The 536,007-nt window shown below is 54.5% G+C and overlaps 153 protein-coding genes across 157 annotated transcripts; 77 read left to right on the forward strand and 76 right to left on the reverse strand.

Moving 5' to 3' along the window:
• Window positions 1-22,296: 22,296 nt before the first annotated feature.
• Window positions 22,297-24,625, forward strand: KRP23_3683 (uncharacterized protein; the record flags this gene model as incomplete). The annotated part of the gene is made up of 2 exons (XM_067888565.1): window positions 22,297-23,410; window positions 24,381-24,625. The coding sequence occupies 2 exons, from the start codon at window positions 22,297-22,299 to the stop codon at window positions 24,623-24,625; spliced, it is 1,359 nt and encodes a 452-aa protein (XP_067747796.1).
• Window positions 24,626-24,897: 272 nt separating this feature from the next.
• On the reverse strand, window positions 24,898-26,345 carry KRP23_3684 (Mitogen-activated protein kinase 3; the record flags this gene model as incomplete). The annotated part of the gene is made up of 5 exons (XM_067888566.1): window positions 24,898-25,050; window positions 25,135-25,275; window positions 25,357-25,917; window positions 25,981-26,106; window positions 26,202-26,345. 5 exons carry the CDS (start codon window positions 26,343-26,345, stop codon window positions 24,898-24,900), a joined length of 1,125 nt encoding a protein of 374 aa, XP_067747797.1.
• Window positions 26,346-26,618: 273 nt separating this feature from the next.
• KRP23_3685 (uncharacterized protein) lies at window positions 26,619-27,834 on the reverse strand (the record flags this gene model as incomplete). Of its 2 annotated transcripts, none has more annotated exons than XM_067888568.1 (6): window positions 26,619-27,008; window positions 27,086-27,148; window positions 27,215-27,273; window positions 27,346-27,525; window positions 27,598-27,658; window positions 27,724-27,834. In XM_067888568.1, the coding sequence occupies 6 exons, from the start codon at window positions 27,832-27,834 to the stop codon at window positions 26,619-26,621; spliced, it is 864 nt and encodes a 287-aa protein (XP_067747799.1). The 2 variants fall into 2 exon arrangements, with proteins under 2 accessions (XP_067747799.1, XP_067747798.1); XM_067888567.1 differs by having other exon boundaries at window positions 26,619-27,011.
• Window positions 27,835-27,931: 97 nt separating this feature from the next.
• KRP23_3686 (Protein phosphatase 1 regulatory subunit 7) lies at window positions 27,932-29,026 on the forward strand (the record flags this gene model as incomplete). Its single annotated transcript, XM_067888569.1, has 2 exons — window positions 27,932-28,669; window positions 28,742-29,026. 2 exons carry the CDS (start codon window positions 27,932-27,934, stop codon window positions 29,024-29,026), a joined length of 1,023 nt encoding a protein of 340 aa, XP_067747800.1.
• Window positions 29,027-30,519: 1,493 nt separating this feature from the next.
• Window positions 30,520-33,831, reverse strand: KRP23_3687 (putative serine/threonine-protein kinase WNK2; the record flags this gene model as incomplete). Its single annotated transcript, XM_067888571.1, has 1 exon — window positions 30,520-33,831. One exon carries the CDS (start codon window positions 33,829-33,831, stop codon window positions 30,520-30,522), a length of 3,312 nt encoding a protein of 1,103 aa, XP_067747801.1.
• A 1,489-nt stretch (window positions 33,832-35,320) lies between these two features.
• KRP23_3688 (uncharacterized protein) lies at window positions 35,321-38,242 on the reverse strand (the record flags this gene model as incomplete). Its single annotated transcript, XM_067888572.1, has 5 exons — window positions 35,321-35,432; window positions 35,510-35,934; window positions 36,907-37,095; window positions 37,180-37,470; window positions 37,559-38,242. The coding sequence occupies 5 exons, from the start codon at window positions 38,240-38,242 to the stop codon at window positions 35,321-35,323; spliced, it is 1,701 nt and encodes a 566-aa protein (XP_067747802.1).
• A 933-nt stretch (window positions 38,243-39,175) lies between these two features.
• KRP23_3689 (Nicotinate phosphoribosyltransferase) lies at window positions 39,176-41,084 on the forward strand (the record flags this gene model as incomplete). Its single annotated transcript, XM_067888573.1, has 4 exons — window positions 39,176-39,583; window positions 39,656-40,084; window positions 40,164-40,247; window positions 40,326-41,084. The coding sequence occupies 4 exons, from the start codon at window positions 39,176-39,178 to the stop codon at window positions 41,082-41,084; spliced, it is 1,680 nt and encodes a 559-aa protein (XP_067747803.1).
• A 98-nt stretch (window positions 41,085-41,182) lies between these two features.
• On the reverse strand, window positions 41,183-41,617 carry KRP23_3690 (Transmembrane protein 18; the record flags this gene model as incomplete). The annotated part of the gene is made up of 1 exon (XM_067888574.1): window positions 41,183-41,617. The coding sequence occupies one exon, from the start codon at window positions 41,615-41,617 to the stop codon at window positions 41,183-41,185; it is 435 nt and encodes a 144-aa protein (XP_067747804.1).
• Window positions 41,618-43,695: 2,078 nt separating this feature from the next.
• KRP23_3691 (Trafficking protein particle complex subunit 3) lies at window positions 43,696-44,540 on the reverse strand (the record flags this gene model as incomplete). Its single annotated transcript, XM_067888575.1, has 5 exons — window positions 43,696-43,753; window positions 43,825-43,978; window positions 44,044-44,243; window positions 44,313-44,410; window positions 44,478-44,540. The coding sequence occupies 5 exons, from the start codon at window positions 44,538-44,540 to the stop codon at window positions 43,696-43,698; spliced, it is 573 nt and encodes a 190-aa protein (XP_067747805.1).
• Window positions 44,541-45,503: 963 nt separating this feature from the next.
• On the reverse strand, window positions 45,504-49,079 carry KRP23_3692 (Protein FAN; the record flags this gene model as incomplete). The annotated part of the gene is made up of 8 exons (XM_067888576.1): window positions 45,504-45,756; window positions 45,825-46,032; window positions 46,105-46,547; window positions 46,609-47,146; window positions 47,217-47,382; window positions 47,474-48,809; window positions 48,877-48,923; window positions 48,996-49,079. 8 exons carry the CDS (start codon window positions 49,077-49,079, stop codon window positions 45,504-45,506), a joined length of 3,075 nt encoding a protein of 1,024 aa, XP_067747806.1.
• A 4,992-nt stretch (window positions 49,080-54,071) lies between these two features.
• KRP23_3693 (U6 snRNA-associated Sm-like protein LSm6) lies at window positions 54,072-54,403 on the reverse strand (the record flags this gene model as incomplete). Its single annotated transcript, XM_067888577.1, has 2 exons — window positions 54,072-54,097; window positions 54,175-54,403. The coding sequence occupies 2 exons, from the start codon at window positions 54,401-54,403 to the stop codon at window positions 54,072-54,074; spliced, it is 255 nt and encodes an 84-aa protein (XP_067747807.1).
• A 92-nt stretch (window positions 54,404-54,495) lies between these two features.
• KRP23_3694 (DEAD-box ATP-dependent RNA helicase 24) lies at window positions 54,496-57,027 on the forward strand (the record flags this gene model as incomplete). Its single annotated transcript, XM_067888578.1, has 3 exons — window positions 54,496-54,765; window positions 54,869-56,664; window positions 56,928-57,027. 3 exons carry the CDS (start codon window positions 54,496-54,498, stop codon window positions 57,025-57,027), a joined length of 2,166 nt encoding a protein of 721 aa, XP_067747808.1.
• KRP23_3695 (uncharacterized protein) lies at window positions 56,829-57,083 on the reverse strand (the record flags this gene model as incomplete). The annotated part of the gene is made up of 1 exon (XM_067888579.1): window positions 56,829-57,083. One exon carries the CDS (start codon window positions 57,081-57,083, stop codon window positions 56,829-56,831), a length of 255 nt encoding a protein of 84 aa, XP_067747809.1.
• Window positions 57,084-57,541: 458 nt separating this feature from the next.
• KRP23_3696 (Serine/threonine-protein phosphatase 6 regulatory subunit 3-B) lies at window positions 57,542-60,067 on the reverse strand (the record flags this gene model as incomplete). The annotated part of the gene is made up of 2 exons (XM_067888580.1): window positions 57,542-59,768; window positions 59,886-60,067. The coding sequence occupies 2 exons, from the start codon at window positions 60,065-60,067 to the stop codon at window positions 57,542-57,544; spliced, it is 2,409 nt and encodes an 802-aa protein (XP_067747810.1).
• Window positions 60,068-63,654: 3,587 nt separating this feature from the next.
• Window positions 63,655-65,544, reverse strand: KRP23_3697 (uncharacterized protein; the record flags this gene model as incomplete). The annotated part of the gene is made up of 3 exons (XM_067888582.1): window positions 63,655-64,055; window positions 64,129-64,202; window positions 64,283-65,544. The coding sequence occupies 3 exons, from the start codon at window positions 65,542-65,544 to the stop codon at window positions 63,655-63,657; spliced, it is 1,737 nt and encodes a 578-aa protein (XP_067747811.1).
• Window positions 65,545-66,028: 484 nt separating this feature from the next.
• Window positions 66,029-67,741, reverse strand: KRP23_3698 (uncharacterized protein; the record flags this gene model as incomplete). Its single annotated transcript, XM_067888583.1, has 1 exon — window positions 66,029-67,741. The coding sequence occupies one exon, from the start codon at window positions 67,739-67,741 to the stop codon at window positions 66,029-66,031; it is 1,713 nt and encodes a 570-aa protein (XP_067747812.1).
• Window positions 67,742-69,877: 2,136 nt separating this feature from the next.
• KRP23_3699 (uncharacterized protein) lies at window positions 69,878-70,396 on the reverse strand (the record flags this gene model as incomplete). The annotated part of the gene is made up of 1 exon (XM_067888584.1): window positions 69,878-70,396. One exon carries the CDS (start codon window positions 70,394-70,396, stop codon window positions 69,878-69,880), a length of 519 nt encoding a protein of 172 aa, XP_067747813.1.
• A 352-nt stretch (window positions 70,397-70,748) lies between these two features.
• On the reverse strand, window positions 70,749-83,927 carry KRP23_3700 (Cytoplasmic dynein 2 heavy chain 1; the record flags this gene model as incomplete). Its single annotated transcript, XM_067888585.1, has 1 exon — window positions 70,749-83,927. The coding sequence occupies one exon, from the start codon at window positions 83,925-83,927 to the stop codon at window positions 70,749-70,751; it is 13,179 nt and encodes a 4,392-aa protein (XP_067747814.1).
• A 256-nt stretch (window positions 83,928-84,183) lies between these two features.
• KRP23_3701 (uncharacterized protein) lies at window positions 84,184-84,715 on the forward strand (the record flags this gene model as incomplete). The annotated part of the gene is made up of 3 exons (XM_067888586.1): window positions 84,184-84,446; window positions 84,517-84,629; window positions 84,684-84,715. The coding sequence occupies 3 exons, from the start codon at window positions 84,184-84,186 to the stop codon at window positions 84,713-84,715; spliced, it is 408 nt and encodes a 135-aa protein (XP_067747815.1).
• A 1,384-nt stretch (window positions 84,716-86,099) lies between these two features.
• KRP23_3702 (uncharacterized protein) lies at window positions 86,100-86,584 on the reverse strand (the record flags this gene model as incomplete). The annotated part of the gene is made up of 2 exons (XM_067888587.1): window positions 86,100-86,265; window positions 86,361-86,584. 2 exons carry the CDS (start codon window positions 86,582-86,584, stop codon window positions 86,100-86,102), a joined length of 390 nt encoding a protein of 129 aa, XP_067747816.1.
• Window positions 86,585-87,047: 463 nt separating this feature from the next.
• On the reverse strand, window positions 87,048-87,299 carry KRP23_3703 (uncharacterized protein; the record flags this gene model as incomplete). The annotated part of the gene is made up of 1 exon (XM_067888588.1): window positions 87,048-87,299. One exon carries the CDS (start codon window positions 87,297-87,299, stop codon window positions 87,048-87,050), a length of 252 nt encoding a protein of 83 aa, XP_067747817.1.
• Window positions 87,300-87,967: 668 nt separating this feature from the next.
• Window positions 87,968-91,500, forward strand: KRP23_3704 (Endosome/lysosome-associated apoptosis and autophagy regulator 1; the record flags this gene model as incomplete). Its single annotated transcript, XM_067888589.1, has 5 exons — window positions 87,968-88,136; window positions 88,224-88,284; window positions 88,352-90,632; window positions 90,698-90,848; window positions 90,917-91,500. The coding sequence occupies 5 exons, from the start codon at window positions 87,968-87,970 to the stop codon at window positions 91,498-91,500; spliced, it is 3,246 nt and encodes a 1,081-aa protein (XP_067747818.1).
• Window positions 91,501-92,678: 1,178 nt separating this feature from the next.
• On the reverse strand, window positions 92,679-95,414 carry KRP23_3705 (Bifunctional aspartokinase/homoserine dehydrogenase; the record flags this gene model as incomplete). The annotated part of the gene is made up of 1 exon (XM_067888590.1): window positions 92,679-95,414. One exon carries the CDS (start codon window positions 95,412-95,414, stop codon window positions 92,679-92,681), a length of 2,736 nt encoding a protein of 911 aa, XP_067747819.1.
• A 233-nt stretch (window positions 95,415-95,647) lies between these two features.
• KRP23_3706 (Major facilitator superfamily domain-containing protein 8) lies at window positions 95,648-97,264 on the forward strand (the record flags this gene model as incomplete). Its single annotated transcript, XM_067888591.1, has 1 exon — window positions 95,648-97,264. One exon carries the CDS (start codon window positions 95,648-95,650, stop codon window positions 97,262-97,264), a length of 1,617 nt encoding a protein of 538 aa, XP_067747820.1.
• Window positions 97,265-99,700: 2,436 nt separating this feature from the next.
• Window positions 99,701-101,927, forward strand: KRP23_3707 (Calcium-dependent protein kinase 34; the record flags this gene model as incomplete). Its single annotated transcript, XM_067888594.1, has 10 exons — window positions 99,701-99,997; window positions 100,066-100,176; window positions 100,249-100,319; window positions 100,380-100,452; window positions 100,521-100,583; window positions 100,652-100,801; window positions 100,875-100,960; window positions 101,030-101,174; window positions 101,242-101,324; window positions 101,387-101,927. 10 exons carry the CDS (start codon window positions 99,701-99,703, stop codon window positions 101,925-101,927), a joined length of 1,620 nt encoding a protein of 539 aa, XP_067747821.1.
• A 2,807-nt stretch (window positions 101,928-104,734) lies between these two features.
• KRP23_3708 (Centromere protein V) lies at window positions 104,735-105,142 on the reverse strand (the record flags this gene model as incomplete). The annotated part of the gene is made up of 1 exon (XM_067888595.1): window positions 104,735-105,142. The coding sequence occupies one exon, from the start codon at window positions 105,140-105,142 to the stop codon at window positions 104,735-104,737; it is 408 nt and encodes a 135-aa protein (XP_067747822.1).
• A 139-nt stretch (window positions 105,143-105,281) lies between these two features.
• Window positions 105,282-106,109, forward strand: KRP23_3709 (Calcium and integrin-binding protein 1; the record flags this gene model as incomplete). Its single annotated transcript, XM_067888596.1, has 4 exons — window positions 105,282-105,414; window positions 105,469-105,735; window positions 105,798-105,994; window positions 106,062-106,109. The coding sequence occupies 4 exons, from the start codon at window positions 105,282-105,284 to the stop codon at window positions 106,107-106,109; spliced, it is 645 nt and encodes a 214-aa protein (XP_067747823.1).
• A 705-nt stretch (window positions 106,110-106,814) lies between these two features.
• Window positions 106,815-109,258, forward strand: KRP23_3710 (Kinesin-like protein KIF6; the record flags this gene model as incomplete). The annotated part of the gene is made up of 6 exons (XM_067888597.1): window positions 106,815-106,882; window positions 106,942-107,028; window positions 107,100-107,190; window positions 107,265-107,456; window positions 107,523-109,016; window positions 109,103-109,258. The coding sequence occupies 6 exons, from the start codon at window positions 106,815-106,817 to the stop codon at window positions 109,256-109,258; spliced, it is 2,088 nt and encodes a 695-aa protein (XP_067747824.1).
• Window positions 109,259-110,329: 1,071 nt separating this feature from the next.
• Window positions 110,330-112,332, reverse strand: KRP23_3711 (the record flags this gene model as incomplete). 2 transcript variants are annotated; one of them, XM_067888599.1, is made up of 8 exons in its annotated part: window positions 110,330-110,510; window positions 110,589-110,651; window positions 110,720-110,883; window positions 110,944-111,075; window positions 111,142-111,232; window positions 111,288-111,895; window positions 111,961-112,063; window positions 112,127-112,332. In XM_067888599.1, 8 exons carry the CDS (start codon window positions 112,330-112,332, stop codon window positions 110,330-110,332), a joined length of 1,548 nt encoding a protein of 515 aa, XP_067747826.1. The 2 variants fall into 2 exon arrangements, with proteins under 2 accessions (XP_067747826.1, XP_067747825.1); XM_067888598.1 differs by having other exon boundaries at window positions 110,330-110,513.
• Window positions 112,333-112,613: 281 nt separating this feature from the next.
• KRP23_3712 (N-terminal acetyltransferase A complex auxiliary subunit NAA15) lies at window positions 112,614-115,117 on the reverse strand (the record flags this gene model as incomplete). Its single annotated transcript, XM_067888600.1, has 2 exons — window positions 112,614-114,911; window positions 115,058-115,117. 2 exons carry the CDS (start codon window positions 115,115-115,117, stop codon window positions 112,614-112,616), a joined length of 2,358 nt encoding a protein of 785 aa, XP_067747827.1.
• A 402-nt stretch (window positions 115,118-115,519) lies between these two features.
• On the reverse strand, window positions 115,520-116,114 carry KRP23_3713 (Receptor expression-enhancing protein 5; the record flags this gene model as incomplete). Its single annotated transcript, XM_067888601.1, has 2 exons — window positions 115,520-115,654; window positions 115,731-116,114. The coding sequence occupies 2 exons, from the start codon at window positions 116,112-116,114 to the stop codon at window positions 115,520-115,522; spliced, it is 519 nt and encodes a 172-aa protein (XP_067747828.1).
• Window positions 116,115-116,545: 431 nt separating this feature from the next.
• Window positions 116,546-119,581, forward strand: KRP23_3714 (putative phosphatidylinositol kinase L615; the record flags this gene model as incomplete). 2 transcript variants are annotated; one of them, XM_067888602.1, is made up of 2 exons in its annotated part: window positions 116,546-117,645; window positions 117,708-117,714. In XM_067888602.1, the coding sequence occupies 2 exons, from the start codon at window positions 116,546-116,548 to the stop codon at window positions 117,712-117,714; spliced, it is 1,107 nt and encodes a 368-aa protein (XP_067747829.1). The 2 variants fall into 2 exon arrangements, with proteins under 2 accessions (XP_067747829.1, XP_067747830.1); XM_067888603.1 differs by having other exon boundaries at window positions 116,546-119,581.
• Window positions 119,582-119,735: 154 nt separating this feature from the next.
• KRP23_3715 (uncharacterized protein) lies at window positions 119,736-120,209 on the reverse strand (the record flags this gene model as incomplete). The annotated part of the gene is made up of 1 exon (XM_067888604.1): window positions 119,736-120,209. One exon carries the CDS (start codon window positions 120,207-120,209, stop codon window positions 119,736-119,738), a length of 474 nt encoding a protein of 157 aa, XP_067747831.1.
• Window positions 120,210-120,930: 721 nt separating this feature from the next.
• On the reverse strand, window positions 120,931-121,344 carry KRP23_3716 (uncharacterized protein; the record flags this gene model as incomplete). The annotated part of the gene is made up of 1 exon (XM_067888605.1): window positions 120,931-121,344. The coding sequence occupies one exon, from the start codon at window positions 121,342-121,344 to the stop codon at window positions 120,931-120,933; it is 414 nt and encodes a 137-aa protein (XP_067747832.1).
• Window positions 121,345-121,607: 263 nt separating this feature from the next.
• Window positions 121,608-122,177, reverse strand: KRP23_3717 (uncharacterized protein; the record flags this gene model as incomplete). Its single annotated transcript, XM_067888607.1, has 1 exon — window positions 121,608-122,177. One exon carries the CDS (start codon window positions 122,175-122,177, stop codon window positions 121,608-121,610), a length of 570 nt encoding a protein of 189 aa, XP_067747833.1.
• Window positions 122,178-123,444: 1,267 nt separating this feature from the next.
• Window positions 123,445-123,978, reverse strand: KRP23_3718 (uncharacterized protein; the record flags this gene model as incomplete). The annotated part of the gene is made up of 1 exon (XM_067888608.1): window positions 123,445-123,978. The coding sequence occupies one exon, from the start codon at window positions 123,976-123,978 to the stop codon at window positions 123,445-123,447; it is 534 nt and encodes a 177-aa protein (XP_067747834.1).
• Window positions 123,979-125,238: 1,260 nt separating this feature from the next.
• On the reverse strand, window positions 125,239-125,805 carry KRP23_3719 (uncharacterized protein; the record flags this gene model as incomplete). The annotated part of the gene is made up of 1 exon (XM_067888609.1): window positions 125,239-125,805. The coding sequence occupies one exon, from the start codon at window positions 125,803-125,805 to the stop codon at window positions 125,239-125,241; it is 567 nt and encodes a 188-aa protein (XP_067747835.1).
• Window positions 125,806-129,498: 3,693 nt separating this feature from the next.
• KRP23_3720 (uncharacterized protein) lies at window positions 129,499-130,446 on the reverse strand (the record flags this gene model as incomplete). Its single annotated transcript, XM_067888610.1, has 1 exon — window positions 129,499-130,446. The coding sequence occupies one exon, from the start codon at window positions 130,444-130,446 to the stop codon at window positions 129,499-129,501; it is 948 nt and encodes a 315-aa protein (XP_067747836.1).
• Window positions 130,447-130,923: 477 nt separating this feature from the next.
• Window positions 130,924-132,075, reverse strand: KRP23_3721 (uncharacterized protein; the record flags this gene model as incomplete). The annotated part of the gene is made up of 1 exon (XM_067888611.1): window positions 130,924-132,075. One exon carries the CDS (start codon window positions 132,073-132,075, stop codon window positions 130,924-130,926), a length of 1,152 nt encoding a protein of 383 aa, XP_067747837.1.
• A 592-nt stretch (window positions 132,076-132,667) lies between these two features.
• On the forward strand, window positions 132,668-133,894 carry KRP23_3722 (Serine/threonine-protein kinase PKZ1; the record flags this gene model as incomplete). Its single annotated transcript, XM_067888612.1, has 1 exon — window positions 132,668-133,894. The coding sequence occupies one exon, from the start codon at window positions 132,668-132,670 to the stop codon at window positions 133,892-133,894; it is 1,227 nt and encodes a 408-aa protein (XP_067747838.1).
• Window positions 133,895-134,143: 249 nt separating this feature from the next.
• Window positions 134,144-136,209, forward strand: KRP23_3723 (Sentrin-specific protease 1; the record flags this gene model as incomplete). Its single annotated transcript, XM_067888613.1, has 10 exons — window positions 134,144-134,146; window positions 134,234-134,671; window positions 134,734-134,836; window positions 134,908-134,990; window positions 135,060-135,290; window positions 135,353-135,511; window positions 135,593-135,643; window positions 135,722-135,822; window positions 135,885-136,041; window positions 136,111-136,209. 10 exons carry the CDS (start codon window positions 134,144-134,146, stop codon window positions 136,207-136,209), a joined length of 1,425 nt encoding a protein of 474 aa, XP_067747839.1.
• Window positions 136,210-136,373: 164 nt separating this feature from the next.
• KRP23_3724 (Cytochrome c oxidase copper chaperone) lies at window positions 136,374-138,116 on the reverse strand (the record flags this gene model as incomplete). The annotated part of the gene is made up of 2 exons (XM_067888614.1): window positions 136,374-136,577; window positions 137,361-138,116. 2 exons carry the CDS (start codon window positions 138,114-138,116, stop codon window positions 136,374-136,376), a joined length of 960 nt encoding a protein of 319 aa, XP_067747840.1.
• Window positions 138,117-138,895: 779 nt separating this feature from the next.
• Window positions 138,896-140,008, forward strand: KRP23_3725 (uncharacterized protein; the record flags this gene model as incomplete). Its single annotated transcript, XM_067888615.1, has 3 exons — window positions 138,896-139,302; window positions 139,368-139,599; window positions 139,661-140,008. The coding sequence occupies 3 exons, from the start codon at window positions 138,896-138,898 to the stop codon at window positions 140,006-140,008; spliced, it is 987 nt and encodes a 328-aa protein (XP_067747841.1).
• A 114-nt stretch (window positions 140,009-140,122) lies between these two features.
• On the reverse strand, window positions 140,123-141,514 carry KRP23_3726 (EEF1A lysine methyltransferase 4; the record flags this gene model as incomplete). The annotated part of the gene is made up of 2 exons (XM_067888616.1): window positions 140,123-140,936; window positions 140,997-141,514. 2 exons carry the CDS (start codon window positions 141,512-141,514, stop codon window positions 140,123-140,125), a joined length of 1,332 nt encoding a protein of 443 aa, XP_067747842.1.
• A 150-nt stretch (window positions 141,515-141,664) lies between these two features.
• Window positions 141,665-142,424, forward strand: KRP23_3727 (Protein-lysine N-methyltransferase; the record flags this gene model as incomplete). Its single annotated transcript, XM_067888618.1, has 2 exons — window positions 141,665-141,779; window positions 141,877-142,424. The coding sequence occupies 2 exons, from the start codon at window positions 141,665-141,667 to the stop codon at window positions 142,422-142,424; spliced, it is 663 nt and encodes a 220-aa protein (XP_067747843.1).
• Window positions 142,425-142,635: 211 nt separating this feature from the next.
• KRP23_3728 (uncharacterized protein) lies at window positions 142,636-143,127 on the forward strand (the record flags this gene model as incomplete). The annotated part of the gene is made up of 1 exon (XM_067888619.1): window positions 142,636-143,127. The coding sequence occupies one exon, from the start codon at window positions 142,636-142,638 to the stop codon at window positions 143,125-143,127; it is 492 nt and encodes a 163-aa protein (XP_067747844.1).
• Window positions 143,128-145,224: 2,097 nt separating this feature from the next.
• On the forward strand, window positions 145,225-146,205 carry KRP23_3729 (uncharacterized protein; the record flags this gene model as incomplete). The annotated part of the gene is made up of 1 exon (XM_067888620.1): window positions 145,225-146,205. One exon carries the CDS (start codon window positions 145,225-145,227, stop codon window positions 146,203-146,205), a length of 981 nt encoding a protein of 326 aa, XP_067747845.1.
• A 336-nt stretch (window positions 146,206-146,541) lies between these two features.
• On the forward strand, window positions 146,542-149,993 carry KRP23_3730 (Protein FAN; the record flags this gene model as incomplete). The annotated part of the gene is made up of 3 exons (XM_067888621.1): window positions 146,542-146,628; window positions 146,710-148,315; window positions 148,384-149,993. 3 exons carry the CDS (start codon window positions 146,542-146,544, stop codon window positions 149,991-149,993), a joined length of 3,303 nt encoding a protein of 1,100 aa, XP_067747846.1.
• Window positions 149,994-150,153: 160 nt separating this feature from the next.
• KRP23_3731 (116 kDa U5 small nuclear ribonucleoprotein component) lies at window positions 150,154-153,393 on the forward strand (the record flags this gene model as incomplete). Its single annotated transcript, XM_067888622.1, has 5 exons — window positions 150,154-150,867; window positions 150,933-151,304; window positions 151,381-152,345; window positions 152,422-152,527; window positions 152,599-153,393. 5 exons carry the CDS (start codon window positions 150,154-150,156, stop codon window positions 153,391-153,393), a joined length of 2,952 nt encoding a protein of 983 aa, XP_067747847.1.
• A 137-nt stretch (window positions 153,394-153,530) lies between these two features.
• On the forward strand, window positions 153,531-155,668 carry KRP23_3732 (DNA mismatch repair protein msh-2; the record flags this gene model as incomplete). The annotated part of the gene is made up of 6 exons (XM_067888623.1): window positions 153,531-153,535; window positions 153,596-153,719; window positions 153,811-154,026; window positions 154,096-154,419; window positions 154,504-155,323; window positions 155,388-155,668. 6 exons carry the CDS (start codon window positions 153,531-153,533, stop codon window positions 155,666-155,668), a joined length of 1,770 nt encoding a protein of 589 aa, XP_067747848.1.
• A 542-nt stretch (window positions 155,669-156,210) lies between these two features.
• KRP23_3733 (Leucine-rich repeat and coiled-coil domain-containing protein 1) lies at window positions 156,211-159,502 on the forward strand (the record flags this gene model as incomplete). Its single annotated transcript, XM_067888624.1, has 6 exons — window positions 156,211-156,485; window positions 156,556-156,621; window positions 156,688-156,805; window positions 156,869-156,958; window positions 157,036-159,345; window positions 159,419-159,502. The coding sequence occupies 6 exons, from the start codon at window positions 156,211-156,213 to the stop codon at window positions 159,500-159,502; spliced, it is 2,943 nt and encodes a 980-aa protein (XP_067747849.1).
• A 53-nt stretch (window positions 159,503-159,555) lies between these two features.
• Window positions 159,556-160,347, reverse strand: KRP23_3734 (uncharacterized protein; the record flags this gene model as incomplete). The annotated part of the gene is made up of 1 exon (XM_067888625.1): window positions 159,556-160,347. One exon carries the CDS (start codon window positions 160,345-160,347, stop codon window positions 159,556-159,558), a length of 792 nt encoding a protein of 263 aa, XP_067747850.1.
• A 224-nt stretch (window positions 160,348-160,571) lies between these two features.
• Window positions 160,572-161,866, forward strand: KRP23_3735 (uncharacterized protein; the record flags this gene model as incomplete). The annotated part of the gene is made up of 2 exons (XM_067888626.1): window positions 160,572-161,613; window positions 161,673-161,866. The coding sequence occupies 2 exons, from the start codon at window positions 160,572-160,574 to the stop codon at window positions 161,864-161,866; spliced, it is 1,236 nt and encodes a 411-aa protein (XP_067747851.1).
• A 73-nt stretch (window positions 161,867-161,939) lies between these two features.
• KRP23_3736 (Protein KTI12-like protein) lies at window positions 161,940-162,916 on the reverse strand (the record flags this gene model as incomplete). The annotated part of the gene is made up of 3 exons (XM_067888627.1): window positions 161,940-162,467; window positions 162,530-162,690; window positions 162,763-162,916. The coding sequence occupies 3 exons, from the start codon at window positions 162,914-162,916 to the stop codon at window positions 161,940-161,942; spliced, it is 843 nt and encodes a 280-aa protein (XP_067747852.1).
• A 185-nt stretch (window positions 162,917-163,101) lies between these two features.
• Window positions 163,102-167,551, forward strand: KRP23_3737 (Adenylate cyclase type 10; the record flags this gene model as incomplete). Its single annotated transcript, XM_067888629.1, has 3 exons — window positions 163,102-164,590; window positions 164,666-164,726; window positions 164,827-167,551. The coding sequence occupies 3 exons, from the start codon at window positions 163,102-163,104 to the stop codon at window positions 167,549-167,551; spliced, it is 4,275 nt and encodes a 1,424-aa protein (XP_067747853.1).
• Window positions 167,552-167,720: 169 nt separating this feature from the next.
• KRP23_3738 (Transmembrane and coiled-coil domain-containing protein 4) lies at window positions 167,721-169,742 on the reverse strand (the record flags this gene model as incomplete). The annotated part of the gene is made up of 1 exon (XM_067888630.1): window positions 167,721-169,742. The coding sequence occupies one exon, from the start codon at window positions 169,740-169,742 to the stop codon at window positions 167,721-167,723; it is 2,022 nt and encodes a 673-aa protein (XP_067747854.1).
• A 169-nt stretch (window positions 169,743-169,911) lies between these two features.
• Window positions 169,912-172,363, forward strand: KRP23_3739 (uncharacterized protein; the record flags this gene model as incomplete). The annotated part of the gene is made up of 7 exons (XM_067888631.1): window positions 169,912-170,293; window positions 170,358-170,449; window positions 170,516-170,648; window positions 170,710-170,819; window positions 170,887-171,131; window positions 171,189-171,765; window positions 171,845-172,363. 7 exons carry the CDS (start codon window positions 169,912-169,914, stop codon window positions 172,361-172,363), a joined length of 2,058 nt encoding a protein of 685 aa, XP_067747855.1.
• A 51-nt stretch (window positions 172,364-172,414) lies between these two features.
• Window positions 172,415-173,301, reverse strand: KRP23_3740 (Acyl-CoA-binding domain-containing protein 6; the record flags this gene model as incomplete). Its single annotated transcript, XM_067888632.1, has 3 exons — window positions 172,415-172,687; window positions 172,759-172,947; window positions 173,011-173,301. The coding sequence occupies 3 exons, from the start codon at window positions 173,299-173,301 to the stop codon at window positions 172,415-172,417; spliced, it is 753 nt and encodes a 250-aa protein (XP_067747856.1).
• Window positions 173,302-173,435: 134 nt separating this feature from the next.
• Window positions 173,436-173,903, forward strand: KRP23_3741 (uncharacterized protein; the record flags this gene model as incomplete). Its single annotated transcript, XM_067888633.1, has 2 exons — window positions 173,436-173,588; window positions 173,655-173,903. The coding sequence occupies 2 exons, from the start codon at window positions 173,436-173,438 to the stop codon at window positions 173,901-173,903; spliced, it is 402 nt and encodes a 133-aa protein (XP_067747857.1).
• A 54-nt stretch (window positions 173,904-173,957) lies between these two features.
• On the reverse strand, window positions 173,958-175,826 carry KRP23_3742 (uncharacterized protein; the record flags this gene model as incomplete). Its single annotated transcript, XM_067888634.1, has 1 exon — window positions 173,958-175,826. The coding sequence occupies one exon, from the start codon at window positions 175,824-175,826 to the stop codon at window positions 173,958-173,960; it is 1,869 nt and encodes a 622-aa protein (XP_067747858.1).
• A 91-nt stretch (window positions 175,827-175,917) lies between these two features.
• KRP23_3743 (uncharacterized protein) lies at window positions 175,918-177,918 on the reverse strand (the record flags this gene model as incomplete). The annotated part of the gene is made up of 1 exon (XM_067888635.1): window positions 175,918-177,918. The coding sequence occupies one exon, from the start codon at window positions 177,916-177,918 to the stop codon at window positions 175,918-175,920; it is 2,001 nt and encodes a 666-aa protein (XP_067747859.1).
• A 2,815-nt stretch (window positions 177,919-180,733) lies between these two features.
• On the reverse strand, window positions 180,734-182,526 carry KRP23_3744 (4-coumarate--CoA ligase 2; the record flags this gene model as incomplete). The annotated part of the gene is made up of 4 exons (XM_067888636.1): window positions 180,734-181,850; window positions 181,924-182,054; window positions 182,125-182,262; window positions 182,320-182,526. The coding sequence occupies 4 exons, from the start codon at window positions 182,524-182,526 to the stop codon at window positions 180,734-180,736; spliced, it is 1,593 nt and encodes a 530-aa protein (XP_067747860.1).
• A 403-nt stretch (window positions 182,527-182,929) lies between these two features.
• On the reverse strand, window positions 182,930-183,592 carry KRP23_3745 (4-coumarate--CoA ligase-like 4; the record flags this gene model as incomplete). The annotated part of the gene is made up of 1 exon (XM_067888637.1): window positions 182,930-183,592. One exon carries the CDS (start codon window positions 183,590-183,592, stop codon window positions 182,930-182,932), a length of 663 nt encoding a protein of 220 aa, XP_067747861.1.
• Window positions 183,593-183,984: 392 nt separating this feature from the next.
• On the reverse strand, window positions 183,985-185,946 carry KRP23_3746 (uncharacterized protein; the record flags this gene model as incomplete). Its single annotated transcript, XM_067888638.1, has 1 exon — window positions 183,985-185,946. The coding sequence occupies one exon, from the start codon at window positions 185,944-185,946 to the stop codon at window positions 183,985-183,987; it is 1,962 nt and encodes a 653-aa protein (XP_067747862.1).
• Window positions 185,947-186,145: 199 nt separating this feature from the next.
• Window positions 186,146-188,593, reverse strand: KRP23_3747 (uncharacterized protein; the record flags this gene model as incomplete). The annotated part of the gene is made up of 1 exon (XM_067888640.1): window positions 186,146-188,593. One exon carries the CDS (start codon window positions 188,591-188,593, stop codon window positions 186,146-186,148), a length of 2,448 nt encoding a protein of 815 aa, XP_067747863.1.
• Window positions 188,594-189,990: 1,397 nt separating this feature from the next.
• Window positions 189,991-191,775, forward strand: KRP23_3748 (4-coumarate-CoA ligase 1; the record flags this gene model as incomplete). The annotated part of the gene is made up of 4 exons (XM_067888641.1): window positions 189,991-190,197; window positions 190,258-190,395; window positions 190,465-190,595; window positions 190,656-191,775. The coding sequence occupies 4 exons, from the start codon at window positions 189,991-189,993 to the stop codon at window positions 191,773-191,775; spliced, it is 1,596 nt and encodes a 531-aa protein (XP_067747864.1).
• A 239-nt stretch (window positions 191,776-192,014) lies between these two features.
• Window positions 192,015-193,797, forward strand: KRP23_3749 (4-coumarate--CoA ligase 3; the record flags this gene model as incomplete). The annotated part of the gene is made up of 4 exons (XM_067888642.1): window positions 192,015-192,227; window positions 192,284-192,421; window positions 192,471-192,601; window positions 192,663-193,797. The coding sequence occupies 4 exons, from the start codon at window positions 192,015-192,017 to the stop codon at window positions 193,795-193,797; spliced, it is 1,617 nt and encodes a 538-aa protein (XP_067747865.1).
• Window positions 193,798-194,020: 223 nt separating this feature from the next.
• KRP23_3750 (4-coumarate--CoA ligase) lies at window positions 194,021-195,839 on the forward strand (the record flags this gene model as incomplete). The annotated part of the gene is made up of 4 exons (XM_067888643.1): window positions 194,021-194,227; window positions 194,289-194,426; window positions 194,491-194,624; window positions 194,711-195,839. The coding sequence occupies 4 exons, from the start codon at window positions 194,021-194,023 to the stop codon at window positions 195,837-195,839; spliced, it is 1,608 nt and encodes a 535-aa protein (XP_067747866.1).
• A 267-nt stretch (window positions 195,840-196,106) lies between these two features.
• On the forward strand, window positions 196,107-197,921 carry KRP23_3751 (putative 4-coumarate--CoA ligase 1; the record flags this gene model as incomplete). The annotated part of the gene is made up of 4 exons (XM_067888644.1): window positions 196,107-196,313; window positions 196,399-196,536; window positions 196,595-196,725; window positions 196,796-197,921. The coding sequence occupies 4 exons, from the start codon at window positions 196,107-196,109 to the stop codon at window positions 197,919-197,921; spliced, it is 1,602 nt and encodes a 533-aa protein (XP_067747867.1).
• Window positions 197,922-198,794: 873 nt separating this feature from the next.
• KRP23_3752 (uncharacterized protein) lies at window positions 198,795-200,849 on the forward strand (the record flags this gene model as incomplete). Its single annotated transcript, XM_067888645.1, has 1 exon — window positions 198,795-200,849. One exon carries the CDS (start codon window positions 198,795-198,797, stop codon window positions 200,847-200,849), a length of 2,055 nt encoding a protein of 684 aa, XP_067747868.1.
• A 153-nt stretch (window positions 200,850-201,002) lies between these two features.
• KRP23_3753 (uncharacterized protein) lies at window positions 201,003-203,300 on the reverse strand (the record flags this gene model as incomplete). Its single annotated transcript, XM_067888646.1, has 1 exon — window positions 201,003-203,300. The coding sequence occupies one exon, from the start codon at window positions 203,298-203,300 to the stop codon at window positions 201,003-201,005; it is 2,298 nt and encodes a 765-aa protein (XP_067747869.1).
• A 3,382-nt stretch (window positions 203,301-206,682) lies between these two features.
• On the reverse strand, window positions 206,683-207,090 carry KRP23_3754 (uncharacterized protein; the record flags this gene model as incomplete). Its single annotated transcript, XM_067888647.1, has 1 exon — window positions 206,683-207,090. One exon carries the CDS (start codon window positions 207,088-207,090, stop codon window positions 206,683-206,685), a length of 408 nt encoding a protein of 135 aa, XP_067747870.1.
• A 266-nt stretch (window positions 207,091-207,356) lies between these two features.
• On the reverse strand, window positions 207,357-211,573 carry KRP23_3755 (uncharacterized protein; the record flags this gene model as incomplete). Its single annotated transcript, XM_067888648.1, has 5 exons — window positions 207,357-207,648; window positions 207,724-208,445; window positions 209,402-209,505; window positions 210,512-210,654; window positions 210,735-211,573. The coding sequence occupies 5 exons, from the start codon at window positions 211,571-211,573 to the stop codon at window positions 207,357-207,359; spliced, it is 2,100 nt and encodes a 699-aa protein (XP_067747871.1).
• A 1,093-nt stretch (window positions 211,574-212,666) lies between these two features.
• Window positions 212,667-221,363, forward strand: KRP23_3756 (Ankyrin-2; the record flags this gene model as incomplete). Its single annotated transcript, XM_067888649.1, has 8 exons — window positions 212,667-212,897; window positions 212,957-213,059; window positions 213,122-213,225; window positions 213,289-213,619; window positions 213,674-214,743; window positions 214,811-218,546; window positions 219,537-220,435; window positions 220,512-221,363. The coding sequence occupies 8 exons, from the start codon at window positions 212,667-212,669 to the stop codon at window positions 221,361-221,363; spliced, it is 7,326 nt and encodes a 2,441-aa protein (XP_067747872.1).
• A 632-nt stretch (window positions 221,364-221,995) lies between these two features.
• Window positions 221,996-224,623, reverse strand: KRP23_3757 (Alpha-glucosidase; the record flags this gene model as incomplete). The annotated part of the gene is made up of 1 exon (XM_067888651.1): window positions 221,996-224,623. One exon carries the CDS (start codon window positions 224,621-224,623, stop codon window positions 221,996-221,998), a length of 2,628 nt encoding a protein of 875 aa, XP_067747873.1.
• An 11,759-nt stretch (window positions 224,624-236,382) lies between these two features.
• Window positions 236,383-237,426, forward strand: KRP23_3758 (WD repeat-containing protein 43; the record flags this gene model as incomplete). The annotated part of the gene is made up of 2 exons (XM_067888652.1): window positions 236,383-237,087; window positions 237,160-237,426. The coding sequence occupies 2 exons, from the start codon at window positions 236,383-236,385 to the stop codon at window positions 237,424-237,426; spliced, it is 972 nt and encodes a 323-aa protein (XP_067747874.1).
• A 42-nt stretch (window positions 237,427-237,468) lies between these two features.
• On the forward strand, window positions 237,469-237,759 carry KRP23_3759 (uncharacterized protein; the record flags this gene model as incomplete). Its single annotated transcript, XM_067888653.1, has 1 exon — window positions 237,469-237,759. One exon carries the CDS (start codon window positions 237,469-237,471, stop codon window positions 237,757-237,759), a length of 291 nt encoding a protein of 96 aa, XP_067747875.1.
• Window positions 237,760-254,587: 16,828 nt separating this feature from the next.
• KRP23_3760 (Alpha-xylosidase 1) lies at window positions 254,588-257,860 on the forward strand (the record flags this gene model as incomplete). Its single annotated transcript, XM_067888654.1, has 1 exon — window positions 254,588-257,860. One exon carries the CDS (start codon window positions 254,588-254,590, stop codon window positions 257,858-257,860), a length of 3,273 nt encoding a protein of 1,090 aa, XP_067747876.1.
• Window positions 257,861-258,392: 532 nt separating this feature from the next.
• Window positions 258,393-260,340, forward strand: KRP23_3761 (Cytochrome P450 704B1; the record flags this gene model as incomplete). The annotated part of the gene is made up of 2 exons (XM_067888655.1): window positions 258,393-259,349; window positions 260,326-260,340. 2 exons carry the CDS (start codon window positions 258,393-258,395, stop codon window positions 260,338-260,340), a joined length of 972 nt encoding a protein of 323 aa, XP_067747877.1.
• Window positions 260,341-261,293: 953 nt separating this feature from the next.
• On the reverse strand, window positions 261,294-261,938 carry KRP23_3762 (uncharacterized protein; the record flags this gene model as incomplete). Its single annotated transcript, XM_067888656.1, has 1 exon — window positions 261,294-261,938. The coding sequence occupies one exon, from the start codon at window positions 261,936-261,938 to the stop codon at window positions 261,294-261,296; it is 645 nt and encodes a 214-aa protein (XP_067747878.1).
• A 185-nt stretch (window positions 261,939-262,123) lies between these two features.
• On the forward strand, window positions 262,124-263,056 carry KRP23_3763 (uncharacterized protein; the record flags this gene model as incomplete). The annotated part of the gene is made up of 1 exon (XM_067888657.1): window positions 262,124-263,056. The coding sequence occupies one exon, from the start codon at window positions 262,124-262,126 to the stop codon at window positions 263,054-263,056; it is 933 nt and encodes a 310-aa protein (XP_067747879.1).
• Window positions 263,057-263,351: 295 nt separating this feature from the next.
• On the forward strand, window positions 263,352-264,569 carry KRP23_3764 (uncharacterized protein; the record flags this gene model as incomplete). The annotated part of the gene is made up of 1 exon (XM_067888658.1): window positions 263,352-264,569. The coding sequence occupies one exon, from the start codon at window positions 263,352-263,354 to the stop codon at window positions 264,567-264,569; it is 1,218 nt and encodes a 405-aa protein (XP_067747880.1).
• A 118-nt stretch (window positions 264,570-264,687) lies between these two features.
• On the reverse strand, window positions 264,688-265,812 carry KRP23_3765 (putative myosin light chain kinase; the record flags this gene model as incomplete). Its single annotated transcript, XM_067888659.1, has 1 exon — window positions 264,688-265,812. The coding sequence occupies one exon, from the start codon at window positions 265,810-265,812 to the stop codon at window positions 264,688-264,690; it is 1,125 nt and encodes a 374-aa protein (XP_067747881.1).
• An 805-nt stretch (window positions 265,813-266,617) lies between these two features.
• On the forward strand, window positions 266,618-267,349 carry KRP23_3766 (uncharacterized protein; the record flags this gene model as incomplete). The annotated part of the gene is made up of 2 exons (XM_067888660.1): window positions 266,618-266,725; window positions 266,816-267,349. 2 exons carry the CDS (start codon window positions 266,618-266,620, stop codon window positions 267,347-267,349), a joined length of 642 nt encoding a protein of 213 aa, XP_067747882.1.
• Window positions 267,350-267,898: 549 nt separating this feature from the next.
• Window positions 267,899-268,676, forward strand: KRP23_3767 (putative lipid phosphate phosphatase beta; the record flags this gene model as incomplete). The annotated part of the gene is made up of 2 exons (XM_067888662.1): window positions 267,899-268,098; window positions 268,169-268,676. The coding sequence occupies 2 exons, from the start codon at window positions 267,899-267,901 to the stop codon at window positions 268,674-268,676; spliced, it is 708 nt and encodes a 235-aa protein (XP_067747883.1).
• Window positions 268,677-269,232: 556 nt separating this feature from the next.
• On the forward strand, window positions 269,233-271,503 carry KRP23_3768 (uncharacterized protein; the record flags this gene model as incomplete). Its single annotated transcript, XM_067888663.1, has 1 exon — window positions 269,233-271,503. One exon carries the CDS (start codon window positions 269,233-269,235, stop codon window positions 271,501-271,503), a length of 2,271 nt encoding a protein of 756 aa, XP_067747884.1.
• Window positions 271,504-271,629: 126 nt separating this feature from the next.
• KRP23_3769 (Abnormal spindle-like microcephaly-associated protein-like protein) lies at window positions 271,630-281,601 on the reverse strand (the record flags this gene model as incomplete). The annotated part of the gene is made up of 5 exons (XM_067888664.1): window positions 271,630-279,917; window positions 279,988-280,083; window positions 280,154-280,267; window positions 280,334-280,426; window positions 280,497-281,601. The coding sequence occupies 5 exons, from the start codon at window positions 281,599-281,601 to the stop codon at window positions 271,630-271,632; spliced, it is 9,696 nt and encodes a 3,231-aa protein (XP_067747885.1).
• Window positions 281,602-281,731: 130 nt separating this feature from the next.
• KRP23_3770 (uncharacterized protein) lies at window positions 281,732-284,112 on the forward strand (the record flags this gene model as incomplete). Its single annotated transcript, XM_067888665.1, has 8 exons — window positions 281,732-281,756; window positions 281,824-281,876; window positions 281,941-282,025; window positions 282,097-282,188; window positions 282,253-282,321; window positions 282,385-283,598; window positions 283,676-283,913; window positions 283,984-284,112. 8 exons carry the CDS (start codon window positions 281,732-281,734, stop codon window positions 284,110-284,112), a joined length of 1,905 nt encoding a protein of 634 aa, XP_067747886.1.
• Window positions 284,113-284,430: 318 nt separating this feature from the next.
• Window positions 284,431-287,355, reverse strand: KRP23_3771 (uncharacterized protein; the record flags this gene model as incomplete). Its single annotated transcript, XM_067888666.1, has 7 exons — window positions 284,431-284,533; window positions 284,604-285,169; window positions 285,250-285,411; window positions 285,494-285,646; window positions 285,725-286,141; window positions 286,213-286,295; window positions 286,713-287,355. The coding sequence occupies 7 exons, from the start codon at window positions 287,353-287,355 to the stop codon at window positions 284,431-284,433; spliced, it is 2,127 nt and encodes a 708-aa protein (XP_067747887.1).
• Window positions 287,356-287,515: 160 nt separating this feature from the next.
• KRP23_3772 (GDP-mannose transporter) lies at window positions 287,516-288,632 on the forward strand (the record flags this gene model as incomplete). Its single annotated transcript, XM_067888667.1, has 2 exons — window positions 287,516-288,326; window positions 288,427-288,632. 2 exons carry the CDS (start codon window positions 287,516-287,518, stop codon window positions 288,630-288,632), a joined length of 1,017 nt encoding a protein of 338 aa, XP_067747888.1.
• Window positions 288,633-288,906: 274 nt separating this feature from the next.
• On the reverse strand, window positions 288,907-290,502 carry KRP23_3773 (uncharacterized protein; the record flags this gene model as incomplete). The annotated part of the gene is made up of 4 exons (XM_067888668.1): window positions 288,907-289,340; window positions 289,425-289,584; window positions 289,660-290,189; window positions 290,328-290,502. The coding sequence occupies 4 exons, from the start codon at window positions 290,500-290,502 to the stop codon at window positions 288,907-288,909; spliced, it is 1,299 nt and encodes a 432-aa protein (XP_067747889.1).
• A 385-nt stretch (window positions 290,503-290,887) lies between these two features.
• KRP23_3774 (uncharacterized protein) lies at window positions 290,888-292,191 on the forward strand (the record flags this gene model as incomplete). The annotated part of the gene is made up of 4 exons (XM_067888669.1): window positions 290,888-290,971; window positions 291,061-291,874; window positions 291,931-292,036; window positions 292,176-292,191. 4 exons carry the CDS (start codon window positions 290,888-290,890, stop codon window positions 292,189-292,191), a joined length of 1,020 nt encoding a protein of 339 aa, XP_067747890.1.
• A 26-nt stretch (window positions 292,192-292,217) lies between these two features.
• Window positions 292,218-293,399, reverse strand: KRP23_3775 (putative cytosolic iron-sulfur protein assembly protein CIAO1; the record flags this gene model as incomplete). The annotated part of the gene is made up of 3 exons (XM_067888670.1): window positions 292,218-292,536; window positions 292,599-293,096; window positions 293,170-293,399. The coding sequence occupies 3 exons, from the start codon at window positions 293,397-293,399 to the stop codon at window positions 292,218-292,220; spliced, it is 1,047 nt and encodes a 348-aa protein (XP_067747891.1).
• Window positions 293,400-293,634: 235 nt separating this feature from the next.
• KRP23_3776 (uncharacterized protein) lies at window positions 293,635-295,896 on the forward strand (the record flags this gene model as incomplete). Of its 2 annotated transcripts, none has more annotated exons than XM_067888671.1 (1): window positions 293,635-295,896. In XM_067888671.1, one exon carries the CDS (start codon window positions 293,635-293,637, stop codon window positions 295,894-295,896), a length of 2,262 nt encoding a protein of 753 aa, XP_067747892.1. The 2 variants fall into 2 exon arrangements, with proteins under 2 accessions (XP_067747892.1, XP_067747893.1); XM_067888672.1 differs by having other exon boundaries at window positions 294,022-295,896.
• Window positions 295,897-296,630: 734 nt separating this feature from the next.
• On the reverse strand, window positions 296,631-298,863 carry KRP23_3777 (uncharacterized protein; the record flags this gene model as incomplete). The annotated part of the gene is made up of 6 exons (XM_067888675.1): window positions 296,631-296,839; window positions 296,896-298,243; window positions 298,327-298,382; window positions 298,446-298,516; window positions 298,592-298,742; window positions 298,803-298,863. The coding sequence occupies 6 exons, from the start codon at window positions 298,861-298,863 to the stop codon at window positions 296,631-296,633; spliced, it is 1,896 nt and encodes a 631-aa protein (XP_067747894.1).
• Window positions 298,864-299,469: 606 nt separating this feature from the next.
• On the forward strand, window positions 299,470-301,246 carry KRP23_3778 (Homologous recombination OB-fold protein; the record flags this gene model as incomplete). Its single annotated transcript, XM_067888676.1, has 7 exons — window positions 299,470-299,521; window positions 299,582-299,666; window positions 299,724-299,872; window positions 299,941-300,020; window positions 300,089-300,148; window positions 300,217-300,887; window positions 300,976-301,246. The coding sequence occupies 7 exons, from the start codon at window positions 299,470-299,472 to the stop codon at window positions 301,244-301,246; spliced, it is 1,368 nt and encodes a 455-aa protein (XP_067747895.1).
• A 507-nt stretch (window positions 301,247-301,753) lies between these two features.
• KRP23_3779 (Exonuclease mut-7-like protein) lies at window positions 301,754-305,276 on the forward strand (the record flags this gene model as incomplete). The annotated part of the gene is made up of 4 exons (XM_067888677.1): window positions 301,754-302,182; window positions 302,256-302,673; window positions 302,747-302,864; window positions 302,927-305,276. 4 exons carry the CDS (start codon window positions 301,754-301,756, stop codon window positions 305,274-305,276), a joined length of 3,315 nt encoding a protein of 1,104 aa, XP_067747896.1.
• Window positions 305,277-305,453: 177 nt separating this feature from the next.
• On the forward strand, window positions 305,454-307,058 carry KRP23_3780 (1-acyl-sn-glycerol-3-phosphate acyltransferase; the record flags this gene model as incomplete). Its single annotated transcript, XM_067888678.1, has 5 exons — window positions 305,454-306,028; window positions 306,099-306,248; window positions 306,322-306,424; window positions 306,505-306,630; window positions 306,735-307,058. The coding sequence occupies 5 exons, from the start codon at window positions 305,454-305,456 to the stop codon at window positions 307,056-307,058; spliced, it is 1,278 nt and encodes a 425-aa protein (XP_067747897.1).
• A 211-nt stretch (window positions 307,059-307,269) lies between these two features.
• Window positions 307,270-307,707, reverse strand: KRP23_3781 (uncharacterized protein; the record flags this gene model as incomplete). The annotated part of the gene is made up of 1 exon (XM_067888679.1): window positions 307,270-307,707. One exon carries the CDS (start codon window positions 307,705-307,707, stop codon window positions 307,270-307,272), a length of 438 nt encoding a protein of 145 aa, XP_067747898.1.
• Window positions 307,708-308,718: 1,011 nt separating this feature from the next.
• KRP23_3782 (uncharacterized protein) lies at window positions 308,719-309,078 on the reverse strand (the record flags this gene model as incomplete). The annotated part of the gene is made up of 1 exon (XM_067888680.1): window positions 308,719-309,078. The coding sequence occupies one exon, from the start codon at window positions 309,076-309,078 to the stop codon at window positions 308,719-308,721; it is 360 nt and encodes a 119-aa protein (XP_067747899.1).
• Window positions 309,079-328,444: 19,366 nt separating this feature from the next.
• On the forward strand, window positions 328,445-328,816 carry KRP23_3783 (Histone-lysine N-methyltransferase EZH1; the record flags this gene model as incomplete). The annotated part of the gene is made up of 1 exon (XM_067888681.1): window positions 328,445-328,816. One exon carries the CDS (start codon window positions 328,445-328,447, stop codon window positions 328,814-328,816), a length of 372 nt encoding a protein of 123 aa, XP_067747900.1.
• Window positions 328,817-331,697: 2,881 nt separating this feature from the next.
• KRP23_3784 (Histone-lysine N-methyltransferase EZH1) lies at window positions 331,698-334,814 on the reverse strand (the record flags this gene model as incomplete). Its single annotated transcript, XM_067888682.1, has 2 exons — window positions 331,698-332,118; window positions 333,079-334,814. 2 exons carry the CDS (start codon window positions 334,812-334,814, stop codon window positions 331,698-331,700), a joined length of 2,157 nt encoding a protein of 718 aa, XP_067747901.1.
• Window positions 334,815-335,195: 381 nt separating this feature from the next.
• On the forward strand, window positions 335,196-337,471 carry KRP23_3785 (uncharacterized protein; the record flags this gene model as incomplete). Its single annotated transcript, XM_067888683.1, has 7 exons — window positions 335,196-335,723; window positions 335,795-335,905; window positions 335,966-336,025; window positions 336,094-336,468; window positions 336,544-336,637; window positions 336,735-336,920; window positions 337,014-337,471. 7 exons carry the CDS (start codon window positions 335,196-335,198, stop codon window positions 337,469-337,471), a joined length of 1,812 nt encoding a protein of 603 aa, XP_067747902.1.
• Window positions 337,472-355,108: 17,637 nt separating this feature from the next.
• KRP23_3786 (uncharacterized protein) lies at window positions 355,109-357,384 on the reverse strand (the record flags this gene model as incomplete). The annotated part of the gene is made up of 7 exons (XM_067888684.1): window positions 355,109-355,566; window positions 355,660-355,845; window positions 355,943-356,036; window positions 356,112-356,486; window positions 356,555-356,614; window positions 356,675-356,785; window positions 356,857-357,384. 7 exons carry the CDS (start codon window positions 357,382-357,384, stop codon window positions 355,109-355,111), a joined length of 1,812 nt encoding a protein of 603 aa, XP_067747903.1.
• Window positions 357,385-357,765: 381 nt separating this feature from the next.
• On the forward strand, window positions 357,766-359,793 carry KRP23_3787 (uncharacterized protein; the record flags this gene model as incomplete). Its single annotated transcript, XM_067888686.1, has 1 exon — window positions 357,766-359,793. The coding sequence occupies one exon, from the start codon at window positions 357,766-357,768 to the stop codon at window positions 359,791-359,793; it is 2,028 nt and encodes a 675-aa protein (XP_067747904.1).
• A 331-nt stretch (window positions 359,794-360,124) lies between these two features.
• Window positions 360,125-362,337, reverse strand: KRP23_3788 (uncharacterized protein; the record flags this gene model as incomplete). Its single annotated transcript, XM_067888687.1, has 2 exons — window positions 360,125-362,075; window positions 362,144-362,337. The coding sequence occupies 2 exons, from the start codon at window positions 362,335-362,337 to the stop codon at window positions 360,125-360,127; spliced, it is 2,145 nt and encodes a 714-aa protein (XP_067747905.1).
• Window positions 362,338-385,924: 23,587 nt separating this feature from the next.
• On the forward strand, window positions 385,925-386,687 carry KRP23_3789 (uncharacterized protein; the record flags this gene model as incomplete). Its single annotated transcript, XM_067888688.1, has 4 exons — window positions 385,925-386,005; window positions 386,094-386,150; window positions 386,218-386,503; window positions 386,560-386,687. 4 exons carry the CDS (start codon window positions 385,925-385,927, stop codon window positions 386,685-386,687), a joined length of 552 nt encoding a protein of 183 aa, XP_067747906.1.
• A 526-nt stretch (window positions 386,688-387,213) lies between these two features.
• KRP23_3790 (Poly(A) RNA polymerase protein 2) lies at window positions 387,214-389,913 on the forward strand (the record flags this gene model as incomplete). Its single annotated transcript, XM_067888689.1, has 8 exons — window positions 387,214-387,566; window positions 387,639-387,737; window positions 387,887-388,471; window positions 388,541-389,034; window positions 389,111-389,181; window positions 389,260-389,552; window positions 389,630-389,750; window positions 389,827-389,913. The coding sequence occupies 8 exons, from the start codon at window positions 387,214-387,216 to the stop codon at window positions 389,911-389,913; spliced, it is 2,103 nt and encodes a 700-aa protein (XP_067747907.1).
• A 420-nt stretch (window positions 389,914-390,333) lies between these two features.
• On the reverse strand, window positions 390,334-391,932 carry KRP23_3791 (Tryptophan--tRNA ligase, cytoplasmic; the record flags this gene model as incomplete). Its single annotated transcript, XM_067888690.1, has 1 exon — window positions 390,334-391,932. One exon carries the CDS (start codon window positions 391,930-391,932, stop codon window positions 390,334-390,336), a length of 1,599 nt encoding a protein of 532 aa, XP_067747908.1.
• Window positions 391,933-392,165: 233 nt separating this feature from the next.
• Window positions 392,166-393,149, reverse strand: KRP23_3792 (Delta-aminolevulinic acid dehydratase; the record flags this gene model as incomplete). Its single annotated transcript, XM_067888691.1, has 1 exon — window positions 392,166-393,149. One exon carries the CDS (start codon window positions 393,147-393,149, stop codon window positions 392,166-392,168), a length of 984 nt encoding a protein of 327 aa, XP_067747909.1.
• Window positions 393,150-393,292: 143 nt separating this feature from the next.
• On the forward strand, window positions 393,293-395,001 carry KRP23_3793 (Acyl-CoA-binding protein; the record flags this gene model as incomplete). The annotated part of the gene is made up of 8 exons (XM_067888692.1): window positions 393,293-393,453; window positions 393,515-393,857; window positions 393,926-394,168; window positions 394,240-394,379; window positions 394,438-394,525; window positions 394,600-394,694; window positions 394,767-394,833; window positions 394,900-395,001. 8 exons carry the CDS (start codon window positions 393,293-393,295, stop codon window positions 394,999-395,001), a joined length of 1,239 nt encoding a protein of 412 aa, XP_067747910.1.
• Window positions 395,002-395,191: 190 nt separating this feature from the next.
• Window positions 395,192-406,348, forward strand: KRP23_3794 (Vacuolar protein 8; the record flags this gene model as incomplete). Its single annotated transcript, XM_067888693.1, has 1 exon — window positions 395,192-406,348. The coding sequence occupies one exon, from the start codon at window positions 395,192-395,194 to the stop codon at window positions 406,346-406,348; it is 11,157 nt and encodes a 3,718-aa protein (XP_067747911.1).
• Window positions 406,349-406,475: 127 nt separating this feature from the next.
• Window positions 406,476-407,867, forward strand: KRP23_3795 (uncharacterized protein; the record flags this gene model as incomplete). The annotated part of the gene is made up of 2 exons (XM_067888694.1): window positions 406,476-407,219; window positions 407,280-407,867. 2 exons carry the CDS (start codon window positions 406,476-406,478, stop codon window positions 407,865-407,867), a joined length of 1,332 nt encoding a protein of 443 aa, XP_067747912.1.
• Window positions 407,868-407,996: 129 nt separating this feature from the next.
• On the forward strand, window positions 407,997-410,523 carry KRP23_3796 (Mitogen-activated protein kinase kinase 3; the record flags this gene model as incomplete). Its single annotated transcript, XM_067888695.1, has 7 exons — window positions 407,997-408,041; window positions 408,107-408,127; window positions 408,199-408,245; window positions 408,307-409,681; window positions 409,756-409,881; window positions 409,951-410,318; window positions 410,388-410,523. The coding sequence occupies 7 exons, from the start codon at window positions 407,997-407,999 to the stop codon at window positions 410,521-410,523; spliced, it is 2,118 nt and encodes a 705-aa protein (XP_067747913.1).
• Window positions 410,524-410,696: 173 nt separating this feature from the next.
• KRP23_3797 (Hybrid signal transduction histidine kinase K) lies at window positions 410,697-413,150 on the reverse strand (the record flags this gene model as incomplete). The annotated part of the gene is made up of 1 exon (XM_067888697.1): window positions 410,697-413,150. One exon carries the CDS (start codon window positions 413,148-413,150, stop codon window positions 410,697-410,699), a length of 2,454 nt encoding a protein of 817 aa, XP_067747914.1.
• A 2,602-nt stretch (window positions 413,151-415,752) lies between these two features.
• Window positions 415,753-416,678, reverse strand: KRP23_3798 (Phytochrome 1; the record flags this gene model as incomplete). Its single annotated transcript, XM_067888698.1, has 2 exons — window positions 415,753-415,773; window positions 415,839-416,678. The coding sequence occupies 2 exons, from the start codon at window positions 416,676-416,678 to the stop codon at window positions 415,753-415,755; spliced, it is 861 nt and encodes a 286-aa protein (XP_067747915.1).
• Window positions 416,679-418,257: 1,579 nt separating this feature from the next.
• KRP23_3799 (Ras-related protein RABC1) lies at window positions 418,258-419,524 on the reverse strand (the record flags this gene model as incomplete). Its single annotated transcript, XM_067888699.1, has 8 exons — window positions 418,258-418,365; window positions 418,434-418,556; window positions 418,620-418,744; window positions 418,824-418,958; window positions 419,092-419,147; window positions 419,212-419,287; window positions 419,430-419,437; window positions 419,514-419,524. 8 exons carry the CDS (start codon window positions 419,522-419,524, stop codon window positions 418,258-418,260), a joined length of 642 nt encoding a protein of 213 aa, XP_067747916.1.
• An 89-nt stretch (window positions 419,525-419,613) lies between these two features.
• Window positions 419,614-420,228, forward strand: KRP23_3800 (Proteasome assembly chaperone 3; the record flags this gene model as incomplete). The annotated part of the gene is made up of 4 exons (XM_067888700.1): window positions 419,614-419,661; window positions 419,727-419,819; window positions 419,887-420,008; window positions 420,099-420,228. The coding sequence occupies 4 exons, from the start codon at window positions 419,614-419,616 to the stop codon at window positions 420,226-420,228; spliced, it is 393 nt and encodes a 130-aa protein (XP_067747917.1).
• Window positions 420,229-421,136: 908 nt separating this feature from the next.
• Window positions 421,137-421,458, forward strand: KRP23_3801 (uncharacterized protein; the record flags this gene model as incomplete). The annotated part of the gene is made up of 2 exons (XM_067888701.1): window positions 421,137-421,164; window positions 421,226-421,458. The coding sequence occupies 2 exons, from the start codon at window positions 421,137-421,139 to the stop codon at window positions 421,456-421,458; spliced, it is 261 nt and encodes an 86-aa protein (XP_067747918.1).
• A 265-nt stretch (window positions 421,459-421,723) lies between these two features.
• KRP23_3802 (GTPase Era) lies at window positions 421,724-423,372 on the forward strand (the record flags this gene model as incomplete). Its single annotated transcript, XM_067888702.1, has 2 exons — window positions 421,724-423,151; window positions 423,232-423,372. 2 exons carry the CDS (start codon window positions 421,724-421,726, stop codon window positions 423,370-423,372), a joined length of 1,569 nt encoding a protein of 522 aa, XP_067747919.1.
• Window positions 423,373-423,551: 179 nt separating this feature from the next.
• KRP23_3803 (Protein SGT1-like protein A) lies at window positions 423,552-424,903 on the forward strand (the record flags this gene model as incomplete). The annotated part of the gene is made up of 5 exons (XM_067888703.1): window positions 423,552-423,775; window positions 423,838-423,977; window positions 424,038-424,152; window positions 424,218-424,716; window positions 424,793-424,903. The coding sequence occupies 5 exons, from the start codon at window positions 423,552-423,554 to the stop codon at window positions 424,901-424,903; spliced, it is 1,089 nt and encodes a 362-aa protein (XP_067747920.1).
• A 155-nt stretch (window positions 424,904-425,058) lies between these two features.
• Window positions 425,059-425,773, forward strand: KRP23_3804 (histone H3-like centromeric protein hH3v; the record flags this gene model as incomplete). Its single annotated transcript, XM_067888704.1, has 2 exons — window positions 425,059-425,612; window positions 425,677-425,773. The coding sequence occupies 2 exons, from the start codon at window positions 425,059-425,061 to the stop codon at window positions 425,771-425,773; spliced, it is 651 nt and encodes a 216-aa protein (XP_067747921.1).
• A 286-nt stretch (window positions 425,774-426,059) lies between these two features.
• On the reverse strand, window positions 426,060-428,901 carry KRP23_3805 (putative ankyrin repeat protein; the record flags this gene model as incomplete). Its single annotated transcript, XM_067888705.1, has 10 exons — window positions 426,060-426,245; window positions 426,325-426,385; window positions 426,460-426,605; window positions 426,682-426,830; window positions 426,916-427,611; window positions 427,682-427,793; window positions 427,875-427,909; window positions 428,002-428,149; window positions 428,219-428,266; window positions 428,338-428,901. 10 exons carry the CDS (start codon window positions 428,899-428,901, stop codon window positions 426,060-426,062), a joined length of 2,145 nt encoding a protein of 714 aa, XP_067747922.1.
• A 1,161-nt stretch (window positions 428,902-430,062) lies between these two features.
• KRP23_3806 (Phytochrome B1) lies at window positions 430,063-431,612 on the forward strand (the record flags this gene model as incomplete). Its single annotated transcript, XM_067888706.1, has 2 exons — window positions 430,063-430,655; window positions 431,609-431,612. 2 exons carry the CDS (start codon window positions 430,063-430,065, stop codon window positions 431,610-431,612), a joined length of 597 nt encoding a protein of 198 aa, XP_067747923.1.
• An 8,155-nt stretch (window positions 431,613-439,767) lies between these two features.
• KRP23_3807 (Autoinducer 2 sensor kinase/phosphatase LuxQ) lies at window positions 439,768-442,458 on the forward strand (the record flags this gene model as incomplete). The annotated part of the gene is made up of 1 exon (XM_067888708.1): window positions 439,768-442,458. One exon carries the CDS (start codon window positions 439,768-439,770, stop codon window positions 442,456-442,458), a length of 2,691 nt encoding a protein of 896 aa, XP_067747924.1.
• Window positions 442,459-442,589: 131 nt separating this feature from the next.
• KRP23_3808 (DnaJ-like protein subfamily C member 27) lies at window positions 442,590-443,210 on the forward strand (the record flags this gene model as incomplete). Its single annotated transcript, XM_067888709.1, has 1 exon — window positions 442,590-443,210. The coding sequence occupies one exon, from the start codon at window positions 442,590-442,592 to the stop codon at window positions 443,208-443,210; it is 621 nt and encodes a 206-aa protein (XP_067747925.1).
• Window positions 443,211-443,253: 43 nt separating this feature from the next.
• KRP23_3809 (Dynein light chain Tctex-type protein 2B) lies at window positions 443,254-443,824 on the reverse strand (the record flags this gene model as incomplete). The annotated part of the gene is made up of 4 exons (XM_067888710.1): window positions 443,254-443,301; window positions 443,367-443,430; window positions 443,493-443,562; window positions 443,638-443,824. The coding sequence occupies 4 exons, from the start codon at window positions 443,822-443,824 to the stop codon at window positions 443,254-443,256; spliced, it is 369 nt and encodes a 122-aa protein (XP_067747926.1).
• Window positions 443,825-443,985: 161 nt separating this feature from the next.
• KRP23_3810 (uncharacterized protein) lies at window positions 443,986-444,685 on the forward strand (the record flags this gene model as incomplete). Its single annotated transcript, XM_067888711.1, has 2 exons — window positions 443,986-444,290; window positions 444,346-444,685. 2 exons carry the CDS (start codon window positions 443,986-443,988, stop codon window positions 444,683-444,685), a joined length of 645 nt encoding a protein of 214 aa, XP_067747927.1.
• A 620-nt stretch (window positions 444,686-445,305) lies between these two features.
• Window positions 445,306-449,364, reverse strand: KRP23_3811 (E3 ubiquitin-protein ligase HACE1; the record flags this gene model as incomplete). The annotated part of the gene is made up of 8 exons (XM_067888712.1): window positions 445,306-445,408; window positions 445,483-445,553; window positions 445,623-447,188; window positions 447,253-447,620; window positions 447,695-448,136; window positions 448,216-448,319; window positions 448,390-448,479; window positions 448,551-449,364. The coding sequence occupies 8 exons, from the start codon at window positions 449,362-449,364 to the stop codon at window positions 445,306-445,308; spliced, it is 3,558 nt and encodes a 1,185-aa protein (XP_067747928.1).
• A 451-nt stretch (window positions 449,365-449,815) lies between these two features.
• Window positions 449,816-452,595, forward strand: KRP23_3812 (DENN domain and WD repeat-containing protein SCD1; the record flags this gene model as incomplete). Its single annotated transcript, XM_067888713.1, has 2 exons — window positions 449,816-449,952; window positions 450,036-452,595. 2 exons carry the CDS (start codon window positions 449,816-449,818, stop codon window positions 452,593-452,595), a joined length of 2,697 nt encoding a protein of 898 aa, XP_067747929.1.
• A 126-nt stretch (window positions 452,596-452,721) lies between these two features.
• KRP23_3813 (Autoinducer 2 sensor kinase/phosphatase LuxQ) lies at window positions 452,722-455,574 on the reverse strand (the record flags this gene model as incomplete). Its single annotated transcript, XM_067888714.1, has 1 exon — window positions 452,722-455,574. One exon carries the CDS (start codon window positions 455,572-455,574, stop codon window positions 452,722-452,724), a length of 2,853 nt encoding a protein of 950 aa, XP_067747930.1.
• A 4,700-nt stretch (window positions 455,575-460,274) lies between these two features.
• On the reverse strand, window positions 460,275-461,628 carry KRP23_3814 (uncharacterized protein; the record flags this gene model as incomplete). The annotated part of the gene is made up of 2 exons (XM_067888715.1): window positions 460,275-460,281; window positions 461,246-461,628. The coding sequence occupies 2 exons, from the start codon at window positions 461,626-461,628 to the stop codon at window positions 460,275-460,277; spliced, it is 390 nt and encodes a 129-aa protein (XP_067747931.1).
• A 280-nt stretch (window positions 461,629-461,908) lies between these two features.
• KRP23_3815 (uncharacterized protein) lies at window positions 461,909-462,166 on the reverse strand (the record flags this gene model as incomplete). Its single annotated transcript, XM_067888716.1, has 1 exon — window positions 461,909-462,166. The coding sequence occupies one exon, from the start codon at window positions 462,164-462,166 to the stop codon at window positions 461,909-461,911; it is 258 nt and encodes an 85-aa protein (XP_067747932.1).
• Window positions 462,167-463,162: 996 nt separating this feature from the next.
• KRP23_3816 (uncharacterized protein) lies at window positions 463,163-464,361 on the forward strand (the record flags this gene model as incomplete). The annotated part of the gene is made up of 4 exons (XM_067888717.1): window positions 463,163-463,288; window positions 463,373-463,924; window positions 463,983-464,201; window positions 464,272-464,361. The coding sequence occupies 4 exons, from the start codon at window positions 463,163-463,165 to the stop codon at window positions 464,359-464,361; spliced, it is 987 nt and encodes a 328-aa protein (XP_067747933.1).
• Window positions 464,362-464,412: 51 nt separating this feature from the next.
• KRP23_3817 (uncharacterized protein) lies at window positions 464,413-467,037 on the reverse strand (the record flags this gene model as incomplete). Its single annotated transcript, XM_067888719.1, has 1 exon — window positions 464,413-467,037. The coding sequence occupies one exon, from the start codon at window positions 467,035-467,037 to the stop codon at window positions 464,413-464,415; it is 2,625 nt and encodes an 874-aa protein (XP_067747934.1).
• A 205-nt stretch (window positions 467,038-467,242) lies between these two features.
• On the reverse strand, window positions 467,243-469,128 carry KRP23_3818 (uncharacterized protein; the record flags this gene model as incomplete). Its single annotated transcript, XM_067888720.1, has 5 exons — window positions 467,243-467,896; window positions 467,962-468,048; window positions 468,110-468,214; window positions 468,285-468,608; window positions 468,676-469,128. The coding sequence occupies 5 exons, from the start codon at window positions 469,126-469,128 to the stop codon at window positions 467,243-467,245; spliced, it is 1,623 nt and encodes a 540-aa protein (XP_067747935.1).
• Window positions 469,129-469,372: 244 nt separating this feature from the next.
• KRP23_3819 (uncharacterized protein) lies at window positions 469,373-473,058 on the forward strand (the record flags this gene model as incomplete). The annotated part of the gene is made up of 6 exons (XM_067888721.1): window positions 469,373-470,116; window positions 470,178-470,518; window positions 470,575-470,682; window positions 470,748-470,775; window positions 470,839-470,956; window positions 471,029-473,058. 6 exons carry the CDS (start codon window positions 469,373-469,375, stop codon window positions 473,056-473,058), a joined length of 3,369 nt encoding a protein of 1,122 aa, XP_067747936.1.
• A 17-nt stretch (window positions 473,059-473,075) lies between these two features.
• KRP23_3820 (Sorting nexin-17) lies at window positions 473,076-475,234 on the reverse strand (the record flags this gene model as incomplete). The annotated part of the gene is made up of 4 exons (XM_067888722.1): window positions 473,076-473,705; window positions 473,762-474,518; window positions 474,589-474,781; window positions 474,844-475,234. The coding sequence occupies 4 exons, from the start codon at window positions 475,232-475,234 to the stop codon at window positions 473,076-473,078; spliced, it is 1,971 nt and encodes a 656-aa protein (XP_067747937.1).
• Window positions 475,235-475,325: 91 nt separating this feature from the next.
• On the reverse strand, window positions 475,326-476,491 carry KRP23_3821 (Ribonuclease H2 subunit A; the record flags this gene model as incomplete). Its single annotated transcript, XM_067888723.1, has 5 exons — window positions 475,326-475,451; window positions 475,511-475,649; window positions 475,711-475,835; window positions 475,915-476,164; window positions 476,232-476,491. 5 exons carry the CDS (start codon window positions 476,489-476,491, stop codon window positions 475,326-475,328), a joined length of 900 nt encoding a protein of 299 aa, XP_067747938.1.
• A 1,986-nt stretch (window positions 476,492-478,477) lies between these two features.
• KRP23_3822 (uncharacterized protein) lies at window positions 478,478-479,560 on the forward strand (the record flags this gene model as incomplete). Its single annotated transcript, XM_067888724.1, has 1 exon — window positions 478,478-479,560. One exon carries the CDS (start codon window positions 478,478-478,480, stop codon window positions 479,558-479,560), a length of 1,083 nt encoding a protein of 360 aa, XP_067747939.1.
• Window positions 479,561-480,064: 504 nt separating this feature from the next.
• Window positions 480,065-482,881, forward strand: KRP23_3823 (Protein CHROMATIN REMODELING 19; the record flags this gene model as incomplete). The annotated part of the gene is made up of 1 exon (XM_067888725.1): window positions 480,065-482,881. The coding sequence occupies one exon, from the start codon at window positions 480,065-480,067 to the stop codon at window positions 482,879-482,881; it is 2,817 nt and encodes a 938-aa protein (XP_067747940.1).
• Window positions 482,882-482,981: 100 nt separating this feature from the next.
• On the reverse strand, window positions 482,982-486,083 carry KRP23_3824 (Potassium/sodium hyperpolarization-activated cyclic nucleotide-gated channel 4; the record flags this gene model as incomplete). Its single annotated transcript, XM_067888726.1, has 7 exons — window positions 482,982-483,026; window positions 483,102-483,146; window positions 483,220-484,482; window positions 484,560-484,895; window positions 484,965-485,326; window positions 485,390-485,474; window positions 485,550-486,083. The coding sequence occupies 7 exons, from the start codon at window positions 486,081-486,083 to the stop codon at window positions 482,982-482,984; spliced, it is 2,670 nt and encodes an 889-aa protein (XP_067747941.1).
• A 274-nt stretch (window positions 486,084-486,357) lies between these two features.
• KRP23_3825 (uncharacterized protein) lies at window positions 486,358-486,780 on the reverse strand (the record flags this gene model as incomplete). The annotated part of the gene is made up of 1 exon (XM_067888727.1): window positions 486,358-486,780. The coding sequence occupies one exon, from the start codon at window positions 486,778-486,780 to the stop codon at window positions 486,358-486,360; it is 423 nt and encodes a 140-aa protein (XP_067747942.1).
• A 13,527-nt stretch (window positions 486,781-500,307) lies between these two features.
• On the forward strand, window positions 500,308-500,790 carry KRP23_3826 (uncharacterized protein; the record flags this gene model as incomplete). Its single annotated transcript, XM_067888728.1, has 1 exon — window positions 500,308-500,790. One exon carries the CDS (start codon window positions 500,308-500,310, stop codon window positions 500,788-500,790), a length of 483 nt encoding a protein of 160 aa, XP_067747943.1.
• Window positions 500,791-500,884: 94 nt separating this feature from the next.
• Window positions 500,885-503,458, forward strand: KRP23_3827 (uncharacterized protein; the record flags this gene model as incomplete). Its single annotated transcript, XM_067888730.1, has 1 exon — window positions 500,885-503,458. One exon carries the CDS (start codon window positions 500,885-500,887, stop codon window positions 503,456-503,458), a length of 2,574 nt encoding a protein of 857 aa, XP_067747944.1.
• Window positions 503,459-503,535: 77 nt separating this feature from the next.
• On the reverse strand, window positions 503,536-504,664 carry KRP23_3828 (Cyclin-dependent kinase 20; the record flags this gene model as incomplete). Its single annotated transcript, XM_067888731.1, has 3 exons — window positions 503,536-503,688; window positions 503,761-504,411; window positions 504,467-504,664. 3 exons carry the CDS (start codon window positions 504,662-504,664, stop codon window positions 503,536-503,538), a joined length of 1,002 nt encoding a protein of 333 aa, XP_067747945.1.
• Window positions 504,665-504,941: 277 nt separating this feature from the next.
• KRP23_3829 (ALA-interacting subunit 5) lies at window positions 504,942-506,338 on the reverse strand (the record flags this gene model as incomplete). The annotated part of the gene is made up of 4 exons (XM_067888732.1): window positions 504,942-505,150; window positions 505,228-506,044; window positions 506,109-506,242; window positions 506,311-506,338. The coding sequence occupies 4 exons, from the start codon at window positions 506,336-506,338 to the stop codon at window positions 504,942-504,944; spliced, it is 1,188 nt and encodes a 395-aa protein (XP_067747946.1).
• Window positions 506,339-506,628: 290 nt separating this feature from the next.
• On the forward strand, window positions 506,629-507,522 carry KRP23_3830 (Transcription initiation factor TFIID subunit 15b; the record flags this gene model as incomplete). The annotated part of the gene is made up of 2 exons (XM_067888733.1): window positions 506,629-507,178; window positions 507,299-507,522. 2 exons carry the CDS (start codon window positions 506,629-506,631, stop codon window positions 507,520-507,522), a joined length of 774 nt encoding a protein of 257 aa, XP_067747947.1.
• Window positions 507,523-507,801: 279 nt separating this feature from the next.
• KRP23_3831 (Phosphatidylinositol 4-kinase) lies at window positions 507,802-511,008 on the forward strand (the record flags this gene model as incomplete). Its single annotated transcript, XM_067888734.1, has 3 exons — window positions 507,802-508,547; window positions 508,618-509,074; window positions 509,155-511,008. The coding sequence occupies 3 exons, from the start codon at window positions 507,802-507,804 to the stop codon at window positions 511,006-511,008; spliced, it is 3,057 nt and encodes a 1,018-aa protein (XP_067747948.1).
• Window positions 511,009-511,201: 193 nt separating this feature from the next.
• On the forward strand, window positions 511,202-512,227 carry KRP23_3832 (uncharacterized protein; the record flags this gene model as incomplete). Its single annotated transcript, XM_067888735.1, has 3 exons — window positions 511,202-511,732; window positions 511,795-512,106; window positions 512,177-512,227. 3 exons carry the CDS (start codon window positions 511,202-511,204, stop codon window positions 512,225-512,227), a joined length of 894 nt encoding a protein of 297 aa, XP_067747949.1.
• Window positions 512,228-513,279: 1,052 nt separating this feature from the next.
• Window positions 513,280-514,947, forward strand: KRP23_3833 (uncharacterized protein; the record flags this gene model as incomplete). The annotated part of the gene is made up of 1 exon (XM_067888736.1): window positions 513,280-514,947. The coding sequence occupies one exon, from the start codon at window positions 513,280-513,282 to the stop codon at window positions 514,945-514,947; it is 1,668 nt and encodes a 555-aa protein (XP_067747950.1).
• Window positions 514,948-514,959: 12 nt separating this feature from the next.
• KRP23_3834 (Vam6/Vps39-like protein) lies at window positions 514,960-518,043 on the reverse strand (the record flags this gene model as incomplete). The annotated part of the gene is made up of 1 exon (XM_067888737.1): window positions 514,960-518,043. One exon carries the CDS (start codon window positions 518,041-518,043, stop codon window positions 514,960-514,962), a length of 3,084 nt encoding a protein of 1,027 aa, XP_067747951.1.
• A 1,016-nt stretch (window positions 518,044-519,059) lies between these two features.
• Window positions 519,060-527,237, forward strand: KRP23_3835 (Tenascin; the record flags this gene model as incomplete). The annotated part of the gene is made up of 8 exons (XM_067888738.1): window positions 519,060-519,175; window positions 519,249-519,402; window positions 519,465-519,513; window positions 519,600-519,791; window positions 519,852-520,277; window positions 520,350-520,772; window positions 521,724-527,082; window positions 527,144-527,237. The coding sequence occupies 8 exons, from the start codon at window positions 519,060-519,062 to the stop codon at window positions 527,235-527,237; spliced, it is 6,813 nt and encodes a 2,270-aa protein (XP_067747952.1).
• Between the last annotated feature and the right edge of the window lie 8,770 nt (window positions 527,238-536,007).

Here is a 536,007-nt window from a genome sequence, read left to right on the forward strand (position 1 = left end):
CCGGAGCCGTCATCAAATGAAATCTCTTAACAATTGCTTAGTGTCACTTAGTGCGTTCAGTAAGCTTTGTGATTCACACAAACACGACAACATCAGAAGTAGGCATATTATTAGAATACATATCCTTTTTTCTGGAAATCTAGCAGATAGACTGTTAGATTGTGCAGTTTGTAGCCACTTTCAAAAATGCTGCATTATCATGTCGTAGGCGTCGTCGTCGCAACAGCTCTAGAAGGAACGCGTGGCACCGGCTGTCCTGGGGTCTCATGACCGCGCATGGACCTCCAAGTACATTGCACTGCTGTACAAGCGCTGTGGCTAGCGACTATTGCCCTCACATGCGGCTCAGTTGTATTGTGACGAAGCGGGATCACGAAAATTGCTGTCGTGATCTCCGGCTTACCAGCGGTACGCCCGGACTGCCGACTATCGGAGGGGGTACTCCGTTGATCTGGCGCGATCGGAACCTTGTAGTCACCTTGTGTACCCGACGGCGGGTTACGCTCTTCCGGTGTTCACTGAAGGCGTCGGTGGTTACCAGGATGGGGTGGGGAGCTGGACGGCTCCTTCCGGGGAACTGGGGGGGGTGACGTCCACGCTGGTATTCTTCACGTGGTCGTCGGTGGTCTGCCGATCGGGGCCTGGTGGGGCTTGATCGGCGTGGGGGGTGTCCTTGGGTGTGTTCCTTTACGTGCTTGCCGCCTCCTATAGCGGGGTCTTCTGGGGGGTTATGTGGTTGCGCACCTGGCCAAGCGATCCAGGGGCTCCCGTGTAATTACCTTGCGCGACGAGGTGAGTCCGAAGTCGTCAGGAGGGCCAATATACTTCCCAGCCTGGAAAGTACGAACGCCACTTATGTTGCAAGGGAAAGCTTCTTCTTATCGAATTAGGTAAAAACAAACAATGATCTCAGCTTCCTATCCTCCCCCCTTACTGGATTCTTTCACCCATCTCCCGAGGTACCTTCCACTGGCTCTCACTCCAGAATGATTGCGGGTGTAACACCAAAGTGGTACGCCACGATCGTCATTTGTGATCGGGATCGCGATCGCAGTTCTGGCCGCGATCGCATATCGAAATGATCACACCATACCAAATACCGGTATACACCGATAACTGATGGCGCCACTGTACCCATCGGGTCTCCATACCCCTACCCCTTAGGTCCAGTCCAATTTCTCCATGGTCAGTCTCCATCAAATTCCGACCATGCGTCCCGTCACGTCCGAATCCAAACCACCGTTAGTCCATTCCAAAAATATCCAGCATCCACTCCACATCAGTATCATGATGCTGACCGATTTGGCCGCGCAAAAAATAGAGGTTGCGCGGTAATAATTAAGCATCTTGGGCCGATCGCGACGACTGAGCTTCCGCAAAGGTCCACGTGACAACGCAGGTGCTGTGGAAAACCCAGGCCACGCAAGGATCCTTAGACCGTGCACTCTGCACCCGACAGGGCAGGATGTGTGATTAACTATGGTGGAGCACGTTAGGGCAGCCGTCCTTTACGGTAAACATTCTATTATGTGGAAGCTCATGCCTGTATTTGAACTGGTACTAACACGATCGCTATGGTTAAACTAGCGCAGACTCACTAGCCTCAGTTGAGTCAGAAACACTGATGAGTTCTGCTTGTACTTGTAATGGGTCTGCTTAGACCCACTACTTAAGCTTACACGTGTGCGCACGTGTAGGAGGAAGCGTAGGAGTAATTTACTTAAGTTCAGTATACTTGTATCCACAAGTATACTGAAACCTAGATAAATGAACCAAACGAAAGCTTTGGTGGTAAATGAGAACTGTATTGATTGTAAATGGGGTTTCCTCCTAAAACTGATATTTCTAATGAGAGGTTCTGCCATTGGATGGCTGGCAGAACCCCTATCTATTGAATGACTCTCATTGGTAGAAAGGTGTTACTTTCTACCAGTCATTTGCCTTTTTGCTATGAATGTGGACCACCCTGTGGTGGTCACCTGAATGTATCCTGTAATGGGTCTGCTTAGACCCACTACTTAAGCTTACACGTGTGCGCACGTGTAGGAGGAAGCGTAGGAGTAAATTACTTAAGTTCAGTATACTTGTATCCACAAGTATACTTAAACCTAGATAAATGAACCAAACGGAAGCTTTGGTGGTAAATGAGAACTGTATTGATTGTAAATGGGGTTTCCTCCTAAAACTGATATTTCTAATGAGAGGTTCTGCCATTGGATGGCTGGCAGAACCCCTATCTATTGAATGACTCTCATTGGTAGAAAGGTGTTACTTTCTACCAGTCATATGCCTTTTGCTATGAATGTGGACCACCCTGTGGTGGTCACCTGAATGTATGCCTTAGTGCATGTTGCACTAAGGTAGGAGGTGAACCGAATGTGTAGCCCCGCTACACCATCCCCCCGTTAGGATTTGACGTGCCGGTCTCGACACGTCAATCCGTATTTTCTTCGGGAGAACACGTGCTCATTCCCAATGAGCACGCCAACGACGTCTTCGTCCACGACGCCGGCCGCTTCGGCAACAGCAAGTGCTGTCGTCGCCTCCAAGGCGACGACGGCCGCTGCCTCAGCCACGACCGCTACTGGCATCGCCTCGACGGCGATGCCGACAAGCGCGGCAACAGAGAGTCGCCTCTCTGTTGCTGGATACCACTCGAGATGGCATGAGAAACATGCCATCCGAAACAAGACAGGCAAGATCATTGCTGTCGAAACCGGAGTGGGCATCTACTCTCCGGGTGGAGAGGGAGTTCCCCTCGACTACGGAAGTGAAGTCGAGGAGGGGGAACTCGAAGGAGACAAGGACATCTTGTCTCCGGGCCACACTGACCCCAATGTGGGTCTGCGTCGTCCACGCGAGGACGACCCGAACGCTTCGAGCTCGAAGCGTTCGCGCAGCGGCAGTGGAACACCGCTCGCTGCTGCTGGAGCCTTAACGACTCCGCGGGATGGAGATGACTCTGCTCCATCCGCTGTTGTTGCGGCCTCGCGCACTGAACCAGTGCGTGAGCCGTGGATGCCGTCTCAGTCTGAGATCGGCAGCCGATTCGGTGCGACCGCGCCACCGAATCTGTACGCGCTGTATTCGTGCAACGCCATCGTTGACGATGACGTCGCGAAGCGAGTACACTTTGATCCGTTAACGAATCAAAGGCGCGACTACTACATCGGGCTCTTCCATGAGCTCCGATGGTTTGCGAGTAAGAAGACTTCTCGCAGAAGCAAAGTGCCCGAGTGGCAGGCACTTTGTCAAAGTTGGAGTGCCTTTGTTGAAAACTTCAACAAGAACCCCGCTGGCTATCGCGACAGGATTAGCCAGGCGCGGGAGCGCTACGAGAAGTTCTCGAAGCGTGGTAAACTTGAACGACTGCACCATGGTGCAGTCGGTATTGGACTTCCTTGCGCAGTGCCTTATGACACTGCTTGTGAGTACTGCTACCCCGGAGCAGTACGCATCACCGAGCGGGACGTCAACGGGTACACGTCCATGTGTGTACCTGACGACCTCAAGACCCTGCGCGCCAGTTTTCAGGCGCAGGCGTCTTCTAGTGCTGCGGATAATCGCAGCACTTATCCGAGTGCTGTAGGCGACTACAGCGCTCGCCCAAGTTTTACGCCCTTCGGCGGAGGTGGCGGTGGCGGCCTTCGTACGCCGTCACCATTTCCGGAATGTCCTCCATCAGGACATTCCGTGATTCCCACGTATCGTGTTGGGGAGGAAATCCTCTCCAACGAATACGAAAATGAACCGGACCTCGGGTCTGGTTCCGATGACCAACAATTCGCTGGACGATCCAGCGAGTTGCCCCGCGTGCGTCTCGCAACGGGGGTGGGGGGGGCGGGAAGACGCCCCGGGTTTGGTCAACCAAACCTTGAGTCTCGCTTGGAGGCTGTTGAGCGTCTCCAAGCGTCGCAGTTCGCTGCTCTGCGTCAGGAGCTGAGCTTGTTGAAGGCTCAGCTCGCGGAGGTTGCGCAGACGACCTCGAACGTAAAGGTCGAGGTCGGGACGAGGCTCTCCGGCGTCTCGAAGCGCGTCGCCGCGCTCGAGAGCGCTTTGGCGAGTCACCAGACGTAGGTGACTCGTGCTGCACGTACGGCTTCAGTCGCCCAACGTAAAACGTTGGGTGCAAGCGCATGCTGGACGGTATGTCCAGTGTGTACGCGTTGCCATGCTTCGCCAACACGGTGAATGGCCCAATGAAGCGCGGAGCAAGCTTGCTTGCTCCGAAATCGGAAACTGCATGTTTAGCTAGGTTCTGAGTAGCTAACAGAACTAATGAACCAACTTTGAATTCATTTGTGTTTCCCCTGCCGATGTTATCGGCATTCAGCTTCTGTCGATCGACAGAAGCTGCTATTGCATCTTGGACAAACCGAATTACGGCTTGTCGACGCTGGACAAAGTCCATTGCATCCGAGCTGAACCCCTGGTTCAGTTCGTGCTCCTTGTTCGCAGCAGGCCCGGCCTGCGCGTGATGTTCGTTGTCGTTTAAAGTGTCTACGCCCGTCGTAGACACTGTCTTGTCGTCGCCATGACTGCGCGCAGTACGTGCGCGAGTCGTCACAGCTGATACATTGCTTGTATCAGCGTGCTTATCCGGTTGTTTTGAATTAACCGGATATCCTCCCCCACTTAAGGAAGGAGCTACCGCACCGAGTACGCTCGGTACGCGTGGGTGCCTCATGGCATTCACGTAGAACGGTGTGTGTCCTGTCGAGACATGCACCGAGTTGTTGATGGCGAACTCCGCCATCGGCAAGCAGTCGCTCCATTGATGGAACGAGTGCGCGTAGCTCTTCATGGTGTCAACCAGCACGCGGTTGACACGCTCTGTTTGTCCGTCGGTCTGCGGGTGATCCGCAGTCGACATGGACAACTGCGTCCCAAGAAGTGTAAACACTTCTTGCCAGAATCGCGCTGTAAAGCGCGGATCCCGATCCGACACGATGTCGAGTGGCATACCATGGTGTCTAAACACCATGTCGACAAACAGACATGCCGTCTGTTTGGCTGTCACCTCGGCTGGTACTGCAGCAAGATGCACCATCTTGCTGAAGCGGTCAACAAAGACCACAATACCAGTCCTCCGCTTGTTGTCTTGCGGAAGACCAAAAACAAAGTCCATTGAAATGGACTGCCAGCACTCCGACGGAGTCGGTAGTGATTGAAGCGGAGCCTGCGAGTTGGGCGCAGGCTTCACGCGCTGGCATACCTCGCAAGCACGAACGTACTTGCGTACCCACTTGTACTGGTGACTCCAATAGAAGTCACGCGTGAGAAGCAAATATGTCTTCTCACGGCCAGGATGTCCCGATGTCGGGGCATCGTGGTACTCGTACGTGATCTTGAGCTTCAGCTCATGATCATCCGGCACGACAATGCGATCTGCGTTGTCGTCGACTGCGCTGTAAAGCAGCAGACCGTTGTGTACACGATAACGGTGTACACGGGCACGAAGGTGTCTGGCCAGCTTCTGACGAGACTTGTCAGAAGGTGTGGAGAAATACTCCACCAATTGCTTCGCATCCGCATCATGTGCGTATGCGGCCTTCACTTCGTCCAGCAAGGACGACGAGGGTGTAGTCGTCCTGACGACGCCAACTGCGTTGGCGTCGGCCTCTTGCACCGCATAATCTGGTCGACGCGAAAGCGCGTCGGCCACGACATTCAACCTTCCAGGTTTGTACTCAACCTGGAAGTTGTATTCAGCAAAGAATGACAGCCACCGTGCCATTCTTTGTGATATGTGCGGCGACTTGATCGCCGTACGCAACGATGCGTGGTCGGTGTAGACCACGAATGGTCTACTCCCAAGTAGATACACTCGAAACTTTGCGAGTGCATACTTCATGGCAAGGAGTTCCTTGTCATGTACCGGGTAATTGCGCTCAGCTGGCTTCAGCTGACGCGATTGGTAGTAAACCACACGATCACGACCTTCGTGATCGAGTTGCATCAGTGCGCATCCGATCGCGAAATCGGATGCATCGCACACCACGTGGAATGGGCGATCTTGGTCGGCCACCGCCAAGATCGGCGCCTCAGTCAAGCCCTGCTTGACTGCTTCGAAGGCCTGCTGACAATCAGCAGTCCATTCCCATGCAGCCTCTTTCTTTAAGAGCTGTGACAGCGGGCGAATCTTGCCCGCGTAGTTGCTCACGTACTTGCACAAGTACGTGGCGAGTCCAAGGAACTGCCGCAGTTCCTTTACGTTTGAAGGCGTAGGCCATTCATTGATCACTCTGACCTTTCCTGGGTCAGGGCGTACGCCGTTCTTCCCCACGAGACACCCAAGTACGGGTATCTCGGTCGCCCCGAAGATACACTTCTTCAGGTTCGCGTAGAGCTTGTGCTTTCGCATGAGCTCAAGCAACTTGCGGAGATGCTCTGTATGCATCTCCACATCCGATTTACCATTCACAGCCCGGCTGTGAATGAACACGTCGTCGAAATAGCTCGGTGCGAAGTCGCGCACCGAGCGCAACAAGTGCGTGACGCACCTGTTGAACGTCGCTGGGGCGTTCTTCAGTCCCTGCGGCATCACGAGCCACTCCCAGAGCATGCCACTCGGAGTGCTTACCGCCGTGAGAGGGATATCACTCTCACGCATGAGGATCTGATAGAACCCGTCTCTCAGATCCAGAGTACTGAAGATAGTACTCGAGGTCATCGAATCGATGATCACATCTTTTCGAGGTATCGGCGTCTGTGCCGGTACCGTCGCATCGTTCAGCTTGTTGTACGCATGAACGATGCGCCACCCGCCCTGTGGTTTCTTCACACAGAACGTAGGCGCGCTGTGCGGGGACTTCGATTCCCGCACTTGTCCTGCATTGCGACGACTTTCAAAGAAGTCGTCGATTGCCTTGACTTGCTCACGCGGCAGTGGCCACTGTCGCGTGACGCAGTACTTCGTTCCCGGCACGAGATCAATCTCGTGCTGAACACCCTTATCCTGCGGTAACTCCGCAGGAATGTCATCCGGGAGTACATCCTTGTACTCACGCAAGACCTTGTAAAAGGGGCTCGCCTTGAGCGAGTCCCAGCCTTGCTCGTCGAAGCGTTCCTTCTTCGACTTCGCGCTGAGGGCGTCCGCGCCCTCAGAGATGAGCTGATTCAGCTCTTCTGCTTCACACGTCATCCTCTCGACGTCCGAGAGGATGCAGATCTGCTCGATGCGTCCATCGTGCAGGTCGCGAGCGAAACGCTTCCAGCTTGTGACTGGGAGCGACATCAACTCCGACGCTAACGTCGGAGGATTATTCAGCCTCATCTTCTTGTATTGGAGACCAATACTCGTACGCGTCAAGACATTCAATGTCTCGACGGTCGTCTCCAACTCCTGTGTCTGCCCGGCAGACACTGCTTGTAGCGTCTCGGTCCCTGACCGAGACTTGCGCAGCTTTTCTCGCTTGCGCCGTTCACTTCTCGTGCGGAGCCCGGCTCCGCGAGTTTCTTCTTGTCCAGGCCCGGCCGTGGACAGTTGTTCCTTGTATTCGCCGGCGGGTTCTACCCGCGGGCGCACGCGTTCAAGCCCGGCTTGATCGCGCACCGCTTCGTCGTGCAGCCCGGCTGCACGCGAGCTCGCAAGCATTTCCGGTGCGGGACGTTTGCAACCGTCCGCACTGCTTGCAGCGTCGGCTCCCAGAGCTGACGCGCCTTCTTTACCTCGACGCCTAACGGCGGAGTGTCTTTTGACCAATTGTGTGTCGACATTACCTGTCGACACTACCGCGTCGCCCCGGACGCTTCGAGTCTCTCTCGAATCGGATTGAACCAGGCCCTGCTGATTCGGTCCACATCTTCTTCCAACGACTCTCGCAGTCGTTGGCGTTCGCTTGGGGTGACCGGAGACAGCCGCATTCCGCGCTGTCTCTAGTGGAGGGCCGCATGCACCACGTGGTGCATGTGCTGCGCCGACAGGGCCATCGCTCTCTGTCGCGCTGCTGCTGCTCCCGAAGCGCACGATCGTGCGCTTCGTCCAGTCGATCACCGGATCATGCCGTGCAAGCCACGGCATGCCCAACACCATATCGAACTTATCGTCCAGTTCCAGGACGATAAGCTCGTCGACGAACTCCTTCTCTTGGTAAGAGAAGCGTACGCGTACGATACGCTTCTCGGTTCTAACAACGACACCCGTTGCTAGCCTCACTTCCAATAGACTTCGAGGTGTTTCCACCTCCTCGAAGTCAAGCCTTGGAAGGCTCTGCAGTCGAACAAAGTTGTTCGACGCTCCACAGTCCACTAGAGCACGAAGAGACTTCTCTCTCTTCGAGCTTACCTTCAGGATGACAAGGTTCGGCTTGTCATCTTGCTTCTTGCAGTGAGATTGACTCTCACTGGGGGCAGCGATCTTCATTGCAGCGTGTCCGATGTCGACACGCTCGATCGCATCACCAGCAGGGCGCCCCGCGCCTGCTGGTCCCTTTAGTTTTTTGATAGCCCGTGACGATACCCAGTATCGCCACGACGGCTTCTCGCCGCGTGCACAGGTGCTGTGCACTCGCGAGCGTAGTGACCGATGTTTCCGCAGCGGAAACAACGCACATTCGTTGATCCACGACGCTGCTGGGAACCAGCAGCTGTCGCACTCGAGAGGTCCATTGGTTCGGGACCTCCCGACGGCCTTGCCACCGGTCGTGGCATTAGCCGTGGGGCGTTCACATGCAGTTTAGCCTGCCGCAGGCTAAACTCTTCTTGCATTGCAAGCGCAATTGCGGCCTCGAGAGTATTTGGATACTCTCGGAAGAGATAGGTCTTCACAGGCCCATCTCTAAGGCCCTTCATGAACGTGACGACCTTTGTCGCCTCGTCAATCGGGTTGGTCACGATGTTCGAGACCAAGTACCGTGCTCTTTGGGCGTAAGCATGCACGTCATGCTTGCCCTGTTGCAGATCGAGGAACTCCGCCCTCGATCGGAACTCGTTCTGCGGGGGCTCAAACGCTTGTTTGAGCTCCTCCTTGAAATCCTCGTACGTGCTAAAGCACGTAGGATCTGTGAGTCGGCGTCCGTACGCCCAACTCCTCGCTCGTCCGCCAAGACATGACATGGCGAACGCAACCTTCGACAACGGGTCGACGATACGTCGAGCCGCAATGGCAGTGTCGACCTCGACAAGCCAACGGAGGAGAGGTTCGCCCTCTCTTCCAACGTAACTGCTTACGTGGAGTTTCAATGACTCCACGCGCGGTGTGGCCGATGGCGACACCGAAGTTCGAGCAGCGGTTTCACGCTGTTCCTTCACGATGAAACCCAGAGCAACACCGTGTTGCTCCGTCGGTGATAGCGTTCGCAACATCGTTGCTACCGCCGCTTCCCCAATGACTGTTGACAGTCGTTGGAGGGCCTCCCACTCTGGTTCCGACAGGTGGGGGCAGTCTGCACGCGCAACATGCGTTGCAGACGTGTTTGGGCTACCCACGGACATGTTACTGTCCGAGGGCAGGTTCTCAGCCCCGCGTTCGTATTCCATACGAACGTGTTAGTCGGTCGTTGGACGGACTACAAAGTGCTACCAGGTGTAATGGGTCTGCTTAGACCCACTACTTAAGCTTACACGTGTGCGCACGTGTAGGAGGAAGCGTAGGAGTAATTTACTTAAGTTTAGTATACTTGTATCCGCAAGTATACTGAAACCTAGATAAATGAACCAAACGAAAGCTTTGGTGGTAAATGAGAACTGTATTGATTGTAAATGGGGTTTCCTCCTAAAACTGATATTTCTAATGAGAGGTTCTGCCATTGGATGGCTGGCAGAACCCCTATCTATTGAATGACTCTCATTGGTAGAAAGGTGTTACTTTCTACCAGTCATATGCCTTTTGCTATGAATGTGGACCACCCTGTGGTGGTCACCTGAATGTATGCCTTAGTGCATGTTGCACTAAGGTAGGAGGTGAACCGAATGTGTAGCCCCGCTACATATCCCTTAGTGCATGTTTCACTAAGGTAGGAGGTGAACCGAATGTGTAGCCCCGCTACACCATCCCCCCGTTAGGATTTGACGTGCCGGTCTCGACACGTCAATCCGTATTTTCTTCGGGAGAACACGTGCTCATTCCCAATGAGCACGCCAACGACGTCTTCGTCCAAGACGCCGGCCGCTTCGGCAACAGCAAGTGCTGTCGTCGCCTCCAAGGCGACGACGGCCGCTGCCTCAGCCATGACCGCTACTGGCATCGCCTCGACGGCGATGCCGACAAGCGCGGCAACAGAGAGTCGCCTCTCTGTTGCTGGATACCACTCGAGATGGCATGAGAAACATGCCATCCGAAACAAGACAGGCAAGATTATTGCTGTCGAAACCGGAGTGGGTATCTACTCTCCGGGTGGAGAGGGAGTTCCCCTCGACTACGGAAGTGAAGTCGAGGAGGGGGAACTCGAAGGAGACAAGGACACCTTGTCTCCGGGCCACACTGACCCCAATGTGGGTCTGCGTCGTCCACGCGAGGACGACCCGAACGCTTCGAGCTCGAAGCGTTCGCGCAGCGGCAGTGGAACACCGCTCGCTGCTGCTGGAGCCTTGACGACTCCGCGGGATGGAGATGACTCCGCTCCATCCGCTGCTGTTGCGGCCTCGCGCACTGAACCAGTGCGCGAGCCGTGGATGCCGTCTCAGTCTGAGATCGGCAGCCGATTCGGTGCGACCGCGCCACCGAATCTGTACGCGCTGTATTCGTGCAACGCCATCGTTGACGATGACGTCGCGAAGCGAGTACACTTTGATCCGTTAACGAATCAAAGGCGCGACTACTACATCGGGCTCTTCCATGAGCTCCGATGGTTTGCGAGCAAGAAGACTTCTCGCAGAAGCAAAGTGCCCGAGTGGCAGGCACTTTGTCAAAGTTGGAGTGCCTTTGTTGAAAACTTCAACAAGAACCCCGCTGGCTATCGCGACCGGATTAGCCAGGCGCGGGAGCGCTACGAGAAGTTCTCGAAGCGTGGTAAACTTGAACGACTGCACCATGGTGCAGTCGGTATTGGACTTCCTTGTGCAGTGCCTTATGACACTGCTTGTGAGTACTGCTACCCCGGAGCAGTACGCATCACCGAGCGGGACGTCAACGGGTACACGTCCATGTGTGTACCTGACGACCTCAAGACCCTGCGCGCCAGTTTTCAGGCGCAGGCGTCTTCTAGTGCTGCGGATAATCGCAGCACTTATCCGAGTGCTGTAGGCGACTACAGCGCTCGCCCAAGTTTTACGCCCTTCGGCGGAGGTGGCGGTGGCGGCCTTCGTACGCCGTCACCATTTCCGGAATGTCCTCCATCAGGACATTCCGTGATTCCCACGTATCGTGTTGGGGAGGAAATCCTCTCCAACGAATACGAAAATGAACCGGACCTTGGGTCTGGTTCCGATGACCAACAATTCGCTGGACGATCCAGCGAGTTGCCCCGCGTGCGTCTCGCAACGGGGGTGGGGGGGGCGGGTAGACGCCCCGGGTTTGGTCAACCAAACCTTGAGTCTCGCTTGGAGGCTGTTGAGCGTCTCCAAGCGTCGCAGTTCGCTGCTCTGCGTCAGGAGCTGAGCTTGTTAAAGGCTCAGCTCGCGGAGGTTGCGCAGACGACCTCGAACGTAAAGGTCGAGGTCGGGACGAGACTCTCTGGCGTCTCGAAGCGCGTCGCCGCGCTCGAGAGCGCTTTGGCGAGTCACCAGACGTAGGTGACTCGTGCTGCACGTACGGCTTCAGTCGCCCAACGTAAAACGTTGGGTGCAGGCGCATGCTGGACGGTATGTCCAGTGTGTACGCGTTGCCATGCTTCGCCAACACGGTGAATGGCCCAATGAAGCGCGGAGCAAGCTTGCTTGCTCCGAAATCGGAAACTGCATGTTTAGCTAGGTTCTGAGTAGCTAACAGAACTAATGAACCAACTTTGAATTCATTTGTGTTTCCCCTGCCGATGTTATCGGCATTCAGCTTCTGTCGATCGACAGAAGCTGCTATTGCATCTTGGACAAACCGAATTACGGCTTGTCGACGCTGGACAAAGTCCATTGCATCCGAGCTGAACCCCTGGTTCAGTTCGTGCTCCTTGTTCGCAGCAGGCCCGGCCTGCGCGTGATGTTCGTTGTCGTTTAAAGTGTCTACGCCCGTCGTAGACACTGTCTTGTCGTCGCCATGACTGCGCGCAGTACGTGCGCGAGTCGTCACAGCTGATACATTGCTTGTATCAGCGTGCTTATCCGGTTGTTTTGAATTAACCGGATATCCTCCCCCACTTAAGGAAGGAGCTACCGCACCGAGTACGCTCGGTACGCGTGGGTGCCTCATGGCATTCACGTAGAACGGTGTGTGTCCTGTCGAGACATGCACCGAGTTGTTGATGGCGAACTCCGCCATCGGCAAGCAGTCGCTCCATTGATGGAACGAGTGCGCGTAGCTCTTCATGGTGTCAACCAGCACGCGGTTGACACGCTCTGTTTGTCCGTCGGTCTGCGGGTGATCCGCAGTCGACATGGACAACTGCGTCCCAAGAAGTGTAAACACTTCTTGCCAGAATCGCGCTGTGAAGCGCGGATCCCGATCCGACACGATGTCGAGTGGCATACCATGGTGTCTAAACACCATGTCGACAAACAGACATGCCGTCTGTTTGGCTGTCACCTCGGCTGGTACTGCAGCAAGATGCACCATCTTGCTGAAGCGGTCAACAAAGACCACAATACCAGTCCTCCGCTTGTTGTCTTGCGGAAGACCAAAAACAAAGTCCATTGAAATGGACTGCCAGCACTCCGACGGAGTCGGTAGTGATTGAAGCGGAGCCTGCGAGTTGGGCGCAGGCTTCACGCGCTGGCATACCTCGCAAGCACGAACGTACTTGCGTACCCACTTGTACTGGTGACTCCAATAGAAGTCACGCGTGAGAAGCAAATATGTCTTCTCACGGCCAGGATGTCCCGATGTCGGGGCATCGTGGTACTCGTACGTGATCTTGAGCTTCAGCTCATGATCATCCGGCACGACAATGCGATCTGCGTTGTCGTCGACTGCGCTGTAAAGCAGCAGACCATTGTGTACACGATAACGGTGTACACGGGCACGAAGGTGTTTGGCCAGCTTCTGACGAGACTTGTCAGAAGGTGTGGAGAAGTACTCCACCAATTGCTTCGCATCCGCATCATGTGCGTATGCGGCCTTCACTTCGTCCAGCAAGGACGACGAGGGTGTAGTCGTCCTGACGACGCCAACTGCGTTGGCATCGGCCTCTTGCACCGCATAATCTGGTCGACGCGAAAGCGCGTCGGCCACGACATTCAACCTTCCAGGTTTGTACTCAACCTGGAAGTTGTATTCAGCAAAGAATGACAGCCACCGTGCCATTCTTTGTGATATGTGCGGCGACTTGATCGCCGTACGCAACGATGCGTGGTCGGTGTAGACCACGAATGGTCTACTCCCAAGTAGATACACTCGAAACTTTGCGAGTGCATACTTCATGGCAAGGAGTTCCTTGTCATGTACCGGGTAATTGCGCTCAGCTGGCTTCAGCTGACGCGATTGGTAGTAAACCACACGATCACGACCTTCGTGATCGAGTTGCATCAGTGCGCATCCGATCGCGAAATCGGATGCATCGCACACCACGTGGAATGGGCGATCTTGGTCGGCCACCGCCAAGATCGGCGCCTCAGTCAAGCCCTGCTTGACTGCTTCGAAGGCCTGCTGACAATCAGCAGTCCATTCCCATGCAGCCTCTTTCTTTAAGAGCTGTGACAGCGGGCGAATCTTGCCCGCGTAGTTGCTCACGTACTTGCACAAGTACGTGGCGAGTCCAAGGAACTGCCGCAGTTCCTTTACGTTTGAAGGCGTAGGCCATTCATTGATCACTCTGACCTTTCCTGGGTCAGGGCGTACGCCGTTCTTCCCCACGAGACACCCAAGTACGGGTATCTCGGTCGCCCCGAAGATACACTTCTTCAGGTTCGCGTAGAGCTTGTGCTTTCGCATGAGCTCAAGCAACTTGCGGAGATGCTCTGTATGCATCTCCACATCCGATTTACCATTCACAGCCCGGCTGTGAATGAACACGTCGTCGAAATAGCTCGGTGCGAAGTCGCGCACCGAGCGCAACAAGTGCGTGACGCACCTGTTGAACGTCGCTGGGGCGTTCTTCAGTCCCTGCGGCATCACGAGCCACTCCCAGAGCATGCCGCTCGGAGTGCTTACCGCCGTGAGAGGGATATCACTCTCACGCATGAGGATCTGATAGAACCCGTCTCTCAGATCCAGAGTACTGAAGATAGTACTCGAGGTCATCGAATCGATGATCACATCTTTTCGAGGTATCGGCGTCTGCGCCGGTACCGTCGCATCGTTCAGCTTGTTGTACGCATGAACGATGCGCCACCCGCCCTGTGGTTTCTTCACACAGAACGTAGGCGCGCTGTGCGGGGACTTCGATTCCCGCACTTGTCCTGCATTGCGACGACTTTCAAAGAAGTCGTCGATTGCCTTGACTTGCTCACGCGGCAGTGGCCACTGTCGCGTGACGCAGTACTTCGTTCCCGGCACGAGATCAATCTCGTGCTGAACACCCTTATCCTGCGGTAACTCCGCAGGAATGTCGTCCGGGAGTACATCCTTGTACTCACGCAAGACCTTGTAAAAGGGGCTCGCCTTGAGCGAGTCCCAGCCTTGCTCGTCGAAGCGTTCCTTCTTCGACTTCGCGCTGAGGGCGTCCGCGCCCTCAGAGATGAGCTGATTCAGCTCTTCTGCTTCACACGTCATCCTCTCGACGTCCGAGAGGATGCAGATCTGCTCGATGCGTCCATCGTGCAGGTCGCGAGCGAAACGCTTCCAGCTTGTGACTGGGAGCGACATCAACTCCGACGCTAACGTCGGAGGATTATTCAGCCTCATCTTCTTGTATTGGAGACCAATACTCGTACGCGTCAAGACATTCAATGTCTCGACGGTCGTCTCCAACTCCTGTGTCTGCCCGGCAGACACTGCTTGTAGCGTCTCGGTCCCTGACCGAGACTTGCGCAGCTTTTCTCGCTTGCGCCGTTCACTTCTCGTGCGGAGCCCGGCTCCGCGAGTTTCTTCTTGTCCAGGCCCGGCCGTGGACAGTTGTTCCTTGTATTCGCCGGCGGGTTCTACCCGCGGGCGCACGCGTTCAAGCCCGGCTTGATCGCGCACCGCTTCGTCGTGCAGCCCGGCTGCACGCGAGCTCGCAAGCATTTCCGGTGCGGGACGTTTGCAACCGTCCGCACTGCTTGCAGCGTCGGCTCCCAGAGCCGACGCGTCTTCTTTACCTCTACGCCTAACGGCGGAGTGTCTTTCGACCAATTGTGTGTCGACATTACCTGTCGACACTACCGCGTCGCCCCGGACGCTTCGAGACCCTCTCGAATCGGATTGAACCAGGCCCTGCTGATTCGGTCCACATCTTCTTCCAACGACTCTCGCAGTCGTTGGCGTTCGCTTGGGGTGACCGGAGACAGCCGCATTCCGCGCTGTCTCTAGTGGAGGGCCGCATGCACCACGTGGTGCATGTGCTGCGCCGACAGGGCCATCGCTCTCTGTCGCGCTGCTGCTGCTCCCGAAGCGCACGATCGTGCGCTTCGTCCAGTCGATCACCGGATCATGCCGTGCAAGCCACGGCATGCCCAACACCATATCGAACTTATCGTCCAGTTCCAGGACGATAAGCTCGTCGACGAACTCCTTCTCTTGATAAGAGAAGCGTACGCGTACGATACGCTTCTCGGTTCTAACAACGACACCCGTTGCTAGCCTCACTTCCAATAGACTTCGAGGTGTTTCCACTTCCTCGAAGTCAAGCCTTGGAAGGTTCTGCAGTCGAACAAAGTTGTTCGACGCTCCACAGTCCACCAGAGCACGAAGAGACTTCTCTCTCTTCGAGCTTACCTTCAGGATGACAAGGTTCGGCTTGTCATCTTGCTTCTTGCAGTGAGATTGACTTTCACTGGGGGCAGCGATCTTCATTGCAGCGTGTCCGATGTCGACACGCTCGATCGCATCACCAGCAGGGCGCCCCGCGCCTGCTGGTCCCTTTAGTTTTTTGATAGCCCGTGACGATACCCAGTATCGCCACGACGGCTTCTCGCCGCGTGCACAGGTGCTGTGCACTCGCGAGCGTAGTGACCGATGTTTCCGCAGCGGAAACAACGCACATTCGTTGATCCACGACGCTGCTGGGAACCAGCAGCTGTCGCACTCGAGAGGTCCATTGGTTCGGGACCTCCCGACGGCCTTGCCACCGGTCGTGGCATCAGCCGTGGGGCGTTCACGTGCAGTTTAGCCTGCCGCAGGCTAAACTCTTCTTGCATTGCAAGCGCAATTGCGGCCTCGAGAGTATTTGGATACTCTCGGAAGAGATAGGTCTTCACAGGCCCATCTCTAAGGCCCTTCATGAACGTGACGACCTTTGTCGCCTCGTCAATCGGGTTGGTCACGATGTTCGAGACCAAGTACCGTGCCCTTTGGGCGTAAGCATGCACGTCATGCTTGCCCTGTTGCAGATCGAGGAACTCCGCCCTCGATCGGAACTCGTTCTGCGGGGGCTCAAACGCTAGTTTGAGCTCCTCCTTGAGCTCCTCGTACGTGCTAAAGCACGTAGGGTCTGTGAGTCGGCGTCCGTACGCCCAACTCCTCGCTCGTCCGCCAAGACATGACATGGCGAACGCAACCTTCGACAACGGGTCGACGATACGTCGAGCCGTAATGGCAGTGTCGACCTCGACAAGCCAACGGAGGAGAGGTTCCCCCTCTCTTCCAACGTAGCTGCTTACGTGGAGTTTCAATGACTCCACGCGCGGTGTGGCCGATGGCGACACCGAAGTTCGAGCAGCGGTTTCACGCTGTTCCTTCACGATGAAACCCAGAGCAACACCGTGTTGCTCCGTCGGTGATAGCGTTCGCAACATCGTTGCTACCGCCGCTTCCCCAATGACTGTTGACAGTCGTTGGAGGGCCTCCCACTCTGGTTCCGACAGGTGGGGGCAGTCTGCACGCGCAACATGCGTTGCAGACGTGTTTGGGCTACCCACGGACATGTTACTGTCCGAGGGCAGGTTCTCAGCCCCGCGTTCGTATTCCATACGAACGTGTTAGTCGGTCGTTGGACGGACTACAAAGTGCTACCAGGTGTAATGGGTCTGCTTAGACCCACTACTTAAGCTTACACGTGTGCGCACGTGTAGGAGGAAGCGTAGGAGTAATTTACTTAAGTTCAGTATACTTGTATCCACAAGTATACTGAAACCTAGATAAATGAACCAAACGAAAGCTTTGGTGGTAAATGAGAACTGTATTGATTGTAAATGGGGTTTCCTCCTAAAACTGATATTTCTAATGAGAGGTTCTGCCATTGGATGGCTGGCAGAACCCCTATCTATTGAATGACTCTCATTGGTAGAAAGGTGTTACTTTCTACCAGTCATTTGCCTTTTTGCTATGAATGTGGACCACCCTGTGGTGGTCACCTGAATGTATCCCTTAGTGCATGTTGCACTAAGGTAGGAGGTGAACCGACTGTGTAGCCCCGCTACAGTACTTCTTGCGTGTGTTGGCCGCCGAGCTGGCTTAACCGACTTCAATTTCCTGGGGCATGATATGCGTCAGGAAACACCCATCAACCGTCACTCGCTTTCGCTTCGTGTTGTGTCCCTTGCGAGACGGCAATGGCAGCTTCACGATTTCTTTTTCAACAACCGGCTTCATATGCAGCCATGTGGATAGCTGGACACGACGGGGGATATCATTGGGCGTGAAGTTGTTGAGCCGTGCGTTCATCTTCACCAACACGAGGGTGGGAAAGCTCACAGGTTTTGAACCCACTAACGCCATTGGGGCCGATCTTGAATCCCCGCCCAGCCAGACTTGCTACCATGATACCATCGTCCTTGCTGATAGTGAAGCAGCCTTCGTCGTCATCTTTAACGATGCCACCAATCAGCTTAAGCATCAAATACAGCAACATTCAGAGGCTGTATAAGGTGCGTGGAATTTAGTGGCACGAAAACGAGCACAACGCCCAGCTGCAAAGCCGTGTTGTCGATATAAAAAGACGAGTCGTCCAGAATCAACAGGAGTGAGCGTTTGGTGGAGCTTGGAACTTCGTTAAAAAAATGCTGCACTTTCTTAAATAGACCCGGGTTTACGAAGCCCAATGCCGACGTCGTTATGCCTACTCCTGGAACCTCGCCCCCTTCCAGCGCGCGTAGCTATACCGTTTCCCCCCGCACTATAAATGTTAGTAGCACAACATAGCCCGCGGAGCTTTCACATGCCACGATGGACAGCTGGGCATTAGCGGAGGGTTCATTGGTCCACACGCTACTGGATTCACGGACTACAAACATTTCATAATTATTCAGCTCCCTCCGGAAAGCTGCCTCGGCTATGTTGTACAGCGAGTCCGGAAATTGAAGGCACCCATATTGAAGTGGCAAAAATCTGTTTGCTTGTCATACAAAAATCAAGTATAAAACTAGTATTTATTATGGCCACCTAGCTCCTTGTTCACTACGTCATGGCGCTTCGGCATGGAGCCCACGCACTTCCAGGTGTAATCAGCATCCAGGCTCGCATAGATACGTTTGGGCTTGAGCTTCAGGTTTTCGAGGGAGGTTGCCGGAGATTGATTCAGCTCGCGTTTCATATCTGCCCAGACGTTCTCGATGGGGTTGAAGTATGGGCTCTGAGCTGGATGACCGAAGTCCTTTAAGTTCAACTTCTTGATGCATTTCTTCGGCAGCTTGGCACGGTGGGCAGAAGCGTTGTCCTAAAGAAAAGAAGGAGCTGCCAGTAGCTCATTTAGTTGCCTCGAAATTGGAATCTCAGAACGGAGAATGTGACGACAGTACTCCCCCTGTCACCGTATCCGAGTAAATTTGCAGCGTACCGCTATCGCTCCCACAAATGAATCCCTACACAATGACAGATTGACGGCCGCCGGCAGTACACACTCAGTGGAGAAGGATTCATGGGACCTGCGCCAGACCGATACACGGCAAGCCGTCCCATGGAGCTCCACCTTGGCTTCATCGGTAAAAAGTGCGTCGCCCCAATGCTCAGCAGAAATAGCAGAGTACTTCTTCGCATAAACTAGGCGGGCACGGCGGTGCTTCTTGAACGGGCACGGTTTCTTCCTGACAGAGCACCCGTTGAACTCAGCCGCGTGGATCTGCGTGCGGTTTGCTCACTTCGAGACCTTCCTTCCGATAGCTGCTTCCACCTCGGCTGCCAAACTAACTTCACTAACAAAGCGGTTCGACTCAACGGCACGTAAAATCGGCTGGTTTTGGCGTGCATCCGTAAGCCTCCTGCGGCCCGAGCGAGGTTGCACCATGGCGAGGCCGTGCTGCTTGTAGTTCTTGACAATGTTACGGACACTTCCACGCGGCACTTCAAGAATCTTGGTGATTGTTTTGTAGCCATGTTCGTGAAGGTGCTTCTGTACGCAAAGTACGCGCATGTCGTGAGAGTACTGGTGGCGCTGGCGCCCCATGGCTGTCGTAGGAGGTGAAAAGGAGAATGGGATGTTGCAGCGTCCACTCGGAAGCACGCCAAACCACGTACCGGCGGCGCCATCCATACAGGTGAGCATTGATCGCTAGTGCACTATTAGAGCAACATAATATTTTCGATACCAAAGTATATATAAAATCCATAGAGCTGCAAGGGTGCCTTTATTATTACCCCACCCGTTTCCAGTTCAACGCTGATTGGCAGGACGTTAGCGAGTGTATTCAATCAGCGAGCGCAGACCGAACCCAGAGGAGAATTACGCTCATGCTCGTGCAAGTTTCGCGCCAAAATGACGTCAGTAGGTTCAAATATGAGCCACTTCAACATGGGATGACTTCAATTTCCGGACCTGCTATATACTGTAATGGGTCTGCTTAGACCCACTACTTAAGCTTACACGTGTGCGCACGTGTATGAGGAAGCGTAGGAGTAATTTACTTAAGTTTAGTATACTTGTATCCGCAAGTATACTGAAACCTAGATAAATGAACCAAACGAAAGCTTTGGTGGTAAATGAGAACTGTATTGATTGTAAATGGGGTTTCCTCCTAAAACTGATATTTCTAATGAGAGGTTCTGCCATTGGATGGCTGGCAGAACCCCTATCTATTGAATGACTCTCATTGGTAGAAAGGTGTTACTTTCTACCAGTCATATGCCTTTTGCTATGAATGTGGCCCACCCTGTGGAGTGGTCACCTGAATGTATTCCTTAGTGCATGTTTCACTAAGGTAGGAGGTGAACCGAATGTGTAGCCCCGCTACATATACCCGCGAGTCGTCAAGACCTAGCTCAATGACAAACTTGGCTAGCGTATTGGACAGAGTGAGTAGTTCTGCAGAGACAACGTAGTTACGCTTGAGTAGACGCGCCTGGGCAGATTTCCATGAATCGCCGATGCCATCTGTCATCAACGATTCTACCACACCCGAGTAAGGTGACGTCTTGTGCTCTGCTGATGACGATAGAGCGGCCGACTACCCAGTCGTTGACATGATGCTCCGCCACTTCCAGGAAGAATGGCTTTCGTCCTGGTCGTACCATGGCCAGGGGCAACCCCTGAATTGCTATCGCTAGCCACTTTCGGATCGCATTGTCATGAATACCAGTAGAGCAGCAACGGAACGACCTTCTTGAACTTGACCGACGACGGTTTGCTTTCTCTTGTTCGTGTAGATGTTGACCGTTGCGGTGTTTTAGAAATGCGGACTTGGTGGCATCTTAATCCAATTGTTGGCCATCGCATCCTCACCAACCGTTCGTTCCCGCCATCGTCACCGTTTCCCGCCAAACAGCTTCAAATATGTTTCTATGGACTTCGTACTTAGTCATATTTTAGCCAATGGTTGATAATAGATGAAAATACTGCGCGTTCAGTGGACAAATCTCAAAGGCCTTGAATGAACCAAACGGCCGTTTAGCTTACGCAATACTGTGTCATGATTTGACAGAGCTATCACCACCAACTTGTTTGTATTTAAAATTGCATCTTGCTGCACGGCCGAGAGTCTCGGCCCGAGACAGACACGCGGCCAGCAAGGTCAGTCCGCCAACTCTGTTCTGCGAATCGGTAGAGCCAAGTACAGCGTGAAGCAAGTACATGTACTTCCAAACAGGTTGGCTCCAGAGCGGTTTCGCAGCTCTCACTTTGGCGTTGAAGTTCGCGGCAACTTCAACGCCGAACCCGATTGTTGCATTGCTCGATTGCAAGGCATCGCCACCGCGCATCGTCAAGCCGATATCGACACTGCACGCTGACGGGGCCTTTCTCCCATGACAACGGAGACCATGCAGGCAATCCTGAAGCAGCAGCACTGGTCGGAGCCGCTGCCGCCGCTGGATTCTGCGATGAATCTTTGCCCGACACTCTCTACCAAGCAGCACCCTGACTTGCAGTCTCCATTGCATTTGTTATATTGTCATCCTCACACTGCTGTTGCTACCGCAGTGTCTTCAATGCGGTTGCGTACTCCGCTGCTGAGTTGTACTGTCGACAGCGTGGGTTCCGTCGACTGGCGAGGTGATTCTTGGTGGCACGTCGATTGGCGAGGTGATTCTTGGTGGTACACAGCAGCATCAGGGAATTGCAGCTTCTGCTGTTGCAAAATGCCCACGCAGCACTGCTGGCAAGCCGCCGTCTGCAACTGCTGGCGATGGAAGCGGCGGTGGTGTCGGTAGCGTTGATTGCCTGACGCCAGCCGATAGCGATGCAAATCTTCAGCGAAGTGCCCAAACCGAAAATATCTTCGGCGTTGAAGTGGCCCGGCAGCGGTTCGCGTTCCTGGAACTTCGGAGTCGTCGACAAGCGCCGACGAAAACCTTGTCTTGCACGACAGGCTGTATTGCAGTCTACCTTGCACAGTGTGTTCATCGCACACGTTGCAATTCGAGCTCCACACATCAGTGGACGACCACCACTTCACCGAAAACGGCCGCCAGGGAAATCAGCAGTCGTTGGCAGCCACCCGCCATCGAGAATCGACAGGCCTGCCAAAGCGCCGCCGCGACAATACTTCTCGACGCTGGACTTGTCTGCTGCTGCAGCTACCCGCTGCTTGCCCGCCTTGACCTGGCTTGCAGTGCAGGCAAGACCTCTGGCCCCGTCTACACAAATGCCCAGTCGTCTCAGCTATCCCCGCCCGCCGCAGATGAGCCCGCACACGTAAGTGGGTCCAGTCTCCTTCCATATTTTGGTCGCGCGCCTGGGCTCTGCGGTTTCTTCCAGGCGCCCTCTTGCAGGATCTCTCCATTGCTCAATTGACCGTCGACAAGAAGCGCCACTCCAGGAAATGGGTCTCGCAGACCACATGAGCGAGAACGTGAGCAACAACGGCCAGAGCTGCTGGCGCCAATGGGAACCCGACCACGAGCCGCCCATAGACGCCAAGCCCGACGTCTGCTGCCCCACGCCGACGCTGCCGACGCTCGACGACCTCCGGCAAAGCCACTCGCCGCCGCCCTCCACCTCGTCGTCCGGCGGCCTGCCCAACGCGCTGGCGCCGCTCAACCACCACAACCAAGTAACGCGCTTCATGGCCAAGCAAGCGCTCGGGTACATCCCCAAGATCAGCGCCCGCAGTCCGGAGCGCATCGGGTCACCACCCAACGCCGGCGTCTTCAACTTCGAAAGCCCGCGGGGCAGCGGCGCCGGCTCGCCGTCCTTCCGCCTGCCCAGCATCGGCACGCCCCCCTTATCGCCGCAGAAATGGGCAGGTCCGTCCCCGTTCTCGGATGACGCGCAGCCCGGCGAGGGACGCCCGAGCCTGCCGACCTATGGGAGCGCCGGCAACTTCATCCAGAGGTCCGGCAGCTTCTCCGAGAGCTGCGCGTCCCCCATCCCGCCGCTCAAGCGGCAGCACCAGGACACGCACCACGCCATGTCCATCGCGGACCTGTGCCAGCCCGTCCAGTACATCCGCGCACTCTCGTGTCCGTCCGACACGAACCCGCCCGGGTCGACCTCTTCGACGTCCCCCGAGGCGCCACCATCCCTGAGCGCCGACAAGAGCTGGCGGCCTGCCATCGAGCCCTTCCCGTACATCCGCACGCAGTCGTGCAGCAGTGACATCGACACGCTGCCCGGCAGCCTACCGCTCCGCGGGCCGTCGCCCGTGATTGAGGACTTCCGCAGGAACCGCTTGGAGCGCAGCAGCTCCATGGATGCGCGCATGCTCAACGAAGTGCGCGGCCTCAAGCGCCCGGCAGAAGTCGTCGATCTCACGCAGTGGCTGGATCGCTCGCGGCGCGATCCTCTGATCTCGCTGGCTGACTCGGCCGACACCATGCTCCAGCTCGAGCAGGCCGGGCGTTCCATGCACATCTCGGACTCGCCGCGGTCGGACGCCGCGACGTCACACGAGGCCAAGCGAGAGAAGAAGCTCTGCGCCTTTCCGCAGTGCGCCAGTAACGCCGTGACGCGCGGCCTGTGCATCAGCCACGGCGGCGGGCGGCGGTGTCAACGCAAGGGCTGCACGCGCGGCGCGCAGAGCAAGGGGCTGTGCGTGGCCCACGGCGGCGGTCGGATCTGCCGCGCTGCCGGGTGCTCCAACATCCAGCGCAGCATGGGGCTGTGCATCCGCCACGGAGGCGGCCGACGCTGTAGCGTCAAGGGCTGCCAGAAGGGCGTCGTGCGGCAGGACCTGTGTACGGCCCATGGTGGCAAACGCAAGTGCCGCGTGGTCGACTGCACCAAGCACGTCAAGAAGAAAGGGCTGTGCAGGTCGCACGCCAACTCCATGTACGCGACGTCGTCGGGCTCGAGTTAAGTAAGTTAGGAAGACCGCTCGGCGGCCAGGCGACGCGGGCAGCTCCTCGAGCCTCAAGCAAGCAGATCAACAGTTCATCACCCCAGTCCACATTAAGCCAAAGTGTACATATAGGCGAATGCCAAAAGTGTCTATCCATCCGTGTCCTCGCTCGCTTCCTCTGCTTGGCTGTCTTGCATGTCCGTGCTCGGGAAGATATCGTTCCTCGGTGATCGTACTCATGCAAATCGCGGCCGACAAGTCCGACGTGATGTCAAGTTCATCGAGCATGAGGTGGTCGATTGAGCAAAGCTTTCGGTGTATCGACTCGGCACATCGAAAGGCGACGGTGGTGGCAAGTACGGTGAGGAAGCATTCGTCCTGAAGGCTGTATCGTGGTGGCTGTAAATAGCTACCGGGCGAAGATACTACTCTCACATTTTACCCTGCAATCCTGTAAAATATGAGAGTAGTGTAGCCACAAAGAACCTACACAGCCAAGCAAAAAAGTCGAGCTTCCCGAGCTCCTCGGCTATGGCAGCGGCACTGGGGAGAAATGATGGCGGGAATGGCGTGCTCGCCGTGCTCTTCTAGCAACACGTTGCAATGGACGGCCGCCGTGTTCGCAGCACATGAGCCCTGTTTTCGCGACGACCGCCCATTTCGTTTCAAGGTCAACGGCATGCGGTCATTGAAGGCGAAGATCTGGCAGAACCTCTCCGTCGAAGATGTGCAAGCGCCAAAACATTTCCCTGGATATTCAGCCTGTAAAGCCCGCTCACCGCCCAATGGAGCGAGTACGGGCGTCCAGCGCAGCGCTACAGCATACGAGACGGAGGGTCCTGTGCATCCAAGCAACTTGCTGGCTGGCTAATGGTTCACAATCTGAGTTGACGCCCGCCTCAATACCAAGGACGCGATTCTGACGATGAAGGACCATTCACTCGTCTCGATGGAAGGGGAGCTTTGGCCGTCGGCCTTCATGAATATGTGAATGTGGACTTGGGGAAGAGACTGGGAGACGCGAAATCAACGAGAGTCGGAACTACATTGTGGGGGTTCTTGCTAAGCGCAATGGAGCTGGAGATCCGTGCCGCCAATAGCCTTCTTTCGGCCGGACCCAGGGGCTTGTCGACCTGGCCGCTCTCACTGCATATGATGCGCTTCTAACTGGTGGATCGACATGCACTCCTGGAAGACCAACCGCTGCAGCTCCTCCTTGGGCATTTCCACACCCAAGTCCAGCGACTCGCGCTCGAAGTCGAAGTTGAAGGGCTCGGCACACACGGGTTCATCGGCCTAGGGTCAGGCGTAACATTGAACAGTCAGTTCTAGTTGGAACCAAAGCTCCCTCGCGAAGTACAATGCAGGCAAGTTTCGTACGGGGTTCTGAAGCTGCGCCAAGTACGGATGTGCCAGCGCTTGTATGACGGAAATGCGCTCGGCCGGATTGAATTTGAGCATCTGAGAGAGCAAGTCCACGGCCAGAGGGTTCGCGTCTGGGAAGAACTCGATCAACGGACGCTAGCATGCACACAAGAACACATTTAATCAACCAGCGCACGCTTCAAGGCAGTTGCTATAAAATGTCAGATGCCGACGCACCTTCGGGTAGAAGCCATGTTGAAGGATGGCTCGCTTGGCAGCTTCATGCGGCACAAAGCTCATTTCTTCCTCGGTAGGCGAGCCTAGCACGCGGATAATCATGTGCAGCTGGTCGGATGGGTCTCGTCCTGTGAAGAACGGTCGGCGGCGCAGCATCTCGGCAAAAATACATCCGACGGCCCACACATCCACTGCGTCGTTGTAGTTCTGACAATCCGTCAGCAGTTCAGGCGCTCTGTACCAGCGTGTGACCACATACTCCGTCAGATCCTCATTATGAGCTGTCTCCACCCCACGCGCCAGTCCAAAATCACAAATGGACAAGTCGCAGTTCGAGTTCACCAGCAAGTTCGACGGCTTGAGATCTCGATGCAGCACATTGCCCGAGTGCACAAACTTCATGCCGCGTAAGATCTGGTACAAAAAGTACTGAAAGTGCGCGTCCGAAAGAGGTTGCGACGAGCTGATGATTCGTTCCAAGTCGCTCTCCATGAGGTCCGTGACGATGTAGATGTCGTGGAAGTCCATGACATTTGGTGGGATGAGAACCACGTCCAGAATCTGCACCAGCAAGGCGTTAGACCTTTGAACAAAATCTGCACTAACGAATCTACTCCACCCTACGTTGATGATGTTTTCATGCACCCCGAGGTGTCGGAGCAGCTTCATCTCGCGCAGGATCCGTTTGGCGTCCGTGAGGTCGTCGAACACGTCGGTGATCTTCTTAATGGCCACTTTGCGCCCGCGTAGCTGCAGGAAACACGTCATTTCAACATTGCAAATGAGATCCAAAGCCTCGGGTTGCAGTGATAGCGAGTGGTTATTCATTAATTCGGAGTTGGTACCGTGTCTTCCGCAGAGCAGACGATTCCATAGGAGCCCCCACCGACAGGACGCAGGTTCACGTAGTGCGAGCGGACCTCGAACACATCTCGCGACACGGTGACGCAGTGGAAGTCCGGGCCGTAGCGAGACGGCTCGACGGACATGATGGCGGCGAGCAGAGCGACGCGATTGACCAGGTGGGAGGAGACTGTTCGAGCTCTTCAAGATACCTTGCACAGATACAGAGAAGATCGGGTAGAGCGGCGTGTGTGGATCCAGAAACGGAGCAAAACGGATATACAGTATTAGAGCAAATTCGTATGGAGCAAGTATGGTTGTAAGATTTGTCAATATATTTGTGTATTCAAAGGCTTTCGCTGCGAAGAGATATCATCTTCGCTTTCAGCATATTGCTCTCGGTGTTCGTACCGTGTGATTTACCACTGCCTCGTATTGGGGTTCCGTTGCTGTTGGCCCATGCCCTGCCACTGAAGACCCTGGAAGCTATTTTGCTGCTGCTGTTGTTGCTGCTGCTGTTGCTGCTGCATGCCGCCCTGCGGCTGGCCCATGCCCATGTGCATCTGACTGATGTTCATGCCGCTAGGACCCCGAGGAGCCATCGGGGAAGGACCGCCAGAACCCATGGGGTTGAAGCCTCCCTGCGCGCCGTACGCTCCACCGTGGTTTCCCGTTGTGGTCGGCGACAAGCCCCGAGGTCCGTTGCTTGCACCCATGTTGGCTGAAATTGGCGTAGGACGCATCGGAGCCGTGTTGTTACCAGCAAAGACATCGAACGGGTCGCGTGCTGCCTGAGGAACAGGGCTAAGCTGCTTCGAAATGAAAAAAAGCAAATAAACAACAGTCAGACATTTACCACTGAGTTCCATACACTAATACACATTACCGGCGGAACCGGAGAGGGGGCCGGCGGAGCTTGCGGAGTTGGCGAGGGTACGGGATCCGACAACTATACACACAAAATACACAAGTGTAAGTTTTAAAACTCTTGGAGTAAATCTTTAGCTGCACTCACCAGACCAACCAGGTCATTGTTGAAGGGCTTTGGCGCAGCTTGTGCCTCCTCCCTCTTAGCTGTTTCAATCGAGGAGACAGCAAACATCAGTAAACCTCAGTAACATCATATACAACCAACTGTTGACGTACCGGGAGACGGCGGGGGCTCCGAGGTCTCGATGAGGTCGGGCGCCTCCACTTGGGCCTTCTGGGCCTCTGTGCGCTCCGCCGGGCGCGTGGAGCTCTCTCGCTGCACTCTGGAGATCTTGCAGATCACGAGTCCATTGAAGTCCGGCACCGAGTCGGCGTCGTTCACCACGTCCAGCCACACTACAAAGCACCAGACCCGTTTTAGTCTCCAATGCTCTTCAACTGCCAGTTTCTCCGACCCCCGGACCGCACCGTATGTTCCCTCGAACGCCGTCTTGAAGCGGAAGTGAAAGTCCCCTGGCAACGGGAAGCTCTATCACAAACAAGAGCAATCGATGAGCACAGAGCTGGTTATCGCATCCTCCAAAGGGGACGCACTTTCTTCACGTGCTGGAGCCGCAACTGCTCCACGCGCGGCAGCGGCACCACATTCAGGTGGTCGGACGAGTCCCCGTCCTCGGGCACGAAGTAGTTGAGCATTCCCTCCATCGCTGCGCCTGTTACAAATTGGCTTCCCGACAAATAGCCTACGCGGCACGCAATTGGTTGAAAGTGACATTAAGGACCTTCCGAAATTAGGGCTGCGATGGAGTCCAAGCACGTGAACACGGATGCGCTGCAGGCGGCCATGGACGTCCGCGCGCAGCAGGCAGCGATCCAACAAGACGAGGAAGAGACGCGCCCCGTGGTGACGCTCTCCAGTTGCGTGGACTATGCCTCGTTCGACGATGAGGAGCTCTACTATGTGGGGACAGCAGGAGTGAAGGTCACGGAGCTGGACGGACTCGAGGCGCTCGCGGGGCTGCAGCGGCTGCACGTGCGCTCGAATCTGCTCTCGTCCATGGCGAGCGTGGCATCGCTAGTGCATCTCGAGCACTTGGAGCTGTACGACAACCAGATCCAGGCGCTGGAGGGCGTCGAGAAGCTCGTGAACCTCAAAGTACTCGACTTGTCCTTCAACGAGATCCGCGTGATCCCGGACTTGAGCCATTTGACCAAGTTGGAGGAGCTCTACGTGGCCAATAACAAGCTCAAGAAAGTCACGGGCATCGACAACCTCAGTAAGTTGAAGAAATTGGATCTGGGGGCGAACAGGCTGCGCACCATTGAAGGGCTGGACGGACTCACGCAGCTCGAGCAGCTGTGGCTGGGGAAAAACAAGATCACGGCCATTCAGGGACTGGACAAACTCTCCAAGTTGAAAATCATCAGTGTACAGAGCAACCGCGTGGTGACGATAACGGGCTTTGCGAACAATTTCGAGCTGGAAGAGCTGTACCTGAGTCACAACGGTATTGAAAAGATCGAGAACGTCGAGCACTTGGTACGGCATATTTTAGGTTGGGTGAGGATGGGTGCGATTGCTTATGTTGTATATTTGCTGTTTTTACTTTAGACGAACCTAACTACCATTGATCTCGCTGGAAACCGCATCGCGAACATCCCGTCGGGCTTGGCGCCGCTTTCGCAGTTAGAAGATCTGTGGCTCAACGACAACCAGGTAGCTCACTTTGCAGATGTTGAGCACTTGGTCTCGCTGGCTGCGCTGCGCACGCTCTACCTTGAGCGTAACCCACTCGCGCAAGACTTCGAGTACCGAAAGAAGATAGAGGAACTGTTGCCGGGGCTTGACCAGATTGACGCTACACCGACGACAAAGGCGAGACAAGGACGCATGTAAGACACAGTCGTCACGCAAGTGTTGTTGTAGTTGAAGCTGTTTGTTTGGTGAGCTTTGCCTGAGCTGAATCCAATTTTTTTTGCCATGGCATCAAGATTGCCTTTCCACCAGAATGTGATTCGTCTGACTGCTGTGTAACGCTGTGAGTGAATGGTTTGCCGTTGGTGACGTAGATTTTGGGCGGTGGTGGGTGCAGGCTGCAGCTGATAATGATGCAGATACCGCACATGCCATTTACCAGAACCATCCATGAGCCGCAGTGTACACATCTCTGTCCTCTCAACTTGCCTTTATAGATCGGTACAGTCATGATACCTGCTATAGCGAGACACCCCAACACTGTTGGCACAACCCAGGCCGTAGGTCGCTCTCGCGAAGTCGGAATTGAACGAAGATGAAGCACCTCCCTGAAAGTAGCCGGTGGGTCTTCGCTCTCAGTAATAGTTACCGAGCACTCGACAACACTGCGCCAATACTCAGCGCCAAAGTTTGAAGAGCGTTCTACAACTACAAGCTCGAGATCGTATCCGCTCAAGTAAGCCGACAAATTTCGTGAGGGCATGGGGCACTCGATGATAGTTTCGTCGTCCAGCGTATTACGTCGCGCAAAACGATATGTTCGCCGTCCTTTGCTTACACTGAGCCGCTGCAGGTCGTTTAGAGGACACGATAGATTCCAGGTTTCGTCAGCTCCCGTAGCAATAGGTACAGGCTTGGTGCAGCATTGCAAGCAGTATTGCCGACTCATCACGTTCGGGTCTGTGAACTGAGTCTCGAAGGAGTGATCCTTGTGAAACCCAGCACTCGTGTTCAAGTCCTTGCAACCGTTGAGTGCAAACCCCGCATAGCATTGCTGCAGCAGCATCTTCGCGGTTGTTGGCGCGTCTAGCGACTGAATCGCACCGTAGATTCCATACGTGGCCTGGCGAATTCAAAACTTGCAAACTTAGCAACACCAGACTGGGAGCTGGTAACACTTCGTACCTTGATCGAAGTGGCTCCTACTACCTCCACGAAACATGAAGCTACAAGCACCACGAGCCACACCCACGCAGTTTGCATTGTTAGCTTCGTTCAGCTTGCAGCTGGCACTCCCCCACTAAAAATATAGGTCAGCAACAGGGTGCTAGGAAACTGTCGCCTCTAACTCCATCCAGCAAAAAACGAGTCAATCTTCTATGTATTGGTTGCGATCAACTGAGGTGCCTCTCTTGCCGAGGCGAGGACAGGAAAACGTTTTGCGAAAACGTCCGACTCGGGCTGCCAATTCATATTTTTCACATCCACCAAAGCTCTTCTCCCCATCAAAATAACAAGACTCACGTTCCGCCATCCCCTTGATCTCGCTACCCCCGCTAATACCCTTCGTTCCGGGTCGTGGCGAGCTTCTGCCTTGCGCCATTGCCCTCATGATGACCTCTTCACGGCTGAGTCGAATTTGACAACACAACGCAGACGATGCACCAGCCAGCACCCAGTTGCTAGGTTCTCTACTACGACAGCCCAGCAGGCGGTTGACCTGTTGATGCCGTGGTCGGTGCTGTTGCTGCCATTGTCGTCGTGTCAGTTCCTTTTGTAGGTGGTGCTGCTGATTGTAAATAGCTTTCGGGAATCAGCTCGTCTACCGGCACCGACAGTGCTGCAGTTTCCCCGCTGACATGTGTTGGCAATGCTGCACTGGTTGGCACGGATACAGGCGCTGCTATCGAAGGTACGGGAGAAAGCTCTTCGTCAGACCCATCAACTGGGAGACCCACATCGTTGTCAAACTCCACAAGCATTGCAGACGGATTCTGAGCGTTTCCGCTCACCAACGATTCACCTTGAGCAAGAAGGCGAAGACTCTCATCCAAAGCACCGGACGAGCCATTCGCGTCACTCAAAACAGCACTGTCGCCGTTCTGCTGTCGAGCGATGGCAGCACGCTGCTTGTCAAACTCCTCCATTTTCTTTCGGAAACGCTCGATTTCACGCTGGTGTTTTTCCTCCTCGCTACGGATAGCGGCCTCCAGAGAGGATTCTCGTTCATCAAATGAAGTCCGGGCGATCTTCAAGCGGTCTTCCAGACTGTGAATTTGTTGGATGTAGGAAGGGTCCGTGATCGAGCCGAGTGATACGCCACGTGCTCGCATCTCCAAGATATTCAGCAGAGCCTCCTTGGTGAGCGTCGACTCGCTCGCAGTATGGGGCAGACCAGGGCGAGGCGGTGATCGACCCACTTCCGTGCCAGGGTACGTCGGTAACGTGTTCGTACTACTACTGCTACTAAGTGGCGGAATGCCACCGTCCAGCACCATCATCGTAGCCGATGGGTCACTTATACCTGCGGTGTTTAGCGACTCTCCCGGCATTACCAATTCCTTAGCTGTCATCGGCACGCCAGGCGGCCCAGTAGCAGCTCCTGCGGTCCCACTGGAGCCTAGCATACTCTGAAGCACGGAAGGCGGCACTCCTGAACTTGGGGCACTTTGTGCGCGATCCAACCCAGGTGTACCCATCATATACGGCTGCTGCTGCTGCTGGTACGTCGCAGGCGGCATGTGCACGAATGACATCTTGGACACGTTAGGAAACGGCTTCGTCGAGAACGAATGCGGCTCGGGCGCTTCTTCCCATACATCTTCCTGCACGTCCGAAAGGTTGTTGATCTTACCCTCCGTGACAAGGAAACGGATGGAATCGGCAATGTCTTCAAGGTCTGGCTCCAGAATTCCCACGTCCACGGCCAATTCGCACGCCACCTCGTGCGTGCTATCAGCGAACAAGTTAAAAGGAAATTTGATTTCCTTTGATTTGCCGTCGATCATGATGCGGAGATTCAGTAGAATGCTGTGCTCATTGTCCGGGTCTTTCGCAGCCTTAATCTCATGTCGCTTTACGCGCTTCCGTGCAGTGGCACTACTAGTCGCTGCCGGTTGATGAGGTGCCTGCTGAGATGGAGGCGGAGGAGAAGGTTGGCTGTTTACAGGGACAACATTTTCTGCTGCTGCAGCAGCAGCCACTGCCGCAGCTGCGTCCGACGGCACATGAATGCTAGCACGACGCACGAGGTTGGTCTGGGGCTCCACATCACGTTCAGGGAGTTGCATTGACGGCACTTGGGCCTCAGGAGCTTGCGACGGCGTCAAAAGTCCAGGAGCAGAGTTTGGCGGTTCGGCCTTTGTTGCACCCGTTGCCATTACCGAAACATCTCCTGTAAAGGACTGCGAGTGTTCCGGTCCCGCTTTACCATTCGCTACCGGCGAATCCACGGGACTTTCAGCGTACTCTGGTGTAGTGTCATTTTCCAAATCCAGTCGTTGGCCTCTGCCGCCCATAATGTTTATCCGCGTATTTTGAATAGCACTCTCCGTGCCCGGCAGTGTTGCGAGGAACTGGTCTACATGTGAATCAGCGTTCTTCTTACCCGACGATAGCGGCTCATCAGCACTAACCATTTCACTGATTACAGGTTGAGAAGGCGAGTTCACCAACTTAGGAGCCTCTTCTGGAGGAGGCGTGGTCGTTCGTATCGGCGCAGGTGTGGGAACGGGTGCTGTTGACGCTGGAGCCGACTCTGTTGATGGAGATGGAGGCTGAGTAATACTGTCTCGCGGTGGTCCAACTGGAGGCACCTGAATCAATTGATGCGTGCCAGCGGTCTTTTCCTCCGCTTGTGCATTCGGAGAACCAGCTGACGTACTTCCAGCACTCCCTGGGGCTGACACGCTGCCGGTTTGCGACGACGCTGCTGACATTTCCTCTGGCTCTAGCGAAAGTGAAGGGAATTGCTTGCGCCGCTCACTAACCGCGAGAGCTGCCCCATCCTTTGACCCACTCTCCATGTTAAACTCCACCGCAAACGACTCCTCAGCAACCTTGTCCAACCGCTGCTGTTCTTCTTTGCTCTCACGCGCGAGTTCATCTTCATCCAAGCACTCAACCATGTCATTATCATCGTCTTGCGCCTTCAAGAACGGGTGATCCAGCAAATACTGCGCGGTCACATCCACCAACCCATTTCCGCGCGACAAGCACAGCTCAATGAAATCACGCGCAGCTTGGCTCACCACACGCTGTAGTCCCTTCGGGCGAATCCCCGCCGTAACTTTTTTGTAGATCTGCGCCGGATTAATGCATTCCGAGTACGGCACCTCCTTGGTCACCATCTCCAGGACGCACATTCCAAACGCGTAGATATCCACTTTTTCATCGTAGCTCTCGTCATACAGCTCGGGCGCCATGAATTCGGGCGTTCCCAGCACACTTTGCGCCTTCGACCGCTTGTCTACCGCCAGCTGCGTCGAGAGCCCAAGGTCTCCAATACGAAGGTCGCCCGTGTTGCCGTTCACAAAGATGTTGTCACACTTCAAATCTCGATGAATCACCGGCGGGTTCTGACTGTGAAGGTAGTGGAGCCCCTCCAGGATCTGGATGCACCACCTCTTGATGATCTTCCACTTGATGAACTGCACGCGTTTGATATAAGACTTGAGCGTGCCAGACGTCATGATCTCCGTGATGAACACCACCTGGTTCTTCTCCTTGGAGAACCAACTGCCGTAGAAGTTGATGATGTTCTTGTGCTCGAGCTTCTGCAGCAGCTGCACCTCCTGGATGATGCGGGTTTTCTCCGTGCTGGGCAAAAGGCCAATATCGATGGCGTTCCACGCCACGTCGATGCCCTGGTCCGTATCGTACGCCTTGTACACCGACTTGTACGCGCCCGTACCTAGTCGGATGTCGAAGCGGATGTAGCGTCCGCGGGGCGAGTGCTCCATGGGGCGATCGCCCTCTTCCCTCACGTACACGTCGCTTTCCTCCATGTTCCAAATTGAAATCCCTTCCGTCCTAGAATAAGCCGGAACTGTCCCTAACGTGTGTGCACGCGCCTTGTACCTCCCCTTCTGAAGCTTCTAGAGCTTTTAGAGACCCGGAGAAGCAGCTTCTGGACGGTAGACACCCCACGCTTCCTCCTGCAGTTGTTCACGCAGCTGTAGAGGTCGATAAAACCAGCTATTCGTCCTTATGAGATGGCGAACGCGGATTCGTGTCCCCTACTGGACTTTGACGCGCAGTAGCGGCGCTTGTACCGCTCAGACAGAGACCGCACTTGCACCACGAGAACCCCCTGCTCAATACGAACACGGGAAGCTGCCGATCACTGCTGGCGGAGACCACGGGGAAGCTCCAGACGCTCGAGACGGCGCGCTGCCTATGCCGCTTTTGCTCTTCGCTCTTCGCTCTCTCCGCGCGCGCCTCGCGAACCACGACGGTCGTACCGTTTCAGTAGCAGTAAGTACGAACAGACTGATTTGAAATTTTTTTTTTTTTCAAAATTGCCAAGTTGAAATTTCAGCTTGCTGGATCTATCTATGAGCGAGTGCGAGCTTTGCTGCTGAGCATCGGAATGAGGCGCCGTTATTTGGTCTGCTGGACGATTGTCTCGGACGATGACGACGACGAGGAGGAACTGGTTGGGAGCTCAAGTGCTCAGCGCTGCGGGTCTACTCGCTGCTGGATGCGGTGCGATGGAATCCAACGATGAGGAAGAGCCTACTGTAGTCTCCATCGTCTCTGCTGGAAGACGTGACTGCGTTGGACTCGGACGACGAAGAGTTCACAGTCCAACGAGCAGGATAACGTGAGGTGGCGGTCGAGGTTGATGATGTCGGGGCCTATGATGGACTTATGTCTGATCTTCGACCTCGACAGTGAGGATGACGAGAGTAGAGATGACTCGGACGGCGAGGGGGCGGTTGGCGTGGGGTGAGACTAGTTGGTGCTGGACCAGGTGGACAGCATGATCCGCTCGAAAACGGGGGGATGGATGCCAAGAACCCGTGGCGCTTTGTGCTTCGCAGCCTTGCGGTGCCCTTCAATTCCAGGTGTGAAGAGTACCCGTTCGTCGTTTACCTCATGCACTGGAACGACTTCTGGCACCTGCATGGCCGTACCGTGTGGGAACGCGCCTTCTGGCAGCTCTTCTTCCCGGTTCAACCGAATATCCACACCGAAAGGGTCGGCAATCTCGAGCCCAGCGTGCTTTTCGTGAGCTGGCGATCGACCTGGCCAGAAATCCTTACGGCCGCTGGTTGGGATTGCGCTCCGCACACTCCTTAGGGGCCGTCGTCTACAGGAACGGTATTTTCAAGGAAGATGTATTGGATGGATAATTGCAAATCGATGCAATTGATGTCAACGCACAGCGACGGCCCGTTTGAATCGTAACAGCTACGTCGCAGTTGGAATTCCCAGAGTTGCCAAGCTGGTAGGAGTAATTCACATGCTCAACCGTTTATTAAGCTCAATGATTTACTGTAGTAGCGGTTGGTACTCCTCTTCGAGCAGCATGCCCGACACGGTCTTGCCTTGCAGCATCATTAGTAGCTGCTCGCTGAAAGCAGAGCCTCGTTGCTTCTCTCGCCTGTACAAAGCATACCATTGACAATTAATTATTGATAATTGAACACGCGATGAGAGTATCCGTAGCAACAGGCGTACCTGATATCAGCCTCTAGCATTTCCAGCTCGCCAGCCTTCTTGGACGGCACGCTGCTTATAAGGTCCGCCTCTGGAAGCACGAGCGGAGTCACTTCGTGAGAGCGCAGCTTCTCTGGAACGTGTGCCAGCGGAGGATCCAGCAGGTTGTGCATGTCCACATCCCCGTACCATGATCTCCAGTTGGACTGAGTGGTAAGCGACTCCAGGAAGGGGTTCTTCTTTACGATTGATAATCTCCTCTTGGGAGAAGCCTTTTCAGCATTAGAGGCTAGCCCAATCGAAACGCCATCGTCATCACTGCTGCTATTGTCGTCGTCATCCGAGAAATGTACTTGCTTCACAAAATTTGCGCAGCCTTTAGACAGGAACCAGGAACTCAGCGGCGTAGTCGCGAGCGTTCGTGGTGGAAAAGATGAGTTGCGAGCCTGAGGCACCATACCAAATGACGCACCCCAAGCATTTTGAGGACGTGTTGGCAGAGCTACCACCGACTCCGTCGATTGAGTGTGGCGACGTGCCACATGCCACGTATCCCGCCTATTACTGAGGGTACTTGTCGCCGATTCACCTTTCATCATTTTTTGGACGTACACGTGGCTGTCCATGATAATGCCCACCTTCGTAGTCTCTCCGGTGCTGTCAGTCGAAGGATGGTCAACTTCTTGAACTTTCGGCGGGGATGGGGATACTTCAGCATTAACTGTAGCTTTGAGTGTCTTGGTCGTAGATTGCGCCACTTCAACCGTAGCATTTTGAGTCTGCGCGGAACAGGACTTAGTCTCAGCAGTATGCTTAATAGCCGTTGTCCCCACCGACTGTGCCGCAGAAGTAAGTTGATTCTCAGCCACAGAAGACTGCGCAGTAGATTGAGTTCCGGGTGCGGACTTTGACGGTGCTACAACCATCGCAGCAGATTTTGCAGGCAACCGTTTATCCGTGACCCTGGCTGTAGCCTCCACTGGTTGTGGCCGATCAGCAACACGTGTTGCACGATCTACGGGGGCTTTGCTTGGGCTCGATGCTTGACTGGAAGCGAATTGAGTTACAGCGACTTGACTTGAAACAGCGTGTCGTTTTGCGGGAGGCTGCTGCGGGTCTGAGATGGAGTTTGCCGATGCAGGCTCGGCAGAACGCAGGCGCTTAAGGTCACTTCCGGGACGAGACACCTTTTCTTTTGCCACTGGTGGTGGCACGAGTTTTGTGGAAACCGTGGCTGGGGTTTTCGGTTGAACACTTGACGAAGCCTCGGTCAACACGGAAGCGAGTGGCTTCGCAGCTGCAGCAGTATTCGCAATCGTTGCTTGTGGTATTGGGGGCGATTTCATCTTATCAATGGCACTTGTACCAGCTTCAGCTGTTTCGGCTGGTGTCTCGCTTGGCTTCAAACTTGGAGATACTGGCTTGCCATTGTTAGCGCTTCTTTCGGGCTCAGCAGTTGTCGGTGTAGTCGTTTTTCTCTTCTTCGTTAAAATTTTCGGTGTCGTCACACCTTGACTCTTCGCCGACGATGCGCATGTCTTGCTTTTTCCTTGAAGTAGTGGATTGCTAGCTAGGGGTGTCTGCTGCACCTTTGCGGATGCTTTCACCTATTGCAGTCGGAAACACAGTATCAACCGTTGAGAACAGTTAGCCACCTCCCCGCATATTTTCTTGTCCTGAGAGAAACTCACCTGCACAGCTTCCGGATTCAGGGTTACTGCCCCCAATTTGGTAGTTTTCGGTGAAGCAGATGATAAGTTGGAGAGACTTACCACAGTAGTAGGCTTCTTCAGCTCTGCTTTTGTTTGTCGCTCTTCACCGCTTGCTCCAGATACCCCCCTCGGTGCCGTAGCAGTGGGGATTGCAGCGACAGAATGCTTGATAGCAGTAGCTCCTGGTTTTGCCTTTATCTTCTTCACTACCTTACGGGGGGTTGTCGCTGTTTCATTCTTCGGTGATGCAGCACTAGCCGCTGTCTGTATCTGTTTTTTTTTACAATGTTCCCACCATAACAAAGATTTATAAATGAGTAACCTCATCGCTCCAAAAAAATATACTAGCAAGACATACCTGTGCAATTTTACGCTTCGGACTCGCCACTGTCGCCACAGTCTTTGTCGCTCCAGACGTCAGCACTGCTAAATGGCCCACCACCATCACAGTCTTCTTCGTCTTCACCACCGACGGTGACTTCTTTCCATCGGTCGACGTCGCCAGCGTCGTAGCAACCAGCGCCGCGTCATTCTCCGCCGCAGAGCCAGCAACTTTCGGCGTTGCATGTCGTTTCCTTTTCTTCCCGCCAGTCAACGACACTACATGGGGCTTTGCAGTAGCAACTGCAGCATCAGGAGGCGTCAGTACCGCCGTCTTGGGAGATGCGGCACTGGCATTTACAGCAGCAGGTGGCGACTTCTTTGCCTGTTGCGTGGTGTCTGCAGTCACCTGCTTCTTCAGCAACGTATTGATCGCCCCCGCCGCCTGCTTCTTGAGTCTTTTGCGCTTGGACTTGGTCATCGTCTGCTCCGTGGAGACCTTCGCCTCGCCCGCGCCATTGTGTGCAGCGTGCGGGACGGTCACCACTTGGACGTTGACGTGGTTGGCGCCTACTTTCTTTCCCCCGTGGTGCACGCTCGCCATCTTCTTATGGCTAGCGGCTGTGGCAGTAGCTTGAGCGGCAGCCGCCTTCTTCTTCTTGGCTGCCTTGCCCTTCTTGCCCTTGCCGCGGCCACCACCAGCTCCTCGTCCGCCATCCATGGTGTCGTCTTCAGATCTGTAGAGTTCCTATTATTGTGTAATCGGTGTAGTTGGTATATTCATTTAAGTGCGATACAGATCTCACTTTTCCACTGCGAATATTCGCTCGAATAAATGTTCAACTTATTCATGTACCAGTAACTTGTGTCGGGTGATCTCTTGGGTTTTGGAAGGCGTCCAATGGGGCACCATGTACTACAACAGTGACGTAAAGGAGCAATAACAGATACAAAACACCAGCCGCGGCCAAGCGTATCGGTCGGAGCTGGCAAGTGCCAAGTATTTGGCAAAGCCGGATGAGCCGCTCTGCTTTGCGTGTTGGTCAGCGTGATGCATAATGGTCGTAATCGACCGCGCACACGAATGTGATGACCCCCACCAACTCGGTGGCCGAGGGCCCATTGTCGTTCCTGATGAACTGAACACCATGTCTCGCACACTCAGCACGAAAGTCGCGCTGCCGAGTTGAGTCTGAGAACGAGTACGAGGACTAGGAGATCGGCTTTAATCGCGCCCAAAGCTGTCAAGCACAGCAGGGACGATTATTAATAGTAGCCACCACGCCTTGCACTTGCATGCCACGTCAACAAATCGAGGTCACACAGCGTCATCTACAATGTACCCCAGCTGAGGTGGTTCATCATCATCGACCTCATGATCCCTGTAATCTTGTCGGTCCATGCTATTTGACTACAGCTTTGCAGCACGAAGTCTTGGCCATCACCGGCCGCGTGAATGGCATTGCAATGAGGTCCAGCAATCCGTGACTTGCCGCATAGAAACCAGGGCGGGGTCGAATTCATATGTGACATGCGCACAATATCACTATACACAGGTATTAACTCTCTCAACTTTACTCTAACCCACCGTCTGTTATCCTGCTGTCCGCATAACATCCATTCTCACAGTCGGTGTGTGGGTTCTTTTTCCAGGATGTACGTGGTCTCTCTCAATCTGCGTTTGGCGGACAAGCGCACAACTGCCCTCTTCCCCCTCCACCACACGGCCAAGATGATGAACGGCAACGTGCTCGAGCCCACCAACTCGCTGGTGGGTCCCATGCTCACAGACCTGTACCAGATCACCATGGTCTACGCCTACTGGAAGGTGGGCCGCCACAACGACCACGCCGTCTTCGACCTCTTCTTCCGGAAGAACCCCTTCCACGGCGAGTACACGGTCTTTGCCGGACTCGAGGAGGCGCTGGCCATGGTCAACACGTTCAAGTTCACGCCCAGCGACATCGCGTACCTGCGCGAGGTGCTGCCCCACGCCGAGGACGGCTTCTTCGCCTGGCTCTCGACGCTCGACTGCTCCAGCGTCAAGGTCTACGCCGTCAAGGTGTGGAATGAAATTGTAACCATGCCAAATGAAGAGTGGTGGTCTAATACTTGCTCTTTACTGTACGGTTAGGAGGGATCCATCGTGTTCCCGCGCATCCCGTTGGTGCGCATAGAAGGCAGCTTGGCCGTGGGCCAACTGCTGGAGACTCCGCTGCTGAACCTGCTCAACTTTGCCAGTTTGATCACCACGAATGCCACGCGGTTCAAGAAGGCGGCGGGGCCCGACAAGAAGCTACTGGAGTTCGGGCTGCGTCGCGCACAGGGCCCGGACGGAGGTCTCAGCGCCTCGAGGTACTCGTACATGGCCGGATTCGCCGGCACGAGCAACGTGCTGGCCGGCAAGTTGCACAAGATCCCGATCATGGGCACGCACGCACACGCCTTCGTGCAGGCGCACACGACGCTGGAGGACGTAAAGGTCACGTCCCTGGACGGGAAGAACTTCCTCGACGTGGTGCTCAAGTACCGCAACGAGCTCGGACACACGCAGACCAACGATGTAAGCGATGGTTGCAGATTTAAGAGGTTATCCGAGGTGAAGCTGACACTTTGTGATGGATGCTGGGGTTTTGTTGCAGGGTGAGCTTGCGGCCTTCATTGCGTATGCTATCGCGTTCCCTGACGCCTTCCTGGCTCTGGTTGATACTTACGACACGCTCTCGGTGCGTGCTGTCTTAATGATGCAGCGGATACTATCTTGTGAGGCTGCTTTGTGCTGACATGTTATCGTTCTATTGCAGTCTGGAGTGCCGAACTTCGTTTGCGTCGCGTTGGCGCTGCACGAGCTGGGCCACCGCCCGGTCGGCATCCGTCTCGACAGCGGTGATCTGTCGTACCTGTCGAAGCGATGCCGGGAAGCGCTCGTCGCTGCCGGCGAGTGCTACGGCATCGACTACTTCAAGGAGCTGAACATCACCGCCAGTAACGATATTAATGAGCCTGTCCTGAACTCACTCAACGAGCAGCGCCACGAGATCAACTCGTATGGCATCGGCACGCACCTGGTGACGTGCCAGGCCCAGCCGGCGCTCGGTATGGTGTACAAGCTCGTGGAGATCAACGGCGAACCGCGCATCAAGCTGTCGCAGGATGTGAGCAAGGTGACGATCCCAGGACGCAAGGAGGCCTTCCGTCTCATCGGCACGAACGGCAAGCCGCTGCTGGACCTGATGACCGGCTGCAGCGAAAAGGCGCCCGAGGTCGGCAAGAAGATGCTGTGTCGGAACGCGTTCGACGAGCTGCGACGCGCGTACGTGACGCCGTCTCAAGTCATCCCGCTGCACGGTCTCTACTGGGATGGTCCTAACGGCGGGCTCGTGGGCGAGCTGCCCACTCTGGAGGAGCGGCGCCAGTACGTGGCGGAGCAGTTCGAGCTGATCCGGGAGGACGTGGTGCGGTCGCTGAACCCGACGCCGTACAAAGTGTCGGTCTCCAACGAGCTGTACGAGTTCATCCACGAGCTGTGGATGAAGGAGTACCCCGTGCAGGAGCTGGATTAAGTAAAGAAGCCAAGCTCGAGGGCTGCTGCTCGCCACGGCGCAGTCTGTTAAGTTGTAGTAAGTGGCTCAAAGTAGTTTTGTTTTGCACCTCTCTCTATCTACTTGTCCTTCTTGGCTTTGAGCTGCTGTCGGAACTCGGCCCTCTTGACGACCACCACCATGTCCACCATGTTCTTCATGCTCAGCAGCAGCTGGAAGAAGCCCGCGGCCAGCAGCGGCCCCGCGTAGAAGATGCCCATGAAGACTCCTTGCTCGTCGAAGTATCTCTGCGTCGCGAAGCTGCGCCAATTGATTCTCGCCCACTTGTTGATCGCCTCGGTGCTCACGACCATCATGATGATCAGGACGAAGAGGGCGAACTGCGTGTACAGCCGCTTGCGCGTCAGGAAAAGCGCCACGAAGAGCACCACGTGGAAGGCCAGCAGCCCTACGATGAGCGGCTCCGTCCAGTCCACAGCTTCGTACCATTGCACCATGAGGTGGCTGTACTTGGAGCGCAGATCGCGCTCCATCTGCGCAGCCATGCCCTCCATTATCGTCGCAAAAAATGCTTTGTACTCGGGAGTAGCATTTTTGTGCAATTTGTTGAAATGGCTACATTTGTTTTACTTGGAATGCAACCATTCAAAGTGGAAAGTGAAGTCAGCACCTGCAGGGCATAATGGGTAATATTGTTATGAGTTGTGAAGGAATGGTAAAGGTGACACCTCGTACCTAGATGCAGCAACTCGTATTGCAGCAAGCCCACGATTTCGAGAAACAGCGCCGACTGCACAAAGTAAATTTGGGTTTCGAGCACGTAGGCGAGTTGGTACAATGGGGAGAAGGCGAATTTCCGCTGCAAGAAGTAGCTGAGAAGGAGTAGCGAACCGATTTCCAGAGTGGCAAAAATGAAGATGTTTGTGAGCGCGGAGATGCCCCAGTTGCCTGCGCCACCAGGATAGTAGACGACATTCGGGAGGTGCTTCAGGGCCATTTTGTACGTGGCAAAGACCAGCGGGATAACACACTCGACGTACTCGACTAAAGCTAGATACTCGCAATGAAATAAGAGTTGAAGACCCTGCACGACCAATTCTCTCGACTTTCTGCCTTGTTCGGAGAGATTGATTGAACCTTGAGACCGTCCGCGGTTGGCAGAAGCTGGAACGACGGACGTGTTTTTCAAGCTCCTTATTCGAAGAAAGCGGTGGCTAGTATGCTGGGATTGACTGGTTCGTCTTTTGGTTATGGAACCTTTTGGGGCGTACATCAGCGATGCCTCCAACACTGTTAGTTGGTTTGCTTGCTCAGGTGTCAATGGTTGTGGCAGACATGCCCAAAGCCGCGTGCGCTTTAGAGATTTCACGTCAAATGCAGTTGGATTTCTTGCCACCGCTATCATTCTCTCGAGTAGGTCGGAATTCGGCTTTTGTTGGGTTGGGTCCATGGATTCTTGCCTATTTCCCAGAAGTTCTAGTACCGTCTTGGAATTGTCACGTACTTCACGAAACTCCAACAGTACTTGGCCAACATCTACTGCGATAAACAACAGGGAAAGAAAAGGTGAGCCCGAAGAAGAGATGCAGACGGCCACGAAAAGCGCGCTGAAAAAGTCTACAGTTAAAGCGACAATTACTGGTATAAATTCCTCCAGTTCTCGTGAAGCTCGCATCATGAAATGTTTTGCCGCAAATTTCCACAATGGTAGTGCGATAAGAGCACCCCCTTGATAAGTTTTGGGTATTGATTCATAGAGTAGTTTGTACAGCGGAAATACTCCTCCGAGGCTTACATAGGAGACAAGCAAGCGTACGTATCTCCCAAGGTGAGGGCGAAAAGGCGAATTCTGGGCAAAAGGTGCCGCGCCAAACAGCAGCAACAACATCATCGGGACGTAGACCCCCACCAGCCCGCCGCCAACTTGCCATACAAATGGTATTGGAAACCCCATCATATCCATTGACGCAACCAGCAAACAGGTTCCCACATACCCAACCGTAGTCCCAAGCGCCACCACTAGCCTTTTTCCAACCGTAAAACCAAAGTTTGGAACAAACTGTACTAAAGCATGGATTCCTACAAAAGTCACAGTGAATACCATCAAACTAAAGCGAATCCAGAACACCCAGTTGGCAGCCCACCCTTCCGATGGAGGCTGTAGTGGCAAGCATTCCAATAGCAAAGCAGCAGTCAATCCAGGAAGAGGTGTGAGTACACACACGCAGATTACCCGAGTTCGTGATGTACTTTTGCAATAGTGATTCAGACTCTCGAGTCGTTCGACGGAGTACGAGCCTTGGCGACCGACTTGAATTTCGTTCCACCTCTTCTCAAGGTGATGCGGTAATGAGTTCGATCTACGCTGTGTTTTGGGAGAAGCTGCCGGTTCATTTGCGCTTGTCGACGCTTCTCTCACAGAAGCATCGATCGGAACCGTCCCTTTCGGTGGAGTCATCGCCTGATTGGAAATGATTGTAGTGAGGCTATTTTGTTCTGAGCCCGCTTTTTTTTTTAGATATTGTTTATTCGAGCGGGCACAAAAAGCTTGAGTGCAAGAAGTGTGTTACTGATCGTCCTATGAGCGAAAACCGATTTTCATACAAGCGCAACAGCGTGCATCACCAGTCGCCTAGTCCTCCTTGTACTCGTCCCCCATGGCCTCTTCAATCATACCCTTCAGCTCCAATCTGCTCACACAAACCATCCATCAACCAAACACCACCACCAAAAAAGAGCTCCAACAACTGCAGCTACCTACCTGATCTCCGACACCTCGTCTCCCTGCAGCACGTCCTTGACGAACTGCACCTCCACGCGCATCTGCACCATCTCCAGCGCACCTCGCAGCACACCACATAGCACGTTCGAGTACCACAGCACCCCATAAGCACTCGGAGGCAGCTCTACAAACTCTGCAATCACAAAAAAAATACTCAAAACATGAGAAAAAGTTCTTCAAAAGCAGCTCAGAGCCTACCCGTGAGCGGGTTGTCGTAGATCAGGAGGCTGCAGGAATTTCCCTCTGCGTTCCACTGCGAGACCTCCACGTTGATACCTAGGAACATCTTGAAGGCCACCTTGGCCACCACCTCGGCCGTGTCTTTGAAGTCCTGGCAGCTGCTCACGCCCGACTTGGCCAGGAACTCATCCACAAGCCGCACGCCGATATTGTACCCCCTGCGACACAAATAGTCCGTAAAGTTACGTCGCCGGGATTCCGTATGTTTCTGTCGCGGTGGCCGCTACATTTTGTCGAGCTGCTGGTTGACGACTTTAAGGTCCTCGAAGTCCTTGATGAGCTGCGTGACGAGCGACCCGTACGTGAGCGCGAAGAGTTCGCCGTTCTGAGGGGGAAGAGTGTGTATTGGTGTTAGACGGATAGAGAGGAAGACGTTGAGCAGAGGCACGGACCACTTTGGGCATCTTGCTCCAGGCAGCGTCGCCCAGGCGCTGGTGCGGGCGTGGAGTCGACATCTTTTGGAAATGTGGAGTGGTTGAACACCATTGATGGGAATATAAGAGCGATTATTCTGTAAAGTAAACTTGTTGGTAATTGCACAGTAGTATTAGTAGTAAACCGCGCCAGTATTTTCGAAAATACTATTGCGTAGTATATTCCCTGTGGACCACAGGCTGTGGTACGCTGCACACTGTGAACAAACACAGCAGTGACGCCACTTGATCTGTAGACAACTGTACAATATTAATACTGCAGTGATGAGGCAACGAAACATACCGCTGATTCTGCACAACTACCATGCACAAAATGTTATATGTCGAGGGCGAAAAGACATGTTCTCCGGTGGTAGACGCTCTATTGATCGTAACGAAATCAGTGTACGATTTATCTCCAGCTGGTTTGAATCCAGGCGCTGCTTGTTCAGGACTTGATACTCTTGCAGTGGTAGGCTTGCTAGATCTGCAGACTTCGTCTACATGTTTTCCTTCAAAAAGCTGAAGTATTTGACGTATTGCAAGTACTCCTTCGCCACCTGGAGCTGGTCCAATCCCTGTCCTTCACGCTCCACTTCCCTCATAGCGTTGGCAATTCTCAACTTTTGTGCGCATTGCTCAGCGGTCTTGCTTTTTCTCATCATTTTACCAAACATCAGATTGCAAGAGTAGTCAAACCTCTTTCTTCGGAATCATCCGTCTTCGTAGGTCGTGGGGTGGGTCCTCAGAGATTCGGGCCTTCTATCTGAAAAGAGGTAAGATAAGAGAATCTCCAAAGATATCGTGAATATAGTATACATGTACTGAAATGATGCGACCCAATGCTATCTTGTTACTAACTAGCACAGAGACGACGTCGAACTGCTTTGCGCGCAGAATAACAAAAACTTACATGGAAAACAGAATTCTAAGCACAAATGTTGACCTGGTGTGTATCAACTCGGAAAAGGCTAGCCAGCGCTACGCACCCCTCATGATCTAGGCCTAAAAAAAAGCTGGGAGGCGTCCGCGGGACGACGACTTGCGGCGCAATTGCCAGATCCGGATCCCTCCATCTGCAGACGCTGACACAACCGCCAAGCCCTGTGAGCTTACAGTTACTGCGGACACACCTTGTGCGTGTGCTTCCGAAATCTCCAGCACCTGCTCTTGACCAGTGGGTTCGTCTAGCTTCCAGAACAGCAGCTTGCCGGTTGACGTCCCTCCAACAGCGTATTCGCCGTCCGAATCGAAACACCTGCAAATTAAATCCACGTTTGATGAGCGACAGATAAAATCAAAGCACTCAAAATGAAGCTGACGTACCGGACAGGATCGTCAGCATTCACGTTGACTGTGATCATTCTTGTGCCGTCAATCTGATAGACAGAAAGTTCGTTTGCCATGCTCATGCACGCAATTGTGGATCCTCCAGCGCAGAATGTCAAGCCACAGATCTCTGCACGCTGTACCGGGCTAGCAAACAGCTTGCGTATCAACTCGCTCGTGCGTAAATCAATCAGGTACACAACTCCTGGAAGCATTCACACCGCATGCGTTAGGACCGAACAGACCATGACTTCATAGACCTTCTCTATTAGCGTACCGTTTCGTGTTGCTGCAGCGCCCGTGGAGCCATCTGGACTTACGCACAAGCAGACTACCGACTCCTCGCACTCCATGAACGTTGACAAAGGAGCAGTAGCAATTCCCTTCGGGGTATAATGCCACATTTTGATAGAGCCATCCCAAGAGCTAGACAGCAGTCGATCTTCAAACACGCAAATAGCCGAGAGACCATCATCATGTGCTGTGATCTGGTCGATTACACGTCCAACATCCATGGAGTACATGTAAATGCAGTTGTCCCACGATCCGATGAACACATACTTCTCATCGGGCGACACGTCACAGCACGACAACGCCAGATTGCACGACAAGTTACGTCTCAAGGTGCCATCCAGCGTGGCCGACACCTTGAACGTGGTATCCTTCGACGTTGAAAATAACGCTCGGCCATCCTTGCCTAGAACCAAAGAAGTAACCTCACTACAGTAAACAAATCCCAATTAGAATGAGACGAAGAGCAAGCATTTAAAGAAGCACTTACCCAGCATGCAGCATATAGCGCGCTGATGGCGCCCAGGCGGATACGTCGCCGTTAGTTCCAAAAGTCCAATTCCAGCGCTGAGATGCTTCAACACTCATTCGACGTCGGATCTGTGCTGTAAGGCCTCCTACAAAGCGCTGTGCCTGTTTTGGTACGGCACCAAACGATCGAGTTCGGAAGCCAAACATACTTCGTCGGTTCCCTGATAGAGAGCTCTCGTCTTCTTCATTCTCCTCATACGTGCTGTTCTGCCCAACATCACTATCGTCTCGGCTTCGACTTTCATCGGAAACCGCAGAGGATGATTCGTTTTTGGTCAGTTTGGCAGGTTCGTCCAACTTGCGTGGCAAGGGCACCAAATCAACCGTTGCAATATCCACTGCTTTTCCAATATCATTGCGTGAAGGGTGAGCACCACAAAATAGCAGCTTTGGCGTTTGTCCAAACTCTTGAATCTGGGCTTCAAATGAGCACTTCTCCACAGGGTCTGTTATCGTCTCAAGGTCAACGGATCCCTCGTACGACACATAATAGAACACTGCAGCACAAATTCTCTTTCAGATGCATCCATATCGCTGCAACCAAACATATATACACAAAAGACTTACGGTTGTTAGCTTCAATTGCAGCCTCCCCTCGCTGCTTGCAGCCAAAGATCAAATCGATCCACTCGTGAAGGTGCTCAGACACGTATTCGCTTTCCAAGGCTTCCCGATTGATTCGGACAAAGGTGGACGGGTTAGATGCCCACGCAGGAAGCTCCACATCTCCAACCTACCGTCAATGCAGATAACAAAATTAGCATACTAAATAGTCACGATTGTTGAGATCGAGCAAACCCAGTGAAGTCCTCAAAGGGCCGTACCCTTGTCAATTTTTGTGTGGTGCCCAAATCGAGGTTCTTTCCGTTGCAAAGCCACTCGTCGGGTGGTAGAGAATCATCGAAGAAAGCTGGGATGAGCTCCTTAAGGTCGGCATGGTTCGTATTGCAGCTACTCCAGGTGCTAAGAATGCTCTGGAAGAGTCGATCCGGAGCGTCGAACTTCCCGTTTTGAAGACAGAGCATGCATTCAGGGGCCATACGCACAAAATAGTAGAGCACATATCCTGGGGTGGAATAGTGCGTTCCATACAAAAAGGGAGGCGGCAACCCTTCATCCTCCATGTCGCGAGGCATCGCTTCAAATCGCGCTTTATAAAACTCGAGACGTTCTTCATTGAGCGCACCGATGGGCTTCGAGAGATCGCGATACACAGCAGGGTCCGACAAATCTATCGACGAGCTCTGGTAATCGTTCAGGATCCACGGGAATACCGGATACTGCGTCAGGTCGTTCTTGGTGCGTCCAGCGGCATTGTTCAAATACACTAGATAGTCGTAGTTCGACACTTCGCGCTGCTGCCATTTGCGTAACATCGACTCTAGATCCGTTTGCTGCAGATGTTTCAAGTCTGGTTGGTTCACCATCATGTCGTACACATCGTCACGGTCATGGTGGTTTCTGAAGCTGAAGAAGAAGCTTTCGCCGTTCTTGAGGAAGATTTCTAGTCCTGTCTGTTTGAGCATATGACGTCTCTTGTACAAGTACTCGATCGTATTGTACGCCCAGTTCAGCACGGGGTCGCCCACATTGTTCACTTGCGCCGGCTGGAAGTACAACCGCTGGTTCGTCAGCATCAGGCAGCCCGGGTACTTGAGCAACGGCACAATCCGGTCCACCAGCTTTCCCTTCGTCAACAACGGACGTTCCCGGAAATCCACCAGCAAACTCGAGTCGAATTGATCCGTTTGTCGCGGGGCGAGTACTGGTTCTAGCAGTGCCTCCTCGTCCACTTTGTTCATGATACTGTCCTTGTGTGCGAGCTCCCAAATCGGGCGCACGTTTTTCAAAAACTCCTCGATTTTGGAGTGCAGCAGCGAGAAAATATATTTCTCAGGGACCCCAGCAGCGTCCACGAGCTGATCCGCGGTATCTTTCTGCACGTAAGGGTGGTCCACCCCTCGCTCCTTCATCTCCAGCACCGAGGAGACCTTAAAAGTGAGGAAAATGGCACAATCTCCACACTCTGGGTGGTCATGCAGCTCCGCCACGGGCATCTCCTTCATATCCCGGAAAAAGAACCTTAAAATGGGTACATTGCTGTCCTGCGGCTCGAAGAAGAAGCCTCTTGTGCACATTTTGAGCCTCCCCTGTACCTTGCTGCATCATCGAAATGATCAATACCCAAATATAGTCCATATTTTACATGCACGTAATTTTTGTATACCGGTGTGTGTCGGGATTGGGCTCCAGATAGCGATGCACACTAAAGTCCTGTGACCAAACACGACAAAAAGGTACCAATTAGAGGCATTCGAGGCGGAAAAGAGGGTGGGGGCTGCGTACATCGAGGAAGAACTCGCCGTCCTCGAGTAGCAACAGGTTGAACCGCGCCTGCGCGCTCTTGTAGCCAAACTTGGACGCGAACATGGCGCGGCGAGAGCAGCCGCTGATACAAATGAGATAAATGTGCGCGGCAGATGAGTACACAAAGTGAACACCAAATAACATGTGACTTGAAGTGAGTATGTACCACTTGTCGTTTGTATCCGACAAAAAGTGAGCAGATTTGATTTTACGACGTATTCCACCGAGATGGCTACATCGCATTAGAACATGGCTACAAAAACTTCAACAAGAGCGAGATTTCCGCTTCTGTTTGAGATCTCTTTGACGGGAAGTGCGCAGCCGTCCACGTTCGCTCTAGGATATTATTTTGTGTTGCGAATCACTGCCAGGCGATCGTTACGCACGCCGCAATTAGAGATTCCATTCATCGCCAACGATGTCCCAGGCATCAGGTAGCAGGGCGAACGTATTGGCGGGGAGAACTAACCAGACCCGACCGCAGAGTTCACGATGGAGACGTCTTCGAAATGCGTGGAAGTCACTTCAGGTCGGTCGTCAGGGCTCGTACTCCATCGAACGCTTGGAAAGTCTCGACCACTACATAAAGACTACATCACGAACGCGAGTGCTGCTTGTATGTGTACTTACACCGCTGCCTTCTTTACTGGTTATCATAGTGCTGGAATGTCTGCCACTCAGACCGCCGTCTGAAGGTTGGGCAGCTAATTGGATGTTTTGGATTCGACTTGCTTGCACGATATTCACGATGACATTTGCCGGGGTGACGAAACTCGCCACCTTCGTTCCCACCTTCAATGCTCCACTATCGAAAAGGTTAATTGTGGCGTTTGGTGCAAGTGCGGCCTACGTAGCTACTGCTCTTGTGGCGGCAGATGTCGTGGTATTTCCGATACCGATGTTGTGGATTCTTGGAGGTTCGTTCATGTCGATTTATGTTCCAGTAATGTCACTTCTAGTGTTTGGCTACGCTCCATTTGCGAAAACTTCACCTTGCAGACAAAGTTTGCAGCGCTTCTTACGCTACTTTTTCTCTTACATGACACTAGCCGGAGTATTTCCATTCTACAAAGTGCTGTATGAGTTTATACCTGAAAAGTATCGAGGGGCAGTGATTGTTGTATTGCCCCTGTGGCGACTTGCAGCAAAGCAATTTATGGTGAAAGCCACACGAGAGCTGGAAGACTTCATGCCAGAAATTGTTGCCTTCACAGTAGACTATTTCAGCGCGCTGTTTGTCTCTGTGTGCATGTCGACCTCTGGGTCGTTTGAACTCGCAGTGCTATTCATTGCAGGCGACGTAGGGCAGTCATTGGTGGAGCTGTACGACGTGCGCGAAGTATCGAGGTCCATAAAAAACCTTTTACGGCAAGACTCTTCACATACACTCGAATTGAGCAGGGCAAATGGTGATGATCTAGTGTCAATGCTGGTCAATTTGGCTCGAGAAGCCACCGATTCAACACGCTTGTGGGCGTGTTTACCGCATCCAATTTCAGCACCTCATCACGGCCGGCTTTTCCGAAAGGCATCTATAGTACCGGCATCTAATTATCAGGCAGCTTTGACGAGGCCAGCATCTGCAGAGACCTCGAACGCAAGAGGTAAAGCAGTCGAAAATAAGAGCAGAAAAAGTAAGCGCGCCACATCCGCTGAGAGATCAAAAAAAGTCGTCGAGCAAGGGCTGCGGGCTCTTTTTCATTGGGAATATGTTGCTCTTGTTGAGTACGTCGAATGCATCGTCCCTCTGGTGTTTGTAGCTTATAAGACAGTTCTTCAACAACTTCCAAATGTTGTCCATTACCCAGGCGGTTATGGTAGCTTCAAAGCGGACTCAGCTATGAGTATTTTGTTATTTGGAGTGCTGGAAGTAGGGTCGTTCCTGATCCTTAGCTGTTTTCTGTTGCGAAAGTTTTCATTTTCTCCGCTGTACCAGCTTGCATTTGTGCTCGAAACTCAGATGTGTTCTATTCAGACAAAACTATTCATCGAGACCGTATTACTACTGCAATACGAACTCGCGCATTTGGGTAAGTGTTTCCTCATCAGGCTGAAATTGAACGGTTGGGAATGTTTGACAAACATTTTCTTGCTTGCAGGGACCGACTTCAGCTTTCGATTTGAATGGCTTCAGGGCAAGCGTTAAGAACTGCTCGCTAGTACAGTCGGAATGACAGATATTACAACAGAGTGTAGTGATTCGGGGACCCTCCCGGGGGATCCGCAATTCTCAACTCCTGCCTCATAAATGATACTCAAAGTTCGGGAAAAGTTGAATAAATTAACAATAGTTGGTCCGAGAACCGAGTGCGCTGCGCTAGTAGTTCAAGAATAATTTGCTGCCCACCAAGCGACCTAATACTGTAGTATAACAGTTGTGTTCATCGCTGAGGTTGATCAAAGTTTTGTTGCTAAATGTTTGTACATGTAGATTCGTTTCAAGGGACTGCGAGCAACACGAGTAGTAGCGTCGGGGACTCAAAACAGATTAGACCTCATATGCTTGCTCCCAGCAATCGTTGTACAAGAATTTTTCGTTACCAAGGCAATTTGATGCGGCTTAGGTATCTGCGCTTCCAACTGCTTGTGGATGCAGCTGAATTAATACTTGAGAAGTAACTTGCAGTCCGCCGAATGTGTTTCTCTCTGTGTTTTCCTCCTGAATACTCCGGGCATGAATAAGCGACTGGGGGCCAGAGAAGTACCAATTTAGCGTCTAACTTTGTACTACACGTAGACGTGTGCGGTCGTGAAGTCAGCGGCGAAGCCGTGAGAGCTGAGGCATCAACAACGAAACAAACGCCACCACGTACGTCGAGATGGGATCGGTTGGAGAAGAAATGGAATGAAATACACGTTGGTCGGCAGGGCTCGTACTCTATTGAGCGTCTCGAGTGTCTGGATCATTACTGTAAGACGACATCAAAAATTTGAGTGCCTTCTTGCCTTAGCAGGGGCTCTACTGCTTGAAGTGTTGTCATTACGCTACCCGTCCGAAGGGTGGTCGGTCAACTGGGTATTCTGGCTCCGCTTACTACTTATGGAGTTGATGTTGGGCATTTGCGGGGAATTCACAGGTGGTATCTTTTGTTCCGGGCCTCAAATTCACATTCTTCAAAAAGGCAGCGATTGCTGTCGGTACGAGCGCTGCCTACGTTGGAACATGCCTGTCCGCAGCGAATTGGATCGGCTTCCCTGTGCCCATGATGATGCAGTTTGGAGTTGTATCGATATCAATCTATGCCACGCTGATAACGAGGATTGTCTTCGGACTAGCGCTGATTGCGAAGGACATGCCTTTCAAGCAAGATTCCGACATATTCCACCGGTTCTTTTTCGCTCATATGACTCGCATCGAAATATACCCTGCTCTACAGCCACGTTCTTATCGAAGTATTGTGGTGATCATCTTGCCACTCCGGAAATGTATTTGTCTCATAAGAACAGCCGCCAATCCATTAATGCAACTAGAAGTAGCACCGATCTGTTAGCGTTGACGATTGTTGTGGTTCGAAATCCTGAAGCCTACAACGTCAAATTCTTGCAGAGCGCGCGGCTTTGGTCTTGTCTTCCCCATTCAATTCCAAAAGAACAACTGAGGCATCTTCTGGTGCTAGAAGCCACCGGCATGTGTGGTCAAAGAGATATTATCTGTTCTAGAAGGACCCACAACCGTCAGCAACGGCAGTCTCGCATATTTCAGAGGTCGAGTGTGATGTTCTGCTGGTATTCGTGACGTACCAGTCGGTGCTCAGGACATTGGCGATTGTTATCTACTGCCCAAACATGGGGGACGTTTCCTCTGTTGCTTACCTGGTAGTGTTTGCCATTCTGGAAGTTGGGTCATTCGTCTTCTTCAACACACACTTGCAGAGTAAATTCTCGTTTTCTCCGCTGTACCAGCTCGCTTTTGTGCTTGAGACGCAAGTTTGTGCGGTAAAGCTCACCTCTTCGTGGCTTTAATCATTTTGCTGCAGTACGAGCTCGTCCATGTGAAGTTCTTAATTGTAAAACTGCTAGATGTTCTAATTCGTCGGATGAATCGTTTAGGTGCTGAAGTCAGTCTCCAATTTGAATGGCTTCATACCAAGTTGTTTTACGAAGAAACTACGAGCCACACCACTACAAAGACCCAAACATCAACTTTGGCGGTTCGATGGACACGTCTTGAGGAACCAAGGGATGGTACCCGTGTGTGGTCGTGTATTTTCAGGAACCCAACGGCATCTCGTACCTCGAACCCGGACTGGAAAACGAAGATCATGTCCTGAACAAAGCAATGAAATCCCAGTCGAGCGTTATCGATGATTATGATACTATAATAAACGTACCGAGCGATCCAAGAAATTGGCCCTTGAAGGGCTCCAGCTTTTGTTTCAATGCGAGTATTTAACTCTGGTGGAGTACGTTGAGCATGTCGTTCCGCTGGTATGTGCACAAATTGTTGCTCAGGCAACTTCCAAACGTTGCGTACTACCCAGACGATGGCATGCACTGGGAAGGGGCCTCAGTTGCGTCTTTGCAATCTTGGAAATCTGGGTATTGTCATTCATATTGCAAGGAAACACACAATACCCAACTTTGTAGTCCTGGGCTGGAACAGGTAGATCTACACAGAACCTTGAGAATTCAAGCTTCGATCTGGGTCGTGGACGCTCGATTTTATACCGAATCCGCTCTGCCGAATAAAGTGCCAATGTCGTTTATCCCTGGTTAGATCCTTGCGATTTTGAAGGTAGTTTTGCATTGTTGCAACATACCAACATATTGCAGAGAATACTGCATAGTATATGCATACTGCAGAGCGCTGCAAATGTTGACGGCAACAGCAAGGAACCTATGAAATCCTTGCCAATACGCAGTACTTTGAAGTATTTTTTTTTCCATCAGCGGTGCAGCTCATTGAGAGCTTCAAGGTCTGCGATTTGATAATCACACCAATAAGAGCTTGTACACCACCCCCGGCTACGGTAGCAACCACTGTCATTTCGGCTGCTCAAGTAAAGTCATTCACCGCCTTCGATTGTGTGTTACCATTACCGCTAGCTGCCTGTTTTACTTGGACGCCGAGATGTACAGCACTGTCGTAAAATGAATACACAAAATACCGTATTAGAGCGCAGTCACACATAAAATACGTCCTCGACCGAATCCGGACCATTGTTGCCGCGGATGAAGCAGTCCCCGTACTGGGCCTTGAGCTGCCCGTTCGAGAACTCCTGCGTCTGCTCCATGGCGATGTTCATGAAGCCGTCCAGACAGGCCAGCACGCCCTTGTACTCCACGCCGTTGTTGAGCTTAACGTCCACGGGACGGCCCAACACGCCCTTGAGGAAGTCGGACGGCGTCTTCTTGGTGCTCACCTGCTGCTGCTCCTGCTCCGCCATCACTATAATTTGCTAATTGGGGAGACAACGCACTTAAGCGGACCCTCAGCCTACGCATTTCTGTATTTACGTATTTTATGCCATTTCGCAAAATGGACCAAATGCAGCGCGAGTATCTTCGCGGCGCGAGGCGGAAGGCGGACTATTTTGACGAAGACAGCGGGGATGAGCGCCCGCCATCCTCAGCTGCTAGTGAAGGCAATGATGAGGACGAGGTGGATCCGTTGGACGCATTTATGCTGGGCATCGACGCCCAAGTGCAGCAGCAACGCGCCGCGCCGGCCAAACGAGTGGTCGACAAGCCTCAAGTGCTCAACCACACGGACGACGGCTCAGATGGCTATTTAGAGGAGCTCGCAAGGGTACGTAAATGCGTTTTTTAAAAGTTGGATATGTCGTTGGTGGTCTATTGTGTTGGTTTGCACACCAGGGTAATGACTAATATCTTGTATGTGTATTATACAGAGTACCAAGAAACCTCGCGTAGAGGTGGGGGGAGCCGACTCGGACGAAGAAGTGTACGCTACTGCCAAGCAATTGGACGGGAAGGACGCGACAGATGAAATGGCCAAGAAAGTGATGGAAGTTTTGACGCCAATTGATCATTCGGCAGTGCAGTACGAACCTTTCCGGAAAGTTTTTTACGCTGCTCACAGTGAGACTGTAGCGCTGAGTGACCAGGAAGTGGCGAAAATTCGCTCCGAGTTGAGTGTTCGAGTGGACGGAGCTGTAGTGCCAGCTCCAGTGAGGTCGTTTATGCACCTCGGTTTTGATAGGAAGATGCTGGGGATGCTCATGAAACTCGGACTGGAAGCTCCGACGGCGATTCAGGCGCAAGCGTTTCCTGTGGCTCTTTCGGGCAGAGATCTCATTGGCATCGCCAAGACAGGTTCGGGCAAGACGTTGGCATTTACGCTGCCGATGGTGCGGCATGTGATGGATCAGCGGGAATTGCAACGTGGTGAAGGGCCTATTGCTGTAGTGCTGGCCCCGACGCGTGAATTGGCACACCAGACGTATGTGCAATCGAAAAAGTTCCTTGGAGTGTATGGGGCCTCGTGTGCGGCGATTTACGGTGGAGCAGGCAAGTGGGAGCAGGTTCAAGCACTACGGAAGGGTGTTGAGGTCGTGGTTGCGACACCGGGGAGACTTATTGAGATGATCCGCAAGAAATCGGCTCCTATGAATCGTGTGACCTTCATGGTCCTTGATGAAGCTGACCGGATGTTTGAGATGGGGTTTGAGCCCCAGCTACGCTCTGTGATGGGTCAGATTCGCCCGGACTGCCAAACGCTCATGTTCTCGGCCACCTTCCGCCGACGAATTGAAGCGCTGGCATTAGATGTGCTCAAAAACCCGGTGAAGCTAACCATTGGCCAGGTTGGCCAAGCCAATGAAGATATCCGCCAGATTGCAGTAGTGCTACCGGGGCATGGAGCAAAGTGGCCGTGGTTACTGGCACGCATCCGCAGCTTAGTTGAAGAAGGTCGTCTGCTGATTTTTGCCGGTAGTAAGGCTGGCTGCGAAGAGTTGGCGAAAAACTTGGCAACTGCTTTCCCAACTGCACCAGCACTTTGCTTGCATGGCGATAAGACGCAGCAAGAGCGTACAGAAGCGTTGAGCAAGTTCAAACTCGGAGAATGCCGTGTCCTTGTGGCTACTGACGTAGCTTCCCGTGGACTCGACGTCAAGGATGTGAAAAATGTGGTAAACTTCGATGTGGCGAAAAATATCGACACTCATGTCCACCGCATTGGTCGTACGGGGCGCATGGGGCTGGAAGGTTTCGAACCTGGCACAGCGTATACGTTGGTCACCCGCAATGAGTCGCAGTTCGCAGCTCAACTTGTTTACAATATGGATGTGTCGGGGCAAGCTGTCTCAGCAGAACTACTTGCTTTGGCGAAACGGGATTCGCGTTTTCGTCGTGGAGGGGCTGCAACTCGTGCACTGTCAGCAGGTAACAGTGATCGTGGTGCAGAAAGCTGGCAGAATAACTCTACAAGCAAGGGATCGTCACTTCATCCACATTTGACTGGAGGGACAGCAAAAAGCGAAGATCGTGCTCTCGATGTAGAAGATGCTGCGGAGTTGGAGCGGTGGAATGATAGCCGGCGAAAGAACAAGGCTGACCAGCGCAAAGGTTTGGGCTTTGCAGGAGTTGGTAATGGCAAACCACCAGGAAGACTTGATGGGCTGCGAGGGTTCATGAAGGCATCGGTGCCTGCTACCACTTCGCTGGCTGCTGCATTTCACTCAGGGTTTGTGAAGTCAACGTTGGGGGCTGATGCATCTGCGCAACCTGCACCTGCACCGCCAAATTCCTCGGCCATGAGCTCATTTGCTCCACCTCCACCACCGAGGAATATGAGCTCATTTGTTAAACCGTTGGTCCCGGCAGCACCAGTGCCCTTCAAACCTGTTGCTAACGCGCCCCCACTGCCGGCTCCACAACCAGTACAAGCCCATCCAAGTCTTTTTGCCACCATGCGCGTTCCGTCGCCGCCTCCACCTGCTGTGGTAGCGTCCACATCCGAACCTCAATCACCTCACCGAAGCTCCGAGAGTCCGCGTCGCAGTACGTCAAGGTCCAGGAGTCGTTATCGAAGTCATCGCTCTCGTAGCCGCAGTGATTCAAGATCAAGAAGTCGGCGGCGGCGCAGTTCTCGGTCAAGATCATCCGAAAGTGGTCGAGGACGTCGACGAAGATCACCTTCACGCGATCGTCGGCGTCGACGCAGTTACAGCTCTAGCCGAAGTCGGAGTCGCAGTCGGAGCCGAGGACGAAGCGGTGGCCGAAATCGTCGCCGACGTCGTTCGCCCTCTCGATCGCGCTCGCGGTCGAGGCATGAACAGCGAAGACGTTGAAAGGGCCACTCGAACTGAGGCTCGTACAGTAGTAGCCCAAAGGACAAAGTAGTGAAGTAGTACTTCGAAGTAATTGATCTGCTCGTTGTCATGATATCGAGTTGCTGCATTCACTCGACGAAGGAAAACGAGAACACAAGAGCTGATGAAGAAGGCTTAACAAAACTATAGGGAAACTACATGATACTGGGGTGGCGGCTTATTCATCTGCCGAGAGGCGATCATCACGTGGCTGCGCCCCATCAAAGAGCGAATCTATTGTCTGTCAATTCACGCCTGCGCCTCCGGGGCAGCAGCATCCTCTGGAGTTTTTTCTACCGCAGCTGCCTCTGCACTAGGAGTTTCTTCGGAACTGCTAGCAGCGCTACTCTCCTCCGTAGACTCGGTCTTCGTCTCCGTTTCCGGTGTAGTAGTTTCCGACGTCACGGTAGACTCTGCCGTTGTTGTCTCCGTCTCCACCGCCGTCTCTGTGGCCGTCTCCTCAGTGCCAGCCTCGGTGGGCTCAGCAGCGGGGGCTGCAGCGGTCTCAGTCGCCGCTCCGGCGACTGGCACAGCCAGGTCTGCCGTGGTCACAATTTCCGGCACTGGCTCGTTATCGTCAAAATCGTTTTCTTCCATCCCGGGAATTGGCTCGAACGGAATGTCCTCGAACGTGTCCTCAAATTTAGCCCAGCTGCCGCCAGACTCGAAGTTTGCCCAGCGATCAGAGCCTGCACCTCCCTCGCTACCCTTAGGGGCGCTCTCCTGCCGTGCAAGCTCCTCCTCGTCCTCCTCCTCGCTACTGCTGCTGTCGTTCATGATTTCGGGAAGCATAGGTGTGTCGCCATCCTTCACATCGAAGTCCGTATCAAAGCCATTAGGGTCGGAGCCGAAGCCTGAGGCGCCTAGCATCTCGGCAAATTGTGCATTCAGCAGCTCATCATTCTGGTTGAAGCCCATAACAGAGTACGGGTCCTCGCTTCCCTGATTAACCGTTACGCCACCAAGAGGAAGACGCTCACGTTCATAAATGGGGGCCAGCACCTTAGTCGATAGCTCTTCCCACTTTTTCCACGTGGCCTCGTCCTCTTCGAACAACTCCAGCACCGTGTCTGCGTGCCGCATCTCGTTCAGCGAGCCCTCTTCGTTAGTGCTTCCACGCACATCCTCTAGCATCGTCATAAGCATGTTGCAGATTCGGTGGAGGTGGCCCACATATCCAAGCGAAAAGCCCTTAGCAGCCGCCGTAGCTTCGTCGTTCTTCTCGTGCGCCTCAATGATACGCGGCAGCAGGCGCGCCTCCTTGACTAATCCTACCAGCAGTTCGTGGCTGCCACTTTCTAAGATGCCGATCACCATGCTCTCAACGTCTGCGTGCAGCATGTTCACCGACTCGAACTTGAAGAACAAGTCCAGGCAGATCTCAATAGCGTGCTGTTCAAGTAGCGCGATATCCACCTTCTGGTACTTCGACTGCATGAGCAGCACAACGAGTCCGACCATCTTTAGTCGACGCAGTCCCAGACGCGGGACCTCCTGGTGGCGCTGGTTACGGATGGTACCTGCGTCAGCTCCGTCAGCGTTCAGGATCGCGCAAATCTGCGGCAGACGTTCAACGGCGCAAGCGATAGCGGGTGGCATCTCATCCGTCGCGCAGTACTGCGCGTTCGTCGCACGCGATAGCAGCGCACTCAGCACGGAAATAGCACCTGTCATCGACGACACGCCTGGGCCAGCATCCTCCGCCGGGACAGCCAAGATGACCAACTTTTCCGCCACTTCCTTGGTCTCCAAGTGCTCCAGCAGCGCAAACGACACGGGGGCGCTCGAGCTGGCCGGTGACGCCGGGTCGCTCTGCTGCGCGCGCGTTCCGCAGTGAATAATGTCCACCAGCACTTCCGACGCGTGCTTGTGTGCGTCACTGTCAGCCTCCGGGTCGGCCAGCGTGTTTAGCAGCAGGTCCACGACGGTAGGCTCCGACTGCCACGTCAGCGTCTTCTCCTTGGACGCGGTGGGTGTCCCACTGCCACTCAATCCGTCGTCATCGTCCGCTCCGTACCACGAGTTGGACGGCGGGAAGCCCATCGACATACCGGGGAAGTCCATGCAGTCGTCCATGTAGTCCGCCTGGTAGGGCTGCAGCAGCCGCTTGAGCAGCTCAGCAATGGAGAAACTGGCGGCGTGGCGAGCAAAACCCGCCAGCAGCTGCTCCGAGTTCTTATTGAGCAGCGCCGTCATCTCCTGCGGCTTCCGCACCATGAGCATCGTCACGATCTTCTCAAAGTACCCGGCCAGCCGCGGGTCCAGCGGCCCGGTCTGGTACAGGAATTCGAAAAGGGTTTCGACGGTTTGGCCCTGGGACGAGCTCACGAGCGTCTCCGTGATGCTCGTGATGTCGCAGCAAATGACCTCGCACGCCATGTACGGGTACTTGAGCGTGCGCAGGTCGTCGGAAGCGTCCTCGGGGCTGCGCACGACGTACTCCACGAGCTTGAGCACGATGCCTCCCTGCGAGAGGCTAATAAGGGTCGCAATAAATAAGGGCCCGCATCAAATAAGAAAAGTGTGTCAGGTTCGAAAAATACACGCACTAGATTCGGGGGGAAAGGTCCGAAAATAATAAAGAGAGCCGTACAATTCCAGCAGCTTGGTGTTGCGCGTCTTGACCTCCTGCACGAGTTCGTCCTCCTGCAGCACCTGCTCCAGCGTGAAGTCGTCTTTCTCCAGCAGGTCGTTGAGCGGGCTCGAGATGTTGAAGAGCGACGAGCCCTGCGCCCACACGCTGCCCTCGTCGGCCATGGCGGAGAACAGCGACATGGTAGGTCTCTCTCGGAAGAAGGAGCGACTCGGGCTCCGCTTGGTTGTGGGCCGGAGGTTTCTTCTTCCCTGGTGTGTGCGCGCCGCCACCACCTTCCCCCCCCCCTCGTGCGACCCGTTTCTGTGGGGAAAATGAGTGCCTTCCATAATTAGTTTGCACGATTTGATAAAATCAAGTGAGATTAACATTATGACTGCTGATGTGGGCAGCGCTAGATTCTCCGCAACACTGGGGCTGGGGGGCGGATCCGGCCCGTGGATTGGCAGAAATTTAGCCCGTCTGTTTTTGTCCAACCACACCACGCGCGTGTTGGTGCTTGCTATTTTCAAGGCTCGGCCATGACGCCCACACTATTATAATAGTGGCGCCGCGATTTTAGATCCGGAGAGGCTGCGGGATTGCGATGTGCTGACGCGTGGTGATAAGCACGAGAGAGAGAGCGGGGCGGCACTGCCCGCGTGGATCTCTATTGCACTGTACAATATAACACTGCTGGAGAAATAAGGTTGTGTGGCGCGTGCCTGCTATGATAGCGGGCTGGTGGCAGACAGGCACATTCCGACCACCAATCGTGGACCCATGGGACAGAACAGAAATATATGAGTCTATATGTGAAATTACTACAGTTTCAGTGTAAATAAATACTAGTAGGTAAGCTTGCGCTGAACAATGTTTCCTTTGTATAGTAGTTCATCTCGAAGCTCCCATCAGAGCGAGAAGCCACGAGTGTTAGCGGTTGCTTCATGTTTGCAATCACCACTTATAGTTAGTTTGTAGTCAACTTCACAAACATGGTCCGTGAAACTATCGCTTGACAACCGCAATCGTTCCCCAGTTCGTATCTACCAAAGTGGGGGTGATTCCGGCTTGTTGATGATGATACGCGCCACGGTACGAGATTCCAGTACCTTTCGAATGAAATCATTTGAAGGTGTGCGGCTCTGGGCTTGTCTGCGCTATCCTCTTACGAAAGAAATAGAGACACAACTCAATTTACTAGAAGCGTCAAGCGTATACGAAGCAAAAGACGAACCTGTCACAGAAATCTTTCCTCGAAGAGGACCCAACGTGCATCAATTACACCGTTAAGGTTACCAAGAGCCCCGCATTAGTGCATTTGGCTGGTACTAGAGTACTCATCACAAGGTCAGCAGCTACACATGAACAACACGATGCACATTCGAGGCGTGCCGAAAGATCGAGACAGCTGCTGGTGCAAGGCCTGCGACTCCTGTTCCACTGCGAGTATGTGGTGTTGGTCGAGTACGTCGAGTGCGTCGTTTCACCTTTTAGTATTCATCGTGTACAGATCCATCCTCGAGCAATTGTCAAATATCGCGTATTATCTATTATCCGGGTGGCGCTGGCAACTGGACCATGAATACTGCAACTGCCGTTCTGATACTAGCTGTGTTGGAAATCGGGTTCTTCCTCTTCCTTGACGCCTTCTTGCAACGAAAGATTGCGCTGTCGCCTTTGCACCAGCTCGCGTTTGTACTCGAAACCGAAGCTTATCCCGTACAAGCCATTGTTTTTGTCACGATCCTCATCGTATTGCAGTGCGAGCTCCAACATTTCGGTATTCATTTGCTTTGCCAGTTTGATAACAAATTGGTCGGTCAACATCTAACTTTTGATCTGTGTTTGACGGAGCAGGTGCAGACTTCACTCTCCGTTTTGAGTGGCTTCAAGACAAGTAGCAATAATCGTCAAGGTCGCCCTAGAATTGAAATGGGGTTGGTGTATCTCACCCGTCAAAGTATTTGCTGCTGGAAACGGCCAAATCAGCTTTTTCAGGCATGATTTCTGCTTTAGTAACCAGAGGAGAAACCAATTGAAGTCCTCTAACAATTCGTGTTTTTATTCTACAGAAGTTGATGTCAGCTTCCGACTCGAGTTGCTCCGCTATAGTGCAGTACCTTTTGTATGTTCTTGTCTCTGGTCAAATACCGCGTCAATACCAACCAAATTATGAAGACGCAGATCCAGATACGGCCACGAGAGCCGTGAAGATGGGTTTCTGTTGCGCAGCATCAAGAAGTACTTGTCGGACAAGTTGTCCTCTATGTTTTCAGCTGTTTTGCGCCATCTTTTCGGAAACTAAGCTGTTATTCTCATGCTGCAGATTCGCCTTTAGTCCAATGAAACATTGGAGTGTCATCCCGTCAGATCTTAACGTGATCTCAGTTGTCAGCAGAAGCGCCAAAAGTTGCTGGACCAACGTCAAATCTCTTAAATAAAGGAAGTCGTCATACTTCACTTTGGGCGCGTCTTGAGGAGACATGGGACAGAATCAAGTTGGTTGTCAGGGCGTCGGGCGCCTCGACGCCTAAACTGATTCTGCAAAACAACATTGAAGACGCGAGCACTTTGTGCAAACTTGCTCACCCCGATACCCCATTAATGTTGCCTTCCGAAGGATGTTAAGCCAGCCGTGTGTTCAGGCTGCGCTTGTGTTCGACCAGCTTGTGCTAGGACTCGTAACATGCTCAACTCGTCAGGTTTGTTTCAGGTCTCAATTTGTCGTTATTCAAGAGGCTGATAGTATCGTGTGGGTCAGTATTACCTTTGTAGTACCCCGTCTTGTTGCGGCCAACTCGATTGGATTCATAGTGCCGTTTAGGACTCAGTTTGCTCCTATTTTCGCTCGGATTTTTACACCGACTCTGCTTTGGCTGGTGATGAAGTCAGCTATGTTGCTGAAGAACTCGCCTTTCAAACGAGGCTCAATCAATTCTTCGCTGTACTTTGAAGTACTTCAGTATATGTGAGTGTACCGATGAATATCGAGATTCGGTGATCGTTATTTTACCAACTGGAACTCATTGCGAAGCACTGCACACATGAGCTAGAAGACCTCACGCAAGTGTTGTGGCATTTTCTGTGTCTTTTAACAGTAGCCTCTTCATTTCTGTGGTGAATGTCGACCAATACAGCGGTGGAATTTACGACGTTGTTCATAGTCGCAGATATTGTGCGTTGATTTCGTTAACTTCGAGGAATGCTAAAACCCTGTTACAGCTTCTCGAAGACCGGCGCAAAACACAGAATCATTGCACCGCAAAAAGCTCACTTGGTTTCACCTTTGAAGACGACCGACTTGCTGGTGACGTGACAAGAAACCCCAATGTTTTTAAAGCAAATCTCTGGAGTATGCACGATTGTGGGCCTGTCTGCAGTGTCAACTGACGTGGAGGTGGTTGATTCTCTCTACAGCCGCAAAACACGGCGAGCAATCGACCAAATTGGTGATCCAGGGTCTTCTTCACCTACTATTTCATCGTGATCGTCTCTCTCCTCTACGTCGAGCACAAGTTCGCCCTAGAGCGTGTGTAGCCTGGTGGGGCCGGTGTTTGGCGGTGCTACCGTAGAAGTTGGAAAATTATTGTTTCTGGGCGAAAACTTCCTGGAGGTTTGCCTTCTCTCCGTTTTACATGCTGGTGTTTGTCCTTGAAGCCGAGGTTTATCCTGCGCAAGCGATTTCCGCAGTTGTACGCTGTCCATCTAGACCAGTATTGCTTTCGCAGCAAAAGTAATTGATAAACTATCACTAATTCGCGACGGTTTCTTTTCGGTTTGCAAGTCGTCATTTTACCCAGAATGACGATGCATTAGCACTCAATACAGGCAACTGAGTTGGCTCTAGGCGTTCTTCAATTTTCTTCACGCAACCGTGATGACACATGCGCAACTCCTCGAATGTTGCTAATATCGGATCCTTGAGCGAGAACAAATTGAATACGTCACGTCCAGACCGCTGTGAGTGAGGAGGAGGAGAACATCGACAGGCACCGGAGATTATCGATTCGCTCAGACTTGTGTGCAGTTTAGGCTTCAGAATCGAGAAGAAGCTGCCTCCTCGACCGGCTTGCGATCCATTGCACGCCTTGGAGCACGGAAACCCCTCCATATTGAGGTCGCCGAAGGTCACGTAGGCGTTTGACGTATTCACTTGACCAGAGCGAGGAGTCGTGAGACCCCATTTTGCTGTGCATCGTAAAACATCAAGAAAATCGTGAGTCTGGGTTTCAAGCACAAGTTCATCATCAGCTCTGTCTACCATGATTGCCGTCGGGTACACGTCCGCCAACAAGTTGCCAGGTAAAGTTTGTACTGCCGTCGCTCATGTGCCAACTACAAAATGAACAACAAGTAAACATCTCAGTCTCAGCAGCTCACCGATTAAACACGATCAAGTAGAGGAGTGCACGTACGAGGCTTGAAGTAGATTCTCGATGTTGTACGGTGCAGACCCATCCGCATTCAATTCCACGCCTGTAGGTGGATCGTTTAGGCAAAACTCGTGTGGAGTGTCAGTGAAGACGTCTCCTGCACAAATGGTAGGGATGCCGTAGCTGCCATCCCACCACGAAGCAACACTCACGTCCGAATCTAGCATCTCTGCAACCAGAGCCCAAGGCGGCACAGCAGCCCGTGGGCTCTTCACGAGTACCAGCACTTCTTCATCATTGATGGGTGATCCATTGTCGTTCAAGTCCTCGAGGTGTTGGCCCTCCTTCATCGGTTCAAAGACAAAAGGCTTCTGCATGTGACTTGTTAGTCCTTCATCAACCGACAACTTGAGTTGAAACTCGGCTTTCATCGGGTCCGCTGGCTGCTGGTGCGGCAGTTCCGGGTCAAGGAGTGCGTGGTAAAACGCCGAGGCGCTCGTATTCTCCTGCTTCGCCCCATCAGCAAACAAATCTGCACTCCCCAAGAGATCATGCAGCGATCCATCCTGGAAGAAGTTGCTCGAGCACAGTCTCGCGAGCTGCAGCTTCTCTCCGAGCTCTCTCAGTTCACTGTCCTCCAACGACATGGCCAGCATGTGCTGTGCGAACTGCACATTGTCATCTGCCTGGCACCCAAGTCTCACGAACGAGTCGTTGAGCGTCGGATCCGGGAAGTTGGGCGTCGACGTCTGCAGGAAAAAGCCGCCACTGCCGTCGTCTTTGAAAGCCACCGCTCCTTTGGCATGGGCACTGAAGAGATCTCCACCTCCGCACACCCGTTTGCCTTCATCAAGTGTCCCTGAAGGATGAAAAGCTGCAGCGATACCATTGAGCTGGTCGTTAAACAGCGCCCAGTACGGATTGTTGTCTGTCTCCCTCTGCTTGAGCGTGTGGCTCACCGGGTCGTTGCCTCCTTGGCCCAGACAGTCGTAGCCGATGTCCCGAAAATGTCGGAGCTCGGAGTTCCTCGAGTCTGCGTAGAGGTAGCAGAGTCCCGACGCTCTGGTCTCGAGTCGGGGCCAGCCAGCCGTGGGCACGTTGCTGCAGTCGGGAACGGGACAGTCGCACGGCGTGGGGACCACGTGCGCCTCCTTCTGCACATGACTCGGCAGCTTGAGCACGGTCCACCATGCCACAGGGTGGCCGAAGCCGTCCAACGCTCGAACAGTGCTAGCTGCACTATGCACCACTCTACCGGCCACCAAAAGCAGCAGCACCACTCGAAGCAGCATGGTAGTCGTCATGGCCGCTTCAATGGGGATAAGACGCACAGAGGATCTGGATTGGATCCCTAAAGCAGACAGGCTTTGCACCCACAACTGGCCCCGACGAAACGCCAGGAAGCCCAAAGATATCAACACTTTCCCGCACCGAAAGTGTTTTGCTATCCATCATGGGCGGGCTGGCTGAATGCGCGCTCGAGATGCTGTACATACAACATGTATTTCAGATTAAAACAATAAATACCGAGACTTTTATTTGACGACGGGGTCCTTACATGCGGACCTAGTGCTTGGCTTTCATCAACTCACAAAAATCGTATCTACACAGCACCCTCTCGGGGCTGGTAAGGTGTGCTGCGTCGCTGCCCAACGCGCGCTCGTACTCCCCGAGCGCGCGCTTCATACCCGGCAGCACGCGCAGCGGACGGCACGCTCATAAAGAAAATAGACATCGTCAGCGCGACCCACCCACTTGTCCGCTTCGCTCGCGTCCGTGGCCGCTCATTCAGATGGGAACGGACTGGGGGACGCCGCTCATGGGCTTGAGCATCTTGCTCGCGCGGTCCGTGGGGAACGCCGGGCGATCGCTGCTCATTTTGCGCTTCTCCCCGACCGAAGGCTGGGTCTGCTGCTGCTGCTGCTGTTGCTGTTGCTGGGGCTGAAGCTGCTGCTGCGGCATCGGGTAGTGCATCTCCGGCGGCATCTGCTGCTGCTGCGGAGGCATCTGGTTCATCATCACCTGCGGGTGTGGAAACGTCGGAGGCAAGACTCGCGTTTGGCCGTCGTGGTGATACGCCGGCGCGTACATCTGGTTGGACATGGGGTGCGTCGCCATGACGTTGTGCATGATCGGGTTCGAGTTGTGCTGCAGAAGCTGCTGCGGCGGCGGCGGCTGCTGCATGGCCGCCATGTCTGACTGCCCGGTCTTCTGGGCCGCGTCGGCCGCGCAGGACGCCGCCTTCCTCTTCTGGCGGGCGAGCACGCGGCTCGATCCCACCTCGAAGGACGTCGACATGCCCGAGCCGATGCACGCGTAGTAGCGGCGGTCGCCCGCCACCATCTGCACGAAGGCCTCGAACTGCACGTAGTACTTGACGTTGCGGCGCTTGCACTTGCCCTGGGCCATGTCCTCCGTGTACTTCCAGACCTTGGGCTTGAACTCGAAGCACGCGACGTTGCCGTCCTGCTGCACAAAGTCCGGCAGCCGCTCTCCAGTGATCCACTGGTCCTTCATGGAGTCCATCTCGTCCATCTCCACGGTGCGGCCTAGCATGCACTCGCGGATCACGGCCTCTTCAAAGGCCACGGGGATATTCTCGAGCGAGTGGACGCGCCCTAGCAGCACGAGGTCGTCGAACGTCACGTTGCTGTTGAGCGTGACTTCTGTCACCAAACTGCCTCTGCACTTGCCCCACATGAAGTCGTGCTGCTTGAGGTCTTCAATCTTGATGGCCGAGTAGTCGCCGAACACTTTGCAGCTCGGGAAGCACTGGAGGTTGCGGCGTCCGTTGCGCCAGTACTTAAGCTTCAGCGGAGTCTTAACCTTGATCATGGCTTCCTGCGCCGTGCCGGAGCTGCCCATGGGCGCTCTCTGCGTCGCGACTTCCGCGTACACGGAGGGCTGCGGGTACGCGTCCACCTCCTTCTTGGTGGTCACGTCCAGCAACGGCGGGAACGAGTGGCTCGTCGTGGGCAGTGGCAGCATGGGGTTGTACATCTGCGTGGACCTGGGGAAGTGCATGTCGTGGTGGTAGCTCCTGGGCTCCGGATACTGCGGCTGCGCGTACGGCGCCATCCTCGGCTGCGCGTAGCCCGCGTGGGATGCGTACGAGTCTGCATTGTTGTTGTAGTGCTGCGGGGCGCTGGATGTGACGACACTCGACGTGGCCCGCAGGCCGCCGCCACTCACGTCGTCTCGGAGAGGTGGCGAGTACTTGCGCGCGTACTCGAACGGCAGCGGGTCGGCCGCGTAGTCCTCGGACGTGCTGGGTCCAGGCTTGGCGACGTATTGCATGGAGGAGGACGTGGAAGGCGAAGGATACGGGGCCGCGTACTGCTGCATGGGGTTGCTGCTGCTGGCGTAGGGCATTTGGTAGACGCGGTCCATGGGCTTGACGTCGTCTTTGGGGCTGCGGCCTTGCGGCGGCGTGAGCGCGGCGCCGGCGCTGCTGGAGGACGGCGGCGCGTACAGCTGGTTGAGCGTCATGCCGATGGCCATGGGGTGTGGGATGCGAGACCACGTGACACTGGCGCCTACTCTCGAGGGGCGAAAACGAGAAATGAGCGATCGGACTCGCTGCGACTTGCTTTGTCTACTGTCGAAGGGTCCGCCGCGGCTGTGTCCCACTGTCTGGGTGAGCGCAGACAGCATCTCCCCTCGTTGTAGGGATGTAAACTTTGAGAAAATAGTACTGTGTCCACTCGCTACAAGGGAACATGAGTAAGATTGCCATGCATCGCTCAGCTGCGCCACACGCAGCGCCTTCCACGGAGAAGACGCCGTGCTATCTGTGCTGCAGCTAGCGCCGCTGTATCTACCGTCAGTACCAAACGCCCTGCTTCCAACCCAGAGCTGCAACAATCATTGTCTTCCCAGTTGATAGTGCCAAGCGAGACCCGGTAGTACATGTGTAGTGGCTACTTGCACAATGCGCCCTGTCTGTCGTAGACTTGCGTACGTGCGCAGAAACGGTGCATGCGCCCGTCGCTGGTCGTGCTGGTCGCTGATAGATTGAAGAATTTCAGGGTGAAATGGTTCCATACTTTGACAAGAGTGACCAGTCTCCAGCCAACTGCCGCGTTGCAGAAAGGGCCCAAAAGTGATTCGAAGGCAGAGCTTTTACGGGCGCCGATTGCTGCGTGGCGCTTGCCACAGCGACCCGAGCGAGGGCAGCGTGATGCTGTTGCTAACAGGCCATCTGCATGTCGGGCAAGATGCCTGTTGCCACCGCGGTTTGCTCCTGGTTTTGCTGTTGCTGTCCGCTGCTGGAGCTGCTCGGTGTAGTCACCAAGAGTGGCGCGGAGAGTCAGACTCCAGCTACTGAATTATAGTGGGATCCGATGACACAGGACAAGTCGTCAATTTGTAGCGGACTCAATGCCGGCGTGAGCTATCCATCGGTGCGGGTCCGCGAATGAGCCATCGGGCGCGACTGCGCCCAAGAGTAAGGCACAGCTCACAGCAGCCACCCGACACGTATCCTAGCGGCTCCGTCGCGATTTGATGCAGGGCTCGCCATCGAAGAGAGAGCGCGGTCGACCGCCAGCACTCGCGCGCGTACTGTACCGTACGGCCAGCTTCAAGCAGGACCGCGAGGGAATGCCGAGTCCAAAGCGCGACCAGCCTCTGCTGGATTTCCCCGTTTGCCCGCCGTCGCGTCGACGCGGCTTCCATATTGACGGTGTTGGGGAGCGTCCTGCATGGGGGCTTCTTGCTGCTAGCAAGTTGCTAGTGCTGCTGCGATAACATCGTCGCTTGCCGGCGCGAAACTAAATGCCGCCACTACCACTACGTCAATGCCTGTGGGAGCGGCTTCAGCTTTTTGGATTTGTCGCGATAGTCGCATGCAGGTCCCACGTCCTCGTTTACAGTTTTGCAGGCAGAGGACCGCAGCAATGCCTGTTATCCAGTTGCTGTCAGCCACGCTGACCATAGCGCGCGTTACACAGCCTTATTCGCAACGTTGCGATGGCGCTGCTACAAGTAGCATGCGGCGGAGCCGCGGGGTCATTTTCGCCGCCCAAGTGGACGGGTCTCTGGTCCCGCTGCCATGCCAACACGATGTGCTGCCTTCTGGCGACTTTGGACCGGCTGGTCGCGCCTTTCATTAGCTCACGGGTGCGTGTGTCGTGAGCTGGAGGAAGTGACTCCGCGGTCGCTGGTCTCGCTCGCTCGTACAGCGGCAGCTGGGCCCGCGGAGCGAAGGTCATCACGTCGCGGCGTGACGGCGGGTGCTGCCACCATTGGCTAGGTGTACGCCCACGACAGCAGCCTTCCTCGCGTCGCCGTGCTCGCCTTGATGGCAGCTCACCTCACGCTCGATGAGTACATGAATAAGGAGTGGCATGCAAATAAGGGGGCGGAAGAAAGCGGGCAACGCTGCCTGGCCACGTGTGCCATTGCCCGGTCTATAGGAATGGCTTGATATTAATAGTGGGATGCATGGCCAAGATGTCCTCGACGACACTGCAACGAGTGTACATCATGAACAGTACATGCATGCACATGTAGAAGTCCTGGTTGCAAATGCACAGCAACATGCCTCGATTTCCTTGATAAATACTTCGAAGTGGACGCTCTTCATCGCGGGGCCTGCAACTTGCAATAACAACGACTACACAACTACACACGACTTCAGCCGATCTGCTGCATGGCGGCCTTGTACTCGCGCATCTCGCGCTCGCGCTGCTCGGCTTCGAGTTGCAGCGCTTCCTGTCGCTTGGCATCTTGCTCCGCCACGACGGCGCTGTGCACGCGGTGATACGTGGACGAGATCGGGATGTCGTCCGCGCTGCGAGATGATTTCCTGGGCGGCGACGGGGGTGGCTGCACACCCACTACTACCTCCTCTGCCACTCGGACAAAAATCACGTCTAGCGCGTTTGCTACTTCCGCGGGATGTCCCTGAGGCAGCTTACAGCTCGCGAGCTTAGCAGGCTCGTGGTCTTCAGCTACAGGCTCCTCGTCGTCCGACTTGTCCATGAGCGCGCCGCTACCTCGGTCCATGAGCATATTCTGCACTGCATTGTCAACTGCAGGTTCCACTTGGTTCGCACTGCCTGTAGGGGGCAATATAGGCACCACCTCGGTCGTCGTGGCCGCATATTCCTTGCGCGGAGTCAGCCCCGGACACTTGGACGGGCAGCAGCCCATACTCGCTGCGCGGGACTTTTTGCGAGCTCCAGCAGAGTGACCAACAGGCGAGACAGTCCTGCAAGGCTATATATAACCCGTGACATAATTTAGATGGCTACTATAATATTAATACACGTACTATTCATAATTTGACACAGAGCTACTATTAATACACAGGACGGGTGTCATGGCGCAAATCCTAAAACTAAAAATGGCAAGCTGCAGGGTTGCCATTAGAGACCTGTAGATTTATCTGGGTGGATTTGAGCCCGTTCCCTGTATGGCTCTAATCGACAAAAGAAAATACATTAATTTAGAACCAGTGATCTAAATTCTGTCGCTTCAACAAGATCGACCAATCAGGAGCTAGCTACTCGCCAAGGAAGAGCGCCACGCCTGCCAGCACCCAGCGAGCCCGATCGCCTGAAATGGGCATCGAGATCTCCACCAGCATGCGCTCCCGGTCCGTGGAGTAATACAGCGGCGTCTTGATGCAGTTCTCCTTCTCGTACATCTCCTGGGCGTCCTCGCGCACAAACGCCACGTAGCAAGACGGCACTGCGACCAGCTCCTGCGCGTCCGACACGGCTTCCAGCAACGTGCCCCCTTCAAACGACGCGCCTTGCAGAAGCAGCCTCGTCAGCTCGAACCACTCCACTTTGGTGCCGCTCAGACGCTCGCGCTCCCAGCAGGACAGCAGCTTCATGCCGTCCATCGAGCACTTTTGCTCGCGCGCGCTCTGTTGACGCAGCGCATTGAGAAATGTGCCTGGATGCAGCAGCTCCGACAGGTCCAGGCCTTTTGTGAGCAATTGGCCACTGCCCACAGCTTCCTGCCACTCGGAGAGAGCGCGTTTGCGCATGGCGAGTCCTCGCAACCAAGTGGCCACGACCTCGCTAGCTTCCCACTGAGCAGACCATTCCGCGGGGACAACGCCCTTCAGCAGAGCTTTGGCGACAGTCTGGATGGCGGGTGTCAGCAGCCCAGTGCCGTAGATCACCTTCTTCAATGCCTGGAGGCTGGTGTTCACTTGTTGAGCCAGTTCCAGCGCGTAGTCGTTCTCCAGCGCCACGAACGCGTCTGCAGGAGCCATGACCTGCAGGTTCTTCCCACTGCTGGAGGATATCGAGGCGCCTTCTAGCTGGAAACCGGTCGTGAGCTTGCCCCACGTCTCCAGCAGTGGGCCGAGCTGAGCACGCCACTTCTCGCGGTCGAATGCCGTGGCTTCAGCCTCACTAGACGAGAGAGCCTTCAGCTGCACGATAACCTGACCAGATAGCGAGCGCTGCATGGACCGCTCGATGTTGTCTGGCAGTCCAAACATGGTGGGGGCGTCAACGTCCGGGAAACGGTCGATGACGTCAAGGAAGTCGGCGTGCTGAGCACTTTGAGGGAGCTTCACGCCACGCGTCACACTCTTTTGGCCCGACAACAGCTCTTGACTGAAGTATTCGGTCAGGTTGCAGCGGAGCACACGCAGGTCGTACGGATTGTCGATACGTCCACCGTAGATCGCGTTCTCCATGAGCCCGTGAAGCGTTTGCCAGTCGATGCCTCCAGAACCGCCTCCACTGGTCTGGCAGGCCAGCTCCATGACGTTTGAACCTGCTCGGAAGTCACCGAACGAGAACTCGTAGAACTTGGTCCAACCTTGCGGGATATACGTGCGTCGCTCTTGCAGCAGCGCGTGGAAGAACGCCAACAGGAAGAGTAACTGCGCACGCGCAGGAGAGCCTTTGCCGATGAAATCGGGGTTCCACGCAGCATACGTGCGTTGCAGATTCTTCTTCATGCCCGGAGGGGACTCGAAAGTGATCTTCAGACTCTGCTCCAACAGCACAAGCGGGAACGCATCGTGAGGCTCCGTTGTGAGCCACAGGCGGAACTTGTGACTAGCCGTGAGAGCGCTAAACTCCTTTTCAAGCACTGGCAGCCACGCAATCACGAGATGGAGATTCTGCAGGCACAGCCACTCACCGTGCTCTGCCGTAGACTTGAGCAGGTTGAGCGCCTTCTCCTGTTGGCCACCACCCATAGCAACCTCAAAGTAGTGTCCCTTTCCAACGACAGACGTCGCTACTTCTTCCAACTCCTTCGAAGGATCAGCTCCCGCCGTTGTCAGCAGAAGCACTGGTGTCGTGTTGGTAGCCTCTTCCGTGCCGATGACTTTAAAGTCCAGGGACGGTGGAGTAAGTGACTTGAGTTGCATGACGCCGCAGATGAATTGGATGATCGCACTCTGCAGTCGATCGGGTCGTAATGCCTGGACAACAAGCAGCTTCTGGAAAGCGGAGAGACCTCCTGCCGACCCGGACTTGTCCATTTTCGGGTGGAAGTTTTGCTCGCACTCCATCGACTTCGACCATCGGATCCACATGTCGTGGCTTTCGAACTTGCATTGCTGTGCCAGACGTGGCAGGGCCTCGATAAACTGTGTGAAAGCTTCCTTGCGCTCAGGCGACGCCCACTCTGGAAGCGAAGAGTGGCCAGCCGACCCCTTTTCAGTCTCTACCAGCTCACCGCAGAAGAACTCGTACTCGTTCTTCTCAAAGCACTCGGGGTGCATCCCGTGTACCAAATGCATCCCAAACATCGGGCGGTGCTCTTTAAAAAGTGCGCGACCCACGAACATCAACATCTTGTACTCTAGGATAGGGATCAAACGTAAAATCCGATCCTTCGTGCTCGACGACTCCATCTTCGTTGCCAGAGTAGCTTTGAACAGCCCCAAGAACGACACTAACGAGAAGCGGTACATGTGGTTCACAGCACTCAGCTGCTTCACCAGGAAGAACATTTTGGCACCTTCATGAGCGAACGGGCAGTACGTGTCACGTTTTTCATCCAGCTCCTCGGACTTCTTCGCCGATCGCTCAAGTGCGTTCTCAATCTCAGCACTGGTCGCTTTCGTCTTGGTGAGGGATTCAACGAGGATGGTGTTTTCCAGGATATCTCCTTCGGACGTTGCAAGTGCCTCCACGAGCTGCTTTTCAAGAGCGGCCAGCTGCACCTTGCAGTCTTCTTCCTGACGGAGTAGTTCACTCTTCTCCTGCTCGAGCTCGGGCTGCTCGTGCTGGATAGTGACGCCTAGAAGCTGACCTTCTAACCCAGACCTAGTGACCGTAAAATTGACCACGTTGACGATGGCCAGTGCGTCGGGTGCTAATGGCGGGGACGGGTTCCGTGTGACCAGGAAAAGTCGGAAGTTCTCGTTGTAGTCGATCACCTTATCACCAAGCGCGACGACGAATCGCGGACCCTGATGAATCAAGTCTTTGCGAACCAATGGGTACAGGTAGGGCTCGACGTTGTCGACTTCCAGGATCACGAGCGTCTTTCCAAAGCGCACAGCTTGCTCCACTAGGTTCACGAACCGTGCATCTTGTGACTGCACAATGGAAAGCGGACGCGTTGTGTCCTTAGCCAGTTCGGCCTGCAACCACGCGGTGCTTGCACTGGCAGGATCGATGATGAACGGACAGCGGTCCCCACTAGAATTGGAGACAATCAGTGCGTTCTCCATCGACAGGTTGTCCGAAGGAAGGCCCATACTTTTCCAAGTGAGCAATTCGCTCTCGGAGCTCAACAGTTTGCGGTAGTCAAAGTGAAGGCTGCTTGCAGGGCCAGTAGAGTTAGCGTTCTCTAGGATATTCCGCTCCCATTCCTTCACGATACGCTTGCGAGCATCCTCTGAGCACTTGCCAAGGAACGTAGTAAAAGCCGAGGCGAGTAGCATGCGCACAGGTAGATCGGTAAGGCGACTCTCGAGCTCCTTCACCTGTTCGGACCAACGGTGCTTCTCACCACCCAGCTTGCTCAGCAACCCCTGAGCCTTATTCAAGGTGCTCTGAGCTTGCTCCAAGTTCACGCGCAAAATCTCGGCCTCTTTGGTCTTCTCTCCGAACTGCACCTTCATCTGATCCACCGTGATGTCGATCTTCTTCAGTTCGCTTTCGCACTGCTGGAGACGCTGTTGCGAAGCTTCAAGCGATCGCTTTGCCTCAGCAAGATCTGTTTCAAGCGGCTCAATCTTGTTGAGCACCATCGAGTACTTCAGATTGGCCTTCACCCACGTGGCCAAAGGTGCAGCAGCTACACTCACGCGGTAGATCGTTTCGTGGTCGAACGACGACGTTTTGCTCTTCACAAGCTTCGTGACAGCCTTGGAAATCTCCGGAGTGATCCGATGAGCATCGTAGTTGAGGATATCTTCCTTCACACCACGGTTTCCAAGGAACTTCTTCATGGAGTTCCAGGACGTATCCTGAATGCCCAACAGCATCAGCACAGCTGAAAGCACGTCGTGAATGGGCTCGGGCGGCATCTTCAGCAGCTCCTGTTCAATCTCGCGCTTCCGAGCATTCGTGGCTGTTTCGGCCTTTGCTAACTGCTTTTTCAGGTCTTCCACCTCTCGGCGGTTTGTAGCAGCACGATCCAAGGCGTTTGTGATCTCTTTCATGGCTTCGTCAGCCGAGATCTGAGCAGCACTCAAGTCCTTCTTCTTCAAGACAGCATTGCGACTCAGCTCATCCACAGTCACACTCGCTTCTTCCAGCTTGCTCAAGCCGCTCTTGAGATGGCGGATCTCCTGCACAATTTGCTTGCATTTCGCTTCGAACAGCGTGCGCCACGTCCCCAGAAAGCAAATGAACTCGCGTGGCGTAGCTCCAAACTCTTTACAACTCGCGTACAGACTCGTGATGAGCGGAGTGGTTTTGATAAGACTATCGACGAGCTCAGACCCGTTCAGCAATAGCTGTGGCAGTCGAGCCATGCTGCTGGTGTTCCACTCGCCCATCCAGACGATAGCGCAGCGAGTGTAAAGCGCTGGGTTGCTCTCGCAACGCAGTACAAACTGCGGGTTTCGTGAATCCATGGCAAGCACCACGTGCACAAACTGCCGAACACGAGACACAAAGAAGTCGTACACCGTACGAATATGTTCCTGGCCGCTAGCACCGATGCTTTCCAGCATGAGCTCCTTGAGTGGAGCGATCTGTGGCTCTATCTCCTCGTGCGTGTACAAACCAGGTACTTCCCCAGAGCTCAACAGAGAGTTGGTGAGTTCCAAGATGGCGTCTTGAGTAAAGTGGTGGTCTTCCAAGTAGAGCACATAGTGTTGGCCTTCCACGCCAGCCTTCACCAGCAAGCTCTTGAGATCAGTACGGAAGCTACCAGCATCGTAGTTCCTGGTGATACTCGGAGAGAACATCGTGTAGTTCAGCATGTACGAGATAAGTGTAGCAGCCGAGCGTCGACCCACGCCGGAGTTTCCAACGAGTAGCATTGACCCTCCAGGCTCCGACAGGACGCGCTCAATGATAGTCAAATGCTCCAGGATCTCGTCAAATAGCAGCATGTGCAAGTCCTTCTCCTCGCGCTCATAGAGCACCATACCTTGCGCGACCACTTGAGAGAACTCATCACTAGCTATTCTTTGCAGGGATGTTGTAACATTTCCTCCAGAGCCAGCCTCTCCGCCAACATTTCCCCCAGCTGAGCGACAGTGCAGTGAGCTGAAGTACACATCCTGCAGTTTTGCGGCGTGGCGCCACTGCTGCTTCCAAACGCTGTTGAGGATGCCGTCAAACTTCGTTTTGGCTTCGTTGTCCACGAGTCGGTCACGGAAAAGACGCCGCGCTTCGTGTGCGAGTGCGTCGAGTACGTCTTCATGCTCGAGGTCATACCGGACGAGTGCAAAGACCCATTTGGTCAGATCACGCGGCGTAAAGAGGTAGTGACGCTGCTCATCCACCGTGAACTTGGATTTGATAGTGTCGTAAACCTCCACCATGCTCTTCGCAAGGCGATCGCGGTTAGCGGAATCGCGCCACGTCGCCGGCAGGTTCGGCGTGCTAGAAGAGTCGAACACGCCCTCGAGGAAGGTTGAATAAACCACTGCAAGCTCTTCGGTGGACGGATAATCCATGTAGGCCACCTTCACGATCGCAGTGAATCGTGTGGAGAGCGGATGCCGCCCCACTGTGGTTGCCGCATTCATGGACGCCACGAGCTGAATTTTCTCGACTCCGAGGAACTCCAAGTGCTGGTCGTAGAAGCCGTTGAAGGTGATCAATTGCTGGAGGAAGGCAATCAACATGCACGTGTCGTACTGGTCCGGCCTTGGCAAGTTAATGTCCTTGAGGTAAAGCACGAGTCGTTCAGCGTCTCGAGGGCGGTAGACGCGACCAGTCGGCGTCGAGAAGAGCGAGCAGCACTGCGCGATCTTGTGAATCACGTGGTCTGCTGTTGTCTGCGCGTTGCAGTGCAGCACAGACACGGTGACGCTTTTTAGGTTCTTGAAGGCTTGACGGATCATCATGTTCTTGCCGCTTCCTTCTGGCCCAACAAGGATGAAAGGCTCCATCTTCTCTACCCACGGCTCGATGAGCTTTAGGCCTCGTTGAACGCTCACAGTGGGCACGACAGCATCCAAGCCATTGACTAAGAGGTCTTTACGGTCCATTTTGCCATCCATGGAGCCGTACGTGTCGCGCTTGGTCTCGTACGTGTAAAATGTAGAGCCCTGGCAGTAGCAGTCAAGCGGTGAGCTCATATCGGGAGGACGCTCGTTCGCCATCATGAAGAGTGACTTGGCGAACGACGCACGCGACCCCATAGCCAAGTTCGCTCCCAAGCCGCGGATCATAGCGCAAACAAACTCGGATCGGGTCGTGGCCGACGCTACATGACTCAACCCATTCATGATTGTACCGACTGTAGTAGTAGCCACGATGGCATCGTACTTGAGCAGTTCTTCCAACCCTCTCGTGAACAACTCGTCGATCCATTGTCTCAATGCGTCGCGTGTGTTGCTGGTACTTGGGTCGGAGGCAGGTGGGAGAGTTAGAAGCCATTTGCTGACAAGTCTCTGGACGACCATATCCTCGTCGGAGAGGAAGATCATACCCATTCGCGAGATTGTGGCGGGCGATGCGAACCGCAGGTCGTGCGTCTCAAACACGAAGTTGACGTTCGGACCGAAGTTGATACGCTCACCGTTCGGCAGCGTGAGCAGGTGGTTGTCGTCCAGCACCGAGTTGAGCGACTCAATCCATTCGGGGTCGACGTCGCCATCGCAAATGATCCACGAGCGCACGTTCTCGGGCTCTTTAACAACCTGTCGCGCTGCTGCCGTGAGGACACCGTCCTCCCATTCACGAGTGTCCAAGTCCATGTGGCCCAGCAGACGCTCGCGCGGCATCGACTTGGGGTTCATAACGTGCGTTTTTACAAGCTGGCCGCATCGGATCAATGCTTGCTGCAGAACCTGCCACACCGTGGACTTGCCACTACCCGAAGGCCCCACAACCACGCAGCCCATGCGCTGGTCCAGCGACTCCTTCAGCTGCAGCATTTTCCTGATCTGCAGCTCGTCTACTTCCAGGAAGAACGGTTTGCTGGTCATGACTTCATGAATGGCATCGCCTAGAGCTCCTCCTGCTAGATCAGCCGACTCGACGCCAGGGAACACGTCTCCGATAAGAGCCAAGAATCGGGTCGAGTCCACGAATGTGAGCTTTGACAGCGTGTTAATCCGCACAGCCTTGATGAGGATCTCGGTTTCTTCTGCCGTCGTCATTCGCACTGGTTTGCTGTCCGCCGACTTGGATTCCTCTTCTCCGTTACCGTTCGGTTTGCCAGCATTGGTAGCTCGATCCTTCTTTTCAGTCTGCAAGAGCTTGCCAGCCGTGTTGAGTACTGCTTTCAGAGCACGCAAGCCCCAGTCGTAGTGCTGCTGGCGAGATAGCAGTTGTCCGGACAGCGAATAAAGAGAGACAACCTTGGACGCGATGTCTTTCGCTTCGCTGAACCCCTCCGAGTAGAGGATAACTTCCGCGATGAGGTTGTTATCCGGTCGACCCATTGCCACAGGACGGAAGAGTGCCTTGAGGTTGTCAGGAAGCTTTGACCGGCCACCGTAACCTTTTCCGGCGGGGTTGAGCGTCACGAAGATACCAGCGTTGAAATCGACATCCACGGAGCGATTCAACAGGTTGATGGTTCCTGTTTTCTCCTTGATGGCGTCCTGGATAACCTGAATCTGCTGAGAAATGGCAGAAAGCTGGTCCTCCTTCAGACGATTGAACTCGTCAAAACAGCCCCAGGCACCGCACTTTACCAAGCCGATGAAGATGCGGCCCATAGATTGGAAGTCGATGCCCTCGTCGCAGTTGAACACCAACACTTGCCGTCCAAACTGCCCACCTAACGCCTTCACGGACTCCGTTTTACCTGTACCAGCAGGTCCGTACGGGTTACCTCCGAAGCCCATGTGCATGCCTTGAGTGAGCGTAAGGTAGCACTTGTCCGTCAACGGAGTGTGCACCAGCTTCGGCGCATTGCCCTGGTATTCGTACGTGTAGGCAAATTCAGCGTCATTCATCCGTATCAAGCACGGTGGTGGGTCTTTGCTGGACTGCTTCCGGGTATCCAGATAGAACCGAAGCTGCTTCTGCCAGATCCAGTCGCTCACGGATCGACAATTGGCAGCCAACAGTTGATCGCACACGTCGATATGGTGAACTAAATCCAGGACGAGCGCTTTAACTTTGAGACTCATGAGCAACTCCGTACTCAGGTCCAACGACGTCAACTCGCGCAGGGTATCCTGCAGAGTACGCTTCAGCTCCAGTACCCCACCACTTTTGATTGCCGCCTCAGCCTGTGAGCAGAATCGGATCTGCTCCGTAAGACACAGCACTTGCGATGGGAAGGCATGATAGTCCGGAGCACTAACACTCACACACTGCGCTGTCAGAGCGCGAATTGTACGACGCATCTCGTTCGTAAAGGTTTCCAGCCACTCCTCGACGTTGCTCGTAACAGCGACCGGAGTGTGGAGCTCCACGCGTTCGCCCGCAGCACTTAGCATCGCCACAATCTGGTCTTGTTTCTCTGAAAACTCCACTCGATAAACGCCTTGATAGAGTTTCTTGAGGTGGCTCTGAATCACTGCAGGGTTTTGAGACTGACCCAGGATCTCGAGCAGGTCTTCGTCGCCAATGAAGTAAAACCGCGGCATACGCGAGCGCTTCTCCTCGAGGAAGTCGGCCAGAGCTTTCTGACAGCGCTCAAGTTGATCGACCATGGTAGTAAGGCGCTCCGCTAGCTGTGGGAACATCAGTTCATCCGCCAGGTTGAAGAGCTTTGGATCCCGTTCGACCGAGCCCATGATGTCTGTGAACTCCTCGTCCACGCGACGGAAGCGGCTCTGCTCAGAAGGCAACGCGCCTTTGGAGAAAATTGGCTCGAGGAAGACCCACTTGCGCTGAATGAGGTTGAGCTGTGACAGCACCTGGTCCAGTGTGCTCATCTTGATCTCGTATTGACTTGCCTCGACCTCGAACGGCTTGAAGAATTGCGATTCCTTGAGTGACGCCAACAGAGACTGATTGTCGCCTAATGCAAGCGTCAGGTCCTTCCAGTCCTTAATGATAGCGACGCGGCGGCCGCCATGCTCGTGTACTAACAGCGCAAGCCCAGCCGTCTCTGTCCAAGCACGAAGTTCTTGTAAGGCATCGCGAATCGTGACTTCGCCTTGAGCTCTGGCATGAAGCACTTTGACAAACTGAAGCGTAGCTGGCAGCTCCAGCACCGGGAACACGTCCATAAAGTGCTGTACAATTAGGTTTTGCTTCTCCACGCCACGAGGGAAGCCAAGCTTCCGGAAGAGCTGCGTCCAGTGATCGTCTTTGAAAGGCTCGCCACGACAAAGTTTGAGTGTTGGCATTGCTCGCTTCACGTTTGTGTTGAAGTCGTTGATCTTGTCCACCACAGCAGTGCGCTCTACACCGTGTGCAGCTTGTTCCTTGACCGCGTCTGCCCATTTTTGAGCAGTGTCTGCTAGCGCGAACATGTTGGTGCAGAACGCAAACCAGTCTTGTGCTGCGAGAGCCTGCACTTCTTCTCGGAACTGTCGGTACGTCTGCCAATTGCGCTGGAGCTTGCCAACGTCGTCTTCGAGTGCTGGAAGACCGTCAAACGCTGGTTCAGTCATCGAAAACGCCGCACAATTAGACGTGAGTGCGGTGCTTCGCGTCTTCAGCTCGTCCAGCTTCTCGCGCCATTCGTCCATGGAAGTGTACACTTTGGCTAATGCATCGTCCTCCCACGACGGCACTTCCACTGGACGTAGCGCCATCCACCGCTGCCGGAACTTGTCGATCTCCACGTTGCAGTCGACCACCTGTGCTTCGATTTCTCCCTTGAGACTTTCTCGCTGCTCGTCGATCATGTCGTTGAAGGCCTCCAGAGCGATTTCAAAGTTCTCCCAGCGTGTTGAAAGCTGAGCTAGACGGGCCTCCACCTCGCTCGTATCTAGACTCGCACCACTCATGCCAGCACTGCTGCCTCCTCCAAGCACAGCAAGAAGCAGCGTCTTCTTCTTTTCTGCCTTCTGGAACTGGGAATGAGCGTCTCCTTTGCGTGCATCGATGTCCTTCCACTCCAGTTGGGCAGCGCCAATCTCGTCGATTGAGTGTGGGCGCTTGTTCAGGCTCTCCATCGATGCGTCCACGAAGTCCTCAACCACTCGAATATGGTTCAAAGTGCTCTTGCGGAGCGACAGAAGGAGAGCATCCGCAAACCGCTGCAGGTGTTCATCCAACGACCGCTTGAAGGGAACTAGCGACAGGTTAATGCAGTCCACTTTGACAAAGTCCAGGATCTTCTCGCTTTCCTTTCGCTTGGTCCGTAGGGTTTTGAAATTGAGTTCCCAGTCTGCCGGTTCTTGTAGTGTTGACTCCATGAGTGTATCCAGGTCAAGATTGCCACCACCTCCCAGTTTTGCTAGGAACCCCCAGTGCTCGTACTCAAAGAGCAGGCCTTCGAGCCGAGTGAACAATCGCTCACAAGACTCGTAGACACGTACGAGGTTGCGTGCGTTGGCATCGCACATTGCTGCAAACACCTGCGAGTTTGCAAACCCTCCAACCTTGGTCGGTCTTGCCACGAACTTCTTCATCGCCTTGTAGTATGTCGTACGCAGCTCTTCAATAGGAGGTTTCAGAACTAGCGTCGACCCTCCAGTGGTGGAAGAAGCTAGTGCAGCAGACGCACTTGGGAAGTGAAGCTCGGTCTTGATCTCCTTGATCTCTGGTAGGTTTTCGTTTAGCATCTCCAGACCGAGCTGGTAGCCAGACTCGAGCACCTTGTAGAGCTGATGGTCCCAGTACAGAAACCACTTGGCAGTGCGTGCGGAGTCTTGCTTGCGCGTAGTCAGCTGTGCACCGCGCTTGATGTCGTCCCAGCGTTCCTTCCACTTGGACGGGTAACGCAGCAGATCTACATCTAACAGGGCGAGGAGCTCTTCGCCTAACTTCTCATGGGCACGTTTGAAGCGCCGGTTTTCAGCTGCCAACCGGTCCGCTGCAGTTTGAAGCTGGCTCACGTATTCATCGCACTCGTCCAAGTTTGCCCACGTCACATCCTTGCTCTTGGTTTTCTGGTTCTGGCTCTGAGCGATTCCAGGACGTTGCACGGCATCTTCAAAGGCCAGCAGCGAATCGAGCAGCATGGGTTTCTGTTCGTCGATGATTTGAGCCTCGATGCTGTTGTAGAAGTTAGCCACCTTCTGCAGTGTCACGCCAAAGCGGTAGTACTTCTCCGCTTCCTCAGCTACCTGACGCACTCGAGCTGGTACCCACGCGTCACCAGCTTGTGCTGCAGTCTGCTGGGCCGAAAGCTCTGTGAGCTGACGGACGTCGCGCAGCAGCGTAACCAGAAATTCACTGAAGTTCACGACAAGGTCGCCACTCTGCTTGTCGATCTGCATGAGCCTACCGCGCAGTCGGAGCGACTGGCCCCCGTCGTTCTCTGCATCTTCATCCAACGCGCGCAACATAGCGTCTTGCCAATCGCGCACACGGTCTAGGACGAGGCCACTCGCTTTCTGAGCTAGCTTCTCGCACTGCTGCGATAGGCGAGGGAGCGCTGGCAAGTCGGCTAGGACACCGCGGGCCAAACGCTGCATTTCTGCTACTCGACGACCCAGTGCATGAGCCCAGACAATGACGTTCACGTCGCTACTCAACGTCTTGCCAACGTGCATGCCGCTCTTTCTCTCTCTTGCCCCTGCGCTGCTCGAGCCGAGATTTTGTCTCCGAGTCTCAAAGTCGCTATCAAGTTGGTCCACGTGCGCCAAAAGCTGTGCAAGCAAGGCATCGCGCTCGCCAGCTAGTGCCTGAGCTAGCGTAGGCCGCTGCAAAAGGTGCTGGTAGCGCTGCAACAAGCGCGCCGCTGCACTGGGTTTTGAAGTGACGGCACGGAGTCGTTCACGCAGCACCACTGCAACTTGAGCCTCCATGGGAGCGAGCGAGCGGTCAAACTCACTTAGCGCACGCTGCCATGCAGGCTCCGTGTACGCGTTGTAGTACAGCGGACGCAGCCGCTCAAAGGGTCGAAAGCACGACTCCGCGAGCACGTCTTCTTGGTTCTTCCCCCCGCGCGAGGGTAGTAGGGCCTGGAGCTCTTCGTACGTTGTGCGCACACGCAGAACCTGGTCCAGCCGAGCACTCAATTGCTGCACTCGCTGAGCTTGAGACGACTCAGGGCCCTCCCACATGTGCTCACCGTGCGCCGGCCACATCGTCCCAGTCAAAGACTCGATGCTGTTACGCCACTTCTCGCACAAACCCACGCCTTGTTGCAGCAAATGGTGCACTGCGTGGAACGAAGCTTGCCACACATTGCCCCCGGACTCCTTTTCATCCCCATTCAGCGCTTTCGCCTTCGCTAACACGAAGCTATTGATGGCGCCCGAGACGAGCCCGAGAAGGTGATCCATGCGTCGCTGGGGGTACATTTGATCGCGCGCCAGGTCGAGACGCCACAGATCGTCTGCAACGTTTGAGGCGTCATCCAACAGGTCGGTCATATCGTCAAAGCTCAAATCTCCAAGTGGGGCGGAGAACCGCTGGTGCACCGTGTCAAAAGCAGCACTAAACTTCTTGGCTCGTCTGGCCTGCCTCGTGTCGCTCTGCATGGCCTCCCAGTAGGCGAACTCGTCGCTCATCGTAGCGATGCTCATAAGACCCTCGTCGCCACCGTCACTTGGCGCTGCTTTAGCTTGTTTTCCTCCCTGTATCAAGACGGTGCCTGCAAGACCTGCATCTAGCTCCAGTAGTACGTCCTTGAGTTTCTGTGACAACTGACTAGCACGCGCGTCGTCACGCAGCAGTAGCGGCGCGTACACTTGGTGCACCGTCTGGTAGAGACTTTGCAGTGGCGTCTGCAGCGCCGACGTCAATTGCACACTCGTGCTCATGTTGTCGGGCGTGAGAGGCGCCACCTTCTGCAGCTTCAGAAACGCCGCCGTCTCGTCGTTGTTCCCATCCTCCTCGTCCTGCAGCGTGTTGGTTAGATGAATATCTTCGCTTCCGTTGGCCAGTCGTGCGTGCAGCACATTGCACTGCAAGTCATCGAGGAACTGTGTCAGCGCCTGCTGTGAGCCCTTTTCTTCGCTCAGACGCGTGTTGCGAGGTGCCCAGAGGCCGCGGAGCAGCCCGGACAGGTAGCTACGCCTGCCGTCACCAGCGTCTGGGTCCATTCAGCTGCTACGACGCGAAAAGATCCCTTTGCTTGGTCTTGTTGTGGCGCGATGCTAGCGAAGGCGAGGAGGCGCCGGAAGATACTTCTCAAGTGCACCACTTCAACGTGGTGTATGCCACATTCCCAACTTCAACTATGCAGTTTCAGAATCACGTCGCTTCAGCATTTGATATGGGAGGCCCTATCGCTTGTTACTGGTAGATTGAGCTATTTAGGTCTTGCCAACCGACAGCCCTCCAAACGGATTCGATGCTATGCCGGCCCGCGCCTTGGTCCCGTGGGTATCATCCGAGGAAGATGGCGAAGGTCTTGATGGCGAAGAAGACCTAGTAGGCGCTCTGGAGAACTGCACACAAGAGTTGAACAAACTGTGCGGCGGCCTGGAGGTACAGCAGCTCGAGACAGAAGATGAATACGCCGCTGACGTCGATGCTAGTACGGACACGCTGGCCTCGCTGGAAGAAATGTCGAGTGAATGTGCTGCTTTGTTGGCTTGTCTTGAGTTTGGAGGTCATAGGTGAGAAGGAGGCATTGTTGAAACTTTTTACAGAAATGTGTTCATCTAACTTCCTGACCGAGTTCTTTAGCTTCAATGAAGGTGACGATGACGACCCTGAAATGCTAAATGAATCAATCACTGGTGTCAATCAACCCAAGGAAGAGAAGGAGGGACAGCTGCAGCTTCAGGTTAGCCGCCGAGGTTTGGTGTTGCGAATTGTCGTATCAATACTTATGATACTGTGTATATTCACAGGAAGAAAACGTTTTGGAGGCGACGAGCGATGAAAAACTTGCGTATGAACTCGACACTTTTGCAGAGGAGCTGAAGAGATTTTCGTTGTGTCTAGAAGAAACCACCATTGTAAAAGAACCTGAGCCATTCTCTCTGGAAACAAGCAACGCGGAGGGATGCACGGACGACCCCCTGGGTCCAGCAACGCCCTTCATTGGCAATGACGTAACTTGTCAGATTGTGGATAATGAACATGGTAGAGGAAACGAAAATAATGCCGCTGCAGCTGCTGCTAGTGCTGCTGTTGACGGAGGTGGAGTTGGCACTAAGGTTGCTATGTCGACTGATGGGGCAAATGCAACTCACCGCAAGGAAGTATTCAGTCAGCGAACCAAGGACGCCATTACATTACACATCAAAAGGCTAGCTCTTCAAAAACAGCGCCGATTTGGCAATGGAAACCAATTACGAGCCTCAACAAGCACAAAGGATTTGGCTCCCGATGCAGAACAGCAACATGTTACTGGGGTCAAGGTGGTGTTGTCAAAGTTCCAAAACACGAGCTTTCAGCAACATATCATGCGCCAAACGTTTGCGCGACGAAGGGTGCAGCAGATTCAGGAGGCTCAGCGTCTCGTTGAGTCTGCACGCTTGCGGGGAACAATATGCACCTCACAACATCAGTCCTTAAAATCGAACAACGGTAAGTCACAAACCCAAGCGAAGCAAAACGCAACGTACCTGGACCAATTCACGTCAACTTCCACGAACTATTTTCCTTCAAATGAGTTCGAGCCACGCTACTTGTGTGCCGTCTATCTGTACGGCCTTCGTCATCTGGGAACAACCTATATCACGTTCAGTTCACTCGCGCAGTTTGAGCAGCGCGTCCGAGCGAGGTTCTCAGTCGAAGAAGTCGTAAGTATTTATCGAGAAGTGACGGAAGTCGTCCTGCCGGAGCCCAACACCCGCCACTTAAAGCGTCTCCGACGAATTTTCAGTCTCGAGCACGTGAACGACGGCGATACGCTTTGCATCACCCAAAATGCCTACGACGACATGACTATCTTGTGCGACTGGATAAAGCGGCGACAGCGCATTATACACGGTTTCCAATTCAAAGTGCAGCAAGCTCCTTCCAGCACGTCTACTTTCACAGAAGTGTTAACACCGCCAGAGCCGAAGCCAAGCAGTAATAATGCAATTAAGCCACAACTATGGGACTCGAATGGCCGCACTATCGGTGTTAAAGTGCAACATGACATCTAGAAGAGCATCATCAGATTTTGGGCCAAATATTACCACGGGGTAAATTGTCGATTGTTAAAACGATTAGAACCTACGAACGGCGACGATGGACTGGGTTACTTGGGTCTTGAGAGCAGTGTTCATACACTGTCAGATTTCCATTTGAGCCGTAGATGCTGGAGAATTCGACTACGTTGACGTTGTGGCGGGGGCAGAAGCATCAGCACCAGGCTCCGAGATAGGCTCAGGTGTCGTCGGAGTGGGCGGAAGCACAGCTCCCAGTAGCCCCACGACGTTGCTGGCCAGTGCACCTGTGTTTCCGCTACTTGCAGCCGAGATGATACCCGCAGTGTTGCTGTACACGGCGGGGTTCGTCGCCGCACGAGTCAAAAGCCCGAATAGATCCTCATTCGTAATAGTGGCCACGTTTGGGTTGCCTGCCATCATTACCCGATGATGTGTGCGAGAGCCTCGCGGTCGCTCTTGGAGATGAGGATGATGATGCTACCCTCTGATGTCATGGCGTTGTTGCCTTGGTCATTGCCGACAGGCACCACGTGCGATTGAGCGCCACGCATTCCGGACGCCATCATGATACTCGGTTGGTCGGTTGCCAGCACGAACGACATGAGATAGGCAAGCGTGATAGCAACTTCAACAATCGGCATCTTCATGGAGCGGACTTGAGTACTTGCGTGTCCGATTGAATGATGACATTGAGCTGAAAGCTTCATTGGCAACAGCGGGAACGTAGGAATCGCAGAAAACACCTCGCACGCTAGAGAATAAATCGTCGCATAGTCATGAAAAGGTGACCTGTATGACGAATTGTTTGCGACGCTCTTGACGACGTTGCAAGGAATTGTCATGGCATAAGGACGAAATGACGCTTATTTACTCCAGGAATCTGACCACCCCAACCTTTTCCCATCAACTAACATAATAAAATAAAAATTAATTCAAGAAGTGCTCAGGTCAAAACTTGTTTTCTCGGGTTATCTGAATTAAGTGGTTGCTGCCCAAGTTTTAACTGAAAAAATGAAGCTTCACGACACTGGGGTCTGTACGAACAGGATATTCCTCGCTGCACACGCTTGCTAAGCAGCTCCCAACACTGCTCGCTTGGAACTGAACGATTTACCAGTGACCACCGTATCCGCGATAGCCACCGCCATATCCACGGTAGCCACCGCCATATCCACGGTATCCGCCGCCATATCCACGGTATCCGCCGTAGCCACCTCCATATCCGTAATACTCCTTGTCATCCGGTTCGTTGTCAGCCTCGACCGGCGTCTGCACAGCCTCGGCGTTGGCAGCAGGCTCTTCCGCATGGGCGAGCGCGGCCACGTAGGCGAATGCAGCAACAAGTGCGAGCGCGATCTTCATTGCAGGCAGGTTGTTCAGCTGTCTTGGGGGACTTGAGTGCGACGAGATCGATTGCGGAGTGATTCTCTTCGGGCCCTGCGAATTCTCGGCGTAGTTGGGAAAGGAGCCGAATCACCGTTAAAAGTCAAGAGCCATCACTGCCTCCTACAGCCTATTATCGCCACTCGCAGAAAGATGCTCGTCTTACCTGCCATCCCGTTGAACCATAAGCGGCCTCAATAGCCCATTGTCCAATTCACAGTCTTCCACTCAAGCCACCCCGTCCAAGATGAAGACCTTTTTCGTGATTGCCACCGTGTTGGCGTACGTTGCCGCTCTTGCGTACGCTGAAGAAACCCCTGCCAAGGAGACCGAGGACCACCACTATGGCGGAGGTGGTGGCTATGGAGGCTACGGCGGCCACAAGTACGGTTACAAGCGTCCCGGTCACTAAACGATTCCAAGCGCCAAGCTGCCAGCAGCCTCTCTCCTTTCTTCTCCAACCCAGCTAGCGTAGATTAACGCAGCCACCGTAATCGCTCGTCTAATGCCATGACGAGTTCCGCTTCAAATTCAATTTGCTGTGTACATGGCTACATGCGTACTTAATAATTATTCAGTGCGAACTTATGTAAAGGTTGGGTGCAATGCCAACGCAATCCCCACATCTCAAGATTGGACCCAAGTCGATGAGGACGTTGCTTTGGCTGCTGGCGGTGGCCTCGGGGGCCGCGGCGGCGGCTCCCAAGTTCCACTACGGCTTCAGCGACTGCGTGGACAACGAGCGCACGCTCTTCTACTACCTCAAGAGCGAGGGAACGTGCGTGGCCAATGCGACGGGAGAAGTGCTCGCCAAACGTAAGCCAAAATGCGGAGAAAACCATTCGCTGCTGAAATGTGGGTGGTTGAAGTGGGTCTAACTGTGTGGGTGATTGGGTGAAATAGCGCCGGTACACGGACTTCGCTGCGACGTCCAATGTGATCGGGGTTTTTATCTCGGGGCCAAGTACGTCATCATCATATTGGATATGAGAGTTCCATGACTAACCGCTATGACGACTGGCATAACACAGCTTTTCCGGTTCCGAGCCTGTATCCGGCTGTGAACGGTGTCCCCAGGGCAAATACTCGCTGGGTGGAGGTGTCTTGTTCTCGCAACGCACGGATGCGTGGACTTCTCCGCTGTCTGCTGAGTTGCAGACCGACTGTATGACCCAAAACATGTACACGGGTCAATGGCAGCACAATTGCAACCCGTGGGTGCCTTCGGCCGATGGGTCGTACATCTCCTCGGGCGAGAACTCGGGCGTGATGCAGAACTTTGAAGGTACGAGGCTTTACTCCACGCTGCGGGTCAGCGCCACCTTTGTGCGGGACGGATCCGTGACGTACAAGTACCGGGTGGATGCCGAAAGTCCGTACGACGGACTGATGTTCCAGATCGACGATGACCAAGGCGCGGGGCTTGTCTCGCAGTCGGACGGGTGGAAGGAAGCGGTCGTGCAAGTGTCGGCTGGTGCGCATACACTGGCATGGAACTATATGAAGGACTACGCAGGGGATGCGGGCGAGGACAAGGCGTACCTTAAAGTGATTGAGCTCGTGGGGACTGCGTGGGCTGATTTGCACTGCCACACTTGCGGCGGAGATATGACGAATAGTGGGGGTTCGCTTTGTGCCTTCTGTGGTCCGAACGAGTACGCGGCAGCCAAGTCGGACAGCGAGCTCGACTTTACGTGCTACTCGTGTCCGCCGAACACCTACGCACCGAAGGGATCTATCGGTATTTCGTCTTGTGTCGAGCAGCGCGCGTGTACGATGGATGATGTTGACGAGACGTACACCGCCTGTAAGAATGGCGCGCGGGACGTCACGTATTCCTGGAGTCAACCGCAGACGTGTGATACGACACTGAAGGACAGCATTGAACTTGCTGCTCCACAGAAGGGCGTCGAGTGCGCGAGCTGCGCTCGAGGCTACCAGCTTACGGAGGATGACGGGTGTGCGGCTTGTCCTGTGGGTCAAGCGCTAGCCGCCTCGGGAACCTGTGAGCAATGCCCCGCAGGCACAGTTGTGGTGAGCGCGCTTGAGTACGGCGTGGGTACTCCGGACGCGTGGAACACTTGGCCCCCAATTGCTAGCACGGAGGCGGCTCAGCATGCTGGATGGAAGCTTACAAAGAGCGGGCTGCTGTTCGCACAGCACACGTACAGTGACCAAGATGGTGGGGATTGGACTCGCCCCAGTCGATCAGCTCTGACCTTCAATGTACCCTTTGTGCATTCTGGCTCGATGAACCTGACGTACACGTTGAGCGGTGTCCCCACGTTCGGAAACGATGGCTCTCGTGCGTGGGTTGAGCTAGAAATTCGTGATGCTGGCGACACCAACAAGAAAACAAAATCGATGGAGTATTCAAGCTCACCGAGTAGCAACGATGGAACCAGTCGGGACGGCGATGGCAGCGGAACCGGTGACGACAAAAGCATTGTCCACCTGCTTCATGGTGGTGAGAATGGCACATTCAGCGAGATCGTGCAGATCAATGTTACAACAGCGACTGTGAAGGAATTTTCGCTGGTGGTGCGTGCGACCAGCGCCGAGGCCAAGCGTGCAATCGAAGCGAAGTTGGTACACTTGGGATTTACAGGCACCCAAGATGGTGCTGGCGTGAGCTGTGATAGCTGTCCGTCAGGATACGAGCCAGTAAACCCAGACGATGACCAGCAAATGTATGGCTGTCGTATTTGCCCCGCTGGTACTTTCGCTGAAGCAGGCGACTCGACTGGAATTGTTGCGTGCGGCGAGTGTCCAGCCAATACGTATTCGAAGGAGGGTGCTTCTAAGTGTACATCCTGCGGCGAAAACACGTACAGTAGTCCTGGGGCGGTGTCTTGTGCTGCTCCTCAGGCGCTCACGCTAAATGCTAGCGCATCTTCGGATACGGTGACGTCATCGTCGTCGTCGTCCTCTGCTGTGGTATCTTCTGCGCTTAGTGGCTTGCAAGTGACTTACAACCTGTCACTGCTGGAAGCGCTCGTGTGGGGTAACGAGAGCTGGATCTTGGATGATACCGTTTACGGTAATGCCTCGAGTCTGCAGTCCACGAAGCCGGTTGAGTCCTCGATGGCATTTCAGGCTGACGGCCAGAACTACTGGTTTGCGGGCCTGTTCCGCCCCCTCGGAAGTGGTTGGCTACAGCAAGTGCCAGGTCAGGTTGTGGACCAGGAAGTGGATACGACAAGCGAGGTGGCCTACGTGGTTTTGGCCAGCATGGTGAACCCTCGCGAAGCTGGCCATTACTTCCAGCAGAACAGTGGCGTGTACGGTAACGTAATGTGCTCTGCGCCAGAGGTACGTTCGAGGTAGTTTACCTGTCGCTCATGTACCGGTCACTGATAATGTTTATGCTTGGACAGCAATGGAAGCTCGTGAATGGTGGTAGCCACATGGATATCTTGCCACTGGAGTCAGGTGCTGGTGTCAAGGTCTCTTTTACTGGTGGATCACCATGCGTCAACGGCAAGACGATGTCCACCACATTCAACTTTGAGTGTGACCTTAACGCCGGTAAGAACTGTTGTATGCACCAAATTTTGCGGAGAGACTGACCAATCGTTGTCGCGTCGCTTGTGCAGGAACAACTAACAAACCTGCTTCAGCTTCGCAAGATGATGACAAATGCAACTGGGACATCGTCTGGAGGACCGCATATGCTTGCCCCGTGTGTGACGACGACTACTTCAACGAGCTTCGCTCAACCTGCAACGGTGGCGAGCAGCTAGTTTCGTATGCTCGCAAGCTGGCGTGTTACGGCGGTGCTGAGTCGGAAAGCACGGACACCATCTCAGCGTGCACGGAAAGCGCCGTGGTGCTGGACACGAAGGCCCTCTACTCGGTTTACGTGGCAATTGTTGTGGTGGGCTTCGTGGTGTTGCTATTGATGATGGGTATCCTCATCATCCACCGCAAATACCGCAACGCATACAACGACTACCTCTACCTGAAGGGCAAGACGGAAGAGAAGACGCAGGATGACGGCTCCAAGGAAACTACATTCGAGTTTACACCGAGGTCCAACGCTCTGCATAGCTCCCCACTTGGTGACGTGCCATCACCTGCCACGCCTGATCAAGAGAAGATTCCCGATGTTGTCGATGCCAGTGGTGCCGCTGACGACGAAGGAATTGAACTCAAGCTGCACAGTGTCCAAAGTGTTTAGAGATGCTGGCGAAGAAATGGGAGGCTTGCATTGCCTTGTGGATCTCTTTCGTGTTCTGTGTGCTGCTTTTGCTCCATCAGATAAAATGGAGAAGCTTCTTTTGACGATTGTGCAGAGATTTTTGTCGCCCTGACTGCTTCATGGGGGATTTCTGCGCTAACGATCAGTATATCTTGGTGTTTTCGACGATTTCCTGCTTACTTTTAGGTGAACCTCGTGATGGCGGCTACAACGACTCTCAGCTCATGGTCATCGTTCAAGCGGACTCCAAGTACTCAAGTCGGCTTCCACCACCACCTGCTTCACTTTCCCTGATGAAGATGCCTATCGCTACAATTGCCGTCACGCTTGCCTACCTGGGGTCGCTCGTACTGGCAGCCGACCAACCGAGTATGATGGAGTCCCATCAAGCTTCGATCACCTCCGGAATACCATCGGACAAGCTCAACGCCCAGGGCAACATCGACCTGGCATCACACAGCAACATCCTCATCTAGGAGACCGGCCGCGCGGCGCTCGCGCACTCCATCGAGGACATGGTGGCAGGCAGTCCCGACGCTATGACGAGTGAATCTCTCTTCGGTCTTCTGGCGCGTGCAGGTCTGAACCCGACCGTGTTCACCAACGCCGCGGGTATCGTCTCGGCTGCGAGACGTGGCGACACGGGTGCGTTGGCTGGACATGTCGTGGGTCTGCTGGGTGCTGTGGCTCCACCCACCCACTCCGACGACTCCGGTGGTGGCCCCCACTGCTGCACCTGTCTCTGCGTCATTTGCTGGTGCTTTTGCTCCTCCCGCGGTTGCTCCGATGTCGGCTCCGATCGCTCCTGCTGCGGCCACCACTTCGGCGTAGGTATTGACGCCAAACTTGACCAGTGGCTTTCCGTGAATGTCCAAGGCGCTCGACAGCTGCCCGAGAAACTCGTGATGAAGAACTTCCGAGTCCAAAGCCGAGATGCGTCCGTCCTAACTGCTCAAATAATCACCACCTGCGTTCCATTCCAAACAAGACAACAACTTCATCGTGTTTGCTTGGCAAGCTAGGATTATTCGTATATGCACATTGGGATGGAATACGAGAGCTGCTTCCACTGAGCGCACCTGATGCGAGAGGGTCGGTCAGTGGAAGGTGCCACTTGGAAATGGCTTGCGGTCATACTGCACTCCTGCCCTCGTCGATCAGACGTGGACGTTCTTGCCGTTAAGCGAGTTGAGAATCGTGAGCACGTCACGAAGGACGCCAGTGGCGCTGGCAGCGGCACCGGTGCCGGAGCCCTTGAGGACTAATGGGTTGGGGTACTGCAACGAGGAAAAGCCGAACGCGATCTCGTTGTCCTTGGTGAAGAAGGCCGGGTGGTCCTCGTTGATGAGCACGGGCTGAATCTTGGCCTGGATCGACGGGAACTTGGACAGATCGATCGAGGCCACGTAGTGGAGACGCTTGCCTTCCGCGACCGCAGGCACGTAGTACTTCTCACGGAAGGCTTCGTCGTACGCCTCGAGTCCAGCGACGATATCGTCCACTTCCATATCGTCAGACCACGCGATGGTGTCAAGCACGCTCTGCGGGATCAGAGGCTCGAGTTGCACAGCACTCGGGTTGAGGTGGACACCAAGGGCACGGGCCAGCACTACGATCTTGGCAACCATGTCCGTACCAGTGAAATCCTCACGCGGGTCTCGCTCGCAGTAGCCCTTGCGGATCACTTCACCCACAGCCTCAGACAGCTTCTTGCCCTTCATCACCTCATTGGCAACGCAGTTCATGGAGCCACTCAACGAAGTCTCAATGCCCAGTACACGGTCACCCGTACGCAGGATGTTGCCTAGAGTGTCGACCACAGGCAAACTTGCGCCGATCGTGGACGTGTACATGAAGAAGGTACGGCCAGTCTTGGCGCGGGTGGTGGCTACGCTCTCGCGCGACGAGGTGGGAGGGAGACGGCACACCGAGCGTGCATTGGAGGCGACAACGTGGATGCCGCGCTCAATGCAGGCCGAGTAGAGGTCCTGGGTGTTGCCCTGGCCAGAGCAGTCAACGAGGATAGGAATGGCCAGATCCTGCAACTGATCTAGCTGCTCGAGCGAGGGCGCCCCGGAGTACGTTGACGAAGCAGCCGGCTGAGGTGCCGCGGACACCACAGCGTTCGTGCTCTTGCAGCTCTCCAGACGCGTGATCAGCTCCTCGAATGTGAAGCCCTTGGGATTGTACAAGAAGTCACAGCAGTTGGAACCAAAACCAACGATGTTGACGCGAGTCTTGTGCTGGTAGCGGTACAGCTCCTGCTGCTTCTTGAGCTGTCGGACAACGCCCAGTGTGATGTGGTTGCAACCGAGGAGCACCATGTTGGTGACAAGGTAGTCGACGTTAAAAGCATCGTGCACACGCCGCACGGCCACCTTCGTGTCAAGGCCGCGAATCACACAGCTCAACGAACGCGAGCTCGTTCCCTGACCGACAGCGAGCACTTCGATGCCAGCATCAGCAAGAGCTCCGAAGAACTTGGTCTGATTGTAAGGCACCTTCGATAGGTCCTCGGCTACAACTGAAAGCATCGTCACCGGAGACTCCGAGTTCAAGGGGTCCACTTCGTGAGACTCAATTTCAGCGCTAAGCTCGGCGTTGATGGCTGCACAGGCCTGTTCCTCAGCGCTGCGAGGCACCACGACGCTGATAGCTTGTCCATGAGCGCCGCGGATCGATAGCCACACGGGAATCTTGAGTTCCTCCAGCACCTTCGTAACGCGAGCACCAATGTTTTCCTGCTGGTGGTCGTTGCTTCCATCCTGGAGAATACGCGTACGAGCTTCGATGATGGCTAAATTCTCCAGAGACGTCGTGCACGTCTCGCGTGTACCCGAGCGGCCAACGCCGCTAATGTACGTGCCGTGGCCGTTGGGGTCCATCGTGTTGCGAATCAGCATGGTCACCTCGCCCTTGATAAGCGGCACCATCGTGCGCGCGTGGAACATGCGGGTGCCGTAGACTGCAAGCTCCAGTGCTTCGTGGTGGTTCAAGTGTGAAAGTGCCACGGCGCGGTCCACGATCCTCGGATCCGCCGTCATGACCCCCGAGATGTCGGTGTTGATCAGGACGTAGTCAGCACCGAGCGACGCGCCCACAAGTGTCGCCGTGTAATCCGATCCGTTGCGTCCCAGCGTCGTCGTGCGGCCGCTACGTGTGCGGGCGATGAATCCCGTGATCACCGGCAGCGTGTTGGGCTTCCACTGCTTGGCCAGTGCCTGCAGGTTCTCCTTGGACTCGTCGAAGAACACCTTGGCACAGCCGTGCGTGTCATCGGTCGTGAGCCAGTCCCGGGCGTCCAGGAAGAAGGCTTCCACGCCTGCCTTGGTCAAGAGTTTGGCGACAATCGTCGCGCTGATGCGTTCACCGAAGGACAGCACCGTGTCTGTGGCCGCAGCCGTCTGCTCCTGCAGCAAGCAGATACCGAAGAGCAGCTCCCGCAGCGGCTTGAAGTGGTCTATGATCATGTCCGTCATGTCTTCCACCTGCTCCACCTCCAGCTCCTTCTGTGTGTCGTGAGCGTTCGTGAGCGTCAAGTCTTGCAGCTTGTCCACGACCTTCAGCGCCTTGTCGGCGTCTCCCTTGGCAGCGAATGCCACGGCCTCCAGCAGGTAGTCGGTCGTGTGGCCCATCGCGGACACCACCACAGCCAGAACGCGCTCGCGCTCCTCGCGGACGATCTGCACGAGGCCGCAAAGCCTCGCGGGGCTGCCCACCGACGTGCCGCCGAACTTGTACACGTTGCGCTTTCCATTGTGGTGGTCCAAGTGGCTGAACTCCGTCTCCGTAGCAGCTGCAGACAACGTGTCACCATCGAGGGTCAACGGGTTGTCCAGGATCTCCTTGGGCCAATTGGCGCCGATGAGCATCGACGGCGACGTGCAGTCCATCGCTTGAAGAAGAGGGGGGAGTGTCCGTTACAAAATGAATGACTGGAGTGGACTTCTGATGGGGATGGGCAGGATTTTGGAGCGCCGGGATTGGCTGTTTGGTGGCTGAAGTGAGACTTGATTGGTTTAAAATTGACAGAGTGGGACCACTGACGTGGCGGCTGAACTTTTTGACAGGCACTGTACTGCGTGTCAAACGTTGTGTTGACCTCGCCACTAGAGACTTTGCGGCGATGGGGGCATTATCCCCTACGACGGTCTCGATTGCAGCGGATTCGGGGACTAAACGGGAGAAATTGCAGCTATCAGCTGTAGGAAATGCGGCTGTGGAGGTGAATCTCGACCGGCGGCGAGTGAGGTCGTGGTATGCGCACATGGTGCTGATCCATTTGTCTGAGTTCGGAGCGGAGGCCGCACGAGGCCTCGTATTGCCGACGCTGTTCACGTACGTGCAGGAACTCGGTGGAGGACTGGAGGACATTGGACTGCTCACGGCTCTCTTCAGCGTCGGTCGCTTCTTCTCGTCCTTGTTGTTCGGGTGGCTTTGTGACCGCACATCCTTTCGAGTGCTGTACAATGTGGCAGGAGTTTGTGCTGTCTTGGGTAACCTGCTATATGTGCTGCCGTACAGTCCGTCGGTGCACAGCAGAACGGTACTCGCGTTGAGCCGCTTCGTCATTGGATTCGGCGCTGGGAATCGAAGTGTCTGTCGAGCCAACATCGCCATGCTCACGCGAGTGGACCAAAGGCTGCAGTACTTTACAATGTTCGCCACGGTTGTGTTCCTTGCGTACGCACTGACACCAGGACTTGGAAGTGTTGTTGGAGACACACAAGTCGAGATCGTCGGAGACTTGCTGCAGTTCAATCGCTTCACAGCCCCAGGATTCCTGCTGGTTGCGCTCAACCTGCTCACAATTATCTTCAACAACCTCATTTACGACGACTCAGTTACGCGCGACGATGCTCCTGAGTCACCAAAACTTCATGTGACCAGTGAGAGGCAGGAGGCGGTGCTGGCAATCGCCGTAGAAGGCTCACAAAACAACGTCGAAGAAATCGACAAGACCAAAACTGCACAGCCTTGTCAGAGAGAGGTCGCGCCTCCCATTCTGTCTGACCGCGCGGTGGCGGTGGGGATGCTCGTCTTCATTTTCTTAAACTTTAACGCGCGCGGCATCCTATCCATCTTCGAGACTGTGAACGTGCCTTTGTTCCTGGAGATGACGAATCGCAACACCACAGAAGAGCAGGATTCGGTCCAGGCGACACAGGATGCGTCCACATTTTACCTGGTTGTTGGTCTATTTGGCTTGATCTCGTACGGGTCCGTCCAGATATTACGCAAAAAAGTATCAGACGTCGGCTTCCTGCTCTTCGGCTTCGCCATGCTACTCGTTGGCAACACAATCTTACTGGCACTATGCGCCGATATGCACGTGAACAACGAGCGAAGTGATGACATCGACGAAGATCATACCCAGCAACAGTTTGACATCTTCGTGGCCGCAGAAATTTTCGTGTGGAGTATCGGTTGTCCACTGACATCGGCCGTTGTCGTCTCTGCGTTCTCGAAAGTGCTCGGCTCGCGGCCACAAGGCCTGCTCATGGGAGTTTTCGGTGCTTCGGCGTCGGTTGCTCGAATGTTGCTACCATTTCTGCCTAGTCTATTGGCATCGTGGCCTTTGCTGTTTCTTGTCAATATAGTGCTTAGTGCAATCTGCATCCTAGTGCTCTCATTGTATCTGGGATACATCTCCAGCCAGAGGAGCAAAGGAGGTGATTTATCAGCAGCAGTGACTTATGATAGCGTTCAATTGCATTCAGACGGCCAGGAGCAAGAAAGATAAATGCTTTCAGTGGTATTTGCGATGGAGAATGCAATAAATAACTCAATCAACTAGCATTCTTGATTTCGACGCGTCGGAGATGGAGTTGAAAGTAGCTCCGATCTCTGGGCGTGACTACGGTGTCCTGGAAAAGCACGGCGTCGTTGTGAAGCAGTCTCTGTTCGGTGCGAACGGCAGCGCTTTACCGCCTTCTCGAGGAATCTGCTGGAACCCCTTGACCAGGTGCCTGCTGGTGTGTGACGTAGTAAAATGCTGCGTGGACGCTTACGGCGCAACGTTCGATCCTGATCAAACGGGGGGACTGAAGATGGGATTAAACGAAATTGAATCCGTATTGACCATAGGAAGCCGCGGCTCAGCGCCAGGCCAATTCCTCTATCCTGTTGCAGTGGCTGTGAACTTGCGAGGAGAAGTCGCTGTCGCTGACGGAAAACTAAACCGAGTTCAGATATTTTCTGGAAGTGGTGAGTTGGAGCATTTGCTTGGACGTCCTGGCACCGCTCGTGGAGAGTTTCGCGGTGTGAGCGACTTGAAATTCGTTCCAAGAGGATACCTTGCGATCGTGGATTCTGGTAACCATCGCATCCAGATTATGACGGCAACGGGGGTCGTTATGCAGGTGATAGGGCGCTACGGATGGAAGCTTGGAGAGCTGATGAATCCGTGCGCTGTAGCTGTCAATGGAAACGGCGATCTGTTTGTGTGCGATGAAGGAAATAAGCGTATTCAGCGGTTCTCGGATCGAGGTAGAGCTCAGCTCGAGTGGGGCAGCCGACGTGGCCCCACCCTAGACTTCGGTACTAAGGCGGCAGCTGGAGAAATGGCTACCACTGAGCTTCGGCCTATGGTCTATTCTGTTTTCGATATGCCTTGCGACTTAGCAATGGGAACTCACGGCGAGATAATCGTGTGCGATGCAGGCAGACGCGAACTTTTGATTTTCTCGGACATTGGCGCATGCCTCCATGTTGTCAGCGTCCCGCATATTTTTCAGTCGTGCAATCCAACCGCAGTTGCGATCTGTTCGAACATGTTAATTGCCATTGGCAAGCAGATGGCTGAAAAACCTGAGCAGAGCACGGAGCTCCAAGAGAGTAAAGAGTCTCCAACTACGAAGTCTGCACGTAGTAGTAGCTGCTTACTGGCAGCATTCCCTCCTGAGAAGCGCGTACGTGTGGGTCATTTTGAGCCTATCCCTGTTCATTGCGCTGTTGGTATTGTGTGCTATCTCGAATATCAAGACGCACTGCAGCTCCGCTTGGTCAGTCACTACTTTCACCTCGTCTGTCTTCGTCTAAGAAACCAATGGAAGTTCTTCCCGCTTACACCTGGTCAAGCTACTGGGATGAAGTACAATCGAATTGTGTCGCCTGCTACGGGGCTAGTTGCAGTGGAGGAAGCTTTTCAGAAATGGGGACTGCGGATTTACAAGCCTTCAAATCGCATCCGCAAGCACGTCATGGACTTTCAAGCGGGCTTTTGCAGTGCTCTCAGTGCGCTTTATGGCCCCATGTTTTGCTATCAGCACGAAGAGGTCCTGAGGTCATTTTTCCGGTTCTATTCGGCTCGAGCATCTACAGAATCTTCACTTGTGAAGGAAGAAATTGACAAAACTGCATTTATCGAGATCGTGACTCAAATTGAGGAGGTTCGGTTAAAGCTCCGCACGTGGGAGCAGTGCACTCCATTCGCCCCAGATTCCATCAAAACGATCGCTCTACCATCTATCCGATGTGTGGATAATATACCCAAAGCAACCGGAGGAGTGCCGTTGCCAAAATCGCTCCGACTTGTCGAGAATGCTCAGCAACAACATCTCACAAAGTTACTACAAAAGTTTGTAACACTGTGAAGAGCCGACAAGGCCACGAACACAAAGATTTGAGCTGGATGTGATGCTCAAGCTCGGCGGCTCCTCAATCCGCGGGTCCGTTGTAATTCTTGCCAACGTTTAGAATGCCGTTGCAAGTCTCCGGTCCAGATCCTCCGTTATGAACGTCGCGTTGCTTGCTAGCGTCCATGTAAGCTTCGATATTGGGCTAGGAGGTCGATTCTGTGGGTGTTCGTGTGGAACTTACAACGCTAACGATAAGACGCAGCTGCCTGATACTAAGATCATGGGCTGAAAGTAAAACAAGAAATCGCGTTTTTCTAAAGCGCATCTCTATTCCTGAAAGCGTTCTTGCCAAAGCAGCTTTTTAGAGTTTCCACACGATAGAGAATGGTGTATGGGATGAAGACATGCAATCTCCTATTATTGGGTGGGGTTTTCATCGTCAGAGTCTTGCCGCTGCACGCCCCAAGGCCGGCCATTGTCAAATTCATCAGCAGCAGACTCACTCTAGCCCCAGGCACCAACAAGAACAGGCGAAAAGTGGACACGTGAGAGATTTAACCATGGGCTGCGCACAATCCTCGGAAGCGATCCGGCCGAACATGTTCCAGACCAAGCTCTGCATGCACCACAAGACGCCGGTGCTTGAGATGTACCGTGTTCTAGGCGTGCTGGGCAGAGGTGCCTTCGGTGTGGTCGAACAAGTCGAGCACCTCAAGACCCACAAGCACTACGCGATGAAGACTGTCCACTTCGCGTCGGGCAGTAAGCGCCACGAGTTCGAGAAGGAGATGGATATCCTCCGAGTTCTGCACCACCCCAACATTGTGCGCATGCTGGAGACTTATGAGGACGCCCACCACTTCTACATCATCATGGAGCTCAGCCCCGGCGGAACAGTAAGCTACTTTGACGCATTACCACAAGTACCAAATCATATCAGTCCTAATCGTGGCCAATTCTGCAGCTTCTTGACCGCGTGAAGGCTCGCGGTAAGGAGTTCCCAGAGGATGAAGCGAAGGACATTGTCCGCAACCTAGCGTCAGTCATTCAGTACCTGCACTCGCGCAACATTTGTGTATGATTTCACTTTGATCTCATCCAGTATGCTATGATCCTCGGTCACTAACACCTCTGCTACGCCTTACAGCACCGAGATCTGAAGCTGGAAAACATTCTCGTGGAGACCTTGGACAATGGAGGTCACATCAAACTTTGCGAGTAAGGAAGTTTTCGATGATATTTACTGGTGAATAGCGCTAACGCGTGAATTATGTGCAGCTTCGGTGCCAGTACTCTCTTCAAGCTGGGAGCGAGCATGCGCAAGATTTTGGGTTCTGTTGTCTACATGGCTGTAAGAACGACTAGAAGTATATTTTGCAGAACTTCTTGCGGTTAACGCTGGACTTTGTTTCGTTGCAGCCGGAAGTGCTTGAGGGCAACTACAAGGAGACGTGCGATATGTGGAGCCTGGGCGTTATCATGGTAAGCCGCGGGCATTTCACCCGAAGAACTACCGACGAGGAGCTGATATCTACGTTTTCCCTTTACAGTATATGCTACTCAGCAACAAGGCTCCATTCTACGGCGACACGGAAGACGAACTTGTTGAGAGCATCTTCGCCGGCGAGGTCTCGTACGCCAGCAAGGGATGGGATGCAGTTTCCCCTGAAGCGAAGGCCCTACTGCGTAAACTACTTCACGTATGAACACCTACAGTTCGCCATATACACTGACACGACGCTAACCATCGCAAAACGCTTAACATGTATACAGACGACTCCGGAAGATCGCTTCACTGCTGCGCAGGTGCTTACCCACCCGTGGATCAAGTCAAGCGAAACAGCCATTTCTCCTGAAGTGTACGGTCAGGTCTGTTCGTATTCTTAAAGTGATGCTGAGTCTCACCTCCAGTTTGCTTTCCATTGCAGCTACGACGAATTTGTGCCGCGTGTGAAGGCATTCTGCAACTACTCGCCCTTCCTACGCGCTGCCCTCGTGGCGGTGGCCTTCTGTATGTCGTCCCACCAAGTCTCTCTCCACTCTGCAGTGTACAACGAACTCAATGTTGCCCACGTACGTTGAAAAAGTATTCAAGCGCGTGTCTTGAAACACAATAACTGACCTGGTCTGGTTCATGCAGAACGGGAAATTGACGCTTCAGGAGCTGTACATGGCTCCAGCTCTCGTGCGCTTCCAACTCGACATGGAGAAGATTAGCTCTGCGTGAGTCCTCAACGACTTCTATTGATGTCTTTCACTAATGTTTTATCGTGTTTGCAATGCAGTCTCGACCAGCAGAACGAAAACGGTATCAACCTTCTCGAGTTTGTTGCGGCGACGCTGAGTCCGGAGGATGCATCGGATAAAGACCTGCTCCTGTCTGCTTTCTACGTTCTCGATCGCTCTCACCGCGGTGCCATCACGAAAGAGGACCTAAAGGCACTTCTGGGCCAGCACTTCGACCTAGCTGCTTGTCAGGAAATGATCAAGAAGGTCGACGGCGACAAGGACGGCAAGCTCAACTTTGACGATTTCGTCAAGATGATGAAGCTCCCGAGCACCCTCAGTGGGAAAGCAAGCAGAGCTTCTTCCGCTCAGAGACGCAGCTCCGATGGTGGTGCTCGTCGTTTGGCTGGAGCGTCTGATGCTAAACCCGCTGCTCCGCGACGCAGCGTGTCGAGCGCTGGAATTCTTGGCGACTTGGCTTCGAAGGACGAAGCAGTGCTAAAGATCGAGGCACTGCGGAGCGAACTAGCAAAGGAACCGATCGCTGCGGCTGTGGGCCCCGAGAAGGTGGAGATTCAACTTTCAGAGACCACTACCTAAGCAATCAAAGATGATCGATCCTTAAGAAAATAGTTGCTAAATCACCTTTCCAGATACGACGTCTGTTTGGTGCTGCTGCGGATGTGTCTTCCTGAACAGCAAAGTATATCACCGCTACTATCGAAGCCCAGTCCTTCACCCCTGCATCAAAATCGCTCGACACAGAAATACGTTAGCCAACCGATAATTCATAACACAGGAATCATTTGTCAACTCTTTCCATTCGCAAAGCTCTAGATCTTGGGCTCCCTTAACTCTGTCGGTATCGGAAGTGACTGGAAAGTCATGCCTCGGTCACATTTCCGAAGTGTGAAGTCAATTCCAGCGTTTTATTGCTGTCGACGCTTTCGGAAGTACTCAGGGCTCGAGAAGGACCCTGCAAATACTTTGCATAGGAAGTGACTCTGAAGGACTCGATGCTCACTCCCTTGGGAGTCGCTTCCGTTTGCATCTCGAAGAACCCCGTCGTGTCCAGCGGTGGAGAAATGAAAACTGGGATCATGCAGCTTCCATCCAGGTAGAAGACGCAAACCGCTGTCGACTCTGTTGGCTGGTTCCCAGCCTTTGCTCTTGGCAAACGACGTGCAGACGGATGTTGGCGCCTCGAACATCAACGGAACCTGAAGGAGCGTGACGACACTTGCCTTAGCAATGGCCATAGCCCAAAGCTGCCAGAGGTTGGGGAGAAACGAGGAAATGACATGGCAATCTGGCGCTGATCAAACCATAGACATTGACATCGTCACAAATGGGGTGGGGACTGCTGTGGGTCGACTACGGAGGAGTTTTCGAGAGCAAACGAGAGCTTGGTTGATATCTTGAAAGGATTAGTCATCCAGTAGCACTCAATTAGTTCGATCGCCGACTATACAAATGTTTGGCCAGAGAACTCCCGCGCCTGAAGAAAATCATGACGTACGTGGCGGACGTCACGAAGCAGTAGGATGACGGATGGATCAGGCGTTTGGCCAGGGTAATATGAGATTAGCTATTGAAGAGAATTGAGATTGTAGAGACTTCATCTACCTAACGTTGTAGTTTTAGTAGGTGGTGCTGTAATGACACGTGCGTCATTTTTACAACGCTGTGTTGGCTGGAAGGGGTTCAAACCGGTGACGCAGACTTGGCTTGAGGCATCGTACAAATAGCTCTGGCGGTTGACTGTCGTTGGGAATTGAGGAGTGCCTATGGAGTTGATGCATAATGCGTAGGCAAAATGTTCATCCATGTTGGAATATTGCGTCAGGACTATCACAAGTGGATGTTGAGACCGTCCTGGCTCGACTTTATTTTGAACATACCATCGAAGTTCATAGGATGGCAAGGATTCATCGATACCACAAGAACTGCCATTCGATGTAGATGGTGCCTAAACAGAGTAAGGAGTTTTGGGTTTATTAAGTGTACGATTCACTCCGTACGTCCTTTGAGCTCGCTACTTACATGTCAGCAGCAGCAGCCCCAACATCATTTGAATCAAAACCTTGACTACCGTCCGATGTTTTATTTGGTAGGGCATCGAACCAGTTGACCGACAAGTTCGAGTCGTTGCGATCACCCCAACTCGCACTCGAGTCCTCGTCAGTTGCCTTGACTGTGGCCGTAGCATTCGAGAGCTTCGCACTCTCACACTTGCGCTCAATTCCTTTGATCGGATAGCGCGAGTATTCCATCACCAGCAGCGAACGAACCGTATCTCCTAGTTCGTCGTTCCTTCTCAGTTCATAAGAATTGGAGGTCGAGCCTTGTTCGGAGCTGTGAACGACTCGACCTGTGCAGTCTTCCCCCTCGTAGAAGTTGACGCTTCCTCCGTCTGGAATTCTCCCCCACATGACTCTTTTCGCCTGTGCCCACCCGCTGCACGAAGAAAAGGTGAGGCAAACTTGACTAGGGGCGTCGTACATCAGGACTTTGTCGATTGTTCGCTCGGGAAATGTAAGGATTCCAGCTCGAGGAGGCAGCATCTTGCAATGTTTCTCGCAGAAAGCAAAATGAAGCCGTTCTTGACGGAATAGTTACAGCACCATCAAATTGAATTCAAAGCGGATAACCCGAACTAAATAGGATGGCAGTTTAATGGTGCTACCTCGTTCAAGGGCAGCAAATTCGTCAGAACGACAACCAATTCTTCGTGGTCATCCTTTCGTCTAGTTCGCTTAGATGCAAACCCGAAGACGTTACCTCTTGACTGCTGTAAGCACTATGTGGTCAAATTGCATTCGTTCCTACCAGAACCATTAGAAAATTAATTGTCTCCAACCGAGACCTCACCATCCGGGAGCTCGTCGAACCAATTCAGCGACAGGTTTCCGCTATCAGCTCTCGACTTGTTGGGCCTCTGCGTTTCATTATCGTCCGCCGTAGCATACAACACGAGCGCATTCTCGCCCCGACATCTGCTGACGATACCTTTCACGGGGAAGATCGTGTACTATGCCAGAATGAATGACCGAACCACCGCTCTGTCGCCTTTGACGATCTCGTTCCCATACCTATTTCCCACCTTTCTATTGAAAACAGGGTCCACACTGCAGTTTTCCTCTCTAAACAACGCAACACTGTGCCCATCCGGAACTCGCGCGTACAGGAGTTCCTGCGCCGATTCCTACCCGGAACAAGACGGAAACGTGATGCACATCCGACTCGTAGCGTCAAACTTCATGACTTTGTCCGAGACCGTCAAAATCCCCACTCGCGTTGGGGCCATCTTCCCTCTAGTCTCAAAAATGAAAATGGCCAAAAAGTAGCTCAAACAAAGCACGCGGTATCTCTTCATTGCCCTCACGTAGTATCACCCCCTAGAACCTTCACTCGTGGCCCCAGGTGCCAATAACGGACGTCTGGATGGACGCCTCCCAGTTCTGGCCGTCGAACGCTTCGGTGGTGACGCTCGTGATGGTGGCGGGGTCCACGCAGCCCACGGTGACCGCGAACGAGTCCGGATTGCTGCGTGGGTGGTAGAACGACTGCACGCCGCAGATCTTGCAGAAAAGGTGCTTGGCCTCGTGCGTGTTGAACGTGTAGAGTGTGAGCATGTCCTCGCCCTGCAGCAGTCGGAAACGGGACTTGGCCACGATTGTGTGGCGGTTCCCCTTCATGGTGCAGATAGAGCAGTTGCAATCGGTTCGCTTCAAATCACTCGGCGCGTCGAATTCGAATCGCACGGCCTTGCAATGGCACGAGCCGCGATGCAAGACGAGGGGCTGGGAATCCATGGGCTTGGAATTGCTCACTTGGTGGTAGATTGGAGACTGACTGCCAATGTGAAGCGGAACTTTTGCGGTGAGTGAAGGTCTGAGGGCTGATTGGACGAAAAGAGGCGGAACCAATAGGAAGAGCGGACGCGAGTTGAAGATGTTTGGACGGCGGAAAACTCGCGATGGAGTCAAGGAGGTGGAGGCCAAGCCACTTACGGTGCAAGAGCGGTTGAGTTTGTTGGAGGCGGACGAAGTGATGCTGAAGTATCCAAGCGGACTGCTGCAACCGTGTACGAGGTTATGGGTTGCTAGAGCTGGATTAGTTGCTGACTGAGGCTTTCAAGTCTCGCGACAGGAGCTGGGACGGCTGAAGAAACGATTTGTGCACATGATCCCAGGGGAAGATGCGAGTCGAGAGCTGAGGGTGACGCTGGTGGAGCTGCTGCAGATGCCTGAGCTACGAGCGCAGCCGTTTGCCCCACTAGTCTGTAGGACGGTATTGGATCGACAGACAAAGGAGGCGAAAGAAGGAGACCTGGTGTCTTTTGCCGCCTTTGTGACGATCCTGGCCGTGTTTAGTGTCAAGCAGTCACTCGAGCCCAAACGACAAGGTGGGGGGAATCATTTCTTTGATCCGATCGTCTAGCACAAACTAAACTCATTTGTGCTGTAGTGCTTTTCGACGTGTACGACCACGAGAGCAAGGGATGCGTCACTGTGGACGATTTCCTGAGGGTTATTTCAACTGTGTCTCGCTCAAATGCGACCGAGAAAAAGTCTCTACGTCAGGGACTGGAGATGCATCTTGCACCATACGTAAAGCAGACTACGACCGGTGCAAGGGGTGTATTGGTCAGTGACTTCAACCAGGTAACCACATATATATATTTCCAAGCAACCCGTGACACCTTGTTATAACTCTTTGCTTGTTGCTCAGCTGGTTGACGATGAGGAGGTCCAAGTCACTATGACAATAGTTTATTAGGACCAATAAACTGTTTTCTCTGCGTTCTTCTTAGACCAACACCTAAAATTACTTGCTAGCTCACGTATAGTTGGCAAAACGACTCTTGATGTGTTCATCCTCTTTATAGTTGGCATACGAGACTGCAATTCGGTTCTCCGACGTGACTTAAGCTGATGGTGAAGTGGCACATTGGCACCTATGCGCGTCTGCGGCCTCCTCGCCGTGGTCACGAGAGCTCCAAGTTCGAGCTCGGTACACAGTGCTTCGTTTGTCTACTCTTCGCTAGTGTTTCTAATGCGTGGCTCGTATTTCTTTATTATCATTAGAAAGGGTGGACGATGGTCGATTCAGCAGAACTGTGATTGCTTTCCCACCTCCAGACGATGACGAGTCTCGAATGCACTTGAAGCAACGCGATGGGCTTGACTTTCATTTCAACGATGTCTTTGACTCAAGTGTCTCGCAGGAGCAAGTTTTCAACGAAGTTTGCCTCGTAAGTCCTTCGACTTTCATTCTTCGTGCTTGACCCCCCCCCCCCCCTAATTCATGTCGTAGGATATCGTGAACAGTGCACTGGACGGCTACAATGGTACCATTCTCGCCTATGGACAAACTGGATCAGGTAAAACCTATACAATCACGGGAGGCGAACACTATGCAGACCGCGGCATCATCCCTCGTGTCCTCTCCACGATATTCGAGGAGTTTGAGAAGAGGCCAAACATGCGCTACTCGTGCTACATCTCGTACCTGGAAATTTACAACGAAAATGTCTACGACTTGCTCGATCGGTACGTGTTTCCCCGTAGCTGTTTTTGATAACATTGATGCTAACTGTAGAGTTGCTTAGCTCCCATACCGATCGGCCAATAGAGGAGTGGACGAAGGTTCTTCTGATGGACGACGACGAGGGAGATATGCACTTTCGAAATCTCGGGTGAGCCTCCTGTAGAAACTTTTTTATCATTGGTGCAGCAAAGAATTTACCAGTGTGTTTCTGCATGCTAGAGTTTTTGAGGCGGTCTCTGAAGAAGAAGCGCTGAATCTGCTCTTCCTCGGAAACATGAACCGTGTCACTAGTGATACTCCGATGAACCAGGTAAGCGGATACTAACTCAGGATAAAATCTCGCAGGCTGAAGTACTGAGTCTGGATCACTATTGTATTTGTCAGGCTTCGTCGCGCTCGCACTCGATTTTCAGCGTCATGATTGAGTCTCGCCCCGTCGATTCAGACGTGATCGTCACATCCAAGCTCCACCTTGTTGATCTTGCAGGATCGGAGCGGGTCTACAAACGAGATGGTACTCAGCGTATGCGTTCCGAAGGAAAACACATTAACTTGTCTCTTCATCATCTGGAGCAGGTACCTTTTTCATTTGGCGTCTCTGGTTGTTATCTGCATTGTTTGACGTAGTCGCTCCGTTCGTAGGTGATTCTGTCGCTACGCAGCAAGCGCAACGCAGTTGCCAAGGCGTACCACATTCCATACCGCAACTCGATGCTCACCTCCGTATTGCGAGGAAGTCTCGGTGGGAATTGCAAGTCGGTGTTCATCGCAGCCCTGAATCCCGAGAACGATTTCGTGGACGAATCCATATCGACGTGCAGGTTCATGCAGCGCTGCTCTGAAGTGGCTGTGGACGTGGCCGTAAACTCGGAAGTGGACACTGAAAAGCGCTTGGAGGCAGTTGAAAAGCTCAATGCAGAGCTTGAAACCACCAACTTTGATCTTCAGGCTCGGGCTGTGCAGCTTGAAAACGATTTGAAAGCGCAAGCCCTTCACTTTGGCAAGCAGGAGCAGCAATGGGAACGACGCCTCGCACTGGCTCAAGAAGAAGTTCAAGTAGCACTAGCAGCTGCGAGAAGTGCGAGGGACCGATCGGACCAACTTGGCAAAAGGGTCGACTGGATGCAGTGTGAAGAAATCGTAGAGAAATTGCTGCTCACAGGAGACGTACCTCGCGAAGAATTGGACAACCCGAGAAGTGGGGGCGAGTTCGAGCAAGCCCAGCTGCTCTATGAAGCAGTTGCAAAGGAAATTCGGGAGCTAGGCATGGCCACAGCACTTGGATGTCTGGTAGTTTTGAAGGAAAACACATTCTTCGCTTCAAACACCGCGGCTGAACTGCAAGAGCTCATGAGTAAGCAAACGCGAACCGTTGAGGCACTGGAACAGCGATTGCTGGAGCAGAAGCGTGAGGCTGAACTGTTGAAGGATCAAATTCAGACTGTGGCGGACTCTCAAAAGGCTGAGAATGACCCCAAAACGTACATTGCACGATCGAAATCTCACACAAGAGCTCTTCGAAAGCGCCATCCTTCTCATAGACGTTCGTCTGCAAGTGGGAGAGGGGGAAGCATGGAAGATTGTGACGCATCGTACAGCGGCAGTGACAGTGAAAATGACAGTGAAGCTTCAGAAACACACGAATACGACCGACCAGCTGCAGCTCGGCTTGAAAACTTGGAGCCGAAGCCAGAGTCACATATCAACGCGAAGCGATCCGAGTACAGTAATGCAAGCATCTCTGAGACGGATGACAAGCAGACCACCCTGAGAAGTGCTGCGTTGACAACTGATGGCGTGGAGAATCCTGTCCCGCCCCCAGCAGGAAGTCCACGCAAGTCTGGGAGCGACATGATCCGGAAACGCATGGAGCTGCTGCGAATTGGGAGCTTGTTCGTGAAATACGGGCGCTTTGGGAAACCGCATGTGCGTTTTGTCTGGTGCTCAGCTGATCTCGAGTATCTGAATTACCGGAAGGTGAACAGCTCAGTCCCAAAGGCTACCATCCCAACGCGCTCAATCACGCGGGTTTCTCTCGGCCAGGACACTCGAGTGTTCGAACGTGCAAAGCAGCCAACCCGTGCGCCGCACTGCTTCTCTGTTGAGTATGAAGACAATCGCACGTTGGATCTTGAGGTACGAGTGAGTCGTGTCTTACTATTCGGTCAGCTTATTGGTCGACTAACAACATATTCTGTGTCGGATGATGTTCATTCCTATAGATCGCGGACGGTGAGAGCCCAGAAGTGAAAAAGACCAAGCGTAGTGACTGGGCGGAGGCTTTACAGTTCCTTATCAAATTGAAAGCTGCACCTCGACGAGAGACTCCGCCACGATACGATTCAGCTGCATCAATTACCACATCGCTGACCAACTAAACTCGAAATGACTATGAACAGCATAAATCATTATAGAGAATTTGCTGGTGGCTGCTCCAAGAAGCTCTTTTCTGACATGCTTTTGGGAGACATCCACACAAACGATCAGTATTTCTTGGTGTTTTCGACGATTCCTACGATTGTCTGCTTGCCCTTACGTGCTATGTCAGCTCATTGCCATTATTCATCGGACTCCGAGTACTCAAGTCGGCTTCCACCACCACCTGCTTCACTTTCCCTGATGAAGATGACTATCGCTACAATTGCCGTCACGCTTGCCTACCTGGGGTCGCTCGTACTGGCAGCCGACCAACCGAGTATGATGGAGTCCCATCAAGCTTCGATCACCTCCGGAATACCATCGGACAAGCTCAACGCCCAGGGCAACATCGACCTGGCATCACACAGCAAGATCCTCATCTAGGAGACCGACCGCGCGGCGCTCGCGTACTCCATCGAGGACAAGATGGCAAGCAGTCCCGACGCTATGACGAGTGAGTCTCTCTTCGGTCTTCTGGCGCGTGCAGGTCTGAACCCGACCGTGTTCACCAACGCCGCGGGTCTCGTCTCGGCTGCGAGACGTGGCGACACGGGTGCGTTGGCTGGACATGTCGTGGGTCTGCTGGGTGCTGTGGCTCCACCCACCCACTCCGACGACTCCGGTGGTGGCCCCCACTGCTGCACCTGTCCCTGCGTCATTTGCTGGTGCTTCTGCTCCTCCCGCGGTTGCTCCGATGTCGACTCCGATCGCTCCTGCTGCGGCCACCACTTCGGCGTAGGTATTGACGCCAAACTTGACCAGTGGCTTTCCGTGAATGTCCAAGGCGCTCGACAGCTGCCCGATAAACTCGAGATGAAGAACTTCCGAGTCCAAAGCCGAGATGCGTCCGTCCTAACTGCTCAAATAATCACCACCTGCGTTCCATTCCAAACAGGACAACAACTTCCCCATCGGTGATTATTGATGCTTACAATGGATGGAATGCGTACCATTGAAATCCTCACCCAGTAAGGCCTTGCGGCGCACTGCTTTGCTGTATCTTGAGGAATGTGGATTTTGTCGTAGTTTCCTCAGAGTTGTGGGTACTCCTCCGCTAACACGTTGAGAATGTGCTTTGCGACAAGGTCGCTAGCTCGAATTGGTCGTAGACTCGCCTCAGTGCCAGCATCTGCTTCCTTCCACTTCGTCAAAGTACTCACAGCCATAGCAAGTTGCAATGCGTCACGTTGTCCACGTGGATGCTGCTGTAGTCTTCTGTGAAACATACACCAACACCATGAGTACCTCACTAAAATGGCTTTCAGAAGGTGATATATCGGTGCAACTCACTCAAGTGCGTCGGCAATCTTCGGTGCGGTGCAGCCGCTGAATAGGAGCTCTGGTATCAACGATCTGTCCACGAAAACATTTAGTTTACACTCGCAAACGCGTTAAAAAAAGCAACATGGTTGTTCACTCACCTTCCAAGTAGTAGGTTGGGTACTGATACAAACCGGACTGCTGCTAGCCGTTGAGCAATCCACTCGGTTAGCCTGTTAGCGCGATAGATGACGACAGTCGGCAGAGTTGCTAACGTGGTTTCAAGCACAATCGTTCCAGACACGGCCACAGCGAGATCAGAGCTCTACAATGAAAGAAAGCGTCAGTTCAGCCACAACACTCTCTGTTTGATACTCTGTGTTACCTGAAACAACCGAAGCCGTGCTCCAGCGTCAAGGTCAGTCAAAACCCGACACTGTACGCCAGGGGCTATAGCTGCAATATGGGTATTGACTTCCTCCTTCACTGCAGCGATTGTGGGAAACACGACGTAAATCTAGTACACGAGGAGTTAGCAACAAAAAACCCGTCCATAAACTCACTTCATCCACCAAACGCATACTTGGTCATCTCGTCCCGACTTGTTCCTTCGCTTGAATTCTTCAATAGCTTCAATGACTAACTGTGAAGACTTCTTCACTTCATTCGCCCGACTACAGTAGAAGCGGTAAGTTATTGTGTCATGGCAAAGCAGATAGCTCAACGCACCTTCCGACAAGGGCGCATATCACAAATGCATCCGTGGGGATTCCGTGGTCTTCTCTGACGCGAGCTCTGGCGCTTGATTCACGTCCATTTGCCGCCAGCACCTGCAGCAGTTGCCCACGCGCCAATAATCTGTTCGGCTCGAACTTTGACAAGTCCAGCAGAGCATCAGTCCCCACTTCGACGGCATCGTCGGGTAAACAATCATTGGCTGGCACTATCCCGCTTGGGACAGTGTCATAAACCCCATGAACTTCCAAGAAGTCTTCCACTGCTGGGTGGCCCACAAAGTGACACCAGGTCCGCTCTCCTGTAGCATCATCTTTCTGCCTCAAGTCACCAGCGCGGAAAACCTCCTCTTCAAAGGGCAAGATCGTGAACATGACATCCAGAAGCTGTTTCAACTCTGAGAAATCGCGCTTGCCTCGGTGCTTGTAAGCCCAGACCGATGGCGCCACATAATGTGCCTTCTTGACTCGCCTGGCACCCGACTTTTGCTCACTCGCTTGCAGCGCCTTCAACACCCGAAATGTAAACCCCTTGGAGTCGATAGTGAGCACCAGCTCGGGCTGGAACTCCTCAATATCACGCAGCGTATCCTGAATCCGCCGCTACCACAGCACAACCCCATCACTGCCAGATCTCAACCTACACGTGATCAACTTTAGCGTCCTACCCGAAAGCGCCACAGGTAGGGCACCACCTCGACAAGTCCCATGACGGACAGTTCTTGCATAGGGAAGAGCGACTCAAACCCACCAGCCTCGCACATCTGCGGTCTGTACCATTGCAGCAACGGTCATTGCAACCCCATCTACAGCTCAAAGCCACCCAAGACTTACCCTCCGACGCCTCGGAATTCCAGCGACTGGGGATGCCGCTTTAACGCACGAACGACTTTGGCCCCGATGGCGTCGCCCGACGCCTCTCCAGCGATCACGTAGAGCTTCACAGGAGCAAGGGGGGCGTCACCCCCGACAAAAGCAGTCGAGAACCTGCGCACAGACAAACTCCGCCGGCTCCGAAGCACGCAAGGACGGCGCCACATCTCGCTGATAACTGCTGACAGTCTCCGATAGACGGGGCGGAATGGGTGGAGATCAGGCAACGATGGGACTCGACGGACACGACATTGCTAATCATTTTGGCAGCCGCAGCACGCAGGATGCTGCTCTATTGACTGTCGACGGACGAGCTCTCGTCATGCATCTCCTGTCTCTACCTCGTCTCTAAAGCACGGACGGCCGCCCCCATCAACTCGAGCTGCAGATCTCTTCAGCGCGACGCCCACATCTCGAAACACTACCCTTGGTCCTTCGCACCGACCCTCTAATTCTTCAGCTCAGCCTGCTTCTCGTGGATGATCTTCAACACGACGGGGTTTGTCACCTGTTTGACCTGCTCCAGGAACACTGCGCGACGCGAACTCAGCTCCTTCTTGACCTCCGCTGACACGTTCTCCACCGTCTGAGCCTTCAGCAGAGCCTGCAAACACAGCAGGAACTTCTTCTTGCGAAGAGCAATGTCGAACGCCGCCACGTGCGTCTTCACGTCCTCCGACGCGTACTGCTGCAGGATCGACACGAAACGCCAAGCCTCCTCGAGAGCAGGCTTCTCCGCAAGCTTCTCGCCAAGCGGGTCGTCGTCCTTGGGGCGAGTGGGGCCCGCGTTAGCCTTGGGCTTGCCGTTCTTGGCCGCCTCGCGCTCCTTCTCCTCCGCCTCCTTGTGCAGCTTCGCGTTAAGTTCCTCCTCTTCTTTCCTCTTGAACTCCGCCTTGCGAGCCTTAGCCTGCGCGCGCTTTGCCTTCTTCTTCTCGGCAGCCGACATGTTGGCCGCGGCAGCAGCAGCCTTCGCCGCCTCCTGTGCCTCCTTGTCCTCCTTGTCAGCCAGAGCCTCGTAACAGGCGATGGCGCCGTGGGCAGCCTCCACGAAGAACGGGCGACTGTAGATCTCATCGCACAGCCGCAGCATCTGGATGTACGCGCGCAGGGTCATCTTGCGGATGCAGTACGTGTGGAAGTCGAACTGGTCCTCGATGAAGTCGTTGAAGTGCTTCTCCACCGCGAAGAAGCGCTTCAGCGCAAGGCCGTACTTCTGCTGGCGCAGTTGACTCTTGCCGCACTCGATTTCGTACCACATGCACTGCATTTCGAACAGGTTCTGCTGCGGGTCGCCTTCGTGTCGAGTGAAAAGGGCAATCGTAGCATCGGCCTCCTCCACTCGGTCCGCGTGCAGCAGGTACTCCGTGGCCTTGTTATTAATGTAGCGGTCTGCCAGGTCCAGCTTGCGGCCCTCAACCATCACGTCTGCAGCTTGGTTCAGGTCGCCCATGTGCTTCAGAATGCGTGCCTTCCGCTGGAAAAAGTCCAGCAGACTCGGCTCCTGCTTAATGCACTTCTCAATGTATTCCATCGCCTTGGCGTGGTTACCCAGACGGTCGTAGTGCTGCGCCGCCAGGTAGTTGGTCCACAGGAGCACCTTCTCCGTCGCGTTGGCCGCCAGGGAGTTGTCTCCCTGGTCCAGCGGCTTCTTGGCCTCCAGAGACTTGAGGTATCCGAGAATCAGCTCCTCCAGCACCTTGGTCTTGTCCTTGTCCGCGTACAGCGGCTTCAGGTCTGCACCCAGCGACGGCACGTTCTTGTTCAGCTGCTTCTTCAGGTACACATCCGCGTACTTCTCAAACTCGGCGCCGCGCGTGAAATCCAGCGGGAAGCGCAGCGAGATGAGCGACTCGGCGCCAATGGTCGTCTTCTTTTCCGTGTAAAAGTCGGCGAGCGCCTTCTCCAGCTGCGCGCCATTGGTCTCCTTGGAGAAATCAACCACCTCAGACGGTAGCGGCGTCTTCTTCTGCGTGGGCCTGGCCACAAACAGGTCCTTGCGCTTCAGCACGGCGCACTGCAGGCCGCGGTGGAACTCGTAGTTGTCAAAGTTGATCTCCAGCAGCTCCTCGAAGGCCGCGCGGGCGTCGTCGTAGCGCTCGAGCTGCAGCAAGAACTGGCCCTTCTTCTGTCGCCAGAAGAGCGTGTCCGTGATCTGGTCCTTATTCTCCTCGAGGTGCTTCAGCGCCTTCTCAATATCGCCAGCCTCCTCGATCAGCTGGTTCTGGTACAAGTGGATCTCGCTGTCCTCGTAGTTGGCCTCGTGCTCTCCTTCCAAAGTGCTAAAGTACTTTTCAATAATGTCAATGGCCATCTGAAAGTTGCCCACCAAGTGGTGCGCGATGGCAAAGCCGATCCAGTTGTTGCGGTTGTTGGGCTTGAGCGTGAGCATGGTGCGACGCGTCTCCGCGAAGCCCTTGAGGTCGCGCATCTGCACCTGCAGCAGGTACAGGTCCCGCAGGATCTGCAGGTTCTCCGGGTCGATGCGGATGGCGTTGCGGTAGCACTTGATGGCCTCAGCGTAGTTGCGATCCGAGCGATAGAGCAGCCCGAACACGTGCCAGCACACGTGGCTGCGCAGGTCGTGGCGCAGGCCGCTCTTAACGAGCTCGTAGGCCTCGTCCTTGCGCCCCATGCAATTGAGCGTCAGGCCCTTCATGGCCAGCGTCTCGCCGTGCTCCGGGTGCTTCTTCAGGATCGCATCTGCGGCCTTGAGACCCTTTTTGTACTGCTTTATTTCGTAGCATTTCTACAAATAAGAATATATATAACAAATAAAATGTTAGCAAAGGTTTCTAGTGCGCTTGTAGGAGGGGTTGGGGGGCGTGGAAGGAGCGCAAGTGGAGAGGAAGAGGAGGGGAAGAAGGTGGGGTGTATGATAATGACTGTACGCACCACAATGGATCGGAAGAGCGCGCTCTCCTTCGCCGGCAACTGCTTGCTGCTGACCGCCATGGTCTCCACTCGATCGGATATCAACTGACGGCCCCCGGTTGGGTAAAAACCTACGCCGGATCCACCCGCATTTACAACCAATAGAAGGCGAACAACATGAAGTGCCTGTTTCTGCCAATCACAGGACAGCACGTGACTGACGACCCGATCTTTCTCCGCCGGCTGTTGGATAATGGCTGACCACGGAGAAGCTATATTGCGGTGGTTCATGACGGTCACAAGCAGTAGAGTGTGTAAAAGTGGATTATCCGGGTCAAAATACAAAGACCTTCGCGGGCTGCTCGCTCGCTGCTAGCCAAGCAGCAATAAACCACAACAGAGGCTGCTGCTACGTGCCCTGCAGCAGCAGGCGAGCAGGTCCACACGTCACTACTGGTGGCTGACGACCGTCTTCTCTTCACATTACTGGGTCTTCTCCTGGATCTTAGCCGCCACGTCCTTGGCCGCCTGCTCGCCGCGCTTGAGCGCAGAGTCGATCTGGCCCACGTGGGGCGCCACGTACGGCTTGATCAGCGAGTTGTAGATGACGTTCGAGCCCTGCAATGAAAGATACACAACTATCCGTTAGCCATCTACAACCTATAGCTTTGTAACTTATGGGATATTGTCGTACCTGGGTGCTCGGGTGGTAGCTCCACACCAGGAAGGCGATCTTAAAGAAGAAGTAGAAGGGGATCCACGACAGCACGAGGTCCGTGAGCGACTCCGTGAGGTTGAAGAAGGCGTAGACGACCCAGTACGTGAGCCACTGGGTGTCGTCCCCCGTGCCGGGCGTGTTGATGGCCTTGAACGACATGTAGGCCGGGTAGATGAAGCCCACGAGGCCCACCACGAGCTCCTCGCCGCCCACCACGAACAGCAGGATGCCCGCCAGCAGCGCCCCCACGCAGAAGATGTAGAACTTGTCCACGCCCGTCGCCTTCTCCAGCTCCACGATCTTCTCGTACCGCTCCAGCTTGGCCGAGATCTTCTCCTTGTACTCCAGCACCTTGTCCATTCTGAATAAAAACTGTTTACTGTAAAACTTGTGGTTGCGCGCCGCGAGCTTCTTTCGAAAGTGACGGATTTCCTCCCCCCCTCGTTTCCCTCCGACCAGACTGCCGCTGGTTTCGACGGAACAAGTCCCCGTATTGGTTGAAAAGATCCTTCTCCCATCTGTTGTTGTCACTGGCCAATGGCAGCCAACTGAAGCCAACTCAGAGTTTCGGCCAATGGATTTCTTCCGACCATAAATAGCTGAGACCTCTTCAACCTGATACACATCCGTTTTGCCAGGGCAACAGCATCAAGCGAGAAGCTGCTCGGACGTGCGCGTCTCCAGGGCTCCACGCGCCGCTCTCTCCGCTGCATCCTCTTGTCCATTCTCTTCTCTTCAATTTGGAACCTTTTGCAACGCTCAACGCACGCTACAAGCGTCAAAATCGCGTCATGTACAGCCACGAACCGTCCGCCATCGACCTGTCCTTCTCGCAGGTCTTGGAGGCGCGTAGCACGCTACACGAGCAGCAGAGAAGACGACGGAAGCCTCCACCAGCTAATGGGCGTGTCCCACGACCTTTAAACACGCAGGTTCGCCGCTTCCCTGTCCTGGAGACGCAGGACGCAGGACCTCCGGCCTATGGCAGCGGCCTGCTGGACTCCGTGTACGAAGGCAGCGAAGATATTTTGGAGGAGAGTGAAGAGGACCGCGAAGCAGGCACAGAGGACGAAGAATGGACCAATGGAGACGACGGACAGCTGGGTCAGGACATGTACAGGTTCGTGCAGCCCAGAAGACTCTCCTCTTGGGTGCAAGACGACGCCGTCTTCGCGTGTTTCAAGTGCCACACGGTCTTCTCGCTGCTGATTCGCAAACACCATTGTCGAGCATGTGGCCGCATCTTCTGCTCGGCCTGTTCGAGTCAACGGGTGGTCATTCCAGGAGACTACGAGGCCACTCCCGTTGCACCGGCGTACAACGCGCTGTCGACGAATGCGAGCGACCTCATTGGCAATATTGGCTGGTACTTGACGTCGTACTCGAGCCCGAACGCCGCAGGGGTGGATTTGAGTGGTAGTGGGACGGGTAGGCACTCGTTTAACGACTCGGGGTCGTGGAGGTTCTCGCATGAGGAACAGCAGGAGAAGTTTCTGAAGGACGTGCAGAGGCTGCAGGAGACCAACGTGATCAGCAAGTTCACTCCGAACCGCTCGCGGTCGGGCAGCGCGTCCTCGTCGCTGTCGAGCAGTGGGGCGACGACAGCGCCCAGTGCCCATAGATCCGTGCATGTGCCCGATGGCAGCGTCATGCAGCGCGTTTGTGACGACTGCGCATGCGCACTGCAGCAGCGACGACACCACTACAACACGGTCAAGGTGTTCGAGCTGTGCGAGTTCGACCTGCAAGAACTGCGGACGTTGGGCCAAGTGTGCCGCAAGTGGCACCGCGCGACCATCATGTGTCTGTCGATGTTCCGCCAGATCCAGTACTATTTGCCGACGCATCGCCTGTCCGAGAGAGAGAAGAAGATGCTGATCATCAACCGCAAGTTTCTGGCTGGCCATACGAAGTGGTTGTTGCAGCTCGTTAAAGCTGTGGACTTCTCGGAAGAAAATGAAGCGGAGCACTTCTCCATTGACATGACTGAGAGCGACATGGAAAGCCCGACTGCTGCACGACGACGGCGAGAGATGAACTCGGTCCTGGTGGACGAGGTGCTTGAGTTGCTGCAGAAGGAGCGCACACATAAATGCATGCTGACTATGTGCTCGCGGCTCTGCAAACCGCAGATTGGCAGCGTTGATGCACTGGAAATCTTAGCCGACGAAACCATTTACAACTACCGGCTGCGCGCGATGGCGGTTGACGCGCTGCTGAAGACTGCAACGGAGAACGAATGGTGGAGCTACTTGCAAGTTCTTCTGCACAGTCTCAGCGTGGAGTCGAACGCAGTTGGAAGCAAGCTCGGACAGTCATTGATCCGCCAAGCGCAATGCGACATCCGTTTCTGCTATGATTTTTATTGGGGCCTTACAGTCATGGCCGAAGACCCGAGCTGTCGCCGCAAGTTTGATGGCATGAAACAGCGATTGCTGCTTACATTGGCGCAGTTTAAGGATAAGTCTTCTGGTGGGCGGTTGGTGGACTCCTCCAGAAAGTTTGTCAACGACGATATTGGGGAGCAGCTTCTTCGGGGTCAGGAATTGGTTGACTTGATGTGGAAAATCCCTCCACGCATTCCGGTAGAAGATGCTCGTCGGATCTTGCAGGCATCGATTAAGAAGTCGTCCCTCGGTACGTCTCCAGATGACAGGAAGTCGGACGAATTGGACCAGGTCTCAACGAACCGTGACAAGGAATGGCCGCTCCTTCGACTACCTGTGGATCCGCAAGTCAAAGTTAGTGGGATAAACTACAAGAAAATTGAGGTGAAGCGAAGCGCGGAGGCACCCATGATCATCACGTGCACGGGCGTCAATCGCGAAGAAGAGGAGGCTGAAGACTCGGCTGATGTGAGCTCGGAGTCACAGCGGAACACATGGAGTCGGCGCACGCAGAAGCTGCCACACTACCGGCTCATGTACAAGCGGGACGATTTGCGGAAGGACGCGATCGTTCAGAACATCATCAACGTGATGTATCTCATTCTGAAGAAGGAGACTCGGCTGGATATCCCGCTGGTGACATACCGCGTGCTTCCAACGAGCAGCTTTGATGGACTCATCGAGATCGTGGAGAACGCGCACACGCTGTACTCCATCATCCGCGACCACGGGACAATTATGAATTTCCTGCATCACTACAACGGCCACCGCACGCTGAGCGACATTTCGTCGTCGTTCCGGGAGAGTCTGGCAGCGTACACGGTGATCACGTTCCTGCTGGGCGTGGGTGATCGCCACGCAGACAACGTGATGCTCACGAAGGATGGCATTCTGTTCCACATCGACTACGGCTTCATCCTGGGCAAGGACCCGAAGCCGTTGCAGCCGCCCATGCGGCTCGACCACTACATGATCGAGGCGCTCGGAGGCTCGCAGACGCAGCAGTTCGAGCAGTTCAAACAGCTCTGCGTGATCGCGTTCAACTGTTTGAGGCGACACGTGAGTCTGTTTATGATCATGCTCACCCTGGTGGTGAAGGCGCTGCCAGAGATCACGGATTTCGGCGTGAACTACACTCAGAGCGATCTCGAGGCTTTCGTGATCGAGCGATTCTTGCCGGGTCAGTCTGACGACGAGGCGGCGACGGCGCTGATGCTGCGGATGGAGGGCAAGCTCAACGAGCGCATTGGATTGAAGCTCAGTGACTTTGTGCACGCTCACTCGAACGAGAAGACGGTGTCCAAGGGCATGACTTCTGTGGGGTCGTCCGTCAAGATCGGCGTGGAGGCTGTAGAGGCGACAGTGTCCACTGTGGCGAGCTCGCTCACCAGTGGTGCGTCCTCCATCTACAAGTACATGTGGGGCGGGCCGCAACGTTGATCGGAGCCCAACTTGTTAATTCACGAGTGTGACGGAGAGGTAGCGCTGTACGCTTGATGTGGAAGTGTGTGGACTGCAATATATATATATTTTTTATTAGGAAAATGTGTTGGTTTGACGTCACGTTCATGGTAGGACCCTGTTGACTGAAGGTTTAGTTACGCGCAGCCTCCTGGAAGAAGCTGCCGGCGGGGAGAACATCGGACCAATTTGAAGAAAGACCTCCGTCCGAACCGTTTTGGAGCTTGATGGTGACGTTTGTTGAGGTTTCCTTGAGAATGGCGCGTTCTTCTGCGGTGCAGCAGCTGCAGGCGATGACCGACGGTCGACGCGAGTAGTCGTTGTCCTTCCCGATCATAAATGACCGGATTGCTTGCGAGGTTTTAAACGTGTGCGATCCCTGCTCTGTTCCAACGTCCGAGATGTGGTAGTACTTGCCTCCAATGCGGCACGTGTCCGTCTCGTAAAACATAGCGTACTTCTTTATCGGGAGGTCGTCCCAGGTGATCGAAAGCGCAGGCTCCCAGTCCGAGCAGCTGCTGAACGTGATGCAAATGAACGTGTCGCGACTCAGGTACGAAATGTAGTTAATCTTTGAAAACTGCACGGTCACTTTGGTTTGAATCATTGCTCAGGTGCTTTCTACTGAAGCCTCGATAGGTGCAAATTGGAGAATGAGCAAGTCACGAGAAGGAGATTTTGAATCACTCGAGTCTGGCACAATCCCTGGGCTTCTTTGAACTATCAGCCAAGATCTTGAGTCTTGATACTTTACGAACTTGTGGATGCAACAGAATTCTTTCATTACCTATCGTATTATCCGAACCAACATTGGTTAGCTGGAGTCATTGGCTCCTAAATGTTTTCATAGGGGGGGGGGGGGGTCCGACCAGTTTAAGGACAAATCGCTCTGTTGTCGGTCCATGGCTGGTCGTGAGTGTGCGCTCGGCACACATGGGGGAGGTGAACGACGGCCGACGCGTGTGGTTCGCATCCATCCCTATCATTATCGACGCGCGCATGCAAAATGCACAGACAGCGAAGTTGTCGGCACCTGAGTGGAAAACGAAAAGTGTAACAATCTTGAGCACGCTTCGCATACGAAATACGAAGTACTTGACCCCTCCCTCGAACATGAACGAGAGTTGCGTAGTATTAGTGATACATTCCTGAACATTCCGTGCAAACACAAGTCGATGGTGGCCAATTTCCTAAGAAGCGCAAATACCTCCTTAAATCACGAAAAAGACTGTTGGCAGGTAAAGACTGATGTGGTCCGTTCAAACTACAACTCCGTCGCCGTAGAAGGGACTTCCCTAGTTCTTTGACATGTTGGGAAGAACGTCGTGTCAGTTGAAGCCTTTCACAGATCCATCGGCGGAACTCCACTCAGTCGCGTTGGCGGTCGTCTCATCCACGATACCACCGCGTTCTTTCTTGTTTGCGGAGCACTTGGTCAAATATTTCAGTGAAGGTCGAGCAACATACTCTGCGACCATCATAGAGCGGAATTTCCGGGGTTTGATCAATTGAGCCCGGCCAGTGATCGCCTTCCGGTTCGAGATGTAGTGGAACTGGCCCTCAGCAACGCACTTGTCGCTCGTGTACAAGATCCCATACTTGTTGGACGGAAGCCTCCAACTCACGATTTCGGTTGTGTGCCAGTTGGAGCAACCGCTGAACTCCAAACACGTCCAGCTCACGGGGTTTTCGTACGTGATGGAGTCAAAGTTGGTGAATACTGCAGACAGGGACTGCACCATGTCTGCGTCGATAAGAGCAAAACTAGAAGTGGTAGCAAAACATAGTACGGACCTGGCGGTGTTCACGACCAATGATGATACCAGGACGGGGTGTCAATCTTGCTTGATTGTATATCACAGACTCGGGCGAGCTGTTGTGATTCAGCGTCAGGCATTAGAAGTGATTGTGTTTTACCCATTACCATAGATGTCGTGGTATAATACTAAACACAAAACTCAATTCGTACATGCAGATGACAATCCAGAATTGCTGGATCAAGAATTTAGTCGTTGAGAATGGTGGCAGTGTCGCAGTAGGAGCTGGAGCCGTTTTTCAATGGCAGTGAAGTGCTGGAAAGCACAGCATACCAGTTCGACGACAGGTTTCCAGTGATGTTTGGTTCGTTCGCGGCGACCGACGAGCCGTCAACGCTAGTGCTCTCTTTGTCATCAAAAGTCGAGGAACAGCGATTCGTATACGCAACCGAGGGTGGGAGCGTGCTATCAACACTTTCTCGAACCATCATCGAGCGAAATACCCGGGCCGTCTTGAGTTTCTGCGTTGCATCCAAGTCGTTCATGTCCGTGATGTAGTGGAACTGGCCGCCGGCGACGCACTTTTCGCTTTCGTACAAGACGCCATACTTGTTGGCAGGGAGTCTCCAGTGCACGCTTTTTATTAATTTCCCGTTCGAGCAGCTGCCGAACTCCAAGCATGTCCAAGTTACAGGGTTGGAGTAATTCACCGTGCCGCCGTCAAAAATCGCAGTAAGCTCGTAAATGGGCATCGCACCAGGTACCGATGCCTCTTGAATAGTGCAAAAGGGGAAATGGAGGATTGGCAGCATGAACATTTAGTTCCTCCGTTCCGAACCATGGCTTAGGCTGACGAAGAAAATCATTCGAACGCTCCATGCTTCGCCAACCTCGCTCTATTACAGAAGCCCGAACTTTGACAACCGTGACCTCACGTTGTTGGTCGGGTTTCAGAACATATTCACAAACAGCATGCTGTGTGCAAAACCCGTTGGTATTAATGCAGTGTGGTAAAAGAACTATCGTCATGCTTTCAGGCGATGATAAAGTTAATAGGGTCAGAGAGATTGCAACACTACATTTATTAGTTAGCTAACATGTAAATGGTCATAGCGCAACAAAAATTATGCATGGATGCTTGTCGCTATCCTGGAACCTCATTCTCGTTGGGAAGGGCACCATACCAGTTCGATGACAAGCCTCCATCCGCGACTGATCCATCGTCACTACTCCAATCAAACTCGTAAGTTTTGTTGACTGCCTCATCAGTGGAGCTCTTTGCTATCGTTTCATAAACGACCGGGCAAAGGAAATGGGTTGCCACCGGGTGACGCGTGTGGTTGTGGTCCTCTCCGATCATCATTGACCGGATTGACTGGGGGTTGAGAAACTTGTTGATGCCGGAAGTGAGGCCGTCTGCTGAGGTGAAGACGTACTTGCCTTCCGCTCTGCAGTCTCGTGTCTCAAAGAACACGGCAAACTTGTCGTAAGGGAGGTCCACCCACGAGATAGACTTGGCTGGTTGCCAGTATGAACAGGTTTTGAAGTCCAAGCAGTGCCAACTCTTCGGGTTGTTGTACTTGAGCGTGTCTGTCTTTGGAAAAGTCACGCGCAGGTAGGCAATCGTCATGTTTTGATCGCACTAGCCAATTGAGGTCTGTCTTGGCAAAATGAGGAATGAAGAACCATTGAGTTGGCCGTAGTAGTACCTGTAATATCACTTGATTTCTTGTCAAGACCGCTGATTGCGTTGAAAAAGATCAATGGAACTCTACTGTGGTAGAATATGATTTTCTACATACACTACACCGAACCATTTTGGATGATAGCCCCTCATAGGTACGGAACATCAAGATGCCGAACATACATGTACTCCGAACGCGTGATTTATTAACAATACAACAGAACCAGTGCTGGGAGAAAATTGACAGAGATAAGCAAAATTTTGATACGAAGTACAAGTATGAATTGCAATTAAAATGGTTAACTCGTTTCGCTTTCCAACAAGCAAAGCATACATCCTGCTTTTAGTAACTCATGCGACTTAGTTGGCAAGAGGAGACGACGACACATCAACGTCCTTGTTTAGCCCGTGAAATTTCCCTCTGCTGTCTCTGGCGTGAGAGCTTCGGACCAGTTTCCCGACAGATTTCCATCAAAATCTGAGTCGAATTGGTTCGTGGCATTTTGCAGCGTCTCGTTTGCATCAACAGCAGCGTTTTCAAACCAAAAAGGTTCGAAGGTGTGGTGAAGAATGCTTCTGTGGATGAGGCTGTTCGCCCAACAGCCGTGGGCAATATCAGTCGATCCAATTTTCAGCGAGCTTGCGACGTCCTTGTTCGTGCCCAGCATCATCGACCGAATCGGCTGTGGGTTTTCAAATACTTTTTCTCCGTCGGCGTCTCCTTGGTCTGTAGTGTACATGGAAAATCCCTCACCGCTGTAGCAATTCGCGTCCTCGAAAAACATGGCGACGCTGTTCGCAGGGAGATCCCACCACAAAAGTAGTTTGGCCGGGTGCCATTCATCGCATTCTCCGATTGAAAAGCACGCGTGGTTGACTGGATTCGGGTATTCCATCTTGATTCCGTTCTGGAGAACCACTTCCAGCTGCGTCATTTTGGCTTGGTGAAGTAAAGCTTGGCCGACAGATGTCTGCGTCGTTGGGAGCAGAATGTAAACTGTCACGAGGAAGTTCTGCGGAGGAAGATCGCCGTGCCAACGAAGGTGAATCGTAAAGTCGGCCACCCGCCAACAACTCAATTTCAGGGTGGTGCTCGATTAGATAAAATCGAGAAGCGGGGTTCGATATCGCCAAGTGTAGGCTGGTGTTTGTCGTGTCGACAACCCAATTTCTGCACACATTCTATTACCGAAATAAACTGGTTTCGTTTAGTGCGCTCCACTCATTACCAGAAATGTTGTTACTTCCTCCTTGGTTCGTCCTACATTTCCCAGTACTATAACCAGGTTGTCTAGTTGATGCCAACATCCAGGGTCCCTCACCCATGTCAGGGAGAAGAATATCCGACCAATTTAACGACAGGCCTCCAACTAACATTGTATCACTGATCCACTCGACCGAGTACGTTCCGTTGGGGGTAATTTCGTTCATATCGAGGGTTGTGCTCTCGTGGCTTGAACAAACAGGTATCGCCTAGAAACGACTGACGCCTGAACATTTTGCTATGGTTGACGTTGATTATCGTCATTTACCAAGGCGGGATCGATGACTGAAGAAAGCGAATGCCAGTCACATGTTGTTGGTTCGAAGCGTAGCTGAAAAGGCCCGAAGTCAGGCAACTGTTGGGTTCGAAGAACATGGCGGTCTTGGTCACTAGGTGCTTGTACCATGCAAGCATATCAGCGCGTCGCCATTGGTGGCAGCCACCAAACGAAAAACATATTCCGTCGGGAGGATTGTCGTATGTCATCCCACTACCTAGTCCGCACTCAAAGCCAACCACCAAACGCGGTACAGTTCCTGGCGCTGGTCTCTCCATCGCTTGCTCGAAAAGAGAACTGGGTTAGTGATTGCGTGCAAATTAAAGAGTGGGGATGTACGTGACAGTTTAGTAGGCTACTGCGCTCCATGTAGGAATTTACGAACGTCTACCAGAAATTAACCAGTCATGGCTGAGATAATTGGTGGTGAGGCTAGTTATACAGGATTGAGGATTATATTGGATGGTGACGATGGTTTTTCGTGCTGTGATGCCTCGGATGTCGTGAGCTCGTGCAATCCACATTACTTTTATTCGTTTTAGGTCCGCCAAATACTCAAGACTTTTGAAAAAGTCAAGTTGAAACCCTCATTTCTTGGGAACATATAGCTGGTTAACAAGCAAACTTAACAACTACTTACTGCCCACAAGTGGCTTATCCGCTCATGAAAACGTCAGCAACAGCCTTCCACTCCTTTTCGGCACTCCCCGAGTTCGTCGCCGCATCCTCAATCTCTATCGGATCAAACCAATTGGAGGAAATACCTTCCTCGACATTTGAGCCAACTTCAGTCCTCTCCGTTCCGTTCACTTCATCACAAATGCTACTTGAAGTTTCGTTGCTGAGCAGAGAAGACTCCGCGCGCTTGGCAGGTTGACGAAGTTGAACACACTTGCGAGCGACATTCCAGGGAATGTTTCCCCACAGCGGACGAGCGTAGATCGACTTGATAGCTCGCGGCGTCTTGAACTTGTACAGACCGTCGCCTGCCTCCTTCCCAGTCCAGTAGTAGACGTCGCCATTACTGGCAAGACAGCCCTCTCTCTGGTAGAAGTCGACGCTCCACTGAGCAGGAAGGTTTCGCCACAAAACCGACTTGGCAGCCTTCCAGTTGGTGCAGCCTGAAAACTGGATGCACACAGTGTCGGATGGATTTTGGTAGGAGAAATAGGCGCCATTCTCAAGAACCACTCGGAGTTCAAAGGTGTTGGTTTTCACCATTGTTGTTTAGAACGAAGCAAAAGCAGGAATGACTAAAGCGAAATGAGGCGCGCAAAGTCCTTGAGCTTGCACCAGGCTTCTAGCTGCGGCGTCAGTGCTACCTCTGAAAAATCAATTGGGAGGATTATACATTCAACGGCAACAACTATGGCACCATCTAAGTTATCTTGGCTGTGGTTATTTCTTCAGCATTTTACTCCCAACGGAACCTTCGTCACTGCTCCACTCGATTTCGTAGGAAGCGTTGACCTTCGTCTTGTTGACGATGCTCTCAAAAGAATCCCGCTCCATGGTAAACTTGCAGTTGCGACAGATAGAAGTCTTCTTTAGTTTTTTTTCTCTAGCAAGGCCCAGCATCACCGACCAAATAATTTCCGGGGTGCCGAAGTGGTGGATCCTGCTGATGTACGCTCGACTCGATCCAGTGCTGAAAGTGAATGTACTGTCACCGTAAGTCATGGTGGGACCTCCCATTGGCAGCGTTTTACGAGACGAGTGATTGCAGTGTAACACGTGACAGACATAACTACACCTTTGCCCGTCCTTCTTGGGAATAGTTGCAAGCAAAGTGAACACCGCACATGTCCTTAACGCAAATATCACATCATTGGCTTTCAAATCAAGGTCCAATGTGAGATTTATTGCATCCAATGTGGAACAGTCACAGAAACTTATCGTCACTACTCCTACTTTCCATAGACCATGTCCTCCATGTCCGCTGCGGCGTTCACTGCATCGCGACAATGCAGCTCCATGTTGGTTACGATTGTAGGTGTGATGTACTTGATGCTGGCTAGCGCAGCGCGCTCCAGAAAACGCATCGTACGCTCCTTGACGGTCAAGATGTTTCCTTCGCTGTCCTGCATGTTGCTGCGGTCGCAAATTTCGCCCCGATCCAACGCAAGATGATTCTTGATACGAGCCTTCAATACTGAAAAGCACCCCTCGATGGGGTTGCACATCGGTGAGTAGGGTGCTAAGCGTAGGAGTTCCAGATCCTCATGCGGCGTCACGCGCTCCTCGGTCTGTCGGTGGGCAGGGGCATTGTCCAAGACAACGACTATCTTCTTGCCACTGAAATTCTCACGAAAAACTTGGGATTCCTTCACAGCGCGATAGATGTCGTCAATAAAAGCAGCATTTTGTTCCATACGGATACTCCCCCGCCGCATTCGATTCAGCACAACACCCATGGCCGAGTTCACGGCACATTGGACCTGCAAATTAGCGCCTTTGGAAGGCGGCAAAACTACCGTTGCGCGTTCGCCCTTCTTGGCGCGACCTCGACCGCGCTTGCAATACACGTTGTAGTTTGTTTCGTCGAAATACACGATGCAGTTGCCTACTCTTTGATGTTCCTTGAGGCGAATAGCAAACTCCTGCCGTTTGGTCTTGTTCGTCTCGTTGTTGCAGGTTGTAGGCTCAACTCGAGTCTGTTTAACTGTATACAGCATGCCCAATAAGTGGCGGCTAATGGTTGAGGTTGAGATCGTCAGTCCTAAGTCTACGATGAGCATCCTCTGCATGGTCTCCATTGTGTAGGTACAATTGTCGTTGAGGTATGCCTCGAGATGGTCCTTTACCTCCGGTGTGACCTTCACCACGCTGCGACGAGCGCCACCACGAGGAAGGTCTTCAACACGACCAGTATCTGCAATACGATACGCCATCGAACGGCTGATCCCGTTGTTGGCAGCGACCTTGAGCCAGTCAGCTCGTCCGGCACGGTAGGCTTCAAGGACCCGGCGCTTCTCAGCGGGGGAGCGTTTGGGGGAGGGCATCTGCGTCTTATGAGGTGGGTTGGGGACTGAGCGTGAAGCCTGGTGAAGTGGTTTTGCGTTCGTTTTGGCGCGCGAGTATCCTCACCAGTCATTGAATTATTGGCGGGAGCACGCTGAAGCCAGTCGTTTCTGGCCGTTCCACATTGGATGCAATAAATCTCACATTGGACCTTGATTTGAAAGCCAATGATGTGATATTTGCGTTAAGGACATGTGCGGTGTTCACTTTGCTTGCAACTATTCCCAAGAAGGACGGGCAAAGGTGTAGAGGGATTTGACCAAGTGTTCATTTCCCCACTCTGGAAAAACACCTCCACATGCTGTCTTTGTAGGTTACCACTTCAAGTGCACGGACTGGGTATCAATATTGGACATAAATGTCTGCCCACTAAAGCCTTCGTTTTTGGAATCTACTTCTAAGCAAGCCATCTCTTCAAAATGTGGTAGAACGAAGGAAATGTAGTCGTTGTAAGACAACCACTGCGGCTCTACAACTAAATCATAAGTTTATCAGTGAAATTTATGAAACCTGGCCAGCTACTCTTCTACAAGTACTTCGAAGTAAATGAATTTACTTCCCCACATTATGAAATACTTGAAGCCCTTCTTGGAAAACAAAAGAGAATTGTGCTACCAGAGTTTGCCGAAGTAGGGTTCACTACTATTGGCCACGTCTGCAACGTTACGGGTTAATATCCAGCAGTCGCGGGCTCAACATCATAGGACCTACTATCCGAGTTGTCCGATTCATCAGAGAGGACATCAGTCCAGTTTGCCGAACCTGCGTCGCTGCCCCACTCGATCCCGTAAGTAGTATTGCGCGAGGTCTCGTTTGCATCGAGCATAGTCTTGTCGTACCAATCTCGAGCTTTCGTGATATCACAGGAGCGAAGAACCGAAGCCTCTTCGAGACGTTCTTGCAGCACGGTAGCCTCGTTTCGCCCCATCTTCATTGACCGGATTGTTTGTGGAGGCCTAAATCTGTGCCCCCCGTCGACGCGACTTCGCTGCGATTTGGTGTTGAAAGTGTACGAGCCGCTCTTGTACGTGCAGTCGATAGTCTCGTAAAACGCAGCGACGTTGTGCAACGGGAGCTCCCACCACGCGATCATAGTTGCACGCGGCAAGTGGGGGCAGTGCCCAAATGACAGGCAAGCGTTCAGGGAAGGGTTTGGCCATTGTAGTTGTGCTTCACCTTCAAAAGCCACGGACAACATCGGCACGGACCCCGGCGTTGGTGTTGCCATCGCTGCGAGAAGAGTGTCGAGTGTTGCTGCGGGGTTGCACGCAAATGGGAAAGTGGCAAAGTTACTCGGTCTTCCGATGGTTTGAGTCGTATCAAATAGGGTGTTTGTTCTACGAGATGAAGTCACCCAGCATGGACAATAGTAGTTGGGTATGCTGTGTAAGTGGATGGTAAACTCCTGGTATCATGATCGATGATCGATAAAGCTGTATGGGGAATGACGCTGTTCGGCTACTACTTGGAAGCTACTACATGAATTAGTTCGACACCATACGAGTTCTGTACCCTCAAGCTCCATCGTCAATACCAGGTCAAAGAGAAGTGATCATCTACAGCAAACCTGGACGTGAGCTCAGGGGTTATCATTCTCTCAGGCTACAGTGATTCACGTGAGCGGGGCGATTCAATCTCGCTGTTGTTCATCGTCCACATCATTCTGCCAGTGCACTCGATGTCCAGTCGTAGAGACGCTACGTCCGACGAAAATGGGTTTCCTCCGCCAAACTAGAGTAGAGTTTGGTGGAGGAAACTCGTAGCCAGTTACTGGACACGACACATGCCAACCCACGACAGCACGCGCTGTTGGTGTCAATGAACCTTGATAAATTACAATCACTTAGCAAGCGTCGTCTACATGTCGACATTCTCCTATATACAGTCCTCCCGTCAGCCCATGATGTTGAGTTTGCCTCCTTTGCCACTGAATTCCACCGTTTTGAGCGTCTCGAGCGCCCAACTCCATCTCACGAGCGCTAAACAGCACGCACTAGCCACCACTTCCAGCAGTTGTAGCACCCTCACGGCCAAGAACAAACTGCAGGGTGGGGTGTCGTACACCAGCAGCGTCTGGAACTCCCTCCTGTGCTTCCAATACGGCGAGTGGCCCACATCATGGTCAGTTCGTCGTACAGCCAGATACTCCCCACACCACTGGAGTTCCCCAATGCTCAGCAGCTGCACCGCCGCCAGCACCTCAGCAGTATGCCCCGGTCCGTATTTAGCCTGCAGCTGCTGCTCCTCCGTGGTAATGTTGCCACAGAGTCTGCACAGCGCCATCTTGTCCTGGTAACCCCAGAGCTGCACCGAGTCCTTGAAACCTTCACAGCTCGTGGCGATCCTCCGTCCAGGCGCGCGGTCTGAGTCCACGGGCCACTCCTGCAACGGGAAAATGTGCCTGGCCTCGGCCACGCTGCCAAGCGCGCACACTTGCAGCCCTTTAGCGTGGCAGAAGACGTCGTTCACCTGTCGCTCGAAGAGACTCTCGCTGTCCGTCGTCCAGGGGCTCTCGGGGCTTCGGTGGGACGCCACAGAAGTGAGCAACGCGGCGTCTGCTAATGCTGCAACAGCGAGGGCTGTGCCCAACAGCTTGGAGGCCTTCAGAGCTGTGGGTACTGACAATTCCACCCAATGGAGAGCGAGCAACGCGCCGCCTAGCGCTGCGCAAACGCAGCTGAGCGAGATCGCGCTCTTGTCAGTGGCTGTGAGCGTCATCAGCAGCTGCATCTTGTCGGAGGTCTGCTGCAGCGCGTAGCCCACTTCCAGCAGCGGCAGCAACCCCAGCGACGACAGCGCCACGCCGCCCAGCAGCAGAGCAGGACGCTTAGCGGCCTCCATGCGTCCGAATGAATACTAGATGGCATTCTTGGGCTGTCGCAAAGAGGCAAAGAAGACGCAGACACATAGGATTGGTGGAAAAAAGAGGCAGAGAACATAGACCATTGGCTGAAACGCACCAAAAATCTGGAAAAAATCCAAGAGGCGCTGGTGTGTGGCAGCAGCCACGGAGCGGATGATGCTCCGCCCGATCCCGGGCCGGTGGTCGCTGGGTGACGACGCTCGCAGTTTCCCCCGACTTGTATTTTGGGCTGTGTCGGACCGACACTGTCGGCCGAGATGATGCGGCCCAGCCAGTTAGCGCGACCAGACCTTGCAGCTGAGCGCACGACCTGATTCCGATCGGAAGCGAGAGCTGTACACGATGTAACGGTGTACCCATCGGCGTATCTTCGAAAAGCGACTTTTCATCGTCAGTTGAAGTCGGTGGCCGTGCGCAATGCTGGTCATTCAATGAGCTCTGTGTCTGTGGGAGCTCTACCGCAACGGAGCCTGTATGACGTCCAGGAAGGGCCACTGCACCACGGCTAACTTGGCGCTGGTATCGTGGCACAGCAGTCTCCAGTGTCCGCTTGGGAGCTGCCAGCCGCACACACCCGTGACCAGCTGCTGGTCCACCCACTGGTTTAATACCGCAGAGGTCGCCGGTGCGACTTGCAGCGACCGCAACAGCCTGCCCGAGTCAAAGTCGTACACTTCCAGCCGCGAAGTGATGACACGGGAGCACACCACGAAGACTGGCCCCCAGCAGGCCACGAGGGTCTGGGCCGCAGTGGCTGCCTTGCTAACGCCTGCTGCGCCGCCTGCTTTCGGCTTGGGGTTCGCACTGAGATGCTGGCAACTTGTCAGCGACTGCCACTGGCCCGTTTCCGATACACGGGTGTAGACGTAGACGTTGCCCTTTCTTGTGGCGACGACGAGCTTCGTGCTGCACGCGGAGAAGCTCATGCTCGTGACCCGTGGCGCTGCTAACACTCTGGACAACACGCTGGAGCCAAACGTCTCCAAAGCATCATCGTCGTGTGAATTCAATCTCTGCATGAACAACCGACCGTCAAGAGAGCCCAAGGCAGCAGTGGATCCATCGTGGGAGAACTTGACCATACACACTGCCACTCCCTTGTGCGCACTTGCCACGGGCTCCACCACTTGCGCTGCACCTAGCCCACTGCTCAGCGACACCTTGTACAAAAAGCAACCAAAGGATGTGCCCACCACCAGCATATACTCCACGTCGTCGCCGTCTCCGTTGCGCCGCCTCTGTGTGATATCCATGGCCGTCACGCTGTACCTCAGGCGCAGCCTTGCAAGCACGCGGAAGTCTTCACTATCATAGAAAGTCAGGCTCCGATCATGTGCTGTGGCAACCACTGCGGCACCGCGCGTCCAGCACTGGCAGAAGCTCGAGAACTTGTCCACTGCAGGCGACAGAACCTTCAGGACCCGCAGCCAACTGTCACACTCGTCGTTTCGGCTGTTTTGCAGCACCACCAGCTCCCCTTCCGCGCCCAGAACGCTGCATAGGCCCCGCGAGTCTCCGTCGGGCGCGCTCACCGTCCCGTTCCACGTCGGGAACGGCAGGAAGCCCTGCAGCTTGGTCGAGCTCACGCGCAGCTCGGCGTCCGCCATGGTTGCGCAAGAGTGACGTCGACGTACCGTAATTTGTCGTTTCTATGCATTCGCACACTTTTTCGTGCACATCTCGCCTCATTTCTTCCTAAAGAGCACTCGACCATGAGCTTCTCCATCCATCGCCCCTGCCTGCAGCAGTACTCGATGCCACCTCGCATCGTCGCTATTGCATTGACTCGGGAAAAAGTACTTCAAGTATGTTTCTCCACGGTAAAGTGTCAGGTTCGGTGCATTTCGATGTGTAGCCATTGCCATCATTCGAATTGCGCCAGTCACCCTAACCCTCGTAAAAACAGTTGCGTGATTAGGGTGGTAAGCTCAAGGGTTTTCCATACTTATAGCCGTTACGGTTGCCCAATGCGTGTGCTGTACGGTACACCAGCGATTCCAGATACGAACGCTCATTTCTAACAATCTCACGCGGATGGGAAGTGCGTAGGTGTACTTCACGGACGCAAGGCAGACGCAGACTCAAAGAGCGAACCGACCTGCAAGCGAAGCCTCAAATCGGACAGACAGACGTACTCAATCGACCAGTAGCCACTTGGCCTAAAAGAGCACAGAGAGCATCGACTTTTGCCACGTAGCAATGCACGCGGCTGTTGGCGTCCGGCGTGCGCTGCGCATGTGCGGCAGTGGCATGCGAGTGATGCTATTGGCGCGCAATGCGATGCACTTGTCGGCGGATCTGGTGGAGAAGAAAAGCGGTACATTGCAACTTCGGTGGCGTCCTTTCGGTGGTGACGGGGCAGGGGAGCACTGGAGGAAGGAGTTGCTGAGTGTAGGAGCGGCGGCGGCTGCTGTGACGGCTATAGCAGGAGGCGAGGCACTGTGTGAGGCGCTGGGAGGAGACGAGGAAAAGGCTGGAGACGACGACCCGGCGGTGCGGCGGAACTGCAACTTGTGCCACGGAAACGAGGACAGCGACAACATGTCCATGTACTTTGACGCCGAGTACGAGGCCAAGAAACTGCTGGGATGTGGCACCTTCGGCGTGGTGATGCAGTGCGTGCACAAGCAGACTGGACGCGTGGCGGCGGTGAAGATGGTGCAGGACGTTGCAGAGAATCAGGCGGAGGTGGAGAGGGAGAAGCAGGTTCTGGAGCGGTTGGAGCGCGCTGGCGGGCATGAGAACGTCGTGGGGTACGAAGGATCATACTATCACAATGACTTCCACTACATTGTACTAGAGTATGTGGCCGGCAACTCCCTACATTCGTTTGTGGAGAAGCACCACATGCTGGAGGCGACGTGGGCGCTGCAGCTCGCGGCTCAGTTAGCTAGTGCACTGCAATTCATGCACGAAGCGGATGTTATCCACCGCGACCTCAAGCCGGAAAACGTCATGACGCTCGTCAACTTTGACAGCAAAAGCCGCCGTGCACGCAGTGATGACGCAAGTGAGAACGAGGACGTCACGCTCAAGATCATCGACTTTGGCTCTGCCGGACGAGCATCACAGCCAGACAAAGCACGCTCGTCGACACTGTCGGGGACGCGGTGCTACTGGCCTCCCGAGGTCTTGCAACGTGAGGACATGACGACAGCCATGGACATGTGGGCGCTCGGTTGCATCTTGTACATCCTCCTTTCAGGGCGCCACCCGTTCGACTTTACTGGCTGCTCCACTGAGAGCCAAGTGCTAGACCGTGTCAAAACGGAACCCGTGTCGTTCCTTCTCCCTGTGTGGCACGACGTGTCTATAGAGACCAAGGAACTCATTCGAGGGCTGCTGGACAAGGACCCACGCCACCGACTATCGGCAGCTCAAGTTCTCGCGCATCCGGCCATCGTTGAGGCCACCAAGGAATTGTGAAGTAGTGGATTTGTGTTGTACCCGCGCGTTGTGCAGTCGTTCATGTGCACACGCCTCCTCTATCTATCAGCAGGCACCAAAGGTGCACGCAGGTGACGAACACGAGTTCACCCTTACCGTAACATTTGTAATTCATCGTCCGAACACGTCATCCGAGATAATCGCATTAGTCTCCACCGATCATTCGCTACCGAACCCGAACATTTGTCATTTTGTCCACAAGGGGAGGCGCAGGAGAGACCAATCCGAATGGTATGCGCATAATACTCGATCCCTGGAGCGCTTATGAGGTCTACACGACTAATCCTCTGTATGTTTATTGCTATGCGTCCTGTGCAGCAGCAGACTCAGTCGTCGCTGGATGAGTGGCGGTACCGGCACCGCTTGAAGGACGCGGCTCGCCACAGTCGCAACTTAGCGCGGGACTTCCCGGTGTCCCTCATCGAGCCACCGCTGTCGTCCGGCAGTTCGTACACGGGATTCTCAGTGCGTCGAGAGGTGGCACGCGTGAGTCGCGAGAAGTACCTGCATCTGCTGCAGCAATTGGATCACGAGGAGTACGGCGAGCCGCTGGCGAAGAAGCAGAAGAAGAGCGACGTGGCGTTCGGGAAGGAGAACCACGCGCGGGAAGTGAAGAAGCAGAATTTGGACATTCTCATGAGGCTGCGGAAGCAGTTGAGCGGGCGGAGAGACTGTCGAATTGGAGCTGAAGCAGGTTTCGGGAAGGTGGAGAAGCGCACGGACAAGGAGCAGCTGCAGGTCCACAGCGAGACGAAGGTAGATCCGTCTAGAAGTGAGGGTGATGGCGTATCCAGAGCTAATTATTTTGTATGTGATAGGAGGAAATGGAGATACTGAAGCCAACGAGCAATGGTTGTAGTGAAAGTAAGGAGATCACAATTACGGCCAAGTCTCGCGAGGAGGAGATTGCAGAGCTGGAAGGTATGCGTGAGGAAGATTGCTTTTCTGCAGGTTACTGACTCCATGGCGTGCATTTATTACAATTGATACAGAGAAACTTCGAGCACAGCACCTGTCGCGCACTTCCGAGGCGGATCGACTATTCTACGATCGTCTTTCGGATCGTGAGGCAAATGTACGTGGCTCGTATATTATACAGCTGCACGGCTTGGTGGTGAAGTTGGCTAACTGATGTGTATTGCAGACACTTCTGGAGGAAGTGCTACTCGAGGATTTGTACGATCTGGCGGAAGATGTGTTCGATGAAGAAGAAGAGAAGTCTCGCAACAAGGAGCTACCACCCGAGCTACTTGAAATCGTCGAAGACGCTCTGCACGAAGGCCCCATGGAGGAGGTCATCATCCAGAAATACAACGTAGATATCACGCGCCGTCATTTGCAGGTCATGTTGCCGGCAACGTGGTTGAACGACGAGGTGCGTGCGCTGTAGTCGGGGAAGAACTGCCGAAATCTCACTCTGTAGCTGTATGTTTGCAGGTGATCAACTTTTACTTCCAGATGATGAGCGATCGCGACGAAGCACTTGTCAGTGCTGGTGTGCTGCCCAAACGGAGCCACTTTTTCAACTCGTTCTTCTATACAAAAGTGTCGGAGAATGGCTATAACTTTATCAACGTCCGCCGGTGGACAAGAAAGGTTGGTTCGCTATTTGGTACTTGAAATATGGGTTTGCGCTGCTTTATCAATGGCACTGACCATATTGTATTGCCTGCACAGATCGATCTGTTTGCCTTGGACAAGATTTTTATACCGGTGAACGTCGGCAACGTACGTGATTTGGAAATCTGCTGTAGATGTGTCGAGACTTTGCTAACATTACGGCAACTCTCTTCGTGCTGTGCGCAGATGCACTGGTGCATGGCTGTCATCTTCATGACGGAAAAACGCATCCAGTACTACGATTCTATGCACGGAAGCGGCGCTGCCTGCCTCAAAGTGCTGCTCAGGTAGACTGCAGCTGCAATTGCGTCGGTCGACACAATTTTGCTGATTACTCTTTCTCGTCCAGGTATTTGCACGACGAGTCCGAGCACAAGAAGAAACAGAAGTTTGATGCTGAGGGCTGGGAATTGGTGACCACCACCACCGACACGCCTACGCAGAACAATGGATCCGACTGCGGCGTCTTTTCCTGCATGTTTGCGGACTACCTCTCTCAAAACAGGGTGCGTAGCTAGCGTTTGCCAGCCATCTCACAGCTTCAAGCCCCTCTAACTGTCTGTTGTTCACTACAGCCGCTGTCCTTCACGCAGAAGGACATCCCGTTCCACCGGCATCGCATGGTTCTCCACGTCAGCCGAGGCTACATTCCGCTCGAGGAAGAAGGGCTATAGAAAACACCGTCGACGTTTTGTCAGCGTCCACCAGACCCCAACACAAAGAAGACAGCAAGACTTTCGTGAGTGGCACCCGCTCGGTTGTTTTTATTATTGACGGACGTTTGTTCTTCATATATACGTGCAGCCCATAGGCCGCTCGTGGCTGGCTGTGGCGCCGTTTACTTGATGCGGAAGCCCTCGCTGCGCAGACAGGTCTTGTGCGCCTCGATGATGTCCTTGCACTTGTCCTCGCCGTTGGTGACGATGCACAGATCGCGCGCCTGTTTGGTGGTCGGGCACGAGCAGCAGATCTTCTTGCCGGACTTGCCCAGCACAGGGCCCGCGGGCACAGTGGCGGTGCACTCCTTCTCGGCCATGGCTGTCTGTTGTTTGGTATTGGCGTCGCTTTTTCAGTTCTGTGGCCGTCAACGAGATGGCAAGCGCGTCTGTGCGACCAAGCAAGCCTGACCCCACGACCAGCACTACCGTGAGCTGCAAAATAGGTAGTACTGTAATCTGCAAAATATTTACGTAATCACACAAACCTGCAATATTGGATGAATAGAGTACCGGTACGATCTTGAGTGATATTTTAATGCATTTTCTATTGTAAAAACCTGTACCATCTCATACCGAAAAGACTGGTGACGGGGACGCCTTGGACCTTGTTGGGTGCAGGTGCAGGTGTCGACGAGACACCACTTCGCTCAATGGGAATGCCTGTCACCAACATGTCAGCAGCGCGATTGTTGACATGCAAGACGATGAACACTTCGTGCGCATGAATCACTTTGAAAATACTTTCATTTACCGCCAGGTTCAAATATACACTCGACAGGGGTGAGTGCCGCTCTTCGCCCCTCGCTTAAATACCGTCATCCGCCCTAGTCGTTATGCGTGCAGCGCGTGCAGCGGCCGTCGACTCGGCGCGTGCCGCAGTGGATGCAAAATGTTCCGGGGACAGACTCGCGGTGCAATATCTCGCCGTGGCAGTCGCGGATGTGGGCAACCAGGTCACCCCGTGCACGGAACAGCAAGCTGCAAAACGTGCAGTTCTCCCAGATCTCGCGTTCTTCATTGCCGGAAAGACGGCCGCTCTCTGCAGTTGAAGTCGAGGAGCCGGACGTAGATGGCGACGCCACACGAGCCAACGGGATGTCGCTCACTTGTTCCACGTCACCCTCGCCGATGAACAGCATGTCCGTGGCCGTCACGAACGGCGTCGGCCGTCGACATCTGGCCACGAGCGATCCTCGGTCGTCTCGCTGAGACCGCAGCACGGCTCGGAAGCGGATAGGGAAGAGCAGCGGCACTTGGTTCTTCCTCTTCTCGAGCGTCAGGAAGCCGATGGCCTTGTTCACTTCTCGTCCGCCGCCAAGCGGGAACGTCTGAGTAAATCCCACGGCTCGATCTGGCCAGAAGCAGCTCGTAAGCGTGAACTTAGAGCTTGAGGTGAGCGGCTTGCGGTCGGCAATCTGGATGAGGAAGACCGTCTGCTCATCGCGCGAGCGAGACCACTTGAGGTACTTGGAGACGTGCGTGGCGCGCAGGTACTTGCCCGTGCTTACGGACACAAGCTGCACGCGCATCTCATCCAGGATGAGGCGCTCGCGCACTTCCACGACGGGCACGAGCTGCACGAACTCCGAGTCGGCGGTTTGGCCGCTGCACTGCGCGTTGTAGAAACACGGGGCCACGCTCTCCTTGCCTTTGCACGCCACGTAGGCGTCGTAGCCCTGCCAGAACAGCTGTAGCGCGATGTGGTCGCGGGACGTTGTCCAGGGGCCGCTCGTCACGGTCTCCACGGCCGGTTCGGGATGTCGCGGCACGGGCGCCTGCGGCTCCTGCTCTTGCTGCGGCTGCGTCGCGCTGTCCAGCGGGTAGAACTCTGTGAGGTCGTCGTCCTCGTCCACCAGCGTCATCGTGGGCTCTTCTCGCATAATAGTCGTGTGCGCGTTGAGCAGCTCTTCCGCAAATGACTTTCGATTGCGGCCTCGATTGCGCTCCTTGGTCGAAATGGAGGCCAAGGGCGCCCAGAAAGGGACAGGAAAAACGCACCCTATTCCACCCTTCCAGTGCAGAGAACAGGCGGCCAGAATAGCCGAAAGCGGAGCACAACCCCGACGTTTCGTACTCCGCTTCTGGCAGCGCCGCTACGAACTTGCACTTGTGATGATATCTTCGAACTCAGTCTTGTCCGTTGGTTTGGTGTCCATGCCCATGTTGCTGCATTCAGTCCGAGTCACACGAGCGCTGCCGCCTGTGCCGGCATGAGATTGTGAACACGGGCAACACCACGCTCCCCAGCGTAATCACCCTGTGCATTGCGCATTTGGCGTGGTGCATGCCGCGGTCAGCTGGAAGCCAGCCATCCGAGCTGCTTTGTGACAACAGCGAGGATAGGCGCTCATGTCAATCGTCGCAGAGTTTTCTCCGCCGGTCGGAGTCCTTCGATTGAGGCGGGTCTCGCCTTAATCGCCTGTACGGTACGGAATTGAATACAGCCGCCAACCCACGTCGCCGGGAAGCTGTCTGTCGACCACTGAACCGCGGCAATGGGCCGTGGCATGGTGGCTGGCGCGCCTTAACTGTGACACCATTCGCCCCTACCAAAAGAGCAGTCACCTCTTTTCGCGACCGCTAAACTGACCGTTCACTGTACTCATCATCTCGGTGTGTGCCACACACCCCACTCATCAACATGAGCCTCGCGCTCGCGCTGTACCGAGAGCTGGTGGCGGCGGCGCGGCGTCTCGACAGCCACGCGTCGCTGCGCGCGCTCGTATCCACGGAGCTGCGTGAGTCTCCGTTCGTGGCTGGCTCCAGAACGCGTCTGCCGCATGTGGATGCCTTCAACCGCAATTTGCAGCGATATCTCGGAGGTCGCCACTTCTACCTGCCGGATACGCGGCGCCCCACGCTGCTGCAACTGGTGCGCGAGGAGTTCCGCAAGCCGCAGCCGGTTGCAAAAGGCTCGGACGGACTGGATACGGCATTCGTGGCGCTGCGGGCGTTCAACGACACGCTGGCGGAGGCCAACGACTTGGAGCTGCCGCCAAAGACGCAAAAGTTGGAGACGCGGACGCTAGACGGCGTGCAATTAGCAGAGTAAAAATGCAGTTTTACAGGTTAAGGGAGGGAGGTTAAGAGCTGATGATGTTGGATTGCTGCAGGAACGCGGCGTCGGGGCTGTTTCTGCTGGCGCATCCGCTGCTAGAAGGAATCTTCAGTCGCTCGGTGGTGCTGCTCACGGAGCACACACCTAAAGGGTCCAAGGGGTTCATTGTAAATAAAGAGTCGGACAAGCCGCTGGGCAAAGCGTTCCAGGTGCCGCCACGAGTCATGCGAGCTTTCGGATCCAGTAAAGTGCGCAAGGGCGGACCGGTGTTCACCAGGAACGCTGAGGTAAGAAAGCACTGAGAAGTGGGGTGTCGTGGGATAGTGCTAATTGGTGTGTGTGCTGTAGGTTTTGCACGGCAGAGCCGAGTTTGGTGGCGAGCGTGTGGCTACGACCAATTTCCCTACGGCTGATGATCCGAGTCTCTTTGTGGGCGTCGATCTGGATGCAGCTGCGAGGGCAATTTATGATGAAACTGCAAAGCAGACGGACGTGGTGTTTATGAGTGGAGTGTCCGCGTGGTCTTCGGGCCAGTTGGATAACGAGTTGAAGCAGGGATCATGGGTGGCTGTGAAGGCTCCTGTGTCCCTTGCGCTCAACGCGCCTGGAGAATTGTGGCAGGATTTGATGCGGACGCTAGGCGGTGAATATGCAGAGATGAGCTGCATGCCTTCGATGGAGGAGGAAGAGGAGTGAGTGCCGATATACAGCAATGTGAGCTGCAATAAAAGCTAGAGTACCATCCGGAAACCTGGTGCAGACTTGCATACGTTCTATTGATACAAAGTCGACATTGAACGCCCGTGGCGCTCACTGAAGTTTTTTTCTTGCTACGAACAGATAGAAGCGCGTGACGAAGGTATGCTGACTATTCGTCGGAGACATCTCGAGACACTGCAGGATCTCCCACTCCATGGCGTCGTACTGCTCCGACGCCACCCAATCAAACATGTTGACTCGGTTGCTTGGGCTACCGAACGTCATGAAGAAGAGCAGTCCGTCAGGCTTGAGAATTCGCGCCAACTGCTGCATGCTGCTCTTAGCGTCGGTAAGGTCATCGGGCGAATCAGGCGTCACTAGCTTCCAATTTGTTTCCACTGCCTCCGTCTCGGGCTTGAGTAACATCGCGTCTAGGCAGCCCTTGTCGATCACGCAGTCCACGGAGTTTGACTCCCATCCCTTCATCTCTGTCAGGTCGGCCTCCACAAAGCGAACACCCCACTCATTTTTCTTCGAGCGAGCCTGCATTTTCTGAATCACGTTGGCAGCATAGTCCACAGCAACCACGTCCGAATATGCATCCAACGCCATTTCTGCTGGCAACCGACTTGTGCCCGTACCCGCAATCAGCACCCGTGCGGTCTTCGAAATGTACGACACTAACAGTTCACGAATGTGTGAGTACTCACAGTACCAATCAAACTCGCCTTCCGCCTCGAATCTCGCCTCCCAGTAGCTCTTCTTGCACAACCCCATCAACGAGATCTTGCCTGCATAAGGCCTAACCAGTTCAGCTCCTGATGCAACATCCTTCGTCGTCCAAGCGATCGAGAAAAGCTTCTGCTGCTCCATGCAGAAGATCGGCATCACCTTGAGGTTGCTCGTTTGATCATTTTCCCGCAAACTAATCGCAACAAAAGTAAGCAAATAGCCACCACAACTTCAGGTCGCGGTACGAGTTTACCTGGACCCGAGGGTATTGAGCACGTAGTACGACATGTCGTCCGAAGTCGCTCCGAATCTGATAGAGAATGCCAACAAGTGCAGATTCCTCACCACACTCTCCACTTCTTTCCCGTCGTCACTCTCCTCTTGAGCCTCCAGCTCGCGTTGATCCTCGTCCACCACGTCCCCAACTAGCTTCTTCATTTTGCGGCGTAGATCTCCGTTCTGTTTCAGCTGCGTCTGTGCGTCCAGAATCGAATGAAACTCCCACTCATGGCCCACCCGGAGCACGTTTCTCGTTGCTGAAAGCGGTATCGTGGCCACCACGCGAAGTTTACGGCGACTGGCGCCGGTTCGAGACGCTTCCGGAGCCATTTGCGTGGACGCCATGGCGCCAAGATCGCTCCAATCGCCCTCGAGCTCATGGACACAGTCGTAAATGCTCTGGTGCAGATTCTGCGGCGCGTTGTAGTGCTGCAGCTGCGGCAGATGCAGCGCCAGCCACGCCTCGGAGTGCATGGCGGACACGAACGGCATCAATGGCGTCCGTCGGCAATCAGACGACGATTGGATAAAAAGTGAAGAGAATATGATTCGCTGGTTTTTAATTTTGGGTGCTTTGATTGGATGAAAAGAAGCTTAGTCGATTTGGATAGTCGAACACTTCAAGGCAAGGGACACATCGAAATGGAGGCAAAGATCGGAGTTGGCGGTGCTGTACACGGCGTCACGAAGTTGCAAGCGCTTTTCCGAGGCAACAAGAGCCGTCGCGTACATGTGCAGCGTGCAAGGCAACATTTACGTGCGTTTCCGTGCAGATGTGGCGTAGCTAGACGGCTAAACATGGATACTTCTCCCATTTTTGACACTTGCTGTGTTTCATTGCAATTCTGACGCAGCCTGGTCTCCGTTTGTGCCGGCAAAGATGGAGGCAGTCCGTGCAATGCTGGAGGTGGTGGGGTTGCAGGCTGGGGAGACGTTGATGGACGTTGGCAGTGGAGACGGCCGCGTGGTCATCGAGGCGGTGGTCATGTGTCCGGAGCTGAAGATAGCGCGAGGCGTGGAGCTGGATGAAGCTCTCGTGCGACTTTCAAGACGCAGGATCCTTGAGAGAGTAGTGGAAGAAGAGAAAACTGGTGAGCCTGAGGTGGAAGCGAGGGAGGAGAAGCGCAGCGATCAGGTCGCGGCATTGAGAGAACGTGTCGAGATCGTCCACGCGGACTTTATGACAGTTGACATGCACGATGCAGACGTCGTGGTACTCTTCTTCTTGCCACATGAGGAGATTGCACGAATGCTGCAGCAGAAATTGCGTCCAGGGACGCGGGTCGTCACGTACGTGTTTCAGATCGCGCAGTGGAAGCCTGAAAAGGTGGTTCCGACTGTGCCATTCATGACGGAGAAAGGGTCGTCTTCTATCTACCTGTATCGTGTGCCTCAAGGTTGAGTTGTGTGAAGCTGTCTGGATTTCTTCATTGTTTATAAGACAGCGAGATAAGACTCTCACTGCCTAGCGGTATTGTGCTGGATAAATCTCAACTATTTTAGGTGGGATTGATGGTCGACTTGCGCTTCTTGTCTGCATTGCAGGCTTCAGAAGCGGTGCACTACTCAATCAACGCCCAACAACACAAAGTGGCCAGGAAAACGTTTGAATAATGGACGTCGGCTATGGAATCTGCGGGCACAAGAACTCGTTCTCGACTGGGGTGAAGATTGGCAACTATGTGGAGGACCGCATCGGTGCTGACTTGGCGCGCAACAGCTCAGTCAAACCCATCAACAAGCACTCGGAGTACTTGGCAAGCTTTATCAACCCTCGTGATATGGCGGACAAGTGCGCACATGCACCGGCTGAAAACCTAGTGGAACGACACATGCTTCGTCAAGGACTCTCGTACGACCTCATTTTCGAGCACGGCCGAGCGCATATTCCGACAGCTGCGGAGCAAGCTGTTAAGTTCACCCCAGTTTCGCGCGATATTGGTAGTTGTTTGCCTGACAATTTGAAGGGCAGTTCCCCGAGCAACGAGTCTGCACGATTCAAACAGCTAGAGAGCAAGAGGGCACGCGAATCTCGTGATCAGCGTCGCACATACCTTTCCACCTCGCAGGCAATCGTTCCAGCGTTCGCAGGTGCCAAATGTTAGCCTACATTGCTGGACATCAATTCAAACGCTTTCGCTTCCTTTCTTGCTCTTATCCCGAAGTCTTCTCACAATAAGGCGTAGAACATTGTAGGCTGCGCAACAAGACTCGCACTACGCGATCAAGAAGGACACGACCATCAACAAAAAATGTTGGTGCGTACAAATGCAAAACGTGTTTTTCGGCAAAAAGCTAATTTTTTTTAGTGGATGCGACTTGCACAGCCGTCGCTCTAATCCGATTGGACTCGAGACCAACGTCACAAACTAAATCTCGCATCATCTCGGTGCGTTCGTCGATCAAAGTGCTGCTTACCAGTCTTGGGCGCACAATCCAGCACTTGAAAAAATTCCTCTATCCGATAGTTGGAGCGCATTGCTCAGCTGCGAAAGCCTCACTACAAATTTCCACGCCGTTTGTGGCTGGCAGGGAAGGAGCTCCCGTATTTTCTGTTATCTCAAAGTGTCCAGCCTGAACACTTTGAGATAACAGAAAATACTAAGGACCAAGCGCACCTTGCATCAAGAGCATTCACAGCGGCGTCAGTGATGGCAGTGCCCCCGTCCAGTATTGATGTTATAGCGGTATACGTGCACCTATATCGAGCGATACAGCCCGAAAAAGATCGGCGGTGCTGTCGTCGCGACTAGCGCACTGCATAACATAAGATGTTGGTGAAACGGAGTGGTGTCGCAGTCCTTGACAAGCCGCTGCTTTCCACACTTTGAAGGCATCAGCGCCAGCATTATGCTGGTGGTGCGAAGGCCAGCATTGCATTTCATGATGCGGGAAGGCCGCAGAGAAACGCTGACATCCTGAAAGCCGCCTAACTCGTACGCGCCAACAGCGTGCTACCACTGCTATTACGCGTGATTGTTTAGCAGTCAAGGTGCACCCGCAGCACATATGCACTCTATTCGCGACGGCTTGCTTGAGCCTGACATTCCTTGCCTTGTGCAAGTTGGCACGGCCAGATTGATCATGGCCGCTTCAGAATTGAAGATGGGTGTGCTGCATGGATGCGCCGTTAAACGGGCTCATACGTTGAAGCTGTGGAATCAGGTCCCTTACTCAAACCAAGTCAAACCGAGTGACATGTGACTCGCGCTTTTCTGCGGACTGCCCACACGGATGCGCAAATGACCAAATACGGATGCTCGTCACGCGATGTTCTGGCGCTCGAGCGCTCGACGCCGGACGGGTCAGCAGCGATAGCCCGAGCGGCGGCAAAGAGAAGTCTTTAAGAGGGCCTACTTCGCTACCGCTGGAAACGTAGGCTTTATGCGTAGACTCGGTACCTTGGTAGCGGAACTTACATGCGTACATGTACGAGTTGTCGACAGTCGCGGTTCCGATTGGTCATAAATAATTATAGAAGGATCGCTCCAAAACCCAAAACGCGGTGTACACAAGAACGAAACGCTCGCCAAAATTAGAGCCTCGCCAAAATCACCACAGCTGCAGCCCGCGGTGTTCTTCTCTCGCGAGATTTTCTGGTTGATCTGCAACGGGTGCTCCTCGTCAGGATTTTCGGCTACGGGACGTCTCGCCTGCACTAGAAAATTGGAAAAGTTAATAGGGTTAGGGCTTGAAGTGAAATTGCCAGATTGTGTATGTGATCTATCCCGAATTAAGATACCAATTCTGTGATACGAGCAAGGGCCAAACAAGCTGGCAGCACTGGTCTGCTAAACACGCGAAGGCGCTTGTGTTTTGTTGTTATTGACCTGCTTGGACGCATGTTGCTCGCCTCAGCTCTCTCTCGTCTGGCCAAAACAAGACAACAAAACCAGCTCCCGACCTTCGTATCCGTTCAATTCGATAAGAGTGGGACGGAGCGGTTGAACTTTCTGACGCAAAAAGGCACGCGCACACTTGGTTTTTGTATGCTTTATTTATGTGCGCCACACAAAAACCTCACATACAAAAACCCGACGTATTGCGTCGGGTTTCTTCCAGAGCAGCCGTGCCGCCTCGCACAGGCCTCATTCATCGTTTTGTCACTCTCCGCGAAGCAGCGACCGCACGACGACAGACCCGCTCAGGTATCGCAGTCGCCAATCGCCTAAAGCCTCTCGAGCCCCTGCACTCATTCGACCATGCGCCTCATCCGAGAAGCGCGCCGCCTCGAGTGCGAGAACCAACGCCGCGAGACGCGCCGCTCGCACCTCAAGAAGTGGATGGACCTTAGCCACACCGCCGACGACCAGTGCCAGAAGCAGCAGAACGAGGCGCATCGCAAGTCTCCTTTCGGCGCCGTCGTGGCGCGTCTGGCCACGCCCGTGTCGCCACTTCCTCCTTCCAGTCTCAAGAAGTCCCAGTCCTCGCTGGCCGTCAAGTGGAGCTCGTACATTGAAGCCATAGGCCTGAAGGACAACAGCGGCAAACAGCGTCACGTCCGCTTCGTGGAGCACGACACCGAGCAGTTCGAGCGACCCGCGTGCACAGCAGCAGAGAAGGCCAGTTACCACTACTCGGACCAGGAACTGGGTGAGATGGAGGCTCTGGCCAAGCAGCTCGTGCACCGCGAGTCGCGTTTCGCTGGCCAGCCAGAACACACCATCCTGGAGCAGGGATTCCTGAGCCTGCCCGTGAACGCGCCCTTCTTCCAGAGCCGACGATACTACTGTCTGCTGCGCGGCCACCGACTGGAGATGTACAGCTCGGCAGTGCACGCGGCCAAGAACTCTGGACTCAAGGCACAGCTGACGATCCTGCGGGTACAGGACTGCCAGACGCTGTCTATGCAGAAGAAGTTCGCGCTGTTTGGCGCCTCGCTGCCCACGCAGATCGGACTCATGTTCTACGTGATCAAAGCCAACGGCGAGCGCGTCATCCTCACTGCAGACTCCAAGAGTGCCAAGCGCAACTGGGTGCACTCGCTCACGCGCCTCACGTACGTGGGCGAGGGTGAGAGCTACACGAGCACGCCGCCGCTCCGGACGCGCTCCAGCTCCGCCCCCACGACGCTGCCGTCAGTGCCCGAGGTCGAAGCAGAGGAGGAACTGCACGAGGACATGGCCGCCTTTGGGTCCCTCGAGTCGGACAGGAGGAATAGCTGCACGGCTGTCTGCGGGTGAAGGGCTAGCGCAGCACACGACCCAGACGACCTTCTATCCACCCACCTCCTGCAGGTATCTACTATCCATAGTGTAGGAAACAAAAAACTATCAGAGCAAAGTAAGTAAAGTGACAAGCAGTCCGTAGTTGTAACAGAACCACAGTTGATCGAGTCGCTGGCAGCTCGACACCAATTTCAATACACATTTGTAAAACCACGCAGGTGTCCATTCATCGACGGCGTATTAAATTAGAGAGTACGTTTGCACAGAAAGCCGGCCTTCACTGGCTGAGGTCACACCGCCGTCCCGGCCGACCCCCAGCGCCTCGATCTGCCCAATACGCCCTTCACGAGGATGCACAGACGACGCCGCAGCAACAAGAATGCCCAGACGACGCGCTTCAGCCTGCTACTGCTCGAGGACGGCGAGCTCTTCCTAGACGTACGAGGAGATTCTCCCATTTGCTATATAACATATGAGGGCCATGTCTGAAGTTGAAGTTGCTAATGCCATTGCTCGCAGGACCACAGCGCGTGCCGATACTTGGAACCCAATGCTCTGACGCATCGCAAAGCTCCAGGAAGGGTCAAAGTCTGCACTCGCGGACTGTTTTTCGTGCCTCAAGACCTGCAACTGCCGATCCTGCGCTTCCCGTTCCGCTGCATGACCTCAGAACCCGTGGCCGAGTGCTTCGTGCAGCCTGCCAATGAGACTGTGGATGTGCCCATTGTGTATTTGACGTTCCAGACCAAGCAGGTGGTTGAGATGCGAGAGCGAGGCATCGACCACCCGTACGTCTACAAGGACACAACCGACAGCGTGGAGGTTGATGACATTCGAAGCAGTGGCAGCGGCAGTGGCAGCAGCTTGAGTGAGGAAGTGCCAGCCAAGTTCATCTTCACGCTGCAGCACACAACGCTCGAAGCGTTCCTTGCGAGCATTCACGTGATCTACGAAGTGTCCAACCTGCCGCGTCAAATGTTGACCAAGGCGGAAGAAGAGACCTTGTTGGCTCCTGTACTCGCGCCGAGACTAACCGACACATTTGACCCGAGTTTGTTGATCGACTTCCGAGAACGGCTACAGATGGAAAAAGGCTGCGTTACGGACCGCATCGAGCCACTGCTCAAGTTTCCAGGCTGTCTCATGCTGACGACGTTGCGGCTGTACTTCCAGCCGGCACCGTTAAATAATGTGTTCGATCCAGTGCTGAACTGGGAGTACACGAACGTGGATCAAGTTTACAAGCGCCGCTACTTGCTACAACAGACAGGCTTGGAGGTTTACTTACGCAACGGTGACAGCTTCTTCTTCTCCTTTAAATCTAGCAAGGAGCGCGATGATTTCTATGCGCTAATGGTGGGTCAGCCAGAGTTGCAACGTTGCCGCCGCAAGGACCTACAGTTCATGATGCGCAAGTGGCAGCGTCGAGAGCTCTCGAATTTTGATTATTTGCTGTTTCTAAACAACGCCTCAGGCCGAACTCGCAACGACCTGACGCAGTACCCTGTTTTCCCATGGGTTTTACGTGACTACACAAGCGAAGAGCTCAATTTGGGTAACCCAAAAGTTTTCAGAGATCTCTCGAAGCCCGTCGGAGCACTCAACAAAGAGCGCCTCGAGTATTTCAAGGCAAGATACGAAATGATGCCCCGTGGCGAGGAAGCTGAGGGGATGCCACCTCCATTCATGTACGGCACCCACTACTCAACGCCGGGCTACGTGCTGTATTTCCTAGTGCGCAAGGTTCCGGAGTACATGTTGTGTTTACAGAGTGGGAAGTTCGATGCACCCGACCGCTTGTTTCGCAGCATCAAGGTAACTTGGGACGGCTGTGTATCGAATCATACGGACGTAAAAGAGCTTATCCCCGAGTTCTTTGACTGCACGTTTCCAGCAGACGAGTGGTTGCAAAACGTCAAACATCTTGCGTTAGGAGCCACGCAGAAACTTGACCGCGTTGATGACGTGGAGCTCCCGCCGTGGGCTCACGGTGACGCGGTTGAATTCGTTCGGAAGAATCGGGCTGCGCTTGAGAGCGACTACGTTTCAGACCACCTTCATCATTGGATCGACTTAATCTTTGGTTACAAGCAGCAAGGCGAGGAGGCTATCAAGGCTAATAACTGTAGGTGGATCTTCTTGCAAGGGAGTGGAGAGTTTGTGCTAACGTGTTTGTTCTTCGTGATCATGTAGTATTTTATTATTTATCGTATGAGGGGTCAGTGGATCTGGAAGCTATCGATGATCCCGTGCAAAAATGCTCATTAGAATCGCAGATACAGGAGTTTGGCCAGACTCCGAAGATACTGTTCTCTACGCCACATCCGTCTAGAAATGAAGGCGAAGGGAAGATTGAAGTGGCTACCCCCGATTTGCTCCTGTCGCCACGCGTCCTGGTTCCTCATATCCGGACAGTCTCGTATCCTCTCGATGGTGCATCTGATTTCCGACATCGACATCGGAGAGAAGTTACACCAAGTGCATTTGAGGATTACGAAGACTCGGGAGATGAATTAGAGGGCGAGGACATGTTGAGTAGCCACCGGAGAAAGCGACACAGGTATAGTCTGATGTGCTTCCAGACCCCGTGGAAACGTTTACCACTCGCCATCGAAGGCCTCTCCACGCAGTTATGGGGAAGTATAAGCTCTGGGAAACCTCGCAAGAACTGGAGATGGAGATCCAGATTGAGGACCAAGTACAGTTTGTCGGCTTCATGGAGCTGGAGGCAGATTTCAGCCTGCCAGTTGCACAAAGGAGAAGTCACAAGTGTTGTTCTCTCCAAGGATGACGCCGTTTTGTTCACGGCAAGCAAAGACAGCTCCCTCAAGTTCTCCTCAACCCAGGATGTAGCACAATTTCGAGATATCTCGGGTAACTTGGGGCTGTCGTGCTGTGATATCTCGCCCGACGAGAGCGTTGTATTGATCGGGTCATGGGACAACAGCGTGTACATGCACTCTGCGACGACAGGGCTGGTGCTGGACAAGGTATTTGCGCATACTGATGGAATTTCTGCCATCCGAGTGCTGCAGGATCGCTTCATTACGAGTTCGTGGGATTCAACGATCAAACTGTGGCGCTACACGTCAAGGTACATCGTCGCTACTCCCATCCGAACGTTCGCGGATTGCGAAGAGTCGGTTTTGTGCTTGGACGTCAGCCGCGACGGGCACTACGCTGCAGCAGGGACGCGAAACGGGTCGGTGTATCTGTTCAACTTGAGTGCGGCGGTGCTACACAACCAAATCAAAGCGACTTCTTTGGGTATTTCATCGATCGCGTTCGCCGCAGACAACAAGTCGTTCGTCTGCGTGACAGTGCAGAGCGAGCTTCTTCAGTTCAATCTCCGCGGTGAGCAGCTCTGGGGTATGGAGATCCGTACAGCAGGTCAAGTCCGGTGCATCGACAGTGATGGCACGTATGCAGTGGGTGGCACCACAGCCGGCAAACTTCTCTTCTGGAAGCTGCACGAGGACCCAGGCACTGAGTTGGTGTATGAGATCCCGCAAGCCCACGACGCGAGCATCAGCTCTCTCGCAGTGAGTTGCTCTGGCTCAACTGTCGTCTCTGGCGCTATCGACGGCTCCACTAACGTGTGGAAACTCCAGAAGAAGGCACTTCTGCCTCGAAAGAAAGTGTCCACAAGGGACCCCACTTTGCACTACGGTTCCATTCAAACACCAAACTCCACATCAACCTCCAAGCATACAACCCACCATCGTCGACCACACCAAAGCAGACGCTACCTGCCCGACCCGACAGCACAATACGCCGAAGCCGAGTGCTGTCTAGAGTTCTAAGTCCATGATATAGACAGTTTACATTAATACAAACTGTCCTCCAATAGTGTCCTCCAGCGTCCACATCAAATCTTAATTTCACCCAATCATCCTTTCTCTATTTTCATCCAATCCGATCTCAGATCTCTATTGCAATCCGTTGGCCGCCCCATTTTCCAACATGGAGGAGTCTCTGTACGACGAGTTCGGCAACTACATCGGCCCGGAGCTGCCGAGCAGCGCGTCTGAGGCCTCGTCCGACTCGGAGAGCGAGGACGAGCAGGTTGACGATGCTGAACGCCAGGTGGACGCTCTGGCGCTGCAGGACGTGAACATGTCGGACGAGGACACGGCTATTGTCCTCCACGAGGACAAACAGTATTACCCCGAGGCCCACGAAGTCTACGGGGACGCCGAGACGCTCGTGATGGAGGAGGACGCTCAGTCCATCGAGACGCCCATCATTGAACCGGTCAAGACCAAGTCCTTCTCTGTCCTCCAGCAAAAGGTCCCCCAAACGACGTATTCGACGCAGTTCCTCACCAGCCTCATGGACCATCCGCAGCTCGTCCGCCACGTGGCAGTCCTCGGGGACCTGCACCACGGCAAGACGCTCTTTGTGGACCTTTTGGTGCAGCAGACCCATGTGGATAAGTGGGACCCTGCTCTCGAAACGAGGTTCACGGACACGAGGAAGGACGAACAGGATCGTAAACTCAGTATTAAAAGCACACCCGTGTCCTTGGTGCTGCCCACTAGTAGGGGAAAGCACTACCTCCTAAATGTGCTCGACTGTCCGGGACACGTCAACTTCTCCGACGAGACGACGGCGGCGTTGCAGGTTGCGGACGGCGCGGTGCTCGTCGTGGACGCTATTGAAGGCGTCATGATGAATGTAGGGCTGGACATTGTTGTGTGTGATGTAGGGAGGTTTTTAACGTTTTGATGGGTTTTTTGTAGACGGAGAGGGTGGTGAAGGCTGCATTGAGGGCGAATGTGGCGATTGTCTTGGTGGTGAACAAGGTGGATCGGCTCATTATTGAGCTCAAGCTCCCCCCCGCCGACGCGTACTTTAAGCTGCTGCACACGATTGAGGAGGTTAATGCCATCATTGACGCCAACACGCCCGCGGGCCGGGAGAAGCAGCGTCTGTCGCCGGAGCTGGGCAACGTGTGCTTTGCGTCGGGACAGCATGGATGGAGCTTCACGCTCGAGTCGTTCGCGCAAATTTACGCTGAGACGTACCCTGGTGTTCCTCCGTCCGCACTAGCGGCGAGGTTTTGGGGTGACAAGTATTTCAATCCCCAGACGCGGACGTTCACGAAGAAATCGGTAAGTTTGAGAGTACTGGCGTGGCTTGCGTTGCGACGGACTGACGTGCTTTATGCTTCTGACCTTGTGTTTGTAGCCGTACCCTGGTGCGCTGCGGTCGTTCATCCAGTTTGTCCTGGAGCCGCTGTATAAGATGTACTCCAAGGTGCTGAATGGCGACCCGAAGGAGCTGTCGTCGTCGTTGCGTGCCATGGGTCTTCGTTTGAGGAAGGAGGAATTGAACCTGAACCCGCGCCCGCTGCTGAAACTTGTGCTGGGCAAATTCTTCGGCAACGTTACGACTGGATTTATGGATATGGTCGTGAACCACGTTCCGTCTCCGTTAGAGACTGCAAAGACGAAGCTCGAGAGCATCTACTCTGGCAACCAATCCTCCGAGATGAGCATCGTGCGGGGCATCCAGTCGTGCGACCCCAAGGCGCCATTGATGGTCAACATTGTGAAACTGTACTCGTCGCCCGATGGCACAACGTTCAGTGCGTTTGGTCGTGTGTATTCCGGTGAAGTTCGGGAAAACAAGGATGTAAAGGTGCTCGGAGAAGCCTATAGTGCTGAAGACGACGAAGACATGTGCACGCGGACAATTGAGAGCGTTTGCATCGCACAGGGGCGCTACAAGATTCAGGTGAACCGCATTCCTGCAGGGAACTGGGTCTTGCTTGAGGGCGTGGACTCTTCAATCACGAAGAGTGCCACAATCACAGATGCTGATGAAGACCTACTGCAAGACGAAGAGGTCGGCATTTTCAGACCCATCCATATTGCTTTCGGCACGACGGCCGTGATGAAGCTGGCTGTCGAGCCGTTGAATCCGGCCGAGCTGCCCAAAATGCTCGAGGGTCTGCGGAAAATTAGCAAGAGTTACCCGCTTGTTCGCACAAAGGTGGAGGAGAGTGGTGAGCACGTGATCCTTTGCACTGGAGAACTGGCAGCGGACTGCATCCTACACGACCTGCGACGGATGTATTCGGAGATTGAAATCAAGGTTGCCGACCCCGTCGTCGCTTTCTGCGAGACTGTGGCCGAGACGTCCTCTGTGCAGTAAGAGCTACTTGGGTTCTGTTCTATCTATTGTCGGTATGGAGAGCTGATTGATGAATGTGTGCTACTAATCCAGGTGCTTTGCTGAGACTCCCAACCAGAAGAACAAGATCACCATGATCTCCGAGCCGCTGGATGCGGGTCTGGCACAAGATATCGAGTCCGGCGTTATCAACCTCGATGTACGCATAGCAATGCAGGTTGCGTTGCTGCTTGCAGATGATTTATTAATGTTGTGCAATGGAATACCCAGATGAGCAAGAAGGACGTGGCCAGCTTCTTCCAGACCAATTACAAGTGGGATGCCCTTGCTGCTCGCTCCGTGTGGGCTTTTGGACCGGAAAGCAATGGACCCAATGTTTTGCTGGACGACACACTGGCCACTGAGGTGAACAAATCATCCCTCGGCATGATTAAGGACAGCATCGTGCAGGGATTCCAGTGGAGCTGTCGCGAAGGTCCGTTGTGTGACGAGCCGATCCGCAACACCAAGTTCAAGATTCTGGACGCTACCATTGCATCGGAGCCGATTCACCGCGGTGGCGGCCAGGTTATCCCCACGTCGCGTCGTGTAGCCTATTCGGCCTTCCTCACCGCCACACCGCGCATGCTGGAACCGATGTACGCGCTCGAGATTCAGTGCCCTGCCGACACAGTGTCCTCGTTGTACCAGGTCCTGAGTCGTCGACGTGGCCACATCACACACGACGCCCCCAAGGCTGGCTCTCCGCTGTACACGGTGCGCGGTTTCGTGCCGGTGATCGAGTCGTTCGGACTGGAGACGGACCTGCGAGTGTTCACACAGGGCCAAGCCTTCGTCACACAAGTGTTCGACCATTGGGCGGTGGTCCCGGGCGACCCGCTGGACACGAACGTCGTCCTTCGCCCTCTGGAGCCTGCTCCGGTGAACGACCTCGCTCGCGAGTTCATGGTCAAGACTCGCCGTCGCAAGGGACTGAGCGAGGACGTGAACGTGAGCAAGTACTTTGACGAGCCCATGCTACACGAACTCGCGCGACACGAGATCGAGCTGCAGAACCTCATCTAGACATCCGAGCTAGTTAAACTCAAATACAAGCCTACTGTCCTATGTGGACATAGAGGTTTTCATGTGTCCACCATTGTCTCTCAAGTCAGTCTTCCGAAACACTGACGTCAAAGTTATTCACCAAAAGAGACCAAACGATGCAGTACGTGTTCGCTGCTAATCCAAGTGATCCCTTCTACTGACCTGTTCACCATGGTGCTAGACTGAACAGCTCGGCTAGAGAAGTTTTCGTGGCTTCTGGAGCTTCAACAAGCCGACTTCCGTCTCTTCTCAACCTGTTAGCTCCTTCTTGCAGCACTAAACGAGGTCGCCAACGCCTTAAACAGGTAAATCTTCACTTCTCTATTTTTTTTTTACTTTTCAATGCAATCTTCTTATGTCCATGCATGCGATGTTTTTGTTTTTATTTTTTTTCAGTGGCTCGAGTGTCCTTGCATCGACTCGGACGTGCTAAATGAGCGACTTGGCACAGTGGAAGCAGTCATCTCGGCGGTGTCTGGTGACCACCCAGTGTTGTGGAAGCTTTCGAGTCTTTTTCAGCACGTCCAAAGTTATGAACGTGGATTGTCGCTCTTCACCTCTTCGGGAGCTGTGAAAGCGGATGATTCTGTAGACATGAAGCTGTCCTTGTCGGTAATTTGAGTTTGCACGCGGTGATTTCCAACTTTCATTCTCACGAGATCCTCCTGGTATTTGTTGCAGGATTTTAGCGGCCTTGAAGTGTGGATTACCGAACTTTTCGTTCTGGTGGAGAACTCCTTGGCCGACGAAGATCTTGTGACTGAGCTCGGGAATTTGTTCTCCACACATCTGCGTCCAATCCACCAGCTTTCTTCTGGAAGTTTGCAGCCATTTTGCGCCTTGGTTCAAGAAATGATCGGTGGTGTAGAACGCGGAGAAGACTTTTCTCGACATGCAATGGAGGTAGACGGCGAGGGGGGCATAAAGTCATCGTCTTCGCAACTGCAAGAGCTACGTACTCAAATTCGAGAGTGCGAGATGGAAGCTGCAGTAGCGGCGAAGCAGGTTCGTGCCATCCGTTTGAGATATCTGGATCACTTCCTACATGTACTGTAGTTCTTTTACTAACTTTACTCAACACATATCCAGGCTGCAGCACTGCTCTGCATAGCGGAGGATCGAATCAAAGTTGTGTATGCTGACGACGAGCAGAGGAGCATCTCAAGCATGGGAATCGTTCTGCGTGTTTCTCGCCAAGATAGTCACCGGATTCAACAACAGAGTGGGAAGGGTCTGAGCGTGATTCGTGCGTCAAGAGCGTCAGGTATATGGTTTTCGACACCGACGATCGATTCATTAGGGGCGAAGTGGAAGTCGCTAAGGCGAAGTTACGAAGATGCTGAGGCAAATTTAGTACGCTTCCTGACCGTGGAATTTCAAGCACACTTTCAAGGAGGCTTGCACGAGCTGGCAGTTCGCGTTGCTGAGCTGGATGTTTTAGTGAGCTTTGCGCTAGTCTCATACAAGCACAAGTTTATTCGCGCTACTATGTCAGACGTCGACAGCCCTTCTCTCCGTCTACGTGGCATTTTCGATCCATTCGTGCAGCAATCAACAGGCGGTGCCAATGTAACAGGCGACTCCGAGCCCGACGTAGCTATCGAGCTCTCAGCTCACGACGGGAAATCATTTTTGCTTCTCGATGGACACCAGGAGTCCACTCAGACGAGTCTTCTGCAGCTGCTGGGCATTGTGGTTCTGCTCAATCAGCTCGGATGCTTCGTACCGTGCAAAGAAGCCGTGCTGCCGGTATTTGATGCGATTTTCTTGCGCACTGGGGCGTACGACCAGCAGCTATATGGGTACTCGACCTTCATGACCGAGATGCGAGAGATGAGTCATATTTTTTCGACGATGACACACACATCGCTCGTCTTGATCGAAGATCTGTGTCGAGGAACCGCAACCTGTACGGTGCATACATGTAAACTTTCAATTGCCATATTTACTAACGTGTAGTGTGATTGATACAGCTGAAGGTCTCGCGCTCGCTTTATCCATGTGCCTCCATCTCATGGAAACCAAGACGATGACCTGCTTTTCGTCTCAATGGCGTGAGCTTACCGACAAGTTACTGAACCAACCCAATGCGACCACACCAACACATGGATACGAGGACAGCAGGAAGAACTCAAGGACCAATCGAGATGATTGCAATCCATCGCAAAACTTTGCAGAGTTTGAGAAACAAATGAGGGACAGCGATCTGCCTCCAGACCTCATTGCCCTTGTCCGAGAGGAAATAGGACTTTGAAGCTATCTCGTAGAAGTAGTATTTTGAACGTGCAAGTGTGAATCGAAAGCGGCACGTCAGTCTGGCACTAACAACACAACTCAACTCCGTGAATCTCAAACACAGTGATCGAGGTGAACTCGCTAAAGATGTATAATAATCAATGAATACTTGTCATTTGTCTACGTGGTCTAGGCCTTTAACGCACACAAAAACTCGTTAGCTGAAATGTGATCATTTGCTTGCGTGAGGTCGACGACAGTCAGCTTGTTAACAGCATTGCCTACGAGTCCGTAATGAAAATCCTCATACTAATGACGCGAAAAAGTGCCACCCCCATAGTTCGAGGATTGGTGGTGCTAATCCACTTATCGAGTGGGTTGATTCAAGAATGAACTAAGCGAAAGCCGAGATCCAGGAAGGCACGGACTCAGATAGTATTATTAATAAGACCAAGTTCAACAATAACGTTCATTTCGCTTTGTTGAAATACGAACAAATCGTAAACTCATTACCATAATTCAAATAATTCCATCAAATCATTTTCGCGCTTTTTTCCGTCTATGCTGGCGCCGCCTCCCGACGACGAGCTACAGCTTGTCGTGAGCCACGTGAACGCCGGCGTGGAGTTCATCGACGACCTTGTGCGCGATGACGAGCGCGATGCGGCCGTGGAGCAGCTGAATCTGCACGGGAACTCGCTCCAGTCCATGGACGGACTCGAGGCCTTCACGGGGCTCGTGGAGCTCTGTCTCTCGAGCAACTGCATGGACGAGGTCGCCTTCCACGCGCTGCAGCCGCTCGTGCAGCTGCGGGTACTGGATCTGTCGGCCAATAGGTGGCTAGAAACCTGCAGCATTGATACAGATTCTGTCATTTTGCTCACTAGGGCTGTGTCTCGTGGACAGCATCTCATCAACGTTGGGGTTCCCACAATTGCCACGTCTTGAGGAACTTTCGATGGCGCACAATTGGTGATGATTTTTATTCAGTTACAATAATGCAGATATTTTATTTTGCTGACGAGTTCTTGTTTGCAGCTTGAGAACCTTGGAAGGCTTGACTCGGCCCATCAAGTTCCCAAAGTTGCGGTATATGGACCTTCGTGGGAATGAAATTGCAGAATTTAACGACCTGCTGGCGTTGCAGCGTCTGAAGGTGATTTTGTTGTTAGAGTTGAAGATTGCGCCGTGTTTGACGGTGCTTTTTGCCTCTTGGTAGCGACTTTCTCACATTCGCCTTCAAGCGGCAAACGGTGACCAAGCAAACCCACTCTGCGATCTTGACGACTATCATCACGCTATGATCAAGGTGCGGAGGGTGACTACCGTGGCTAGGGCATCGTGTTGTGGGATGTTTGCTTAGGTGACTTGTGTTATGAACGACAGTTGCTGCCCAAGTTGGAATTGCTGGACGAAGAAGAGGTGGAATTCCTGAAAGAAATGGGCAGCCTGCATATGCCAAAGTACCGCTCGCTCATGCGACGAATTGTCGAATCTAAGCGCCACCCTACCAAGAGCCCACGCGATGCTAAACAAGAACCAGCAACGCCTGAGCACCACGAAGGAGATCGACCACAACAACCAAACAGCCACCCCAACTCTGGTCGGTTCCGAGCATTACCTCCTAAAATTCAAACAGGCGTGAACTTGCAAGAGCACACAGATCATGAGCACAATCAAGGACCTCGTACCGAATTGAAGAAGACGCCTTCGCCTCAGCAAAAGTCGCCGTCGGAAAAACCTGAGCAGAAACCGCGACAGCGGCTTGTTGTGAAGGACAGCAGCACAAACACAGAGATTGATTTCGAGAAGGACATCTTAAAGCGTGAGCAGATCATCGGGCAGAGGGAGACCGAGTTTCTTGAGAAGGAAAAGAGCATCCTTGCCAAGGAGAACGAGTTCTACCTCAAGGAGAAGGATATGAAGTCGCAGATTGCAGATCTCGAGCAAAACCTGGGTGCTGCCGAGGCCCGAGCAACTAAAGCGGAAGCCACCGTGCTGGAAATGTCCAGTCGCTTGCTGCAAAAAGAAAAGGATCAAGCTACTGCAAGTGCTGCGTCGGACGAATCAACCTGTGCAGCTCAACGGTCTCAAAGCGATCAGCAAAAGGAATGGGATGTTACCCTTGTTCAATTGAAGGCATCACACCAACAGGCGATGGATCAGCTCAGTTTTGAAAAGACCGAGCTGGAGAAAAGAGTCGCTGCTCTGGAAGCAGACTTTACCGCCTCCACCAAAAGACTTCGTGAAGCTGAAGATCGTTTGGAGCAAGAATCTGCCGCAGTGAAGAAAAGTGGGAGTAAGATCGATGAAATAGCGGGGGAACTGGAACTAGCTCGCAAGACGCACGGGGCCATGGTTACTCAGCTGTCCGATGAAATCAAGTACCACAAGGACCGCGCGGAGCAAGCTGCGAACCGCAATGCGCTGCTTGAAAAACAAGTTGTTGAGCTAAAAGCAAACGTAGAGGCTGTCTACAACAAATGCATCGAAAAGGATGATGTAATCCAGCAGTTGAAGAAGAGCTTGACCACTCGACAGGATGAAATTGAAACATTGAGGTTGCAGTATGCAAAAGACAGTGAACGCCAGGACAAGCTGCAGCAGCAACAAGAAGATTTGTATGAAAAGCAGCTCCAAGCGTCTATTATCCAAGTGGAAATGGAGTTTCGCAAAGAGCACCAGCAGTCTACACAGAAGTTTCAGTTGTTGCAGCGCAAGAACCAAGAGCGTTTGAAAGAGGTGAAGCGAGTTCGAGAAGCATACCAAGTCAGCCTTCAGCGCGAAGCTGCTGCCAAAGCAGAGGTCGACAAGCTCCAGGCCATCCTTGCTGACGACAAGAAGAAACTGTTCGTGGAAGATGCGAAGCGCTCCGATGCCTGTAAAGCAGAAATTCGCGAGGAGAGACAAAAACGCAAGGCGTTGGAGCAGCGATTGCTAGAAGAGCAAAAGAAGAGTGCACAAATGGCCTTGTTTGATGCAGAGCTGGATGAACGGAGAGTTGAAAGCGAGGGTCTGCGTGAGGAAATCAGACAGTTCGGAGAGCAGCGGAAGTCCTGGAAGAAACTGGAGGACGATCTTCGTGCTGCCTTAAAAGTCAAAGACGTCATGCTCGCGGACCAGCTACGTCAGATCCAGGAACTGACCAGCGATCGTCAGCAAGTGGAAATGCAGTTCAGTGACGAAATGGCAGAGTTCCAGGCGCAAATTGAAGATCTGGAAGCCGCTCTGGACGAAAGCCTCCAGAAGGCAACTGAAGAGGAGATTAAGAGCGAAACCCTCAGTGCGAAGCTTGCAGCGTTGGAAAAGGATGCACCCGAGAAGGTAACTGAGCTGAACTCGCTTCGTGCTGAGCTGGAGCAGAAAGTATCGGCGTTGGAGTTTCTCGACCAGGAAATGCAGCGGATGCGAACCGTTCTTGAAAACCAGGACGAGCTATTCCAGAAGCGTATGCAGAAACATCTTGAACAACAGCGTGAAGAGATGGAACGCGTACGAGTAGGGGCTGAAGAAGAGCGTGAACATCAGCTTCACGGGTGGGAGACCGAGCGTGGTGAAATGATGCACAAATACGAGGTGCTGGCGACTGAAATGGAGAATATTGCAGCTCAAAACGCGAAGCTGCGGGTGGCGCTGGATCAGGAACGGCGTAAGACGGCCCAAAACGATCGCGATATGCGAATTTTGCTCGCACAGGTAAGACTGCGGATGTGATGAATTCGTTTGGCTGCTGCTCACTCTGGCGTGAACTGCTGCTTGTGTACCTCAGATTGATCGCGAGCGTCAATCAAAGAAAGAGAACCTGCGGCAAATCAAGTCTCTGTTTGATCAACTGCAACGAGAATCGCCATAGCCTTCTCTGGCCATACTGCTGTGAAAATAGTAAATCTGTAGGTATTAGGCGTGCTAAAACGAATCCTCATCACTCCCATCCTCTGAAAAGTACTCCAGCTCCTCAGATTGAATGTCTTCCTCGCTCACATCCGATTCGCTTCGCAAAGCTCTTGTTTTCCTTGCATCCTCTTCCGCTTCGCTCTCCTCAGCCTTCTCAGCTGTTGTTGCTGGGATACCTTCATCATGAGACTCCTCACGACTATCCAGCGTATTCGCGGTAACTCCTGTGTCTGCCCCCGCTTCATCTTCATTGCCGTCGCTCTCTGCTTCGTGAGTCACGAATGCTCCTCGATTGGGATCCACTTCTACAGTCGTAGCCACCTGCGGTGTGTCGTGCTCGTCCGACCGCGAAGCTTCAGCCACAGACTCTTCCATAGCAGACCCCTCCATCAAACTCTCCTCCAACTCACTCTCGGACTCGTCCTCCTGGTTCTGCGCACTCGCAACCGCCCGACTTCCAGTCAACGAAGGCGCTCGCTGCTCGGTCTCTGGTAGACTCTCCACCAGTCGATCCAAAAGTCGCTTCAATTGCGCTTCATTCACAACCCCCGGGGCCAAGAAGCGTTCATTGTCCTGCTGCAATTGGCGCGTGATCTGCTGCGTCTCCGAGCTCCGCGTGAGCATCGGGAGCTCCACAACGTGCAGCTTCCTGGCAGGCGGCAAAGTGTCCCCATCTCGATACACATACAACGAAGTGGCACTTTCCCCCGTTGCATCCACGACGCCTTTCAAATCGTCCTCATACTCGAGCGCCAGCGTCGGGATCGGCGCAAACTTGAGCCCGAAGCGCGTGGGGACAATCATCTCGGGATGTCGACTTCGCGTCGTTTCGCGGCATGGCTACATTATGTTGGATACACATATGGCAACTGGTGTAACCTCTCAGTTGCTTCCTGCCATCACCTCGGCAGCTATTTCTGGTCTTCCTGCATGTTCAACAGCTTCTCCTGACAGCGTCACAGTGGCGGGCAGTGCTCAGCGCTCGGCATTTAGCAGCGTTCTTGCGCCAAACTAAGGTGTAGCCATCTATGGCGGCAGTACAGCCCATCCCCTTCGGAGAGCGTAACCAGGGGTACACCGTCGAGCAGCTTTTGACGTGGCACAGCAAGGACTTGGACTCGGACCTGGACGACTCGAGCGACTCAGGGTCGGACTCTGAAGTGTCCTCCTCTCCCGCCAGCTCTTCAGACGTGTCCTCCAAAGCGTCCTCCTCTTCGGCGTCATTCGGCGACTCGAGTGACCAGGAGGACGACTCGGACGCTGATTCCGTCTCAGATTCCGTCTCGGATTCCGATTCCTCGTCTTGCTACCTCGACCAAGAGGACACTAGTGGACAATACTCGTCCGACGACGGTGGACGTCCAGCTGAGACACTCATCTTCCGTCGTCCACGCAGTCTGGACGCTCCAAAAACTCTGACAAGAGACGTGTTGGACACTCTGGGGGACATGGCGCGCACCGACAACGTGGGCTTCATCGCGTGGCTCGTGCCCGGCACCGGCATCTGCACCATGCTCGGCACCGAGTTGCTGGCCTGCACGACCCACTTCAGTTGCTCCGAGCACTTCCCGACGCTGTCGTACGCCGCCACGTTCAGGCCCGAAGGTTACGCCTTCACGGGGGGTATGTGCCTCACCGCGCTCTTCATCTTGACGTCCGTCGTGCTCTTCTTCTGGTACTTGCAGCTGCGCGTGAAGCCGCACAAGCAGGTGGACGATGGTGGACGTACCACGACAGTGGCGGGCTACGTGTGTCTGATAGGGGGCGCCATCTCGGCGATCTCGCTCTTCGGACTCGCAGTCATGGACATGCGCACGCACCATGACGCGCACGTCAACTTTACCATCGTCTTCTTCATATCGGCGTGGGCCATGATGATCGCGGTGCACAGTGCCAGGGGGACCATTCTGCTCGAAGGCGACAGTGGTGAAGCCAAGCCGAGTCTGTTGACGGTGCTGCGTCGACGCGCCTTCTGGAGGTCGCTGCGTCGGTGGAGACGACCGGACTTCTTCACGTCGTACACGCTCGGCCGCCTGCTGCTCAACACCGGCCTTGCATCCACGTTCTTGTGTACGTTGTTGGGCTCTGCTTCGATGCGAGTTACTGATGTTGTGTGTTTTGTTTCGCAGTTGGACTCTTTTTCCTGTGTGCCAACGGCGTGTGGCCTAATCCGCTGGGCTTCACTGCTGGTCAGGAGGCCTTCTTCGAGGCGCTTGCGATCGTGTGCCAGTTGCTCTTCATGGGGACATTCTCGTGTGAATTGGCGAGACTCGCACGGCTTGTCGAGCACCGCGACTACTTGGAATTAGAGAGGAGTGAATAACGCTACGTACAAGACTAAACCCGTCAGTAGACTACACTTGCTGCTTACTGTCTTGAGAGGACGCACTCAGCGTTTATCCCTGCTGGTTGAGGTACTCGACGAAGAGATCTCCAATGGCAGCAACAGCGCACGGTCTCAAACGAGTGATCTTGATATACTGCCGACGGTGGCGACGCGTCTCAGCCGTCGACAACGGACGAGTGAGTCGGAGTTCGCTGCTAATTGTGTGCAGTGGCACACGCAAGCCGTCCGCCACTCCAGCATCGCGCTGGTGGACCAATAACGCATCCACAATTGCACTCGTGACCTCATCCAACGCCTGAAGGAAGCTCGTCTCAGCAGCAGGAGCCGCCTTCGTCGCAAGACCAGCCTGCACGGTCTTTCCGAAGCGAATAGTCTCGGTGATGGCATCCAGTGGCACTCCAGTTCCATCCGACGTGAAATCTCCCGGCGTCAAGCGAAACAGCGGACTGTCCCATCGATTCTTCTCCACAGGGACCTCAAATCTGGCCGCCAGTTCCTCAAGCAGCTTGGGATTAATGCGTTCTTCTCTTGCAGCATTCCTCTGTAGTGCCGCCTCCACCGGCGTATCCACGTACACCTATAAAAGAGCAATAACCCATCAGGAAAGCCTCCTTCTCTCAATGGAGAGCTCTTCCTTACCACACAGTACGTGGTGCTCTCCGCCTTGGCCTTGCAAAAGAGTTCGTATCTCTCGCCTTTGGTGTAGTTGAGAGCATCCAGCACCACGATCGTCTTGGCGTTCACCACCTTCTCCACTGCCGCTTTCAACGCACTACGTGTGTTCTTCTCCTCTTTACTATCTGCAACCAATAGACACAACAACCAAGTCACAATTGAAGTCGCAAACTCCTAGCCACCCATTCCGACTGCACCAGCGTAGCCCTGCGTCTTGTCAACATTGACAGTAGCAGGCGAGATACACACAACTTTGTCCTCGGGCAATTGGCGCTGTAGATGGTCCGCCAAGGCAGTGGCCGCCACCGTCTTCCCAGCCGCGGGAATCCCACACACGACCACGAGAGGCATGTTGGTCAAAAAGAGACTTTGTCTAGTGTAGCCATGTGTCACAACAGTGTAGCCATGTGTCACAACAGTGTAGCCATGTGTCAATGTACATGTTGCACGATGGCGTTTCTAGAGATCAAAGCGGCGCCCGTAAATTTAGCTACGTCCGAGCCACTCGGACAGCCTTGTTGATCCGGCCAAGAGGCATGCCCAACTCGTCCGGCAGCGAGCTCAATGTGCTGCTGCGTCATGTGCCCAAGATCGTCGTGTCTCGCTTCCTGAACAAGCCGGAGCGGCCGCGAGGGCCCGAGAGCTGCTCGTTTGTAGCTGCGGTGGCGCTCTTCGACATCTCCGGCTTCTCGTCGCTCGGTAGCCGACTCAGCGAGGACGAGCGAAGGCAGAGCAGGGATACCAACAAGAATGGCAGTAACACTGCGGTAACTGGATCAGTGTCGACCCCTTCGTCGCCATTAGCTGCAGCAACAAGTCCAGCTAACAGCAACAGACCTGCTTTGTCAATACGCAGCAGCAGCGGCACGATGCTGCATAGCGAGCCGAAGCTATCAAAGTCTCGGATATCGCAGCCCGTCATGCCGTCACTACCAAGTTTTAGCAGCCCCACCGCTGGGAACCTCTTCAGTGCTCGCTCATCAGGACGGAGAGAATCGTCCGTCAAGGGCGACGACGATTCTAGCTTGGCAGACGACGAAGAAGCGCTCAGTCCGAGCGACAAGATGCGGCAGCGACGGATGACCAGCTCTTCTTCTACGAGCATGAGCTTTCGTCATGGGCCCAAGAATTCGGTTGCGACGCAAGGAATTGCGGTGGAGACGTTGACTACGACACTGAACAAAAGCCTCGAGCCTGTCATTGACGTGATTCTCAAACATGGCGGCGACATCATCAAGTTCGCGGGCGACGCACTCATTGTCATGTGGGAGACGGAGGTTTCACGAGGAGAAGCTACCCCAGGAGGAGAGCTGGTTTACCGCGCGGTCTGCTGTGCCCTTGAGGCTTTGCAAGCCCTGGGAGCAGCGATAACAAGCGATGGGAACGAGAGCGATCAATCACATTTGCAGCTGCTTGGGATGCACGTGGGTATTGGCGTGAGCGACATGACGGGAAACCACGTTGGCGGAGTGCTGAATCGTTGGGAATTCTACTTGAGTGGCGACGCTAATCGACAGATGAGCTTTGCGGAGGAGAACGCGCAAAAAGGTCAGCTAGCTCTTTCCCCTGAAGCCTTCGACGCTTTAGACGCACGATTCGGTACACTACCAGAGCTGGATATTGTCTGCCATAGGAGTGGGAACTATCTGGTACAGGAAGTACCGGGAGATTCCATTGCAGTTAACCCGCATCGACAAAGTGTTGTATCCCCACCACTTGAACCCCGTGCAGATTTGATTGGATTCTTGCGGTGTTACGTGCCTGGAGCGATCGTATCGCACTTGCAGAAGGGTCTGTCGCTCACTCCATGTCGCCTGAATGTCACCGTCGCGTTTGTCAAGTTGGCTGGCGTGGTTGAGATCGCAGACAAGCAAACGCAGTTGCAGACTATTCATCAAAACTTGTGCACCATCCAAGAATGCGCCTACAAGGCACAGGGTATGCTGCGTCAGTTTGTCATCGACGACAAAGGGGCGGTTGCAATTGTTGCCATCGGTCTGCCTCCGTTTTTCCACGAGAACAATGGTACGTGCCCCTTGTTCAGACAACTGCAATAATGATCGACGTCTTACCGGGCTTGATGAATATGCGTGCTCGTAGCTTTTCGTGGGGTCAAGTTCGCTTCTTACGTCTTAGAAAGCGGCGTAAAAGCTTCCATAGGGTACGTTGTCTGGATCCTAGTCTCCTTCACGGCTGCGTTCTTACAAATTCTGTGCTTGCAGAGTAACAACTGGAGCTGTATTCTGTGGCTCTGTTGGTAGCAGTGCTCGTGCAGAGTATGCTGTCGTAGGCGACTCGATCAATCTGTCCGCCCGGTTGATGTCCGCGGCGCCAGTAGGTGAAATCTACTGCGACGATCGAACGCACAAAGAGACAAAGGACTCGGTACATTTTCGAGACATGCTCGAGATGACCGTGAAAGGGAAGACGGAGCCGATCCAAGTGTTCCCCGTACAAACATTCACGCAAGCGTCGGAAGCGTTTGCTGCATCTCTATCCGAGGCAACCTGTCCAGTACCTTACGGCTGCAGCAATATCCTGAATGCGGTGCCGCTGTTTGGCTCAGCATCCAAAACCACCAGTAGCAGCGATGGCATTGGCCATCGAGCGTTAATCATTTGCGGCGACAGCGGTACAGGCAAGACCATGCTACTGAACCACGTGATGCAACGCCACTCGCTAAGGTGCTTCAAGGGAAACGGCGACAGCATGGACACTGCCGTGGATTTCCACGCGTGGAGAGGCATCGCGAAAGCTATGGCCACAGTCACGGTCAAAGTCTCCCAAAACAAAGGTTCAGTACCGAACATCGATGTCGCGGGGCTGAGTCGCACCAGCTCGATGGATCTAGGGACCGCAGGACTTGATTTTAGCAAGATCAGCCATTTGACAGTACACCGGCCGAGCCAACACGGTCGACCTTCACGTACTAGCATGCTGACTACGCATGATGAAGTCCGAGACGACCACGATAGTGATGCTGAAACCAGCGCTGCTGAGCGCATTACGGACAGTGGCAGACTGAGTCTGGTAGATCTTTCCTCATCACACTCTCAGCGAGTTCCAGTGCTCGACTACTTGGTGGTACAGCAACAAGTCACGAGAGAAACACTCAGGACGCTGTCCAACTGGCTTCCGTACGATGACTCAGGCACAGCTCCCGTAGAAACATCGACGGAAAGGAGTGAGGGGGCCTTGAAGTCTTTTCGCCAAGTGCTGTTCGCCATGATTTCCGCGGTAAGTGCAGCCAAGCCCATTGTGTTGGTTTTTGACGATGCCCAATGGATGGACAACCGAAGCTTGAGTCTTGTGCTCAAGGTGCTCGAGGAACTGCCGAACGTTTACTTTCTGATAACTGTGCGAGGGATATCGAAGCACACTGCGAGTGCCAGATCGATGCTTCTTGCTCTGGTCATGAGTCTTCCGAGTGTCGCCACTCGACAGATGAACTGCTTTACTTACCAGGAAACCAGCCTCTTTTTGTGTCAGCAGTACCACATCACGATTATGGATACGCAAGTGCTGGCGTTCGTGTTTGAGCGCACAGAAGGGAATCCTGGATCGCTTATCAAGCTGCTGAACTTCATGTTGGACGCCAAGTACATCGCCATCGAACCAGAGTGCAACAACATCGTGATCTTGAAAGATCTGGACGAAATGGACACATTGGTGCCGCAGCACATCCGAGCACGCGTCATGTCCATCGTGGATTCTCTTGACGCGCTGGCACAAGCAGCTTTGAAGCTACTGAGCATCAACCCGCAACCGAGCGAAGAGAAAATGGTCAACGGTGTTCTCGCCCTTTTGTCGGCATCTCATCAAGAGGGAAGTATGAGCGGCGAGGTGAGCGGCATTCGCCTCAAGGTTCCCCGGCCAACGTGGGAAGTGCCGCTTCTACGCCAGGTTCGCGACAGCTTGGTGCCTTGTGAGACAGCATTGCTGACGATCGACACGCACAACAAACTCTTCTTCTTCAACACGGAAGAGATGCGGCTTGTTGTGTACGACACGATGCTGCCATCCCAGCGGAAAGTACTCCACGCCTTGTACGCCGAGTGGCTCCAATACGCTGCCTCCAAGTCAGGTAGGGACTCCCTTACTCCGCCATTCCTCGCTACAATCAGCTCGCTGTCTTCGGCTACAAACTTGACGGCTGTACCCGAACCAACGAAAGGAGCGCCCGCTGTCCGTCCGATGCCTTATCAGCAGTACGCTCTGCTCGGGTATCATCTCTCCCAATCTGACAACCCGAAAGACGCCCTGGGGGCCTATTATCTTGCCGCAGAAGGTGCCATGGAGGCGAAGGAGCTGGGCTTTGCTGAAGACTGCATGCACACTTCAAGCAAGGTCCTGAACACGCACCCTCGCGTCAACGACCTGAATGAGCTCGAGACCATTCTACTGAGAAGCCGTATCGAGTTCATTCGGGGTACCATCGCAATCGAGAACGACGACTTGAGCTTGGCGATCACCCACATGTCGTACATAACCCGTCTATTTAACCGCAAGGGCAGTGTCCTTCGCCATTACTCGACCAATGTCCAACGCGAAGGCCTGCCCGTTCGTTCCGCTGCCAGTTTTACTGCCAGTCGTCGTACTAGTCTTCCGATGTCCACAGCTGAACCTGTCCCTGCAGCGCCAGGTTGCTTCAGCCTGCTACCAGAGGGCCCGAGGCTAGAAAGCATTCAAGCTCGGTGTATACCTCGCCTGTTTCCTTTCAACAACATTTTCCCATCCAGTTCGCGCGTATCAGGTCCACTGGGGCGGCGCCAGCTCACAGCCAAGAGCAGAATGTCACTTCGTTCCAGGTCGAACCGTATTCAGGCTGAGCAAACGCTGGACGCTCTGGACCAGATCAAGTTCTACCGGCGAAAAGCCTCAGCGCTAATCAAGCAAATCAACTACGCCAAGAAGAAGCAAGATGAAATGCATCGCCACATCCAGAAGTTTGCCCAGAGAAGCCTACAGACGAAAGAGAAGAGGTAGCAGCTTCTTGGCTGTTGAGGACAGAAAAGAAGACCCCGCTATCGTAGTGTATCGATGTAAATATGACGTGCAGCGGATCCATCAAGTCACCTCGTTGAACTTACACTGTTGATTGTTGGGCAAAACACTTGCCGCTCCGTATCCCTAAATCAAGCTGCATCGTGTCTCACTAGCCCTCCAGCTGCAGCAGATCCATGATAGCCCCAATCTTGCTTTTGTATTCGAGATGTCCGCCGATGATTTCCGACAGATCCACATTTTCAACACCATCAATATCAATTGGTGCGATGCCAGCGGAGTTTAGTGACCAACCTTGGTAACGGTACATGACACCCAACATCCAATCCTTATCGGAGTATCCGTTAATGAGTCTTCCAGATACTACGCGGCGTGCGTTAGCCCAATCGTCACGCGCCAAAGGGACGGGGGATCCAAGCAGCACTGCATTCTCCACAATTCCGCACGACTCGTCCAACGATCCACTTTTGGCCAGTTCTTTTAGGCAGGAAAAGATCAGTCTGGCACCCATACCATACCCAACCAGAGTAACAGGTCGCAGGCCCTGTTCACGCTGGCGCAGCGCATTCGCCAGTAGCTTGCCAGACGTATCCGCAGCGTTCATCGTTACAGTCCAGGCGTTATCAATGATATCTGCGAGTCGAAGAATCACTCGCGGGATTGCAACCGCAGCGAACAGTGCCGCGAGCGCAGTGTACTTGACGATCTCCGTCGTCGCGTAATTCGAAACTTGCTCGGCCGCAAACGTGCGCATGGATTTACCAAAGCGTCGCAGTCCCGCTTCCTCCCACACAAGGCAGTACTGATCGCCCTGGGGAAAGCGGTCCTTCCAACGCCACGCACGCAGAGGTTCGTGCTTGGTACCGATCTCCCACACTGAGCCACTGGTACTGGTAGTTGACGTGCTGCTGGAAATGGCGTTCGAGTCACTGTTCAAACTCGTCATGTCGCTGAAGCGCGTATCTTGGTCTGCCACCGCCATCCGGGACAGATCCGCGATACCCAGCGGGTCGTTCTCAGAATCGCCTGCCTCGATGCTGTACGTGCGTCGCAAGATGGCGAAGAACTCGTCCTCGCGTCCTTTATAGCGGTCCATGACCTGGTCCACCTGGTCCACCTTGTCGGGGTTCCTCTGTCTGTAAAAGGCTCTCAAGTACTCTCGACTGTCCCCCCACGCTCTTCGGAAGCCTCTTCCGGGCGGGTCGTCATCATCCAGCCATCCTGACACACAAATGTACACGTTCATGCCATCCCCAGCAGACACCAAGTCGAAGCTAAAGTCGTGCACCCCTCGGGTCCGCGTGTCGGCCTTCAAGCCCATCACCCCAGCCCCCGCGGTGCCAAACAGCACCGTCGTAGCTGTAACTCCAGCTGCAGAGCCCACTGCCGCTCCAATAGTAACTCCTGCTCCTCCTAAGGCCGTCAAACTGGCCGCAATGGCCGGTGCAGCGAGGCCGCCCGTCACTGCGAGCAACGCGCCGCCCGTCACGGCCGCTGCGCCAATGGCAGCGTTGCGTTTCCAGTCCCAGAGCTTGGGTTTGGCCGCCACTTTATCCAGCGGCATCGCTGTAGCCTCTGCGAACAGCGTCTGGCCAATAGCCACCTCCTCCTGCGTCAGATCGGTCCATTGCAGCTGCAGAGCCACCGCCAGTCGTCGTAGCAACGTGCGGGCGCGGGCGTCGTAGCCTACGCTCTTGACGGTGAACCACAGCAGTCGCTTGAGGATCTCGAGCCTGAAACCTGTGGTGGACAGCAGCTCCGAGCCGTCAAATGGGTCGTTTCCCCTCTTTTTGGACTTGAGTTTGCGGGTCCAGCGCTTGAATCCGCCGGCGTTGGTGTCGGGTACTACAAGAGCGAGAAATGGGGCGGGGTCGTGACCTTTTTGGGTTAAAATGGGAACGTACGCCTCGGTTTGGGTACTGCTGAGCCCCACGAAGTGCTCGACGACCAATTTTAGGTAGCTCTTGGACCAGTTGAGACCATTGGAGCCGTCTGTGACGGCCGGCAGGAGACACGCGCAGAGTCCCGCGACGCCGCGTTTTTGAGACTCCGAGAGGAAATCCATGGCGTATTCAGAGGAGACGGAGACGGGAGAGGCAATGGGAGACGTGAGCGACGCGCGAGGAACGTCTCGAGAGGTCGGAGAAGGCCGCAGTGCCAGCAGCTTCTTCATGGCTGCACTAATATGGATCGAGGCACGCTGATTGGCTGGAAATAATCTGATTCGACGGTATAGAAATAGAAACGATGTTGTATACCCCTTAGAAATAGTATACGTCTTAAGTACGATATAGCCATGTAGCTTGAAGCGACGCGAAAGTAGTTGAAGCTGTCTAGCTGGAATGGGGGACAAGGGGTTTCTGGTGGATGCGGTGGCGCAGTTCGTGCAGAGCAGCGCGTGGCGCGATGCGGTGACGCACTTTTTGGAGACGCACTACAAGCGCTTCCTGGTGGACCCCGAGCCGCAGGGGGAAACTACTGAGTACTCGCTGGAGCAGTTCGACTCGTTCATGGCGTTCAAAGACCGCGTCGAGCGGATGCTGGAGAAAGTCGTGGGTGACCTGGGTTGCTCTGGACAAGACCTGGTGGGGGCCATTCAGGAAAATTTGAAGTATGAGTCGGCGCTGTCGACCGAGAAGAGGTTCTGTATCCAAACGCTGCTCACGTTCGACGACTACGATGCCTTCTACTCCCGCATCAGCGAGTATGCGGCCGAGAAGCAAGGTGTTGAGGTTGTGCTTGAAGGTGGTGAAAGAAGAGATATTGATTTTGTTTTGTGGCTTCCTAGCCGGTGGGTTTGATGCGAGCGCCAGTGGGAACACGGAGATTTCCGAGTGGGCGATGCAGGAAGCCATCGCGCGCTCGATCTTGGAAGCTCATGTACGTTGCCTGTTGCTGCAAAGATTTTGTTCGTGAAATAGTTTATGTAGGTTGATTTTGGTGTAGGCAAGAGGGCAGCTGGATGAATCGGAGGCAAGTTGGTTGCCCTGGGCACAAGCGTTCGTGCAAATGAGTCAATGTGATCAGGCTGCTGCTCCTACCGAAACTGCTGCCGGAGCGGAAGATTATTCAGCGGAAGGTAATGATGGAGCGATCGGGTACAAAGACAAATGCTAACTGATGATTTATGTATCATGCAGCAGTGGAGTCGTCTGAAGCCAAAGCCGAGACCAAAGGCGCTGACGAAGGTGAGCCAGATGAAAAGAAAGACAGTCGCATGCAAGAACTGGAGAAGATTTTAATCCGAGAAGTAAGTTTGCGTGTGAAGTTGGCTTCAGATTTGCTTTAAACTTACTAAATTGGTGTTGAAATGGCAGAGGTTCAAGGTAGACCTCCTCGTTGCGCAGCGAATCGCGGAAGCAAATACACAAATGAAGAAGCAAATGCTGAATCTTGCAGCGGAGGCAGTTCAAGACGAGCAAGCTGAGGACTTGACAACATCAGCAGAAGAGGAGCTGGCAGGGTTATTTACGCAGATCGAGACGATCCAAGAGCGTCTCAAAGACGTGAAAGCACGGTGCTTCAAATTTGAAAGTGTGACCCAACAGCAAATGGACGCCGTGTAAGAAATATACCTGCTCTGTAAGAGGTTTGAGTACTAACGCTGGGTCTGCACTAGGTATCTATTTCTCAAGGAAAAAGTGCACCACAAGCAGGACCTTGTCTCCCAGGAAAAAGAGATTTCAGGTTTTATCTTCACACAGATTCGGGAGAAGGACGAAGCATTGGTCCCGCTGATGCTGGAGTGGTTGCTACTTGAGTCGGAACAACTTCGGACGCAGAACCAGATCCAAGAGCATCTCGCGGGTCCGCGCGACGAAGGATACTGGGCACAGGCATGGGATGACGCTTCACAGGCCTTCTACTACATCAATTCTGTGTCCAAAGAGAGTGTTTGGGAGCCCCCTGCTGCCGGGTTCTACGACATCAACCAAGAATTTCAGGTTCCTGGCCTGGAAACAGAAAACCCAGCGCCAGGTGCCGCGGGTGCATGGAGCACAGAGGATAATGCTTCAACTGCTCAAGAAGCTGAAGCAAAAGCGTGGGGTGAATCGTGGACGGAAGAGGCATCAAACGCAAACGAAGTCTATGGTTCTGAGTCGCGGGCGAAAGGAGAAATTCCAACGTTGGATCAAGCATCATCTCAGCTGGACGCTACTTTCGAGCTGAAAATCGGTCCAGACGCAACAGAAATGGTAAGACAACCGTCTATGAGTCCTTTGAATTTGCTGTGGATAAAAAAAAGCTGCTAACATTCTGTTTGTGTTCGACTAGTTGGAAATGGAAAGCGTCCTAGAACGTATTTCACGCGAGCACGACCAAGAACGCAAGCGACTGGAGCTCGTGTTTGAACTGGAGAAGGCACGACAAAAAGAAGATCTACGCAAGCGCAAAGAGAAAAAGCGCCGAGAGAAACTGGCGAAGAAGCAAAGACAAAAAGAGGAGGCATTCCGCGACGGAGCTCCGAAGGAGGATGGGGAAGCTACATGTGCAGCCCAGCCCTTACCAGCTCCAGTGACTTCTCAGAAGGCGGAGGCGAAAACTGAGGACAAGTCGCACGTGAGTATCAACGTACCGGGTCACGGTCGAATCGACCTATCTCACCTATTGAGCGATGCACACGCTACCCGCCATCGTGAAATAACAGGAATTACGCCGGCACACGAACGCGCTATGCTCAACCCGGCAACTTTGCGCTATCTCACTGAGCAAATGGCGATGAAGCAGCCTGAGGTGTTGGGCCAACAAGTACGCAAGGAGATCGTGCTAGATGAACTTGCAGATGAAAAGTAAGATGAGGTTTATAAGGGGAAGAAAGCTGGGGGGGGGGGGGGGGGGGGGGGGTCATGGCCCAGGTGATCCGTTTGCTATCCGACGTCTGCTCCTTTTACGGGGAACAGTGGCAGCCAATACCGCTGCTTGCTCTTTTGTAGGCTCCTTCAACTGGCGCAGACTCTCCAGCTTGATCCGGTATTCAGCTTCAGCTTGTTTCTCCATATATTTTATGAGCACGTTGTAGACTTCCATCTCGGCGTCATGTTCAGCGGTGCCGAGACTATGGTCCTTACGAATTGTATCGGCAAAGCTCTTGATGGTTTCAACAGCATGTTTCTTCTTCTGCATTGTACAGCGCATAACATCCGTTAGTGGTTGAGCAGTGCAAGTCCACAGCTTAGGAGACAACGTACTGCGTTGTAGTCGAGGACTTTACCCCCGTACTGGAGAAGAAGTTTCGCTACACTGAGTGACTTGACGTAGTGCATAGGCGAACACGCGAACCGATCGCGACTTGACGCGTCTGCACCGTGGCTAAGCAGCAAGAAAACAATGGGGCGATAGTTGTTGGTCACTGCTAAGTGAAGTGGTGTGCAGCGACCCTGGTGCATCACATCACACGTTAGTACACCAGCACCTCCAACATTTCACCACGCGGCTCTCACCAGCATGGTTCGAAGCGTCAAGTCTGCGTCCGTCTTCTGCAACAGCAACTTCACGATCTCCATCTGCCCTCTAGCGCATGCTTCGTGTAGCAACGACCTGCCAGACTTTGGGTTCCGAGTATTGGTGGCAAAGCTCGGATTGTCCTGCAGAAACCGCGCCAGTTCGTCCACGTCACCTGCAATCGCCAGATCCATGGCTGACGCTTCCAGTACTGCAGCACCCTCAACACTTTGATTGTTTCCACGAGGAAGCGCCAGCAAATCGTCCACCAAGTCTGCGAATCCATCCATAGCGAATTGGTTGGACTGCTCAGTGGTGACGCTTCAATGTGCTCACACGTCACATATTTCCGTCTTGTGTAGCAGACACCCATTTGTGTACACTTCGTGTCCATACATTTACAACATTGTGGTCATCGTCGAAAATGATGCTTGCACGACGTCTCCAGCAGCTCCGCACTGCGTCGTCTGCATGCTTAAAACTGAGCGCAGGGGCCATTTCCATCTTGCCAGTTGCTCGTAATGTGTCCTCCAAAAGTGGCAATGAGGATTGGAGCGATGTCAACAACGTTATCAAGGTGAAAATCACAGTCTCCTGTTCATTTTGAGCTCTTGGAACTGACTGGACGTGCATCCGTTTGCAGGAACTCCGCAACATTTCGAGAGAGCAGGGGCTGGAGGGAAAGATGCCAGACACGAAATTGCTCAAGGAATTGGGCTACGGAGCGCTGGTGATGGCCATTCGCAAGAAACACGGAGGAGTTGTGGGCGTGGCGGCCAAATTGGGCACGTACAAGGACCACCAGGTTTTCGACGTGCACAAGAAGGTGAGTGCACGCGCCAAACGCCGTGAAAAGCGACAGGAGCGACTCAACAAGCACGACTTCTATTGAATACACTTGAGACTGAGCCCTTCACACACGGCACAAAACATACAAAAGTTGTGGTTACTCAGTGATGATCCATGAACTCTTGTGACTGGCCAGAACTTTTTGCAAGCGCTTGTCGAGCGCGGTCTCTTGGTTGTAGAGTACAAGGCGTCCGATGCGTAGCACGTCACCCTTGATCCAGGCCCGGGCCAGGATTTTTGCGATGGCTTCTTGCTCGACGCTTCGGCTGGAGCTGGACCGAAGCCCAGTGTCCTTGTCCTTCTTCACAGTGAAGACTGCGAAGCGAAGCCCTCCGTTTAAGAACTTCGCCTGGAAAGCACGTTGCATTTGGACAAGCCAAGAGCGCTCGAACACATACCCCCGTCGACTGGAGAGTGAGATCGCCAGGGGCATTTTTGGCAGCTTGTCTGGCACACCTTGGTTTGAGACCTGTGCAACCTCCTCGAGCACGCGCTGCACTACCTGGCCGAAACACACGCCCAGTTCCCTGAATCTTACGCTGCGACGCGGGCAAGTCCCCACTTCAGTTCCCAGGAAGTCCAGGATATCGTCAGCACAACACCCAACGTCCTGGATATCAATACTCGTGAGATGTGGAGAACGCCACAGTGCAGCAAGGCCTCGATCTGTAATTGTGTTCAGAGTCGCAACGTAGCCTTTATTCATACGAAGAATACGGCTGCTCGAAGAGGGGCCCAGCTCGCGGATGCGCAGAGAGCGGAGCTGCGGGCAATTCGCAGTCAGCGTCAGGAAGAATTCATCGTTGAATACGTCTGGGTCGATCATTTCATCAATTTGCGGGTAGATCAGCACATCACCCAGCTGCACTCGATGAAGCACGACATCCAAATGCTCCAAGGCCGGACAGCCTGCTACGAGCACGTTCAAACCACCCGTAGAGTACTCATTTCGTCGAATACGGAATGGTGCTCGTGTATTAAATGTCAACTGCAGACGCGTGAGGAACGGCTTGGTCGTCTGTCCAAATGGCAAAAAGAACTCGTCCGAGAAGGGCACCACAACCCAGCTAAACTCGCGTAATGCCACGCACGACTCGCAGAAAGTCTTCCAGGCCTCGCGAGTCACACAAAAACTCTCATCGGACGTCACCAGTCTCTGTCCTTCATGGTACGACCGCTTCCATCCATCCAAGTATTCTAGCTGCGGGCACAGTTTTTGCACCGTGGCCAGGAATTCATTCGACGCGCCTTCTCGGTCAAACTCGCTTCGTGAGGGCACCGTCAACTGCCTCAACCCTTTGCCACCCGAAGCTTCGTGCCACTTCTCCAACGCCGAGTACAGTCTCCAGAACACAAAGTCCATGTTGCCTTCCACTGCGTCTGCATGCAGTCTGTCTTTCTTGGGCAGAATCAGCGCTTCGACGTGCTTGCAGTAGGTGGACGCGGCATCCAGCACGTCCCCCATTGCCAAATGGTGCAGCGGCACGCCTGTCAAGTCTAACCGACGTAGATTTGGACACAATTTCATTACATTTCTCCACTCCACCCACTGGGAGAGCTCAGAGGCTGCTGCTTCAGCCTCGTCAGGTGACGGCGTCTGTCCCTGGGCGTCCAGGTCCCACCACAGAGCCCGCTTCTCGGCGGTTATGACGATCCGCAGGTCCAGCAGCTTCTCTCCGCTGCTGCCACTCAACAGCTGCCTCACCCACTTAAGTTCCTGCTCCTGTTCGTGCCCCGTAGTGAAATGCAGCGTTAAAACGCGCGAAAACTCGTGTTCAGCACGGAATTCCGCCACAATTTCGCGCCACGCGCGACACACACGCGCCAGACGCTGCAACGCGCAGAAGGACGGCTCTGTCAGTCGCGTGGCGAAGCTAGGAGGGCCCTCGAGTTCGTGCGGAACGAGCTCCGGCGCCGCCGCGAACGAGCAGATCTCCCGCTGCAGAGCAAGTGGCAACGACTCCATTTTTATGAGTTTTTTTTTTGGAAGACGAAATTTGAAGTTTGAGACGGACATGGCTACATCAATATTTTGGGTTGGTTTTGCTGACGAGTTGTCAACATTTGACGAGCCACTGGAATGGCGTCGAGTTGTCAATGTCTCCGCGGTAGAAAGTTCCTTCGATCACGTCTTGGTACTTCCACGAGGTCGTGAAGACCGAAAACTTGGAGAGGTAGAAGTTGTCGCCGCTTTCTGCGGCGCTGGGCGTACCCGGACGAGGTTTTTCCTGTTCCAGAGTCAACTGGAAGCGAAGTGTCGGGTGGTTGGACTCGAGTTGGCGTTGAGTCTCTTGCAGTCGGTCTTCCCACGCTTGCGGCTGGCACGTTTTCTGGGTGAAGTCGCGGAGGTGGCCGACGTTCAGTAGCGAAAGTGCAAACGCTTGGTCGGTGAAGGTGCCAGCAGGTTCACCAGTCACGAGTTCTAACAACGGCATGACGATGTTGTCAAAGTCGCGCATGATGCCAATCTTGACGTTGCGCTGCTGGATGATCGACGACATGCGCCGAATGAACGGGTACACTCCACTCCCCGTCGTGCTTGACAATGCTGCGATCGAGATATCCGAGAGATGGGTCATACTTGCAAGTGACAACAAGCCTCGATCACTGACGGATTCGAGAGCTTGGGGTCCAGCGTATTTCCCAGCTTCCGAGAAACTGAACTGCCCCAAGTACGACGACGACTTTGACAACTGATGCAAGAAATCATCGTCGAAGACGTCGAGGTCGATTCGATGCCGAGGATGAAGAAACACCTTGAGCGAGCGCAGAAATGGCAGCCCACGAACCAGCGAGCACAGACCCGCAGATGAATATGGGCGCGAGGCATCGTCAAGGACCGAGCTTTCAGCTTCGCTCGCCTCAACTGGAACTGCTGCTTGCAACGACCAGGCTCGTATGAGTTGTTCAGCTCTCGTCATCAAGCTAATGGTCGTCGCCAGCACAGCACTAGCACTGGACGCTTGTTTTCTCTTGAGGAACGCATCCGTGAAATCAAACGCGAGGTCGGTGAGGCGGCATTTCTTCGTGGCACCGAAAGGTGCGAAGAAGGCGTCAGCGAATGGCACCACGGCCCAGTTAAACTCGCGCAGGTCTGAGCACTGACTGCAAAATTTCTCCCAGACCTCCAATGATACTCGCCACTCTTCGTCACAGAGCACCGCTCCCCATCCATCGCTAACATACGTGAGCTTCCAGCCGTCCAATATCTCCACATTCGGGCAAAATCGAGTCACTGCTGATAAAAACTGGTTCGATAGCGCTGGAATATGCGGAATCACTAACTGGCGAAGGCCGCCACCATGGCCACGAACAAACCACCGCTCCAGAGCTGCAGCAAGGTGCTTCACAAGAGCCACGTCATCAATGTCGTTCCGATACGCGCCCACAATCCTCGGTGCGCGCTTGCTCCACCTCATCGGCAGCGGCAGCACCACCGCCTTCATCTTCAGACAAAACTGCGACGCTGCATCGAGCACCTTCCCCAGATCCCGCCGAGTAAGATACGCCATCTTGGAGACGTCTACTCGCTGTAAATTCGGACACGCGCTGAGCAGAGCCTGCCAATCCACGACCTGTGTCATGTCCGTGCCCACTCTCCGTGTCGTATGTCCGAACAGAGCGATGCGCAGCTCGACGACCTTGGATCCAGCGCTAATGACCCCTTTAAACATAGCTTCCTGCTGCTCCGCCGACTTATGCGAGAGGTTGAGCTTCACAGTGCGCTGCTGGTACTGCGCCAATATCTCGCCCAGCAGGTCACGCCAATAGTGACACACGAGGCGCCACTCGGCGATTGTAGCGAGCGGCGTCTTGTCCAGTCTCGTCAGTCGCCGCCAGCCCCGGCGCTTCGTGGGCAGCACCTTGGCCTCTGACACGTTCTTGATTGCGAACGACAGCACCAGCTCCATCACGGCGCGGGGCAGCGTCGTCATGCTGAGTCGAGCGGCGGCGCGCACCGTCAAGACATCGCTGAGCTTGGGCTTGGATTGCACGGGCTCCGGACTCGCCTCCGAGCCTTGGGGCGCAGGCGTCGACCGCTTGAGCGAGGAGCTCATGACAATGAGGACCCAGTCGCATGTGACGACGTGTACGACGAGGTTATGCACAAGAAGTCAGATTTCATCTGGGATACGGCATAATAAAGCCAGATTGGAACTACGCTATGGCATATAGATATTTGAAGGACCTAGAGTCAAGTTGCAGCGCTTCAGTGGGTCTAATATTGATGCTAGTTATGCTACCGAAGCAGTTGAGCTCTGCCTCAGGCTGAAGATCTACTAGCAGAGAGAAGTGGACGCTAGGTTACTTCTTGGTCTTCTTGCCGCCTTTCTGCTTCTCTGTAGTGAAGAAAAGCAAAGCACAAAGCGTGAGTCTCAAGTTGAGGCGCATTGAGGTTATTGAGATGGTGCGTGGACGTACCCTCCTTGGCCGGTTGCTCCTTCTTGCCTCCCTTGGCGTTGGCAGCGTTCTTCTCGGCCGCGGGCTTCTCCTCCTCCTTGGTCTGCTGCTTCTTGTCCTTGCGGCCCATGGTTGGTTTGAGTGGTGGTTCTGGCTTGTGGTGCGTGAGGCGAGTTTGAGAATGAGAAGAGGGATGAGCTTGGACGTGTGTCTGCACTTGGTCTCGTAGCAGCAGCAAGGGGTTTCTGCGGACGGGTGCAACATGGAGAGCAGTTGGGAAACGAATAAAAAGACTTGACTTGAGAATAGCTCAAGTTGAAGTGGTCGGCCAATCGTCGCGTCCCGTTTCGCACTGCCAGCACCAGTGAGCCCACTGAGGGTATTAATACCCTTGATGCTGGTATTGGAGTTTGGCCAGCGCTGCTGCTCGTCTATTTATTGCAGCCAGCAACGTCTCAGCTACGTGTAGTTGCACCGTATCAATGAAAGGCTCGGCACCAACTCAGTCAGGACGGCTAGTGTGGCCGTTTTTCATAAGATTGAGCAGGAGCATTTTGTAATGGCCTGCAAGTGCAAAGCTGCACGTTATTTATATTGAGCAGAAAGAAGAGGAAGGAGGTGGGTCTGCGTTCTGAATAATAAACCGCTTTGCTGTGGACGGTTATGTTGTGATCTGCAAAGGATACAACGGTTATTTAATCTTGATATGTGTATGCGTGTTGTTGAAGTTGCAATGACAAGCAGAAGATCGCGTCGCGGACAACTGCATTGCTGAAGCTGCGACTCCAGCAAGAAAATATCACGAAACTGATGAAGGGGATGAACTAAACCTGTGCTGCACAGGCTGTGTGTGCTCAGAATCTGAGTAAGATATCTATGAAAGTCTACGATATTGTCCTTCATTCCTCTTCCTTCTGCTCAATCTCGAACTCTCCTCACGCACCACAAGCCAAGCTTCCAAGAACTACCACCCAATCAACCATGGGCCGCAAGGACAAGAAGCAGCAGCAGGCCAAGGAGGAGGACAAGCCGGCTGCCAGCGCCAAGGGCGGCAAGACGGAGCAGGCTCCCAAGGAAGGTGAGAACATTCGCTGAGCGCGCTACTTTTCGTCGCGGTTTGTTCGTTGCGTACAACACTCGCTCACCCGTTTGATCGTTCTGTCACGCTCATGCAAACAGAGAAGAAACAGAAGGGCGGCAAGAAGGGCAAGAAGTAATCACGACTCGCTCGCGTTTGCGATCGCTGGCCACCGTCACCCCTACACAATAGCCACATTGTGCCATTAGCATCATAAAGTATCAACAAGGATGGCCCTGGCAAGTTCATTCGCTCTGTTCAATGATTATATTGCCCTGCCACTGCTAAAATTTGAGCCCGTGCGTGCACACTGGTGTCGCCATGCTTACGATAGACTACCGCGCAGTTTACAGTGCTAAACTCGGGCGTAGCTAGGCGTCTAAGAAAAGATAGGCTGCTTGATTCAAGCACCGTTTGACGACATCGAAATGCTGGCCTCCATCCAGACAGCGCGCCTGAATAACATGCAGCTTTGCACTTGCAGGCCATTACAAAATGCTCCTGCTCAATCTTATGAAAAACGGCCACACTAGCCGTCCTGACTGAGTTGGTGCCGAGCCTTTCATTGATACGGTGCAACTACACGTAGCTGAGACGTTGCTGGCTGCAATAAATAGACGAGCAGCAGCGCTGGCCAAACTCCAATACCAGCATCAAGGGTATTAATACCCTCAGTGGGCTCACTGGTGCTGGCAGTGCGAAACGGGACGCGACGATTGGCCGACCACTTCAACTTGAGCTATTCTCAAGTCAAGTCTTTTTATTCGTTTCCCAACTGCTCTCCATGTTGCACCCGTCCGCAGAAACCCCTTGCTGCTGCTACGAGACCAAGTGCAGACACACGTCCAAGCTCATCCCTCTTCTCATTCTCAAACTCGCCTCACGCACCACAAGCCAGAACCACCACTCAAACCAACCATGGGCCGCAAGGACAAGAAGCAGCAGACCAAGGAGGAGGAGAAGCCCGCGGCCGAGAAGAACGCTGCCAACGCCAAGGGAGGCAAGAAGGAGCAACCGGCCAAGGAGGGTACGTCCACGCACCATCTCAATAACCTCAATGCGCCTCAACTTGAGACTCACGCTTTGTGCTTTGCTTTTCTTCACTACAGAGAAGCAGAAAGGCGGCAAGAAGGCCAAGAAGTAACTTCGCCACAAACTCTAGATTCGTCATTCAACTCAACAGTCGCGCTGTACTGGCACAAACATAAAGTATCAACACGGATGACGTTGGCAAAATTCCCAGCATTTTATTCCCGGTTTTTATACGAACTGGTCCTGCTTGTACCTGATAGTACGTACGTGACAGCTTCATGAAGCTTGCATCACTGTATTCATATTCTGCTTTGAGGACCATGCTGGAACACCAAGCAGTTAGCACGGCGTTAGTTGAGCCTTCAAGGTGCAGTCGCATGCCGGATCTTCTTGTCCTCCTCCAGCTGCAGTTGACGACGCAGAATCTTCCCCGACATCGTCTTGGGGATTGAGTCTGTGAACTCGATCTGACGGACGCGCTTGAAAGGAGCGACTTTCTCTCCAACAAACCTCATGACCTCTTCCGGAGAGCTGCAAGCTCCTTCCCGCAGCACAACGTAGGCCTTGGGAACTTCTTCACCTGTGACCAAATCTTTGCCACGAACGCAGCACGAGCCAACGACATCTGGATGGCCATGCAGAACATCTTCCAGCTCGGCAGGTGCGACTTGGTGGCCCTTGTACTTGATCATTTCCTTGACTCGGTCGACGATGAATATGAAGCCATCTTCGTCAATATAGCCGACATCACCGGTGTGGCAGAAGTGATCGCCCATGATAGTCTCCTTGCTCTCCTCCGGGCTCTTGTAGTACCCTTTCATCATGGCAGGCGTGCGGATAAGCAGTTCGCCCACCTCGTTCGGACCCAAGTCGGCTCCGCTGTTGAGCGACTGCACTCGCAGCTGAGAGTTTGGCAAAAGTTGACCAACCGAACCGGGGCGGTTGAGCTCGTAGGCCGGCATCGTCACCGGTCCGCACAGCTCGGTCATGCCGTATCCCTGGCCAACCTTGGCGCCAATGCGCTCGAATACTGCGTCCTCCACCTCTGTGCCCATCGGGGCACCTCCAGAGCCAATGTACTTGAGGCAGGACAGATCGTATTTGTCGATCATCGGGTGTTTGGCGAAGAACTGGACGATTGGGGGCGCTACGTACACGTTCCAGACCTTGTACTTGACCAGCGCACTCAGGTACTCACCCGGCATAAACTTGGGCAAGACGATCGTCGCCCAGCCGCGGTAGAAGGCCATGTGGAACAGCAGCGTCGACATGATGTGGAAGAATGGCAACACGGTCATCGTGTACTCCATGTCCTTCTCCGAGTGGCTCGCCATCATAGCACCAGCGAACAGTGCACGGCCCGACAGCAGGACCCCCTTCGGGCGAGCAGTAGTACCACTTGAGAAGGGCATAGCGACGATGGCTTCCGGGTCCACCGGAGGCAAGTTCGGGAACGGAATATCCTTCGCCAGCATGTCCCTGACAAATACATTCGAAGGGGTCAGCAAAGGGATCAACATTCGACTGGGACGGCAGCGTAAAGTGCACACACTCAATCGACATCAGCGCAGCTGAGACTTTGGCGTGGCCAATGGTGTACACACGGTTCAGCTCGATACCGCTGAGCGACGCAGCCTTCACGGCCGTGTCAACCATCTTGGCGTTGGTGATGAGCGCAATAGACTGCAGTGGTAGGAAACAGATCATGAGCTTAGTCGAGACGCTGAGCTCGCGGTGAAATGAGATATCATACCTCCGAGTGCTGGAGCTGGGCAGCAAGTTCTTCCTCGTTGAAAAGCGGAGACGCGGTGGAGCACACAGCGCCAAGACGCGTAAGGGCCAAGAAGATGACTGGGTACTCGACACAATTGAAGGAATGCAGCGTCACAACCTGCAGCGAATCGTTAGGGTATCACCACCAATCCGCGATTGTCAGCAATGGCCTTACGTCTCCGTTTTTGATGCCCTCGGCCGCCAACGCAGCGCAAATCTTTCGAGCTTGATTGAACACGTCCACGAACGTCAGCGTGCGTTCGGTGATGCCGCAAATGTACGCCGGTTTGTTTGGGATGTTGGCAGCGTGGTCCTCCACCCAGTCCCAAGCAGTCTTCCCCTTGGGGATCGAGATAACGCCGTGGGGAGACGAGAAGATCATTTCGATGATTGGAGACCGATGCGGACGTCGGGGCAAATGCGAAAGTGAAGACGTTGCGTGTCGGGTCAATGGTTTCAAGCACAAGCACAGCGTGGTGCCTTGGGGCGACCACAGAGACCAAAACGGCCCATGAATGCACTTGCTAACCATCCTTGACCTTGACAATCGACTGCTTGTCAACGTGCTTGGGACTCGTCTGACGTGGCCCTCCAGCACGTGCGAGGCCATGGCCTCCCATCTGTAGCAAAGAAGCCCACTATGACATCACTCGTCATGCCTCACTGTCAGGGACCACACGACTTGATACCTTGTTGCATGCACTATACGCGTTGGTCAAACAAAGTTTTCACATTAAAGTAAACAGCGCTTTTAGCGGATACCTTTCGTGTCGACCACTAGAGAATCACTCTAGACACAGCTTTGTAGTCCTTGACCTCCTCGTTCTGCAGCTGCTGAGTTCGTTCCGGGGCACTTTGCCCGACAAGCTCTTGGGGATTTCCGAGATGAACTCCACCTCCCTCACACGCTTGTAGCCCGTCACCTTCGAGGCCACAAACGACATGAGTTCCTCTTCAGTTAGCGCTTCTCCTTCTTTGAGAACCACGAATGCCTTTGGGATCTCCTCACCCGTGGCAGCGTCAAAGCCACGGACGCAGCACGAGGCCACTACAGAAGGGTGGTGGTTCAGAACATCTTCGAGCTCAGCCGGAGCCACTTGATGTCCCTTGTACTTGATCAACTCCTTCAGCCGATCGACGATGAACACGTAGCCGTCCTGGTCGATGTAGCCGATGTCACCCGTGCGGATGAAGCCGTCGGAGGTGAACGTAGCACGGTTCGCCTCAGGGTCGTTGTAGTACCCTTTCATCATCGACGGCGTCTTGAAAAGCAGCTCTCCAGTCTTGTTCGTGGACAAGTCTTCGTCCGTCTCCAAGTCCTTGACTTTCATCGCGACATTAGGCAGCAGGAGCCCCGTCGAGCCTTCTCGGGTATGAGTGACATTGCAGTGCGATACACCACCAGCGAACTCCGTCATCCCGTAGCCTTGAAGCACTAGGGCTCTCATACGCTTGGTCACAGCTCGTTCAACCTCCTTTCCCAACGGAGCTCCTGCACTCCAAATGGTCTTCACGCTTGACAAATCAAACTTGTCAACGATCGGATGCTTCGCCAGGAAGAGAACGAGCGGGTCAGATGCTCCAAGCGGTATTTCTGCACAGCTCCCAAGAAAGTCTCAGGCTCGAAGCGCGGAAGCACGACCATCCCGATTCCTTTGAAGATCGTCGCGTGAAACATCAGCGATGTCAGAATGTGGTACGGTGCAAACAATATACAAACACGCACTACAGAAGTACACAAGTCAGTTGCACTACTGCAAGTGAAGAACTGGATCAATTCAGTCAATCCCCCCCTCTTGATATCAATTTTCGCCTACTGGATGAATGATCTACGCTCTCTTTACAGTACCAAATCAACGTGTTCATCGGAAGCGTTGCCCCGATCACCATCCATGTCGTAGTCGCTTTCACTGTCATCGCCATCATTGCGTGCGGGTGCGTTTGAGTCGTCGTCTGGATATGGCACGCCGCCGCGGCTCACAAACACCACGTCACGGTTGCTCTCTTGGTCGTCCCATCCAAACCAAAAGCTGGGTTCAGCATGGGCTGCGTACAAACCCAGCTCGATGATACTTTTGAAGCTCTTGTCGTTGCATCCGTGCATCGTAAGGCGCAAGCGAAGAGACAGATGCGTTTCCTTCACGCGGGTCACTAGCCTCTTGAGACTTTCGAGATAATACAAGCTCCAGTCTTTTTCAACATCGGCGATAATTCCATTCTTCAAGCGCAGCACAATCCGCTGCTGTGAAATCCGAAGATCATGTGCAGGAGTGTCTGCGATTCGAGTCAGCAAACTCATCACAGCGGTGTAGAAGTCCATATCCGTGCGCTTGTACTGGGGCAAAATTGATTTACCGCCCACACAAATCTGAAATGTGCGCTGTCCTGTGAACTCATCTGACAAACTGTTCAGGAACGCGAAAAGGCCGTTGCCGGTGCAGTTCACAGGACGCAGCTCCATAAAATTCAGGTACTTGAGCTGTGCCAGCGCCTCCAAACCACGATCTGTAAATGAATGAATGTGTCTAAGCTCAAGCCCCTCCACGACCTCCCACAAAGCGATACGTTTAATGTGGGGGCAATTTTCCGCAAGAGTCTCCCAAAAGTGATCGTCGAATATGCTCATCTGAAGCACTTCTTCATCAGGGAAGTAGGCTCGGTCTGGATTCGTAGGATCGTCGAATTCGTCCTCTTCAATTGGATGATAGAGAGCAATTTCAATCTCTTCCAGCGCTGGGCAGCCCAAGAGCGCCGCACTAGCATCCTTCGCGAACCACCCGTAGTTTGCACGAGGGATCACGATGTTCGTTCGAGCTAGACGACCTTCCTCAAGATCCAACTCGTAGAAATAGCGCCCCCAGTCCCATAACATGTTCATGCAAAAGACAAGTTTCTGTAGCCGCGGTTTAGTATACTCACCAAAGATTTTGAAGAACGGGTCTCCGAACGGAGCCACTACCCAGTTAAACTCTCGAATGTTCGTGCACGCCGCGTTAAACTTCGTCCAGTCGGCCAAATTCAGCATCCACGCGTCCTGACACGTCAAACGGTCCATCTCACACAGCGACTGCTTGTATCCGTCCAAATACTCCACGTGGGGGCAGTACTTGACCACATTGTAAAAAAACTCTCTGCACGACTTGAATCTCTCCGCCTCATTGATGGTCGGGACCTTCAACTGCTTCAACCCGCTACGATGCCCCGCCGGTCTCCAGCTCTCCAGTCCTTTATATACTGCACGCAGCAGCGCGTCCACGTCGGCAGCTCCAGGGTGCAGTTCGTGGTGCTCTTTCCCAGGCAGCACCAAAGCTTCCAAGTCTCGACAAAACTTGGTCGCCGCTTCCACGACTTTCTGCGTGTGGGGACTGCTCAGAGGCATCTCGGACAGGTCGAGCCGACGTAGCCCGGGCATGTGGGCGAGCAGGGCGTCCCACCCAAGCTCCAAAGTGTCCAAACTGTCAGGAAGTCGACTGCTCCGATGGAAAAATTCCCCAAAAGACTCGACGCTGCCCATGGAAACCCTCAAATCCGTCACTCTATGGCCGCGAGTGAGCACCTTTCCCCGCAGCTCCAGCAGCTCTGCACGACTCGCAGTCTTGAAGGTTAACGTCAAAGTTGACAGTTGGAAGTGATACACTAGCTCTTTAATTGAGACTGACCACGATTTTGACACTAGCGCCAAGTTCTGGAGAGTGGGGACGGCACGAAAAAGGTGGCGCTGCTCAGGTAGTAGCTCCTCATTGTAACCATCCACCGCGAAGGCCACGATGCTCGAGAAGAGCGGCAGCGGAACACGCTCCATCGTTGGCGGATCAGCTTCTGTCGCACTTATGCGCGTAGTAATCTGCGACTTGCTATAGAAATCTGCGATTTGTGGGATAGAAATATGCTTGTCTGTTTCCTGCGACGTGTGACGGAATGATACGCTTCAACGTCGAGTTTATTATGGTGATTGGATCTACTACTGCCGGGTAGTCGCTGTGTCGGCTTCGGTTGCCGAGCTACTCGCGTTCCGTGACGACTGCTACTACTGAAGGGACTGGGGTGGGGGCGCCGACTGCTGTCAACGTCGCGTTGATGACCAGTGACGTGTCCACGATCTTCTGTGCAACGAGAGCTTCGTGCAGCAAATAGTTCATGTACGGGTCTGTCGGAGCGGTGAAGGCCGTTCCAGCGGGGCAGTCCTCGGCGAAAGCGACGATGCTCCACGCCATCTTGACAGCGTCCCAGCAGGCGCGTGACCCTTGCGTGGCCTTGGCGCTCGCCACCCAACGGCCGTTTGGGTCCATGAGGACAGTTGCGCCAGCTTCCGTCGTGCTGGGCTCGTTCTCCGCCCACGACCAGATCTGAGCCGCCATCTTGGCGACGTCAGCGTTATCGAGCGCGATCAGGTTCAGATTCCAGCGCAGATACTTGGGAATGCTATCGGCGTCCAGGAACACGGGGAACTTCCGCGTGAGAGTTGCCGTTGCAGCGAGCGAGATGTAGCGAATCTGCTCGGACCACGACCGAATCCAGTTCTCGGGGCTGTAGATCGTGAGTCCGTTAATCTGGCGTTTGGCGTCAGGCAGAGCATCGATAAACTCGACGGTGAGATCCTTCTCGGCCGTGCACATGTCGTACAGGCTGTAGGCCGCAGCCGTCTTTGTGTTTGCGAGTGCAAGAACTTGGTGGCCTGCGTTGATGAACCCGTTGATACTGCCACCTGTCCACTTGCCTTTCGCCAGGTCGTCCAGGGCCGTTAGCGGGACGAGGAGGTCTCCAAACGTGTCGGTAAACAGTGTGTCGATGTCGCCAAACTTGTCCATCCGCTTGATGTCCGAGCCTGTGTCCAAGTACACCACCACGAACTCCGTGGGGTTCGCGTTCAGCCAAGCTTTGATTTCATCCATGGAGTCTTTGATCAACGGTTGTTCAGACGCCTTAATGCCTGAGATCGAAGGGAAGCAGCCCAAAAGTTCAGGGCCCCAAGTGTAAGTGCCGTAGATGCCAAGGGTTTTACCCAGCGCGTCAAACAAAGCCTGGAGGGATTCCAAGCCCAGAGTACCGCAGTGACCGACGTGAAGGTCATTCAAGAAAAAGTGCGTGTCAATCTCGAGGAAGCGGATGCCAATGTCGAGCTGGTCCGTCATGCTCAGCACCTGGTTGTTCGTTTTGAGGTACGACCAAAACTTGTCCGCGTCCAGATTCTTGTTGAAAAGCTGGTCACGGTTTCCGAAACCATCGGCGAGCGTGATAGCGCTGTTGTGTGTTGCTGGAATCTGCGCGTAGCAGAACGGACCGCTGTTGGCCAAGTTACGCTGGTAAGCCTGCGTCGACTTGAGCCACTCCGGCACAACAACTGAGCCTCTGTCGCACACACTGCTGCAAACGGATTTGTCTCCGTTACACTTGTCCACCAGAGTGCACTCCGTGTCCACAAGGTCGTTCTTGCCTGGGTTCTTCGAGCCAGGCTCGCGCGTCATTTCCAGGTCGTCGGCCATGCCCTTGGGGTCTTTACAGGAATCGCCATCGAATTCGCAAGTGGTTGTTCCCGTAAGAGTGTCGACGAACCCGCCATTGGGAGCCTTCAACTGCACCATGCCGTTCACAATATCCCACACGTCATCACCAACGATGTTTTTGATGGCAGATTGGATGGTCTGAATGAACGGACGCATCTGATGAACGCAGCACCCGAAGTTGACGGTCGTACCCGTCGCTTGCGCTGCCGTGTTCTTGTACGGGTTGCCCGACAAGCCCGAGCACTCTTCGCCCGCCCCGATAGTCATGAAGGGCATGATGAGGTTATTGAAAAAGTCAAAGTTGTCGACCGTGTACATCGTCGTCAACTGCGAGAACATGTCGAGGCCGCAAGACGCGTCTCCCTTCTTCGAGCATAGGAACCTGTTGAAGCCGTCAATGAGCTCGTTGACAATGAAATACTCCATGTTCTTGTCAGCAGGGATGACGATGTTGAGAAGGTCAATCAGGTCGCTGATATCCGCGCAGCACACGTCGTCTTTCTGGAACGCTGGGATGAGTTTCGGGATAACTTTTTCACCGCACGGACCAAGGGCGCCGCTAAAGGCATCGCACAGGTTGTCGACCGAATCGTCGTTTTGGGCGGCCATGAACTTGTAAACGAGGGGGGAGATGTCGGCGGGGGTGGCAGCAATGTCCTTGAACAGGGCGATCAGGTTCTTGAAATCCTGGTTCTTGACCAGGTCGACGATGTCCAAGACGCCGCAGCTGCTGAAGAGGGTGCTGGCGACTGCCAAAGCAATTGTTCCGACATTGTTGGCCACGCAAGTGTTGACCCCGTAGGCGGTCGGCAGCGCGTCTACGAGAAAACTGAAAACACCGTCACCGGCCTTGCACGTCTGGGCCCGAACTGCCACCGGCGGAGCGATGGAGGTAAGACCTAGCACGCCCACGAAGACGGAAGCTGCGAATCGGCGGAGATTCATGTCTTCCTGCGTCGAAGCAAAGTTTTTCCGGAATGAACCGGGGGATTGCCCACGGAGGTTGGGGCGACACCGTAACGTCGGAGCACATCGGGAGATCGATGTTTCGGACACGAATCGGCCAATTGCCGCTGGTTGATGGAGATGACTATCGAAAAGAGTTCCCGAAAGGCACTCCCCATCGAGGTTGGCGATCCCATACGGTTGTGAAAAACGCACAAAAAATAACAATCGTGTGATTGTGCGGCGGTAATGGTAGTTTGCTGTGAGCCACATAAGGGCTTTGCTTGGGATCGAGTTCTTCACCCAGTGTGATTTGTCGCTAATTTTCGGCCGTGCTATTGTGTCGATTTGTCTTGAGCTTCGAGATCACATTTCACATTGTATAGTGCGATAGCTCCACAATGGTGTCCACATCGCTTCAATTAGATAGATTGTATCTACGGGACTAACTTTCTCGCTTTTTTCCATCCCATGACCAATATGATCACCTCACTTGTTGCAAAATTCAATGGTGAGTTGCTCACCACACTGGCTTCTTTCAGGGTTGCAGCGCAAGTTGCAGGGGTGGAATGCAGTCGTTTATCGGGAAGGTGGCAAAGCCAGCAAAGAGAAGCGTCAATTCGTAGCGACCTGGACCGCTTGAAGAGCAGGCACATCGGATAAGATCCGATATTATCTTGGTGGAGCCGCAGGCTGTGTGTACCGTAGCTGCGAGTCGCAGCTATCGGACACACTGTTTAATAGCCTACTTCGAAGTACTTGCGTTGAGAGTGTGTTCGCATGCAAGGCAGGGGTACTGCTCACGATGTAATGCTTTTGATAGGCAATACAGAACCAAGTCGCCAAACTTCCGATTTGCTGAGTGGGGTAACTCAAGTGACTTAGCTTGGAGGTGACAATAAAGTTCTCTGTGGGTGCCGCGCTTAACATCAAACTTCTGTTAAACGAGAGCTACCCCTTTAGCAACGCCAAGACGTATCAGAGAGGAGGGAGAATCAACCTAGAGCACTTGAAAGTAGCGACTGCCTATCTCAGCAAATGCGCTAAGAACAGCTCTTGGCAACAACGTCTTGATATCAACCAGCCACGACGTTGCCGTTGCAACGAGTACGAAAGCGAATTGATCGAGATGTAGGCGGTTGTGCGACTCGTACCTGGTTGCCAACCTTCGGTCGAACCCGTTAGAATTAATTACCAGTGGTTTCCTCTTGGAGCGTCCAGCAAGACTCCGTCTCCATCCTCTCGAGCTATTACTTTGACGTCAACACGTTGAGTCGACAAAAGCAGAACTCAAGTTGAAGTTCCCCATTTTCAACCAATCCGCTAGCGGATACCCGTTTAACAAATCCTCATGCGTGTCATTCCTGTATTTGCGCAGTTGGCCTAAGTGCTTGACGATGATCTTCCGCTCGAGGCTGCCCACGCTCCCCATTCCGGACGACGCGTCCATCTGGAAAGTGGTCGAGCAGCATGCGCGAGAAATGGGCGGCAAGAAGGCCTTCATCTGCGGCATCACCGAGAAATTCCTGACGTTCGCGCAGCTTCTGGACCAGGCCAAGAAAGTGTGCGCCGGCCTCGCTGCCGACGGACTCCAGAAGGGCGACGTGCGTGCAGCAACACAAAAGTGACATTTGCACTGCGCTGACATTGAGTTTGTGTTGCAGGTTGTGGTTTTGCACTCGTTCAACTGCCTCGAGTACGTGGTGGTGTTCCTGGCGCTGAACCGACTTGGAGCGATCATCTCCCCCTCGTCGCCGCTGTTCAACGGCAAGGAATTGGCGGACCAGATTGAACTTGCAGAGGTGCGTGTGCGTTGCAATTGACAGCTTCTGATTCAAAGTTCTCACGAAGTGTTGGGGTCATTGCTGCAGGCGGTTGCTGTGATTTCACACAAGAAGTTCGCCAAGGTGGCGGTGCAGGCTGCAGGTCTCCGCCGTCTGCCGATCTCGCACGTGTACACGCTGGGTCAGGCGAAGGGCGTTTCTAAGCTGAAAACCATCGAGTACGTCCCACAAACTGCCATCGTCGGGTCACAAAACTGACTTTTGTGCTGCTTGTTTAGGGACTTGATTGCATTGAACCTGCCGTTCCCCAATATCCCGCCAATTGATACGAACCAGATCGTGACGCTCCCGTTCTCTAGCGGCACTACTGGCCGACCAAAAGGAGTGGAGCTGACAGCTCGTGCAATGTACGCGTGTGGCCTCCTGCCAGCTTCTCGTGAAACGGATCTGGAATTTGTGCTGGGCATGCTGCCGTTCTTCCACATTATGGCGACCATGATCTTCCACGTGACCATCTACAAGGGCATCACTATGGTGGTCTTGCCTGGGTTCGACCCGGAGGTTTTCCTCCAAACCGTGGTCAAGTACAAAATGTCCAAACTGAATCTCGCCCCGCCACTTGTCACGTTCCTGGCGAAGCACCCGATCGTGGACAAGTACGACCTCTCTCACGTCAAGCACGTGGGCTCAGGAGGAGCTCCTTTGGGCAAGGAGGTGGAGCACGCAGTCTTGGATCGATTGGGGGTTCAAGTGCTGCAAGGGTACGGCATGACGGAGTTTGCTGGTTGTGCTACCAGCTCGTACCCGACAATATACCGCGATGGTGCTTCTGGTACACTGCACCCCAATACGGAGCTAAAGGTGAAAGACCTGGAGACGGATGAAGAATTGGGAGTGAATCAAACGGGAGAGCTCTTGTTCCGTACCCCCGCTCTGATGAAGGGGTACTACAAGAACCCAGAAGCGAATCGCGTAACCTTCGTGGAAGACGGCTTTGTGCGTACTGGTGATGTCGGGTACATCGATGAGGATGGCTACATCTTCATCGTCGACCGTCTCAAGGAGCTCATCAAGTACAAGGGGCACCAAGTGGCGCCTGCAGAGGTTGAGGACGTGGTGAACTCCCACCCGAAGGTGGCTGACTCAGGTTGCGTGCGAGGCTTCGACCCTGCGACGGGGGAGGAGATCCCCAAGGCCTTTGTGGTGCTTAAGGAGGGCGAGTCATTAACGCAGCAAGAGCTGATGGACTACGTGGCCGGTAAAGTGACGGGCTACAAACGTGTGCGTGAGGTGGAGTTCATCGACGTGATCCCCAAGAGTCTGTCGGGTAAAATCCTCCGTCGGGTCCTGCAAATCCGCCAGAACGAGAAGATCAAGGCCACGCAAAGTCGTCTGTAAGTGCAGCGAAGTACTTCTGAAGTACAACCTAATGAGTATGGTAACGAGTTGCTCGCATATCGTGATGATGAGATTCTACTGTTGAAATACCCGAGATGGCGTGAAAAATGGTGCAATCCGAGTCCAATTTCCGCGTTCCCTCTTGCAGCATGAGCACTTTATCCGACTGCATGACCGCAGTCCATCGCTATCCTCACTTTTCAATTCGCCTCCTGCAAACCAAAGCCAGTTCATCTACCATGACCATCGTCTTCAAGTCGCCGTACCCCGACGTCCTGATCCCTCTCGACGCTGCTATCTGGAACAAGTTGGAGCACCATGCTCGCGCGAATGGGGACAAGCCGGCGCTTATCTGCGGCATGTCCGAGAGAACGCTCACTTTCGCAGAAACGTTCAAGTTGGCTCAGCTCGTCTGTGCTGGTCTCGCTGCCAGCGGCATCCACAAGGGCGATGTACGTACTCCCCCTTAAGAGGACAGTCCTCCTGCTCACATCGCTTTGATTAATAGGTCGTCGTCCTGCACTCGTTCAACTGCTTGGAGTACCCCCTCGTGTTCCTCGCGTTAAATCGCTTGGGCGCCGTCTGCTCGCCGTCTTCTCCGCTGTTCCACAGCGAGGAACTCACCGACCAAATCCGATCTTCAAAGGTGCTGTACCGTTGCTCTTGTCCCCATACCTAAAACTAACTTTTCGTAGGCCTCTGTAGTGATCTCGCACGTGGCATTCGCCGAAGTGGCTGTCCAAGCCGCTGGTCGTTCTGGTATCCCACCCAACAAGGTGTTCACGCTCGGCCACCCCAAAGGCGTCGCTGGGCTTCAGACCATCGAGTGAGTTTCTAACCCGTTGTCATCCATCGCTCCGCCTTTAACCTTTTTACTTTGGCTGCAGAGCCCTGATGGAGATGAACCTGCCGCTCCCGAACTTGCCCAAGACCGGCCCTCACGACGTCGTCCTGCTACCGTTTTCAAGCGGAACAACCGGTCGCCCCAAGGGTGTCGAGCTCACCGCTCGTGCAATGTACGCGTGCGGTGCTCGTGTGTCGAGTATGCAGGTGGATGCAGCCTACATCCTCGCGGTGTTGCCGTTCTTCCACATAGCGGCGACAATGATCTTCCACGTGACGATTTTCAAGGGGATCGCGATGATCGTGCTCCCTCGGTTCGAGCCCGGCAGCTTCTTGCGCGTCATCGAACAGTACAAACTCGGCGTCGTGTACATCGTGCCACCGATCGTCCAGTTCCTCGCGCAGCACCCAGTCGTGGACAAGTACGATCTCTCTTCACTGAACCAACTGGCATCAGGAGCTGCACCGTTGGGCGACGAACTCGTCGACACCATTCATAAACGCCTTGGCATTCCGGTCCTGCAGAGCTACGGGATGACGGAACTCGCGGGTGGAGCTACTCATTCGTCTCCTACTGAATATCGCAATGGCGCGTCGGGCAAGCTGCTCCCCAACACGGAACTTCGAGTGAGATGCCTCAAAACTGGCGTCGACTTGGCTGCGAACCAACGTGGCGAGCTGCTGATCCGTTCGCCAGCAGCGATGAAGGGCTACTTCAGCAACCCCGAGGCTACTCGCGCCACCTTCACGGACGACGGATTCGTCTGTACGGGCGACGTCGGGTACATTGACCAAGACGGCTATGTCTTCATCGTCGACCGCCTCAAGGAGCTCATCAAGTACAAGGGCCACCAAGTGGCACCGGCCGAGATCGAAGACGCGGTGAACTCGCACCCAAACGTTGCGGACTCGTGCTGCGTGCGTGGCTTCGACTTATCCAGCGGCGAGGAGATCCCCAAAGCGTTCGCGGTGCTCAAACCCAACGACGGGGAACCGCTCACGGCTGAAGAGCTGATGGAGTACGTTGCCACCAAAGTGGCAGGTTTCAAGCGAGTGCGCGAAGTGGAGTTCGTCGACGCCATCCCCAAAAGCCTGTCGGGTAAGATCCTCCGCCGCGAACTGCAGGTCCGACAGGACAAGAAGGTGGAGGCCGCTCGCTCGACTCGAAGTCGCCTGTGAGCTCGAAGTCGAGTCCTGACCCCTGCGTTATGCAGCATAATGAATGGTTCCTTTGCAACGGTTGGCGTTGGCGCTGATGCTCGTGGCTGCTTGCTAATGCAAGAACTGCGTACATGTCGGGTGGCTGGTGATGAAAAGGGGCAGTTGGTTCGTGGCTCAGCTTGGTTCGTCACCAGTCCGAGTCCTCGCGTCGAGTGCCAACGTCTCCGCTTCGTGTTGCACGATGATCTTCAGGTCGAAATGCCCGACGCTCCCGATTCCAGACGACGCGTCCATCTGGAAAGTGGTGGAAGAGCACGCCACGACTATCGGAGACAAGCCAGCATTCATCTGCGGACTCACGGACAGGACGCTCACGTTCGCGGAGCTGCTGCGTCAAGCCCAGCAAGTGTGCGCAGGCCTCGCTGCCCATAGCCTCACGAAGGGCGACGTACGTGCTGTTGGAAGTGGAGTTTTGCAGCGGTTGTTGTGCTAATTCCGAGGTGCATTAGGTTGTGATCCTGCACTCGTTCAACTGCCTCGAGTACGTGGTCGTGTTCCTGGCGCTCAACCGCCTCGGGGCTATCTGCTCGCCGTCGTCACCGCTGTTTAAGGGCAAGGAGCTTGCTAACCAGATTAAAACGGCCCAGGTCTGTTCGAGCCTCTCAGTTTTGCTTTGGAGCCGTTCTGACCTCTGTTGCTTTGCTGTTGCAGGCGGTTGCTATCATCTCGCACAAGAAACTTGTCAATGTGGCAGTGGAAGCTGCTGGACTGCGTGGCATTCCGCTCGCCCAGGTATACACACTTGGCGAAGAGGGTGCACCTTCCGGTGGGTTGCAGTCGATTGAGTACGTTCATGCCAGGGTTTTGTGCCTGAAAGGCAAGCACCAAGGCTGACAAAGTGATCCTGATTCTTTGCTTCTGCTTCGTACAGGGACCTCATGGCACTCGACTTGCCGCTCCCGAATATCCCGCGCATTGACACGAACCAGCTCGTGACGCTCCCGTTTTCGAGTGGCACGACTGGCCGTCCAAAGGGAGTTGAGCTGACCGCTCGCGCGATGTACGCGTCTGGGATGATCCCAGCGCACAGGGAGAGCAAGACGCAACCTGTGCTGGGCATGCTGCCGTTTTTCCACATCATGATGACCATGAACTTTCACGTGACGCTCTACCTCGGAAAAGCGATGATCGTCCTGCCCGGCTTCAAGGCGGAAACCTTCCTGCGCACCGTGGAGAAATACAAGCTGGACATGATCAATCTCGCCCCGCCACTCGTCACGTTCCTGGCCAAACACCCTATCGTGGGCAACTACGACCTCTCTCATGTGAAGCACGTCAAGTCTGGTGGAGCTCCACTTGGCAAAGAGGTGGAGCGTGCCGTCATGCAGCGCCTTGGCATTCAAGTGCTGCAAGGCTATGGCATGACGGAGTTCGTGGGCTGTGGCTGCCGAGCTTATCCGAATATCGTCCGCGATGGCTCCTCAGGCACGCTGCACCCCAACACGGAGCTGAGAGTGAGGGATCTCGAGACGGGCGAAGACTTACCAGCCAACAAGACTGGAGAGCTCCTCTTCCGTACCCCAACGCTCATGAACGGGTACCACAATAACCTCGAGGCGACTCGTGCAGCATTCACCGAGGACGGATTCCTTCGCACAGGTGATCTGGGCTACATTGATGACGACGGGTACATTTTCATCGTGGACCGACTGAAGGAGCTCATCAAGTACAAGGGCCACCAAGTGGCTCCTGCTGAAGTCGAAGACGTAGTGAACTCTCATCCACTTGTCCTTGATTCGTGTTGCGTGCGAGGACGCGATTGGAAGACCGGCGAAGAGATCCCCAAGGCGTTCGTTGTTCTCAAAGAAGGAGAGAGGTTGACCGGCGAAGCGTTGGAGATTTATGTGGCTTCCAAGGTGACGTACTACAAACGTGTTCGCGAAGTGGAGTTCACCGACGTCATCCCGAAGAGCTTGTCAGGGAAGATTCTACGGCGCGAACTGCAGCGGGTTCAGGACAAGGATGTGGAGCTGCAACGAGCACAGCAGAGTCGACTGTAACCAAACTTGTTAAACACGCATCTTGGCGGTGCCTTTCGGTAGTTTACGCCCTGGTTTAGCAAGTTTCGGCGGTGGCGATGGCGCTGATCGCGGCGTTGTGGGGGGAAGTGTGCATGCAACCAGGATTTGACTGCATTGGCATCACGTCCAATCGTGCTGTGGTGCTAGAGTGATCTTCACCCCGCTGAAATACCTGTCCACGTCGCGGTCACCACTAGCAGATTTGCTCGCTTCCCTCCAGGCCACTACCAAGCCACCGACTGCTCCATGATCTTCACGTCGCCGCACCCGGCTGTACCGATCCCGGAAGGAAAGACCATCTGGAACATGCTGGAGCTCCATGCGCGTGAACGCGGCGACAAGCCAGCGTTCGTGTGTGGAATCACAGACAAAGTGTTGACGTACGCGGAGACGCTCAAGAAGGCGGAAGCGATTTGTGCGGGCTTGGCAGCATGCGGCATCAAAAAGGGAGACGTACGTTGGGCGATCCTTCTTGGTAAGAAGGGAGGTGTAGTTGTGTCTAATTCTCTGCCCTTGTTTTCGTGAATTTCACCTTCAGGTCGTCATCTTGCATTCGCTCAACTGCGTCGAATACCCCGTAGTGTTCCTTGCTCTCAATCGACTGGGTGCAATCTGCTCTCCTTCACCGTCGATGTTCAGTGGCAAGGAGCTCGCTCAGCAGGTCAAGATTGCCAAGGTGGGTTGAAAGAGACTGGAATTCTATGCGATTGGCGTCTAACGGGGTTGATGACTAGGCTACTGCAGTTATTAGCCACAAGATGCTGGCACCAGCGGCTGTCGAAGCAGCTCAACTCGGAGGCATCGAGTTGCAACGAGTGTTCATTTTTGGTCAAGGCGAAGGCTCCTTCGCAGCAGAAACACTCGAGTAAGGCTCACACACTGAAGGAGACACGTAATGATTTCATTCTAACCGAATTCTGCTTTCACGGCAACAGGAGCTTGATCGCGGAGGATCTACCTTTGAACCTGCCAGCTATGGACCCGATGGATGTCGTCACGCTGCCCTTTTCCAGCGGAACTACTGGTCGCCCCAAAGGAGTAGAGCTCACCGGGTACGCGATGCTCGCCATGTCGGCTCAACTCTCCGCGGTTGAAAAGGGCATGCCTTGCTACCTTGGCATGTTACCATTCTTCCACATTCTGACATCGCTGATGTTTCACGCGACGATCTTCAAAGGCATCGGGATGGTCGTGCTTCCGCGCTTCGAGCCTGAGACTTTCTTGGGAGCTGTGCAGAAATACCGCTTGGAGCATCTGACCCTCGTTCCACCGCTCGTTCTCTTCCTGGCGAAGCATCCGATCGTTGACAAGTTTGATTTGTCAAGCGTGAAGACCATTTGGAGTGCAGGAGCTCCGTTGGGAAAGGAGGTTGAACGAGCCGTGACCAAGCGTATGAGAGCCCTAGTGCTTCAAGGCTACGGGATGACGGAGTTCGCTGGTGGTGTATCGCACTGCAATGTCACTCATACCCGAGAAGGCTCGACGGGGCTCCTGCTGCCTAATGTCGCGATGAAAGTCAAGGACTTGGAGACGGACGAAGACTTGTCCACGAACAAGACTGGAGAGCTGCTTTTCAAGACGCCGTCGATGATGAAAGGGTACTACAACGACCCTGAGGCGAACCGTGCTACGTTCACCTCCGACGGCTTCATCCGCACGGGTGACATCGGCTACATCGACCAGGACGGCTACGTGTTCATCGTCGATCGGCTGAAGGAGTTGATCAAGTACAAGGGACATCAAGTGGCTCCGGCTGAGCTCGAAGATGTTCTGAACCACCATCCTTCTGTAGTGGCCTCGTGCTGCGTCCGTGGCTTTGACGCTGCCACAGGTGAGGAGATCCCAAAGGCATTCGTGGTTCTCAAAGAAGGAGAAGCGCTAACTGAAGAGGAACTCATGTCGTTTGTGGCCTCGAAGGTGACGGGCTACAAGCGTGTGAGGGAGGTGGAGTTCATCTCGGAAATCCCCAAGAGCGCATCTGGTAAAGTGTTACGAAAGGGATTACAGCAGTTGGAGAGCAAGGCAATTAAGACAACCAAGAAGCTGCAAAGTCGGCTCTAAGCTAAACCGGTTGCACTTGTACTGCGTAAGAAAAAACTAAAAAGGACATTCACGAAATTACCTAGGACAACAACGACATGAACATGATGTGAGCGATGAATCGCTTTGAAGGAAATGGTTGGTTGACTACCAATAAAATACCAATGAACAACATTTGGAGCATACAATCTTGGAGCACGCAAAATGGGCAATGAGTGGATATTTGGCCAGGGGTCTCTTCTGATCGACCAGACTTCGCTCTCAACGCTACCGAGGCGGGTAGTGCCCTTTAAGAGCGCCTCGCTCTCGAGCTAACGTATCACCCAGTCGATCCGACTGTGAACGAAGGATACAGTGATCTCGAAGACGTTCGATAAAAGAGAGTTTGCAACGAAGGAGGTGGTGAATCTGGACGCTTCGGCGATTCCTTTTGCGAAACTCTTGCTACGTTGTGCCCAATGGTGAGAGGAATTTTCATCACGGAAGTCGCGGAGCGCTTCAATTTACATTTGGGACCTATTCAGGCATTTACGGATGCTGTCTCGTGGACCTGGCAAAACGCAAGTTCCTGTCTGCCTTACGCCTACGCCCGATAAGCTGCACTGGAGGGATTTGACCGAGCTCGGGGTCTACTCCGCCCACGCTGAGCCGAGCAATGGGACGAAGTCGAAAGCGATGACACGTTGTATTTGTAAACCGCGGCTTTGGGGCTCCGGATCTGATAGACGAAGACGCTGATCGAGAGCGAGCAACGCTGTGGAGGTCAGATTTAAGCGATCACTACGACGATAGCAGGTACAGTGCACGCTACACTTTTTAGCTCCTTTTCTCTCTCTTGGCTTTTGTATGAATAAGTGCAACATTGTGCCTCTCATTCCAAATAGTCGAGCCGCAATGGAGCGTCTTCCTCCACCCCTCTTTTCGTGCATCGTCGCCCTTGCAGTGCCCGACTACACTGAAGATCTAGTGCCTAAAGCCCGCCTACTGCCCGTGGACGGCCTCAAGCCCCTCGCTCTCGTCTGCAAGTCCTGGAACTGCCTCATCCGCGAAGTGGTCGCTCGCTTCCGGCGCTCGACACTAAATCTCAAAATTGAGTCTGGTTCTCGCTCGGAATTGCTGAAAATCCGTCGGCAGCTCGGCGAACGAGGACCAAAAATTGTGGACCTGCGGGTCCAAATTGGGCCCAAGGCGTCACCTCGGAACCCTTTCAACCGCACAACGGCGCGCGTGGGGACCAACTCCGATTTTGAAGTCGATTGGGACTTGCTTTTTGCTCGGCTCCCAGCACTGCAGAGACTCGATCTGTCTGGGGTCCACCTTTTGACTGGCCAAGTGGAGCTGGTTCTGAAAAGTGCAGCCAAATTCTGCAAAAATGTGGAGTCGGTGGAACTTTGTGGCGTCGACGAGCTGCTGCTGGGCCAAGTGAATTTTGAGTCGGTTCTAGGTGCACTTTACGGCGCGTTGGAGAGTTGGTACTCGCGTGGGGCGATGAGGGGCCTGAGGCAGTTGACGGTGCCGTCACTTGGGGAGAGGGACCGGTACCAATCGTGCAAAGTGTTTTTCGACAATTTGGTGAAATTCTGTCCGGGAGTGGAGTATGTGGACGGGTACAAGAAGACGCTGTGTGAGTTGGACAAGTTGACGTGTCTGGACGACTGGCTGATCACGCTGGAGCAGTGGGAAGCGTTCAATGCCACGTGCACGAACCTTCGCGAGTTCCACTGGGTGGTGGCGCCGTTTGCCGACCCGTTTTTCCGAGTGTTTGGAGAACACATCAAGCCGCGGCTCACGAAGCTCGCGATTGCAGTGAACATGCTGTGGGAATGGGAAGAGTATTTTGACTCGTTGGACGAAGCTGCTGGAATTGCGCTGCCCTCTGCTACGATCTGGCAAAACTTTTCGCAGCGACCAGGTTACGGGTTCAAGGCGACTGATGTGAGCGGTGCTCTCAAGGGATGCCCCGCGTTGGATGAGTTGGAGATTGAGCTTTACCACCCTGCAGATGGAGACGAGATGGGGTACGATGACGACGAAGGCGCTGCTGATTTTCCGGACCATGAAGTGTTGAACATAGACATATTCGGCGACCGATTCTGCGAGGCCCTGGCAAAGCATTGCCCATTGTTGACGAGTTTCTCGATCTGGGAAGTCGCCGAGGGGCACAACAACTACCTCACACCAATTCGAACGTTTACAGACCGGGGACTCGTTGTCCTCGCGCAGCTGAAGTACCTGACGACGATGCAGCTGCGCACGATTAATTGCACAGGAAATGGCGTCTTTGAGCTCCTCAACAATCTGTCGGATGAGTTCATGGGGCAGCGGACGTTTCAAATTTGTGTCGGTGGACACTCCAGTGACTCTCGCTTAGCCTTTTACAACACACTTCCGGAGTTGCTGATGCAACTTGAAACGAGAACGCCAGAAGAACTATCGTGGGAAGACCGAAAGTTCGTGCTTCGTCTGATGAACTCGAATTTTGATTCTGTGGAACCGAGCTGGAGTGAGCAATATCTTCGTGGACTAGAGCGCGTAGTGAAAAACGTGAAGAAAATGCACCCGACCCTGCGGCTTCGTATTACGACTTCTGGGCGCCGCGGCAGCACTTTCAGAAGCATTATTGAGCTCGGCCTTTACACATCGAACGCTGAGCTGAGCCCTTGGTACGGCTGGGACGACGAGGAGAGCAACCGCAATGTCACTTTCGTGAATCGTGGCTCCATGTTCGACGAAGGACATAGCAGACTGCCAGTGGAGCTACGGCACCCGGAGCTGCTTGATCCAGACTCGCTGCCGATCGACTACGAACTGCCAGCGGACTACTTCGACGAGTATGGAGGCTATGGTGACTATGGTGGCTATGGTGACTATGGTGACTACGCGGACAACTATTTCGACGAAGATGACGATGGGTTCTACGATGGAAACGCCGACGAACTGTGGGAATAGGACAGCAAGCCGACTATATGTTGGAGAGCGTCCAGAAAATCGAGATATGACTGATAGCTCGAGTCATTCCGACATACTGGCTTGCTTTACTGGCCTTCATAGCGGTGTCATGCGTAAATTTCGTTTAGCGGCTGCTGGTGACTTGTGGGTTGTCTACGACATGGTGGCGTTAATCACGACGGAGGTGGTGGTGATCCCCATGGTCGAGATAGCTGTCTTCAGTAGGTAGTTCTGATAAGGGTCAGCAGGCGCCGTGAATGTGTATCCGCTTGCACAGGAGTTGGCGTAAGCAATAATGGACCAAGCCAAGCTGGAGCTACTCCAGCACGCCTTGTATGTTTTCGTGGCTGAGGCGCTCGCGATCCAGCGGCCACTGGTGTTCATAAGCACATACGCCCCCGAAGCAGTCGTACTGGGCTCGTTCTCCGCCCACGACCAAGCTTGAGCACTCATCTTAGCACCGTCGACCATGTCGGTGGCTACAAGGTTCATGTTCCAGCGCACGAAGTTGCCAATGTTGCTCGAGTTCAAGAAAGTCTCGAAGTCTTCAGTCAGCTCTCCTTCATCCGAGAGCGAAATGTAGCGCAGTTCCGCCTGGTACGAACGCAGGAAGTAGTCGTTGCCGTAGATCTCGAGTCCGCCGATCCTGCGTGAGCTATCCGGCAGGGTGTCAATGTAAGTCGTCGTCAGGACTTCGTGGCCTCCGCAGAAGTCGTTGAGACTGTATGCAAGCCCAGTATCGTCGTTCGCAAGCAGCAGCACACGATAACCTGCGTCCACAAACTCGTCCACGCTGCCTCCAGTCCACGAATCACCCGCCAGAGACTTGAGAACCGACTGAGGCACAATGAGGTCGCCGAAAACGTCGGTGAGCAGCGTGTTCAAGGCCTCGTATTTGTCCAGTCGGGAAATGTCCGAGCCAGTGTCCAAGTACACCACCACGAACTCCGTCGGATTCGCCTCAAGCCAATCCATCACCTCCTGCATCGAGCTGCGCGTGGTAACTTCATCGGTCGTCTTGATGCCCGAGACCGACGGGAAGCAGCCCAGAAGCTCGGGACCCCACAGGATTGTGCCGTACTTGGACAACTGACTGTCGAAGGCGTCGAAGAAAGTTTGGACTGAGTCCGAGCCGAGGTTACCGCAATGGCCCGTGTGGAAGTCGCCCAGGAAGTAGTGCGTATCGATTTCGATCCAGCGCATGCCGATCCCCAGTTGGTCCGTCAAACTCAAGACATGGTTGTTCGTCTTGAGGTACGAGTACGATTTGGCCGAGTTGAGATTTGCGTTGAAGAGCTGGTCGCGGTTACCGTAGCCGTCTGCCAGGGTGATGGCACTGTTGTGCGTGGATGGGATCTGCGCGTAGCACAATTTCCCACTGAAGGCCAGACTGCGCTGGTACGCGAGAGTCTGGTTGAGCCAGGAAGAGACGCCAGCTGTGCCCTTTTCACAGACGCTGCTGCACACCGTTCCGGCGGAATTGCACTTGTCAACCATAGTGCAAGTGGTGTCTTCGATGTCGTTCTTACCGGGGTCGTTGGTTCCTGGAGTGCGGGTCGCTGTCTGCTGTGCGATGAGGTAAGACGGATCCGAGCACGTGTCGGTGAAGGTGCACGAAGCTGTTCCTGGCACGGAGTCGACGAATTTGCCGCCGCTGGAGGAGAACTCGATCATGCCGTTCAAGACGTCTACGGTGGTGTCGTCAAAGAAGTACTCGAAGCCGTCTTGGATCGACTTGATGAGTGGACGCATGTGGTCGATGCAGCAGGAGTAGTCGATGGTGGAGGCTGACGCCAACGAAGCTGTGTCCGTGTACGACTCGCCCTTCATGGCTGTGCATTCTTCACCCGACGAGATCGTCACAAACGGCATGACCACCGACTCGAGCAGCGTGAATTCCGAAGACGAGTACGTCGACGTCATCTGGGAAAACGTGTTGTAGCCGCAAGTGCTGGAGCCGATGCTGGAGCAGAAGAACTGGTTGACGCCGTTGACAAGCTCGTTTAAGACGAACGAGTTGGTAGTCACGTTGGACGGCACGAAGAAGGCCAGCAGATCGACCAGGTCGCTGACTTCGGAGCAGCAGGTCAAGTCAGCTTGAAGCACTGGTAATAGTGTCGGCAGCAGACCCAGTAGACACGGAGAGATGACCGTGTTGAGCGTGCTGCAGAAGGCGTCCATGTCGGAGGAGGACGTGTCCGCCATGTACGAGTACACGAGGCTCGAAATGCTGCTCGGAGACGCCACGATGTCTTGGCCGAGCGAAACGAGGCTCAAAAGCTGCGTGTCCGACTCCAAAGCGAGCAGGTCCGTGAGCGTGCAGGTGCTCGACGTGGATGCGAGTGCCAGCAGCACCGAGTTCAAGTTGTTGCCCACACAGACGTCGAGGTTGTAGGTTGATGGCAGAATCGAGAACGCGGACGCAGAGCACGTCGCGGCTTGAACTGTCATCGGAGAGTCTGAGGACGTCAGGCCCACGACGCCAAGGGCGAGTGACGCAACAATTCGTCCAAGCTTCATTGCGCTTCGGACTCGCGGGTAGAGATACTCGAGCTCTCGAGTGAAGGGAAGTCCAAGTGTTGCAGGCCTGGGGAATTATTAACTGAGCGTCTCCAGTCTCCAGTCTTCGGCGCATTATGACCAGGATGGCACGGATCTCATGGACCAGAGCCGCGTTACGCGTCGCAGACGCACGGCGAAGAGATTGACACGGATCGTTGGTGAGTCAGAGTGAAGCTGAGGTCCCACCTCGTGACCGATGCAGTCCCACGATGAACCCGAGCTCTCTGATCTGGAGGTGGTGAGTAATGGTCTCCACTTGTACAAGGTGCCGTTGCAGTGCAACAATCTGCATGACGAGACGTGACAGGTGTGGGGCCATGAAGTGGACATGAATTTGTCGTAGACGGCAGTCGGCGGGGGGCCATCAACGAGCCGGTCAAGCGATAGTTATATTTTATGATGCTTTATCTAGCTGCTATTCAGCCTGTAATGCTTAATGCGCTCACTTGCGCGGCGTCAATATGACACTGCAGGCGCTCTCACAAGCAGCAAGCGCAGCCTCTTCGTTCTTGTAGCGACCTAGATACAGCGGCTTCTGACCGTGCAGATGAAGCTTGGCTGAGTATTTGGACTTCTTCTGGCGAGTGATAGTGAACCGCTGACCGCCTTCGCCTACGCTTTCGCTGCTGCTGCGCTGAGAGCTGCCGGATCGACCTTGAGAGAAGTCGCTGCTTCTCCCCGAGCTGTCCGACTGCATCGTCGAGGAAGCTCCTTCACCGAAAGTCTCGGCCGACGAGTTCTGGGAGGCGCGACTCTCGTAAAGTGATGAAGTTGATCGCTCTGGAATCGCACTGCCACGTCCGGAGCTGTACGCGTCGCCCTCAGCACGCACCGCCCGGCCATCGTCCTCGACAGGAGAGATGGTCTGAAGCTGCCTCGATCGACCAGCGCGGTTCTTCCGCCACTGCTGTTTCTGGCCGAGAACAGTGTACTTGATCTGTCTTCCTCGACTTCCACTTAAGCTTTGTGGAGAAAAATGGAAACTGACATTGATCTCTCGTCTTCTCGGGGGCGAGCACAGCTGGCCCCCACATGCACACTCACTACTCAATGGCTACAAACTAGATACTTCGAAGTACTTTGCAGCCTAGGTACATCATGAGTGCACCTCTGGGTGTAGGTACAACCCAGATCATTTCCCCCCTCGACGACGGCCGCGACCAACTTGGCGAATTTCAGTTGTCTCAATTGGGTCCTTCGGTGCCAATATGGCCCACATACGACGTGCCAAAGAATTTGGCGGAGAGGAAACTACGAATTGGCGAACAAGCTGAGGAACATCTTCGTACATTACGGAAGCAGGTTCCCATGAAGCTTCGTCAGGGTCGAGGCCAATCCACTGGACAAAGATCTCCCACTGATGAGAGACTTGACCCAGTCGGCACTCCAACAATTTATCCACCAAATGTCCTCCTTCGCCATGTAGAGCGTGCGCTATCAGATCTTCAGTAACACCACGCTCAGAGTCCCGATAAAACTTAAGTCGCGATGCGTGACGAACCATGATGCCGTAAGGCGCGCACAGATCTTGCACCTCGAACGTATAATCATTGAGGGAGCGCACAATTCGCTTCGGACCACGCCACAAAAGACTGGAGTATTTGCTTCTACGGCCGCGAGGATTCCGTCTACTGACAGACCATCGTAACCTTGTTTACATTTTTAACCCTTACGCTATGGACAGCAACATGCAGCGCTATCAAGCAGACAAGCTGCAACGCTGGGCGATGTCGCTTACCTGTTTTCAGTACGAAATTGAGCACATCCGCGGTGAAGATAACGTGTGGGGTGATTTATTATCGAGGTGGGGTGCTCCTTTGGACGCTTCGACGTCGGCTCGCATGCATCAGCTCGCTATCATTGATCAAGTGTCTCCTCTTCAAAATTCTGGATTTGAGTGGCCAACATACGAGGAAATTGTTCGCTTGCAGAAAGCTGCTCTTTCGCGCCAAGTGAAAAACAACATTCGCTGGGACGATTCTCGTGGAGCATTCACGGACAAGGATAAACGAGTTTGGATTCCGGACGCTGAGACCGATTTGCAGCAGCGTCTGTGCGTGATATCACATGCAGGAGCTAGTGGTCATCGTGGCGTGGACGCATCGACTTCAATCCTGAGTGATACTTTCGTGTGGGATACCCTCTCCACCGATATGGCTTTGTTTGTGGCGGGTTGTATACATTGCCTTAGCACCCAAGGGAAAAAAGTGCCTAGACCTTACGGTGAAACATTACGAGCCACTAAACCCAACGAAGTTCTTCATTTCGACTTTCTTTCACTGCCTCGAAGTGAACGCTCGACTGGTTACGTGTTCGTCCTTAAAGATAACATGAGCGGGTATGTTGAACTTATTGAATGCGCGAGAGCTACGTCGGAATTCGCGTACCAAGGCTTGATCGACTGGTTTAAGCGATTCGGTGTTGTTCACACCTGGGTTTCAGATCAAGGACCTCATTTTACTAGCGACGTGATTGACAGGTTGCGCCATATACTTGGAGCGCACCACCACTTTGTCACGGCATACTCTCCATGGGCAAACGGCTCGGTTGAGGTAGTGAACCGTTTACTGTTGCGCAGTCTGAAGGCCATGGCCAGCGAGCTAAAGTTGCAAATTAAACAGTGGCCGACCCTTATACCTCTCGTGCAAGCAGCGCTGAATGGCATGCCCTCGGACCGAATCGGGGCAATCGCGCCAATTACAGCTTTTACTGGATTACCAGGGTCGTCGCAACTTAATGCCATATTTCCGCCTACTTTTGCAGAGAATTGTTCTCTTTCCTGGATCGAAGAGCAACAGCAAAAACACCTACGAGAGGTTCGCACAGCTTTGGATGCTATTCACCAGCTGAGTTCAGAGACATCGTCGCACAAAAATGCCCAAGCACGGGGTCGCAGAGCGAAGAAACCCGGCGTGCGGTTGGCAAAATTTGCAATTGGCGATTTTGTGATGGCAGCTTCAGCAGTCAAAGGCGGCAGCAAACTAGCGCTTTTGTGGCGTGGTCCGAAGCGAATTGTGCGCTCCCTCAATGATTATACGTTCGAGGTGCAAGATCTGTGCGCGCCTTACGGCATCATGGTTCGTCACGCATCGCGACTTAAGTTTTGTGGAGAAAAATGGAAACTGACATTGATCTCTCGTCTTCTCGGGGGCGAGCACAGCTGGCCCCCACATGCACACTCACTACTCAATGGCTACAAACTAGATACTTCGAAGTACTTTGCAGCCTAGGTACATCATGAGTGCACCTCTGGGTGTAGGTACAACCCAGATCAGTACTTCTGGCCCATTTGAGGTCCGGCGAACGCGTCCTGCTCCTGGTTTGAGCTCTTATCGCCCCCAAAGAACTGCCCCACGCCAAGTCGCCCCAGCATGCCGACGTCGTTAGATGAGCTTGCGCTTTTCCGTTGCAATTGGTACTCCGAGTCCTCCGGCAGATCGTGGATTTTCAACGCCACCGCAGCACCGTGGACGTGCATGGCCTGGTCGATTGCATTGTTCGAATTGCGACGCAGTGATGCGTGGGCCTGAGTGCCGAACCCGTTGCCTTCCTCGCCCGTGGACGGGTTTCCATCTTCAAAGGCGTCCATGTCGTCGACGACTGGTGACACGACTGCTGGGCTTTTCGTCTTGGGATGGTTGCTGCCTCCGTACAGACCCCGGAGAGCTGTCCTGTGCATGCTAAGAGGCCAAAAACGCTGTTGTTACAGGACTGAGCGTGCTTTATGAGTCTGGTCTGCTGCTGAGGTGAGTTTCTGCTGTACGTCTATCACTATTCTTGGTGGTTCATGAACCACATGCGATGAAGCAGCAGCTGGCGGTTCCAAAGTGGTGATGTATTTGACAAACACATATACGACGGAGACTACTTTAGTCGGAGCCAGGCTAGCGGTCATGTCGGAGTCAAGCACTGCTGCTTTCATAGAATAGTGGACTGGAGCAACATTCATACAGGCAGAGACCTCGTCGAGGACTCGGTCGAATCCGTCGAGTCGGTCGAAAAGCTCGAGCCCCAACGGGACCAGCGCGACAGTCGCGATGCCCGCTTGCGGCTGTTGCTCTTGCAGCCGACGCAGATCCCCACTGTCGTGTTCCGAGCACCGCGCACCTCGACTTCCTCAACGTGGTGGCACGCGTGGCAAATAGCGTCGCCACACACCACGCAGTTGTATCGCCGGGTGTCCAGCAACTTGACGGCACCAAAGTGCTTGCTGCAGCACTGGCAAAACTGCACAGTCCTAGATACAAAACATTCCATTAGCAATGCCATACGGAAACTAGTGGTGACAAGCAGAGGTTAGGAGGAGACTCACCGCTTGTCCGTCCACTCGGATTGAGGCGCGAAGCTTGAGGGGTCGAGCTGCTTGCGTCGGAGGTGAGAAATGACTCGGCTGAGCACTGCGCCAAAGCGAGGCATCACATACCGCGTGGCCAGCCGTGGAGCGAAGCCACCAGCTTCGATGCCCACAATGTACGCTACTTTGGTCATCGCGTTGGGCTCCCCTGTGTTCTGCACGAAGTAACCTGAACGGAACATGCGGCTGCGGATGAAACCTTGCGGCACATCGAACGCGGACACGTCCGGCAGGTTGAGCGAGTCCCACACGCAGTAGCCGATCGTCGAGCCGTCGGGGCATTGAATGACGTCGGTGGCCACAACAACGCACATGTCTCGGTGGTTGCGCAGCAACGCCGGCGTCTTGAACGCCGTGTACCGGACGTAGGACGAGCGCATTGGATTCTCTTCTGACGGATGCTCCAGCACGCTCAGGATCCTGGCGTCCATGATGTTGTCGTACATGATGCGGCACCGCTGCAGGAGCACGTCGGTGTCGGACACGAGAAACAGTCTGATCACGTCTTCGACGGAGGCGTCCGTGACATTGACGCAGCAGAAGCGCGACTGGCCCTTGGTCACAGTCTCCCGGTCCTCGTAGTAGACGACGTCGTCCTTGCGCATCTTGCCCCGCCAGTGGGCATCCTCGGTGCCTTCGTGCATCATACTGTCCAGCACGTCTTCGACGGCCGTCGAGATCTGCGTGACCAGCAAGTCTCGCACTTCCGGCGACAAGTCCAAGTACTCTGGGCTCCCTTTCGCGAGCGGTTCGCCGTCGCCATTGAAGCTCGACATCGAAGACGACGACGTTGTCAGACGTCGAGAGAGCGGAGCCGAAGCTGAGCGTTTGGTCGTTTTCGCCATGGTCCTCGCTTAGTCGAACCTGAGTCGAAGGTGTCAATTGATCAGTGCGCGATTTGTCTGTCTGCTTTAGACGGCGAAACTTGCACAATGAGGTGATACAAATATCCGGACATGGCACCTGTGTCAATCGAGAGTCGCTGTTGTTGACGGACGGGCCGGATAGGCGCCAAGCCACGAGAACTGCACGGTTGCACATGCTACGCATCTTTCGCCATTATCCAGCCACCCAGAGGCTTAGAGCGAGAAGCTCGTGCAACTCCGTAAAAACTCAAGGAACAGCAGGCGCGTCCCAGGAAGACGAGAGGGGCATTGCAGCAAGGGGGTGGCTTGCATCTCGGCGGTGGACGCGGCTGACAACCATCCAAACGAAACCGAGCTGGCACAACGGCTTACTTTTAAGTAGAACGGAGGCGAAGCCGACATTGCACGGCATGCAAAATGGCTGGAGAGCCCCTTCGCCAGGTTGACGCGCAATTAAGTCGCGTGCATGCACAATGCAGGCATCAAGACTCGCGTGGTTAGCCAGCATAGATAGGTCTTTGGACTGTCCATGATCTCGATCCGGATCTGTTCCTGGTGAAAACTGAGCCTGTTTTCGAGGAAACTCGAGCTCGCTTTCCCGGTCCTCAACTTGATGTCGCGAAGAAATGCTGTGTGAGGCTTGTGCAGCACATGCGACGGCCAAATTTCTTGTCGAAGGCGTAATATCCATGGATATTATCGTTAGTGATGCCGGCTCTCCGATGCCCCCTGCTTTCAACACTGTAGGCGTCCGAGGGTGGACTGCATACCCAGATCTCTCGCTCTTTTTTCGGGAAAATCTCGCCGCGCGAACGTCTTTGCTGCATCCGGAAAGGATCCGCTGGAGTCACGAAAGCCACGACAACTCCAGGGACTGCGTGGATCACGAGATAAGTTTGCAAGTCGAATTTCGAGCTCAGCGTGCGGTAGAGGATTTGTCATCGATAGAACGATGCTCGTCGAGAAACAAAGGAAGGCGACACCGCGCTCGCGAAGATTCGTCACTGAGGCTACAACCCCACACACGTGGGTTAACTTTGGTGGATGCTGGGAAGATGGTCGCGCCCGATCATTCTGTAAACTCGCAACACGTGCATTTGCCAGCACAGATGGCCCCCCAGAAGCGTCATGCATTGCATGGTGTACGTGTGCGATTGCTCGAAAGGGAGTTGAGGGCGATGCTGCACGTCCATCTGCGGACATCGACGCAGGTGGCTGTTTTCGCCGTCACTTCGAGCAGACGCGAGTATGAGCGCGAGCTGGAACTGGGCGGCGAACACGGGCTGAAGGAGTACGACCATTGCTGCGCTGCTCTCATCTCAAGCCAAAACTCCAGCAGTCAACGGAACCGATTTGCTTCGCCCTACCTGTAGTATAAGACATAATGAAATGCGCACATGCCAGTGTATTTGCTCTGAAGTTGCGACCTGTTGCTGTTGTCCTCGAATATCGGAGCTATCTGCCAAAAACAAAACACAAATTCGGTGCGTATCGAGAAACAGTCATTGCCCACTAACCAGTCGAACGAAGGAGAAAACCTCGTTCAGTGCTGGTAAATTGGTGTTAAGGTGAATCAATGACCCGAGCAGCCTTAACTGTAATATTTCGTTGTGGGGCTGTGTGAGTTATAGTACTTGTATGGGGTTTCAGCCTTGTGACATCCAGACAAAGCCACGATGACATGCGTGGAGCCACACCATTGATCTCTGCCCCTCCTCCTATTGAATTCATAAAACACTAGACTCATATCGGCAGCGATCGCGTTGACGATTCCGTGGAATCGGTCGAGAAGGAGCTGAAGCGAGACCAACGCGAGAGTCGAGTTGGACGTTTTTGGCAGTTGGTTTTGCAGCCTACACAGATCCCCACTGATGTTTTACCGGCACCTGGCACCTCAACCTCCTCGACATGGTGGCACGCGTGACAGACTGCGTCGCCACAGGCCACGCAGTTGTATCTTCGGGTGTCCAGCAGCTTCACGGCGCCAAAATGCTTGCTGCAGCACTCACAGAACTCCACTTTCCTATAAAGACACAACACACCAAGCAGTCCATTAGCAATGTCACACTTCGTGGCGATAGGCAGAGAGGTGTGCAGACTCACCGCTTGTCGGTCCATGCCGATTGTGGCACGAACGTTGACGGGTCGAGCGGTCTACCACGGAGGTGAACAATAACTCGGCTGAGAACCTCTCCAAACCGAGGCATGTAGTAGCGCGTCGTTAACCGCGGCGCTAAGCCACCGGCCTCAATGCCCACAATGTACGCCACCTTGGTCATCGCGCCGGGCTCCCCTGTGTTCTGCACAAAGTAACCCGACCGGAACATTCTCGTTCGGATGAAGCCCTGCGGCACGTCGAGCTCGGAGATGTCGGGCAGATTGAGCGAGTCCCACACGCAGTAGCCAACCGTCGAGCCATCGGGGCATTGAATGACGTTCGTAGCCACGACGACGCACATATCTCGATGGTTCCGCTGCAGCGTCCGCGCCTTAAAGGCGGTGTAGCGAATGTACGTCGAGCGCATTGGATTCTCTTCTGACGGATGTTCCAAGACGCTCAGGATCCTGGCGTCCATAATGTTGTCGTACATGATGCGGCACCGCTGCAGGAGCATGTCGGTGTCCGATACCACGAACAGGTTGACGACATCCTCCACAGACGCCTCGGTCGTGTCCACGCAGCAGAAACGCGTCTGGTCCTTCGTGACGCTGTCCCTGTCCTCGTAGTAAACGATGCCATCCTTTCGCATCTTGCCCCGCCAGTGGACGTCCTCCGTGCCTTCGTGCATCATGCTGTCCAGGACATCGTCCGCCGCCGCCGAAATCTGCCTGGTTAGGAGGTTTTTGACGTGAGACGACAGCTCGAGAGACTCCAGCCTTCTTGCCGAGTACGGCATCCCTGCGCCATTGTAGCTTGAGGTTGACGACGACGACGATGTCATTCGTCGGGACAGCGGAGCCGAAGCTGAGCGCTTAGTCGGCCTGGACATGCTGAAGGAAGGTTGTGATGTGTCAATCGATCGGAAAATGTGTCAATGAGCGACTTGTGCTCAACGAGCCACGCGGTTGGCGAGCCGGAGCAAAAGATTGGGGCGGACTGGGCTGGGCGGATAGGCTGTACGCATCTTCCACAAGAATCCTCAACTGAACGAGGATTTCAATGCAAAGCGTACCCCGTAAGGCTATTTGCACACAACGCAGATACTTCGTTTAACATTAGAGGAAGGTACATGGTCCATGGTACGGAAAGTTTCTCCCAGCTAAGCTTATCCAACCGAACCCGAGCTCCGACCTGGTCGAAAACACCTCCAATGTTATGCTGACGCTGGCTCGCCTCCGTCGTCATGTGGCACGGCACGTAGCACGTTATAATGACTCCACTAACGCGCAATGCTGCCTTCGCAACGGCGTGTTCACTGGTCTTCCTTCGCCCTGTCCACGATCGATCCGGATCTGTTGCAGCCTCGACAAAATTCAAGATTTGTCGATTCTCCTGAGACTGGCGCATCGCGCGACGGCGATCGACAAGCAGATTTCTCCCCGCTGCCGTAAGGCCGATGCCAGTTTCGCTGGCGCCGCGTTGAAGCTCAATGGTGACAAACATCTCGCTCTTTCATGGTTTCAAATGCTGTACCAGTACAGTGTAGGTTGGGGGTCTCGCTGCACGACCAGCTCTCGGACCAGTCTGATGACTCGAATTGATCGGATCGATCCTAGGATATGTGGGATATGTCTGTCTACATGTCCGACCATCAATGGTCGTTCCTGCCATCAATGGAATCGTGTCGGCCATGAGACTTTGGAGACAAACGACATGACGTTCACGAACGTCCGACAGCCACAACCAGCGTGTGCATGAGTTGCACGAAGCGGTAAACTTTGCTTGGGGCAGGAAGCCTCGCTCGCAGTCGTGCTAAATGGTGCGCTGCAGATGGTTGTCATCGTCGCCACCTCGAAAGGACGCACACGGAGGCTAGCGCAGTAGGTTTTTGGGCGGACGCGACCGATCAGTTGATCAGGCGTTGAAAAGTGCAAATGGGGGAAGAGGCCGCAGCGACAGGAAGTCGACCGGGCTCCAGCACCGCCAAGAATCGAGAGGCCGCCAAGAAGCGAGCAGCTCTGTGGAAGAAGCAGCTCAAGAGCTTCAAGCTGAAAGACGTGGGCAAGAAGGTGGACGCCGTCCGCTTCTGTGCGCAAGATGAGCGGTTCTTTCGCGACCAGGCAGAGGTGCTGCCCCTGCTCATGGGCTTCCTCACCCGAACTAAAGTACGAGCGTTGAGCCTGTAAGTTGATGAATGCTCTAACGCTTTGGATGCTACGCACAGACCCCTGAGCTTGTCATGGAGACGCTGGCGGTGATGCACGTGCTGCTCTCACCCTCGATCACCACCGAGACGGACTCTGAAGTTATCCACCCTGACATCAACGGTATCAAGCGTTGATACTTCTTATGGCTGCTGGACCACAAGCTCTAACTTTGCGTGTCGTAGCGGGCTTTATACTCGAGCGCAGCATGAGCGCTGACTCAGCGTGGAAAGCTGGCGAGCCGTTTATCAACCTCTTCAGTATGAGCACCTTGGCTCCAGAGATTCGTGTACGTTGCACTGCAGAAGCTCTACTCTGTGATGGGGATTAACTGTCCTCTCGCTGACGACAGATTAAAGCCATCCAGGTGTACGACCTTCTCCTTCGAGCTAGCGTTGCCTTATCTGCAGCGGCAGGTGAAGCTTCTCCTACGATGCTGCAGTTTCAATCCGCCGGCTTTCCCTGCTCGGCGTTGCTTGGTTGTCTGAGTGCAGAGAGCGGTGACTTGCAGTTCTCAGCACTGTCAGGTCTTAGGTCGCTCATGAGAAACCCGCCAAACGAGGATTTCCTGAGCAAGTTCGAGGCGGAGAAGGGCATTTCTCGTTCATTGGAGTTCGTGGTGCACTCGGAGCGGCGCTACCATCGCCCAGCTCTCGACATCATCGAAAGCTTTTCCCACTTTGGTGAGTTGGCTTGAAAGAGGCCGCTGGGTTTTCGCTGACATTTGCTTATTGTAGAGTGTGGAAGGCAGTACTTGAAAGCTAACGGAGCATTAAGTGTACTACGTAACGCGATCCAAGAAGCGCAGCAAACGATGCAAAAGACCTCTTCAACGGTGCCTGTCAGTGGGGTGGACTCGAGTCCGTTGTCTGCGAAGGATGCACCGCTGCTGTGCTCCAACATTGGCGTCAGTTGCCAAGTTTTCGTGCGAATGACTCTGGCTAGAGAGCAAGCGAATAGGCATGTCGAAGACGACCGCACCCTGTTCGTGGATGCCATTGATGCGATGGTTGCTATCCTCCAGTACGACATCACACGTGCTCTAACGCCTGTAGCCCCCACCGAATCTCCGCGAACGACTGGTGGTGCCGCTGCCATTGCAGCCGCCAATGCAGCCGCTGCTAATGCTGCGGCGTTGGCATCCCTTTTCCCATTCAGCATCGATCGCTCCGTCGCAGTAATCTCCAGCCTCGGGCGTATGGTCGAATTCAGCGAGCACTGCAAGGCGCATGCAAAAGCAAAAGGCCTCCTCTCGGTTCTGCTGGATTGCTACAAGGTGAAAAACGCAGACAACCTTCATCAAGTGGCAGACAAGCTCCTCCATCTGTGTATTCACATCGGAAACGACCCGGATCCGCGCTCATTTCTGAATGGAACAGAGCCCGAAGCAGTCGACAAGCAACAGGAACACGAAGCTGCACCCGATCACGTGACCACGCGAATCGATCCCCAAATTCTATGCGCAGTAGCAACAGGTGACGCGGAGCTGAGCGTTCTTGATACCAATGTGCCGGAGAGCGCTGTCAGCCCTACTACAAATGGGGAAAACCCTCCGCTTGTATCAGTGGAAACGCTGCTGGCTCTGCTCGAAGCGAGTCACGAGACAGTGGACAAGGCGCTGATCTTTCGTCATGTTCGATGGGTGGCAGCTCTTGTTGAGTTGCCTGGAAACGCCAACGCTTTGGGCGAGAGAGCTGTCACGCTCTTTCTTCAGATTTTGACGACGACATCCGATGATAGGCTGCTCTTTGCTTTCTTGGCCAAGTGTATCAAGGCGATTGTGCTACAGAGTGCGGGTGCCTTAGAGGTATGATTCCTTGCGGTAATATGTGTGGCGCTCTCGTCTAATGGTATGCTTCTTCATGATGTCATAGCTGTGCGGGAGTAGCGGCCACGAACCCTCAACTTCGTTTCTCAAATTTCTACAGGAAACCTCGTCGTGCTCTGATGAAATTCCCCACGGTTCTACCGCTACCGAAGACACCACGTTTCTTTCTCAGCCTATTGAAGAAAACCCGTCAGAAGCCGAACAACCAGGTGAAGTCAAGTCGGAGCAGAAGCCGGTTGCCGATCAGTGCAAATTGGAGTGGATTGACGAGTATGAGGAAGAAGCAGCGTTTGAGCCTAGACCGCTGACAGAGACTTGTCACGACGTAGACGCTTTCCTCTCGGTTGCAGAGGCGTTGACAGGATTGACGACTGCTTTTCTGAAGTGGAATCCGACTGGAAATGGATCAATTGCAACGGATTTTAGTGAGCTCATAGCTGCAAAGCTAGAAGGGAAGCATGGTATCCCAGCAGCAGCTGCTGGTAGCAAGAAGAAGTTGGCATCAGACCAGACTAAAGCGTCGGTTGTGGGCGAAGCGGTGATGTTGTGCATCTTGGAGAAAGGCATGCAGGTACCCAAGTTGGTATCAAAGTATGCTGCAGTCAATCCAACCGTGTGTGTGTCATTGCTGACGCTACTGAACAATATGCTGACAGTACCAAGTGGACTCAAAGTCCTGCTATCTCTGGCCAAGGCGGAGATGCAAAGTACACCTTCAGGTGATCAGGTGGAAACCTCTGCCTCTGCTGATTTGGTAGGAGAGTGGCCTCTCTCAGTAGAAGCATCTTCTCGAATGGAGCACACACTCTTACTGTCACCTGTACTGAACGTTCTCCAGTCGCCCGACACCACATTCATCGAAATTGAAGCTGCTATCAAGGCCGTCGCTGTGATGGCGAGCGATTTGGAGCCTGTTGACAAGGAACCACCTGCTTCGGCGCCTGAACCTGTCGTCGAGGCTGCTAAAAGTCCAGCTAAAGGCGGAGCTGCTGTCTCTGCGCCACCTGGTGCACCAACAATCCCTGAACCAGTGATAGCTGACAGCGACCTGTTCATTAATGTTGCTCTTGGTTCTGGTGCACTTGTCCTGCTATTGTCTTTCCTGGACTATGCTCGTATTCCAAGAGGACCAGAAGCTTTCCCCGCTCGCGTGGACATTATGAAGACTCAAATTGAAGGGATGGTGATGAAGTTCATTACGTTGGCCCAAGAGAAGCAGGAGAGCCTTTTGACGAAATATCGAGAGAAACTGGAGCTCGAGCAACCACCGACTACCGAGACTGCCTCGGCTGAAAATTCTGTCGACTTGAATCTGCCTTATCAAGGACGGTGGGCTCAAGTGTTACTTGACCACAAGGTCAGCGTGCCTCGCTTTGGGTATGTGTCCTACTCAGCCTTGCTACTCGCCTCAGAGCTCGCGCTGCCAAAACTGGTAACTGCGCTGCTGAATGCAGGAGCTTCTTCAGAGACGTCGTCGCCAGAGGGAGTGACGCCCTTGATGATAGCTTTCCTGGTCGGCAAGGAAGAAATGGTCATCGATTTACTAGATGCTCGCGCCAACGTCGATGCAATTACCAACGACGGACAGGATCTTACAGTATGGAACTGCGCTCTTGTATCCCCGTTGAAAGTGCGCGTGAGCACCTTGATCACGAAGGCGTACATGAGTTCGGAAGCGTTTGAAGTCATTTCAACTTCGAGCTCACGGGTCCAACTTGACTCGATTGAAGGATCTCTACAATTTCTGGATATGTGCCTGGATGCTGGAGTTGACGCCAATGTATCAAACGCACACGGAGACTTTCTTCTGCATGCGCTGCTATCGAAAACTATCGTACGCCGCAAACTTCGTGGATTGGATCTGTGCTTTCGCTACTATTCCTACTACGAAGACGAAAGACGTCTGAAAAGGGCCGTCGTCGACCTGATTGAAGCGCATTCTGCAAACGTGAACAGCTACAATCACATGGGGCAAACTCCGCTACATCTGGCGTTGCTGCACGGTTACCCCGCTATTGCGAAGATTCTCATCAGCCGTGGAGCAAATCCGAACGTACAAGGGGTCTATGGACACCTGCCTTTGCACTACGCGTGCTTAGGATTTTGCGGTAATCTCGATGGAAGCGATGGCGAGGCAATCGGGATAATTCAAACACTGCTTGAACAAGCAACGAAGCATCCGTGTATACTTGGCGTTCATGCAGATCGACGGAAGCACAAAACGACAGCGCAGAAGCAAGCGCTTGCCATTGAAAGTATACTCGAAAATGATCTCCACAGCGTCGTTGAGCCTCAGTTTATCACGCAGAAGCTTGCGAGTGCTCAACAGATTATCACTACAGCCTCGTTCCTAGGCAAGTTTTTGCCGTGGCACTTTGCATGCGGAGCTTACGTCCAGCTATCGTCAGTTCTGTGTCTTGACGATGATATGCAGAAGTGGTTCGAAGCGAACGGACAGGCACGCGCAGACATTCTTCGCTACTTCATTCGTGAGTGGAAGATTGATATCAGTGCGACTGCCAGTGATGGTGTGACAGCGCTGCACTTGGCGGTGAAGAGCGATGTAAACGACAATAATGTTCCAGTCGTTGACTTGCTCCTCGAGAACTGCGGAGACGGAGCAAAATCATCTTCCTTGCTCAACGTGAACGCAGTCCATGAACACATTTTCATCGATTGCTTGCCTGCCGTTCCGAACGGTGCGCAGACTGTTTTACTGGATGCTACCCACGACGGAAAGCTGGCATACGTGTCTGCTCGATCCATTGATGGCAAGTATCACATCATTCTGATCGATGGGAGGCACTTGGACGATGTTCCGCGTGACCAGTTACAGGTCATTTATGATCCAGAAAAGAAGGGCTCTCACCACTCGCATCATTACAAGTACTTGTTGCCTATGGAAAGTAGATTCTCAGCTCTCCATTACGCACTGCAGTCTAACCACGATACTCTTGCACTGAGACTATTAGCGTTGTCAACGATTTCGCTCGACCCTGAAGGAAGTGACCTACCGCTTCTGGCTTTAGCTTGTGCTGCGAGACAAACACCTGAAGTGGTGGGGCGGTTAATTACGCAGCAGGCCAACATGCGCGTACATCTGCCACTGCGAACGTCCAAGTGTGATTTGACGGCGATTGACGTGGATACCTCTAGTAGCATTGCTAACAGGAAGCATGCAGCGGCACTGCACTATGCTGTCATGTACGACGACGTCGCTATGGTAAAGGTACTTCTTACGAGTCCTGGGGGCCATGTCCATCCTAACGTGCGACGGTCTCGGGACGGCTTCACGCCACTGCATCTGGCCTGTCAATTGGAGGAGGTGAAGATCGCCAAGCTGTTGCTCGAGCATGGGGCCAGCTTAACGCTGCTATCGAGCATGTCCGCACAAGGAGTGTCACCTTTGCAGTTGCTGATGAAATTTGACAGCTTGGAAAATGACAAGCTCAAAACGTTGATCAGTGAAAACTATCTGCGTCCTGAAATGCTTCTGGAAGGATTCTTCGAACAACAAGAATCACGAAGCGAAAACCAGCCCGGTGAAGACCAAAACAATGATAGCGACGAGAATGACACGCCCTCGTGTGTCTTGCTGCACGAAGAGGAGCACAACCTTGACCTCTTTAAGCGTCTTCAGGGACTGAACCGCGACAAACGTGGAAACTACGAGGCTCTTACCCGACGACTAGAAATGAAGCTCGAAAAGAGCGATGCGGTACTCCGGCTTTTCTTCGACCTGCTCCGACAAGTAATGGATCCCGTGGAAACCCCTGTAGAAGGTGAATCGGAGTTGCAATCGTCGCAGCAACCAGTACCGCCCCTCATAGAAGCATTCCAACAGCTTCGCCACCGACACGAATGCTATTGTCAGTTCACTACGCGGTCTCAGTGGAAGCCCAAAACAAAAATCTCTCGCGTTGCAAGCAAGGCGACACTCGATGAAGCGGTAGCGGAACCTACATCAACATAGTCAAGGATCGTAGGCCGTTGAATCGTGCAGGTAGATTTGATAAGCTTCAGCTAGGTACACTCCAGTCTCATAAACAACCGAGACTAGCATGTAAGTTTCGTCTTCAGGCCTATTCATAGGAAATACCCAAGTAGAATGGGGACCCACTTTGTTTGCTTTCATCATCAAGCAATGACCCTCATGCTACAAGAAGAACGTAGCGAAGATGCTGGTTGTCAATCGCTGAGCAGGCCACCGCAAGTTCCACAACTAAAACTCAACTCTATCAACTCCAGCAGACCAGAAGGTCGAAGCGAACCCAAATCCCAGACCGCCCGTCAACTATCCTTAGGGGAAAACTCGTTCCCGCGGGCGCACGCCAGCACTGCTCGAGATCAAAGTGATGTAAAAGATGAATTCGAGCCAAAAGGCGGTCAAACATCAAGTATTCGGTTCGCACCACCTCCGAGATCGAAGCAACAAGCATCTTCGTATGGTGTCCGTCCCGGTCGAACTGTGTCAGGCCCACCAGAGACATTGTGCGAACCTCCTAGCAATCTACAGCAAAAGCGATTGACCACCGCACGCAGTTTTAAAGCACTGGAAAGTTGGCAACAGTCAGCAGATGCTGGCGTGCTGAAGATTCTGCTCACTGAAGTACGTGATGTGCTCTTTGAAGCGATATATCGAAACCCGAAAGAGGCTTCGGAGGAGGGCGAGTCTACACGCTGTCCATCGTCTTCTGTGACAGAGCTACCAGTGGAGAATGAGAGTTCGCTGGCCGAAGAAAATAATGTTGTGGAATATTTTTCGCTGGTAGCGGACGTACAGGAAAAGGTGAAGCTGCAACAGCAAGAACGCAAGCAGTTAACCACGAAACTAGCGATGGAGAATTCAATGCAGCAAGATTTATCTACGCAACTACAGCAACTGGAGCGCGAACTCTCTCAACTTCACCTGCGTCACGCTTACAATCGCGCCGAAATTGAAGGAGAACGACGAGCTGTCCAGCGTCTTGAAAAAGACTACGCCTCGCTTACAGAACAAGAACAAGAGTTGCAGAGGGACTGCGAAGTGATGGAGCTGCAACTTGACACGCAGCGAACACAACTCAAAGAGATCCGCAGCCAGCAGCTCTACCTGGATTTTGTGTCGAGTGCTCCTTTAAAGCGGCACATGGAGGAGAAAAAGTGGCAGGAGCAACACGCTGCAGTGGCACTGCAAGTTCAAAACGCAGAGGCTGAAAACCGAGCGCTCGAAGACGAGACCAGGAACCTCGACCATGAAGCTTCAACCTTGGAGGCTCAGTATGCGTGTGACGTCCAGACAAAGCAGCAGTCGGAGACTGCTTTGAGCGAGATTCGAGCAAACTACGAGCAATATCTAGAATCCTTTGAGAGAACGCGCGTTTGCTACACTCCTAGACCCGACTGGGATCGTATCGTGAACGAGACGCCGGAGCTGTCCGTGCAAAAGTATCAGTGGGAGATGGCTGAAAATTCAAATTCTCGTGAGGTAATGACTTCGGCGACTGAAGAATCGAGCGACAAAGACAATGGCGGTGTGCTTGAGCGTATTGGAGAGAGAAGGAACACTACGGTTGTGGGAGAAGACGTACATCAGCGCAGCAAAGGACGGACGAAAGCTTTAGTAAAGGAGATGCTGCACTGGATTGAGCGTCTACAGAAGCACTGTGGCGTCAATCTTCATTTGAGTCGGGTGAGCTCTACGCAGTTAGCCAAAGTATGGCGAAATTGTCGATTCATCTCACAAATTTTGTCACCTGCCCATGTAGATCTGGCACGATGTCGAGGAAGCACGCGTTGAGCTTAACATCCTGCACCACCAGCTTGATCGTGCTGTTCGGAAGACTTCAATACTCCCCATTGCCTTTCCTAACGCCTCGGGTGTAATTACCATTGCAGCAGCGGGTTCACCTACCTCCAGTTCACCGTCAAAGAGAAGACAAGACTACATCATGGCGCTCGGTATGCACGAGGGCATTCCCATGTTCTTGCGCCATCGCGGGAAGCTGAAAAGAAGAGTTCTCAAGAAAATCGACGTAGAAAAAGTGGTGCGCAAGGTTTGGGTCGAAAAGCGGAAGCGTGAACAGCGAAACCCACTAGGTCGATTCCCGTTGGAGCAGGTGCTGTACGAGAAGCTGCACCGCAAGTACGGCTTCCAGCCATTGATCGCGGAGTGGGGATACAACCTCCTGCTCGCGCTGCAAATGTTTAGTTGGGACTCGGAGATAGAGATGTTCCTGCTCTGTTTGACTGGAGCAGTTTCCGATCTCGTGTATGTGGACCAAGAGCAGATGATTCAGGGCTGCCAGCAACTGCTACTCCGACTGTGCGAGCTGTACGCTGTCGAAAGCTTTGTGACTGAGCGACGTGTACTTCTCAAAGACGCTCTTGTGGCATTGCGAACGTATTTTCCACTGAAAACGTCCGCTCAACTTCAGGCTATCGAGCAGGCCATCATCCGGGATATGCACAAGATGAAGCGTGGTGGCAACGACTCCATCTTGTACATCGAAGACATCCTTCCGTTAGATGCCAAATACCCGCTTGGGTTCTTCGTGAAGACAATTCGCACTCAGCACTTCAAGGAGATCCAAGACTACTACGGATTGCTTCTCGGGTAGCGTATTCACTTTGACTTTGAGGTGGCTTTGTGATTCTTACATGATTTTTCTCCAGCGAGTTGGAACAGCGAGACTCGGATCTGAGAGGGATTTTGCCGCTTGCTGCAGTTCGAGATGTATGTTTGTTACTGAGGCGAAATTTGAGCGAGACACGAGAACTAACTGTGTCACATGCTCTGCACTCTACCAGGCGATTTTTGCAATCGATCCGCTGGCAGATCCTGCTGCAGTGAAAACTTTGATGATGAAGTCCTTGCACGTGAATACGAGTGCCAACGTACACATGCGAGAGCCCGTTCATTTCAGAGCCGTCCTCCGGGTAAGGAGCTGCTAGTGCACGAGAAGCCACTGAGAACCAACTAACCAACTGGCTTTGTCGGTGCTTGAATGCCAGAAACTGAATGCGACCTGCTTGATGAAATTTGCATTGAATTTCGATCCAAATGCCGAGATCAATTGGCGACGTCGCCCGGGGGCTGCGTCCGTTGACTCCAGTATCGACAACAGCAAACAGCATAGAAAGTTAACACAACTGTAGAATGTAGTAAGCAAAGCGTGGACCAACCTGTGACGCTACTGACCACCACCACTTTTGGCCTCAAAGATTGTTTCACGTATGAAATGCAGACTTATCAATCCCATGTGATCACGAAGCTCTCGTCAATGGTTTGCCTGACGCTCGCAAGACTGATTTCAAGACGTTGCGTGGCGAAATCATACTCTGCAATGGAGCCGACTGATATTCTGGAGGGCCTTGCGGGCACCCCTAGCACGGTGATGCTGTCCACCAAGCTGGTACGAGCACCAACGTAAGCGTTCTGCGAAACCGTGGACGTAAAGATGCTCGTAGACGCGGTGAGCTTAACAATCGTGGCGCTTGGATTCCTGATCGTCTCGCCATCATCCAAGTACAAGGCCCCCCTGGCAATTCCGCTAACCGGCAAAGCAACAAGGATGTCGAGTGGCGTGAGGCGAGCGGCTTTACTGGTGAGAGCACACTGGTGCATTACCAAAATCGACCCACCCCGAATGTGCACTGGCATGTCGTATAGCGTCACGCCGATGGTTAGCGATGCCCCAGACGTCAAGACCTGAGAGTAGTCGAACATATTGTACCAAATTCCTCGTGGGAAATACCCAGTCACGGTTTTCGCACCCTTATGCACCACCGGAGTCACTAGCAGTGCGTCGCCTAGCATAAATTGGTAGTTGATGCTGTGCGTGACAGTGTCGGAGGGGAATTCCATCAGAAGTGGACGAGCAATCGGGATGCCCTCTACATGTGCGTGATAGCCGAGAGTGTAAATGTATGGCAGAAGACGGTAGCGCAATCCAATGAACTTGCGCCCTATTTCCGCCACCTCGGGCCACACATATGTCTCCTGAGCTGGGGAGTCCAAATTGTTGTGGTTTCGAGAGAACGGGTAGAACGAACCGAGTGCCGTCCACCGCGCGCATAATTCCATGTCCGATGCTCCTAAAAAGCCACAAATATCGGCGCCCACCATGGGGATACCGAAAAGTCCCAGCTTAAGAATGGCGGGAATCGACCACCGCAAATCGTTCCAAGTAGCAGCGTTGTCGCCAGTCCAGTGAGCGGCGTGAACACCACTACCAGGGAAAGTAGACCTGGAGAGAACAAAAGTTCTCTTGTTGGTGAAACCTTCCAACGCACCATTGGTCACGATGGATTCGGTGATACCGTACAAGTTGTGGGCGTCATACTGACGAATGTTGCCGTGCTGCAGTGTGCTTGTCGAAATAGCCTTGTTATAAATGGCGTCGTGGCTACCAGCATTGTTGATAGCGAACGGCGGCTTGTCGTATATGTTTTCGTTGGTGGAACAGCTTAAGCAGCAGATTGTCATGGTTGTACTGTTTCCAATTTTTGGGCACGTTTCATTGGGGTCGCGAACACACTCGAAACCTGGACAGAAGTTCGCCAGCTCGTTCATGTCAATCCAGAGGCCATCAAATGCAACGTTCTGGTGCAATTGCTCAAGCTTCTCACCCCAATAAGACTCCGCGTTCGGGTGGAAGAAGTCGGGGAACACCGTCGGACCAGGCCACACTTGGCCAAGGTACGGCTTTCCACTCGTATCCTTGATGAAGACGTCCATCGACAAACCCTTTGTGTATGCATAGTCCCTGGCATCGTCAGGGATACCAGGGTCGAGAATTGGAACATATTTTTGTCCGCTGGCGTGAACTTCGTCCATGAAGGCCGCCATCTTGGCTTGCGGGAAGTTGGTTGGGTCCAGCGTGAAGTCGTGGTAGCTCTTCATGTAGTCGATGTCGGACCAAATGACATCCAAAGGCAGCTTGTTGCTGGCGTACTTGCTCACGACAGTGCGAAGCGCGTCTACAGATCCGTATCCCCAGCGGCACTGGTGGAAGCCGTACGACCAGTATGGCATTAGCTTGGGTCGACCGATCAACTTCGTGTACTGTGAGACTACGTTAGCCGGTGTGGGTCCGACCACGATGTTGAAGTCGAGCACACCGCCGATCGTCTGGTAGACGAGGTGTCTGCTGTCCATTGTCACGTCCATTCCGTTGCTGTTGAGCAACAGTACACCATGCGCCTGACCGGCACTGTTGATTCCGAGGAAGAACGGGTGCGAGCCATACGTGTTTACGTTGCGCTTAGCAGATGGCTGGTCACGTGCCCACAGCGTTTGCTTGTCGCCCGAAGCCATCTTGAAGTTGTCGCGCGTGCTCTCACCGATGCCGTAGACACTGAGGTCACTGCCCAGAGCCGTCGCTACCTGCAGGTACTGGTCCTTCACCACTAACGGGATGCCCGACGAGTCGAAGAGTGTGTAGCCGTCAGCTTTGCGCACCACCTTAAACGTGAACGGGTTCTGTGTGTAGTTGAACGAGTACAGCGGGTCCGCCGCAGCGGTTGACGCTGTGGAGTTTGATCCCAGAGTCCCGGTGGTGAAGATGCTCTGGGGCACCTCCCAGCGCTTGCTGTTCTTGTCCACGATCTTGACGCGCACACTGTCGCTCTCTGTCTTGGTCACGCTCACGACAAGCGCGGATAGGTCCGTCCCGTAGGAAGTGGACGTGGTGGCAGTGTTGACAGCTAGGTTGATGGTGAGTACGCCGGCCGCCTCACTAGCAGACGTCACACTATACCCGGGCCCATTGACGTAGCCCTGGACGGACGGAGCTGTGCTCTGGTTCACGAAAGCAGTGCAGGGAGTCAGACCATTGATGATAACGGCGGCGAGAATCACGAGCACGGGGTTTGTCATGGGAGGATCGTGTCCCGCAACTATACATGTAACACCATTTTACCGTAACTTGTGATTTTCGGTCATCCAGGGCGGACGACTGGATTGGTCAAAACCATCGTGTACAATTTTCAAGTTGTAAACTAAGTGGTACTGAGAGATCTCGTTTAAGTCCGAACGCGTTAAGTACGCGTTCGGACTTAGATGTGATACAGTGAGATTGACAGTACTTTTGCTGATAGTAATTTATTCTATAAATTACTACCAATCTAATATTATAAAGCCATAGTAGATAGTAGTTTCAGATCGACCAAAATCTATACTACTATAGTAGATAGTAAAATAAATTGTGATTAATATCGGTACTATCTGATTACTAGGATTGGCCAATGCAAGTGTTCGATGAAATCAATGCGGCTTAAAGAGAGGCAATAAGTGCGAACGTTGTTGCTGATGCCGCTTGTGGGAAGCACTAATCGAGCGAGTGGTTCGTCGCACTGGACCGCTTAAGCAGTCTTCCGTATCTTGCAAGCGGTTAGTGGCACAGGACCGCTTGAGCAAGATTTCTCACCGAAGACAGCGCGGCTCGGCTAACTTATCGGCTCATTCTGCGATTTTCCAACAACGAAGAACTCCTCCTCACTCTTCCTGCTCAGTCACGCCCTTCATGGAGTGCGCCAACTCCGACTGTTCATACGGCAAGCTGACCACGACTGACCCGTGTGTGGTTTGTGGCCTTAAGTGTTCACTCAACGAACAAGACGAAGACATAGGACGACTTCACCCATGTGCTGCTGGTTCAACGCAACGGCGTCGTTTGCTGGAGGGTTGAAGCTGTCTGCGAGAACGTGGATATTGCCGGAGCTAGCAGTAGCAGGTCGATCTCCGCTGTTCCAGAACCAAAGTGCTGACTTACCTTTAGTATGAGGCCTATTGACTCACGGGCATACTGAGGCTAGTATAGAATAGTTTAACCAAGAGGGGGTTGTCACCTGCGAGGTTTTCTCCTCCTCAATCCCATTCTTTCCGTGGGCAAGCCAAGTCGTGTTCCTGTGTTCTTGTGTCTGGTGCCTCCTTGGCGTTCACGCTAAGCGGTCACTAGTGCTATAGCCCCACTGCGCAAGCCTTCAGATATTTTTCGCTGGTTTCGCGAGTCTGGCAGCGCCCGGTTCCTGTCCATTGCGGCACTGGCTCGTATTTGGTTGGGCAGAGCTCCTTCCAACGCGTTTCAAGGGCGCGTCTTCTCGACTGGAGGCATTGTCATGAGCAACCTACGCACAAGAACGGACAACGAGCGCGCAGAGATGCAAGTGCTGTTGAAGCATAATCGGAAGGAGATCCATCGTATGGAACTCCTCGGCGAAGGGGCAGGATCAGATCATTTTTCTGGTCGACGATAGTACTAGCTCGCTATTATAGTACTAATAATATATTATTCTAGATGCCAAGCTCAATACTACTGCTCTAATAGTAACCTTGTAGGCGCTACTAGGGAACTACTATAGTAATTTGGATGAAAAACCGTTCTACGGTCAATCCCTGGTGATACGGTGAAGTGATTTTGCTGCCTGGGACGGTTTGTTTGTCCATTTTGGCCCCGTCGAATGAGTAGAACCCGTAATACTTCAACGTCGATGATTCAATGCAGCAGTAATCCTCAAATCAGTGATATTTACTAGCTTGGAGGTCGATTTTTATCTTAATATTTGTTAAACAATTATTGGTCTTTGACACTCGCGATATATTAACGCGCTGTTATTGTAACGGGATACAGCGACGTGTACCCAAAGTTACATAAAGAGTGACGGATGCCCCTCTTTAGTATCCATGGTACGTGATACTGGTTGGCTGTGAGCCGACCATTAGACCATTGTATTGTTATAGTTGACTTAGAGTCTGCATGAATCAAGCTTGGCTCACCTATAACATATATTGTCTTTAACGTTCCAATTTCCGTGCTATCCGTATTGCCTGTGGAGAATAGAAAACCACTTTGTATGACGTATCTTTCCAATCAACCATGCAGAGAACATGGAGACTCCTGTTTAATTGATCGGCGCGGCCAGTTTAAGCCTGCCATACTTCCACAGGTGGTGCGAAACTACATTATTAAGAGTTTGGGAGCAGGGCTCGGACAATTTCTATTGTTTATTGATTGTTGGATCGATGTCCATCTCAATCAATATTGAAGCAATACCAGCATACGAGCACAGGTATTGCAATACGACGATCTTATTGTGGACCCCGCGCTTCATTGATGCTCTCAGTAGAGATGCACATGTACGTGCTTAACATGTACACGTACGTGCTTCATAACCTTACCCATACGGAAGAGGAAATGCCAGCGCTCGTCGCCGGGTAGGCCTTCATTTCTCAACTCGTCTTGGCCTGACCAGATCACACAACCACACGCCAAATACATTCTGCCGTTCCCCAGTCGACAAGAAGTATGGTCATTCAATCAAAGTTCGTGCCCCAGGCTCAGAAATTGGCGTCGAAGACAGTCGTCGCCATGATGTTCCAGAAGATCTGCGATCTTGGCGCCGTCAGCAATGCCTGCGGCAACTTCGTGAGGCAGACCAAGAAGGCTGGCTACACAAACCTGCTCTCGCACCTGAACTTGAAGCACCCCGGATACGCTGGCGTAGTCGAGAGCTGCATACGTGACAAGCGACGCGTGTCAATGGACATGTTCATTGATCGTCATACCCAAGCTACGTACCAATTGTAATGGGTCTGCTTAGACCCACTACTTAAGTTTACACGTGTGCGCACGTGTATGAGGAAGCGTAGGTGTATTTAACTTAAGTTCAGTATACTTGTATCCGCAAGTATACTTAAACTAAGACAATGGGACCGAACGATAGCTTTGGTGCTAAATGAGAACTGTATTGATTGTAAATGGGGTTTCCTCCAAAACTGATATTTATAATGAGAGGTTCTGCCATTGGATGGATGGCAGAACCCCTATCTATTGAATGACTCTCATTGGTAGAAAGGTGTTACTTTCTACCAGTCATATTCTTTGGGCTATGAATGTGAACCACCTTGTGGAGTGGTCAACCTGAATGTATCCCTTAGTGCATGTTGCACTAAGGTAGGAGGTGAACCGAATGTGTAGCCCCGCTACACCAGTGGATGAACTTGGTTGTTCACAAGAACGTCGCCTTTGCTGACGTAGATGATGACACGGTGCGCAGCGCGATCAAGTACGACAGCATATGCTTGAAGGCACTCAAAGCTCGGATGAAGGTAGCCGTGACTGTGGTTGAGCCAACCATTGCTGCAGAACTAAAGGATGAGAAGTTTGTCCTGGTGTTCGATGGTGTCACGGATGCCTGTGAACACTCCCTGACAGTCTTCGCTGTTACGCGGAAGGGTGCTCGGCTCTTGGCTCTGTCGTCATTCCTCGACGAAAAGAGTATGACCGCTGACGAACACATACGCTTTCTAGATCTTATCTTGGACCAGTACGGTCTAGACCTGAGTAATCTAGTAGCGATTGTGTGCGACAACATGGAAACAAACAAAGCAATCTTACGACGCATCATGGTTCCAATGATCTGCTGCGCGGTCCATCGTTTCAACCTTGCAGTCAAAGATCACGTCAAAGGCCACAGCGAGGTCATCGATAAGGTGGCGACGCTTATGCGTATGCTCAAGACGGTGAAGAGAGTGGCTCGGCTCAGGAGTAACAGATGCAAACACAAACCGGTTCCAATGCACGAGCTACGATGGAGCGGTCTACACCGCATGCTAAAGCGCTACAAGCAGCTGCATCCGTTTTTGTACTTGTTCGAGCGAGAATTTTCACGTCGACCGTGACATACCCAGTGATACCCCTGCAAATGACACCAGGCGCTTCCCGATTGTCGACTTTCTGCCAACAGCCTCAGAGCATTGCAAAATCATGGATCTTCTAGATGACATGGATCTCCTGGAATGAACCACAAAGCGTCTCCAGAGCGATGATTTAACGATCATCGGTGCTCGTGACATTTTTGACGAAGTTCTCAATGACTTTCCGGATCCCAAACACCGGATATTATCGATTTCAATCCCAAAAAACCAACTGGAAAATATCACGTCAAGCTGTATGCTTGTTGCTGCTCGGTATCACGGTATGTCGTAGTTTCAAACTGCAATGTGCGAGTGAACTAAAAGACCATTTGGGTGGCGTGGTTCCAAGTCCAGAGGTATCACTGCTTGTTGATCCGACAGCGAGGTCCTCTGAAATTCTTTCTCACGTGATTGAAGTTGTGTTTTTTTTGAAAGGATCTAACCGCGTTTTTCATACCGATATTTTCTACACCTCCTGCCTACTACTAGAATCGCTCAGGTCAATTGGCCTTTGTGATCGTGGTACAGTGCGCACATCCAGCAAACACTTCCCCATTTCACAATGATCCGAAAAACTGAAGGAAAGCCTAAAGGCTATATGAAACAAAGTGTATACTTAGAGAAATATATCGTAGCGACCAGTTGGATAGATGGCTCTATTATGAATGAAGTCTCTAATGCTGACGCCTCCTCCTCCTCTACGTTACATTGTCGCATAAAAGAGGAACGTGTTGCGTTTAAAGCCCTGACCTGCATCGGTGAATACAACGCGGGGGTGCAGGGAGTCGACCGTCGTGATCTGCTTCGCGGTCGGTTTTCGCTAGCCGATGGTCACTCATTTCAGAATTGGCATAACAAAATAGTAATGGCTATGATAGATATCGCGAGGTGTAATGCGTATGTGTGCGATAACTTGGCACGTGATAGAAGCGAGATGGATGTTGCACAGCCTCGCAATAATGCGAGGGCAAGCGCCCGTGACAGCCGCCGGGCGTTTGTCATTTTACTTGTGCGAAAATTATTCAATTGGAGATTCGAACAAGGGCATTGACTGTGACGACATCATTGTGTACGTTTCGAACACAAAACCCATGACGACTGCTGCCAATTTAACCAGGAAGACAAATGAGCTAGAAACGCCAGCACAGACATGTGTAGGAAAAGAATCGTGGATTGTGTTACAAGGAAGGATTCGCGCAATGCGCAAATGCATTGTTTGAAATTTCGAGGGTAGGGATGTCACCCAGAAAGCAGATTACTGCGAGACGCATCGAGTTGAACTTTGCAAGCGTACCTATTCTTCCGACCATAGAAAAACGCACATGTGTCAGCAGCAAAATTGGACGTGCTCGTAAAAGTATCATTTGTTCTACTTGCCGAAACAGGTCTATACAGTTGACAGAAATCTGAGAAAGTCGTCTCCAATTTATAAAGTCCAGTGATCGTTCTTGAAGGAGCGTCAAGACAAAGAGAATGCTGAAGAGATCAGCAACCACGACTAGCATTCGGCTCATATATAGTATTGAAGATAATTGTAGGCACACTCAATTCATTGTGTACATTTGAATCATAACTGAAAATGAATCTGTCATTTGTACTCACAGTATCCTCGCTCCTTGTACATTGACCAGTGCAATGTGCGCCTCCTTGTTGCCTATCGCCTAGTCATCCAGCACATGCATGGTGCTTCACGTTACCCTCAGCAACAATATCTCCATGCATCCTCTCTAAGCGGCTCCAGCTTCTTGGCGTCACGTAGAATCTTGTCACAGGTCTCACGATGTTGAAATCACCTCGCGGTGAATCTAAGGCGGTCCACGAGCTGTCGCAGGTACGCCGCCGCAACGGGCGCCGTCTGAAACTCTGCGTCCTTGCTGTCTTTCGCCTTGAAGGGCTGCGCCATCATCTCGTTCTGACGGTGTCTAGCTTATGGCTGCTGTATCGGGCGCCGTATTCGCGACGTGCTGAATCTTCTCAGCCTCGTGGTTTCTTATTGCTCGCGCCGCTGTGCCGCACACGTGCATGATGTAGCACAATAATGTCGGGATAAGCGCCAAGCGTTACGTTGTGTTGGTGTAGGCGCGAGTATATTGAGAGACACAATAGCATGAGCACGCCGTGTCTGTTCAGGATTTAGACCCCACGTTGTGAGTCGCAGTCAACGCTGACATTTTGCTGGGGGGCGCAAAATTTGATGATGAAAAGTCGGGGCCTTCTCTTTAAAAAAGATACCTCATGTATCATTCTAGTAACGATACGGTTAATACCCGTTCCACTGGAATGCTCGGTTCCAGTGGAACGCGCATTCAGTTGTTTCATTTCAGCTGAATTGCAGTATGCACCTCTAGATAAGGTCGAGAATGTGCCATCGTATCCAGAGGGTTAAAACTTTTCTTCTAACTACGATGCTAATCTTCACGAACTTCTATCTCCACCGGGTAAGCAGTTATAGTACTAAGCCGTTAGAGAACTGCAAGGTGACGCGGCACTAGTTTAATAGCTTGTTATCTAGAGCTAATGTGACTGGAGTCACACAGCACCTTGCACAGAGGAAGTGCTAGAGAGTGTAAGCTCTCGGTGAACAACAAATTCACGATTCCCGGTCAAAGGGAACCGACTACGACTTAGACGGTAGATTTAACCCTTTCGGGAGCCATAAACTATACTTCGTCCTAAAAGGGAACAAAAATTTGCCCTTTTACGATTTCACGGTATTTGCCAGAGGCCCGCCTGCTTTTTACAATCCTCCCGGATGCAGGATAGAAAAAGGTAGGGGGTCTGAAGGGCACAAAATGCGCCATTTGACAAATTCACGGTACTTTTTCGAGACAAAACTGATTGGCTAGTAGTTTATTTTCCAGCGTCGACCAGACGAATTCAGTATTCATTGGCTGAAATCCGGCGTATTTTTTTGCGGTAAGAATCCGATGTCTTCGTAATTTACCGTGGTGTCCGCGTCTACGCAACGACTGCGCGATGACGCGCCACGGATGACGAGTACGCATCTCCCCGACAGAGCTTACATAGCTCGCTGGATAATAGTGTCACAGCAACTCGATGGTGTGCAGCTGCATCACCCTGCAACCAGTAGGATATATCGAGGTCTAACCAGGATATCAGGCCATTACTGTTTTTTCACGCGACCTCAGCATTGTCATATGATCTGGCTGTACCGCGATAGACGCGAATATCTTGTTATTACTATGCAATAAGCGCCGATGTATATATTTATATGTGGCGAGGTCGATGAAACATTTACCGCCCAGGGGGTTCGTATAGCGCGCTCCAGGAATTCCTCCTCCAGGATTGAAGGGGGAAGACTTGTAGGAGTCAACAAGTATCCAAGATCCCACCGCGAAGCGAAACCTTGGGTTCTTGGTGGCGCGGGTACCTTGCGGAAGTCCCTGTCGGCTCGTTTATCTTTGACGAAACGGCACTTCACCGAGCTTGTGGCCTTGAAGTTGTGCCGAGCGTACGTCCACTTCAGGATGCACTCTCAACGACAGAAAGGCAGAGCGTAGTCTGGATTTCACACCCAGAGTACCGGAAATTTAGGATGCACCTTTACCCAGAATGCACCCCCAAATACCAATGGCCAACAAATACAGAGTTATATACAATACAAATAGCCGTCACTTATTCTTATCGACCCTTGGACGGTGGGTCACTCGCTAGGCTCACTCGAGTCTTACAATTCAGACACCTAGACAGTTTGAATACTCGTGCAAAACGCGCACCACTCTCAATTAAGAGAGAAACTATCAAATACTATAGTCAGTCGCAGTTAAACTATCAATTCGGGGGACAACTGCTAATCAGTCACCTCGAATATCAAGGGAATATGAAATGAGCAAACACCAGCACGCTAGCGACCCAACTAGAATATGAAATAGGTGGGTCAACCCAGGGTGCCGGAGCACCTCTGGTCACCACCTAACTGGACTTGATGTTATGAGGTGGAAATGCCACAGACGACCAGTCCTTAATGGTCGCAGCGCCCCTTGTTGTACCGCGGTCGTAGTCTCGGGTCCTCCGGATTTCCGTCGGCAGACTTGGCCGAATTCACTTGCGCAGTATGGAGTAAAACAAACTCTGTTGTTGGCTGTAAGCCTTATACTATCAATTCTTTCTTGATCTCGGCTCTGGGTGATTTATCTTCATTTCACTATGGCTTGGGTCAAATTGTCTTCGCTTCAGTATGGTTCTGCTGGGTTCTTTGGCGGTAGTTCAATTGCGTTTCACTTGGTGACGTACCACTGTCTTCGAATTCAAATAGTCAGTGGTCAATCGTCAAGATTCTGGTATTCTGGAGTCGGGATTTTGGATTCAGGATTCAGGATGTACTTGACATCCAGACTCTTTGAGCTTTCAGCGCACGACTTGGGTGTTGGTAGTGGATGATCTTGGTTCAGTATCTTTAGTAGTCGCTCTGAACCACAGCAAGATGAGGTACAATCTGAGATACGTTCTCAGCTGCACTTTCCGCCAGGTTTTAGGCACTCATCGTAAGGGAAAGTCCGGGGGCTGGACATAATGCGGGTTTGCAATCGTGGATTTGTGCACTTCCAGCCAGTTGGGCCCATCTGTGGTTAGGCATAAGATCTTTCCAGAAATCAGTCGCACTCCATACGTCACCCGTGTCACACGGGTACAGCCGAGTCACATTCTCCATTTCATCCAATAGTATCCATGCTCGAAATTTTAGACCAGAGTCGTGACGGCGGTGCGTCACAGAAAAACCAGGAACACTTCGTGTCATATATCTTGTGGGTGCAAATGTCTTGCTGTTACTATATAATGTGCCGTATTTCTCATCCTAAGCGAAATTTTGGCGCGAACCTATAACATGATACCTCTTCAAACAGATGTGCATCAGTTATAGATAGTACACAATTGTGAATTAAATCACACCCCTTTGAACTTATTGTTCTGGGACATGAAACGCCACCCCCTCAACAGACCCCATAATCGAATCTGCCGGAATGCCAAAGCGCCAGGCGGAGAATGCGGGCGGGATCACGAGAAAGAGGCGACGGCGGCAGTCACCGCAACCTGCTCCAGGAGCAAGCGACCTTGGGTGTGTGGTCGCGTTTAATGACGCGTGGGTGTGGATGAAATCCGCCGGGTGGACCTCAACGCTACCTCAGGTAGAGCTTGGACCATCGCTTTCGGTACATCAGGCCGGGAGGCAACCCTGATGGCCAGGAAGGAGTTGATTTTCTTCTAGGAGAGTCCGCTGTTCTCCGCTACGCAGCTGAAGCGACGGATATGGTGTCTGCTAATTTGTGTTGGCAATGCGCTGTGTTTTCGGCTTTGGATCTGTGCAGTACTAACCATGATATGTATTATGCCAGCAGCACCCGCAGCAGCCGCCACCGCCGTAGCAGCAGCAGCAGCAGCAGCAACAACAACAACACCAAGCGACGATGGGGAAGCTCGCGGCCTCGCCGGCCAAGATGCAGATGGTGCTGCCGCCGGTGTTCGGCAAGCCGGCGGTCAGCGCGGGCGCGAACGAGGTCGTGGTGCAGGACGCGGTGATGGAAGTGGCGCGGCAACTAGTACGTCGCATGATTTTGTTAGCCTCCGATGCTATTGCTGATCTTGGTTCTGTTGACATTAATTTGCAGTTGGCAGAATACAAGACATTATCGGGACACCTCTACCTTCTGTCACTGGAAAGCTTATCTATATAAGTGGGTTGCAATCACCCCCGAACGAGAGTCCTGGATGAAGTCCAACCAATACCGTCCAGTCGGCACCGCGTTCATCGTGGGCCGTGTTTGCCGACGACCCATGCGAGACAAGTTCACTTCTCTCTTTGAGATCCGGTGGCTTGATAGCCACTTCCAGAACGTGGTGAAGCATATCAGTGTTGGCAGTGTTCAGCGTGGCACCACCAATTTCGAAGTACTTACCCGGTCAACGGACAACCCAGATTGGCAAGAACTTGTGAGGGGTGACGTGGATGATGATATCGCCGTGAATGACGATGACGATCTGGAGGTGGCCGACCACTACGAAGAATACGATCCTGGGGTTTTGCTTCCGACCAGTTTAAAGGAAGTGGAAGTCATTCGAAGCATACGCTTCGAACCCGTGGGAGATATTGAGGCGCCTACCGACCTTTTCGAGCGCACTGATGGACTACACTCCGTCCGGCCTACAAGCACATTTTCGAACATTCGGCGTCCTCAAGCTTCTTCGCCTACTTGCCGGTGTATTTCTGGCGCCAAGTCCTGTACGAGACCAACCTGTACGCAGCTACCTACGGCATCACGATCTCAAGGGCGTTCACACTCGACGAATTAATGGCTTTCTTCAGTATCATGTTCTACATGGCTTTGAACGACAAAGGAGAATACGCAAACTACTGGGGCCAACAACCTGAAGACTTGATTTTTGGCGGGAGCTCGATCTCGCTCGATCCCTCAACGACACAAACTGCTGCGGCGCCGCTTGAGTTTCAATGCTGTGCCTACTACGCTGGATATCGACGTTGCTGCTCGTATCACATCTCTGTTGAACCTGCTAAAAAGTCACCGGCGGCCGCTACATCGACGTTGAGCGAAATGTGGCTCTAGATGAAGCCAGCGTCGCGTGTCGGTCGCGGCAAGGCAGGCACATGATCGTTTTCAATCCCATGATGCCTACTGGAAAATACCACTTTCGCCTCTACGTTGTCTGCTGCTCGTCCACGTGGATCGCAATCAAATACAAATTGCATTGTAATAGATGCGATGTTGTGCTCGAATTGGCGGTGTGGTTGGCCATACAGAAGCCCGTTTGCTGCGGGAAGCGTTTGACCAGGTGTCGAAAATTGCCAGCACGTGCTGGAAGTGGTACGGCCGTTGTTCGGTACGAAACGGATCGTGAACATGGACAATTACTACACGTCGGTCCAACTACGGCAAGCTCTTGAACTCAAAGGCCTGTATGGTCGGGGTACGATCAAGTCGAACAGCAAACACTTTCCTCGACATACCATCCTCAATGAGAAGAAATGTACCCGCGGTGATCTCCGCCAGGCGGTCTCCTATGACTACAGCATGATTGCTGCCTCGTGGTGCGATGGAGACGTTGTCAACAACATCTCAATATCTCAATATGATGTCCAATGCTGATCCTTCTACTATTACGCCGGTATCCCGGATGGTAGGCGATTCGGTTGGCGAATTTGCAGCTCCAACATGCGTTGGCGAGTACAACCAAAACATGCAAGGCGTCGATCGACTAGATCAGATTCGAGATAGACTTTCTATCGCTGACAGCCACTTTTACAAAAGATGGCACAAGAAACTTGCACTGGTCGTGATTGACGATGCACGTTCGAACCCGTACTTGACGCGCCGACTGGCGAGACCCGACCCAACCGCGCGTGATCCGCACAGACAGTTTGGGATGGACTTGGCCAGCGAGCTGATAAACGGCAAGAGGGCCGAAGCTCCAAACGAGGGTCGTATGATCTACGGAGCACGGCTGATAGACGGAAGTTTGGGCGTGGGTGGCGATGAAATTTCCGTTATACCAACTCGACGGTCGACCCCTAGCGCCGATAGTCCTCTCTGGCGGTGCACTGCCGTTGCTTTGACGAAAATTCATGATAAGAAGAGCAGGAAACAGCGCAGGTGCATAGTTTATCGATAGGAAGATCGCTACCCTACAGAGGGGACAACATACTGCCTCACGCATGGTGTGTGTCTCTGCCGCGAAGTGAACCAAATGACGCCAACGACTTGGGTGTGCCCACAGCAATCACGTACTTGCTGGGATAAGCTCCACAAGTTTTATTTGCCCAAGAACCTATTCACGACGAAAGGGAACATCCGCCGGGGCTCATTGCTCGCTCAACAAAAAGCCGCCGCGACTGGAAGCGAACCTTCCCAGTCTGCTCCTGGATGGACCGCAAAACCTGCCGTCGTCCGCGAAATTGTGCTGTAGCTATGCCCGAGCGAGGCCTCAATGATGGGGTAGTCATGGATGATTTTGTCATTTCAAACATTCAGATATATGCACTAAATGTATCGAGCGGCCACTGGACCCCGAGCAACAGCCGATCAAAGCTGTCGCTGGACGGTGCCCCAACGGTCTTGTACGGCCACCTCAAGCTCTGGGACGTGGCCGCGGGCGCGCTACAGCAGGAACTCAAGGAGCGCGACCACCTCAGCTACCGGTACACGTGTCTGACCTGTTCTCAGCCTGCCTCCAAGAGCAAGAAGCGCTGCGTCGACAGCGACCTGGGACTATTGGCTCTGGGCGCTAGCAATGGCAGTGTCGTGGTGTGGGACCTGGCCATGAAGCACACGCTGCAGAACGAGACCAGCCACGCCGTGCAAGCGCTGGTCTTCAACCCACAAGACTCGCTGCTCTACGCCAGCTCGATCGACAACTATGTGCTGGAGTGGAGCGTGAGCAGCGGCCAGACGGAGCGCAAGTTTCGCGTGGGCTCGGGCGGCGCGTCGGCGCTGGGCGTGTCTTCGGACATCGCAGTGCTGGCGGCTGGCGGCTCGGCGCTGCCTGTCGGCCGGCAAAACGAGCCGCAAGATCGTGTCGGGTCTGTCGTCGGCCGTCACGGAGCTACGCTTCGCCGCCGTAGAAGGAGAACTAGAGGCGTCCCGGTTCCTGTTCGCTGCGACGGCGGGGGCTCGGTTCGTTAACACGTACGACCTGAAGCTCACGGTGCACGACGCCCCTGCCCTCACCTTCCGTCTGCCCAGCAGTGCCGACGCACTCTTTGCGCGCGCGACGGCTGGGGAAGCTGTGGTCAAGAAGAGCAAGAAGAAGAGCAAGAAGGAGGACGCCGGGGCGAAACCCGTGGTGGACCTGCTACCACGCCGGCCGGAGCCATGTTCGTCTGGTTGCACAATTACGAGCAGGTCAGCGACGTGGCCGAGCTGGCGCTGGCCTCCAAGCCGTTGCCGCCCACGCTCGCCGCGGAGCAGAGCGCCGGAGTGCTGCTGGCCGAGATCAGCACTCAGGAAGACTAGAAGGCGGACCTGCTCGTGGCGCGTGGCTCGCTCGTCAAGCCGATGTTCAAGAAGGTGTCGCTGGTAGAGGAGAACGCCCCGGGCAAGTGGAAGAGGACGCTCGAGTTTGCCGAGATCAGCGACGCGCTGCTGCTCAAGGCGGAGCGCGACGAAGCGGCCAGCGCGAACAGCAGCAAGCGCCAGAAGGTCGAGACAACCGCCGAGGACGAGAAGGCGCAAGTGCCGACGCTGAGCGAGCACGCCGCGCTGGCCAACTTCATGGTCATCGTGGATGAGACGACCAGTTTCGAGGAATTGAACGACGAGGAGGACGACGTCACGCTGGTGGAGTGAGTGAAGGATCTGTGTGAGCGCGTCGAGGGCGACGTCACTGCTGCTCTGAGCCGTGCTGAGTGTGACGCCGAGGCGCCCGAGGACAAGGAGCGCGGGAACAAGCCACGGACAAAAGAGCGAAGTCGAAGCAACGACTCGTGCTTTCAGCATTGCGCTTAGCTCATGAGTTACAACAAGTTTAGCGGGTTCTTCAAACAGAAAGTAGTTTGCGAAGATAACCGTAGCTTTGGGCGTTGGAGGCTGAGTTGATAGCAGTACGTCCCGCATATCCGCAGCCTTCATCACCACCTTTCGAAGCTGCGGATATGTGTCGGCATGTTGCCGAATTTGCCGTGTAGCGAGCGAGCATAACTCAGCACGGGTCTAAACGCCGATGTCGAGGAACACATCCCACGCATGTAGTGGCTCCATTGCTGCAAGCATGTCGGCGACACCCACCGGAAGTTTCTCGCCCGCATTACCATGAGTTCGCCCAGACTGCTGGCGAATATCATTAACGGTGACCTCGTTGAAGATGGACGCGAGCACGCGTATACCATCAGGCTGCCGCATTTTCATGCGATTTCACCAGTGTATCTGTCACTTCCGCCTCATCACCAGCCGCCGTCTCCACCGCTGCACCGAGCATTTTCACAGCCGCTGTCTTCCCCACCACTGCTTGAGTGGGCTCCTTGGCTGCTGCACCTGCCGTCTTCCTTGACGGCGCTCCAGCAGGCTCCACTGTTGCTCCGCCGGTCAGTGCCCCCACTGCTGCATTCACCGGCTCATCCCCCACTGAACCGGTTGGATCCTTCACCTATGGTGGGGTCGAATGTCGCCGACGTGGCTGCACCACCAATGATGCCATTGCTACCGGAGATGGTTGCGAGCGTCGAGTCGTCGTGTGAGGTGGGCGTCTCCCCGACGAAAGTAAGCGCTGTCCTGGCGCAGAACCACTAAAGAAACAGCGCGGGAAGTTCCTGATTTCCTTGCCGTACGTGCGCTTCAGAGTGACAAGCCGCAACCGGAGCTGACTGGCTGTCCGCTTCGATCTCACACACCGCTCCACATACGCCCATGTCACTCGTATACCTTCGTTCTCGAACTCCAGCGCTACCTGAACTAGCTGTTTGTCCTCCCAGTCAAGGAAGCTGGTGCCCATGGGGCAGGCAGGAAGACTTGAAATTACTATGCCCTCATTGCCACTGACTTGTGCAAATATATAGATGTTTGCATGTACCAGAACGAATGGCACTGAGTGGCTGGGAGCGAGGGCTGGTTTGGTAAAAGGTGGTAAATCCCTGTTTTTGGCCGTAAATCAAGGTGATTCCGGCGACGTGGCACGATATTTTACGAGCCATTTCCATGCACTGTGGCGTTGGGTTTTGGTGCCGAACTGTCACGGTTTGGCTGACGTTGCACCTTTCAGTGAACGGCGACAGAGCGTCTTGATTGGCGGGTCTCATTTCCCGCGCTATAGTGACCTAGGAACAATAGTGACCGAGGTCTCGGCTGGGTCTAATAAAACCCCGGCCGAGGTTAAAAGCCTCGTTTGTACCCATTTCATGTCGTACCCTCGGCTGTGTAGAGCCGGCTATACGATTTCCCACAGAGATCTGTTTACACTTGATATTTGTATAGAGATATAGGACTAGCCAAATGATGACCTACAGAGGCTCCCAGAGCTGTAGGATAAGAAAATAAATCAGCAGTCTTCCCCACAAGCCACCAAGGGTCAAGTCCGTCTTCGGTAAGTCTATCTAGCTTGTCTTAGGGTCTGGATACGCTCGGCTGCGTGGGATGCCTGTCAGCGAGCTTGAGGTACATTGAACCGAGAGTTTGTTGCTGGTCAGTCCAAGAGATAGGAGTGGCCGAGAGTTAGGGGCGACAAGGAGTGTCGGTCCCTATATATTGGTGGAACCCGAGTGTTCCCAAGTGTATTTCACTACCCGCCGAGGTTACCCTCGGCAAACCCGTATTAGGCGTGACTGCCGGTACCCTTACTTCTGAGGGACTGCGGGGGTTCGCGCGAAAGCGCAATATTGCATTCTAGCCCTCGCTCGTGGCTAGTAGTGCAGGTTTTAAGGTTGACCGAACTCAACCTTGGTATACAGAGGCGCTTACAACCAACCCGGTGTAAGGGATCGTTCCTGGTCTTCAGGTGTTGATCCAACGTTCGCTGACCTTTCGCGAGGGAAGCGTGTGTTGTTGGTGGGACTCATACCGTTCGGTAGTGAGATTTTCTGCGTGTTCCTACGCGACAACTGGTGCCGCGACCCGGGATTGGTGTGACCTTCTGTGTGTCTTGGTTGCATATAGGTTCTGACCTTAACGAGCATTCGAGAGAAGAAAGAAGAGAAGAAGAAAGAAGATGGCGAAAGAAGCGAAGTCAGCGGTACCAGCAACGCCGGTGAGGTCAAGTGGAACGCGTACCGAGGGTTCGGGGCGTTCCGGTCCGTCGTTTGCGACGCCGAGTACGTTGGCGTCGATCAACGAGCGTTCGGACAGTTTTGATGAGCCGATGGACTATTCTGACGCCAAGGAAGATGACGAAGAAGATGACCTGGAAGAGAAGGCAGCTATGCCCGAGCTTTCGGAAGCCGCTGCAGTATCTGCAGGACGCAGCGGAGGGGTGAGGTCGCTTGCGCGAAACCTCACCGAAGAGTTGAACGAAGTGGCTGGTCCCGAACCAGCCAACGGTTACGACGAAGATGAGTCCGACGATCACCGATCGTCGGCGATGGCCGAGGATGCGAATTCTCGGCCGAATGGCGGCCGGCCTCCTCTTAACGGAGACACCCCGGCCGCCAACCGAGTTCTGGGTCGATACCTAGAACTCATGAAGGTGAAGAGCAACTGGGATGCGATCCTTCGCTCCAGAGGTTGTTCGCCAAGCCATCTGGATGGAGCTCGGTGGCGAGTTGACTGTGCCCGTGGAGTCGTGGAATACTCGGCAGGTGGCCGAGGACACGGTGCAACTCCTACGCGCTATGGGATGTGAACCCCAAGTGTTCCCGTCGGAAGCAGACCTCCGAGGATGGGCACCCGAGGACGCTGCTACAGCGCTTCGCAAGTGGAAGCAGAAGCTTCGGTCGGCCTTCGGGGTGGCCGAGGCGGGAGTTAGCCGTCCACCGAACGTCCGCCACGCATCGGATCCGGTCGACCCGTCTATGATTCCGTTGCCAGGGACCCCGGGAGACGCCCCAGAGGGTCGACCGAGGCCGGAGTATTTTCGGCCCAAGGTGCGACGTCGACATATTTCCAAGACTCTCACATGGTGACGCCGAGGTCGGTCAGCCGCACAGAACGACTGGCGAGAGAGGCCGAGGGGTATCGAACCGCTCCGACTGCTGGACGAAGTGCAAGTCGGACGCCCAGCCGACGTTACGACCTCCGCGATGACTCATCTGACGAAGATTTGTTCGACGTCGGAGACACCGGGGGTGACTTGACGGGAGAATGGGCACGCCAAATTCGTGAGCTGAGCGCTGTGGAGAATGACAGTGCGACACCGAGGCTAGAGATCGCTACGCATCTCCCACTCGGAAATATCAAGCCGTACTTGGGACTCCGCGACAAGAGCGAGAAGTCCATGCAGTGGCTCCGAGCGTTCATATACGAGATGAAAGGGACGCACACGCCGCCTAACGAATGGTGCATGGCGTTTGAATTGAGCCTCCAAGATGGTGCTCTGCATTGGTACCGACAGCTGCCCCGCAAAACGAGACGCACGTGGAAATTGTTGAGCGATGCGTTCATTAAATACTACTGTTCGAGGTTCAACCAGTCTGCGAAGGCTCGGTACTACTCGGCCAAGCGAGAGGAGAAGGAGCATGTCTGCGACTACCTCAACCGACTTAACGGCTATGCTCGCAACGCCGGAGTGCAGTTCGAGCATGGCGGTCGTGATGCAAAGGACCACGTCGAGCATTTCTTGGATTCGTGCGAAGACCGAGGTCTAGAAGAGCGTCTGTGCCATGTCCGAGTTAAGAACATTCACGACCTCGAGGATATGATCAATGATATCCTTCGTCGCAGAGAGCGAAAATCGGGACGCGAGTCCTCGGTCCGCCGCCCTCGAGGGCAAGAGGTAGCACGCCGACGCGATGGTGGACGCTCCGAGGATCCGCGGGACAGCTATCGCCGAGACCGACGTCACCGAGAGGACGACCGTCGTCGAGAAGACCGTCACCGAGACGATAACCGTCGCCGGGATGACCAACAATATCGACCGAGGGTCACTCTCACTGTCGCACTGACCAACATAGTGACAGCACTGAATGCGGGACGCTCGGTGGACGCGCGTGGAGGATACCCGGAAGCGTACAACGACGGATATGATGACACCGAGGAGTATGGGCCGGAGTCTCACTCTGGCGATGACGACCGATACTCCGAAGGGTACTCGGACGACGGATACGCGTCGACCGAGGACCGAGGCCACGTGGCCGCTGCAAACGACTCTGAACGTCGCAATGTGGCTGAAGGAACGTTCGCTCGCGCCGACAACCGTCGGCCGAGGGCAAGTAACGGTCAACGCCCGTATGACCGAGACGACCAGCGCCGAAACTCCACCGGACGCGATAGTCGACGCCAATATGGTCCATGCGCCGCCTGTGGAGGACTCACCCATTCAGCTCACTACTGCTTTAAGCGATGCAAGATGTGCAAACAGGTTCATGATGCCGGGAAGTGTGAAGCCTTCCAAGAACTCACGAATCTCCTCCGAGCTAAGGTCGAGAAGAAGGACCTCTCGCCGGAATTGCAGGAACTCGTCTATGGGAGTCATTTAAACTAGGCAGCCCGCCAACTGAAACTGGGTTGGTCCCAATCGGGCTGCCACAGTTAGCCAAACCTGCGCTGGATGCGGACTATATGTTCGCATTCGCAGGTGTGAGCAAACGGCCTGATGACTTGAATATGGAATATGTGAAAACGACGGAAAATGTAAAGGAGAGAGGCGTAAGCCTCGGTGAGAGTGAAGTGAATGGACGACGTGTGGACGGAGACGGAGTGGAGCTAACCGATGCTTCGATCCTCAGCATGGCCAAAATCGACCATCCATCCCGAGACCTCGGCCAGACGATTAAACTGTTATCTGGCGAGAGAATGGGGTGGTGGTCATCCCAGCGCTATGACAAGAGGAAGCGATTGCGAGCCCTCGTCAATGGGGCTGTAAACGACTCGCGAACGAGGATTCTGCTGGACACTGGAGCGAATGTCAGTGTGATTTCCGCGTCATAGGCGAAACGGTTGCGCTTGCGCGAAGTTCCGGATCACGGTAGGAGTCTGGAAGTGCGAGGAATTAACCCAGGGGTGATGGAGACCCGCAGACGAGCACTCGTTAAAGTCACGCTAGGCTGGGAGCGCGTGTACGAATTTGAAGTATGGGTTATGGATCACAGTGCAGGAGTGGACGTAGTCCTGGGAACAGACTTCATGATTCCAGCCGGAGTCCGGTTGGATCTGTTCCACGGTACTGCGAGACTACCGGACGAGGTAATGGTGCCCCTGGTGAAGTCGCAGAACCTAGCAGAGGCCGAGCCGTACAGCATGCAAGTGACTGGACGCCCGACCGAAGATTTGTCGGTCCCAGGGCGTGAGTGGCGAGAATTTAGGTTACCACGACGACGGCCGCCTCTGACTACTCACGACGTGTGGGCACGCCGGATTGGAAACCTGGTGCCCACTGTAACGAGGTCTCGACGAGGGCAGCCGACGATGGTGCGACTAACGAACGTGTCGCCGAAGATTGCTCACTGCGCGAGACACGAATCGGTACTGCTGTGGGTGAAAAAGGGTGACCTGCCGCAAGGGGATGGATACACTCGTTTGAACTCCGCTAAGTATGAGGAGTGGCAAGTCCTGGCGTACGCGGAGTGTCGAGACGAGACTTTGTTCGCGCGGGAACGCAAACTCTACGAACGATGGTTGGCAGATCAGCCACCAGCTGTAGAACGACGAGACTATCCGACACCTAGCGGCATCCTACCTCGACCACCCGACGACTTGGAAGGCCTAGACGAGGGCCAGATAACGTTCGCGAATAGGGGCACTGAGGAACCGGCAGAACGAGACCGAACGCCGTTGACGACTTCGGTGCAACCCTCTGACGAACCCGTTGGAGATAGATGGGTCGACGAAGATGACGACTCGGTGGCGACCGACACCTCTGATGGCGCGGATACCACGTATACGAGTGAAGAGAACTCCATCCCAGTCCTCGGTGATGACCCGGAGACCCGATTGGACTCTGCCTTCGTAGCAATGATGCATGAGATTGCCGCGGGGGACGGTTCAGGTAGTGGGAACACCGATACGAATACGTCCGAACATTTAGCGAATGAGATCGAGTTGACGGACTATGCACACGAGTTGGCGTTCTTACCGGACCTGACCGAAGCCTCGGAAACGGTACTGGATTATTCAGGACCGAATGTTCTGAACCCGAGAGCGACAGCCCGTCAACAAGAAAGTCTCGTTGCGGTGCTGAAACGACACGAGAAGATCATGATTGCGAGTGGGAATGCTCTGCCACCACCGGCCTACGGTGTGGTGTGCGATATTGACGTACAGGGGCATCCACCCATCAAACAGAGAGCTCGGAGAACACCGCTCCGACACCTTCGGAAGCTGTACGAGCTTCTGAAAGGCTTGCTGAAAGCTCGTCTAGTGGCATTTTCGGACAGCCCATGGGCGTCGCCCATCGTGATCGTGCTCAAGAAGAATGGAGTTGATATTCGGTTGTGCATCGACTACAAGCTGGTGAATGCAGTGACGGCGATTATGGAGTACGCCATGCCGTTAGTCGACGACTTGTTGACCGACCTGGAAGCCTACCTATGGTTCTGCTCACTTGATGCGGCCAGTGGATTCTGGGCTATTATGATGACGATGCGGGCCCGCAAAGTCTCGGCATTCGTCTGTGCACTCGGACATTTCGAATGGCTTCGTATGCCGTTTGGATTGAAGAATGCACCGATGATTTACCAACGAATGATTGACAATGCTCTGTGGGGTTTCGTCCAACCCAAAGGCGGCTGGCTCCACTTTTCGGAGCTTATGCGAACGGCCGAAGCCCACGCCGAGGTTGCGCGGACAGGGGTGACCGACCCTTCATCGCGACGACTCGAGGAGTCAACAACTCGGGTGACCAAATTCGAGGCCGACCGCGAATCCTCGGTCACGCTTGACGCAGTGAATGGGTTAGTGAACAGCCCTGTTGCCGACATGTTCTCCACCGGAGAACCGGATGAATCCTCGTTGGTGCCAGTGTTCGACCGACGGTCGTTTGTCGATGATATCTGTTTTGGGTCCGAGATTCGACTTTCGACGCGTGCCTGGAGACGTTAGACCGTCTGCTCCAACGGTTCACCGAATGTCGCATTAGTGTGAGCTTTACGAAGAGCATCTTCGTCCAGCCAAAGGTGGATTTCCTGTCACACGAAGTCTCTGCAGAAGGTATTCGAGCCGACACCAAGAAGATGAAAGCAGTGACCGAGCTGCCATTCCCTGCTTCGAAAAAGGGGATGCAGTCTTTCCTTGGTGCGCTGAATTATTACAGTCGATTCATCCAGGACTTCGCAGTGTATGGAGCAGCTTTGTACCAGTTGAAGGACGAAGACTTCACGCCTAGTGGCAGCCTCTCGGCAGCCAAACGAAGCTTCGCCGCGCTCCAACAGAAGGTTGCAGAGGCACCGATCCTTCGGCACTTTGACCGAGACAAGGAGGTGCATATCACGTTATTCGCGAATGAGTGGGCATTGAGCTCCACTTTGATGCAATACCATGATGACAAGCTGCACCCGGTTCGATTTTGTGGCCGAGTCCTCAAGGACGCCGAGATGAACTACCACCCGGCCGAGAAGGAGGTCTTAGCGCTACTGCTGGTGTTGAAAGTGTGCTACTCCCAGTTGGTGGGTCGGACCATCCGCGTCTATACGCGTTTTTCGACGCTCGAATGGGTGCACAAATCCAAGACACTGTTCGGTCGAGCGACCCACTTTGCGGTTATGTTGTCCCCGTGGCACCTGGTGGTCAACCGAGTCAAGGAACGCGATTGTACGTTTGCTCAGCTTCTCCAAGCTGGCCTCACAAGCTTCGTGGAGTTGGAAGACTCGTTGGCCCCAGTTACACCGCCGACGAAAGGGTCACCTACTGCTCGTATGGACCCCCACTTGCTTTATGCCTGCCTACCGAGGTCCTATACCGGATTTGTGATGTCGTTCGATGGTTCGGCCAAGACCGAAAAGAACGGTGGATATGGCAGTTGCTCGTGGATTTTGTGGAAATTACCAGAATGGACTGTAGTGACGGCTGCGAGTGCTTATCTCGAGACCACCACGGTAAACCTCGCTGAGTATGCTGGAATGAACAACGGCGTCTCAGCTGCGCTCGAACATGGAGCCGAGGATTTAGTCATCGTGGGAGACTCGAGACTCGCAATCCAGCAGTCCCTAGGGGTGATGGCATGTCGAAAGGAGTCTCTGATGGTTCAACTGAATCGTCACCGAGAACTCACGACCAAGCTGCGGTCGGTGAAGTACTTGCACGTGGTCCGAGAATTCAACGCTGCAGCAGATTCGTTGGCAAGCGAGGCTCTCAGCAGCAAAGAATCCAGCGTAGCTTCGACCGAGGCTAGGAAATTAGAATTGGTCGAGCTGAACCGGATCGGAGAGGTCATCTATGAACCCTCAGTACAGACCACGGCGGAAGAGAAACCGACAGTCAGCTTCGCCCGAGCCCAAGTAGCCCGTGGAATCTCCCGCGACAGATCTTTTTTCGACTTTGTGCGGGACGAACCCGACTACCTAACTGCAACAACCAGACACCAAGCAAAAGCGAGGAAGAAACGAGTCCAGTTTGCAGATGAAACGTCGGTGATAGAGCCAAATGGTACAGCTGAGCGAGACGAAGCGAATGGTGTGACCACCGAAGCTCAGAGTGAGCTGAGAGCCGAGCAATCGAGCAATGAGGTAGACCCTGGCGCTCCAAACGCAGAAGACGTTGACCCTGTGGTTATACAGGAAGAGCGCCGGAGACGAATCTCCGCCGCCCAGGATGAAGAGCTGAGATGGTCGAACCTAAAAGCGGTCCTCCGAGGCAAGGAAACAGACCTCAGCTACAGAGCAGCCAGAGACGCTTGGAAGATGGCCGACAAGTTTGTGCTTAGCGAGGATGGTGTACTGTATTTTCTTGGAACGAACCGTCGGTGGGGCAACGAACGCCGAGAGGAGACAACGATGCGTCTAGTGGTGCCCACAACGATGATTCAGGAAGTACTACGGAGTTGCCACGACTCGTTGGAAGGTGGCCACCAAGGTATCGGTCGAACGTACCACCGAGTCAAATCAGACTATTTTTGGATTGGACTATATGCAGACGCCGAACGGCACGTCAAGTCCTGCCCCGACTGTAGTTCGAGCAAAAGTCGACCACAGTTCCGAGGCTATTCGCCAGGAAATGTCTTAGCAGAGCGACCGTTCCAGATGGTGTCGATGGATTTCGTCATACCGTTACCGAAGTCTCGTCGGGGCAACTCAGCCCTACTACTGTTCCAGTGCGCGTTCACAGGATTCGTCATGGGTAAAGCTATGTCAGACACTACCGCTCTGAGGGTCGCACAGGCTTTCGAGGAATGCGTGTATCGAAGATTCGGAGCACCAACTCTGATCCGACATGACCGAGACCCTCGCTTCATGAGCGAGGTGTTCCAGGCCTTTGCAGAAATGATGCAGTCTCGGTCAAGAGCGACCCTGAGCTATCGGCCGCAGGCGAACGGACAGCAAGAGAGGTCGGTGAAGACGGTCATGCAATCGGTGCGGGTGTACGCAGAAGACCCGCTGCAGCAAGACTGGGACGAGATCGCGGAGCGATTGATCTTCGCTATCAACAACTCTCAAGATGGCACCCGGAAGGACACTCCGTTTTACCTAGTTCATGGGTGGGACGCACAATCCACGCTGCGAGCGATGTCGTCGTCACTCAAACGAGGATTCGGAGGCCAGACTGACGCATTGGCATGGCGCCGAGAAGTGAACCGGCAACAGGAAATCTCGTGGAAAATGGCAATGGAGTACCAAAGTGTCGAGAAGGCTCGGAGGGCGAGAGAACACAATGAGTCGCTGGAGCGACGTGAGAGAGCTGCAGTACCGAATGTCGACGAAAACGAGACCTCTGACGAGTCACAGGTGGAGACGGGGGCAACATCTGATCCCACTGACGAAGGACCGAGGTCTCTGTTCCAACCCGGAAGCAGAGTTTGGTTGTATATGGAACGAGTCAAGCCAGGGTTGACCAAGAAACTCGCCCACCGATGGCATGGACCATTCAGGATCAAGAAAAAGATCGAAGAGTTTGCGTACGAGTTGGAATTGCCAGACCGAAGTGGGTATAGGTTCTACCCGGTGGTGCACGTGTCCCGACTCAAGGCCGTCGACGAATTGGGAGACCGACCGAAGAGTCGGTTAGCACCTGAAGTGACCGAGGATACGAGACTGGACTTCGACGAGGAGTTGTTGCCTGAAGATAGCTGGGAGCCAGACCAGCTCGCTGGCGAATATGAGGTAGAAGCCATCCTCGATGACCGATCCCCGCTGTCGACGGGCACTAGCCGCGCTGTCCGAGAGTTCAAGGTGAAGTGGATTGGGTATGATGAGCCCACGTGGGAGCCTGCCTCAAATTTATCATGTGGCGGGCTACTTTATGATTATCTGCGGACTCGGCGCAGCGAACGACGATTGCAGATGGTTCAAGTCGCTGACGAGAACTAATCTGGAGAGCTACCGAGAGTTGAACTGTCTACGGGGGTGATACAGCCCGTAGCAACAGATGGAATTTGCTACTGTATCAAAATTGCGAGTGACCGACTATTGATTGCTACCAAGCCTCTGACGAGGCCTGGTGGCGACGTCGGTTGACGAATGAACTGCCTGCGGGGATGATGCAACCCGCAGTGACAGACGAAAACTGCTACTGCATCGAATTTGCATATTTACATGTGACGTGAACGATTTTCGAATGGAATTGGATTAAATGGAATTACTTGGAGCTCAAGAACTGCCGCTACGGATGACTACGGGCTTCGGACGGCACACTAGCAGCTTGAGGAACGAACGGAGAAAATTAGTGAGACCAGACCGAAGCCTAGACCTCAGTGGTCGACGCGATGTTAGCCAAAACATCCAGATCCGACCCTTGAGCAGTTGCCGGCTCGTCGGCCGGTGCTGGGACCGAGGAATGACTTGGAGAAGACTCTGAGACGCCTTCATCTTCTCCCTCCTGGCTCGGTCGACCAGAAGCACCACCGACAGAAGCTTGGGCAGCCCATGGAGCCGTCACCGACGCCGACGGCAACGAAGGATCCACCATCAAACCCGACACCACCTCCGCCTGAGTCATCCCTCGGGGCACGAACATTGGCACCTGAGGGTTGCATGGGGCGAACGTGGTGTTGAACGGGTGGCTAGCCGGCGCGTCGACCCAACAATTGCGCCACGGCTGCCTGTCGTCCAACGTGGCGAGCTCTCCGAGCCAATCTTCTGACGCCGGAGCCCACTCAATTACCTCGAACGAATATTGGAGGTACGTGGGCTCCAGCAAGAACTCGGTGATCGACTCCCGAGGCTTGCCGGTGCGCTCGATGCACCATTCCCAACAGCGGTAAAGCATCTGTTGGCGAATGCGATCAGCACGGAGGTTACGGGCCTTGTTGTACTCGGTCCAGGCGGCACGGAGGGTGACGACCGACGGATCGGTCGCTCCAAGCCTCTGTGCCTCGCTCCGGAGAAAAGTATCAACGGCAGCTACCTGGACCCAGTGGCGCCGCTCCCACAAAGCGAGACCGAGGTCTGCTTTCTCCGTTCGGTCGGTCGAGACGCCTTGGAATTGGCGCCACATTTTCACTGTGCGCGCCAACCCACTTGCGCGAATCGAAATCTTGGACCCCGGCGGATTCTGGTCCAGCCCGAATAGGCATGGGACTTCCGGCATCTTCTGGCGCACTTGCTGCCACGGATGAGCCGGATTAGTCCAATCCGCCAGGGCCCGGATCCCAGCAACCGAACACGGGGACTCGACGCCCTTTGCAATAGGCGGAGTCACGCTCTGGTTCTGGATCTGGCACCAGGCAGTTTGTGCGCCTGGTGCCGTGAACCCAGGGGCCAAGAACGGGTTCGCCAGCATCGAAAGACGCTGGGAATCCACGCTCCCGGGGACCGTCGGCACGGCCGGAGCGAACGAGTTCGGGTCCGTGCCTGGGGCGGTCGACAGTGTGGCCGTGACCTCGGTGTGCGCGCGACGCGTCGCAGACCGAGCCGCCGAAAGACGTGCGCGTGGCTGGCTAGCCGACGCTGCAGAAGTCTCTGGGGCACCCGCAGCCGTCCCAACCGGAGTCGCCGGTGTTGGAACCGACGAGACCGAGGGTGGCGCCGAAACTGGCGGGCCGACCGAGGTCACCAGAACGGCAGGCGACGACTCAACGCCAACGGCTGGAATCGGGGCGACAACACCACCACTGGTGGAAGCCACCGAAGGTGAGGAGACCTTGGGAACCTCGGACGACTGGCCAGAGCCGAGAATGAAATCGTCCGAAGCCTCCAGAGTCTCCAGAGCCTTCATCGAGCGCAAATTGGCCAGCACCGAGGCACTGCGCGACGGGCGACCGTCATGCCGCGGTGGAGTAATCACCGGCGACGAAAATGGCCCGGACGCAGGAACCGCAGCCACCGGAGCTTCGGTGACGACCTCCTCCCCCGACAAGTCAACGACTTCGGCCGAAGGGGAGGCACCGAAGAATCCGGGGCAGGCGTATGCGCCGGAGAACCAGGTGACAGCCCCACCGAAAGACTCGGTGAGGGTGTGGGGGTCGACCCAGACACGGGAGATGACACTGGAGTCGACCCAGAAGCGCCCGAGGGTCCACCTTGAGCGCGAGCTCGAAGGTTGACCGACGGTCGGCCCAACCGCTTGCCAGCGGGGAGAGCCGACTTCGACAGTGAGCTCGGAGAAGAGCTGTGCTGTCGGAGACGCTTGCGCCGGTCACGCCGACGCCTGGAGACCGAGGGGATGAGCGGCAAGTCGTCCGACTCATCGCTGTCATCCCCGGCGCCGGCAGACACCTCGGCTGGAGCCTTGGTCTCGCCGCCAGAGTCCATGGCAGCATCGGGGCTGTCCTCCGAACTCTCGGAGGACGAACTCCGGCTGCGCTTGGAACAAATGCTCGGAGGCGACAGCCCGAGCAACTCCCAGTCGATGTCCTCTGAGGTGATACCTGACAGAGGAAACATGAAGAGTTAGAGGATGAGAGACGACCGAACAAGTGGAGACTGAAGACTTACCAGCAGAGGCAAGGACCAAGGTATCCACGTCCAAGTCGTGGGCAGCCGCGTGACGGCGCAAGACGGAGTTGGCTCGCTTCAGGCTCGCATTTTCCTCTTGCAGAGCCTGCAGCTGAGCCGGAACCGCACCCGCAGAGGCTTGAGCAGCCGCAGCGAGGTCGCTCCGAAGCTTGGCCAGCTGCGCCGTGTAGGCGACGAGGCCAGCTTTAAATCGCTCCCGATCCTTCCGGATCAGTCGCTGAGCAGCCGCCGCCGAAGTCTCGGCAGCCTTGGCGCGAGCCGACAAGCCTGCCACAATGTCGGCGTGGTGGCCGAGAGCAGCATTCGCAGCGTTGTGGTGCCGGGTGAGAGCCACGTGATCTTGGCGGAGCTGACGCAAGGCATCCATGGCCTGGTTGCTGTCGCTCGTCGCCTGGGTGCAGAACACCTCGATCTTCTCACGTTGTTGCACCTCTGCGTGCAACCGATCCTCTGAGTCGGCGCACTGGGCCTGCAGCCGAGCGATCTCATCCCGCAGAGAGATGATCTCCTCGGACTCGGCGAGGGAGAGCCGAGCAGGTGCAACAGCAGCCGACAGAATCTCACCGAGATCTGTGGCGCTCTCCAGCCGACTGTCCAGGACAGATTCGACGCGTCGTGGACGCTGGCGCGCACCGCCAACGACCAGGTGACCCAGCTGCAATAGCTGCCGCTCGATGGACGAGGGTTCCGAAGGCTCGGCTTGAGCACTACGGGGTAGATCACCGCCGGTGGGGTCAGTTTGACACCCAACCGAGACGCTGTGGGTCGTCGGCGACCCCGGCGGTGTCGAAACAACCGTCGGAGTGGCGCCAAGGAGGTACGCCAACACCGGGGAAGACCCCGGTGATGACGGAGGCGTGGGTGGGGACGAACCCTCTGCACCCTCGCCAGCAGCCATAGGCGTGGCAGTCGGCGACCGAGGAACGGTCACCGAAGCTCCGGCTGAGCCAGAAGCAGCGGATGGAGTGCCGCTAGCATCCTGTGAACGTGGATTAAGATGGGTACAAGTACCGAGAGGTCAGGCAAGGTTCAAGGAGCATGAAGAAGAAACAAGAAGCAGGAAACGAACCTCTCCGGATGCATCAAGGGCATGAAGGGCGGCGGCCGTAGCTCGGTTGAGCAACGGCGAGCGGCGAGCCATCAGGACGCGATCAAGAGGCGCCGCGACGCGCACTACTTGCGGAAGCTTGCGTCGAGGCGGGGGCAGTTGTGGCGTTGGGTTTTGGTGCCGAACTGTCACGGTTTGGCTGACGTTGCACCTTTCAGTGAACGGCGACAGAGCGTCTTGATTGGCGGGTCTCATTTCCCGCGCTATAGTGACCTAGGAACAATAGTGACCGAGGTCTCGGCTGGGTCTAATAAAACCCCGGCCGAGGTTAAAAGCCTCGTTTGTACCCATTTCGTGTCGTACCCTCGGCTGTGTAGAGCCGGCTATACGATTTCCCACAGAGATCTGTTTACACTTGATATTTGTATAGAGATATAGGACTAGCCAAATGATGACCTACAGAGGCTCCCAGAGCCGTAGGATAAGAAAAATAAATCAGCAGTCTTCCCCACAAGCCACCAAGGGTCAAGTCCGTCTTCGGTAAGTCTATCTAGCTTGTCTTAGGGTCTGGATACGCTCGGCTGCGTGGGATGCCTGTCAGCGAGCTTGAGGTACATTGAACCGAGAGTTTGTTGCTGGTCAGTCCAAGAGATAGGAGTGGCCGAGAGTTAGGGGCGACAAGGAGTGTCGGTCCCTATATATTGGTGGAACCCGAGTGTTCCCAAGTGTATTTCACTACCCGCCGAGGTTACCCTCGGCAAACCCGTATTAGGCGTGACTGCCGGTACCCTTACTTCTGAGGGACTGCGGGGGTTCGCGCGAAAGCGCAATATTGCATTCTAGCCCTCGCTCGTGGCTAGTAGTGCAGGTTTTAAGGTTGACCGAACTCAACCTTGGTATACAGAGGCGCTTACAACCAACCCGGTGTAAGGGATCGTTCCTGGTCTTCAGGTGTTGATCCAACGTTCGCTGACCTTTCGCGAGGGAAGCGTGTGTTGTTGGTGGGACTCATACCGTTCGGTAGTGAGATTTTCTGCGTGTTCCTACGCGACACACCCTCAGTTCTGATTGGTAGAAATAAAATCCGGAAGCTAAAAGGCTAAAAGGGCACAAAAAGCGCCCTTAGACAGGGGGGGGGGGGGGGGGGTGCTTTCACACCGTGTTTTGCAAAACCCCGCGAATTTTGTGCCCTTTTACTGCGAAAGGGTTAATACCCGTTTCACAGGATTGCAGTATGCACCCCTAGATAAGGCCGGGAATGTATAACTACGATGCTAATCTTCACGAACTGCGATCTCCACCGGGTAAGCAGTTCTAGTACTAAGTCGTTCTAGTACTGCAAGGTGACGCAGCACTGGTTTAATAGCTTGTTATCTAGTGCTAAAGATCTAAAGCTAAGTTAGTATGTTGTCTTCTTTAGCAACCGAGTGCGCATTGCCGTAAGCTGCATGCTGCAGGGCGAGTCGCCTTTGGACAATGCCAACTCTTGTGGTCCGGACCGGTCTCGTGGAGGTCGACCTGTGCTACCCGAAATATTCGAGTAGAACTACAATAAGCTGACCGTGAAGGTGCTCGAAAGGTGCCTGTAGGAGCCCAACGGTGCGCGAAGTTGCAAAAGGTGTTCAAACACAAGTTACTTTAACGAGAACCTGCAGGATGCATGGCAGGTGAGCGTGCAGTGCAAGCGTACAAGCCTTATACGCAGGTCACTGGATTCATTACTTGTCCTTCCTCGCTGCGGCAACGCAACTGCGCTGCTGCCGCTCCCCCGTCTGCAGGTACCGTGAACGTCAGCGAGGATGATACTTCACCACACCACAGGTTTGATCTTCGCGCATTGAAGTTAACAGCCGTATCGTCATGATCGCGGGCGTGATCGATCTGAGTATACATGTACTTGATTTATTGGAGTATAGTAGGCATATTGCAGCTACTTGACAAAGGCAGCACCCCTCTGACCTGTGTGCGTTGATCGGAGCTCGTGTCCATTGTGGACTGCTCGATAGGCTTTCACGATTGCAAAAGTTGCAGCGTTCACCCTGGCACATTGTTCGTGTTCGTTCTGATGAGCCTGTTCGCGCTGGTGCTGGTTCGGGCGTTTCCCGTCTGCTTACTATGTTCGCTGCGAGGCGCATCGTGAACAAAGGCAACGTCCGCGTCTGCGCTGTTCGAAGGTGGGGTGCGAACGTCGACTGACGTGGGACCCGAAGCAAAGCTCCCGCGCACCGGACAACTTCAAGCTGGCCAGACAGCTCGGGGCCATCAAAGACACGTAACAATGTATTGCAGCGATGTTGGCGAGTGCACGCGCAGTCTTGGTGACGGTGCACCGGTTGAACGGGTCTTAACCATGCAGTAAGAACGATCCGCTGCTTTGAGCTCGTGCTGCGGCCGATGCAGTCGCTCACTTCTCAATTTGCTTCCTCCTCGGTACGACAGCAAGATGACGATGACTTTGTTCAAGACGCGCGCGGTCGCACTCATCGGGTGCGTCGCACTGGTCTCCAGTCTGTTGGTCCCCGCCACGCCGGCGCAAACGATTGTGTCCAGCGGCGGCGTCGGCATGCACATTCTGTTCCAGACGGACACGTGGGCGGCGCCCAACATTCACTACAAGACCGACAGCGGTAGCTGGACCACCTCTCCTGGCGTGGCCATGTCTGCCAGCTCTACATCCGCGTACCCGTCCAAGGACGGCTGGTTCCAGTTCGACGCCAACTCGGCCACCTCACTCGAGTTCGTCTTCAATGACGGTGTGGGTGTCGTCTGGGACAACAACAATAATGCTAACTACAAGGCCTCGGCCACTGGCACCTACTCCATCGTGAGCAAGGTATCGGGCTTCAAGACGGGCGACCTCGTCCGCCCGAGCGACGGCACGGGCTATCATATTCTCTTCCAGCCGATCACGTGGACCAAGCCATACATCCACTTCAACGCTGGTAGTGGCTGGACGACTGTGCCAGGCAACGCCATGCCGCCAAGCACGTATGCCGGTAAGTTTTCGTCCGCCAATGGATGGTACCAGTACGACATATCGTCGACGTCCTCCGTGGAAATTGCTTTCAACGACGGCAACGGTGTTTGGGACAGCAACCTCAACGCTAACTACGTGCGTTCGTCGCCGGGTACCTACGCGTTCGTGAATCAGAACACGGCGACGTCAACCACAGCTCCGTCCGTCCAGGGCTACGTCAATGGGCCCGGGTATAGTGTGACGTCTGCTAGTGAGGCGGCCGGCGTACTCACCATCAACCTAGCTGTCAACACTGCCACCACGTCCACTTCCTACGGAACGGACCTATCCGCGCTTGTCGTGAGCGTGACCAAGACAGAGAGCGACAGTGTGCGCGTCAAGATCGTGGACAAGAACAGCAAGCGCTGGGAGGTGCCCCAGAGCATCTTCACCACCGGGACTCTGGGATCAAACTCCACAGCGTCAACCGCTGCGGCGGACCCGCTGTACTCGTTCAACTACACACAGAACCCGTTCACGTTCAAGGTGGTGCGCAAAGCTGACGGCTACACACTCTTCGACTCGTCGGGCATCCCGTTAGTGGTGAAAGACCAGTACCTGCAGGTAGCGACGGCTCTGGGCAGTGACCTCAGTGTCTACGGCATCGGTGAGAGCACGCGCGACAACTTCAAGATGGCTTCGGGCGACAAGCAAACGCTGTGGGCTCGCGACCAAGGATCAGCATCGACCATCGTAAACACATATGGCTCGCACCCGTTCTTCCTCGGAATCAACAGTGCTGGTCAGGCGCATGGTGTACTGTTGCTCAACAGCAACGGAATGGACGTGACAATGGACAGCAGACACCTCGTCTACCAGACGATCGGCGGTGTGCTCGACTTCAACATCGTGGTCGGACCCACACCGGCTAACGTAGTCTCACAGTACACGAAGCTGATCGGTCGACCCAAGCTAATGCCATACTGGTCGTACGGCTTCCACCAGTGCCGCTGGGGATACGGATCTGTAGACGCGCTTCGCACTGTCGTGAGCAAGTACGCCAGCAACAAGCTGCCTTTGGATGTCATTTGGTCCGACATCGACTACATGAAGAGCTACCACGACTTCACGCTGGACCCAACCAACTTCCCGCAAGCCAAGATGGCGGCCTTCATGGACGAAGTTCACGCCAGCGGACAGAAATTCGTGCCGATTATTGACCCTGGTATTCCTGACGATACCAATGACTATGCATACACAAAGGGTTTGTCGATGGACGTCTTCATCAAGGATACGAGTGGAAAGCCGTACCTTGGCCAAGTGTGGCCTGGTCCGACGGTGTTCCCCGACTTCTTCCACCCGAACGCGAAATCTTACTGGGGCGAGCAGATTCAGCTCATGCACAAGAGCTTTGCCTTTGATGGTCTCTGGATCGACATGAATGAGCTGGCGAACTTCTGTCCGGGAACCAAGTGCGTCCGCAACTCGGCTGTGACTTGTCCGAACACTGGCAGCATAAGTGCAATCACGACCTGCTGCTTGAGCTGTACTGCTGATGGTAACAAGTACGACAACCCGCCGTTCGCGATCAACAACGTCAACAGCCACGACGCGATCTACAACAAGGGCATCTCGACTAGTGCGCTGCAGTACGGTAATGTCCGCCAGTACGACGCTCACAACCTGTACGGTATCACCGAATCCATCGTGACCAATGCTGTTCAGGAAGAGCTGGCCAACAAGAGGTCTTTTGTGCTCTCTCGATCAACGTTCCCGGGCAGCGGTGTGCACGTTGCTCACTGGACTGGCGACAACGCCGCTACTTGGAACGATCTGCGCTGGTCGATCTCTACAATTCTCAAATTTGGTCTGTTCGGCATCCCCATGGTGGGGGCAGACATTTGTGGTTTCTCTGGTTCCTCCAACATGGAGTTGTGTGCTCGCTGGACGGCTCTGGGCTCGTTTTATCCGTTCTCGCGCAACCACAACAACCTCGAATCTCCGGCTCAAGAGACTTACGTGTGGCCTGAGGTGACGACGGTGGGGCAGAAGTTCATCGGCATGCGCTACCGTCTTCTGCCGTACATTTACACACTCGGCTACCATGCACACGCGGAGGGTCTTCCCGTTGCTCGTCCGCTGCTCATGGAATTCCCCATCGACACGGCCACCTACAGCATCAACCACCAGTTCATGCTTGGCAACGCGCTGTTGGTGACTCCAGTTGTGAGCCAGGGCGCTACCTCGGTGACCGGGTACTACCCAGCGGGTATCTGGTACAACATCTTCGACTACTCCAAGATCGCCAGCAGCGGTGGTTCGGTGACGACGACGGTGACTCTGTACGACATGCCGGTGCACATTCGCGGAGGAACGATTCTAGCGATGCACCAGTCTGCTCTCACTAGTGCGGCGGCCCGCCTTACGCCCTTCGACATCCTGGTCGCGCTGCCGGCCGGTGGAAGCGCCAGTGGAGACTTGTATTTGGACGACGGCGAGACGATCAGTGACCCGAGCGCCACGACAGTCAAGTTCAGCGCGTTGGTCGGCAGCTTCACGTCTACGGTTTCGCAGAACGACTACGCCGGCGCTCGCACGAGCTTAGTCAACAAGGTCATCGTGCTCGGCGTGGCGTCAAAGCCGTCCAGTGTGTCTCTCGGCTCGATCTCGACCTACGACCCCACCACTCAGCGTCTTGAAATTAGTCTCTTGAGCGTCAACCAGACCATCGCCTCGGGCTTCACGATCACGTGGACGTAGGCGTCGTCTTGGTAGTTCAGTGGGTGCAGCCAAGGCGATCTCTGCTATAGCGTTGCGTATAGGCTTGTAGCTCTGGTTATACTCTCGCACACGTAGCGAGCTCCAAGCGTAAATGCAATGTTGACTTGGTCGGTGACGATGATGCAAAAGCCTTGATCCGAAGTCCCTGAGAGATGTTGTGGTGGCGTTGCCGGCCTTTAGCTGGTTATTTCACACCGGAACTTGCAAGTGCTGCTTGTCCTTCGCTGTCGATGCTGGAAATCAATGAGCTGACTCCGCCCTCCAGCTCCAATTGATGCGAGATTATGTCGCGGGCGTGGCAGCAGTTTACGTTGTTGCAGGATGATGCGGTCGTCGGGATGGCGATGGGTGTTGGTCGGGCCTTGGCGTCGCTCGCAATGAAAAGCGAGGGTTTGCGAGTTATATTGACCCACCATGACGGTTCAGAGCGGGTTCAGTGCTCCCGGGGGTTCGATCGATCATTTCGCAATCAGCTTCGAGAGCTGCAGGTCTCCTTCAGCTCACTGCTACGATGTCTTCCGTAGACCCGACTTCGGCCCTACTGTATGCGGCGTCCTGCTCGCTTGCTCTCTTGGTCGGCGCCAAAGTGCTGTTCCCCGAGCCAAAGCGAGCTGCCCGACATCCCGATTCGTTGCCCCTGCTCGGTGAGACGTGGGCCGCGCTCAAGTACGCCGACGAGTACTATGACTGGGAAGCTGCGATGACCGAGAAGATGGAGGGCAGGCCCTGGCTGTTCGATGTCGTCGGCCGCCCCAGTGAATTCGTGATCGGCAAACCGGAGATCATCGAGGACGTCCTTCGCACCCACGCCGAAAGCTTCGGGAAGGGCGAATACGTGCACGAAGTCCTCAGTGGCCTTCTGGGAGACGGGATCATCGCCGTCGACGGGCACAAGTGGGCCAGGCAGCGCAAAACTGCCAGCAACTTGTTCTCCCTGCGAGAGCTGAGGGAGTCCATGGCCACAGTCGTCCAGGACAATGTGCTCACTTTGAACGGTATCTTCCAGCACGCTATGGACAGAGGCGAGTCCCTAGATCTGTTCCAATTGCTCAACAGATTCACGTTCGAGGTTATCGCTGAGATCGCCTTTGGCATCAAGTTCGGAGGGCTGGCGACGGGGTCGAAGCATCCGCTTGAGGCGGCCTTCAACTGCGCTCAGCAGCGGATGTTCATGCGGTTTCTGGAGCCAACGTGGTGGTGGAAACTCCAGCGATGGCTGAATGTGGGACCCGAAGGCGCGTTCAAGAAGCAAGTCCAGATCATCGACGAAACCTGCTACAGTATCATTTCACGCTCGATGAAGGAGCGGAAAGCAAAGCGAAGCAGCCACGATGCCGACACACTCGAGGGTTCTGCTAGCACTCAGAGGCAGAAGAGCAATATTATCTCGCTCTTTTTGGACGGGGTCAGCGACGATGAAGCAAAGGCTGGGGACGGGCTAGACCCAAAGTTTCTGAGGGATATCGTGGTGACATTCATGACTGCAGGCCGAGACACGACGGCATCGGCACTTAGCTGGTTCTTCTACACTTTGAGTCAACACCCGCAGACCGAGGAGAAGATCCGTCAAGAAATGGCTTCAAAGTTACCAGAACTCGCAAATGGTGCTGTCTCGTCACCGTCCATGCTGCAAGCCAACGAGCTGGTGTACCTCGAAGCCGCTCTGAAGGAGACACTTCGCTTGTATCCTGCTGTTCCCACAAATATCCGCGAAGCCCTCGAAGACGTTGTCCTATGTGATGGAACAGTCGTAAAAGCAGGCGAGACTGTCAGTTGGTCGACCTATGCGTTGGGACGAATGCCTCACGTGTGGGGGGAAGACGCAAAGGAGTTCAAACCAGAGCGGTGGGTCGATGCAGACGGAAAACTGATCGCTGTCTCGCCGTTCAAGTACCCATTGTTCAGTGCTGGGCCTCGAGTTTGCCTTGGTGGCAAGCTGGCCCTGATGGAGATGAAAATCACAGCAGCCAGCGTGCTGAGCAAGTACCACTTCACGATTGTTCCGGGGCAAAACGTTACCTACAGAATCGGCCTGACGTTTGGGATGAAAAACGGACTCCATGTCAAAGTGAGTGAGGCTGCTCCAGCAATTTGATACTTCGACGTAGTAAACTCTCTGAATGACATCTACGTGTAGTGAAGCGATACTACCTCTCAGACACCATTTTCCATCTCGGCCGTAGTGAGCTCTTGACACTCGATCGTCGCTTCGGTGCGAAGATAATCGTAGTAAAATCGTATGTTTGGTACTCGTCGCAATAGTTCCCGCTTCACTTTGTTCCATTCCGAGACATAGCGGGCCTCCCACATTGCTGGTGGGGAAAAGTTGTGTATATCCGGGCGAACGCGAATAATGAAGGCCGGACACTTGATCGCTTCAGGTGCTACAAGGTTGCCAATCAATTCGAGGATTGTTTCATGAAAATATGTTGCTACGTCGATAGGAGTGTAAGATCTGACGCCCAGAGTTACGTCAATTATCTTGCGGGGCTGCTTTGGAGGACCAGAGCGAGCGGCAAGGGATAGCAGTGTCCTTCCTGATACTTGTACACCATTGAGCTCAATAAAGCGAAGGTGGTGCAGCCTCGTGAGGGTCTTAAACCCATCGCTTGTGAACGCGTTACTTGGACCAAACCCGTGGTGAACCGAAGCCTCAACTAAGGCTAATCTCTCGAGTAGCGGGCAAACGTCAGCAACAGCCAGCAAAAATTGGTCTCCGAGACATTCGCCATCCCCCTGCATGTCTGACAAAAGCACCTCCAGTGATGTTAAGTTCGGACAAGCGCGTAGTACTGGAGCAAATGCGTTCGACGGGGACAGTGGCTCGACATGGTGTCGCTCCTGAAGAACGTAATCTCGTCTCCATTGTGCGGTGTTGCCCGGTAACACTAACGACTTCAGCTCGAGCTTCGGATACAAGGAGAAGATACTAAAAACTTCATCGCTACAGGGTAAGCTGCACCAGTTCAGTGTTGTCAAGTGACTGCATCCTTTGCAAAACGTCTCCCAGCTTTGGAGAGTTGACTGACGCATCTCAACATTTGTGAGCCGTCTTCTTCTGGAAAAGGCTGCCAGCCGTAAGCCTTCAATGTGCTCCAAGTTCGGGCAGTGCTCACCAACAGCTACAGCCGTAGCATCCACGCTTTCATTTGGAAACAACGAGGGGAGAACAAGTTTCTTCAAGCCACCTCGTTTTCCCCTTCGAGACCGCGACAAAGTACCCAGCGACGCCAACGCAGCATGAAATGCTTCGATCATATAGCTAGTAGACCGTCGCCGGTGCATCAGATGCACCTGCTGTGGCATCACCAGCTCTTCCAGCTTAGAGCAGTGCTCGCCAACAGCGTTCAAGATGGACGGAAGGTGGTCCGATTCAACAGATATTCCAGACAAATCCAGACGCACAAGATATTCACAGCTCATGAAGATACCCCCCCCATCGCTTCAATAGCATATCTCCATCGCGTTCGTCGTCAAACCCACAGATCGTGACATCGTGCGCGTCGGCCAGCCAGAGCTCAACCCGCAGCCGCAGCTGCTTCCCAGTCGTCATCTCTTCCAACAACCGCTTGAGCTCGTTCTCAGCATGCAGTGCTTTGCGCTGCTTTTGGGACTCTTTCTCTTCTAATTCGACCAGCTCGCTTGGTTCTTCCTCTTCGGGCTGACTTGGAGTCGGGCGATCCGTTCCGGGACTCGAAGTGCACGCGAAGGCTGATAAAATGCCTCTCACGAGCTGAAAAATGAGACCTGACTGCGCTTTATTTGCTGCAGCAATCTCTCTCGTCTTGACTATTGCCCTAGGGTTAGCCTCCTCATTCTCCATCTCTCTGACAGCCTCCGGGTCTTGCTGGAAGTCGAACACCAGCACGGAATCGCTCAAATGACCCTCAACAGCCTCAATCGCGGACAACCAGCACTTGGAAACCGCTGCAAGGCCTCTGATACTTTGGCGACAGCTCGCCCTCTTTCTCTTCAATATTTTAGTGGCCACATTTCCATGCAGGAAGCCCAGCACGTTGAGCAGCGCGGTCACCGGCAGCTCATCAAGGCGCTCCATGGTCAATCTCCAAATGGCTACATCAATCATTTTTTGTTGATGTATCTAACACAATGTTGCGTTAAATACCTAATGTAGCCATTTTCGTTTCGAATGGTGGAGCTGCTAAGCGACACAACGTCAACAACAAGGTCAGGTGATCCGCCCGGCGCTTCTTGCATTGTATCGAGCGTCTATCGGTCATCATGTCGAGTAGCTACAAGCAGAAGAAGATGAAGACGCTGGCCACGCGCAAGAAAACGCGCAAACGCCGTATGGAGGAAGGCATGACGTTCGAAGACGACTCGGGTCGCCTGTTCCAGCCTCCGAGCAAGCGCGACCCGCGTTGGAAGAAGCCGTCGCTGGAGGCTGTGGTGTCCAGTATCTCCAAGACCAAGCGGCAGAAGAAAGCAGAGAAGAAGCGCCGTAAATTCTCGGAGAAACAGGCTCAGACGGAAGGAGACGATGATGAGATCGAGGTTGTCCAGCGGGAAGTGAACAGCAGCGACGAGGAGCTAGAAGAGGACGCGGGGGAGGAGACGAATGACGACAACTCCGATGCTGAAGACGGCAATGATCCGAGACTTGCATTACCCAAGACGCCGCTGCAACTGTGCAAGTCTCTGGAGGATGTGGTGGCCAAGGCAGCAGCGAAACACGCGGAAATCCGCCGCCAAGACGCTCGTCAGAAGAAGAAGGTGCTGCTGCTGGTTGACACCCGGTCGGTTTTCAAGCTCATGAAGAAGAAAATGAGCATTGTGCCGGAGATGGTCAAGCCCAAGAGCAAACGTGGCGTTGGTTCTGGCAAGAAGCCCGATCTGGTGTACAAGAATACTGGGCTGGTGAAGACGCCGCTGGAGCGCTTCAAGGACGTGAACAAGGACGTTATGACAGGATACAAGAGCGGAAAGTTGTCCAGCATCCTGGCCGAGGACCTGTCGTTCTACCCGTACATCGACCTGAAGGTGCAGCACGTGATCTTCGTTGCCAAGCAGGCTTCGTCCGCCATCAAGCTGAACCGCAACTTGTTGAGGAACGTTGAGCTGCACTCGTTCGTCATCGACGACAAGAGCGCCACGGGCGTTTCTGAAGACGAGCTCAAGGCGTTGGAGGCTGCGTTTAAAGTCACGACGGCGTAGACGACGACAAGTTTTGAATGGTTCATTATTGGCAGCAGTAATAAACGATTTTTTTTGCATGGCTGTACCAATGCAGCGCACCATAACACTCCAGCCTGTGCAAGACGCTCGCCACCACGTCACAGGGGACAAGTTCGGTGACGCTTCGATTTTCGTCTTGGTTTGAGTATGGGACCTGATTTATTGGTGTGGCGCACACGGTACAGTCGATCCTGAAGCGGCAAAGATCGTCCATTGAAGCTCTCGCCTGCCAGCGCCCAAGCCAAAGCACCGAAGCACCGACACCTTCCACGACATGGCCGACGTCGGCGTGCCACCCGCCCCAGTAAACGGCGTGGGCCCCGCCGCCATCCCGAGCGCCGCTCCCGAGGTCTGGTCCGACCACCTAAACACGAGTGACTACTCGCTGCTCGTGGGGCTGCCGCTGGGGTCGCTGCTGGGTGTCCTCTTGGTGCTGCGCGTGCTGTGGCGTCCCAAGTCGGGCCCCAAGTTCCGCCTGCCCAAACAGGTCCCGACCTACGGCAGCGTGGGGCTGGACGACGACAGCTACGACTACGACGGTGACTCGAACGACCTCATCTACGCCGGCCAGGTGGCGGGCCGCTACGACACGCGCTGGACGCGCACCTTTGACTTCGTGTTCCTCGTGGGCATGCTGCTGTTCGCGGCAGCGCTCGCGGGCCTCACGACGCTGCTGGCGCCCGAACTCTGGAGCAACACGAGCTTCTGGTTTTTTCTGCTGCCCAAGGTGCTCATCATGATGGGCGTGTCCACGCTCGGAGGCATCATCTGCCGCTTCTTCTGCATCGTGGACGACGCCGGCTACGTCATCACGGAACGCAGCTCCGTGTTCAAAGTCAACTACACGAGGAAGCTGCAGCTGCTGGCGGCGTATCTCGTGCCGCTGCTCGTCAAGCCGGATGAAGAGTCGTGCCCCATGTGCAACGGCCCGCTGGCGCTCGCGTGGGGGGACTTTGCCACGCTGTTTTGCTTCCTGCTGCTGATTAAACCCATTCGAGAGCGGTCGACGCTCTTCATGCTGCAGTTCAACTCGCTGGACCGACCAGAGGACCGGCCGCACACGCTCAAGTGGATCGTGGCGGGCAACGTCTTCCCTGGTCTCTTCGTGCTGCTGTTCTTCCGCTGGCTGTTCGCACGCACGACGCAGTCCGACCTCGTCTTCATCCTCGTGTTTGTGACGAGCATCGGCGACGGGTTGGCAGAGCCTATTGGCATTGCGTTCGGCAAGCACAAGTACTCGACCAGCACGTGCTGCTCCAAGCGCAAGTACACGCGAAGCTTCGAGGGCTCAGCGTGCGTCTTCCTGTCGGGCATCGTCTTCCCGGCGCTGCAGTACTTCGACTTCGAGTCGCCGATGCAGTTGTGGCTCACGATGGTCATCTTGCCGTTCGTGGTGGCCTACGCAGAGGCAACAGCGCCGCACACAATGGACGCACCTGTACTCATGGCGGCCACGGGGCTTGTGCTGTACACCATCATCCACATCTTTTGACCATCCAGTCGCCAATCTACAAATGCCGCCGTGTGAAACTCAGTAGGGACCAGGACAATCACGATGAACAGAGCTGGCGATTTATTAACACGGGTGTGCGCTGTTCTTCATAAATGATCTAGCCCCGGTGAGGAACGTGCTCGGGTGGCATGTATTCTGTAGAGGCAGGCGGAACGAACACCTTCTTGCCCTCGGAGAACTTTGCTAGTGCAGCCATGTGCTCATCCGAGAACGGCTCGGCAGCTGACGAGTCCACCTGTAGCCACGGATGCTGCAGCGCCATCGCAGCCGGTGGGCGCTCTCGCGGGTTCAGCACTAGCAGGTACTCGATGAACTTCTTGGCTTGATGAGAAACGGTGTGCTCGAGCTCTGCGGGGTACTCGAACTCGCCCTTGATGATCTTGTCTTCTACCTGAGAGAGGAAGCGCGCGTCGAACGGGAACTGACCAAACAATAGGATGTACGTGACGACACCCAGCGACCAGAGGTCGATAGCCCAGCCGTAAGAGCCGCTCTTGTGGAACATCTCGGGCGCCATGTAGTGCGGCGTCCCGTTCATACCTGACATCTCGCTGCCGCCCACGGTGCCCACGTGCGCCAGGCCAAAGTCGATCAGCAGCACGCCATCGCGCAGGTCCTTGGTCTTGCACAGGATGTTCTCCACTTTCACGTCGCGGTGGGTGATGCCGTTCAGGTGCAAGTAGGCCAGCACGCTCAGCAACTGTCGGACAACTTCAGCCACGTCGCACTCGCGCACCCGCGGCGCTCCTGGTCTGCAGAGTGCGTCCATGACCTCTCCGCCCATTGCCTTGTCCGTCACAATGGCAAACTTGTCGTCGTCCTGGAACACCTGCCGCAGTCGCAGGACGCCTGGGTGCTTCACTCGCGCCAGGATGGCCAGCTCGGCCTGCAGCGCCTCGATACGGTTGGGCGTGGACAGATACTCCTGCCGCACGAACTTGACAGCCACCTCCTCGTCGCACTCGCGCGACTCTCGCTCGCGCTGCTGCTCCTCCGCCAACGTCTTGGCGCGACTGCGATAGTGGGGCCGCTTCTTCCTGGCCACGAACACTTGGCCGGTCTTGCCCTCGCCGATCTGGTACAGCGTGTCGTAGGTGTCTTCGAACGTGGCGCTCTTGTTGTCATGGTGGCCAATGCCGAGGATGCCCGAGGCGGCCAGGCTACTGTCCTCGGTCGTGTCGTCCGGCGCGCGCCGGTTGAAGCAACTCAGGCAGCGCAGCATTTCAGAGAAATTAGGTATCGAGCTTTTCGATGGGGCAAGGAAGCTGGTCAATGCCGTCACGTGGCGTCGCGAACGGGAATGAGCAGCTCCGATCGGGTGGCGGAATGGCCATCACACGCTCCTGTCGTGCCAACCGACCCCGCGTACAGACGAAATCGCGAAACTGTACATCTGGTGTAGCCATGTCTCGCCAATATACAGACGGTTGAGACAGGATTGCCAGGCTGCAATCCTGCTTCCATTGCAGCGCCCACATACCACCTCGAGCACATGGTTTGCCGAGCAACAGCTCGGCGGACAGCCTTGCTCGAGCAAAATTCGTCGCAGATGGACTTTCAGCGCAGTGAACGTCTACGACGAATGGAGTGTGCTTCAAGACCATTTGTGCCGACGGGTGCTACGCTGCCGAACTCGTATTCGACAATCTTGGATGGTATGACCAGCACATACTTTCGAAGTACACATGTAACGAACATTACTGAAGAACAATAACAGTGCTGCCAAGAAAAACTTCTCGCGGTGTTCTGCAGCTACGGAGTCGGGCTCCATGCCCCCCAGCGAGTGGGGGAATCCCGAGAAATTAAAGAAATTTATCACGTTGTAAGCCTTTCGGCTACAGGCGACGTGAGCGGGATTCTTGTGCAACCTGTACCGGCATGCGTCCCATACTAACAACTAACGCACATGCTATCAAATACTGGAGGCTTCCTCTCCAAATCTACTTCCAATGTCAATGGTTTATGCAGGAATTTATTATCGCACCTAATCATTTTCGTTCGGCACTCTTGAGAGCCGCCGGACGAGCATGCGGAGCTCCTTCGAGACGACCATGATGCTGGGCGTGACGGGGATCACCAACCTCTGCATGTTCCCCGCCATATACAGCCTCTACCGCCGAGAATTCGTCTTTGAGGTGCGGTGCACTGTATTGTGGCGTTTTATACTGTGTCCCAGTTGACAAACGGAATTCTGGGGCTGACGTGTCTGCATCATGACTGTGCAGACGTTCATCGGCATGTTCACCATGATCACCAGCTTCATGTATCACGTGTGCGATAGCATCGACGGTCCTCTCTGGCTGACCGAAGGACAATGGCATCGGCTCGACAACATCGGCTCCATCATGAGTTTCGTCATGTGGGGGATCCACCTCATGGACCTACGTCGCCCAGTGCTGCAGCGGTATCTGCAGTATTTCTTCCTGTCGGTGGTGCTGATGTACCAAGAGAAGAACCCGTGGGATGAGTGGAACTCCATTGCCCCCGTTGCGAGCTGCTTCTCGCTGCTGTTTTTGAGCTTTGCAGTGCGGAGGCGTGTGCCAAAGTACGACTTCCAGCAGTTCCGGCGTGGGCTGCTGTTACTGCTGTGCGGCATTGGATGCTTCGTTCGTGGTTTGGACGACGACACGGACCCGTTCCGCTTTTTCCACGGCTGCTGGCACGGCTTCGTGGGGGCCGCTGCGTACTTCAATTACAAGGTGCTGCCTGACCGAAATGACTCCAGAGGCCCGCATTTGCCCGTCAAGAGGCAAGACTAGCGAGTGAGAGCGGCAAAACACAATAGACTGTCTTGCAAATTGTCGTTTTTGTAACCTTATAGGTCAAATTAGGCGTTCCATGTGTACGGTGTTGCTTCTATCAGGGGCCAACAAAAGTAAACCGGCACAGTTCTGCTGAACTAACCGTAAATCCTGCGCGTCGAACAGCACCAACGCAAACAGCAAAGGCAACGAGGACCAAGAGTGCCACCCAGATATTACCGGGTATACTTATGATGTAGGAGCTGAGCGCGACTCGACAACCGAGGAAAACGACGCCGCAAACAGGACAGTGGGCCAGATGTGTAGACGAAGACTGTGTCGATGCCGCCGGCTCATTGCACCTTGCTCACAACAAGACCTCGCACAACCAAGTTGCATGCATCGCAGTAACATCACTTTTCTTTTTCGTCCGCGCCCAAGCCCCAGCTTGTGTGGCTCTACGATGTTCACCACATGGCTACACTTGACACGTACTTGAGCCTGTCTGTGTCGCCCATTTCAGCCAATCATCTTGTCCGGTGTCAGTCTCACCCCCTCCGTGTCGGTATGGGCAGCTACGGCTCCATCTCGCAAGACGACGGCGACGACACCAAGGCAGATCTCGAGCAGCAGCACGCCATGAGCCTCGCCGACCGACTGTATGCGTACGACCTGACGTGGTCCACCAAGCTCTACCACCGCTTCGGCCGCGACCCGACGCCGCGTCTCTGCTGGGAGATTTTCTCGCACTCGGGCGATGGCTTCCTGTGCGTTTACGCGGCATCCCGATGCAAACGATTGCATAGCTAATTCACGCTTGTATGCTATGTTTTATAGGTGGATTCTCACGATCCCGCCGCTCATGGGGCTGCTCTGGGCGGCCGGGCTAATCGGGCCGTTCGAACCGTCCACCAAGATGCTTCTGTCGGCGCTCTTCACCGTCATGACGGTGGACATCATCGCCATCATGCTGCTCAAGCTGGTGTTCCACCGCCAGCGGCCGCCCTTCCACCAGGCGGACATGCGCTTCGTGGGCCCCGACCAGCACTCGTTCCCGTCCGGACACTCGACGCGCGTGTGGGCCATGGTGGCCATGCTCGTCTACCTCGCCGGGACCCACCCGTGGATCCTTCGCGAGTTCTTCTACGGTCTGTCGCCGGCGGTGCTCGTGAGCGTGTCGATCGTCTGGGCGCTGATCATCAACTTCTCGCGCGTGGCGCTCGGCCGCCACTACCCGACGGACGTGCTCGCTGGCACGCTCATCGGGTTCTTGGTCTTCTGGCCCATCTCGCTCTTCATCATCAACTACTACGGCATGCTGGGCGCGCCTCCCCCCTCGTACTGAGTCGAGCTGCAAGATAGGTGAGACCAAGCAGGGAAGAGCAGGCAAGCTAGATCTTCATTAGCACCGCTGCCAGGCTAGACTGATTCAAACAAGATGTGCTTTCGCATTGACATCGTCTGGCAATTTGGCAATAACGGTCGCAGGGCATATCCCTCTAGTACCTGATAGACCTCTTTTATAATATATTTCATAACCTATTTATTTTGATGATCGTTAATATAGTATTCAATATTCTCTTTCAGAAGTCTGTCAAACCTGTTCCTGTATAACCTGATTCTGAAGGAGGAGCTCTTTGCGTGTCAAATTTGACTCGACCGGTAATAGCGCTGCACGCCCTCGAGCATCGCCCCTTTTTCTCCTTGGCGCTCCCCTATCTGTCCGCCAGCAGCCTCTACGCAGTTCTGCATCAATCCACCCGAGGCGTGTTACTCACCTGGCGTTTCGACAGTCTCCGCTCCATTTTCAGCTTCCGGCATCAGATTCCAGGACGTCCGACGCCAGCGCATCGGTCCTTCATAACAGTCACGTGGGATTGTGCACTGTCAGTGACAAGCAAATGAGCGCAGCGATTGGCTTCGGCGAGTACGAGACGTTGCTTCCCTGCGACGGTGTCAACGCAGCGCTAACGTTCTCCAGGGAGCTCTTCAGTCGCGAGTATGTGGTGCAACGCGTGACAAGTGCTGCGTTGGCAGGTGCAGCGAAGCAGAACGAGGACCAATGGCGCGGCCTTGCGAGGATCCACCCAGGGCATGTGGTCGTCGGCGTTGATGGGGTCCCAGTGCGTGGCTTGTCGTCTCGCCAATTCGCCGAGCGTTGGTATCCACAACCGACGTCGGATGCTCAAACGGATGGCTCGAAAGTGTCGATAAATCACCGGCGAGTCCGATTTCGTGACCGCAAACGTGCTGAAGTTGAGATTTGGATGCAGAAAGACTGGCCCAGCTCAAGGTTCACTCCGATTCAAGATGACGCCGAGTTGCAGGCCAAGTTACGTGAAGCCCGTACGTTGATTTGGAGTCATGAGCTCACCCAGGCCTACGTGGTGCTGCATGCTTTGCCTGCTGGAAGTGACCCGATGGTTTGTCTGCTGGCCGCCGAGCTTGAGGCTGTGCGGGTGCTGGTGTCCAAGGACATTTTGTATTGCAAGCAAGCGCAGCGTGCGGCGAACCAGGCGGTGACTTGGCTCGAGGGCCTGCACGAGTTGCCGCAATCGTACTCGAGCCGCACGCAGATGAAGCTAGTGCTTGCCGAGGCATTGTTTTTGTCGTCTCTGCTACGCCTAGGAGGGGATCAACGGCTGGCTGCTATTGCCACTGCAAGGCGCTGCGCAGCATTATATGTCGAGCTTCACGAGAAATTCTTCTCGAATCCAGACTCTGCAAGCAAGAGAGACCGGTTATTGATGCCCAAGAAGGAGCTGCGCGTCTTTCAGAAGCGCGTTAGGTTTGGAATGGGTGTGCTTCACGGTGGCGGTGCACTTGCGCTACAGAACTCGCTCGATTGGGTTGGCACTCTGCTGAAAGGGACGTGCGATGTCAAGAAAGGCGTTGAACATTTACTGGACAGCAGTAGTGTGGATGGAGAAAACGAGGGGTATACCCAAGCCAACTGGGCTGCCTTGACACTGATGCACAGCTCGGGGGCGATTCGGCTGATTCGACAGCGTGAATCCAGAAGTGAGCAAGGCACTGGAGACCAGCTTGCTCGATCAATTACTACCTGTCATCACGCTGCAATCCAGCGGCACCCGAAGGCTCTGTTATTCCTTTGGAGTCAGGCGGCCACCATCAATTTCGACGGCGATCATTTAGAACAGCTCGAAGTCGAGCTAGCTCGGGTATCAGCACTCGAAGAGCGAGTCCACCTCGTGCGCTTCGATGTTGGGTATAGGTGCTTCGTTTCTCGTGAGTTTGCTCGTGCATCAGCACAGTTCATGCCTATCTGCAAGTGTAGCAGCGCTCCATCAAAGTTGCGTGGGCTCAGTAGCCTCTTCATCGCCGTCGGCTATCTTCTGTCGACACGTGAAACCAGTGAGGCAGTGGCCCGAGATGCCAAGCAGTTAAACTCCGTGCGGCTGCTGTTGCGCTCTGCCCGGCGTTTCTTGGCACTCCGACTGGAAGACCACGGGGAAGACTTCGAGTCTGCGTCATTGTACGAACGACTGGGGGCATATGTGGATAGCGACGACGGGTATCTGCAGTTCCTGCCTTGGGAAATCTTGTACGTGTACTGCCACTGCACTAAAACAACCATGGTTACTTCGAGATCGGATCCAGCGCAGCACCAACACCATGTAGCTGCTCTGGAGCAGCTGAGTCGATTGTCAAAATCCTCAAATGGGGAGCCCACCAAACAGAACCATGAAGCGGAGCTGTGTCTACTTCGAGTGATCGTGCTCTTCAACCTGCGTGATCTTGATGGTTGTGAGAAAGAGCTTCAAAGACTCTGGTCTGAGTTGCATCCACAAGGAGGTCGCCCTAGAACGAGTTCTACGTTGGGTCGACTATTGAGCCCGCGGTCTCCGCGTCAACCTCCAGCTTTTGTCGCCCCAGTTGCTTGGTTTTATCAACTGAGACTGCTGCTTGAGCGCAGATGCTCCAGGTCGACACTCACGTCCATCGAGAAGTCCCCAGCAGACCAAGCGCCTATAGACTCACCCGAGGACGCTACTACTAGCTTCGCAGGTGCTGTCCAAGAAGCACCTTATCCGTACCACTACGTCTACAGCGGGAAACTGCAGGCACTTAACAAACTGGTAACCCGACTAGCCAACGACAAGATCAACAGCGACTCCAGGTGCAGCAGCCCTATGGCATGCAACACTTAGTTTTGACGAGCATACACGTTTATTTATCTCATCGGCAATACATGCACGAGTCCACGCATACAACTTGAGAATACATAAATGCTTACAGCAACTTGCTGTCAGCAAGTAGACCTAGGCAAGCGACGATTAGGCAGCGTGCGTGTCCGCGGGTTCGTCGTCATCCTCTTCATTGGTACCACGACGGGATCTGCTCTTCCACGCGAAGCGCGTCGGGAAAGCGGACTTGGACACGGTTGGGGCAGCGAAGCGACCGAAACGAGACTTGCTCTTGGGAGCCTGCTGCGCTCGTGGCGAAAACACGAACGTTTCATCCATCTCCGACTCGAACGACTTGGTGCTACTGGTGTTGCTTGCAGGGATTGACAGCTTGCGGTTGAGCAATCCTGCAACGGAGCTCAAGCCTGTAACTGAAGGCAAAGTACTCAATCGCGATTTCTTCTGGTCGACGCCCTTCTCCTCGTCTTCGAGGGATGACGTCGGCGAACTGGACGGTTTGCTAGAACGTCGGCTAGAGAGAGCGCTAAGCACGCTAGAAGCGCGCCAACGGCTGCCGCTCTTTTTGCGAGTAGCCTGCTCCTCTTCATGTGCCTCGTCCTTCTCGACATCACTGGTATTTTGGCCGGATACAGGAGAGTCACTAACGAAGGAGCTTGCACGGTCACTGTCGGTATCGAAGTACGTCGGACCAGCGTGAGCATCGCCATCACTCAGCCTCTGTTCGTCGAACTCGTCCTTTGATGGAACGTCGGCATACGAGTCGCCACGAGATCGGAACACATCCGCGTAGGAGTCGTTGCGAGACCGGAATTCATCAGCGTAAGAATCGTTGCGAGACCGAGTTGAGTCAGCGTACGAGTCCCCACGTGATCTTGTCGAATCAGCATACGAGTCTTCCCGGGACCGGAACGGGTCGGCAGGTGATTCATCGCGCGGACGGGACACACCGCTGAGCGAGCTCGATGCTAAACTACCACGAGGCGTATCTGAATCGAAAGATGGTTCTTGGAAAAATGATCCAGAGCGAACCGATGATGGCCTGTCGAAGTCAGAAATGCTGCTACTAGGACGCTCGTCGTAGTTCTCCTCCGCGTCGTTGTCCTTCACAGGCGGGGCGGCCTCAGAAACTTCAGCAGGTGCGCTTGGGGGTGAAGCAGTATCAAATGCGGAGTTGTTGTTTTCATCCGACCAGTGGCGGTTCTCCTCGACACCAGCGTTCGGCAAGTCCAGCTCAATTGGCTTGTGCTCTTCCATTGCATCGACAAAACTGTCGCTGCTTGCATCGCTCTTGCTGTCTTCGTTGGCGCCCGAGTGGTGGTCGTCCGGCAAAGAAAACTCAGTTGCCATGTTCGTCAAACTGGCCGTAGATACTCGCGGAGTGTTATTGAGCCGTGGCGACAGGCAGTGGTCGCTATCCGTGTTTGGTGCAGCATCCTCACTCATCTCATTCTTAAACGATTCAACCGAAGTTGGTACTTGAGGGGCAAGTGGGGCATCCACGAAACTCGGTGCGTCTTCAAACTCCGAGTCGTCATCGCTATCGTCGCTATCACCTGAAACGATAGAAAAGCGTCCTGTTTGGCTTAGAAGCTGAAGCTCCGCCAAAGTAGGCTGTCGACGGACTTGCGGCCTCACTAGGCTCGACTGTTTCAGATGAGACTCGTCCGAACGAAGACGTGCAGCTTCTTGCCGTGCCGCACAACCACGCCATACAGACTGAATCAGCATAGCGTTCTTGGCTTCAATTGCTGCAGCTCGTGCTGCCTCACGACGGCGCTCGCACTGGTGAACTGCAACCAATACTCTCCATCTGCACTGAATCTTCAACGCCATTGCGTTCTCTAGCCCTGTCTGGGCAACCACAGATGTCTTCCGCTGCTCGCGGAGCTCCTTCACCTTGCGAGACGCAACAACTGAACGCCACTGACTCTGTAGCCGCAAAGCCATATTGTTGTCGCGTTCACGAGCCACTTCTGCTCGCATCGACTCAACCTTGGATCTCGCCAAAACACCACGCCACCTGCTTTGAATTCTAGCAGCAGTAAGGTTTTCAATCCGTGCAAGTTGAGCTTCCACATCTGCAATCGCATTATCTCGCAGAATGGCCACTTCAGATCGAGCGACCGAACCGCGCCAGTGGCTCTGGATCTTCGTCGCCATGCTGTTCTCGGCCTCCGCCTCACGGGCCAGCTCCGCCTCACGGGCCAGCTCTGCCTGGCGTGCACGCTCATCGGCCTCCGCAGCAGCAGCAGCCTCAGCCTCGGTGGCTTCCGTACGCAGAGTGGCCACTTCAGATCGAGCGACCGAACCGCGCCAGTGGCTCTGGATCTTCGTCGCCATGCTGTTCTCGGCCTCCGCCTCACGGGCCAGCTCTGCCTGGCGTGCACGCTCATCGGCCTCCGCAGCAGCCGCAGCCTCAGCCTCGGTGGCTTCCGTACGCAGAGTGGCCACTTCAGATCGAGCGACCGAACCGCGCCAGTGGCTCTGGATCTTCGTCGCCATGCTGTTCTCGGCCTCCGCCTCACGGGCCAGCTCCGCCTCACGGGCCAGCTCTGCCTGGCGTGCACGCTCATCGGCCTCCGCAGCAGCCGCAGCCTCAGCCTCGGTGGCTTCCGTACGCAGAGTGGCCACTTCAGATCGAGCGACCGAACCGCGCCAGTGGCTCTGGATCTTCGTCGCCATGCTGTTCTCGGCCTCCGCCTCACGGGCCAGCTCCGCCTCACGGGCCAGCTCTGCCTGGCGTGCACGCTCATCGGCCTCCGCAGCAGCCGCAGCCTCAGCCTCGGTGGCTTCCGTACGCAGAGTGGCCACTTCAGATCGAGCGACCGAACCGCGCCAGTGGCTCTGGATCTTCGTCGCCATGCTGTTCTCGGCCTCCGCCTCACGGGCCAGCTCTGCCTGGCGTGCACGCTCATCGGCCTCCGCAGCAGCAGCAGCCTCAGCCTCGGTGGCTTCCGTACGCAGAGTGGCCACTTCAGATCGAGCGACCGAACCGCGCCAGTGGCTCTGGATCTTCGTCGCCATGCTGTTCTCGGCCTCCGCCTCACGGGCCAGCTCCGCCTCACGGGCCAGCTCTGCCTGGCGTGCACGCTCATCGGCCTCCGCAGCAGCCGCAGCCTCAGCCTCGGTGGCTTCCGTACGCAGAGTGGCCACTTCAGATCGAGCGACCGAACCGCGCCAGTGGCTCTGGATCTTCGTCGCCATGCTGTTCTCGGCCTCCGCCTCACGGGCCAGCTCCGCCTCACGGGCCAGCTCTGCCTGGCGTGCACGCTCATCGGCCTCCGCAGCAGCAGCAGCCTCAGCCTCGGTGGCTTCCGTACGCAGAGTGGCCACTTCAGATCGAGCGACCGAACCGCGCCAGTGGCTCTGGATCTTCGTCGCCATGCTGTTCTCGGCCTCCGCCTCACGGGCCAGCTCCGCCTCACGGGCCAGCTCTGCCTGGCGTGCACGCTCATCGGCCTCCGCAGCAGCCGCAGCCTCAGCCTCGGTGGCTTCCGTACGCAGAGTGGCCACTTCAGATCGAGCGACCGAACCGCGCCAGTGGCTCTGGATCTTCGTCGCCATGCTGTTCTCGGCCTCCGCCTCACGGGCCAGCTCCGCCTCACGGGCCAGCTCTGCCTGGCGTGCACGCTCATCGGCCTCCGCAGCAGCAGCAGCCTCAGCCTCGGTGGCTTCCGTACGCAGAGTGGCCACTTCAGATCGAGCGACCGAACCGCGCCAGTGGCTCTGGATCTTCGTCGCCATGCTGTTCTCGGCCTCCGCCTCACGGGCCAGCTCCGCCTCACGGGCCAGCTCTGCCTGGCGTGCACGCTCATCGGCCTCCGCAGCAGCCGCAGCCTCAGCCTCGGTGGCTTCCGTACGCAGAGTGGCCACTTCAGATCGAGCGACCGAACCGCGCCAGTGGCTCTGGATCTTCGTCGCCATGCTGTTCTCGGCCTCCGCCTCACGGGCCAGCTCTGCCTCACGGGCCAGCTCTGCCTGGCGTGCACGCTCATCGGCCTCCGCAGCAGCCGCAGCCTCAGCCTCGGTGGCTTCCGTACGCAGAGTGGCCACTTCAGATCGAGCGACCGAACCGCGCCAGTGGCTCTGGATCTTCGTCGCCATGCTGTTCTCGGCCTCCGCCTCACGGGCCAGCTCCGCCTCACGGGCCAGCTCTGCCTGGCGTGCACGCTCATCGGCCTCCGCAGCAGCCGCAGCCTCAGCCTCGGTGGCTTCCGTACGCAGAGTGGCCACTTCAGATCGAGCGACCGAACCGCGCCAGTGGCTCTGGATCTTCGTCGCCATGCTGTTCTCGGCCTCCGCCTCACGGGCCAGCTCCGCCTCACGGGCCAGCTCTGCCTGGCGTGCACGCTCATCGGCCTCCGCAGCAGCCGCAGCCTCAGCCTCGGTGGCTTCCGTACGCAGAGTGGCCACTTCAGATCGAGCGACCGAACCGCGCCAGTGGCTCTGGATCTTCGTCGCCATGCTGTTCTCGGCCTCCGCCTCACGGGCCAGCTCTGCCTCACGGGCCAGCTCTGCCTGGCGTGCACGCTCATCGGCCTCCGCAGCAGCCGCAGCCTCAGCCTCGGTGGCTTCCGTACGCAGAGTGGCCACTTCAGATCGAGCGACCGAACCGCGCCAGTGGCTCTGGATCTTCGTCGCCATGCTGTTCTCGGCCTCCGCCTCACGGGCCAGCTCCGCCTCACGGGCCAGCTCTGCCTGGCGTGCACGCTCATCGGCCTCCGCAGCAGCCGCAGCCTCAGCCTCGGTGGCTTCCGTACGCAGAGTGGCCACTTCAGATCGAGCGACCGAACCGCGCCAGTGGCTCTGGATCTTCGTCGCCATGCTGTTCTCGGCCTCCGCCTCACGGGCCAGCTCTGCCTCACGGGCCAGCTCTGCCTGGCGTGCACGCTCATCGGCCTCCGCAGCAGCAGCAGCCTCAGCCTCGGTGGCTTCCGTACGCAGAGTGGCCACTTCAGATCGAGCGACCGAACCGCGCCAGTGGCTCTGGATCTTCGTCGCCATGCTGTTCTCGGCCTCCGCCTCACGGGCCAGCTCTGCCTGGCGTGCACGCTCATCGGCCTCCGCAGCAGCCGCAGCCTCAGCCTCGGTGGCTTCCGTACGCAGAGTGGCCACTTCAGATCGAGCGACCGAACCGCGCCAGTGGCTCTGGATCTTCGTCGCCATGCTGTTCTCGGCCTCCGCCTCACGGGCCAGCTCTGCCTCACGGGCCAGCTCTGCCTGGCGTGCACGCTCATCGGCCTCCGCAGCAGCCGCAGCCTCAGCCTCGGTGGCTTCCGTACGCAGAGTGGCCACTTCAGATCGAGCGACCGAACCGCGCCAGTGGCTCTGGATCTTCGTCGCCATGCTGTTCTCGGCCTCCGCCTCACGGGCCAGCTCCGCCTCACGGGCCAGCTCTGCCTGGCGTGCACGCTCATCGGCCTCCGCAGCAGCCGCAGCCTCAGCCTCGGTGGCTTCCGTACGCAGAGTGGCCACTTCAGATCGAGCGACCGAACCGCGCCAGTGGCTCTGGATCTTCGTCGCCATGCTGTTCTCGGCCTCCGCCTCACGGGCCAGCTCTGCCTCACGGGCCAGCTCTGCCTGGCGTGCACGCTCATCGGCCTCCGCAGCAGCAGCAGCCTCAGCCTCGGTGGCTTCCGTACGCAGAGTGGCCACTTCAGATCGAGCGACCGAACCGCGCCAGTGGCTCTGGATCTTCGTCGCCATGCTGTTCTCGGCCTCCGCCTCACGGGCCAGCTCTGCCTGGCGTGCACGCTCATCGGCCTCCGCAGCAGCAGCAGCCTCAGCCTCGGTGGCTTCCGTACGCAGAGTGGCCACTTCAGATCGAGCGACCGAACCGCGCCAGTGGCTCTGGATCTTCGTCGCCATGCTGTTCTCGGCCTCCGCCTCACGGGCCAGCTCTGCCTGGCGTGCACGCTCATCGGCCTCCGCAGCAGCCGCAGCCTCAGCCTCGGTGGCTTCCGTACGCAGAGTGGCCACTTCAGATCGAGCGACCGAACCGCGCCAGTGGCTCTGGATCTTCGTCGCCATGCTGTTCTCGGCCTCCGCCTCACGGGCCAGCTCTGCCTCACGGGCCAGCTCTGCCTGGCGTGCACGCTCATCGGCCTCCGCAGCAGCCGCAGCCTCAGCCTCGGTGGCTTCCGTACGCAGAGTGGCCACTTCAGATCGAGCGACCGAACCGCGCCAGTGGCTCTGGATCTTCGTCGCCATGCTGTTCTCGGCCTCCGCCTCACGGGCCAGCTCCGCCTCACGGGCCAGCTCTGCCTGGCGTGCACGCTCATCGGCCTCCGCAGCAGCCGCAGCCTCAGCCTCGGTGGCTTCCGTACGCAGAGTGGCCACTTCAGATCGAGCGACCGAACCGCGCCAGTGGCTCTGGATCTTCGTCGCCATGCTGTTCTCGGCCTCCGCCTCACGGGCCAGCTCTGCCTCACGGGCCAGCTCTGCCTGGCGTGCACGCTCATCGGCCTCCGCAGCAGCAGCAGCCTCAGCCTCGGTGGCTTCCGTACGCAGAGTGGCCACTTCAGATCGAGCGACCGAACCGCGCCAGTGGCTCTGGATCTTCGTCGCCATGCTGTTCTCGGCCTCCGCCTCACGGGCCAGCTCCGCCTCACGGGCCAGCTCTGCCTGGCGTGCACGCTCATCGGCCTCCGCAGCAGCAGCAGCCTCAGCCTCGGTGGCTTCCGTACGCAGAGTGGCCACTTCAGATCGAGCGACCGAACCGCGCCAGTGGCTCTGGATCTTCGTCGCCATGCTGTTCTCGGCCTCCGCCTCACGGGCCAGCTCTGCCTCACGGGCCAGCTCTGCCTGGCGTGCACGCTCATCGGCCTCCGCAGCAGCAGCAGCCTCAGCCTCGGTGGCTTCCGTACGCAGAGTGGCCACTTCAGATCGAGCGACCGAACCGCGCCAGTGGCTCTGGATCTTCGTCGCCATGCTGTTCTCGGCCTCCGCCTCACGGGCCAGCTCCGCCTCACGGGCCAGCTCTGCCTGGCGTGCACGCTCATCGGCCTCCGCAGCAGCCGCAGCCTCAGCCTCGGTGGCTTCCGTACGCAGAGTGGCCACTTCAGATCGAGCGACCGAACCGCGCCAGTGGCTCTGGATCTTCGTCGCCATGCTGTTCTCGGCCTCCGCCTCACGGGCCAGCTCCGCCTCACGGGCCAGCTCTGCCTGGCGTGCACGCTCATCGGCCTCCGCAGCAGCAGCAGCCTCAGCCTCGGTGGCTTCCGTACGCAGAGTGGCCACTTCAGATCGAGCGACCGAACCGCGCCAGTGGCTCTGGATCTTCGTCGCCATGCTGTTCTCGGCCTCCGCCTCACGGGCCAGCTCCGCCTCACGGGCCAGCTCTGCCTGGCGTGCACGCTCATCGGCCTCCGCAGCAGCAGCAGCCTCAGCCTCGGTGGCTTCCGTACGCAGAGTGGCCACTTCAGATCGAGCGACCGAACCGCGCCAGTGGCTCTGGATCTTCGTCGCCATGCTGTTCTCGGCCTCCACCTCACGGGCCAGCTCTGCCTCACGGGCCAGCTCTGCCTGGCGTGCACGCTCATCGGCCTCCGCAGCAGCAGCAGCCTCAGCCTCGGTGGCTTCCGTACGCAGAGTGGCCACTTCAGATCGAGCGACCGAACCGCGCCAGTGGCTCTGGATCTTCGTCGCCATGCTGTTCTCGGCCTCCGCCTCACGGGCCAGCTCTGCCTCACGGGCCAGCTCTGCCTGGCGTGCACGCTCATCGGCCTCCGCAGCAGCAGCAGCCTTGGTTGCTTGTAGTCGTGATAAAGTAGTTCTGGCAGTTGATTGCCTCCAAGCGCACTGAAGTCGAATAATTGTGTGTAGTCGAAGGTGAGCCTCGGATTTGGCTGTTCTAGCACGGAACACGGACTGGATAACCGTAGCAGCGTTGCGCTCGTCACGGAGACGAGCAGCTTCTTTTCTGGCTTGTCGGACTGCTATCATTCGAGATGCAAAATCTTGGATATCGTGAGCTGCTTGGATCTGCTTCGAGTAGGAAGCTTGGGCTTGTTTGGTGCGAACAAGTGACTGCAGTAAAATTGCTGCCGCCTTCCGTACTGCAACCTCGGCCTGATAACGATTCCGCTGAGATCTACCGCGCAGAATCTTTTGAATAACCACAGCGCATGCCTGTTCACGCTCAAGTCGATGACGAAGCTCCTGTAGCTGTTTCTGTGCTTGGCGCCGTCGGAATTCAGTTTGAATTCGAATAGCAATCCGCTCCGCAGCTGTAAGTTTTTCGGTGTAGGCTTCGCGGGCAATTCCTCCGCGCACACGAGACTGGATTCGAGTTGCCATGTCGTTTTTGCGCTGAGTCTCCTTCCGTTCTTGGTCTTTGTTGCGGAACGCTCGTACGCCGTGTCCGTAAGACACACCATTGAACGTCAGTGGTTTCTTGTTCTGCTTGGCTAGCTCGGCTATACGCAGCATAACGGCATCAGTACCCGTAAACTACTCGGTGACAATGAACGAAGAAATGGTTCGCACCGGCTTTACGATCCATCTCTGCAAACTTCTGTGCTGCGGATCTGATGTCCAGCTTGGCTCCATCCACAGACGCCTTGATTTGTTCAATGTCGACTTCTACGGAGAGAGATTCAATTAATACGCTGTGATCAGCCACCGTCAAACAAACCCAACAGCTCCAACGCACCTTCAAAGGACTGCTTCCGCGTCGACTCCATGGATTCAACGGACTCGACTGACATCTTACGGTTTGACTCCCACGAGGCCTTACGTGAACCATCATCGGAAGTCTTACGCTCAGCTGAAGGAGGTATCACAGATTAGCATTGAGTAACAGAAACGAACAGGCCATCTGAAAAGTACCCACCGAGTTGCTCTTGGAACCTCGCGAGTGCCTTCAGAGCCTGCGGACTGGGCTTTTTAATGCGTGCAGCTGGATCTGTGAACGGATAGCGTTTAGCTGTAGGACAACACGCATTGGTTAGCTAAATACCCAGATTTATCCCAGCAGACACAATGTATCGGCCTACCTTTTGGTGTTCCCGTGTCACCAGCGTGCTTGGATACCATGAAGCCGTTCTTCATGACGTATTCATGCGTCACGTCGTGCTGGTCGTACTTCAAAAGCGCCGCCTTGGCCTTTTCCTCTGCCTCCTTCTCCACCTGCGCGACTTCTTTGGCGTGGACGTATGCGTGGTCAAAGTCGGGCGACGAGAAGTTGTTCTTCCCAAACGCCTCCTTGGCGTGCAGCTCCTTCTGTCGCTCGAGCTCCTGCAGCCGCTTTTTCTCCTCCATCTGCTCCTCAAAGTACGTTTTCCCGCCGGCGAAGTTGCGCAGCGCCTTCTGGGCGTCCTGCTCGGCCTTGGTCGTGTTCTCGCGCTGCTTCTGGTGGTGGTTGTATGACTGGTCGAACTCGGTGGAGTACGACGTGGTCGCGTGCAGATTCTTGGTGTCCTGCTCTTTCTTGCGCCCGAGCTCGTCGAGACGGCGCTGCTGCTCGCGGTTCTCGGCCTCGAACGTTTTCCCGTCGCTCGTGAACTGCGAGAGCGACTCCTTGGCCTTGAGTTCCGCCGAGCGCTCGGCCTCCTTCTGCTTCACCGCGTGGTGGTACACGCGGTCGTGCTCGAGGTCGTAGGATGACTGCTTGGCCATGGCGTCGCGCGTGTCCTGGGCGTTGCGTCGTTCCTGCTGCTCGCGCAGCTTGCGCTCCTGCACGGCGGCGTCCACGAGTGTCTCGGAGCTCGTGGTGGCGGCCTGAGACTTTACCTCGGCCTTGATCTTGTCCTGCGGGAGCTTGACGGGGCGGCGTTTCCAGGCGGGCGGCTCCGCGTTGGTCACCGCGCCCTTGTTGAACATGGCGCGCAGGTTGGCGACGCGTCCGCGGGCTTCGGCCAGCGCCTTCCGCTCCTCGTCGTTCATGGTGGAAGCGGCTGTGCTTAGGTCCTGGACACGCGGTTGACGAGTGAGGCGCTTGTGGCTAGGAAGGATGGCGCGCAGATGCTCGGTCCAGTTCAGAGTATCCTCGACAATGCGGCAACGGGCAGCAGGCTCTTTTCGGACGGGTGCCACTGCTGTCTCTGCCTTCTTCGTCCTCGACGGCGACTGGACGAAAAGACGGGATTGCGGGGTTATCATTGGATGAAAAAATTTCAGCCTTGTCCGTTGTGACGCGGCGACTATCGCGACAGACGGAGAGTCTACCGCGACCGACCGTGACGTGCCTAAAATTCACTTCAACCTGCGACCCTCTGTACCCAGCGCGACAATGGCGGCCTCCTTCCCCTTCGTCGGTCAGTGCGTTGTGGCAGCAACTTGCATCGAATATCCCTCTTAGAACCTTATTTGCTGTTGTTGTAGACCCCGTTGCGCGCATTGACAGCGTCTTGTGGAGCGTCTTCCACTGCCGCGAGGTGTGTCATTTGTAGATCTCGATAATTGTGTCATTTGTCTGAATGTGGTGTACGTGGGGAGCAGGACAAGGCATTGGCAGTTCTGCTCACGCATCTGTGGGAGATCTGGAGTCTGCATCCGACGCTGCAGCATCGGGTCGTAGCTTCACGTGCGGGTTGGCTCCTGTGTTTTTCGGTGTGGCTGCGTGCGTCTCACATACGTTTTTGATCTCGTTGACAGGTTCTGGGCTGCTGAAGATTGTGATACTGCGAATTCTGTGCGCTATCAGACTCCATAGTAGTCCGGCATTTAACCTCCCGCTTCATCAACTGGTAAGTTTTCGTGTTTGGTCCTTTCTGTTGGGGCTAGCACGACTGACTCACTTGACATGTGCAGCACACGCTGCTGCAATTGCTTCAGTCCATTGCGAGTAAAAGTGTTCTACTGCAACGGTTTACCAAGCAGGTTCGTAGTTTGTAGCGGTGCGATAGAGCTTCTTGCTGATAACTGATCTCATGCGCTAAGAAGCTTCAGACAAGGGGTAACGTGGAGCGGGTGCAGCAGAGATTCAGCGAGTTCACCTCCGGCTGGAAGCTCTGCATCGAGCTGGTCGAGATCTTATCGTACTCTTTAGTTGTCAGTCAGGAATTCGTTATCGATGACTTGGATCTCAGAGCTCAACCGGGCCAGCTTGGCGCTTTACCAGCCGCAGACGATGGCACTTTTTCGGTTGCTTCAGGTATAACAACACATTCCGTAGCTTCATCGAAGTATTCTGTTGCCAAGTCTGTTGCTGGCTTTGAGGTAAAGCAAGCGCACTACCAGTCAGCTATAGCAAAGGATGTTATTCAAGAGGATGGATCTAACACTACGAACGAAAAGTTCAAGCTCAAAACATTAGAAGAGCATCGCTACGCAACGCGCTTCCAGGAGAAGCAGGTCACGCCAAAAACTTGGCGTTCGGCACTGCGTGAAGCACACAAGCTCATACTGTCGGAGGATCGTGGGAATGTCACTAACGCATTGTACCTGCTGCTGGAAATCATTTGGCTCGACCCACCAGGAAGTAATCTCGCGACGCTGTATCTGGACGCTGGGTCCATCTATCTCGCGTTTGACCATCTCGATGAGGCTGCAAAGGCTTATCGCAATAGTTTACGGCTGGATTCGTCGAGCTGGAAAGCGCATTTCAATTTGGGCGTTGCTTTGGCGCGTTTGGAGGACTTTGTTGACGCCACACGACAGTTTAAGCTCGCATTGGCATCCTGCCCGGGGGATATTGCTGTGGAAATCGGCACAATGCTGGAAGAGATTAGCCGGATCCAGAGCTCGAGGAATTTGCGGGCGTTTAGCCAAACGAAAAAGGCTCGCATGTTCACGACGCAGTATCTCGAGTCACTGCATCAAATTTCGGGGAATTCTAGGAATTTTGTGGTGGCAAACCCGCTTCAGGAAGATCATACTCTGAGTCATCGAAATGGTTTAGCTCGAAGTTCTGCGACCCCGCAGTTACTGGATGTCTCTCAGGAGTGGAAAGGCTCCTTGGCGTCCTTGCTTCATCGAGTCTATGCGGTTGCTTCGTGTCGTCGCCTTAGCGTTCAAGACGAAATGCTGCGGGTCGACCCAACTCGGACAAGTGGAATATCCGTCCAATGTTTTGGCGGAGTTGTGGAGCGAATCACAGGAGTATCGCTACGCGCAACAGAGCGTAAGGAACTGGTACGCACACTAGGCAGCGATGGGTACGTCTGATAAAAGTGTTGACACTACAGAAATGCTATTGAGGACTCACGGCTGTGGAAATTTGCCTGTGTTTCAGGACAATTATTTTTCACTTCTTAGCACCAAATGCTGAGAGTACGAGTGCCTTTGACGAAATGCAACGTCTGGGTGCGTGCTATTCACTGTTAGAGTGGAGTCTGTGCCGGAAACGTGCAAAGCGAAGTCCAACAAGCAAGGCTGGTGGGCTCTGGTACTGGTTTGACATCACAATGGAGAAGTGGGTCGAGCAGGTGCTCCCTCAAATAGCCCCACACGACCACGTAATTTCATCGCTGGTAAGAGTCTTGGCCGGATACGGTTGGCTTACTCCAATGGACTTTGCCTGGAAATGGCGGTGCTTACCAGGGCCAGATGATTTACCCATGTTACAGCTGGCCGACCGCGGGATATTCGTTTATGAATGCCATCGTGCGCGTGTACGGATCCAAGACGAGGCACGAGACACTTTGCAAATGTTTGCCAGGCGTGTTTTGATTGTTACTAAGCACCGCACAAACTTTGCTTGCCACGCTGGAGGTGCGCATGAAACATTTTTATATGAAGACGTGCACACCAGACTAGCGAGAGACACGATGTTCGACCAGCAAGTGACGCGAGATGTACTCCAGTGCGTCGAGGACATGGTGGATAATCTGGTTGTCGGTATTCGTCAGGAGCAAAAGAGTTGCGAGGATGAAGTCCGTTGGCACGAGATTCCTGTACGAACGGAGCAGCGGCAGAACGTGATACCTGGTGCTAGTTGCGGTGCGGCCAAATGAACCTAACGTTACGACAGGTGTGGAGCAAGTTTATTCAAAGCAAACTGGTCATCAACATGTCAGACATCGACAGAACTGTGTCGTTCAATTCTGCGGCTGTTTGCTCGACCAGGTCGTCCAACAGCATCTCCTCCAATCTGCAACAAGAGCACAACGGCGGAAGTTAAATACCACAAAATTCCATGGCCATACCAACATCCTACGCACATTTCAATGACTGCAAACTGAGCCATCCCGGTCTCCGCAAGCGATGATTCTACCAGTCGACGGTGCTGTAGAAATTTGTGCTGCTTCCTCTCGATGGATTGGAGTCGCTTGCCTTGCAAGATAGATGTTCTCACCGGGTGCTTTGTAAATGACGTCTGCCGCAACGGGCTGTTCGATCTATCCGAGACGAATTCATATCCGTCCAATGCTGTACTTCCGACTGCGCCGGCATCTCGAGGTTCCTGATACATCAGCGGACTGTCGGGTACGTTGATATTCATCACCACTTCCGGTGGTAGAGTCAGGTTTGGTAGATTTGAGTTCTCAAGTGGGTCTGCGTTTGGTGTTACTTGAGTTGGACGGTCTTGAAATGAAGCTGTTGGGAGATCGCACTTTACGCCTTGGGTTTCGCAGTTGAGCGCGAGCCCTTGCTGAATTATGCTGTTCTCCGCCTGTTCAATTTCTTGAATGCGGGCCATGATGTCGTCCAGTTGACCTGCATGGCTGGCCTCTAGCTGACGGCAAGACTGCTGTCTGTCTTCGTTGTTTAGCAACTGCACTGTGTCCTTTACAAGGTAGAATCGATCAAGTTAGCTTGGTATTGGTACAAAACGGGTGAGACTTGCAGCCCCAGTGCCTTCCTTACCAGCAAGATGTCGTCCAAAATGGCTGAAGCGAGCATATCCGAGTTTTGCGCTATCGTAGCCATATCACCCGGAGGCAGAAAGAGTGACAGCTTTGAGCCATGTCGCTGCTGAATTTCTCGTAGTGTAGCTTCGGCTTGATGTACCAGCGGGAACAGGGAAGCCTATACCATTTGTTTTGAGACCATAGCCACCACGGATGGGTCAGTCACGTGGTTCGCTTGAAATTATTCACCACTATCTTACCCGAAGGCTGTACACCACAGTAGCTGCACGTTTCAAAATACGATCTGACTTAGAGTCGTCCGGGTCGTTTTCAGCCTGGTTATTGCCAAGTTCAGGAGACCAGCGCAGTGCTGCGGTAGCTTGAGCTCTTTCAAACATTCCCTCGATACGATTCTAGGACCACATAGCATTGGACTTGTGTCAGTCACAAGGCGAACAATGCTATTGTGCAGAACGTGCAAGAACAGTTACCTGGATTTCCACAAGGTAGGGGTCGTCATCTGGAATTGGCTGGTGCTCAGCGGAGACAATCGCTTCCCGCTGGACAGAGGTTGTGTAGTGTTCCTTCTCCTCGTATGATGCATGGTTAGTTCGAATAGCCGAGCGAGGTGCAGCAGGCACATGGTCTCGCCTTTTAGGCGTTGGGCTATCCAGCTGGTCCCCCGTTTGATATGGTGAGTTTGAGGATGGCAAGGGGTTATACGGTGAACTCCCTGACATTCTGCTCGAAGATGGTGAGTGAGACGGCATCGCACTGGTATAAGCGTTGCGTGGGGAGTGACTTGATGGACGCGATGCAGCATCAAGAGTGCCGACCAAAATTTCCCACTCCTCGAGGTCGATCGTGTTGTACTGACCTTCGTGGATAAGGTAGACGTAGTCGGAGATCTAAACAGCACGCATACCAAGTTGTCAACACTAAGTGACCGCTTGCAAGTCATGTTAACAAAGGAGCTTACCTGGTTGTGCGTTGCTGGCAAACCCAAGAGTCGAAGCCCCTGGAGGATTTGACTGACTCCGATGCGCTGCTCATGATCCCGATCTAACACCCCGAACACACGTGTTGGGTAGTTATCGTACCGCCGACTACGCGAACCTCCGCCACTACTTCGATTTGTAGAGCTTGAGCGGGGAGCTGGAGAGTTGCGAGGCGAGAAAGACTGCTGGGTTCGTTGCGGTGATGAGTATGGGGAGGACCACCCACGACCTGATCTTCGTACGCCCGGCGACGGGGTTGCTGAGCGAGAAGAATCTTGCTTATCCGGTGCAGGGGGATCTATAGTGAGTACAGGGGATTGAGCGATAGCTGACTGAAGAAGGGACAACGATGAAGCGCTTGGGGATCGTGCCACGCCTGGGCTCTGTTCGCTTTCTGCCTGGAATGACAGCGTTTGAGACCGAAGCAGTGCCTTGCTCACTCGAGGCGCTGACAGGCGCTCGAAAACGCTCTCTTTAGTACCCGAGCGGGCAGCGCTTCGTCCATATTGTGCGTCTGCAGGCCGTCCCGTTAAATGCTCAATGTTCTGCCGCACAAAATCCTTTGTTCTGCGCTGTGGCCAATGCGTCACATTCTGGCGTTGCTGTGCGTACACGCTGGACGGCCCCGACCGATACCGCACGGGCGTACGAGTCGTAGCTGGTTTATTTCTCTTCGAAGCCGTCGCTCTTGTCCCTCGCTTTGGAATCACTGACGCTTTGCCATTTTCCTCCTCCTTCTTACGATCCCCCGCTCTCGGCTGGAACAGCTGCAACCTCTTGAGGGACGCGTCGAAGAGCGTAGACCCGTGGTTCACGTCGGCATCCCAGCCAGGTCGCCGTGTCCTTACAGCTGCTGTCGGTCTTGCCGCTACTGGACTTCGCTGTGCCTTCTGCTGTCGTCGAGGTTGTTGCCGTCGCTGCTGCACTCGAGTTTCCTCAACCAGATCCTCAGCATACGGACTCTCCTCCACTTGGCTCCGCTGCCCTCGCCGGTACACAACCGGCGAGGGCGGCGCGCTCTGCACCGCAAACTTCACGCGTCGTGGCGAGCTGCCGTCGCTGCCAGCCCACCCCGCGGGGCTGCTGCCTGGGCTCGGCCGCACGAACAGCATCTGCTGCTGCATCGTATCTCCAAAATGGTCCAACCGCGCCCTTTCGGGGCATGGCTACATTGAAGTGGTGTACACCACTTAGAGCCGTTACAACGTGGCTTGCTCCCCTTGGTTCAGATTTCCAGAGTCTCTTTGGCTACGCAGCCCCACCCCCTGAAAACTCAAAGCCATTATGCCAGCCAAAGGCCATGCCGTCGCGGGCTCGCTGGTGCTCTCCATCATGTCGTGCCTCGTGTACAGCGTCATGTCGAACGTGATGGTGCTCACGAACCGCTACCTGCTGGGCAAGAAGTACTACGGCTTCGACGAGAAGTTCTTCGTGGTCGCTGTGCAGGCCGCCGTGGCCGTGCTCGTGCTGGAGCTGGCCAAGCTGCAGAAGATCGTCTCGTACGACCCGTACGACGCCAAGATCGCGCGCAAGTGGGCACCCGTCACCTTCTTCTTCGTGGCCATGCTCTACACGGGCATGCAGGCCACCGCGGGGTTGCCCATCCACATCGTGACCGTGTTCAAGAACGTGACCAACATCATCATCGTCTTCGGCGAGTGGCGCTTCTTCGGCGAGCGCGTGGGGGGCCTCGTGCTTGTGAGTCTCGGCATCATGCTCATGGGCGCTGTCATGTCCTCGTACAGCGACGTGGGTGGCAAGGCCACGCCCTCGACGCTCTCGGGCTACTTCTGGATGTTCCTCAACTGCGCCGCCACCGCCGGCTACGTGCTGTACATGCGCTACGCCACGTCGCGCTCGTCGCTCAAGATCTCCAAGTTCGGCATGGCTTTCTACAACAACCTCATCTCGCTGCCACTGCTCGCGCCACCGCTTGTGCTCAACGGCGAGGCCTTCACCGTCTGGAGCAACCCGCTGCTCGGCAACTTCAACTTCACCATGCTGCTCTTCATCAGCGGCGTTCTGGGCGTCGGCCTCAACCTGGCGTCGTTCTGGTGTGTTAGCATGACATCGGCTACAACGTACGCCACGATAGGTATTTTGCGGCCTTCCAGCTCTTCCTCGAGCTACTCAGCCTCCATCTCTTGATGAGCTTGACTTTGGGTGGTATACTGACATTTTCTTGTTTGTTGAAGGCGGTTTGAACAAGATCCCCACCACGTTCATCGGCGTGCTGTTGCTCGGAGAGCCGCTCAAGCCCGACACGGCTATCTACGTCACGTTCGGCATGGTTGGTGGTATTCTGTACGGGTATGCCAAGTTCAAAGAGGGCGAGGCGGCCAAGAAGCAGAAAGCTGCACAGGAGGCGCTTCCGCAGACCACGCACGATGCCAAGGCATAGATCTACCGGCCCAATGGGGACCAGACATGGCACTGGAGAGACGGCTGATTAATCTGTGCCAACTTCTTCACTTGAAAGTAAGTGTTGGAATGCATTTTTTGCTTTGTGTGTCTTTGTACTGCAGCGCTTTGCATGAATATGAAGAGACACAATGTATTGGAAGGCATTTCTTCGTTGCGTGTGCTCTGGTTACCACCATTGCGAAAGCTCTTTACGGATGTACAGCTTCATCACTTGCTTTGCTGGTCAAAAAAGATAAATACTCCATTGATGCTCACTCCTGCTGCTTCGTGGCAGCTTCTTGCGCGCGCTGACGCTCGTGTTCGAGGGCCTGAATCTGCTCTAGACGTAGTTGTGACTGAGCACCAGGTGCCACCGACATGCGGCTGCTTAGCAACACATTTGAAGCATCCAGACGCGAACCGGCCATATCGAGGAAGGCGTCTTCGAGCGCCGACTGCGTCACGGAGCCTGAGAACGGGTTGTCACCGTGGAAGGACGACATGGTGGACATGGCGGACATGCGCATCAAGTGCGCGTTCATCTGACGTTGCAGATCGCCTGCATCACCCGCCCCGTAGGCATCATCCAAAAATGGCGCTGCAGTGGCTCGGGACTCTGCACCGCCGAACCCACGGAAGCTGCTGCTTGCACTGCTTGCAGCGGACTGACGAGCAGACATGTCTTCTTCCTTCAAGAAAGGATACTCTGCAAATAACAAAAGTGCAGAAATCCATACGATCAGAGTGCTGCAATCTTACACTTCAATACTACATTTGCCACGACCCTCACCTGAGTTGGAAATTTTCCGGCTTAGGCGAGGAGAACCGATAAGAGGTGAGCCCAAAGGTGGAGAGCCGAGAGGCATGGCCCCCAGTTTCAGACCTTTGAAGGCGTGCGTTAGAACTGTGGCCGAATAGTTCGGGTCGGCACCCATTTCACCAAGCTGGGCCTGCACGCAGATAAACCAAGCATGCCAATGACAACCAGCAACAAGGACCATTTAACACCAGCAGGAGCACAGTACCTGTGTAGGCGACATGGTCCCTCGGGGTGACAGCCTCGGTGACAACGTAGAAGACGACACTTTGGCTTCGTCATCTTCCAGCCCAAATCGACCTTGAAAACTCTGCTTGTGGCGCAGACTTGGGGGCGAGTTCAGCACTGGTGCTGTATAATTAGGGTCGTTCACCAAACTCTCCCATCGGAACGGACTTCCTGCAGCTCCGCCAGCCTGTCTCGCAGCAGGTCGAGCCACTGCAAACGGCGGTGGCGAACCAGGAGATGCGGGCCCGCTCCTCACGTACTCTCCAGAGGTGTCCAGCGACGGCAGTTTGGGCGAGGACACGGGCGTCGCGAAGTCGCTGAGCGACTGCTGGTCTAGATACTCGTCCTCGCTGTCCAGCAGGGCGCCTTCCAGCTCCTCCTCCTCGGTCTTCACCTCCACTTGCTGTTCTCCTTCTAGTGCTTCGAACCGTTCCCTAGCATCGTGTAAAAACGCGTAGCGCTTCACACAGTCCACGGGCGAACGTCGCACCACTCTCGAGACCTCCAGCCCTGCCAATATCCGTCCAATTCCACCCGCAAAACGCGCATTAGAACCGCCAAACACTCGGCTACATAACTAGCTACAGCATAACCTACTGAGCGCAGTGGGAACAGCGGACACAGTGTGACATTAACTGCTATACGTACAATTAACACCGACCGGAAAGCGCTCCCCGCTGGCCGTTGACTGCGTCACCAGCAGCACCAACTTCTCGTCTGTAGCGCGTGACCACTGCGCAGGATGCGGGTGAGGCGCGTAGCGAATACTGGACCAGCGCGGCTCCCCCTGCAGCTCCTCCGGCTCCACCGCCTCCGTCGCCATAGCGTTACCGGTACTGCAAGACTAACGAAGTCGTTCGGTGTGTGCTTCTCTCGATTCGACACAAAGCTACAAATTATGTGACTGTGACGCACAAATGTTGTATTCCTAAGTCTGTGCTTCGCAGATTTTGTGATCACAAAAAATGAATGCGCATGCACAAATTCATTAATTTGTGTTCTGTAAAGCACCGACTACTCCGTCTGGTTTGCACAATCAGTGACAAATGTTCGCTTTGTGCTTCACAGAATTTGTGAAGCACAAATCGTATACGCTAGTCTGTATCACAAATTATGTGATACACAAAGTTTGTGAAAAACACTCATTAATTTGTCTTTTTCTAAAGCACGAGCCGATCACAACGAAGTTGTGCCAGCAGACGAGCTTCATGCAGATGAACGACTACCGCAGGGAGAAGCTGGAGTGCACAGTGAAAATGCAAGTGAATGGACTGTTGAACAAGAGCACGAATGTACGGGCCAACCAATCGACCTTCCCGAGCCAATTGAGCCCGAGTACGTCCCCGCCGACGCTGACGAACAATTTCTGAGTGGAGATGAGGTGATTTTCGACGCTCACGAGGAGTCCGCTCACGAAGAAGCAGAGACGAGCAAAAGCGCGCCAACCGACGAAAATTACGAGGCACACTTGCAAACAGAGAGTGGAGACCAAGGGAGCGAAGCCCAAGAAGCCACGCCAGCAGGCGAACCAGTTGTATCTGACGCGGATGAAGTGGGCCTCGAGGCTCAATATTACCCAGACGACGCTGCGAACATCGAAAGCAACTTCCCTACAGTAGCAGAGGCGGGTGGGCCACCACACGAATCTGAATGGCTTGCAAACGAGGCACACGAACACAGTGCTTCAGACCAAGAACACAGTATTGAAATAGCAACAACATTGGTTGCAGAGGCTGCCGACGTCGATGTCCTGCACGACGATGAAGGTAACCTTGAAACGCAGCCTATTGAACAAAGTGCAGGACTCGAAGAATTGGTAGCGGAGAGTCCTCTAGAACCGACAACTGCCGGTGAACCGGATGACGACGATCTTGTGTATGAGCAAGATGAATTCGCTGAGGAGACGCCTCGCCTGGGCATTGAAGCTGGCACAGTGGACGTTTATCCAGTTGGCGAAAATGCCGAAGTTGTCCAATCTAGGGAAAACGCAGAGCAAAGTTCTCCGATTGAACCTGCAGCCGAAGTTCCGGAACCAACGTCTATCGAAGTACAAGCTGACGTCGCCACAGGTCAAGAAGTAGCCGAGCAAGAAGTTGAGCAGATTGGCAAAGAGCCCGTTGGAAGTTTGATGCCTGAAGCAACACAAGACCAAGAGCCTCTCGATGCTGTGCTTACTCCTGAAGATGTAGACGTAGGTAAGAGATAGCCATTATTTTTTCTTGCCATTGCAGAACTAACCATACAATCTTAGAAACAGGAACCTTGACCGAGGAGCGCGCTGTGGCCGCTGACACTGCGAAGGCATCTGCTCCAGCAGACGTCAACGCGTATGACACTTTTAACTTCGAGAGCCCAAGGTTTGATGGAAGCAGTGGCCTTCCTCCCCCTGAACCACAAGAGCTGCTGGATGATAGCGTCGTTGCTGCTGCTGAAAATGGGATAAGTGATGCCCCCGCAACGAGAAAAGCAAATACCAGTACCGGTAGGTGTGAACAGGAGAACAAAGACGTAGTCTTGCTGTTGGTTTTGGCTTTCCTTTTATGCAGGCAACTGGAACTTCCAGATGCGTACGAGCGCGTCGTCTCCGGCAGATGCGAGCAGCAGCGTCTTGTTGCCGCCCTCCTCCAGGGGCTGCGGGTTCCACCTCACGCAGTTGATGTCGCTCGCATGTGCCTGCTTCTGGTAGACTGCTAGGCTGAAGGAAGAGGGCGTGCCTGCCGGGTGGCCCTGGAACACGCGGATCGCATTGTCGGCAGCGCCGGTTACCAAGAAGTCGCCCTGCTTGGACCAGTCCACGCTGAAGATTGTGCGTTCGTGGCAGTCCGAGAGCGTGGACGCTTGCTTCCACAGCTTGGGGCTGTAAAGGTAAGCAATCGTCAGCAATGCAATACAGGAGTTAACAATACTGTGGCTACCCACCTTCCGTCCTCGTTCACCTCCTTGTTGCTGGGGTCTTGCTGCCAGACGATCACGTTTGTGTCATCGGACACGGACGCCATCTGCGTACCCTGCGGACTCAACGCCACCCCCCACACCGTCGACGTGTGGCCTGTCAGCGTCTCCTTGCAGTACCAGTCGTCATCATTCTCGGCCCAGAGGCGAACCGTGTCGTCGTAGCTGGCGGACACGAGGAGGTCCTCGGTCGGGTGCCAGGCCACGAACTTGACGTCCTGCGTGTGGCCGTGCAGCACCGAGATGCACTCGAAGTCCGTATCAGCGTCGGCCTCCCAGATCCACACGCTCTTGTCGCGGCTGCACGTGGCCAAGTAGGCCCCCGACGGGCTCCAGGCCACGCTCTTGACCTCGCTCTCGTGGCCCTCCAGGCTCGAGATGACCTCGTACGAGCTACCCTGCTTCTCCCAGATGACGGTGGTGGCGTCGAAGCTCACGGACGCCAGGTAGCGTCCATCCGGTGACCTGCAGTGGCAGCAGAAGGCACAGAAATTAGCCGCCAGATACAGTACAGTTCAGGCCGACAGCAGGCGTCTACCACTCGCAGGCTCGAATCGTCCGGCCCTGCGCGTCCTCGAGAATGCCCACGCACTCCCAGACGCCGCTGCCGCTGGCTGCCCAGAGGCGAATCGTACGGTCACCGCTACAGGACGCCAACAGCTTTCCGTCGAAGCGCCACGACACGTGCCAAGCGCGCTCGCTGTGGCCGTCCAGCGCGCACACCTGCTCCAGCTGATCCATCGTCGAAAACTGTCCATCACTCAACATGGGGGTACTACAGGGTTACACTTACGCGGTGTGGTCCACGTCAAAAGCTTTCAACAGCGTATATCCTAACCAAATCGAAACCCCTGACTGTAAAGGTACAGTGCAAATGAGGTGCGATACGACCTCTGAAAACATATCTAGTTGCAAATACGCGCAACACCCGCCTGGAAGCAGCCTCAGTCACTAACTGGCCGACGAGACGTTTTGCGTGGAAGGGCCCGGGGCGAGCGAGACCATGAGCGCCATGAAGATGGACTTCATCTGCAAGGAGGTGCCCACGAAGGCAGCGCTCCAAGCGGCCAGCGCCTACGCGCGCCAGCCCGAGCCGGCCGAGGGCGTGAGCGACAACGAGGACTCGGAAGATGAGCAGCTGGAGCATGCGGCCTGGCAGGACGTGGACCTGAACCCGGCCGTGGAGCTCGTGGCCAAGCTCGTGCGCGAGTCACTGGACGCCGGCAAGACGTACAACAAGAGCATCACGGCCAAGACATCGCAGCTGCTCACGGGCTGCGACGGGCTGCTGTTGGAGATCAAGAGCCTGGCCGAGACCCGCGCCGAGGCCCGTCAACGCTCGGGCCCGCGGGCCGGACAGCCGGGCGGCGGCTGCTCGTGCGGCCAGGCCATGGCGATGCTGCCACTGCGGAACCCGGTGGAGGCTCCCGCGGCCGCGGCGGACCCAGCGGCCCAGAAGCAGATGGTGCCCAAGGTGGACGACGCCACGGAGGACCAGACGGACCGCGCGCTGGCCAAGATGGAGGCCGCAATGGTCCGGCTCCGAGAGATGGCCGAGCTCATCCAAGCCACCAGCATGCAGGGAGAGGCCAACCTCGTGTCCAAAGTGTCGTTGCAGAACGGCACGTTCCAGGCGCTCGAGGGGGCGGTGCAGGCCAGCGCGGCGGCTGCCACGGCCACTGCCATCGCACAGGAGCGCGGCCGCTCGTCGTCGGCCTTTGGAAGGCTGTACATGCCCCTGCAGGTGCAGAAGCTGCAGGAATGGTACTACGCGTACCCGCGTCCGTTACTCGACGAGCTGACCCTGATGCGCACGATTCTGAACTACCGGCCGTACGCCAACCCGTTCCAGGTGGGCGGACTCTCGCTGAACCATGTGCGTGACTGGTTCAAGCGCCGCCGCTTCCGTGAGCGGATGCGCTATGTCAAGTTGGCTGTGGAAGCGGGGCACGACTCCCAAGCTGCCGAGGAGGAGATCGACCTGCGGTTGGAGCAGCGCATCGCTCAGCTGCGTGCTGCGGTGGACCCCAATGAGCTGGTGAAGGAGGTGGACCGTGTGCGGGCACAGAGCTATTTGTTCGATGCGGCCGTGAATTCGTTCACGCGACCAAACAGTATCCGGTCCTACATCGCGGCGTCGTACTCGGTGCCGACGGCTGCCGAACTCCCAGGAAGTAGCGCCAACGGACGCGGTAAGAGGCAACGCACGCAGGACTCTGACCTGGATGATATTTCTATGGTGAAGCACGCCACTGTCCTGGAAGTGATGGCTCTGCAAAGCCGGTTGCGCAGCCTGCTGGAGCAGCCCAAGACGACAGTCGTCACGAATGGATTGCAGCAGGTGATCGATCTGTTGCGTGCTATGAAGGTTGAACCTGATGTGCGCATTCAATCCGGCCTGGTGGCGGACCTTAAGCAGATTTTGAAAGCTTACACGAAGCCGACACTGCTCCGTAAGGCCACGGTCGCACTCCTGGAGAACTTGGGTATGAACCGCCGCACCGTTATTGACGAATATGTTGACGATGATGTTCCACTGTCCGCACCGGCAAGCCCAGCACTAAGCTCAGCGTCGAGCGCGCGAGGAAGAACGAGTGTGAAGGCGGAGCACGCATCGATGAGCGCGTTGGAGCATGCCAGTGCGATATTGGAGGCCGATTCTTCCCTGTTGTTGTCCGGAGAGCCGGTTAAGAAGAAAGCAAAGCCAGCTGCACGCCCAGCGAAGCCGCGCGCGAAGGAGAAAAAGGGACGCGTCTTGCGCCCAATGAAGTTCTCCATGGACCAGCTGACGGCGCTGGAAGCTTGGTTCCAACAAAAGTACAAGCCGTCACAGGAAGAGATGGAGAACTACCTGGTGCAGTTGAACACGCCTCCGCTGCGTGATATGGAGAAGCAAACGGTGGATGTGAACATGACACAACTAAGGCGATGGTTCAACAAACGGCGGTGTCTGCGGCGCCCTCCGTTTGCACTCATGACACAGCAAGAAGCTGCCAAGGAGGGATCTAAGAACCCTGCCATCCTCAAGGCTGCATCTACCCCTGGCAATGCCGTGGAGCCTGTGGAAAATGTGCAAGAAGTAGATGTTGAAGATGTAGGGTCCGAAATCGGCCACCACTCGTTCGATGATGATACCAATGACGACTCGAGCGACGACAACGACGATGATGACGACGACGATGATAGCAGTGACGATGGCGACGACGACGGAGACGATGATAGCAGCGACGACGGTGAATCGTATCTCATTGGTTCGTTGGCCTAAGTTGCAGTAGTCACTCCAACGTGGTTGATCAAGAAGAATATGACGTTCTTTAACCCCCGTTGGGACCCTTTTGTCAGGAAAGCTAATCCGAGACACCCACCTTCATATATTTGAAAAAACACGTAGGCTTTGTCGGTCTGTTCACATCTTTTTTTGCGCTGCTTAGCGGAGCATCGGCAGCTCTTGTGGTTCAGAGGGAGCTTCCGTTAAACCTTGGACTTGAGGCCTTCTGGGGCAAATGCGTCCCTGTCATAGCGGACACGTCAGCCAAGGGCGCCTGTATTCTTTACAACTTCGTGCTCGGTCACTTCGTGGCCGGTGGTGCTGTCAGTTTCTACTGCGGTAGACGCTGGCTCCGGAACTTCTACTGCCAGTTTCAATATCGGAGGAGAGCAGCTCCCGCACCCAGGCGCGCGTTGTCTCCTGTGCGAACTCATCTTACTCATACACAAGATTGTCGTCATCGGTTCAGCTGCAGTCCACTACCAATTGCAACTGTGAAAGGAATGTGACCTCCGAAGAAATTGATGACCGATCCACCCGACAATCAATTCACTAAAGCTTCAAGTTGACTCTGTACGAATTGATGTCTGCGCCGAGCAGAATTGCTAGGACGAAGGCGTCCGCCGGAGCCTGGAAGTTCCAGTTGCCTGTATAAACCCAACACGAATAGCAAGAACTACACGTCGCCTTTGTTGTCCTGTTCACACCTCTTTCTTTTCGCGTTGTGATGATTACTCGTCTTCAAGGTGATTGCCATTTTCAGCAGCAGCAACGACGCTACCATCCAGCAGCTCTTGTGGTTCAGGGGGAGGAAGGCCACTGCTTCCATCAAACCTTGGGCTCTCGAAGTTAAAAGTGTCGTACGCGTTGACGTCTGCTGGAGCAGATGCCTTCACAGTGTCAGCGGCCACAGCGCTCTCCTCGGTCAAGGTTCCTGTTTCTAAGATTGTATGGTTAGTTCTGCAATGGCAAGAAAAAATAATGGCTATCTCTTACCTGCGTCTACATCTTCAGGAGTAAGCACAGCATCGAGAGGCTCTTGGTCTTGTGTTGCTTCAGGCATCAAACTTCCAACGGGCTCTTTGCCAATCTGCTCAACTTCTTGCTCGGCTACTTCTTGACCTGTGGCGACGTCAGCTTGTACTTCGATAGACGTTGGTTCCGGAACTTCGGCTGCAGGTTCAATCGGAGAACTTTGCTCTGCGTTTTCCCTAGATTGGACAACTTCGGCATTTTCGCCAACTGGATAAACGTCCACTGTGCCAGCTTCAATGCCCAGGCGAGGCGTCTCCTCAGCGAATTCATCTTGCTCATACACAAGATCGTCGTCATCCGGTTCACCGGCAGTTGTCGGTTCTAGAGGACTCTCCGCTACCAATTCTTCGAGTCCTGCACTTTGTTCAATAGGCTGCGTTTCAAGGTTACCTTCATCGTCGTGCAGGACATCGACGTCGGCAGCCTCTGCAACCAATGTTGTTGCTATTTCAATACTGTGTTCTTGGTCTGAAGCACTGTGTTCGTGTGCCTCGTTTGCAAGCCATTCAGATTCGTGTGGTGGCCCACCCGCCTCTGCTACTGTAGGGAAGTTGCTTTCGGTGTTCGCAGCGTCGTCTGGGTAATATTGAGCCTCGAGGCCCACTTCATCCGCGTCAGATACAACTGGTTCGCCTGCTGGCGTGGCTTCTTGGGCTTCGCTCCCTTGGTCTCCACTCTCTGTTTGCAAGTGTGCCTCGTAATTTTCGTCGGTTGGCGCGCTTTCGCTCGTCTCTGCTTCTTCGTGAGCGGACTCCTCGTGAGCGTCGAAAATCACCTCATCTCCACTCAGAAATTGTTCGTCAGCGTCGGCGGGGACGTACTCGGGCTCAATTGGCTCGGGAAGGTCGATTGGTTGGCCCGTACATTCGTGCTCTTGTTCAACAGTCCATTCACTTGCATTTTCACTGTGCACTCCAGCTTCTCCCTGCGGTAGTCGTTCATCTGCATGAAGCTCGTCTGCTGGCACAACTTCGTTGTAATCCAAAGCATCAGTTTCTTCACTACTCTCCTGAGCAGGATTGTAGGCGTTGTTGTCTGTTGTATTCTCGGTGTTGGCAGCCAGCGGAACCACTCTAAACTGCTCAAGTGCATTTTGAAGTGACACCTCTCGTGTAGGAGGTGCCCCCGTCCCACTCGCAAATTCCATTATCCATTTGGTGAATTCCGACTTGGTGATACTCTGGGTTGATCCTTTGTTCAAGTCGCGGTAAGCCTGGAGTGTGATGGCCTCCAGTTCTTCATCGGAGGGGATGGTACCGATGCCTGACATCACGCAAAAGCCACGTGCACAGCACAAGAAAGCGATCGTCTAGCAAGCAAGACGAGATATTAAAGATGTTAACAACAGCAATGAAGAGCAGCGCATAGCGATCGGAGCAGCTAACGCGATACCATTTCGTCCATGGAGATCTGCTCTGTTCCATCGAAGTCTAGCGCTTCAAAGATCACTACAGCATCACTCACGCATCAGGAATTGCCCCTTCAAGTCACACAGCCCAAACAAATCCTACTTCCAGCCTTCTCTAGCGCCGGTCCGGAGCTCACAAGGCAGGCTCCACATATGAATGCCAGCGCATTAATTCTATGACATTCGTGCACCCGCATCAGCCAAGTGCAACAAAACCATAACGCCGACAGTGCAGCTGAATCAACGTACATTCCAGTGGAGCTTCGAAAGGCATCAATGATACTCTCCGCCCAACCCTTATCGCCGCCAAGCAGCTCCGCAAGTCCCTGAGCGTCCAATCCAAAATCCAGATCTTTGTCCTTGTAGTCCTGCAGCAAACGTCGCGAGGACTTGAGATCCCCTAGCAAGCCGCATTGATTTTCATTAGATCCAGCACGTTACCAGCACACAGTGCACTCACATGTTTCCATGCGCTCGAACGTCTGCGCCAGCGGCGAAGCCTTGGATATCGACGTGCCCATTGCTGCGAAACTGAAAATGGTACGAAAGGACGGTGGTAAAGTTGCAGTTGCAGCCCCAGAAAACTACGAATGGGGCATGTAATTTAACGCAAACTTTTCTCTCTTCGTTCGTCCCTTCGATGAGCAGGCGGTGCGTCTTCAGGATGCCCATGGCTCCACATGCGAGCGAAGCTCACAGATCATTCAAGGGCTCTCTGTCCGGTCCGCGAACCTTCAGCATTAGCAGCCCACCTGATCCAACACTACAATATTTACACATGCCCTATCCGATACTGGCTTCCCCCTCAAGACCATTATCATCTTGACGCTCGTGCCGTCCAGCGCCTCGTGACTCCAGTTTCTCGAGCCCGTGATCATAAACTCGGAGTACTCCACCGGTTTATCCACGACCGTATCCTCCACCCACCACTTCAGACGACGTGAGCTGGTCTTCTTCTTTGTGTGATGAATACTTCAACCGGCTACATGCTACAAAGGTGCCACGGCTTTGAACTCTTCACTTTGAGAATATCGTTTTCCATCAAAGTCATCGAGCGATGTTGTTGTACACAATCTTTCATTAGGGTTTTGTATGCGGCCTTTTAATAAGAGGCGCCATTTCGCATCATGAGTGGCAGCGAGAGCGAAGGCAAGCGGCGGCGGAATGGAGACGACGACGGTGCGCAGTGTGTTACCAATCTCTAGTACTTTACATTGTATGACTAAGTGCAAGGGACAGACTTAGGGTCGCAGCAGAGCATTCTCAAGTGGATGCGCCATGTGCCGGGTCCGCTGCAGGACGTCATGAAGAAGCGCGCGGACCAGTGAGTGGAGTGCCATTTGGTGAGGCGTAAAGTGCTGACTGGCTGGAATGATGGCAGGCTGGACAACTCCCAGGGCGATGTCAGTCGAATTGCAAGTGCCACCTCGGGCCGATACTCAGTGAGTATCGCGACGGTGTTTGACCAAGGACCGTGGGTGGACATGTGCCAGTACCTGGGCATGGCTACCACGCCAGGAAAACTCTACGGTGGGTTTTGGAAGGCTGACGAGTAATTTACCGCTGTGGGTGTCATTAAAAGTTGTGTGGACTGGCAGGCGACATCAAGATTGGCAGCTTGAAGTGCACGATCCAAAATATTGTGGAGGACGATGAAGCACTCGCCAAGGTCCCGCAGGTCAAGTTGGTGTGTAGTTTAGTTTGATTGCAGACAAAGGAATTGATATTCTGCTTTGTTGAGGACAGCTTCTGGTGCTGATCAAGTCTGTGCGCTACGTTGACGAGGAGATCGTGGCTATTTTACATGTACGCTGAAGGTTTACATAACGAAGGGAAGGCGAGGCAACGTACTTATTGCTATTGTGACTCTGAAGGACCCAACAGGCGAAATCGAGGGATACTTCCACCGCGAACTCGTCGAGCAGCTCGGACCAGCGCTCGTGACTGGAGTCGGCGTTTTGCTGTACAAGGTATCGATATTCACACCCACCGACGCACCCGTGACAGGTAGGCGAAATAGCTACCTAAACATTACGCCGCGTAACGTCCAGCGCGTATTTATTACGAAGGAGCAGTCGATTGCTTCAACTAGCGAAAACCCAGTGGAGATTTTCAACAAAGACAAGGAAATCGACGCCCAACACGAGAGTGACAATGACGACTACGATGACAACCAAGCTTCTAGGAGCGAGCAAGCAGCGCGCCAATTGCTCCAGCACAGCACCGTCCGTGATACCTCGGCTGAGCTGACGTTCCTCTCGCAGCGGCAAGTGATCCATCGAAACCCGCCTGTGCGAGCGGACCCCGTGGCAACAACCACAACCAAGAAGAAGGGCAAGCGTGGGAAGGGTACTGCACGGAGCAACGGTCACAACGAAGAAAGTGGGCTCGGGAAGTGGCAGTGGAGTAAATTGCTCAAAAAGACGGCCGATGGAACCAATGACGAATCCGCCGCGGATTCAAGCCGCACACAAGAGCGTCGAGGTTTTCTGGACGCTAGCTCACGTCTCGCTAGCTTGATTACAAAGCAAAATGCGCGGAACAGGTATGTTTGGATGGCAATATCGTGGACTTGGCCCATCGATCATGCATAGTTCTAGGATGAGATGCTCATATACTTGCTGCACGTATAGACCATCTTCTACACCATCCGATCGAACAAATAACCAAGAGGCATCGCTAACCATTGGGAAGACAAAGAAATCGGTCAGCGTGAGATTCGCACCAGGAACAATGTTCGACCCGCCGTCTTTCCCTCGAAACTCCGACAATTGCGATGTGACGGAGCTCACTCAAAGAAGTCCCTCATTACAGCCTCAATCGCAATCAACTAGTCCATCATTGACCGGAGAGAGCAAAACAACCCCTTTAAACGAAGAAGACGAAGAAGATGATGACTGGTAAAGTTGGGTGACATCGCAAATGCCCCCCCCTGTCAAATCGATCGATGGATTTCGTTTGGGAACCTCTCTCTACTACCAACAACAACATGGACAAAGCCCCATCATTACCGTTGCCATTACTTCAGAGTGTTTCCACTTCCTGAATTCGGTATCGGACAATTGAAACGAAGCGAAAGAAAGCGACGGCATCACTGTCGTGAATGTTCGTGAGCCTGTTGAGAACGAAAGCGAGCGACATCTTCTCCCTGCTGAACTTTATCGCGCGCGGTGGCTATTGCCCACCGATGCGACGACAACGGCTGCTTTGGTTTTATGGTGCTTTGCAGTTGTTTCGTGGCTTGAGCTATTGGTATCGCGACTAACACACTTTTGCGAGTCGGAGGGCAACCACTACAAGTATGGCGAATGGATCATCTCCATAACTTCAAGTTGCCTTTATGTACACTACATTACTTTATGTTCCGATACATAGCGCACTTCCACAGCCATTTTGGGTTCAAACTTGGCCATGGAGTATCGCTGGGAGGACGACGCCGTGTCCGGGCCGCTGCTGCGCCAGTTGCAGGCTGCCGAGGACTTTTCCGCATGGGAGACGCGTGCGTTCCTGCGGCCCATTTTTCGCTGGATGAAGTCGGGCTTGCACAAGGACGGGAGCCGCGACGCCGAGGCCATCGACAAGGCCTTCGCCTTCGTGGAGTGGCTGGTGCTGCTGGCCACGCGTGGCGACGAGGCGCGCTGCATCCCCAAACTACCGATGCTACAGCCCAGCTACGCGCTTAACACGATCGTTACAGCCAGTCAACGCGCCGGCAGCGTGCGGGAGGCCCAGCGAGCGTTCGATCTGCTAGCGGAGCACGGCTACCAACCCGACGTGTTCACGTACACGGCGCTGATTGACGTGATTGCGAGGAACGGCGACCTACCGGCTGCAATTCGAGTAATATTTGGGTGTAGTTGTAGTAGCTTTTGGAGGAAAATGACGTTTTCCATGTGCTGTTTTGTTGTGTTAGAAATACGAGGAAATGAGGCTGTCGAGCTCCAAGCCCAACGTCGTGACGTACACGACGTTGGTGCGGGCGGTGGGACTGAATGACGGTGTGGCAGCGGACCATTGTTTGGTGTTCCTGGCTCATGCAAGGGAAGATGGAGCTTTTGATGAAGCGTTGTTTCTGGAGGCGCTGGAGACGTGTGCGAAGAGGAGGAATCGGGTTGCGGCGACGAGCGTACTGCTGGAGGTCGCAACGCACTCTCCCAAGTTGAGGACGGATGACAGGTTCTGTCATACAGTGGGTCAGGTGGCCAAGTTGCTGGACTATGATGGCTTGGAACCAGTGCTCAATGAATGGGTTAAGGGTGGTGTGTTAAGCTCAGAGGAGCGAGACAGAGTTGTCAAGTTGCAGGAAGAAGAGGGAGCGTCGACTAACGATGGTACGCTCTGCTCCTTCTCGCCAATCGAGATTGCATTATTGTGGTGTAACACCTGGTTGCTGTGTCTGTGCAGGCTCGAAAACGCTCGGCTGTCTCGGGCATCAGACGTCCCAATCGGTTCGAAAGGCGGTGGTCCACCATGATATTAGCCGTCTGATTGCTCGCATCCAGAGCGGCTCAATTGTGAATGTGTAAGTTAACTCGCGATCTGTGTTCTGGGGTTCACATCTAACCTTTTGACTCTTGCATACAGAAATGACTTCGAGACACTCATTCATCAATGTAGAAAGCGGAAGTGGAAAGAGGACGTTTCAGTGATTGTCGATGCTATGTGTCATATCGCCACTAAAGGATGGCAACTTACGAGTAATGACGAGGACGATGAAGGTGAAGCTATCCCTCCTCAGCCCCACCTTCAACCGACATCCAAGACGTACGTTTCCATTGTCGATGCGTACATGTGTTGTGGCGACGAGCCTCTTGCTTGGCAAATTGTTCAGGAAATCGAGGACCTCTCAGAAATCTCGCGAGGGTTGCCCTTGTACCGCAAATTTATCCGCGGCGCATATTTGCTGACGATCTGCGACCATATCGCCGAGATTATTGCCTTAGCGCATGAAGACAACATCGTGTTCACGCAGCGAATGGGTGTCGAGGTAGCTCGCATGTTTGGGTATCGCCATGTGGAGGGGTTCAACCTTCTGGTGAATGAGCTTCCAGTTGGTGAGCCTGGTTCCCAGGCCAAAAGACAAGGGTTTTTGGAAGAGCTGGTGAAGTCGTGTGCTTACAAAAAGAACTCGGTGGGCGCAGAAGAAACGCTGCGGGCGATGCTGAAACACGGGTTCCATCTCTCTGCTGCCACGGAAACAGCGCTTTTCATGTGCTGTATTCAACATGACACTGTGTCAGAGGCGCTAGCCAAGCTGCAACACTTTCAAGAAACCTCGCTGATGCTACCAGTGCCCGTGTATGACTCACTACTGCGCGAGTTTTACTTCAAGTATACACGCCGCGGGAACACGTTTGATGAATCGTCACGTAAAGTTGCGATGAAGACGCTGTATGCACGCCGAGCAATTTTCGAGCAAGTGTTTAAGGACCGCGATGCATTGAAAGCATTGGAAGCTGAAGGAGATACCTTACTTCTTACTGGACCTGACCCTGATTCGGCAAGCTTTAGGTATTGGTGCTCAAGAGCTAGCTTATCATGCTCTCCGTTGATGTTCTCTCAACATGCAGTTCAAGTGCTCACGACCAGTCGAGACAAGGGCTCCAAGAACGCAGCAGAGCAATCAATTCGAGACGCGCTCATGACCACTCCTGATCCCTGCCTCTTTCTATTGCAATCCGTCGTCTCGCTGCGCTTTCTGGATCTGACGTTCCGAACGCTGGGTAAGTTGGCAAAGCAGTTGCTTGTGGTAGTGACAGAGGAACTACCGATGGAGGAAAGGCATGCTGAGTATTGCGTGAGTCAACTGCCGCTGCTGTCGGTGCACATTGTGAAGGAGCTGGATGATATCGTGTTCCTGCATCGATCGCATCGGTCGGAGTTGCTGGCGTTCTGTCTCGATGCTCTCGAAACTGATAGTGTTGACAAGACGATGGGGTTCTTGATGCGTCGACCCGAGCTGTACGACGCGGAAACGTTGGCGTACCTGGGTCCCAAATTCGCCGAGATGTTTGTGTTTGGCGGGGTGAGCAATGTGCTTTTGTTTTTCAAGTCGGACATCGAAGACTCGCTGGACATGAGTCGGCAATTTGTGCGAGAAGTGATCGAGTTGGAAAGCGCCGCCGCCGAGGAGGAAGCGGACGACGACGAGGTATTCAGCTTTAGACACACTTGCAAGGCGATCAGAGAGTTTAAGCTCGAGCATGAGGCTGAGTTCATGCCGTACATGATGCAAGCACGTGCAGCAATGCCAAAACCCGTGTACGCTGACGCGTCGGCTACCCCTGCAGATGGCATCGCGTATCTGAAAATCCCGCTCGCTCCAGATCACATTATGGTGGTAGACAGTGACGAGGCCCTGTCGGTGGCGACGGAGTTGCTGATGCGGGACTGCGTTACTCGACTGGGACTCGACGCAGAGTGGCGGCCAGAAGGCCGAGGGGCTGCGCAGTCCAAGTGCTCGATCTTGCAGGTCGCGTGCGATGACTACGTGTTCATTTTCGACTTCGTGGAGATGGCGCTCGGTGATTTGGAGGAGCTCTTCGAGCACTTGTTTGCCTCGGAGAAGGTCGCCAAGCTCGGGTTCGCAATTGACGGTGACATCAAGCGGCTGCGATGGTCGTTCCCGGAGGTCAAATGCTTCGACACGTTTGCCAACGTGCAGGACTTTTCGTTCGAGACGATGGAGGCGAGTACGCACCTGGCAGACGGATCCGTCGTGCCAACTCGCAGCCTTGCAACGGACAAGCTGCAGCGCCGCCACCGCCGACAGAAAGGGCTCAGCACCTACATCAAACAGGCGCTCGGGTACCCACTGTCGAAGCTGCAGCAAAAGAGCGACTGGGAGCGCCGCCCACTGACGCCGCAGCAGGTCTCGTACGCTGCGTTAGACGCGTTCTGCCTGCTCATGCTGCAAGACGCCGTCAGCAAGTAGAAGATATGCATAGTTGAAGGTGTTTAAAACAAAAGCGTTATCGGTCTCTTTTTATTCAATCATGAAGCGGAGACACCACCTTTTACCCAATCACGAGGCGGCGACGTTCTCTCGCCAATCAGTAGGCAATCTGGGAGCACAAGCAGACCCGCGACCTTGGACCCCCTCTCCTCCGCTATGTCGTCCACGTCCACGCCCGCGCAGGTGCTGCAGGACGTGCGCTTCGCAGAGCGTCTCGCCGACGTGGAGTCGCGTCTGCCAGCCACGCTGGCGCTGGCCCAGGAAGGCTCGCTGGCCAAGCGCAACCAGGTGCGACGCAAGCTCTACCACGACAGCGAACTCATCCGCATCGAACTGGAAGAGCGCATGAACGCGCTGGGCATTGAGGCCCAGTGGCTCACGGCACCGGAGATGAAGGAGGCCAACGCCAAGCTGGACGCCGTGCGCAAGCAGCTCAAGCTGGACGTTCTGCCCGCCAGCTCGTCACCTTTGGAGATGCTCTACATGGTGGTGCGCATGCTCACCATGGTGCTGGTGCTCGTGGGATGGCTCAGCTGCGTCACGGTGCTCATCCCGCTCAAGTGGCTCAATCCGCTGCTGAAGCGGATGGGCGTCAAGAAGAACTACCTCCCCATGGACATCGTGTCCTGGGGGACGGCTGCCATGGTCTGCGTCACAGCCTGCACGGAGGTGAAGGCGGAGGGGCGCGATAACCTGATAGACCTCAAGGACTCGGTCGTGTGCATGTTCAGGTGAGTTGCAGCAGCTTGCTGGGCGGAGTGGACGTTTTTTATACTTATTTTTTACTCTTGTGATGCACAGCCACTCGTCCAACTTGGACGGATTCATCGTCAATGGCTCGTCACCGGTTGCGTTCAAGTTTGCGGCCAAGAAGAGCATTTTTCTGGTGCCATTCCTTGGCTGGTCTTCTCGTTGGGGATTCGACTTTGTGGCCATCGACCGTTCTAAACGGTACGATAGCGGACGCAATGAGTTTTCGAGATCTCTGGGGCTAATTATTTTGTGTTGCGCTTTTGCGGCGTAGGTCTTCCGCGCTGAAGAGCTTGAAGGAGCTGGCGGTGTCTGTGAATGAACATGGTAACTCGGTCTGCATTTCGCCTGAAGGCACGCGATCGAAGGACGGACTGGTACGTTACGTTGCGTATTCGATCCTTGGGTTTTTGTTTTGCCGGAAGAAAACTAACGATCATGCTTTTGAATTTTGCAGCTGCAAGAGTTCAAGAAGGGTCCGTTCTACCTGCGAGAAGACACGAAGAAGAATGTCGTGCCCTCCATCGTGTTCGGCGCGTACGAGCTATGGGCCCCCGGACGCCTGTTTAGCATCCCCGGCCACGTACGTCGCGCTTCATCTTTGAGAAAGGGATTTGAATGTGCTCATGCTCTGGGGGCTGACTGAACCTGTGCCCGTGCTGTTGCCTTATTCTTTTCTACAACCAGACTTTGGTGCGTTACCTGCCGGAGTACAAGTCGGACCCGAACCTGAACCGCAACCAGAACCGGTTGGCGCTGCGTCGTATCTACCTGAAGGCCTTCACGGAGGACGTGCCGGACAACATCGGTACTCGCGTGAGCACCAACTTCATCCTGAAAAACATGTTCTACCACTACCTGTCGTGGTCGATTACGTTCAAGGTCACGTCGTGGGCGTTCACGGTCATTAGTTCCGTGTGCCACTGGTTGGACATCACGTATGGCACGTTCATGCTGTTCTCGCTGGTCATGATGATTGCGGGCGAAGCCCTCATGTTCTTCACCTGCTAAGCCACCTCCGGGATGATGCCAAGCGCTGCCGTCTCATAAAGTTGTACAGCCCACTCGACAAGACCCAAGACTCCGATGTTGCTGCCGTTGTGCATCACCCACCACCGACCAGCAGCATCAGCACAAAAGAGGTCAGTCTCCACCTAGCTAGCTGCTCGCGTCGTCCCACAATGCACAATACATTTGGTAATTAGGCAGTTAAGAGGCCCTCTCACTTCTGCAGCTTCTTCTTCTTGCTCCGAGCCTCCACGAGCTTCCGCTCGCGCTCTGCCAGCGTCGCGTGCAGCGGCTCCGCGGGCGACTGCACGCACGAATAGGAGGCCAGGCGGTGGCGATCGACCTTGATCTGCTCATCGACCGACAGCGTGGGCGTGGGAGGCGGCAGGGGTTTTCCCGCGCGCTCCGCCGTCGCTTCCTGTCGCTCACGTTTGCGCTTTCGCACGCCCGCGTTGCGGAACCTCACGGGTGCCGTGCGCGGCTCCCCCCAGCCCGTGAGCAGGTTGCCCTCCAGCAGTGTCTCGCGCAGGAACTTGTCCTCGAACTCGTAGAGCTTGCGTCCCTGATCCTGCCACTCGCTCTCCTCCACCAACGTCTTCGTCTGCAGCGCGCGCAGCCGAGTGTCCAGGTCCTTTGCCGTGCTTTGAGGCATTATGCCAAAATGAATAAATGAATGGAGCGTTCTACCGGAATGTTAATGGGAACAAAGTGATTAAACACCGAAACGATGTAGCCATTTAAGGCTTCACGTTTGCACATGTAGTACAAGCACTAGGCGCCCCTCAAGGACGCCAGATCGGTCATCGACTCTGCTTCCACGCACTAGAGTCTCTCCGTATCCACAACGGGCTTGCACACCGGCTCGACACTCTCCAGTAACCGACTGCGGAGTACCAACAACTTACCTTGGCGGTTTAGCCAATCATTAAAACGACAATCGGCCAGCGAGAATCAGCCGGGGTCGGCACGACTAGCTCTCGACTGTGTGACAGCATCGATCGCTGATAACGTGCAACTCCAGTGTGACTTTGACGCCCTTGGCAGGCGCTTCAAGCTCAAATCGCAGGTTGCTAAGCCGGGAGGAGATCATCGAAGCATTCATCCGTGAAATACCTCGCCAGGAGGTGATTGGTCCACTTCCTGCTATTGACAATGTCGACGACACTGAGCATGCAGAGTAGGCAACACGTTCAAACGACAGGGCGGAGAAGAAGTAGCAAATATGTTTCCATTCATAATTAACGCTGGTTGAAAATCCTAAGTCGTCGTCTTCTTCACAACCTTCACCGTCGTTGCTCCCAATATCATGCACCTTTCTCTTCTCTTTCGACATCGGTCCAACTGGAATAAAGTTACCCTGTGTCATCGCGGCCTGGCTGGTCAACTGTAGGAGTGCATTTACAGCGTACGCGCTGCCGAACCTGCTGCTTAGTAGCCTTCAGCAGCTCCGCGTTTCCTTCTACATTGCACAAACACTTGCCAACCACGGCACAACTTCCTTCAAACAGTATGCAATGCCCAATGGCAGCTCCACCGAAAAGCAACTCAGGAAACAATACCGTCGGTCGCGCCTATTGTATGAAGCCATCTATATAATCGACCGCCACGACTGCTTATGCTGTTGCGCTCTCATCTTTGCCTCCTTCTTGTCCGTCGATAGACATTAGAACAGCGCCATGACGTTGCGGTGGAAGAAAACAGTGAGCCCCAGCAGCATCATGAACACCTGGAACCACAGGAAGGGCGACATCTTGATCTCCCGCCGCATCTCCAGCTTGGCCACGCGCAGCTCCTCGGCCTCTTTGGCCAGACACGGGGCACACGTGGGTGTGACACCGACGGGCACTGCCAGGCGGTCCACGGGTGCGTCGCACTTCTTGCAGCTTGCCGTCTTGGGCACTTTGCCGCTCGCGATGTCGGCCTCCAGCTGCGCGCGCTTCTCCTTGTCCTCCTTCTCACGCCGCGCAGCCACGATCTGCGGGCCCCGGATAAGGTTCAGGTACAGAAACAGCAGCGAGTTCATTCTGATGGAGAACTTGGACGCACTTGGTGGTCTATTGACCTGTTGACAACTGAGACTTCGAAGAGAGAGAGAGCAGTCGACGAATCGCACTTAGAGGGGACATACATGAATCAAGATGTTGTGGGATGGGCTCAACTGGTGAATGCGTCACTTTTATTTTCCCTACCGTATCTCTTGCTTGCCAAGCAACTTGCTGAGCAAGCTCGAGCGTGACGGACCAACGAGCAATCAGGTGTCACCCACTGGAGCAGCGCGGGGCAATCGGGACAGCAAGTGTCTGATGGCGTCGTCGGGCTCCAGCACCGGACAGCTCGTCGTGCTCGCTGACAGGTCAAAATCTACCACACAAACAAGAGCAACTTAGATTAATGAGGGGCGTATCGGGCTCAAAGTGCGTCTCTTGACCGAACTCTGCTTGCTAAATGATGCAGAAACAACGGGAACACTTCGACTTTCGATTTGTTTCACAGAGGTGCGCTGTTCGTGTCTCCGTCGAAACAGTTATGTTATAGCGAACCTGCTCGCATAGCCCTGACCACATAAACCGTTATGACCTTCTCTCCGTTGCAATGGAGCTGACTCACGGCTCGTTGACGTCTGGGACTTGTGCGATTCATTCAACACAAAGATTCAACACACCTGCGGATGTCGCTGCACCAGACCAACCGCAGAAAATTTAACAACTATCCCCACATACGGCACTGTAACTTGAGCTCGTTGCTCAGCAATCCTCAACGGTTGCTCCGAAGCACTTTCGAGAAAAGTCCCATTGGCATGTTGAAGTCAGATGCTACCGTGTTTGGCCGGATTTGTAATGCCGTATCATCTAACTTATTCGTTCTCTGGCAAATCAAAACCATCTCTATAGTTTTTGGCGAATCAAATCACGTTACCGATTATATTTTATCCAATAAATACACGATTGTACGTTGCAGTCGGAAACTGAGCGATTCCGACATATCTGATCGGAGCTGACGCCCAGATACGTGTATCGTGATACAAGCGAGAGGTGTGCTACGTATCACTCGCATATTTGCCGCCTCTCCCACCAAGAACAATGAGCCTGAACGACTTGAAGCCCGCAAACACCAAGCGCGCGCGCGCAACGGCCATAAAGGCGTTCAATCGCTTCCTCTCCGCCGAGAGCACGAGCATGGAGCATGTCAAGGCTTTGATCGTTGCGGACCCAAGCCGCGCGGGGGGCATTCTAGTGACTCTGATGGACAAGTTTGATGTGTACCTGGCATTCCATGCAGGAGCTAGGGGGCTGCACCTGTTGCGCCACTCCGTCGCTCAATATTTCCGCCAAGCAAAGTGCTGGCTCCTCGACGAGTACCCTGCTCAAGGTGGAGCTGTGGCCCGGCAGCTGCTCAGCTTGGGGTGTACCCTTGAACAGCACTGCATCAAACGCGAGAGCGGTGGGTTCGTCAAGAAAGTGGTTGCATGCACGAAGGATGATCTCAACAAGATGACAAGCTATCTGTATTCAACGGCCTGTTGTGCATCGGACAACTAAGCACGGCTGTGTCTCTTGTGGTATCTCTTCGGGCGCGCTTCGGGCCTGACCTTCGTCCGGAAGCAGCAGCTCACCATCGATGCTGGCGGCGTGTTCTTTATCCGCTTCATCCGCGTGAAGACGTCAGACGAGCAGACGCTGTCGCTCTTTCCCGACGAAGACTTTATGACTTGCCCGCTGCTGGCGCTCGCTCTGGCCTTGATCACGCAGGAGTCGCCGTGCACAGCGCTGCTCAATATCTTGCCAGTGCAGTCGAAGGACGTCCCTGTTGAGCTGACCAACTCGATCCCATTGCTGGACCTGCTTGAAGACAGCGGCGCCCTAGATTCTTCTCAGACATCGAAGAGAAGCGCCGCCGTCCACACGACACCGACAGTCGGGGTCCACGCTCTTGTCTGCCGCTTGCTCGATCGTGTTTGTAGCGGGGCTACACATTCGGTTCACCTCCTACCTTAGTGCAACATGCACTAAGGGATACATTCAGGTTGACCACTCCACAAGGTGGTCCACATTCATAGCAAAAGGCATATGACTAGTAGAAAGGAACATATTTCTACCAATGAGAGTCATTCAATAGATAGGGGTTCTGCCAGCCATCCGATGGCAGAACCTCTCATTATAAATATCAGTTTTAGGAGGAAACCCAGTTAACAATCAATACAGTTCTCATTTGGCACCAAAGCTATCGTTCGGTTCCTTTGTCTAAGTTTAAGTATACTTGCGGATACAAGTATACTGAACTTAAGCTAAATACACCTACACTTCCTCATACACGTGCGCACACGTGTAAGCTTAAGTAGTGGGTCTAAGCAGACCCATTACACCTGGTAGCACTTTGTAGTCCGTCCAACGACCGACTAAGAACACGTTCGTATGGAATACGAACGCGGGGCTGAGAACCTGCCCTCGGACAGTAACATGTCCGTGGGTAGCCCAAACACGTCTGCAACGCATGTTGCGCATGCAGACAGCCCCCACCTGTCGGAACCAGAGTGGGAGGCCCTCCAACGACTGTCGACAGTCATTGGGGAAGCGGCGGTAGCAACGATGTTGCGAACGCTATCACCGACGGAGCAACACGGTGTTGCTCTGGGTTTCATCGTGAAGGAACAGCGTGAAACCACTGCTCGAGCTTCGGTGTCGCCATCGGCCACACCGCGCGTGGAGTCATTGAAACTCCACGTAAGCAGCTACGTTGGAAGAGAGGGCGAACCTCTCCTCCGTTGGCTTGTCGAGGTCGACACTGCCATTACGGCTCGACGTATCGTCGACCCGTTGTCGAAGGTTGCGTTCGCCATGTCATGTCTTGGCGGACGAGCAAGGAGTTGGGCGTACGGACGCCGACTCACGGACCCTACGTGGTTTAGCACGTACGAGGATTTCAAGGAGGAGCTCAAACTAGCGTTTGAGCCCCCACAGAACGAGTTCCGATCGAGGGCGGAGTTCCTCAATCTGCAACAGGGCAAGCATGACGTGCATGCTTACGCCCAAAGGGCACGGTACTTGGTCTCGAACATCGTGACCAACCCGATCGACGAGGCGACTAAGGTCGTCACGTTCATGAAGGGCCTTAGAGATGGGCCTGTGAAGACCTATCTCTTCCGAGAGTATCCAAACACTCTCGAGGCTGCAATTGCGCTAGCAATGCAAGAAGAGTTTAGCCTGCGGCAGGCTAAACTGCATGTGAACGCCCCACGGCTAATTCCACGGCCGGTGGTTAGGCCGTCGGGAGGTCCCGAACCAATGGACCTCTCGAGTGCGACTGCTGCTGGTTCCCAGCAGCGTCGTGGATCAACGAATGTGCGTTGTTTCCGCTGCGGAAACATCGGTCACTATGCCCGCGAGTGCACAGCACCTGTGCATGCGGCGAGGAGCCGTCGTGGCGATACTGGGTATCGTCACGGGCAATAAAAAACTAGATGGACCAGCAGGCGCGGGGCGCCCTGCTGGTGATGCGGTGATGCGGTCGAGCGTGTCGACATCGGACACGCTGCAATGAATATCGCTGCCCCCAGTGAGAGTCAATCTCACTGCAAGAAGCAAGATGACAAGCCGAACCTTGTCATCCTGAAGGTAAGCTCGAAGAGAGAGAGAAGTCGTTGTTAGAACCGAGAAGCGTATCGTACGTGTACGCTTTTCGTATCAAGAGAAGGAGTTCGTCGACGAGCTTATCGTCCTGGAACTGGACGATAAGTGCGATATGGTGTTGGGCATGCCGTGGCTTGCACGGCATGATCCGGTGATCGACTGGACGAAGCGCACGATCGTGCGCTTCGGGAGCAGCAGCAACGCGACAGAGAGCGATGGCCCTGTCGGCGCAGCACATGCACCACGTGGTGCATGCGGCCCTCCATCAGAGACAGCGCGGAATGCGGCTGTCTCCGGTCACCCCAAGCGAACGCCAACGACTGCGAGAGTCGTTGGAAAAAGATGTGAAACGAATCAGCAGGGCCTGATTCGATCGGATTCGAGAGGGTCTCGAAGCGTCCGGAGCAACGCGGTCGTGTCGACAGATAATGTCGACACACAATTTGTCGAAAGACACTCCGCCGTTAGGCATCGAGGTAAAGAAGCGCGTCGGCTCTGGGAGCCGACGCTGCAAGCAGTGCGGACGGTTGCAAACGTCCCGCACCGGAAATGCTTGCGAGCTCGCGTGCAGCCGGGCTGCACGACGAAGCGGTGCGCGATCATGCCGGGCTTGATCGCGTGCGCCCTCGGGTAAAACCCGCCGGCGAATACAAGGAACAACTGTCCACGGCCGGGCCTGGACAAGAAGAATATCGCGGAGCCGGGCTCCGCACGAGAAGTGAACGGCGCAAGCGAGAAAAGCTGCGCAAGTCTCGGCCAGGGACCGAGACGCACAAGCAGTGTCTGCCGGGCAGACACAGGAGTTGGAGACGACCGTCGAGACATTGAGTGTCTTGACGCGTACGAGCATTGGTCTCCAATACAAGAAGATGAGACTGGAGAACCCTCCGACGTTAGCGTTGGAGTTGATGTCGCTCCCAGTCACAAGCTGGAAGCGTTTCGCTCGCGACCTGCACGATGGACGCATCGAGCAGATCTTCATCCTCTCGGACGTCGAGAGGATGACGTGTGAAGCAGAAGAGCTGAATCAGCTCATCTCTGAGGGAGCGGACGCCCTCAGCGCGAAGTCGAAGAAGGAACGCTTCGACGAGCAAGGCTGGGATTCGCTCAAGGCGAGACCCTTTTACAAGGTCTTGCGTGAATACAAGGATGTACTCCCGGACGACATTCCTGCGGAGTTACCGCAGGACAAGGGTGTCCAGCACGAATTGATCTCGTGCCGGGAACGAAGTATTGCGTCACGCGACAGTGGCCACTGCCGCGTGAGCAAGTCAAGGCAATCGACGACTTCTTTGAAAGTCGTCGCAAGGCAGGACAAGTGCGGGAATCGAAGTCCCCGGACAGCGCGCCTACGTTCTGTGTCAAGAAGCCACAGGGCGGGTGGCGCATCGTTCATGCGTATAACAAGCTGAACGATGCGACGGTACCGGCGCAGACGCCGATACCTCAAAATGATGTGATCATCGATTCGATGACCTCGAGTACTATCTTCAGTACTCTGGATCTGAGAGACGGGTTCTATCAGATCCTCATGCGTGAGAGTGATATCCCTCTCACGGCGGTAAGCACTCCGAGCGGCATGCTCTGGGAGTGGCTCGTGATGCCGCAGGGGCTGAAGAACGCCCCAGCGACGTTCAACAGGTGCGTCACGCACTTGTTGCGCTCGGTGCGCGACTTCGCACCGAGCTATTTCGACGACGTGTTCATTCACAGCCGGGCTGTGAATGGAAAATCGGATGTGGAGATGCACACAGAGCATCTCCGCAAGTTGCTTGAGCTCATGCGAAAGCACAAGCTCTACGCGAACCTGAAGAAGTGTATCTTCGGGGCGACCGAGATACCCGTACTTGGGTGTCTCGTGGGGAAGAACGGCGTACGCCCTGACCCAGGAAAGGTCAGAGTGATCAATGAATGGCCTACGCCTTCAAACGTAAAGGAACTGCGGCAGTTCCTTGGACTCGCCACGTACTTGTGCAAGTACGTGAGCAACTACGCGGGCAAGAATTGCCCGCTGTCGCAGCTCTTGAAGAAAGAAGCTGCATGGGAATGGACTGCTGATTGTCAGCAGGCCTTTGAAGCAGTCAAGCAGGGCTTGACTGAGGCGCCAATCTTGGCGGTGACCGACCAAGATCGCCCATTCCACGTTGTGTGTGATGCATCCGATTTCGCGATCGGATGCGCATTGATGCAACACGATCACGAAGGTGCAAGAGGCCGACGACTACACTCTCGTCGTCCATGTTAGATGACGTGAAGGCCACATACGCGCATGATGCGGATGCGAAGCAATTGTTGGAGTATTTCTCCACACCTTCTGACAAGTCTCGTCAGAAGCTGGCCAAACACCTTCGTGCCCGTGTACACCGTTATCGTGTACACAATGGTCTGCTGCTTTACAGCGCAGTCGACGCCAACACAGATCGCATTGTCGTGCCGGATGATCATGAGTTGAAGCTCAAGATCACGTACGAGTACCACGATGCTCCGACATCGGGACATCCTGGCCGTGAGAAGACATACTTGCTTCTCATGCGTGACTTCTATTGGAGTCACCAGTACAAATGGATACGCAAGTACGTTCGTGCTTGCGAGGTATGCCAGTGTGTGAAGCCTGCGCCCAACGCGCAGGCTCCGCTTCAATCACTACCGACTCCGTCGGAGTGCTGGCAGTCCATTTCAATGGACTTTGTTTTTAGTCTTCCGCAAGACAACAAGCGGAGGACTGGTATAGTGGTCTTTGTTGACCGCTTCAGCAAGATGGTGCATCTTGCTGCAGTACCAGCCGAGGTGACAGCCAAACAGACGGCATGTCTGTTTGTCGACATGGTGTTTCGACACAATGGGATGCCACTCGACATCGTGTCGGATCGGGATCCGCGCTTTACAGCGCGATTCTGGCAAGAAGTGTTTACACTTCTTGGGACGCAGTTGTCCATGTCGACTGCGGATCACCCGCAGACCGACGGACAAACAGAGCGTGTCAAACGCGTGTTGGTTGACACCATGAAGAGCTACGCGCACTCGTTCCATCAATGGAGCGACTGCTTGCCGATGGCGGAGTTCGCCATCAACAACTCAGTGCATGTCTCGACAGGACACACACCCTTCTACGTGAATGCCATGAGGCACCCACGCGTACCGAGCGTACTCGGTGCGGTTGCTCCTTCCTTAAGTGGGGGAGGATATCCGGTTAAATCAAAACAACCGGATAAGCACGCTGATACAAGCAATGTATCAGCTGTGACGACTCGCGCACGTACTGCGCGCAGTCATGGCGACGACAAGACAGTGTCTACGACGGGCGTAGACACTCGAACGACAACGAACATCACGCGCAGACCGGGCCTGCTGCGAACAAGGAGCACGAACTGAACCAGGGGTTCAGCTCGGATGCAATGGACTTTGTCCAGCGCCGTCAAGCCGTAATTCGGTTTGTCCAAGATGCAATAGCAGCTTCTGTCGATCGACAGAAGCTGGACGCCGATAACAACGGCAGAGGAAACACAAATGAATTCAAAGTTGGTTCATTAGTTCTGTTAGCTACGCAGAACCTAGCTAAACATGCAGTTTCCGATTTCGGAGCAAGCAAGCTTGCTCCGCGCTTCATTGGGCCATTCACCGTATTGGCGAAGCATGGCAACGCGTACACACTGGACATACCGTCCAGCATGCGCTTGCACCCAACGTTTTACGTTGGCCGACTGAAGCCGTACGTGCAGCACGAGTCACCTACGTCTGGTGACTCGCCAAAGCGCTCTCGAGCGCGGCGACGCGCTTCAAGGCGCCAGAGAGCCTCGTCCCAACCTCGACCTTTACGTTCGAGGTCGTCTGCGCAACCTCCGCGAGCTGAGCCTTCAACAAGCTCAGCTCCTGACGCAGAGCAGCGAACTGCGACGCTTGGAGACGCTCAACAGCCTCCAAGCGAGACTCAAGGTTTGGTTGACCAAACCTGGGGCGTCTCCCCCCCCCCGTTGCGAGACGCACGCGGGGCAACTCGCTGGATCGTCCAGCGAATTGTTGGTTATCGGAACCAGACCCAAGGTCCGGTTCATTTTCGAATTCGTTGGAGAGGATTTCCCCCCCAACACGATACGTGGGAATCACGGAATGTCCGGATGGAGGACATTCCGGAAATGGTGACGGCGTACGAAGGCCGCCACCTCCGCCGAAGGGCGTAAAACTTGGGCGAGCGCTGTAGTCGCCTACAGCACTCGGATAAGTGCTGCGATTATCCGCAGCACTAGAAGACGCCTGCGCCTGAAAACTGGCCCGCAGGGTCTTGAGATCGTCAGGTACACGCATGGACGTGTACCGGTGGATGTCCCGTTCAGTAATGCGTACTGCTCCGGGGTAGCAGTACTCACAAGCAGTGTCGTAAGGCACTGCGCAAGGAAGTCCGATACCGATTGCACCATGGTGCAGTCGTTCAAGCTTACCACGCTTCGAGAACTTCTCGTAGCGCTCCCGCGCCTGGCTAATCCGGTCGCGATAGCCAGCGGGGTTTTTGTTGAAGTTTTCAACAAAGGCACTCCAACTCTGACAAAGTGCCTGCCACTCGGGCACTTTGCTTCTGCGAGAAGTCTTCTTGCTCGCAAACCATCGGGGCTCATGGAAGAGCCCGATGTAGTAATCGCGCCTTTGGTCCGTCATCGGATCAAAGTGCAATCGCTTCGCAACGTCATCGTCAACGATGGCGTTGCACGAGTACAGCGCGTACAGATTCGGTGGCGCGGTCGCACCGAATCGGCTGCCGATCTCAGACTGAGACGGCATCCACGGCTCGCGCACTGGCTCAGTGTGCGAGGCCGCAACAACAGCGGATGGAGCAGAGTCATCTCCATCCCGCGGAGTCGTCAAGGCTCCAGCGGCAGCGAGCGGTGTTCCACTGCCGCTGCGCGAGCGCTTCGAGCCCGAAGCGTTCTAGTCGTCCTCGCGTGGACGACGCAGACCCACATTGGGGTCAGTGTGGCCCGGAGACAAGGTGTCCTTGTCTCCTTCGAGTTCCCCCTCCTCGACTTCGCTTCCGTAGTCGAGGGGAACTCCCTCTCCACCCGGAGAGTAGATACCCACTCCGGTTTCGACAGCAATGATCTTGCCTGTCTTGTTACGGATGGCATGTTTCTCATGCCATCTCGAGTGGTATCCAGCAACAGAGAGGCGACTCTCTGTTGCCGCGCTTGTCGACATCGCCGTCGAGGCGATGTCCGTAGCGGTCGTGGCTGAGGCAGCGGCCGTCGTCGCCTCCAAGGCGACGACAGCACTTGCTGTTGCCGAAGCGGCCGGCGTCTTAGACGAAGACGTCGTTGGCGTGCTCATTGGGAATGAGCACGTGTTCCCCCGAAGAAAATACGGATTGACGTGTCGAGACCGGCACGTCAAATCCTAACGGGAGGGGGGGGGGGGGGGGGGGGGGGGGGGGTAGCAGGGCTACACATTCGGTTCACCTCCTACCTTAGTGCAACATGCACTAAGGGATACATTCAGGTTGACCACTCCACAAGGTGGTCCACATTCATAGCAAAAGGCATATGACTAGTAGAAAGGAACATATTTCTACCAATGAGAGTCATTCAATAGATAGGGGTTCTGCCAGCCATCCGATGGCAGAACCTCTCATTATAAATATCAGTTTTAGGAGGAAACCCAGTTAACAATCAATACAGTTCTCATTTGGCACCAAAGCTATCGTTCGGTTCCTTTGTCTAAGTTTAAGTATACTTGCGGATACAAGTATACTGAACTTAAGCTAAATACACCTACACTTCCTCATACACGCGCGCACACGTGTAAGCTTAAGTAGTGGGTCTAAGCAGACCCATTACAGTGTTGTTGGCCCAGCTGGAGTCGAAGAGCCGCTGACCTCTCATTCGTTCCGACGTGGCGGTGCGCAGCATGCGAACGCGAGCTCAGAGTTGACGGCGCAGTGGATATTTGACCGCGGAGCCTGGAACTTGACCACGACCAACAAAACCTTAGCATACGTCTTCAATACTCCAAAAGAAGATTATCAAGTAGCCAAGGTGCTGAGCGGGATGGCACCAAAACAAGCCTATGTTCTTCCGTCGCTGGATGTCTTCGACTCGGTTACACAAGAGAATATTCGAGAGGTTAGCCGCAAGCTCTTCAATACAACTCACGCACTGGGTAACAAGGCCTTCAATGTTTGCGCCGCTGTAAGAGATGTGCTGACAGCAACCATCTTCTTCCACTACCCGTCGTTGATGAAGACCAACGCGCAGGCGCCTGCAATGAAGACGATCCAGCCCTGTGCTGTAACCTCTGGTGTGACGACGACGAGCCTGCTTGCCTGGTCACAGCAACTCACGAGGTCAAAAGATCAAGCCAAAACCACCGCAGAAGACCTGATGGAAGGAAACGTGAAGGCCAAAGTCATCAGACTGCTTTGATTGAGCGGTTAATCGAGGTCAACCGTAGCCTCGAGGCTCGAGTCAACTCGCTAGAAGCTGCAAGCACCAACACTGAAGCAAAAACATCAGCACATGATGGTCAAGCCAAGCGACCAAGAGATGAAGATGAAAGCGTACCTGTGAAGCGCCGACGCCGCTCGAAGACGATACCACTTATAGACACCTGGTTCGCATGGTACACTGCCGTTCCACGCGGATGGCTAAGCACGAATAAGCACAAGTAATCAGACGCCAAGCAGCTTGTTGCCTTCATGAAGCTCTTCATCGAATACGGATACACGCTCGACGAGTCATCGCCCAGCTACAAGGATAACTTCCGCCGTCTCGGAGAGTTAGCGTCAAGAAAAGTCACTGCGTACCTAGGCGCGCACGGCGTACTGTCAAAGGAATCCAACACTGTACTCAAGGCGCTTCGGCAGCTGCATCGCGAGGGAAGCCTCAACGACCTCACCAACGCATATCATCAGCATCTTCCCAGCGACAGAATTGTAGACCCTGCACCTATTCATCAACAAGGCACACTCAAGCTGCTCCCGTAACGCAATACTATCCCCTTTCCCATGTCCTCGTAGTTGGTGCTTGCATTGATGTTAGGTCTGCAGCAGTCATTCGAGCATAGAAACTTTACCGATGGGTGGAATCGAACCACCTTCTTCCCTTTCGGGAGCTCTTCCATTGAGCAACATCGGTGGGGGTTAGACAACAACATCGCAGGGGTACTCGTCTGGAGTGCTCGACGGGAAATTAACGGTGATCCACAGTTCTTCGTGGCCGCGACAACCCTCTAAGGTGACCGATGCTCGGTATACCTCCCTTAATTCACCGCACCGGGTGGTCGATCGAGCACTGAGCTCGCATGGCAAAATGGCGCAGCAAAATTGCACGTACGCCACTCATTTATGAGGCGTAATTACATCTGCTACCTATCAATGAGCCAATCATTTGAGAGGATGTATTTTTACGAAACCTCCACAACCTGGTGCGATATAAAGTTTTGCGATAGTCGGATGCTGGTCGGAGTTGACCTAACGGTCGGAGTCGTGACGATATGGCACTTAACATGTAAGTTTCTTTTACGGGTAGGTTAAAATCCTATACAAAGGAACCACTTCGGTGGCGATCCGTAAAAATTGGGACGATAAACTTCCTATGCAAACATTTGACCAATCATAATGACAGATTTAACTGGTGAAGAATTGCGCGCGTCGAACAGTTCAGCATTCATGGCCACAACCGATGACGCTGAAGCGTGCTTGCGCTAGTGGAGCGTTATATACGATGGTCTTCCACGAGCTATACTGAGAGGGGAGGAAGAAGACAGCAGCAAGGAGGAAGAGGTCAGTATTAGCGCAGGGGGTGGCGACTGTGGTGTTGCTGAAAGGTCCGACGGAAGCCAATGCTCTGGCTATCGTCGGATGACGTTTCGCAATGCTTTCAAAGCTCAAGTCCTTACCAAGTTGAAGCAGGGCTGGACGATCGCGGCACTGGCCGAGCGGTACAGCATCAAGAGTAGGGGGCGATCTACGCCTGGGAGAAGAAAGATACGGCATTGCGCACAGCGTGTGGCAACAAGATAGCGTCCAAGGTGTGTTTGGGGGACCAAGGACGGCCGTGTGCATTTGTGCATACTGAAGAGCTGGTGCAATGTATTAAATCTAAGCGCCGTGACGACTTTCCTCTAAAGATGAGCCATGTTGTTGCGTTCGTCAGAGAAGAGTACGATGAATTGGTACAAAACTATCTAGCTTCGAGCAAGTTGACGAGTCTGTATCGACGGTACATACAATGCGTGGATGGATGCTCGCATTTGGCATGACCCTTTTATTGATGGAGTCTGGGCAGAGTATGTTTCTACGACACAAGCGGAGACCCTTGCCCTATATGTAGACAACTTGAAGTGTCATGTTTCCGATGCTTCAGCGGAAGTCATAGCAGGCTGGGGCACAGAGCTGTTTGTGTTGCCTAAGATCACCACGGCTGTGTTGCAGACTCTTGGTGTTGGCATCATGGGGCCCTTCAAAAACCATTTACGAGTGCTTGCACTGTCGTACGAGCTGTCCTGCACCAACGCCCATGGTCACTTGCCTCTCCCAGATCGTTTGCTTGCTCTCATGAAGGTTCTTCTTCCGGAGAAGCGCCAAATCGTCGTTGTGAGAGTCGTGAAGGCCTGGGAGAGTGTAATCAACCATTGCATTAGCCGAGCTGGGGAGAAGGCAGGTCTCTAGTCACTATAACGATTAATGACAAAGCTTTCTTCTGTTAGTTTTATCCAATCAATTTTGCTGTGACTTCCGATTGGCTGCTTAATCGTCAGTATCACAACTTTGATTTGTACGCGCTTGTCAAACAAGCAAAAAACCTTAAGCACCACATCAATTCGTCGTAATCTGTAGTTTTACATGTACACTTAAAAGGGTTAAATACGTACTTAACGAATGATAGTTACATATCGTTTAATACTCGTCTGTCTGATGGAGTTGAGGCCTCTACTTCTGTATTTACGAGTTATGAGCTTCTTCGTTGACAACTGGAAAAGCGACCAAACCTCCCCAAGCAGATAGCTTCAATCTGGACCAGATTTCACGAGGCAGTTCGAAAGCATCTGCCTACTCTGCCAGGTTCTGCGCTGTCCTCGTTTCCTGTGTGTATACTGCTGGGGAGACAGAACTCCACCTACTCCCCCGTCTTCTCTCCGCAACAATCGATCGTGGAGGACGCGGAGACCCGCCCACGCTTCATATCTTGTTCTCTTCTCACAATTAAAATCACCCAAGCCGCTAAAGCCGACCAAGCACCCGACGCACCGCACCACCTAGACTGACCAAGGACTCAATGGACCGCAAGGAAAGACGCGATTTGGATAGGGTTTTCCACAATTAATCCCAAGAGTGACATCGAGCAGCATCCTGATGCAACCTGCTATTTCTGTTTCGGTGTCATCATGAACGCGCAGCCTAGGTGCCACCTGTGCCGCCATATCTTCACCTGTCGCACAGCCTCACCGGCGACAAGGACAAAGTGGAGCAATGTAGCCCAGCAAAAGAAGCGCGAGAATCCATCGCATGATGTACCAGACTTCCGCTCCCCGACCAAGGTTCGCCGACTCGCCTATGGCGGATGTGTTTATGCGACCCCATCAAACATGACTTGAACAAATCTGAAGAATAGGGGCTCCATCTCGAAATCGCACATGCGTTCTACACGGAGGGAATTCCGTTCCGTGTGATTGACAATCCTCACCTGCGCCGCGCGCTTACCCGTTATCACCCGAACATGAAGCTGCCAACGCGTCAGAGCCTCTCCACGACCTCCCTGGACGTGGCCTACACGGCGGAAAATGATCGGTTGGGTCAGATCCTATAACGTCAACCACAGTTGATTATCATCACGGATGACTGATCAACCATCAACCAAGAAAGCATCATGAACTACGTGGTCATAACACCTAAAATGCGGCCGATGATGTATGACTGGAAGCCAGGCCCATACGGGTGAATTCATGGCGTTTGAAATTTCTCGGGTTATTGCCGAGGTGGAAGCGGTTGCTGGCATTGGGAAGATGATCCTATCGTGTCTGACAATGCTGCAAACATGAAGAAAGCTTGGCGGGTTGTTGAGAAGAAGCACCCGAATGTGGTATATAATGGTTGTTCTGCACACGCTATCAACTTGCTGCTGAAAGACATGTTGAAGATCCAGTTTTTTGCAGAAGTTCTAAAGAAAGCCGTGAAGTTGGTCACATTCGTGCGAGCAAAGCACGTGCTGCTAGATCGAGTCCGAGTCAAGCGGCGTCAGCTTTCGAGAAGAGCAAAGGCTAGGGAGCTGGCAACAGCCGTATCCACCAGGTGGGACGCTCAGGAGAAGTGCATTAAAGTGTAGTTCGAAACAGGTCTCCGACAAAGGCAGCTTTTGCTGATGCAGAACTGGTGACGCATTATAATGATGCTACGAGTGCCGCAAAATTTAAAGAGGCTCAAGATATTATACGCAACAAACGGTTCTGGACAAATGCGAAGATTGGTCTTCGTTTGCCTAAGGCTGTCACACGCGCACTTGCCATTATCGAGACTGGCACATGTTCTAACATGATGATACTTCGCGAGTTTGATCGCTTGAAGATAGCTGCTGAGTATATCAAGCCCATTCCCGGTCTAGCTGACCCAGCTGTGCAAGCCAAGATTCTCGACCTTGCCGATAATAGCTAGCAGTTCATCAGTCCTCCCTCCCACTCGACGAGAATCGCCTACTTATTGGATCCATCAAAGGATACCACTGTTTTCACTGGAGAAAACCTACGAGACAAGGTCGCTGATGCTGTTATGCTTACGAAGCAGTTTGATCTATCCCCTGATGTGAGCCCGACCAGCTTTCGATTGGAATTGCTGGATTTCATTGACATGAAGCAGTCGTGGTCAGGCGAAGCGAAGCTCAAGGCTAATGTTGACACGATAGTGACGACAACGGTGACAGCGACGGTGATGACGGTGTGGAATGTCTGTTTGACTTACGGAACGCTGAGTTTGAGTACTTACTGGAAGAAATCATTTACGTAGACATCGCCAACGAGGACAATTAAAATCTTACTGGTTCGAGCTGTCGCTTTATCTTCCCAACGATTGCTTGTTGACGTGGCAATAATCTCTAAATGACGTCACCTTCCGATTCCTAACTTATATTATTGTCATCTTGCTTTGCTCGGTTGTATCTCGGAGATTATGAGCACTGTAGCCCCTCCGCGCATTTAACTAAATTTGTTTGAGCCAACATTCCTTCGCAAATAATACCCGCGGCACCGCCCAGCGAGTGTACACCTTCGGCAACACCTCCTATGTTTTCGAATTCTACTCCATCTTCTCCGATGACTGGTGTGCATCATGTTACTGAACCACTTTCGCCACCTTGTCGTTCACCTGCTTCTTGTTGGCCCCCGGGGTCTTCTCCTCAGCATTCTGACGTTCATGCTTCTGAGCAGATCGTACGAGTAGTTTACCAGCGCGATGTTCGCGTCAATTCTTGCCTCCGACTTGTACTGCTCGAGCATCGCCACCGCGCGGGCGACCTCAACCCCGCGAGAGGCGGCAATTGTCTTTCTTCGTAGCAATATTGTTCTCTTTGCAAGCCAGCCCCTCCGCACCTTCTTCGTTGGCCCATCGCGTTGCGAAGTAGTTGTTGAATCGGTCCTTAAACCGTCGCGCGTGGTGGTCGAGTCCATGCCATCGTTCAGCGAGTCGGTCTCAATGTATGCTTAAGCGTTGGCATGATCACACGAAGGAATCGGTGAGGCAGCTGCAAAATTACCCGCCACATTAACCGTGGCCTTCACTTCGAAGATGTCCTCCTCGTTTCCTGGCAGCAGTACATCCACCTAGCCCAAAGATCAGCACGTTGCTCTCTCTCTCTGCTTCTTTCACATGCCAAAAACGGGTAGGCTCGTTCGCGATACACAGAATGTTAAGACTGGGGAAGGCACTGGTATCCTTAGTGACGTGACGTAACGCGGCGAGGCGCGGAAGCAGGTCCGCACTGTGTTGCTGGCTTGGTCTCTCACTTGTACCCCACCGTGATCTGCGGCTTGCCACCGGGGCCTGACGTCGGGCAGCGCTCGATGTCGGACTTTCCCGTGGAGGGTCCGAGCACATACGTCGGCTCTACCATTGCGGGTATCATCGTAAACAATCCAAGAGTTTACCAATATGATTGCTGCATTTGCGCTCACTCCCATCGAATTTAATTCGTATCTAATCGCTATTTATCTGCCATTAACTGCGGGAAAGGCTATTTAAGTATTTAACCAAGTGAATAACAACTCTTGAAGGAGGTGATCGTGCTGAGTGACCGCAGCGACGCGTGAGCCTACTGGTCGTGGGATCAAGCAAGGCTATAAACTTGTAGATCACACGGCGAAGGTAAAGAACAAGAAACCAGCGACGAACGGCATACAACCTCATAACTCTGCGTCGACGGCTTCAGCGACGGCAAGGAGGAATGCACCATTGTCAGCTTCAGCTTCATCCTCGCCTGCCTCGTCACCGAGACCAGTGCCAGCGCGGAAATCCGTGACGATTCCGTCCACTACGTTGCAGATGGCAAATCGGTTCCGTAAAGGACATTTGGGCGATATCATTGCTGCAAAATAGTTTCTGCCAGCGCTAGACCATCGAGACAAAGTAGGACCCCCTCAGCGGTCTCAGCGGCTGCAGCTTCGCCGTCGCTGTCACCGAGAAAAATATGCCGAGTGTCCACTTTTAACACGGACAATATGACGCTCATTGATATTCAAGCACAAGAGTTAGCTTGGGTCCGATTACAGCGCAAACAGACTCAGATCCAATGTCATTCCCTAATAGCTAATCAGAAACGGAAGACGTGTCGTGACGTGATTGACGTAGATAACCACTCCTACACGAACATGGAAGATGCAGTGCAGAGCGATGGTCACTACGACCAAGTCAAGGTCAAAGTCCAATGTTTGGCAGCTGCCATGGGGTCTTCCAGTGCAGTATCTAGTGATACGTTGTTTCATCCCACGTCATACTGCGGCATTTATCTCGACGAGGCTCCGTTGAGCATTCTCACGTTCCGCAAGTGCCGTTCGCCGTTTGAATCTGATTGTAATCATCCGCTCTCTTTGTATGGTATGATAGTGCTGCTGCATTCACTAATCCATTGGTAGTGTGTGCAGCCTGTTATACGGCCGTGGTGATTGATTAATTGGGTGTACTGTTGCGATTGCCAGTACAGACGATTCGGGCACACTGGCGCGCCAGTGCTCGATCCTGGAAATTTTCGGGAAGCCGACCCAGCGTATCTCGTTCGTGTTTTCAAGCGGGACTGCCAAGCCACAGAGCGAGGTTACTCACGCAATCAGCACTTTAGTGACAGAACAACTCCCCATTATTCGTTGCTGCCATCGGAGAAAGGTGCGAGCATTATTGGCGGAGGCTCGCAAGTTGGTCTCGAGATACCAAGCAGCAGTGAAAAAGCAGAGGAGACGCGACCACAAGGGTACGAATTGCATATTCCAGACGCTGAATGCTTTTCCCTCAAGAGCTTGTTAGCATTGATGTGTACTTGCTTCGATCCAGTTGTAGTGATTCCACATCGGTTTTCTCGATCCGCCGCAGAAAAATACGTCGTGAGGCAGCTTAAGACCGTACAGCACCGGGCTATTGACGTCTCATTTCAGATTGGTCGCGGTGACGGGTTTGTGCGAGAGAAGTCTGTACCGTATAATACTTCTTTGATCCGGCACTATATCTTAGGATAGGTGTACGGCAAGTGAACGCTGGCAAGATTGCAATCTTCGTAGGATATGTCTGTTTTGATGAAAAACTCGTCAAAATGAAAAATGGTTGTCAGAATCGTGTTATGGAGGGATTTGTTTTACCCCGGAACCCTCCCAAAGTGATCGCCGAGCCCACAATGTACCCACACACAGGGGCTTGCATGCGTGCATACGCACATGCATACACGCGTTCCCAAGTAAATAGCGTCAAGATTAAACGAGTGGCTACATATATATTAGTTAGTGTCAAGCAGCGACGAGATCACATATTGTCTATTTGAGACTTGGCCAACTTGCGTATATATCATATCAGTGCTCCTTTGCCCCAGTACAGCGTCGTTGTCCTCGTCGTGAGCGAGTTGTGCTCGCCATTGCACTAGCAAGAGTGCAGTAAATGGTAGTGTCCGCGGCAATATTGGTGCACTAGTGGTACGGTCGGATAAAAGAAGTAGTTTTCACTAGTGGAATTCGCTGTGATTTAATTGGCTGCTGGACGATGTCGGATATAAGAAGTTGCCGGATCAAAGAAATATTATACGATATCGTCATTGATTCAGGTCAACCGCCTGGAGGAGATCCGACCGCTGCGAAGTACACGACTAGCATCGGGTTGACCGCCAACTATCGCGTCGAAGACGATCCGATCCTACAATACATGGCCACCCTAAGGCGGAACGAGTTACGGATGGGCAACGCGGCCGACGCAGAGGTGGTGGAGTATGTGATGCGGCTGGAGTAGGCGACTTGGAGCAGATATTTCGTGCGCTGAAGAGTGAGCTCGAATTTCTCTAAGGCATTAATGGCGTACAGTGAGCTAAAAAAAGCTGCATGCTCACGCCAACATGCGGGGGATCGACTCGCCTTGAGGGAGAAGCTACGCCAAGGTGGAGAGCGGGAGTTTGGCTCGGACGTGACGGCCATCATCAACTTGATGGAGCGGTCGTTGTTGTCGCAGACTAGCCGCGCGAGATCGCTTAGACAGCGTTTGCAGCCGCCGGTCTGCAACCTCGAGTCGAGCCTCGTGGATAACCTCGTGGATGGCACTGGGTTTGGGTGCGACAGGAAGTTACGATGAGCTGATAGACGTGTACAGCGGCTCTTTCAGTCGTATGCGCTGCAGGTACGCTTACCACGAGCATGGCGATGATCATCCTTTGCCGACCAGACCAGTGGACCCGGCGTACCCTCATATTCGGGCAACAGTGCGTGTTGCTTTTGATGATGTTTTTGCTGATATGTCGACAATGGCGGAGTTTACTTACACTGTGGGCTGAAGCTTGTGCATGCTGCAGCAAGTGTGCGATGGGAAACGACTGCATTGAGCGCAGCTGAGGGTGATGTCGACATGAACGACGATGATCGCCAGTAACGGCGGCAGCCGAAGCAGCTTTCTGGCCCCTAAGAATATGTCGATACATCGCCCGTGCCGCTAGTGGCGGCGAATATTCACTCGTTCCTCTCGACGGATAGTGCGTGCGGCGAGCAGTGCTGGAAGAGTAGCGATATGGTTGGGGAATCGAAGCAGCACGCCAGCATCAGCAGTGGTGTTGAGTACTATTTGAAAATAGAGGAAGACGATGGGGGACAACTCGTGTTTGTTGGCGGTCGTTGTCGACTCGGCCTGGCGCGTTAAGCTACACGAGCTGATTGATCATGACCATACCACTGACGACCATTGGGCAGCGGACAGTGCTGGTATATCGAGGCGTCGGATGCGCAACTGGAAACATGAACCCCGGTCTGGAGGGGGCAACCACGAGTTGCTGCAGAGGATCAAGGTACCGAGAACCATGAGTACCTGCCGTGCATACATTAGATGATGTGCGACTCGGCAGGCTGCTCGTCCACAAAGTACGACCACATGTGTGAGAACGCGTGCGTTTGCTCTCGAGGCTGTAGACGAATAGGTGCTCACGGCGAAACAAGGGCGTAAAATAGTTGCGCGTATTAGTTGGGGGATGCGTGAGATCTGGTTGTGGCAACGTGAATGCAATCCGTAGAAAGCACGTGCACCTCGCCATGGATTTTTCATCAATCCACGGTTATGGCATGTATGCACGCGAAGCCATCGCAGCGAACGAGTTCGTGTACGAGTATACTGGCGCTATGCTGTCGCAGGACGAGGTCGAGGGTCGTGGTTTGATTTATGACAAATCGAAAACGAGCTACTTGTTCGACCTGAACGAAGATGCGGTGCTGGATGCTCTGCGTAACGGCAACAAAAGCAAGTTCATCAACCACGACGGCGACATTCCAAATTGCACAGCGAAGGTGGTGAGTGTATGCGGTGTACACCACATCACTATTTGGACACTCCACGATATAGCAGTGGACGTGGAGCTCGTCTTCGACTACGGGTACAAGCGAAGTGTCGGTCCTGATTGGAGCCAACGCCAAGCGGCGTCGAAGAACACAAACTAAGGTACGAATGTACAGACAACGACAGTGAAATCCGTACCCCCATAAAAATCCGCACCCCCTGAAGTGGGACTCACAAAGGCAAGTATAAAAACAAAAATAAGGCAGCCAATTTAAAGCATTTTAATCCAATCAATGGGCTAGATAATTAATGGACAGCACGTCGATCTGTTCCCCCACTCATGCATCTCGCCATTGCCAAGCGAGCCACCATGGTTCCTAAAACGTCTTACACAATCAATAAAAAGCGTGAAGTTTTAGAAAGCGTCAGTCGTATTGGCTGCAAGTCCACGGCTCGCAAGTTTGACCTTCCGTTGACAACACTGCACGATTGGAGGAGGCAAGAGAAGGATACAACCAACTTCGAAGGGCCGCAGACAAGCAAGACACTAAAAGGACAGGGAGCAAAGAGCATCATACCTTTCGCACACGACATGGTGACCTACATGAAGGATCTACGTCGCGAAGAAGAGGTAACGCAAAATAGTATGGTTTAAGTATTTTGCTAATAGTACTAACATATTATTCGTAAAATATTTGTGCACAGGAAAGATGATAGAGTATATAAAACAAGAGCACCACGCTTGGTTAGAAGCGTATCTAGCATCAAAGTCAAGTGACGAAAGACGTGTAAATGCATTAATGCGCTTGTGTCAGCGGTTTGGACAGCGGTAAACAGCAATTATTTTCAAATATTTAACTACTTATTCTGACAAATTTGGTTTATTAACTTTTGTGTAGACACGGGTTTTCAACGCAAAAGCCACATCATACCAAGCAAAATGAATCTGTATTGCAGCAGGCGCATTTAGAATTTGAGATCAAGTTTTGGGATGAACCTAGCCACTTTCCAAGGAATGCTATTTACAACGTCGACGAAATGGCCATTTATTTCGACACCCCACTCCACAAAATTTGGGTCCTCAATGGGAGAAGTGGATCTGCAAAAGTGAATCACATGCAGAAGAATTCTGGAAGACTGACAGCTGTCCTCACAATTTGGGCTGGCGGTACGTCTTTTGCTTTATTATTTTCACTTTATGGCATACAGAAACTCAGTCATTTTATACGATATAGGAAAAAAAAACTGCCAATACTTTTCATTCTGCGAGGGATGCCTGGCGGATCTGTGGAGACAAATGAGTCTGCCAACATATCCAGAAGGACACGTTTACACGGTCCAAGAAAATGGCTGGATGGACGCAACTGTTTGGAAGTTTTATATTGAAAGTTTGTTTAAATTTGAAATAGAATCTCCTTCTGTCCTCCTTCTCGACAACTTCGATTTCCATGTGTCGGAAGGAGGACATAATGCGGTAGCGGAGGCTACCTCAACCCTTGTGTGCCCTGTTCCGCCAAACAGGACATCCGTCTGTCAGCCTCTTGATTGATGTTGGGGTTATGGGTCCGTTCAAGAAGAAGCTGACAGCCAGGTGGCTGTCTGAAAACATTAATGGTGCGCGCACCGCGCAGCAAAAGAGACTTGCTGCGGTCAAGCGCACCATTTCAGCATGGAAATACATTAGTGAGCACTCTGTTGTTCGTAGCTTTGAAAAAGTTATTCCGATATATCATGTTGTCCAAGTATAGAATAAAAATATTTTCTTTTTTATCAATCATAAATCGCAAATCACTTAGGGGTACGGATTTCTCTGTCCACTTGTCCCGTCTACTTTGTATGACGGATATAATTCAGTGGGGGTACGGATTTCACCGTTGTTGTCTGTATTCGTATCCTGGGAGATATTTCAGACGTGACCGCTCTTAGGAAGTGCATCAATATGGTACGTGGTTACATGGCTACATGGTATATATAGGCACACATAGCTGCTGCCTGCAGTGCCGGCAATATTTATACGAACGACACTTTTTTTCTCGGTTTTTGTTCACTAAAATGCGCTAAACGGACTGTAAATTGACCAATCGATGCAGCACGTGAATACCGACCGATAGGTGGTCTCCATTTCGAAATCCGCGCCGAACTGACCAAGCTACAGAAAATAACGCCTTACGGGGGTATACGAACGAAGGCGTATATTGCGTTTTTTTAGAGTCTAGCTGCGTACCCTCAAATTCTAAATGCGCCTGCTGCAATACAGATTCATTTTGCTTGGTATGATGTGGCTTTTGCGTTGAAAACCCGTGTCTACACAAAAGTTAATAAACCAAATTTGTCAGAATAAGTAGTTAAATATTTGAAAATAATTGCTGTTTACCGCTGTCCAAACCGCTGACACAAGCGCATTAATGCATTTACACGTCTTTCGTCACTTGACTTTGATGCTAGATACGCTTCTAACCAAGCGTGGTGCTCTTGTTTTATATACTCTATCATCTTTCCTGTGCACAAATATTTTACGAATAATATGTTAGTACTATTAGCAAAATACTTAAACCATACTATTTTGCGTTACCTCTTCTTCGCGACGTAGATCCTTCATGTAGGTCACCATGTCGTGTGCGAAAGGTATGATGCTCTTTGCTCCCTGTCCTTTTAGTGTCTTGCTTGTCTGCGGCCCTTCGAAGTTGGTTGTATCCTTCTCTTGCCTCCTCCAATCGTGCAGTGTTGTCAACGGAAGGTCAAACTTGCGAGCCGTGGACTTGCAGCCAATACGACTGACGCTTTCTAAAACTTCACGCTTTTTATTGATTGTGTAAGACGTTTTAGGAACCATGGTGGCTCGCTTGGCAATGGCGAGATGCATGAGTGGGGGAACAGATCGACGTGCTGTCCATTAATTATCTAGCCCATTGATTGGATTAAAATGCTTTAAATTGGCTGCCTTATTTTTGTTTTTATACTTGCCTTTGTGAGTCCCACTTCAGGGGGTGCGGATTTTTATGGGGGTACGGATTTCACTGTCGTTGTCTGTACATTCGTACCTTAGTTTGTGTTCTTCGACGCCGCTTGGCGTTGGCTCCAATCAGGACCGACACTTCGCTTGTACCCGTAGTCGAAGACGAGCTCCACGTCCACTGCTATATCGTGGAGTGTCCAAATAGTGATGTGGTGTACACCGCATACACTCACCACCTTCGCTGTGCAATTTGGAATGTCGCCGTCGTGGTTGATGAACTTGCTTTTGTTGCCGTTACGCAGAGCATCCAGCACCGCATCTTCGTTCAGGTCGAACAAGTAGCTCGTTTTCGATTTGTCATAAATCAAATCACGACCCTCGACCTCGTCCTGCGACAGCATAGCGCCAGTATACTCGTACACGAACTCGTTCGCTGCGATGGCTTCGCGTGCATACATGCCATAACCGTGGATTGATGAAAAACCCATGGCGAGGTGCACGTGCTTTCTACGGATTGCATTCACGTTGCCACAACTAGATCTCACGCATCTGGTATCTTTGACAAAGTTGTCAACCACGGCGGTAGCCACGACACCAGCCCCGCATGACGAATACACACCTGGATCTCATTCGCCTATCGCCGGGAAGCACGGGCATTTGATAGTTCGGCATCCTCGAGGCGGACACATACAGCCTTCAAACTGTATCTTTTCTCGGAATACGCTAATGATACCGAAATGCCGATATGACTTTCTGTATATCCGTATGATAATCTGATTACGGGGGGGGGCAACTCGCTCGAAAAGCCCGTGGTTAAGATCAATGTGCGCAGCACACGGGCTTGAACCCAGGAACAAGCATGGTCACATTTCGCTTGGTTCCGCCACCGCTCCGGCTTGTGTGTAGATATTTTGCCGTACACCTACGATTTTCATGCGAGATAACACCGTTCTCAAAGGAAGCAACCATTCCACCATTTTTCAGTAAAACCGCAATTAATTGCTTACGCTCTTGTCTCGCGGTTCGCGTACGCGCTTAATTCAGGAGCAAGCGCACAGCTGGTCGCTATTCCTGTGCAGCCCTCATGAATGTACCGCAGGTACCCTTGGCACTCGGTACATCGATCGTGCAGTCGCTGATCGCGAGTTCTCTGCGGCAACTCGTTTATTGCTCCCGTGCTTCCAGTTGCACACCCTAAGCCTCGACCTACAACACCGTCCGCTGCATCATGCTCGTTAGTGGTATGATCTTGATCTGTCAGCTCGTGCACCTCAACGTCAGTCGCCAGCAAACACAAGTTGCCACCTATCGTCTCGAGGTTTTGGCTTGGGGAGGATGTCTACGAATTGCGGGTTCTAGTCCTGGTTGAATCACTTCACATAAACAGCGAGAGCGTTTCGCTGATCGGCATCTTCATAGCAGCCAAAAGTGATTCCTAGCTCCCCTTCATTCCAGAGAATGCTGTACAATGACCCGAACGGTGGGTTTCTGCTGTTGAAGACTCCATCATCCAGCCCAGACGAGCAGTCCGACAGGAATGTCCGCTGGAAGCCCGGTGAGCCGTCTCGTTTGCGGAAGCGTAGCACTGCAGGTTTTGTAGCGACCTGTAGGAGGGTCCGTAGTTGCGTCGTACTCAGACCGGAAGTGAACCAGTTGTTGACACACACAAGGAGATGTCCGACGGCGTCACTCGGCAGATCAAGAGCAGACTCCTTGAGAATTTTCTGGACGATGGGATACTGGCCTCGAGTGTGGTGTGGTATCTCGAGCTTCAAGCCCAGTCGGGCTGTGGTCCATAGCACCTCGTACTCGTGTTGTTCGCGGATGAAGGATAATCGCAGAGAGTGGCGGTGCTGCACTGCCTGTCTAGCTAACGATCGATGGCCATTCGCTTTCAGCTTGGCCTCACTGCTGGAACAGATGCTTCGAGACAAAGACAGAGGTGAAGACTGGGAGCTGTGGTCAGAGTTGTTGTCTTCCTCTTCACTTGTGTCGTCAGACAGGGGCGGCCGAAAGATAAGTTTCACGGGTTTCGGCAGCTGTACGAGGTCCCGACACAGGAATTTAAAAGCTCGGCCTTCGGTTCGTACGCCGTTTATTGAGTACAGCTCGAATCCGTGTTGGAGGCTCTCCATGTTGGTCGATGAGCTTTTGCCAGTCAATCGATTCACAACTGGTGCGCCTGAGATTGCATCTTCCAGTAGTGTCAAGCCCAGGGGGTCTGTCCTCCACTCGATATGAACGTCGCTGCATGTGAAGCTTGGCGACGCGGCGCTATGACTGTCTGCCGGCTCAAGTTGTAAATGCGGCGGATCCGACTGACTGCCTGCAGGAACCAGTGAGCGCAAGAATTCTCTGCATCGAAGGCCTGCAGTGGCTCGAGCCTTCATGCCGGCCTCCGTCAGATTGGGAATAGCGCTGCGCAGGGAAAATCGGTGCTCTTTAGTTTGATCACTTGCGTCCTGGATACCAAGCCACCTCTCGCGATCGCCATCGTTCACAACACGCTCGAATATTAGCCGCACTGGCCGTGGACACTTCGCTAGGTAGTCCATTGTTGGGTCGAGTCCAGCGGCAACAGCGTCCATACCGTTTACAGCTACAAGTACATCGCCAAGATGGAAACCCGACGCAGAGGAGACGGAGCCACTACTGAAGCCACCCAAGCTATGACGACTACTGCTGATCCGAGTTACAACGGGGATATCGTGACTACCATCTCGTGTAAGTGAGAGGCCCAAGTTCTGTCGGCCATGAAGAATGTCAAAGCGGATACGTTTTCCGCTTGTCGCCGAGCAAAAGCGAATTATCGATGGGCTCTTTGACATTTGCACCAGCACTATCGCTGCCTCGGCATCCATGGTGTGCACACGTCTGTTTCCAACGGTCTCCAATATGTCTCCAGGGCGAACTCCTGCCTCCCACACCTTCAACGCTGTGACGCGCTTCACCACCAGCTCCGCATCTTCGTCCGAAGGTGCAGTTGCGCCTGCATCATTCCCCGCAGTCGTCAAGGTGAACCCGGGGTCACCGCCAGTCCAGACGTAAAACCGAAGGCACGCAAAGTCCTCGTGGCTGGAGCTCCAAGACCCAGGACTGTGTGCCGACAAATGGGTCATACGTGCCGTGGCAGCAGAACGCGAGTGTTGCTGGCCACCCTCGCGTCTGAAGAATAGAGCCTTTCGTAGACTGTCTAACGGCATCAGCGCAGTGGACTGCGGCGATCAGCGAGTTCTTGCCGGTACGAGGAGAATTCGAGAGTGTCTGCGCCAAATGCAGCGTTAGGTCAGGCGTGTCCTAATCCATCGAGTGAAGCAGACATTGAAAGGGTCGCGTTCTTCTTGGTTGTCCACCCGTGCTCGTCGCTAGCCATCCGAAGCCACGACACCATCATGTGTTGATAGACAGCTCCAAAACGCTGCTAAAAAGGCTGACGCAAACAGGAGTGATGAATATCTTTGTTGAAGTTGACCATCACTCTCCGCTCCGAATCCTAATTAACCGATATGAATTGATTGATACCAGTTATGTGTTCCTATTTTTGGCGGCACTTTGCATTCAAACCGCTGTCAGCAGCTCTCAAGATGAAGCGCTTGGCGTCGCAACCGATCACCGCCTTCTTCCAGCGCAAACAGTCTCGCCGCCGCAGCATCGAGTCCGTCGACAGCGATGCCAGCGCCAGTCCCAACACCCATCCAGCCGACCAAGTCGAAGAGATCCAAGACGAAGAAGGCCCCAATGAGCCTCCGACTACGAAGCGCAACGCCCACGCGCGTCGAGAAGCTCGCGAGGACGTGACGGGGATTCTGCAGCGCCGCGAGCTCGTGGGTTGCGCGTCCACGCGGTTATTCGTGGGTTCGCAGGGCCCAAGACGCCGCCGCAAGCAGCAACTGGTGCGCTGGGCGCTCACGCACTCCCAGCGGCTGCCGGTGGAGCTGCAGCTCGCTCCTCATTGGGAACGTCAGGCGGGGGCCATGAACAATGAGCGCTTCTATGCCAGCTGCCTCGAGTTCGACGCGCAGGGAGTGCTGCTGGCGGCAGGGGCGTCCAATGGGATCGTCGCTTTGTATGACTTCGACGACGTCTTCCATCGCAGTCTCAACCTCGGACAAGTGAGAGAGTGGAGGGGTGGAGGCCGTTTTCTATGAGTGGGAGATTGACTTGTGGAACTTGCTGTGGATAGCGCTTGCTTAACCAACAGGTACGCAAGGACGAAGAGGAACCGAGTGCAGCTGATACCGATGTGACTGAAGTGCAGCAGGAGGTTAAGTTGCCAGATGAGATACTGCACCCGGTACGTCTCAGCATCTTGGGCAATTGACGGCCTGGGAACTTATGGTGTGCGTGGGTACAGATCCACACCATCTTTACTCCGTTTGAAGTCAAGTGCATTCGCTGGAACCCTTCAAATGAGGTACCTGAGCGTATTAATCAAGTTTCGTAGAGTTCATTTAAATTGTGCTGACTGTACGTTTTTGTTAGGATGAGATTGCGTGCTCGTTCTCGAACAGGAACGAGATTCATTTGTTCAATCTCCGCAAGTTTCCGAGCAAGCCACACAAAGTCTTGAAGAGCTCCAACCACCCCTCAAGTGGGTACAATGACTTGTTGTACCTACCGACAACGGAATCGACGCTTCCCAGCATACGGCCGCCAGGCATGATGAAACAGAAATCACGTGCAAGGACAACCAATGTCATCGCTGGCGATACGGATGGAGCTATTCGCATGTGGGACGTTCGGTCCCCCATGCGGCCAATTTGGAGCTTTCTCACAGGTTCGCAGCCCATCAACTCAATCGTGCTGTCTCCAAACAAGCAGTGTGTTATCTGTGGCAATGAGGCTGGAATGCTTATGGTTTGTCTACACGAACACCTTGTAGCGGCCGAGAGTTCTCTGACTGTTGCTACTTCTTTACTCCTTGGCATGCAGACATACGATATTCAGCATAAGATCGTCCCCGCGTTTGGCTCTAAGCCTGTGCCGCAGCGAAGGGCATCACTTAACATTATGGAGGCGATCAAACGTAAGAACTTTTCGCTCATGGATTTTATTACATGCAGATGGAAGCCAGACTGACAAATGCTGAGCTGGTATTTTCTCTTTGAATGTGGATCGACCAGCATACATATCACCTGCGTGTATCGAGTCTGTTCTCCTCTCAAGCCGCTCCGGATCACCTGGCATTATATCAATTCACTTAGTGCCGCATTCTGAGACTCAAGTCTTGTGCCAGTTGCGCAACGACTGGGTAGTTGTCATTGATTATCTTGTCGGTTCTGTCGTGAAGCTTCATACGTCCATCCGAGGTACGTCCTCCAGAAAGCGATCATGGTGATCCCTGAATGTCAGCTCACACATTCGTACACACGAATGTTGATGGCCTGCTTGTCATTGAACAGGGTTACCCAAGCAGAAGTCCAAGTCGGACGCGTCGCCATCTGTGCTCTCAGCGGCCGCAGAGATGGACTCCCAGCGGGATTTCTTGCCGCGATCGTTGCGTAACTCGTGGCTTTCTTGTCATCGTTGCACGGGGACTTTCCTGTTCGACGAGTCAATCATGTGCACCGGGATCCATGATGCAACGAACCTGAACGTGATCGATATGCACCAGCTCCAGCATTGGCATGCTGCTGCCACCTCAACAAAAGACGATGCGGACAAAGTTGAGACGGCGAGATCCAGTAATTCATATGCTAGACTACCTGCAGTTGAACGGCTCGATCGATTTCGAATCCCTATGAACAGCATCGTTACCGCTGTAGCTGCTCACCCCAGCGAACAGGCAGTGATTTGCGGTGGAGAAAATATGAGAATGCAGATAATGGGCATTTGGGGCCCGCGAACTGGATCAACATAGAAGGAAAAATACTACGCAGTACAAGATGAGCAACAGTGCATCGGTTACCTCTGAAGACCGCACAGCAAGGCAGCTCAAGACCGCACAGCACCTGGCCGCCGGAAATTCGACGGGCTCGCATTGATTTCGACCAGCATGAGAACTGCGTTTGCCACGGGAGCGGTGGTGATCATTCTCTGCCAGCCATGCGCGTGGATCCAGCGTACCCTCATGTCCAGTCATCACCGCGTGTTGTTTCTGGTGATGATTTTGGTGAAGGAGCTGTCGGCTCACCAGCAACGACGGCAGAGGAAGTAGCTCGCTCATTCCTCAGAATGTGTCGATTGCACGCAGTCGTGGCTGCCATTGCCAATGACTCATTGGACTGCATCCAGTGCGGACAAGCAGCGCTGGCCCAAATAGAGAAACGCGAGAGAGAGTATGATATGCTTTCAAATATCCTGTCAAACGCGCTCTAATACAGTGTGTTACAGTGCATGTAGTGGCGAAGATCACGATCACTTTTGATAAAGCCATGGCTAAATCCATCTGCATCTTGGATGAGCTGCTCACTATCGTTGGCATTCAGTTTGGGTAATAAAGCTGTCCGCAGTGTTCTAATTCGAGATGTTCTACTGATACCGAAAGCTGGTGTGCATTTTGGCATCTCGCGCTAATACTTGTTTGTATGGCACAATAAAGGGTTTCGAGGGCAAGCAGGCAGGCAGGGTGGGGCGGGGGGGCAAATCCATTTTTTTATTTATCGAGGGTGTTTTTTTTAAGGGTATCAGAGCCAGAGCCTTCTAATTGGCTGACTGGTCACCTTTTGAAAAGCTGGTGTGTTGCTTTGGACGACGCGTCCAGGCTGGAGACTTTGAGAGATGTTGGGTCTTCACGCTGTAATCTCGGGTAATCACGTTCCTTGCATACATATGCTTCTGGTGAGTAGAAGCCTAGTACTTAAGTAGTTTGGCAGAACAGAGCTCAAATGCCCAAAATTGTCGGGTATCCGGCGGATGTCGACGTGCTGGAGCCGCATACATGGATCGTGCATGCTGGACAGACGATCGGTCAGGAAGTATGACTCTAGATCCTAACGCAAGCACTCCATGCATGGCTTCGCGGAGACACTGGGCTAACAAGTGCCCAAGCGTATTCGCTGCACTGCGCAAATGTGATCCGGGCGTGAATTTATCATGCTTCATCATGCGGGGCTAGCGAGGTGACTGTAGCTGTGGCCGTGGTTGGCAACTTCGTGTCTGACGGCAGGTACTCGAAGCCCAGTTGTGACAGGATGAATGTGCTCTGTAGGAAGCTCATCCGCCTCGGCATTCGTTGATCCATGACTATGGAATGCATGCAGGCAAAGTTATCGCAGCGAGCGAGTTTGTGTACGAGTATACTGACGGTACAGGATGAGGCTGGGTTTCGTGGTTTGGTTAATAACAAGAAGGGGACATACCTTTTGTTTTACCTAAACGAAGGAAGACAACGTACCGTACTTATAGAAAGCCTATTACCATAAACAGCAGACGCCCCGAACGGACTGGAAGATACCCGACACCACAACTTAGTTGGTGTCCTTTGTCGTCGCTCGATGCTGACTCCAGTTAGGACCAACACTTCACTTGTCGTAGTCGAAAATCAGCTTCTCGCCTACCGCAATATCCCGGAGTGTCCAAATACTGACGTAGTGCGCACCACATGCAATCGGAGTGTCGCCATCGTGATCAATGAACTTTATTTGGTTTCTGGTGCTAACAAAAGAACGGCGTTTGCAACGCCGCATCCATTGCAATTGTTCAGCGTGCAAGTCGGCGAGAATGGATCCGTTGTGAGTTCTTCGTGCCAAACTTCGATGCCACTCGCTCCACATACGCCGTATGGGTCATGCTGAGAATCACTCCAGGTATATAGTTGATCTCCATACCCAAGAGGTGCTTCACCGCCCTAAATCCTTCAGCGCGGACTTGGCGCCTAGTTCTTGCAACATCACCGCGATGTCATCAGGCTTGACATGCGATGTCAATGTCATCCACATACGCAGTCAAATAAATCATGCCGCTCACACCTTCGCGATAGTAGACCCCAGCGTCAAACACGCACTGCTGGACCTCCAGCTACACAAACAACACGTGCAGAGTATCATCCCAGATCCTTGATGTCTGCTTGAGACCGTAAAGCCCCTTTAACAGCCGGCAGACTCGATCGGCTCCATCTTGGGCTGTTCCATGTAGATATCTACGTCAGTGAGCCCCCCCCGTTCAGGAAAATCGTAATGAAATCCAAATGCTGACAATCGAGCCATAGCATGAGTGCAATGATCAGCGCCAGTCGTACTGAGTCAATGCGCACTACTGAAGAGTACGTAGCCAAATAGTCGCTGCCGAAGTTTTTGAAGAAAATCGCGTATAGCAAGACGAGCTTTGAGCCGCTCTATCTCACTTTTCTCGTTCCGCTCGATCACGAGTTCCCACAACGACGTCAAAATACTGACTCGTTTTCGCTCCGTCGACTTCGGTCGAGGCACCAGTTCCTACGCCATGGTCTTGATCAGACTGTTGTATTCCACGTCCATTGCATACTTCCAGTCTGCAGCGTTCTCCGACGTCAGCACCTCCCCGCACGGTTGTAAGATTCAGCAGCTCGTTTACTACTTCACTGAACTAGAGTCGTTGCCAGCACCCAAGTGCTTGGGTTGTATCTCGAACTCGGTCATCGATATCTTTTCGAGCGCAGCGTTGGTTGGGGGGGGGGGGCTCGCAAGTGTTTGTTGCTGTTGTGAGGACCCAGTCGGCCATGAACTCGGCAAACTTGTCGTATTTGGTGCAAAATATCCACAGTCAGTAGCAGCATCTCCGTCTACACCGCGTATATTGGAAACTCCGAAGCTCCCACTGAAGTCAAAGGCACCACTGGAACTGCTGCCATTGCTCGATTCACCACGACGCATTTTGTCACCTAGTTGTGGCTCCTCGGGTGGCATCTCCACGTCCTCCGATTCGCCATGACTTTCCACGTCCGCATCTCCACGTCGTACATAGCCGTGACCACAAACGCCATCAAAAGATAGCTGAACGAAATGAACGTTCACCGGTAGCTCCACCTATGTACCGCTGCAGCGCATGGCACGTAAATCATGCACATACTTGTTATCCACCGTAATGTCCTCACGGAAGGGCGCGTCACACTGTTCAATTAGGTCTCCAGTGCGCAAATCAAGTAGTCAATATCCCAACAAAATCTCCGCGTATCTGAGGAACAGTACCGGCACTGCTTCCCGGTCCAGCTTATTCGACCGCTTCACAGTCGGAACATGCGCAAAGCTAAACATCCACAGACACGTAAGTTGCGCACGTCCGGTTTTGAGCCAGTGAGCTTCTCGCAATGAGTCATTCCTTTGAGTGCCTTAGTGGGGCTCACATTGTCCACCTCTACCATGTGCAAGACGATCTCCCCCACAGTGCTGACGGAAGACCAACAGCCTGACGAATTACTCGAACCTTGTTGAGAAAATCCCATTGAGCTTCTCCACGAGACAATTCTTCCAGGAGTATATGTGTTGGCCTTCAGCAACTGGACCCTATGCTCAACCAAGAATCCCATAAACTTCTGGTTAACGAAAGATCCTTTCCCTGATCGCACAAAAATCGCTTTATCACGTGCTCTCCTCTCTCCAGTCGCAGGATCGGGTTCATGGCGTTCTGTGCCGCCTCCCCGCAATAAAGCATCACTTGTACCACGAGGTGTCGTCCTGCACCAATTGAAAGTAGTGATTGCCACCTGCCGTTTCCAGCCAAACGTCTATGCCCTTGTTCCAAGCGTACACGAGTCCAGACGAGTGTCTACGGGCGAAGAGAAGGCAGGAAACGATGTGCGTCAATGGTGGAGGATTCAAACGCGATCACGGTCACAATAGCGTCGTCACGTTATGTATATGGTAGCACTTGAGCAGAGGTTGGTAGCTGAAGACTCAAACAAGATGCCTTCGTAGTTTAGAGTTTCGAGGGCAGGAAGTGTGTGCGTGTGTGAGGGAGGGGGGGGGGGGCAAATCCATGTTTTTTCATTGATGTTTTTGTTTTGTTACGGTATCAGAGCAATAGCCCTCTAATTAGCTGGCCGGTCACCTTTTGAAATGCCGCTGTTTTGTTTTGGGCGACGCTTCCACGCTGGAGATTTTGAGAAAATTTGGATCATCTAGGAACGAATTGGCTGAGTGAAGCACCGATTGGGCCAGATCCTCGAAGGCAGTGACGCATTAGTGCAGACAATTGCCATGACGCAACATTGGACCGGAGAAAACACTGCAGCCGTTAGTCGAATACAAGATGCGGTTTCGCAGACTGTTGCATCTATTACAGAACGGCAAACTTGATTTGTGTGATGTGTTGCGCTTGAACTGCTTGCTTAAAGGCAAATACAAAAGTGAGATTGACTCGTTAGGCTAAACTGAACTCGACTGCTTCCTACGCCGCCAAGGCGGCTTACCTGCAAAGCCTCCCATCGCTCTTGGGAGCTTGCTTGTCTACGCTGCCTGCATTGCAGCAAGTGAAGTGGTTGCAGAGCGACTACACCCTTGCACTCAATGATGCAGCAGCACGCGTTGTAGCTTGCAGTGCTTCATCCACGCGCACTTGATAGCTGGGTCGTCCATAGCACTCGTGCACGCAAACCTTGATGCCGGAGTCGTCAATGCAGCGGAGTCCTGGCAAATCCCCACACAGCCCCCCCAAGGGCTCCGTCGCCTACGGGTCTCAAATGCACATATACAAGTGGCGCTGCTCGTTGTTGTAGCCATTGTCGCAGTACCAAATCGGCTACCATGAGCACGATAGCTCATGCTGAGCGATCGCCTTGTAGGCAGCCGACAGAGCGGGATCCTCAGCAGCAAGTATGTTCTGCGCCACCGTTGCCGGTACTTGGGCGTTCATGGATCGCAGTGACTCCCAGGAATCCTCTTCGTCTTGGAGGCCGACCCAAGATACAAACAGCTGCCAGTCACCATGTTCGTTGCGATGCTGTTTGATAGCTTCCACTCCAAGAAGCATACCCTGGTTGCCGATGTGAGCGAGCATCTCCTCGTTCACGTTGAGCATGCTGTCGCTGTAAAACTTCAAACGCGAGCCATGGACATCGAATGTCTGGTCTGTCACCAAGTGTCAGATGACAAACGAGTGCGGGCGGGTTTCCACTACCTCAAAGGGTCCGACCCATTTGGCGAGCAGCTTGTCCACTGTTAGCCTCTGGTCGATCCTCGACCAGAGCACGAAATCACCAACTGCGAAGTTGCACGGCGATCCCTTCGATTGTTGCATGTTCTGAAGTCGGCGTTTTTCACGGAGGTCAACAACCTCCCGGTGCATTGCCGCGAGATCGGAACGAAGACGTTCCATACGATCACCAGGTAGCGCGATGTCCTCCGTAAGCACCACCTGTTTGCCATTTATCTCAATGATGACAGGCTCGAAAGGGGATGGTCGTCGTAGACCAGTAAACGTCTCCACAGGCGACCGATTGCCACTGGTGTGTGGTTCAGATTACCTTGCACCAACGGGAGCAGGTACACCCACTCATGGGTGTCCAGCTTGAGCTCCATCAAGAGAACCCTCATCACCTGTAGAATGTCACGGTTGACTCGTTCAACCGTGCCATTAATCCAGGGCGAGTAGGCCACCACAATCTCTTGTCGTAGTTGCAGCTTCTTGTACACTTGCTGTACGACAGCGTTTTTAAAGTGGCTTCCTTGGTCCGAGATCAGGACCGAAAGAGCTCTGAATCTCTTCCACCAGTCCACTAGAGCTGTTGCTGCCGCGATGCTCGAGGCAGTATCACACGCTATCAACTCGCAGTAGTGCGAGAGTCCATCCTTCAACACCAGAACGTACTTGCTAGCACCTGCGCTTTCACCCATGAACAGGAAATCCCAGTGCAATAGTTCGTTCGGCTCCGTAGCGTCGTAAGTTGGGCCCCACGGCCGAGTGATGATGTTGTCGCCTTTCACATGTTTGCAAAGCAAGCAACGGCTGAGGAAACGGCGACACAGTGCGGACAGCCCACTGATAGAAAATACCGACTCAATTGTCGATACCATGGGCTCCAAACCACGGTGGCCTTGCAAGCCGCAATGGCTTATCACTAAAATTCGTTGCAGTAATTCCGTTGCTGCGGCGGGAACCCAAAGGCGATCATTCACCAGCACGAGGCCATTGTCATCGCGTCCCACCTCCAACGGTGCGCTGCTTGCATGTTCTTCTTGTGCAGCACGAATAGACCCCAACGACGAAAACTCGAAGTCGTCAGATATCATGTGCAGCCGCTGTACTTGATCTACAGGTTCGGCGTGGTTCGGGTCCACTAGCACCTCCGAGTGCTCTGGGAGCTCATGTCCACGATGAACTTCATCCACACGGTGAGTGTGATCCTGGTCCACTCGCACCTCTGGTTCCACAACAGATTCAGACTCCTCCGCGTCATCAGCTTCTGCGAGCTCGCGAGCGCGGCTTCGTGTTATGAACTTGCATTGCATACCGACCCCCGCTTCCTCAACCGGAAGCCCCCACCGAGAAAGCAAATCTGCCCACAGATTATCGGTGTTCAACCTGAAACGCAAGACCAGTGAGAGAAAGCGTCCAGCGCTGTAGCTTGCCGCGAACATGGCGTTTCACTTCCTTGTCTGGAGCGAAAACGAACACGAGGTTCTTATGATCGCAATAGAGACGGAATCCACCTCGACGAACAAGCAGGTATCCCAGGTTACGCGCAGCGAAAATGATCGGGAATGCCTCCTTCTCAATGATACTCCAGCGCTGCTCTGTGTCGCTAAAGACACCGTTCTTACACAGCAGAAGCTCATGCTGCTGCTCCACAACAGGCAATACATCATTCCACTCACGGACCTGTGAGACCAGTAGCCCCCAACCACGTTCAGACGCATCGCTGAAAACACACAGGCTGTCAGAGTCGACAGGGAAATATAACATCGGCGTAGTCGCGACCAGGTTGCGCGCGGTCGTGAAAGCTGCTTTGTCGCCATCATTCCACGAAAGCGTAAAACCTGCGGCCAACCGCATGGTGCGGCCAACTTGTTGCAGCGCAGCTTCCAGCAAAATGTGGAGCGGCTGCATGACTCGACTGTAGTCCATGAAGGAGTCGCGCAGCCAACCGGCTGCACAAAGAAACTACTGCAAGTCCGCTGCCGTAACCGGGAGCGGCAAGGACTGCAGTCCACTCACTCGTGCTGGATCGTGCGCGATACCTTCGCCACTTAAAATCTTGCCACACCATTTCGTTGCTGTTTGAAACAAACAGCTTTTCAACACGCTGAGCTTCAGGCGGGCACCTTGCACACACTCGAAGAACTGGCGGAGCGCAGCAATAAACTCAACGGGTGAACGGGCATACACCAACAAGTCGTCGATCCATACAAGTAGATTCTTGTACAGCATCTTCCTAAACACCACTTGCATCTGGTTTTGGAAATGAAGGGCCGAGTCGGTTGCGCCTTGAGGCAGTCGTGTAGGCGTGTAGACTGCATCATCTGTGACGAAGCTCATCACCTCTTGACTGTCCGGGTGCAGTGGAAGCTGCGTGAATCCATTCGTCATGTCAAAATTGTCAAACCCGTACACGCCTTGCACATTACCGGTCCTCGGAGGCTTGCTCTTCGTCTCAGTAGTCTTTGAAGGTCCACTGCTACGAGCACCACCAGTTCCTGTTGGGCGCGACCACTTCTTACCGCCGTTGCTTTGCGACTTGTCACTTCCGGTAGTCGCCTTGTCCCGTTTGTCAGAGTTCAACTTGCCTTTTTGATCTCTCGTCAAAACGTGGTACTTGTGCTTAGCCAAGGCCTTTTCCTTAATCACCCTGAACAGCACAAAATCATTGCGCTTTGCCTCTTGGTCCACGAACTTCGTGTGGCGTCGCACTTCATCCCGAAGGATTGCAGGCTCCAAGTTGTCGACGAGGAAGTTACAACGCAGTTTCATTCGCTCGTTGTACGCGGGCTTTAACGGGTCACCCACACCAAGGATGTCGCCAAGGCCATTCTTCTCGACCAAATCGGAGAAGTCGCGGAAGTACTTCAGTACCCGCGCGTCGATATCATCTTCGTGCATATCGACGTTCAAATGCTTCTTGAAGAGCGCGTCCAAGTCCGGGACCTGGGCGTTCTTCACGCTCTGCACGCGTTGGTTGATCAGAGCCCTCAACTCGCTGTCCATAACGTCATCGACAGGCTTCTGCAGCTCGTACAGGCACAATGCTTCGAGAAGCTTCGGTTCGAAGGCCAACTTGATCGGTCGCATCGCCACCTCAGGGCGCTCGCCGCTTTCGACGCAGCGTTGACGGATGCATTCTTCGTACTGCTCCCGTTGCTTCTTCCACGTGACTAGTGCATCTTGGCCCCACCCCTCCAACTTTGGAGCGTGGAGGAACTCGAAGACAAGTTGATGGGCCGGCGTCATAATGACGTCGCCGTCGTTCTCGTACTGGGTCGAGTTCGGCATGCTTGAGCGGTCCACAAGGACTAAAGTTAACTTTGTGATGTGTTGCGCTTGAACTGCTTGCTTAAAGGCAAATACAAAAGTGAGATGGACTCGTTAGGCTAAACTGAACTCGACTGCTTCCTACGCCGCCAAGGCGGCTTACCTGCAAAGCCTCCCATCGCTCTTGGGAGCTTGCTTGTCTACGCTGCCTGCATTGCAGCAAGTGAAGTGGTTGCAGAGCGACTACACCCTTGCACTCAATGCTGCAGAAGCACGCGTTGTAGCTTGCAGTGCTTCATCCACGCGCACTTGATAGCTGGGTCGTCCATAGCACTCGTGCACGCAAACCTTGATGCCGGAGTCGTCAATGCAGCGGAGTCCTGGCAAATCCCCACAATTTGGAACTATTGGTCAAGTCGAGGAACTGGCCCAACAGACCGCTGCCGCTTGTACCAGTATGCAGCAGCAACCACCGGACGCGCCATCGCAAAGGCCAAACCGAGGACAACAAGAAGATGTTGAGATGGCCACTTCAACCCTTCTATAGTTGCGGAGGATGGAAACGAAGCCACCAACGTTTGAAGGTAACATCAATGGAGTGGAATTCAACAGTTTTCTCCTACGGTTTGAGACCTATTTCACCTACAAGGGGTACAACCTCATTGCAGATGATGCAGTCGTTGGTCGCGAGCTCGGTCAGTGTATTCGCAAGAATGTTACCACTTGGTTACATGATCAATCCGATGACCGTAAATACATAGAGCGCTACGAAGGTATCCATGGAGAAGAACTTCAAAGGGACGAAGTTCCAGCAGAAATTATTGAGGAATGAACTGGTGAATTTCAAACAAAGTGGCTCCTACCGGGGCTATGTGGCGAAATTCCAAGAAAACCTCCGCTTGGTTCTACTTGACCCTGTTTTTGCGATGGAGCTTTGCCTGAAAGGGTTGATCAGCAACAACTTGCGGAAGCAGATACTGCGGAAGAAACCAGATACTCTCGAGGACGTGGTTGCAGAAGGTTTCAGCGAAGTTGAACTGGAACGTCTTGAAGAGAGCAAACCAGGACCGGTCATGGTGAAGGAGATGTCTGATGGACAGTCGAAACGCAAGTTCGCAACTAAGAAATTCTTATGTGACCACCAGTAGCAGCAACTCTGGCGGGAGGAGGAAGTGTCACCACTGCAATAAAGGTTTCCACCATCCTGATTCCTGCTGGACAAAGTATCTTGAAAAACGTCCACAAGGACAATTGGCTTCCGGTCAGCCTAACAGCTCAGAGGAAACGGACTACAAGGCAAAATATTTTGTTTTATTCGTCAAGTTGATCGTTGACGATGCTGGCGACACCGCAGCTCCTTTAAACGCGTAAGTCTGGTTAATGACGAGCGATTGACCAGATCATGTCCCGAGACCATTGAGCGGGCCAAACATACGATAATGGAAGAGCGGATCTGAATTCAAGTGGACAGTGACTCATCAGAGCCGTTCATAAGGGTGCAATGGTGAAAGTTGGGGTGCAGAGTGCAAGTGAATTTATCGATAGTGGAGCATCAATTGATGTGGTAAGCCCACCATTTCTCCAAAATCACACTGTTGAGGACCTTATTCATGAACATGATGTGTCGCTCAGTTTGACAATGGCGGATGATACGACGGAAGCCTTGCAAAAGCGGACGATTAAGTTGACAATTGGGATCGATGGCATGGATACATACACGGAAGAGTTTCACGTGTTGCCTGTGCCGGCTAACCGAGAACTCTTGCTTGGAATGCCGTGGGTGAAGAAGGTAAATCCTCATATTGATTGGATCACCGAAGCCACTCGACTTAGCCAAAAGCGGCTCTAGCAGAGACTTCAAACTGTCATTACACAGCGGGTTTTTCAGCGACAAGGAAAAGCGTCGACTCCACAGGGTAGGGTAGACGCCTCGTCGAGCAACCGATTATGTGGAACCAGGTTGGATGATGAACACGTACTCGATTGATTTGTAGTTTTTTGAGCATGTGTCGAAATTGTTTCGTTGAAATTAACCGTGTTCCCCTGTCTCAATCGTACGCGGTTATTCCGCCAGAAGTTACCACCGGAGCTGCCACCTGGGGGGCATGGACCGCATGAGATGGAAGTTAAGAGCAATTAACCGATTTCCCGCCAGCAGTGGAGACAGTCACCGGGCCAGGAAGCCGAAATTACTCGTTGGGTGCGTGAGATGGATTCAGTGGGATATATTCGGCCGTCGACTTTCCCACACGGAGCACCAACATTTTGTGTTCGTAAACCAGATGGATGGAGAATTGTGCATAGCTTCAGAGCGATGAACCTCAACCCTGTACGCTGCACAATGCTGATGCGACGACAGGATGATATTTTTGGAGAAAATGCAAGGATCTTACTACTACTCGTGGCTTGACATACTGAGCAGATACTATCGGTTCCGAATGAGAGAAGCTGATATTCCGTATACAGCGTTCCAGGGCCTCAGTGGTCTCTATGAGTACTTAGTTGTGGCCATGGGATTACCAAAAGCGCCAGCTACTTTCATTGATGGAATTCACAGAATTTTGAGCGACCTGACCGGCATTGTCAAAGTTACTTCGACGACATCTATGGTTTTACTCGTAGCACCAAGCTACGGGACCATCTCAATGTACTGGATCGCGTCTTTGTTAGGTTAAATGAGAAAAACGTTTTCGTGAAGCTCAGCAGGTGTGGATTTTGTGAAGCATTTACACCTTAGGTCTGGGGGATATCGTTGGACGAAATGGCGTTCAGATTAAGGTCCGAGTGATACAAGAGTGGCATAGGACAGCAACAAAGCAAACTATGCAGGCATGCTTGGGCACCGTGACCTACGTGCAGCGGTTCTGCAAGAACGTCGCAGACGATGCGGGGCCGTTGTTTGAGATGTTGAAGACACGGGTCTCGAAATTAACGTGGACGTCTACACTCGGCCATCATTTTGAGCGGCTGAAAGAGAAATTTGGCGAAATACCGGTGGTAATCTTGCCCGATTTCGACAAAGACTTTTTCTTACGGACTTCGCGATGGGGGCAGTAATTTTCTAGAAAGAGGTATGTGATGGAATTGAGATTGAACGACCGACCGCTTTTGGAGGACGGCAGTACAAAGCTCCGGAGTTGAATTATTCGATAAGAGAGAAACAGCTTCTGGCAAGTTCGGACTTCGCTAGTGGCGCGTATACTTGCTGGACAGGCCTTTTATTGTTGAAATGGATCACATGAGCTAGGGGACTGTGTTTAAGCAAAAGTCAATTTCACGGGGTATAGCCCGATGGTACCACGAGCTGCCGGAATACCAGTTCAAGATTCGTTACATGAAAGAAATGACGAACGACGTTGCTGACGGCATTCCTCGCCGCCAACCACCTTCGGAACCTGTCACCTTGGCTGCGATCGCAACTCGGCAACAAGTGCGGCAACGTCTTGATGGCTCGCTACCAGCAACTATAACAGAGGCTGTAGCTCGATCCAACGAAGATGCAACGACCAAAGTCTTGTTGACTTTGCTAGACCCACTGATTGTAGAAATGAATATGGATGCATCGGAAGCTGCGGCACCTCGGCATTTAGAGATATATTTGCAAAACGGTGGGCGGATATACTATCAGGCCCGACATCTCCACGGCTAGTGTTGCCTCGTGCTCGCGAATTACTGGAGCACGTATTAGAAGAATTTCACGACAGCCCGATTTACGGACATCCTAGCATCGATCGTACGTGTAGATTAGTGGAAGAGCACTACATATGAGTAGAGCATTATGTGAAGGGATGTGAGATTTGTGCTCGAACCAAGGATCGCACCGAGAAACAGCCTGGAGTATTGAATAGCCACGACATCCCACAGCAATGGTGAAGTCGCATTGTTATAGACTTCATTATCCTCCTACCTACAACACCGCGTGGTCATGATAGTGTGATGGTGGCGATTGATCATTTGCCGAATAGGGTAAACGATGTTGCGCATATGGTTTTACAAGGTGGTTTTTCGACTGAATTGCTTACAAAACGTGGTGGTGTCGGTCCGCGACGCAAAATTTACGTCGACTTTCTAGAAAAAGCTGTGTGTGTTATTTGAAGTTGTCCAAAAGATGACGACCGCATCCCAACCGCAAGGTGATGGTGTGAGCGAACGCCTAAACCAAACGCTAGAGAAACTATTTGCGCGCGTTTTTGAACGCTGACGACTGGGACCTATCTGGCAGAATTCGCCTACAACGCCTGACGACAGGCATCTATCAAGATGTCCCCTTTTCAAGCAGACATTGGAAATATTACGCGAACACCAGCAACATTGAATCTACCGACTAAACCTGACACCTCTAGACAAGCAATATACGCAGAATCCATTATGCTGCAAGCCGACATTTGGCTAAAGCTCGTCGCTGCATTTCAGAAGCACATAAACGAATGGCAGAAGTTTACAACAAAAATCGACAGCCCCAGATATTCGCTGTTGGCGATGACGTTTTTCTGTCAGGACAGCACTTATCAGCGCGACACCATGGAACGACAAAAACAAAACTGTAATCACGTTGGTTGAGTCCCTTTATCATTGTGAACTGTATTGGCCGCAGCTACTACCAGCTTCGACTTCAACTAAACTACGAATGCACCCTGTATTTAATACCAGCCTACTGAAATCATACATCAACAAAACGTATCGCCGTCAACGACAAAAGCTGTTTAAGGTTCGATTTGGGGAATCGATCAGAAGGTGAATTCGTGGACGACACTGTAAATTACAAGCTTAACAAAGGCAAGAAGCTCTACAAGGTCAAATGGATCGGTCAGACGACACATACTTGGGAGCCTATCGCGAACCTCCCTTCTATCGGAGGACTCATCGATTGCTACCATAATCGCGTGCGGACAGCTCTCTAGAGAGAGGGAATGTCACGAGATCGACTGCATCATGCACGTATCTTTTGGAGCAACCAAAGTTCAGATTGAATACACAAATTATTGGCGGATTGAACACGGCAGCAGTGATCCAAGGTAGCTGCGCCAGTCAGTTCAAGTGCAAGTTGAACGCGCACATTCAACGTTGCAGATTGATCACTGCATGTATATATTGAAAAGCAAGAAGAATTGATCACAGCGTAGCGTAGAGCAGCTTTGCGAAACACATTAAAATCAATCAGATCTCATTTACCTGCTACCAAGTAAACCCAGCTGATCGAGTACTGCGAAGGCATCTTGTTTGAGTCTTCAGCTACCAACCTCTGCTCAAGTGCTACCATATACATAACGTGACGACGCTATTGTGACCGTGATCGCGTTTGAATCCTCCACCATTGACGCACATCGTTTCCTGCCTTCTCTTCGCCCGTAGACACTCGTCTGGACTCGTGTACGCTTGGAACAAGGGCATAGACGTTTGGCTGGAAACGGCAGGTGGCAATCACTACTTTCAATTGGTGCAGGACGACACCTCGTGGTACAAGTGATGCTTTATTGCGGGGAGGCGGCACAGAACGCCATGAACCCGATCCTGCGACTGGAGAGAGGAGAGCACGTGATAAAGCGATTTTTGTGCGATCAGGGAAAGGATCTTTCGTTAACCAGAAGTTTATGGGATTCTTGGTTGAGCATAGGGTCCAGTTGCTGAAGGCCAACACATATACTCCTGGAAGAATTGTCTCGTGGAGAAGCTCAATGGGATTTTCTCAACAAGGTTCGAGTAATTCGTCAGGCTGTTGGTCTTCCGTCAGCACTGTGGGGGAGATCGTCTTGCACATGGTAGAGGTGGACAATGTGAGCCCCACTAAGGCACTCAAAGGAATGACTCATTGCGAGAAGCTCACTGGCTCAAAACCGGACGTGCGCAACTTACGTGTCTGTGGATGTTTAGCTTTGCGCATGTTCCGACTGTGAAGCGGTCGAATAAGCTGGACCGGGAAGCAGTGCCGGTACTGTTCCTCAGATACGCGGAGATTTTGTTGGGATATTGACTACTTGATTTGCGCACTGGAGACCTAATTGAACAGTGTGACGCGCCCTTCCGTGAGGACATTACGGTGGATAACAAGTATGTGCATGATTTACGTGCCATGCGCTGCAGCGGTACATAGGTGGAGCTACCGGTGAACGTTCATTTCGTTCAGCTATCTTTTGATGGCGTTTGTGGTCACGGCTATGTACGACGTGGAGATGCGGACGTGGAAAGTCATGGCGAATCGGAGGACGTGGAGATGCCACCCGAGGAGCCACAACTAGGTGACAAAATGCGTCGTGGTGAATCGCGCAATGGCAGCAGTTCCAGTGGTGCCTTTGACTTCAGTGGGAGCTTCGGAGTTTCCAATATACGCGGTGTAGACGGAGATGCTGCTACTGACTGTGGATATTTTGCACCAAATACGACAAGTTTGCCGAGTTCATGGCCGACTGGGTCCTCACAACAGCAACAAACACTTGCGAGCCCCCCCCCCCCAACCAACGCTGCGCTCGAAAAGATATCGATGACCGAGTTCGAGATACAACCCAAGCACTTGGGTGCTGGCAACGACTCTAGTTCAGTGAAGTAGTAAACGAGCTGCTGAATCTTACAACCGTGCGGGGAGGTGCTGACGTCGGAGAACGCTGCAGACTGGAAGTATGCAATGGACGTGGAATACAACAGTCTGATCAAGACCATGGCGTAGGAACTGGTGCCTCGACCGAAGTCGACGGAGCGAAAACGAGTCAGTATTTTGACGTCGTTGTGGGAACTCGTGATCGAGCGGAACGAGAAAAGTGAGATAGAGCGGCTCAAAGCTCGTCTTGCTATACGCGATTTTCTTCAAAAACTTCGGCAGCGACTATTTGGCTACGTACTCTTCAGTAGTGCGCATTGACTCAGTACGACTGGCGCTGATCATTGCACTCATGCTATGGCTCGATTGTCAGCATTTGGATTTCATTACGATTTTCCTGAACGGGGGGGCTCACTGACGTAGATATCTACATGGAACAGCCCAAGATGGAGCCGATCGAGTCTGCCGGCTGTTAAAGGGGCTTTACGGTCTCAAGCAGACATCAAGGATCTGGGATGATACTCTGCACGTGTTGTTTGTGTAGCTGGAGGTCCAGCAGTGCGTGTTTGACGCTGGGGTCTACTATCGCGAAGGTGTGAGCGGCATGATTTATTTGACTGCGTATGTGGATGACATTGACATCGCATGTCAAGCCTGATGACATCGCGGTGATGTTGCAAGAACTAGGCGCCAAGTCCGCGCTGAAGGATTTAGGGCGGTGAAGCACCTCTTGGGTATGGAGATCAACTATATACCTGGAGTGATTCTCAGCATGACCCATACGGCGTATGTGGAGCGAGTGGCATCGAAGTTTGGCACGAAGAACTCACAACGGATCCATTCTCGCCGACTTGCACGCTGAACAATTGCAATGGATGCGGCGTTGCAAACGCCGTTCTTTTGTTAGCACCAGAAACCAAATAAAGTTCATTGATCACGATGGCGACACTCCGATTGCATGTGGTGCGCACTACGTCAGTATTTGGACACTCCGGGATATTGCGGTAGGCGAGAAGCTGATTTTCGACTACGACAAGTGAAGTGTTGGTCCTAACTGGAGTCAGCATCGAGCGACGACAAAGGACACCAACTAAGTTGTGGTGTCGGGTATCTTCCAGTCCGTTCGGGGCGTCTGCTGTTTATGGTAATAGGCTTTCTATAAGTACGGTACGTTGTCTTCCTTCGTTTAGGTAAAACAAAAGGTATGTCCCCTTCTTGTTATTAACCAAACCACGAAACCCAGCCTCATCCTGTACCGTCAGTATACTCGTACACAAACTCGCTCGCTGCGATAACTTTGCCTGCATGCATTCCATAGTCATGGATCAACGAATGCCGAGGCGGATGAGCTTCCTACAGAGCACATTCATCCTGTCACAACTGGGCTTCGAGTACCTGCCGTCAGACACGAAGTTGCCAACCACGGCCACAGCTACAGTCACCTCGCTAGCCCCGCATGATGAAGCATGATAAATTCACGCCCGGATCACATTTGCGCAGTGCAGCGAATACGCTTGGGCACTTGTTAGCCCAGTGTCTCCGCGAAGCCATGCATGGAGTGCTTGCGTTAGGATCTAGAGTCATACTTCCTGACCGATCGTCTGTCCAGCATGCACGATCCATGTATGCGGCTCCAGCACGTCGACATCCGCCGGATACCCGACAATTTTGGGCATTTGAGCTCTGTTCTGCCAAACTACTTAAGTACTAGGCTTCTACTCACCAGAAGCATATGTATGCAAGGAACGTGATTACCCGAGATTACAGCGTGAAGACCCAACATCTCTCAAAGTCTCCAGCCTGGACGCGTCGTCCAAAGCAACACACCAGCTTTTCAAAAGGTGACCAGTCAGCCAATTAGAAGGCTCTGGCTCTGATACCCTTAAAAAAAACACCCTCGATAAATAAAAAAATGGATTTGCCCCCCCGCCCCACCCTGCCTGCCTGCTTGCCCTCGAAACCCTTTATTGTGCCATACAAACAAGTATTAGCGCGAGATGCCAAAATGCACACCAGCTTTCGGTATCAGTAGAACATCTCGAATTAGAACACTGCGGACAGCTTTATTACCCAAACTGAATGCCAACGATAGTGAGCAGCTCATCCAAGATGCAGATGGATTTAGCCATGGCTTTATCAAAAGTGATCGTGATCTTCGCCACTACATGCACTGTAACACACTGTATTAGAGCGCGTTTGACAGGATATTTGAAAGCATATCATACTCTCTCTCGCGTTTCTCTATTTGGGCCAGCGCTGCTTGTCCGCACTGGATGCAGTCCAATGAGTCATTGGCAATGGCAGCCACGACTGCGTGCAATCGACACATTCTGAGGAATGAGCGAGCTACTTCCTCTGCCGTCGTTGCTGGTGAGCCGACAGCTCCTTCACCAAAATCATCACCAGAAACAACACGCGGTGATGACTGGACATGAGGGTACGCTGGATCCACGCGCATGGCTGGCAGAGAATGATCACCACCGCTCCCGTGGCAAACGCAGTTCTCATGCTGGTCGAAATCAATGCGAGCCCGTCGAATTTCCGGCGGCCAGGTGCTGTGCGGTCTTGAGCTGCCTTGCTGTGCGGTCTTCAGAGGTAACCGATGCACTGTTGCTCATCTTGTACTGCGTAGTATTTTTCCTTCTATGTTGATCCAGTTCGCGGGCCCCAAATGCCCATTATCTGCATTCTCATATTTTCTCCACCGCAAATCACTGCCTGTTCGCTGGGGTGAGCAGCTACAGCGGTAACGATGCTGTTCATAGGGATTCGAAATCGATCGAGCCGTTCAACTGCAGGTAGTCTAGCATATGAATTACTGGATCTCGCCGTCTCAACTTTGTCCGCATCGTCTTTTGTTGAGGTGGCAGCAGCATGCCAATGCTGGAGCTGGTGCATATCGATCACGTTCAGGTTCGTTGCATCATGGATCCCGGTGCACATGATTGACTCGTCGAACAGGAAAGTCCCCGTGCAACGATGACAAGAAAGCCACGAGTTACGCAACGATCGCGGCAAGAAATCCCGCTGGGAGTCCATCTCTGCGGCCGCTGAGAGCACAGATGGCGACGCGTCCGACTTGGACTTCTGCTTGGGTAACCCTGTTCAATGACAAGCAGGCCATCAACATTCGTGTGTACGAATGTGTGAGCTGACATTCAGGGATCACCATGATCGCTTTCTGGAGGACGTACCTCGGATGGACGTATGAAGCTTCACGACAGAACCGACAAGATAATCAATGACAACTACCCAGTCGTTGCGCAACTGGCACAAGACTTGAGTCTCAGAATGCGGCACTAAGTGAATTGATATAATGCCAGGTGATCCGGAGCGGCTTGAGAGGAGAACAGACTCGATACACGCAGGTGATATGTATGCTGGTCGATCCACATTCAAAGAGAAAATACCAGCTCAGCATTTGTCAGTCTGGCTTCCATCTGCATGTAATAAAATCCATGAGCGAAAAGTTCTTACGTTTGATCGCCTCCATAATGTTAAGTGATGCCCTTCGCTGCGGCACAGGCTTAGAGCCAAACGCGGGGACGATCTTATGCTGAATATCGTATGTCTGCATGCCAAGGAGTAAAGAAGTAGCAACAGTCAGAGAACTCTCGGCCGCTACAAGGTGTTCGTGTAGACAAACCATAAGCATTCCAGCCTCATTGCCACAGATAACGCACTGCTTGTTTGGAGACAGCACGATTGAGTTGATGGGCTGCGAACCTGTGAGAAAGCTCCAAATTGGCCGCATGGGGGACCGAACGTCCCACATGCGAATAGCTCCATCCGTATCGCCAGCGATGACATTGGTTGTCCTTGCACGTGATTTCTGTTTCATCATGCCTGGCGGCCGTATGCTGGGAAGCGTCGATTCCGTTGTCGGTAGGTACAACAAGTCATTGTACCCACTTGAGGGGTGGTTGGAGCTCTTCAAGACTTTGTGTGGCTTGCTCGGAAACTTGCGGAGATTGAACAAATGAATCTCGTTCCTGTTCGAGAACGAGCACGCAATCTCATCCTAACAAAAACGTACAGTCAGCACAATTTAAATGAACTCTACGAAACTTGATTAATACGCTCAGGTACCTCATTTGAAGGGTTCCAGCGAATGCACTTGACTTCAAACGGAGTAAAGATGGTGTGGATCTGTACCCACGCACACCATAAGTTCCCAGGCCGTCAATTGCCCAAGATGCTGAGACGTACCGGGTGCAGTATCTCATCTGGCAACTTAACCTCCTGCTGCAATTTAGTCACATCGGTATCAGCTGCACTCGGTTCCTCTTCGTCCTTGCGTACCTGTTGGTTAAGCAAGCGCTATCCACAGCAAGTTCCACAAGTCAATCTCCCACTCATAGAAAACGGCCTCCACCCCTCCACTCTCTCACTTGTCCGAGGTTGAGACTGCGATGGAAGACGTCGTCGAAGTCATACAAAGCGACGATCCCATTGGACGCCCCTGCCGCCAGCAGCACTCCCTGCGCGTCGAACTCGAGGCAGCTGGCATAGAAGCGCTCATTGTTCATGGCCCCCGCCTGACGTTCCCAATGAGGAGCGAGCTGCAGCTCCACCGGCAGCCGCTGGGAGTGCGTGAGCGCCCAGCGCACCAGTTGCTGCTTGCGGCGGCGTCTTGGGCCCTGCGAACCCACGAATAACCGCGTGGACGCGCAACCCACGAGCTCGCGGCGCTGCAGAATCCCCGTCACGTCCTCGCGAGCTTCTCGACGCGCGTGGGCGTTGCGCTTCGTAGTCGGAGGCTCATTGGGGCCTTCTTCGTCTTGGATCTCTTCGACTTGGTCGGCTGGATGGGTGTTGGGACTGGCGCTGGCATCGCTGTCGACGGACTCGATGCTGCGGCGGCGAGACTGTTTGCGCTGGAAGAAGGCGGTGATCGGTTGCGACGCCAAGCGCTTCATCTTGAGAGCTGCTGACAGCGGTTTGAATGCAAAGTGCCGCCAAAAATAGGAACACATAACTGGTATCAATCAATTCATATCGGTTAATTAGGATTCGGAGCGGAGAGTGATGGTCAACTTCAACAAAGATATTCATCACTCCTGTTTGCGTCAGCCTTTTTAGCAGCGTTTTGGAGCTGTCTATCAACACATGATGGTGTCGTGGCTTCGGATGGCTAGCGACGAGCACGGGTGGACAACCAAGAAGAACGCGACCCTTTCAATGTCTGCTTCACTCGATGGATTAGGACACGCCTGACCTAACGCTGCATTTGGCGCAGACACTCTCGAATTCTCCTCGTACCGGCAAGAACTCGCTGATCGCCGCAGTCCACTGCGCTGATGCCGTTAGACAGTCTACGAAAGGCTCTATTCTTCAGACGCGAGGGTGGCCAGCAACACTCGCGTTCTGCTGCCACGGCACGTATGACCCATTTGTCGGCACACAGTCCTGGGTCTTGGAGCTCCAGCCACGAGGACTTTGCGTGCCTTCGGTTTTACGTCTGGACTGGCGGTGACCCCGGGTTCACCTTGACGACTGCGGGGAATGATGCAGGCGCAACTGCACCTTCGGACGAAGATGCGGAGCTGGTGGTGAAGCGCGTCACAGCGTTGAAGGTGTGGGAGGCAGGAGTTCGCCCTGGAGACATATTGGAGACCGTTGGAAACAGACGTGTGCACACCATGGATGCCGAGGCAGCGATAGTGCTGGTGCAAATGTCAAAGAGCCCATCGATAATTCGCTTTTGCTCGGCGACAAGCGGAAAACGTATCCGCTTTGACATTCTTCATGGCCGACAGAACTTGGGCCTCTCACTTACACGAGATGGTAGTCACGATATCCCCGTTGTAACTCGGATCAGCAGTAGTCGTCATAGCTTGGGTGGCTTCAGTAGTGGCTCCGTCTCCTCTGCGTCGGGTTTCCATCTTGGCGATGTACTTGTAGCTGTAAACGGTATGGACGCTGTTGCCGCTGGACTCGACCCAACAATGGACTACCTAGCGAAGTGTCCACGGCCAGTGCGGCTAATATTCGAGCGTGTTGTGAACGATGGCGATCGCGAGAGGTGGCTTGGTATCCAGGACGCAAGTGATCAAACTAAAGAGCACCGATTTTCCCTGCGCAGCGCTATTCCCAATCTGACGGAGGCCGGCATGAAGGCTCGAGCCACTGCAGGCCTTCGATGCAGAGAATTCTTGCGCTCACTGGTTCCTGCAGGCAGTCAGTCGGATCCGCCGCATTTACAACTTGAGCCGGCAGACAGTCATAGCGCCGCGTCGCCAAGCTTCACATGCAGCGACGTTCATATCGAGTGGAGGACAGACCCCCTGGGCTTGACACTACTGGAAGATGCAATCTCAGGCGCACCAGTTGTGAATCGATTGACTGGCAAAAGCTCATCGACCAACATGGAGAGCCTCCAACACGGATTCGAGCTGTACTCAATAAACGGCGTACGAACCGAAGGCCAAGCTTTTAAATTCCTGTGTCGGGACCTCGTACAGCTGCCGAAACCCGTGAAACTTATCTTTCGGCCGCCCCTGTCTGACGACACAAGTGAAGAGGAAGACAACAACTCTGACCACAGCTCCCAGTCTTCACCTCTGTCTTTGTCTCGAAGCATCTGTTCCAGCAGTGAGGCCGAGCTGAAAGCGAATGGCCATCGATCGTTAGCTAGACAGGCAGTGCAGCACCGCCACTCTCTGCGATTATCCTTCATCCGCGAACAACACGAGTACGAGGTGCTATGGACCACAGCCCGACTGGGCTTGAAGCTCGAGATACCACACCACACTCGAGGCCAGTATCCCATCGTCCAGAAGATTCTCAAGGAGTCTGCTCTTGATCTGCCGAGTGACGCCGTCGGACATCTCCTTGTGTGTGTCAACAACTGGTTCACTTCCGGTCTGAGTTCGACGCAACTACGGACCCTCCTACAGGTCGCTACAAAACCTGCAGTGCTACGCTTCCGCAAGCGAGACGGCCCACCGGGCTTCCAGCGGACATTCCTGTCGGACTGCTCGTCTGGGCTGGATGATGGAGTCTTCAACAGCAGAAACCCACCGTTCGGGTCATTGTACAGCATTCTCTGGAATGAAGGGGAGCTAGGAATCACGTTTGGCTGCTATGAAGATGCCGATCAGCGAAACGCTCTCGTTGTCTACGTGAAGCGAATCAGACCGGGACAAGCCAAGAACTCGAAACTCGTAGCCATCGGTGACATCCTCCGCAGTATTAATGGCCAAGACTTCCCACCAAAGCAGAAGCTCAAGAAGACGCTGCGGACACTAGTCGATACAAAGCATCCAGTCACTCTTGGATTTCGCCGGCTTTTGGTCGAGCGCTGTTCGGACTTGAACACAACTTGAACGCGATAGGGACGAGCTCGGGTCGGCCCCGTGTGGCATTCAATCGAGTTTATATTGCTTCTTTATACTATTCATTCGGACGTTTACCTCTCCGTTTGCCCACTCGAGTTTCATCTTGGCGTTCATCGTGTTCCGAGTCGCGCGCGGGATTACTTCTATACAACATTTCGTTATGCAACATGCACTCACTGCCGCACCGGCGTTGTATTCCATCTCCATCGAGCCCGATGGTATTATCTCTTTCTGGGCATTTACTCTGTAGAGCTGCACTTGCGTACTTTGTGGTCACTTGGTGCTGATATAAACCAATAGGCAGTGCACCAAAGTCACTTTACCACTTCGGCGTAATCCGGTCCTTGGCGTTCCAGTGGAAAAGAATCACATCTTCTTTCAACTTCACCAAATCGTTGTTGCAGCGCGCCAATGTGTGCACTGCAGCGCTATTGCCCTTCATTTCCCCTTGCAGCAGCCGCTGGGTCTCCATGATTTCGCCTTGCGAAATGGCGGGAATGTCACTCACGGGTACAAACACGACCTCGGTGGTTGCGTTTTCGCGACCTTCTTGGTAAAATCCCAAAAGGTTCATACTGACATCGAAAGCGGGGAAGCCAATAGCGTTGCTCGCGTTCAGCGTAACCATACGCGCCACCACGTAAAACACCTGCACCTCAATCGCATCGACAATGTGGTTGCCATTGCTATTGTTGTTCCCCCCGCCAGCGAGGTTCTGGTAAAACATCGGGTCGTTCGAGTCCTGGTCATCCAACGAGCGCATGAACTCTGTCAGGCCACCCGAGTTGTTGCGGAACAAGCCGGGAGGACCCTCCATACCAGGGAGGTTGGTCATGGCGCCTGATGTCGTTGTCGCCATCGCTGACGAGCTGTTGCTCATCGAGAATTGGTTTGCGGTCGCAGTACTCCCCATACTAGAGTTCATCATCATTGCCGAGCTCATCATTTGTTGGGTCGAGGATGTGTCGTCCGTCAGCGGGTTGACGCCCATAATGCCATTCTGTGGACTCACAAGAGACGGATTCTGGCTCGTCATTTGCCCCATCGGCTTCGCTGCTGCTTTCTGTGCGGCAGCCTGCGCACTGGCAATCATCGCTGGAAACCGCTCGATGCCCTTGAGCACGAAGTCCAGATGACCCATGGTGTCCGTCGCGTACGTGAGCAAAAGATTGGCGATCAGGCATTTCGTGTCGTGTTGGGCCGTTTCGTACGTCATGACATCTTTGTATCGCCAGCATGCAGGACAGCGATAGATGGGGCGTTCCGTATCCGCCGTGCCGTCAGTCCTGCTTTCGTAGCCCACCGTCTGCCACTCTAACTGGTGAAGGCCGTTCACAACACCGCCGGCCCAGTTCAAAATGCTCTCCATGGCGCCAGTGAGAGAATTGGACGACTGTGGACTACCGCCCACTCGCGGTGTTCCAGGCGAGGCACTGCCTCCCCCGGTGCGCATTCTCTTGCGCCGATCTTCGGCTGTGAACGCAGCAGTGCCAAAGGCTCCAGCCAGCATCATCTCATGATCGGCGTTGGAAGCAGGCGACGACGTCGTCGACATCGGCGTCGACGAGCCAGTGATAATGTGATGAGTGATCTGCGCGGGGGCGCTCTTTCCTGGGCGACGCTTGTTGCGCTTGGAGCGCACAGAGATCGAGGAGCTGAGGTCGTACGCCACGTCGAAGTTGAGCGGAGACTGTGCCGTGTCGGCCTCCACCTTCAGACGGAAGGCCTGGCCCTGGTGGTTCTTGGACACGTCCTCAATACGCAGCTTGAGCACGGCCTTGCCCGTCGAGTCGATGGTGCGCTGGCAGTCCGGCGACATCTTTAGGATGTCCTGCTTCAGCACTGGGTGCTCGTTTTCGTATAGCAGCGTGACCCGCAGCGGCACGGGGCGATTGCCCACGCGCTCGTTCTTGGCGTTCACGAGGAAGATGGGCAGCGTCATGCACTTGTCGCGACCACCTTCGTCCTTGTACCAGAGCTCGGGCAGCTTCTCCTGGATGAGCAGCCGGTGCTGGATGACCGTCATCTCGGACGTGACGGCGGGCGTTACGTTGAGGTGCGCCGTCTCCTTGGTGGAGGCGGCCGAGATGTGGATCACGAACTTGCGGTTGCCCAGCGCCATGGAGCACTCGCCGATGCTCACGCGCAGCTTGCAGATGCCGTCGCCGTTCATGACGGGCTTGGTGCTGGGGTCGATGTGCAGGATGTCCTTCTCCACGGGCATCATCTTCTCGGCCGCGTACAGCTCCACATGGAGCGGCACCGTCACTCTAACAGCAGCGACATCAGGACCATTAGACCTCATATACCCTAACGTTAGCAACCGACGTGGACGTACCCGGACTTGAGATGATCAGCGGGGTCCACTAGGTACACGGTGAGCTCGAAGGGGTCGTCTCGGTACGGGAACTGGGGCGGGCTGGGCTGGATCTTGAGTCGCAGACGCTCGTTGAAGGCCTCGGCGTCGGCGTCCAGGAGGCTGTTGGAGGCGGCGGTGGCGCCCGCCGGAGTGTACGTCTCGGTCATCAGCATGGAGGAGGGATCGTCAATGGGCCCGGACACCTTGCAACGCTCTAGCAGATCCAGGTGTCTGCGTGGCGGTGGACTGTAGGGCGGATCTTATTCAGCAAGCGGCCTGGTTTCTGGCGGCGTTCGCTTGCTTTCGTCGCGGCTTCGGCGCAGCGTTTTCGCTTGTGCGCGGCGCCCAGGAAGGGTGCTGGAGGGGCGGCTGGCCTGGGACCCAAAATCGGTTCAAGGCGGTGCGGCAGCGAGTTAATGTGCGTAGATAATGCGATGCACATACAAGAAGTAAGTGCAAAGTTGGCTGGGCGGTTTTACGCGCGGAAATAGCGGTGGGAGACCGTGGGTTTATCCGGCTAAGTACGAGAAGGACCACTGTGCCTGTTCGATACTTCTGCTGTCAAAAAGGCTGACTCGTGACTTGGGCTCACTATGCTCTTGAAAGTGGGACCTAAGGCAGCCGCGTCCAAATTTCCTATAAATCAGGAACTAAAATCAGGCTCCGCGAGCGAATTTCCTCATGCCAGAAGCGGAACTTCACACTGACGGCGCAATGGCCATGTTGCTGTGAGGGTATTGCTTTGGTCGTCAAGATAATAGCTGCGGTTTGTCTTCGCTGCAATGATGTTCGAGCTCGTCAGGCAGCAAGCGCTACATGCACACCGATGCCGCGAACGGGTGGCTGTGGCTGTGGATTCACGCTCATCTTTATCGCTTGCCCGCAGCTCAGCTGCCAACTGATCAACTTGGGCGTGCTTCCCTCGGTCCCCCCATCGCGGGCCGTATGCGAATCCGGGCTGACCACTCTGTAGCACTGACTTACATGTAGCCGTGCCTCGCGGCGGTGGTCATGGCGATAGCCTAAATCAGTCCGAAGGTCCGAGCTTGGTGGCGGCCTTGCTGCTGAGAATCCCAACATTTGACGAGCAAGTGGCGAGCTAGTCAGCGCGGGCCGTTTTCTCGGTAGCCGGAGCTACACTTCCCATTATCGAAAGCATGGCGCCCGAAAGGTCACATGGTCTGCCACCGGACATGCGATGGCGCTGCCATGGGGGGCACGCGAGAAGGCCGTCCTGGACAGCATGACGCGCAGTACTATTCTTCGTTGGCCACTGGTCAGAGTGCAGTATTATGTTATGGACGTCAGACTTGCTTGCAGGCTCACTTGGCTTGCTTGCAGGCTCACTTGGCTTGCTTGCAGACTCAACTTCAACGTGGACGTTACAAACAGCCTATCCTATGTCATGCAACCTATCCACTGGGATAATATTACACAATGAAAGCGGAGTATTAATAACATCAGCTATTGTGATCACCAGGTTTTTTGTCCCTGGCAAAATGGTATCACTAAAGGGTTCCGGACGGATTTATGTTGAGTGAAATCAGAGTTTCAAAGGGTGATAAATCGGAGTACAAAACAGGATAAAAGAACGTAATAAAGGGAACTTCAAAACGGCCGATTAGCCTGAAACCGGCTGGGGGAATTCAACACGACTGGCCATGCTGACGCTGGAAAGCGAGACCACCAGTTCCGTTCATACGCAAGACCTACATTTGGATGTATGCCTCCGACTTTCGATGGAGAGCTGTCGTGCTCCACTATGTGTACGCGATTCCATGCGAGCGCGTTGCCAGAATATTTGGGGTTGCGGGGCGCACTGTACGGCGATGGTACGCCTTATTCAAGAAGTCAGGCGACGTGCTACCTGGCCAACGCGCGGCACAAGGACGACATGCACCTGAGCTGGTCGACTTTATTGCTGACTACGTGAAGGAACACCCAACCTTCTTCGTGGAAGAGTTGCAAGTCGAGTTGCGGCGCCGTTTCGCAGAGACGCATAGCGAGCTGTCGGCCTCTACTATCCTGCGCATCCTCCGGTTCGAGTTGAGTCTATCACGCAAGGTGCTAGAGCGCCGGGCACGAGAGGCGCTCCCTCATGAAATTGAGACTTTCGTCGCCAAGCTACGCTGCTGGTACCGGTACCCCGAGCAGGTCCTCTTTCTCGATGAGACCTCCAAGAATGGGCTCGACAGTATGCGTAGGTACGCTTGGTCGAAGCGAGGGATGCGGGCTGTCGTGCGGGTTCCATTTGCCCGTGGAAATCGGGTGTCTATTCTTGCGGCGTGCGACGTACGGGGGTTCGTTGCGTGGAAGACGACGCGGGGCACGTTCACTCGGCTCAAGTTCCACCGAGCATTCATTGGCAGCATCGTTCGTCAGTTGAACCCGTGGCCGCTCCCACGATCGATTGTGGTACTCGATAACGCGCGGATTCACATGTACAAGGAACTGGAGGAGGCGGTCCACGGCTGTGGGGCTATCCTACTATTTCTTCCGCCCTACTGCCCGCAGTACAACCCCATCGAGGTAATGTTTGGCCAGCTCAAGAAGTGGTTAGCTCGGCACGCCAACTTGACTTTCCCACTGTATCCAGAGCGTGTGTTGGAAGTAGCAATGAAAGCATGCGTCAAGTCCGACGAGACAGGTGTGAACCTCTTTCGCCATTGTGGTTACGGTGATGCCGGTCTGAATGACGCTGTCTTTCGTTTTGACCTCGACTCCATGTAGTACCGCGGGGAGGCGGAATGGGAGGTGGGGTGGGTGGTGGAAGATTTTGCGAGCGTAGCGAGAAGGAAAATATACATGTTGATGCATTTCCTTAAGAAAATAGATGCCGCTCCTGCCGTTTATGTGTGGTCGGTGTCCTCAACGTCATCAGGTTCCGAAGGGGGCTGGAACGAGGAGAAGATGCCATCTGCCAGAAAGTTGTACCCGGGAAGTCCTAGCAGCGCTCGAAGATCGTTGACATTGAATGTCAGTTGCAGAGGTGTAGAGCCGTTCACGCTGACGGTAAGCGTGCGCATGATCTCTTCTTCGCGGTCGTCCGGCTGCTGCGCCGCTCGCATTGCATCCAGGTGCTGGGCTTGACGGAAGGTAGCCGTGTCCGGCACTGTCGGCAGCGTCCCGTCCGGTTGTCGTGCATGTGACATGGCCCAGTGAGTGCGCGAAATAGCACCGACTTGAATGTCGGGTCGCTCAATCAGTATGTCGTCAATTGCACGGGAAGCCTCTTCGACACGATTTGCGGTGGCACGCCGAATACCGGGCTGTTTCTTGGCGACGAAGACGAACACTTCAACGACGAATGGTCCACCAGCCTTCGTGCGCTTCAAATAGTTGCTGCGCGCTATGTCGATCTTGGCCATCCAGTTATCGGCGGTCAGCGAGACCCAATCCTTCTGCGCAGCAGTTAGGCCAGGCTTCAGGTAGAGATTTGAGTCCTGGCGGATGGCCTTCTGCTCATAGTTCCGCAGCGCACTGGAGACGCGCTCATCAACCTTGGCGCAGAGCTGTCCAAAGTCCTCGCTTTCGTCGTCGAGCGGGAACCTACCATCCTCCACACGCACATTTGTTCTGCTTGATCGCCCTATGTCTCCGACCTTCACAGCAACTTGAATCAGCATGACTGTCAGTCGACGTGGCCGATATATATATGCGCAACTCCCCGAATGCCGATTTGCATTCGGGCATTTGGGAGGATTTAAAAATAAATCGCTTGCACCCCAATAAATCCGCCAGACGCGTGCTAAATATGGCAGCCCAATCATGAGTGCAAACCCGGGTGATGTGTCCTAATTCAGTGTTAGGCGCCGTATTTATATACTAAATCTGGGTTCCTAATTATAAATCGGGCGATAAATCGATGGATTTACAATTGGAACAGGCAAAAAAGCTGGTGATCACAATACATATGTTACTTGTATAAAAGCAGAGCTCTACCAACTCAACCAGAGTGGCAATTGTAGCTGTATTACTACAACTAAACACCATGTCACCTAGAAGAACACATTTTGTTTTTGACAGTAAAAACCAAACTCGTATCAAAATAATAAAAGTTACCGTTCTTGCGGAGTCATTCTAGAATATCGGCCTTCCGCCACCCTGATTTCGTGGACTTAGATTGATCTCACGGTTGTGATAAGATGCACCATCTAAATAAATGTTGCATCCACACAACTTACACAGTGTGCAAAGTTGCTCAAACCAGTGCTCAAATTGGGCAGCATCAAACTTGCCATGGTAATCGTCACCCCCTCTCTCTCGCTCGAGGGTCGAATTCCAAACTTTAATGGAATTTTCAACGAAACCACCCGTCATTACTGCACCCTTGCTTTTAATTATCCCGGCAGCAAATAATAAACACGCTACGTACACATAAATAAAAGCACCAGTTTGAAAATTAACAGAATATCAGTACAAAAGCTTCTTACCCTGTACCTCGACCAGTCTTACCGTAACGAATCTTATCTGCCATCAGTCACGTCTAGCCCGTGACGTGGTTGACGTAGCAGTAGGATTCGTCAAGGTAGATCTCCAGGCGGTCCACACAAAAATGGACGAGCTGCTTGGATCCCCCGAGAACCGCAAGGCGGTTGGCCATATTCTTCTCCAAGTAGGAGCACCGGAATGCGATGTTGCAGGGCGACTCTGCGTAGATGTGGCGCTTATCGCCCTTGAGATGTTGGAGGTCCAGCTCATGAAGTGCCTGTGGCATGGTAGACACGCTGAGGCGTACGCCACAAACGTCCGCCACCTCGTCACAGACGTTTCGTGCTGTAATCGGCCGGCCAGCAAGATTTTCTACCACCACAAACCCTCGAACGGCGGGTGCAATTGCATCAAGATCGTACGAGCGCGGTCTTCCTCGGTTGATAGGAGCCGCCCGTTTGAACACCGAAATATTAGAACTGACAGTATTGATAAATAACTGAAAATACCCAGTGGTGCAACATTTACCTCAAACTCGGTGACCTGACCAGTGTTGTAGTGCGCCATTACAATACAATACTATGCAATGATCACGCCTGCGGCAATAGGGTTTCGAGCATGTACACCGATCCCAACACTCAACTGACAAAGAGTCAGCCCAGCGGACTCATGGCGGAATGAATTGCCGCAGGTCCTTTGCAGTGAGTAGCTCTGGAGAAAATGATCTTCCTTCAATTGATGCACCCGTCAGGATAGCTATACACTTGACAACCGCACTTTAAAATAGCACTGGCACCCTTGAATACAACCAGTGTAAAAGTTTTCTTTAAGTTCACAGAAGTGAAAATATAGGGTACCGCAGGTGTCACATGCTATCGTAGAAGAAGACCTGAGCGTTTCTCCATAATGTCGGTTGTTGGTGTACCCGTTCCGTAAGCAACCTTATCCAACATCCTAATTCGTATTGGAGCACGGACTTTCTTTAGTCCCGCCAGCGCTTCATGGATATACGGACGTTACCGGAATACGCTCAGTTTTGTTTGTTATAAATGACTTTATGTTTCCTTGTGGAAATAGAGTGATAGCACCCCACCATAATTTCCGCCGCGAATTCCCGCGTGAAGACTGTTCCACATCTGCTACGTCTGGTTGCTGTACAATTACTTCAGCACATTAGCCTTGATAACCCTGATGATCCTTCTGCTGTGCGTACTGCGTACTACTCGAAAACGTTTGACAGCCAACGCCACAGGAGCGTGATAGCCTGTCAGCACCTGCATCGAGTAACACCGTCGCACTACTGCCAATCCGGATTGAGTGGGTAGAATCACGCTTAGGATCTAGTCCTTCAATTCTCGCTGCCTCCTTAATTAATGCTGCCATTTCTCGTGTACGTATGCCGCTAGATGAGTTCGTCGACAGGGTACGTCGGACCGCTTGGGTTTTAAATACTTTTGCCGCCTGATGATCCACCCGTGCTGCTCGCACTGACCGTAGTGCACTATCACCATACTTATGGTGGTATCGGAACGCCTCCCTGTCGACTTGGTTATTTTTTGCGTCACACAGTCGATTGCCCACCCGTGATGCCTTGCGCGGCGTGGTCTGCACATTCTGGTTGTCCAGAAAGAAAATATCTCCAAGTCGTAGGACATACTAGTGAGGACACTTGTGTATAAACAAGTATTTCGACCTTCTTAACAGAAAAAGTGTAAGAAGCATTCTACCCCACATGATCATGCAGAAAGTCAAGAATTTCGCAAATACGTGGGTGAGAGCATATGCCGCTTGACCACAGGGTTTGTAAAGTGTCTAATTCTGCGGAGTAGTAATGCGTGGCTAGCGTTCACCCCACCCCCCGATCGTACCCGAGGCTATGGCTGTGGTACCAGCGTATGGCACAAATTTTGGCACATATCGTTAAATATGAATTTCTTTGGCCTGTCATGTTCATGCCGTAGCACCACAGATACACCGTAAATGATCCGAGTTGTGCAGCTTTTTCGTGAATATCGTGTTTCGGCAGCCATATCGGGTAGTTTAACCAGTGGCACCACGTCGTACATTGGTTCCATGCTCTTCTGTTGTGAGTTCGGCTTAAGTCGGCCAACGCCCCAGCTCGCAGCACCGCTCACAGAAAATTGATAACTTCCTGAAGCCGGATGGCACTCTTACCTGGATCCATTCAGAAGATAGGTTAGTCAAAAATTCGGCTTTCGCCCGAAATTGCCACGCCCGAAATCCTGCATAGGCCATTATATTCTCCACACCAGGAATGTGAGAAGCTGTAATGTAAAACCTGTATCGAATCTCCATCAAACCCAGCATTCTAAGCAGCGTTTGAGCCGTAACTTTCTGCTCGCCCTGCTATTTGTCCAAGATACGGCAAACTGATTATCTATCCCGTCTGGAGTGTGATTCCAAACATTGCCAATATTTTCCCCATACCACACAAGAAACGACCGCGCTCACAAGCTCGGGAAGATTTTTTCCTGAGTCGCCGGAGTTGTCCTACATAATAGCTCCAATCTGTTTCACTTCATTGGAATTGAAGAGAAATTGGAGAAACTCACGTCGTGACCGGAATAGTGCACACAGTCCAAAATCGCTAGCATCCATAACTACCTTGTAGTCGACAGGCTGTGTCATTGTGAATCGCGCTAAGGGTATCCAGTTCAAAAATTGCCGTTCGTAGGATTAGACGAAACCAGTATAAATTATCTTGGGCCCCCTGACTTATTGTAACGTTTAAATAGCGATGAGATGTTCGTGTTAACACCGCTAAACAGTGAAAGAAGGTTGTTGGAGGCCAGATACGTCATCACGTGACGTGAGCTTCCCAACAGTTTCTCTAGATACGTTTTTGTCGTGCGTGGTGACTCCAACATACTCTCGACTTGACGGAAGGCCTTGCACCTTTTTTTCTCGGTGGTATGGCTCCGATAATGCCGACGTAATCCACAGGAGTCCGAGCGCTTTGCAGCGGGCTGACCAGGTGGTAACCTTATCCTCGTTAATTGCTTCCAGGCCGAGAACAGCAATGAGGTGAAGCGACCTGAGTCAAATTGCCGATGATGGGAAGAGATCGCGTCTGGACTGATTGGACCAGACGGGTTGGGGTTGGTGCGGGATATATTCGGATAGCCCCAGTGCCTGACTTGGTACCACAACGATAGTACAGGTAATTTTATTTGCCTGGTACCACCCTTTCGGTACAGTCGATCACCCGGACACCTGCGATCACCCGGACACCTGCGATCACCCGGACATCTGCGATCACCCGGACATCTGCGATCATCTGGGCATCCGCGATCATCTGGACTCACCTGATCAGATCGACATGGTACCACAGTTGGATCAGATGGATACTGGGTAAAACGGTACTATCATTCCGATACGAGGTCAAGATATACAGATTGAAGCTCAGATGTGCTGTGCAGTCGGTGGGCACGCAAATGAGATGGGGATAGGGAGAGAGATTTTTAGGACTTTTACCTTTGCTAAAATAGATCCTGATTTGCCTTGCAAGGCACAAGTGGCGTCCACACATTCCGTACATTGGCCTACCCGAAGAAGGACTCACCAAGTCAACAAAGTACGCGACGCATATCTGGATAGCTTGGCCAGGGGGCGATCGTATAGTCTCATCTCAACTCAAGACCCCGCCAGAGGCGGCGGCAAGCAACTGAAAGGGCTATAGCAGCACCCCCCCCCCCCCCCCCCCCCCCCCCCACGTGATCAACTTGCCCCAAGACCCGATCACGGACAACTGACGACCGCGTGAAGAATACCCGCGTGGCCGTTCCCCCCCCCCCCCCATTCCCCGGAAGGAGCAGTCCAGCTCCACAGTTCTGCCTTGGTCACCCCCTTGACGTCCTTCATGTGAGCATCGGAAGAGCGTAACCGGCCTCGCCGTCGGGTACACAAGGTGACTACAAGGTTTTCTGATCACGCCTGATCAACGGAGTACCCCCTCCGATAGTTCGACAGTCCGGGCGTACCGCTGGTGAGCTTGGATTGTATCATCCATTTTTGCGATCCCGCTCCGCCACAGCAATCAGTGCGCCACGCAATGTCAGGTTCACTTCGTCAAGCATTGAACCAATTTCAGACTGGGTTGAAGTATGATCGTCGCACCAAGTCTTCTCATCAAAGTTGGTGGCGGTCGTCGACGGTTGACTAGGGCTGGAAGGTTTTGAATTAGCGTAAGGATTAATAATTCAAGAACCAACAAACCAGTGCTGCATGGGCAAGAATTTCCAGCCAAACGGGCATGCGAGATCAATCACCAGCACGCCTAGCTCCGGGATCACACCCGAAAACCGCATTACATGGTCCGCATGAATATGAACATTGCGAAAAGCACCGTTTACATAACGATACATCATTTTTGCGCGCCTTGGAAAAGCTGCGATGATGTATAGGATTCGACGAGCCAGAGCCGGCGGGCCGTCGTACGTCACCTGAATCAACTCATTGTCTCGGTATTCTTGTTCGCTGATGCGCCCATCGAGTACGATATGTCGTGAATCATTCTCGCACATTCAGACAACGGCAAACTGTCTTTCTTGGTCGCGCGTGGACTGAACGCGATCCCCGGCAAAATGTCGAGTAAATCGATGTCAAGAACGAGATATTGGTTGTTTGTCTTCACCTTTGCGAATACTCTTTTCGGTTGACCTCAAAGCCTCATACATAGATGAATGTTTAGGTTGGGCTGAAGTCTGAGAGACAAATTCTGCATACCATTCCGGAATAACCCCATGAGGAGCCACCTCCTCCCATTGTTGACGGTACGAGTAAGTAGCCCAACTGGGTAAATCTGACGTAGTCTCTCACACCGTGTTAGGACGTGGGTCCAATTCTGTTTCTCCGCGAAGAACTCGTACAAATTCGGACACTGGCGTGCCAGACCGTTGAATAAACTCGCTGTATATTCGCTGTTTCTCCCGGCCGAGCGTGTTTGTGGTGCATATCTGTTCTGGTAGTCCTGGTAGTGTCTTTCGGGATATCGATAAACTATAGTCAGCAAGTTTAGCATCCACAGCTGCTAGTACAATCTCGCGATCGTGGCTCAGAAGTTTACGGCGAACTGACAACGTTGCATTACGGCGGTGATATTGCTGCGCGATAAATGACTGTTGTGTGTTGCCACTTGATGTAGCCCCCGTACAATTACCACTATGGAGTCGAAGGACCAGGTGATCTCGTGAGGTGCTTACTGGGCGCTGATTTTCAGCAGATATTGTGACCCTGTCTTTAGGCTTAGACCTCCCAGCAGAGCTGGCGGTCCTCTCACTGGATTGAGACAAAGCAACAGAGCCCGTGACCCTACTATTGGTCCCAAGCGGATCCCTCATAGAGTTTAGACGACTGTTGCTATCCGGAATTGAGTCACTCTAATGAGGCGAAAGGCCCACCCCAGCCTCGAAGCATGATTCACTTGAGGAACGAGCAGACAACTGTGCGGGAGATTCGTTCCCGGACGAGAGCGAAAGACGTCACGCGCTATCAGACCCCACCGCGAGCCTTACAACTCAGACTTGAACCAACCATGGGACTGCATAATGGCATCATGCATCTCTGATGGGATGCTGTCGAGACAAAAGTGGCCCCTGCCCTTCGCGAAACACCCTTTACGGTAGCTTGGACAAGCCATGTTAAACAAGTACTTCATGCAGAGATATTTGCCGTTCACTATCGGCAGTATTTTCATCAGTGCTCCTGATATCTCCGGTCATTCCCATTTTACTTCTTTCACTAAGCGATTGATTTCAGCTTGCCGCGTACCTCCCCAGCTTGACTGGTTATGGTAGGCCCGCTTAAGATGATCCATCCGTTGTTCGGACTGAGTGAGTCGACACTTGCATTAAACGCGTAAATGACCCACCTACTTAATGGAATGACATACGCACAGCCTGCACATCTTTGATTTTGCCTTGGGCCTGCAATATGTACATCCATTCGAAGCGTTCGTCAACCCAGTGAACGTTTCCCTTGGACATGTCGTCGAGCGTGATAAAGCTGTTCTCGTTCCTTGTTGCCCTGCAGCCTGTGTCGTTGAAGTGGTTAAGAGCGGCAACATGGACAGCACGCATTTTGACTGATATCAAGCCTCATATTGACTTATTGAGGCAGGGTCGTAAAGAATAGGCAGCATAATCCAGTACGTCGATATCGTGTGGTTTAAATGCTACAGGGTTCCACATCGTCGCCAAACGAAATGTGGATCACGGCCATGTATCCGACGGGATCTCAGTTGTGGCCGATCATGGCACCGTATTGGACAGGATGATGAAGCACGAGTAATACAGATATAGCCGTCTATGTTGAATCTAATCCCTTTAGTCGCTTCTTTATCTGACACTGCACACGGCAGCAACTCTGCCCTTGGTCGCCGAACCACCATGTCGTCCAAGGATCCTCAGCGTCCAGCATTCACCCAATGCACGTCTACCATCACGGTCAGATCGTTCGTGTCCGGTAGCACCGCCTGATCATAGCCATAACCAGTCATTCCCAACAGGTCGGACTTGAAAAAGGCGGAGACCGGGTGGTTGGACATGGATGTTGATTAGAAAAAATCGCTTGTCGGTATGGAGGAGTCTTGCTAGCTACGAGCTTAATCGAAGAATAAATAGTTCTCAGCTACCCGTGACGCCCAGGAAAAAGAGATGTCGTCTTTTCCTTGTTCCGCAACTTCTAGCCCTCCTCGTTCATTACGAACATATTCGGTAGTAAATGCTCGTTGTCTGATCCTTACGATGTGTATTCGTCCGAGCTGCCACCGTTCTCATTGCACTCCTCTATCCTCTCAACCAAAGGGATTATTGGCATACGCTTTAATGTTGGATCCTCGTACTTCGTACTGTAGATACCTACCCACACAGCACTGTCCTTCACACTAAGTTGTTTTCTGGCCTTATCATTGCAGAGCTGCACCCTTTAATATTGAATCTCGTACAATCGCCCCCCTGGACCTCCGCCCACATTGGCTTAATAGACTGAAATTCGGGGAATAGTGCGGCATGTAGAGTATAAAATGGTCGTGATCTGTTGTGATTCCTAAGCGGAGGACAGTTTTGCGCTATGTCACGCTCTAAGCGAAACATCAGAATAGGAATGGCCCAGCACAAACACCAAGTTACTGTAAGTGCACCCGACTTCAAAAAAGGCATATACCTTTTTCGTCGACGAATCTTGTACTACTGCTTTTCACAAATGTGTTGTCTGCTGTGGGCTGGCATAGTGTTTCAGTACGAAATCTCAGCCACATGGATATCATACCCAATGTAGTCCTCCAGCATCTTGAACAGCTGTTCGAGCCACCGTTCAGATTGAAAGGTATCGAAGTTTCTGTGATATTTACTGTCCTGTCTTGTCCTCCGCGTAACATTCCGGAGCCCCCCTCTCTCTCTCTCCCCCCCCCCCCCCCCCCCCCCCCAGCTTTGCCGAACAAGATTGTGTTTTATCGAGTTAGAAAAAATAAAGTGGACCTGAGTCCAACTGCACTATCTACGAGCTGGACCCCCGCCGATGTTGAAGACGTGGAAAGGGTTATCGGTGGAAGGTGTCGTGCACCAAGTGTGTGACAACAATGTTCAAGTTGTTCAAATTGGCAATTGATGGGGTGTCGACCGTATGCAAGATGTGCCAGTAAGCGCTGGGAGCAGTACTCACGCTGAAAGCCGTGAGTGCCCGGAGACCTGTATCCGATGACATCCTAGGGATGTTGGCCAACAGGTCCCTGATGATGAAGCAAGAAACCGGTCTATCCAGTCTTTCGCTATTTGTGTGCCGGGAAGAGGGGTGGGGTGGGGTGGGGGGGGGGGGGGGGGGGGGGGGGGGTATTCTGTTGATCGTACACTTTCTCTATGCAAGATGGTGTCGCTCCCATTACAAAACATGGTATGCTAGCACCAACTTCAGATATATGTATGTCATAACCCAATCGCGTAATTTACAACCGCGTACGACATGGATGGTATTACAATGATGTGGACACGAGTACAGTATTGTTATGGACACTAACGCACGTTCAAGTATCTTAGCTGTAATCTTCGATGTCGTTTGATACTCCCTCCGGCCTGGACCAACACTTCACTTGTACCAGTTTTTGTCGGCAACCAGCTCCGATATCGCGACGTGTTTATATACTGATGTGGATACTCCACATACACCCACCGCCTTCGCCGCTCAACTGGATATTAGTACCGTTGTTGTACGCATGTTGCCTACTTTCGACCGTGGTACTGCGCAGTTAATCCAGCACCGTATCTTCGTTCAAGTCGAACAAGTTGCCCACACTGATCAACCAAGATGCTTGTCTTTGTCCTGCTACAGTATGACGCCGGTCTACTCGTACGCAAACTCATGGTTCGATGGGGGCGTCTGTGGGAATGCTATACGTATTGCTGCTCACACTGTTGGCAAACTGTCGATTAGTGTTTGGTATATAGTTAACAAATTGGAAGAGTCAGACACATTTTTAATTGTTCGTCTTGAAGTCCTCTCTCGCCAAGTACCTGACTAGCTACGCACGATAGCGGTTAAACGACAAACAAATTCATGTGATGTAGGATGTCACTATATCCAGAATGGTAGCAATCAGATACTAGGTGCGATTTGACCAAGAGGTGCCCACCATGATTAGCCCGACAGGAAGCACTCCATCGGGCAATAAGACGTTTTGGACAAATGATATTATATTTCTTCTGGACCCAAGCGTGTCGACACAAAGGCGATTGAGTCGCCTACATATGGAGTGAACAAGCTGTGAGGCACCACTTGCAGCCAGCTCAGTCAATAGGACCCAAAACTCTATCGACTCACAGCAATTTACAGCATTCGTGACTAATCACCGGTCCGTATGGGACCCGGGCATGGACGCCTGGCTCGACAGAGACATCGGAGATCACGACGACCACGACGAGGGCTCTCAGGATGGCGGCGATTCCTGGCTCGACACGTCAGGACCGTGAGGTGTTCGCCAAGACACTGAACTGAATTCGTTTCCACCAATACGGGCTGATGCGAGTTGGGTAGTCTGACTGTACCTAAAATGTGAATGCTTCGCGCTTAACGCCTTTCTCATCAAGCTGTATTGGAGCATCAGTTTGGCAACCTTGCGGAGTGAAGGGAGGGGAGGGGGGGGGGGTCTGCTCAACAATCCGCTCCTGCGCGAGCCACAACACGGTTGTATTTGCTTGTGTGAGCGTCCATAGATCGACTGCTTTGTGCACCGGGTGTCCCTTCTCGATCAGACTTGTCTGGGCGAGCATGGTGCGATTTCACCCGCCAATTCATGGCGCAAACATGCTAATCCAAAACACACCGATGATATGATCGTATCGATCATCCATCTCAGCGTCTGTGAACGATTCGACCAAGCCAAAGTCGTCCATCATCACGTTCGAAGGTTGGGAAATCGTGCGTGTTAACACAGTGGGTCCAACGGGTACACGAACATATGCACGAGTATTGCTATTAGAAATTTCAATAGCACAAGTGTTTCTAATCATATTAAAGTTTGGCGTAAAGTTATACAACGCCCCCTGAATCAGCCAGGACCGTCATCGGTTCGTCACACTCGTCAGAACCAACATTTGAGTTTTTAAGTCATAATATTTTGTAGAATGTCTAACAGGGATATGTGTTACCTCACGATAAAGCTGAGCATTGGGACTATCGTGTGATACTATAGACTTTCTAAAAATAGATAAAACAGTAAAAAGATAACATGATTAATTTAGGCGATTTTGATGTCATTAGTTTTTTTATATCGATATGGCCTTACCTTGTTGCCAATATTAACTGTAATCACAAACACTTTCCTATGCGTTTATCTGTTGCTTACTCGTTTGGTACCCAGTGAGTCCTAGTCGCATTGATTTGTATATATTAGGAGGGGGGGTCACTGATATGTCTTTTAGCCAATGTTTATGACCAATCACAAGCTTCGAAGCACAGTTTTAATCCGTTAAATATTATCCATATTACTGAGGTTAAATTAAATGTTGATTCTTAGATGGGTCAAACGAATACCCTTTAACGTTGCTTAGATTATATGACGCGGCGGCCACAGATAGAGACAAAAATATCGCAGCACATCGCCGTTTTCCAAACCCAGAACCCAAGTGGCCTCGTCACGACTCATCTTTGTCGGGGTCAGAGAGCTGTTCTGCCGGAAATCGCCAATCTGGTTTAAATCGAAGCAATTACCACGCCCACCTTGGTTGCGCCGAAAACCTGACGACTCGACCGAAGTGAAAACTATGATGGTGCCCTCTGCTTCAATGAAGGAAGGTTAGGAACTTCTGCGATCGCTATTTCATCCAGGAGATTAATCATCTGCCAGAGCGTTAAAGAAGTAAAGAAAGTTCTGCCGGGGGGGAGGGGGCAGCCTACGTTCTGGGACTTCCATAGTCAATGAGATCATGATTGTTGAAATACGCACCGGTAGCGGGGTCAACTATGCGGGCTACCAGATATGGCTCTATAAATATGAACATATGCTTACAAACGCCAACTATTACGTGCCCGAAGCGAGTTCTCGAACGTATTGCTGGAACTCCAGTAGGAATGTTGTGGCGGGCATCGACACTGTGAAAAACTTACAAAGCCTCGACGCCATCGAAATGAGTGCGCCTGACCTTGGAGATCGACGAGCAAGAGACAAGTGTCAGGTGCATGTTTATTCTGTCGATATTCCCTTGTAGCCTACTGACTCGAAAAACGGCATACGATAGAGCTGTAGTTTGATTCGTTAACCGACTAGAAGAACGATCATAAACACATCAATCGCAGTAGCATTTCTCCATCTTGTTCATCCAGTACTTTATATGAGCAATTCGGTGAGCCTGATTCACCTTCGTCAACAGCTCCTCCATCTTCTAGAGCTTGTCTTTATCAACGAGATCTGCGGGCTGGAACTGCCGGGGGTCCCGTTAGGGTTCCACCACCACCCATTGCCGCTGTTATTTGGGACATTTCTGTTCTTGTAGATATATTCCATGATGCACCATTTACGTGCACGAACCATGTCGATTATTATCTACCAGAGTTACGGTTAGTACATATCAATACAATACGTTCTGCCGCCGCACGGACGTGAGTCATACCTGTGACAACGTCATGCAGATCTCTAGCCATTGTATCATCCATAAGAAGTCGTGCTGAGTTTTGCTTGTAATCTGTGGAATATGCGGAATAAACCACGTCCCGTTCGGAGATCGGCAGCATTTTGACGAAACCATCGACGTCTGGGCTCGATCCATAGCGAACTTCAAAACACTTTACACAACGCGTCAACAATGTATTGGTGTTCCTCGAATGGTCTTCCAGCAGCATCCGCTCGAATGCTGCAATCGCGGTGGTACGCGCTTTCTGATTGCTCGTAGGGACGAATGCCGGACGACGCATGGCTCCTTTTCTTCTTTTTCGCTACCGTTCGTAATGCTTGTTAAAAGTGCAATATGTACGTCGACTACTCCATATAAGTGTTAAATAGCTCGTATAAGTGTCGAATAACTCGTAACTTAGCTATCATGTCAATGTTTTCCTAATCTATGACTATGCTTAATTGTATGAAAGGTAAGAATATTCGTAAAATATAATTTACACAAGAGACAATTGTGCTACGGTTCGCTGGGATACTTAAGAGCTCTCCCCAAGCAGAGCTCCGCTTTCCTAAAAAAGCAGAAATAAAAATGCTTTCTTTTAGTGTAACCCCAAATAAGACACGGCCATAACCTGATGTGCTCCACATCTGCACCCACCTCACCCGACGTGTTCGCGCCCAAGGCAGCTTACAGCTCCGGTTTTCGCGCGCATTGCAACCGTCGACGATCAACCTACCATACAAAATCCAAGTCAATTTCTTGAGAGCTCCGTTTTCGAACTCTCTCACCACAGTCATTTGCAAAGAGCCTCACAATCGCATACAACTACAACCTTTAGCGGCTCCACGTGTTCGACTTCAGCGCCGTCATGGAGACGACCACTGACGACACTAAGGCTGCCACATGGGCGATGAAGGTGGGGCTGCTGGAGAGGGCAATGCTCTGTCCGCAGTGCGCACCGCCGATGCGGCTGAACGTCAGCTTGCGGCACTGGCGCTGCTGTAGGAAAACCCGCCATGCAAACGGCAAGGAGGAGCAGCGCAGTATATTCGTGAGCTCCTGGTTCTCGAAAATGAAGCTTACGCTTCCTCAAGCCGTATGAATCATATTCGCGTGGAGCATGCGAGCACTCCAGACTCAAGCCGCACCCATGACGAAGGTTAATAAGAATACCGAATCCAACTGGTACGCGGCATGCGGTGTTCTGTGCTCCAAGGAGCTGCTAAACCGCGAGTTCAAGGTGAGAAAATGATGTTATGTTGTTAAAATATAGTCTCTCTAACTGTGAAATGGTGACAGATCGGAGATGAAGGCCACGTCGTCGAAATTGACGAGACCAGCCTCAAGATGAAGCCAAGTACAGGCGTGGGCGTCAGTACAAGGACTTATGGCTGTTTGGAGGAGTAGACAGAGCGACAGGACACTGGTTTGGCCGGGTCATGTACGACAAGTGCACGAAGGCCACGCTACTTCCATTAATTAAGCGGTTCGTCAATCTGGATGAATTTATGTGGCGCTCGAGGTTTTTTCCAGCGCGGGCCTCACCGGGTGAGTACATGTGCGGGCTAGTACAGGCTGTGATTCGACACCCGAAGCAGGACGAGAAAGGTTACTGTAGATTGCAGTAATGGTTACGTTTGGTTACCCTTGGTTACTCTTAATTAAGTGTTTTTTTCATTTTTCAAAAAAACAATGTGGGGAAAGCGGAGCTCTGCTTGGGGACAGCCTGCGTAAGGATTTGTTGTTGGAAACCGATGGGGGCTCCTGAACGCAGTGAAAGTAATAACGCAAAAGAGAGAATGAGATTGAAAGCCTCGAGCGCGTCCTCGGGCAGGCTCGACTTATCGTAGCTTCTACCTACCGCTGACCACAGCTGCCGGGTGCTCCACATCTCTGGTCGGAGACCACTCTTCAGCACTCCTCCTCATCAGCATTGTTGAACAGCGAAACATATCTCCGCCATTGTTATCTCCAGTCGGTCGCACCTCAGTGCAGCCCGACAATGCCCCGCAGAGCGGCCAACCTCGGTGCCTCGACCGCCTTGGCCATCATGTCCTCTGGCATATGCTTGCCCTCGCAATATTCCGGCTTCAGGATTCCTCGCTTCGTGTAATCCCCTACAAACTTGATCCGCACATCGATGTGCTTTGCCTTCGCGGACCCTCGCCGTTCAACTACTTGAGCGCAGCCTGGTTGTCGACGTGCAGCAGCATGGGTTGTTCGTGCTTGACACCCAGCTCACCGAGTAGCTCTCGCACACCGAGAAGTTCCGTGGCCATTACCGAGGCCACAGTGTATTCAGCTTCTATTGTCGATAGCGACACACCGCCTTGCTATTTGCACATCCAGCTAATGAGCCTTCCGTCCACTGTCACCAGCCCGCCCGTGACGGACTTCCGGTCCTCTCTGTTCGCAGCGAAATCCGCGTCGCTGTACCCAGCAACTTTCAGCAGTTCATCTGCCTTTTGGTCACCTCGCATTTGGAGCCGCAGCTCTTTCGTTCCTCCGAGGTACCGCAGAACCCTTGTCGCTAGCTTCCAGTCATTCATGGTGGGGTTGTGTGTGCGCCGCGACGTCTTGTGCACGGCGAACGCGATGTCGGGCCGCGTGCAACGCGCGATCCACATTATACTCCCGACCAGTGACTGAAACTTCTTCGCGGTGACAACATCGTCACTTCCAGCGACAGGCAACTTCTCACCTTCAGCATCTCGAGCTTCATTCCATTCCGGCCCGATGGGAGCCCGCACGCCATGTGCTAGCTCCATGCCGAAATTCCTCACTATCTCCATGATCGTAACCTCTTGGTCCAGCTCGTATCCGTCCACTTCATCGTAAGTGACGCACATCCCCAGGAACTTGATCGCTCGTCCCAAGTCCTTGACCGAGAACTCTCTGAGCTCCTCAAAAATGGCGTCCACTGGTAGTTGCTCCGTGCCCGTGACGAGCAGGTCGTCCACGTAGACGCCGACCACCAACAGCACTACCTCACTCCATCTGAAGTACACGAATATGTCGGTCAGGCACTGCACGAACCCGATCGTCACCAGCTTCTTGTGTAACAACTTATTCCACAGGCGCCCGGCCTGCTTCAGGCCGTACAAGGCCTTCTCCAGCTCCTGCGCGATCTCGTCGTCTCTTTCGACTCCCAGTGCCTTTCGCATCTCCTCCGAGATCACCATTCCTTGCAAGAGGTGGATGAAGATGGCCAGATTTGCCTCCTTCTCGGCCTTGACGTACGCGTTCGGTACGTCCCCTTGCTTTGCAGGAACCCCTCCCCCCATTAGCACCAAAATCAGTATGACGCTGGTCATGTCGACGACCGCAGCGAAGGTAATGCTGTAGTTAACACCGAACTCCTGTTCATTCCCGCGGGCAACGAGTCTCGCTTTCAGGCGCTCGAGGAGTCCTCCCTCATCGAGTTTGGCCTTGAATACCCATTTCGTGTGCAGCACGCGTACCCCTCGAGGCATCTTCACGACTTCCCACACACCGTTTTGCTCTAGAGCCCGCAGATCCACGACCATGGCACCGTCTTGTGTTGGCTACGCATAGCCTCCCCGTAGTTCTTTGGGTCGGGATCGACGACGCTGCTCACGACGTTTCCCGCAGGCTCCTGCTGCTGCAGCCGCTCATCAGCATTCTCCTGTCCTTTCCGGCCAACTGAACGCGTAACCGGCCGTTCACGAGTCCAGGTCATCTTCGTCTTCTTGACGCTCTTGTTGCACTTCTTGGGGCGACTCGTCCCCGTGGCATTAGATGCTCTTTCCGCCGTAGCGGCTTCGGAGTTACCCTCAGGTGATTCCTCCTCCTCAGGATCGCTTTCATCCAGATACAGGCGCTGCACCTGCCCATTCTGTGCCCTGTCCAGAGTTTCGATATTCTGCACGTGCTGGGTGGTCATCACCACCTTGTCCTTTGGAAGGTATACGCGGTACCCTTTGGTTCCTTTGCCTATGCCGACAATCATTCCGCGTTGCGCGCGCTGCTAGAAGTTCTTGTTGCGCGGGTCTCTGTGGACCGTGCATGGCGAGCCGAACACGGCGATCTCTCCCAGCTGCGGTGTCTGCTTCGTGAGCAACTTCATGGGCGACATGCGCCCCGGATTCGAGTTGGTGGGCGACCCGTTCAGAATGTACGCAGCATACTGAACAGCGTCGCCCCAAAACGACAGTGGAAGCCCGCAGGTGAACACCATGCACCGGGCCATGTTCATGATGGTCCTGTGCAACCTCTCAGCCTTTCCGTTGCTCGCTTGGTTCCGAGCATCACTTCGCTGCCTCTGCACTCCGGTGCGCTTGCAGAAGCGGTCAGCGTTTTGATACTCGCCCCCGAAGTCCGTTCGCAATACATGGATCTTACAGTCGAATCTTTTCTCGAAGAAGACAAAAAAAATGCTCGAACGGCTTGGCTGCTGCGTCCTTGGTCCTCGCGAGGAAGACTCGGCAGTAGTTGGACTTGTGATCCACGATGTTGATCATGTTGCGATTCTTGAGTCTGTCCTTCGTCCTTGTTGGACTGTCGGTTCTAGGACTGCTTCCCCCCAGCGCACGTGAGACAGTTAACACGCCTATGATCCGTCAGAAAGATTCGTGAGCTTGGATCTCTGGCGAACCGCTCCACCGCATCGTAGTTTAGGTGGCCGAACCGCTTGTGGAACTCGACCAAAGTCTCCTTCTGCACGTCGCCCGAAGTCTCGTTCGAGACACTGGCCTCGCCCTCGAGCACGGCCATGATCACCTCGGCGGGCGTCTCATCCTGGTTCACGAAGCTCGCCCTCACCACCAACACGTTCTTCTCCAGGCCAACGTCGAAAGCAACGCTGCCTCCGTCCCTCGTGGCCATGACGCGCCGCCCGTTCAACTCCGTGAGCCCGTAGTCCTTCTTGTCGAGCATGCCGTACGAGATCAGGTTGTGCTTCACGTTCATCACAAAGTATACTTCCGTGAGTTTGATCGTCATCTCGTCTCCATACGCACTCACCCTCAGCGTGAGCGAGCCCTTCTTGGTGATGTGCAGAAGGTCGCCGCTCGGCTGAATGCACGAGTCTTTGCACAGTTCCACGTCACCCAGCCAGCTCTCGTCGTTCACCAAATGTCTGCTTGATCCACTGACTAGGATCCACACCTCCCCAGAATCACCGGCGCCATCGCTCACCATCAAGACAGATCGGGCTTCTTGTGGGTCTTCAATTCCGGGCATGCAGCCCGTAAGTAATCCACTTGTCCACATTGTTGACACCGTCGGGTTTCCTTTCCTCGATGCTCAGCAACAGCTCCCACGACCTCTTTTCCAATGTTCTTCGTGCGCGCTTCAAGCTCCCAGGATTGCGCGAAATGCGCCAGTTCCTCAGCTTGCTGTAGGTAGTCGACACGCGTGCCGTCCACTTTGGCTATCAGGACCGTTCGTAGATCCGCGGACGCGTACGGCACGACGTTATTCAGGACTAAGTAATCAGCGCCACCACCGCAGGCCTCCGAGATGGCCACCAAGTACATGAAGTGCTCGGTCCAGGTTCGCTTGAGGTCCTTTGGGTGCAGTATACAGCTTCATTGCCTGCGCAGGGGTGATGGTCGTCTTGACCGTCTCCAGCATCCTCTCCATGATGTACTGCAACATCGGCATCTGCGACCACCACGACTCCACTGCTTATTCTAGTACCTCCCGGCTACCCCAAACATGTAGTGTCCAAGCAGGTCCACCTTCACGTCCTCTGGCCATACAAAACCACAGGCCGGCTGAGCGAGCGTCACTTGTCTTTCAAAGCGTCGGCCCCACTCCGGGAAGTCTGATCCGAGCCCAACGTAGAGCTCTTTGCCGTCAAACGAGCGTATCGCGAGCTTTTTTTTACGCGCATCCGTCCAGCGGCTTGCTGTTGCCCCGGGTCAGGGAGCTGTTGCCCACCTTGCGGTTGCGCGGCTTGCGGCGATACATTGCCACCTTGCGCGGCAGCGTAAAGATGCTGCAAGTTAGACAGTGGTACTCTGTATCCTTGCTGATGCGCCGCGAAGTACGGCGGATGAGCCGGCGGCCTTGGCGCAGTTTGCGTGCGTGGAGCGATCGGTGAGCCTCCCAACGAGTCGATGGTCATTCTTGCCCGTCGTCCGAGCTCCGACGCGAACAGACTTGTATCCGCAGGCGCGGAGAAAGGCGTTCCAAACTTGACCGCCGCCCCGTCGCTCTCTCGAGCGCCTTTTCCAGTTTTGTCTGCCACTCCTCGAGTCGCTCCAGACGTCCTGACAGCCCACGCATGAGCTGCAGTAGCTCGGAGCCACCTGTTCCCTCCCGCCAATGACCTTGGGTACAGGGGTGTTGCTGTTAGAGGGTGCTGCGTGTGCATGTGCGTGTGGGTGCACCAGGCGTGGGTGCAAGGCGTGTGCCTCTACGCGTGTGCGGGGGGGGGGGACTTTGTGGCGGCGTCAAGTGCTCATGATGAGACGCGCAGGTTGCGTGCGCGTGAGAACAATGTTAGTGGGTGTGATGCCACACGCTTGCGTGTGGGTTGCACACCTGCAGATCCCGGATGGTGCGCTCCAAGATTGCATATGTTGCATGTCAAGTTGCGTGTGGGGTGCCTTTAGGATCCCATGCGGTGCATTTGGGTGCGTGTGAGACACGCACAAATAGAGTGTGTTGTTGGACATGTGGCTGGCGTTCCGTAGCCCAAGTGGTTAACGGGGTTGTGTGTAAGCCAACTGGCGCGGGTTCAAATCCCACCATATCAAGGATCGCATGGCATGCTTTTTGTAGCATGTGGGATGGGCATTTTTATGGTGCCATAGGGCTTGCAGGACAGACAGGTAGAAAGTAGAGTAGACCAAGTTAACCCAATCAATCTCACTCACTTTTGGTTTTGCAATCTCGGCCCGAAGCCGTCTTCTAAGCTTTCAACTCTCCGCAGCTCGTAGCCCAACTTCCTTTTGTTGCCACCACCCTTTCGCCAGTAGCGGCGATGGCTTTCTCCTCTGTGTCGTCCACCATGCCGATACTTTCGTGACTGGCTGGAGGTGCTCCTTCTGATCCACGGCCTTCAGTGCAAGCAACCTTGCTGGTGGTATCGTCCATCTGGGCTCAAAACCTGGTGGAAACCGATGGGGGCTCCTGAACGCAGTGAGAGTAATAACGCAAAAGAGAGAATGAGATTGAAAGCCTCGAGCGCGTCCTCGGGCAGGCTCGACTTATCGTAGCTTCTACCTACCGCTGACCACAGCTGCCGGGTGCTCCACATCTCTGGTCGGAAACCACTCTTCAACATTTGTTGGACTATTTCCAGAGTTGCCATCGGTCGGAGCCTCGGCGACGGTTCGTTGGCTGCTCCAAATATGATGTCTTGCTTCCAGTATGGTCTCACGTAAAAGATTCGTTGCGAAAGGGTTAATAAATTCCGGTCGATTCGGTCGGAAAAAAAGAATTGTGTACATATATATAAGAAAGCCACTGACGGACCCGAGTTGCCGTTGCCTTCGAGCGCGCGGATCTCGCCGTCCGAGAGCGGGAAGCAGGCAGCGAGGAAGACGCGGCGGCAGGACTGCACGTACTGCACGTGGGCGGAAGCCACCAGCGCCGAAAACTCCTGCTGCTGTGCGTTCGGCGTCTCGGAGAGCTGCGCCATCGTAGCGACGAGTGCGGCCTTTCCGATGGTGCACCTGCTCATAAACTTATAAATTAATATCCCTGTACATCCGATTTCTCCAAATATTGGTTTTGGTCTAAACTTGACTTTGAGAATTGGTTCCCTGCCTTACTGAGTATGTTTAAAGCCGCTGCAAAATTGAATATCTCACTGTACATCTAGTTTACGTGCGCCACACCCTCCAGGTTTTGGCGTCGAAATTTTGCCCACTTTTCCGATCTGGCTGTATTGATTGGCTCGGAAATCGGAAAGTGGGCAACTTCATGAAATTTAACCAATCAATGGCTCACAAACCTCCGATCCTCCACGTTGCTGTTTAATTGGCTCGGAAATTCGAAAGTGGGCAACTTATCCTATACTGCAGGATAAGTTGCCCACTTTGCGACATTCCGAGCCATTTAAACAGCAACGTGGAGGATCGGCCCAAATATTATTTTTGGCTATAATTAAATGGCTCGTAAATTGAAAAGTTACGCTAGACCAGTATTATGAAAGTTGCTTTTGTAATTGTTCCTCAAAATCGCACCTATACGAAAACCATAGCGCCAAAATTGCGAGCGCCACCCTTTGATAGTCATGTCGAGCCGAGAGGCGAGCAAGAAGGCGGCCAAGGAGCTGCTGGCGCTCTGTGCCAAGGAAGGCGTCAAGGTCCCGACGGTGCGTAGCGACAATAGCCTCCTAAGCAGCAGAAATCACTGTCGTATCGTAGTTTGCGTATTCATTCTAACTGCCATCCACTAACTAGGACCCCGTCAACGCCGCCGTGGAGGCTGGCACGATGCTCAACGCCACGCGCGAGGATGTATGAAGCTTGCATCAGCTCCATAATATTACCCACTAGTCTAACGAGTAATTTGTGCAAATGTCAGGGCGAATTCCAACTCGACGCGGCGCTCCAGGAGATGATCAAGAAGTTCGGTGTGAAGAAAGTGGCGTCGCCCAAGAAGAAGGACAAAGCCGACGTCAAGGAGAAGAAGGCAACACGCGGCCGTAAACGCAAAAGTGACGACGTCAAGGACGAAGACGAGGACGAAGACGAGGACGAGAAGAAACCCAAGAAACCCCGGAAGAAGGTCGAAGCCACGTGCGAGGCCAACCAAGCGCTGGCCGACGCCTTCGCAGAGCTCTCGGATTTGAATTCAAGCGCGGCGAAAGGTTCAAAGGCGGCACGTGGTCAAAGGTGGCCAAGGCGATCCGGGACTGTGAATCAGACATCACGTGCGGCAAAGACGCGCTCAAGCTGAAGGGCGTGGGCAAATCGTCGGCCGCCAAGATCGACGAGTTCATCGAGACCGGCACGCTCGAGAAGCTCGACGAGTACCGCGCAGGCAATATGTAACAGGTGCCGACTTCTCCATCAATCCACTCCACACGCTTCTATGGTCGTGTGCGCCTTTGTTGAAGTCGAATTGTGTGGCTTACACAATCGTGGTGTGTAACACACACTTTCGAATTCCATACAAAAACCAAGTGTTTGCCCAGATGAAACTTCCGCCGAAACATCAACTTCAGCAGTATCTTCCTGTGCCAAGTCTCCTCTGCGGTTAACGGCCACCAAGCGTCCCTTCCCGCTGCGTCCACCTCCGCCTGCGATTTCCGGTCCACGGGACGCTACACAGTCGAGCTCACACCGAGAGCGCACAGACCCGAGCACCTGGGCGCCTTTTCTCCACTTCCAGGCTAGAGCTGCAGTCCCAACCGCGTCCTTTGACTCCAAACTCGCGCACCTTCCGAGCCTCTGCAAGTGTCTGCACCTTTTCAATTTGAACTTTTGAACCACGAAACAAGAAGCTACGGAGACACCCGTCGTCTCCCAACTGTAGCGAGCTCACTTCTGAATCCGAAAGAGTCTTTGCAACTCCAGAATGCAACGTGGCGAAGTGGCGGTGGCAAGCGCCTACGCGACACCCACCAGTAACCAGTTCGACGAGACGGCACGTGCTAAGTTCGCTGCCATGCCGCAGCACTGGACGCCTCCGCCGCCACCGCGAGCCAATATCCAGCCGCCGACACCCCCGCCCGACGACCAAGACAGGCAGTTCTCACAGTACCAGTACCGTCACTCCATGTCGATGGCTGGGACTGGAAACAAGCGCTACAATGGCAACAACAGACACAAGAAGCCTCGGCAGACTTGCATGAAGTTCCTGTCTGGATACGGATGCTCCTACGGCGACAAATGTCGCTTCTCGCATGACCTACGAGCGTTCTACCCCGAGTACTATGTGCACTCTGCGGATTTGACCGGTGTGGGAAATTTACTAACGAATATGTGGTTCTTGTTGTGCAGACTTGGTCGTCATGATGACCCCATTTGGTCTGCAGAGCACGCGTTACCCCGTCACACGCATCAAAACTATCCACACCGACAGATACCGCTCCCTCCTCCGTAAGTGGTGCTTTCGCTCGTGTCTTTTCGCTCCTGCTACGGCCTTTCACGCCTGGGCAGGTAGGGGTCTCGTTCGCTACCTGCTCGATGTGACGGGCATCCCAGACCGGACACTTGATAACGATTCCATGCTGTTATGTCTTGGGCAGAATGCCTAAAAGCGATCCCGATAAACGCTCCCTGCCATTTCACATGCCACCGCAACGGGAACGGGCGTCGTCCTTTGGAAACCATTCCAACTTTCACAACAACCAGACAGACGAGATTCCTGTGTCGTATAGCGCGAGGGACCAGCGGTTTAAAGAAGCGGTGCTCCGGCAAAGCAAGGTGAAACTTCCTGACCACGGGCCTGCTGCGTATAAAGCCACTGAAGGAGATGGATATGACAATGAGGACAGGCATACGAATCAAGATGTGATGGTCCCAGAAAATCAGTTGCCTGACACAGCCACTCGGCAGTTTCCGCGACGCAAGAAGAACCTGCAGATGAGGAAGTGTGCGGCAGGTGACGACGTGCCCAATCCTGCTCACATCGATTTTGCGGGCTTTTGTCTCGATCCAAAGTATTTGCTCAGTGAAATCGGCGACCCCGACCTCGTTCGTACAGAGCGCGCTCGGCAACCACCGCAACTTCAGCAACAGCAGTTTTACGCACGCTCCATGAGTGCAGCGCAGCTGTTGAATTCGGTGTGCCCTCCGTACTCACAGTACATGACCCAGGGGCAAATGCACAGGTATTGGTCATTGACAGTTGCAACTCGAGTCGACCGTCGCTAACTGCTTCTTGTCACTATGGTATGCAGCAATTTAAGTAAGCAGGTGGAAAATTTTGTAGACTTTGTCGACACCAAGCTTGCATCGATGGAGCTGCACCAACAACAAGCCATCGACTCCTTGCAGGAGCTGGTCCGCTCGCTTTGGCCTGATGCTATCATTGATATTTACGGGTCAAGCTACACGCGTCTAGCATTACCCGCAAGTGATATTGATTGCGTCCTGGTTTCGAGGACGTTGGCAGGAGAGCGGCCTTTGACGATTTTGGAAGCACTGGCGGCAGAAGTGGAGCGTCAGCCTTGGACGAAGAAACTGGAACTGCTTGGAAGTGCAAAAATCCCCGTTCTCAAGATGACCTATTCCCTCGACCCGACGCAGCAAGATGTCCTGCTCGATCTTACGTGTGGCCATTCCGTTGGCCACACTGGACTGGGCGCCCGTGATCTTATTTATTCGTTCCAAGCGGAGATGCCAGCCTTGCGCCCTCTGGTGCTGATTTTGAAAAGCCACCTCGTCAGCAACGGTAATACTGCTCTTGCCCGGCCATACGTGGTGTACAGTCACTAACTCTCGTCTTGTAAATCGTTTTGTGGATGCAGATTTGAACTGTGCGTTCTCCGGTGGTATCTCATCGTACGTCTTGGTCATTCTGGTGATTCGCTTTTTGCAGGTACGTTATCGCATCTGATTCTACATGTTGGCTGGGGATTGTTTTCTTACGAATGCGCTTTATTTACCGGTGTTAAAGGCATGTGGTGATACCCACCACAAGTCATTCGCGAGCACCGACGATCGCAAAATGAAAGGAGGAGGTAGAAGAAGAAGTTACTCGGAAAACACGTCAGCCCCCGAGTTGCCAGAGGAGATAGTGTACACTCCAAGCATCACCGACACCGTGTTGCAGCCGAAGTGGTGCTACACGTTTTACCGTGGCGGACGAGTTACGTGGCGCACTGGCATCGGAAGCCTTCTGATTCTCTTCCTGGAAACGTACATCACGTTTGATTATCGCCGGTTCGGTGTCTCCATCGACAAGGAAGGGTTAGTAAGCGATATCTGGAGTGCTACTGCGGTTGTTATGGACGTTTAACGTTATCGCATCTTGTTGCTGTCTGTAGGGAGTATTTTCTGCTTCCGCCGGATAAAGTGACCCCAATGCAGTGCTCCGCCGTCATCCCGTACGTCTCTGATCCAATCAAACCCGGACGAAGCATTTGCAACTGCTTCCGCATGCACGAGGTAAGCTTACTACCGACCAGAATCATGTGCCTCTGTGGAAGATTGGATCTAACGAAGGGTGCCTTTTTGTGTGTAGGTTACCCAATCGTGGCTTGCATTGTACCAGAACTTGGCGGCTGGAGTTCCCGTGGCAGTGTGCGTGGGAAATGGCTCAAGCCGTTGAGCCATCGGAGTCCCAAGCATCGCATCCAAGAACGAGCTTCTCGAGGTGTGAGCGCGCGGAGTTTGCTGAAAGAAAACTGTGGCTTCAGCAGGCGCGAAAGCGGAGCACGAGAGCAAACGTCCGTCCTTGCCTTCTTTCGTGCAGCAAGGCTGTCACCTCCAAGACCACCGCTGCCACACTATTTTGACTGTGCACTCTACTTTCCCATCCAGCTGAAGAAACCCCGACGCGCCTCGGCGTTGGCGATGTCGACAGTGTAAGCGATCAGTGGAATTGAATCCACACTTTTGAGATCTAAAGCGTTTGCACGACAGAGCACATTGAACAATAACTCACAAATACAAGACGCAGGCGCAAGAGACGACACTTGTTTCCGTGCCAATAAGCTGCACGACCACCTCTTGGCCCACACAACATCGCCTAAAACTCTAGGGGGCGCACGCTCATGAACTCAGAGACCAGGTCGTCCGTGATGGCGGCGCGGCGCTTCTGGAAGTCCAGCGTGTACTCGGCCATGACATCGATCAGCGCCTGCTTGACCTCGCCCGACATCATGCGACCGGCGCCGTACTCGCGGCCAATGCGTTCAAGCTCGTCATCGTCTTCGAGCATGAACGACAGGTACTGGTAGGGAATATCGGCCTCCAAGTTGGCTCCGTACTTCTCGTGGTCGGCCTTGGTCTCGCCGCCGCCGCTGAAGGCGTACTTCTTGATCTTGTTGGCAATATCATCGGGCGAGTCCGAGATGTAGATAGTGGTGCTCGCCTTGCTGGCGCTCATTTTGGTGGTGCTGCCCTGCAGTGCCGGGAAAAACTTGGAGTGCATGGAGGCCGGCTTGAGGTAGCCAATGCGAGGCGCCACATCACGCGTCATACGGAAGTACGGGTCCTGGTCAATAGCGTGAGGGATGAGGCAGCGCAGTCCCTTGCGGCCGCCCAGCACCACGGGGAAAGTCTCCGAAAAGGAAGGCACGGCCTGGATGGCCGGGAACGACGACTTGCCAATGTTGTCCGAGCCTGTGAAGCCGAAGATGCCGCGCACCTGGTTGTACGTGACGCACTTCTGCACCTTGAGGATCTGCGGGTACATTTGCTGGATGTAGTCGGTGTTGGCGAAGATGAAGGTCTTCTTCGCGTCGAAGCCGCAAGCAATAATGTCCTTGGCGTTCTCCCACGCCATGACGCGGCTCTCCTCGAGCGTCTGGTCCTTGAACAGGAACTTCTCGTCGTTCGTGAGCTGAATCACAAGTGGCACGTCGAAGACCTTCTGCAGCCAGGCCGTGAACGTGAACGGGATCAAGTGGCCCATGTGCAGGCTGCCGGACGACGGCCCGCGGCCCGTGTACAGGTAGAACTTTTCGCCCTTCTCATAGGCGTCCAGGATCACGTCCAAGTCCCGGTGCGAGAAGAAGTAGCCACGACGCAGATACCGGTGGGCCTTGTGGCCCGTGAGTCTCTCCATGCGTTCCACCATCTCAGTCGGGATTTTGGTGCTGCCGAACTGCTCCACGAGCTTGTCGTAGTCCACGCCGTCCTCAGCCTCCACGTCCCAGGGCGTCACCACCTGCGCGCTGCTGGCCGCGCCTGAGCTCAGCACCTGGTGCTGGAACTCAGCCTGGCGCAGCAGCAGGGCGGCGGCCGAGGGCACAGCCGCGCTCTCAGCGGGCTTGGCACTCTCCGAAGGCTTGGTCTTCTTTTGCTTCTGCTTGCTGGGCTTAGCCGTGCCGCCGGCCGCCTTCTTGGCCGCCTGCTCGGCCAGTTTCTTCTCCTTTTTGAGCTGGTTCTTGGACTTGGGGGCGTCTCCGTCGGCCGCTGGAGCGCTCTCCTTGGGCTGCTTCTTGGGCGGCTGCGGGGGCGCGTAGTCGGCTCCTGTGAGCGTCTTGAACTCGGCCTTGAGCGCCAGCAGCTGCTGCACCTGGGCTGCCACCTCGTCGGCCTTGCTCGCGTCCTTGGCCGCCTTGAGCGCGCGGAGGGCGTTGCCCGTGGCCACGATCTTGTCCGTGAGCTGCTGCGCGTCCATGCTGATGCTTTTCGAGTATGAGTTTGCGTCAGGGGCCATCAAATTCGATGGCCCTCGGCCATTGGATGAAAATGAACATAGTGAAACTCAGCTGTATCACGTCGCAGATCAGTATCCTATGATGTTCATCATGGACCTCATGAGCTCTAGTGACGGATACGACATGTCCATGGCAATGGTGTGTAGCTTTTTATTAGTATGCAAGAAGCGGGGCACTACAGTCGACAGGTAGATTACCACTTGGCGCAGTGCTCCAGGATGTAGGGCGTGAAGTACGTAATGAGCACGCTGGCGCCGGCGCGCAGCAGCCCCAGGTGGGCCTCGCGCACGACGCTCTCGAGCGAGTCGGTCGAGTCACCATAGTCTTTCACCATCTTGTACTCGCCCGAGACGAGGTAGCACACGACGGGCACCGTCTTGTTGGCAGCCAAGCTGGCCACGATGTCCGCGTAGAAGAGCGAGGGCTTGACGATGACGCTGTCGGCGCCTTGCTGCACGTCGCGCGCGAAGGCCAGCGCGGCGTGGCTCGTGCTGCCCACCGGGTGCTGGTAGCGCTTGCGGTCCCCCTGGAACGTGGACTCGACGGCGTCGCGGAACGGCGCGTACATGACGGACGCCTTCTTGGACGTGTAGGCCATGATGGATACGTGCTCGAAGCCGTGCGCGTCGTACGCCTGGCGGATGGCGCCAATGCGGTTGTCCATCATGTCGGACGGACACACCATGTGCGCGCCGGCCTGCGCGTAGGCCAGCGCGATGCTAGCCAGACGCTCCAGTGTGCTCGCGTTGTCCAGCACCTGTTCGCCGTCCACGTCACGCAGGATGCCGCAGTGGCCGTGGTCCGTGTACTCGCACATGCACACGTCGCAGGCCACGAGCAGCTCCGGCAGCGCCTGGCGCAGCTCTTTGGTGCACGCGATGACGGGCGTCTGGCCGTCGTCGGCCATAGACCCGCGCGCGTCCTTGGCCTCCACGACGCCGAAGAGCATGACGCTCGTCAGGCCCTTGGCCATGAGCGCGCGCAGGTGGGCCACGAGCGACGCGAAGCGGCCGTCCGAGCCCTGGCCCCACTGCAGCTCCGGCTCGAGGCCGCGGATCGGCCTGTCCTCGCTGCGCAGCGTCACGAAGAGCGGGTACATGAGCTGCGACGGGTGCACGTGCGGCTCGCTCCAGGCGCGCTGGGCCGGGTGGTGCAGGCTCGAGTGCAGCGAGTTCATGGCAGTTAGAAGAGGAGGAGGAAGACACTTGTGCGCGACCGAGAGAATTGATGAATGAGCTCAATTGAGAGTCGCGCGTGGCACGCGTGAAGGGTGAAGGCTGGCGTAAAGGACACCAGAAAGGTACAGAAAATAGGGCACACATGGCCGCGTTCGAGCGCGCGGCGCACGAGCTCACGGCCGGGCGCGTGGCGCTTAGCGACGGCCAGAAGTTGCAGCTGTATGGGCTGTTCAAGCAGGCGACGGCGGGTGACTGCCAAGTGACGGCGCCCAGCGCCTTCCGCCCCGTGGAGCGGGCAAAGTGGTGGGTTTAGTGGTGATTTTGCGTACGCTTTACACGTGCTGAGCAGTGGTTTACCGGACAGGACGAGTTGGCAGCAACTGCGGGGCACGCAGCGGAACGAGGCCAAACACCAGTACGTGGCGCTGGTCCAGACGCTGCTGCCGAACTTCCAAGTGACTGAGACGGAGAGTCCGCAGGTTAGAGAGGCAAGGCCGGAGAACCTACAAGTGGCCGTCACTGGCCGCTCGTACTCGGCCGTTGGAGTGATGCTGAGGCTGGTGGCTGTAGCCATGCTCTTTGTTGCAGTCAAGCTGCTGCCGCGGACGCCGAGTGGCGTGGTGTCGTATGAAGAGCTGGGTCAGTATTTCTCGCCGTTGCTGTGGTTCGCAGTGGGGTATTCTATCGTGATAATGCTGCAATGCAAGGTGTTTCTCGATGGTTTTCAGGGAATTGAGGTACGAGATGCTGACGACGGGTGCTTTGATGTGCATAGAGCTTCCCGTGGCCGGAAGGACTGCGGTTCTCAGCGGTTGCGCCGCGTGGTCGCTCTCGTAGACGACGTCAAGCACGGGTCGAGTCGGAGGTCACTGCTTTTCTCCGCAAGCACCGGATTCAAGTGGTGCGCCAACCGGAGGCTGGTAATACGGTCCCTCGCTTGAGGCTGACGCTGCCTGAAGACTCAGACGCGTTCCAGTTTGGTGATTGTACTGCTGCCATCCCGTACACGGTGGAGCAGGTGCGATCGAGCTATGTTGACCTATGCGTGCCCCTGTGCTGAGCCTGATATGGCGGGTGATACAATTGTAGTCTGCGGACGTCTACTATCGCAAATTCAAGGAGCCCCTGCCAGACCCCGCAAGTCGACTGCTAGAGTCGATTGAGGTGCTCGAAGACCGACGACTGGACGAGTATTGCGCTGTCTTCAAGCGCCGCTTACTGCGTTTCCGGTACGAATCTTGTTGTACAGGTGAACGACAAGTGGCTGACTCCCATTGCTCGTTGTAGGAACGAGGCGCCTTCTCTGATCAAGCGGTTTGCAAGTTCCGACTTCGTCGAGTACATTGAAGACTCTCTACTCGACAAGCAGAATCGCGTAAGATTACTACCCTGATTAATGTTTGTATATTACTGGCGTTAACAATCTTTGTGGTGTATTGAAACATTCAGCTCTTCTACGTGTACGTCAAGAACGAGTCCTTCCAGTCACTGGGTGTGCTCGAAGACTTTGCACTGTACAAAGTAGACCCTGACAAGTCGCACTGGTGCGTAAACCATCCTGTCATTTTCTGTATGGCGTCATTGCTCTTGTCTAACGCGGATGGTGTGCTTAATAGGACGAATCTCCACCAATTCTGCCGTGTGCATATCACGAGTTCATCCCTGTCATTCTTCCGATCGAGGGTACGGCTCAGCTTCCACTGTGCTGCAGTATCGATGACTAACTGTTTCGTGGTCGTTTGTGTACAGATTGAGTCCTTCATCTCGAACTTTTACTGCAAGAACGCTCCGGATGCAAGAGCCTACCACCTCCAGCGCATTGCAGAGGAGTTTGGTGACCCTGTCGAGTAATGCAGGAAGCTTGCGCTATTTCTTCTGGTAACACGTACTCACTGCCCCTAACTTGTTCTGTTGACGGTTTCCAAAACTTGCTTGTGAGGGGACACCAACCATTATGCAGCTACAGTCTCGCTCTGTAAAGGGCCGCGTAAGGAGCGCGTGCATCTGGAGCAGCCTGCTACATTCGTCCAGATAGTCCGAAATGTCCAAAGTGCTGGAGCAGCTGATTGCGCGCGGCCGCCGCGAGCGCAAACCGACCGAACAGCGCGATGTTGCCTTCAGCCTGGCCGAAATTTCCACGAATGCCGAGCTGCACGAAAAGATGGTGTCCAAGGGCGCGGTGAAGGCTTTGCTGGCGCTCATTCTCCAATCCAGTGATCCTGAGGCGCTACGCCTCGCGTGTCTGTGCTTGGCCAACGTGGCATCATGTCCGACAAGTCGCGTCCGGATTGTCGAAGATGGCGCGTTACCGCCACTTGTCAAGTTCTTCGCAGACAATGAAGACGAGAACGATGCAGTAGCCAAGCAGTACATAGCGATGACGATCGGCAACCTGGCGGCTGAGCCAGAAAACCACGAAGAGATTGTCCAGCTAGGCACGATCGAGCCGCTAGTCAAGCTGCTGGATCCGGAAATGGTTCACTCGGGTGTGTACTGCGCGTTCGCGCTGGCAAATTTGTCGGTGAACAACGAGTACCGGCCTTTGATTGTCGACGAGGGCGCGATTCCGCGGCTTATCGCTCTGGCGTGTTGCAAGGAGCTCAGCGCGCAGCGGCAGTCGTTGGCGTGTCTCCGCGGAATTTGTATCTCTCCGGCCAACCGTATCGTGGTGGTTAAGGAAGGCATGCTGGACCCGCTCGTGCTCATGGCACGGTCGGACGAGCCCGACATTCAGCGGGAGGTCGCCGCTGCGTTCTGCGCGCTTTCAGCTACGCCTGAAAACAAGGTGGAGATCTCGGACCGAGCGCTACTCACGATTATCTCGCTGTCGCTCTCGGGTGATCCTACGGTCGAGGAGTACGCGTGCAGCACGATCGCCAACTTGGTAGAGCTGCATGAACTGCACGACAAACTACTGCGCGAGAACGGGTTGGCATCTATCATGGCGTTGGCAGTGGCCAGGGATCTCAACACACGCTCGGAGGCTTGTCGTTGTCTGGCTAACCTCACAGCGAACGAAGAAGTGCAACCTGCTCTTATGAAGGAAGGCGTGCTGCAGCCACTTGCTGCCGCGCTGGTGCTGGACCATCACGTTTGTCAGCGCTACGCCGCCTTGGCACTAGCGAACCTGAGTACGACCGCCAGCTACCAGGTGCAGATCGTCGGATTAGGCACCATCACACCGCTCATCGCACTCGCGCAAGCCTTCGACCGTGAGCTGGAAGCGCGACGTTATGCTGTGCTCGCTATTGCCAACCTGGCGGCAATGAAAGCTAATCACCCAGCACTGGTCGAGGCGGGGTGTTTGCTGTCGCTCTTCTCGCTGGCAAGCACGGCTGACGCATTGAGTCAGTACTACGTAGCGTTTGCCTTGGCAAACTTCGCGTCCAACGAGTCCAACCATACGCGAATGGTGGAGGAGGGTGGGCTTCAGCCGATTATTACGCTGGCGTCGTCCGAAGACACTGACGTGCACCACCAAGCCATTGCCGCTCTGCGCGGCCTGGGCGTGAACGAAGCAAACAAGATCAAAATCCTTCAAGAAGGTGGATTGGAGCCTCTCGTGCTGCTGCTGCAGTCAGACGACCTCGAGATTTTGCGCGAGGCGTGTGCTGCGCTGTGCAATTTGTCTGTGAGTGAGGAGACCAAGTACGAAATTGCCAAGAGCGGAGCCGTGGCGCCGCTAATTGCACACGCACAGTCCGAGGACATGGATCTCGCGCGGCAGAGTTGCGCGACTCTGGCGAATCTCGCCGAGATGGAGGAGAACCAAGAGAAAATATGCGTCGATGGGGGTGTCCCGCCTCTTATCGCAATGATGCGCTCCCAGTTCGTGGAGGTGCAGCGTGAAGCTGGTCGCGCTCTTGGCAATCTGTCGGCCTTCCGCCTGAATCACGAGGATATTATCGAGCACGGTGGCCACCAGCTCCTCATCTCGTACCTGCTGTCACCGGACATGGCGTCTCAGCGTGTGGGTGCACTTGGCATTTGCAACCTCGCGACAAACCCAGCTATGCGAGAGTTGCTCATGGAGAGCGGCGCCATGGAGCCTCTGATGTCGCTGGCGCGGTCGGAGGACGTGGAGCTGGAGATCCAGCGCTTCGCCATTTTGGCGATTGCAAACCTTGCGACTTGTGTTGAGAACCACCGAGCTATTGTGGAGGAAGGCTCGCTACCTCTGCTCATTTCGCTATCCAGTGCACCTGACGAGGAGGTCCGGCAGTACGCGGCCTTCGCACTCGTGAAGGTTGCGCTCAACGCCGATCTCCGCAAGCAGATCACTGAAGAGGGCGGGCTGGAACCTGTGCTGTTCCTCGCTCGCACGCAGAGCTCCGACCTGCAGGCCGATGTGCTGCCTGCCATTTGCACGCTATCCTTTGCAGATGCCAACAAGTCGGACATTTGCAAGTGCGGTGGCTTGCCACCGATCCTTTCAGCGCTCAAGAGCGCCGATGTGGGCGTTCAACGGCAGGCACTTTGCGCGGTGGCAAATTTGGCTGAAGACGTGGAGAACCAAAGCCACCTCGTCGCGAACGGCGCCATTCCGCCTGTCGTCGAGGCTTTGCGGCACGGCGGCATCATTGTCCAGCGAGAAGCAGCTCGAGCTCTGGGGAACCTGTCCGCCAATTGCGACTTTGCCGAGGTCATCTTGCGTCAAGGCGCAGTGCCGCCACTCGTTCAACTCTTAGGCAGTGAAGTTGTGGATTGCCAGCGTATGGCGGCGATGGCGCTTTGCAACCTGGGTACCAACGTGAACAACCAGCCGAAGTTGTTGGCTCAGGGTGTACTCCCTCCTGTTCTCGCGAGAATCGAGGAAGCTTTGGACCCGCGGTCGCTTGCAGACAACGATGTCATCCGGTACTGCCTCCTCGTGCTGGCCAACTTGGCCGTCTCGCCGGCTACGCACGAGGAATTGCTGGACAAGGCGCTAACTTTCCTGGCAGGGTACGCCAAGCATCGTGACGTCAAGTGTCGTCAGTTTGCCATCTTCGCTCTTGGCAACCTGTGCAGCAACCCGAACAACGTCGATCGCATTGTAGCTGCTAATTGTCTGCAGCCTATCATCTCATTTGCGTTCCCAGGAGATGCTAACGTGCAGTTCCAAGCAATCGCAGGACTTCGGGGCCTCTCGGTGAATCAAGTGGTTCGCCAACAAGTCGTGCGCCTTGGTGCACTGGAGCCGCTCATCCTCGCAGCGTCGAGTGAGAGCATCGAAGTGCAGCGCGAGGTAGCAGCAACACTCTCCAACTTGTCGCTGAGTGAAGAGAACAAGATCACGATGGCGCGCGGGGGATGTTTACCGGCGCTCGTTGCACTGGCCAGCAGCAGAGACTCGTATCGCGAGCGGCAGGCTGTGTGCGCTCTGGCAAACTTGGCAGAAATGATCGAAGGCCACACGCACAAGAAAATGCTGGAAGAGGGCGTACTTACGCCTCTGTACACGCTTGCAACATGCGCCGACTTGGAGGTTAAGCGCCAGGTCTCGCGCTGTCTTGCTCTGTTTGCTGCCAAGCCTTCGAGTCAGGCTACCTTGCTACGCAGCAACGCTCTGCGGTACATTGGCGCGTTCGCACAGGAGACAGAGGATGCGGTGTGCCGTCGATTCGGGACTCTGGCCATTGGCAATCTCGCAGTGGATCCCAAGAACCATCGCGATCTATTCGACCAAGGCGCTGTGACTGCGCTGATGTCGGTGGACAAGGCTACGGACCTCGAGACGCGTCGAGCACTGGCCTTTGCACTGAACAATTTAGCGGCCAACGAGAGCAACAGCGCGCAGATATCGAAGCTGGGCGTGTTGCGCACCGTTATCGCGCTGCTGCATGATGCAGATGAAGACACGCACCTTCAAGCGTGTTTTGCTTTGCGCCGCATGGTTGTCGAGGCCAAGAATCGCACGCAGGCAGTGTCCTTTGGTGCTCTTGCGCCGCTGTTCAAGCTAGCCTTGTCGGAGGGCGTTGAAGTGCAGCGAGAGGTGTGTGCTGCGCTGCGGAACCTTTCACTCAGTGAAGACAACAAAGTCGTCATCGTGCTCAATGGCGGGTTGGCGCCACTGCTGACATTAGTGCACTCGTCGGACGGAGAAGTAGCCCATCAAGCGTGTGGAGTGCTGGCAAATTTGGCGGAGGTCGTTGAAAACCAGGGCCGAATGGTCAAGGATGGAGTGCTGCAGCATATCAAGTTCGTGCTTCGTGCAAAGAGCGTGGATGTGCAGCGCGAAGCGCTTCGCACTATCGCCAACATGTCGGCCGAGTACGCTTACACGGCTGAAATCGTGTCGGGCGGCGGTCTTACCCCACTCATGGCTGCCTTGAACGCGCCCGACTTCCTGAGTCAGCGCTACGCAGCTATGGGCATCGCCAATCTCTCCACGAACGTCGACAACATCACGAAGATTGTGCAGGACGCACTGGTCCCAACACTCGTGGCGCTTGCGAACGGAAGTCTTAACGGCGACCTTGACACTCAAAGGTACGCAGTCTTCACACTCACCAACATGGCCAGTGTGCGTGCCACCCAGTCGGTACTCGTTGATGCTGGCGTACTTCCGCTGTTCGCAGAGTTGCTGCAGCACCCCGATATGGCGCTGCGGAATGGCGCAGCGTTCGGTATTGCCAACTTCACGGCATTCTCTGAGAACCATGCAGTGCTGCTGGAGCTGGGGGACACCTTCCTAGACGCCCTGCTGCGGCTACTGGAATCCCAGGACTCGAAATGCCAGTTCCGTGCTGTGTGTGCGCTGCGTGGCCTGTGCGTGAACGAGTTAGCGCGTCGTGAGCTCGTACGCCGCGGAGTGTTGCGTCCGCTGCTAGCGCTGACAAAGTCGGAAGATATGGACGTGCAGCAAGAAGTGCTCGCTTGTCTGTGCAATCTCTCGCTCAGTGGCTGCGTTGGTGCTTATCCCGAAGTGTTCATTGCGGCATGCGAGATGCAGTCGCTCGTGGCGTTCCTGTGTTCTGCCGATGCTACCTATCGTCTTTTTGGTGCTGTGACGCTGGGAAATCTCGCTGCGAAGACCGAGTATCAGGACGATTTGGTTGCGGCCGGCGCAGTATCTCCTCTAGTCGAGGTGGCGAACAGCGTGGACCTGGAGACCCATCGCTGCATCGCTTTCGCGCTGTGTAACCTTGCGGCGAACCCGGATCGCAGACAAATGGTCGAAGCTATGGGCGGGTTACCCCCCATTATCCAGCTCGCTTGTTCCGACAACGTGAGTGATCAAAAGACGGCTATCGCTGCACTTCGTGGGGTTTCAAACCGACCCGAAACGCGACTGCATATTGTTTCGGAAGGCGGGCTGGAGCCTTTGGTGCTGGGGGCACGTTCCTCCGACATCGAACTCCACCGCGAGGTTACTATGACGGCATACAATCTGTCACTCGCCGAGAAGAACAAGCTCCTTATCTCAGCGTCACCTCTGATGAGCGCGTTAATCACCCTCATGCTCTCAAACGACGAGACTACAGCAGCTTTCGCGTGCGCTAGTGTCGCCAACATCGCCGAAAACGCAGACACTCATTCGTCTATCGCAGAGCAGCGCGGCTTGCGATTCTTCTTGGAATTTGAAGCTCAGGGTGCTCCTGCACAGGTGGCTCGAGAGGCGGTCAAGTGCGTAGCAAACCTCTCCTCAAATTACGCGCTGCACGACTTATTACTCGCTGATGGCTGTCACGAATTTCTCGTACGTGCTATTCAACACGCGGACCCCAAGACTCGGTTATTTGGCGTGGTGGGTCTCGGTAACCTCGTGTCGAATCCGCAAAACCACTCGAGGGTTCTACGCGAAAAGGTTGTGCTTCCTCTTATCGAGCTAGCGTGCGCCGCAGACCATCCGGAGCCTCGGCGATTCGCATTGCTCGCTCTTGGCTGCATCTTCACGAACGAGGCGAATCATGAACCGTTTGTAGACAACGGAGTGCTTCCTGCACTCATCGCGGCCTTAGATTTCGATAACGACATGGAGACGCGCTTCTACGCCGCGTTCGCGCTCGGCAAGCTATCTGCAAATGAATCGCTGCACGAGCTGATAGGTCAGCTCAGCGATAGTGGTGGTCCTGTTATCAAGCTAGCACTTGATGCTGACGTGGCCAAGCACCCAAGCGCCCAGTGCCATGCAGTCTCGGTGCTACGCCGCATTACCTGCTTGGATGTGAATCGAGTGGCGATGGTGGCGCAGCATCGTGAAGATCTGTCGGCCGCGCTACTGGCTTGCGCGAAGCACACGGAGCTGCTCGAGAACCAGCGGGAGGCTGCTGCGTGTATGTGCAATTTGAGTCTGGCCCAAAGCAACAAGCTCGTATTTGCGAGCAGCTCACCGACACTTTTCCAGCAGCTCTTTGCGCTGTGCTCGTCTCTTGACGTCGAAGTTGCGCGAAATGCCTGTGGTGCTGCTGCTAATATCGCAGAAAGCACGCGCACGCATGAGTACATGATCGATGTTCACGCGGTGCACATCGGTGTGAAGGCGATGCGAAGTCGGCACCTGCCAGTCTACCGGGAAGCGTCCAGACTCGTCGCCAACCTCATGAGCACACCAGAGTTTCATGCAGTACTTCTGAACGAGGAAGGCCTAGCTGCACTGGCTCGTGTTGCCAAGATTGAGGATCAAGAGTGCCAGTTCAATTCTGCTCTAGCTCTGCATAAGCTTACGAGCAACCCCGAGACCCACCGGGCGATGCTGGGTAGTGGATCGGTACAAACCCTTCATATGCTACTTGGAGCTCCTGGACTGGACGTGAAGCGCCAAGCCGCGGCTGCACTGAAGACGCTTACTGCAAATAAAGACAACAAGCCCACACTAGCGGAAGACGGCGGCACTCTGCTGGCCCTCATCTCTCTGCTACGAAGTGCTGACTCAGCACTCAAGACCATGGGAGCTGCGGGTGTGCGACACATGGCGCTGTATGCCCCGGTCAAGACGCAGTTCGTGCACGAAGGTGGCCTTCCTCCGCTCTTCAGTTGTTGTGCGGTCGAAGACGATGATGTCCGACTTCAATGCTCTGGAGCCATGGCCACACTGAGCGAGAATGTTTTGAACCAGGTGCAAATGGTGCGCGAAGGAGCTTTGCCAGCGCTTTTGCAGCTTACGAAGGCCAGCTACCACGCCGAGATCGCGAGACACACCAGTCGTTCCTTTGCCAACTTGTCCAGCAACCCTGAGAACCAGCTTGGGGTGTTTTCGCTCCAGGAGTTCCGCGCCGTGTTCACGCTCGCTCTGAGCAAGGAGGAGTCTTGTGGCCGTGATGCTGCGATGTGCCTTGGAAACTTGGCTGTCACTGCGCATAACCAGTTTCAAATCTCCGAGTTGGGCGGACTAATGCCGCTCTCTGACCTGCTGGGAAGTGAGTTTGCGTCCACACGCCAGTTTGCGACTCGCGCCTTCTATCGACTCAGTGCCCACGTCGAGAACCAGCATCGCATTGTGGATGCCGGTGCTCTGCCTTCACTCGTTGCGCGCCTTGGAGAGGTCAGCGACCAAGAGATTCAACGCTGCGCAGCCATGGCTATCTGTAACTTGTCGAGCAACTCAGGCAATGAGCAAAAGATTATGAAGGCGGGGGGTATGCAAGCGCTTGTGGCGCTGTTGCGGTCTGGCAGTGTCGAGTGTGCAAAGTACGCAGCCATGGCGCTGTGCAATCTGACCGCCAATCCAGCCAACCAGCTCCACCTAGTCGTGCAAGACGACGGACTGGACCCGCTCGTGGCCCTTGCGGGGTCTCATGACCCAGAGTGCTCTCGGTACGCAAGCATGACACTCGCCAACGTCTCGGCGCATCGACAGAACCGTCTTGTAGTCGTGGAGCGCCATGCACTGCGCCCTCTACGTGCGCTTTGCTTGTCACCAAACCTCGAGTGTCAACGGAGCGCAGCTTTGGCGCTTTACAACGTGTCGTGTGCTCAGGCGAATCAACTCAAGCTCGTCGAGGCGGGGATTGAGTCGGCGCTCGTGCGACTAGCTGGAGCGAGAGACGGAGACTGCAAACGCTACGCTACCATGACTCTGTGCAACTTGGCAGCCAACAGCGACACACGGTCGGCGGCAGCTCGTGGCGGGGGACTGCAGGCGTTGTTGGTAGCGGCCAAGGACACGGCAGATCCGAGTGTCCGTCGATACGCCTGCATTGCCTTGTGTAACCTAGCCTGCGACCCGGTACTTCAGGTGCAAGTGCTGGTTCATGGCGGGCTGCCACCGATCCTAGCACTCACGGAAGACGACGATGATCCGGAGAGCCAACGCTTTGCCATCATGGCGCTGTCGAACTTGGCGGCAAACGAGAGCAACCACGACCACATGATTGGGCGCGGGGTTCTGCGAGTGGCGCTGCGGCTTGGCCAGTCGAAGGATGAGGACATTCGGCTGTATGCCGCGTTTGCGCTGGCCAACTTTGCTGGCAATACAGGACAGTGTGCTGCTATCGGAGACGAAGGCGGCGTCGCGGCCCTCATTATGTTGGCCCACGCAGACGACTCCAACTCACACACCTTGGCGGTGGCAGCGCTTCGCCGTCTGTGCCAGTTTTCAGCTCAAAATCGTGGGCGTATCGTACGTGGTGGCGGCTTGGCTCCACTGGCGATTGCTGGAATGGCCGAGGAGCTTGAGACGCAGCGCGAAGTGGCTGCCACGTACTGCAATCTCTCGCTCAGCGACGAGTATAAGGTAGAGATTGTGGAGCAAGGTGCCCTGCGTCCTTTGATTAAGCTGGCCCAGTCACCGGACCTCGAGGTTGCTCGCCAAGCTTGCGGCGCGCTCGCTAACCTTGCCGAGCACCTGGATACGCACGCGCATTTTGTAGCCGAGCGCAGTGGAAACTTCTTGATCGCGCTGATGAAGCACCGTCACGAGGAAATCCACCGAGAGGCTTCGCGTACGATCGCAAACTTGCTGTCAAGCTTCGAGCACCACACAGATATGATCGCCGATGGCCTTCCTGGCCTGGTGCACCTGGGTCTGTCCCTGGATCCAGAGTGTCAGTACAATGCTTCGCTGGCTCTGCGCAAGCTTGCTCCTAACTTTGCCAGTCACCGAGGACTCGTGTACGAAGGCGGCCTGAAGACGCTCTTCTTCTTGCTGCACGCGAAAGAGTTGAATACGCGTCGTCAAAGCGTGCTAGCCCTTCGTGACCTGGCTTCAAACAGTGAATTCCGGCGCAAGTATGTCGAAGAAGGCGGTCTCAACGCGCTCACTACCTTCCTGCGGGATGTAGATGCCTCCTTTCAAGCCCCAGCCGTTGCAGCCCTACGGCACCTGACCTCGTCAGCTTCTCACCCAGAGATCAAGCAGCAAGTTGTCGAGGAAGGAGCACTGCGACCGGTACTGCGCTGTCTGAACACGAACCCCGGGGCTAAAGGCCTTCGAGACCTTCAGTGCCAATGTGCCGGACTGGTGGCAAATTTGTCGGAGCACCCGGCGAATCAGCAAAAGATTGTGGCGGAAGGCCTGACCAGTGCACTTGTCGCTCTTGCGAAGGTCGTCCAAGACAGTGCCGAAATTCTGCAAGATGTTAGCCGCGCGCTCGCCAACCTCTGCTCGAACGAGGAAAACCACCAAGCGGTTTACAAACAAGGAGCACTCTTGAGCCTCATCCAACTGACTGAGTCCGCGGACGACGTCACGCAACGATACGCCGCCATGGGCTTGCGATTCCTATCAGCGAACCCGACAATTCGAGTGCACATTGTGCAAGAATCACTTCTGCAGCCTTTCATCAAGCTTGCTCAGAGCCCGCTCCTGGACTACCAGCGCACGGCAGCAGCGGCCTTTTCCAGCTTTTCGCTCAACGAAGAAAACAAGCTGAAGCTCGTTCGTGACGGCGGCTTGGTCCAAATCCTCCGCTGCTGCGCCTACGATGATCTCGAGGTGAAGCGGGATTGCGTCTTCGCTCTGGCCAACGTGGCGGACTCGCTGGAGCACCAGCTAGATGTGGTGCGTGAAGGTGCCATCTCGGCCATGGTAAACGTCGGAGCTCACGATGACGCGCGCGTGCAACGCGACTGTGCGCGGGTGTTTGCTTCCTTGTCCGTCACGAATTCCATCAAGCCCGAGCTGGTGCGTCAGGGCGCGCTGTCTTCGCTTTTCCGGCTCACGCGATCTCTAGATGTAGCGACGCAGCGGTTTGCGACGCTGGCGATATGCAACGTGACTTCATCGGGCGACGACAAGGCGTTCATCGTGGAGCAAGGCGCTATCCGTCCGCTGACCCACCTCATTCGCTTTCCAGACGCCCAAATCCAGCGTTACGCAGCGTTGGCACTCGCCGCTCTGGCGTTGGGGGGAATGGGCAATAACAAGCTGCGTTTGATCGAGGAAGGCGCCGTGCCTCCTCTCCTCGACTTGCTTCGGTACCCGAGCGCGGACGTACAGCTTTGTGGTTGTTTGGCGCTGAACGCGTTGACTCTCGGAAAGCAGAGCGTGACGAAAGTGGCGGTGATGCAAGGAGGAGGACTGCTGCCGTTGCTGGCGCTGCTAGCGTCGACGGACGAAGAGTGCGTGCGCTGCTCGCTACATTGTCTCGGATCCTTGGCCGAAAGCAAAGACGTCCTGCAGAAGCTGGTCGAGCTTGGTGCTCTGGCGCACGTGATCGCGTTGACCAAGTGTATCGACACGGAGACGCTGAGGAATTGCGGATACTTGCTCGCGTTGGTGGTGGAGCAGCAAACCGACTACCACGACGACATGTACCGCGAAGGCGGACTGGACGCTGCCATCGCCTTGGCGTGCGTGGAAGACATGGAGTGCCAGGAGTATGCGACCTTCACGCTGGCCCACCTGGCCTCGAATCGGGAGTACCAGGTTCGTCTCGTGGAGCGTGGAGCCTTGCGACCGCTGATCGCAATGATGTCAGTGCACGCGGAGCCGCGCCACTACGCGGGCCTGGCACTGCTAAAACTAGCCGACAACTACGAGAATCACCTGCGTATCGCCGAGGAGGGCGGCATTCAAGCTCTGCTGCGGATCGCTCGTGCTCGGTCCACCGACGAGGAGCTGCAGTACAAGGCTTCGCTCAGTCTGGGTCAGCTGGCCAGCAACGCCACTCGCTCACTGCCAAACCACACGACACTGAAAACGGGCGACGCTGTTATCGGTACCAGTGTCAACAAGATGGCTCAGATCACACAGACCGTTGCTGCCAAGCGCGCTGCGAAGGACAAGACCACACAGTACCTTGACGATAAAATAACCCGTGAGTCGAGCAAGTAGCGATGGAGTTGGGTAGTTCTGGTCACAAGGTCAATGAAGACAAAACCTGTTACGGTGAGCAAGTACAACTTTACCAGTGATTGTTCATGAAACGACACTAGCGTAGATCATTTGGCCAGGAGACACTATGGTGGGCAGTCAAGCTCGCACTAGTAAGGGGGTGCCGAGATATCCTCCGTGGTTGCAGAAAGCTTTGAAAGTGAAGGACGAGACCGAGCAGTTCTGGATCAAGCAGCAACAACTATCAGAGGCTCAGCGACAGAAGCAGCAGCGTCCTAGGTCGAGAACGCCGGGTCTCGCTTCGACAGCCCAAGCTGCGTCAAATCAGGCTGCAGCAAGCAGCCACAAGAGCGAACCTTTCGTGAACGTGTGGGTCAGTATTGCAGCCGACGATGTCCAAGCGGTCAAGACGTTCCTAGAAGAAGACAGAAGTCGCTTCTTCTTGCGAAAGGATTATCTTCGTAGTGCTGGCAACGGTGTCGAAGGCAGCGGGGGAGGAGGAGAGTCCCTTCTGCATGAAGCGAGCTACCTCGGGTCTCTGCAGGTCGTCCGCTTCCTGATCGCGTTCATGCAGACCCATTTCATGCCGGAGACTTGTCAAGAAGCTGTCAATGCCATCGACACGCAGTACAGTCTCACAACGCCCATGATCGCGGCGTGCCGAAACTCTCTCGGCGCTATTGCGAACCGCGTGGAGGTTTTGAAGCTGCTAGTGGAAGCTGGAGGTGACACGGGGCGCGGCGATTCCCACGGCGATACGGTGCTTCATTGGTGCGCTCGAAACGCACAAGTTTTGCTACTACGCTACCTGTTGAAGCACACAGACGCGGTTGTAGTCGCGCTGTCCGCTGAAAACTACAAGAAACAAAAGGTAAGTGTCACTGCGTCGGGGCTGCTTTGCATGCCGTTGAGCTAATCTCATGCTGTGCAGCCTCTTGACATTGCGAAGCTGCAGCTACAGCGCAATAGCTGCCTGTCGACTCTCACTGTGCACGAGTTGCTGCAGGGCGTGGACCCTACGTGCAATCTGCGCATGAAGATGCTGAGCATCCAGCGCAATGAGGCGCTTGATCGTGTGCGGGAATCTGCATCCGTGCAGGAACAGCTCGCTGCTGTGATGGAGGCGTCGGAGCTGCTCGTGCCCAAGGCTGAGAAGTTGTGGCGAGAGACGCTGGAGCTCGCGGAAAGAAGACGCAAGGATGAGGAGCAGCAGCACGTCGACGCAGAGATCAAGCTGGCCAACGCTGCCGCTCGCGAGTGGCTGGAGACTAAGGACGGCAAGCTCTTCGTGAAGAAGCAGATCCCGTTGGCCATAGCCGACGTCAAGCAGGCAGTGCACAGCGGCAAGATGCCCAAGCCGAAAGACTTGAAACTCGCGGCCAAGCAGCGCGTGCAAGACCTGTTCTGCGTCGAGAAGGAGCAGAGCGCCAGGAAATCGGCCACCGAGAGGTTCATAGCCCACCGCGCGCCGTACCCTCGGGACCGAGTCACCGAACTGCGTCGCTTGCTAAACCTGTAACCTCGATAACTTCAACTTGAGCTCCAATCAGAGGGCGCCAAATCTTTCGCGTCGCTTCACTGTCAAGCGTAACGGCTTTCGGCAGGTGTCCGCAGCATTGTCTCGGCCTCATTGCACGACGGCGAAGCGATGATGAAGGCGACAAACGATGAAGAATTGGAGGCTAAACCGCAGGTTTGTGCATGCCATCGCTACAATATGAAGATTCGTGGTTGGTAACTTGACATTTGCGTGGACAGGTGGCCAAGGCTGAGTCCAAGGTGCGTTGTAGCCGTAGATTGTATGCTAGATCCGGTTCTTACTCACATGGTTGTCTTGCTTCTGTGCGAAGAGCTCCTCTATCCCAAGGTTCGCTACTCCGACCGATGAAAGACGAGCGTACGTCGGCACCGCTCGTTAACTTCGACCTGAGAAAGCGTAATGACCTTTGTGAATGCAGTGCCTCTCACCTTGCAGACGCCGAAGATAAAGCGTCGGGGCTAGTGCGTGCAGATAGCGGCGTGAAGGAGTCAAAGTTGAAACAGCCTGAAGTGAAGATTTTGGATCGACACAGGCCGGGGAATTCCTCTTCGCCATCGATGGCAGATGACTCGGGTGCGTTTGAGCCTGCTCGTCGAGCTGAAAGTAAACTCGAGCACTCTCAGGATAGTTCACTGCACACTGCACGCAGTGTGCAGTCCTTGGCCAACGATATGCGACGAATTCGATCGATGCGAACGGATCCTGATGAGGCGTCAACTACTGACGACGGTGGTCGCAAACCCAAAGTCGCCGAAAAGAAAAAGAGTAGCGATGGGCGTCTTGGAGCTGCTGGTGGAGGACGCATGCGACCTGCGCAGATCAAATTGGAGATCGCTGATTTCGAGCCGATGCTGAACATTGATTGTCCGCCAGGACAGGGAGCACCCGGGCGCCAGGCGACCAAAAGTCCCAAATTGTCGACACCAAGCGGCTTCAGTTCGAGACCAGGAGCTTCGACATCACCAACGGCCTCATCCACGGGCAAGAAAGGCATCCAGCGCAACTTTGTGCAAGGTCTTGGCTCCGATTTTCAGCTAGACTTGCAGAGCAGCGGAACAGATCGATTGGAGCGGTCGTACGACTTGTCTGCGTCTGGTACCTTTGACGCGGTGGGCTTCCAGATCAAGCAAACAGGGCTCACTCGGTCCCCTGATCGAGACTCTGAAGGTCCTTCAAGCACTCAGTCTGACAAGAGACAACAGCCATCCAACACCAAGAAGCACTTGGTAAAACTAGGCGTTCTTGGACGTGGAGCTAGCGGCGTGGTGCACAAAGCTCTCCACGTTCCGTCGTTGATGCTCGTGGCGGTGAAAGTCATTCCAGTGTTCGAGCATGAGAAGAGGCATCAACTCATCGCGGAGCTGAAGGCCCTGTACAACAATCTCTCCACTCTGTCAGACGCTGATGATGCCGAGACTGCACGGCAAAGTGTGGCGTGTCCGGAACTTGTCTGTCTGTACGACGCCTTCATGAACCCGAACGAGGGGAACGTCTCAATTGTGGTCGAATACATGGATGGCGGATCACTACAAGACATCGTCGATACAGGCGGCTGTACCAGCGAGGTCGTGCTCTCGAATATCTCTTTCCGGGTGCTCAAGGGGCTTACTTTTCTCCACAGCACGCATCAGCTGCACCGCGACATCAAACCCAGCAATCTGCTCATCAATCATTTCGGCGATGTCAAAGTATCAGACTTTGGCATCGTCCGTGAAATGGAAAGCTCCATGGCTAAGGCGACGACGTTCGTGGGGACGCTCACCTATATGTCCCCGGAACGCATTGCCAGCGAGGTGAGTGACCCTTGTGCGCTTCATCAGTCGACAGGAGCTGTTCATACTCAATGTTGTGGTACATTACCTTGCAGGAATACTCGTACAAATCGGATGTGTGGTCTTTCGGGCTCTCCATCATGACTTGTGCCCTCGGCAAGTTCCCGTACTCGTCGCGAGGTGGGTACTGGGAACTGCTCCACATGATCCGCAACGAGCCGGTACGTTCTTGAGCATTATAGTAGCACTTCCAATGGTGTAGTATCTCTTACCGATTGTTTGTGGCATAGCCTCCTCGGCTACCGGAAGGGGAGTTCTCGGACCTCTTCTGCGATTTCTTGGACAAGTGCCTCAAGAAGGACCAAACGGAGCGGTGGAGCGTCAAGCAGCTACTCAACCACGAGTTCATCCTCAAGCACTGTGCAAGTCAATCGACGCCAAGTCCAGGTGGCAGGATGTCAACCTCAGGGGCTGATAGAGAGGATGTCGGTGCGAAAAACGCCGATGACGAGAGCAAAGAGCAAGCCGAAGTGGACGAAATCGTGCAAAAAGTGGCGGAGCATTACTTCAAAGACGCGAAAGAGCTCATCAAAGAGCACGGCTACACACTGGACGACATCGTCGTGTGGATTCAGCTGCTCCCAGCCATGCAGAAAGTGTGAGTATCTTCTGGTTCATAGGATACGTTTGCCTGGCGTTCTTACCTTTTTGATGCATGCTATTGCAGTAAACTTTCACGGTTTGCTGAGCAGATCGGTGCCAGTCGTACGCTTGTGTGCGCCAAGTTCCAAGAGGCCATGAACGACCTGCTCACTGACATCGAGGAAGCCTACTTCAACGACGCAAAGCAACAATCCAAATAGTCGAGGCCGAACAGCACCGCCTTCAAAAAAGACAATCAATTATAACTTACGTTTGTGCGGCGCAATGAAGTAGGCGGCAGACAAGCTGCTCGAAAGCGCTCTATCGATCCTCTCCTTTGTCTCCACGCTTGCCGACTTTATATAAAAAGAAAATACCACCAATACAACTGGGGTTACATGACCACGCAGCCGCTGTCGCCTCCTCCACCACTCTTCTTCGTGTCCTGGTTTGCACCGCTGCCACTCGCGCGGAAAGAGAAATTCCGTCGAAGGTAGCCGCGCAGCGCCCGATGCTCCCTCTTTAGCAGATGGAGTGAATCCTTCAGCACGGCGTGGTCGTCCGCAGTAGCGGTTTCTTCCATCACGAGCTCAGTAGCTAGTTGCACACGGAATGCTGCCTTGGAAACCCGCATCGCAGCGACGTAAGCCGACGATCCCTTGAGCGAGTGACTTTCGCGTCGCAGAACCACGAAATCGGCATCGGAGTAGGCATCCTCGATGCGCCGCATAAACTCCTCACTTAATCCCGCATACTTTTCAAGTAGACTGACGAACAAGCTCTCGTTGTCCCCGCATTGCTCTACTCCGCGCGCGTAATCGACTGGATCGCCCATCGGTATCTCCACATCGCCCGGTGCCATTGTAGTCGAGTTGGCTCGCACCGTCTTGTGCATTACCACGGTCGAGCTCACCGCGTTTTCAGCGGTATCGTGCTGGTTGTTACTATCGTCCGACGATGATGAATGCGCTATGGGCTCTGTGGCATTCATGGGGTAGATTCCCGCTGCCTTTGCTGCAGCGAACAAATTCGTACCAACAATGCTCGAGGCATTAACCAGATGCCCAGCATGCACGACAGCCACCTCACGCTGATTATCCATTGGGCCAATCGTTTGTCCAAGGGTCCCTGAACTGGATTGGTTGCTCTTGCTCTCGCTAATTGTCGTCATCGCCATCAGCAACGCCTCGGAGCCTGCTGCCATCTGAATTCCACCTGGCTGGCCGATCATCATGGGATCTTCAAGTTCTAGGTCCGAGATGGCGCGGTCTAAGTCTAGCTTCTCCTTGTGCCTTGACGCCGCGACCAAGTTGGCAGCGTTTTGGCTACATAACGCTAGGTCGGCAGGATCTACGGAATCATCTCGTGCGGGTCGGGTGCAGTGCTGACCCAAGAAGCGAACACGCATCCACTTGCGAATAGCCTTCCGTAGCTCTGTCTTTGAAATAGGCTTGACGATGAATTCATCCATTCCAGCATCCAGACACTTCTTGCGGTCACCACTCATAGCGTAGGCTGTAACGCCGATGATAGGGATACGCGGAAGCTTGTGCTGTCTCTCAAAGATGCGAATATTGCGGGTAGAGTCGTACCCATTCATGATAGGCATTTCGCAATCCATCAACACGATGTCGTATGAGTCGTGGTGCTCCATGTACATTTGGTAAGCATCCTGACCGTTCGTCTCCCACTGGAGGAGGTGATTATCTTCCATGAAGAAGCTCTTGACGACTTCCCAGTTAAACTCATTGTCCTCCACCACCAAGATCCGAGCATGTTTTGGCACCAGCTCTGACATTGATGCATTGTGCCTGGCATTACTGGCTGCTAGAGAAGGAACAGCGCTCACGTCGGCAGGCAAAATAGCCGGGAACTTCTGGATAGGGTCATCTTCCTCGTCATCTGGGCGACGCACAACAACCGTGAAGAAAAACTCTGAGCCTTCGCCCAGTTCACTGTCGACGTCAATGTCACCATCCATGAGCTCCACGAGCTGTTTGCAGATTGCAAGACCCAATCCAGATCCGGTGGGGTTGTTCTTGCGCGTCCGCTCTAGTTTGGTGAACAGCGAGAACAACCGTGATTTTTCCTCGTCATCCATACCGACACCTGTATCAATGACTTGGAACAAAAGTTTGACACAATGTTTTGGAAGGTCAGGCGACGGCACCATGTTGCACCGGACTGTGATCGATCCCTCGTTCGTGAACTTGATGGCATTCGACAGTAAGTTCAGCAGGACCTGACGAAGTCGACTGACATCACCAATGACGCGCTTTGGAACCTTCGGTGAGCATTCTAACGTGAGCTTGATATGCTTTTCACGCGCCTTGAACTTGAAAATCTCCACTGAATACTCCAGCAAATCTTGCATCTGAAAAGGATCCGCCGAGATCTCCATGTGCCCTGCCTCAATCTTCGACAAATCGAGAATGTCGTTAATGAGGTTCAGCAGCAGCGATCCAGAAATGTACGCAATGTGCACGTATCGCTCAGGTGTTTTATCCAGATGTTGGTCACGCAGCAGCTCCAGCATACCAAGCACACCATTCAAAGGTGTTCTTAGCTCGTGGCTGAACGAAGCCAGGAAGTTAACCTTGGCCGCCTCCATGTGCTTCTTCGCTGTATAATCTTGGCCCACACCAATCACACCACGAATATTACCGTGCATGTCTTTCTTGCTGGAAGCATTCACAAGCAATAACAATGGATGTCCGGCAGCGGTCGTCATAGGCAATTCCATTTCCTCGACATCAATACCAATCAATGCTTGGCTCAACAGTTTCCGTACCTCCGGCCGATTCTCGGCATTAATGAACGCATCCACCAACGACTGTCCTAGAACCATTGACTTGTGGTAACCAGTGATCTCCTCAATCTTTTGGTTCCACTCGTTGATTTCTCCATCTGTGTTAACACCAAAGATGGGGGCGTTTGCCGTATCAATGAGTCGAAAGTATTCATGTTCCTGAGCAATGCGGTCGGTGATGTCCTGGCCGATTCCCACTACGCCAACGATGTTGCCATGCATGTCATTCCGTGGCGTGGCATTTAGAAGAATCTCAATGCGCGTACCCGGGCGAGTAATGAGGGGGAACTCAAAGTTTCCAGTTTGAATGCCATTAAGTGCCTTGGTGAACACGTCTGCCACGATAGGTCGATACTCGGGAGAAATAAATGTTTCCACCAGGTTCTCTCCAATAACTTCTGCTGTCGAGTACTTCGTAATTTGAGCTGCCTTCTTATTCCAAATGTTCACGCACAAATTTGCATCCACGCCAAAGATCGGTGCATTTGCTGTGTCAATCAGACGTGTGTACTCTTGCTCCTGCACGATGCGATCGGTCAAATCCTGGCCGATGCCTACAACACCAACAATTCCACCGTGCTGATCAAACCTAGCCGTCGCATTCATCCGAATGTTAACGGTGCGCCCATTTTTCTTCTTCAGTTCGAGCTCGAAATTTGATGTTTCATCGCCGTCCAAAGCCTTCCACAAGATGGTTTCCACTGCATCGCCGTACTCTTCGGGGACAGCCCAGCTCATTAGATCTTTTCCAAGCGCCTCCTCTTTCGAGTATTGAGTCATTTCCGCAGTCTTGTGATTCCAGATGTTGATTAGACCCTGTGAATCTACACCAAAGATCGGAGCATTTGCCTTCTCAATCAAACGTGCATACTCTTGCTCTTGTGCAATTCGATCAGTAATATCTTGGCCGATACCCACCATACCAATAACAGTCCCGTGCTCATTAAACCGAGGTGTTGCGTTTAGCAGAATTTCGACCCGGCGACCAGCTTTCGTGACCAGTGGGAACTCAAAGTTTGCGGTCTCAATTCCGTCTAGAGCCTTTGACAAGACAGCGCTTACAGCGTCACGGTAGTCCTCCGTGATAAACTTTTCCACCAGGTTCTCCCCCACAACTTCTTTCGTTGAATACTGCATAATTTCTGCAGCCTTCTTGTTCCAGATGTTCACACGACCCTCGCTATCCACTCCAAAGATTGGAGCGTTGGCAGTGTCAATAAGTCGGCTGTATTCCTGCTCTTGGGCGATCCGCTCCGTAATATCCTGGCCAATACTTACGACACCGACAATTTCGCCCAATTCATTGTACCGCGGAGTGGCGTTCAGCAAAATTTCCACGCGACGCCCGGACTTGGTAATAAGTGGAAAGTTAAAGTTGGCAGTCTGCACACCGTTCAACGCCTGCGATAGCACCAATCCTACAGCCGAGCGGTAGCCCTCCGATATAAACTCTTGCACCAAGTCCTTCCCGATTACCTCGTCAGCTGTAAACTGTGTGATTTCAGCAGACTTGTCGTTCCAAATATTTACGAGACCAGCTATGTTGACACCAAAAATGGGTGCGTTTGCCGTGTCGATCAGTCGACTGTACTCTTGTTCTTGCACAATACGCTCCGTGATATCCTGGCCGATGCCGACAACGCCAATGATGTCGCCGTGCTGGTTGTAGCGCGGCGTAGCGTTCAGCAAAATATCTACACGTCGCCCGGTCTTTGTGATCAACGGAAACTCGAAGTTTGCTGTGCCTTCCCCCTCCATGGCCTTGGACATAACCTCCGACACGCCAGAACGGTAGTCTTGGGGAATAAAACCCTCAACCAAACGTGTTCCACGTGCCTCAAGCACTGTGTACTCTGTAATAGCGACAGCTTTACGATTCCAGATATCCACGCGGCCCTCCATATCGATACCGAAAATTGGCGCATTAGCCGTATCAATAAGCCGAATGTACTCTTCTTCCTGCGCCCGCTGGTCGGTGAAGTCTTGCCCGATTCCTACCACACCGGTGATCTTTCCGCCGTTGTCAAAGCGCGGCGTAGCATTCAGTAAAATGTCCAGCTGTCGGCCGCTTCTCGTCATCAAGGGAAACTCAAAGTTTGCAGTTTCGACACCACCCATTGCCTTTGAAAGCACGTCCGCCACAGTATCGCGCGCGTGCTCTGCGATGAAACCGACCATGTCTTTGCCAATTGCTTGGCTATACGAGTAACCTGTGATAGTCGCCGCCTTCTTATTCCAAATTGTGACGCGGAACTGCTTGTCCACGCCCACTATAGGCGCGTTGGCCGTGTCAATAAGGCGGCTGTACTCTTGCTCCTGCACGATTCGCTCTGTGATATCTTGGCCAATGCCGACCACTCCTACAATTGCACCGGCGTGGTTGAAGCGCGGTGTAGCGTTCAGCAGGATCTCCACCTTCCGACCGTATTTTGTGATCAGGGGAAACTCGAAGTTAGCGGTCTCGATGCCATTCAGAGCCTTTTGGAACACTGCAGCCACATCTTCACGGTAGTCTTCGTGGATCAAGAACGACACCAGGTCGACGCCCATGACTTCACCCGGCCAGTACTCACTGATCTGAGCAGCCTTCTTGTTGAAAATCACCACGCAGCCTTCCGTGTCCACTCCGAATATGGGGGCGTTAGCTGAGTCCACGAGCTTGCTGTACTCCATCTCGCTCGCGTTGCGCGCTGTCACATCCTGCCCAATTGCCACGATACGGCTAACCGTTGTGCCAGTTCCGTCGACACTGACTTGCGGAGTCAGACTCAAAAGCAGCTCTACGCGCGCGCCGCCGGCAGTCACTAGCGGCAGCTCAAACTCGGACACCGACGTGTTGGTCAATGCAACACGTGCCAGAAGCTCCCCTACGAGCACGCGGAAGTCTTCATGCACCAGGTCAACGAGCGGCGTGCCCAGGACCTGGTCGATGCCGTAACCAGTGAGCGCCTCTACCTTGGGGTTCCACAGAATAATGCGGCCATGGCGGTCGAGCTCGACGATGGGGGCGCTCGCCTGCTGCGTCACACGCGCGTACTGCGAGCCCTGCATCTGCCACCCCGTCACGATCTGTCCAATGGCCACGACGCTCGACACGTTGCTGTCGTCCACGTCGGCCGTCAAGTTCACGAGCAGCTTGAGGTTACGGCCGAGCTCGGGCGTGTGCAGCTCGATCTCGATGTCGCGCACCGTGGCCTCCACGTCGGCTAGGGCCTGCTCGAGGCTGCGCGTGACTTGCGCCGTTTTGGGGCCCGACACGAGCTCGGCCAGCGGCCGGCCAACCACGTCCGCTGCAAGCAAGCCCGACAGCTGCGAGAGCTTCTGGTTCCAGAACGTCACGTGGCCCGCGGCGTTCACGGCGAGCGCGGGCGCGTTGGCCTCGTTTAGGATCCGGAACAGGCGCGACAATGCGATGGCCGGCCGGCGGTCGATGCCGCCGCTGCTGCTGCAGTTGCTGCTGCGCCGCGAGCGCCGCGCGCCGGTGGCCTGCGTCTTGTTGTGGCCGGAGCTGCACGTCGTGGGTGCTGCGGCGTCCGCGTGCTGACAAGCTGCTGCTCCTGTGTCCATGAGGCTCACTTGGCAACTGCAAACTGCGGCAGAACGGCCGGAAAGTCGAAAGAAAGGGCGCCGTCCCACGGCCGAGCGGCGACTCAAAAGCGGCGTATGTCGAGGCGGGAAGCGCGGCTTGAGGCTTGAGGCTGCTGCTGGCTGCTGGTTGCTGGTTGCTGGCTGCTGGCTGCTGCGGCGGCGCGCGGCTTTTCTATTGTAGTGTCGGCGGCGCGCTCTCCCCAGCCTTTCTCGGGCTCCCAGAGCCTGCGCGTGGCGGATTTGTAAGGCCGAAATGCGGAAATGAAATGGTCTCTGGGCGCGACGGCTGGCGCACTTGAGGATTGTATGGGGGATACAAACGCCAAGTGTTTACTAACGTGAAGACACCCGCTCTGGTCCACTCAGCAACGTCTGGCGGTAAGTTTCCGCCAATGACGAACCAGCCCCGCCGAAAGCGATACGTCTCGATGGGCATGGTGGATGGCATTCAACCGACTGTCTGCCCGACGGCGATGGCACTGTCATCGTGGCAAAGTTGCAGAACGCCGCGCGGGCATGGATTCGCGCAGCGGAAGGCTGCCGTCTTCGGCCCGCGTAGAGGCCGCGCCCGCGCAATATTTCGTGTAGGATAGGTTGAGCGCGATTTGACTGCGATGCCACGTTGCAGGCTCTGGTGCGGGTGCTCCAAAGGAGGAGATCTTAAAGGAGACCGAACCCACCTTGCAGCAGCGCACCCGCACCGAATCATGGGCTTTTCCCGGCGATCATCGCGCCTCAAGTCGCTGCTTCAAAAGAGCCGCATGGGACTCGGAGCGCCTATATTTGTCCCCGGCTTTCAATGTGGCAACAGCAACACGGCTTTCCTGTAGACTGTACTAGTAAACGGCTTCAAATGTGGTGCCAACAGCAAGAGGGCACAGCGGCAACCCTCGAAGGCAGATCGGCCGACAACCCTCGAAGACTGCCATTCCTGCTGGTGCAACAATCCACGCGGGTGAACTTCATCGCGAAAGTCCAGGATGGCCGTTTTACGGCGAAATGGCAAATTGACAAGCTCATTTGCTCATGAACTTGCCTTGCGAGAGCAAAACATGTCACCGTGGCGCGAACGAAAACGTGCCGGCCCTACCGCCGATAGGCTGACGCATGGATGCGAGTGGGCCTTGACATCGCTCGGACGCGCAGGCAAAAGCGTTGGTGCGACATGGTCGCTGCTACTGTGGGCAGTCACTTCACCGACAGTGAGCACTCGCTGACTCAGCTGGACGAAAGAGCAAACGGGAGGACGTCCTGGGGAACATGTATTGTTTTTCCTGTTTCTGTTTGGGGCCCCGCGGTGGGCGGCCCCGTTTTCCTCGTCTCCTCGTCTCCTTCGCTCCGCCCGCATCTCCGCAGGTCCCGACTTCAGCCACACATTCACAGCCCTTCAGCTCCAGGCACGAACGCGCCGCGCAGTGGCAACGCGTGTCGAGCAAGCCCTGCCTCCTCATCGTGGTGAGATGAGAAGCAAGCACGCAAGAACGATCGTGACACGCGCAGACGCCGCCGCGGCCCGCCAGCAGGTGGGCGGACATCAACATCAAAACCGTGGGTCTCTCTAACAGCAACCGCTGCCGCTGCCGCCGCTTTTCTCCATCTTGCCATCGAGCTTCCGTCCGCGGCTGCGTGGTGCCGTGTTGGACAGAAGCGCAGGGTTCTCCAGGATCTGAACGACAGCATCGTCAATGTCAGCTACTGAGAAAGCGACGCAGTAAAACGTACACGAAGCCCCACCTTTTGCACTACTTCGTTGAACACTTGCTGGATGCCGATCTTGGTCTTTGCGCTGCTTTCGACAAACAGCATGCCTTTAGATCGCGCCCAGTCTTCGGCCTCCCGGCGGCTCACCACTCGTTCCTATTGTCAACAGCGCCAGCCATTAGATCACCCCGCGCACTATTAAACCAAGACGTACTATACCTTGTCAATCTTGTTGCCCACAAGGAGCTTCACTACATCGCGGCCGCCAGCCGGACTGTACACCTCCACCTCCTGCAGCCACAAGTCCAGGTTCTCAAACGTGTCTCTCCGGGCGACATCATACACTGTTCACAGCAAAAAAACATGGCTGCAGCGTTAGCGACCTCCAGTCCTCACTCACCCACCCACGACGCTGCTGCCTACCCAGGACGATTCCCTGCGCGCCTCTATAATACGAACTGGTCAGTGTGCGGAAGCGCTCCTGGCCGGCCGTGTCCCAAATCGTCATCTTGATCTTCTTGCCGTCCACCTGCATCATCTTCACCTTGAAGTCCACACCTGGGCGACACCAAGACGTTCATTGATCAGTCAGTGCTCCGGACGTCCACATGCAGTCAAGGCCAGGCCCCTTCAAGATAAGGCAGTCCAGCTCCAGCCCCCTCATTAAGGGTTGCACTTGACTTCACCTTACCAATAGTACTTTGCAGGTTGTCGTCGAACGTGTCGTCCGTGAACCGAAGCAGCATGCTGTCAGCAAGCAGAGAACGAGGTCAGTGTCGGTCAGAACCCGCCAGCTCTCGCTGCCACGCACCTGCTTTTGCCGACGCCGGCGTCTCCGATCAGCAGGAGCTTAAACAAGTGGTCATAGCCGTCCATTGCAACTGGAACTGCGTCGCCACAACAAACCTGTCGTTAGAACGAAGAGCTACGCGGGCTTCTAGCGCTTGGGGAGAGGCGATTCCGCGCGGATCTCGAGCGCCCGCACGACGGAGAGCACACAGCCACACGGGGGAGACGCGTTTACAGTACCTGCTGGGCTGAAGCGGGACGGGGACCGGGGCTGCGATTCTCTTGGGCTTCCTTCTCCCGACGAGGCCAGTCTCTGTATTGGACCAGAAAACCATCGCGGTATTTTCAACCAATCAGAAGCGGGCACCTCTCTTTACTGCATACAGTTCATCCTCTACTTGCATAGCGCCATCAATCAATTGGCATGGCGGAGGCGGCACCATCGGCGCTGCTCACGCAGAAGGACCGAAAGGTGCAGGCGCAAGAGGTAGATGTGTACACGTGTTGCTAACTGACCGAGGAAGCTATTCTATGCAGGACATCAATGGAGTCCCCACGGATATCGCCGTGTCGATCTTCGCTGACCGCGTGTTCATCGTCGTGACGCAGCTGGGCACCTTCGGCACGCTGGTACGTTGGGAGTTCAATAGCAGCTTGGGTGGAGTGTGGCTGACGAGTGGGTTAAATGTTGCTGCAGGTGGAGGCGCAACAGAAGGACGCGATCAGCGGCAAGTTCCAGCCGGACATCCACGTTCGCTTGGGGCGCCGTGACGACCCGCTGCTGTTGGTGTATGCGCGGCAGTTCTTGGAGCATTTCGGGTGCGTCATCGGATGATCGATGAAATGCAAAGGATGAGGGAGGATTGACTAATGGGGTGTCTTCTTTGTGTGTATTCTTGACGAGTGCAGCGTTCCTGTCGGTCTGCCCATTTTGGCGGCCATTGGGCTGAAGGATCGGTCGTCCGACACGTTTGAAGTTGTCATGCAGAGTGTGAAGGAGCTGTTTGCCCAGATCCAGAGTGCGCAGGGGCAGCCGTAGTGTTCATAAAGTCTCCATCAAGCGAACATGAAGCTGTGAAAAGCAGCTGGGGTGTCCCTCGCATGGTGCCTGTTGTGCATGCATCCAGAGTTTGATCTCCAACGACCGGATACAGCAACTGAGCCTGTCGTGCGAGTCTAGCAAACGTGTTTTGCTAAAATCGGACCGGGAACGCACGCAGTCTTTGCCGGTAGAACACTGTGCTCAACGTCCACGGACTCTGCTGTTTGCCCATGCGCATGCCAGAAACGGCGGCAAGATTACATTTTGCCAAACAAAAATAAGGAAATTAACCACTCCTCGACTGTAGGCTTGCTGTGTGACTCCTGCATACAGAATGCACACCTTGCAGTCGCCCGCACGGCGGCTCCATCGCTCACGATCTCCAGGTGATCAACTATTATGTCACTCTCGCAGCTCGTAGCGTGTGTTGCGTGCAAGAAGGCGGGCCGCGCCAGTTTAGCCAGCCCAAGCATTCGTGTGCGAGGTCACTTCGGTTGCAAAGTTTCAACTCTACAGCTAGTAACGCACAGGAGAGTGAGAGCAGCCTTCATGTTGACGTTGCCCGATCGTGCAGATCGGGGTGGGGGAAATGCAGGCGTCACTAGGAAGGGCAGCGCAAGCGGAAGCCCGACCTCCATTGTTGCGCAGGCCCCCTGTGCTGGTGGTCTTGGCGGCTTTTATTCCCGAATTTCTTTCCATAATAGTATGGCGTGCTGTGGTTGGCTCTCCATATAATGCGACGCTGCCATTGGCTGGCGTCGTTAAGATGCGACGTTGAAGTTGGGCTCGGTCTCTTCAACGGGCGCGACCCGTCGAGTCCCGAAAGACGACCCGCTCTCTCAGTTTGCAATTTGCCAGCTCCTGCGCAACCGCGTCTCGATCCAACCAAGCCACGCCCCGCCACGATGTCCAAGACTTCCTCCGTCGACGCCGGTGCGCATCCCGTCGTCTGCAGCTGCTGTTGCCAGTGACTAATGTGTGTGATCTGCTACAGACTCGGCCGCCAAGTCCGAGTGCCTGGAGCTCTTCCGCGCGCTGAAGAACAAGGACGAGCTCTCGCGTTCGTGCAAGGAGATCATGCAGCTGATCACGGCCAACGACAAGGGCGTCATGGAGAACGAGCCCCTCAACACGTACGGCGGCAGTCGGACCCGCGGCGGCATCAGCCACGCGGCACTACAGCGCCGCTTCACGGGCAAGATGTCGGGCGTCCGCCTCTCGGGGTAAATCGTGCTCGTCCCAGCCAATCGAGTCGAGCCCAGCCCCACTCGTTGCGTAGCGTTCATCTCCCAATCGTCAAAAAAGTAACAGAGCCTTGTAGAGGGGTGTCCATCGGCCTGGGGCGGCCGAGCCTAGCTGTACCAATATCCCTCGTCAAAATTATCCATTTCACCCGCAATCATTCCGTCTCCAATTGGGTTTTTCTTCGCTCCACCTCCTTGTTTATTCACCTGGGTGATTGCGCTCTCGCCATTCAATCCGTCATACAATAATGGAGCTGCTGTTCCGTGGCGCGGCGCCGGTGCGTGCGCTGCCCCAGGGCCGCGTGCTCGTGGCCACGTACCGCTCCAAGCGCAGCCAGGCCAAGCGCGAGGCGTTCCGCGCGACCAGCGGCTCGCCAGTCACCGACAAGAGGCAGCAGCAGAAGAAGAAACAATACAAGGAGAAGCGCCCGCCGCGCTACGAGTCTGCGCCGCGCGTGGAGGAGCCGCCGCGCCCGACGCTCGAGGAGATCAACCGCGAATGGGCCAAGATGCGTATGCGCTCGATGATCGTCCCACCCGCTGTGGTTCCGGCCCGCACGCGCAAAGAGATCGAGAACAAGCGCCGCATGCGGCGTCTGGGACTGCTGCCCGAGGACGAGGAGGAGGGCGACGGCGTGGGTGCCTTCGACCCACGCAACAACGGGTTCGTGGGCAAGAAGAAGTCGCGAGAGTCGCCATCCAAGCCGCTGCACTTCCGTGAAGGACGGACCTCCAAAGAGGAGAAGGAGGCTGACGCAGAGAGATACAGGAACACAGGGCGGATGCCGTCGAGACGACCGGTGAGCATGAAGGCCAAGCAGTTCACGAACCTTACGCAGGCGCCAGATAACGTGGTGGAGCGCGAGTTTCTGATCCCGGACGAGCCACCGCACCCGAAGGCCCTGGATCTGGCGGTCATTGGACGCCCGAATGCAGGCAAGTCGTCGATCATGAACCGCCTGCTGAATGTCACGGTCTCGGCCGTGTCACCCAAGTACAACACGACCCGAGACCGAGTTCTGGGCATTTTTACGGAGGGCGACGCGCAGCTCTCGTTCTACGACACGCCTGGACTCATTAAGCCCAAGGAGAGCCACGAGTATGTGCAGACATTGGTGACCACGGCCGCGGAGACGTTGCAGGGTGTGGACTTGTCCATGCTGGTGGTGGACTCCGTGAAGCGTCTCGATGAGGCGGCCCTAGAGGCGTTGGAGAAGGTGCTGACGACGTCGGCGCAGGTTTGCTCTCCTACCATGCTCGTGATGAACAAGTACGACCTCGTCGGCCCTCGCGAGAAGATCAACCTGGAGTTCAAGGTCAAGGAGGTGTCCCAGATGATCGAGGAGATTTACAGCAAGCACTATAATGCCGATGGAGCTTCCCTGTCAATTGACCCGCTGGCCTACATCGGCGACAACAGCATCAAGGTTTCGGCTACGAAGGGCTATGGAATGGACCGCTTGAGGAAGACGCTGCTCTCGCTGGCAGTCGACCGTCCGTGGAGCTACCACTCGTCCATGCACTCCGACATGTCGGACTTGGATTTAGTGACGGAGATCATCCGTGAGAAGCTCTTCTGCCGCTTTAACAAGGAGCTGCCGTACACGTTCGAGCAGGAGAACGTTGGCTGGACCAAGTTCACAGACAAGAGCGTTCGTATCGACCAGGATATCTTCGTACGTTGTCCGTTTTGCTTGCATGTGGCGTGTTCTACCTTTCTAACTATCGCGCTGTTTGTTCCTGTGTTGTGCTGCAGGTCCCTGCTGCTCGTGTTCGCAAGATGGTGGTCGGGCACAACGGCGACACAATCCGCTCCGTGGGCATGGCGGCTCGAGACGAGATCGAGGAGCTGCTCCAGCGCAAGGTGCACTTGTACCTGAACGTTCGTGTCCGCTAGATAGAATCTTGTCTTTGGACAACAGTAGACTTGTTAAGAGCAAGCAGAATAGCTAGGAAAAATACAATCAGCATTTCATCCGATTCACCGTCCAAGAGTGAACATGGCTACCATTTCCAGCTAAGTCCGAGTTTGCTGCAGAAAATCTGTCGAAAGGCCTCACTTCTAGAACGGCCCAGATGGAGTTCAAGCACGAGGGTAACGCGCTATTCGTGGACGAGGCATACGAGGAGGCCGTGCGCTGCTACTCTCGCGCACTGGAGACGCAGCCGCAGGACGCAGACACGCTGTCTAAGCGCGCGGCGGCCTACCTGAAGCTGCACAAGCTGCGCGAAGCTGCGGCGGACGCGTTGCGAGCCACGGAACTGGACGCGACGTTGCACCTGGCGCACATGCGTCATGGGTGGGTCTTTGCTGCAATTGATAAACACAATTGGACTGACGATCTAGTGTGTAACATGGCAGCGTGGCGCAGTTCGAATTGGAGCAGTACGCGGAGGCCAAGCTTGTGTTCCAGCGGGGCAGAGAGTCGGCGCCCAAGGCCAATGAAGCGTTGGCCAAGCGCTTCCAGACTTGGATCCGCAAATGCGACGCGGAGATGAACAGTGAGTGTGAATATTGGAGAGGCTTTGGAGGCGGCTGCTAATGAGGCTGGTCTGTTGCAGGTGACGGAGAGGCGGAGATGATTGTTCCGGATGAGTCTGCGCCAGTGCGAAGCTCTACGCCCGGCAACCAGAGTGCTGCTGTAGTTGCACCGTTGCCGACGAAGCCGACGATCCGGTGAGTGAATTGGTTGAAGTGGTGGATTGGTTGGTGGGTAAGTGCTGACGCTGGTTTGGTTGCAGTCATGAGTGGTACCAGTCGGGTACCCACGTGACGGTCTCAATCCTCCAGAAAAAGCTCGCACAAGACGATGTGGAGGTTTCTATTGAGCCGAAGCAACTTTATGTGCGAGTGAAAGTTGATGGGGAATTTGTGGACGCCTTCAACGAGCGTCTATTTGACGAAGTTGTTCCGGACGAAAGCTCGTACAAGGTGCTTGGCTCGAAAGTCGAGTTGAAGCTCAAGAAGAAGAGCGGCGGAATGCACTGGGACAAGCTCGAAGAAGCTGTGTACCAGTCAGGTGCGCAAGTTGTGACCGGTCCTGCGGCTGTCTTCGAAGCCAAGCCGGAGAGTGTGCCGCGGCCGTACGCGAGCGGCCGCGACTGGAACCAGATCGAGAAGGTCATCGGCGAGGAGCTGGAGGCGGAGAAGCCTGAAGGCGAGGAAGCAATGCAGAAGCTCTTCCGCGATATTTATGCCAAGGCCGACGAGAACACGCGCAAGGCCATGAACAAGTCCTTTGTGCGTGGCTGCTTGCGTTGTGAATGAAGTGTGCGAATCGTCTGCTAACTTTCTCTCTGTGATCAATTGGATGTAGCAAACGTCTGGCGGTACCGTGTTGTCCACCAACTGGAAGGAGGTGGTCGACAAGGACTACGAGAAAGAGCGCACGGCACCTAATGGAATGGAGTGGAAGAAGTGGGGGTAGCCCTCTTTAGCAAGTTGCACCACGTCACGGACGAAACTTCACAAATGTCCTAATGCTACTTTTTCACCTCTAATTTCATATCCATCTTCCAATCACCATCGCCCAATATCGACCCATTTCAAAGGTTTGAATATTCCAGCTATTCTCACATCACCATGTCGTCAACACCCGCCGCACCGGCCAGCGACGCCTCCAGCAGCAGCGTCACCGACAGCGGCACGGACGAGTCCACGCCTCCGAGCTCTCCACGTGTGTCTCCGCCCTTCGCTGCCACCAAGCGCAGGCCCATGCCGCCTCCCGCGCCAACGTCCGCGTCCTCCGCGTCTCCGCCATCCCCGCCGCCCAATTTGCCGGGACGACGGCCGTCCGTAGCCCCCGTGGGGCGACAGGCCGCCATCCACGCGACGCCCACAGCGCCCAGACGCAAGGCCAAGCGCAAGGCCACGCCACCGCAACGCCGTCCTAGTAGCAGCCCCACTACCATCACGCAGTCGGCCAAAAGACGGAGGAAGCCGGGTGAGGTGGCGCTGCGGGAGATCCGCCTGCTGCAGCGCTCCACCAAGCTGCTGATGCGGAAACTGCCGTTCGCACGCGTGGTTCGGGAGATCCAGACCGAGTTCACGGGCGTGGCCTTCCGCTGGCAGGCCGAGGCACTGCTGGCGCTGCAAGAAGCAACCGAGACGTACCTCGTGCGCACTTTCGAAGACGCGTACGTGGAGTTGCAGTTGATGCTAGAGGAGGAGGCTGATTTGTGGTTTGTGGTTGAATCGCAGGAATTTGTGTGCGATCCACGGCAAGCGCGTAACGCTGCAGGTGAAAGATGTGCAGCTATCGCTGAGGATTCGCGGCATTCGACCGACAGTTTCGTAGATGAAAGTTGTGGTCGAGAGGGACATGTTGCTTTATTTTCTTGCATAATGGGGCGTACGTATATGCCTTCAACTGCCGTTGTGATGTCAATTGCTGTTGTTTTCCATGTTGAGGAGCAGTGCAAGAAGCCTGTGAAAATAATGAGGGTATGCGTCCATGGATTGGACTTGAAGAGAGTGAAAGTTGGAGTTGACGTCGAAAGGTTTTGGGAGGGAAATAGGCGTCAGTTCGATGTTAACAGCCGTAGCAGTTCAATGCGCTACAAAATGGGACGGCGCTGGTAGATTTATGGCGGGCTTTCCAGCACCACAGGCTTGACGTTTGATGGCGAGCCTGGCCATTCTTCGGTACCCTTGAAGCGATCTTGAAGCCGCTGAAGCGAGGCTCGAGGTTTCAGAGGCTTTGAAAACGTCGGGCGTCCGAGACGGCGTTTGGCGATACCTTGACCGATTGCAGCCATAGTTCCCAAGCACTGTTGTCACGTGCAGGCGACAATTGGTGAGGACGTGAGGACATACAAGGTTGACATCTGCTAGCAATAGCTCACGTACCAACGAATGACCGCTGCGTTGCGGACAATAATGTTGGCAGGCTGCTAAACCAGAGGTGCATCTGCCCATGAAACGATCCGCATCCTCGCCCGTCAGTAACCCCCAACTTACAGAGTTGCAAAAATTGCAACTTACTCCTTCGAATCGAAAACCTGCTTAGCTGAACGCCTCCATTCAGCAACAATCGCTCTCGCATCAGTTCCGCTCGGGATCGGTCCGAGCTTGACAGCCACCTCGTACTCACTTTCTGGGTCCAGGAATTGGTAATCTTGGAACAGCTCCTGTACATGGATACCAGATAGGTTTGTAAGTCCTCCAACGAGTCATGCTGAAACAAGCAATAGTATTGAAGCAAACCTGCTCGCTGCTCATCTGGTCTTCGTATTTGTTGCCTGGCTCACGCTCCCATATGCGTTTGACTGCAACATAGGGAGGTAGCCGAGACGAGCATGCTCCTGCCAGGTACGCCTTCACCGTGGCAGCTTCCTTCCCATCATACTTGCGATCTGTGCATCATGAGTGGAAGCACGCGTAAGTGATGGCAAGACAGACTTCAACCCATCCACAACCCCTCTCGTCGTTCCAACTTACCGAGGCGAATCTCTTGGGTCTGTGCGTTGTATTCGATAGCAAAATACTCCGACGAGCCGATTGATAGGCGATCGTCCAACGGAAAATACTTTGACACATCCTCCGATGAAATTGCAATCTCGCTTTCTGGCGTTAGAGCAAGCGTTCCGGGAAAAGCTTGCGTCGAGGCCTTGAACAACACCGCATAATACCAGACTTGACGAGTCTTGGCAACAGTAGTGCTTTGATCAGCATAGTACAAAGCGGTGCGAGAGTCTACCGATGGCGCCGTGGAGGACGAGGATATCGACCACTTCCGCGGCGGCAAGGCTTCCAGAGCTTGCACTTCAGCTTCCTTCATTGCCACATCGCCATCAATAGGTGGCACACTGGGCGTGTTACTCGCTGTATCATCCACCTGGGCGTCACTTTGAGCAGGATCTGCCATTTCCACCTTGAGATTTTGAATGAGTTTCAGCAGTACCCCAATCCACGTCGGGTCAGCGAATGTGCCAGCGTTTAGTGCAGGTGAAATGAGCGACAGCCCATATCCATCAGCCTCAATTTTGAGATTGATAATAAATTCTGGGTCCCAATTGATCGTGTTCGTGAGGATTGTGTCAAGTCGAACCACTTGTGAAGCAGGCACGACATCGAACAGCATGGGAACGCGCTCTTGCAGGACTCGATCAAACGCTACCCTGTCCTCATTTGTGACTGCATATTGATTGAATGGACTCGTTAGTGATATCTCTTCAACATGTACACATACAAGCTGGTTAGTTACCTTCTAGCAGTGCATTTAGCATTGCTGTCGCCTGTCGAGTGAATGTGCTTATGTGCTGCTGCAGGCAGAACCCGGAAAGCCCTTTTAGGAATATAGCTGATGCAATCGCTCTCTGTGATCATGAAAAAATCCATAGTCGTTAGGTAGTCTGCAATAATCTCGTATGTTGAAGCGCTGATACTTGGATACTTACCGAGAGCGGAATTGACTCCGACCTGGAGCAAATACCTGGCACAACAACATAGCACACAACAAACCAGGAGCACATCAAATCAGCAAAAGTGTACCGAAAATGCAGGAATAGCAAGGGCTTGCCATACTTCGCATCGCCGCTCTTTCCGCTTGAACCAGTGTCTGAACAACTTCCTCCGGCGGCCTCGACAGCGTTCGAACCAGCGATAGCGCCGTGAGACCGGATCTGTCCTGAGCAGTTGTATCGGCTCCTCGTTCAAGCAGCGCTTGCACCACCTGCACCGCATCGCCAGCACAGAGAATTAAACACACAAGGCAAAATCCATCAAACGCGAGGCTATCAACCTCTTGGTACCCTCCCATAGCCGCAACATGCAGCGGCGTTTGTCCAAACTGTCGCCAACACCCCACACAAGTCACCAATTGAAGCCTATTGCAATGCAGCTAGCAGCAGCTGCGCCTACCACATCCCGGACGTTCGGGTCGAAGTCCACTCGGTCCATGAGCAGATGCACGAGCTTCACTTTGACCTTTTCTCGCGCAGTGGAGACCCCCACGGCCACATGAAGCAGCGTCGCGCCTGCTTCATTGCGGATAGTACGTAGATCCAGCTTCCAGTGCCGCAGCCCATCGCGCGTGGGGATGGAGCCCGTGTCCAGGTACGTCGTGAGTACCGCCACTTTGCCGGAGCTGGCCTGGTCGAAGAGTGCATGCAAGACGCCGTTGGCCGATCCCTTGGCCGTCGTGTACTGTGCTGCCTGTCGGAAGGCCACATCCTCTTCCTCGCGGCGGTCCAGAGCGGCTAGAAGCTGCGTCTGGAGCTGCGCGACCTGCAGCTGCAGCACTTTGGGGTCGGGAGGAGAGGCGTTTGGGTCTTGCTGAGCACTGATAGAACCCGCAGGACTCAGAATCTGGCGACACGAGATCTCCAGGTGCTGCAGTCGATGCTGCGCCTCGTCTATCATGGCCAGGAGCGAGCGGTCGGGCGCGTTGGCGGACGCCGCGGGCGCATGCTCGCGCTCGGACATGATTCCTCGGAAATGGATACGCTTTTGGAGGAGTTTGATTGGCTTGAGTTTTATCCAGTTATAGCACAACTGGTGATGTGATCATTGGAGCTCGTCGCCAGAGATCACGACGCCGGGGTGCGCAGGTGAGCCCCTGCACAGAGCTTGGCGATGCCTCATCGGCGTGCATTATAGCACTGCCAGGCTGGTAACCAGCGTGGTTGAACAAACAGCCTTTTCGGCTATAATAGCTATGGACTCTCGTGCATACTGTACATTACGACCATACATGTACGACCATCAATGCTCTTCAACAATTGAGGAGGCACCACCACTGGCCCAGCGGCGCTGGGACGGAATACGTGAAAGCTAACCGTGGTAACAAAGAGTTCAAGTCCGCAAGGCCGTGCAGTGCGCGACGGGCTTCGGGTTGGTCGGACGGATGCCGTCGGACATTGACTCAGGGGACAATCGCGAGCACGAGCTGAACCGGTAGCGTGCAAGGCGGGCAACGAGTTGAAGGACAAGTGCGCTGCCAGGCTCGCCCAAGCATTTTGCGACAGACGCGCGTGCAGCAGCCACCAACGCGGGATGCTGGCATCATGCCGCAGATCTGCAGGTGATTCGTGCGATTCGCGCCGGTGCGAGCCTCTCGTCATGCGGATAGTGCTGGCTTTGGCTTGTCCACGGCCACCGCTGATAACCTGCCGAAAATCCACCCCAGCCGCGCAGTCACGTGCAAGCGAAGACTACGCGAAGCCTCTCCAAGCAGTAGTCGCAGTCGCGTTCGCGTCTATCGTCTATCTTGCACCAAAAAGCAACAAACAGCTTGTCTTCAACCGGCGAGACACTCGGTACAAAAGCTGTGACTCGGAAGGTCAACTGTTCCAGTAGAGCCGGGCCACCAGCTGGTTTCGAACTTAGTCAGGGGTGCTCATCGTTTCCATACCTATCTGATTATATCACATATTCAAGGTACTACCGTTTTCAAGAGTTTTTTACCACCTATTTCTCATTTGGAAGGGAATACAGTATACACAACTATACGTTTCTAAAACTGTTGAGAAATCAGCGATGCCACTGTAGTCCAGCCGCGACTCTACCCGTCTTCGATCCGTCGCCGATGGTACCTCCAAGCCCATAAGCGGAAACCTCTCCGCATTGAGAAGGGGAGAGCCGAGTATGGGCAAGCACAGGAAGCGCGCGGCGGCGGGTGGCGGCTCCGCGCTCGACAACAATGCGGCCGAGACGCTGGACACGCAGCCGCCGCCCACGAAGCTGCGCGCACAGAGCGTCGGATCGCACGCGGAGGCGCTGGCGGAGCTCCTGCTGGACGCCAACGCGCCCGCCGTGGGCGTCGATGTCGCCGGACGCGTCACGGTCTGGAACAAGCGCCTCGTGGACATCACGGGCTTCAGCTCGCAGCGCGTGCTGGGCCGCCCCATGTCCGACTTTGTGTACGGCGCGCAGCGCAAGCGCGAGGTCGCCGCTGTCGTGGCCGCCTGCATCGCGGACAAGCGACCGGTGCTGGAGCTGCGCGTGCCGCTGCTCACGACCACGGGCCGCAATGCCGAGGTGCTGACCAACATGACGCCACTGCTGGCCGAGGACGGCGCGTGCGTGGGCGTCTACGGCGTGGGTCAGGACGTGACGGAGTGGGCCGTCCAGGAGAAGCAGTACGCGACCGTCATGATGCAGGCCAACGCGCCTATCATCGAGCTGGACAAGGAGGGAAACATTACAGTCTGGAACTTCAAGACGGCGTCCATGACGGGGTACGCCAGCGTGGACATGGTGGGGGAACCGCTGCTGCCAGTTGTGGACAGGAGCTTCCGGAAGATCGTCTCGGAGAAGATCGACCAGGCACTTTCGGGCATTGCAGGCGCAGACTTTGAACTCCCACTTGTGACCGCGAGAGGCTCGAGGGTGGAGATTGTGCTGTGTCTGACGCCGAGGTTTGATACGCTGGGCTCCGTGATGGGCGTCGTCGCTATCGGGCAAGATGTGACGGAGAGGAACACCAAGGAGATGGAGTATAGGAAGCTCATTGAGACAGCAAACGCTCCGATTTTCGGCGTGGACACCGAAGGCAGAGTGGTGATTTTCAACACAAAGGCAGCACAGATTAGCGAGTACGCGCCCGAAGAAGTTATGGGTGTGGATCTGGTAGATACGTTGATCTCGGAAGACTTTCGGTCGGAAGTGGCCGCAGTGTTTCAGAAAGCTTTCCAGGGGATTGAGACGGCTAACTTTGAGTTCCCGTTGGTGACCAAAACTGGACGAAAAGTGGAGATCTTACTGAATGCTACACCGCGCTACGATCACACAGGCCAGCTTGTGGGTGTTGTCGGAATCGGACAGGATATAACGGACCGTATTATTCAAGAGAAGGAGTACAGCCGGCTGATCGACACAGCAAATGCCCCCATCTTCGGAGTTGACTGCAACTGTGAGGTGATCATTTGGAACAAGAAGGCGGCAGCAATCACCGACTACACAAATGAAGACACAATGGGCCAAAAAATCTTCAAGTTCATATCGGAAGACTACCGTGATGCTGTTCGCAAAGTTCTATCGAAAGCCATGGAGGGAGAAGGAACAGCAAACTTCGACTTTCCATTGATCACGAAAAGTGGGCATCGGCTGGACATCCTGTTGAATGCGACGCCGAAGTATGATCATTTTGGTAACATTTGTGGGGCCGTTGGAATTGGCCAGGACATTACAGATAGACGGGCTCAAGAACAGGAGTACACGCGCCTTATCGATACTGCGAATGCGCCAATCTTTGGAGTGGATGCGAATGGTTGTGTGAACATTTGGAACCGGAAAGCTGCCGAAACAACGCAGTACTCGAACGAAGAAGTACTCGGAGCAAACCTGGTCGAAAACTTTATTCCGGAGGATTTCCAGGAGGCAGTGTGGGCGGTGCTGTCTCAAGCACTGGAAGGCCAAGAAACGGCTAACTTCGAGTTTCCGCTGATCACAAAGAATGGCCGTCGCGTTGAAATTTTGTTGAATGCCACGCCACGGTACAACGAGAAAGGCATCGTGATAGGAGTTGTCGGCATCGGACAGGACATTACGATTCGAATGGCACAAGAGAAGGAAACTAATCGGCTCATCCACTCAGCAAATGCTCCGATTTTTGGTGTCGACCAGGACGGCAGGGTAAACATCTGGAACCTAAAGGTTGCAGAGATAACCCAGTTCTCATCCGAAGAAGTGATGGGGAAAGATCTAGTGAATCGATTTGTTGCCGATGATCATCGTGAGTCAGTTGGTTTGCTGCTCCGGAAGGCCCTCCAAGGAGAGCAAACTGGTAATTTTGACTTTCCTCTCATCACAAAAACCGGGCGAAGAGTTGAAATCTTGCTGAATGCCACGCCCAGATACGATGAACTCGGTCAGATATTTGGCGTGACAGGCATCGGCCAAGATATTACTGAGCGTATTGCTCAGGAGCAGGAGTACATCCGCTTGATCGACACTGCCAACGCTCCGATTTTCGGTGTGGACTCGGAAGGTCGTGTGAATATCTGGAACAAGAAGGCTGCGGAGACCATGCAGTATACGACCGATGCAGTGATGGGCGAGAAATTGGTAGAGAAGTACATCACAAAGGACTACCAGGAGGCTGTGAGCAATGTGCTGTCTGAAGCGCTAAAAGGCGTAGAGACGGCAAACTTTGAGTTCCCACTAATTACCAAGGCCGGTCGGCGTGTTGAGATTCTGCTGAACGCTACGCCGCGCTATAATGAGCAGGGCGCTGTCATCGGCATGGTCGGTATCGGACAGGATATTACCGACCGCATCGCACAGGAGCAGGAATACATGCGACTCATCGATACTGCAAATGCTCCGATTTTCGGTGTTGATATCAACGGACGTGTGAACATTTGGAATCGAAAGGCGGCGGAGACAACGCAGTATATGAACGCAGAAGTTCTCGGGAAGGATTTGGTCGCAGAATTTATCTCCGAGGAGTACAAGGTGCCTGTACGTAGCGTCCTGGAGAAGGCGTTTGAGGGCGTGGAGACGGCAAATTTCGAGTTCCCGCTGATTACTAAGGCTGGTCGACGCGTGGAAATTTTGCTGAACGCTACGCCTCGATATAACGAGCATGGCGAGGTGATGGGTATGGTTGGTATCGGCCAGGATATTACCGTACGAATGGCACAGGAGAAAGAAAAAAATCGGATGATTCACTCAGCGAATGCCCCGATCTTTGGTGTCGACCAGGACGGCCTCGTAAACATTTGGAACCTGAAGGTGGCAGAGATAACTCAGTTTTCGTCCGAAGAAGTGATGGGGAAAGATCTGGTGAACCGTTTTGTTGCTACGGACCACCGCGACGAAGTCATGTTAAACTTGCGAAAAGCTCTGAAGGGAGAACCGACCGGTAATTTTGACTTTCCTCTCATCACAAAGACCGGGCGAAGAGTTGAAATCTTGCTGAATGCCACGCCCAGATACGATGAACTCGGTCAGATATTCGGTATAACAGGCATCGGCCAAGATATTACTGAGCGTATTGCTCAGGAGCAAGAGTACATCCGCTTGATCGACACTGCCAACGCTCCGATTTTCGGTGTGGACTCGGAAGGTCGTGTGAATATCTGGAACAAGAAGGCTGCGGAGACCATGCAGTATACGACCGATGCAGTGATGGGCGAGAAATTGGTAGAGAAGTACATCACAAAGGACTACCAGGAGGCTGTGAGCAATGTGCTGTCTGAAGCGCTAAAAGGCGTAGAGACGGCAAACTTTGAGTTCCCACTAATTACCAAGGCCGGTCGGCGTGTTGAGATTCTGCTGAACGCTACGCCGCGCTATAATGAGCAGGGCGCTGTCATCGGCATGGTCGGTATCGGACAGGATATTACCGACCGCATCGCACAGGAGCAGGAATACATGCGACTCATCGATACTGCAAATGCTCCGATTTTCGGTGTTGATATCAACGGACGTGTGAACATTTGGAATCGAAAGGCGGCGGAGACAACGCAGTATATGAACGCAGAAGTTCTCGGGAAGGATTTGGTCGCAGAATTTATCTCCGAGGAGTACAAGGTGCCTGTACGTAGCGTCCTGGAGAAGGCGTTTGAGGGCGTGGAGACGGCAAATTTCGAGTTCCCGCTGATTACTAAGGCTGGTCGACGCGTGGAAATTTTGCTGAACGCTACGCCTCGATATAACGAGCATGGCGAGGTGATGGGTATGGTTGGTATCGGCCAAGACATCACGGAACGTATCGCTCAGGAGCAGGAGCACAGTCGAATGATTGATACGGCCAACGCTCCGATCTTTGGTGTTGATACCGATGGGCGTGTTAATATTTGGAACCGGAAAGCTGCAGATATTATGCTATATACCAATGAGGACGTGCTTGGCAAGAATTTGGTTGAGCAGTTCATTTCGGAAGAATACCGGGTGGCTGTTCGAAGTATTCTGGAAAAGGCCTTTAAGGGTATCGAAACTGCGAACTTTGAGTTCCCATTGATTACAAGGACTGGCCGTCGCGTGGAAATCTTACTGAATGCAACGCCGCGCTACAATGAACGCGGTGAAGTGATGGGAATGGTGGGTATTGGACAGGATATCACTGAGCGCATCGCTCAAGAGCAAGAGTACACTCGTTTGATCGACACGGCGAATGCTCCGATCTTTGGTGTCGATGCAAACATGTGCATCAACATTTTTAACCGGAAAGCCCAGCAAATTACGAATTTTTCGTATGACGAGGTGGTTGGCAAGAAGTATGTAGAGACATTCATTTCTCCTGAGCACCAACCGATTGTATACGATATTATGTCCGAGGCGCTTCAAGGAAACGAAACAGCAAGCTTTGAAGTCTCAGTGATCACAAAGACGAACCGAAAGGTGAATATCCTGCTGAACGCAACAGCTCGTTTCGACCAGCACGGCCAAATCGTTGGCGTCGTCGGAATCGGCCAGGACATTACCGACCGGATTGCGCAGGAGCAAGAGTACACGAGACTAATCGACTCTGCTAACGCTCCCATCTTTGGTGTGGACATGAACGGCTGCGTGAATATCTGGAACAAGAAGGCTGCGGAAATCACGCAGTATACGACGGCCGACGTGCTGGGTGAGAATCTGGTGGAGAAGTTCATTACAGAAGACTACCGCGAGGCAGTTGCACTTGTTCTTTCCGAGGCATGCGCTGGAACGGAGACTGCAAACTTCGAGTTCCCATTGATGACTAAGGCCGGCCGTCGCGTGGAAATCCTCCTGAATGCCACGTCTCGCTTTAATGAGATTGGTGAGGTGATGGGCGTGGTTGGCATCGGTCAGGATATCACTGAGCGTATTGCCCAGGAGCAGGAGTACACCCGCTTGATTGACACTGCCAACGCTCCGATCTTCGGTGTGGATATCAACGGCCACGTGAACATCTGGAACCGGAAGGCCGCCGACATCATGCAGTACACGAACCAAGACGTGCTGGGCAAAGATCTGGTCGCCGAGTTCATCTCGACGGAGTATAAGATTCCTGTCCGCAGTGTACTGGAGAAAGCGTTTGAAGGCATCGAGACCGCGAACTTCGAGTTCCCGTTAATCACGAAGGCCGGCCGTCGCGTAGAAATTTTACTGAATGCTACGCCGCGCTACAACGAGCACGGCGAAGTGATGGGTATGGTTGGCATCGGTCAGGATATCACTGAGCGTATTGCCCAGGAGCAGGAGTACACCCGCTTGATTGACACTGCCAACGCTCCGATCTTCGGTGTGGATATCAACGGCCACGTGAACATCTGGAACCGGAAGGCCGCCGACATCATGCAGTACACGAACGAGGACGTCTTGGGCAAAGATCTGGTCGCCGAGTTCATTTCCGAGGAGTTCAAGGTGCCTGTGCGTAGTGTGCTCGAGAAGGCATTTGAGGGTGTGGAGACAGCAAATTTCGAGTTCCCGTTGATCACAAAGGCTGGTCGCCGAGTGGAGATTCTGTTGAATGCGACGCCGCGCTACAATGAACACGGGGAGGTGAAGGGCATGGTTGGCATCGGTCAGGACATTACGGAGCGTATTGCGCAAGAACAGGAGTACAGCCGTCTTATCGACACGGCGAATGCTCCGATCTTTGGCGTTGATGCCAATATGCGCATTAACATTTTCAACCGCAAGGCTCAGCAGATTACGAATTTTTCAGCTGAAGAGGTTGTTGGTGAGATGTACATTGAAACAATCATTTCACCCGAATTCAAGTCTGTTACATATGACATCATGTGCAAAGCACTGCAAGGAAATGAGACAGCTAGCTTCGAGCTAGCACTTACGACCAAATCAGGCCGAAAGGTGAATATCCTGCTGAACGCAACAGCTCGTTTCGACCAGCACGGCCAAATCGTTGGCGTCGTCGGAATCGGCCAGGACATTACCGACCGGATTGCGCAGGAGCAAGAGTACACGAGACTAATCGACTCTGCTAACGCTCCCATCTTTGGTGTGGACATGAACGGCTGCGTGAATATCTGGAACAAGAAGGCTGCGGAAATCACGCAGTATACGACGGCCGATGTGCTGGGTGAGAATCTGGTGGAGAAGTTCATTACAGAAGACTACCGCGAGGCAGTTGCACTTGTTCTTTCCGAGGCATGCGCTGGAACGGAGACTGCAAACTTCGAGTTCCCATTGATGACTAAGGCCGGCCGTCGCGTGGAAATCCTCCTGAATGCCACGTCTCGCTTTAATGAGATTGGTGAGGTGATGGGCGTGGTTGGCATCGGTCAGGATATCACTGAGCGTATTGCCCAGGAGCAGGAGTACACCCGCTTGATTGACACTGCCAACGCTCCGATCTTCGGTGTGGATATCAACGGCCACGTGAACATCTGGAACCGGAAGGCCGCCGACATCATGCAGTACACGAACCAAGACGTGCTGGGCAAAGATCTGGTCGCCGAGTTCATCTCGACGGAGTATAAGATTCCTGTCCGCAGTGTACTGGAGAAAGCGTTTGAAGGCATCGAGACCGCGAACTTCGAGTTCCCGTTAATCACGAAGGCCGGCCGTCGCGTAGAAATTTTACTGAATGCTACGCCGCGCTACAACGAGCACGGCGAAGTGATGGGTATGGTTGGCATCGGTCAGGATATCACTGAGCGTATTGCCCAGGAGCAGGAGTACACCCGCTTGATTGACACTGCCAACGCTCCGATCTTCGGTGTGGATATCAACGGCCACGTGAACATCTGGAACCGGAAGGCCGCCGACATCATGCAGTACACGAACCAAGACGTGCTGGGCAAAGATCTGGTCGCCGAGTTCATCTCGACGGAGTATAAGATTCCTGTCCGCAGTGTACTGGAGAAAGCGTTTGAAGGCATCGAGACCGCGAACTTCGAGTTCCCGTTAATCACGAAGGCCGGCCGTCGCGTAGAAATTTTACTGAATGCTACGCCGCGCTACAACGAGCACGGCGAAGTGATGGGTATGGTTGGCATCGGTCAGGATATCACTGAGCGTATTGCCCAGGAGCAGGAGTACACCCGCTTGATTGACACTGCCAACGCTCCGATCTTCGGTGTGGATATCAACGGCCACGTGAACATCTGGAACCGGAAGGCCGCCGACATCATGCAGTACACGAACCAAGACGTGCTGGGCAAAGATCTGGTCGCCGAGTTCATCTCGACGGAGTATAAGATTCCTGTCCGCAGTGTACTGGAGAAAGCGTTTGAAGGCATCGAGACCGCGAACTTCGAGTTCCCGTTAATCACGAAGGCCGGCCGTCGCGTAGAAATTTTACTGAATGCTACGCCGCGCTACAACGAGCACGGCGAAGTGATGGGTATGGTTGGCATCGGTCAGGATATCACTGAGCGTATTGCCCAGGAGCAGGAGTACACCCGCTTGATTGACACTGCCAACGCTCCGATCTTCGGTGTGGATATCAACGGCCACGTGAACATCTGGAACCGGAAGGCCGCCGACATCATGCAGTACACGAACCAAGACGTGCTGGGCAAAGATCTGGTCGCCGAGTTCATCTCGACGGAGTATAAGATTCCTGTCCGCAGTGTACTGGAGAAAGCGTTTGAAGGCATCGAGACCGCGAACTTCGAGTTCCCGTTAATCACGAAGGCCGGCCGTCGCGTAGAAATTTTACTGAATGCTACGCCGCGCTACAACGAGCACGGCGAAGTGATGGGTATGGTTGGCATCGGTCAGGATATCACTGAGCGTATTGCCCAGGAGCAGGAGTACACCCGCTTGATTGACACTGCCAACGCTCCGATCTTCGGTGTGGATATCAACGGCCACGTGAACATCTGGAACCGGAAGGCCGCCGACATCATGCAGTACACGAACCAAGACGTGCTGGGCAAAGATCTGGTCGCCGAGTTCATCTCGACGGAGTATAAGATTCCTGTCCGCAGTGTACTGGAGAAAGCGTTTGAAGGCATCGAGACCGCGAACTTCGAGTTCCCGTTAATCACGAAGGCCGGCCGTCGCGTAGAAATTTTACTGAATGCTACGCCGCGCTACAACGAGCACGGCGAAGTGATGGGTATGGTTGGCATCGGTCAGGATATCACTGAGCGTATTGCCCAGGAGCAGGAGTACACCCGCTTGATTGACACTGCCAACGCTCCGATCTTCGGTGTGGATATCAACGGCCACGTGAACATCTGGAACCGGAAGGCCGCCGACATCATGCAGTACACGAACCAAGACGTGCTGGGCAAAGATCTGGTCGCCGAGTTCATCTCGACGGAGTATAAGATTCCTGTCCGCAGTGTACTGGAGAAAGCGTTTGAAGGCATCGAGACCGCGAACTTCGAGTTCCCGTTAATCACGAAGGCCGGCCGTCGCGTAGAAATTTTACTGAATGCTACGCCGCGCTACAACGAGCACGGCGAAGTGATGGGTATGGTTGGCATCGGTCAGGATATCACTGAGCGTATTGCCCAGGAGCAGGAGTACACCCGCTTGATTGACACTGCCAACGCTCCGATCTTCGGTGTGGATATCAACGGCCACGTGAACATCTGGAACCGGAAGGCCGCCGACATCATGCAGTACACGAACCAAGACGTGCTGGGCAAAGATCTGGTCGCCGAGTTCATTTCCGAGGAGTTCAAGGTGCCTGTGCGTAGTGTGCTCGAGAAGGCATTTGAGGGTGTGGAGACAGCAAATTTCGAGTTCCCGTTGATCACAAAGGCTGGTCGCCGAGTGGAGATTCTGTTGAATGCGACGCCGCGCTACAATGAACACGGGGAGGTGAAGGGCATGGTTGGCATCGGTCAGGACATTACGGAGCGTATTGCGCAAGAACAGGAGTACAGCCGTCTTATCGACACGGCGAATGCTCCGATCTTTGGTGTCGATGCCAACATGTGCGTCAATATCTGGAACAGAAAGGCTGCTCAAATCACAAACTATTCGATCAATGAGGTAATGGGCGAGAATCTTGTGGAGACGTTCATCTCTCCAGAGTTCCGACCGATTGTGGCTGAGGTGCTATCTCAAGCTCTTACTGGAAAAGAAACCGCAAACTTTGAGTTCCCATTGATTACTCGACCAGGCACACGAATCGAGATTTTGTTAAACGCGACCCCACGGTATGACTCAAATGGTAGGATTGTTGGCGTTGTCGGAATCGGGCAAGATATCACCGATCGCATTGCCCAAGAACACGAGTATTTCCGACTGATTGATACTGCCAACGCCCCGATCTTCGGTATCGACACTAATGGTCGCATTAACGAATGGAATCAGAAAATCGAGGAGATCACTGGTTATCACAAGTCCAAAGTGCTGGGGTTTTCGTTGGTACACACGTTCATCACTCCGGAGAGCAGGCAGCAGGTTCGGCAATTGCTGAATCAAGCTTTGATTGGCATTGACGTTGGTGAGATGGAGCTTCCCATGACGACGAAGAGTGGTGTCTTCCTGCTGCTCCTTGTGAACGCGTCGAGTAAGAAGGATATGCACGGCAACATTCGCGGTGTGATTGGTGTGGGACAAGACTACACCGCTCGGAAACACATGGAGGCTGCCAAGGTGAACTTCTTGGCCTCGTTCAGTCACGAATTGCGAACGCCTTTGAACGGCGTGCTAGGCATGCTAGAACTGCTGAAGGAGCAGCCTCTCGACAAGTCAATTGAGAGGTATGTGCACATGGCGTACGTGTCGGGGTCACTTCTACTGAATTTGATCAATGATATCCTGGATTTGTCGAAAATCGAGGCCGGACACCTGGAAATCTCGACAGCACCTTTCCAGATGCACGACTTGCTGGACTACTCCATTGAGATCTTCAACTTCAAGGCTCGAGAACGTGGGCTCAAACTTGATCTGAAGTGTGGTGATAACGTGCCGAAGGCGGTGATTGGCGACGTTGTGCGTCTGCGTCAAGTCCTGTTGAACTTGTTGTCGAACGCTATCAAATTTACCAACGTAGGTTCAATTACCGTTGCGTGCAGCGTGGTGCACTCTCCCGAGTTGCCATCTCAATTTAAGAAGCTGCTGTTCCAAGTCATTGATACTGGTATTGGCATGGATGCAGAAGAGAAGATGCGTCTCTTTTCACTGTTTACGAAGTTGGAACGCACGCGTCAAAACAATCCTACTGGTTCTGGTTTAGGCCTTGCAATCTGTAAGCAGCTTGCAGAGCTCATGGATGGCTCGATTGATGTTGACAGTGAATTGGGCGTCGGCAGCAATTTCTTTTTCACGGTGGTTGTGAGGTTGATTGACGAAGTAGACCCTAAGCATGCGTATTATTCCTCAGAGGACTTTCTGGATCCGTCGGTGCCAGTGCCATCAGATGCATCTATTCGAATCGGTGAAAACGGGATTGATGTCCCGACTCAAGCGCGAATATTGGTTGTGGAGGATAACGAGTTCAACTGGGAAGTGGTGAAGTGCTTTCTCCAGCAAGACGACCACCTCTTGCAGTGGGAGGTTAACGGTCGCGATGCTGTGAAGGCTTACCGTGAGAATCACACGGAGTTTGATCTAGTTTTTATGGATTGCGAAATGCCGATCATGGATGGCTATACTGCAACAGCAACCATTCGCGAATTTGAGCACGAGCACAACCTTCCCCGCATCCCGATTCTCGGCTTAACGGCGTATGCGATGAGCGATGACCGTCAAAAGTGTTTGGATTGTGGTATGGATGAGTTTATGGTGAAGCCCATCTCGAAGCTAAGTCTTCGTAAGGCTATTCGACAGTGGATGCGCATTCGCTATCTCGGTCAGCAAAGCTCAGGGCTCGGAGTTGTTGGCCATGCAACGGGCCAAGTCGCTAAGCCCGTAACTTTGCGAAATGCGCCACAGCTTGCCGCGAAGAGCCCAATAAGAGCCCCGATGCCAGCTAGCGGTGACGTATCGTACCCACCAAGCGCTCCTACTCCGATGCAATCGTTTGAAAGCGACCTCGAGGATGTCGGCCTTGAAGCGGCAGCATCCACTGCCAGGCTTGCTCCTGCATCTCGCCACATGCAACAGCTGGATCTTGCCCAGGCGATCTCGAATTTGGAGCTGGATGACCCAATGTCGATTGGCCTTCGAAGTGGCCCCGTTCGGACAGCCACGCCAACGACTTCGATTTTCAGCTTGGGCCCCTCCGTGAACAACCACACCTCACGGCAAACAAGCTCAAATGACCTACCGGATCTACTGAGGTTGTCCAGGAACACAAGCGGTGCCTCAACAGCGAGTCCCCTGGAAGAGGAGAAGCAATCATTGAAGACTTCAACAACGCTGCCTTACGTCAAGGCCCCGTTCACTGGAGCAACAAGCCCAGCTTTGAATGGACAGCGCTCTTCATTGCCGGCAAACCCAACCCTTTGGAGTCACCCGCCGTTCAACAAGAAGGATCTACCGGCAGACCAACCGCAGGCCTGGTATGGTTTGGTCCCCAAGAAGAAGGTCAGCTTCCACGAGGAACTCGGCTATGAATCTTCGCATCCGAGCAGAGGGGGGCACAGCAGCAGCAGTGGCAGTGGCATGCCTTCTGTGTTAGAGCGCATGGAAACGGGCAGCTCAGTGGACGATGACACATCGCCCCTTACAACCCAGGGCGAGTCTGCAGGTATGCATTCCATCGACCCGATGAGCATTGAGATCCCAGAAGGGGACCCTGTGAATTACGCGCTGGGAGTGGAGCAGTGTGGTGGCCAGGAGGAGCTCTTTTTGTCCCTTTTGAAGAAGTTTGCGAGTACGGCGGAGGCTATTACGTCACGGGTCGTCGAATCTCACGAGCGGAATGATTTTACCACTGCTCGCCGTGAAGCTCATTCGCTGAAGGGGTCGTCGGCATACGTGGCCGCTCTGCGTCTGTCCAAGTGCGCCTTCCGCGTCCAAGTCGCGTACGAGCATCTGTTGGCGCAGCAGGCTAACGGTGAAGGTTCCGATACCCTGGCTGCGAAGGCGATCGTAGACGATTCCGTCAAGTTGTTGACCAAGGAGCAGCGGCTTCTGCGTGGATATCTCGGGCGCAACTTCGAGTTCCAAGCTGAATCGGGACCGTCGCGAATGGCATTAGATGAGCAGCTTGGCAACCAAGACAAACCGGCTGGCCCATGCTGCGTTATGTAAATAAGTCTGCAGTGGCCGGAGCTGCAGCTTGATGTATGTCTATGAGTAAGTTGATAAAGGAATATTTTTCAGTAAATTGCATGCACACACGAAACTCCTAGACCCATCAAAGATAGCAGAGCAAGATCACCATGTCCAGGCGACGTATGAGCGATGGGAATGGAGACAAGTTGACCGGCCTTTTTGGCGGTGCCGCCTTGAGTTTGGGCAACAACGATGATAACCAGGACAGCGGTCGGCCTAGTGCTCTGCGAGTCAAGATCATCTCCATGGGGGAGAGCGGCGTGGGCAAAAGCTGCGCTATCAAGCGCTACTGCGAAGAGAAGTTCGTGAGCAAATACATCTCGACGATCGGCATCGACTACGGCGTGAAGCCTGTGATGGTGAATGGTGCCGAGGTGCGCGTCAACTTCTGGGACCTCTCGGGGCTGCCGGAATACCTGGAGGTGCGCAACGAGTTCTACAAGGACACGCAAGGAGGAATCCTCATGTTCGACGTGTCTTCGCGGAGAAGCTTTGAGTATCTGGACAGTTGGCTGCGCGAGGCCGCCAAGTTCGGTGCGGGCAAGTTCCCCTGCATCTTGTGCGGCAACAAAGTGGACCGTCCTCGCGTCGTCTCGGAGGACGAAGCCACGGCTTACGCGCAGTCCAAAGGCTTCGAGTACTTTGAGACGTCTGCGTGCACCGGCGTGAGCATCTCGGAGGCATTTCACTCGCTGTTCCGGACGGTCGTCAAGCACGTGACGCGTTGACGCAGCTCAGAAAAAAAAGTGGATTAAGAGGATCGAGCTACAGCTAGTATAGGTAGATGCTGTACGCGGTAGTCACGCAAAACAAGCTGTCCTGTAACACCCACACAAGACCATTAGTCAAATTCTACATTGTCGTTGACTACGAAACCCACTCACATTGGAATAGGTTTCGGAGGCGTAGCAGTCCGTCTCGGCATCCCAGAAGCACCGACATCCCATCCTACACACACCATCGTGTGAGTTCCTCGCTGGAAAAAATCACTAAAGCAGCAGCCCTCGCACCTCACGCCCTCGCCGCGCTGCTCCCCGATCACAACCTGCACCACGTACTTGAAGCGAGGGAAGTTGCATTCTGCCACAATACAAAACCAACCATATCAACAACTTCCAATTCACATTGCAGCCTTCAGCCACCCCATCCGCCAACCTTTGAGCTGCATCTTGACGGCGTCCGCGATCTCCTTGGTCAGCGCCGCCGCTCGGTCCGACTGGTAGCTGGCATTGTCCAACTTGTCCACCAAAACTTGTCCGATCACTTGTTTCATCTTGGTCGCAGAAGGTTTCGCCTTGGGGTTCAACTGCAGCGTTCTCGATCCCTCAGGTGGCGCCGGCATCACGTCCGACAAGGCAAGTGCCAAATGGCGTCGCTTCAAGATCCGATATCAACAATATTTGAGTGCTGAGGCAATTATCGCAATATAATATTGTCTAATGTTGAAGTCAAATTTTGATATGGTTACGGGTACGAGGTTACGCGAATCTTAAATCGACCAAAATGGCGGACGACCTGCTACCGTGTCTTGTATGTGACGAGCCTCTGCCTGTAGACCCCACGGCTCGCTGCGTCACCGACTGCTCGCACGAGTTCTGCCTCTCGTGTTTGTGCCGCCAATTGCCAGCCTCCAAGAACCGCTGCCCCGCGTGCCACGCTCAGGTGAAAAAGGTGCACCAGTTGCTCCCGCCAGGATCGGAATCGCCCAAACCTGCCTTTGTGCGGTTCTGTAACGCCATCTACGCCCTCAACGTGTCCATTTGGGCCGTGGACGACCCGGCCAAAGTCCTGGCCGCACTTTTCAACTTGTACGTGGTGGCGCATACTTGATTAAGTATCCCTTATTTGACATCTGTACACTAGGCAGCAGGCGAGACTCATTCACCAGGGAAAAGTGCTCAAGAAGGGAGACGTCTGGCCTGGATCGGTCGTGCAGCTCTTCGGGACGTACAATGGCACACTGCAGACGGGGAGCTACAGGGCGTGGTTCAGTCAGCACTGGCTGCAGCGCGCCAGGCAGGTCGTCTGCTGTCCGTTCAGCATTCTCTTCGACTTCTTCCGGTCACTGTTTGGCAACGTGGAAGAGCAGCAAGAGAGAGGTCAAAGGGGATACGCTCCAGTACCTACGAGTGACACTTCCAGGGCCTCCAGCTTCCGTGAACCGGGACGCGTGCCCAGTCCAGACCACGCCGCGCTGCTGTAGTTTGAGCAGCTTTTGCTGCAAACCGAGTTGATGCTTCGATCGTTCAATGCGTAAATATTTCGCGAGACCTGGGGTCATCCTGTTCATTCCCGCTATGGAGAAGCTGGAAATCTACTTGTCTGCAACACTGGATGCAGCCTTGTGAGCGACAACCGAATGCGAAGTTGGAGTACGTGAATGAAGGTCGCCTTTGCAATCGAGTCACATTCAAGTCGAATAACGAGGAATCTTTAACGCACAAGAATGTCGTCCTATTAAGAACAATGAAATGCAGGGAGGCTCGACGTGCTATCAACTGTACAATAAGATTGTATATTACTACAGTACGCGTCGGTCAGTTTCTCCCAGCGCTTTGTTTTGGTACGAAAACCTGCACCAACCAGGATATTCTTTTTTTTCTGTGTTGATCAGGAACACCAATCGCACACTTCAAAGCACTCTTTGCTGTGATAGCTTTTCCTTTAGCACCGACACTCCAGATCGTTTGCAAAAGGTCCCGCAACCTTATCACCATCAGCGGTATAACGGTGGTGCCAGTGGTAAAATGAATTGCACATGAATCTTGACTGGAAAGCTCTATGGTCGTATCGCCGCAAAGGCATCTCTACCTGGTCTTCTCTCTACATCCGGTCGTAGCCGACACTACCGTGCTCCAGCGCTATCAGCAGTTTCTCCTTAAGAGCAGCACTCGTGGGATACTCCGGGAGAATCAGGCGACGGTCACTGCAAAAATCGGGACATAAACAGCAAATATGAGATGTCGGGCTAAAACCTCGCTACTGTAAAAATGCGCTTACCAAGTATTGGCCATGGGGCAGAAGCTGGGCTTCATTCGTGTGTCCACATCGATGTACCAGCACGCAGTGTCCTGTGGATCAGCATCCACAACAACGTTAGAATCCACACCAGTATGGGGAAGAAATCGTCTACAACTTACCGCGCTCATGGAGCGATACTTGGAGTCAAAGCCAAAAATGGGAGGCAGCGACGAGCCTGACCAAAAAGTCAGGAGCTTGGAGCGGGTTTCTTGGTCAAAGCTCTCAGCCACTTCCCAAAAATACTGGACAACACCACGTGACGAATTCACTCCACGGGAGTACACGACACTTGTCTTTAGACCTTCAAAATCAATGGCATGCTCGCCGCGCACCAGACGTCGCAACTCTTCTGGACGGAAGAGCTTCAGATCTGACCGCACAATGGTATCCGTAAAGCCGTCTCGCATTTTCCTGTAGTAGGTCAGCTCGTTGCCGAAAAAGAATTTCTGGGCGCGTTGCATAACGTACTGAACCTTGTTAGCATTCGTCACCTCTACATCACCCATTCCCTTTTGCAGCTCCATCTCCATAGTCACCGTCGTGGGAGGATTTGACGGAGTGGGTGCGTCCTTCTCGGTTACTGATTCCTCCTGTTGATCTTTTTTCGAGTCCCTTGCATTCTCGTCGACTACCACAACGTCCGTGGTGTATTCAAACCTCGTATCCAGCGGCTCAACATCAAAGTCGTGATCCAGCACGAATTGGAGACTACGCTTGAACACGTCGCTACTTTCGCAATAGTCTTCCCATGTCAAAGAGCCGTCTCGCAGCATGAATTTCCAAAACACCAGCGGAAAGTCGGCAGCCAGGGGCTGGTGGTTGCGAATCGCCAGGCCCATCAAACGGCCAATGCAAAGATACACCTTTTTAAGCGCATCCACATCGCTGGGGTCCACGAGCACATCGTCTTGCGTGAGACTCAAGTTGCTCTTACCACGCTTGGCATCAATGACTTGCTTACTGACATACACCGGCCGAGGTGCGATGGCAAGCATGCCACGCCTCTGTTTGTCCACAAAATCAAAAAGCGGGAATAGCTCAGCAAATCCACCGCTCCGTTTTGAGCGGCCCACTCCGTCATTCTCGGTCGCTTTCTTGTTTCCATGGCGGGGACTCTGCGAACGCGCCAGCTGCAGCCATTGTGACCCGATTTCGAGAACATGGGGAGCTGGTTGGACGCCGGCAGACGCGTGTGCTTGCGAGCTTCCAGTTGATCCTGGACGGAAGAAGCATCTCTGCACGATCTGGAAAAACTCACGCGTGACACCAACGCCTACGCCCGGCTCGTTGACTAGCGTGACATTCATCTCCCCCTTCAAGTTACTCGCCGACGTGCTGAGGATTTGTTGCAAGATGAAGTCCACATAATTTGCCTCAGACGCACGACTAATAGACACCGATACTGATCCACTGCGCTCTTCAGCCAGCATTGCCAGGTAGTCCACCTTGTGCTCGAGACGGATGAGTCCCGGGATTGACGCGAATGCATACAAGTCCATGCCCAACACCTTCGGGTCGGAGCGAATCAGCACGTCCACGCTGTCCTTCAGCGGGAGAACTTTTTCTGTAAAAGTGCTTGGCATCGGGAACGACGTAGCAATCGTTTGGAGGAGATGTGTCTGCTCTGCAGCAAACGTCTTCATACGCTTCTTTTTAGCTTCTTGCTTGACAAACCGGTCCAGTACCTAGGAAAAGTGCAAGACGGTTAAACACGTTCTTGCACGGAGTAGGACAGTAGCACTTACGCACCTTGAACAGTTTTGTCAGGGCCGCAACTTCGTCGGATACAAAGGCCGCTTCCAGTTGCTCAAAGACTTGCAGAAGGTGAAGCAGCAGCGAGAAACGTTGCGGCGTTGCGATAGCGTCGTCCACGCAGCCCAACGCAGCATTTACTAATTGCCACAGTTGCTTCACCGGTTGGATGGACCGCTGGAAACTCTCAGCGACACCCAGGGCGTCCGTATTCCTTCCATCACGAATGGTACACGCATATGGAGCAAAGAATTGGAGGAAGAGCTCGAACAACGAGATTAGGAGGTGGAACTCGATTTCTTCATCGTAGCTCTCGTCGTCTTCAATGTCCGTGCGGTCAAAAATACAGAAAACAAGCTTAGTTCCTGCGGGTCATTCGTAAACAATAAACGTTAGCGGCTTGGACAAGTAACGATGCAAATGTAGAATGATGACCAACCTGATCGATAAAGCAACCCAGTGATGCGCTCGAAGAATTGCAGCTGGCCGCATTCTTCCATGACAGGGTGCGTGTCAACAGTAAGAGGAGAACCGCCAGCGTATGGGGCGAGTAGCTGCATCAGGACCAGAGTCCACACCTTCACACGCCTTGACAGGCTGTTGTAGGATAGCATCCCATCCAGGATCAATTTGAACGCCTCGTGCGATAATTCCAGCGGTTGTTGGCGGTCCGCTGGCACACTCTTTTTCTCTTCCCCATCGTCTCCTGCCAACACACTTTGCTGTGCATCTCGGTCAGGGTTTTTATCCAGCGCTTGGCGCCATAGTGACTGATATTCCTTTGCGTTTTTGACGGAGAGAGGGTAAACCAACGTGACGGTATACATCAATCCATCCATGTACACAGCCTTTTCCTTCTGCGTATCTGGCATTTGAGCGATCTGTACAAATCCCAATTACCAAGCAACACTCAATAAACCGCTGCAACCCCTTCTACCCACGATGCCTGGCAGTTCGTACCTCATTGAGAATCGCAACAAGACCGACTTCTGCAAGTACGAGGGCCTTAATGTAGAGCCCTCGGACGCCTTCATCCCCCTTTCGCGAGAAAATGGCCCCGATTCCTGCACCGTAACAGCACATCAAAACTCAGCATCTACCTGCCTTCCAGCTCAAACACAATCCGAGCAGCACCTGAAGTCTTGGCCAGCTCCATCACAGTCCGCGTCACGTGGACCGCTTCCACCGTCCGGTCCGGGCGCAACCGCGTAAACGTTTGCTTGTCTGTCACAGCACCTCGTCCGTCACAACCTCATTTTCCACTCCACACCTCCAACAACTTCAGCGTACTGTACCAGCTTCACTCTGCGGTTCCTGCATCGTCTCTTTCTCTCCGTCCGACTTCTTTCTTTTCCGTCCTGTCTCCACCTCCCGTCGCGGGGGTTCACAAAACTGCAGCGATCTGGCCTGGAACGCGTTCAACTCCAGCACATGCAGCGCCGAGTGCTCCACGGCGTTTCTAGCTGAAAAGTCCACGTCAAACTCCCGCAGCATCTTCAGCGCCTTCCAATTGGCCAGCGCGGCCGCCACATGCAGCAGCGAGTTGACGTTATCCGGTTTAGCCGCCAGCACTTTGCTGAGCTGGCCGTGCTGCATGGCGTACGTCAACAATTGGTGCAAAATCTGCAGCGCTGTGTCATTCTGCGCGTCCGAGCGGCCGTTGGCCACGCAGAAGAGCAGACAGACGGTAAATGCATTCACTCTGCCGAACGGTTTGAGCAGGTTCACTCGCTTTTGGCTCTGGGACAGCAGAATGACTACAACTTGTGGCGCCAGCGCCATGCACGCGGCCACGAGCGGCGTGAGGCCCGCGCGGTTGGCGGTGCGGTTGCTGCTGGCGACGTTGGCGTCGGTCTGGCGCTGGGCCAGCAGCAGCGCAGCCATGTCCAGCCGCGCGTAGCGACAGGCCTCGACCAGCGGCGCGTCGCCCTGCCACGAGCGGTGGTTCACGTCCGTCTCGGGCGCCTGCAGGAGCGGCGACAAGGCGGCCAGATCGTCACGCTGGATGGCGGACACAAGAAGGTCAGAGGCGGATGGCGCTGGGGGCTTGAACGCGGCGCTGCTGGGCTTGTTAGGGCGCCGTGGAGCGCGGCGGCGAGCGGAGGACATGGCGAGCGAATCCTGCCAAGGTGTTCTGAGATGGTAAGTGCGCTTTCGATGGGTGCGAACTTAGCGAACTTAGCGAACTTAGCGATCGTCGACCTCTTCTACATCCACAATTCTACATCCACAACTTTCCTCTCGCAGTTTTTTTCTCTTGACTGTTTTTTTTTTCTCTTGACTGGTTGTGCTTCGCCTTGATACTAGGGGAAACCGTTGTGTACACATGGACGGCTACGCCGGTGACAACCCGGCCTCGCGTAAGAAAGTGCCGTTCGAGTCGACTTGCTGGTCTGCATTTTTGTTCAGTCCCGTCCGAACACCACAAAGTAAAATTTCCAAAAAGCTTAAGTTCCGCCGTCGCGTCTCTGCGCTCGCGGCCTCAATACTATACATCAAGTCGCCACTCTGTCTCTTAGGCGCCGCCCAGCAAGGTCTCCATATTCCTCTTCCCGCTGCGATGCCCGCCACCGCCTCCTTCGACGACGGCGCCAGCGTGACGCTCGACGCCGTCGTGAGCGACCCGCACCTGCACGCGCTCTTCCTGCAGCACCTCTCAGCCACCAACAAGAAGGACTTTGCGCGCCTTCTCTTCCTGTACGTCGCAATTGTCGCTTTATCTCTTTCAAACGACTCCATTTTCTCATCGGAAAGCTTTCTTTATTGCTTCGTGTTCGCAGTGTTAGTGTCGAGGAGTTCAAGAAAGTGTTCGCGTCTCCCGAGGACAAGCACTCGCTCGAGGACGAGGACCCGGCGCGCGCCCACCGCCGCCAATACGCCAGCAAGATCATCGCCAAGTTCATGAGCCCCGACGCCTTCCTGGACATCGCGTCCGAGAACTTGCGGATACTCAACAAGTCGGTCTGGAGCTTCGGCAAGCTGCTGCGCAACGACCTGATGCTGTACTCGGGCCTGGCCGCCAAGACGGACCTGTTCCAGGACGCCGAGGTGGCCGTGAAGAAAGCCCTGCAGCCCAGTTTCAGGCACTTTGCTGCTACCCCGGAGTTTGCCGCGTTGGTGGCAAGCTCTAGGCTTACGTACGTTGACGCGGACGACAGCTCGGACGACAGCTCGGACGACGAACTGCAGCAACGGACAGGAGATTCGTCGCCTGCGTCAGTGTCGGGCGAGAGTCTGGCGTCGCCATGTGAAGCCGCGTCCGTGACTAGCACGCCACGCAGCTCAAACGCTCGGAGACATCGGACAGCTACGACGTTTTTGACGCTGGAACGCGTCCTGGGCAACCGGAGACTGTGCAGCGTGTTCTGGGTGTTTCTGTTCAAGGAGCGCACACACGAACAGTTGAGTCTGTGGATGGATCTCCGGTACCACCTGCTGCCGATTCTTGACGACTTCATCAACGCGGCACAGGTTGACTCTGACGACGACGATGAAAAGCAGCAGGAGAATGACCAGCAGAACGAAATTGAAGCCCAACAGGCTGGTGAGCTCATCGAACAGCTACTAGCAGCAGGGAGTCGTATTGCTGCCAAGTACCTGACTGTGAGCGCGAGCACGCGAGTGACCTTCGTCGGTGAGGCTGAGCAGGCGCTGCTGCGCGACTACGAGTTCCGTGTGGCCTGCTGTCTTGAGGCGGGCAGTTTCTCGCTGGCAGACGCTGAAGTGCTGCTTCGAACGGTAGAGCGCATCCAAACCGTCATCGAGGCTGACCTCAAGGTCAACCACTTCGTTCGCTTCATGGGAAGCGAATCGTTCAAGTCACTGGTGGCGTCTTATCAAAGCCGCTTGCTCAGCCCATCCGGTTCATCGAACGCGGTAACTTCCGCGGCTTGCGATGGCTCCAGCACGGCCTCCGACAGCAGCATGACCACGCTTCAAGAGTTGTTCCAATGCATGAATGTGGCGTCGCACCAACCGCAGCGGGTACGGAGTAAATCCTTTACGCTGCGAGAGCTCTTCCAAGGTCAGCTTCGTGGAGAACCGCAGAGCAAATCTCTCATCAGTTCTGTGCTGAGTTTCCGCTTGGATGTGAATGACCGGTCACACCCAGAGATGGTCAAGGAAGTGCTGCACACGCTGGCAGATCCAAACAACCACAGTGAGAGCAGCAGCGATCTGTACCACCATCACGCGATACCAGACCACGTCGAGGCTTTCTTCCGCCCTGCAGGAGCAGACGTCGTGCGTGCCACAACCCGGCCGGAGCCTTCTCTTTTCCACATGACTATCGGAAATGCTGAGAAAGCATTTTACGGTGCCTGCCTTACTCGATATGTACCACTGAATGACTCGAGCAAGCTGGGCCCATTGGAGCAAGTGCTGCAGGAGACTGAGGGCCTCGAAGTATACGTTCCAGCGGGACTTTGCATCATCAGCCGGTACCCAATTCTTGACACTCTCAAGCAGCGTTTGGACTCACTGCATGCGGCAATGCAGGATGACGAAGCATACCTTTCTGACGTGAACTGGTTGCCTTCTGCATCACAGATGGCTGGTTTGCTCAGTCCATTTGACTTTGCTGCTGCGACTGTCTCACAAGAGGCCGTACCGTCGCTCTCGGCACTTGACAAGTACGTGGACTTCAGTATGGAGGAACTGTTTAGCTGCTTGTCTGTCGAGCACGTGGTCGCATTGGTCACATGCATGCTTCTGGAAAGACAGATCGTGCTAGTGAGCTCGCGGTATTCGGTGCTTACCTCCGTGGGTGAAACGTTGAAGAGCTTGATTGCCCCGCTGCAGTGGAGCCACGTATTCGCACCTATCCTGCCCAAAAATATGCTGGAGTGCTTGCAGTGCCCTACGCCGTACCTGTTCGGCGTGCATTCCAGCTACCGCGTGGAGTTGCGCGAGATGCTTGAACGCGAAGGTTGTGGCGACGGAATCGTCGTGGTGGATCTAGATGCAGACACGATGAGCTCTCCAGGGCGGCCTCAGCTTCCCGATGCTGTCCGTGAGCCACTTGTCTCGCAGTTGCTTCAGCTGCTCAAGCCGAAGGTGTTTTTCAGCGACTTCGTACCCATGCTGAGCAGTAGGACAGATGCGTCCCTCGCGCGTGGCTTTCCACAGAGCCATGTGCGCACATGCTTTCGGGAGGCAGTGGCAGCGCTGCTCCGGACGGTCGAGGAGTTCCGGTTCGTGCTGTCGGACGATTTTGACTACGTTGTGGTCTTTGACCGGATCGCGTTCCTGCGCCGCCTGCCACCGCGCGAGCAGTCCTTCTTCCGCAGCTTCCTGGAAACGCAGGTCTTCTCGCACGAGATTGCCTCCGTCGGTATTTAAGCGCGAAGTAGACGCTACGAGTAGGTTAGAAGCTCAGTGAAAAATGCAAAAAGATAGATTGGCCATTAGTACGTTGCCGTTTTGATATCCTACAGGGAAAATGAAATACCACGCCTCGGTTCTGCGTTACATGATCCCACAGGGTCCATTAGCACGGTCGTGCGGTGAATTGCCACGTACGGGAGCGGACGCACTTCCACTTCTGGCAAGCTCACGGAATTCAAAGTTGCGACGGAGGTACCCGCGCAAGTGGCGATGTTCCTTCTTGAGCAAGACGATGGAATCGTCCAGCGACTGTTTCAGTGAGAGCATGACAGCCGCGTCAGCGAGTGCTGTAGGTTTCTGGTCCGGGCCCAGTTCTGATTGGCACTGCTGGAGCTGTTCGCAAGCAACTTGCACGCGGAATGCAGCCTTGGAGACACGCATTGCAGCGACGTACGCCGACGACCCCTTTAGCGAGTGAGATTCTCGTCGAGTAACCTGGATGTCGCCTTGCTCATACGATGCTAAAATGCGTGACATGATCGCTTCACAACTCACTGTGAACTTCTCCAGTAATTTCAAGAGCAGCTCTTCGTGACCGCCACATTGCTGTACGCCCAGGGCGTAGTCCACGGGGTCGCCCTCCGGAATCGCAATGCTGGCAGGATCCATCGTCACTCGCATTGCTGCATCGCTCTCGGTGGTTGCGCTGGCGTGGTCAACGCTAGGAGGACCTCGGGCACCGCTTCTGCCGACAGGACTACTGATGTTCAGTCGCTCTAGCATTGCCGCAATTGGATCTCCTCCCGAGCGTTCGTCAGAGCTCTTGTCGGAGTCGAACCTCTGCAAGCTCAGAGGTGCGTTGTCATCCCGACCTCCATCAGTCACTGCTCTCGCCCGGCTGCTCATCACGTCAGAGCTTGCATTTGGCGACAGAGGCTGCTGGGAAGAAGTGGACTGTGGCGCCGAATCCTTCTTGCTGCCTATGAAAGGCGGGTGGCTCCACAATGTTGGGTTGCTGTGAGAAGACACGTGGTCTGCTGCTTCAGAGCAATCCAGTGGTTTGTCCTTCATATTCGGCAAGGTAGCAGACGTCTTGTTAATTTCCTTCCAGTCAGGAATGTCAATAACACCTCCGCCAGTGTCACGCTGTAGAGTCAGAAGGCCACTGGAGCGTGTACTGTTTCCAATTGAAGACCCCAAACTGAAGATTGATGTTGTAGGGATTGCAGTGCGCACGGTAGGACCAATCTGACGTCTGATTGCCATTGGGTCATCTAGCTCCAAATTCGAGATTGCGCGCGCAAGATCCAGCTGCTGCATGTGGCGCGAGGCAGGGGCAAGTCGAGAGCCTGATTCTGCTGGTGCGTTTACGATGTCTCCGTCATCAGCTTCACTGTCAAACGAAGGACGCGGGGTCGGTGACGCAGTTGGATATACAGCCGGGGCATTTTCTCCTTCGACTCCGCGTTCCCTAGACGAAGGTGGCGATGACACCGCTTCAAGCAGAGCCGGAAGCACGCCTGCTATTTCAGAACTGGGTGTGTTGCAGTCCTCCGATCGATGAACCGAAGCGGCCTTCGGTTCGCTAGGCATTTTTGGGCCAAGGTAGCGCACACGCATCCACTGGCGGATAGCTTTCAGTAAACTGTTTTTCGAGATAGGCTTCACCATAAACTCGTCCATACCTGCGTTCAGACATTTCTGTCTGTCTCCACTCATGGCGTAAGCAGTCAGTCCAAGCACAGGGATTCGTGGCAGGTCGTTTTCGCACTCGAACTCGCGGATTGCCTTCGTAGCTGAGTATCCATTCATGACGGGCATCTCACAGTCCATAAAGATCAGATCAAACTTGGTGGGGTTATCCGAGTAAGCATTTACTGCATCCCGTCCATTGACTTCCCACTGCAGAAGATGGTCTGCTTCCTGGAGGAAGCACTTTACCACTTCCCAATTGAACTCGTTATCTTCAGCCACCAGTATTCTTGCCTGCCTCGGGATTATAACCTTCGCATTGTTGGTAGTAGCAACAGAGGCTGCGCTAGTCGTGCTGTCACTGGAGTTAACGTTCGATGTGCTCAAATTAGGCGGCGGCGCAGATCCATCGGAAAGCAGGTCGTTCGCAGCGTAGAATATCCCCTTCGCATCGGCATCATCCAGCAGCCGAACTACCACCGTAAAGTAAAAGTTGCTGCCAACATCCAACTCGCTATCAACGCCAATTTGACCATCCATGAGCTCTGCAAGCTGCTTACAGATTGCGAGACCCAAGCCAGAACCAGTGGGGTTGTTTTGACGCGTGCGTTCCAACTTCGTAAACAGTGAAAAGAGACGCATCTTCTCTTCAGCATCCATACCAATACCAGTATCGATGACTTGGAACAGTAACTTCTTGAAGGCCTTTGGTAGCTCAGGGGTGTATACAACACTGCATGTCACCGTAATTGATCCCTCGTTAGTGAACTTGATAGCATTCGACAACAAGTTCAACAGGACTTGGCGCAGACGCACAACATCGCCGATTGCAATCCTAGGTACATTGTCGTCACACTTCAGATCAAGTTTGAGCCCACGTTCTCGAGCCTTAAACTTGAAGATCTCAATGGAGTAGTCCAGTAGTTCGTGCATCTGGAAAGGTGCGGCTGAAATCTCCAGGTGCCCAGCCTCGATTTTCGACAAATCGAGGATGTCATTGATCAAATTCAGTAAAAGTGACCCCGACACGTACGCCATGTGCACATACCTCTCTGGTGCCTTGTCGAGAGGCTGCTCCTTCAGCAGTTCTAGCATGCCTAGCACGCCGTTCAAAGGCGTTCGCAATTCGTGGCTGAACGAGGCCAAGAAATTCACCTTGGCAGTCTCCATATGCTTCCGAGCGGTGTAGTCTTGTCCCACACCAATCACACCGCGAATGTTGCCGTGCATATCCTTCTTACTCGACGCGTTCACAAGGAGCAGCAAGAACACACCACGCTTCGTCGTCATGGGAAGCTCCATCTCACCAACGTCAATGCCAATCAAAGCTTGGTTCAGCAATTGCCGAACCTGCTGCCTGCTCTCCGGAGTGATGAACGTATGTACCAACGAAAGGCCTAGTACATCAGACTTGTGATAACCTGTGATCTCCTCGATTTTCTGGTTCCATTCATTGATACTACCGGTGGTATCAATACCGAAGATCGGGGCGTTGGCAGTATCAATCAGTCGGAAATACTCGTGTTCTTGGGCAATGCGATCGGTGATATCTTGCCCGATTCCGACAACGCCAACAATCCTACCATTTGAGTCATACCGTGGGGTCGCGTTTAACAAAATCTCGATTCGTGTGCCTGGTCGGGTAATCAATGGGAACTCAAAGTTCGCCGTTTCTTCTCCTCTTAGGGCCTGAGATAGCACTTCAGCCACGATCGGTCGGAACTCTGGCGAGATAAACGTCTCCACAAGATTTTCACCCATGACCTCATCAATAGCGTAATTTGTAATCTGTGCCGCCTTCCTGTTCCAGATATTGACGCACATATTGGCATCAACGCCAAAGATTGGAGCATTCGCTGTGTCGATAAGACGGCTGTACTCCTGTTCTTGCGCAATACGCTCCGTAATGTCCTGACCGATGCCAACCATGCCCTTCACCTCCCCGTGTTCATTGTAGCGCGGCGTCGCATTCAACAGAATCTCCACACGACGACCAGCCTTTGTGATCAATGGGAACTCAAAGTTTGCGGTCTCTACGCCCTCGAACGCCTTCTCGAGTACGCTACGCACAGGCACCTTGTACTCCTCGGAGATGAACTCAGCAACCAGATCTTTGCCCAAGACGTCCTCGTTCGTATACTGCATGATATCGGCAGCCTTCCGGTTCCAAATATTAACGCGTCCGTTAGAGTCCACTCCAAAGATCGGAGCGTTGGCAGTGTCAATCAATCTGCTGTACTCTTGCTCCTGAGCAATACGATCCGTGATATCCTGTCCAATACCAACCATTCCAATCACGTCGCCATGTTCATTGAACCGTGAAGTAGCGTTCAACAATATCTCTACACGCCTTCCTGCCTTAGTCATCAGGGGGAACTCGAAGTTTGCCGTTTCAACACCTTCCAACGCTTTCGATAAGACGAAGCCTACTGCCTCCCGGTAATCCTCTGTAATAAATTTCTCCACCATATTTTCACCCATGACATCAGCCGGTGTATATTGAGTGATTTCCGCAGCCTTCTTGTTCCAGATATTCACCAGGCCATTCCCGTCCACACCGAAAATTGGCGCGTTAGCAGAGTCGATTAGTCTCGCGTACTCTTCCTCTTGAGCAATCCGGTCAGTAATATCCTGACCAATTCCCACCACACCAACGATACGACCGTGCTGATCAAAACGGGCCGTCGCGTTCAATAATATGTTCAGCTTTCGGCCAGTCTTGGTTATTACTGGCACCTCAAAGCTTGCTGTTTCGTTTCCTTGCAACGCATTTGACATAATCTCGTAAACGATGTCTTGGTACTCAGGCGCGATGAAGGTTTCCACGTATTTTTCTCCAAGAACTTCCTCAACAGCGAAATTGGTGATCTGTGCAGCCTTGTTGTTTAGGATGTTCACACACATATTCACATCAACACCAAAAATCGGGGCGTTAGCCGTATCGATGAGTCGGCTGTATTCTTGTTCCTGCGCAATGCGGTCCGTTATGTCTTGTCCAATACCGACCATGCCCATCACTTGACCCTGCTCATTGTAACGAGGCGTAGCATTCAGTAGAATCTCCACTCGCCGGCCCGCTTTCGTGATCAAGGGAAACTCGAAGTTTGCCGTTTCCACACCTTCAAATGCCTTTTCCAGAACGCACCGAACGGGCACACGATACTCTTCCGAGATAAACTTCGCCACGAGGTCCTCCCCGAGCACGTCCTCAGTCGTGTACTGCATAATGTCAGCAGCCTTTCGGTTCCAAATGTTCACTAGGCCATTACAGTCCACACCGAAGATCGGAGCGTTTGCCGTATCAATTAGACGCATGTACTCTTTCTCTTGAGCAATACGATCTGTAATATCTTGACCGATTCCAACCATACCAATCACTTCTCCGTGCTCGTTATTCCTTGGTGTAGCGTTGAGCAAAATCTCTACGCGCCTTCCAGCCTTTGTCACTAATGGGAACTCGAAGTTAGCAGTTTCAACACCCTCCAGCGCTTTGGATAAAACCAATCCCACAGCTTCGCGGTAATCTTCTGTGATGAATTTCTCCACCAAGTTTTCACCCATCACATCAGTTGCTGTGTACTGAGTAATTTCTGCAGCTTTTTTGTTCCAGATATTCACGAGGCCATTTGCATCCACCCCGAAAATTGGGGCATTGGCCGAGTCGATCAATCTTGAGTACTCTTCTTCCTGCGCAATTCGATCAGTAATATCCTGTCCAATGCCCACAACACCAACAATATGTCCATGTTGGTCGAATCGAGCGGTAGCGTTCAGGAGAATATTCAATTTACGGCCTGTCTTGGTGATCACTGGCACTTCAAAACTTGCCGTCTCATCGCCGTGCAATGCTTTGGACATAATGTCATACACAAAACCTTGGTATTCAGGACCAATAAACGTTTCCACATATTTCTCTCCAAGAACCTCTTCAACATCATAGTTCGTGATCTGCGCGGCCTTGTTGTTCAAAATATTCACGCACATATTGGCATCAACTCCAAAGATTGGGGCGTTAGCAGTGTCAATCAGGCGGCTGTATTCCTGTTCCTGCGCGATACGGTCCGTGATGTCCTGTCCAATGCCAACCATGCCCATCACATCGCCCTGTTCATTATAGCGTGGGGTCGCGTTCAGCAGAATTTCCACACGTCGACCAGCTTTCGTAATCAAAGGGAACTCGAAGTTTGCTGTCTCCACACCTTGAAATGCCTTCTCTAAAACACTTCGCACAGGAACTTTGTACTCTTCGGAAATAAACTCGGCAACTAAATCCTTGCCGAGCACGTCTTCAGTAGTGTACTGCATGATATCAGCAGCTTTCCGGTTCCAGATATTAACTAGGCCGTTAGAGTCTACACCGAAAATTGGAGCATTAGCGGTGTCAATTAAACGCATGTACTCCTTCTCTTGTGCAATACGATCCGTGATATCTTGACCGATTCCAACCATTCCCATCACCTCGCCTTGCTCGTTATACCGCGGCGTAGCATTCAGCAGAATTTCAACTCGCCGACCGGACTTCGTAATCAACGGAAATTCAAAATTAGCTGTCTCCACACCTTCAAACGCTTTTTCCAATACGCTCCGAACTGGATCCTTGTACTCTTCCGAGATAAACTCAGCAACCAAATCCTTGCCCAGAACATCCTCATTTGTATGCTGCGTGATGTTGGCTGCCTTTCGATTCCAGATATTGACACGCCCATCGGAATCCACTCCAAAAATCGGAGCATTTGCAGTATCGATTAGTCGCATGTATTCCTGTTCCTGAGCGATGCGATCCGTAATATCTTGCCCGATTCCAACCATGCCGATGACCGCTCCATGCTCGTTATATCGCGGTGTGGCGTTCAGCAGGATTTCAACACGCCGACCGGCCTTGGTGATTAAAGGGAACTCAAAGTTTGCCGTCTCAACACCGTTTAGCGCTTCAGACAGAACATAACTTACTGCCTCCTGGTAGTCTTTCGTAATAAACTTTTCCACGAGGTGTTCACCCATGACAGCGTCAGCCGGATACTGCATGATCTCCGCAGCATTCTTGTTCCAGATATTTACACGACCTTCCGAGTCTACGCCGAAAATCGGAGCGTTGGCAGTGTCAATCAAACGGATGTACTCCTGCTCCTGAGCAATTCGTTCAGTAATATCCTGTCCAATGCCTACAACACCAAAGATTTGTCCAAGCTCATCGTATCTAGGTGTAGCATTGAGCAAGATCTCAACTCTTCGCCCAGTCTTGGTAATAAGGGGGAAATCGAAATTGTTCGTCTGCTCGCCTTCGAAAGCTCGTTGAAGTTCCAACTCAACAGTAGCTCTGTGTTCTTCTGCAACGAAACGGTTCACCAGATCTTTTCCCATGACTTCTTCGGCTGAGTATTGAGTGATATCAGCTGCCTTCACGTTCCAGATGTTTACCAAGCCGTCTCGGTCGACACCAAAAATCGGAGCATTTGCTGAGTGGATGAGCCGATTAGTTTCCTTCTCTTGTGCCATTCGAATCGTGATATCTTGTCCAATGCCAACAACACCAATCACAGCACCCTTCTCGTTGTACCGTGGCGTTGCATTCAACAAAATTTCAACGCGACGGCCATTCTTTGTGATCAGCGGAAACTCGAAGTTAGCCGTTTCTTGGCCTTCCAATGCTTGGGAAAGCACTGTCCACACTGCTTCTCTGAAATCCTCCGGAATAAAGTTTTCGACCAGATTTGCTCCGAGGACTTCTTCATTCGGATACTGCGTTGTTTCGGCAGCTTTCCGGTTCCAAATGTTCACACAACCATTCGCATCCACTCCAAAGATTGGCGCATTCGCAGTATCGATAAGGCGCGTGTACTCCTGTTCTTGAGCCCGGCTGTCTGTGATGTCCTGACCAATTCCAACAGCCCCACAAATGTTACCAAAATGATCATACTTCGGCGTCGCATTCAGCAGGATGTCCAGCCGACGCCCACTTTTCGTGATCAATGGAAAGTCGAAGTTTGCTGTGCCCGTTCCTTCTAAAGCCTGTGACAAGACCTTGGCTACAGCATCTCGGTAGTCCTCGGAGATGAACTTGAACAGCTCTTGACCCATTGTGTCTTCATTTGTGTAGTCGGTGATTGCTGCCGCCTTCTTGTTCCAAATGATCACCTCACAGTTACAGTCAACACCGAAGATGGGGGCATTTGCTGTGTCGATCAGCCGGCTGTACTCCTTCTCTTGAATAATACGGTCCGTTATATCCTGTCCGATTCCGACAACACCCACAAGTTTCCCAGTATGGTCGTAGCGCGGTGTAGCATTCAGTAAGATTTCCACTTTTCGTCCAGTCTTAGTGACCATCGGGAACTCAAAGTTAGCCGTCTCGGTCCCCTGGAAAGCTCTCTGAAACACTGCGGCCACTTCCGACCGAAAGTCTTCCGAGATCAACGTATCTACCAGATCCACACCCATAACTTCTTCGGGCGCGTACTCGCTAATCTGTGCTGCCTTTGTGTTGAAAATCACCACTCTGCCTTCGGTGTCCACGCCGAAAATCGGAGCGTTTGCTGTCTCAATGAGCTTTCTATACTCCATCTCCTTGGTGTTCCTCTCCGTCACATCTTGCCCGATGGCGACGACGCCCACCACGGAGCCCAATGAATCAAACCTCGGCGTCAGACACAGCACAATCTCCACCCTCGAGCCTCTCGCGGTCACAAGCGGGAGTTCAAAGTCTGCGCCTGCAATGCCCGAAAGTGCCTGGTCGATCTTCTCCGAGACGATCTTCCGGAAGCTCTTGTTCACAACTGGCAGCAGCGGTTCCCCCACCATGTCCACGCTGGCGTACCCCGTCATGGACGCCGTCTTGGAGTTCCAGACTGTAATGTTTCCCTCCTTGTCCAGCTCGATGATAGGCGCGTTGGCCTGCATCATGACGGTCGCGTACTGCTTCTCCTGGACGGCCCACTCCGTCACGTCCTGGCCGACGCCGTAGACGCCCACGCACGTGCCGTCCTCGGCCAGCAGTGGCGTCATGTTGGTCAGCACTTGGGCGTTCCTCCCCTTGGTATTGCGTAGCGGGATGCGCAGCTCCAGCTGCGGCTGCTTAGATGCGATGCACGCGTCAATGGCCTCCGTGACCTCCTGTTTGCACTGCACGCCGTACACAAAGTCGGCTAGCGGGCGTCCCAGCACACGCGCAGCCTCGAAGCCCGTGATCTCCTCCATGCGCGGGTTCCAGAGCGCTACGCGGCCGTCGGGGTGCACACCCAGCGCGGGCGCGTTGGCGTCGTGCAGCAAGCGGAAGAGATCCTGCACGCGCGGCCACGGGGCGTCGGAGGCGGCGGGAGCGGCGGGCGCTCGGCCGCGCTTTCCCTTGGGTGGCGCCATGGTGCTGGCGGTATAATGCGGAATGGAAGGGAGTGATTGTCCCCCAAGGGAAACCAAGCTTAGTATGGAGTTTTGTATTGGGACGCCACGCTGACGTGCGTGTAGGTTTCTACCCCAAAAAGAGGACGGGATTTGCAAACTTTTGAGAGGAACTGCAACGTGCACACGAAATATTGGCGAGCGAGGTGTTGGCATTACTGGAGTTAACGGCAAGAAGAAAACGAGTTTTGGTGGGTTGTGGGTGATGCTCGCTTAGTGGTGAGCTGCCGGACGACGTCCATTAGCATTGGTTGGTGCCGCAGCACGACCAGGGGAGGAAGTAATCGTACCAGTGGCAGCCCTTGATGGACGTGTTGGACTCGTACAGCAGGCTGGCGAGCGAGCCGTCCGTGGACGTCGACGAGTCTGCTGCCAGCAGGCGGTCGCCGTTGGTGGCTCGCAAGAGCTGTGGCGAGTCATCTCCCGCGTGGAGGTGGGCGCTGGTCGGGTCGAGGGCGAGCACAGCGATCAGGAGCGCGGCAGCGAAGAGCTTGGACATGGTGGACGGCGACTTGGTTGGGGGACACTTGAGCTGGTAGGGGCGAAATCGCGAATGAGCCGCTGCATTCTGTAGACGCTCACATGAATGCTGCTCCACTCGTCGTCTTCGTATCACCTGCAAGTGCTGGCGCCCTGCGAGGGGCTCGTGGCAACTGCTTTGAGCTGTGATGAAATCCACCACTTCAACTCATTTCGATGTGCAAATGGCTAGTCGCATGGTCAAAAGGGACAGTCTAGCTTGGCAGCGACGCGAAAAGTATTCTCAGCGCTGCCATCGGTCGGAAAAATTCTCAGTGCTGGTGCAACGCAAGGGAAGCAATTGGGATGGAATCATGCTGTTATAACATCGACTGAATGGCCGCTCGTGGTTGGCATGCCTCATTGCAGTCACCAAGGGCACAGTCTCGCGACTGGCAGGCCACCTTCTCTAGAATTTGTAGTACATTGAGCTTTACCAAAACAATCGTGCACAGCGCTTCATACACCGGGCGTGCACCGACGTCTACGAGCATTTCCAGCCGCAGCAGCTCCAGAAGGCAAAGTGGCTGTACCAGTGGCACGCCTCGTAGAGCGAGTTGAGGACGTCCCCATCGGCAGACCCGGACGACGACGTCGCCACGTTCGCTTCTTGCAGTAGTCGATGGGTTTGACCCCTCAGGACGCGAGACGCAGGCAACAATTCTTCAGCATATTGAGCACCTGCAGCGCCAAGAACAGAAACGAAGATCAGCGCAGCGAGCAGCTTGGGCATTTTCTCTGCTTGAAGACGCTAGAGATGTTCGAGGCGAGTTCGCAAATGGCTTTCTTCGCTCGGCAAGCTGTTAGCAACAACCATCTATAGAGGGCAAAGCTCGGCTATGAATCGAGGTCACTACACTCGACGTTGCATTGGAATTCGAGGCCGCCACCTTCTTCTCTTGGTCGCTTCAACGTAGCCATTTCGGTGCACGTAACTCCATCTAAGTACGCTTTACTGCTAAGTACGCACGATAGCATGAGCGAATTCCGACAAGCTACGGAGCTCGTGGGGTCGTTGGAGGCGCGTCTAGCGCTGCTACAGGAGTGCACTATCGGTGGCAATGCTAACATCCCTCTAGAGGAGAATTTCAGCTTCCTTTTGGTGGGTTAACGGATCTCCAATGCTGCATATCCACTTCAATATCACCTTGACACTTGTTTATTGGCTCCCTCTGCGCTTCTACAGACCGCAGTCGATGGGGACGTGGGCGTCATGATGGAGAAATTCCGAGCACGCTGCTCCATGGTGGATCCCGTGACAAGCCAGCCTCGGTTCGGGCCCAAAATGCTGGCGAAAGTACAAGATCTTCTGCGTCGCTACGACGACGTGAAGCTCGCACTGGAGGAGGAGGCGCCGCTGCGTCTGCAGGTCGAAGCGAAGATCAACAAGTTGACAGACGAACAAGTTGCAAAGAAGGTGGTGGAGACTGCTCGAGAGACGGAGAAGAAGGAGGCGCAGCGTGCTGCAGAACTCGCGCGACAACAGGAGCAGCAGCGTATGCAACTAGAAGCTCAGAATCTAGAAGCTGAGCACCAGCGTGAAGAACAGCGACGCATTGAAGCGCTGGCTGCTGCAGCTCAGAAGAAACGAGAGCAGCGAGAGAAGGAGCGGGTGGAAGAAGAGCGACAGCGACAGGTGGAGGAGGAAGAGCGCGAACGCCTGAACGCGTCGATCCCACAGGGCAAAGAGGGGCTGGAGACAGCTATTGCAATGCTCCGGGAAAGCACAGGGGGCGAGGTATGCCGACCAAGTGGTTGTTATGTGGGAATGCTATTGACCTTTGTGTCACGTTTAGATGTTATTTCGCCAGTCTCTTCAGAAGCTCCAGGCTGTAGTGAGCAATATCTGCTCTTCGCCGGAAAACGCTGCCTTTCGTCATATTCCCAAGGATAACGCCCACTTTCACGCTGACCTGGGGCAGTATGCTGGCGGCTCTCAGTGTTTGCTTGCACTGGGGTTTAAAGAGCTTCAGCAGGGAGATGAGACGCAGTCCAGGACGGTCTTCGTGCTTGAGGTGGGCTGCTGTGTCGTTAAGGACCTTGAAGGCCGCACTACTAACGGGTACTGGTGATCATGTTGTGCAGGAACCAGATTTGTCGGAAGATATAGACGCCTGGAGCGACTGGTTCGACGAGCTGAAAGAGATGAAAAGCCTGGTAGAGTCCAAGCTGTGATCGAGACGCCAAGGTAATTTGACCGTTCAACTGCGTTATTTGAGTGTCTTACTAAATGCATTGAATGTCGTTGTGCGATTCCTTCCGCACAAGCTCGACAATGCCAGGATGAGTTACCTTGGACATGACGGCCGCGAATTCGTCCGATGTTAGGCTGTCACGACCCTGTAAATTGAACTCCTCAGTTGCAGTGAGAAAAGCACCGAGCGGTTTGCTGTCGGGCAGCGCAGGTTCCTCCCCGTGTTCTAGTCTCATGCTTTCGTGTGGCTTCCCTTGAGCATGGATGTGTTTTGTTATCAGCTTCATGGTGAAGATAAGGCCAACCGAGGACACTTTACCCGACCCGACAGCGTCAAGGTGCTGGAAGAAGCAAGTGACGTCAGCAGGACTGAGAGCTGCTGAAGTTTCTGGATGTACCGCTGGGTGTTTCTCAACGTGTCGAAGAGGGTCAATCGGTAAGTCGGCTTGTTGCTTTACGCGAACCTCAGCGGCAGGACTCACCAAAAGCTTTTCCTGCTCTCGTGCGTATTTTTCGATTTCTTCTACGCGAGTACCCACGACAGTGCAGTCCCGGTAGCCTTTAGCTTGATCGGCTGCAAGCTTCTCGTCTCTCGTCGATGGAGTTCCTGATGGAGGGGCATTTGATGGGATTCCAGCCAACGAGCCAGTGGTTAATGGGAAGCTGGGGCTGCCTTGAGCTACAGAAATCTCCATGTGTAGCATGGCAAACCACAGGAACGCATCATCGTCGACTGAAACATTCATGAAAACGACAGTGCGGACCAAGGCGCTGGCAGTTGCCACAGTGAGTTTAATGCCATTGACACAGTCGTCGTCGCTGAACAGCTCCACTTCACAATCGCGAAGGGCAACTTCCGCCAGTGCGTCGCCACTGCGGTTCTCAGTGTCCTCAACGCGAAACATGCAGTTCGCTAGTCGGCATCGATGGAGCACCCAGTCATCAGCAGCACGAAACTTCACCCGAAGAATGCCTTCCTTCACGGCGGGAGCACGGAAGAGCAGTCGTTTTGCCTGCTTGTAGCACCCTTTCTTCTGTCTCAGAGTATGCCAAATGGTGTCGACCGAGTCGTGCTCCATGCCAAACTGCGAGATACCCACCAAGACGCTTCCTCGTGGGATGATGGCAGCAGAATGTGTCTCTGCTGCAGTCACAGATGGCGAGTCAACGGGAGATGCTGATCCAGATGAAGGAGACAAGGTTCTTGTTGAAGCGCTGGACGTTGCAGCAGTTAGCATACTCACTCGTCTCACAAGTGCTGCCATCGTGACACGTCGTGGTGATCGAGGGGCTGGTGGCTCGTGGCTCAGCACGAAAATGCGCTTGTGATGTCTCTCCAAAACGATGCCCGCGTTCGCCTCGGACGCAATGTCAAGCGCGTACACAACGCTGTGGCGTAACAAAGCCCGAATGTCATCGTGGAATACCCGCTGATAACGTGCTCGATCCATGGACGCTGCAGAATTTCGGACTAGTTCCATCCATCGACGCGCCTCCACTGCAGATCCAGGGGCGAACGCAACCTCGCATCCAAGACTCCGCACTGTGAACGCGTTTGCTTTCTGCAGTAGTGGAACCACGCGACAGGTAGGCACGAGTTGCACCTCGAAAATCGAGCCCAACTTTCGCTCGCTCTTTTTCACGCGCAGCATTCCGTTGTCAAGCTCGACGTAATGCTGTTTCCAGGGCCCACCAGGCTTCGGTTGAGCTTCAACGAAGCCTTGGAGTTGGTACGGATTGGATTCTTGCGCAGCTAGCAGGCTTGGCTGCTTTTGTGGGCCTTTTGGTCCACCATTGTGACGATACTTGAGCGCGATGATTCGCAAGCGAATAGCGAGGATCCAATGCGTTCGTATTTGCTCCGTCGGGGCAGCTAACAGGAGATACGCCTGGCCGGTGGTCACGATGAACGGGTAAAAGGCCGCGACGCTGGAGCCTTTTGGCCGAACCTCGTTGGTTTTCATGCTCGTATCGTTCGGAACGTCATTTCGGTTTTCTTCTTCTCGACGCGTTTTTTCGATTCTCTTGATGCCTTTGAGTGTCTGCGGCGCTGGATCAACGGGGATGGAGTACGACGCTAGAACCGAGAGCTGACGCAGGTACGTCGTGGTTTCCTGACCGGCGAAACTGGTTGCTGTAAGCGCAAACTGCTTCATTGTTTTCGTCCGGTGGTCAGACGGCTTGCAAAAGCGCAACGTCGAGCGCCCGAGTTCGACATGCCGCGGCTTCCACCGATACTTCGTGCGTAGCACAAAGCGTTTGACCTGCTGGTTCGGCGACAGCTCTTTGCGTAACATGAGAGGTCCTTTGAGCATCGTTGACAGAGCGTCGAGGCGCTCGGAGATATGGCGGAACCACAGATCGGCCTCTTGTTGGGTGTCAGCAACGTACACGTCGGTGGTTTTGTCCGTCGTCAGGCAGATCGAGTGTGGCGGCGCACGGGCGTTCAGTTCCAAGTAATAGTGCAATCGAGTCGCATTGGTCAGGAAGTACGTGGCATCAATCTTCGCAGCGAACGCCGGGCGTGGGTCGGTGAGATAGTAGTCCATGCGCGAGTCCGAGAGCACGACAAACGTGCGCTTTCGCTTTGCATTCTCTCGAGTGCCATTTTGCACCTGCAAGTACCCGCAGAGGACGCCTCGAATGTAGTCTTCCATGGCAGAAACCTGATGCTTTGATAATGGTGCCAACGAGGGACTGCGAGGAGGTTATAAGACCCCGACGAATGCAGCAGCCATGCTCCAGCTAAAATTAAGGTTGAGCACGCAGAAAAGCTCCATAAATGCGGCGTTTTTGGGTTGACAACGTTGGTCTTCGCTCATGTCAAGCTATTCCTATATGTCTTATGCTTAGCTCTTGGCGTTAAAGAGTTGGTCCATCTTCTTTGACAACTGGAGCCAATTCCGTTTGGCCTGTAGCAAACTCGAATTCGTGGTCGTGGTTCGTAAACTGCGTCATGAGGGATCCATTGGATGGACTGCCACTCGGTGTGAACTCTTCACTATCGTGCTGCGGTTCACTTTGGTGGGCAACTGAGCGTTTGTCTTCCGATTCAGCATCAACTGGATCATCGGCGGTTTGGACTACGGAGTCAGCGAGCGAGTCGTTTTCCGTGGATGAGGCGCTGCAGTCGATCCGCAAGCGGGAGCGTTCATCATGCGACGACGTCTCTTGATGGTGATCGAACTGTCGTTGGCGATACTCGACAGCCCGCGATCTGCTGGGGCGAGTTCCTAACACATCGCACAAAAGCTCCTGGTTGCCATCGTAGTCGAACGGAATCTTCTTGGACGAGATATCGCGAATCTCGAGGCAAGTCTTCCGCAGTGGCCGGCACGGCTTCGACGATGGCGACGACACTAGGGAGCGAGTTGCGTCGTTGCACAAATCATTCACCGTCATGTCTGCCAGCAGCACTCGACTCTCGTTTCCGGAATGGCATTGCAGGATGAAGTCGTGGATGTCGGTTTTCAGATCCACACTTTCAAACTTGGTCGAAATCACCTGCCAGTCGTACTAAAATCCCAGCAATCAGTCCCGAGAACAAGGTCAAAAGTGGCGTATGGTTTGCACAAGCTTACCTGCTCGTTAGCAAGAGCCGATGCTGCAAACACCACATGCTTGCGAAGGTTCGTAGCAATAGTGAAGATACGATCCTCCGCTATTTGCTGTAAAAATCGATCAATGTTAGTCAACAAGTTTCAGGTTCCTCCCGATCAATGACTATACCTGGTAATCCGTCAGCACAGATTGAACAGCTCGGTACATCTTGAGGCGATTTGTCTCGACGCCTTGCCAAGACTGCTGGCACTTCCTCCTGGACCTTTCTGCAGCCTACATTTCAAGCACAGCATCCCATCATTAGCCACTGCCGTGACAATTGCCTGTAGCAACCGTGGTCTACCTCCATAAGCTTCACAGTATTGATCCCAACGTCTTCTTTGCGGTGGTTCTCGGCAGACGCTAGCAGCCAACTGACCAGCTTGTTGTTGTTCATCGTCTTCAACGCCGCAGTACCGGAGGACTTGTCGGACCGAGTCGCCAGTGTGGTCGAGTACTGCGTATTCGTAGGGTCCACGCCTTCCATTTGCGCGATTCGGCGGTGATACTGGTCCTCAAGCAGGGTGCTTGACACGCCTGAGTCCATTGCTGCAGTAAACGACGCAGAAGCCTCGCGGAAGTTCTTGTCAAAGGCGCCGTAGTCTCTTCTGTAGGCATCTTCTTGAACCTGCAGCGTACACATCGTCAATTCCTGCAGGAACTACACTACGCAAGCAGAAAATAGGGCTTTGTACCTTGGTTTCCTTCTTGACGCTGTTGATTCGGCGAGTGAGATGCTGCGCCTTCTGGCTGTTGTACCCGTACAAGGCTTCGATCGGTCTCAGCACGTCTTCCTCGAGGTTTTTGGCCAGCTGCTGGTGCTGCACGCTCGTGTTCAAGTACTGCGCTCTCAAACTCGCCAGGGCGAACTTCATCGTGCCGTGCTCCGTCTCGTCCAGCCGCGAGTGCCTCGCCATCTTGCTCAGCTCCTGGGCGTACGTCCTTTCCAGGTTGATTCGGCTCTTGAGCATCGCCACCAAGTTGCCATGCGCTGCCAGACCAGAGGCGCAGTCGGCTCGCACGTCGTCCAGGTTGAAGAGTAAATCCGTCGAGAAGCAGAGACTGGCACTCGAAATCGCTGCCGACGCCGGGCCACTCGATGCAGCGCCTGAACCAGCAGTCAAGCTGGCCGATGGAGCAGACGCCATCACCTTCGCAAACCCTGCGAAACTCCGGTGATCTCCTCAAGAAATGAACAAGGAGAAGAGCTTCTTCCAGCTGAATATGCAGAGATCGGTGAACTATTGCGATGACCTTTCTTAAAGTGAGCTCTTAGAATAGTTTTTTTTATAGCATGAGTGATGGTACTGCAACTTCTAGGACCTTCATTCTCGCTGTGGACGTTACCTTTTTGGCTTGACCGGTCGGTCACTGTCGAGATACCACAAGACGATGGCCATGCGGAGCGTCGACGCCACCTCCAAGACGCCACTGCGCCGGAATACGCCATTGGAGCCGCTTGGCGAGTCTCAACTTGTCAACCAGGTCGGTGGACATCAGCGACACCGTATGAGCGCAGTTGTCGGTTCTGGAGTGCTTCCCGTACCAACAGCTTCACACAAGACGGGCGTAGTGCCGCGCAAATACTCTGTGGTGGAGACCGAATCGCCTGGAAACAAGCGACTGAATTCCCTCGTCCCGTCCAACCGATCCGCCTCGGTCACCTCTGGTAAAGCTGACTGGAGAAGAAGAACGACAAAGCTTCAACATCCAGTTGTCTTTAGCGCCATTAACAACGATCGAGATGACGCTGACGGCATGGAGAGCAGCGAAAGCAGCGCGGACGACGGACTAGCGCAAGGCGTGGCAGATGTGAGGCACCGACAGCATTTTTTCAAGTCGCTAATTGGGCCCGTGGAGTACGAAGACGGCGGATTGGTGACAAAGGGGAACGTTGACCACCGCGGAATCACTCCTCACGTCGTCTTCTCAACGTACCAGACGCCTCCCAGCGCGGCCAAGAACCCGCTGGTCACTTGTGGAGACCCTGTTACGTGTGGCTTTTGCAGTGGGACGAACCTCATGTGGGTCCTCCGCTGCTCGTTTTGTGGCTCTGCCCGTATGAGCGACGCACCGCGACTAAAGTACCTGATCGACATGATACTGAGCATTGACCCCCGAATCAAGCCCGACAAGGTTCGTTGCTGCGTCTCACTGCACATAGTGCTTTGCTCTAAAGTTTGTATGCTTCTTTCAGCTGGCGAAGCGGATCTTAGACTACGCGAAGTTTGATCGAGTGGCAATGAAAGTCGAAGCTACGTTCAAGCAAGCGGGGCTCGTACGGGCCAAGGCTGCGATCATGATGATGAACCGCACGGTGTTGGTGCTAAGGTTTCAAATCATGCGGATGGTTTTCGTGGCGTGGAAGAAGGTCAACGCAGCCAGCAGTCAGCAGCAGGCCACCATTAAGCGAATCATCTCGATCAAAGAGTCTCAGACCAACCGCAAGTGCAGGCATAACGTGTTCGCTGTGTGGAGAGGGCACGTTGCTCGGGTGACGGACGAGCGGCTGCAGCGATTTCAAGTTGCCTACAAGCGGTACGTGCACATTTTGTTGGTCCAAAGTGCAAAACTTACATTTCGTTCTTTATCAGAAACGAAATGACGAAACTACGGCGAATTTGGGGAAGTTGGCGGTCGTTCATGCGAATTCGGAGCAAGGAGAAGATGGCGGAGATGCGGTACCACTACGAAGAAGAATTGTAAGTACCAGAACTGTATGCCACTCGTCCTGCAGGATCAGAGACTGACGATTTTGTGACTCTAGACGCGATACGCCGCTAGAAGCTCAAAAGGTTGGTGGAACAGCACTAGGTCCCTCGAAATTGTCGCTCTCATTTTGTACGTTTGTGCTTTAGGAAATCGATCGTTTGCGAGAAACTCAGCAAGAAACGCTAAAGCTGGTTTATACCGCTGGAGACGCGATCCTGGAGCTGCTTCATGGTTCTCTTCGCAAGGCTGACGACAGCGTACTGAGTAAGCAATTCCCTCCCTCTTAGCTCGTCGGAACCCGCCCAGCTAATCAACGCTCCCTTCCGGTGTCTCCAGAAACGCTGCAGCTTACTCAGATGTATCCGACGACTGCCGGCGAGTTCTTTGAAGCTGCTCACGGCACTGAGCTGCTGGACGCATTGAGTAGTGGGCACGCCATGCCCCAGATCGACGGCTTCGGGCTTGACGAAGAAAAGGACGACGAAATCCTGAGGAAGCTCCTGGACCAAACCGTCGAGAGAATCGACCGATCGGCTCCTTCCGACAGCCTGATGCAGTGGGTTAACTTCCAGCGTCGACGTGGGGCTGAGATGGGGTCGACCAGCAGCGACACGGTTGAAGCCGCGACTGCGTCTCCAACGAAAGGGACCGATAACGCTCCGGATAAACCTTCGAGTGCTGGTACTGGTACGCGCTCTACCAAGATCCGGCCGAAGGACAAGAAGAAGGAGTTCAAGCCCATCAAGTTCCTCCAAGACCTGAGAGGAGTCATCGCCAGTCCTGGCGTCATGCTCAAGCTGCTGTGCCACACGTCGTCCGACGCACAAGCCGAGTACGACCGCATCCGAAGCACCGAGTTGACGAACACGGCGGCCTCTGTAGCGGCCGAAACGTCGACCACCGCGACGACGCTGTCGCCTTCGGCACAAGTGCAGCTTCGGGCGTACTTCAAGATTGTCCCCCGAGTGCTGAACCTGCCACCAGACATCGTCACGCGCGACAGCTTCGTCCTCAACGACTTCGACTCGCTGTACGCGTACGCAGTGTACTTGTATCTCTTCCACCCGAACTACGTCGCGCCGGGCATGACGCTCTCTCCACGGTTCCACCTCAGCTACTCGTTCTTGGCGCCGCAGTGGCAGAAAGTAAAGACTTCGCTTCTCGAGAACGAGTGCGACCCCTTCGCCCAGCAGCAGCTCTACATCTTCCTGACCAAACTCAAGCGGATCAACCTCCAGTTCTTGCGCTTCATTGACATCTGCAAGGCAGTTCGGCGCATCGCGAGCAACCACAAACGGGTCGTGACTCGAGAAGCGTTCAACGACTTTTGCAGGCGGGTCCTCGGCAAGGACTCGAATATTTCTGTGGCGCTCGAGAAAGAGACGCTGGCGTCGTGGGTAGCGCTGCCAGCGGCAAAGCTTCTGTCGCTTTGCGAGAGCGAGGACGAGTTCCGCAGGATCGAGCAGGTCTACAAGGAGAATGTCCTCGACCTGATCAAGATCTTCCGGATCTACGGCAGCGCGGCCGGCGGCAAAGGCATTCTGGAGCAAGAGTTCCTCAAAGTCATGACCAAGGCCGGCGTCACCAACAAGAAGAACATTCTGAGGTCGCACTTGCAGGTGATCTACCAGCAATCAAGGCAATCCAACGGCGGCATCCCCCTGGACGGCTCCGCTGTGGGAGCTGGTAACTCCAGTCCCGGCCCAGGCACAGGAGCGGAGGGCGAGGACGACACGGACGACCGAGGCGCGACTCCGAACGAGTTTTTCGAGGCTCTGACTCGCGTTGCATACCACAACTACCAGAAACGCCGCGAGTTCATGGGCCAGATCGCTACCATGATGAACATGGGCGACGAAGTCAGCATGGAGACGGTCAATGGGTCGGGGTCGCTCCTTTTGTGCGTGCTGGACCTGGTGGTGGACAAGGTCGTGCCCTTGACGAAGAAGTTCCAGGAGCAAGGACTGACGTTCAAGAAGCAAATGATCCATCCCGACGTGCAGCACGTTTGCAAGACCCAGGAGAAGAAGCTCAAGCGCATTTTCAGCACGTACTCGCAGAGGAACAAGAACCCTCAGTCCCGCGGGAAACTGCTCGACCTGAGCGACTTCGAGGGCCTGCTGAAGGATAGACGGCTCATCGACGCGCTCTTCCCGCACGGCAAAATCAAGCAGCTTGTGTCTTTCGTGCAGCAAGACGGAGAGATCGGGAACGCCGCGTCCAGTATCAACGGGTACGACGCCGACAGCGAGTTTGTCTTCGCCGAGTTCGTGGAGGCGCTGTCGGCGATCGCAGTGTATCGCAACGCCAACCCGTACCTACCGTTCGCCAAGAAACTCGAAACCTTCTTCGACGAGTACTTCTAGGCTAAGGTTTGCAATTATCAAGTTTGCGCTGCTAGCCCCACCTCAACAATCCGGCAGTCGATCACTGCCTCCGGTTCCAAGCCGACGCCCGGCGCGAGCAGCCGTTCGACCTCTCCTGCGTCTTGGAAACTGCCCGGCCAGAACGAGCTTGACTTCCGCTTCGTCTGCAGCCACCCCAGCTCTTTCCAGGCGGAGGCCACTAAACTGGAGCAAAAGTACTTGCGCTTGTCATCCTGAGACTTGGTCAAGTCCCCGTCAGTCATGGGGGACGATGGCGCTGAGCTCGTGCTGCTGCCAGCAGTGGGAAAGGCGTCGGCGGCGGCTTCGCACACACGGTTCGCTGCACGGACGGAGCCGAAGAGGCTCCGGTCCGACTCCCCGCCGGAGCGAAGGATGCCGAGGATGCTGTAGGGGTTGCCGTCAACGCTGCGTACGAATTCTCTCAGCTGCTCAACCAGCTCTGGGGTGCGCTCGGCCGCCACTTTACGCACCACAATCGAGTCGGACACCTCGCGCGCGTAGGCCATCAGCCGCGCTTTCAACGAGTACACCTGGATCCCCTCCGAGGTAGCTTCCATGATCCGCAGGAGAACGCGCGACTCGCCCGGGACGACGATGCCAACGTGGTCGTACTTGGATCCTGTGAACTGCAGCACAACTGTCAGCACGATACCTCCCTCCAAATCAACTCGAAGTGACGCACCTTTCGCTGCAAGCGGCTGGCTCCGAACCGACACGAGAACAGGATGATGTCGCCGCAAGCAATGCTGTCGTGCAGCGACGTGACGTGCACCACGCTCTTCTCCCGGTGTCCGAGTTCGGGGTCGCGCGAAACGGACACAACGCCCAGGAACGACATGAGCATCACGTCTGCGCCCGTCACGGGGTGCAGCAGCAACTGCTTCAGGAACGCTTCCAACTGCTCTTTGCGGTGGGTGACGAACTCGCCTTCCAGCGGCGTGAAGACGTGCTTCGGGGGCAGACCCGGCAGCTCGGAAGTGGGGTATTTCTTCTTCAGGTGGCTGTGCAGCGCGTCGAACTCCTTGTAGCGCCGGGAAAGCTGCCAAAGCGCTCCGTTGAACGACACGTCGATCACGTAGCTCGTGTACGAGCGCTGCGACAGGTCGCTCACCTTGCTCTTGGTGCCGACGATGGCCAGGTCGATTGTCGGCTGCGGCATTTTGTTCGCGGGGACTAGCGCGAGCTGGATGCGGCGATTCGCGCAGCCGAGGATGTAGTGGCCGATGGACTGCTGCTCGTCCGTGAGCCATTGGTCTCCGACGTCCAGGTACAGCACCAAAGTATCCGCTTTTCGCTCGAGGAGCGCCAAAAGATCCGACTTTTCCCCGTTCACGGGTCGACGCAGCTCCGCTCGCAGCTGCTTGACCGCATCCAACTTGACTTGGCCAACGCTCACTTTCCCTTCCGAGGCTTCGCTCACAGGCACAACAGTCGACACGCTACAACGCACAAACAAAACTGCGTCAGCTAAGAAACCCTGCAAAGTGCAAAACGTTTTTGCGCAAATACCTGTCGCCATCGCCATCTGTGGCCGTGACCCGCAAAAGCACAAGCGACACAGGGCTTTTCGCGCTCTCAACCTTTGCACGAGTGCGTTGCGACAACAGCTGCGCAGAGCGCAGCGCGTTCTCTTCGGACCACGACGGTCGGTTCTCTTCGTCCTCCTCACTTTCGGACCCGCTGGACGCGAACCGAACAAACGCTGCACAACATTTGCAGCAGTTAGTTAAAACAATCGGATAGAATACTAACGAACTGTACGACCATTTCGGTCGCTCATTTCTTGTTCGGCGCCAAGCTTCGTGGCCAGTTGCAGACAGTGTAGCCACTCGTCCCTTTGCGTTCTTGTGCTCGTGGCGAACTGCAGATTCTGCTGCGCAACGACTGCAAATCGGAACTTGGCGCCGCTCTCGGATTGGCCAAAACTGTGGCTGCTGCGCCGCAGAGTGCCGTCCTCTTTGCGGATTTCGCGGATGTTTTGCACCAGACACAGGTCCATCCCGAGTGGCAGCGAGTTGCGGCGTTTGCGCGTGCCGCCGTCCGCGTCCGGGTCCACGACCAGCGCATGGCGCAAAAGAAGCAGGCGGATGCGCAACCAGCCCCCGAACTGCGCGCTAAACTGCCACAGCTCCCCGCGGTGCAAGCACTCGTCCATAGTGGGGCTCGTCCGAGGAGTGACTGCGAGTTTGTATGTGAATAAGAAAATTGGAGAGGGTATATATGGGTCTCTATGACTTTTTTGGGAGCTAAAAATCGGTCACGTCGTGGAGGTGTCGCTGCGTGAAGAAGGCGGCGCGAACTGCAGGTTTGGACTTCTTGGGCGCTTGGGCCAGGAACGACGTGATGGACTGCGTTCCCGCTGGAGCGTTGGCCTGGAGAGAAGATAATTAGTGCAAGCTTCAACTTGTAAAGAAACAAACACTCTGCTCACCTTGTCGAGCTCCTTCTCGTGGGGCCACTCGACCTTGGCAGCTTTCTCGACGAACGGCTCGACCGTTCCCCAGCTGAAGCGGATGATGTTGGGGAACACGAACACGTCGTCCATGTTGCTGCTCAGCCACGCCGGGGTCCTGCAGCCACCACAGTCAATCCTCAATACAAACCTTTCCTAGCCCCAAACGAACCACGTACTTGGGGTCACTGGGGTATCCAGAGCCAAAGTCCGTCGGGAGGGCGAGCGCCGACGACTCCCACTCCCAGTCGGAGATAACGCGGTCGCGCGTCACCTTGGCAGCGATACTCGCCGCACTCACCACCTAAAATGGCATCACCCTATTAAGTGCCCTCTTTTCTCTACAATTTGTGCAGCATTAGCGCAAAAGTTTTTGCACCAACCTTGAACAGACTGTCGGCCTTCTTCTCGACGCGAAACTCGATGGTTCCGTGGAAGTGTTTGGTCAGGAAGCTCTGGTACCAGCGCGGGTCGCCCACCGTGTCCACGAACACCTTTTTCACGACTGCTCCCTTCTTTTGCACCTCGTTGATCAGCTGAATGGCCGCGTCGCGAGACATTTCGTTCAAGTTGCTGGTTTGGCGTTGCATTTTGTCCGAAATCTCGGCCGCCGAAATGAGGCGCACGATCCACCTGCAACAAGCGCAAAACGTCAGTAAATTGGCGAGTTTGCGCGAAAAAGTGTTGTACAAATTCGCACCCGAGGCCTTTGGTCGTCCGCATCTTCTCGAAGAGTTGCGCGCGACTGTCAGCGCTAAGCGCCTTGGAGTCGTCAAAGCCCAAGGCGCACATGGAATCGTTCTCTGCAACCGGCCAATAAGCAGCACCGTAGACCATAGGGCCCATCACGGGTCCGCGTCCCGCCTCGTCGATGCCCAGCATGACGGGGACCCCATTGAGGCAACTGCTGGGGCAGTCGCTCGCCAGCAGCACCGTGTGCTGCAGGTTCGGCCTGGACATTTTGCGCTGCTTTTTGAGTTTTGGCGCGGAAAGACGCGAGGTTCCACGATTGGCTGAAAATGATTTCGACCAATGGTATCGTCGCATGGTGCGAGTTGACTCACAACCTCTGGCAGCGATGCAGAGCACTTTATTGCAGCGATCTGGTTGAAAGGAGCTTTTTATTGCTTCGGATTGTGGTGCTTGGTTTGGGTAGGCAGGCGCAGGTGCTTCGCTCGGGGTGCATCCGAGTGAATCCTTGTCGGTACGGCATAAAGCACAGTATCGATACGCGGACTCTGGTACTACATGTAGTACATGCAGGCGCCTGCACTTGAAGCCGAATGGGGCAATTCCCCAGTGCTCTCCTCGAGTTCACCTCTCCGACGCGCATAAAGTCAATTTTTGTGGCTCGGCAGAAATCTCGATGGGGATCGATTCCGGTGGATCGGAATATTTTGCTGTGAGCAAGGGGGGACCAGGTAGCGGATACCAGCTGGCAAAGCTGTTCGGCCAAGCCGCATGGAGTGAGAAGGGGAAGACCAGAAAGCTGGTCAAAAGTTGATCACGTTCGGGGCGCCAGCGAAGGCATCACGCAATGCTGGCCATATGCGTCGAGGGTGCAGGTGCCCAGTGTAAACTCTGCCGACGAGAAACGTGATGGCAGAGGCTGGGTGCTCAGTTGCAGCGCACGCGTGACGAGGCGGGTTCGGCGCCAGAATGTGAAGCCGCAAAAGTATCAGTACAGGACGCAGGGCTTTCTCTTCATCGCTCCACCCACCGGCATGACGTGGCCTGTACGCGCCCAACGTGGCATTTTGATGAAAATATCCGTTGCCTTTCAGGTCATCGCTGGGATAGAGGGACCACGCTGCGAACGGCGGCCGGTGGCGCTTGTTGCTGCGACTGTCCTCGCTCTGTGAGCAGGGGCGCTTCCAATTAGAAGTTGGTTGAGGCCCGCTCCGCTCAAGAAAAAATTACCTCCAGCCGGTCGAGCCCAGCTGGTGTTTGCCAGCTCCGAGCGCCGCCACCGTGGTCATGCCAAGCTTCATCCACGCCAAAGTGATACTCAACCTTCATGCAGAGGCGCAGAAGGCCAAAATTTGCGGCAGCGTTGGGGTGGAGCATTTGGTGCGGGATTTTCCCGCTGCGTTGCACACTGCAATTCACTGCAATGGACTTGCCACGTTGCAGCTAGCCTTCAACGTGACGACTTGCTACAGATTAACCTGTGCTGAATGATACCTGAGACAGATGATACATTGTTCAACCGACTTGATACTGTAGTCAGCGAAATGCATGGTGTGAGAGTGATACTTGCCAAACGCCAAGCCTGATAGCTCATTTGGCAGATTTGATACCATCCAGCGATGCTGGAAGAAGGTTGTGATCGATGCCTTAGTAGTTTTTTCTCTACTTCCTCGCGACACCAGCTTTCGACGATCTTCCGGCAGCTTTCAGCAAGACCAGGGCAGCATAAACATCACCCTGCGTGCCATTTGCTCCAGGAAAAGCCAATCTCGACGCTCTCACTTGCGTTGTCTATGGAAAGTCGCTTGGTGGGGCGTCGCCAACAGTCTCGAATCGAGACTCTCGATAAAAGCAAAGTCACTCGCGTCTCTCACCTCTTTTTCGGTTTCTTTTTGACGTGGTGGTTGTAGCTTGAGCTGGCGTTACCGTCTACTGTCTAAACGGATAGTATTGCTATATCTGATATAGATTCTATTTACAGATATAATCCGTTGTGCAAGGTTAATCTGAACTTCCAAACACAAGCTAGTCAGTAAAAAAGGCATCTTGTGAGTAACTCTAGCTGTGCAGAGCTGAGTCTCTTATCCGGCTTTGCGCTTGCACCCCAAGCCAGCGCCGCGCTGGCCGCGGCCGCACCGTGCTCTCCATTCGTGAAAACCTCGAGCGTCACACAACCTGTGGGTCTCCACGGTCTCAGCAGCTTCAGGGAACATGCCGAACAACAAAATGACCAACAGCTCCGCCATGCGCCGTCGTATGCGGCCACTACGCGCCACGCCCGAGGCCTTGACAGCGCAGACGACGCAGCACGTACCGCAGCTCGTGGTGCGCCCCACCAACCGCGGCGGCGAGACGCTGCAGGTGGCGATGGGGGGCACCGCCGTCGAGCGGTCCATGGTCAACGTGGGCTCCATCGCCGTGTACCACGTCAAGCCCGTCGTGTCCACCGACACGAAGCTCGGCAAGAAGACGACCATCTTCGCCGTGCACGTGCAGAACGCCATCACCGGCCGCAGCTGGGTGGTGCACCGCCGCTACTCGGACTTTATGATGCTGCGCGGCCTCGTGGCCGAGCACTTCAAGCTCTTCGGCGACGAGTTCCCGCGCATCTCGGGGCTCGTGGACGACCTCTACTTCCCCAAGAAGCACAAGTTCCGCCACACGACGGGCAAAGTGGTCGAGCACCGGTGCGACGCCTTCCTCGAGTACCTCATGGGGCTGCACCGGCTGCTCATCAGCCAGCACTACCTGGTGCGGCGCGACATCAGCCCCATTGGCCTCTCCATCCTGCGCGGCTTCCTGGGCAGCGCCATCGTGCAGGACCCGAGCCACAAGGCCTACACGTTCCACAAGGCCATCCTGCCCATCGAGCTGAGCCCGGCCGACCGCGCGCCCATCAACCAGTGCGGGTCTCTCACGACGGTCATGGAGGACGACGCCGAGTACGAAGTGGAAGTGGAGGACGTCGACGAACCCGAAGCGGAGGCGGACGTGGCGTCCCGTGAAGGGTCCACCGAGGGGACGGACATGGACTCGCTGTCCGAGGACATGAGCGACGGCGAGGACACGGAGGAGGAGCTCCTCCGAATGTCGGAGATTGTGGACCGCCGACGCTCGCACAAGTACGCGCGCAACCGCCGCGTGCTGCTCTTCCTGCGCAAGGACGGCGTGTCGACCGAGTCGGAGGCGACGCCCGAAATGGAGGACGAAGCCCCGTGCACGCCACGACCGCGTGACCGCATCCACACCGACAGGATGTACGTGCGCGCGTCGGAGATGCTGCGACCGTCCGAGATGGTGCGCATGTCCGAGGTGGTCGGCAAACCCATCTCGGCATGATCGTCGACAAGTTTTGCAGCGGAACTCCCCCTGCCGCCGATTCAACACACAGACAGCAATGGAACTGGACTGTGACATGGCACAAGGACCTCAGCAGACTGAAGACACGACACGAGAGCAGCCGACACCACCGACTGGGGGTGGTACAGCTGCGCGAGGCCGCGAACCGAAGCGCCTCGACGCACATCAAATCCCAAAAGCACCCGGCCCCTCTCCACTATTTAAGTTAATGCAGCATCGTGAACGTTCAATGGCAACTCACCAGTCCTTGTTTGATCTATCCTTGCTTGAAGCGAACCGCTTGCACCGGTAACGTGTACCGGTAAATCCTGCTTCAGCTAGTACCGTCAGCCTTATCTTCTTAGCAGTCCAATCATATCCGTTCATTTCCTTTCCATCCAATCATCTTCATCGTCAACAATGTCCCTTTCAGCCAATCGCTCCTCGCGGCATAGCCTCACTTCCCGCGCCATTGAAAACCGCGCCAAAACCACTTCCGACGCAATGGCGCTGGGCGTGAAGGAGAGCGTGAGCGGCAAGCTGTTCCGCCTGGCGGGCGACGGCAGCGAGGAGCGCGTGTGCGGCGGCAAGGGCGCCGTGTACCGGAGCGGGCCCAAGGTGGCGCTGCGCTGCTGCGGCAAGACGAGCATCGTGGCCACGCGCCAGGCCAAACAGAGCATCCTGCGGCAGGGCGACGTGCTCCTATTGGGCCTGCGCGACGCCTTTTACGCCAATGGGACGCTGACCAAGTACGAGGTGGTGGACACGGACGCGGCGCCCAAGGCCGCGCTGCTCGTGCTGCCCACGCGCGTGCCGCGCATCACCATGAGCTCGTCGGCCTCCAGTCGTCCTGCGCAGGCCGGGGCGCGTCCTGCAGGATCCAGACTTGTGTCGTCATTTTTCGCAAAAAAGCAAACTTGTTTCAAACAAGTAAAACAACACGTCGAAGTGGTCGACGTTGAAGACGCCAGCACTGCAGAAGACGCAGACGACGACGAAGAACTCGCGCCAACGAGGCGGCGTGGCAAACGCTCTCGAGCGATTGTCGAGTCGGACGACGAGGCGGACCCGAAAGACGTTCATGTGCAGGACCTCGCAGTGGACTCGGACGTGTCGTCGCCTAGAGACGACGATGCGTTTGAAAAAGAGCTGGAGAGCTCAACGTCCGCTGCAAAAGACTGGATGGCGGCGTTCGGACGCAACACAGCGAAGAAGCACAAGGCGGTTGCGGCTGATGGCTGGCGCGGCCGGAGGGAGGAAGGGAAGACCAAAAAGGAGAGGAGGTTCACGTACGAGGAACAGAACGACTACGACGACTCGGATGAGGACGAGCATTACTCTCGGTCCCATGACGAGGTCGGACAGTTGCTGGAGGAGTGTGAGGGCCTTGCCAGGAAGCTGCGGCGGTCGGTGCGGGCTTGGTCGGGCAACGCGGCAAAGTCGGCGTCCAGTAGCCCCTCGACGTCGCCTGCAGATGCAACGGACGAAGAGGACGCTACGCACATGTCGTTGGCGTCGATCGATGGCGGTGATAAGCGGGTGGTCACCCAGGCCGACATCCCCGACATTTGTGAGACGCTCGAATTGAAGCCGTACCAGGTCGTGGGGGTCAACTGGCTGCTGCTACTCCATGAAAACAATGTGTCTGGCGTGCTGGCTGATGAGATGGGACTGGGCAAAACCGTGCAGACGATTGCGTTCTTGTTGCTGCTCAAGTCCATGGAGGATTCCAATAAGAGCTCGGCGGGGCCGCACCTGATTGTTGTGCCTGCGAGCGTGCTGAATAACTGGACGCGAGAATTCTCGTGGATTGCACCCAAGCTTCGTGTCGTCAAGTACCATGGCGTGAAGGACCACCGCCGCGAGATGGAGGATACGCTTACTAGCGACGACTTTGACATTATGATGACGACGTACACTTACTTCGAGCGCGACTCGAGCCAAGAGGAACGCGCGTTTCTCCGAAGCTTCCAATTCGGCTACATGATCCTAGACGAGGGTCATAGTATCAAGAACTCGACTACGTCGCGTTTCAAGCGCATCACTGCGCTGCGCGCGCGTACGCGCTTGGTGTTGAGTGGTACTCCGATCCAGAACAACCTCAATGAGCTGCTCACGATGCTGAGTTTCCTGATGCCGCGGATGTTTGATCATGGTTCCGATGAGCTATTGAGTTTCTTCGACGGGAGTGAGCAAAAGAAGTGCGAGAAGGTGCGGAAGATCTTGGCACCGTTCATTCTTCGACGCGAAAAGAAGTACGTGCTGAGCCAGCTCGTGCCGAAAACTGTCTCTGTCGAGCTCCTCAAGGTGGGTGAAGATCAACACAAGGCATATACAGATCTGCTCGACTTCGTCATTAAGCGCAGAGAGGTCCGAGCTGCACAAAAAGCTGCGGCGAAGGAGCGCAAGAAAAACAAGAACAAGGATGAGCGGCAATGGATGGCGGCACACGATGCACCGCCAGAAAAAGAACCTTCCCCTGCGTCCATTTTCACGCAGTTGCGCAAGGCTGCAAATCACCCCGTCTTGCTTCGCAGACATTTCGTATCGGATGATGTGTTGGAAACCATGAGCAGATGCCTGCATCGAGCCGAAGCCTTCGGCAACCAGTGTTCCGTCAGTAGAGTTCGAGAAGAGATCGAGTCCTACAGCGACTTCGAGCTGCACGATCTTTGTGTGCAATACGAAGCAATCGAGGAACTGCGCAAGCTGCAGTTGCCTATGGAAACAATCCTGGCATCCGCAAAGTTTGACTACTTACGGAAACTCCTTCCGAAGCTCCAGAGGGAGGGCCATCGAGTGCTGATCTTCTCTCAGTGGACCAAACTTCTGGACTTGCTACAAGTTCTGATGAGTCACATGGATTATCGGTATCTGCGACTGGATGGCTCCACCGACGTGCAGGAACGTCAAGGGCTCATTGACACGTACAATGAAGACAAGAACATCTTCGTCTTTTTGCTGTCCACGCGTGCGGGTGGCCTCGGTATCAATCTCACTGCCGCCGACACGGTTATCCTGCACGATCTGGACTTCAACCCGACTGCCGACGAACAGGCTTGCGACCGCTGCCACCGAATCGGCCAGACGAAGCCCGTGTCCATTTACAAGCTCATTTCCGAGAATACGGTGGATCACGATATCCTCAAACTTGGTGAATCCAAGACGGAACTCAACCACAAAATTCTTGACAAGCTGAACGCGCACGGAGATGGCAAAAAGAAGCCCAATAAATCGGCCACCGTAGAAATGCTGCTGGCGTCCGTCATCTCCGACTACAAGAGCGCTCAAAAGGGAAAAGTTGAAGAGGAGAACGCCTAAGTAGAGCGTGGTGAGTGGCTGCATGTAATATTACTCTCGTAGACGGACTTTCACGCTGCTCTTGCTTGCAACTTCTGGTACGCTGAAAGGAGGGAGGTGATCACCCCTTGTGGGCGAATTCTTTGACTACCGACGTGTCGCCAAACTATCGATGTGGATGAGCACAAGAGCGTGAGCAAGGCTACAAGTTCGAGAAAAGTCACCACGATATCTATCGTACCGGATTGCTGGATGTTCTCGAGGAGCTACCGGCACTGGGCACGAACTAAAACAAATCAAACAGAACTCGGTGTTAGGCAACTTCAACGGGTGTGCTTAGAGATTGGAGGAACACGTACGATGCTGTTGCTCTCTCGTCGAGCCATTTCCTCCTCGGACTCTTCCGTCAAAGGAGGGAAGACAGGGGATTCGAGAAGGTTTACCGACACGCTGTCGCTGAACGTGTCCTCATACTCGAAGTCGTCGTCATCTTCGTCGTCGTCGAAATCATCGGGGGCACCCAGTCGAAGACTCAAGAGCTGCGTGGTTTGTCGGATCTGCTCCACCATGGTTGTGATATCAGCCAGCGCGGACGGGATCAAATCTAGCGTCAATTCGGAGCGACTGATTTTTCGGGAGACGGAGTCGATCGTTCGCCGAGCACCAGGGCCGTCGATTGTCCGTCGTCCTCCAGGCTGGTCGATATTGCGTCGGCTGCCAGTCCCTTCGGTACCAATCGCGCTGGAATGCGTCCCCTGTCGTGGCAGCCCCGAGTTCGTACGATGAACTGGCTGGCGCTTTGGAAGCAAACTTCGGCCGCTTGAACCGCTCATTGGGCTCGAATAATGCGCCATGTCTCGAGTGCTGCCGCCTGCGTTAAACGTCTCGATCGATGCTTTGCGTTGCGAGTCTTCACGTATTGATGGACGGATGCGAGTTTGACGAGGGGCAACTGCGCGTGACATCCGACGAACAGGTTTGGATGCGCGGTCAGCGATATCTTTGAGTTTATCGCCCAATTTTTTCGCGCGGTAGATGGTCCGAAGCGATACGGACATCCGCCGCTGCTTTAGAGATTTTTCCACAACCAGCGTCAGCTGATTGTGAACCTTTGCCTTTTCAACGGGAGACTGGATGTTCATGTTGTCCAGCTGGCGCTTGATCACAGTTCGCTTCATGCGCTCGCCGAACTCGGGATACTCTGCAGCAATTTCGTTGAAGGCGTGCTTGCTGAGCATGTTCAAGTCGCAAATATTGACGGCGCGCACGGTGTTCGTACGACGCACATCGATGACCAGCGCTGTTTCGCCAAAGAAGTTGCCGTCTCGCAGGTAAATGCGCTTCTCCGAGTTCTCAGGGTCTGGGATCAGGATCTCAACGAGGCCTTTGCGAACGATGAACATCTCTTTGCCGATATCATCGCAGTAGATGATCGTGTCGCCCGGCAAGTACACTGCTGTTTCAAGTGCAAGACACACCTTTCCCAAAAATCGGGAATCGGATCCAGCAAAGAACGGAACTGTCTTGACCAAGTCCTTGTACAAATGCAGCGCGATGGTGGTTTTGAGAGGCTTGGAAATGCCAGGCTGGTTCAGCAGCATCATATCTGAATAAGCACGTTGCTGTGAGCATCAAGAGCAAACAGAACGGTGAGTTCATGTAGCAGGCCATCAACTGAGCTGTGTGGAGTGAAACTTACGTTAATCCAGAGGTAGTCGTAGTTTCTACGAACGCGATGCTGCAACTCCTCCGGCAACTCGTAGTATTTCATTTCAGCTTTGATCATGTCCATCCGGTTCCGGAATTGGGCCTTTTGCTGGTCCCAGCTCATGAGCAGAGCGAGCACGTTGCCGAAGAGAAAAGACGAAAACACCGTACCCAACATGAACACCGTGATACTCATGTAGTAGAGCTCGATATTCGCTCTCAGTTCCGGGTTTTGTAGCCTTGCAATGCTGGAATACGTCGTGCTCTCGCCGATGCCCAAGAACATCAGCATAATGGTGTGGATGCATTGAACGTACATCGGCGCTAACTGTAAAAAGGGAAAGCACGGTGTAGGTAAGTTTGATGGCAGGCTCAATCGACGTGTAGATTGACGCACCTCGTCTTCGCCGCAAAGCTCTTCGTCGAATTCCCCGTAGCATTCGTTGAACAAACTGGCCCATAGGCACGCGAAAAGATGCAACCCCATCGCGAGGCCCAGGAAGCTGACGATGAGATTATAGTACTTGGCGTATTCGCGGAGATACTTGAGCAGGCGGCCGATGCGCAGTAGCTTCGGGATCTTCTGGAGCTTTACGATCTTGAGCGACTTGCCGGACGATGGCACGAACAAGACGAGGGGGAAGTTGGAGACGAGGTCCACGATGAACCACGAGTGGAAGTACTTCCGCGCGACTCTCTTGGGATCCATGACCACCTCGCCATTTGAAACGATCCCCGTCCGCAGTGTCATGACCATATCTGCTCAAGGCACCAACGATTGTCAGACAAGAACGCATGCACTTGAGTGCAGTCCGAGCTCACCTGCAACAAAGTAGACGTCGATGAATGTGTTCATGCCGCTGAGTCTGCTCCAATCGACGAACTGGAAACCAATGATGAATGGAATCTGTATGACAAAAAGTGTGAATTAGTTCCTTGTAAAAAGTGCCACAACTAACGGGCTATCTCTCGCAGGACGTACCATTACGCACACGTACAAGACCAAGCACACAGTCGTAACTTCCCAAGTTCGCCGCATCTTGGAGTTCGGGTGAACCATGAAGCGGCTAGTGTTGAGCTTCCTGTCGTGGTAAATGTCGATGGTATGCGCGTTCATCGATTTGGCCAGCACCGCAAGTTTGCCGATCACCTTCCAACTCCGTTTTTTGTCGCTCTCGACGTCAAACTCGATCGATCTGATGGTGTCGATGGCCGGATCGTTGGTTTGCCGAGTTTTCTTCCGAGCCGCATCCTCCGCCCCACGTTCTTGCTCTTGTGTTGGAGACACACACGTTGTTTCTGGGAGAATAGACCCCAGCATCGTGCTCTGGTCTGCTGGAACGACCTGTGAAGCATCTTGGGGGATCAGTGGCGAAGCGAGCTTGGCCAAGAGCTCTGCCTCCTCCTTGGGTGAGGGCATGTCCGCCTCTCGCGGAGGCGGGACCTCAGTCTCGCCCTCTGGTATCACTCGACTGCTCGCGCTAATGTCGCTGCTTGGGCCCTTCATACTACCCATGGCGCCACTGGGACGGCGATTCGACTGAAGATTAGGCTCTTGACTTGTCCGGCATTGCAGCGCGTCCCTACACAGCACCAAGTTGAAGCGAGTCGGGTCGTTTTACTTTCCGAAATAGTCGCCAAAGCAGACAAGTGCTCGAAACGGACTTGAGGCGTCTCGGAATAATCTGTCCACACTCGGACAGGAAGATGCTTGAAAGCCTCCAGGGTGCAATGCAACTTCTGGTTCATAGTGGTTGTCTATTACTAGTATCCTGGTCCTATGCGTCCATCTACAGCACGCACTCGAACCATTTCACAGGCTTCTTGGCAGCGCTGAAGAGGCCGTCGCCGTTGTAGAACGTCGTGTCGGCATGGTTGAGAGTCGTCACGTAGAATTGGTCGGCGTAGTGGTCGCCAAACCGATCCAGCGGGAAGCCGCCAGCGCAGCTCTGGAACTCCACCAAGCCGTCGTTTTCGCCCGAGTTGTGGGGGAGACCCACACCTAGCAGCCAGTACATGGGCTGGTAGATGGAGAAGAGCCCTGAATACCCATCGCTGCACATCACTGCGTGGACGCGGGTCCGGTAGACTTCCTGTGCGGCCACGTACGCGTCGTTTAGCTCCTTGGAGGCCTGAGTCCCGTCTTCATACGCAAGCGACAGCGTGCCGCCGAGCACAGGACATTGGCCCGTGATATTCCCCAGAGCCTCCATAAAAACAGTGTGCTCTCCGTCGCAGGCTTCTTGGGCATAGTCCGAGCCCATGCTTCCTGTCATCGGAGGACTCGTAGCAACCCAGGAGCTGCTGTTAGCGAGGGTGCATCTCCCGTTCGCGACTGCGCTGGCCAGCAACAGTCCGCCCATCGAGTGCGTCACGACGATCGTGTCTGCGATTTCGGTCGGCGAGCCCGACTCGGTCACGGAGGCTGCAAGGTCGCACACGGTTTGTTGCTGGGTGGCGTTGTCCCAGCCGGTCTCCTGCGAGTTCCACATGATGTACTTGAAGTCCGTGCAGCACGGCGCATGGTCCGTGAGGTTGCCCCAGTAGTAGGGGAACGAGTCCTGGAGTTCCTCTTCGGCGTAGTCGATTCCCAGGCCGTGGATGAACAGACACGGGCGCGGCGTCGACTTGCACGAGCAAGTAGTCGCGGACAGAGCGACGTCGGAGCCAAAGTCAAGACTCCTCGCCTCACTCTCGGGAATCGGTTCACCAGTGAGTAACGCGGTCGCGGTCGCCGTCACTGCGGTGGCATTCACGACGACCTCACACTGACTGGCCGCACTGGCGTTCAGCTTCGGCGCCGCAACTTGCACGCGCTTTTTCAAGTACGTGACCGAGATCTCCATGTCACTCCCGTAGACGTGCACGCCCGACGACCCCGACGCACAGACCGCCAGGTTGAGGCCGCGAAACGTAACTTTGAAGAGGTTGCCGGCCGAGCACTTGATCTTCGCGCCGTCTAACGATGCGGTGGAGACGGGGGTCGCGTCGTTCAGTGCTGGCAGCATAGCGTTGAGTGGCGGCAGCATGTTTGTTTGCACGCACTCGGACGACGAAGTTTGGTCTTGGCCGACCTCGAAGCTGGTGGTTGAATACGCGACGCCGTCGACGAACAGATACCTGGTTAGTGTCGAGTCTTGGGTGAAATCCGCGTATCCGTCGTAAATGACGCTGAGACCGTCCTCGGAGACGACGGGGTTGGCGTACACGTCGAACTCTGGCTGGCCGTAAACGTGCATTGACCCGCGCTTGAGGGTGAAGTGGAGCTTCAGAGACGGCCATGCCGAGGCACTGGCGCGAAGGTCGCCGTGGACGGTTCCTTTGCCTTTCTGGGCCGCAGAAGTGGTTGGTGCCGTGATCGCAGCGAAGGCCAAGAGGGCGATGGCCACGCGCTTGAATGGGTTTACGCGCGAACACATTTGGCAGGATAACACACCTCACCTGACCGGAGCTCTTGGAGATAACTGGCAAAATGTGTAATGAGACATCGAGTTGCAGAACTCCCGCCGTTGCACTCGGTGAGAGAAGAAAGAGGGATTGTAATTTATGGTCATGGCGTGTGAATGTCAACGAGGTTTTGCAAGCGGCTTTCCGACCTGTCGTCCAACACATGGCATCACGCTGATCGACAGCTCGCGTCACTCACTGCCTGAAAGTTTACAGGCAGTGCCAGAGCACCGCAACGGAGTTTTTCATTCATTGCTTCTGGCCGGTGCATAACGTACATGCACATGCGCTCGGCTGATGACTGTACTCCATCAATATTGAACTGCAGCTTTAACGTTGAGGTTGCTCACGGCCTGCGCTGGGCGCTGGGCTTTGCGCAGCGACAAATACGTTCTTGCTTCCTTCACCCCAGATGCCGCTGGTAGTGATGTTGATTGGTGCTCATGGAAAGTTGAGTCGAAGCATTTGCCATTCTGATGCCGGGGCAAAATCGGCTTGTTGTGAACGATACGGTTGCCGATGACTCCAAGCCGTGATTTGCTGGCCGAAGACCGCACTGAACCAGTACAAATGTGCCCCTTCCTTGCCTGGAAACGAATTGGGCCGGCCAAGGACGACCAATGCGACCGCGTCGTCGGATTCTTCGGAGGTCGCGTACATGCACTGCAACTTGCAATCTGCAAGTGTATTTAATACCGCGAGCGGGCAGACCTCCCCTCACACCCATAGCGTTGAACATGTTCAACCACTCATGCTGGAGTTCGCCATACAGATGCAACCTCAATGCTGAAGAAAACGGAGAAATGTTAGTTTTTTTAAACAAAAAACTAAAAATGTAAGTCTTGGTTTTACTGAGTGGATGCTGCGCGTGCGATCTATTGGACAGGATGGCGCTTTCCACGCGCTACATGTATAGCCCGAACTGCCGGTGACCAATCCGTCGGTAAAGAAGTCTCATCGGAAACGGGAGCTGGTCGAGTTGACTTTGGTGACATCATGGATTTTTGATAAACACTCGTGCCCTTTTGCCCGTGATGCACTGCTACTGCTTGACCTTGTGACTCAACTCTTCATGCTTAAGATTCAGAATGTGAAGGTATTCGAGGCCACGTTGATCGGACTTGGAGGCCTAAGGGACTCCGTCGGAAAGCCCTTCGCGACCGTGATCGATGTCTGCCGACAGATACTTCGACGTAGTGAGGACGGACGTTCACCGTGCGTTCGCAGGGCACTCTTTATTACCCAAACGCGCTTTTATTAATAATCACCTGAGACGCTTTTCGTGCAAACTTTAGGGTGCTGAGCATGAGATCCGCGAGATGCAACGAGAAAACAGGAAGAGCAAGTCAACAATCTGGGCTTCGGTGGCCAAAATCCTAAGCCCTCAACTCGTTGGACTGCTTGCGTACCACTGGAATTAATAACACGAACAGCTTCTGTGAGGTTTATAGGTGCAAGTAAGTGTAAGCACAACAAACTTGTTCAAATAGCTGCACATGTATAAATCTCAAAAGCGGTCATCTACCGATCCCCAACTGCACTCGATAGATGGTGGTCTACAGGAGACACTCAAACCAATTTACAGGTTTAATCGTCTCCCTGAAGTAGCTGTTGCCGTTGAGGAACGCGGTGTCGGCGTGGTTGCACTTGGACACGTAGAACCGGTCTTCGTAGCTGTCGCTGAACTGGGACTCCGGCAGGCCGCCACGGCAGCTCTCGTACTCGACAAAGCCATCGTGTTGGTCGGTCTTGAACTCGATATTTGATCCAAGGATCAGATATTCGGCCTGGTTCGTGGACACAATGCCAATATCGTCGTTGCTGCACATAGCTGCCGTCACGTGCTTGCGGTAGACCTCCTGAGCAGCAACGAACGCCTCGTTGAGGTCCATGGTGCTGTACTTGCCTCCCATGCTCGCGAGCGACTTCATTCCGGCGCCAACCGGGCACTTGCCGAGCAGCGTCAAAATCTTGTTGAAAGCCTGCGTGTCGTCGTCCGTGCAAATATTCTGCACGTAGTTAGACGCCATCGTGCCGTTCATCGGCGCGCTCATGCTGACCCACGACGTACTGTTCGCGATGCTGCACTTCTCGTTAGCGACCGCTCCCGCCACGATCAACGCGCCCATCGAGTGGGTCACTAGGATCGTGTCCTCGATGATTCCCTTCTTCGCGTCACTGGAAGGGCTCATCGACAGCGCATGCTTGCACACCGTTTCCTGCAGCGTGTCGTCCGTCCAGCGAACGGTCAACGTGTTCAACGAGGCGTACTTGATCGACGAGCAGCACGGAGCGTGGTCCTTCATATCGCCGAACATGTCCGACTTGTCCAGCAGCTCCTTTTCCTCCTTCTCGTTGCGCTCGCCGTGGATGAAAAGACAGGGACGAGGCGTCGACTTGCACTCGCACGCCGTGGAACCAAAGCTCCACATCTCGGCTTCCGTCTTCAGGTTGCGCTCGACTTGGTTCTGCTCGTCCTGCGGGGTGTCCGCGGACACGGTCAGGGCCATGAAGGCGAAGGCCAACGAGAGAGTTCGTCCCCACATTTCACAGCGGGAGCAAGGAAGGAGGCTGCTACAAACACGGAATGGCATCGGACGAGCGTGCAGGGAGCCAATCTCATGATAATTAGCCGGAATGTCAACCCCAGCAAAGCATGAAAGCGCTATCACGCTGTTTTATCGCAACTGGAGCTGCTTCAAACGCATACAGAGCGCTAGGTAACCGGGCAATGCACATCAAGCCCGAAGGCAGCTGTTGCATGGGAAGTCTGCTGACAGTTATAACAGTGATGGCGACGTTACAGTTATCTATCTAACACGGAAAAGAACGTTATTGGGGTTGTTATTTTGCTAGCGTTAATTTAACGCTGTCTGATATTTGCAATAATATAGATATGTTGTGCCTTTACGGCATTGTAGACTGCAAAATGTTGCAAAGCCCTTAAAAAAAAAGTCATTCTTGGCATCTTGTGCCATATTCTACAACTTCTTTCTAGCGGTACGCTGTCGCCTCTGTCTGGCGATTGATCTGCGTCCTGTGTCCGAGCCGGAGGTGGTCATTGGTTCCACAGCTGAAGGCTAGTCATTGTGGACAACGAGGCGACCGACCTGGTACGGCACCTGCCACGCCGGGACGCCTGCCGCTATGCTGGAGGGCGATCCCCAGTGACGCACAACGGCGTGACATCCCATCCAAGGCTCTGCTGTCGGACATCTACGACAGCGCCACCGTCTCGACCAACTCGTATAGGCCATCACTCGAGTGATTCGTACCGTGACCTGATCCCTACTTCCACATCGCCGCGCAATACATGTATGACGCTGTCAACTTGACAAGTCTCTTACCACTTACATATCCAAGCCCAATGCAAGATACATCAGAGATAAATAAACGGCGTCTTTTGGATTTTAAAAGCGCTTGGTGTGTTCTGTTCAGCGGGTTCAGCACCTCGGCATCCACAGCAGCAGTATGCATGTATACGCATTGCTCACCAGTGCTGTCGTGATCCCCTATTATTTCCTCGACAGCTACGGCACTCAAGCCGCGCCGGTTTCGAGGCGCGGAGCGAATGCCGAGGTATTACACGAAACTTATCCCACAACGCTGCATTTAGTCGCAGAGCCCGCGGTATTTCCCAACTTTGCTGCGTCGGCATTTTCAGGGCTGCTGTCCGTTGAAGTGATCGACCAATAGAAACCAAGCCGATGCTCAACCTTGGTCCGATTTGACGTGGCGAGCTACCGCCGGGCAATTGGGCCGTTAGGCGGCTTGTCACGGTCTTCGATATCCACCGAGGCCACGCGAGTAGCATAACGTCACGCCGACAATCGTTTTGGTGGTCGCCGCTGCCACCCTCGTGATGGAAAAGATACCTGGTCGGATCGGATTCGAAGCCATTTTGTCGATGTCCCTTCACTTTGACGGGCGGAACGCAACGCCGAGAGGTTTAGTGCGTAGCATCCCAGTCATGATCGCGACGCCCGCACAGAGATTGCTTGTAAAATGTCTAATTGCAGTTCAGTCTGTCGAATATCCGGTTGGACTCACCGCCAGTTGTTGTGTGGTGTATTGCAATTTGTGCGCTTAGCCCCTCGCGACAACTTTCGCTTCGTGTGGGCGTTTGTTTTGTAAACGAGATGGCTTGCTTGACCACGAGTGCCCGTTTTGCTGTGTGAGATGGACTGTCGGCGTTATCCCTCCGCAAAGTCCTTCCCGGTGGAAGGCTGATGGTTTGGCCAGCCACCACCTTGACGCTTTCTAATGTCTGGTTGCACGCAGCTTGCAGGCTTAGCCCCAGCTCCTCTCACTTCACAATTTCCTATCTGCAGCACACCCTCCAAGTCCAGAACGGGCCGCTTCTCTGTTGCCGATGGCTCACTCTCGCGCCACGCTTTTCGTCGCCACGGCGCTGATGCTTGTTCTTAGCTCTGCTTTATCACCCGCAACACCGAGCCAAGATTCGCCCCCTGTCCACCGCCAACTTAGTTCGAGTTTGGCCGATGCACCATCGTTGCGACTGCAGTTCACGCTCAAACGCACGTCCATGAATGTCTACGGACAGTCCGAATTCTACGTGTTCGCCAACCCCGTGGTCTCCTCCGACAACACGTCCGTGCTTTACGATGGACACGCTGCCTTCACCAACAACGGCACTGAATACACCTTCCTACTTGTGGATGGCATCGCCTACTACGTGGCATCCCCTGCTGAAGACAACAGTGCGTCCGAGACGGCAAGGTGCCTCGATGCCAGCACAATCCCGCCGCTAAATGCCATCGTCGAAGCGCTCAATAATGTCACCGCGATCTCATCCGTCTCGGCTAGTGACGAAACTATCAAGTGTTCAAGTGGCAAGCTGTTCAAGGTTTCATTTGGGGGAGCAGACTTTGCACTCTGTGCATCGGGCCCTTCCGGTTTTACCATTTACGGGAGCGACTTGGACATCGCTGTTGAATACCTTGAAGAGCCCGTCGAAATCTCGGCGCCAACGCTCGATGCAGGCGCCGCTGCGGCTTGCGAAACGGTGATCACGCCTACTTCTGCCACGGCGACGACGCAGGCGTTGCTGACGGGGGGTACCATTTCTAGCGACACCCGCAGGAAGCTGAAGGCTGAAGCGGATGTCACGCTTTCTTCGTCCTCGTGCTCGTGTAGCTCGACGCCACGCCCGTGCGTCTTCTTTCGTGGCATGGGCTCTACCACTGAAGACACAACTCTGCAGACCACTTCCGACTACTGGGGCGACATTGAAGAGCACGCCCCGTGCTGCTCGTCCTTCAGCTACGCCGTCCTGAACACCGTCGACTACGCTTGGACAGACGCCGCGCAGCAAGAGAAGGTGTGCAACTTGGCACTCGCGGCCAGTTCGACGAGTAGCACGACGTCTCGAGTTGTTGCTGACACCATCGTGGTCACACACTCCATGGGTGGGCTCATGGTGGCCGGCGCACTCGCGAACGCGTCGTGCAGCTTCGCTTCCAGCACGACGTGGATCAGTATGAGCCCGCCGATGGGTGGCAGCATGAGCTCAGACTACCAGCAAGGTGCGTGCAGCGGAAGCAACGTGTTCCTGGAAGCTATAGCCACTCTGATCGGCCGTTGCCCTGCGACCACTGCATCGAAATCGCTGGCCTACGAAGGCGAATCCTACAGCACCACATCGCTCGATAACGCGTATGAGGCAGCTCAGGAGGCTTACAGGTCGAATGTCGACGCTGCGGTTTGTAGCGACAACTACTCGGGGCTCCTCTCCACGGACCAGTTGGTGTACAAGCTGGCAGGATCAGTGATTCCTCACAAGTCGAGCGAGAACGACGGGATCGTCGAGTACCAGAGCTGCGCCGGCGGGTTGTCTGCGTCCAAGTTCGGCAACACCTACGACGACACGTTCTACTTGACGGGACTCAACCACGCGGACACGACCTTCCGCCACGGCGACGCGCTGGTTGTGAATTCGCAGAAGCCTGTGAAGTGGTTCGAGTGCCTGCTGTAAGTAGTGCTGTAAACGAAACAAATAACACAGGACATACATTTGCCGAGAGGAAGAAGCTGCTCGCACGGGTTAGCCGCGTTAATGTAGTGGTCGAGTTCAGCACTCAACGTTCGTAAGTGAAGTAATGACCCAAATAGTGAGCAAGGCTTCGCGTATTCACTACAGGCGAGCCTGTCAGCAACGCTAGTGTTGTGGTAGTCACCTGGGATGGCGTAACTACCGTCTCACATGAACGCGCCTCGTCGTCGCTCAGCGTGGGCGCTGTGATCGGTACACGGTCATCCAGGTACCTCACCGTGATGTCCAGGTCGGTTCCGTACACAATGAAGCCGTCCGACCCCGACGCGCAAAGCACGAAGGTGGCGTCGCCAAGGGCGACCTTGAACAGGCCCCCACTCTTGCAAGTGATCTCCTTACCGCCGACTGTCGCGCTTGAGATGGTAGTAGCAGCGTTCAGCGCCGGTAGGATATAGTTGAGAGGCGTCAGAGAAGTTGAATCCAAGCACTCTGTGGCCTCCGCTTCGCCAGCGATTGACGTGATCAAGTAGGCGACGCCATCCACGAGCAGGATCGTGTGCTTCGTGTCGCCACCCTCCGAAAAGTTGGCGTAGCCATCGTAGCGTACAGCGGAATTGTCCGAAGACACGACGGGGTTGGCGAAGACGTCAAACTCGGTTTGGTCGTACATCTTCATGGAGCTTCGCTTGAGCGTGAAGTGGATTTTCAGTGGTCGCGCGTCGGCCAAGGTCGCTTCGAGGCGGCGTTCCGCTGGCATGTCCTTACCGGCGTGCTTTGTTGCCCAGGTGGCTGCCGTGGATACCAGCACGAGCAGTGCGAACAGGAGTAGCGACGGGATGCCGGGGGAGAACTTGGGAGTCTGCATCGGTTGGCTGGAAGCACGGTGCTTACGACGGGGAGTGTTGCGAAGTGCGAAGTTGGACATCGTGGTAAGATGGCGTGAACGCCATGGACTTGCACTTGCTTCCCATCGCGCAGCTGCCGCGGCTGGGTGACAACCAGTCGTGCCGTGGCGACAGAGGTGCTGCGTCTCGATGAATGACATCCCTGTCACTGGTCAGGCTCGCGTGATTGGAGTAGTACTTTTGACCGAGGTGGGCCGCTGCAACACCAACAAATTGCATGCAGAACCAACTTGTTGAAGTTGCAGCGGCGTTCAATATCGAGCCCGATCCTCACGGCTACAGATGCACAGTCCATTCGCACACACCACAAACACTATTGCGCCGTTGACGCCAAACAACCCAGTTGCCCGCCGCCCGCCAGGGGGGTGCACGACGGCAGCATTCACGTCGATATCATCTCTTCCTCAAAGATCATCTGCCCGCTCATCGCCGGGCACCTTGGACTTTCCGCCGTAGAACGTCGACTGACGGTCAGCGTGACCTGGTACATGAGGCTTCTATCCATCTCTCCCCAGCGCTGGTGACCCACCAGCAGGACTAGTCAGCCGCTGCGGCCATCGCCGTTAGCTAGTTTGGCAACCGACTCCACCAAAGGTGGCACTTGAACTCCGTGCATGTCAAATTCAGCAAACAAATTGAGCCGGATACTTCAACCGTCACTCGGTCGTTGAAGTGCACACGATTTCGGTGGGCGGCAACCGCGTTCTGGTCAAGCTTGCCCACCTTGCAGGCTGCAGCGCAAGGCTGTCAGGAAAGTTCAATGATACGCAAACGCAGATGATCTGCAGACGTAGCAAGTCCTGTGTCTTTAACTTCAACGTGCGCCGTCGAACATGTGCTCGTTTGCTTAGACGGCCGATGGTAAGTTGTGCTTGTGTGGGATCATCGCATTGACAGTGGACTGCACGAGCAAAGCTGTCGAGCTCTTGGTGTCCGATCAATCGCATGCGTGACGATGCCTACGCTGAGTCTGGAGTCATCCATGTTGCCTTTCGCGAAACAAGTGAGTAACTCGTATTACAGTGTCATCCATCTCATAGTTGATGTCCCTGCTTAGATCCGCCATCGACGCTCCAAAAGCGGACGCTCACTACCATTGGACAGTAAATTCTCTCTGCAAGAAATGCGCGTCCGATCACGGCCTATGCAGATTTTGCACGATAGCTCTTGCTGCCGTGGGTAACCGGTAATTGCAACAAGTTGCTGCATCGCTTTTTCTAACAGAAAAAGCGTCAAATGATTTGTTTCCCACGTGCTACTCCAGGCTTGTTTTTGGAGACGCGTTGACTGATAGCCCGCGTTTTTTGGGTTCTGTTGCTGTTGTAGTTTTCTGCCAAGTCTTGACTTGCATCCAATTCGACTTGCATCAAAACATCGGTCGGAAGTAATCGATGAACTCTGCTCTCTGAAGTACTTCCAGCTCTCACCACGACGTCCGATCCCTGCCTTCACCGTTCGCATTCTTCCCTACTCCTCACTTCTCAATTCTCCTCGTCACAAGCAACAAACCTCTCAGTTCCACCAACAACACCGACATCTCCCCAACGCCATGTCGACCAAGCCTCCTCAACACCGTTTCCTGGTCCTTGCACTCGGCACTCTGCTCGCATTGGCGGCCATCGCAACCGCCTCAGCGACCAAGCACACCAAGCTGCGCGTCGAGCAAGAGGTATCGGCGCACCGCCGACTCCAAACCACCTTGGCCGACGCTCCATCGCTGCGACTCCAATTCACGCTCAAGCGCGCCTCCATGAAGATCTACGACCAGTCCGAGTTCTACGTCTTCGCCAACCCCGTCGTCTCCTCCGACAACACGACCGTGCTCTACGACGGCTACGCTGCTTTCATGGACGGCACCACAGACTACACGTTCATGCTGGTGAATGGCATTTCGTACTTCGTGACGTCCACGGTGGGCGACTCCAGCGGCTCGCAGACTGCACAGTGTCTGTCGGCGAGTCTGCTGCCACCTCTTAACTCCATCATCTCGGCGATCAACGACGCCACTGCAATCTCCAGTGCGGCGGCCGGCAACGACACCATCTCCTGCTCGAGCGGAGACTTGTTCCAGGCCACTCTGGGCGACGCGAGCTTCGTGCTGTGTGCGTCGGGGTCGGACGGGTTCAAAATCTACGGCAGCGACCTGGACATCAGCGTGGAGTATCTGGACAGTCCTGTGAGTATCACGGCTCCGACACTGAGCGACGATGCGGCGCTCTCATGCGAGACGGTGGTGACGGCGACCTCGGTCACGTCGACGACGCTGGCACTGCTGACCGGCCAGTCCATTTCGTCTTCCAGCTCCCGAAAGCTGAAAGCTGAAGCTACCGTGTCTTTGGCGTCGTCTTCGTGTACGTGCCAATCGACTCCACGCCCGTGCATCTTCTTCCATGGTCTCGGTGTCAAGGCTGAGAAAACTACGCTGCAGACCACGTCGGACTACTTTGGAGACCTCTCAAAGAACGCCCCGTGCTGCACGTCCATCAAGTACGCTGTCTTGGACACTGTCAACAACGCTTGGACGGACGCCACGCTGCAGCAGAAAGTGTGCAACTTCGCCATCTCCGTGAGCAGCACGAGTAGCTCATCGTCGAAGACCATAGCAGACACCATTATCGTGACACACTCGATGGGCGGTCTCATGATGGCTGGAGCACTGGCAAATGGTCGCTGTAAATTTGCTTCGAGCACGACCTGGGCGAGCTTGAGCGCACCAATGACGGGCAGTATGGGCGCCGACTATCTCCAGAATGCGTGCAGCGGGAGCAACGTGTTTCTCCAAGCGGTGGCGAACGTGATCGGTCAATGCCCCGCGAACAATGCCATTGTAGGACTAGCTTACCAGAACGAGGCGCGCAGCACGTCGGCTTTGAACACGGCGTACGCTGCGGCACAGTCGGCTTTCCGATCGAATGTGGACGCCGCGATGTGCAGCAACAACTACTCGGGTCTGCTGTCGACGTACCAGGCCGTTTATAAGCTGGCGGGCTCGGTGATCCCGCACAAGTCGAAAGAGAACGACGGCATCGTTGAGTACCAGAGCTGCGCTGGTGGCCTCTCCACCTCCAAGTTCGGCACTACGTACGATGATACCTTCTACTTGACCGGGTTGAACCACATTGACACAGCCTTCCGCAGTGGTGACGCGCTCGTGGTGAACTCACAGAAGCCGGTGAAGTGGTTCGAGTGCCTGTTGTAAGAGAGGATCGGGTGACCCTACCTGTGATTTCGGAGCTGTAGGTGGCATCATTCGAACGAAATACATGTAGCCTCATACTTTTGATGGCATGATAAATTAGCACTGTCAGCACGACTACGGGCATGTATCGCTCGTTTGTTCAGTGAAGAGCGAGGTATCTTTGATCACTGCACGGCCACAGCGTTTTGCTTGCTGCAGATCGACTTCTTGATTGATCTGTCAGACGTAACGTGTCATGCGCACCGTGATCCTGAGCCCGACGAGAGCCCTCTTCCCGCTCGGCGGCACAACTTCAACGTGCTCAATGAGAACAGCTTGCCCATCAAGAAGAGTGCAGCGTGGGCTTCGCTATCACTCAGTGGCCCACTGACAGTGGGGTCCCCACGGGGATAACGATCTATCTTCGTTGGTGGGGGTTATTCTGCAGTCCGAGCATTGCGAGGTGCTTGGGCGGCTCAAAACCGTTTTTGACGACGCAGTCGAGGAGGTTGTGGCTCTGATTGACATCCTGCCATGTCGGTGTTGCAGCCGTAGGGGCAGTCGCCCATCCCGGCGTTGGGTCAAGAAGCTGTCATGGGAGATCTGCAGATACCACTGCAGTCACGCGAGCAAGTTGCCTTTGCTTGTCTTTGAGGTCGATGGCTGACGGCAAGCCGGGCGTGAGTGTCATGGGCGATCCTCTGCCGTGTCACCTCCTTCCCGCATGCGGCAGGAAATCCCCTTGCAGCTCAAAGCAACCGCCATCTCTGTCACCAATACATGACACGTTACCATCCAACATTGTAGCTGTGTGCACTCTCGCGGATCGGCAAGCCACACGCCCGCAGGTGCAAGTTCTCGCATCCCACGGGATTGTTTGCACCTCAGTGACGCCAACGACTTCCTCTGCTAACCGAGATGTTGTGCCCCCGCTTTACGGCTTGTGTCCAAGCTCTCACTTCTCAATTCTCCTCGTCACAAGCAACAAACCTCTCAGTTCCACCAACAACACCGACATCTCCCCAACGCCATGTCGACCAAGCCTCCTCAACACCGTTTCCTGGTCCTTGCACTCGGCACTCTGCTCGCATTGGCGGCCATCGCAACCGCCTCAGCGACCAAGCACACCAAGCTGCGCGTCGAGCAAGAGGTATCGGCGCACCGCCGACTCCAAACCACCTTGGCCGACGCTCCATCGCTGCGACTCCAATTCACGCTCAAGCGCGCCTCCATGAAGATCTACGACCAGTCCGAGTTCTACGTCTTCGCCAACCCCGTCGTCTCCTCCGACAACACGACCGTGCTCTACGACGGCTACGCTGCTTTCATGGACGGCACCACAGACTACACGTTCATGCTGGTGAATGGCATTTCGTACTTCGTGACGTCCACGGTGGGCGACTCCAGCGGCTCGCAGACTGCACAGTGTCTGTCGGCGAGTCTGCTGCCACCTCTTAACTCCATCATCTCGGCGATCAACGACGCCACTGCAATCTCCAGTGCGGCGGCCGGCAACGACACCATCTCCTGCTCGAGCGGAGACTTGTTCCAGGCCACTCTGGGCGACGCGAGCTTCGTGCTGTGTGCGTCGGGGTCGGACGGGTTCAAAATCTACGGCAGCGACCTGGACATCAGCGTGGAGTATCTGGACAGTCCTGTGAGTATCACGGCTCCGACACTGAGCGACGATGCGGCGCTCTCATGCGAGACGGTGGTGACGGCGACCTCGGTCACGTCGACGACGCTGGCACTGCTGACCGGCCAGTCCATTTCGTCTTCCAGTTCCCGAAAGCTGAAAGCGGAGGCGACCGTCACGCTTGACTCGTCCTCGTGCACATGTCAGTCGACTCCACGCCCGTGCATCTTCATCCATGGCCTGGGCTCCGACACCGAGGAGACCACCCTACAGACGACGTCGAGTTACTTCGGCGATCTCACGGACAGCGCTCCGTGCTGCACGTCCATCAAGTACGCCATCCTGAATACCGTCGACAACGCTTGGACGGACGCCACGTTGCAGCAGAAAGTGTGCAATTTCGCCATCTCCGTGAGCAGCACGAGTAGCTCGTCGTCGAAGACCATAGCAGACACCATCGTCGTGACGCACTCGATGGGCGGTCTCATGATGGCTGGTGCGTTGGCCAACAGTCGATGCAGCTTGGCTTCAAGCAGCACGTGGGTGAGCTTGAGCGCGCCGATGACGGGCAGTATGGGCGCCGACTACCTCCAGAACGCGTGCAGCGGGAGCAACGTGTTTCTCCAGGCGGTGGCGAACTTGATTGGCCAGTGCCCTGCCAGTAACGCTGTGGTGGCGTTGTCGTACGAGGACGAGTCGTACAGTACGTCGGCGTTGAACACGGCGTACGCTGCGGCGCAGTCCTCTTTCCGTTCGAACGTTGACGCAGCCATGTGTAGCGACAACTACTCGGGGCTATTGTCGGTCTACCAGGCCGTCTACAAGCTAGGAGGCTCGCTTATCCCTCACAAGTCGAGCGAGAACGACGGCATCGTCGAGTACCAGAGCTGTGCCGGTGGCCTCTCCACCTCCAAGTTCGGCAACACATACGACGACACCTTCTACGTCACGGGGCTCAACCACGCCGACACGGCCTTCCTCAACGGCGACGCCCTCATTGTGAACTCGCAGAAACCCGTGAAATGGTTCGAATGTCTGTTGTAAGTAGCGCGATACCTAGTGAGGTAACCGACAAATGAACCCACCGTACAAATGAGACTTGTCTTGAGTATGCCTGTCATTTTACGACTGGTCAATCATGGCGGCGGCGCTGAGCGGGACGAACCTTGTGCCGCTATGCACGCGCGCCGAGGGCTCGGACGGCCGCGGCCTGCAGCTGCACAACGCCGGCGTGGACGTGCTGCTCGGGGCGAAGTTGTCGACGCGGAAAGTGGCGCTCGTGGGCGTGATCTGGGCGCCAGAGGACGACGCGACCAAGTCCGAGCCCGGACTGTTCTTGAGCTCCAGCGCCGTGTCCGTACCCGAGCAGGACGCCAGCATGTTGCTGCTGGTGCTGCACGGCGTCTCATTGGCTGACGACCCACTCTGGGGCTCGCTACTCTTCGTGCTGAGCTCGCACGTGGTCGTGGCCAAGGCCGGAGCCATCGCCGGCTCCAGTTTCCAGACGGCGCTGCCGTTTCTCGCCAACTTTGCACAGCTGCAGGTGGCCGAAGACGTGGCTGACGGAGACAGGAATGCGACGCTGCTGAAGGAGCTGGCGCCGCGCTTCACGTGGGGAGCGGTGGACCTCAAGATCAAGGACATGGACGGCTGCGAGTCGGCCTCGACCTACTTGGAACAGCAATTGGCCACGGGGTCCACGGACGCTCAACTGCTGCTCAGTGCTTTGGTGCCTGTGAGAGACTGCGTGGTGCTGAAATCCAACTCGTTCCAAGCACCGGACGAGCCGCACACGTCCCCCAAGCTGTTGACTCATGTGGCGGACAGGTTGCAGTGCAAATCGTTCTTTGGCCGCTTCCTGAACGGAGCGCTGCTCGTGAAGCTCCTTCGGTCGCTGACACATGCAATGACTGCTCCTGACGGCGCCCCCGTGGTGGTGCAGCGCGTGGTGACTAATGTGATCGCGTCTCACTGGCAGGAATTAGTGCAGCAAGCCTTCCGAGCGTACTGCGACTTGCTACATGCTCGACTGGCAGTGTACGAACGAGCGCCGATCACTGCTGAATATTTAGTGGATGTCACGGAACGGAAGCTGAAGGCGAGCCAGTCGCAGCAGGCGGCCGTCGTGAATGCTGGCCAGGGGAACTTTTCGGCTTTCGACGAGTTCGGGAATTTGAAGAAACAACAGGTGGCCGAGGGCAGCGGAGAAGGAGACAGTATGATGACAGCAACAGCACCGGCCCCGTTGAACACGGGTCTATTCAGCTTCCTGAAAAACAGAGCGGGTCGTGCCTTCAGTAAGCAGCTCTCACGGTTTCCCACGAACCGTTGGAGTGCCTCGATCAAAAGTGGGAGGCAAACAAATGCTCAAGGTGATAGGGACAGACTTGGCGGGATTGCGGAGGATATGGCGGCAGCGGAGGCGGAGTTATTGGAGGAGGCAAATGCAGCACAAGCTCCTGATCAACTACTTGCACGATGCACTGCTAGCATCACACGCTACTCGGTACCGATGGAGTACTTGAACACACCCAGTGAGGCGATGCCTGTGAATGGAGCTGTGCTGGACACAGTGCACGTCGAAGGTTTGGAAAAAGTGAACGCGTTGCTTAAGCCGTTTCTCGAAGACCTGCGAGGGCCACTACCACCTCATGCAGAGCTGGCATGCGCACTCGATTTTCACGTCGGAAAGAAAAACTTGTGGGCCAAGTTGGGACGCATTCGACGGCGCTTTGAGTGCGCAAATGAAGTATCCTCGGCTATCTTTTGTGGTGAGTTGCTGCGGTATCTGCACTCGGTGGTGCTCAGCAAGAACGAGACGGACACGGAGGCTCAACAACAACAGCAACTGCGAGGTCGCGCTGTGTCGTCGGTGATGCTTGTCGACAAAAAGAGTGGAAAAGCTCCAGTTGCACTCACCCGAGTTCCGTTGGAGTTGCTGACCTACAAGAACAACCTGGAGGCCATGGTATCGCAGTACAACTTCGTAGCACGAGGCCCCCAGGCCGCCACAGTACTCGCAGGGTTCCTCAATGGGCCTGTCCGCCGCCAGCTTCGATACTTGACGCAGCAAGAGTACGACCGCTTCACCGTGGCCTGGGACGAGAAGGAACTCCGTGTTCAGGAGCTGGAGGAATCGCTTGAGAATCAGGAGCGCCAGGTGAAACACATCACGAGGGCGAATGCGGAGTGGGGTCGCCAGGAACGAGATGCTGTTGCCGAAGTCGAGCACACTCATGCTGAGCAAGTGAGCTCGCTCCAAGGAGCCATTCACAACACGGAGGCCCAGATCCAAGTCGCACTAACCGACCAGCAAACGCTGTACCAAAGCACGATGCAAGCCACACGACGCACGATTGACACGGTCGACAAGGTAGCAGATCAGGGCCGCGTGGTCTCCGGCTACCTGGAGCGCTATGAGAAGGGTCACTTGTTCTCTTCGCGGTGGCGTCAATACTTTTATGTGCTGAAGCACGCAACTCTCACCTGCTACAAGTCCAAGAGCGAATACGAGGAGCGAGGGCCCCCTTTTGAGCGGCCTGTTAGTATCAGCGGCTATAGCGTCGTGCGCAGCCGCACCGATGAACTCAAGATCAAGCTAGTTCCACCCGAGGCGGGCCATCAAATGCTCCGCTTCCGCGCACCTGCCAGCGTGGGCCGTGAGACGTGGATGAAGCGATTTACAGAGGCCACGCAGTTCACCAGCCGATAAGTGTCCCCGCGCAAGCGGGTTGGCAAGTACCAGTGGGTAGCATCGACCTCATAAGACTGACAAACGTAAATGGATGTTTAAAGTAGCTTCAGCGGCTTGCCCAGCGAAGCTATGAAGGCCTCAGACTCTCGAGTGTCCTTGTGACGGGCCTTTGCGTCTGAACCAGGAATTCCTGCTGAGGAGAAACGCGAGCGCACTGGTCCTTCAAAGAAAAAGTCGTGCACGAGGGCCTAGAGGACGGACGAGAACACCGTGCGTCGGTTAGTAGTAAAAAGATCATCAACCTAGATCCATCTCGTCACCTGTCGAGCCGATAGTCTCTTGCTGGGGTCAAGCATAAGCAGCTTGGACAGTAGATCCACTGCAGAAGTGTCCGCATCCGGGAAGAGTTTGCTGAGAGGCATAGGCTCGTACGCCGGGAAGCTCACCTTGTTGAAGTCGGGCAACTCGCGCACACCCGGCCACTGCTTCTCGATGCCGCCAAGCACCTGGGTGACTCGGAATATCTGGTCAAGGTCGTTCTGACCTGCGAACAACGGCGTCGGCCGCAACAGCTCGGCGAAGACGGTGCCCACAGCCCACATATCCACAGCAGCATCGTAGTGCTGAGCGCCGAAGAGCAACTCGGGCGCACGATACCACCGCGTGGCCACCTGATGCGAGTACGAACGCCCTTGCTGCCCCACGAACACGGTGGCGAGCCCAAAGTCACTGAGTTTGAGCACGCCGTCGGCACCCAGCAGCAAGTTCCCAGGCTTGAGGTCTCGATGGAGAACGTTGTGGTCATGACAGCAAGCCACGCCGTGTAGCAGCATTCTCAGCAGACCGCGGACATCGGCAGCACGAAGAGGCTCTTCTCGATTTCGGACGACACTGAGGAGGTCCGCGGGCATGTACTCGAGCACCAGAGCAATGTAGCCGCCGTCGGGCACCACGTCCAGCAGCTTCACGATCTACAGCAACGACATCAGTGCGAAGCAATCCGACAGTGCAAACCTGCCGACGAACGTTCGGATGCTGCAGCTGGCGCAAGGCCTCGATCTCCTGGAACTGCGCGGCTGGGACGACCGCAAGTTGGCCATCGTCATTCATTCGCAGTCGCTTGATTGCTCGGATCTCGCCCGACTGCAAGTCCTTGGCACGATGGACCTCTCCAAAGGCCCCGTTGCCGATCTTCTCCAGCAGCTCGTAGCGACTCGCGAGCATTTTCTCGGAATGGACTCCCAACGAAAGGATTCGTGCTATGACTGTCGACGAAAATGGAGCACAAGCGATCTCGATTATCATTGCCACATCCTCCCAAGGCAGCAGAGGATGCAGTTTAAAGATGCCTCTGCTAAGTAAAAAGAAAAGAATACAATGGCAAGGACGACGGGCGTATGGCGACTTCTTTCTTGTCAACTCCTACAGCTGCTCACTAGCACGACTCGAAGTTGTGTCGCCGCACGCTTGGACAGCTTGCTGACCTGTTCGCGTGGTACGCTTAGTGGTTGTTCTTCCACACCAGGTACCGCGTGTCGCCCAGCTTACGCGGACTGAGCTTGTGCTTGGCGAAGAACAGGATGGCCAACACCATGCAGAGCGCACCCACGATGATGTACGCGATGCCGAGGAACGGGTTCCGGCCGCCGAACCACGACGTCGTCGACATCACGATCGACTTCTTGCCCTCGAACGTGCTCACCACGAAGTCTGACACACACAACAAATCCCGAGTTAGACACTGTTCGTAGCACTTCAACAAGAACAAGACACAACGTGAGACGTACTGCTAGAAACGAGGAACTCGAGCTCCGTGCCCTCGGCCAAGTCTGTGTCGATGCGGCCGTAGAGCTTGCGGAAGCTCGGAAGACCGGCCGTGCGCATCCAGACAATAAAGTGCTCGTCCTGCACGCCGTAAGCAGGCGCAGCAGTGGTCCAGGCCGTTTTGTTGGCGATCGGCTCCTGGCCCTCGTACATGGGGATGATGTAGCGGTAGCGCGGGTTTTGCCAGAGCAGCATAGTGCTGTCGGCGTCCGAGAGGTCGGCCAAGTCAATGTTCTGGAACTTGGTTTCGACGTCCGACTTCCAGGCGATGCCTGTCTGGTCCACGAGGTTCACGAGCGTCTTGCCTTCGTACGTGTCGTTTTGGTAGTACGTCTTGCCGCCGGTCGTGAGCTTGTTGACCCAGAAAATGTCGTTGAACAAGCTGTTGGCGATGAGGCCGCACGGCATGAGCGTGTAGTCCGTCGAGTTGCTGCCGATCGCGTCCTCAGCCGTCGAGTTGTACTTGGACATGCCGCCTCCGGTGGTCGTGAGCGGCGAGCAGTCGCTCGTACTGGCCGTGGCGTCTCCGCGGAGCTGCGCATCGCTGCGACTCTGTACATAGCGGCGGTGGTTCTGGTAGAAGTTGTCAAGCTGATAGTAGAGGTACACGGGCGCCTTCATCTCCTTCTCAATGGTGAACGTGATCCGACAGCCTCGTTCCGTCACGTCGAACGTGTCTCCTTCGTCCTCGTCGCTCAAGTAGCAGCCGCTGCCCAGGTCCACAATGTTGGACGACTCGGCCACGCCATCTCCGTCATACTGGATCGAGTACTCCACCACCTACAACAGCATAAAACGTCAGTCCAGAGTGTCTTCCGTCTCTCCCAGCGACGACGGCTCGCACATTGTCCGACTCGGTGTGCAGCACGATGCCGATGGGGATGAAGATGAGGCCCACGACGGCGAAGGTGCCGATGACCCAGTTGGGCGTGAGGATGGGCTGCCACGCCTTGAGCTTCTGCTGCTTGAACGGCGTGTCTGTACGCACGATGGGACACTAGTTAGCAGGACGGAGGAGGGTCGGACAGAGACGTAACAGGCGCCACCTTCGGGTTTCCTGGATTTCTCGTCCATGGTGGCGATGTCTCGCTCCAGCGTCTGCTTGCGGCGTAGCTTCCTTCCTCCTATGGCGCGAGTCTCTCCGGGGCAGCGCCTTTAGCTTGATAACAATAGGCGACGGGGGTTTCCAGTGTGTGATTGTTCCTCACAGTATCCAGTGCAGCCGTCCGTCATTGGTGGAAAAGGCGTGATTACCGCACGTGTATTGGCTGATAAACATAGCGGTGTAATCGGAATTTGTGAGGGTGGTCCACATAAATCAAAGTTTTAAACAGGCTCCCCGAGATCAATCACATTAGACGGCCATGAGCTTCCGCGACCGAGACGACCGCCGCGGAGGCAGCAGATACGGCGACTCGGGTGGACGCAGCAGAGACAGATCACGTGACCGACCGCGCGAACGAGACTCGTACCGCCGTGACGACCGGCCTCGAGACCGGGACGGAGGCCGCGGAGGTCGTTCCGACAGGGAAGCTCCGCGCCGCAACGAGCCCAGCAACAGCAGCGGCAGTCGCGACCGGGAGCGCGACGGCAGCGCGACAGCAGGCGAACAGCAGGACGAGAGCCAACCCAAGGCTTCGGGCGCGTGGGACCCCGCGAAGGAGGCGCTGGCCGACCCCACGTGGGCACGCATCTACATCTCAAACCTGCCCACGGACGTGACGAGCGACGAGCTGCAGGAAATGTTCGGCGCCATCGGCGTCGTGGCACGCGAGAAGCAGAAGCGCGGGTACAAGGACCAGTGGCCGTTCAAGATCAAGATCTACACGGACGCGGCGGGCCAGCCCAAGGGCGACGCCGTGCTCACGTTCGAGGACTCGAATGCGGCACGCACAGCTCCGGATTTTTTCAACGGTGCGTGCTTTCAAATGCAACCATGTGCTGTTAGGATTGCGACTACCTTCTACACTGTTAAAGCTGCTGCTGTGTATTGTAGACTAACGTGGCTTTTGGATGTTGTTATCAATTCTGCAGGTGCGGATGTCCGTGGCAAGGCCATTAAGGTGGAGCTCGCGGGCAAGCCGGAGCCCCCTGTAGGCGGCTGGCATGGTGGAGGTGGCAATAACGGCGGCGGCGGGCGGCGTGGTGGACGCTTTGGAGGAGGAGGAGGCGGCTTCAGTCGATACGGTGGTGGCGGTGGTGGCGGAGGCGACCGCGACTTCCGAGACCGACCTGACCGCCGCTCGCGTCCGTACTAACGCAAGTGTCCATTTAGGTGCAGATAGCAAGCAGTGTAGCCGAGCAGCGTAAAGACGTCAACCCAAGACAGACATCCCAAGGCAGACCAGCGCAAAGCGTCCTCTTTCTGTCTCGTCGAGCATCTATGCACAATCGCAGTTTCGATATGCCGGACGGCAGTTTCTTGTCCTGCGATTGGCGAAAAGTGGTTTCGTCCAATCACATCCATCCGTGTCCAACTCAGTTTTCCATTCCGCATCGGATCCCAATTCCGCATTCACTCTGTTATTCGCCGCGGCATGGGCGTGTTCAACGTGTTGGCGCTGTCCGTGGAGACGTCGGTGCTGGGATGGTTCTTCCTGGCGCCGCTGGCGGCTCCCGGCGGCTCGCACCTGCTGGCCGCGGACCTGCGCGACGCGCTGCTCGTCCGCCAGTCGCTGGCGCTGCAGGCGCTGCTATCGCTGCTGCGGCTGCTCCTGTTCGTGTACATCCGGCGACGCAACAAGCGCGTGCCGTCCACGCGCTGCTTCGTGTTCGTCGTGTCGCTCGTGGAGGTCGCGGGCTGCGCGCTGGGCTCGCTGCAGCCGCTGCTGTATGTGGATGGGGCGCGGCTCGACACCTTCTCCAGGTACCGGCGTGTGGCGTGGGGCGGCCTGTACGTGGCGGTGCTGGGCGTCCTGGCTGTACTCAGTACGCTGCTGCAATTGGGCTATATTCTTCAGCTCAACAAGAGTCGGGGACGGCTCTCGGACGACAAACTGCTGCGGGACGTGATGGGCGACACGCCGCGCGCCAAGTGGAGGTCCAAGTGGGCCACGCTAGGCAAACAACTCGCTGGAAGGCGGAAGCCTAAAGACACGACGTTTGAGGCTATGGTGAGGCTCTATGCGCACCAGGAAGGGGCAGTGGACAGGTTGGTTGTATCGTCGGACAGAGAGGAGGAGGAGTTTGAGTTTTATCTGCCGCAGCTGTGCAGCTTCCTGCTGCTGGGGGCATTCCCACGCTCCCCGCAGTTGAGTGCGATACTACTGCAAAAATGTAGCATGTGAGTGGTTGTCGTGGGCTCGGAAAAGTGAGGGCGGTGACTGAGTGTTGTTGTGTCTTGTTGCTGGTAGGTCGCACGTGTTCGCGCACAAAATGTTATGGTACTTGCACTCGTACTGCCTCCACAACCCTGCTTTTGCCACGGATGCGGACTTCCAAAGAGTACAGATGCTGATTGAAGATGTGTCGGAGCGAGGTACAGCGCCGGCGATGGTTGTCGCTTGTCCGCCGAGCCCAACGAACTCGGAGCACCAACCCCGGCAGCAGCTGCGTGCAGAGCGCGGGTCGCAAGTCTCGGCAAGTGCGCAGGAGGTTGAGGCATTGTTACCAGGTTCCCAGGATGACCATTATGCAACCTTTCAGGAAAACAACGACCTCGAACGAGGCGTGGCAACCTCGGCTATTTCATCCAAAGTGCCTACAGTCTCTGGAGTTGAGCCGTTTGAGCTAGAGACCTCGTTCCTGGGATCGCTGGCCAATATTTCGTCTAACTTGCGGGCTGTCGCCTACGATCGTCGCAACGACATGGTAAGCAGCGCGTGCTCAATTTCCCTGTCTTTCGTATTAGTTTGCTGACGAGTGGTCTTAACATACTTGCTTTGTGATAGCTTCGCATCTGGTTGCAAGATCTAGAGGATCAGTATTTGCCTAGCAACTCGCTGTATCTGCCTGTTGGAAACTCGTACCATCGACTAAAGCATATCCACGTAGACGAAAGCTTTACGTTTTCAACGCGGGAGCGCGTGCCATTCTTGCTGTGCGCCGAGGTCGTGGATTACCCATCCCCACAAGAAGAGCTCGTTGCACAGCAGCACAAACGCCGCACCAGCGGCGTGTTTAATGGCCGGCGCTTTACGCTCAGTCTGTGGGACAATGCTAGTACGCAAGATCTCGCGACGGCAGCCACCCCAGCCACGGAGCGAACGCCGTTGATGTCTCCAGACGCTGCTAAACTCGGTTTCTGGAGCGAATCACGAACGCCTAGCAGTCCGACACGTCTACGCTCATTCTCGCACCACATTTCCAACAAAATGGCTCAGCCGACGGAGCTTCTGCACGGACTGCTTGATACACTGGTTGGAAAGACTCCTGGAGGAAAGAATTTCGACCCTAAGAGTGAAGCCTTGCTAGGCAAGGTTGACGATGACGAATATGGAGAGGACACGCCTAAGCGCTTCCGCGATTTACCGGAGAGAAGCCAAAGCCAGCCATTTTTCAAGAGCTCAGATTTTCCGAAACGAAGTCTGACAGTTGACACGAGTGCATCTGGACTTCGATCCACTCTTCCTGATTCTGCTCGAGCTCAGACGGTGGCCGCATCCATCGTGCCTGTCACTACGGACTTTGATGATATCGACTCGGTCAGTAGTATCAGTGGTGCGTGGTCCCCCAAGTCGGACACTGTACACTCGCCGCAGTCCGAAAGCTCAGCAGCCTCGCCACACCATCTTGCGCGCTTCGACAGCACGGATCGATTCTTACAGGACTTATCAGAACGCGACTCGAAGCTCGAGGAAGACGAGGAAGCTGAAAGCAGTGATCCTTCTTCCGAAACGCGCCATCAGTCTGTAGGCGAGCCGCCATGCGTCATATTTAAGGAGCGTTGGGCGGAGAAGGAGCGCCGTATTCAAGCCATATCCCCCTACGGAAAGCTTCCGGGTTGGAGGTTGTTGCCTGTTATTGTCAAGAGCGACGATGATCTTCGTCAAGAGCAATTGGCCTTGCAACTGATCCATCAATTTGCCAAGGTGTTCGAGGAATTCAAGGTGCCTGTGTTTATCCGACCGTACGACGTGATCGCCATCTCAGCTACCTCTGGTCTTGTAGAGGCTATCTCGGACACCATTTCCATTGACTCGCTGAAGCGCAACGACCGAGAATTCACGACACTGCTCGATTTTTTCACGCGGCATTTTGGCGACCCGAGCACTCCCGAATTTCGTCAAGCCCGGGCCAACTTCGTGAGTAGCATGGCCGGCTACGCGATCGTGTGCTATCTGCTCCAGATTAAAGACCGACACAACGGCAACCTTCTGCTGGACGCTGAGGGACATATTATCCACATTGATTTCGGCTTCATCTTGGCCAACAACCCGGGCAACATGGCCTTCGAGCAGGCACCGTTCAAGCTCACGGCTGATTTTGTGGAGCTGATGGGTGGCCCGCGTTCGGCGCATTTCCGGCGGTTCCGCTCTCTCTGCGTGCGCTCATTCCTCGTGGCGCGCAAGTATCGCCACCGGTTCGTACTGCTCGTGGAGATGATGCTGCATGGCAACGAACACCTGCCGTGTTTCGCTGGGGACCCCAAGGGCACAGTCGAGCGTCTAGCCGCTCGCTTCCAGCCGGACCTGGACATCAACTCGTGCGAGGACTTTGTGCACGAACTTATTGACGCGTCACTGGACAACTGGCGAACGCGTTGGTACGACAAGTACCAGCGCTGGATCGTCGGCGTTTTCTAGGAGAGCTCCTGGCTGCTTTCTGGACCCAGGAAGCATGAAGGAAGACTAGAGCTCCCGATAGGAGCTAGATGCGCAGTTATAAGCTCGACAGCGGGCACTCCAATTCAGACCTGTTTGTATCGATGAAACGGCGCGTTTGTTGTTGTCGAGCCTCGTCGGGGCGCTGCTCGCGGGCGTCTTGCCAAGTTCCGCGATGGACCAGCACTTGACGCGACAGGCTCGAGCCGAGCAGAAGAAGAAGATCAAGGCCGCCCAGCGCAAGTTGCAGCCAGGATGGAAACCCGGTCGGCCGAAGCGCCGAAAGCGGATCGCTGCCACCATGATCCAGCGGTGCTTCAGGTCGCACTTGTTGCGTCAGGCATTCCAGCGCTCTCGCCAAAACGTGCGCTTCACGTTCACCTCACTGCGAGCGTTTGGCCATGCACGAAGCCGACAGCACTGGCGGGACGTGGATCTGAGGCGACTGTCACGCGAAGAGCTGAGACTTCTGGCGCTGACACTCAATCTGCCGTCGACGGGCAAGAAAGTCCTGCTCATCTGTCGAATTCAGCGTTGGGTGGACCAGCATGTGCTGGCCAACGATATGGCTGCTCAAGCTGCTGCCCGAGCACTCGAGAACCGCCGCAAAGCTCAAGGTAGCGTCTACTTCTGCGAGGCACATCCTGGGGCCGACCTCGTTGACATTCGTCCATTGCGAGGCCACTATATCACAAGCATCGCCGCGGTACGTCACTCCGACTCATGGTCTCCATCCCTGCATCTTCTTGACGACTTGAGTGTTTTCAGGGCTCCGAGTCAGACGCGGTGTACGCTCTAGATGGTGCTCGAGGTGCGGCGTGGTTGTGTCGAACGGGAGGGTTGGCGTCACAGGTTGGGCTATGCAGCCATGTTCACCGACGTGATGAGTTCGAGCCAACACCGCGAGAGAGTCACTGGCTCGCCACACCCGTTTTCCTGCATACGTTGCGTGCCGAGCATGTGGACCGCGTGTATATAGCAAGGGGCCATGCAATGGCACTCGCTAAGGCTGGTGAGCTGTTCAGCTGGGGTGACAATGCACACGGAGCATTGGGTTTTGCAGCAGAGAGTGCGGCCCAAGTAGCACGAAATCGAGCGACGGTGGTTGGAGCACTCGCTAACTACCAGGCTGTTGCTGCTGCTGTTGGAGGACACCACAGCATTGCTGTGTGCGACCATGTCGCGGGCCATCATGGGGTAGTATTCTGTTGGGGTAGCAATTCCCATGGCCAGCTTGGTATCAGTCCGTCAAGTGGAATGAATGGTACCAGACCTGTCGATGGGCCAGCCAAAAACTCGCCAACAACGTTTCCTCGAGCAGCGGTGATGCATCAAGTTGCGGCACTCCGCACCATAACGATACGTCAAGTGGCTTGTGGCGTCCTGCACTCGATGGCGTTAAGCTCCGACGGCCAAGTGTACTCCTGGGGGTGCAGCGATGGTGGGCGATTGGGCCAAGGCCGAGCAACGAAGCGAAGTAGCGATTTCTGTGAACCCAGTTTGGTAGACGGAATTCTCGTAAACTTGGTTGTACTCACCATTGCGTGCGGAGCGTGGCACAGTGCATGCATCGCTGCCGAGCCGTCTCAGGTTGCAAGTGGGGCTGGTCGGGTCTTCACTTGGGGCACAGGCATCTACGGACAGTTGGGGTCTGGTAAAGCTCAAGTCACGTACGATCCCGAATCGGTTCGCTTACCACCCCGCGAGCTCGATGACGAAGTGCTGGTTACACGCCTAGCATGCGGAACGCACCACACGGCAGCGTTGACGGTGGATAATCGCATTTTCACATGGGGCAGCACTCGAGCATTTCAAGGGGTTCCATCAGAATTGAAATTGCCTTGTGGCGAGCGGTTTGGGCGTGTAGCTTCAATTGCTTGTGGACGCACCTTCACCATATTCAACACCGTTTCGCGAGATGCGGCAAGTTACGAGTGGCCGGAAGTTCCTCGACTTTGGCGAGATAAACCAACAGTCATTCCACGCCTGGACCTCTCAAAGTTGCCAACGTTGCCGCTGTGCACGTCGAACCCTTTGCCCCCGTTTAGTAAAGGTGCAAGCGCTAACAAGTCGTCCGCTCACGTACCATCCCCTACACGCCTTGAACCGTTTGCCGATCGACGCGCCAGAGAAGCCGAAGAGCTACGTGAAGCCGAACGAATTGAAGACGTCGACATCGAAGCGCTTATTCATCCCCTCTGTCGACTATGTTGGCGGTGCGATGGATTTCAGCCGTCTCCGCTGCGCTTGTGGATGTGCCGTAATTGTTCCCACGAGCGGCAGCTGCATGGAACACGGCGTCCTGGAGTTGCCATGGGCGAGTATGAGGCTGTACGCAAGCTACAGTGTCTGTATCGTGCGCGGCGAGCTCGGCGTGTCATGCAACGTGCTCGAGAGCAACGCTTCCAGCGTATCTTCAGCATAGCACACAACGAGTTCTTCTACTACAACTTGTGGCAAGGTATCAAGTCGTGGACACGACCTGCGGAAATCAGCGAAGAGTTTGAAGTACCGATTCGTGATCCAGATGCTTCACCACGGATATCGCCGCCGTTTACCCCCGTCGAGGCGGCTATCAAATTGCAGGCAACATGGCGAAGGTTTCAGGCTCGGCGGGTGACCATGGAGTTGCTGCGTGAGCGATACGAAAAGCACTTTGACATGGAGAAAGAGCGCGTTTACCACGTACGCAAGCAGCGAATTCCCAAGGAGGCTAAGAAGGACCCACCAACCAAGTTGTGGGATCCTCCACCTCTGCTGCGCAAGCTGTACGATTTGGGCGTGCCGGTAGAAATCCAGCGGCTGGCCAGGTTTGCCAATATGAGCCCTGATGAAGCTGCTCGGATCGTGCAGCACGCGTATCGTTGCTATCGAGGACGTGAGTTCATGCGCCGTATTCTGCGTTCACGTATCAAGAAGCTCTGGGATGCTACGTCCGGGAGATATTACTACTACAACATCACCACGAGGGAGTCGTCCTGGGAGAAGCCGCGGCTTCTTCTCAACGACGACGATGACGACGACAACCAGAGTCCCAAGGCAGTCTCTCACGAAACAAAGATCACTGCACACGGCCGGAGACGACACGCTCTTATGTTACGATCGGAGAAGTTTCATAGCGAAGAAGCTGCGGCGCGCACGATCCAGGCGCTTTACCGGAGGTTTGCAACGCGCAAGTCGATGCTGGAGCTGCTGAGCCGACGATATCGCAAAATAATGGACCCTGTGTCCGGCCAGCCCTACTACTACGACAGTGTGGCAGGTACCGCGACTTGGTTCAAACCAGCCGTGCTGGGCGATTATGACCTTGAGCTCTTCGACGACTCGGCTGCATCCGCTTCTGGGAGGCGGAGAAGCACTCTTATCGCCCCGCACGCATCATCATCCTTGTCCATTGTCTCCAAATTGCCACACATTAGTGACCGAGCGCGCCTCAAGCGACACAAGCGAAGACTGCAGAGACTGCGTCAGATGTCACGTGATGAAGCCGCCTCGCGTCTACAGAGAATGTGGCGTACACGACGTGCGAAAAAGGAGCTGCGCGAGTTGCTCTTCGACGCGTACGAGAGGATTTTCGACCCAACCACCGAGCACTACTACTATTACAACCGCAAGACGGGCGTGGCAAAGTGGGAGAAGCCGGCACTACTCGTAGGTGACGGCCGGGATATCAAGGAGACGAAGATCATCAAAAGAAGACGCTCGCATACCGTAACAGCGCCTAGCGAAGCAAAACTGGTCTTGCTCACGTTCATGCGCTGCGCCGCAGCACGTCTTGAGCTTCATCGCCTGTTGCAAGCACGCATCCAAAAAGTGTTCGACCCCAACTCACAACAGTACTATTACTTTGATAAACTTACCGGCCAGTCTTCGTGGAAAAAGCCCGTGACGCTCAAAGGATACGATCTGACCCCGGCATAATGGCTTTGGAGCCTACGGAATCGGTTGGCAGGAGTAGTGCAGCAGCGTGCCATTGGGCAAGCGCACGAACGTACCGACGCCTAGTTTCTTACCGCACGATCGACAGCATTGCGATGACCATACTGTGACCGATCCTTTGCGCTTGGTGGAAAGTTGTTCACGCACTTTGAAATTCTCCATCTTCGACAGTTGTTTCTTCACTTGCCCGTTACGGAAGCGCTCAACTTGCCGCTCAAGCACACGGCGGAAAAATCTAGCCAAGGGAGCAACGGCAACGTCGGCTGGCAAAAGCTCGAGGGCTGTCGACACATCGATACGCTCAGCATATTTGTTCAGCACGCTGATGGCAGCGTTTACAGCTTCACTCTGCAACCCAGAGCTGGTAGAACGATTCCACAAAGAAGGCTTAGATGGAGAGCCGATGGCCGGGGACGTAGTTCCGGTCGCTGACCCACCGTTATGATAGTTCGGCCGCAAGTAAATTTTCAGCAGCGTCGAGTAGATAGAAGAGTCAGCTGTCTTCGATTCGTAGCAACGGTTGCAATACGCCTCAGCAAGAGCTGCATCCTTCAATTCCAAAGCATAGAGTTGCAGTACTTCTTGATGACGCCCAAGCTTTGAAAGCAGCGCTGCGTGTTCATCCACCATTTCAACAGGTGTACGACTCAACATGCGTTCCGGGTGATAGCCAGCTCCAGGAAACTCGAGAAACTGGAGCAGCTTACACCTTAGCAATCCTGCCATGCCACGCTGTGACTCGACGCGGCTAGTCAGCCGTTGGTTCTGTGGCGTCTTAGCTTGAATTGAATCGAGTAGGAGGTAGACCACCTCATCATGCAACCGTGGTGTAAGCCGGCATGCTCCTTCATAGATAACTTGCGTAAGATACTCGATCGCCAGCATTTGACTGCTAGTCAACGGTAAGGTCGTGTCTTCGGCGCCATCTTCACGTTCTGGCGGTTCCACGCCAGAGGCAGTAGCGATAGCACAACTCTTCAAGTGCTGAAGTACTGCCGCAGGATCGATGTCTGTCTTGAAACTTGGTACCTCGCGTTGCGTAAAGATCGAGAGCCCAAGTGATGGGTTCACCGACAGCACACGCCGGGAAAACTCGAAAACCAGCTCAGCATGTTTGTTGCCCAGCACCCTAAGATACTGCGCGATGAGCACCATGTAGTCATGCGACGACTGAAGATCATCGGTACTCTCGGACCCCTCGCTCTTTTCGGACAATGCTGCCGCTGATGCCGCGCTACGCTCCAAATCTTCCAACAGCTCAAGTGCCTTACGATGCAGTTTTCGTGCCGAATAAAAGGCCAGCAGCGCCTTGAAGCGCCGATGGGCACGCAGAAAAATCTCTGCCTCGCCGATTTCACACCAATTCTGACCAGTGACCACCTCGACCAGCGCAAGCTTCGCTCGTTCTTCATACTCCACCTTTTCAGCCACCACAACGAGGCACTTCACAATCATGGTGTCGATTAGCTCAAGTGCGCTCTCTTCGCTAGGCCCAAAATTACGCCGGAAGTGAATTCCCAAAGCCGATGGTTCGTCTTGATGGTGCAAATAGGCGTTGCGCTTGCGGCGAAGGAACCCGATGAGAGCCAACAGGCTCTCTACTAAACCGTCGCCCTCCAACGCGTGGTCCTTGCTATTGCTGTTGCTGTCCTTCCGTAATGCACTGGCCTTGCGAGGAAGTAGGTTCCGAGGGAAAAGAAGCAAGACTTCCATAACATCAATGTCGCTCTGGTAGAAGAAGTTCATGGCCTCCAGTCGGTGAGCTGATCGGAAAAGCTCGAATCCATAATCTGCATAGAGTTTGCGTTGATCAGCAGTGCTCAGAGGGCTCTCCTCTGGGCAGAGCTGGCAAAGTGCGACGGCATCTTCTAGGCGGCGATTTCCCATGGACGTAGCCACTTGCTGTGCAATCGGAAGCATCTGGTGCATTTGAACGTCGAAGGGAGGGGACACAGTAACGAAGGCAGCAGGTCGATCGTCCCTAAACTGGGAGCCTCCACTCACCGAAGCAGACGCGACATTGAGCGCAGCGCAAGCCCCGTAGGGCGCCTTCACCGGAAGTGTCTGCACCATTTGCAAAGACCCAAAGTTGTACACCGCGACTTGCTCCGCCTGGTCCAGCAGCAAGAACGGATGATGATAATACACTCCGCGTGGCGGTGTGTTGTACGCTAACACCCGCTCCACCTTCATGCACAACTGACTCGTCGACACATCAAGAGCTTTCCCCGCACTCTCATCCCCGAACCGACTCACGTCGTCGTCAAAAGCTCCATAGATGTCCTTCTCCTCTTCGTCTGCAGGATTCACCGTCTTGGTCTCTTCCCCGATCGTCAAAATCACGCCATGATGTTTACCACACAGCAGCAAGTCCAGCACATTTTGTCGTCGTCGAGCCAAGTAGCGACTTGGCAGCGCCGTCGCGTCACACACTCCGACCGCGTCATTCACCTGTTGCATCACGTCCTGCGCGACGCTCAGCAGCCTGCCGCTGTCCAGATTGAGCACGACCCAGTCCTTTTTCCCCTGGATGAAGGCGTGGCTCTCACCCAGCAGCAGCAGCTTCTGCACGGGCAGCAGCGTCGGCAGCAGCGTCTGCAGCTCGTGCTGCGCCCGCGGCTCCAGGACCCTGTTCACAGTCCAGTCAAAGACCTTTAAAGTGTTATTTTTAAGTAGCACACACAGCGTCTTGGCCTCCTCATGGGCCGCGAACAGCATGGCACCCTTAGTGTCGTCGCGCGCGCCGTCCAGCTGCCCGTTGCTCTGCAGCGGCAGGTCCAGCAGCTTGAGGCGGTTGTCCGCTATCGTGGCGAACACGCCCCAGCCGTCCAGGAAGATGCTGCAGGCGTGGAATAGACGCTTGTAGTCCGCCTGCCAGCGCAAGAAGCCGGCGCGCCCGTCCGCCACGTAACTCCGCAGTGTGCCGTCCGACGCGCCCACGAACAGCAAAGGAGACAGCTCGCCCCACGCGCGCAGACTGTGCAGTAGACGCTCTGTCTGTGCCGGCCGCTTTGGGGGGCCTTCCACCTCCACGGGAGCCGCGGGCGCGTACGCCGGCGCCGGCGCGAGGTCCGACATGGAGAAAGATTTATGCTATTTTTCGCCTTTCAATAAGCGATCCCAAATTTCATTGATGCAAATCTAGGACGAAAGTTGAGGTGAAGCTGGAAGGAGGCACGGGTGAGGAAGTATTCGATCGTGGTTTGCCTGATGATGGTCTGCGGTGGTTCTTGTGCATGAGAAGCACCACGCTGAACTGCGGGAAGTGCACACTGCGTTCCTGCATGCAGCGACGAGGAGATCGCTTGGAAAAACAGTGGCCAATATCGAGTTGCTCAAGAAGCAATGAATGGAGACGACAATCGACACGACGCGGCTGAAGTCGAAGTCTTCACCTCGATGGTTTACGGGGCGCCTCCTGCTACAAGGCTGGCAAAATGCCCTTCTCCTGCCACCCTTGTGGCCATGGTGACGCCACCGACCGAAATGGTAGATAGCCCTTGAATTTCACTTGCTTTAGCGTCAATTAGCAAATACGCAGTAGTTGTAGACGCGGTGTTCAAGGGCAACAGCGTGCCGGTGAAGCTCGTCGAGACGCTGTTGGTGACGGTAGGTGCTTGTAGCGTTGTCAGAGATGCTTGCTCCAACCACCATCTTGGCCGGCAATGATAGTAAATCCGGGTGCTGCCAGCTGAAACACGGACGTGGAGCCGACCTTGCTATCGATAATGGCAAAATCAGCGGTGAAAGTCGATTCCAGGTATAGCAGTGCTTAGTTAAAAGGAGTGGCTGAGATGGTGACTGTGCACTTGTGCCGATATCGTATATCCTCGCCCCACCCGTCGTTACGGTGACACCAGAGGTGCTGCGGGAACAGGTCGTCACGAAGACAGAAAACAATAGTGCACGTGGCTATCACTTTTACTGGTAGCATGGCCTTGCTTCTCATGAAATGTCGTCCCTAGATATCAACTCATGCCAATACAGCAGATAATCGACAGTTGGTGATCGCATCAGTATGAAGCGACGTTTCGCCGGACAGCCGCTGTCCACAGCTTGCATATCTTAAGATCTCGCGCAGGGGAATGAAAACCATGACAGGGGTGCTGTCCGCGCTGCTGCTCTTAGTGAGCCTGGCCACAATCGTCGGGGTAGCAGACGCCGCGTGCGCGAATTCATGCTCAGGTCACGGACGATGCGGCTCATCCAAGTACGAACGGGTCTGTGATGATGGAGATATTCTCGAAGCTTTGCTCATTATTTTCGTATCTGGTGCTATCAAGTCAATGTACCTGCGATGCCGACTGGGCCTTGGCACCAGACTGTTCCCTGCGCAAGTGTCCGACTGGAGTTGCATGGACGGACAAGGCCAAGACCGCGAACGTGGCACACGCTTTGGCAGAGTGCTCGAATCGGGGTGTGTGCGACTACTCCAAGGTGCGTTGCATTCCGAGGCTCCGCATCAAGTGGGTAATAATTATCTGTTGTGCTCTCCGTAGGGCGAGTGCTCGTGCTTCAACGGATACACTGGAGCAGCCTGCCAGAGACGTGCGTTTATGAACTTTGAGGAAACGCATCGTGAATGTGTCCTCTGCTTAATGCGTATCCACTAAACGATGCTATATTCTCTGTAGTTCGCTGTCCGTCGGACTGCTCTGGCCACGGTCTCTGCTATTCGTCAGCAACTCTGGCCTTGCAGTACGGTCCGGACTCTCTTCCTAGCGTAGGCGGCGACGGCGTTGGGCCAGTGTACTCGAATTGGGAGAAGGACAGCATGTCGAACTGCATGTGCGATATGGGCTATACGGGTCCCGACTGCTCTCAGTGTAAGCTGGTAAACTCTGATAGGTTTGGTCGGAAAGCTAACTTTGCATGTTGGATCCCAGTTATGTGTGCGAAGAACGATGACCCGCTGACGACAGGCCAAGGGTACCGAACGATACAAATCCAAGTCGGCGCCTCGACCACTGCACTTACTGGATCATTTCGCATTCACTTCTTAGGTGACGTGGCTGTCTTAAGTGCCGATGTTGCTGCAGATACGGCACACCAAGTCGCATGTGCGAAGGCATTTCAGAGTATGCGCACTGTATTGAGCGCCACCTGCACAATTACAAGCGTGAATTCCGTGACCAAGGAGGCGATCTACACGGTGACGTTTACGGAGTGGGTGCATTTGGGAGGCGAAAACAATTTGCTGTATCATTCAGGAAATCCTCCGTTGTCCAGTTTCACGTGTGACCTCAGCCAAATTACAAGCGCCAATACTCCAACCTGTGTGATAACCGATATTGTGGCTACCAACGTGATTGGTAAGCGTGTCCTTGCATCTCTGTTGTAGAATGGAAAGCTAATCCCTGTTTTGTACTTGTGACGCACTTCAGAGCACGTGTATTGTTCCAACCGTGGTCTCTGTGACTTTAGCACGGGTGCATGCATCTGCTACGCAGACTTCAAGGGAATGGATTGCAACCAACCGTCCAATATCCCTGACAGCATTGACGACAATGACGGCTTTGTCATCAATCCTCTGGGACTCACGTACACCGGCACCGTTCTGCACCTGAAAACGGCCAAAGGTTCTCAAGCAGATTTTTACTTCATGAAAATCGAGTCGTCCACGCTGGCGATCCTGACAATGAATGGCATGGGTGACACGAAATTGTTGCATGGAAATCTTGAATTGTCGACTGGTTCGTTGACGATAACTACTATTGCCCAAACGACAACGGCAGCGGATATTGCGAACACGCACGTCTCCTTCACGGGTACAGCGTTAAAAGTTCGAACGACCAGGCCATCGCATAGTGCGTTCAAATTGTTGGAAGCAATGACTGGAGATACGACGACTGTAGTCGAAATTCGTGGAGACGGTTTGACCACAATTTACACCGGCGGTCTTTATGTGGTCACGGGGGGAGGAACGATCTCCCACAACGCAGATGCTTCTAGTCTGATTGTCAGCAACACGTTTGGTGCCTTCTCCAAATCTCTCTTGACGCTGACCACGTCACGAGCGAGCTTGTTTCCGGCGACCGATTTTAAACTAATCGATGCAAGTGCGAACCTTGTGTCTGCATTCACGGTGGAGGCTTCTGGGAAAACTACCATAGCAAATGGTGGCCTCATCGTTAATGGGGTTGGAGGTGGTCAGATTTCTAACTCGAATGGAGTAGCTTCTGCGCTTGTTGCTAGCGCTACTGCTACGAATTTTACTGGTTCTGCTGTCGTTATCAAGACGTTTTCTGGAGCAAACCATTATATGCTAAAGGCAACCCTTCAGGTTGCCCCAGCTGCTCCCGTCGATCTGTTTACAGTTGCTAACACGGGCGAGACGACAATAGCGAAGGGCGGCCTTCACATTATTGCTGGTGGAGCTTGCATTGATGCCGGTGGGCTCTACGTCATAGATGGAGGACAAACCATTCATACAGGCGGACTACGTATCGAGGATGGAGGGGAAACCATTGAGTTGGGCGGATTGAACGTGATAGATGGCGGTGCTACCATAGCATCGACGTCGCCAAATACTGATATCCTTACAGTCCAGGCATCTTCAACAGCATTTTCCGATGGTGCTAGAGTGCTGTATATCAACTCTGAGTCCATAATCGATCCTGCGATCAGCATGCATTACCTGATCGAAGCGACCGTCGGAGCGCATAATACCTCTGTATTTAAAGTCGACGCAACAGGGCTGACCACGATTGCCGGCCAAGGAAGTGGTGGAGCAAGGGTCACTGACACTGGATCTGCAGCAAACACCCTGTCCATTAAAAACACAGCTGGCAGTTTTGCCAAAACAGTGCTCGAGATGACCGCGACAAATACCGCTGGGTTCAAGTTCATCGACGCCAGGTCGGGAGCCGGGCCTGCCGCCGTCTTCACGGTGGATGCGACGGGCGCGACCACTATTGCCGCTGGCGGCCTAACCGTCACCAAGGGCGGGGCGACCATTGCCGACGACACCAACATCAACACGCTCAAGCTCGCCAACACGTTTGCCACCTTGACGAGCACGGTGCTCGAGATGACCGCCTCCGACTCGGACGGCTCTGGGTTCAAGTTCATCGACGCCAAGGCCGGTACGGGTCCGAATCCTCCGTCCGTGTTCACGGTGGACGCGACCGGTGCGACCGCCATCACCGACAGCACGGACGCGAGCACGCTCACGCTCACGAATACGTTCGCTACGTTGACCGAAGCGGTGATCGACATGACCGCGACGGACACCGCTGGGTTCAAGTTCATCGACGCCAAGGCCGGTACGGGTCCGAATCCTCCGTCCGTGTTCACGGTGGATGCGACGGGCGCGACCGCAATTACTGCTGGCGGCCTAACCGTCACCAAGGGCGGGGCGACCATTGCCGACGACACCAACATCAACACGCTCAAGCTCGCCAACACGTTTGCCACCTTGACGAGCACGGTGCTCGAGATGACCGCCTCCGACTCGGACGGCTCTGGGTTCAAGTTCATCGACGCCAAGGCCGGTACGGGTCCGAATCCTCCGTCCGTGTTCACGGTGGACGCGACCGGTGCGACCGCCATCACCGACAGCACGGACGCGAGCACGCTCACGCTCACGAATACGTTCGCTACGTTGACCGAAGCGGTGATCGACATGACCGCGACGGACACCGCTGGGTTCAAGTTCATCGACGCCAAGGCCGGTACGGGTCCGAATCCTCCGTCCGTGTTCACGGTGGATGCGACGGGCGCGACCGCAATTACTGCTGGCGGCCTAACCGTCACCAAGGGCGGGGCGACCATTGCCGACGACACCAACATCAACACGCTCAAGCTCGCCAACACGTTTGCCACCTTGACGAGCACGGTGCTCGAGATGACCGCCTCCGACTCGGACGGCTCTGGGTTCAAGTTCATCGACGCCAAGGCCGGTACGGGTCCGAATCCTCCGTCCGTGTTCACGGTGGACGCGACCGGTGCGACCGCCATCACCGACAGCACGGACGCGAGCACGCTCACGCTCACGAATACGTTCGCTACGTTGACCGAAGCGGTGATCGACATGACCGCGACGGACACCGCTGGGTTCAAGTTCATCGACGCCAAGGCCGGTACGGGTCCGAATCCTCCGTCCGTGTTCACGGTGGACGCGACCGGTGCGACCGCCATCACCGACAGCACGGACGCGAGCACGCTCACGCTCACGAATACGTTCGCTACGTTGACCGAAGCGGTGATCGACATGACCGCGACGGACACCGCTGGGTTCAAGTTCATCGACGCCAAGGCCGGTACGGGTCCGAATCCTCCGTCCGTGTTCACGGTGGACGCGACCGGTGCGACCGCCATCACCGACAGCACGGACGCGAGCACGCTCACGCTCACGAATACGTTCGCTACGTTGACCGAAGCGGTGATCGACATGACCGCGACGGACACCGCTGGGTTCAAGTTCATCGACGCCAAGGCCGGTACGGGTCCGAATCCTCCGTCCGTGTTCACGGTGGATGCGACGGGCGCGACCGCAATTACTGCTGGCGGCCTAACCGTCACCAAGGGCGGGGCGACCATTGCCGACGACACCAACATCAACACGCTCAAGCTCGCCAACACGTTTGCCACCTTGACGAGCACGGTGCTCGAGATGACCGCCTCCGACTCGGACGGCTCTGGGTTCAAGTTCATCGACGCCAAGGCCGGTACGGGTCCGAATCCTCCGTCCGTGTTCACGGTGGACGCGACCGGTGCGACCGCCATCACCGACAGCACGGACGCGAGCACGCTCACGCTCACGAATACGTTCGCTACGTTGACCGAAGCGGTGATCGACATGACCGCGACGGACACCGCTGGGTTCAAGTTCATCGACGCCAAGGCCGGTACGGGTCCGAATCCTCCGTCCGTGTTCACGGTGGACGCGACCGGTGCGACCGCCATCACCGACAGCACGGACGCGAGCACGCTCACGCTCACGAATACGTTCGCTACGTTGACCGAAGCGGTGATCGACATGACCGCGACGGACACCGCTGGGTTCAAGTTCATCGACGCCAAGGCCGGTACGGGTCCGAATCCTCCGTCCGTGTTCACGGTGGATGCGACGGGCGCGACCGCAATTACTGCTGGCGGCCTAACCGTCACCAAGGGCGGGGCGACCATTGCCGACGACACCAACATCAACACGCTCAAGCTCGCCAACACGTTTGCCACCTTGACGAGCACGGTGCTCGAGATGACCGCCTCCGACTCGGACGGCTCTGGGTTCAAGTTCATCGACGCCAAGGCCGGTACGGGTCCGAATCCTCCGTCCGTGTTCACGGTGGACGCGACCGGTGCGACCGCCATCACCGACAGCACGGACGCGAGCACGCTCACGCTCACGAATACGTTCGCTACGTTGACCGAAGCGGTGATCGACATGACCGCGACGGACACCGCTGGGTTCAAGTTCATCGACGCCAAGGCCGGTACGGGTCCGAATCCTCCGTCCGTGTTCACGGTGGATGCGACGGGCGCGACCGCAATTACTGCTGGCGGCCTAACCGTCACCAAGGGCGGGGCGACCATTGCCGACGACACCAACATCAACACGCTCAAGCTCGCCAACACGTTTGCCACCTTGACGAGCACGGTGCTCGAGATGACCGCCTCCGACTCGGACGGCTCTGGGTTCAAGTTCATCGACGCCAAGGCCGGTACGGGTCCGAATCCTCCGTCCGTGTTCACGGTGGACGCGACCGGTGCGACCGCCATCACCGACAGCACGGACGCGAGCACGCTCACGCTCACGAATACGTTCGCTACGTTGACCGAAGCGGTGATCGACATGACCGCGACGGACACCGCTGGGTTCAAGTTCATCGACGCCAAGGCCGGTACGGGTCCGAATCCTCCGTCCGTGTTCACGGTGGACGCGACCGGTGCGACCGCCATCACCGACAGCACGGACGCGAGCACGCTCACGCTCACGAATACGTTCGCTACGTTGACCGAAGCGGTGATCGACATGACCGCGACGGACACCGCTGGGTTCAAGTTCATCGACGCCAAGGCCGGTACGGGTCCGAATCCTCCGTCCGTGTTCACGGTGGACGCGACCGGTGCGACCGCCATCACCGACAGCACGGACGCGAGCACGCTCACGCTCACGAATACGTTCGCTACGTTGACCGAAGCGGTGATCGACATGACCGCGACGGACACCGCTGGGTTCAAGTTCATCGACGCCAAGGCCGGTACGGGTCCGAATCCTCCGTCCGTGTTCACGGTGGATGCGACGGGCGCGACCGCAATTACTGCTGGCGGCCTAACCGTCACCAAGGGCGGGGCGACCATTGCCGACGACACCAACATCAACACGCTCAAGCTCGCCAACACGTTTGCCACCTTGACGAGCACGGTGCTCGAGATGACCGCCTCCGACTCGGACGGCTCTGGGTTCAAGTTCATCGACGCCAAGGCCGGTACGGGTCCGAATCCTCCGTCCGTGTTCACGGTGGACGCGACCGGTGCGACCGCCATCACCGACAGCACGGACGCGAGCACGCTCACGCTCACGAATACGTTCGCTACGTTGACCGAAGCGGTGATCGACATGACCGCGACGGACACCGCTGGGTTCAAGTTCATCGACGCCAAGGCCGGTACGGGTCCGAATCCTCCGTCCGTGTTCACGGTGGATGCGACGGGCGCGACCGCAATTACTGCTGGCGGCCTAACCGTCACCAAGGGCGGGGCGACCATTGCCGACGACACCAACATCAACACGCTCAAGCTCGCCAACACGTTTGCCACCTTGACGAGCACGGTGCTCGAGATGACCGCCTCCGACTCGGACGGCTCTGGGTTCAAGTTCATCGACGCCAAGGCCGGTACGGGTCCGAATCCTCCGTCCGTGTTCACGGTGGACGCGACCGGTGCGACCGCCATCACCGACAGCACGGACGCGAGCACGCTCACGCTCACGAATACGTTCGCTACGTTGACCGAAGCGGTGATCGACATGACCGCGACGGACACCGCTGGGTTCAAGTTCATCGACGCCAAGGCCGGTACGGGTCCGAATCCTCCGTCCGTGTTCACGGTGGATGCGACGGGCGCGACCGCAATTACTGCTGGCGGCCTAACCGTCACCAAGGGCGGGGCGACCATTGCCGACGACACCAACATCAACACGCTCAAGCTCGCCAACACGTTTGCCACCTTGACGAGCACGGTGCTCGAGATGACCGCCTCCGACTCGGACGGCTCTGGGTTCAAGTTCATCGACGCCAAGGCCGGTACGGGTCCGAATCCTCCGTCCGTGTTCACGGTGGACGCGACCGGTGCGACCGCCATCACCGACAGCACGGACGCGAGCACGCTCACGCTCACGAATACGTTCGCTACGTTGACCGAAGCGGTGATCGACATGACCGCGACGGACACCGCTGGGTTCAAGTTCATCGACGCCAAGGCCGGTACGGGTCCGAATCCTCCGTCCGTGTTCACGGTGGACGCGACCGGTGCGACCGCCATCACCGACAGCACGGACGCGAGCACGCTCACGCTCACGAATACGTTCGCTACGTTGACCGAAGCGGTGATCGACATGACCGCGACGGACACCGCTGGGTTCAAGTTCATCGACGCCAAGGCCGGTACGGGTCCGAATCCTCCGTCCGTGTTCACGGTGGATGCGACGGGCGCGACCGCAATTACTGCTGGCGGCCTAACCGTCACCAAGGGCGGGGCGACCATTGCCGACGACACCAACATCAACACGCTCAAGCTCGCCAACACGTTTGCCACCTTGACGAGCACGGTGCTCGAGATGACCGCCTCCGACTCGGACGGCTCTGGGTTCAAGTTCATCGACGCCAAGGCCGGTACGGGTCCGAATCCTCCGTCCGTGTTCACGGTGGACGCGACCGGTGCGACCGCCATCACCGACAGCACGGACGCGAGCACGCTCACGCTCACGAATACGTTCGCTACGTTGACCGAAGCGGTGATCGACATGACCGCGACGGACACCGCTGGGTTCAAGTTCATCGACGCCAAGGCCGGTACGGGTCCGAATCCTCCGTCCGTGTTCACGGTGGACGCGACCGGTGCGACCGCCATCACCGACAGCACGGACGCGAGCACGCTCACGCTCACGAATACGTTCGCTACGTTGACCGAAGCGGTGATCGACATGACCGCGACGGACACCGCTGGGTTCAAGTTCATCGACGCCAAGGCCGGTACGGGTCCGAATCCTCCGTCCGTGTTCACGGTGGATGCGACGGGCGCGACCGCAATTACTGCTGGCGGCCTAACCGTCACCAAGGGCGGGGCGACCATTGCCGACGACACCAACATCAACACGCTCAAGCTCGCCAACACGTTTGCCACCCTGACGAGCACAGTGCTCGAGATGACCGCGACGGACACCGCTGGGTTCAAGTTCATCGACGCCAAGGCCGGTACGGGTCCGAATCCTCCGTCCGTGTTCACGGTAGATGCGACGGGCGCGACCGCAATTACTGCTGGTGGGCTAACTGTCGCTGGCGGGCTAACTGTCGCTGGCGGCATAACCGCTGTAGATACTGGTGTCACCGTCACCACGGGTGGAGCGAGGATCTACGATTCCGGCACGACCGCAGATACGCTTGCTGTCAAGAACACGGCCCCGGCCGGTTCAACCTTCGGTCAGGCACTACTCTCCGTGGACTCCACCGTGACCACTGGGTTCTCACTCATCGACGCCAAGGTGGGAGGCGCCTCGCAGTTCAAAGTGGCGGCGGGCGGACGGACGACCATCGTTTCCGGCGGCTTCACAGTCACCGCGGGCGGAGCAGTCGTTACGGCAGGCGGACTAACTGTCACAGCGGACGGAGCTACCATCGGCGGCGGGGCCACCATCAGCGGCGGGGCCACCATCACAGGTACGACCACCATGACCGGCGCGGCCACCATCAGCGGCGGAGTCACCGTGTCGGGGGGAGGGGCCAGCGTTACTGGCGGCATAACCGCTGTAGATACTGGTGTCACCGTCACCACGGGTGGAGCGAGGATCTACGATTCCGGCACGACCGCAGATACCCTCGCTGTCAAGAACACGGCCACGGCCGGTTCAACCTTCGGTCAGGCACTACTCTCCGTGGACTCCACCGTGACCACTGGGTTCTCACTCATCGACGCCAAGGTGGGAGGCGCCTCGCAGTTCAAAGTGGCGGCGGGCGGACGGACGACCATCGTTTCCGGCGGCTTCACAGTCACCGCGGGCGGAGCAGTCGTTACGGCAGGCGGACTAACTGTCACAGCGGACGGAGCTACCATCGGCGGCGGGGCCACCATCAGCGGCGGGGCCACCATCGGTGGCGGGGCCACCATCACAGGTACGACCACCATCACAGGTACGACCACCATGTCCGGCGCGGCCACCATCAGCAGCGGAGTCACCGTGTCGGCCGGCGGGGCCGCTATCACTGGTACGACCACCATGACCGGCGCAGCCACCATCAGCGGCGGAGTCACCGTGTCGGGGGGAGGGGCCAGCGTTACTGGCGGCATAACCGCTGTAGATACTGGTGTCACCGTCACCACGGGTGGAGCGAGGATCTACGATTCCGGCACGACCGCAGATACGCTTGCTGTCAAGAACACGGCCCCGGCCGGTTCAACCTTCGGTCAGGCACTACTCTCCGTGGACTCCACCGTGACCACTGGGTTCTCACTCATCGACGCCAAGGTGGGAGGCGCCTCGCAGTTCAAAGTGGCGGCGGGCGGACGGACGACCATCGTTTCCGGCGGCTTCACAGTCACCGCGGGCGGAGCAGTCGTTACGGCAGGCGGACTAACTGTCACAGCGGACGGAGCTACCATCGGCGGCGGGGCCACCATCAGCGGCGGGGCCACCATCACAGGTACGACCACCATGACCGGCGCGGCCACCATCAGCGGCGGAGTCACCGTGTCGGGGGGAGGGGCCAGCGTTACTGGCGGCATAACCGCTGTAGATACTGGTGTCACCGTCACCACGGGTGGAGCGAGGATCTACGATTCCGGCACGACCGCAGATACCCTCGCTGTCAAGAACACGGCCACGGCCGGTTCAACCTTCGGTCAGGCACTACTCTCCGTGGACTCCACCGTGACCACTGGGTTCTCACTCATCGACGCCAAGGTGGGAGGCGCCTCGCAGTTCAAAGTGGCGGCGGGCGGACGGACGACCATCGTTTCCGGCGGCTTCACAGTCACCGCGGGCGGAGCAGTCGTTACGGCAGGCGGACTAACTGTCACAGCGGACGGAGCTACCATCGGCGGCGGGGCCACCATCAGCGGCGGGGCCACCATCGGTGGCGGGGCCACCATCACAGGTACGACCACCATCACAGGTACGACCACCATGTCCGGCGCGGCCACCATCAGCAGCGGAGTCACCGTGTCGGCCGGCGGGGCCGCTATCACTGGTACGACCACCATGACCGGCGCAGCCACCATCAGCGGCGGAGTCACCGTGTCGGGGGGAGGGGCCAGCGTTACTGGCGGCATAACCGCTGTAGATACTGGTGTCACCGTCACCACGGGTGGAGCGAGGATCTACGATTCCGGCACGACCGCAGATACGCTTGCTGTCAAGAACACGGCCCCGGCCGGTTCAACCTTCGGTCAGGCACTACTCTCCGTGGACTCCACCGTGACCACTGGGTTCTCACTCATCGACGCCAAGGTGGGAGGCGCCTCGCAGTTCAAAGTGGCGGCGGGCGGACGGACGACCATCGTTTCCGGCGGCTTCACAGTCACCGCGGGCGGAGCAGTCGTTACGGCAGGCGGACTAACTGTCACAGCGGACGGAGCTACCATCGGCGGCGGGGCCACCATCAGCGGCGGGGCCACCATCGGTGGCGGGGCCACCATCACAGGTACGACCACCATCACAGGTACGACCACCATGTCCGGCGCGGCCACCATCAGCAGCGGAGTCACCGTGTCGGCTGGCGGGGCCGCTATCACTGGTACGACCACCATGACCGGCGCAGCCACCATCAGCGGCGGAGTCACCGTGTTGGGGGGAGGGGCCAGCGTTACTGGCGGCATAACCGCTGTAGATACTGGTGTCACCGTCACCACGGGTGGAGCGAGGATCTACGATTCCGGCACGACCGCAGATACGCTTGCTGTCAAGAACACGGCCCCGGCCGGTTCAACCTTCGGTCAGGCACTACTCTCCGTGGACTCCACCGTGACCACTGGGTTCTCACTCATCGACGCCAAGGTGGGAGGCGCCTCGCAGTTCAAAGTGGCGGCGGGCGGACGGACGACCATCGTTTCCGGCGGCTTCACAGTCACCGCGGGCGGAGCAGTCGTTACGGCAGGCGGACTAACTGTCACAGCGGACGGAGCTACCATCGGCGGCGGGGCCACCATCAGCGGCGGGGCCACCATCGGTGGCGGGGCCACCATCACAGGTACGACCACCATGACCGGCGCGGCCACCATCAGCGGCGGAGTCACCGTGTCGGGGGGAGGGGCCAGCGTTACTGGCGGCATAACCGCTGTAGATACTGGTGTCACCGTCACCACGGGTGGAGCGAGGATCTACGATTCCGGCACGACCGCAGATACCCTCGCTGTCAAGAACACGGCCACGGCCGGTTCAACCTTCGGTCAGGCACTATTCTCCGTGGACTCCACCGTGACCACTGGGTTCTCACTCATCGACGCCAAGGTGGGAGGCGCCTCGCAGTTCAAAGTGGCGGCGGGCGGACGGACGACCATCGTTTCCGGCGGCTTCACAGTCACCGCGGGCGGAGCAGTCGTTACGGCAGGCGGACTAACTGTCACAGCGGACGGAGCTACCATCGGCGGCGGGGCCACCATCACCGGTACGACCACCATGACCGGCGCGGCCACCATCAGCGGCGGAGTCACCGTGTCGGGGGGAGGGGCCAGCGTTACTGGCGGCATAACCGCTGTAGATACTGGTGTCACCGTCACCACGGGTGGAGCGAGGATCTACGATTCCGGCACGACCGCAGATACCCTCGCTGTCAAGAACACGGCCACGGCCGGTTCAACCTTCGGTCAGGCACTACTCTCCGTGGACTCCACCGTGACCACTGGGTTCTCACTCATCGACGCCAAGGTGGGAGGCGCCTCGCAGTTCAAAGTGGCGGCGGGCGGACGGACGACCATCGTTTCCGGCGGCTTCACAGTCACCGCGGGCGGAGCAGTCGTTACGGCAGGCGGACTAACTGTCACAGCGGACGGAGCTACCATCGGCGGCGGGGCCACCATCACCGGTACGACCACCATGACCGGCGCGGCCACCATCAGCGGCGGAGTCACCGTGTCGGGGGGAGGGGCCAGCGTTACTGGCGGCATAACCGCTGTAGATACTGGTGTCACCGTCACCACGGGTGGAGCGAGGATCTACGATTCCGGCACGACCGCAGATACCCTCGCTGTCAAGAACACGGCCACGGCCGGTTCAACCTTCGGTCAGGCACTACTCTCCGTGGACTCCACCGTGACCACTGGGTTCTCACTCATCGACGCCAAGGTGGGAGGCGCCTCGCAGTTCAAAGTGGCGGCGGGCGGACGGACGACCATCGTTTCCGGCGGCTTCACAGTCACCGCGGGCGGAGCAGTCGTTACGGCAGGCGGACTAACTGTCACAGCGGACGGAGCTACCATCGGCGGCGGGGCCACCATCAGCGGCGGGGCCACCATCGGTGGCGGGGCCACCATCACAGGTACGACCACCATCACAGGTACGACCACCATGTCCGGCGCGGCCACCATCAGCAGCGGAGTCACCGTGTCGGCCGGCGGGGCCGCTATCACTGGTACGACCACCATGACCGGCGCAGCCACCATCAGCGGCGGAGTCACCGTGTTGGGGGGAGGGGCCAGCGTTACTGGCGGCATAACCGCTGTAGATACTGGTGTCACCGTCACCACGGGTGGAGCGAGGATCTACGATTCCGGCACGACCGCAGATACCCTCGCTGTCAAGAACACGGCCACGGCCGGTTCAACCTTCGGTCAGGCACTACTCTCCGTGGACTCCACCGTGACCACTGGGTTCTCACTCATCGACGCCAAGGTGGGAGGCGCCTCGCAGTTCAAAGTGGCGGCGGGCGGACGGACGACCATCGTTTCCGGCGGCTTCACAGTCACCGCGGGCGGAGCAGTCGTTACGGCAGGCGGACTAACTGTCACAGCGGACGGAGCTACCATCGGCGGCGGGGCCACCATCACCGGTACGACCACCATGACCGGCGCGGCCACCATCAGCGGCGGAGTCACCGTGTCGGGGGGAGGGGCCAGCGTTACTGGCGGCATAACCGCTGTAGATACTGGTGTCACCGTCACCACGGGTGGAGCGAGGATCTACGATTCCGGCACGACCGCAGATACGCTTGCTGTCAAGAACACGGCCCTGGCCGGTTCAACCTTCGGTCAGGCACTATTCTCCGTGGACTCCACCGTGACCACTGGGTTCTCACTCATCGACGCCAAGGTGGGAGGCGCCTCGCAGTTCAAAGTGGCGGCGGGCGGACGGACGACCATCGTTTCCGGCGGCTTCACAGTCACCGCGGGCGGAGCAGTCGTTACGGCAGGCGGACTAACTGTCACAGCGGACGGAGCTACCATCGGCGGCGGGGCCACCATCAGCGGCGGGGCCACCATCGGTGGCGGGGCCACCATCACAGGTACGACCACCATGACCGGCGCGGCCACCATCAGCGGCGGAGTCACCGTGTCGGGGGGAGGGGCCAGCGTTACTGGCGGCATAACCGCTGTAGATACTGGTGTCACCGTCACCACGGGTGGAGCGAGGATCTACGATTCCGGCACGACCGCAGATACCCTCGCTGTCAAGAACACGGCCACGGCCGGTTCAACCTTCGGTCAGGCACTACTCTCCGTGGACTCCACCGTGACCACTGGGTTCTCACTCATCGACGCCAAGGTGGGAGGCGCCTCGCAGTTCAAAGTGGCGGCGGGCGGACGGACGACCATCGTTTCCGGCGGCTTCACAGTCACCGCGGGCGGAGCAGTCGTTACGGCAGGCGGACTAACTGTCACAGCGGACGGAGCTACCATCGGCGGCGGGGCCACCATCAGCGGCGGGGCCACCATCGGTGGCGGGGCCACCATCACAGGTACGACCACCATCACAGGTACGACCACCATGTCCGGCGCGGCCACCATCAGCAGCGGAGTCACCGTGTCGGCCGGCGGGGCCGCTATCACTGGTACGACCACCATGACCGGCGCAGCCACCATCAGCGGCGGAGTCACCGTGTTGGGGGGAGGGGCCAGCGTTACTGGCGGCATAACCGCTGTAGATACTGGTGTCACCGTCACCACGGGTGGAGCGAGGATCTACGATTCCGGCACGACCGCAGATACGCTTGCTGTCAAGAACACGGCCCCGGCCGGTTCAACCTTCGGTCAGGCACTACTCTCCGTGGACTCCACCGTGACCACTGGGTTCTCACTCATCGACGCCAAGGTGGGAGGCGCCTCGCAGTTCAAAGTGGCGGCGGGCGGACGGACGACCATCGTTTCCGGCGGCTTCACAGTCACCGCGGGCGGAGCAGTCGTTACGGCAGGCGGACTAACTGTCACAGCGGACGGAGCTACCATCGGCGGCGGGGCCACCATCACCGGTACGACCACCATGACCGGCGCGGCCACCATCAGCGGCGGAGTCACCGTGTCGGGGGGAGGGGCCAGCGTTACTGGCGGCATAACCGCTGTAGATACTGGTGTCACCGTCACCACGGGTGGAGCGAGGATCTACGATTCCGGCACGACCGCAGATACCCTCGCTGTCAAGAACACGGCCCCGGCCGGTTCAACCTTCGGTCAGGCACTACTCTCCGTGGACTCCACCGTGACCACTGGGTTCTCACTCATCGACGCCAAGGTGGGAGGCGCCTCGCAGTTCAAAGTGGCGGCGGGCGGACGGACGACCATCGTTTCCGGCGGCTTCACAGTCACCGCGGGCGGAGCAGTCGTTACGGCAGGCGGACTAACTGTCACAGCGGACGGAGCTACCATCGGCGGCGGGGCCACCATCAGCGGCGGGGCCACCATCGGTGGCGGGGCCACCATCACAGGTACGACCACCATGACCGGCGCGGCCACCATCAGCGGCGGAGTCACCGTGTCGGGGGGAGGGGCCAGCGTTACTGGCGGCATAACCGCTGTAGATACTGGTGTCACCGTCACCACGGGTGGAGCGAGGATCTACGATTCCGGCACGACCGCAGATACCCTCGCTGTCAAGAACACGGCCACGGCCGGTTCAACCTTCGGTCAGGCACTACTCTCCGTGGACTCCACCGTGACCACTGGGTTCTCACTCATCGACGCCAAGGTGGGAGGCGCCTCGCAGTTCAAAGTGGCGGCGGGCGGACGGACGACCATCGTTTCCGGCGGCTTCACAGTCACCGCGGGCGGAGCAGTCGTTACGGCAGGCGGACTAACTGTCACAGCGGACGGAGCTACCATCGGCGGCGGGGCCACCATCAGCGGCGGGGCCACCATCGGTGGCGGGGCCACCATCACAGGTACGACCACCATCACAGGTACGACCACCATGTCCGGCGCGGCCACCATCAGCAGCGGAGTCACCGTGTCGGCCGGCGGGGCCACCATCACAGGTACGACCACCATGACCGGCGCAGCCACCATCAGCGGCGGAGTCACCGTGTTGGGGGGAGGGGCCAGCGTTACTGGCGGCATAACCGCTGTAGATACTGGTGTCACCGTCACCACGGGTGGAGCGAGGATCTACGATTCCGGCACGACCGCAGATACCCTCGCTGTCAAGAACACGGCCACGGCCGGTTCAACCTTCGGTCAGGCACTACTCTCCGTGGACTCCACCGTGACCACTGGGTTCTCACTCATCGACGCCAAGGTGGGAGGCGCCTCGCAGTTCAAAGTGGCGGCGGGCGGACGGACGACCATCGTTTCCGGCGGCTTCACAGTCACCGCGGGCGGAGCAGTCGTTACGGCAGGCGGACTAACTGTCACAGCGGACGGAGCTACCATCGGCGGCGGGGCCACCATCAGCGGCGGGGCCACCATCAGCGGCGGGGCCACCATCGGTGGCGGGGCCACCATCACAGGTACGACCACCATGACCGGCGCGGCCACCATCAGCGGCGGAGTCACCGTGTCGGGGGGAGGGGCCAGCGTTACTGGCGGCATAACCGCTGTAGATACTGGTGTCACCGTCACCACGGGTGGAGCGAGGATCTACGATTCCGGCACGACCGCAGATACCCTCGCTGTCAAGAACACGGCCACGGCCGGTTCAACCTTCGGTCAGGCACTACTCTCCGTGGACTCCACCGTGACCACTGGGTTCTCACTCATCGACGCCAAGGTGGGAGGCGCCTCGCAGTTCAAAGTGGCGGCGGGCGGACGGACGACCATCGTTTCCGGCGGCTTCACAGTCACCGCGGGCGGAGCAGTCGTTACGGCAGGCGGACTAACTGTCACAGCGGACGGAGCTACCATCGGCGGCGGGGCCACCATCAGCGGCGGGGCCACCATCGGTGGCGGGGCCACCATCACAGGTACGACCACCATCACAGGTACGACCACCATGTCCGGCGCGGCCACCATCAGCAGCGGAGTCACCGTGTCGGCCGGCGGGGCCACCATCACAGGTACGACCACCATGACCGGCGCAGCCACCATCAGCGGCGGAGTCACCGTGTTGGGGGGAGGGGCCAGCGTTACTGGCGGCATAACCGCTGTAGATACTGGTGTCACCGTCACCACGGGTGGAGCGAGGATCTACGATTCCGGCACGACCGCAGATACCCTCGCTGTCAAGAACACGGCCACGGCCGGTTCAACCTTCGGTCAGGCACTACTCTCCGTGGACTCCACCGTGACCACTGGGTTCTCACTCATCGACGCCAAGGTGGGAGGCGCCTCGCAGTTCAAAGTGGCGGCGGGCGGACGGACGACCATCGTTTCCGGCGGCTTCACAGTCACCGCGGGCGGAGCAGTCGTTACGGCAGGCGGACTAACTGTCACAGCGGACGGAGCTACCATCGGCGGCGGGGC

This window comes from Phytophthora ramorum (genome assembly GCF_020800215.1).
Source record: "Phytophthora ramorum isolate Pr-102 chromosome Unknown Phyram_PR-102_s0003, whole genome shotgun sequence".
NCBI lineage: Eukaryota > Oomycota > Peronosporomycetes > Peronosporales > Peronosporaceae > Phytophthora > Phytophthora ramorum.